At 36.9% G+C, this 576,716-nt stretch overlaps 5 protein-coding genes across 27 annotated transcripts; 3 read left to right on the top strand and 2 right to left on the bottom strand.

Annotated features, from left to right (window-relative positions):
- Positions 1-48,099: 48,099 nt before the first annotated feature.
- CHD9 (chromodomain helicase DNA binding protein 9) lies at positions 48,100-137,359 on the top strand. Of its 11 annotated transcripts, none has more exons than XM_062007792.1 (41): positions 48,100-48,352; positions 55,593-55,670; positions 57,347-57,425; positions 63,118-64,720; positions 87,412-87,749; positions 96,737-96,848; positions 99,501-99,647; positions 100,757-100,825; positions 100,914-100,969; positions 101,484-101,601; positions 102,007-102,093; positions 103,483-103,620; positions 105,712-105,833; positions 107,013-107,256; positions 108,392-108,568; positions 109,177-109,320; positions 109,828-110,083; positions 110,819-111,029; positions 112,795-112,990; positions 113,723-113,890; positions 114,471-114,650; positions 116,166-116,276; positions 116,865-117,061; positions 117,831-118,030; positions 118,533-118,692; positions 119,591-119,680; positions 120,669-120,772; positions 120,899-121,016; positions 121,702-121,759; positions 122,084-122,126; positions 122,287-122,506; positions 122,636-122,838; positions 123,080-123,988; positions 125,982-126,145; positions 128,081-128,353; positions 129,206-129,378; positions 130,358-130,493; positions 131,001-131,222; positions 132,020-132,148; positions 134,048-134,152; positions 135,437-137,359. In XM_062007792.1, the coding sequence occupies exons 4-41, from the start codon at positions 63,284-63,286 to the stop codon at positions 136,292-136,294; spliced, it is 8,673 nt and encodes a 2,890-aa protein (XP_061863776.1). In that variant the 5' UTR covers positions 48,100-48,352; positions 55,593-55,670; positions 57,347-57,425; positions 63,118-63,283; the 3' UTR covers positions 136,295-137,359. The 11 variants fall into 11 exon arrangements, with proteins under 11 accessions (XP_061863776.1, XP_061863782.1, XP_061863781.1 ...); XM_062007798.1 differs by having other exon boundaries at positions 55,593-55,788; positions 123,080-123,985; positions 125,985-126,145; XM_062007797.1 differs by having other exon boundaries at positions 55,593-55,788; positions 125,985-126,145.
- A 6,215-nt stretch (positions 137,360-143,574) lies between these two features.
- On the top strand, positions 143,575-166,895 carry RBL2 (RB transcriptional corepressor like 2). Of its 2 annotated transcripts, XM_062007160.1 has the most exons (22): positions 143,575-143,797; positions 145,141-145,271; positions 146,009-146,209; positions 148,741-148,805; positions 151,947-152,075; positions 152,955-153,115; positions 153,218-153,282; positions 154,017-154,203; positions 156,158-156,327; positions 156,987-157,096; positions 157,921-158,024; positions 158,376-158,513; positions 159,002-159,166; positions 159,713-159,824; positions 160,412-160,684; positions 161,136-161,410; positions 161,937-162,113; positions 162,278-162,349; positions 162,741-162,855; positions 163,784-163,989; positions 164,402-164,566; positions 165,292-166,895. In XM_062007160.1, exons 1-22 carry the CDS (start codon positions 143,603-143,605, stop codon positions 165,460-165,462), a joined length of 3,387 nt encoding a protein of 1,128 aa, XP_061863144.1. In that variant the 5' UTR covers positions 143,575-143,602; the 3' UTR covers positions 165,463-166,895. The 2 variants fall into 2 exon arrangements, with proteins under 2 accessions (XP_061863144.1, XP_061863145.1); XM_062007161.1 differs by lacking the exon at positions 145,141-145,271 and having other exon boundaries at positions 143,711-143,797.
- A 3,497-nt stretch (positions 166,896-170,392) lies between these two features.
- Positions 170,393-183,749, bottom strand: AKTIP (AKT interacting protein). Of its 6 annotated transcripts, none has more exons than XM_062007584.1 (10): positions 183,513-183,749; positions 178,853-178,967; positions 177,106-177,311; positions 175,046-175,110; positions 174,855-174,955; positions 173,465-173,553; positions 173,293-173,391; positions 172,974-173,081; positions 172,240-172,300; positions 170,393-171,318 (listed from the first exon to the last, which is right to left on the bottom strand). In XM_062007584.1, the coding sequence occupies exons 2-10, from the start codon at positions 178,892-178,894 to the stop codon at positions 171,208-171,210; spliced, it is 882 nt and encodes a 293-aa protein (XP_061863568.1). In that variant the 5' UTR covers positions 178,895-178,967; positions 183,513-183,749; the 3' UTR covers positions 170,393-171,207. The 6 variants fall into 6 exon arrangements, with proteins under 6 accessions (XP_061863568.1, XP_061863569.1, XP_061863567.1 ...); XM_062007585.1 differs by lacking the exon at positions 183,513-183,749 and adding an exon at positions 183,322-183,399; XM_062007583.1 differs by lacking the exon at positions 183,513-183,749 and adding an exon at positions 183,224-183,301.
- Positions 183,750-227,052: 43,303 nt separating this feature from the next.
- On the bottom strand, positions 227,053-293,695 carry RPGRIP1L (RPGRIP1 like). Of its 4 annotated transcripts, XM_010201051.2 has the most exons (26): positions 293,640-293,695; positions 289,214-289,305; positions 288,301-288,445; positions 285,688-285,971; positions 283,100-283,199; positions 281,980-282,123; positions 276,008-276,113; positions 272,225-272,371; positions 270,991-271,064; positions 267,862-268,001; positions 264,973-265,079; positions 264,317-264,367; positions 262,559-262,738; positions 261,821-261,938; positions 260,497-260,949; positions 259,883-260,034; positions 257,323-257,689; positions 255,648-255,862; positions 254,415-254,498; positions 252,709-252,780; positions 251,277-251,454; positions 250,146-250,240; positions 244,268-244,451; positions 238,877-238,961; positions 231,949-232,082; positions 227,053-229,255 (listed from the first exon to the last, which is right to left on the bottom strand). In XM_010201051.2, the coding sequence occupies exons 2-26, from the start codon at positions 289,296-289,298 to the stop codon at positions 229,152-229,154; spliced, it is 3,804 nt and encodes a 1,267-aa protein (XP_010199353.2). In that variant the 5' UTR covers positions 289,299-289,305; positions 293,640-293,695; the 3' UTR covers positions 227,053-229,151. The 4 variants fall into 4 exon arrangements, 3 of the variants coding, with proteins under 3 accessions (XP_010199353.2, XP_061863625.1, XP_061863626.1); XM_062007641.1 differs by lacking the exon at positions 264,317-264,367; XR_009819743.1 differs by lacking the exons at positions 227,053-229,255; positions 231,949-232,082; positions 238,877-238,961; ... (2 more) ...; positions 254,415-254,498; positions 255,648-255,862 and having other exon boundaries at positions 251,366-251,454.
- A 186-nt stretch (positions 293,696-293,881) lies between these two features.
- Positions 293,882-526,792, top strand: FTO (FTO alpha-ketoglutarate dependent dioxygenase). Of its 4 annotated transcripts, none has more exons than XM_062007502.1 (9): positions 293,882-294,011; positions 335,610-335,687; positions 340,916-341,576; positions 347,187-347,330; positions 355,917-355,996; positions 356,922-357,065; positions 364,418-364,537; positions 398,092-398,216; positions 523,315-526,792. In XM_062007502.1, the coding sequence occupies exons 1-9, from the start codon at positions 293,973-293,975 to the stop codon at positions 523,463-523,465; spliced, it is 1,542 nt and encodes a 513-aa protein (XP_061863486.1). In that variant the 5' UTR covers positions 293,882-293,972; the 3' UTR covers positions 523,466-526,792. The 4 variants fall into 4 exon arrangements, with proteins under 4 accessions (XP_061863486.1, XP_061863487.1, XP_061863488.1 ...); XM_062007503.1 differs by lacking the exon at positions 523,315-526,792 and adding an exon at positions 403,467-403,930; XM_062007504.1 differs by lacking the exon at positions 523,315-526,792 and adding an exon at positions 400,094-400,656.
- The last annotated feature ends 49,924 nt before the right edge of the window (positions 526,793-576,716 follow it).

Genomic DNA, 576,716 nt, shown 5'->3' with positions numbered 1-576,716 from the left:
CTTGTTTTCAATACCTTTGCTTATTCAAGAATCTTATTCACTTCTTTAATATACTGTCTTACACATGGTATAAGATCATGTAAGACTGAACTGCTGCCCGCCTCACATTCCCTCTCTTTCTACTCACGCCAGCACTGGCACTTTTTACATTGATAACAATCTAACTGAAAACTTTTTTCCTAGGATGCTGGGAAAGGCACAGAGAGAGAATGGCAGCACATTTTAGGTCCAAGTACAGCCTTTGCATGGTTTGTATTGGCCCTGACAGTCCATTTTTCACAACAGTATACCAGCTAATTCCATTGTCAAAAATATCACAGCCTGACACAGCATTTAAATGTGAAACAATAGAAGTACTACTTCAACTTGCTTATTTTAACATATGTACTAATTTTTTAAAAATATTTTATCTCATTACTTGGTGTTTGAGAGAAAAAACATCATTTTATTTGGGTTTGTATTACTATTACAGCCAAATTCTACCACCATGCTGCTTTTACCTAAACCTGAGCAAAGGGTCACAGCAACCTGATCAGTGGGTTTGTGTGGGGAGGTTTTGGTAGCAAGGGGCTACAGGGGTGGCTTCTGTGAAAAGCTGCTGGAAGCTTCTCCTTATCTGATAGGGCCAGTGCCAGCCAGTTCTAAGATGGACCCACTGCAGGCCAAGACTAAGAACATTAGAGACAGGGTTAATGCCTGTGGTATCCCAGAGATGTTGTCAACAGAGAACATATTTGAGAAGCAGAAGAAGGTATTGTGCAGGTCCTAAAAACTGCAGAAGAAAGGAGTGGTAATGTGAGAACAATTCTGCACACATCAAAGTCATTGGAGAAGGATGGGAGAAGGTGCTCCAGACCCCTGCAGCCCATGGTGAGGTCCTGCCCCTGCAGCCACAGAGGCCATGGGGGAGTAGTGATTCATCTGCAGCCCAGGGAAGACCCCACATAGGAGCAGGTGGATGCCCAAAGGAGGCTGTGACCCGGTGGAGGATACATGCCAGACAAGTTCGTTTCTGAAAGACAGCACCCCATGGAAGGAACACCACACTGGGATAGAGGTAGCATGACGAGTCCTCCTCCTGAGACGAAGCAGCAACGGAGACAATCTGTGATGAACTGACTGTAACTCCTATTCCTCATGACCTTGCACTGCTCAAGAGGCAGAAAATAGAGACCCAGGAAAAAGGGAGGGGTGGGGGAAAGGTGTTTTAATATTTACTTTTAGTTTCTCATTCTTCTACTTCATTTTGATTGGTAATAAATTAAATTTATTCTCCACAAGTCAAGTCTGTTTAGCTCATGACAGGAATTGCTGAGTGATCTCCCCATCCTTATTTTAACCTGTGAGACTTTCATTATGTTTGCTCTTCCCTATCTGGCTTAGGTGGGCATCTGGCACCTACCCAGGGTTAAACCACCTCAGATGACAAAGCTGTCTTGGCTAGTAAACAAAAAAATAGTTAGTCATGGGAAATGAGGAAGAAAGAGATGCAAGACAGTTCAAAAGACTTCATGAAGACGTACTAACATGGGAATGTGAATTTTGCTGAAGGTTGTTTTCATTTGAAAAGATGCCCAGGGACATCTTTTAGCATTACGTGCCGGGTTCTGAGGAAGCAGTAATAGACTGGAGTGGAGTTTGTTAAAAATGCTTACAGTCTTTTAGGAAACCATTAATTCATCTTTCAATTGACCACAAAACCATCACTCAAAGAAAACAAACAAACCAACCTAGTGTTTCAGTTTTAAACTTGTATTCCCCTTTTCACAGCCTTCACTGAGGTACATGTTTTGCTACCCTAAGACTACATCTGAAACCCCTACACATCTTTAGACTTACTTAACTTACCTGACATATCCTTTTTCAAAATGTCTTTCTAGTTCCACTTCAGGTCATTAATTACTGAGATTCACTCATGCACACCTATATGAACATGACTATTACTTTAATAGCCTAGGATTTAAGCTTCTAAAATAATCTCAATTACATTCTAATAATAAGAACACAGAGAAGTGTAGTAAAGTCAGTAACATGAACCAACAAATGCTTAAGGTAAATTGCTGTAAATGTAAAACCTGCAGGATGATTAAACAGAGAGCACAGAGATTTGACAAATAAGTATTATCTTGTTCACCATAACAACTGTGTGCAGTATCAAAAATCCCAAGTTGTGTACAATTTAAAGTACATTCCTTTCCATTTTGGAATTTAGGAAGTTGAAAGGATTAGTCAAAAAGACTGCAGGAACACCTTCATTATTAGAAGTGACACTTCAAGACTGTTTCCAGGCACAAGATAGCATCCTGGTCCCTTCTATCAAAATTATCCCATGTCATCAATTTAAGACAGAGAGAGAATTGTTCAATCATCATTGCAGACATCAAGAGTTCAAATAAATTACAGTTCACTGCTGCATTGTATCCTTTTGGAAAAATTGCCATCCTTCTTAGCATGTAAAGGACAAGTGTTGCAAGATTATTTGTGACTTGATTGTTACATAATATTTGAAATGATCTTCTCCCTAAAATGTTTCTTTTTCCCCAGCTATACTCTAGATGCAGCTCTCATTCTGCATTTAAGCAGGGTTTCAGGTGAATTAAAAAGGACAGATATGGCAGCCCTAAAGTAATATATGAAAGTCTTATTGTATTAGTCATTTTTCCTGTCATTTTGTATTAGTGTCATATTAGACTAATGCAATACTAACATGATACTGAAACGTTAGCATATCACAGATTACTTAGTGTGTCAAGCTTGAGTCTGATCATATTACTTTGCTGTTTGTATTCCAATGATGAAACTCTTCCCCTCCAATCCCTGAAATTGTGCAGGACTATCAGAAAACATGAGATAGACTGTGCAAGATTCTAAGACTTGCATAATAGGTATTAACACATCTCGTGTCAAATGGAAGAACTTAACTGTAAGACAGCAGACAACATTGATTCAGTCTAGGAATTTGTTAATAAAACTATGTGTTAATACAAGTAAAGTATTCCTTCTCACTTTGAGATGATTGTGTCTCTATACAATCTGAACAGCTAACATGAAAATAGCAGCATTTGTAAGTGTTCCTACGATAAGGGAAATCCAACTAGAAAATAAAAGCACTGGATAAATCTTATTTGTATTTAACCAGGAACCATTAAATTAGGTAGTGAAAAACCAAAACCTGTATGGTTTTCTCCAAGCATAGTTTAGTGGCCTAGCATCAAGCAGGAAGTCAACCACATACCTGAGGGCCAGGAGGTGTGGCTGGGTTTTCCTGGTAAGGTCCTAGAACACCCAACAAAAATGCAAAGTGATTTCTGGCCCGGACAATAACCATTCTTAGACATGTAAACAAAACAGAGACATAAATCTCCATTTAATCCATGTATGATATTCTTCTCTTTGGTGATAACTATTAAAATACTTGTTTGTTGAATCCATATTTGAATGTTTCAACCCTAAGCACAGGTAGGACTGTGGGCAAAGACTATAGTCATTATGAAGTGAGACATTTCCACTTCAGATGATGTGACACCTGTGTATCTGTTTCAGAGATACGCACACCTCTTTCCTTTAAATAACTAATTGTATTTAAATATTTTACTTAAAGTTATGATTCGAAACAAACACTTACAGAACCCAAGAGTCTAGATTAAATGAAGCCACATGTTTAAAGCCTTAGTAAATTAAGCCTGATAGACATTTACAGAGGAACAAGAGGCTTTCAGAATTTGAAATGTTCCCATATAAACAGAGGCCACAGGCCTCCAACTCAATTCTGTGCCATTGATCACCACCCTCTGGGTTTTGTCACTCAGCCAGCTCTCGATCCACTCACTCAAGCCACACTGCCTGAGCGGTTTTAATTTAGGTGTGCGTATCACACTCACCTCTGTTGAATTACAGGAGAATGATGCAAAAAGTGTTCTTTACACTTTATGCTAGAGAAGTGTAGGCATGGGCCAATTTACTGCTTTAATACTACCATTTGTAATTCCTCACATGTACAAGCATCCAGCTGTCTATATATGCAAGGATGAACTTCTCACAGTTTCCCAGCTTTCCCCAATACAGGTGGGCTTTTGTACAAAAACACATCATTCACAAACACCAAGTACAAAATGACATGACCAAACTGTGCTATTTAGTCTTTAGAGTTTTTTAAACATATTTTATAGTCCGTAAGTTTAGTGAAAGGAGTGGTAAAGTTTCAGTCTAGTGTTACAGTTTAAGTCAAAACTCAAAATATCAGCTTTTATATAATCAAATACTACAGGAAGCTAGACCATGAGTTTAATGTCATTTCCATGTACTGAAAGAAATGTAAGCATATTATTTGATGAGCAGAATTTTATTGAATTTGGATAAATGCTTAAACCTTTTCAGAGTCCTTTGTAAATCCAATGAACACATATTTGATCAAACTGCCATCTGCTGGGTATTCCTGGGATTTGTGGTTTTGTCATACACATTTCTGTGTCTGCAAATATTTTCACAAGAACTGTAAGAAATCTTTCCATTTTCACCACATTTTTTGAAGTTTGGTTGGCAACAACCAATCGTCAATGTCAGCAGTAGTAGCCTTAGGACTAGGCTACAGGCATCGTGTGACCTTAATTCTTGCTCTCATGAGCACTCACATTCAGCTTGGTTAGCTTCACCTGTGCAGCCCTCAAAGAGAAGAAGGTACACAACAGAATCCACATTGGATGAAGCAACCATGTGGCATAACCATAGAATTTAGTAAAGGTACTGACTGTTTGTTCAGGGGGAAAAAAAAAAAAAAAGCTCTATAACAGAGGGCCAAATTTCCAAGAACTCATTTTTCAGAGCACTAAGGAAATATTTCTGCTTGGAATCACACAAGATTACAGTTACCAAAAAACAAGGCTACTCTGATAGTATACTACACAAGTCTAATAACTGTGATACAATCAAGTGCACACAGAATACTTGCAGAAAACTATCATGATAAGAACTAATGGTGGTATGTTAACCCCTTTAAAGTGAGATTAGGCCCTGAAGGCAGAAGCAAAACAAAAATCTTCAGGCTTCCAAAAACCAATAACAAACTAAGCCCATTGTACAGAAGAACCATCAACTGTAGTGATCTTCCAACATTCCCCTCTAAGGCTAGGGCAAAGTAAAATTATGAAATGAAAGCACAGAGCTGTCAGTTGGGAATTGGGCTGGTCTGAGAGGCTGTTGCAGAGGTGTTCATTGAGAAGTGTCTTACAACTTCTTTGGTCAGGGCACTCAGGCTTCTCTGTTTCCTAAACCCAGTATGTCACCAGCTGTTTCTTTCCTGGAACCCCTGATTACACTTTAAACATCCTAAATCACCTTTACAAACACTTACTTTTAGGACATCCAGAGGTTCAACTCCAGCTACCACAGTTTTTACCAGAAGAAAAAAAAAGCATCTCTGGGGCATAGGAAGTTATGGTACATTGTGGCATAAACAGAAGAACTAGTCAGGGATCCATTTTAGAAGGTCCAGTTGGGAGACACCATTGCAGCTCATACAATTCAACCTCCCAATCAAAGCAAGACTACTCTATCATGTCAGCTGTCACTTCACTTAGCTGATAACTCTAAGGTTAAAAAGGTTCACATGCACTTAAGCATGGGGAAAAAAAGCTTAATGGAAAAGAAATACAGCTAGTCATGATATTTGATGGTACTTGTGATAGGACAACACTGAAAAACAATCATCTGCAAATTTATTTATAGTATCTTCTTAGAAAAATCCTTGGTTCTGTCTTTTGTATGGTTCCTTTGGGGGTTTATGTGGATTATTAAGAAAAGAGATGCAAATTACCTCACAAGGACACTTACAGAAGAAATTGAATATTATTTGCATATGCACAGACTGGGATAGCAGGAGTGGGACCTCAAGCTTCAGTGGTTTTTCATAAGGCCTATCTTCCATATAAAAAAAGAAGGAGGAAGGGAAAAGAGAACATGAATTCTGTTAAGTGTCATCATCGCCTTTTGGTGCATAGGCAGGATTTACATATGTTAGAAGATTGAAGAAAACAGTTCAAACAGATAGGCTGTGCTCTCAAGACAGAAGGATGCTGCCATTCCTTATCTAAACTGTAAAGTTACGCTACTTTAACTGCATTTGGACCATTTAAGGCATAAACCTAATAATAACTCTAACTTCATTTAGTGTTACTTAAAACTAAACAAGTTATGTGTTTAGCTTTCTTGTATAGGAAGAAAACATAAACATATACTAATATCACACTTTCATAATGATGAAACTTTCTTCACAAGAACTTGGACTGAGAAGCATACTACACTAAAAAAGTTATCTCCATAGTCTGAGTTAAGAATTATGTTCCTATTACTATAATATACAAATCAAGTCTAAATTGAACTAAACCAATTTAGTGGAATTCAGAACATAAGAGCACAATCACTGTAGTTCTGGATTGCAAGCCCTATATAGTAGTTTGCACCCTGTCTGAAACTGCAGACTCTGGTATTTCCTAAGAATTACAAGAAATGATCTTATGGCAGATGCTAGCAAAACCAGGAGCCATTAAATTCTTTGGGAACTGCAACTCTAAAAACTGTTTGTCTTACAAATCTCTGTTTCACCATGGTTACATTGTGCCCAGTTACAAAACTTTACAGTAGACTGACAATGACCAAATTTAAAATACCAAAAAAAAAAAAAAAAAAGGAATCTATCCCCCAAATTCCATTAGTATGAACCAGATGTTGTTTAAAACACAAACTTATACATTAAAGCAAGTACAAGAGTTCTGACTGTTTAAGCATATCGCTGAAGAGGAAATGAGTCAATCCCTTTCTCCAATATATTTTACCTCTTTTCTCATAGGTAAATCAACTTCAAAAGTTTTTTTTTAAAAATTACAATCTTAACATGGTAACATAAGGAAACCTTCAAAAGGTAAAGAAACCTGGACTGTGCTAAAGCACTCAAATGCCATGAACTAGGCACTACGTAAAATACTTAACCCTAAACTCAATCAATACATGTCCAGTAAGAGTAGTAGACTCACTCCTGCTAGGATTCTTTGAGTCATGTCCAAATGGGTGGAAGTTTTAAGAAAGCTGAAAAAAAAGTTACGTGTATTACAACTTTGGTAACTGTGAGATTAGTTATAACCAACCCCATGGTATGCATGTTTATCATTTCTTTCGCATTTTAGCATCACTTTGCCCTTTCTATTCCAGAAAGCTGCTTTTAATAACATGAAGAGGTAAAAGTGGTGAGGGGAAAAAAAAAACCAAACTTGAAGCTAATTTTAAACTTGCTCAGCACAGTACATGAACTATTTGGCAACATCCATGAATGGTATCATATGAGGAATGCAGAGTACTTGCAACTTCTGCTTTTGTCTGTCATTTTGGAACTCATCAAAAGTGTTCACCAAAACTCAATTTTGTAATAAATTCCCAAAGTGCAGTCTAAAAAGCTTAATAACCAGTGAGATTTTCCTTAAGAACAAAAATATCCCTAACATTTTCAGCTGTGAATGGAAGTGGATCATAAAAGCCTAAAATAATTTATATAGCAGTAGAGGCAAAGTGCTAAAACAGATAGTTCTGCATTTGTACTTAATTTGTATTTTCAAGTTCAGAAAGCAGACTGGGCACTATATTAAGGAATGTCTCAAATACAGCTAATGTAATATTTTTAAAAGATGCATATTGTGTAGTATATACCCTAGAAATATAGATCTTACTTGTTTTGGAATCTCCTATTACTCCACCCACAAAGTAAAGAATACACAGTGGCAAACTTGGTATGAAAGTTATTAATATTTGAGTAAAAAGGGAAATTACAACACAAGCAGTCAGTAAATTATTAATTTTAGTTTGGTGAATAGTATTTACACGCACATTTCATCTTTGTAGAACAAGATACCTTCCAGGAAACATATTAAAAATCTAGTTCAGTAGTTTATAAGCTACCAGCATGAAATGGAAAAAAATGAAACAACAAAAAACTTTACAAAGGAGTATTTTCTTTCAACAGCAGCACCAATAGATAGAAGAGAGGTTTGCATCTTGCTCCATGAAGGGCTATCTCTATGCATGACCTATTCCAATTTTTGGTCACCTGTTACCATCTTCTAAAAGTAAGGAAACAGACTGTTATTTATTTAAAGGAGGAAAGGCTTTTACTTATTCCTTCCTGTCTAGTAGAATATAGCTCTGGCCACTTAATTTTTTTTAAATTAAATTACATGTATTGTTGTAGAAAACTATAGGAACAAAGTTACATTGATAAAATTATTTGATCTAAATTAAAAGAGCTAATATACTACTGGTTCTTTAATACATTTAATAATAACAGGTATGTCTTCCTCATTCTTTTTTATTTGTGGATAAGTAATCAGTCTATGATAAATGTATGCCTCAAAGTACATTTATATATGATCTAAATAATAGTATCATTATCTCATTCATTTTTGTACCCTGTAATTTAACAGTATTTCTCCTTGACTTATTGTAATTTGAAAAAGGCCAAAAATCCAAACGATTAGCACAAACACAGACTTTTTCCTCCTAGTAGAATGGATAAGTTCTTGGGACAAACATAACATAACTTAAAAATAATGAAGTACAACTGAGGTGAAATACAGTCATCTGCCAACATGCGAGGCTGTTACAAAACTTCCATAAACCACATTTTTTAAAATGTAAAACAAAAACCAGCGTTTCAGGTCTGATGTATAGAATATCCAAGTATTAAGTGGTCTTCAAAATATATAATTGGCATGCTTCCCTTACATTATGATTAGCATATAAGTGTTTAAAGGAAATTATAAGCAAGGAATACACATTTGATGAAATAGACACAAATCAAATTTAACATCCCGTGTCAATTGACAAGGGCAGAGATTATGCTGGCAGGTGGTAATTATACCTTCAAGTTATGGTTAGAATTCTACCAAAAACCAATTTATCAAAAATAATCTTAATATGAATCAAAATTTTAGAAAATGCTTACAGCTTTGAGAAATAATTATGATTATCTACATTCTAAATCATAAGGATCTTGCCAGTTGCGTTACAAGAAGAGTCAGTTTAATTAATACAGTTAATAATAATCTAGGTTAGAGCCATTGTTATTCTGTACAAAATACAGGAATAGTTTACAGAAAATATTCTATTGATGTACATATTAGAAGCAGAATAAATTAAATTGAGGTGATAAGTATGGTCTTAGTGATAAGTACACCTATGGTTACATATTTATACAGAAACAGTATACACAATTGGCATTCAAAGTCTGAATTACACAATCACAGCAAGCAATAAAAATGTTTTTAAACACAGTGAAACTGAATCCCAACTTAATAAAAGGAATCTAAAAAATGGAAATGTATTGTAAATAGCAGCATCATGTTTGATCATGTATGTTTGATCTTAAAATGTCATTTTATCCACTTTAATACATGAAAGATTTCTCAAGATATCAAATAACGTCTATAAGTACATACTTTTTATTCCATATATATTTTTCATATATTTCACACATACATGGAATCATTGAATTCTTTGGTTGGAAAAGACCTTTAAGATCATTGAGGCCAGCCACTAAACTGATACTTCCAAGCCCACCATTAATAGGACCTGCCTATCCGTGGTCACGGTTATGCCTTAAACTTCAATAAAGATGGGGAAAAGTGAGGTTCTCTACTAACTTTGGGACCCTTAAATAAATTCCAGTCCACCATCCTTCTCAATCAAGGAAAGTTTCTGCAGATTTTTTACAAAGTAAGTTTTTACACCATGGTTTCTTAATAAGCAATGCGCAGGGATTACACACAGAAATCATCCATATGGAAATCTGACACTGCACAGAAAATAAGATTATCTCTGGCCCCAATCCTGTCAATGAAGTACTGGCACAAATACTTGTACTGCTGAATTAAGTAAATGCACTGCTCCTCAAGCTGTACTAATACTATACACTTTCACATTGCTTTTCATCGTTGTCAAACTATTGCATTTCTAGACCACTTTTGCTTCTTTGTGTGTAGTTTAAAAACTTGAAAAGTTTACTCCATTTGTAAATTAGTATGGATAGAATGCAGGATCCCCAGCCTTCTCCACTTGGCTACTAGTACCTCTAAAGGTTGAAGACTGTCTCAACTTAAAGACAATGGAGAAACAATAATATTCTAGATCTGACCCTTGTTTATGATTATGTTTGTAACAACATAGAAGTAGAGGTAACAGTTTTCAACCTATTTCTGTGTAAAGAGTGAATGCTTAGTGCTTGGCCTTGAATTCTTCATATACATTGAATTAGCATGCAGTCATCTACAAGGTCATCAACCTGATCTAGGTCGATCTGCTTCTGCAGGGGAGTTGAACTAGATGACCTTTAAAGGTCCCTTCCAACCCTACCATTCTATGATGATTTTACAATAATTCTTTGAAGGTACATTCTGGTTGCAGAACACCATATATTGTAAAAACATGCTCAACTTCAGTATACTGTACCAGGATCCCATGTACCAAGTGTCCATTTAGGAGATATAAGTATTAAATATCAACATACCTAAACAGTGATTTTCATACATTACTGGTTTGTGGGTTTTTTCAGTTTGAATAGGATATCAAACAGTTCAGTACTGTATGGGTATCAGCTTGTGTAACATTCAGAAGTCAGAAAGGTACAGCTCTTGAATTTAAAAATGACTAAATCTCTAAAAAGTAAAAATCTAATTGCTGATGTTCATTATGAGGTTATCCTGTGTATATTTTAGATGTTTAATATACAGCAATCCAAATTCAGTATTATGTCAGTTAATCAAAGTTCCCTTCAAGTCTATCAAACAGCATCACCAATAAACTTGGCCAGAAACAATTTCCAATCACTACAAAATAGCATCATCCTCCTACTCTGTATCAATTTTACTGTCATTCAATTTTCCTCAAATGATTATCACTATGCACATTTTTCTTCAATTATTATAACAAAAGCTCCTTTCAAGTCATATAGAGCAATGCTATTTTCTTCCTGCAGCAAGCAGCATTAACAGAAAGTAGCAGTGATACTAAACATTATCTACAACTGTTACAGAAATGTATTTATCCATATCCTGTTGTCATGGAAGCTAAAGATCAAGGCATACAAGCTACATACAACAGCTTATACTGATTTGAAAGAAAAACTAAAGGAAACATTCAAAAGTATAATTTGATTAAAATCAGACAAGTTTCAAAGGCATTGTTTATCCGAGGCATGATAGTGAGACATTTGTATTTCAATGAATATTTAACTCATTACTTCTATCCTCTAGGTTCTATTAATATCCAGAGTACATCCAATTTAATAGCTCAAGCACTCTCAAACTTCTAGCAATTTTTTATCCTGGCATTAGACTGATTTTAGCAATGTTTCAAACTACACCAAAGGACATTTGCTGACATTCCACACGATGTTTCTTTTTTGTAAGGCAAGGTTGTTTACTTAAGTCTGTTGGTTTTCAGCTGACCAGTTTTATAAAATGGCAAACTTGTGTGCTACTTTACCTTCCCTCCACACAGAGCTACTCTTCTTTTATGAGTTACATTCAGTTTATTCCATTCTTCATTTTACAAAAACGAACACTATATCATAATGTTTATGTTAGTGATTACATCTCTGAATACTTTTTTACCAAGAAATTGTCCTTTTTTATAAAGGTGTGAAGCAACATCATTCCACCTATGCATGTGCTAAGATGTTGTTGGAGAAATGCTGAGTGCATTTTATTTCATACTTCTTCACAATACTGAAGCACCTCATTACTAATGCTGGTGTAAGAATGTAAACAGTTTGATTTTTTTAACCCCAGCAGATTTCAAAATAGTGACTACTTGCTTTTTTTTATTTCAGCTTTAGTGAGGAAACTGCTTTCACTCAGGCTTTGCTTGAATAGCCATTTCTGGATCTAAAAAGGTAACAAAAGTCTCATTTTTTGTTCAGTGTTTACCCTTACAGAGGGAAGAATGAAATCCCTCATAACTAGTGTCATGGTTAGCTCCTTCTTCCACTTGCAGCAAGTGCTTTTCTGTTGTTTCCTACTGTAAGTTCTCTATTATGTAAAAGTTATGATACACAATAAGGAAAAAGGAAATAATAAAAACACTGACAGTTGCTACAGCCAAATTGGAATCCATAAAGTTGCACAGATTCCTAAACCAACTATAATATTTAAAAGTCTCACCAACAGTTACCCTTATTTGTCATTCTTTCTGAATTAGAAATTATTTTAACTTTTCTATTATGACTATTATGTCCTAATCCAAATCAGAAATTGTGGTATTAACAAAACAAGCTTTCCACATACTTCCATTATAATGGCATTAACCTTGGAATTGTTTACTGTCACTGTGAAAACATCTAACAACTGGAAAGACATTATAATCAGCTGATGATAAGACTATATGGAAGTCATAACTGTTAATGCAAATTGTAATGAATCAAAATAGCAATGCAACAAGTTCCACCCAGGCAAGCTAGAATTGTTTCGGCACTGTAATAGGAACTAATGGTGTGATGATAGCATCACAGTAGAGTCTGTTCTATCTTTAAACCCTTCTGCTGTGATAATTTTGCATGGCAATAGCACCATGACACAGTTGCAGCACAATCCTCATTAAGATGGCATGGAATCATTTTTCCATATCACAATACCATGAGTTCATATATACACTGTACTAAACAGGATACTAAGAAAGTAAGTAGGTCAGCATGTTCCAAAGAAGTTAAGTTTGCAACATTTTGCAGCAATAGTAGCTTGGATCTCCAATGAGGTTAAATATGCTAACATGGAATTATACCTCTGCTAGAAAATTCTCTTCTTCCATAAAGCTGCCTAATCAATGAAAGGAACAGGTAGACTACAAGTCTAAAACTCAAGATATTCTACATTTATTTTCTCTAAAACTGTGGTTAACAGTGTTCTGACAAAAAAGTACAAAAGTAACTGTATGAAGAGACTGTGAAAGACTATCTGATTTGAATCTAACTTACACTACGTTAATGCTTCAGTGCTTTTTGGACAGTGTCAGAAATATTTGCTGATTAACACCTGCCATTTAAACTAGTCCAGTATCTACCAAAATCTCCTCTGACTGAACTTTCTAGTTGACTAAGGCATATTCTCTCCACACTTCTCTAGATCAGAACTCATTCATCTGGTAGGTGAGGTTTGATGGAATATTTAGGAGCCCTGTGCAAGATGGAAAAGGACATAATTTCTATTACTTACCTGTATTCTCGGAGTTTCCACTCAGTCTAGCTGCTTTTGAAGACAATAAGGAAACCTCCTAAAAGTCTGGATTTTTTTCCTTGATATCACTTAACTAACACTCAATTTTGAGCTGTCATTATTTCTTTCGACTGTGGCCTCCCTACTGCAGACTTCAGAAACCATGAGTCAGCAAGCAGCAGGAACAGGCTGCTCCCTAAAAGATCAGCCAGGAAACAAGTATGTCAGCAAAGCAGGCATAGGGCAGTGTCCTCACTTTGCAGTCTAAAGTAGCCAAAACAGGGTGGATCAGGTCTGATGACAATAATTGGGGTCAGCTGACAGTGCAATGGGTCAAAAAAGTCAGTGATGAGAAAGCCTGAGGTTAAGGCAGAGTCAGGGTGAGGTCTGCTAGTCAGGTGTAGGCACAGCTGCAACACAGCTAAGGCAAAAAAGAAGGACAAAGGCCAAAACTGAAGTGTTGCTTCTGAGCTCAAGGTAGAAGACGCTATATAAGGCTTCTCACAACTCTTGCTCACACCTCAGTCTGACTTGAGACCAGAAAGCTAAAACACAGGTGAGCTAGCCTCAAGCACATTCTGCTATACCTCCACAATGGATAAGGGTGTTCAGAGCCCACATATGCTGAATGTAGGAGAAAATGGATTGCAACTATTTCAAGATTTCTTTTGTTATTTGGTCTTACACTGGAAATTAATTGGATCCTACATCTAGTTCTAGACTAGCTCATTACAAGAGCTCTACAATTAAAGACACTTTACAGACAACCCAAGTCAATTTAGTAATAAAGTAGAAAAATGGTACTAATGACAAAACTACAGAATGGAAAGAGAATGATTAAGTATAAATCACAGGATTGTGCTTGATATTACATACACAGAAAAAAATCTGTACACTTAAGAGAACTGCTGGAGGTCAGCCAAAAGTTTGGCCTCAATTATTCAAATACAAGCATGCCAAGTCATTTTATTTATACATTTTAGCTCATTCAATTTTGGGGTTTTGTTAGGTCACTATTAAGTCCATTAAACTGCCATAATCTCTCCATTGAACAGACTTTTCCTTAGAAGACTAATAATGGTCACGTAAATTCACTCCAAAACATACTAACACTTTTACAGCAACAATAACAGGCAAAATACCAATCAAATGAAAATGATCCCTCACATCAACACTAAATAGATGTGTTTAATGTGTACAAAGATAGCAAAAATTAATTTTGGGGTGATCAATTCCTGAATTTAAATAAATAGAACTGTGTAATCAGTATGTTATTTAATAGATTTCATCAGCCTTCTTTTTGGGTTTGATGTCATTTTTCTTTCCAATCAACTCCGGTATTAAGATTAACTTCACGCTATTGGCAAAAATAAAAATCAGAGACAAGATACACACTATTTAGGTTCACATAAAACCATACAGCATTGAAAGTGATGATGATTTCTTCCTCAGCATGAATATGAATTCACTATGTCTACCCAACAATAACTGCAAGTCCTATAAAACACTGTTTCAAAAGAGTTAATATTATGCCATTTAGCTTGAACTCTCTTATAGTTTAGGTGTACTTTAGTCACATCATACTAATATTTTATTTTCAGGCCTGAAAATAATAGATATATGTCTTACATAGTTGTTACATTTGTAAACATTCATGCTATATTTTTCACTGGTTTAAAACTATCATACAACTCTCTTTAAAATATCACGTTCTTTCAAATCTCACCTCTAACCTATTGTTTTGCTTGACACTAAAATAAGATTTATGAAGGAGACGCAAACTAAGGCAGCATTTCAGAAAGGAAGCAAGATGTCTTTCACCTGGGAAAAAAAAAACAACACCATTACAGTAATTCTGGAAGTATTCTGAAAATCTGCACCTAGCAGAGAAAAATGTGATTTCTACCACCACATTATCCAGTTTATGAAAGAGATGGGAACAGAAAAGTTTTCTGAAGCCATCAAAATTAAGTAAAAGAGAAGAAGAATCATTTTGTCACTTAGAATCTACTTATAAACTTGAAGAGATGTAATCTGAAGTCTGCTGTGAAATACATGTAAGATCTATTAACCAGTCATGTTCTCAAAAGTAAATCATCAACTTCAGCAGAATACAAAAGACATTTCCCATACATATATTTCTAATAAATGCTACTGTTGCAATCAGCCTGCATGTCACACACTTACTTCATCTCTTGTCTACTGAAACAAATTATCCTGACTTCTGAGGCATATGTGAACAGTAGTATATCAACATCAGAAAAGTAAGGTTTTTCTCTACCAAAATAAATTATGCACAGCATCACAAAACTCAAGCTCACAACTGTCAATAACAATTTTGCTCTACAACTGCCTGATGCTGTAAAGTTCTGAGCACTTTCAACTTTCATTCAAATCAAGGAAGATCAGTGCCAAAGGGTTAAGCTGAAGTGTTAGGTATGGGATGAAAATAAGATTGCATAACAATGGATGTCTTATCCAAAGGGAAGATGGCTATAACTGGATTGAACTTATTTTATCCTACATCTCACCTGACCCCAAAAATATTTAATAAAATTTTTAAAACCCTGAAAGTACTGTCTGATCTGACATAATGCCTTATGATGAGAGAGGTATCTGTTCTATACAGAGCAAACTCATATTTTAGTTTGTTTTCACAGGAATTCCCATACTATCTGTCTTTGTTTAAAATAACCCTTACACAAAGCACTGGTAAAGCATTATGTTAACACCTGCAACAACTAGGGAAAAATAAATTCCTGCTATTTTAGAACAATATGGTTTGTAAAACTTCAGGATCTATTTTTCAAGTAAGATTTATAAACTACCAGGAAGATACTGCTAATACTACAGAACATGGAAGGTGAAGGAAATAAAAGGAAAATTTTATTAAAACATATCAAAAGTTATCCCAATCTACAGATCTCACCTTTAGATCCATCTATTTCATATTAATGTAATTCTTTTACCAGAGCCCAAAATCATGAGTTTATAGTTGTATTAATGTACCTATTTGCAAAATACTGGGTTATACAAATTTGATACCTGAAGGTTCTAGGAAACTAGTGTCTACTGTTTTAGTTGACCTGAATAGCAGAAATAGAAGGTTACTAATATAAGTTGAGACTGATTTAGTGGGTGGTTTTTTTGGTTTGTTGGTTTACTTTAAGGGTTATTCTATGTTGAGACTGTCATTTGTTTGGTTTGAAGGGCGGAAAGTTAAACGTTTTGGTTTCACTTTGGTGTTTGTTTGCTTGGGGTTTTTTGGTTTGTGTTTGGTTCCTTGATGTTTTAAAAAAAAAAAAAAAAAAGTTTGTCTTGCTTAATTGAACAAATATAAACTAGAGGGACAGTGCAGTTTAACAGGGCTACAACCTATATTCAGGCAACGTGACCAAGACTCTGGAAAACCTAGAATCATGGTCACATTGCCAGCTGAACATTACTATCGGAGATAGTTCTCTTAAAGATGGTTAATCTTCAGGAGAAGACTAGATAGAGGAAAAGTAACAGATAAAAAGGAGATTATGACATTAGTCACTGTCACTAGATCCAATTTCAAATAGGTACCTAACCCATATTTCCTTGGTCAGAATTCAATATAGGTACAGTTCAAGTAGAATTGATTTACAGAACCTATATTAGAAAACAATTTTGCACAAACTAATCTGGTGATAAAAGGAAGGTTTTCTTTCTCAGAAATACAGAACCTAAGAAGACCAACAACTTTATTATAAGAACTACAGAGCATGTCTGACCAGATTATTATTCTTTACAGTTACCAACTTTGTTGCAGCACCTTGTACCAAACATATTCTACTTGTCCTCTCCCTAAATCAAGTTCCTCAGCAAGACTACCTTACTCATAAAGCACTGGGAAAACCTGCAATGGCTCTTTTAATATAATCTATAAGCCAAACTGGACATAGGTGGTTATCTCATCATAAGTAAGGGTGGAAAACTACAAAAAAAAAAAGACCCAACCCCATTTACATGGTCAATTGTCTTTTAACTTTGATAGTATTGCCACATTTTTGTATACCAGGATATTTCTCAAACAGTTCAAAAATATATTCTGCATGCTTTTCTAATACTATTTTGTTAATGCTTGGGAGCATTCTGTACTATTAAATATATTACTTTCTTCTTAGATGTTTGGAAAAACCATCCCTTCTTATGAACAAATTATCATTTTCACATCAGCTATATCCATCTTGTTGTTTAACCCTAAATTTCTGCTTGAGAAGCAGAAGAAAAATAATTAGGAAAAGACATAACAATTTTACTTTTTCTAAAAAAAAACCAAAAAAAAAGAAAAGAAAGAGGTTTCAAGAAAAAATAGCAGCATAATTGTCCCAGTAACTGACTTTATATAACTAGTGCTCCTATATTAGCATCTGGGCTTCCATACAGTTTGGTAGCATATGCTTACTTCTTGAAAAATATGAGTCCTACTAGATTTTACTGGATAAAAATGAGCACTATTACATTCCGTATGTTCAAATATGTTACTAATCTAGCAAAGAAAAGCAAAATCAATACAACAACAAACCTTGTTTAGGATCCCTGTCATATCCTAGTGTCAGACTTAACTACAGACAGCTGATGGTTGCTCTGTTGCTGTAGATACCAATATTGCCGTATAATCAGAGAATGGAGGTTACTACCGATTTTGTCAGTTTATTCTTTGGCAGTTGCCAATATTTACCAGCTGTTCTCTTCAAGCAGAAAGTAAATATTGTATTTAGTCTATATTTCAGCACAAATACACACATACATGAGAATGCATGCACAGCTATAGAACAACACTAGGTTAGTTGCATTTGTTTACATTCTGTAGCAACACAAACAGCAATATTGTTGAACAAAAACATTCAGTTAAACTATAAACAAACCAGAAAAACTTCATATTTTGCCACTACAGTTCACATGAAATGAGAAAGCAACAATGATTTGCTGTATTACACTTACTCATTCCTTACATTCACTGATCTAGTGAACCGCTTATTTAATTTCCACACAGATGCATTCTCAAAAGCAACAAATAAAATGCATTTTAAAGAGAGAATCCTCCAGTCACCTGTTACCAAATTCATATTCTTCAGCTGAACTAGTTTCTGATCTATTTGCATTATAAACCTGAATTCTGGCACCTGATATTGTCAGACATTTACATAGAGCTATTGAGAGAGTAAACTGAAAGTTTTCAGCTGTTTAAATGCAGACCCTTAGTGACAACAGCCCCCAAAATGGTAAATTTATTATTATATCTATTTCCTTCATAATCTAGTCTTATGTATAGGGTAAGCATACTGCACTATCAAAATCATTGAAAAGAAGGGAAAAGCAAGAGAATTGAAAAACCTATCTGTCATTAAAATAAAAAAGAATCTCTATTTTCTGCATACTCTTACAACTCAGAGGGACATGGTCAGTTTCATCAGGAAGGAGTGAAAAAGTGGGGACAAACTTAAAAAGTAGGTTACTCCATTAAAATAAAAACAAAACAAAACAAAAAAATCCATCAAAACCACAAAAAAATCTGTATGTATTTTGTAGGCAGAGGTAAAATCCCAAATAGATTTCTAGATAATACATATTGTGAAACTGAGTTAGAAGACCAGAGATCGAAGCTGTGATACTTTCTTCCACTCTTCAAAGCAGCTCCCTAACACTTCAATTCTTTCGTAATACAAGTATCAATTCTTTTATTGCATCTACAGTAGCTTAAGAGGCAAATATAATGGAGATGGTCAGAACACATTTTTGTGTAAGATGAGAACAGAAATAGAACCTGAGGAGATGGAAGAAATGAATGCAGTGAATCAAAAGCATATTAGCCATACAAAGAAATATCTAGAACAAATAGGTAAATATAGCTTAGATGCCAAGATTACGATAAATGAGTTTGTTACTACAACTTAAAGTGACAACCTTCTTAAGATTTTCTCAAAAAATATCTTTCAACTTTCAATATACTGAGTAGTAGTTACTGTCTTTCCTCTCTTGAAGCTTTTTTAATTCAATAATTCTTACAGCCCACCAAAAGCATCAACATAAGACATAAAACACAAGTACTGGAAAGGGAAATCAAATTTATATCTTTTTTCCTTTTATGAAGATCATCCACAGGTCCCAGAGATCTATTAACAGCACAATTAAATACAAATCAAGAGTTCCCTAACCTAGGGACATCTGTCATCACTATTTCATACCTAGTATCTACCCTATGTCAAAGTTGAACTGAGAAAATAAATTCCCGACCATGGCACTTTGAGGAAAGAGAAGATTGGTGGAAACTTCAACATGAGAAGAGATGCTGTTTCTGGTATTATTTTTCACCTTACTCCTCCTCATTTCAAAAAAATCAAAATACAAGGAATCATATATAAATACATTAACCGTCTATGTGTCAACTGCAAGAGATTTTTGGTATCAGTTAAAAATCCATAGACATGTTAGCTAATTTGTCAAAGCAAGGAAAATCTTTAGAGTTGCAATGGGTCAGTGCCCAGCTGCAATAGTCACTACAGCTTGATTCTGAAGTAGTTTTTATACCTGATCCAGCTCTGAAACACTGTACATGTATACTGTTTTACACAAAGCTAAAAAGGAGAATATACACATTGGATTTCTCTAGGATTTGCTCACAAAACTGGTTAGAAGCAGGGAAAAATATGCTCTATACCAGTGAAATCTCTCCTCCAATTAACTTTCATAATGTTGCACCTTTTAAGATTTTTACTTTAACATGCCATGCTGATTTTGACAAATTTAACATTACACACCATAGCATGATGTAGCTTGTAGCGCCTTAAATGATGACAATATAAATTGTCATCCAGTTCATCCAAAAACATACTTTTGCAGAAGTGGTTTGAAAGACTCTGACTCAAGACTGAAGCAAGAACTGAAAGTGGCATGGGCAACATGAAAGAAGAGAGAAAGCAGTAAGGTATTTCAGTGTACTTGAAAAAAGGTTAATAAAGTTTCATGTTCACAGCTTTAATCCATATATGACTCATTAGATCAAAGAGTTTTCTGACTATACTGATTAAACACTGGTATCATGCAGCTGCCTAGCTTTTACCTTATTACAGAAGGGACTGAAAAGAAGGCACAGGTAAATACTGCACTAGATGGATGTTGTACTCATCATGATGAATGACTCAGTGACCTGTGAGCTTGGCTGCTTGTATTACATTTTCAAGGTGTGTATACAGAAAAGGTCTTTAGCATCTGAAAAAGAGTAATAATGGAAGTAATTCTGCCTCCTCGGTCATCAAAAATAAATCTAGAACACTTCTTGAGAAGAAAAAGGGAGAGACTGCTGCAGTTTCTGCAGTATTTGGGTTATCTTCAAAGCCTGTTTGTGTTCTCAATTTTCCCCCATCCCGCCTCTTACAATTGAAAGAGGAAAGCGGCTTTGCCTATATTACATGGTCAAAGCATTTAGTTAGCTGGGAGTGAGAGCAAACATGCTGTTAGGCCCCTAAGTTCTTGCTGTCAAGAGAAACTCTTGACTATTTACTTAGTTCTGCAGGTAATAGTTGTGAAATTACTGGACAACACTATATATGAACTACAAATGCTCAGTAGCATAATGTCAAAGACATTCCCTTTGCATTTCAGTGAGAATATAAACAGACTCAGGAACTCTAGAATCAAACAAGTACAAAGATGTCATTCACTGATGTCTCATTAAAGAGAATGCTTTTAATTAGTACACAATTATAATTTTATTTTCTCATTTCCTCTTCTTTTTGGTGCGTCAGGTTCTATAACATTACACTGATGAATACCTTAAATATATTAATACAAAAAGCAATTTAGAACTGACTTTTTTTGTCAGAAAGGACAGATAGCATAGAAAACAGCTCTATAGACTTTCAAAACTAAATCAGATCTGATACCAACATTTCATACTAACATTTCAACAAACATTTCACATTCTTATGTAAAAGAAAAATACTCTCATACAAAATATCCTGTTCACCTTATTTTCACAGTTGTGGAGTTTTTACCTGTAATTTCCAGCATTTAGCTTGATTTACCAAGATTGAGACATAGTGACTTGCTCCAGCCACGAAACATTGTCATGTGATGGGTAAAAGAAACCAAAAGAAAGGTACAATAATTCTATATGTGGGTCACAATCAGCTACAGGATGTTTTTTTCAGTCTTGTGCAAAAAAAAAAAAAAAATCAGGTATAGAAAGTCAGATCAAATGCAATACAAAGATAACGAAGCCTTAATTTTGAATGAAGAAAAGAGGGTGACAAATCATTTGCAGAAGATTTAGTTCCCTCTGATGAACATTCAATAGAGCTACAGAGTGTGAGGAACTTCAAATCGATAACTGGATTTGCTATAGCAATTTAAAAATGAAGAAGCTGGGGAAAGTATCAGCAATAATAGTCTACTTAAGCAGATGCCTGCAGAGGTTGTCTCTGGAAAGGACTATAATGAGTTTACACTCGTACTCCACCTATCCTATCTATGGGGATAGGCTACTAATGATTGCTCGGTCCTTTTCTAGCCGTTAGTGTCTTATGCCTCACTAGATTAGATAAATGAGATAATTAAGGATCATGGGGAAAAGCTTGCTAATGATTAAAGCAGACATTGAACCAGCTTTCTATTTATTCTCCTTCCATACATTTCAGTTTTACCTGATATACATCTGCAGTTGTATGTTTGTGAATCACTATATATCAATGAGCAATTTGCCTTTATTCACTTCTAACATTTTTCATATGAGAAATGTAACTAATGTCAGCAAACCCTGCCTGGCAGATATCAGGTTATCTGCTCAAATAATGGAGAGTAAAACTGATGTTTGAGCAGAAGGATATATATTTCTCAAACATAAGAGCACTCTAGGGAAACAAACAGGTAGTCATACTGACACACATGCTTATAAATTGTAAGGGCTCAAGAGCATCATACAGTAAAACATACTCCCCTTAAGACACTAAGTTGCTTATAGAGTCACAAAAGTCTTCTTGTGTAAATTCTTTTTGTTAACTGAAAGAGTGGATGAGTTTCTTCTACACATAAAAATGTAAGAGCATTGGTTTTGAGCATATGGTCAGGATGTTTTGTTCTCTGGAAAGAATGTATGAAGTTGGGTGACAACTTCATAAAAACAGTATTTGTGCAGGCTTTCCAGCTCATTAATGTCTTGAACGTAATGAACTGGAAAAGGTTTAGGAAGTTAATATTCACATATCTTCAAATTAGGTTCTTCCTGGCTATAAATTACAACAGTGACCACAGAAACACTTACCAGTTGAATTAGTCTTGCCAGTAGTTTGGATTAGGGAGGTCTTTTGGGTTTTTGGGCAGACAGGGGAAGTAGTGTAGGTTGATCATAAAAGCTTAAATCAGAGGAGAAGTATAATTCTATAGAACATAAAGATAATTGGTGATTTTCCAATGGAACATTTTTGTTTCAGAAAAAAACTCAACATAGTAATTTAGAAATTTTAAAAACTTGAAAAATGCTTCTACATTTTCTAAATGGAAAGAACATATCTGGTGCTTCAGAACAGCTTTCTGTATAAAAATGTTGCAAGCTAACCTGCAATTTTCATGTAAGCCACCTGCTCACTCCAGTGCTTTTCCTTTGATTACCAAATCTTAGAAATCCTATCATTCACCCTGGTTCAGAAGCCTTTTTGTTTGTTCATGGTTATCATTTTAAAAGTAAACAAAAACCAAAACACAACTCAAAAGCAGGTACCCACTCACTCCTTGAAGTTATCCAGATGTGCTTCATCCCTATAAAAAAAAATATACAAATTCCAGTCATTTGCGTTTGAGGATTTCTCTCTGGTACCAAATGTGGTATCAAGTAGATCACAATTTTGTCCTCCTTGACAGTTAATGGAAGAGCTTGCCTGTGTATGAAGCAGCTTACTACTTACACTTTAATAAGTTCCTTTTTGCTTACACAAGCTTTTCTTGGGCCAAGTTAGCCAAATAATAAAGTCATCATCAATGCAGTATTGAACAATTCATACAAGTGTACTTTCCATACCTCCAGAACAGCTGTTTTGAATCAAGTGCTTATTGCAACTTTCTTTCCCTTTTTCCCTTTTTTTTTTTTTTGAGAAGTTTAAATGAACAGAGAACTTTGTGACTTATGAAAGCTGAATGTTACTACAATTTTCCATCCCAATCAGAATTTTTTCTTCCTTGGCTACATATTTATCATAATCTACTTCCAAGTACAGAAAAAGTTACTGAACTTCAAAGCAACACCAATACTCCTATAGGGTAATACTTTTTGTCCTATATAGCCATAGTATTTAGTATCCTAGAAACACTACACTGGAGAATAAAAGAAAACCAAACTCATGAACTGGATTCACCATAAAGTTAAACCTCAACTCATTTCTAATAGCTTTTTTTCTGTGTAAGTAACTCCATTTTAAAGCTTTATGGTATCTGCTCTTTACTCCTTGTCTTTTTTGTGCAAAGGAAGTGATTTTATCACACTTCAACCTCATTCAAAGCATTAACTTAAAGCCTGGTTCACATCCAAACCCAAGCAAATAACTGTATTACAGGGAAATATACAAACTTGCACTGTGATCAACTGACTCCTGTCTTTTTATACCCTAAGAACTTTCAGGAATGACTGAAGCAAGCTATAGTCTCCTCTGTTTATAATTTAGTAAAAAGTTTACTCCTTTTGTAAGAGGAAAATTTCTCATTCCTATAACAAGATATATGTTGAAGGAGAAAGCAGAACTGTTCAAGATTATTTTTAAGTACAGGAGTCTGATAAATATTTAGATAGTCCTCTTATTTTTCTACACAAATCTGTTCTCCCAACCTCTACAAGTCTTTCTATACTTTGAAATATTAGAAAGTCTCAATGTGAAGGCTTACCAATACAAGCAGTAGCACACCTCATAGGGAAACCAAATATGATCAATATCATCAAAATAGCAGTTTTCTTCCCCCAAAAAGTGTCCATTTAAAGCTCTGGAAACACTAAAAAGATTTAAATACCCAACAGAATTGCCCATTTTTATTTTTTCCCCCAACTGACCTCATTTAGCACAGCCGAAACTACTTTTCCTTGTCTATTAAGACTTCAATAAAATCATTCATTTACAGTTAACTGCAACAGTATTCACATTTAGGCCTGAATATTAATTGCCTGATAATGAGATGATAAAGCTGCTTTTCTCTGCAGGTGTACCAATCAATTTCAATGAAACTAAAGAACTATTTTTCCTTACTGCATCTAAAATTAAAAAGTGATTTATGTTTTCTAATAAAGTGCTTTTCATTGATCTCCTTCTGAAAAAGTATGGTTTCATTTGCACCTTTTTAAATTATAATAGTTTCCATTTGTATAGTAATGATTTTCCAACATTATTTTGTCTCCAATTGATGATTAGCTTTAATATGGCTTTGCAGAATTTAAAAACCCTCCAAAGAATTTCTAACTTCTATTAAACTTCAAAATTTCTAGTCAACAGAATAAACCTTTTTACAGATACAAAAGTATCAGAGTAATTTTTAAGCAAGTATTTTTCTTTGAGTTCTCCATTTGGACCAACTGTTTACTATTACAGTTAGTCAATGTAGCTCCAAGGCTAATACATTAAAGACTTTTGCCAGCCGTGAGTAACAAAATCCAGCTTGCAGCAATTCAAAGTACCATTAGCTACTGAAATCTAGCAGATGTTTGAACTAACAGAGCAATTAAAATTTCACTTCAAAATTATTGTCTTTCAAGTCATAATAATTAAGGAACAATGAAACAATGCTGTATTCTGAACATGTGTTCAAATATCGGAGTGTAGAGACCAGAAAAATTGGGTACAGACTGTTTGCTTCAGTACCAAGAGCCCACAAGAATGAAGAAAATACAAGATATGGAGCAAAATACATATAAATATAGGTATATATGTTACTATACACTTGGTGAAACTAAGGACAGAAGCTTGGCCCCGACTCCTGTGAACTCCAGAAATCTGGAACCTTATTGAGCACAGGTGCTTAACCAAAGTAGGACTTCATGGTATGTGCCAAAAACATTGGTATTCAACTATTGAGAATTGAAATCAATGTATAATATTTTAGAATCTGTAGAAACAAGTGTTTTAGATTATAAAAACAACTCTGAAATAGGCAGAAGAACAGTAATATTTTTCTTAGCTGAATGAGAAATCAAAACAGGATAATCAATCTTCTTCAGCATTCACAGTGACTAATCACCACATATCTAACTACTGCAGAAACTGGTAGTGACCATAAACTTCACAGCAATGTTATAAAACTCCTTAGAGCAGTAAAGACTGCAAAGAATCACCCATTATCCTTACATCTTTGACACTAGAATAGTCTTAGATATAAACTATGGACTTGCAAGTGAGTGTCATTCCAAAAGGAATGTCTTATCAAAACAAATACTTTATAGCACATGACCAGCTTGAGTAAAAACATTCAAATTAAACAAGCAGACAATGCTCATTTATAACATTTATTTTACCAAAGCATTTAAACCCATCCAGATGGGATCTGACACCAGCACTGCAGACAGCAATCATCCCAGAACAAGCCAAACTGAAAAATATATAAGCCTAGAGACTGCAGTGTTCTGATATATGTACCATAAGATGGAGACTGACAGATAAGGAAGGACAATCAACATAAGCTCTGTAGAGCTTAAATAAAATGGACCAGGCTAGTAAGCTGACTCCAGGACCAACCAGGAACCAGGAGCAGACAACTACAGAGACAAAATTATGCCAGGACTCAAGAGTTAAGATTTTAAAGTACAGTCATAGTGGAGAGCAAATGTACAGCTGAGACGTAGTACTTGGAGTCTTAGATAGGCTTCTCTTGAAGGATCTGTTTAGAGCAATAATTTCCCATCACAGCAGGGCCTGGAAATTTAATGAGATAAATCCTATAAATACTTGCTATTTATTGAAGACATTTTTGGTAGATAATCTATAATAAATTCATCAGAAAGCAATAATTTTGACTTGACAGAAGCTGCAGAAGTTAAACGAATCAAAGAATGAAGGATGTAAGAAAGTAGCATTTACTATGACAGGCTTTAAGCAGACTTTCACATACTTTGTAGATGACTGAAACAAATAATCTTTTTAATTTGAGATCATTTCTAGTCACCACAGAACTGCATGACAAATACAGGAAACAGCTTTCAGTCAGTCTACTTTCAAGGATTCATTACTTTTCGAATTTTCTAGAGCTACATGCATAAACTTATGAATAAAACAAATATTTTTTCCTCTGATACAGGTATTTAATCTGAATAATTTCACTTCTTAACAGTATCATCTAGCCATATCACTGCACTGTAAGAGAGTGAAATATAACTAAAATACATTAAGTCTACAGTTTTCAATGGTATATCTACAGGTGTTTGTTTCAATTGGTTAAGAAACATCACTGGTTTAGACAGCATGTCTAAACTCATGATGATTTTTTAACAGTACTTCAAGAATATTTCCCTCTTGCATTTGAGAAGAAATACACAGCAGTCGCAGACATTCACTATAATAAACATCTTCCATTTCCAGCATTAGTCTGGTCTCCACTGAGTGCTACCTTGACATTTATGTAAAGCAAAGCCAAAGCATGTTTTTCAGCCTCGCGATATGATCCTCTATCGAGCCACTGACTTTACTTTTCACTACTGCTTAACTTGAATTTTAGAAATAATTTGGACTCTTTTGGAGTCATATTTGACAAAAAGGGCGGGGGGGGGGGGGGGGGGAAGTAATACCCAAGAGCTTGGTGCAGTGAAATCAGATAAAAAACTACTCAGCCTCTAAAAACAGCCTCCATAACTTGGTGCTACAGATGCTCACATGTGGTCAGTAGGCACTGGTTACACAACAGAATAAAGGCAACAAAAAAAAGGACTTTAGAACATAAGCACTAGCTAAAAGATTTGAAGCATTCTGTTCCTAATAATGGTAAAAAATTAGATCATAACCTTGATAGTTAAAAACAGGTAGACTTTCTGATTGGTAGATGCAAGAGAGCTATGCAAGGTTAGTGTCTTGTATTCTTTCCTTCTGTTCATCAGCAAAGATTTGAGTACTCCCATTCCCAAACACAGCTTTTACCATCATAATTCCTTTTACGACATTGCCCTCTAGTGGATTTTGCCTGCAGATGTTTTCTTAAACAGTAGCTCAATTCCTTTGCTTCAGTGATCTAGTACTTCCGACGAAAATTTAATAAGACTCATCAACTATTTTTGCATACAACAACTGTTGTACAGCTGGGAGAAGAGGAGGATATATATATAAGGTAAGCATTCATTCTTGCAAGGGCAACAGTTTTCCTCCTTCCCTGACTGAAACGTGTCAACTGGTTCTCCTCCCAGAGATATACGCAGGTAACAAGAAGAGAACAAAGGTGAAGATAAGGGCATATAACAGTTCCCAGGACACAAAGATAAGAGTACAGAATAGAGGTATGAGGAAATGAGGAGTGCAAGAAAAAAGAAACCCAACAAAGCCCTGATGTCTGAAGGTCAAATACTCTCATATCAGATGCTAAAACCTAAAAAAGTGTATGCCTATGACATCGTTTTCCACTCCTGTAGTGTCTGTGATGCATCATGGTACAGCACACAGCCTTCAGAGCTAGCTCTACATATTACTAGCTAGCAAGACATAGCTCATTAGCCCTGTTCAGGGCTCCACAACACTACTGCTGCATGAGGATCCAATAGTACTATCTTCTTTTAGTTCATCCAAACTTGGACTCAAACCCTCTTAAGTTCTGAAAAGCAGTGCCTCTGACACGTGCACAGATTAGCTGTGTCACAGAGGAAGGTATCATGAAGAATGCAGTAGGATGGAATACTTGATAACTCTTTCTTGTGGGGAAAGCAAGACTGATGAAAATGGCAGAAGCCCGAGTTTAAGGCGGCCAAAAAAAAAAGCTCATAGGATTATCTCAGTGAAAATAGATATGAGAACATAAAAGTATCAGAAAAAATAATTTGCTTAGAATATAAATTATTTTATTACAATACATCCACTATAAACTACTACTAAGTTCTATGACTTCAAGTCGGTATCAAGAAGCACTAAATAACTATCCAGTCAATGCCTTAAGCTAAGTACTTGAGAATCAAGTGCCATTTTAAAAATTCATGTTAGAACTGCCAGCTGTAAAGTGCATGAACTAAACTGGTAGTCAAAACTGCAAGCAGTACAATCTTTTCCTGGAACTGCAACTTCTTCTCCAATGGGAGTGGAACCATACTATGAAATCCTATACTGAGGGAAGAGAAGTATACCAAGGTTTTTTATGTAACTAAATATGAATATAGAGGGTCCCAAACTACCACTGAGAACTTATAATCAAAATCACAACAGAAAGAAAGAATGCATGCATACTATCAGCAGCAACAGGCAGCTCTGTTAACAGAGTAGCCACTTCCAGTTCTCAACCAGGCTGCACAAAATTTTGAAACAGTTGGAGTGACACCAGTAATTTGTACAAGGAACAGCTGCACCCCTTGTTTAACATTTTACATTAATAATGGACAGTTAGTCTCATATAAGATACTAGGCACACCTCTAAACCCAACAGATAGCTATTCAGTAACAGAGTAATTCTCATTATAAATTTCTATTCCCATGAGCCTCAGGTTGCTAACAGTTCTATGTGTACAGAAGTACACACATGACTACCCTATCTGTTAGCTTGTTCCCTGGCAGTAAAATTATGCCTAGGTTGCTCTAGTTAAGCTCTCAGTTTACACAGAGACAGAAGCTGCATTTCATGCTCCCAGGTGAACATGGACAGCATTTAAAACAAGAGATGCTAATGCAGACATACAAAAATCAGCAACCAACACATATTTGGCTAAAGAGAGGCTCTAAATCTGCCAACTATGGTTTAATTCTGACAAGTGTTGAACATTTACTTGGAAGTGCCAGCCACCTTTAACTTTTACTGTCTTCACTGACTCTTGAGGATATAATGAGAGAAAAGAAAAAAAAAAAAAAATCCCAGCAGGCAGTAACAGATCTGATCTCTGTCCTACTCATCCCTCCCTCAACATAAATTGAGGTAGATCCAATAGGTGTATTAAAGAATTGACTGTCCATTTACTGGACTCAGACTGCTTACTGGAATTGCAACTTCATGTTAGTGAAATATTTAACACAGCAAGAAAGAGATCCCTTGGAGAAATGATCTTCTGTTCTTCCTCCTCTACCCGCAGGTTAATTTTGTCCTTTACAGGCATAACAAGCACAGGAGGTCTGGACACATGAATATACAACAGAAATACTACCCTCTCTAAACACAAATGAGTGACATGGGGCTTAAATATTTCACAGTATTTGATTTAATAAAAATATTGTCTTCATCTACAGAATTTTACCTGTTGACTTAACCAAGTGAATCAATTTTTGCCTCTAGATTGATACATCATTCACAGACAGAACAAGAGCGAGCAATCCACCCCACCTACACCACTCTCTCAAAATAATAAACAAAAAAACCTCTAATCTTTAGTAACCTCCTCTCCCTGCCAAATTACACTATCTTTTCATAAACTTCATCCTCTACTCAGTTTGCAACAATATACCATCCCCAAAATAGCTTATCCTCAGATATTTAAGCAGATATTCTGTATTATGCCTGTTTGAGAGCCAAAGCCTTGTAGTCCTATGACTAAACTAGAGCTTGTTCAGAATTCAGACACAGCTAGAAGCTCCTTTCCAGTTCATTATATGGTATTTTTAAATAAATAAAGAAATGATTTTGTAGAGTCCCTACATTAGTACAAAGCAACTAAGAGTTATTTTACCACATTCTGGAATATCTATCAGACACCAAACTCAGATTATTTACAGGTTACCCAAACAGCTTTTAAAGCTACCATACTTATTGAAAGAGGATTCCCAAATATCTTGTTCTTGAATTATTATATATAAGCTATCAAAAAAGCCCGTTCAGTGCTACTATAAAGCAATCATTCAGTTCTGTAAATACATTCATTATCTAGCTACAAGCTGTTTTATATAATTGAGTTTTATACACTCACTAAAGAAACACACACCACTCAACACTTCTAATAGATACACAATTCAGATTTTAGCTTCTGAAAAGAAACATATCTAAGCATTAATCACATGCATATAATTAATGAACAAGGTTTAAGAAATATAGGACTTCTCAATAAAAGAAGCCAAAGTAGAGGCTAGTCCACAAAAGTACACACCTAGCAGTGTATGTTTTGGCATATGTACATTTTTTAGTGACAATGTTGATAGGAAGGAAGCAAATATCTCACAGCTAAATTTTAATCAGATTCCTGTCAACCTAAATAAGTGGTAGAGGCCATAGAATCATTGCAATAGAAACTTTCAGAGTCAGAAAATTAAAACAGATACATACATGTATGTTTTGGTGGTTTTTTTAAAAGCAGTTAATGCCTGAAGTTAGAGTTTCATTGATTCCTGTGAGATTTATTTCAGATTCAGCACAAGTTTCCAGGAGGCTATGTTAATGGCAAAGCTTCTCATGCAACATCCATAGTTTTCCTGAGTATTCATGTAGGGGATTCATCAGCTTCGATGGCAATCTCACACCAGTGTCTGTAAATGTAGATTTCCTTAAGATCCACTATGAAACTTGCCTTTAACTCCACAGTGTCAGTAACACAAAGATCAATACCTTCAAGTACAAAACATCAATAAGCAAGTTGCTTACTTCTCAGTTACACTATGTATTTGGAGCACATCAATATCCAATTTCAGCTTGTTCTGACATCCATCCACTGTCCTTCATAGTTAAATTCTGGATAGCATCAGCAGTTGTTTCTGTGCCAGGGTCTTCATTTTTTTTTCTTCCTCAGGCTGTCCTCCAGACTTCTGGACTGATTCTAGAACTGTTATGGTCTTAGTGCTATTGCAGCTCATTTTGGTCCTAAAATGTCTATGAAAGAGATTTTCTCTCTCTTTTTTTTTATTTTCCCTAGATGTCTACAGAAGGCTCCCTGCCTCGCAGGAGTGAAGAACAAGGAAAGGAACTCCAAGCTAAATAGCCTTCCCTACTGTATTGTTTAGAGCAAGTATGTTTGGTTTCTGTGACAACTCATTACTTCTGCCAATCGGGCACCAGCTAATAAAAGAGCTGTGGTTTATTGCAGCCACAGAAGGTGAGTTTTCAGACTAGGAAACTGTTAAGAAAAAAATATTAATGGAGTAACTCACAAATGCCTTGCCCAAGGAAGTCTGCTTTACTTCAACTTTTAAACATCCAAAAGCTCGGTAAAGGAAATAGTATTTGGCTATTAGAGGACTACCTGGATGAAGGGATTAGAATGCACCCTCAGTAAGTTTGCTGATAACACCAAGCTGGGCAGGCATGTAGATCTGCTTGAGGGCAGGAAGGCTTCTCAGAGGAACTGGGACAGGCTAGAGCAGTGGGCCAAAGCCAGTTATATGAAGTTCAACAAGGCCAAGTGCTGGGTCCTGCACTTGGGCCACAACAACCCATGCAACACTACAGGCTTGGAGCAGAATGGCTGGAAAGCTGCCCAGAGGAAAAATACCTGAAGGTGTTAATTAACAGCAGCTGGACATGAGTCAACTGTGTGTCTAGATGGCCAAGAAGGCCAATGGCATCCTGGCCTGTATCAGAAATAGTGTGATCAGTAGGACCAAGGAAGTGATTGTCTCCCTGGTTTCAAGTTGCACCAGGAGATTAGATTGGAAATTAGGAAGAACTTCTTCACTGAGAGGGTTATTAAGCATCAGAACAGTCTGCCAGGGAGGTGGTGGAGTCACCATCCCTGAGGCATACCTGAGGTGCTGAGGGACGTGGTTTAGTGGTGGCCTTGGCAGTGTAAGCTTAGTGGTTGTACTCTTATCTTAAAGGTCTTTTCCAACTGAAATGATTCTATGATTCTATGACTACTACGGAATACTTAATGTTGTAAGAGTAGCAAGTCTGTACAGTCTTGTACACATCTTCAGGATCATAATTTACACTACTATATATCTGCCAAGTATTTCACATAAACCATAACATCTCCATGATTTTGTTTCTGTCGCTTTAATCTCTTTGAGTCCAGAATTATAGCCATGCTTGAACATTTGTCAATTACTGCCACACTATTTTTAAACACACTCCAGGACCGTATTGTCTCTTTCCAGTACAAAATCAGTGCATTTAAGCTAAATTGTCTACATCAGGATGAGTTTCACCTCAGTTTACTTATCTTTGCTGTTACTGACAATACTGGAATGTCTGCCTTAAGTGGGTTTTGGGAGTTTCTCAGACTGAGGTCCACAAACGGAGCCATATATATGCACTACTCCTTTAACAATTAGCCGCTTGTTTAATGTAAGCAACAAGAACAGGTTCTCTGTATGGGACTAAGTAGGCCCTTATCTTCCAGATATAGTTAAAGCTGCATCAGTAAGCTTCAGCACAACATGGACATTTTCTCTACATACACTTTAAAACTTCGTTGAAGATACACTAAGTGAACTGTCTTAGTGTGAAAAATTGCTGGAAGAACAAAGTTAACAGGTGCCTCAGACACATTCAATGGAAATAAAGAGGGAAACTCATTTTCTAGTTCTTTTGAGGCAGACTATTGAATTTTCTGCATGATGTTTAAGATTCTGTGAAGGAAGCGCTCTCTTTGCCCCAGATTATGGAGGTTCGTCAATTTGCTCATCTGAACCAGCATGTCAGTTTTAAAAATGAGAGGAAGATGAAGGCATTCAGGCTCTAAAGTGACACAGGTATTTTCTGGTTTTATAAGAAAAACCCAGGAATGCAATTCGTCATTTCTACATTTCATCATTTTTATGCTTCATCCACTTCACTATCATTCCTCCTTTTAATTCAGGTAAGCCTTAAGAGGCAGAATGTTTTTACTTGTGAGGACTAGGATCAGACAAAAATATCAGCTGTTCCCCAAGGCATAATATATGTTTAAGTACTAACAATTCCAGGGTGTTTACTGGTCTGCATTTTCAGAACAGTATCTCAAATTCCCCACTAGATGGTAGCTCAATACTATGTTGATTGTACAATATTATACAGTCTATGGTATATACAAGAGCTGCACCTGATGATTAGAATTTTACAGGATTAATCACAACATCTTTTAATAAAAAGATATGCTCAGAGATTAGATTGTACTAAGATTTTTTTTAAGATAAGAGGTACCTAGATAATTATACTATCCTGCAACCTAGGTCTCATTGCATTCTACTTTTAGTTCACTTTAGTTTGCAGTAGTGTATTTACCAGCTTTCACAGTCCACTATTTCTTTGGAACATCTCATGATTTAACACTTTTACTTCCTTCCTCTGTTGAAAGAGAAAGCTTTTTTGTGAGGTTTTTCATTACATCACTGAAAATACTGTGGAATTCAAAACCAAGTTTCTTCAATGTGAGAAATTATTCTGCTAATAAGTACTAATGCCCTCCTTGTATTAGTAGTCAGTAATAGTATTAGTAATTAGTATTAATAGTATTATTAGTATTAATAGTAATTAGTATTCAGTTGCAGTAAATTACTGTTCCCACAGCAACAACACTATTTTTCCCATCCCATATTTCCTTTTCAAACCTGGAGGTGCATAATAGCCAAATAAATTAAAGTATTTTAAACTTCAACATGCAGTAGATCGCTATTTTTTAATAAAGTAACTAAAACATTTTCTACAAATGGTCTAAAAGACAATTTCTTTCCCTTGTCTACTTATTAGACAATTACTCTACATTGAAGCATATCACTGAGCATGTTGTGCTGTCTTAATGGAAAATATTTGTACCCTTTATTTCCTGTGACAGTGAGGAAAATCACCTGAATAACTAGCCCATCATCTCCAAAGTTTAAAGGCTGCCCTACTAGACCTTATTTATGAAGCAGTCTCAGTCTCACTGTGCTTCTCATAAGATTCGAGCTGAGCAGCTTCCATCTAACTCTTCTAACACCAGAGGAAAACCTCCATTCATATCGTTTGTAGGAAGTCACATGTCAAGTCTAAAGATGACAGTCAACATGCACTTACAAGCAACATGAGCCAGAAGCATGACAGATTAATCTGGCTGAGGGAAAACTAGGAAGCAGCTAACAGACTTCTGGGAACTGAATCCTTTAAACCACTTAAACTACATTTTGAGAGACATCCTTTAGTCAGTTTCTGATTTATTTTATTAACTTCTATGTTTATTTTATTAACTTCTATGTTAACATATTTTATGAAGTTGAGGAATGGTGACTGGTAAGCCAGTTAACTATGAAAAGAGTTAGCTACATGTAATACAGACATACAATCCAATAATGCAAGAAACATTCCAAGCTCTTGAAGGGCAGATTGAAAATACTTTCTAATATATCTTCTGAAAAGCATCCAACATTTGAATAAATTATAATTTAAGTGATAAACTGATAATTGTACAATCAATGCCTTGAATTTGGCTGAACAATTTCATTATTAAGCCGAAAGACAACTAAGAAATAGAGTTTTGGGTTGAAATTTACTTAGGATAGACTGGTAAAAGTTACAACAAGCAAGAGAGACACATAAACACAGATAAATGTGAGCATCCCTGCTCACCTAGAAGTTCTGTTCTGCAACTCTTAACAGATTACCTAGATTCAATTTCTTAAAGACCCTACAGTGACCTCTATGACCCTAGTCATGCTTCCCCAGGAGAATAAGAATAGCTTTCATCTTCATCTCAGCTTCCCTCAGTGGAATGTGTTCTAATTGATCATATTAGTTTTTACAAGCCTCTAATGAAAAAAGAATAATAAACTTGAAGACTTCTAAAGATTTCTTCATTTTTTGTTCATGTAGAAAGATATTTTTTGAATGTCAATGGCTAAAATAGACTGGGAACATTCTGTACCTACATGAATTATGCTTCTTTGACAGCTGGCCTGCATACATCAGATAAGTGACCTTAACAGATTTTGCTATGAAATTCATGTCAAGTCAGTGTTGTTTAAGCTCCTAACAGCAATAGGAAAAGATATTATTTCCTAATTATTTTTAATTAGCAGATATCCAGGATTAATTTAGCAGTATATTCTCAAAGGAATGCCCACTTCCTATTTATTAACCTGAAAAAGTAAGATGGTAAATAGCTCAACATAAAACTCACCCATGTATGCCTGTCTTTGGGTCTCAGCCTTAACGTAACGCTCTGTTGCTGTCAAATATGCCTGTGTTTCTGTATACTAAGGAGAAGAAACCATGACAATCTGTTCTCTTTAGAAACACAAGCTGTGTTTGGCTGGCTGAAACAAAAAGTCTATCAAAGTAGTAAATATGGTTTAGTTCTTGACAATTTCACTGAACTAAGTTTAAGAACTGAGTTTTCAGAAATCCTAAATGAGCTACATCAGTCTAAGCTTTGTGTATAGGCTTTTCTAACATCAGAAAAAGTATCTCACTAAACTGTTAAATGCCAAATTCTACCATCTGCCAGGTGAGGGAGAGAAAGAAACAGTAAGCCTACAATATAAGAGTATAAGAGTCAGAGAAACTGGAAGATTTCAGTCCCAGTACACAGGTCTCACTTAATGAAATGGCTCCACAGAATCACAGAATGGTAGGGGTTGGAGACATCCAGTCCAGAACCCTGCTAAAGCAAGTTCACCTCAACCAGGTCACACAGGAACGCATCCAGACAGGTTTGGAGACCTCGAGACAAGGAGACTCTATACCCTCCCTGGGCAGCCTGTGCCAGGACTCCCTCACTCTTACAGGAATTAAGATTATCCTCATGTTCAAGTGGAACTGTGTTCCAGCTTGTATGTGTTACTCCTTGCCCTGTCTCTGAGATCAACAGAAAATAGACTGGTCCCATCCTTTTAAGACCTGCCTTTTAAGTATTTAGGAGCACTGATAAGGTACTCTCTCAGCCTCTCTTCTTCAGGCTAAACAGTCTCAAGTCTCACAGCCTTTCCTCATAAGAGAGATGCTCCAGTTCCTGTATCATTTTGGCAGTCTTCTCTTGGACTCTCTCCAGATGTTCTATATCACTCTTGAACCAGGAAGCCCAGAACTGGACACGGTACTTCAGACGCGGCCTCACTAGGGCAGAGTAGAGGGGGAGAAGAACCTTCCTTGACCTGCTGGCAACACTCTTAATGAAAGATGCCATTGGCCTTCTTGGCCACCAGGGCACATTGTTGGCTCGTGTTTAGTTTGTTATCCACCCTCTGTGAAAGTCCTTGATATTTTTCTCTAGACTTTAGTTAGCAGCTACTGTAGACCAAATAAGGAATATGACACATCAGGAAAGGTATTACGGTACTTCTACTGAAACTGTGCAACATGGGCTAAGAAAATATGTCATGGCCAAAATTCTCTTCCTAAAGCCACCAGAACCTAGCTTTGGAAGACAGTCCATTCCTGGCTATTTGCTCTTTAAGCCAAACAAAATGCATTTCACAATTTGTTTGGAATTATTTTTAAGACGCGGGGACATGTTCCCAAAGCAGAAGTAAACAAACAACTCAAAAAGGAAAACAGGCAAAGCTCTGAAGATGGAGAAAACATATAAACTGCTAATAACAGCTGCTGAGCCAGGTAAAGGTGGGGTTTCAGGAGAATAGGTATCTGAGAAAGTAATCAGACACTAGGAGAGCAAGCATTCCTGAGAATTAATTTGCACTGAAACACAACACAACACATGCCTTTGGATTACAAAATGAGTCTGTCTGTATTTCAAATAAGAAGAGATTCCTCTATCCTTTAGGGCCTCTCTCTTAAACACTGAACTATTCCAGTAACAGAGATGCACTTGGAGTGATCAGCAGAAAGAAGACACATAAGAATATTTGCAGACACAGAATTGGAAGCAGTACACAAAATGAGAGATCTGGATTAGTGGCTGCCAAGGAGAGGCATGTGGAGAATATGGGAGTATGAAACATGTATTAGCCCGTGTGTTAAGTTATTTTAGCTTTAAAGATCACTTCTCATATCAGTGAAGAAAAAGTCTATCAGCTCCAGTTAAGCTTTAGATAATAGGATTCAGATTCTTGCTGCAAATGGAAGGGTTCGATAGACAAAAATATAAAGTAAAAGACTTCTCAATTAATTTGTTGTTTAGTTAAAGTTCTTCCTAGCAAGATGCTGAAACAGTCCACTTAAACACAGGTCTGGACAGTGACAGAGTACAAGGATCAAGCTGTATTGGATGAGTTGCTGAGGTAGAACGTCCAGATCTACAGCATGACCCTCTATCTAGGCTCATCACCTGGGTTTAAGATTCCTGTCCTCACATAATTGACTGTTAATCGTAGCTTTTCATAAGGAGTAAGTTAAGGAGTAAGGTATTCAGGCTGGTTAGTACTTTCCAGTTGGATCATGGCAGGGTCTAGATTTGCAAGTGTACTGCAATACACTGCTGCTATTTATTCCTTCCCACACAAGATAAAATTTAGTAAGTCACACTCATGTGCCATGGACAGCAGTCATACATTTTAAAAAAAGGAAGACTCAACTAGACACCCAGTGACTGTTATCTGTTCCTGATGCATTATTTATCTAGCCATTCTTATTTAAGAAAAAAATGCTATTTCAAAATTGCACTGTAACAAGTCCATGCTGACAGCTCAGTCTGCTTATCTTCCAAAACTCCTAAATTATCCCTATCGCTCATCCCTTTTGTTTAAACCAAGTTATCTTCCTTTTTGACATATCTTTCAGAGCACTGCATAAGAAGCAAGTGTAAAGTCTTCAGCTAAGTCTTGTTCCTAAATTAATTTTTGCTAGTAGAAGTTTTCCTTACTCTGCTGAAGCACTTTACACCATTTCTTCACTTGTTTAGTAAATTTTTTTTCTCACTGTGTATTTGGATGGCTCTGGCTATCAAAATCCTATATATTATACATCAAAGTATAGTTTTTCCTCAGTAGATTGTCTTGTCTATTTAGTGTCTGTTTAGTGATATATGCTTTTTCATAACTTAGAGTTCATGAGTTTCTATGTCATTCAATGGGAAGGGATGTGAAAGAGCCATTATGGCAAATTGTAAAAAACAGCTTGTTACAATTAATTTCTTCCAGATAAACTCTAAAAGTCCAGCCATTTGTGGGTTTCGAGTCTTTCATGTTTCCACTGAGAAAAGCCATTCTAGACCAAAAGTTTAAAATCCAATGAATGCATGGATTAAAGGTAAGCAATATAAAACAACGTACTCTACTTCAGAGTTCAGCCAGTATTTAAAAAGTTAAATATTGACAACTTCAGTATCAGACCCAAATCCGTCATTATGTTTTTCTTAAAGCACAGAATTAATACACACAAAAAATCAGTTTGTGGAATTAGGAACAATTCACCCACAACAACTAATTATTCTTTCAGAAGTCAGACCTTGAGGCAAGAGAATGCTATCAAGTGTAAAGACAAACATGTTCCTCCAGCTGTTTGCCATACTTATTGGACATAATAAACTTGATATGCTGGAGGCTATAATTAATCTTTACTAAGTGAGCATTCCTCTTATGATGACTTGCCTACTGAGCTGTCTAATGACACTTAAGGCTTTGATAAGTAAATAAATTAGTTCATTACGGTCAGACAGTGTTTCTTTTTAGATGAGATCAAATCGCTCTGTAGTTTGCCTTACTCAGTCATCACCAGCTACAATGCTTCGACCCTGACTCTGACTAAAGCACGTTCCATTTCAAAGCTCTAAAATCAAATTTCTGCATTACTTTCAGGAATTTTTTTTTAAAAAAAGAAAGCTGGAAATCTTTATTGTTAAAAGCTTGGGTTGAAAATTAATTATGCTGGCAAGTGACACTATTATTTGCCTTTCTATTGCTAGATCTCATGGCACACAGTAACACACACAAAAATAAAGTTGCAGTGCCCTCTTGTGAGCAGTCAAATCTCGACTCTGAAGAAGTAGTTGTAGCACTGATACTGCGAGGGTTGGGCAGCATTTGTGCTACAAAATGTATTTTCTTAAGTAGGAGTGTGGCATTTGTTAAAAGAAGATATATATATATACATACACACACCTCCTACATCTAACTGTTCTGAAATCAATAAAGACTATTTAAATTCCCCTGAACTTGGTAAAAAGGGAAATAGATACATTTCTTTATTCCTAAATTCCAAATAGGAGAAACAAAAAAAACAGTTTCTTGAAGCCATTATCTTGGATTACAATCTTATTTTATTCAGTGCTACTGAAAACCCACAAGACCACAAGTGCACACACACACTCAAGAAGCCTTCCTAAAATTTAAGCATTAACTAACTAGATTAATAAGGACTGGAGGGAAAGGTAACTATCAATGGAAGCTTAAAAAAAAAAGGAGGAAAACAGTTTGCAGTAGGAAGAATAAAAGCCAAAACACAATCCTAATTCCTAGATGTCTACAGGGAACAATTAGAAGATGGTGATAAAAATCTATACAGACATTGCATGGCTAGTTCCATAGAATAAATGTGTAAGATTTCATCTTTTGTGAACTAGTTAGAAGTTAACTAGAAGTCAGCAGTTTCTCAGTCATCCCAGGGTCAATTTTTCTACTCCACAACATTACAGAACACAAGATCAGTCATAAATATCTGAAAATTTACTAAAGATTTATGGCACCAATAGAAAACTAAACAAGTGACAGAGAAGAACCAGCAACAATACCACACAATTGATTCTGTTGCTCGGCATGTACAAGTTAGAATTAAATTTCTGAAAAGTGACAGTGTGTTATCCGCCAATAAATACTTTGCTAAGACTCACATTTCTCACTTCACTTGCATAGATCTGGTTATTTGTATGCAGTAATAGTCAACCACTGAAAAAAGACAATCACCAATAGGCTAAGCTTCACATTACTGTTTCAGTAAGGTTCCCACAGGTAACATTTAAAAGGACTTTTATTTCACTATATTCTTGCATTTTGTAACTGGTAAAGAAGTTTCACAAAAATGAAGCTTAACACAAGAAATGCAAGGCAGAACATTACTAAGTCTTTAGTAAAAAGTTCATCTCATCACATTAATTAATCACTTGTAAGCAGATGTTAAATATTTGACTTCAACGCAGAGAGTCAAGGTCCAAGGGAGCTTACATTTGTTTAGGCCCAGATCCAAAGAATTATTTTCAACTGAATTTAGGCACACAGGTCCAAACTGCTGCAAAACCCCAATGTAACAAAACCTTTCTCCCGTGACTTCCTAAAACCACTGGCAGACTGCCACATCTCAGTTCTGCCTTCAGCTCCCTCTTGAACAGTTTCAGTACTGCAGATGAGGAGAATCGCTGCAGCCTGCTTGTGCAGTTCTTAAGGTACTCGAGCTTTACTAGAGGTTGCCTAAATTACCGGACTCAAATGACTGTTGAATCCCACAGAGTTTACCTCAAATCATTCCTCAGGAGATGATACTCTGGAGCACGTAGACATGAAACTTCTTTTGTTTAAAAGATTTACAGTCAGTAATGTACTGAAAATCATATGGTAGACACTCTGGAGGTGTACTATACAGACCAACAATATCTCTGGCCCATAGCAGATGATCCAAGTTGATTACTGCAGTGCATTATATTTTAAGCACTTAACTACACCATTTACAGGATTCAGTAATATTAGCAGTTACTTCATGGTACCTTAGGAACTCACAAGACAACAATTTGCACAAGCAAAGTTTACATAGTACCAAATTTATTTGACACATGTCTTGAACTGTAGAGATTGCTTCTACATATACCAAGTTAAAAGCAAACAAAAGATGGTTGACTTCAAAAATGCAAAGCATGACTGACCAAAAAAATTAACATTTTTTAAAATTTGTCTAAGAGCAGATGTGCTCTAGCCTAGGTTAATGACATAGAATTAAGAACACACTCTTGTTCTCAGGTGCATAATTACTTGGCTATTACCTTGGTACAAATTTACGGTTTGCTTATTTAAGCCAATGCTGACAAACAATTGAATCACTGCTTCACTACAGATTCTGTAAATCAAAAAATGATAATTCACCTTTCTCATCAGACAAAAAGTTGACTGAGTAGTTTTTCATGTTATAGTACTTAGGTTTATAAAACAAGTTTCTGAAGAGGTTGCAGTTAGCATAGAAGATTTTTGAAGGGAAATTCTAGGGATCTGGCATTAGAAAACAAGCTTCAGGAAAGCAAGTTCCTGCCAGTCCTCCAGACTGTCTAGGTCCCTGAATGGCAGCCTTGTCACTGAGCATGTCAACTGGTCTTCCCTCATTTTTGTGTCACCTGCAAACTCTCTAAGCAACTGATAGAGATGTTGAACAGAACCAGGCAGAGTCTGGATCCCTGTGGGGTTTTTATCTATTACCAGCATTTGTATAGAGCACTAAGCACATTACACATCCGACCACCCAGTTTTCCACTCACCTGATTATCCACTTTTTCAGAGCATAAAGTCCTATCTTGGACATATGAACATTGCAGGAGATGGTAAGAAAAGAAAGTTGAGATAAGTGACATCCACTGCTCTCCATGAAGACAGTAATTTTATCATAGAAAAATATTCCATATCCTGAAATATTATCTCATGTCTATCAGAATAAGGACTTTATTTTAACTTCACTGGCAGCAAAAACATTCAGCTTTAAAGGAAAAATCACGATCTAACAGCTTCGGAGAAAAAAATGCATCTCTAAAGACGCCCAGCAGGCGGCAGCAGCTCTCTACATTCGGTAACTAACAGCGGAGCCTTGCCCCTCCCGTTTCGCGCAGCCGTTCCACTGCTCCGGCATCTTTGCTCGATCGAAACACATCGGATAAATGAACATCTCACACAAAACCAAGGTGTCAAACCCAAACTCCTCAAACGCCTCTCTGCGATGACAGGGCGCCCATGAGGCAATACATGCATGCTGCACTATAGGAAACAAGTAAACTTCCAGGGTTTATTTCACTTGGCTTAGTGTTACACAAAGAGTGAAAGGGCATCAAGAGCAAAGCATAATTGTTTTGAGTCTGTTTTGTTGCAGTACGCCTCATACAAATCCAGGAAACAAATAACATTTTATACCCAAGTACTAGACTAAAACTGAACGGTTCAGGGATTTGCTTCATGTGCTGCTCACAATTGATGACACCATGCATACTAACACATGCCCATGTATATAAAACAGTATTTTTCAGCTGAAGTTTCAGAAATGCCTAAGTGAACCCAGTACATAGATTGTTTCAGTATTCAGTAGTGAGTTACTGTGTTTTCTGATAAGTTTAAGGGGCCACAATAGTATCTGATTTTAAAGCTAGTTTTTGACTGCAAAACGGTCCAAAAGCTAGAACTCTAAGTTCAGCAGAGCTATATGGACAAGTCCTACAAGCCCATTGATTAACAATCCTATTTATAATGCAACTGTTCTTGACTATAATTCTGTTTTTCCTTCACAAGGAGTCCTTCCTTACTACAGTCCCATAAGACAGCAGCTGACAACCTAGTAATCTAATCTTATATTTTGTACATTCAAATCATCTGAAGAGTTTTAAAACCTCCTTTTTGTATGAAATGTTTCCCTGTCTAGTATTCCAAATTAGCTAAAGCTCGACGCTGACACTGCCTTTTCTTCCCACATCTTACCAAATTTTTACCAGAGGCTTTGAATCTTTAACATATATCTGATTTTCCCACAGCACGTGCTTACCACTTTCACAGGAGTAAGAGCACCAAAAACCTTCACGCAGTAGAAGTTACCAATAAACTCCTATTCAGCTTTACAAAATAAACCTTGTGGCTGTAACTATTCGAATATCCCTTCCAGGAGGCGGTCATGTCCCATCACACCTAAAAATAGTTCTTTACCTGTTCTACTACCAAAAAAAAAACTACATAAAAGAGAACAATGGCAAAGAACAGAATTCAGTTCTAACAGGAGACCTATTACCATCTCACAGGCAGGAGCTAGACATGTTCAGAAAAGTATCTTTTATTAAAAACCACAAAGTACCTCTCTACAGCTAATCTACTACCCCTCTACTTCAAATATACTATTCCTCTCCTTTCTCCTCCCCATAAGAGCTATTTAGTCCTTAATACCCTAGTTTTCCCAGCAGTTCCCAACTCCTGCTACATTTAAAGCCAGCCAGGGACAACAAACACAGACAGTCCTACAGTAAATAAATCCTGGTATTTAACAGGTATAAACATTTTCTATACACATTTTCTATGTCCCATCCTCCACCTGGTCATCAAAATCTTCAACTGTGGTCTTAAACAGAAGAGAACTGAAAATAAAACCAGGAAAGATACCTGTTTAAAAGGCTCCAACTACTGCATTCACTTTCCACACCTTACTTACTAGCACAACTCAAAGTATTCACCCTATTATCAGATCATTTAAGACACTTCCAGGCACTTTCTCTAGACTTCAAAAACAGCATAAAATTGCCAGCACATTTCTACTTCAATAAAACCTCTTACCTACTATTTCTACAACTATTCATGTTTTCCTTCTCTCTTGACAACTCCTCCATGTTCAACTACTCTACAGAAAACTATAGCAAGGCTTCACTGTTGTCATGCAGTCCAAACACAGTAAGGTAATCTTCAATCCCATCCTCCACCTGGTCATCAAAATCTTCAACTGTGGTCGTAAAGGGCTACTTTCTTCCTAACACTAGTTCCTAGAATAGGTCCTGTATCACCTCTCTTCTTTGAACAGACAACACTGTAAACTCCAATTCACAAATCACCCCACTCTCAGCACCCAGATTCACAAAGTAGCCTCAGCCTGTCAACATAGATACAAACTTCTGTTCTTGCAAAAGACAATGCAGCAAAAATTTGCAAAACCTAAAATCGGTCACTGACAGCAAATCCCCTAAAAATATGCTTTTAAAATTTCTTCATGCTTTAGTGGGAAATTACCTTTTCAGTAAGTTCAGGTTTTAGACATTTCACGCTGCCTATTTCATAACAGACTTCATTTTAGCAATATCATCATAGTTTTATCAATGAACAGTGTACCTGGGGCCTGACAGTGTGGCTATCAGACAATCAAACTACAGATGTAGATGCTTGAGGAAATAGCAATGGAAGCAGTTTTAGAAATCAGCATTTTGATATCCTAGATGTGGGTTTACTCAGTTTACACCAGTAGTATCCAGCTGCCAGGTAAACTTTTAGGATGTATATCATCCTGAGAGCCAAACATTCTAGCTGTCAAAAGATTCCCTTCTTACAAAGTAGATTACTTGCGTGTTTAATTAGCAATCATATTTTTATTTACCTCAATATGAAAAGTTTATATTCAGAATTCCAGTTTCTCTTTCAGATCCCTTGGTTGCAACTGTTCCCACACACAGAGTCAAAAGAATTAAGTTTTGTTATAATCTAAAGAGACCTTTTACATCTGCCTTTGCAAGGCCATGTGAAAAAACATCTGCTTCCATGTACCTACTTTGCATTTGCAGTGTTTCACATCTGCAGGTGTGTTCCACTGTATATTCCAGATCAGATAAACCTACAAACGGCCAGCCAAGAGCAAAACAAACCAGAGTGCCCCAATTTGAACTGTATAGGAACCTATGGCTTTGAATATATTCAGGAGTAAAAATATGTGAGCTTTACGTGCACACTGCAGACTTGTTAATGACTCCAAAAGCTACCTAATGTGTTTTATTCCCTATTCATGCTGCTGGTTGCAGAGGCAATGCACCAAGCAGCCAAAACACCTCAGCAAGGGCTCAGTTTGCAGGGCACTGCAAGTCTTCACCTGCATCACAGATTCCTACCAGGCTTTTAAGAGTATGCCTATAAAGACCTATGAAGAGTTGTTCTAATAGCAGCAATATGTGCAGGCAGCTGCTTTTTGCTTTCCAGAGTCACACAGAGTGGCTACTGAGAAGGATCAAAGCAGTCACTGTGGCAACAGTGGAATCTCAGCAGCTGATTCAGTTGCATGTGAACTTCATTCCAGCCCTGACCTCAATACCCCTGCAGAAATTTCCATGGATAATCAAAGTACAGGAAACCTGACAAGTGCAGCAACCAATTTCCTCTGTTGTTTTTTCTTGCAAAATTTTATTCCACTCTCACAGAAGCATGAAGAGGTGCTCTTGTTTTGAGTACACAGGGCTTATCCCTTTATAGGCTACAACGTGTTACAAAGCACACACATGGTAAAATCCTAAAGGAGAATAACTCACTATAGTTCTGTGAGAGTCAAGAACCTTAAAAAAATGTATGTTTTCTAACTCTCTTGTACATGGGACATCTGAAGAAAAATATTTAGGAGAAAAGGATCAAAGTATTCTTCCACTCTTACCAAACCTCCACTCTTCAAAAATTTTAGAGGAATCACCTGTATGCTGCAAATGGATCAAGGCAATATGGTTACACTGTGAAATACAAGTGTTGAGAAAACAAAGATCTCTTAAAATGTATAAAATCTACTAAAATTACAATTGTTTGAAACAATAGTAGGATTTCAGGGTAATGATATAAAGTGTCAGAAGTTTTCATGGAAAGAATATGCAGCACTGCTCAAAGGCAATCTCCAAAACTGATGAGATACTGACATGTTTAAGAAAATGAAGCTCAAAACAAAAATCAATATTTAATTCTGTACACTTAAGCAATCTGGGGTTTTTTTTCTAAATTCTAAGAGGACATTAAGTGTTAATGAAATTCAATGTCCTTTTGAGCAACAGGAAAACCAGTCCCATGATCCTATTTTCAGTTATTCATGTGATTTATCATTCTAGGCCTGTGCTCTCAACTTATGACATTGCCATTCACATTATCTAGCAGAGAGCCCTTCACAGTGTTACTATAGTGTTGATAGCTTTATTAAGTAGTACTACAGTTGGCTGGCTAATTCTAATAAAAGGGCGAAAGCTGCCTTTTTAACATAAAAGTAATTGCTTCTTGTTCTATGGAGGTTAGAGAACCACAGACACATGTGTTTTCTTTTAGAAACTGGTAGGATAAAAAAAACCAGGTATGTTCATTTCTTAAATGTTGTTTCTCTTTAGAAAATTAGAAAGCAGGAAAGTCTATAGGGCTGGCTAAAAGAAGAAAGTATAGAAATTTTAGTATAACTGTTAACAGTAGACTTTCTGAACAATCTGAGAGCAAGAAGAAATGCTATGAAGAAATTGAGAGGTAGGGGAGAAAGACAAAGCTACTTTACAGTTAACACATTCAAGTAGCTTGCTTAAAGGCTTGTCTTCTGAACTGATAGTAAGAACCTACCTTATGCTTGCATCTATAGAAGATCAGCTAAGCTACTTAGAAATATGTAATTAAGCATATAAGATACACAAGAAGACTGATATTTAGTTCAATGACAAATTGTTACCTTAAATGATATCTTAGATACACAAGCAACAGGTTGGACAGAATTGGAAGTATACACTAGTTCCCTGCTAGCAAACTACAGGATGCCTCGGGATGAGATTTCTCATTACCTCTGTGTATAGTCCTTCCAGGCACAATGTGCAAGCTCTGATCGGGAAATCTCTTGTATTCCTGTATTCTATATTAGGCCTTAGGTCAACTCAGCAAGTAACGTGACTGCTCACCTACAGAGCTTTTTCTATTTATATGCTACTAGCGATAAAACTGTGAGTAAGCCCCTTCAGTGACTTTTTTCAACCAAGCTAAAAATTCCTCCATCTTTTTGCTCCTCCTGCTATAGGTAAATGCATCCTGTAACAACTCTGTAGTTCAAGTGCCTTTAAAAGTTGCGTTCAGGTAGTATGTATTTTGTTAACTGCTACTTCTAAATTTTGATCTTGAAATCAACACTTGGCATATAATGCACTCTGCTCCGTATGACTTAAGAAATATTTAAGAGCAAAGGGAAAACATTAGGGTTAACTCTGTAGGAATGTATGTGTTCTGTTAACATATCCAAGCCAACCGTTTGCAAATGACTTAATCGGGTGCTCCTGAGGCTATGCTCGACCTGTCTAATGCCCACCTTCATTTAACTTTGAAAAGCAGAAGTACTCCTTTCTCTCCCATCCAGGACTTGGGCTTCGGGCAAAACCTGGAGATGCCATCAAAAGGTCAAATTAACTGAACTCCTGGTCACAGAAGGTCTCCCTAGTGAGAGAAAGAGTTGTAGCTAACCAGCCCCATCTCGAGTGGAGCTGTTAAATGAACTCAAAGTGCTTTATTACAGCGAATGGACGTCGCGCTCCTCCCGTGAGGTAAAGCCGCGGAAGGAATCCCGGCGCCGGCGGCCAGGCTCGGCTCTGCCCTGAGGCGCTGGGCCGCCGCCACGCTCGTCATGAGGAAACCGCCGACAGCGACTGCGTAAGCGCCTCGCGGAAACGTGCTGGAGGTCCAAGTTTCCCTTTCCCAGGGAAAATCCCCTCTCCCCCCGCCGCCCAGGGGCTGGCACTCCGGGCGGGCACCACTCCAGCTAACGCCGCGGCGACCTCTCCTCAGCGGGGCCGCCGCCAGCAGCGTGGCCTGCCCAGCTTCCCGGGCCCGGCCTCTGCCGGAGCCTCCAGAGTAAACGCGCCTAGGATTGGCTTCTGTCAGCGAAGGGGGCCATATTGGATCAGCTCACCCCGCCGCTCACACACCATTTTATCGGCTCCGCGGCGGCTCCCCCCGCCCAGGGCTGCCCCCTCCCGCGGGGGCTGCGGCGAGAGGTGAAGGTGTCTCGGGAAGGAAATTCGCACGCTCCCGGCTCCCCTCTCCGCCTCCCGCGCACACCCCTTCCCCTCGCCCGCGTCCTCACTCCGCCCTCCTCTTCCCCCCCCCACCCCGGCGCGGGCCCCCGCCGGCCCCGCGCAACCGCCCCCCCCCGCCGCCGCCGTTCACACCCCGCTCTCTCCCTCCCTTCCCGAGGCGCCGTGTCAGCGCGCGGCGGCGGCCCCCGCGCGGGCGGCCAATCAGCGCGGGGGTGACAAATATGCAAATGTGCCCCCCAGCCCGTCCCCGCGGGTTCGCTGGGGCCGGTGGGGTCGCGGCGCGGAGCGAGTGAAACTTCGCCCACAGCGCGGCCGCCCCTCCCGCCCTGCCTGCGCAGTGGGCGGCGGGGGGAGGAGAGCCAGTCACGCCGCGCCGCCCTCGGCAGCTCCGCCGCCGCCCGCCTCTCCCGGCCTGCGCCAGCCACCCTGCCACCCGGTAAGTGCCGCCCTCGGCCAGCGGCTCCCTGGGCGTCCGGGGGGGGGGGGCGGGGGGAATCCCCGAGGGGGGAGGGGAAGCCGCCGCCGCCACCGCTCCTGTCGCCGTGTCTGAGTCGCCGCGTCTGCCCGAGGCCGCCCCGGCGGGGAGCTGTCAGGCGCGGGGCATCTCCTCCGCCTCTTCCCCGCGCGTGTGCCTCCTGCCGGGCAGCGGCGGCGGCTCCGGGCGCTGCCGCCGCGTAATGGCGAACCCGGTGGTGAGTACGTGCGAAGGGACGGGCTGCTCCCCGCCACCTCCGGAGCAGGCCGCGCTCCAGGTGCCGGAGACATCGGCTGGCCCCGGCGCCCCGTCAGCGCCCCCACCCCCCCCCCGCCCCTCCTCCCGCCGGGGGACGGCGCGGCGCGGCCTGCTCGCCGCCCGGGCTCTCGTCGCCGCCGCGCCTCGACCTGCTTCCGCCCGTCGCCGACACCGGTGGCGGAGCTGGCGGGCACGGGGCTCCTTGCCGGTCCCTCGTTTCTCTCGGGCGGAGATGGGAGGAGGAAAGGGGGCGGCGGCGAGCCGAGCTTTTCCTGAGGGCGGTGGAGGTGGAGCGGGGCAGGATGGAGGCGCTGGGGCGTGCGGGGGTGCCTAGGATGCGGTCCCCGCCGTCCCCGTGCTCCCTGTCCAGCAGTGGGGTTGAGCAGGCGGCGCGGGGCCAACGGGTGGAGGGGCGTGCAGGGGCAAAGTTTGGAGGGGAGGAATTAGGCCTTCCTTAGGTAGCGGGGCGGGGAAGAGGCTGAATGTCCTGCCCAGGCCTCTTTCAGGTAAGAAGGTGGCAGGAGGAAGGGAAGAAGGCTGGTCTCTAGGAAGTAGGAGGAAGAGGTTGCATGTCCCTCTCTTCCCTGGCGAGAAGGTGGCGGTGGGAGGAAAGGTGTGCGTGGAGGATGGTAGGACAAGAATATGCCCAGCCACTTCATGTCATTTAAGAAAGGGGGCTGCATAGCATGGGAGGGATATGGCATCCTCCCAAGCAGAAAAGCAGGGATGTTAAACCTCGTTTCTTGCTATGCAAGATAATAGAGGTGGGCAGAGGGAAGAATTGAAATAATTTCCCAGGGCAAGCAAAGTGGTAGGAAAAAGAGGAGATATGTTTGGCAGCCCACTGGCTTGGATTCATGACAGCAGAAAATGTGGGAGCTCAGGAAAGAAGTATGGAAAAGAGAGAGTTGACATTGGGTTAAGTCTGTCTGGGAGAGACAAAGATGGACATGCAGTCTGCTGCCTTTCTGGTCTGGAAGATTTCTGGGGTGAGGAGAATGAATGGCCGCAGGTTCCTGCTGCATGGGTGGAGGCTTAAAAAGGGACTTGTCCATGAAAGTGTAAGGTTGAAATTTATGGACTGTCATTTTCCAGGTAGGGGCTGCAAGCTGACTTCCTTCATTGTTCACAAGGAAAGGATTCTGAGGCTAGCTTAGTACTACATGTGCATAGCTACTATATATGTATATGGATAGGTGGCATGCATCTTTATTCTATTTAAGTGGAGAAATTATGCAATTTCCTTCTGAGGATTAAGCAGTGAAATGTTATACACTCTTCATTTGATCTTTACACATATTTTTTTTTTGTGAACAGGGATATAAAACAGGTGAAGAGAGTCCAGAATTCTTTCATTTGGCTATCTAACTTTGACGTTGAGGTTGATGCACACATTTCCAGTTCATAAGAAATGGTTTGCGTTCCTCGCTGTGTAGTAAGTGCCTTGAGTCTTGCAACTGAAAACTTCCTTCAGTTCATGAAAGTTGTGTAACTTCCATCAGTGTGAGAAAATACAGCTTGGTCTCGCTCCCTTAGATAGAATAAATCCAAAGCATTTAGTGTTACAATGTGAGCTCATGGGGGACAAAATAACAATCTCTGTATATGGAGATAAGGTTTCTAGTTCTCCTCCTATGTGTTTTGAGACTGTGCAAGAAGTAGCTGTAAAAAGTGTTCCTTCTCTCTCAGGAAAACTAGGCCCAGCGGTCCTAAGAGCTCTCTGCATCTGTTTTTAAACCTCTGTCATTTGACACTATCAAGTTCTCATTTGACAGATATGAGGTAAAATAATTATTTCACCTTGTTTTACATCTAATCATTGGTATACAGATATAACTATGTTTAGCATTCACGGCAGAATGTTAACATTCAGTCCTCTTTGAGTGGTAGCTGGATTTTTAGCTTGGCTCTTAGATTGTAATTTATTGATGATGATACATAGATCAGCTTTTTCCTAGTTCCTTCTACAACGTAAATATTTAAGAATCAATAATTCCACTCATATTATACTTAGTTAACTTTGTTAAAGACACAGTAGAAATTAGTATCTTTTGGTTTTACCTGCTCATAAAGTTTCTACACACTCCCAACTAATAATTTTATTCTTGTTCTTACATCTGGCAGATGAGGCTTCCAAACCACCATGGACTTCAGTGCACAGCTTTTGTAAGCCAAAGAGCAAAAATTAATACACATGTTCTGGAAAGTTATCCAGTTCTGGGGTCCATGTGCCAGGCGCTATGTGTAAGGGCACACAGAGTTAGTAGGAAGTAAGGTAGGATGTGAACTTCAGATATCAGCAGCTATGTGGTTACTGCCCATTGTGAACTCTCTAACCTTAAAGTAAATCTGAGGTAGCTTTTTCTTTTTTTCTTCAGTGGTGAGCAAGCTACATCAATTGGCTTTGGATTGTTAAGATTTCCTACAAACTGAAAGCATATGCATCAACCTTGGTGTCAAAGATACACAGCCAAATGAGAGAATTCTGGATTCTCTTCACCTGGCTTCTATCCCTGTTCACAAAAATTTGTGTTGAGGGAGTGAGTATTTAATAAAAGAGCAGTGCATCTGCGCTCTTTTACTTTGTATTTAATCGTGTAGTTCTATTTGTATGAATATATGCTGCTCTTCATGGTGCAGATGTATTAAATTATTTCATTCTGAATAAAGCAGTTATTTTTACAGCAAAATGAACTGGAATTTTAAGTCTTAAATTTTTTTCAAGATTTTTGGGGCATCTTAGCATTTATTTTACGTGAACTGCTGGTGCTAAATGCTCCTGAAGATTAGTCCAAGCATTCAGTCATGGGGAAGTGTTGATGAAAGCACAGTGTGGTTTTTAAAAAATATTTTTAGTGATCTTATCTAAAAGATGTATGACATGAACCACTCCTAAGAGGTTGTAGAGACTATAGAGGCCCTGAAATCAGTGTTCATCTGTTGCGTTTTACGAGAGAGACAAGTTAGTGATACAGGCAGAGTAAAACAAAAAAACTGATGTGGTGCTTTAAAATTGCTTTTTTTTGTGCAGCTCATAACTAGATGTACTTTTGTTCTCACTTGCTTTATAGGGCTAGTTGTAAGGGGTTTTTTTGTGTGTATATTACAATTTTACAGTACAAATTTTCCTTATGATTAGACTATATGTATCCTTCAAACATTGCAAAATTACAGGTAAACTGGACAGTTATAATTTTATAAGTCCAGATTCCCTACAGTGCATTTTTTCTTCTACATCAGCGTTGTAGTAATAAGGATCGAAATGCTTCATCGTTGCCTGGCTTTGATATTTTTCAAGCAATTTAGGATAAGTTGGATCTGATGGAGTTGAATGGCACAATCCCATCCATCACGGGATGGCAGTATTCTACTTCCTTCCATCACTATGTATGAACTAATCTGTGATTCTTTGACTGTCTATGAACTACATTCTCAGTAACACTTCCAGTGTTTTAACTGAAATGTTACAATGCTTAGCACTCAGTTTCTTTTCTAACCAAACTAGTTTTGTGTATACTTTTTATTTTTCCACTGGACTATTTGTCTTGTTAATAGTCCAAGTTCTATCAAACTATAAGGCTGTGAGCTTAATGAACTCTTAGAAATCTCACACTTGCTCAGGCTCACATAGTGTATTCTCATTCTGTTTTGTAGTGGTCTTCCTGTAGTTATAAATGGTGCTTCAGGAACACTGGTTATCTGTGTACATGTTAATGGGTGATGGAGAAACCACCTGATGTTCAGACATACAAGACTTGATAGCTAATATTATTGCAAACATTTTAGGGTATTATTGAAGTGTTCTCATTCCTCTTTACCAAAAGAAGCTATGATGTGAAGAAGTTATTCTTCTGCTGATACAACAACCGCTGGAAGGAGTTTGCAGGTCTTGCCTTGGCTGAAGAAACAACAGGATTTTCATGTTTTATCTATCTGGCCAGTTTGTAAAAGTAAGAATAAGCTGGTCAAAAGTCCAACAGGCTGAACACGCCACTTACTTTCTTACAGTAGTGCAGGGAGGAGAGGTCTTTTAGGCAGTATTTTTTCCTAAAGTATGACATGAAAAAAGTATAATGTGGTTTACAAAGATTATGTTTTTGAGTAACTGCAGTGTTGAAACTTGCAGAAGACTAGATAAAACAATTTTTAATAATGGGATTAGTGAAACTATAACTTTACTTCAAAAACATTAGCACCTTATCAGCACTTTCAGAATGTTTATCTAGTAGTATTCAAAAGGATACACAGCTACCTATTAAAATGAGCTTTAGTGGTGAAGTATGAGGCTACTTTTGGCACCACTTTGGAACTGAGTTCCTGTTTCGGTGCTGCCTTTGCATTATGTTCACTTACTAAGCCGTAAGAAACAAGTTACAAGGGCGGAAGCTTTTTGAAAAAAAAAAAAATTAGAATTCAGCAGTAATATGATATGTCTGGGCAAATGTGTTTATCTTCAGCTTCATTCATAGAGATTACTAAAGAAATACCAAATATTAATGTCTTTAGGCCTCCAGTGTACATGCATCTTTCTTTTTTTAAGATAGATGTTTTTGTCTTAAATTGACAGTTAAAATTTGTAGGAAGACAGAAAAAATGTTCCCATCTTTTTCTGAAAAAAATAGTATTTTTTACTTAGTTTTTTTTCTAAGTCATTAAAAAATGTAGTAACTCTGGTTACTAAATTGTTTCTTTCTGCAATGCATTGTTGAGTGCTTTTCCTTGTGTTGCATGAGCAGTATGAAAAGGTTGGTTCACTCTTTCACGTTGGTCACTAACATTTGGGAATTCCTCCAAAATTTGTTCTGGAAGTGGCTTTTGAAGAGTAAATGATTTTATGACTTAGCACCCTAATGAAGAAAGTTTTAAGGTTCAGGAACATTACATCTGTAAAATGAAAATCTGCCCATTTGATATGTTAGAAGAAATCTGAATTAAATGGGATATATTTTTGTTTTCAGTTACACTGTAGTAAAGCTATTGTAGTTGATGACTTCCACCAACATTGAAAACAGTGGTAGGTAAGACAGTGGGCCTGATTCCCTATAATATGTTGTTACTTTCACCATGCAATTTTTTTAAAGTGTTTTTTATTGGTTTTCAGAAGGTAGACTAAAATGCAGCTTCAGAGACAGATTTTTAGAGAAGTTTTTAAGAATGAATTCATAGATACCCTTGAGGGACAGGTGAATGTTGTCCTATTTAACTGGGGAAGTTTATTAAAAGTCCACTTTGTCAAACTCTTGTGACAGAATATTGATGTTGTAGTAGAAGTCATCTGGAGTCTATCTGTTATAGGTGAATTCAGGAACATGTTGTGAGTGTGCTTTAAACCATGGAAAAAAAAAGATATAAAGTGTTGTTTTGCTTGAGTTATTATCATTTTTATTTCCTAATTTAAGAAGAGTGTATTGCACAAATTATTAACTAGGAGTGTCTTGCTTAACGTGTCCTTGGGGGGAACTTTTTTTGGGACACTTTCACATCAAATAAATAATGGAGGTTTATTTCAATAGAAAAATTGCATACAACCTTTCTGAAAGGTACAGGCTTCTGTTAAAGATGAAGCTCTTTATGACAGCTAATGTACTATGGAGTGGGAGATCTGGACCTGACTATCATGCTATCCTAATCTGGTCATGTCAAGACTTGAAATTATGCTCCTTGTTTCAGAGACTTCTGTCTGTCAGTGTCAAGTCTTCACAACAGTTGTTCTGAACTCATAGGTCGTGATCCACAGGCATCCGTAAAATGGAAGTGATCCTTTGCGTTGTCCTAGCTGGTACTTCCAGATAATAAACTTTCAGTAGTTCACAAAGATGTTTATCAGACTAGAACATGAGAATAATTGGAAGTTAACATATTATCAGATTGTGAACTGAGAGAGGGATATACTGTGAAGTCTTTTGTCTCTGCTGTTTTGTAACAACATCTTGGTTTAGGCCACTTGTGAAAATGAGGAGGCCTTTTTTCTGGTTTTCAATGCAAATATTTCACTACATCTTAAAATGGCAGTGTAGTTCTTCAGGGAAGATATTGGAATTCAGAAATACATTTTGTACATCTAATTTAAGGTATAATACTGCAACTTAGGACAAAACTGTAGAAACTTTATCATGCTTTCTTTTGAAACTTATAAGGAAGCTTGTATAACTGTCTATCTAGTGACCACAAGTAAACTGTAAATTATGAATACATTATGTTGAATATGTTATTCTAACTTTTGACAACTAAAGAGGGTAAAAAGAGGCATTTGTATTCTGTACGGATAGGCTAAGAATTATGGGCAGATCTCTTAAACACCAAAGTTGGCTTTAGTGATATGAAAACCTGCAGAAAATAACAAAATAAGAAAGTTCAGCGTTTTTTGATGGTAATGTTTTAGGATTCTATCAAGAACATACAAAAATTGCTGTGTACTTAGTGTATTATCCTTTCAGTATTTTATGAAGAAAATATAGTAGTTGTGATGTGGAAGATAACTTTAAAAAAAATCTTTCTCAGAGAGCCTAGTAGGTATACATCCATGTACACTTATAACAACTTTTATTATGATTCTATTAAATAAAGTATGAGCTTTCTTGTAGGTCAGTGAGTTTTACCAATTCAAGGTTTAAAAGCAAGGATTAAGCCTTTCTTGGAAAGGACACTTTACGTAATGTTTTTTTACCATATCACATTTGTAGATACATGTAAAAAATATGTGTGTATATCTATGTAATTAAAAGTTCACATGCTTATTTAAAAATCTGTGGAGATAGATCCTGTTTCACTGCTTAAGAAAACTTCAAGTTGCTTTTGTGTAGGTTTCTCTTTGGCACTTAGGATAATTATCAGTGATCCTTTCACTGTCTGAAGTATTTGGTGTATTTTACATTTAGAATCATGTATTGTACATTTAGTGAACATGTATTTATATGTAGTTTGTTTCTTCTTTTCAACATAGGATTTTTCAAACTTCTAAATACTTCACAATTGTCTCCATATTGGAAGCTATTCAAGCTAGTGGATTCTGTCCCGAAGAGTAAGAAACATGTTTTTTTCTCTTTATTTTGAAGATTCATGAAGAATACAGTTAAGGAATGATCTGTTTTGAAAAACCGAGGGCTTGAGTTAACCTTTATATTACGTGGATGTTCCAGGTGAATTAGAATTCTTTTTTTCTGTTGAACTCTGACAGATATCCAGGGTAAAATACTTGATTGCAAGTTTTCAATTTTTCTTTTCAAATAAAACAAAAATGTTCTAGTCCCTCTATTCAGTTAATTTCTATATTGTAAAGCCTTTATACTACAGCTGTCTGTAATCAACAAAGAACTTTTAAATAAACAGAAGTTTAGGAATTAAAAAAAATACTTGGAAGTGCTGCATAAAATCTGACAGTTAAACAATTTCAAACTTTATTCTAATTTCTGCATAAGAAGATTACTTTTGTGTGACAGGAGCTCTCTTTGCTTCATCGGAGTTCCAGTACAAAAAAAAAGAGGAGAAACTTGAAGTTTTCTGACAAAATTCATATCACTTGTCATACAGGGCAAAGATGGAAATATTTTAGCAAATTTTATCAGTGTTTGGGTACATGCTTATTCTTTATGAGTTTTAGAAAAAAATCTCTGTATGTTATTCAAGTGTCCCTATTCATGCAGAGCAGAGACATCTTAGTTCATCAACTTTGGAGTAGGTATTGAATAATACTGAATAATAAAAGAGGGATAAAGTAATAATTTATTTACTGAATAAGATGTTTTACTGGAATGTTGCAGACTTTTGATAGTTCCTACAATATATATCTTTGACATGGTACAACAAATCTCAAAGATTTGGGGAGAAGTAATCTTTGTGTTAAAATCTGCTTCTTAATAAAGTTATGTATACAATCTTTCAATAAACATTAAAAGTATTAGTAGTCTTGCCAAATTGTTTAAGAGTTTGTCACCAAGAAACTATATTTAGGGAAAGTGAAATCTGTCTTAATTGGAGGATGTTCTGTGCCTTGGAGAGCAAGATTATGTTTTTGAAAGGGTAGCACTGTTTATGGAAAGACTGTGGTATAGAATACAAGTTCATATACAAACTTTTTGTCTGTCTTTTAATGTTAGAGGGGGTTTTTATTTACCCCGAGGCTTTTACACATAGACCCTACAAACCTTCACATTCACTCTGAGTACATTTTCCCTTAAACTGTATAATCATTTGAAGCCTCTTTCAGATTAAAAGAAAACCTCTTGAGGTTGAGCTCCTCTACCCACTGTCAAGGCAAGGAGCAGTCGTGCAAGTGTGCTCCCTTAGAAAGGCAGATGTCAAGTCCTTTTGGCAAGTACATCTGTCAGTGTGTAATAGCATAATGCTGTTAAAAGATATGTTCAGGGGTTTTTGCATTGACAGGTTTAAAACTGAACCTCAAAACCTATTTTTTTCATCTTTTATGTTGTCTTAAAGTTGCCCTAAGAGTTCTAGTGTTCTGGCACAGACTCTATCCATCAGCCTTAGAGGTTTGTAGGGCTTGATTATTCTTCAGTCGTCAGTGAGCACTTAAATGTCTGACAGGCAAGTAATCAAATAATTTGTACTGGTGATTGTATATTATTTCCAATGCTCTTGCTTTTATGGTGTCTATTAAGTTTTTGAGTTTGAAGTGTTGCATTTGAATGTGGGCTCCTGAAGTTGGTTTTTGTGTGATTTACCATGTTTTGTTTTCAGGTCTCTAATGATGAGGTCTCCATCTGGGTTGGAAGCACATGTCTGAACTTCATCAAAGAGATGTGTTCTTTATTCATGGGTAAGAATATTTCTTATCTTGACTTGGGCTGTTTTCTTGGACATTTTGTGATATATTTTTAGTTTAGAAGGTTTCAGCAACTTATTTGTATGTCTTATAGGTTAATCAAATACTTTTATAGTATAGGATTGTTTAGGTGACTGCCAGCTTTCAGGTTTTACCCACACTAATTATTAAACTTTGCAATTCATAAATCCAAGTATTAGTGCTCTAACCAAACCACTCTACGTCTATGGCATTACAGCTAGAGAAACAGCACGATGGTGATAGGTAAATAACTTAAGAATTGGTCTGTGATTTGAGATTCCTTTTCCGCTATATACAACAGTTATACAGCCTTTAATTGTGCATCTTGCCAAACGTCTTTTGAATTTGAAGTTTTGGGAAGAAATAAACTCTGTCCTGGAAAGCAACAAAAGGAGATTATCTGAATATTGTGCAATTGGAAAAAAAAATCCTTTTTTTAAATAATATAAACCATATTTCATCGTATTTTGTAAACCATCATTTCAAAACATTAGAAGCAGAACAACCACAAAATTCTCACTTGAAAACATGAATTTTTCTAAATGCTACTAGTATTGTTAATTTCTGTAGGTTTCTAAATATAAAGCAACTAAGATTACAACAAATTCTGTAATGTGTGAAGTGCTGTGTCCTTTCCATATATTGAGCACTGCTTGGTGAAAAACCATTTTGAGACTTTGCAACACTAATTTTTAACTCAAGGTAAATTTGGTATGAATCTCTTAAAGTGGTCCAAACCTGTGCTGTGGGACTTCCTGATATACTGTGATACACTTTATCTGTGGTGTATTGCTCTGTTCAACTTAAGCAAAGCTGTTCTCAATAAAGAAACTGTCTCATTCACACTGAAAGCAAATGTCTTCAGGAATGGTAGAAATTTCTCTGTAGTTGCATTGGAAGATGAATTTTCTTTCCAAGTGAAATGTCATTTGTCATGTTGGTTGACTTAAACTTCTGTGAATGACCATAATAGTTGACAATTACTGAATAATATTTTTCTTCTATAAACCTTTACTGTTTATTTCCTGGATGTTACCTATGAGTAAGGAGGAGAGGTAGTAGCAGGGAGTTTGTGAATATCTGGGTAGTAGAGCAGGGTGAGACAGTTACATGACGTGTTCAGTGCAAGCCAAACCCAACATAGCGATGAAAACAGACTACTCTGAATTACTATGACAAACATACACAAGCCTGTTTGCCCCAGTTTTATGCACTTGCTCAGAGTTGGAACTGTAACCATGGATCGGAACATAGTCCTGAGAATTTAAGACCATCAATTTGAAGTATTTCTCTTCCTTATCTTCAAATCAAAACGTAATCAAGGTGCTGGAGTTATCTTTTGAGTATTTAGCATGAACTCTGTATCAGAATAGAATTCAAAACAAAACCAGTATGTTGAGGGTATGATTTTACTGAAGGTATGGCTCATTACTTGAATCTAATTTAAGTGCATACCAATGAAAAGCAATTTTAAAATAAAATGCATATTTATATTTGGATGTGTATTTTGTTATTGAATGAAATGAGCTACCCAAACAAGTTTTATTTTAATTTTAATGACATCACTAATAGAAAATGCATTTTTTCAATCCATATTTAGCTACAGATACAGTGGTGGTCTTGTACAAAGACTTACTTATTTCTTTCTGTTAGGGACTGAAAGAGTTCATCTCTACTGAATGTCTGAATATTCTTTTTTTCATCTTCTGTGTTTCTGAGAATTTAAAGAAATTGTGCTGTCCTTCTGTGCATTTTAAATGTAACATGTACATTGATCTATAATAGAATGACATTTATTTTCTACATCAGTGGGAAGTAACTTCTGTATTATTTAATTTACTCCAGCTTTTTAAACTCAGCCAAAGCTTTAGTTACAATTAAATTTGACAGATAATGATAGTGTAATTGTCTTTTTAGTACTGGTGAGGAGATGTCTTTAACAGTTCCAGATACTGTGCAAAAGTGATCAGTTTTTTGAGTAACAATGTTTTATCACACTGTGTTGTCTCTCTCTTCTAACATAGTGTTCCATCTGCTTAATAGATCAGCAAATGATAGAAAGCCACAAACCTGTCCTGTATCTATGATGCATAGAACTTAGCAAATAGAATATTTTTTTCAGCTTCTTCATCAGATCTCTTGTTTGGAAGCAAGTCTTTTATACCCAATTGCATTGCTTTCCTAAAAAAATGCACGAACTATCTACTTTGCAAGCATGTAATGTGAGATTCCTCCACAGTTACCGCTGTGTTCTTTACCTCTAGTCTGGATTTCTGTTACGTCATACTCTTGTGACTTCAATTTTAAGTCCTTCTGTCTACTAACTTGTCCCTAGCTTCTTTAAGGTAGTTTAAAGTTCTGTGAAAAATGGCCGTCTAAGTCATTGACTTGTTCTTATCAATGGTACTGTCACACATCACTCATGAAGCAGTGGTCCTTGGTCTATGAAAGTATGGACATCATGGCAATGTGCTGAATCTTAAGCAAGTAAACCAAGTGAAAACTGGAGTAGCTTATTTTCTGTCACCACTTCATCAAAAGTAATGAGCAATGCAATTAATGAAATAAAACACATCAGTAGCTTTTTACTCTCAGGTCTTTTGCTACTAAAGAAGTCGCTTTTTTTTTTATAAAGCAAAATTTGATGTCATTTTCCAATCTGTTTTTGTAAGTGTTCACTCTTTTTTCATGTACTCTGTAAAATAAATCTTTCTTTCCTTTTCTTTTAGTCTTTGAATTTTGTACCGTTCTCTTAATTTCTGCTCTTGCTTATATCTGTGACCACAGCTTGTCTTTTCACAGCTCAGAAATACCACTAACGTAATGTAAAAGGTGTTCCTCTCTTTGAGACTTTCAGGCTGCCTATTTCTTCTTGGTCTTTCTTCTGAAAAGAATAGAGGCTTGTTATTAAATTCTGATGGAAGACCAAAATGGAGAAAGTGTCACGCATCTCTTCTCCAACAGGAGCTTGTCTTCCATGTGAAGTATTTTGGAACTGATGCTATAAGACACCGACTGCCATTGCATTGTTAAACTTGCAGCTGTCATGTCCAATAGAAGAGTCTTCAAAATGTTTATTTCCTTGAATGCTTTTCTGACATCTGAATATAAAGGCATGTCTGAAGTTTGAATTGGTACCACAGATCCATTTTGGGGAGGGAAAAGGATGGATAAAAGTGCTAAAGCATAATTGTAGGTGACATCATTTTCTTTATAAGAGGGAATAATGACACAGAGAAGAGAATCTCTTTAGAGAGAGCACATAGAAGACTTTCATGTGAGACCTTTTTTGTTTCATGAAGTTGGATGAGAGAAGGTAGGACTTCTTTTAAGGAAGGAATGCAAAAATAGTACTCAAGGGCCAGTTAAGTTCAGAAATGCATCACAACTTGCCTTCATATGTCATCACAGCTTGCAAGCTGAGCATCTAGTGTTTTCATATTCAAGTATAGTAGCAAGAAGCAAAAAGGACAATTTGGAAGATGACTTCATGGGAAAGGCTGGTTGCTCCAAATCTATATCATTGATTTTTCAAGTTAGTCTTGCTTTTCTTTGGGCTGAAAAAATGTCATGAATTTTAGAGACATTGAGGAAAAAGACTAGCGATAGAAGTACTTATCTGGTCAAAAGCCAAGGTATCATTGCAACAGAGTTGTGTTCAGGCTATCCACAGCAGTATCCTCTCCAAAAGAGGTTAGGGTTGTTTTATTTTGTTTTTTTCCATTATCTGCTCTTTACAGAGAGGCTTTCTTCATAATAAATTTACAGTGGTCTAATTAACCTGCAGAGGTTTGTTGTGTATCTAGCCTTCAGATTACTCAGTTTGAAAGTTCATCTGTGCTATCTGTTTTTCCTGGATCCTTAAAATGAAGCTTCTTCAGGTTATGTTTCCTTTCTGTTCTTACTAAGATTTGTTTTATGAGACTTTTGCCTTTTAGAAAGAGTTTGTATTGTTTCTCTCTTATTTCCTCTTTTTTTTGCCTTATGCTGAAAGAAAGTAGGAAAAATGAAAATGAAAAGTGTATTTTGGGTTTTGAGCAAAGAAGCGTATTTATGTGAGGCAAGCTCAGAGGTAGTGTCACAACTGCAGTCATGCCAGTGTTTTACCATGCTTTTTTACCATTTTTTACTGTAAAGATCATAGTAAAAATCATGAAGAGATATTATTTTTCAATACTGGGGCTGGTTTAGTCCCATTTAATAGTTCTCTGCTACTGTGTTGGTAAACACAGGAGCATGTACAGGAGTAGATAATCATCATTGAGTAGCTGGCCCGTATGTCACTTAACGTATGTGTATGGAGAAAAGTAAAAATATTTCTTCCTTTTTGTATCTGTGTTTCTAAAGATGGAATAAATATCTCTTTTCTCTGCTTTTTCAAGTTAGCACAAATTGAATAGCCTTCCTTACAACTCAGAGTGAAATATAGTTTATATCTGGGCTTAACCATGGAGCTGTATGCAATCTACTGAAATATTTATACTCAGTCAATATGTAAAATTTTATTGATGCAAGCTTCAAATTTGAATTTTTAACAGTTGTGTCCTTGATAGCCTGGAACATGACATTTTATACATGGCTACCATAATTTTTGCCTGTCTTTCCCCAGATGGGGATATCTTTAAGTAGATATTTGTTCTGGGTCTACAACATTATTTCCTTGTACTTAATCTGACTTGGTCTTCTTAGGTAAAATAGCTCTCACTGACTTATCTTTTGGGTTGAAATGTCCTAAGGTGAGAGATGATTATATTCAAGATGTTAAAAAACCCCTGAAACTATGCTACATCTACCTTGATCCTGATGCTGATTTATCATCTGTTGGAAGGTGTTTGATACTGGGAAAGCTGTCATCCTGCTGCCTTTAATCTTAAGCAGACAAGTCACTGTGAGAAGGAAGGTCATGGGGTCAAATTCATGTTAGTGCTTCCTTTAACTTGGAACTTCAGGAAGTCCTAACATTAAGCACTAAATTGTACCTGTATCTTCTGAAATTCACAGCTACTTTGCTATGTTAAGGTAGCTTTTTTCCCCCGTGTTTATCTTTGTTTGTATCACTGTATTCATTTTCTTGTCTTTTCTCTAAGTAAGTTCTATTATGTCTTTAAGCAAGGTTAATAGTTTTTCAGAATCTTAATGCAACTTTAATAAAACAGAAATAATGGATTATCAGCTTTTCCTACTGAAGTCAAGGTAGTTTTGTTTGTACAGGTAGCTTACAACCTCTCAAGTTTCTTGTTTAAATGTTCAGAGTTATTATGTACATTTTATGTGATATGGTTTCTTTCTACAGACATTTTAATTCTCGACTACTAAAAGCCACAATTCTGTTACAATTTGATAGGTGTAATGAAGATGACAAAGGGGAATCTAAAATTGTGCTTAGGTGGTAGAGCCAACTGAATGGAAAAAAAAATCATATTTAAACCCTCAAATATTACCTTAATTACATAAGGCACCATAAATGCTGCACAGGGCATTGGGTATAAGCAAAAATAACTTCATTGATTTGTGATTTCACTAAACACTGTAGTATTATGAACAAAATATCCAAAATGCATGAAAGTGTTGGGAAGGGCAAGGAATGATGGGGAGAGTCATGAAAGTAACTTTTCTCTTTTATTTTCTTTCCTTTTTCTTTTGTTGTTTTCCTCCTCTCCCATAGGATGCTTTAACACTTTTCAACGAATGTTTCCTCAGAAGCACTAATGGATGCTGGCATGCCTTGGATAACGTGGTGACTGCTGGATGTCATTTGTTTCTGTTCACTGCAGAGAGCCAAAATTGACTCCGTTTGGAGTTGAGAGAAAAAGCAGTACAGACCTATCAAGATGACTGATCCTATGATGGATTTTTTTGATGATGCCAATCTTTTTAGTGAGACCTTAGAAGGTTTGTCAGATGATGCCTTTGTTCAACCCGGACCTGTTTCACTTGTTGATGAATTGAATTTGGGTGCAGAATTTGAACCTTTGCACATAGACTCATTGAACCATGTGCAAGATGCTCAACATCAACAGAAGATGAGTGAGTTTGATCATCTGAATCAGTATGATTCACTGAAACTTCACTCAGTAAATCAGTCTTTTAATAGCTCGGCTGACAACGTCTTATCACCACACTCTCAATTCAGTTGTTCACCAGTTCATCCACAAAACCAGTCTAATGGGATGTTTCCAGATGTGGCTGATGGTAGCCCTATGTGGGGTCATCAAACTGCCACAACTGTTTCGAATCAAAATGGGTCCCCTTTTCACCAAGGACATTCTCAGTCTATGCAGCAAAACAAAAGCTTTGTAGCACACCATGACTTTGCCTTATTTCAGGCTAATGAACCGCAGCATCAGTGTGCCTCGCTAAGGTCGCAACAAAGCAGAAACAACACGGGGCAAGATGCTCTGAGTCAGCCGAAAGACTTCATGGAAGTTAATGTATCTACTTCTCTCAGAGTCAGTGTTAACCACCCACCTCCGGTTTCTAATCCATCAACTTCACAGCAGCCTCTGTCTGTTCAACAGTTTTCTCAAACTGCAAGTGCTTCAATACATTTTTGTGGGAATCAAGAAGGAAATTTTGATGGACAGTCGTCAGCTATTACTCCATGTTCTGTCAATAATAGCCAACAATTTTCATCTCCTTATTCTTACTCTAATAACCACATTTCTCCTACCAGCCTTCTTCAGTCTACAACAGCTCTTTCTACAAGCCAGCAGACACACTCTATCTCTGACTTTACTGGAAGCGATGCCTTTACATCTCAAACAGGGACCAAGCAAGAAACAACTGAGCACATACTGAATCCAAATACACCTTTGAATTCAAATAGTTTTCAAATGTTGCATTCTGCGCATCCTCAGGGCAACTTTGGTAGTTCAAAACTCTCTCCTGTGAATATTAATTTTCCAGCTTCTGCTGGTTCTGCTTCTCAGATAAGCCATTTCACTGACCCTATTGAAAGCAACGGCTTTACATCTTTAGATGAGAATTTACTTCATCAAGTTGAGACACATAATGAACCATTTACAGGACTTGACCCAGATGAACTCCTTCAGGAAGACCTTCTGCCACAGTTTGATGACTCTGCATTTGTTCAGGATAGCACAAGCCATGTTTTGGAGCATGACCTAGAACAACATATAACCCCACATCAAGTAACACAGTCATCTGATCTTGTACGGGCGCAGTCTCAAAGTCAGATCCGTTCTTGGCATTCTTCAGTTTCTAATCAACGTCCTCAAGACAGAGCTCGTGGAACCTCGCAGGGACAGGTATGTGGGAATTTAGGGGAATGGGAGTTAGAGCTGTCCAAGTTGGCTGATCTGTTGAAACAAGTAATAGTGACTGGTGCCTGTGCCGAAACAGGATAACTGAAGTCTCTGAGCTGTTGTTATTTGACCTTGAAGAAGTCTAAGTAACCGCTAGTTTAGGAAGGGAAAAAAATCTCTGTGGATGCAGACCTTACTTTCAATTGTTTTCTTACCATTGCAGAAAACAAGATTTCTATAACTTGAAATATTTATTCAGGGACTGTTATACTGGTCCTTCTGCTGCTTGTTTTTCCCTAGTACAGAGAAAAAAATCAGTTGGTTTATGATTTTGGTGCAAATATAATGGCTTATTGTCTTTTAAAGTACTTACACCAATGTATTTTTAAGAGCTTCAATAAGGCTTGTGTGACTGATACCCTGCAAGAATTGCACTGGTTTGTTGCTACTCTGTCCTTTGCTTGGTATCTTTGTGCTCATGCTCATTGGCTAAAAATACAAACTTTTTTGTTGTTTTTGATGCGATTAATAATAACAGAAAACATACAAAAGGCTGTGCCTATGTTTGATTTTGTTACTTTAGGTGAAACCAAGAAACTGCAGTTTTAGTTTGGTGTGTCCTGCAAGTGTTGAAGGCCTCCACATGGAGGACAGTATAGTGTAAAAATTATATTGTACTTGTCCAGTGGTGTACAAGAGAAACAAGATTTGCAGACAGTGCTTTTGTGATTATCAGAGAGAAATGAACACTGAAGAGTGCAGAAAGATGATCCTTCAGTTTGTTTCTAATGAATGCTTTCTCCTAACATTTAATGTAGTGAATTTTCAAACAGTTTGAATTAAGATGTTAAGTCTGCTTCTTTTTTTTGCTGACCTTTATCTTCATCTGTATCATCATCTTCTCTTTTACATCTAGTATGTAAGTGTCAATAAATTGAAATGTAGACTGGTGCTTCTGGATTGCTTTGGTCTCTTATGGGAGTAGCTAGACTTTTTCAAAAAGGAACAAAATAGGGCAAGTGAAGTTATTTTTTTGCAACACTACAACAGCAAAATAATATTTTCCTTATAGCTACTACAGAGCTCAGCACATGTGAGATTCTTGTAGATTTTTCTGGTCAAAATTTCTAAATCAAAAAACCCCACACTTTAAATGTAGAAGAAACTTAATAACCAAAGACAAGGATAGTTACTCTTTCAGCTTTTACAATTTATCAGTCTTTAAGTATAAAGCTGTTGTGACAGTTAGGGAGACTGGTTTGGTGACTTTCCTTGTTAGTGTTTGAAAAGTAGTATTAGTGACTGCATTACCTGTAAGTTTATCATCAAAGTTGGCTCTGCTTTGTCACTCCAGCCTAAATTTGTCTTGACAGGAATAACCTAAACTTCTTAATTAGATAGTTTGGCAGAAGGACCTGTAGCTTCTGTGTAATAAATGCACATATTCGACTGCCCTTAATTTTGGGGAAGAAAAGGGATTTAATTACTGACTCTTGCTTCTACTTAGCATGTGGGGGACAGGCCTGTGAAGGAGGCAATGTAACCTTTTTTTTTCCCCACCTTTAATTTTATGTCATTAGTGTGGAGATGTGATTTATTTAATCTTTGGCCTTGATTCAGTAGATGGCTTCTCAATTACAACTTCTGCTTATGTTTATGGAGCATGTGATTTTCAGTTCCTACAAGTGAAACTTTTTCTGTAAAATTGTGGTGTGATGTTCACAGAACATGTGTTGGTGTATGAGCTGTGTATTTGAGGTTAGGCTGATTGAATGATACAATGATGTTGTCTGTGGTCTTGATGAACATTTCTGATTTTTTTTTTTTTTTTACCTTGGAGCTGGGGGAAGAAGAGTACACAGCCCAAGTAGCTACTCTTGTCAGTTATCTCTGTGACCTAAAGACTTGTGGTATAGTACCTCCTAGTGAAATATGATCCTATTTATTACTGTGTGTACAGTACTGCAGAGGGAGCAGCTCACCAGTTCCCTGCCAGGAAACAGAGCAGCAGAACCCAGAGTCACAAACAGCAACATTGAGGCTATTGGTCTTCCATGAGCATACTTGGGGTGAAGGGTGAAGAGGAAGTGGATTCCAGGAAAAGAGGGGGTGGTGAGAAATCCAGGGTTTGGGATCATTTGTGAGGAGCATGTGGGACACAAGCCCGGCAGCGAGAAGTAGGTCAAAAAAATTTTCTGGTGCTGTGACTTCTGTGTTATATACATCCGAATCTTTGAAGACTCACTTTGATCTTGCTGACATCAGTTTCAGCAATTTGTTTTGTAACTAAGAATAGGGTTAATTAAGTTCTGAGACCTTTGGAAATTGTTTAAGGTTTTGAGGATTAGGTTTTGATTTTTATGGTGATGTGAAAATAAAGCAACTTTACTAAGTAACAGTATTTAACCTTTTCTTAAAGATTTTTTTTTTATGTGGAACTTAGAAATGAAACAGAAAACATAGTTATAAAACTGCTTGGTTTGTTTTCTTATTGTTTTGAGGCTTGCAGTAAATTGTCTAAATTGGATTCTGACCTTATCTAATTGGACAGATGTTTAATGTTTCCTTCAGAAATTGGTTGTGTGAGGAATGTATTGATGAGGGAGGGACAGGATCAAATACTGTAGAAGCATGATGTCTCCAGTCTCTACAATATAAATTGTAACAGAAAAGCATGGCAAGTACTGAAGTTAAGAAGTGTTTTAGATGTCTTTTGTCTAATTGCAATTCTAAGAGGGGTTTGAGTTAGAATTCTCACTTTTATTCTTCAATCACTTTGTAGAATTTCAAGTTCAAGGTGAGTTTGTTGTGTTAGAATTTTTCACAAATATGTGTAGTGTAACCAGAGAGGAAAAGGGTGGGGTAAGGAATGGGGAGAGGATGTTTGCCTTACTGTAACTGGTTGTCTGTAGGCTAGGAGTTAGGTGGAAAGGGATTTTGATAACTTTCACGTGAAATAGTTACAGTGAAATGTGTTGTTTAGCCAGACAATGTTTCTTAGTGGCTTTTGTACACATCGAAGAAACAATTGCTAGTGGATTTAAGTATTTTCATCAGTTTTAGTTTGATAATGATTGAAAATTTTTTCAGAAAGGAAAACTTTTTGTTTTGTGAAATAGTTAATGAACTATAGCTGTTAGAATGTACCCAACATTAGACAACCAAAGATCTTTAACTACAGTTACGCCGAAGTTATTTAACATTCAGAAAGAACATTAAATACTTGTTTCATTATTTGAAAGCAAGCATATTCATCACTCGTACAGCTATTCTTTTGATAGAAATTAATTTCAAAATGAACACAATCTTTCCAGTGTAATAATACTGCAGAGTTAAAACCAATCTGAAATGTATTATGCTGCTATTATATTTTTTATGCCTCTGTAATTAGTTGATAATTATAAATAAATTGTGCCTCTTAGTTTTGCATCATGCATTTTTCATCAGTTTGAGAACAGACAGTAAACTGGAAAAATGCACTTAAGATTCATATAGTCTCAACTTTGACTAATATGACGCTCTGATATTTTTAACACCAGTTAGAACTGTTTTGAGTTTGCTATGGATAAATAATCAATTTGCTTTTAATAAAATTGAAAGAAAGACAAAGATGCAGGCTTCAACATTCAGTTCTGCATGTTTAGGAGGAAAAAGAAGTTGGAAAGATAATCTGAAGTTTAAAATGTTCTAAGAGAAGTTTACAGCCATCTCACTGTGTATGTTATTTTGTACTAGGCATTTTAATCTTTTCTGGCTGCATACATAAAAGCAGAATAATTGAGATTAAACTGGAAAACAATATTCCCTTGATGATCTTAAGTGCCATGGAACAAGGTGGTAGTCCCAGTTCTTAAATCAGGTGAATCTTTTTTTTTTTTGGTACTAGTAGTTTGGCACCTAACTTGGCAATTCACTGTATTCATTAATGCCAGTATCTCACATCCGACTTTTGTTTTTTAACCGGCCTGAAACATGCTTTATCCTTGCAAACATGAGCTTTGATACCACTTTTTTACAGCAACAGATGACACTATTTTTGAGAGAGTTTATGTTGCCCTATTGAAAATTTAGCAAAGGAAGTTTGAACGTTATAGATGATAGCTTGGTTGGTGCTGTACATCTGTATATATCAGAATGGCATAACCCTGTATATGAGTGCATCGTTAGGGATGGTGCTAAGTTGCACCTGATAAAAGTCCAGGTTTATGTACTGCTGACATGCATGCCTCAGTCACAGGCCTTTCACCTCTGTGTTAGTAGATGCTGCCCTTCTGTGACAACTGTATATTTATGGTAGACAAGTAGTACTTGGATTATTCCACTTGTAAACCTCTTAGTCTGCCATTTGTTGCTGATCTACTTGTATATGGAATTTTGCACTGTAAAGATTTTATGAGAGTGTTTTCTAGTTATGAGCAGTACAACAAGCCAGTGACTTTGTGTGCAGCTATAGGCTAAAAGAGTTCATTTCAAACAATGTCTAAAAGTTAAGGATATGGTATATCTCAGTGTATTTCTTAGGTTCAGTATAGCTTAATATTAAGTGAGCCTGTAATAAGAAATATTTTACATTTAATATTTTAAAGTAATGAACTAATGACACTATGTATGTAATTCTTTGTAGCAGAGACTGGCTGTTTTGCATAGAAAGTTTATACATTATGGCTCTTAAGTGTTGTTACAGTACAAAATTCTAAAATTACAATGCTGTTATATGTATTGCTTGTGAAGCAGTGGCTGACAGTTTTTAGTGGGACTGAGCATAATAGCATACATTTCTCAAAATTTGCACTGCTTTACATCCTCTGAAAACCAAAATCTAGATATACGTTCCAGTAACTATTTGTGTGTGGGGAGCACTAAAAATCATATCTTGATATATAAAAAACCATACCCCACACCATGCAAAATACCAACCCACAACCAAAGAGCCCTAAAACCTTGGTTTTTTCCCAGAATGCTTAATAATGCTGCTATAATTCCCATCTGGCGTATCAACTATATTTATGTTGTTCCTTAATTGTGGTTAACTTTATGGATGTCATAATCATGTTAAGAAACGCAAATCCTTATCTAAAATTTCCTTTCAAACATTTCTAGGGGTTCTGTGCTGTGGATTTAGTTGTATGTCCTTAAAGAAAATTTTCACCTTCCTTAAATTCTCCACCACAGTGAGGCAGCAGAATTCAGTTGTCATCTTCCAGCACCTAACAGTTTTATCCTGTAGGTACAACTACCTTATTTGTTCTGTATTTTGCAGCTTCTTTTGCTTGCTTTCTGTTTTCAGAAAGGCCTGCACTAATAGGGGGGAGTGCCAGCAGAGAAGCTGTGTCAAATACACAGAGCTAATGAGAAGAGTAGAGTGATATCTCTGAGCCTGAGGTAGTGCAGTTCCTGGAACTAAGTCTTTTAACCTATAGCTGTACATAATATGTTTCCATTACTAATCTATGGCTTTTTTCCAATGATGTATTTATCATTGAAGATAGCGATATTTTGATATCTTTATTTATAGTTGTATGAGTATGAAGCACTTCCTTTTGTATATATTTTATCCAAGTTTTATATAAGTATATCATATATTTATCTCTCTTCAAAAAGACAAATTGCATGGTTGAGGGAAAGAAAGTACATGTTTGTGAGATGAGTTTGTAACACATTTACTGATGAGTATTAATTATAATTTTTTTTATGTCTCCGTTTTTTATATGCCCTGTTTTCAAAATACAGCTGTATACTAGGGCAAAGTCAAAAATTAATTTTAATAACAGGAAAATCGCACCAGAGTATCTGCTTTACTGTTTTCAAGGCTTTATGAATTTGTTAGCAATTACCATCTCCGGGTGGAGTTAAATTTTTTCATGGTTCTTTTTTTGAATCTTATTTGCTATCACTAATGCTTTTCTTAAGTCTCTGAACCTTTCTCAATTGTCAGATAATTAGGCTGTCCAATTCTTTGTGTATGTTTCCTTTTTAAAATGAAGCACTTACTGTTGTAATGATTGTTATAATTTAAGAATATAATTTTTCCTGATCTAATTGCACACTCATTAAATGACTGAAATAATTGTCTTTACAATGTGCCAAAGAGAAGCATTTTTCTAAAAAGTAGTTAACAGATGGCAAACATAAGAAGGAAGCTTCTGGTTAGGTCAACGTGCAGGAATACCTACAGATAACAAGGAGAGACTAGTTGACAAAGATAAGTGAAATAGATATATATCTTTTAAGATTATATTATAGAATAAGTGTGATTGAATCATCTAATTATTTACAATCACATGTCTTGTTAACACTGAAGAACTATAAAGCAATTCAGTAATGTGAGAGTGTTGGTACAACTCTACAAGCTTAGTGTCCAGAAGAAGTGCTACCTAATTACAGAGAACACTGAAAACAAAACCCACCTTAAATTGTCTTGTAAAACCAAAACCCCATACTATAGACTGTAGTTCAATATATACCTGAACTGTAATTAAAGGAGAAAGTTGATGGAAAAAAAACCCATTCTTTGTATTAATGCAACTGTTTGTGTGATTAATTGAACTGGGAAACTCATTCAGATGTGGAGAAAGTGTTTACATTTTTTTAATGAGGATGTTTTTCAGTAATACAGGTTCCTGATTTAGTTTTCCCTCTTAGTTGCACAGAATTGTGTACCATAGAAACATTGATTAGGAGAGAGGAAGGGATGGGAAGCATTGTTTTCTGCAGTAGAGGCAAAAGAATTGTGAATGGGACCACTACCTCAAATGCAGTGAGTGCAAGTGGGCTCCTTGTGGAACTGTCCCTTGGCACTGGGTAACCACTAATCAGATTTGTCTAACAGTTATCTGAAGTCTGAGTGGCTTCAGACACCATTGCTTCTAAAGCTTTCAAAACAGTGCTTCATCTTGAGATATTTTGGAGAAAATCTACACTTTATAAAGTGTCAGTGAAGTGTTAGTTCTGAAAGAGAAGCAGAACTTACAAAGATGTTAACCAGTAGTACGGTTTTGAAGCCAAATAATCTGAAGTACATTTGGAATTCATGTGGCTTTTGTCCAGATGTCTGTGTGTGTTGTGACCTCAGGTTTTGCAGTTTCTTTTTGCTGTTATGCTAATGCTATATATAGTGAGAGATCAAAATGGTTTCCAGCACTCTGTCCACCAGACACCTGGAGATGTATTGACTCCTTTGTTCATCATCATCAGGTTAAAGAATTTGCACAAGTTCTTGGTTAGAAGGATTTCCAAGATGGTATCTGTTTTCAGGTGTTGAGTGGATTGAATTTGGAAACTCTTAAGACTAACAGGTAGAAGGGAGTGGATTTCTAGGATGATGAGCCTGGGAATTCTTACGTTGATTTGAGTAAGTTTGATAAATGAATCCAGCAATGCAGCTTTAGGCTAGAGGCATTGACGAGTCTTACATTTTGAAAGCTGTGTAATTGGTAGTAGAGACTTTTTTCTTTCACAAATGTGGCAGGGTTTTTTTGTGTAGGTTATTTGGCTTCTATTTGCACTTACTTTTGCTTTCTTGATATCTTACTGTGAAGGCAAGCATTTTAATTTATATCTTATGAAATTGTTCCTGTCTTTTACATAGTACAGCCTTTTCAGGAGCTAGGCTGCATTTGACAGTAATTTCAATGTTAGTAGCATATCGTGTATGTGCTCATAATGCTCTTCAGTAGCATATTGAATTACAAAACACAACTAGTTTCATAGATTGATAGAAAGGCCTCTTTTAAGAGATATTCATGACTTCACAATTTAGTTTTAATTTGCATTGGAAAGAAAAGAGAGGTTGGCCTTAGCGTTAAAGAAGGTGTTGCAAATATTTTAGTTCTGAGCAATTTGTTTCTTTTCTTATAGTTTGAAACTATTTCAGAATAGGTTATTTTAAGAATATTTATTTTAAACTAAGAGTAATATTAAAAACAATTGTTGCACTGTACCATCTTTTTTACTGAGTACCACGCATAGAAGGAGAGTTCTTTAATAGTATTTTAAATAAATTTACTAGAAAAACATTGTTATTGTGCTGCTTGTGGCTTGCAACGTGCTGTGATTTACAGTACCTTTTTTATAGTTCAGAAAGATAAGATACAGTGCTAGAAGATGCAGTTCATTTGAGTTGTCTTTTCTTCTTTGCTGCATCTTTGTAACAGCTGCTTATGAGACCCAGGTACTGCTCAGCCTGATATGTAAATCTTTGGTTTCTGTTGACAGAATACAAGGTGTCACAGGGAAGGCAGGTAAATTAGTGTAAGTAACATTTGAGTGACAAAATCAAGCATATGTCTATGAGTTTAGTTTTTGAAAAAGAGTAGGCAAATAAATTTTGATGTGTCTATGTTATAGCTCCTATTTATATCATCCTCTAGAGGATTCTTTGACCTGCAATCATGTGGTATTATGAAATTTGATCAGCTCCAGATACTTCACAAGAGGCATGTTTTATGGTGCCTGACTGTTGTGCTTTTTGGATTAATACAGTTCAGTTGCAAAAGTCTGTAGGCTTTGACTGATTTCAGGAGGTTCTCAGAAATAATGATCCAGTCTTGCTTGTTGAGAACAAATATGAAGGTGCTTGTACTTCTTGCTGTGCTTGTGGATGTGCTTGGCAGCATACTGCAATCTCTAACCAGGATGTCATTTTGCTGTATGTTGATAGTAGTTTCTGTTGACTTCAGCTCCATTAAAGATTATAAGAATTTCTGTTGTCTTGAGCTTCACACTGGGTCTAGTTTCACCTCTTCTGCTAATTGCCAGACTCAATTGAGACAAAAAATTATAGTTAAGTTTCTACAGACCTGTCTTGCAACTTTTTCTATTTGATCTCTACCAATCATTTTGTCCTCATGTACTCAGCACTGGTGAGGCCGCATCTTGAATAATATGTTCGGTTCTGGGCCCTCACTACAAGAAGGACGTTGAGGTCCTGGAGCATGTCCAGAGACGGGCAATGAAGCTGGTGAAGAGTCTAGAGAATAGGTATTATGAGGAGCAGCTGAGGGAGATGGAGATGTTCAGCCTAGAAAAGAGGAGGCTAAGAGGATATAATGATCAGTCTCTACAACTACCTGAAGGACAGTTATAGTGAGATGAAGGGTGTCCATCTCTTCTCTCTAGTAATGAACGATAGGAGAGAGGAGGTTTGGATGGGACATTAGGAAGACATTTTTCACCAGTGGGATTGTTAAGCATTTTGAATGGGCTGCCCAGGGAGGTGGTGAAGTCACCATCCCTGAGGAGATTTTGAGATTCATAAGAGCATAGAGATGCTGAGGGACTAGTTTAGTTTAGTGATGGGCAGTGTGAGGTTAGTGATTGGACTTGATAATCTTAAAGGTCTTGTACAACTATAATGATTCTGTGAAAAGGTAATGATCCCTTCTGGTTTGGCTTGGTTTTGTAGTTGTCCCTGTGAATTTCTTGGATGCTATGTTCTTTCTCCTGAAATTTTTAGGACAGTTCTGGTAAGAAATGGTTAGGGGCTTTTACTTTGGATTTTTTTCCTGAAACAGAATACTCCTGGTATCAGTAGTATCCTCTGGCTTGTGACCTCTGTTTTCAAACTGTCACTTCTTTTGGATAAATTTCTGTTCTGTAGGCATCCAGTTTTCTTCTCTATTTGGGGGAAGGATTTTGATAAGGAATGTTTCATTGAGAAAACTAGATTGAATGGGAGTGGTTTCACAGGCTTGCATGTATGCTAAAGTACTCTTTTTGTCTTAGATATTCTGGGATAAACGGTTATTTAAGTGGCTCTTGAAGCTGAAATGAAAAAATATGTAAGTTGGTTTGAAGTGGAAGAAGTATGCTCCCCTTTGATTTAAAAGGAAATTTTCTGTGCAGTCAGTACTAGTTTTAATTATATTAGTAACCTTCCTAGCTCTCAATGTTAAAAATAAATTAATTTGTCCCAATTTCTGTCAGTGTGTTTTAATGTATGTTAGATATGGAGGAATACTACAAAAAAAGACACAATCAGAGATGGAGTAAACTTTTGAACTTAACTCTTTCTGATGAATTGTTGTAACCAGATATCTTATATGCTAGCCTTTCTGGATATTAAATCTCTTTTGGTTCATAGATAGTTTGTGATCCATAATTTACTAATGATGCAAAATAAAACAATATAGGAGGCTGCCAATATTATAGAATCATTTCCAGGTACTTACCAAGACAATGATCAATTGCAATATGTTGTTACAGGAGTTTTCATACTCTGAATAAGCTGGTTCACTTAAATTCTGAGTGAATTTTATTTTACCACTGCACTGAACGTGCTACAAATCTGTGTAGATTTTTTTTTTTTTTTTAATTTTAGCAGAATGCTGTTAAAACATGTTGTGGAAGAGAATCAGTCTCTGTGTTTTGATTAGTCTGTGGTTGTTTCTCTGACCTAGCCCAGCTTCTCTTTCTGTGGGTAATTGCAAAAGTGAGATGTTCAGACAAAAGGTGGGCAGGTTCATGCTAGTTCTGCATAGTTCTTGCCTACTTGCCCTATGCTTTCATTATTTCAGGAGGTTAAATGATTCAAAGCTTTAAGTAGCAGAAGAATACGAAAAATAGACTGGATGGTTCTGCAGCTTTACAGCCCTTCACAACTGTAATGTCTTCTGACTCTGGGACAAAAAACACAAGTGGAGAGGTTTTGAGGGTGAGAGTGTAAGGAAATACTGACAGTAGTAAACATCATAAAGATGAACGGGGTTTTGGTTTTAGTTATAAAAATGTTTTCTTACAAGGTCACTCCCATGAGAGGTATAGGAGGAATACTTAAACTGAAAGCAAATTTTGACAAGAACCAGGTACCACTAAGATCTCATTGCCTTTCAGTTGCTATTTAAGAAGTGTATGCATTGCTGGTTGATTAGTGTGCTTGGGATAGACATGCTGAAGCTGATGTTAGACGTTTTGATTAAGGTGGATAAAAAGATCTTGCATGTTGTGCTTTTTGGAGGTAATTTGGGTGAGTTTTTTGATTTAGGAGTGCTTGAAAACTTCAGCTACACTTGAGTACTATCAAAGTAATATGAAACTTTATGAACAAACTAAGTCTGAAATGCTGCCTGTATGTTGTTTAAATTGTTGGGTGTGCAGTGAAAAGTTTAGATAAAAGCGATCTCAAAACATCCAACTTCATGCCCTCTAGTTTGCATGGCATGTATAGATTATTTAAATGTTCATTTTTCCTTGGATTGTAGTCAACATCGGCTGTGTATAATTTAAAGCTTTATGCAGCTTCTAAAACAAAAACTTTATTTAGACTCTTCATCTGTATCTTATCAATAGTGTTGAAAAGATTGCCGTCTATCTTGATATTTCCCAGAGAGTTCAAACCTGAGTTTGCAGTGTCAGATGAAAAAGCTATGTGTGTGCTTCCACTAGTTTTTACGTTTTCCTGAGTGTGAAAGATTTTCTGGTGTGGTAGGAAAAAGTGACTTGACTAATCAATTATTTTTATAGAGTTTATGCATTTCTCTTTACCTCCTTCCCTCTTTCCAATTTTAAATTTGAAATAATTTTATACATGCAAATGATAGATATGGTATATCTTCAACTCCATATCACTATAATGGTCAAACATAATTATGTCTTTAGTTTTCACAGTATTTATTTCACAGCCTACATTGCATTTTGTATTTATTTTACCATCAGGTCATTGACATAGGTATTATTACTATCTGGATGGCATTATCACTTGGACATTTTGAGTCAGTATTGGCATTTGTTATATATACATGCTGGGTGTGTTGCTTTTGTAACTGATATGCCTTAAAGTGACATTATTGAACTGCTAGTCTGCATCTGCTTGATTCAGTTTCGCTTGATGGTATTTGTGTACTAAGCTGAAGTTAGCAACAGAGTTGCAGTGGATTAGTGTGAATCTGAGCTGTAAAAAAATATACATTTTAAGAAAACTGCAATAAAAGTTGCAGTGAAAAGCTTGATACACAGTGTGCAACATTTCTTTCTTTTGCCTTATTTTATGGATAGAGTATATTTCATTTCCTTTTGTTTTCCTTTTCTGGTTACAGATTTGTATTTATAATTCTGAGCACTCTGATTCCAGAATTCCAATGGTTTATATTTCCAAGCAAAGGCAAGCTTGGATTTTATTTGGCTCTTTGATCATGGTTGCAGTTTGGGAAAAGTGGTAATGCAGAACTTCCTTTTGTGACTCATAAGGCCCTAAAGTAAGCTGCTGTATTGTTACAGATCTTGTTCTTTTGCAGACAGACAATTTATGAAAGAATCTTTGCTGTTAGAGACTAACTTCCTTTGTGTCAGTAGAAGAGATTAGATTTCAGTAGTTAGACCATCTTATTGCAAGATTTGTTTTTGCATTTAAACCTTGAATGTGTGAGTTGTCTTACTGACTTCAGACTAGCAAACTTGTGATTTTTTTCTTGCTCTTGGAATGGGAGCTTTAGAATATCAAAAGGAAGCAAAATATAGACAGTAAGCAGTAGTTACTGAAATTGATGGTTGGAAATATAAACTGTTACAGCAGTCATGTTTTGTTTTTGTTTATGCATAGAGATTTGAAACAGACTTGAGCAATCAGAATGGTAATACATCAAGTGGAATCTTTTCAGGATATATTATCCTAAGTTTTAAATTTCTTATATTAAACTTGTTGAAAGAGGGAAGAGTGATAAATCCTTCATTTCTGGAATAGACAGTTTCCTCAGAACTTCAAAATTAATATATTTCAGTTTATATGTGAAATGTTCCCTTTCAATTGTAATTTCAACACTAGAGAATGATATTATACTTAATATTTCAATAGAGGAAGAACAGTTTTGGTATTGTCATAAATGGAGAAGCACAGTCCACAACCTTTGCCCTTTTAAAAAGTATTTATCTATTCATTTCTCAATCTCTGTAATGTACTAATTTGCCGCAAGAGACCTGTCAGTAAACGTGCATTTAAAAAAAAGAAGGCAGCAATGTTAGATGCTACTAAGCTTGAATTTAAAACAAGAGGTGTAAAAGACTGATATTTTAGCCACTTAGTCAAAATATCATCTGAAGAAATATGGGTCCTTAAAGCATTTCCACAGTTGGTTTTGGTTCATTTGCTTGCCTTCAGGGAAGTGGGAAGAAGAGGGAAGTTACAGGAAAACCTGTTTAGTTGCTTTGGCATAACCTTTGTTCAGGTTTTCTTTTGTCAGATGAGAATCTATGTGGAAGTAGGGATAAAATAAGGAAAAGATTACGCAGTGTCAAAGGACTGGATTTTGCAGCTTGTAGTTAGTAGAGTTGTAATGTCTTATGTGGATTCTCCAAAGTCCAAGAAGGATTGAGCTCATGTTTCATTTCACTCAGTAAAATAACTCTTCTCTACCTCTCTGCTTTATGTAAGTGGTAGGGACATCTCTGAGAATTCTGTTCTTCTGACTTGACTAAATTTGATCAATAAGTTAGGATTTGTGAATGGAAATGCACCAACTTGTATGGCATGGTTGTCTAGCCTTGGTTTGTCTTTTTTTTTTCTAAAGCTGCATAAAAATTGAACTGCTGTCACTGGTAATTTAATGTGCGGGTATAACTGTAAAAAAAGCAACCTAGCTCAATATTTTAAAGCAAAGTCTTTCTTGTAAGGCTTTAGTCAAAGAATGTATGATCAAAGACTGGCTTGATAATAAGGGACAGAAGTTTTCCTTGCTCTATGAAGGAAGACTGTGGTGTCACTTGGAGATGGGGGATGCCTTTAGTATATCTTACTGTTTTGTTTTAGAGCAAGCAACTTGGGAAAGAGGCCGGTCAGGAGAAGATGCTGTTAATGTGTTTCCTTGAGACAGCCAGTGAGATTTGAAGTTGTATTGAACAAACTTTGCTCCATGTCATATAATAAGTCAATCTTGAAAATGATAACTGTATGAAGATGTCTTGTGTGTTTCAAACGTTTGAAAATGTGTGGCATTTTCTAGACTGGCATGGGTTTTAGTTGGCATAGGGATGAATTAGATGGAGGACCATTAGAAAAAAGTCCACTGGTGTCTGCAGAACTGTTTTTTGCTACTTTACCATTCAGAGCTCTGTAGACAACTGAAGAGCAATGATGTGATTTGCAATACTGATATTGGCATTTGTCTGCTCTCTTTGTTCCTATTGCTGCTCCATCCGCTTTTTAAAAAATCAGGAGATAAATAGCAGGAAGACTAGAAAATCTTGCCCACAGTAAGCTTATACTTGGTACATTTTGTTGCTATGTGTTTTACATTCAAGATACTTGATGTTTGCAAACTCTAAAGATGGAATATTGAATTTCTGATAAAATAATGACATTTCCATGTATGTAGGAATTATAATGTATGCCATTTTATAATAAATATTTGTATATTGGTTCTCTTGTTTCCAAAGCATCAAAAAACAAGCCCAGGAAAATGTCTGAAAAAATGACTTACCTTGGCTAAAGAGAGAACAAAATCCAAACTTAGTCCAGCCAGAAGTCATTTAGGGTTTCCTGTTGTTTGCTTCCATTGTGTGATGTGGTTTTGTTTTCACTTTATCAATCTTAAAGTTAGGAACCAAAGTATATTCTTATTGTTGTTTTGGTGGGATTTTTTGAAGGGAGAACATGAGTCTATTAAACATTTTCTTCCTTTTTGAAGTCGGAGAGGCATTCAAAGAAAGATACATTTCAGTAGTTTGATCCAAAGAAAAATTCAAATTTCTATGTACAGTAAAAAATGTTTTTATCACCCCTCACTGCACTTTATATTTACGTTTAATATCTCTTCGGGGATTCCCTCTACTTTGGATTTAAGATATAATGAAAAAAAAAATTAATCTTGTGAGGGAATGCAAGGCTTCATACAGAAAATAACAAAGTTTGCAGCTTATTCTGAGTTTTCTCCAATATTGTTATTCAACAGATTCTTGAATCATCACTTTGTGGTGTGAGAGTTTACTTTTAACTGACACTTGTTCAGTCACAAAAGACTAGAAACTAATGCAGTTTCAGTTATATTGTATTTTTCTGAAATGTAAGACGTCATTTAAAAAAAGTTGAGGAAAGCTGTTTTCTTCTGCTTTGCAGCATTCCACTCCCCATGGTTATAGAAGCTATTTGGCTTTATCAGTTAAATAAAGTTTTCGTATTGTAAAACAGGTGTGTTCCAGAAGAAGCTAGCTCTTACCTCTAACTTGTAAGAGTGTCTTTGGTGATTTGAGATTTCAGTAGATCACTATGTAGGGTTTTTTTTCTGGGGATTTGAACTCTAATGTCTAGTCTTCTTACACCAGAAAGATCTGTGTTATTTTTCTTGTCCATGAGTATTTGGCAAAGTGTCTTCAAATTTATTTTCAGATGGTTGCACAGGACTTGATGCAAACCGTGAATGGAAACCTGACTTTCCTTTTATAGAGTATCAAGTTTAGTCAGCTTTGTTTTTTAAAGAGTCAAATAACTGTGAAAATTGTAAAGTGAGGTCGCCCAAGAGTGCAAGAAAGAAAGAAAGAGCAGTGGAATTTTTCTGCTGAAACATTTTGACTTTTAGGATGAGCATTAAAGGCTTTAGAAAATCTGTACAGGTAGAGATATGACATGACTGAAGTTGGCCTGAGCCTAGTAATTAAAATCTATTGTGCATCCACAGCATCTGTTGACTTGAATATCATAATGAATTATTTTTCATATATCAGAGCCCACAGTTTTTTCATATTAAGTATGGTGGGAACCCTGCCCCATGGAAGAAAAGATAGGCACTACACCTGGCTTAAATCAATACAAACATTTATTGTTCCTAATTCTTCATGTGAAAAATAGCACCTGAGAAATTTTTCTGGGACAGTGAATTTTATTGGGATTATATGCCATTTTCTAATGGCATATAATTCACCATTACTGACTAGAACCACAGAGAAATGGGTGCATGATGGGCATAGAACACCAAGACACTGAGCACTGACACACATCCTGTGCAATAGCTTGGCAGAGCAAGCAGGATGAAGTTCTCAATTTCTTTCATTTCCTCACTATTTAATATGCTCAGTTACATGATACCTCCTCTAAGAACTGAAGTGAAAACTGCACACAGTTTTTATACCACTGCTAAATATTCAGAAAAATAATCTAACTGTATTTGGCACTGAGTTCCCAAAAACTGTCTTTAAACAATATCTTCCAAGTGGAAGCTTATCAGGATCTGGTTACATTGGATAGTGCCTTGATTTTCTCCCAGTGAATGATGTGGTAACTCAGAGATGTACTAGTTTAAAAGCTGCTACTAACCACAACTGTGGTAAGTGGTGAAACATAATGAGTGGTGCTATTACTAGGTTCTGTAGCATTTAGATGAGAAGCAACATCCTAAGTAGAATGTATGTGACGTGCAAAACAGGTGCTTGTTTCAGCCTAGAGACATGGTTGCTTAAAGTTGCTGACTTCTATGTTAAATATCTGTAGAAATGAAATCATTAAAATGTAGTCATAAGCTTGGTGTTAAATGCCTTGTGAAGTACAAATCGCGGTAACCAAATTTACATTCTGAAGTTACTATTGTAGAAATAAAAACTGTTGCCAGCCACATTGCTGTAGTTGTTAGCCATTCATTTATTAACATTACAGATAACAAATGTGGAAGATGGAAAAGGCATGTTTTCCCCTCCGGTATATTTTTCCATTTTTTAATCTATTTGTAACATGTCTATTTTAATTTGGCTTTGATTTTACGTATGTATGTCTTGAGAATCTATATTTCTTAAACATTGAGACATTCATTAGTGATGATAATAAGTAAGAAGGGAGAGTATTATGAGCTTACTGGAAGAACCACAATTTTGATGGTTTCATTGGCTCTCTTAGTAGTTCCATAGATGTGCCAAAGAGAATGGAGTAATAATAGAATGCCATGGATCTTCATTTGCCAGTGCTCTTGGCTTAGTGCAATCCCAACAGATGGTGTGGGGCAACTGTTGAACAAGAGTATAACAAAGAATTAAATAGAAACTCTGAAAGGCACTTCCATGAAGAAAAGAAACCCTGTTTCATGTTCAGGTGATTTTTTTTTTCCCCAGGAGATATGCAGAAGTAGCTCAGCTAACCACAGAAATAATATTTCAGTATATCATCTGAAGAAAGCCACTTCTTTCCTAGGATTGCTCTTCAGCAAAGGAGACTCCTCTCTGCATGCATGTAGGGTAACACACATTCATATTGTAAGGAATTTTCTTCAGGTTGTCAAGGTAGTGAACTAATTTTTTTAATATCATCTTGATTACAAAATCGCCATTAAAAAAACCCACAAGGTTAGTTATGCAGACTATTCTAGAGGAAAAAATTTCAGAGTACTAGAGTGGCATTTAGAAGTCACCCAGTTAATACATTTTTTCCAAGTTGCATTCCTAAATACAGTTGAATAATTCAAATGATGAGTGGATATTCCTTTGAGGCTTTTCCCCCTTGTAGCAGCTTAAAAGCAACTGCAGTTTTCAAATTTTGATGCGATTATAATGTGAAAAGATGAGAACCTAATTTGGACAAAAAAGCCAAAGTACTGTTTATCATTAGTTATGCCATTCATTTGTGTTACAGTTGTGATATTGATACTATTTTGGTGAGTTGACATACACAAAGGGATTCCTTGTTTAGTAATAAACATGGACAAAGATGATGTGGTAATGCATGAAGATCAGGTTTCCAGGTAGCTAATTTTAGCTGCTTTCAGTGCGGTTGATGTCAAGGTCATCTTGATTTTCCTATGGTCCTGGTATACTAGCAAGAATTTATGCTGTCAAGGCATACAGTACTCTATATGTGCATCTACCTGCAGGTGTGTACTACTACCAATAGGACTAAAATAATGATTCAAGGCATTGAGAGCGGAAACCATAGCTTTCTAGTGTTTTGGTGAGTGAAAATAATTCAAGAAGTGCTTTATGTAATTAAATCACAAATTTGTGACTCATTAAAATTCCAGGGAAAGGCATTACCAATGCTTAGAGTATATCAAGAAGAGATGCAACTCGGGAGAGATATTTAGTCCTAAAGATTCTGTGCACACACATAATTGAGAGTAATACTCTATCATGGATGGTCAGAACTACTGTAAGAAAGGCATTCTTACAGGAGAAGGAAGATTTTACTTTCAGAAAAGGATTTGAGATGGCTTTCTAGGAGAAAGAAGTTTTTTCTGTGTTAAGCTTACCTTCTTCTTAGGGCTTCCTTTGTAATGGCATGCCGAGTATGTGAAGAAACTCTTAGTTGTTGTGTTGCAAAATAAAATGGATTTAGGCCTTTGAGAAGGGAAAATCCCAAAGCATTGAAGACAGTGATTTACCTGTGCTGCAGGAAGTAGTTACACTACTGAAGGTCTTCCAATGCATGTCCTATACAACCCACAACAAAATGTTGGAGCAGTGCCTTTCTATGAAAAGCCTGCTCGCAGAGTATTGCTCACTACTGCAACTACTGCTGTCATGAGTCTGTCTCTTGATATTGTCTGGTAAGTGGATTGCTTTTACAGTTGTTTAATTAAGATGTCATTCAGACATGTGTAGTGTACCTTCTACTCTTGCTAGACAGCATGTCAAATTCTTTTGAATACTACTGAGAAGATGCTCCCCTGCCTGCTGTGAATTGGGGCATATGTGGGGAAGTCTACAGCTGTTGTCTTATCCACCCTTAGTATTTTTAGGGCTAGCTCTTCTATCTGAACAGCAGTATGGCCTATACCTGCTGCTCTTAATGGCTTTTGCAGCCAGCAGTAGTAACGTGGATTTGACATGATTCCTGCCAATTTCCTTGCTGCCCACAGGATAGCAGAGAGCAGCAGGGAGCTGACAGGAGGCTTGTTCGTTGCACTCGGCTGCTGCTTGGCAAAGCTGTTAGCAGCAGCAGGTACCCTGGAGCTCTCTCTGTGCAGACTCAAGCCTATTCCATTAGTTTATGTTCAGTTCTATTTGGATGATTATCTTTGCAACCACGAGAAGTAAAAATGTGTTTTTCCAAATAAAATGTTTGGTTTTTAAATACATGGCTGCCTCAGGACTTTCCACCTTCTCCTATCTGTTTGTCAGTTCAGAATTTCTTAATGCTGATAGGTGCAATAGGTTTGTAAGCCTCTGAGGGGAAGAATATGCTCCTTTAGGATGTTTGATCTACTTTCAGTCTCAGTAAGGGAGAGGAGTATTTTTTGCTTGGCAAAAGACTTTGTCCTTTTTGGTGAAGATGCTCCTTAGCTTTTGAAATTGTTTTCAGTGTGCACACTGATTTATAACTCTTAAAGTATTTTATAGCCACACATTTTTCAGAAGCATGAAATGATAATCAGAATAAAAGACTTCAGCTGAATTGGATTATTTTTGTTGCGTTGGTTAAGTACACACAGATATTGTCCTCTAGTGCAAGCATGTTTCTGGTTCTTCTACTATTGAAACATTTGTGCTGTTTTCCAGTTTTTATTTTTGTGACAATGGTGAGTTCAGTGCTAAAGGTTTCATTACAGCTTTATTTAGCTTAGAATGGCTGGCACATGCCTTCCTGCATCTTTACGGATGTCATTTCCATATGGTTAGAAATGTCATAGAAAAATTTAAAAAGTTCTCAGATTTCTAATAAATATCTTAGGAGACATAAACAGAAACAATAGCACAGAGCAAGAAGTGAAGGTCAACCTGAAATTAAAACACAGTCTTGCCTTGTCTAGCATACTCACAATTTTAAGAAAGTAGTAGAAGTTGCTGATGAATGACTTGGGAGGCAGCTTTGAGCTCTGAGACACTGTGAGAAACTGACAATTTCTAGCAAGATTATTGCAAAATAACTATGTAAAAGCCACCATTTCTATGTCGCCCAGTTAGTTATTAGGCATTGTTTTTTTTTTTTTTGGTCCAGGAATGTTCAAGAAGGTACTGATTGCTTTTAAAAATACTCTAACTGTATTGGCTTTTAGTAGCATTTGGCTTAGAGCTGAAATAATACCAGAAGTTCATTAGGAGTATTTTTTTGTTTAGCTCATCTCAAAATGCCAAATAGTACATGATTTAGCATTTTGACTAAGTAAGTAATAACCCTAAAAGATAAATGACAGCAATTTTTTATAGATGCTGCAACTGTAATATAGAAGCATCTTGGCTAGAGTTCTCAAAAGGAGAATGAAAATTATTAAATATTCTGTGATTCTGTGAAATATAGATTAATAAATTGTTAAATTAAATCATTAATAACGGTCCTTATGATTAAGCTGCATAATTACATAAATATCTAATAGGTATTGTTAAGAAAATAACCATTTAATGTATGGGTACTCCTATTGTTTCCAATGGACAATAAATTCATTTTTAAAATAATCTTTAATACAAGTGAGATTCTGATGAAGTGTAGGTCCTGATCTTAACCAGCTCTATGGAAAAACATGTATGTATGACAAAATAAAAGTATACATGTTAAGCAAAACAGAAATGAAATCCTGATCTTTCTTCATTCTTTTAACGGACTTCTGAGAATAAAGGATATTGCTAGGATGGAACTTTACTGTCAAAAGCTGCTTGTTTAAAAAAAACCCCCTCGATCATACCTTTGTTTTGGTTTTATTTGATGAGCTGACAGCTGGAAGGAAGATGAGTTTACCAGACAGCCGTGTCCCGTGCAGTCAAGGTCTTCACTGCAAAGTGTCCCATAGGGCTAGGCAGGGGGGCAGAGAGATGAAACGGAGCCAAGGAGCTCTGCCATTTTCCATAGGAAGCAGAGAAGCCTGTAAGCAAATGCTTATACAGTCATTGTTGTTATCTGGTCGTAATGAATTCAGTGTAAAAAAACAACCGAACAAACAAAACAATCCCATTATATTGCGAGGCAAAATAGGTTTGAGACCACAGACTGGGATTTTAGTCTCGGTCTCCAGTGCTATCCCCCGACCCCGTTTAGATGAGAGACCTGGGTGAGGCCTGAGACAGAGAAGCGCGAGGTTCTCACGATCTCCCATCCAAGCTCAAGGAGGTCGGCGGCAGTACAGCGGGAGGTGGCAGAGGAGGAGTTAATGCCGGTACCAGCTGGAAGGAAGAGCAGCCCGTCGGGGGTTAAACTGCGGAGCCTAATGGAATAATAACGGTAGCACCATCTGCTGGCCTACTTCCGCAGAAGGAGTCAGTATTTTTAACGACATCTCTAATATTCATGCTGATGCATTTTGATGCTTTGTGCATTCATTTCTTTCTGTGCTTTGTTGGAATCTGGCTATCTGCTTACAGCTGTTGTTGCAAGCTCGCTCGGGAGGGGAGGCAGGCGGCCCTGGCCCTACCTGAGCTAGAGGATCAGTGGATGCCTGCTTGCCAAGGGAGGAATATGTTGATAAATCACAATGTGTGTTTGTGGAGGGTTGTGCATATCTTGGCTGCAGCTCGCTAAATAGGCCATTTAGCAATCTTCTTTCAATGCTTTTCTCTTGAGCACTGCCTGGGGTGCTGAAAAAGCAGAGGGCAAGCCTTTGTCTGACGCCAAAAATGTCTTCAGTGAAGAGGCCAAGAGGAAGGGTAAGTGAAAGCCTGAATGAGTGGGAGGAGGAGGGGTTCTTTGGGCTAAAAGGCTAATGGGATTGAATAACCTTCCTTATTACTGGCTGCTGCTGCGGGAGCCGTGCTGCATCGCCATCTTGAGCTTGTTGCTGTGTTCTCGGGTCTCGGTTATTTGTTATAGCCTGTAGGCCTTGAGGTGGCATTTTAGAGAGTGATCCCAAACCCTGCTTCCCTCCTGCTGCTACAGCGTTGCCGTTAAGCCTCTGATGAGGCACGTATAGAAAATGTATCCAGTGAAGTGCACTGGATTTGGCCAGAAAATGTGTTTGGGAATTCCTGATGGCTTTTCTTCAGGCTGTAGGCAGAGGCGCATTTACGGGTGAGAACATAACATAACTGTTATCTGCTGGGTTTTTTGTCTGTTTGAATAGGAAATTCTTTCCATTCCTCAAAGGGGAAGGGGGGAGGGGAGGAAAAAGAAAACATGTCTTCTAGGCTGTTTAAAGAGAGGCTGACAATCTGAATATTGCATTCGCCATGTAAACAATTCTGCCTCGATGAAACGGTGATTAAAAACCTGAAAATAAAACCAAGTTGCATATTCTAAGGCACTGACCTTTTGTTAATTGAAGTATAGGAGACATTGCTTTCAGATCTTATTGTGAGTATAAAGCTTTGTAATTTTAGTTTTGGTTTTATCTTTTGTCTGGTTTTTGATGTTGATTTTGTTCTAGCATCTGTTCTGTTTAGATGTGACTTAGTCTTGTAGGTCTTTCGTCTGCTTTAAGGTGACCGTGTTCCCGGTATCTTACCAAAGGCAAAGTACTGATGCTGTTACCTTTGGGAGTTCTTTGTTTTTCTCAGATTTTGTCAGAATAATGTTTATTGGAGGTTCTGGACGTGTGTGTCAAATGTATGGAAATGCTGTAAAGGTTAAGCATCCATGTCTCCAACTACAGAGGTGGAAAAAAGGCTGAGAGAATTTGAGAGAGATATTTTCCACTGATTTTTACTATGTGAATTGATTGTTTAAAAGCCACAGTCGATGTAATTATTCTGAAACCCACGCCATTCTGTGGTATTAACATAATTCCTTCTTTTTTGTGTTTGCTTGAGTCCCTGGCAGTTTTTTTTTTTTCTAATGCACATCCAGATGAAAAGCATACGCACCTTTTCTTTCAATAAGTGTTTCTGTTCTTAAGGCAATTTTATTTGCTTTTTGTCTCTTTCTACAGCCTCCTTCCTCCAAGAAAACTGATGGTTCGGGATCATATACTAAGCTGCAGAATACCCAGGTGAGAGCAATGTCTGAAAAGAAGCAGAAGAAAAAAGCAGACTTGGAAAGTAAACAAGAGAAGGCAAATCGCATAATATCTGAAGCAATCGCAAAAGCGAAAGAGAGAGGAGAAAGAAACATTCCACGAGTAATGAGTCCTGAAAACTTCCCCAGTGTTTCAGCTGAAGGAAAAGAAGAAAAGAAGGGTAGAAAAGTTAAATCCAAACCAAAGGACAAGGAGAGCAAAAAACCGAAAACTGGCTCCTCATCCAAAATTAAAGAGAAAACAAAAATTGGGTAAGTAAATTAAAATGTCATATTTCTCTTCAGACTGTAAATCCTTCTTTAAAACAAAAATTGCTTACTGATAATAAAATGTTCTCCTTCACTGCCTACACAAAATTCTTCCTGATTAACTCCATGTGTGGACTCTCTCATTCTGAAACAAGAACGCTCTGTTCTCTGTTTAGATAAAATCACCAAAGAGACTATCCTTTTGAAAGGAATTATTTTAAATTTATATCCTAGTATGTTCTGTACTTAATTTGAAACGTAGGCAAGAACAAAGTATCTTTCATCTAGTGTTGTAATCGTTTTCAACTCCAGATTACATTTATCTGGTATTATGAATGCTGTCTTTATCAATTTTGGCTTGTATCTTCAACAGTGTGCACGATGAACTGCGTAGGGAGAATCTTGAAGCTTAATGAACTTGTTAGCCAAGTGAATATTCTTATAGATACATGTGTTGAAAATAAAGTGAATATTGGAAGATTTGTATTCTGAGCACTTTCAGTCATACCAATTTGATCTGCCCTCTTAAAGATTTTGCAGACTCCGCTTGGTTTGTCTGTGTGGATATCTTGGGTGAGTTAAGGAGCTTTCAAAAGGCATTAAATGTTAGGACGCTCCAAGGGTCCAATAGGTGGCATGACCTCTGACTAAAGCTACCCTGGCTCTCCTGTGTGCTTCCAGAGGAAAGCACTGCTTCCAATGTTAAATGTGTCAGTTGGGACTTGAAATGGAAGTCTGAGCTACAGTCAGATTTTTATCTTTTAAGTCCATGCTCTTTTTGCAGTAACAGAAATATTAACTGCCATATCTCTCCATATTTAAATGTCTCATATGCATATGTATATGGAACAGAATGAATGTGCTTTTAATCAGCCTGCTTCTCTGCCTTTTTATTTTTCTGGAGATTGGTGCATTCTTACATATTTGAAGTAAATAACTTGCTTGAGAACTTATCCTGTAGTATAAAAGTTACAGCTCTAAACTTAGTTCTTCATGTGAATTTCCATGGTCTTAATTTCTTTCTCTCCTGGTTATGAGTTGGCTTAGGAATGCTGCTCTGAATACTCCTTAGCACATGGTATAGTGCTTCCTTTATTTTCTCCATCTTGTTTAAAGTGGGGTTTTTTGATGTGTACTTCCATGTTGCTGAATTTACGTATGTCCTGTAACAGACATTTTTTTGGTCTCTCTAAAACAGAAAATTTACTGTTTTTAATCAGAAAAGTAAAATAAACTGTTGCTTTAAATTGATACTCTGGAAGTGCTTTACTGTGCACATCAGCTAGGATCAGTTTTCAAGTTTTCATGAGACAGTTGAGAAATAGGCTTTTCTCAAGCAGTGCTTTTTTAACCATGGTATTTGTGCCTGATTACTAAAGCTGGCGAGACTCTCATTTAATTATGGTCAACTTTTTACAATTTTGCATTGAGCTGTCAAGTTTTACCTCCCCATTATTTTGCAGTTTAATCAACTAATGTCTCAGTAACCTTCTTAAGTTAATTGTGATGCCAGGTATTACTTTAACTACGTGGAACACATTCCCAAAGATTTAGCAGCCAGATCCTGTTAAAAAGCAGTCAAGAGAGTGTTCTAGAGCCACATGTTGAAGATTTTACAGAGTTTGTATGTGTTTTGATAGATAGCAGTAAGTGCTTTGACGCATCCTCACACTTCATTTTTTGATCCAAACAGCTGTATTGTATTAGCACTATTTTGTGTTACTTATATAAACACCTAAAATATTAACTGTTTAGCAAAGACTACTGCCATAGTTTGGAAGAGCATTAATTACAAGAAGGCATTGATTTTGGTTTTGGTTTTTTTTTTTTTTTTAAGCATCATAAAGAATAATTATTGATATTGTATAAGAAGAATATATACTGCAGAATGCTATACTTGTCCCTTCAAAGGTGGTTAAAAAAATTGTGTCATTAATAAAACTATTTTTATTTAGAGAAGAGCAAAATGAAGTCCAGTTACTAATAAGGAGTTTAGCTTCTAAAGGTTTCTTCATCTTAGATTATTAAGAAAATATTTCTTAATTTCCAGGATGTGTTCAGATTAATTATTGTTATGTCAAAATAGGATTGAAGTTTCAAACATGTGGGTTGATACGTTCATTTATCTTAAACCAAACTGACTGAATCTTGGGAGAAGACTTTACCATCCTAAAATGGTATCTTTAGAAGACAAGTGCTTTATTGGGCAAGACAAAGAAGTGAGGGCTTCAGTTCATGGATAAATTCTATTTTTCTTTTAAAAATGAGGATTTTTGAGATCTGTTTAAAAATGCAATAAGGAGAAAAAGTTTAAAAAGTCAAGTTGTACACATGATATTGCTTGCTTTGAAGTTGGAAAGAAAATCCAAAGGTGATAGAAAGTCCCCTCATCATTAAAAAGGTACATATAAAAAATTTTTAAAGAATTGTTTTCAACTGTAGTTCTTCTAGGAGCAATAAAATGGGTGAAACCTTACAGCTAATAAAGACCTACAGTAAAAATTAATAAGCTAAGTATACCTGTTTTTAAACTATAGTGGAAAATTTGGGTGCATCTGTCCACTTTTAGGAGTTCAACTATGATATGTTCGTCTGGGTTGGATATCTTTCTTTTCATATTTTCTCATGTTTTCTATAGCCAACACGTTTAACTTGCCATAGCTGTTAAATATGCTGATTCAGTTTAGGTTCTGGGAGCCAGACCGATACAGGAGGTGGAGCTATTTGTGTCTGAGAGGATCTGAAGTCAGTTGCATATTTCAGGTGATTTCTAATTGATTTGAAGGCTAGTACAGAGTTGAAAGAGCAGAAACTAGTAACAAAGATATCTTTTGAAAGTATTTGAAGAATGCTTTTAATCTGATCTTTCACGTCTTTGCTAGTGTGAAACATAGACTATACAATATGAACACAATTATACTTTTTCTAGTCCAGCACTTCAACAGCAAACTGTTAAAAGATGGTGATCATGAACTTTGCTAGCATCTTATAATGGTCCTGTCTGTGTAACATGTCCTATATTCTTCTTGAGGAGGATTTGTCCATATGTGAAAATGATAGACTCCGCACCTTTGATTGGGTAGAGATGGAGCTGGGACACAAATTGTTGAGCAGACCTTGGTAAAATTACCTGGTAGCCGTGAGCACACCATGAGTGTGCTTTTGGATGTAACACGATACAGCTTTTACTGAAATTGAGTAGCCATCATAGAGGATGAAGCTGAGTTTTAACTACTGTGTCTTAATTTAGAGTGTTTAAAGGACAGGATGATTTTTATTTTTTTCTTTCTTTGCTTGCTGATTAAACATAATTGGTACATGTTTAGGGGCTTCATGTTAACTGTTTACAGTTTCCTTAGTGATTTCTTAGAGATTGACATGTACAGGAAAAAAATGTAGTACGATTCTTTCCTATTGATCATTACTAGTTATAAGTTGCTAGAAGTTACTTTCTAGGCAGACTGTGGTTTTTTCTAAAGCTGGGAATTTAAGTTTTTTGTTCTCTCACCTGTTGAAATCAAAGAAATAATGCCCGTTAATTTCAGCCAAATGGTTTAGAACTGGATTCAGTAACTAGTAAAGTTTCCGTGTAATAATCGATCTTGAAGATAAATGACTAAATTATTGCCAAGGACCCTTGTAAGCATTTGACGGAAGTTATTAGAACAGTGCAGTTATAAATACATTTAGCATTACCAAACTGAGTAACCAATTTTCTCTATTTGTTGATTAGTGGTCAAGTCAACTCCTTTAAAATTAACTTACTCTAAAATTTCGTTGGGGAATGCAAAAGCACTTTTCATACTTGGCCATTTATAAAGACGCATTGATGTTTAGGAATCTATTTAAACCCTTAATATTTTTTGTAGAATGTGTTATATACTTTTTCTAACTGATTATAATTCTACTTCCATTTAAGGTGATGCATATTTAAACTGAAAAGTCTACTTCTTGCCATTCGATACGAAGGGCAGAAGAGTTATTAATTTTCGAACGTTCTGCTGTTCAAAAAAGAAGATTGGCATTTAAGTTTTATAGTTCTCGGTGTATTCCCACCTACTCAAACATAAAATTAAATATCATGGCCCAGATGAAAAGCAGTAGCTCTGCATTGCTGATGTAAACGACAATATCAGTAGAGACTACATTTAGGATTTTTTTTTTTTTTTAAATCACTGCATAGTTTAAATAAATAAATCTGCCAAATACTAAGAAATCAGTTCACAATTTGATTGAGGGTAGTAGTCCCTAAGTTCAAAACTGTTTCTTAATATCAGAAATATTGTTTAATGGGCTAAAATAACAATGGCAGATTATTTGTTTTAATTAACTCTTGAATTATGTAGGAATCTGTCCTATGTGATCCTGTTCATTTCTCAAAGGAGTAGATGTCCTCGTTGCCTTGAAGCAGGTCTCATGAAGTGTTTACAAGACAGCATTTTTTAGGCGTCAAGATCCTGATGGAAAATCTTTATATGATTGTTTGTTGATATGGTACTATTAAGATGGTTGGAAACCTTTGTAAACTCAGCAATTGAGACATAGAGAGGGGGTGGAAAGGAAGCAATTTGCTGCTTGAACTGATTCTGTGTCATTTGAGTTAAAATGCATAGAACTGAAAGGGAATTTCTTAGAAGGGTTGCGAGTTGTCTTTTGTGTTTTGTGTAAGTCAGGCAAATCTTGGCTAACAGGTCCATCCGTACTTAAAGGGAAGAGATGCTCACTGAATCTTTTTGTTCTGTTTGATTATGAGCTACTGCTGTCATGGTTAGAAATGGCACACAAATTCCAGTATTTTTAGCTGAATTTTTAGTGATGAAGAATTACTAATACTATGGATAACATAGGAGTTCTGTTGCTAGTGAAATAAAAAATGCTTTGCTTCAATATTAAAATATTAGAGAAGTGGCTCTGGACACTAATAATTACTTAGTGTTTCTCTGTTTTGTGAAAATTGAAAACTAATTCTGTAGTAAAGATATGCATTGGAGGTCAGCAATACGTATTATTTTATACATATTTAGTATTTGCTGGTTTTCTTTCCTTTTTAATTCTTCCTTGTATTCATGATTTGGAAGACTGAACACCTTCAAAATTATGAAGAATAGCTTTCACAAAGTGCTTACAACTCTATGACATTCTTTGATATCAAACAGAAGAGAAGTGGAACAGATTTGTACCAGTTCTTAATTTCCAAGAAGTTGCAGTGCTACTCAAACAGTGGTTCTGGTGGACTTGCTAATAATATTAAGGAGATTTTTTTTAGTTTTGTGGCTTTAAATCACATTAGGAGTCTTATGCTAAGGATCAGAAGTAGTGATGGCTCATAAGATGGATTAATTTAAACGTTGATGTAAGCTTTTAAATGCCTTTACTTTGTAGTTACTGAAGAAGGAAACTTACGTTGAAGGCATCTACACTGTTAATTGTGAAGCATTTCTAGATGTTAGATAATAAGATACATTTAACAAGACAAGAGAAAGTGAAATTGGAATTGGTGATATTATTTATTCTCTGTCTACAGTGTGCTGTTTCCTTTTCATAGAAACAGAATAGATAATTTCTGTTCAGAACAGTTTGTTTCAGGGTGGAAAAAGGCATGTTAGCCAAGGATCTTTATGCTTTCATGCAGAAATGTATAAACTGGCAAGAGAACTTGCTCTCTCAGTGAAAAGTTTTCACAGAATTGATGCAGTTTATAAGCTTCTGGAAATCATTGTTTTCACATAGCAGATTTTTTAGAAATTTTTGGCCAAAATACAAGCAGATTGCATTTTTACTAATAAAAATGCATGACTTTGGCACCATACTGTTGTTCAGCAACTCCTGAAAGCAAGGAGAATTGTGGTTCTCGGCACGGGATCAGAAAGAAGTGCAACTGTGCATCTATTCCTCTCATTGGCACCATATCTGTATAGAGGAGGAAACATTCTGATCTGCAACATGTAGAGAAGATGTTAAGAAAACGTTTCAGACGTATTTGTGAAATTAGTACTGGGGCAGGGAATACAAGATCAAGATAAGACAAAAGCTGACAATGAAATGGAATATTAGGTGTAGGGCTGCAGAGGCAGAGCAAAAAGTGAGCACAAGAATGGACTACAACTACAGAGAGGGAGAGGAAAGAATGTACAAGGGAAGATACAGCTAGAGCAAATGTAATCACAAAATAAGACCATATCGTAAACCAGAAAGTTGCTAAAAATCTTCTGGTGTTTGATGAATACCACTACAGCTCATAGTAAAATAGACATAGCTTTTCTTGATACTGTGCTTTTGAATCCAAAGGGAACCTGAGCCTAAAATATTAGTAGCGTGTGAAAGAAGGATGAACTATAGTTGCACAGATACAGTTGCTTAACATAGCCACATGAATTTATGAAGCATTTTAATCTTACCATTTCACAAAAGAGGATCAAACTTTGGAATAGGTTGACCAGGAAGTTGTCAGCCTTGAAGGTAAATAGAACATCACTGAACTGAGAACTCTGCAATTGGCTTTGAGTAGAGACCAGATGTCCTCTAGAGATCCCTTCCTGCTTGACTTATATCTCAACACTTACTTGATGAAAGGACGTTTCGTTATCATTTTTCTTCATTGATAGTGGTCTTGTTAACATAAAAATCAAAATGTGTGTCATGTTCACAGTCGCCTCTGTGCCATACATGCATTAGATATATTCTTCCAAATCAAAGAGTTGAATTTGTATCTTATATATTGGTCAAAAAATAATAATTGACAAATCATATCATGTGAATTCACTGGAATGAGTGTGCTGTATGTCCAGTTCTTTCAATGAAAAGATCAGCAAGGGACAGGTACAGATCAGCACAGCTTGTTGCACTTAATAACACATAGACAAAGTTTAGAAGAGTGCATAGCTAGTTGGGACTGGGATTTCATGTAGCCTAGTATCCTCTCTCCAGCACTGTCTGGAAGCAGATACAACAGGAAGAATTTAGGAGCAAGGAAAAATATACATGATACCTCTTAAAATTTTCACAAACCTCAAAGATGCAAACCAGGAACCTGGTGGGATACATACCTTTTAATTAATTTACTGGTCTTCAAAGAAATTCTCACTCATAACTTTATCAAGTTTCCCTTTAAAACCATATTAAACATGAGCATCCACAATTCCATTTAACAAGATCAGAAGTTCAGCCATTGTGTGGTTTGTCAGCATCACTTTGGAATACATTAGCTAGTTTGACATACTAGCTGACAAATGCTAATGTAAGTTCTATGAAACAGTGAGATAAAAATGGAAAGAGTGGCACATCCAAATGTATCACCAGAAAGAGTCATGGGACAAATACCTGAGAATTCCACAGTCCTTAAGGGGAAAAGAGAATCCTGATGGGAGATTGCAACTTGATCTAGGTGGACCTGCAGGGAGGTTGGACTAGATGATCTCTAAAGATCCCTTCCAATCCCTACCATTCTTTGATTCTCTATGAGATGAAAAAGTGAGGGGAAAAAAAAAGCCGAACTACTCTTGAAATCAGTAGGAAAAGCAGTGCGTTCATAGTTGAAATGATTTCCTGCAATTATGAAACATGTTTTCTAAGTAATGATTAAACTGAGAACACCTCATGAAAAGCAAGGATTTGAGGACCAGAATTTACTTTTGAACAAGCAGATGTGTGATTATGCTTATTGCAGCTTAATTTCAACATGCATTTGCCAATGCCATTCACTTTGTACTAGAAATAAAAAATAGGGGAGTGGAAAAGTTTTCTTTCTCTTTTTTTTAACCTTTCCACTCAATGTAGCTAGTGGTTAAATGTTGAAAACCGATGAAAATGTTCGTTGCTTCTTATAATACACCTAGAATCCTTTGTAAGCTATGAAGTTTGAAATATAACTTTTGGTAGTTAAAGATTTTCATTTTCTTTGTGGACTTAACTTGAATGTAGTAAATATGTGATAGTTTTCTTATTTGTACATTTGCAAAGAGAAGCAAATGAACTATTTAAGCATTTCAACCACTACCTTCTCATCAGTGTTTTTTCAGGTGACCAATCTATTTGATGCTAGTTTGGTTTAAGATTACTTGTACTATCTGTATAAAGACTGTAAAGTCTTGTGTTTCATTTGTTCCATAAAGTGGCAGAAGAGACTTGGAACAGCTACCTGATTTGTCTGTCTGATGGTTAGGATAGTATATAAAATACATATTTTAGGGCAGTTCTTTATCTTTGACTTTATTGGATAGTTTGTCATCATTCTTCAACTATGCCACTGAAAACATAATTAAAGAGTAGCATTTGTCACATTTCAAATATGAAACAATAAATATTTTGACACCCTTTAGTTAAAAACAAATCAGATGAACTGGTATTGTGGTTTACAGCATAACCTTTAAGTCTGAACAGAGAAATAATTGATGCCTTTTTCATTAGAATTTTAACTAATATATTCAGTACAATGTTTGTTCTTAACATATTCTGAGAGGTTCTCAAATTTCTTAGGGGTGAAACCACTGGATTTTTTAATATGGTTTGTCTTTTTTATGGACAGAAAAAAATCATGTCATTCCTTCATTTTTAACATTCAGTTACTTTGATTTTAGGTTGTTTTCCCTAGCTAATGTTTTAGAGTAAAAATAACAGAAGATATATTTTGCAATGATCAGTCATTTACTGTTATCATCTGCATCTGGTATTTATACTAACATTGTTTAGTTCACAATTGTCAGCTTAAATATTGGGGTTTGCATCTAACTAATTTATAGATAGTATGTCCGATACAGAGGTTACAATAGTAAGGTTAACTGCTTTCCTGCAGAGCAACTCATTAACAGCAGTAGAGGATACTGCTAAGCTATAACTTTTTGTTTTGAGACATATTTTTCAGATAGTGGTTCTTCCTGAATTTTACATTAAGAAGAATATGGGAGTTTCTAGTAGATGTGGTGTTATTTTTAGTTTTGGAAGTGGACTAGTATATGACATTCATTTAGATATTGGGGTTTTTTTCCTAACAGGAAGCTAATCATCACCCTGGGTAAGAAGCAGAAAAGAAAAAATGAATCTTCAGATGAGTTGTCTGATGCTAAGCAGACTCCACAGCGACCATTGAAAGAAGAAGATTCACAGGTAAGCAGTCAGATTTCTTTACATTTTTTTGTTTGTTTGTGTTGTTATTTTTACAGGTCTTTCTTTCACCTCTCTCTTAAAACTTACACTCCTTTTGACACTGTGACAGTTACTCTCTGCTGTCTGTGTCTCATAGGTAGAATCTTAAATTATCAGCTTTTTTTCCCAGTTAAAAATTGGAAAATCCTACGGGCTGGAGTCCCTTTCTGGTAATGGTACATCAATGCAGTACAGAAATCCGTAGATGCAAGATTGTTAAGTACTCATCAATTGAGCTTGGCAGGTAGACCTGATCCTTACTTTGGCTAATGTGTGGAAAATGCAGAGATAGCTGAAGAGAAGGATTATTTATCAATGGAGTTGATGCTGTGAGAGCATTTTAAATGCTTGTTTCAAACATCACTGTTTTTTTTTTTTTTTCCTGAATTCTGCTATTGTAGAAACTGAAATAATTGATTTCTTGCAGTGTTGGATCTGAAGAGAACAATGATCAGTATGCTGATAGGCTCTAGTTGCTTGTGTGATACCTCTGAAGGAAATACTGGAAAAAGAATTAAAGTGATGGAGTCATTCCCTTGAAGAATATCTGTCTTGTAATTTATTCTGCCATTATTTCATAGATTGCACTGGTGTAACAGTAGCATAGCTAACTACTTACAAAAATTGCACACGAAGTTTGAACTGTTTGTAAGAGACTATTTCCTGTTTACGTGTATGTTAGTAACAGAATGATGTCTTTCTTGCAGAATCTGTTTAAAGTGAGATTATATGCTGGAAATGCATAGGTTTTTGTCCTGTGACAGTTTGAGCCTCAGAGATGAAATCAATATTCAAAATAAAGTGGTGTTGAGTAAAAAAATTAATGGCATTATTTGATAACAGTGTCAGAAAAAAATTTGAGATACTGAGTTGACCTTTAGTATTTCACAGACAATAATGTTGGGGCAAAATGGATCAGAAGTTTTATTAAGTTATAGCTTGTCTTAGGTAAAGATTACCTGGGAGATAATATAAAAATACTTATTTCTCAGGTAATTTGTCTTGAAAGTCCATTTAGTATACTGAAGGAGGTGAAAGCAGATTTGGTGGTGGTGAAGTACTGATAGGTATAAAATTTGTAGGCCAACAAGTATTATACAAAAGACTGAAGATTTTCTTTTTTCCCCTCATTGCTTTTGAATTTTTTTATTTTTAGCATGACAAGGATTATCTTCAGTTCTAGTGTACATAGACAGGGAATAACATCAATTGTATGATCTCGACATGAAGGGAAAAGAGGGCAAAAATAAGGAGTGGCATGAAATAGGAAGAAACATACTACAGAATGTCACAGCACTCTTCTGTCTGTGTTCAAAGGAGTTTGGGAGAAGCATAACAGGAAAGACATAAATTTTATCTCATTAATTGATTGTCACCTTAGTTTTTGAATATTTTTAATAATTTCTTTTCCTGTCCCAAATAGCTGTTTCTAAGCTCTAAGGACCAAAATATGTGGTACTACTTTATTTTGTGCCTTGCAGCAATTGATAATGACCATACTTCTCAGCTCAGGGAAATACATAGGCTGTTTTTTTCAAACAATTCCAATTTTATGTATTAATATGTTGGAAAACATATGTCTGTTGGTGTTTTGCTTATCACTTAAAGGGAAGACACGGTGAGAAGGATTGAAAATGTCAGCTAATGCCTCATTAGATTTTGAAAAAATTCAATGCTTGATGAGTAAAACTTGAACCTACTTCTTAAATTTTCTTTCCTAACTCATAATTTTTCATTACTCTTACTTTTTTAAAATTGGACTTTGTCAGCAAACTACTTGTTGATTTAACTCAAGATATTTTGTCACATGAAGGTGTCTATTTCAATCTGAAGGTTCTTTTTGTGCTAACACCACACCCCATGTGCACTCAACTTTTATTGAAGAATAGATAATGTGACTGCATTATTGTGGAGAGCTGATTGAGTAGTGTCATATGTGCACTGTCCCAGCTTCTTCAAGAGGATACCCATTCTTTGACTTTTACTGTATATGATGTATTCTCACTACTCTACCTTACTAAAATACTTAATGTATTTGTTAAGTTATAGCTAGGTCATTTCCCAAAGACCAGCCAGACCAAAGGCTGAATGTAACAGGAAGAAAACTCCTGTGCTGCAATCTTACTGTTAGTTAATATCTGCTCTGCAGAAGCCAGTATGATCACAGGATTTTGGTTTTTGCTGTGGTCACAACTTGTTCATTTTTGAGGTGATCAGTTCTTTAAAGCCAATTGCAGTGTTTTCAAATGTTAGCTGACTAGTTGATAGCACTCTCATATTTACAAATTTCATCTTGAAGTCAATGCAATGTCTTGTGTATTGGTACTGAGGGATGAAAAGGATATGCAATATCCTAACAGTCTACATAGTGTTGTTCTGTGTTTGCTTATGAACTCTGAAAGTATCAAATATTTATATGAAACAGAAAAAAATTAAGTGATTGAAAATAGTATATGGCTACTTCTGCCTTTCTGATTCACCTACTTCATCTTTGCTATGAAATGTTGGCCTTCGGTTTTAGATACAGCAAAAGTATTGCCTGGAGCGTCATTAAATGTGCAAGTCATGTTAGAGGAAGTTTTTGGTAAAACATTTTTGTTCTTCTGCCTGCAGAAGAGAAGATCAAATCGTCAAGTTAAAAGGAAAAAATATTCTGAAGAAGGAGAAGGAAAACAATCAGAAGAGGAACCTAAAGTTTCTGTGAAAATCAAAAAGAATTCTGCCCCTTTACCTGCTGAACAGCCTTTACAGTTATTTGTGGTACGTAAAAACTGGTTTGATCTTTACTGGGAGCTTCCATTTTTCTCAAGTAGTCCAGTGAATAAAACTTGTAACATGGATGGAGTACATGATTATTAGTAATCCGTAGTTTATTTAGTGTGACGTTATGCCAAGATCTTGAAAACTGGAAAAAGTGGCTTATTACTAATTTATCTTTTCTGTTACAAAGAGTTGTTGACCTCACTGAAGTTAAGGGTAAGACCAAGGGTAGGGATATCTCAGTGTGTTATGCTGCGTAGGCATATGAGAAAGCTGTATGCTAGTATTATCATGACTTCTAGGAGTATAAAATTAATTAAGCCTGTGGGGATCAAACAATATACTCCTCCCTTTTTCCCTCCTTCAAGTTTACCCTTCACTGTTTAATTAGTGCCCATTCAAACTTGCTGTTGCACCATTGTAGCTAAATAAAGTGGCAGCAAAGAAACTGGAAAGAAGTGTTCATGAAATGTTTAAAGGGGTGCCGAAGTTGGAAGTGAAGGAGAAAGACAGTGTAATTGAGAACAAATCAGACAAGAGGGAAGGTGGCTCTTTACTTGAAGCAGCCTTTAAAGATGGGCATTTTATCTCTAGAACTACAGCTTCAGTCTTGGCAGAGCTAAGTAATCCTGTATCTATGTTTCACCTAAGCCCTGCTGGAATTCCCAGGCACGACCTTGTCTGCCTGATTCCACTGCATGTTTGTTACCTCTGTTCAGAATAAATCTATTAAATCAAGTTTGATGCTTGCTGGTTTCATTCCAGTCTGGTTTTTTTTTTTCCTTAGCTAGTCTGACAGAGTTCTTATTTCTCTGCATCTGTGTAACTAAACCCTCTGTGCAGTGCATCAGATCGACTCAACTGGAAAGCATCAGAATCACCATTGCTTGCACAGTAAATGTGTTTGGCAGGTGACCATTGCATCTGATGCTCTTTGGAAGTGACAGACATACTGTACTTTTTGTGTGTGTTTCTCTCTGGATATAGATCAAATTTTCCTTTGTTGTTCATCATCTAACAAGCCATTTGTGTTTGAAGGTTTTAATCTTGATTGATTTGAAGAGACAGCATTTACTGCAATTTAAGTCACTGTTTTCCTGCATTTATAGGAAAATCCAAGTGAAGAAGATGCAGCAATTGTAGACAAAATCTTATCTTCCAGAGTAATAAAGAAAGAAGTAAGTGATTCTCATAAGATGAAGTTGCTTTTTCGAAAAAGGGCTTTGCATTTATCATTTTACATTTCCTTTGAATTTCTTTTCCTAGATATCTGCTGGGATGACAGTAGAAACAGAGGAATTTTTTGTAAAATACAAGAATTAGTAAGTATTAAAAGTTCTTTCATTGGAGGTGCTGACTGAAATCATAAATAACCATATTAATGATGTAAAGTTCTGTATTGTTTGAAAAGTACTTATAACCAGATTTTTTCATCTTTTCAGACTTTTCTTTACAAATTTAGTCTTATTGTTAAGGATCTGCATTATATTGTTGAAATTTTTAAGGGGAGATATATTCAGCTGAGTCAACATGCATAATGAACAATTTTGTGAACATAGGTTAGATTTACAGCATCATACCTTCAGAAGAGGTTGACGTAGGAGTTGGTCTTACTGTCTTAAAAAGATAAAAAAGAGAAATTGTTTTATATCCTAGCCTAAGAACACTGCCTTAACGAGATGCTTTAAGGTGATTATTTGTAGGAATAAATATTTGACCTTTACAGTGAATTCCATCTAAAATGATAAAATGTTCTTTTTTAAGTGAAGTTCGTGTTTATAAAATATTAAGAATTTTCTTTAACTAATATACTATTGTTAATCTCTGTAATTTTAGCTCTTATCTCCACTGTGAGTGGGCCACAGAACAACAGCTTTTAAAGGATAAAAGAATACAGCAGAAAATAAAACGATTCAAACTAAGGCAAGCCCAAAGAGCTCACTTTTTTGCAGATGTAAGTATGAAATAAGTTTTATGGGTTTTTTCTTTTCAGCACAATTTTGGAAGGCTGAATGCTGAGAAGTAAGAGTTATCCATGAGATTTGGATTTTTGGTTGCAGCAGGGGGTTGGGTTTTTTAACAGAATTCTAAAACTAGTCTTCTGGAGTCACTAAACTGACTTGTGTGATTTCAATTGGCATTGCTTGGGTTACCACTTATAAGTGGTAACGAGGGAAATATTGTGTTAGTATGGCAAGTTTCTCTACTACAAGACTTTCCCAAGGCGGCACTTCATTCCTAAATGGCTGTGTTTTCTATTCCAATGTCAAATCCTTATTTTGTGTATGATGAGAACAAGTGTTATCATATACCAGACTTTTTTAAACTCTGTACTGTTTTAATTAATCTTACATTGCAGATGGAAGAAGAACCTTTTAATCCTGACTATGTTGAAGTAGACCGGGTGTTAGAGGTATCTCTTTGTGAAGACAAGGACACTGGTGAGGTAAATATATGTTAAAGCAGGGCAAGATATACCTGCAGGTAGCATTTGAGAATTGTCGTTTCCACAGACTTCTGAGTAATACTCTAATGGTTTTAAGCTTCAATAACACATTTAATGAGATATGGCAATCTTGTAATTTCATGTGCAAGCCGTGTGTTTTGAAACAAAAAACAGACTTCAGTGGCTTACATTTTTATCAGTAATAAGAGGCCATAGTAGACAAAGTGTAGATAGTTACTGACGTAAGCTTGAGGTTAAATAATTGTCTTGTGAGTTCTGACAAAAAGCTGATCCCATGTACTATCCTGTCACTCTGATAGTGACAAAGGATCAGTGCTTAAAAAAGCACAAGAATGTAGAACAGTGGTAGTTCCTCTTCCCTCTGTAACTCCGTCCCTAGGCTCTAGGCAACCAGTGATTGAGAGGTGTTTTAATAGCTACCAGTGGACCCTTCCCTCTGTATTTATCAAAACTGACTTTTTTTTTTTTTTAGCTTAAAGTACCTCTTCTGGAAATCTAACAGAACAAAACCATGGTACTAGAAAATAAAAAAGTAAAAAACCCCACCAAATAGAAAAGCAAAATAATCAATACCTTGCCAAAATTCAGAAAGAGTCTGTGGCATGCAGAAAACAGACTGACAAATTTGTTAATGAAGGATATTAAATAGCTACAATATTTACTCTGTTCTTCTAGATAGCAAACTGAGCAGACTTTTACCCAGTCATTTCTTCATTAATCTTTATGAAGCAGAGTTGAGGGTTAAAATTACTTTTCATTGTATGCAGCAAATCTGTCATTATTAGTTTTAGGGAAAACGTGGTTGTCTTGTAAAACTTTCCTCCAGTTTCTTCAATGACTTTTTAGTTGTTCTTTAAATATTTATTCACTGAATCTAAATTAAATAATCTGCCTTGGTTCCATCTTTTGAGACTTATTCCTAAGTTTTTGTATGTCATCCAACAGACCTGTAAAGCTTTCTGTATTATTGAGAAGACCTCTATTTTGGGAATTTTTCAGGCTCCCTTCTTTTAATGTTAGCTTGATTTGGAGAGTGGAGGAAATGTTCTGGGTAGCACTTCTGTTAATTAAATCTGCCTTATTTTCACAAATATAACAGATCTAGTAATTTCTCTTTCCCAAGACTGAGGTTCACTTGTGGGTGAGTGGGTTTGAAAAGTACTCCAGGGGTCTGCAACAAGTGGCAGAGTATGAGAAGCCAAGGACGAGTAGATAGATATGAAGAATCTGCATCAAAGATTTTAAAAAGTATCAGAAACGTACTTTTGTTTTGAGCTCTCAAGTAAGCTAGCTACTCAAATAGTGAGGCATGTTAGCAATCTGTATACTAAATTAAAAACTGATAACATTCAGAATTTTCTTCTGCAGCCTGTTATTTACTATTTAGTAAAATGGTGTTCATTGCCATATGAAGACAGTACGTGGGAGCTGAAAGAAGATGTAGATCAAGCCAAAATAGAAGAGTTTGAACTACTGCAAGCTTCCAGGCCTGACTCAAGGAGACTGGTAAAATTATACCTAATTTACTTGTCTGTCTTGACAAATTGGATTTGGTTTTCCCAACTTGAATTTTTTGTGTTAAAGGATCTGTGTGCTTAGTTACCTAGAAATAAAAATATTTTCAGGTAGTTGTAGGTTAAATAATATTCTTATCTAATTTATTACTCTGTTAAAATGTTTATTCAGGAGAAAAAAATGAAGTGAACTTTCTGAGCTTCTGATTTAGTGATGAGCAACACCTTGAAACTGGCTGTCTCAGAATCTGAACACCATTAAGGAGAAAACAGAATAAACATCCTTTTATAAAGAACAATGTTAAGTCTCATGCTTCAGCACTGAAGGAAATCGGCAAATGAGATCTGTCAAAGAGATTCCATAATTACTTCCTGGTTTTATTTTTCTTGTCATGAAGGTCTAGCTGAGAGGAAGAAAAATATGGGGAATAAGAAAATGTACCTTATTTTTAAATTATCAATCTTCTGTCTCATAGAGCAGGAGAAAACAAAAATAGTTCTATTTAAAATCCTGTATGTCATTGTCAGAGTAAGACGTGTGTCCTGCGTGGTGTAGTACAACAGTTGTTCTAACTTTCTTTATATAACTAAGTGCAGCGTTCTAATTCATAGGCTTTGGATTTTATTTTAATGCTTTTTTGTATCTACAGATAATGACAGTAGTCATGATTAATGTGATACTTAGTTCATTTTTCTAGTATTTATTTATACTCCTGCCATTTTTGCACACGAGAAGAAGAGCTTTTATACCTCTGTTTTACCGTATTAGGCTTTGAGGGGAGAAAAAAAGGATGATTGAAGCACAGCTGTACATCTGACAGTCATCATAGCGTCAGTATTTTTTGTTCCGGGCTGCAGCAAATACAAGAAAGTATTTGCTCACTGCAGCCCTGCAAGCAGGAGCATGGCTGCCTCTGGTGTGGGGGACTGGAAAGATGGCTGCTTGTGAGTAAAGGGAGGAAGCCACAGCTGCTGGGAGGGACAGCTACTGCTGCTCATAGACCTGGTGTCAGGTGATGCTGACGTTGGCAAGAAAGAGATACAAAATTCACATCCAGAACTCAGAGCTGGCTGATAAGGCCACATGAGTTTAGAGTGAGTGCAAACGTTTATAAATACTGAGAAATGGAGCAGGGGGAGGCACAGTAGAGAAGTACAGCTGATCAGAAAAGCTGTTACTAAAAATATTTTGCTTAAATACATGAGTTGGTTCATGTTAGGATGCAGAAGCTTTCTGAAGAGAGGGTTTTCTGCATGAATCCTACCTAGTTCAAGTAAAAAACTTGATGATTTCTTTGTTGTTTGCAAGCCTGGAGATTCAAGAGGCTAGTAGACAAGGGAGTGTGTGGGTGTGCATATATATATATTTATCCATAGCCTTTCAGCTTTCCTTAGCTTACTGAGGACATTAAGATCATCTACGTTGATACTGTTACAATCTGTTTTGTCCTGTCCTTTGTATCATGATCCTGCGTGTGCTGATACTGTTTCGTCTGATGCCTTGTTGAAATGATTCAGGCAACTAAACCCCTCACAACTGTATTTTATATTCCTGATGTTGGCTTCCTGAATTGGCTGTGAGACTGAGTGCTCAGTAGTGACCAGGGCAAGTGCTGAAAGGAAAGGGTAAGAGCACAGTAACTCAGTGTAGATTGCCCAAATAACCTCTGGAGGCTAGCAGCAGTATCCAGAGTTACTTAGACTTGATTGGCTCTGGTTGTAGGACAGTTGTTCTAAGGGCTTCCAAAGCAAAACTTGATATATTATTGAAGTTTCTTATATAAATGAATTTATCCTAGTACAAATTACCAGTGCCAAGCTGTTTGTATGCTTAGTTTTAAAAATCAGTTGCTATATAGTCTTAATTTTAGAAGTATTAATTTGCACAAATAAGTACAGATGTCAGATGTCTGCAGGCTGGTATTTAGTGAGTAGTGTTAACAGTAACATCCATCTTGCCAGTTTTAAGATTGAATTATTACACACTAAGTCTAAATTGTTACACTCAGGAAATAGTGGGTTAAAATGTTTTGGAAAATTAAAGTGTGTATTAGCTTGTACATTATTAGTCTTTCCCTTAAAGGATCGACCACCTCCAAACTCCTGGAAGAAGATTGAACAGTCCAGAGAATACAAGAATGGCAATCAGCTCAGGGAATATCAACTGGAAGGACTTAACTGGCTGCTATTCAACTGGTACAATAGGTATATGCGTGGATTTTTTTTTCATGTAAATTTTAAACCATATGGAGTGAATCACTGTTACTGGAGATGAATACAGTTTTAACTAAAATTATCTCAGCTGCTCTGCTAATAGTTAAAAGAGTGTAACTGGAAAAAACAAATTTATCTTCCTTTGAATGTACAAGTAAGTTTTTATCAGCAAGGATAACAAAATGCAAATCTGAAATTTATTTTCAGTTAGGCTAGTTTCTTTTTTTTTCAACAGCAATGAGAAAATTGATGCAAAAAGTAACTTCCACCAAAGTACAAGCTTTCAGAATTTTGCAACTGGGAATGTTTTAATCTTTCAAAATTATTTCTAGAATTCATATGTGTTTCAAATAAAGTTACCTCTCTCCAAAAATAAAGCTAGTAAATAGTTGTGCTTCCTATATTGCAAGCCAAAATGAACTTTTGTTCATTAATGCTATGACATATTAACAGGAATAAAATCAGTGTCAAGATTTTTTTTCAGAATAATGTATTTGCTCTGTACCTAAATTGTATTACTCTTCATGAATCTTCCTACTTGCTTTATTTCCAAAATATCAATTGCCTGTCCCTAATAGAGATGATGTCATACCATTTTACTGTACAGGTTCATGACTGACAAAATTTTGGTTTAATTCACACTCAAGCTCTACATAGCTGTGTGAGCAACTGTGCAAAGAGGGTGAAGGGCTGGAACGTATGGGTGAGGGTGAGCACCTAGTGGTACTTCACGTAGTAATTTGGTTATATGTGTCTTCTCAGTTTTGGAAACGAGGGGAGATTTGACAGTGATGCTATTATACACTCCTCTTAGGTGACTGTAGCATGGACACTTTCCATCTGTGACTTTTAGGGAATCTTCATTAATTCTAGCAGTTTTGTCAAGGTGAGTGTACATGCAGGAATCTGATTAATTTGAATCCCCTTGTGGAACACTGCATTCTGAGGTTTTACCAGTGCTAATCATGATTGAAAGCTTGTAGTTTTGTGTACAGAGTTCATTCTTTCACCATAACCAGGGAACATTTGCAAGCATTTTTTACTATACTTCCTCTTGAACTCTTGTTTTGATCTATGTTTCAGGTTTCTTTTTGTAAGTTGTCCATTTGAGTAACAGCTTGAGTGTCTATACCTTCTCTAATGCTAGTAACAAATATGTTTTGCTTTCAGACGAAATTGCATTTTAGCAGATGAAATGGGTCTCGGCAAAACCATTCAGTCAATTACATTCCTCTATGAAATCCTGTTGGCTGGAATAAGAGGGCCTTTTCTGATCATAGCTCCACTTTCCACTATAACAAACTGGGAACGAGAATTTCGCACATGGACTGATCTTAATGTTGTAGTGTATCATGGAAGTATGATCAGCAGACAGATGATTCAGCAGTATGAAATGTACTTCAGGGACTCCCAGGTACTGTAATGTCATTTGCATGCAATAACTTAACCCACAGCCTGTTCCAGGCAGTAGTAATGAAAGGCATACTCTACATTATCTGTAGGTATGTCTTGGTGAAAGTCATTTTACATCCCGTGCTGTGTGTTATAAGCTTTTTACATATCAGAATCTTTAACATATGCTTACCAAGCAAATTCTGTGGAAGTGGTTGCAGCAAGATGCATGTTGTTTCAGTATGCTGGGTGATTTTGCAATTGAATAGCAGAGATGCTGATACTCATGTGGAGATTAAAGTGTACACAGATGGCTGCAGTTAGGTCCTGAATTTTTGAAGAGCAGTGAGAACAAAAATACAGCTGATTAAGCTCCATGTTACCTTTATGTAGCCATTGATTTCATTTTCCTAGGGGAAATTGGCTTTGTGTACAGCTTGCTTTTCGTTCTGAAATACTTCATGTTAAATGTCATGAAAAAACTTGAAATCTGACTGTGTTTAAAAATGGTATGGGATTAGGGGTTTTTTCCCTTACATTTTACCTAAATAAAGATTTTTTTTTTTTTGAAGACTTATCATATTTCTACAAAATCTATAAGGCTGGAAATTCCTTTAGTACTACATATTAAAATGCTGTCTTGTTTCTGTAGTAAGTTGATGTATACTGCCTTACTGAAGGCTTTAAATAGTCTTTTTGTGAGACCAGTGGAGGACAGTAAGCTGGATAAAAAGTGTTTATTTAGTTCTCAGGTGATATTTTTATTACTTACTGTATGAATGCTACATGTATTACCATGATATATTTTTTGATTCATTTACTGTAGACTTTTTCCTGTCAGGCTTTCATATTTTCCCAGGGTTAAAAATATGATATTACCTACATACACCTTTTTGAAACAGTTTTATTATGTGGATATATCTGGAATTTAAAAATGATTAAGATTTAACTATTGTTTACACAATATTGTGTTTGTGACTATGGATAATTACTCATTAGTATTAATTGCAGAGTTATAGAGATATATGTAAGAGATAACAAAAAATACATGATGTAAAATCCAATGTCTGGTGCTTGATAAAATGCTAGCAACAACATCTTTAAATGGAGTAGATTTGAGGTAACATAAAAAATTTTGTGTCTTGGTGTACCTCTAGGGACGTATCATTCGAGGTACCTACAGGTTCCAAGCCATCATCACAACTTTTGAAATGATTCTTGGTGGTTGTCCAGAGTTAAATGCAATTGAATGGCGGTGTGTTATTATTGATGAAGCTCACAGACTGAAGAACAAAAACTGCAAACTCTTGGAAGGACTAAAATTAATGAACCTTGTGAGTAACTGTATTTCTATTTTCTTGGCTTTCCTCTAGTTAAACACAATACAACAATAAATGCAAATTGGTTTTACCTGCTGAAAGAGACCTCTAATGCAGTCTTTCTCGGGCCCAATGCATTGTTTGAATGTGTGTGGTTTTGATAGCTGATGGCTGGCGTGTTTTTGATTAAAATGTGGCAAGTTCCAACTGTAAGCAGAACCTATTTCTGATTGTACCGTTCTATAGTTTCTTTTGATTATGAAGACTGAATTTAAAATTTGCTTGATAACAATAGTTTTGGTGCAATAAGATTTTAAAACCTAGAAAGTATTTTAAACAAGTTATTTAACAATAAATGCAAGCAAGTAATAGAATTTAAAACCTTTATTATCTAGTCCTGTAGTTAGTTTTATTTGATGCTACCGTGAATTTTGAGATTTTCAGTGCGTTGCTGCAAGATACATCATGACCAGTTTTGCATTATGTTTTTACCGTAACTTTGGTATACGCTTGTTGCTCGATGTTCTCAGAAATCCTCTTATTTGCTTTCTGGACTTAACAGAAAAATTTCTGCAAATGTGTGCACAGAAGATCATGTGAGGTTTCTTTGTTTCCTTTTATAGGAGCATAAAGTGCTATTAACAGGTACCCCTCTGCAGAACACAGTAGAAGAATTATTTAGCCTCCTCCATTTTCTTGAACCATTGCGTTTTCCTGCTGAATCTACATTCATGCAAGAATTTGGAGACCTTAAAACAGAGGAACAGGTATTGCATGTCGACTGGGTTCATTTTGAGCTTCAGTGTGTTAACAGTCAGCTCCTTCAAGGAAAAACATTTGGTTTGGATGGGAGCTACTATTTCACTTACCCTCCTTCACTCCTCATGTCACCTGCATTGTCACCTGGCTATCACCTGAAGTGGCATGCAGCTTCTCTAAACTGCAGGCGGTAGAAATCAGAAATATGTTAAACATTTATTTTAACTTCTCTGAGTCAGTTTTGTAAATTTGACAAGTAAATAGTGACAATAATAAAAATCTACTTTTTCTGTCGTTGTAGGCAAAGTATTTGCAGAATAAGAAGATTTTAGGGGTGTTTTTTGTCATTTTGGAGTAAAGTTCTTTAGTACTTTGAGGTTAAAAATAGGGCTATATCCCATCTGGAAAATATTCCATCTAAGTCTAAGGAAAAAGAATCAGTGATAGGAGGTTAGAAAAAAAATAAACTACACTATTACTTTTTCATATTCCAACACCTGTTGTGTTTCGTTTAGGTTCAGAAACTACAAGCTATCCTGAAACCCATGATGCTGAGACGATTAAAGGAAGATGTAGAAAAAAAGCTGGCTCCTAAAGAGGAAACTATAATTGAAGTAGAACTAACTAATATTCAGAAAAAATATTATCGAGCGATTTTGGAGAAAAATTTTGCTTTCTTATCCAAAGGAGCAGGACAAGCAAATGTACCCAATCTGGTTAACACTATGATGGAACTCAGAAAGTGCTGTAATCACCCTTATCTCATCAAAGGTAAATACGTTGTAAAGACTGATTCTTTCTTATTTTTTTAACAACTTTTGTACTTTTATTGAAGTTATGTAAGATACTTTGTTGTATTTCTTCGACATTTTCATTGGACTTTCCAAGGAATTAAATTGATGGAAACATTTTTTGTGAGGCAGTTGGTAGTTGAGGCCTGATGTACCAATTATGTCATGGAGATGCTACATATCTTTAAAAGCAATATGAAGAACTGCTAGAGCTAACTATTAATGCTTTTTACAAGTGATGTGCCCTGTGTCAGTCTTTATTGTTTTTCTCAGTCACAGCTTGCAAGAAAATGCACTTTAGGCTCTAAAAGTTTTTGCTGTGATTTTAACCATAATGAGACTTCAGAAAAGGTCTTCTAAGACTCGCATCTCATTTACAAAACCACACAGACAAAAGCTCTTGTGTTTTGGTAGGACTTTTTAATTGCTTTTTTTAAACAACCCTTGAAAAAGTTGTGAGTTTGTTTTTGAACTTTTGATAACGGTTCATTTCATTCCCAGTGTTTTTTCTGTGGTGTTCTGCATAAGTGTTTTCAAAGAACATAGAAATAGATGTCCTGCTAGACTTCAGATCCAGAACTTTGTTCTGTCTCCAGCAGTGGCTAGTGGGGGATACTTAAGAGTACGACCACTGATTTTGGTAACTTAGTCTTGTATGTATACAGATATATTTGTGTAGATAAACATACAGATATGGGGATATATTATTCGACAGGTGCAGAAGAGAAAATTCTTGGAGAGTTTAAAGAAACATACAGCCCAAGTGCTCCTGACTTCCATCTGCAAGCAATGATCCAGTCTGCTGGTAAATTGGTTCTGATTGATAAACTTCTTCCAAAAATGAAAGCAGGAGGCCACAAGGTCCTTATCTTCTCTCAAATGGTGCGCTGCCTTGATATTTTGGAGGATTACCTTATACATAAAAGGTAAGAGACTACATATTCTGTCCTATGTAGTATGTTTTTCTCAGTGGGCATATCTTTGAAAGTTAGTGCAAGATTAATGGTTACAGCATATCAAAGATAAGACTTTTTTAATCGTGTTGAATTTGGACCAAAACAGGATTAATGTAGTTCCTTAATCTCAACAGATTATCAGTACAAAATGGTAAACAACTGGAAGCTTGTTTCTTATTAATGTAAAAATGAAAATATGCTTCCTATCTTTCCTGAATTATTACTGCATTAAATTTTGCAGCAAAACTGAACTGCCAGGCATAAAGCAGCTCCTTAAATTGCCTTCTGCTGTCACAAATAATAGCACCCTTTGATTATACTGTTGACTCCAAGGAAACTAAGAGCTTATTTAAGCATGTGACTAAATACTATGCATAAAGCCTTAGCATGTACTAGCTAACCTTAAACTTGTTTATAATCAGTAGTTGCTATATCAACCTCAAAAACTATAAAAAGACACAGTTCTGGTTGTTTTAATAGTCGCTTTATTGGAATGTACATGCTGCTTTGAAGTGTGTATTTGTCAATGAACTACACAGAGTTAACATGTAAAGAAGTAATTAGAAAAAGTATGGAGTCTTCCTGTAGCAGAAACTGGAATTCATATTGAAAATCATTAGTAGCTTAAACTAATACCTCTTTTTGTGATAATTTTCTATGCTTCTATGAGTGTGTTGTTTCCTAAGTCTATATCTGTTTGAAGTGAGCTCAACAGTTTGTATGTTTTATTTTAATAGAATAATTTTAATTTCTAGTAGTGCTTACAAATCCAGTATGAAAGATACTCCTTTTTCCATAAGGATGTAACATCTAGACTAGTGCACAACTACAGGTAGAATCTTCTGAAATCCATGGAAGCTGAAATATGGTCTGTGCTACCATTTGATTAAAAATGTTAGAGTGCCCGCATGATTAGACTTAACAGGATTCGTGACTGTAGAAGACATCTGCCTGCCAAAATGCTGTTGTCCTGTGAATTATCTGCTGGGCCACTTTATAGCTGATTAGAAGAAAAATGGTTGTAAGGCTTTTTAACTAGTAGGCACATATTCATCATCTTACTCCATTTGCAATGGACAGAAGTATTGTCTTTCTTTTTAGCATTTCACTTGATTTCAGAAGTTGCATAGTAGTCTTTGTAACTATCAAAAGGTAACAGAAATGACAGTTTTGCTTCAGGCTTTTAAATGTGTGTGTGGGTTTTAGTTTAGGAAGCCCTGGATTCCTTGATAAAGACAGTTGTGCTGTCATGTCATTATTTGTTCCATTTCTCTTGATCTTGACAGAATCAATATGCAATTTGTCCAACAACAGCTCACCAAGTGCTGCTTTCTACTGATTACTTAGTTACCCTCACATGTTCAGACATTTTGTTATCTAATACAAAAGTACACTGTCCTGTTTCTCTGACCTAGGCAGGGATCCCAACATAATAGCACGTGAAAAACTTTTTAGGTATCTAAGTGCCATGGTAATACTATCTTTTTCAGCATGTATAAGCAGGTACTTGCTTTAATGGGCAAAGTTGTTTTAAAATGCTCAGTATTTGGACTTGTATTATTAGTATTACACAATGATTTCTGTCATGGTTCCTGTTACCCACGGATAATCGATGTTGGTTTATATCACTTACTCACTGTAAAGAATAAATATGTGAACAGGAGATCTGTTCTAATTCCTGTTCAAATTATGAGAAATTTACAGTTTGTGTGTGTGTATCCATGGCAATTTCCAGATACTTATATGAACGAATTGATGGGCGAGTACGCGGGAACCTCAGACAAGCTGCAATCGACCGGTTCAGCAAACCAGACTCTGATCGCTTTGTCTTCCTTCTGTGCACCAGAGCGGGTGGTTTGGGCATTAATTTGACTGCAGCAGACACATGTATAATTTTTGATTCTGACTGGAATCCTCAAAATGATCTCCAGGTAAATTCTGTTGAACATGATAATGAGGCTTAAAAAGTGAAACCTCGTTGCTGTAAAATTGGTCACTTCAGATATTGTCTCTTTTGAATGTGCATAATTTTAAAATGTTCATGGTTTCTTAAGGCATATATGTAACGATTTTTGGTGAATACTTGCTGCTTGGGTAGGAAAGGTCATCCACATTTGGATTCAGAATTTTTTGTTCAAATTGATTAATGTTTAAAAGCAAAACACAGATGGAGTGAGTTGATAGAACCCTTGAGATTTTGATGACACTGTGAAACTGTGGGTTAGATTTTTGTGTATACTGATAAGCACAACTTAGAGAAGTCAGGCTATTGAGCTAAAACATAATATAAAGAAAAGGATTAACATGTATTAAGAAACAGTGAATTAATAAAATCTAGGAATTGGATGCTGAAATTGTACACATTTCAAGTTGCAACTCCTTTACATCTGTATGTAAAGATAGGAGCCTGCACATCTTTTTATCTAGTGTCACTGCAAGAGAAATAGCATTCAGCACTGTTGTACTTACTGCACTGTTTTTAGGAAACTGTTCACAATGTGAAAAATGTGATAGCTCCTATTTACTTAAATGTGAATTACTGCCTTTTAGGTTCATGCTATCGTTATCCAATTATGCTGCAGCAGAAAAAAATTCTTAATGAATCATATCTTATTCCTATATAAGTCTTAAATTCTGATTTCTGATCTCCCTTCCTTCAAAAGGCTCAAGCTCGTTGTCACAGGATTGGTCAGAACAAAGCAGTGAAGGTCTACAGACTGATAACGCGTAACTCCTATGAAAGAGAGATGTTTGACAGAGCAAGTCTGAAACTGGGACTGGATAAGGCTGTCCTACAGAGTATGAGTGGAAGAGAAAATAGTGTCGGTGGTGTATGTAGAGCTGTTTCTTCAAATAACTTTCCTTTTGCTTTTGTAATCATTGGAAGCTATTTTAAATTGCTGAAGCTACAGTTTTTCTATCATTTACATCTGTTAATGCTTCTTGACGTGGATTGACAATGTAGTTGACGTAAATTTAGATGTAGTCAGTTACTCTGATAAATCTTTCACTATTTCTTGCCTCTTAAGGTCTAAGGTAAATAATGTAAAAGTTAAAATTAGGAGAATATTTTCCCTTTGTTTCCTTGTGTATTCTCATACTAAGATAATGTGTTACTTTACTGTAAGTTGAGAGTTAGATCTGATATTAACAAGTAGATTCTTTAAGCTTATGTTCATCACTATGTTTAGCCAAAAATAGGACGCATACCCTAAAAATGTGTTCTGTAATTGTGTTAGAAATGATTTTTACTGTCAACCAGACTCTTTTTTTTTTTTTTACTTTTTAGTAATCTAGATTTTCAACTTATAAACTTTAAGGCACAGTCAAGTTCTGGAAACATTGGAAAGAAATAGAGAAGGCTTTAGGGGATTTTTTCATGACTATCTAAAACCCATTTTATTTGCTCAGATTCAACAACTCTCCAAAAAAGAAATAGAAGACTTGCTTCGAAGAGGTGCATATGGTGCCATTATGGATGAAGAAGATGAAGGCTCTAAATTCTGTGAGGAAGACATAGACCAGATTTTGCAGCGTCGTACTAAAACTATCACAATTGAATCAGAAGGAAGAGGATCCACATTTGCCAAGGTGCAGTAGCAGCAAGTTGTTGCTTGGTGTCATAGAGCTGTAAATGTAGTTAAATCTTGGAAAGCCTGTGGTTTGGTTTTTTTTTTTGAAGTCATTTGCTGTTGTTTAATGTGTATATATGCTATGTGCACTTCCAGGTTCTTGCATCTATGTGTTTATATTAATGTGCACATAGCAAAAGCAGATTTGCATGTACAGATTGAGTTAAATGCCAGATGCAAAGAGCATGCTTGAGCAAAGATGAGTAATAGGTGTGTGCTGCTTTTGAAATGGCTAGGATTTGTGTGAGAGGTGATGAACTGGATTAAGCCAAGAGTATTAAAAGAGTTTTGTTTATGGATCCATTTTATTCAGATATATTAAGAGCAGGGGAAAATGTGTATAAGCCAATAAGTTTAAAAATGGTCGGGCGTGTTCTAAAAATGCCTACACATAGGATATAGGTTTAATGTGTGGTTTTTTGTAAGAGTTGGAAAAGCAAAACAAGAAAGCTAAAATAGTAGGATGTGGGTGGAGAATATATATATATATATGTACATGGAGAGGGGCTGAGAACGTAAGGTCTTAGGAGTGATAGCCTAGCATAAAAATGGACTGACGCTTTCGAATTTTTGGTAGTTAAGACAAAAACAGTAATATTAGAGCATCCAAAAGCCTATGCTGGAAAATTGGATGAACAGAACAAAAAGGAAATTTGAACTTCTTAATTTCAAAAGCATGTACTCGGGTAAATATTAAAGTAACAGAAATAAAGATTATGGGATTTTTTTAAAATGAAGCAATGGAACTGAGCTTGGAATGTGGGTACTTCACAAATGCACTTGTGACATTTAAAAAATAAGCAAAGCAAAGGGAAAACTTAATATATATCTTTATTATTTTTATAACTATATGTTTATTTAGATGTTTCTATCTTGCTGATTATGGCTTAAATAAGAATTAGAATTCTAGAGGAGAGACAGGAAACCAATCAGGGAACATCATCATCGCTGTCTTTTTATCAGTCTTAGAAATTTTTATATGTATTTACTCCTTTCCCAAGAGCAGTGTATCAGGATTTTCTAAATGCCTTCTGAAATTAGGCTTATTCCACGCTCTCAGTCTTTGATTGTTGATAATTTAAACACTCCTTTGAAATTTCCCTGAAGTGAGTACTTTTGCATAAGATGAAATCCCCAAATACTGATAAGCCTCTTCAAAAGAGTATTTTCTTCCATTCAAGTAATTCAGATTCAGACTTAGAGGCAGAAGAATCTGGCTGCTTAATATTCTTATCTTCTGATGGTGCATAAAAGTTCATTAGATTTTTCTGATATCATATGGATCTGACTTTAAAAAATTAGGAGGGAAGAGAACTTTTGAGTTGCTTTGCGCTGTAAGTAACTGCTAAAGTCTAACAGCTGCTTGGGAGATTTTTATGAAGTAAGGTTATGCAGTCATCACAGCACTGGGGCATTCAGACTCTACAAACTTTTGATGTATGATGTTGGTAAGATGTAGTTTTATTTATTACAGGCTAGTTTTGTTGCATCTGGAAACAGGACTGACATTTCACTAGATGATCCCAACTTCTGGCAGAAGTGGGCCAAAAAAGCAGAAATAGATATAGATGCTCTCAGTGGGAGAGTAAGTAATTCTGTCTTTTAATGCATGTTTTTTCAAGTGTATGCTTGCTGTTGAATTCTGACATAGCAGGTTGTAGGATTTCTGATGCTTTTTTGATGAATATTTCAATTAAACAGACTTTCTGGGATGTTTAATTTGTGCATCAGCATGCTGGTAACTTCAGTGTTTCCTAGCTCTGTGCTGTCCCCATAGAGTTCAATACTATTTGACCTCTTTGTCTGAGAAAAAATCAGAACAAGGCAAGTTGTTCTGGTTACCGTGTTTTCTCTGTAAGTCCTGGATTGGGGTATGCAAAAAATTATATCAGTTTTAAAATACTCAAAGTTGTGTTCTGTACTTGACATTCTCATGTAGTCAGCTCTAAAAAAGTTTCAGTTCCCCTTGTTACTGGAAGACTATAGCATAGTCTGTGTAAATATTCAGATGAAACAGTAATTTTTGCTTGCTTTATGGGTGTTTACTATTGCTGTCTTTACAAAACACCTGTCAATGACATTAGATAGAAACTGCAGTTTCCGAACTGAAGCCATCTCCTTAAGAAAAACTTACCAACTGTTTCTCTGATGAGATTTGTTTGAAATTCTGCAGAACAGCCTGGTTATTGATACGCCAAGAATTAGGAAACAAACAAGGCCCTTCAGTGCTACAAAAGACGAGCTGGCTGAGTTGTCTGAGGTGGAGAGCGAGGGCGATGACAAACCCAAGCTCCGCCGGCCGTGTGACCGGTCCAATGGATACGGAAGAACAGAGTGCTTTCGGGTGGAAAAAAACTTGCTGGTCTATGGGTATTGTATACATCCATCTTCATTCTAGGAAGTTTTTAAACAAATAAAATTTTTCCTTAACTTACATTGTATTGATGGAATACCTTTTAGATATATGGGGAATAAACACCAGGTTATATATAGAATTTTTGTAGAATTTGGATTTACGAGAATTTCTTAAACACTCTGTGTAACTTTTTGTAACATTTTACAATTTGATAAACATTAAAGAGAGGTGAAAACCTTTCTTCAAAGGAGATGATGACAATGTTTAAAATGGGCACTACAGTAGTCTCTCTAAAAATCATTACAATAAGTGCTGCAGGCAAGCTGAAAACTGTGTAAATAAATATCTGAAATAAAGGCTTGCTGTAGGTTACTTGATACTTATAATAGCAGAACATCTTGAACTTCCATGAGATGCAAATAGGAACTGAAAACCTAGCCAGCTATTTTAAGCATACTTAAATCAGATATCTTGATTTGGAAATGATATCTTGAGTCTTCTTACACCCACCTTATAAGATAAATGGCATTGTATGCTTATTGGTATGTGTTAGGAGCCTAAAACCTTTTTTTCTTCTAAGCAGGCAAGTTTGGTTTAAAATGCTGTTTAAACAGATCGAGTTTTATTGCAAATGTTAGTTTCATATTTCTGCTCGGTAACTTAAGCTTGAAGCAAAAATGTGGAAAGCTAAATACTTTACAGAGAAATTCTCCTTAATAACAGAAATCTCCAGGCTACCCAAGTGTTTCACGAAGTGCTAATTTGCATTTCTCTTTGAACTAGGTGGGGTCGATGGAGAGAAATTCTGTCACATGGTCGCTTCAAAAGACAGCTGAATGAACATGATGTGGAGATCATTTGCCGAGCTCTGTTAGCCTATTGTCTTGTTCACTACAAAGGGGATGAGAAAATAAAAAGTTTTATATGGGATCTCATTACCCCAACAGAGGATGGGCAAACACGAGAGTTACAGAATCACCTTGGTAAGGATTTACTGTTTTGGCAGTTAAACAGCTTCTTCATAACTGTATGCCTGTGGTACTGGGACAAAACCTGCTAAAAATTCCCTCTTGAGTCTATCCTACTTGAAATAAATGAAATTTATTCCAGATAGATAGTTTAGCTGATGGGAAAAGAAGTATCATCACTTTTGTTTTGCTTTGTATTTGATCGCTTACCCAGATGGATTGGCATACTCTTACGAAAACTTTCTTTCCATTTCAGTTTATTTGAACCTGTTCTCCTTCATAGTAGGTGACAACATTGTCCTTTCTTTTTCCTTCTCCTGCTTTGTCCTTAGTTGATGAAATGTACTTCAGGGATGCTGAGAAACAAAAGAGGGTGAATAAACCCTCATATCCAGAGACTGTGATGCTAATATTTTTTCTGCACTGCGGGTCACAATACTGGTATAGGATATAGGAATTATAAGTATCACAGGGATCTGTACCTACTTGTTACTGTATTATATTTTAAATTATACAGGCTTATCAGCTCCTGTGCCTAGAGGAAGAAAGGGAAAAAAGGTGAAGACCCAGGCTAGCACATTTGATATACACAAAGCAGAATGGCTTCGAAAATATAATCCAGAACATCTGTTGCAAGATGAAGGATACAAAAAGCACATAAAACATCATTGCAACAAGTAAGCAGTACCTGAAGTGTGATTGTCTTTCAATGTTCATTTAAAGATTCTTTTTTCTTCTGATTCCTCACTGTCTTAGAAGACTTCAAAATACTTGTGGCATGATAACAAAACAAAGTAACATAGGTTTCAGCATATTAGGAGGTGAACATTTCACATTTCAAGTAATTCCGTTATCTTTAAAGAAATTATATGTTTATGTTGTATAGAGAAAGAGGGAGAGATCTTGTTAGCATGGTTGGGGAACGGGAGAACTAAAGAGTTTTGGAGTGCTTAGCGAAGTAATTCAAAACACTGAAGTTGGTGCCCCTCAATCTTGGATGCTGTTTACCTGGGATGTTGTCTAGGCATCTGAGCTGCTAGCTGGTTGAAAGCTCACTTCTAGCCATGAATGAGCTTGTTTTAGAGAAATCATTTTTCTGTGTCATGTCACTTGAAAATTTCACACAGCTGTAGTCAAGAATTGAGATAAAGCATGGAGAAGTCATTGGGGTCATGCACTAAACTCTTAAGTGAGAAGGAATGAAAAGGTGATGTGGAAGATGTTCATTATCAGCCCACTTGATTCTTTCAGAGGGAATCTTTTAAGCAGGAAAAGAGAAACAGCAATTCATTTTTAGCAGTGTGTTATGAAGCAAGTAAGAGTGTTCTGCTGGCCCTGGTCTTTGTCTGGGGTTTTAAAGAATCTTTAAAGTGAAACGATTTGTAGAAGTGATTACAATAAAAAGTGTTAGATGAAGGGAATTGGGAGGTTTTCTCGTCATGTAACTCAGAGGCATGTTTTAGGAAAATTGCTTGAAAGCTTTGTGATACAACAAAAGACAAAACCACCCACAACTATTGTGAAAGCTTTCGGAGTTCTAATATTTGTATTTCTCTCTTTCTTTTCTTTGTTTAGGGTCTTACTTCGAGTAAGAATGTTGTATTACTTAAAACAAGAAGTCATTGGTAATGAATTCCAGAAGGTGTTTGATGGAATTGATGCCAGGTGAACTATAGAGAAGTTTTTTGCTTACTTATTTTAAATGAGAACTATCAAGTGGAAACTCAGAAGTTTTCCTAAACCTAGATAACATATGTCAAGAGACTGTAAGAAGGATGTTTCTGTTTACTAAACACTTCATATTTACTGGGCATGAGGAAATTCTTATTTCTATTTATGAGTCTAGCTATATGAAGTAAAATTAAGTCAAATAGACTGAATGAGTGAAAGATAGGATTATATATTTTACACTCCATTTGCTGGGGTTTTCCTGCCTCTTTGTATATGCTTTTGATAATGTACTGCATAATCCGTTAATTAAAAAAATTAATGGAAGTATTGCCGTTTGAAATTAATTGAACTCACAGGAGTTTGTGGTGGATAGAAAGTTCTAATTTGATTCAGAAAGCTGTTACAAATATTTATGGAAGACAAGTCTGTCTTGTGCTGTTAAACACAAAAGCAGATATTCCTTGGTTTGCTAAGTTTTGTGAGCACAAACTGCTAGGAGGTGGCAGAGTTTACTGAGAGGGGAAGAATATCATATGCTGGTTCTGCATTCGTATTCTTTCCCCGTTACTGGTCTCTGTCAGGTATGAAAACTAAGCAGTCTGGGTGTTTTGAATTGTTGCTTTTAGGGTCTTATTGAATGCAGAGGTGAAAAATTGTATGCCTCAGCCTCTTTAGGTGATCAGAATTAATGATAAATCAATGTTGTATTGGGTGACTTACATAACTTAGTAGCGTAACCTTCCATGTTTTAACTGTCACTTGCTATTAAATAACAAAATGCGTTATGAAACTAAACATTTCAGTCCTAGGACTCTTTACAACCTTCAAAGTAATCTTTGACTTGGTTTGGTAGACATGGAGTGTTTTATAGGTGTGCTTGAAGAGAAGTTTACTGTGCAAAGTACAAATGTACAAAGTCAGAAAAATTATCTCTTTCTCTGAATATTATTGATGTTGGTGTGCTGTTGGTGATTCTCTTTAGTGAAATTGATGTTTGGGTCCCTGAGCCAGATCACTCTGAAGTTCCTGCTGAGTGGTGGGATGCAGATGCAGATAAATCCCTTCTAATTGGAGTTTTTAAACATGGTGAGTAGTACAGACAACTCTGTATGTACTTGATCACCCTTCAGTATAGACACTCTACAGTCAATTGATTTTTTTATAGCTTATTCTCAAAGTTGAGTTTGTGCCACTTTCTGTTTTCTTTATTAGGTTATGAAAAATATAACACTATCAGAGCAGACCCAGCGCTGTGCTTCTTGGAAAGGGTTGGCAAACCAGATGAAAAAGCAGTTGCTGCAGAACAGAGAGCAAATGATTATATGGATGGGTATGAGCACTTAACAGTGGGCATAAATGTTTTGAGGCTTTGCAGTAAATGTTGACTGAACTGATGTGTTTTGCTTCAGTCTCTTTTTAACTAGTTTTATACTAGTTTGATGTCATTGTTGTGAAGAATTCTGCTTTGATTTTACTCCCACAGTGTGTAAAAGAGTTAAGAACACTGTAACAGATCCATTGAATTTAGGATTTCACAGTTAAAGGAAAAATGCAATGACTTGTTTACAAGGACTCTGCCTTGTGTTGCTGTACCAGAAATATATCTTGGATGCTGAAATAAAAAAGCTTTCAGAGGTGGAGTGCTACAGACCTATTTAACTTGATTTCAAGTCAGTTATCGTGGTGCATTAGTTTTGTATAGCTAACCACTGACCCCAGTTGAGCAATTTAATTATCGCTAGTAAGTGCTGAAAAGGAGAACTGCCTTTTATCCATTACCTCATTACTGAGATTAGAAGCTGTAGATCATATAGAACATCTTTGAATGAGATGGTTGAATGGTGGAGGGTGGGTAGGATTGAAGCCAAAGCTGCTGTGAAATACTTTTCTCATTTCAAATAGATACACTGTATTTCATTTTCTAACTAAATTTAAATGAATTTTGCTTAATTGACAAGTTTAAGGCCTTCTAAAATATTACTAAGAAGGATTCTTTTGTGTTGACATTTTAACAGGGATGTAGAAGATCCAGAATACAAACCAACACCAGCACTGTTTAAAGATGACATAGAGGTATAGTAGGCACCTATTAATGGCTCTTTTCAAAACGTTTAGAATGTAATATTTCCAACTTTCTGTTGAGCAAATGATGATGTTTTTCTATATTTCTATAAATAAATAAAACTTACTTCACTTGTCTCTGCAGACGGATGGGAAGGGGAAAGTGGAAGGGGATCGTTGTGTGATTCTGTTGTAAGCGTAGTTAGTCATGTGTCCAAAGTACACATAACTCTTCATATTTGTCATGTTTGTAAGTTGTCTGCAAGGTGTAAGCTTAACCTAGTTCTCTGGAGAGAACTGCACTTAAAATTTCACTTCATTTTTGTTTTCTTACAGGATGATGTTTCATCCCCAGGTGATCTAGTAATAGCAGATGGAGGTAAATGCATGAAACTCCAAATCTGAGACAGCTCAATCTATTTTGAATTTTTTAATTCTCCTAACTCTTAGCAAAAAGTATTTAGGTTGCCTAGCATAGGACCATAGGCACCAACAGTGATTAGTTTCTCTGTTTTTCCTGTGACTTTGTTTTAATATAGATGGACAAATGATGGAAGGAGACAAAATCTATTGGCCCACTCAGTCTGCCTTAACAACACGCCTCCGCCGCCTAATAACGGCTTACCAACGAACGAGTAAAAACAGACAGGCCCAGCAGATCCAGCCAGCATTCCCAGTACAAGCTACTATGATGCAGCCTCCCTATGAGGAAGCTGCTCTAAATCCAAAGATGGCTGCTAAGATTGAAAGACAACAAAGGTATGTGTAGTATGTAAATACGTATTTTAATGCATCCTTATATAAAAAAAACTGGATCAATACTAATTGCTAGCTGCGTGAAATAGTGAAGGAAATGACAGGGTTTCCAATTTTCCCTTGCTGATCAAGATGGACAAGAAGAGAGGAAGCTGACTTTTACAGAGTTGTGTCCACGTTTGGAGTGGTGTTTGATCCTGAAAGGGGCCGATTTGATTGGACCAAATTTAGAGCAATGGCTAGACTACATAAGAAAACTGATGAGAGCTTGGAGAAGTACTTGTATGCGTTCATGTCAATGTGCCGGAGAGTCTGTCGTCTTCCCTCAAAAGAAGGTGGGTGTATATATTTTTACCTTTAATTTCTGTTGCCAGGACTTACCTTGGAAAGGTTTTCTTTTTGTATGTTCTGAAACAAAAATGAGGGAGAAGGAAGTAAGGAAATATATGAAGTGTAAAATTTAAAGTTTGTCATGCATGGGGAGACTGATTAAAGCCGTTCACTGCTAGCAGCGCAAGGTGTTTGCAGCAGGGGATCTTTTGCCAGATTCTCATCTTTGTTTTTTTTTTCCTGCAGAACTCGTAGACCCAAGCATTTTTATCCAGCCAATTACAGAGGAGCGAGCTTCTCGGACGTTGTATCGCATTGAGCTCCTGAGGAAAGTGCGAGAACAGGCTCTTAGACACCCACAGTTGTTTGAACGGCTAAAACTATGCCAGCCAAACCCAGACTTACCTGTCTGGTGGGAGTGTGGGACTCACGACAGGGATTTACTTATTGGAGCTGCTAAACATGGAGTTAGCAGGACAGATTATCATATCCTTCGTGATCCTGAACTCTCGTTTATGTCTGCTCAGAGGAACTATAATCAAAATAAAGTGACGCTCTCAAGGACTTCTACTCCACTCTTGCATCAGTACCAGATGGCGTTATCTGCTTCTCCTCTTACGCCTCAGTCAAGACTGTCAGATGCTAAAGTGAATGCTTTTGAGGACACAAAAGCTAAAAATGAAAATCTGAAAGAAGACCCTCAGTCTTCTGAAGAGGAATCTATGTCTACAGAGGAAACACAGACAATAATGAAATCTGAACCTTTGAGTCCAAAAAATGGCACACCAATACAAAATACAGACCACAAACCTAGCATGAAAACTGAAACAGACAGGCGCATGGTGGCAGCGAGGACAGAGCCTCTGACTCCAAACCCAGCTTCCAAAAAACAGAGAGTCAGCAAAAGGGGATCTGACTCTAGCTCTGACTCAGACTCTGACTCTGATAGATCATCCTGTTCTTCCAGGTCATCTTCTTCATCCTCTTCGTCTTCCTCATCTTGTTCACACTCTCGATCAGGCTCTAGCTCCTCGTCATCTTCATCTTGTTCTTCAGCATCTTCGTCCTCATCATCATCATCCTCCTCATCGTCGTCGTCGTCATCATCATCGTCTGAAGAGAGTGATAGTGATGAAGAGGAGGCACAAAAACGTGGTATGTGTGTTGCCTTATTTCTGCATTATAACTCTGAAACTGAACAAGTTTATTCATAATGGAAAAACGTCTGAAAAAGGATATTAAATCACACTGAAGTCAACTTAAACATCTTTTCTTGATTCTTCAGGGATGCAATATTTTCTTACTTAGTGCTTTGGGTGAGGTACTTAGGATTTGTTGGCTGATTCCCAAAGGAAGCTTACTGTGCATGTGGTTCATGTGTGGGAGGAGAATTGAATGGCTAATATTCTCTGGAAGTATATTTTGTGTGTGTGTATTCCCTACTGTTGTGTCTTTCCTAAATATAGAGATTCTTTTGGTTTCTCTTATTTGTTTTTTTCCAGTCTTGCTCACCTGTCTTTGTAGCTTTCTCATTACGCTTTCATGAAATCTGCAAGCTTCCTCTGTCTAAGCTATAAAGTAATGTAAGCTGTAGGTGGCCAAGCAGTATAGTTGGACTGAAAATTTCGCTGTAAAACATGTATGTGCTTAGAAAAGACAGAGCATGTTACAGAGCAAATAGGAACGAAAAATAGACACACTTTTGAAAGCTTCAAAGTCAAAGCAAAACCCTCTGATCAGTGGAGTGATGGAAAATTTTTAACAAACCAACTAATCATGACTTCAAAATTTCTGATTTTGATACTATGAAGTATCCTCTATTCTTGTTCCATTGCAACTCAGAATGTGAAAAGATTTCTCTATTGTATGACAACAAATGGTAATAAAAGACAGAATAGAATAAAGTTAGATAGTGGAATTACAGTAAATAAGTAATTTGGGTTTTTTTTCCCAGTACCTCAGGGTGTTATCTGTGGAAATGACAAATGGAAACCACGGGGTTAATTTACTGGGAAAATGATCACTGGGCAAGCAAAGAGCCACTTGAACCAAGTAACTAAGATGCTGCTGCCTGTAGCAGTGGAAGGATATTTTCAGAGGGAACAGTTGTATGCAAACATTAAAGCAGTAGGAGAAAAAGAATGCTTATATGACATAAATATTTAGATCTAGTTGGTGGATGCTATAACATGTGCTACAAGTCCAAATATTAGGCTTGCTTTCTGCCAGCTCAGTCTGATTAGACCAGTAATTGTGCTATGCTCAGACTGCAAAAATATTGTAAATCAGTCAGCCTTTCTTTCTGTGGCTGTTTTGCTGTAAGCTGCTGTTGAAGAGATTGGTAAATGCTGGAAAATTCTCTGAACTTCATCTGCACTTTCATTTTAAACCCAAATTGTATTTCATATATTGTACAATGATTGTGAATCTTTGGCATACTTTTCACATTTGAAACAATTTTAAGGGAAAGCTAAACTGGATCTGTATATAGCTGTTGTTAAGATCAAATTTGAGTTCTGAGGAACTGTCCTTCAGTACTCTTCACTACTTGTGCTGCTGCTTGATTTACCTTTTCAGACAGCACCTTTTTATTTTAAATTTTATTAGGTTCATTCTGTTATTTCCCCATGGTCTTAGTGAGACTTGTGTTGCCATCTGGATGGAGGCAAAAGTAAAACAGTAATAAGAAGTATTAGAAAGTCAGAGGACATATTGGAAAGATATAATGAAAAAAAAAGCATTCCGAGGTGCATCCAGTAAATGACATTTAAAAGCAGTATCCCAGCAGATTTGCCATGTTCTGATGATACCTTTCATTTCCATTTAATCCTATATTTTCATTTACATTGGCTTACAAACAAAAAATGTTAAAATAAGCGGGGGCTGATTATGCTGAAGCATGTCTGTTTTCAGGTAGTTACATGTTTGACCCGTTAAGCTCTTGAAATGCTGACAGGAATACGTGTGGAATTTACAGGCCTAGAGAAGGATCAGCAATCATCCTAAAAAAACCACAAAAGATGAGTTCTTCAGTTTAATTTTGTGTTTGGACCTTCTGCAAGCGTTGTTCTGTGTATTTCGTTCACCTGAATCTCTTACAGTGATTAACTTCTTCAAGACATCAAATGATATTGGTGGTTTTATTTAGCAGAAGGAACCCCACACATAAAAGCGTATGATGAAGAGAGTGTAGCCTCTCTGAGTACAACACAAGATGAGACACAAGACAGTTTCCAGATGAACAATGGAACACCAAATTCCAGTTACCTCCTACAAGGTGGATATATGTTGGCTGCATCCTACTGGCCAAAGGCAAGTTTATAATTCTATTTTGAAAAGCAAAGGTGGACTGTGACATGAGTGTTCCACTAAATACATTAAAACCATATCACTGAGTTGTGTGGACATCTTGGAAAAACACAGTATTTTAGTAATGGTAAATTATTCTAAAGTTATGACAATGCATTTTTTACAGCAATTGTATAGCTGTATCTGGAAAAGAGAGAATGTTCATATAGGAAACAAAAAAGGGAGCATATTTAAGATGAAGACAAGATAATTTGGATGGTGTTAAGTCTGAGAGGAATTGTTTAGAGAAGTGAAAAAAATTTAAACAAAGCAAGAAGTACTAGAAGAGCTTTCTTCATAGTAGTAAGCCTTGTTCAGCTGCATTGCAAGATCCTAAGTGAGTTAAAGTATAGGCTGACTGAAGCACTTGATGTAATACAACTTGTATGTTAAAATTTAACTGTACGATTCCATATGTAAATTAGTGAAAGTACTTGGAAAAGATAATAGTTTATCTTGTTTGAAATAAGTACTGGATATTTTCAAACTAGTTAGCTATATCTGAATTCTATGACTGTTGTAGCTTGGAAGATCACAGAGCAGTTTCTTATTCTTGCAGTTACCAACTTAACTAAGATGAAGCAAAAACCGAATTGCTGGAATGCCTCTTTACAACTTAGACTTTAACTGTGATTTATTTTTTGATAGATTTCTTTCCTGGTGTATAAGGAAAATAGGATTGACTTGGACATTTTCAGAGTCTGAAAAGTCTCCTTGCACATATAGTCAGTGTTATACATACTGATTTTTGTGTGAGACTTGGGGTTTTTTTGAAGAGTAGGAAAGTCCATGTGATGTTAATTTTTGTGACTTTTTAATGCTTCTATTTTTCAGCAATTCTTAAGAAATTTTGACATGTTTTAACATCTGTACAATGTTGCTAGGCATATGCTGAATAAAAAAATACACTATCATTTTAATTAAGAAGCCATCACTTCAAAATCTCCTTTTGTGGAACAGGCATGAGTTGTAAATTCTCTTGCAAATTAAGAGCCAGATCACAAGCTTGTAATGAAGGAAAAGGAAGGCAACACATGAGACAAAAAGGATGGTGAAATAGGGAAAAGAGCTATAGGATCTGAACTTCAGGAAATTTAGTTCATTTGTTCCTGGAAGATGCATTTATGTCTAAAGTCTGCTTTTCGTAGTTTTTGAATGTTCATTTTGAGAAGGGAGAGCACAACCTCAGTGTCACAGGTGCTTGGCAGGTTGTGAAAAGGGACATTCAGAGTATAAAAATCTGACTTTTAGGTATAGGGGAAGGTCCTGAACTTGACAAAAAAACCCCACGTTTGCTGATGGAACTGGTGCATTTAGCATTTGCATTTGTAACTTGCCAAATAGCTGCACTGTGAGAAAACCTGGTATTTTCTGGAGTCAACATTTCTTAGCTGAGTTTTCTGGGACTTGAGTTGAACATATTGTGCAAGTGAAGACAAACCTGTGTTTGACTCCTGTGAGTGAGGAATAATGTGTTTTCAAAACCTGAAATGAGATGTGAGAAGAAGTTTCATAAATTCTGTTTGCCAGATATGTAATGGTGCTGCCCATAGATTCAGACTCTGCTACCAGTGAGTCAAAGCCAGGCCTACAAATACTACTCTGGTAGTTACTGTGTCTTCTCTTTAAAAATCAGTGAGATATGTGTTTCAAACACATTAGGTCTCATACCCTGTATAGATGAGAGATGTTGCATATTTGTTTACAGGTGGTGAAATTAAGTACAGAGTTGGCTACCACAAACTTGCAGAGGCAATCAGTATGAATCCAGGAACTTGGACATGTTTAAGTCCAGTGATTAAAAATGTTGTGATTTCCTTTTAGAAGTACTGTATAAATGTCATGTGTGCAGTTGTTGGTAAACACTGCTCTTCTAAAAACATTATCTCTGTTTTTTAGGATCGAGTTATGATTAATCGACTTGACAGTATTTGTCAAACAGTGTTGAAAGGTAAATGGCCTTCAGCAAGAAGGAGCTATGACAGCAATACAGTGGCATCTTTCTACACAACCAAACTTCTGGATAGTCCAGGTGCAGCTGCAGATTACAGCGAGCCCAACGCACCAACACCCCCTCTTGCAGGTGTTAAAGAAGAATATGATCAGTCACCACAGATGTCAAAGGTGAAGAAGCATGTACGAGAAAAGGAGTTTACAGTGAAAATCAATGACGTATGTTTATTTTTATTGCCCTAGGACCTGATTGCGATTGCGGTGTGCGGCATGCTTTACCTGCAAGTGGCTGCCTGCTCTCACTCTCACTTCCTTCACACACTTGTTTGTGGGTATTTGGGTCTGCAGCTTCTGGGGTTTGGCTTTGACTCTTTGGGGGAGTGGTTTTGGTTTTTAGGGGTTTTTCTTGCTTTGGTTTGGTGTTTTTTGGCTTTTTTTTTTTTTTTTTTTTGAATTTGCATAAGCCACTGGATGGAATCATTGATACTTCTTTCTCTGGAAATTTTGCCATTCTGTTCCTTCCTCAGACAGCTTGTTTTATGCTGTTTATAAGAAACCTGGTTAGAAAAAAAAGGTATTTGTGTCATTTGACTTCTTTTAGAACGTTTCATTATGTCCTATGCAGCAAGCATTTGGTTATTTCTTGACCTTTTAGAGGGTTAGAGGTAGATTTCACAGTTTAAATACAGGCTAGAAGCTTCAAACATTTTCCTTCTCTGTAGTTTGAGACCTGTTCATAGCACATTATGGTAATTTCCTCTTGCAATTGGGTTTGACGTTGCTTTAGGGCTGGATTCGGGAGGTAGGCAGCTGTTCAGTGTCTGGATTTTTTCAGTTGAGGTGGTAGATAATTTAAAATTGGTTTATAGAAGAAGGAATTCCATGGAACTCTGCTCAGATTTGGGTTTTTTATGTGGAGAAGCAGCAAGACTTGTTTTTAAAGGTCTAAGACAATGTTTTCATTCTTCCTCAACTCTTCCAGAGTAAGTGTTTGTATGTGAGAATCCTGATAATGAAGTAGTCATTTCTGCTTCAGAAGAGACTCTTCTAACCCTGGCATTTATTTAACAGGAAGGTGGTTTGAAATTGACTTTTCAGAAGCAGGGACTGTCTCAGAAAAGGCCATTTGAAAGTGAGGAGGGGGCATTGGGACAGCAGCAATACCTGGCTCGGCTACATGAACTCCAGAATGCATCTGAAACCAGCCTTGTCAACTTCCCAAAGTCACTTCCCAAATCAGGTACCTAAAGTGTCAGAGGGCATACGGGTTAGGAGGAAGTTTTATCTTCTGGGTTCTTCAGTTGCTCTCCACGTTACAGGCAGTAGAGAGAGATATTTGCTATGTTAGTTGTTCTAACTGCAGTCTGGAGGAATTCTCTCCAATGTGTTAGGAAAACTGAGCACAAAAGTTGAGGCATGAGCTTGGGCCATATGAATACTCCTCACAGTGTCAGTTACTGTAATGCACCTTTATTAGAAGGGTGCCATTATACATTATAAACACCCCCACAAGGAGATTTTAATATTTATAAAGTACATCACCCTGTACTGACAGTAATCAGTTTAACTCAGAACTTACTGTGGCTAGTTTGTAAGTAAAGATGAAGAGTTCCAAATTTATACCTGTGTTAGTTTGCACTCTTCATATTTTTTCCTGTGTTTCATGTAAAGAAGCAGTGGATGACAATAGTCTAGAAGTAATTTTTGGTAAAAAAATAACAGTAAGTGTACACTAACAAATAAAAATGAGCCTAAAGTAAGCAGTTAACATTTGGAGTAAAATATTCCAAGTTATTAAACCGTGTACTTGATTTAGGCCAGCTTCTGATTAAATGACTGCAGTTCATTGAGATGCCACACACAGGAGGAGGAAAACTTTTCCTTCAAAAAAAATCCTACCTTCACGTGCATTTTGAACGTTTCTCATTTACAGAGGGGTGTCTGCCTCTGTGTGTGACATCAGCAGTTTTTAACAGCTGTCCCCCTGTACAGATTTATTTGGAGAGAGTAAGAGGCAGTATAACTCATAGTAGGAGTGGCTTTTCAGAGCCTGATATTAATAGTGTTTTAAACAGTCATAAAACAATAGGCAATTTTTGTTAGATATTATATGCACTTGCACGATTTCAAGTAATCTTATTTTCATTTTCTATTCTGATATGTTTCTTGTTATAAACAGCTCAAACATCTGTCACTAATTTTATTGCATCATTAATTAGGTACTTCCAGTTACTTAACAGCCAGTGCCAATGGAGTCATAGTTGACAGTCAGCCTGTAGTCAAAAAGAGAAGAGGAAGAAGGAAGAATGTGGAGGGAGTTGATGTCCTCTTTTTAAATAGAAATAAACAGCCTAATCATGTAAGTAAACTTGGTTTTGGATCCAAAAATAAGGCTTAAATTACAGTTAATCCCTTAGCCGAGCATAACCAGCTGTCAACATACCACAAAGATCTTATTACTCAAAACTGTGGGCTTTGGGAGTCTTTTCTGAAACGATTCACTGACAGTTTTTGACTACACAAATAAGAGCTGGTAGGGTTTTAATTGTGTCTATCTAATATTTAGTAACTATTTTTTAAAAGTAAGTTTGAGTGTGGTTTTCTTGAACTGCAATCAATGATATATTATTAGAAACTTGGTATTTGAACTAGAAACACTTTGACATCCTTTCCTGTAAAATCTGCTACCGGACTTGGTTGTACATTGACATAAGAGGTGCTAACTGTGGCATGAGGAGTCTCACTGAGTCCATGAGTGTGTGCATAATGATCTGCCAGACTGTGGCCTTCCTTGTGTCATACATGAAATTGTGGTAGTTGTTTATTTTCTATGGAGAACTTAGTCAAATGTTCTCAATTTCTCCAGGTTAATCCAGGTATTAACTCCTGTCAAGTTGCTGCAGGAATAAACCCAGCACTCACTTACACGCAGTCCCAAGGCATGCTTGATGCAGAGAGTCCAGTTCCTGTTATTAACCTGAAAGATGGAACAAGGCTTGCAGGTGATGATGCCCCCAAAAGAAAAGATTTAGAAAGGTGGCTTAAGGAACATCCTGGATATGTTGAAGATTCAGGAGCTTGTATTCCTGTGAGTGTTCCGTTCAGCTCTACTTTATCTAAATAGTAAAACATTCTTGTGAAGTGTTTTAGGATTTGTATTCTATGTTACGTGAAATTATTCCTTCATTATTACTCTCTCTTTTTAAGGAAAAGGAAAACAGCCATTTATTTTTACATAATTTGAGCTCCTCAAGCCTTCCTTTTCCCTCACAAATGCAATTACCCAGAAAAGCCATACTAAATAAAGGCACTTGGTCTTTTGTCTAATTTCACCTACGATTAGGAAAAAAAAAATCTAAGATGAGAAAAGTCATATTACCATGGTACTGATGATGGAGCTGAAAATGTGTAACAGCATATTTGGTGATGTGCAAGAGGATTAAAGACTTTACTGTGGGATGTATCTCAGAGCTACGTTAGAGTGCTGTGGCAGTGATGCTTGTGTGGGAGTGATGTTCTCATTATGTTACCTCTGAATTTGAGATTTGTTCATGTTGAACAGCATGTAAGAAAACAGTATGTATGACATCTGGATTAGCAACCTTATTTCCCCTTAAAGATGATATGCTACAAAACAATATTCCTGACAGCTAAAGCGTTGTTGAAAGCTGAAAAATTATTGATACTAATCAGTGGCTAGAGGCATCAGAGAGAGGATTTACTGCTGCTCACTGGGCCGCTTATTGTATGACTGTGATTACTGAATTGTTACTGAAATATTTCTGAAGTCAAAGACGGCTTCAGATGAATACCTGACTCAAGAATCCACAGATATCATTTAGTTATAACAGAAAGGTAATTTTCTTTTTAATTCCTTTATAACAGAGGATGCAGCTGCATGATGGGAGGCCCAAACAAAAGAGACACCGTTGTCGGAACCCAAATAAACTGGACGTTAATAGTTTGACTGGTGAAGAACGTGTTCAGCTCATCAATAGAAGAAATGCAAGAAAGGTATTTGTAGTACTGATGCCATTCTGACATTCCCCAAAGGAAGTTAACTGAAATGAGGAACTATATACTACACTTACATTTATACTGTGTACAAATGAAAGATTTTTGCACAGAGCAAGAAAGTCAGTGACAACCTTGTAGTAAATGTTTTTCAGCTATGATAATATGTAAGATATGGCTAGAAACCCTATGGTTTATGTTCTGATAGAATTTGAACACCTTGTTTGTTGCAGTATTTGTGCCATTGACTAATACAAAGGCAGGAAATACGTGGTGATGTGATCGAAGTAGCGACTTCTCATGAGTTCTAAATTTTGGGTACATTTTCTCATTGCTACTTTTGGCATGTTCAAAATTGTAGTGGTAGTGCATCCTGCAGAGAAAGGTCCATTGGAATTGCTTAAGTCCTGTGTACTGCATTGTTTTTTCAGTTACCTCTGAGATTTGAGCTTTATGGTCCATCAGTATGTAACGATTATAAATCCCATTGCTAGGTTAAAGGGTAGTGTAACAGGAGAACAAAAGTAGAAGGGGACTTCCTGTATAAAATCCTAGCAATGGAAGATGAGACCAAATGTTGAATTCAGACTCAAATTCAAAGCTGATCAAAGTTTGGGGAAGGCATAATGCATTTGAAGAAGCTTTGAGGAAAGCTAAAAGACAATATTCAAGAAAAGCATGCAGAATGTTGTGTTGTTTATTGAACAAATTTAGATAGATGCGTGAGATGGTGTCTTTGAATGTCAATGTAGTACCAGAGCTGCAGTGCAGTGGGAGTCTTTGAGGTATCATGTCAATGTGTGGAACATTTTCTCTTGTGATACTGCTAGCTGTTCTTTATAAAGAGCAGATGCAAGGAAAGCAGGACTTTTTTTTTTTTATGGTGCTATATTAAGGTCAGAATCTTTGTGCATGTGTAGAGGAGACTGAGACAGAATTTTGAGAGTCGTTAATCTTTTCAGTGCATTGAGACAGCAGCTCTAAAGAGGAACCCATAGGTTGCTAATCACTTGAAAAACAGACCTTTGCTGCTCTACAGTAAGCTATGCCCCGAGGAATCCTTTCAAAGATGATGATCAAGGAGTGAGAGATTTGAACAGTGCTTGCTATAAAAGCTTGTATTTTCATGATGACTTTTTTATCTTCTGATAAATTTGTACACCATAGCTGAAACTCTTATTTTGTTAACCTCACTTTTCCCATATATAAGTTGTCCCAAACTTCTCTGCATCACTGAACTTATTTTTTCATTCTTCAGTTCGGTTACACATTTAGTGGCAGGGGTTGAGGGGTCCAAAAGGAGCCTAAAAAATGTGAGCTTAAGTTGTAGTTTGTAGAAAAGGTTGATAAGAAACTGGACTTTTTCCTTTCTATATGATTTTATTAGGACATGATGCCTAGCATCTTAACATAGCCTTTTTGGCCTAAAAAAAAGCAAGACATGATTTCACAACAGAGGCAGAGCCTTTTAATAGAAATATTTTTAAAAATTGACTGAGATGATAGCCTAGGACTGATCTAGTGTACAAAGGAGAAGTTTAACAGGATTGTAGTTACAACCTTCATAGTAACGGTTGGACCACTATTGTTCTCTATTTGTGTGGTTGCTCTTCCATTGCATGTCTTAAATTAAACAGTAGGAATGTAAAATATTGAAGTTTCAAAGTATGAGTTTAATAGACAAGTTTTAGTTCTGTAGACTTGGAACAAGGGAAGTGTGTCTCGCATATGCTACCAGGAATTGTTCAAAAGCTGTATCTTACTCATTCATAATGTAAAGTGAGACTTATTTTGTGGTGTTCTATATAAAAAGCAAGTGTCAGGTACGAATGTTGATTTTTTTTTTTTTTTTCTTATCAAATGAGAAGTATTTCCTGACTATTTTCTTCTGTTTCTCAGGTGGGGGGTGCATTTGCTCCCCCTCTGAAGGATTTGTGCAGGTTCTTGAAAGAAAATCCAGAGTATGGAGTGGCTCCTGAATGGGGAGAAGTCGTAAAACAGTCTGTGAGTATTTGCACAATAAGTTAACTGTAACATGAAATGTATCTTAAATAAGGCAAACAGGGAAAAAGGGCATGCCAAAAGGCATGCTTTTCATTTGTAGTATTGTATTAAATGTGGAATGTGTGTCAGTGTTAGCTTTTTTTATGCCAGCTCTGTTCTCTAAACGAGATTGCTGGCACAGCTCTGAGTAGGAGGAGAGGGAGGGACAATGGCTGGCATGTCCAAATTAGACATGTGATTGAAGGTGCTGTAATACCACGACTTTTTCATCTCATAAATATTGCCTTGAAGGTCTTTAGGAAAGATACCAGCCCACAGAATACTTTCCTCTTCTTGAAGTTACAGAGGGGAAGATAACTATAACTTTACTTCTTAATCGGTTTAGTTTGTGTGCACTTCTAAGAAATTACCGTCTTCAATCAAAATATAAGTGAAGTATTCGTAGAATCAGAGAATGGTAGGGTTGGAAGGGACCTTTAGAGATCATCTAGTCCAACCCCCCTGCAGAAGCAGGTTCACCTAGATCAGGTCGTATAGGAACATGTCCAGGTGGGTCTTGAAGACCTCCAAGGAAGCAGCCTCCACAACCCCTCTGGGCAGCCTGTGCCACTGCTCCCTCACCCTCACAGTGAAATAGTTTTTTCTTATAAGTACTTACAATACTTATAAGTATTAATATAGCTATTTTCTACTATCTAGAATTTCTGGTTTCTATTTCTTAGAGCTTTTGTTTTTAGCTAACAGCTAGTGTTGAGAATCCAGTGGAGGGAATGAGACTAACATATTACTACATTTTTAGAAGTAGGTCTGCACTGCAACTTCAGTGTTGCCCATGTCTTTCTTAAACTGACACTAGCAATTTAATAAAAAGGGCTCAGAGATTGTTGATCTGTGTGCAATCACACTTATATTTAACTCAAATTTAGAGTAGCTCATTTTTTTAATTAAACCGTCACATGATTGGAATGTGGTAATATTGCAAAGAAATGCCAGTTTATGTCTTAAATTGAGATTGTTCTTCTAATTAGCTGTATTTCTGCAAACAAACCTCTAAGGATAAGTTAGCAGAGGATCTGAGAAGACGTTTATGTAGATCTTGCTGTGGAAATGGGCCTTCATGTATTTGTGATAGCCCAAAGTCACCAACAATTCCTGTGAGCTGTATGGAGATGAAGCTGCTGTGCTAGTACCAGACTTAACTTTGACACCAGGGTCTCTTGTTTGCTTTTACTTTCCACCTTTAAGCTTTCAAAATACTACAAATACCCACTGTGTGTGTTGCAGGGATTCCTTCCAGAAGGCATGTTTGACCGTATCCTCACGGGGCCTGTGGTGCGGGAGGAAGTGAGCCGGCGGGGGCGGCGCCCCAAGAGCGAGATGGCGAAGGCCGCGGCAGCTGCCAGTGCCGCCAGCGCACCCGTCACCCCGCTGCTGGCCAACGGGCTGCTCCCCGGGGTGGATCTGCCCAGCCTTCAGGCCTTACAACAAAACCTGCAGAGCCTGCAGTCGCTGCAAGTCACGGCAGGGTTAATGGGAATGCCGTCTGGCTTAACTGCTGGAGGAGAAGCTAAGAACGTGGCTGCCATGTTCCCCATGCTGCTGTCAGGGATGGCTGGATTACCAAACTTGCTGGGCATGGGAGGACTCCTGACAAAGTCTACAGAATCTATTTCGGAGGAAAAAAAGGGAAGCGATTCAAAGGAGGTAGATACAAAGAAAGAAAGGACAGAAGACCAAAACACGGACACTGGTGGTGAAAACTCTGTTTCAAGTTCTCCTTCGACATCCTCTGCTGCTGCTGCGGCTGCCAATCCTCTCTCTCTTAACCCATTACTTTTGTCCAACATACTTTACCCAGGGATGCTTCTCACTCCAGGCCTTAATCTTCATATCCCAGCTTTGTCTCAGTCTACTATTTTTGATGTACAGAACAGTGAAAGCAATGACACAGGCTCAGCCAAGCCCACAGAAGAAAAAGAGGAAAATTCTAAGGTTAGAGATCAGGAAGACAAAGGGGGAACAGAGCCAAGCTCTCACAATGAAAACAGCACAGATGAGGGTTCAGAGAAAGCAGATGCTTCATCTGGATCTGATAGTACATCGTCTTCATCTGAGGATTCAGATTCTAGTGATGAAGACTGATCCCAGACTCTGCACTTAAATTATAAACTGATTTTGAATTTATTCTTTAATTATGTCATTGTAAATAACCCAGTGTTGAGTGCATCAATGATTTACTGACCGAACATTTCAGTATTTGTTTAGAAGTGCAAACTGCTTTCAGAGACGTTTTGCATGTAATATTTCTTGAAGTTCATAAGTTTCTGAACTTGTATGTACTATCAAATACACAATGGTGTAAAATTACAACAAAAGGCATTATAATTTTGTTGGGGGGTTAATTTTATGAAAATAATGCTCAAGTAAGAGCTGTATATTTAATATATTTGCAGTGAACACAGAATACTTTATGCATATTATTGATTTAATTTGAATATAGTTTTACAGCCTCCTTGACACTTATAATTTACAGATCAAAACTCAGCAATAATTTGGGCAGCTAATGAATGTCATGAAAGCTGTAGAATCTACATCACCATCCATTGCTTTAATTACATGAAAATGCTCTAGTGTTGTGATGCACTGCTGTTTCCAATTCAGGTACAAGTGTGTTTAAAAGAAGATAAATTTTTTCCCAGTCAGCCAATTAAACTGGCTACCTGTTACCTCAGCTGAGTTAGTTTAGGAAGTTTACATTGGTTTCTATTACTTGTTTTCAGGGTTTGTTTTGTTTTCTAAAGACATCCTGTATATCATGTTAAAATCTGAGTTATTTGAGATATGACTGTTGGGGTTTTATTCCCCCTTATTACAGCTGTTCTCTTTGACAGCAATAAGGGGAAAGTAAAGCAAAAACTGTCTTATCTCATGCTACTTGGCACCATGTAGATCTGTTTAGTTTATACCTTGTAAAGTTTTGGGCTCCCTCTGCAGAATTAGAAGTCCCAAAATGAGGAGTAGTTTCCCCAAGACTCAGAAGAGGCAAACTGTCATAAAGTGCCACTGAAAAGACCTTTCAACACTGCATACTTCATGTAAAAATTGTTTGTTTGCTTTGTTTGTGTAGATTTCTATTTGTGTTTTATGTCATAAAACCTCCTGGAGTTACCAGTTAATAATGGCAAATAAAGTATAGATAGTTTTGAACTCCTTTTGAGTTTAAACTTCTCTGAAGATTAAAATCCAACTAAATACTAAATGTCATTTCATATATTATGCTGAGTTACCCACTAAGGAAAAAGCACTTTGAATAGTAAGGATGACAAATTATTCCTAGAAACCACAGTAACAGGGCATAAAGCATCTGTTTTAAGTCCAAGTCCTTAGAACCCTTTACTATATAAAATCTGTCTAATGTTTGATGTGTGATATGATTCCTCCTTCTTCTTAAGCTGCTATTACTCTGACACAGTCAAGGCCCAGATTCGCATTTACGGAAGTTCTGAACCAACTGAGACTTCAGTTGACTTTGGTTACATCATTTGCGGTCCAAGAATAGGCAAGTGTTAAGAGAAAATAGATACAGGTACTAGTAGAAGTCATTTTAAAAGCTTTACAAAGGGATAAATTTAAAAATAAACAAAAACTGTATATTTTGATATAGTTCTGTTGCTTGCTTGTACAGTAAAACAACTGTGTTGTTTTTTATCAAGAACTTTACCAATGAAATATAAGTTTCTATGTGCAAAATAACTAGCCCCATGATTAGAAGCAGTATTACATGTGATTACACAATTATACAAGTACCATTTGGATTGTGCTGGTTACGTATTTTCCCAAATAGTATTCTGATTTTTGGCCCTTCATGCAGTGTCTTAGCAATAGTGAAAACTGAAAACTGCCAAGAGAAGGGGGTAGCAATTCTTCATCATGGAAAAAAAAAAGTATTTCATATTTAATATTTTGCCCTTTGTAACATAGCACTTTTATTTAACTAGGATGCATCTATGAAATAGCCAAAGTTTTACAAACAGTTGTTAACTTAGTTTGCTGATGGAGTATGTCAATAATACCATCACTTCCCACCCTTACCCCACAAAACAAATCCTAAATCTTGTGGCTAAAACCTAATTTATATCAGATTTATGAAAGAAAGTATTTTCCTAATTATGGTCAAGTGAGTTTGGTTACCATTCCAGTGATTCTTTCTATGTGATAAGGCAATTACAGTTTCAAGTAATGAAGGCTGGTGTAGACTTGAACATAATGTTTGTTTTATTTTTAATCAGTTTGAAACAGAAGGGGAAAAAGTGTCCCACTATCAGCTAAACTATATGCAAATACGGTTGTATAAAGTTAAGGGTTATAAGGAAACCTCAGTAGAATTACACTAATACTGAAGTTAAAAGGATATCCAAGGTGATGATAAAGTGTGTGTTGGTAGTTACTAAAAGAACCTTAGCTGTTATTGCCTTGTATTTCTATCCCTTGTTTCAGGCTTCATGATCCAAGTCTTAGTCCAAGGTTTGGTTTTTTTTGGACATTTGCAATATTTGCCAGTTGTGTTCTGTGTAGTCTGAATTTGCTTTCTGTAGTTGAACAAGCGTCTTAAAAGTCATTTGTAATTTATTGAATTACTTTCTATGATGTTCTATAGAGCAAATGGAAGTTTAATTATTTTTTATTAAACATATTCTTTGACTACCCATGATGTCGGCCTCAGTATGTGAAAATAACGCTGTCTGTGTAAGGATTAACACTTGTGTTTCAGCAGAAAAAGTTATGTTCTAAAACTGAAATTATTCTTTAAACCTTGACAACAACAAAAAATAAAGCCAATGTAACACCACGGACCCATTCCCCACCCCCTCTCTGGAAGACCATGCTTTACTGTTGCATAACGTTTCTGGGAGCTGATTTCCTGTATTTCTGTTGTCTTAGAAACAGACTAAGCTCTTGTTCCAGCCTATCAGTAGTTACATTTAGAGAGTATACAGTCTAGGTTGTGGTCCAAAAGTTAACTTAATTACATACAGTTAACAATACATCTAATGCTCCAGTGTAGACATGTTGGCAGTGGAGTACCTTCTGAATCTTTAAAACTGCATTACTTTCTACATGTTTACTAAGTCTGTTAGGTACACAGCACTTGCTATTTTTCACGCATTTCTTACAGGGCATGGACATGTCTCCTGGTTGTCAAGTGCCTTCTTGTTTTAACCTGTCACTGCACTTGAAGTATTCCAGTCTGAATTTTGTCTCCTGATCATGATCATCTTTTCTGAGATTCTGCTTTCTCAAATTAATGCACAGGTGATAAAAATGCTCATGTGCATATGAGCTCTGTTCTCATGTTCTCCAGGTTTTTCTGTGGAAGTCATGCAGAATCCCTAATACTGTGTTTGAAATTCATTTGAACAGGTCTCTAGAAAACTGTCATAGATTGTTTTTTAAAAATGGGGAGGAGGAATCATGGCTTGTAATTTTATGATCCAATCCTCTTGGTCTGTATACTGAAAGATAATTAGATGTGGTTTTCAGTAAAACTGTTTCCAAGGAACAGATGATCCTAGTGTTCTTGCGCCTCTTTGAACCTTTTTGAAATGAGTATCGGTATATGATGGTCAGATGACACCATTAACAAGGTATCCCAGGCAAATTCGTATTTGTTACGTTTTATCTCTGAGAATTCTGCCATGTTATTCACTAATCTGTTTTTCATTTATTGCTCTGTATGACAGGACTGATACACCATCAAAATGACTGTTTCCTTCCTAGTGCCTGTGTTGAGGCTGCACTGAGATGAAGTGGGCTCTAGTGTATGTGGGTCACTGTAAAGGGATCTACAGTGTAGCATTATGTGACATTATTTGTGATGTGAAAGTTGATTGAGTTCTGTTACATCTATGGTTACCTTCAACATAAGCAATATCAGTGTAAGGTGGCATTTACACTGCTGTGGCTGAGCACTTCAGATATTACATCTGTATGTTGCTGAGACATCAGGGTTGTGTTGATGTCTAGAGAGGAGATTAATTATGCTTAGTGTAGCTCTGGGAGTTTACAAAATAACTTCCCTGGTTTATCTAAATAGCCCCAATGTTCTACAAATAGGAGATTCCATTTATTTATCACATTTAGAGGAAAAGGAAATAATAGCTTTCCGTAAGTAACAGAAAATCTTGCATCACTTCATTTTTAGCTAATGGTTTGTCAAATTTAGTTTTTCTGTTAAAAGTTACAGCAAGAATGGTTAAGTGTTTCTCATGACAAAGGTAAGTTTCAGTTCACATTTCCCCAAAGAAAACTATTCTTTTAGGAGAAAACCTTTTCTAGTAATGAAATAAAAGCCACTGGGGTGGCCAAGGAGCGAGAGAGTGAGCAGCTGCATGGTGTGTGGTGCCGGCTGGGGTTAAAGCACAACGCCCTGAAACACTGCAGCTTGCAGGACTTTTCGTTTACCTTTGGTACATTTTTGCTTCAGTTTAGAATATTTTATATTCTGTTTAGCTAATGTTTAAAAAACCCAGACCTATTTAACATTATTCAAACTCTAGGATTTCTATACTTAACAGAATCCAGGAACATTTTCAAATTAGACAAATCAAGGCTACAATTATTGTTTTAACACTGCCTCCTTTCAAGCTCTCCCACCCAAGGAGGAAAGTGCCATCCAGGAGATCCTGCTGTAAAGTTATTCTGCAAAATGAAGACTTTTTTTTTCCCTGCCTCTCGTCGTCTTCAACCATCAACAAGCCCTAAGAATGCCAAATTCTCATTGGTGTTCCAGGTAAGATGTCATGTGCCTAACCCTTTCATGGTCCCTCCTGTGTATGAGGGAGGTTGGTTTGTGAAATTTTCGTGATCCTGATGTCAGATACGGTAAAATCAAGCTGTTTTCTGTCCTGAAGTGAACAGCTTTTGATTTGGGAATGACTGTGTCAGCTCCTTTGCTTCATGCTCTTTAACAGACTCTCTTCAGCTTCTCAAAGCAGTTGTTAGGATATTGGCTTGTTGTGAGAGTTTCTAACTCCTAGTCCCTAAATAAGGTAAGTGTACAAAGTGGTGATCCTAACTGAGGCTTAAGGTAAAATACCATGTGTTGCAAGATTCCTGATAGTCGTGCACATTGACAAAATAGCATCAGAAGTTGGAGGAGACTGGCTGTGTTGGGAAGGTCCCAGGGAGAATACTGGAGGAAAGTATTCTGATGTGTTTTCACACAAATACTTCCAAGAGTTGGTCATCTTGGACTTTCCTTATTAGGAGATGAGACTTCACCTGGTATGTATGTAGCCTTATGTGGGAGGTCACTTTATTTCCCTGCAAGCAGTCAACAGAACCACCATTTCAAAAACACCTCATCACAGGAAATATTCACAACCTGGGTCTGGTACCGTTGCAGCCTGTGCTATTACTGTAGTAGAGCCTCAAGATTTGCAACCTGTTTCTTGTGTCTTGCAATGAAACTACAGTTTATTATCAAAGTCACCAAGATAGAATTTGAGGTAGTTTGCCTTGGTTTCGTGCAACTGTTTTGAAGAGGTTGATCAGTTATCCTGTGAGCTGCAAACTATCTATGCCTCTGACTGCCACCTGTCTGAAGAGCTCAGCATGCCACAGCTGCATTCCCCAGTGTGATATTAGTGGCAGGAGGGCACAAAATAAATACAGATGCCTGAAGCCCTTTGATGTTCTAAATACCACTTGCAGTTCATAAAAAAGCCCATTTCATACCATGTTCGTGAGCTAAATTTCTGAAACTCTAAACCAGTAGAATGTTTTATTGTATGAAAGCCTAGTGGCTGTCAGGGACCCAGACTGAGAGGATGTGTGTGGCATCCCCATTAGTGGTGGTAACGCTAGTGTCTGTAATTTATAGTAGTGGAAATTGTTGCAGTAATGAAGATTACAAATAAGGATATCTGTTCCACTGTCATGTTGCATATGGCTATTTGCTTGAATAAAATTCTTGGTTTTTTGAGGGGGGGAAAAATGAGGAGAGGGTGAAGTGGAAGAAAACACACTGAAGTCCTCAGGGATGAAAAAGATTTCAGTATGTCTGTCTAAAATATTTCTTGTCTTTCAGTAGACCGTGAAAATGAAAATTACCTTTTTAAAGTCTTCTACTCAAGAGCAGTCAAGTGAAACCATTTATTTACATTGAACCGTTTATTTACATAAAAACACAGGGAGGTACAGGTGTAATCCCAGCATAACCACCTTGCCTTTAACCTTATGTGTGGGTTTGTTGCTACCTCAAAATCTTTTGTGTTTGAAAAAAAAAGATTAGTGTTTCTCAGGAGAAAGTAAAGCATTGTAATTAGTGATTGCTGCTTTAATCAATACTGTAAATCTGCCTTGCAGTATTACATGCAGATTTATGGGTGGCAGGGAGCATCTGTATACCTCAAAGCAGCTGCTGCTTCACTGTGAAGTTTACAGTTCCTTCAGGTTAATAGAGGTGTAAGACATTTAGATCCAGCCTAACTCACTGAAACAGGCAAGACCAAGTAGTCCTGTCAGGCTGGTGGGCTGCAGGCATGGTAGGATACTGCTGCCCTTGCTGCTTTCCTGGACCAGCTCAGGTTTTCATGCACACTCATGTCCAGGAAAACATCTCAGGTTAGATAAAGCATCTCTTCTTGATGTTTATTTTTCCCCCTGAATCTTTCATTGTTGTTTGCTTTGAACTGACAGTGCTACACAAGCACCCCCTCTGCTTGGTAGGGCCTTCACCCTTTCCCATGTTTTTGAATTGTCTTTTTTTTTTTTAACGGCTCCTTATGATAGTTAAAAAGACAGTGGCACAGAATGGTGGGGATTGGAAGGCACCTCTAGAACTCATCCAGCCCACCCCCTGCTAAAGCAGGTCAGTGGGCACGGGCATGTGTCCAGCTGGGTTTGGAAACCTCCCGAGGCACTTCCACCCCCTCCCTGGGCCTCCCGTGCCAGGGCTTCCTCACCTCAGCACCAAAGGCGTTTCTGTGTGTACGTAGAACTTTTTGTGTTTGCGCTTGTGTCCGTTACTCCTCTTCCTGGCAGCGGACACTGCTCCCCTCCTCCTGCCACCCACCCTGGAGGTAGGTGTGTTAACGGCGCACCCTCTTCGGCCCGCTCTGGGCTGAACAGCAGCAGGCCCCCTCGCCCCCAGCCGCTGTGCCCCGTGGGCAGGCCCCGCCGCACGGAGCGCCGCTGCCGGGCCGGACGCGGCCGGGACTGGGCGCGGTGCCGCAGCGCCCCCCGCGGCACGCTGGGAGCAGGGGCCAGGGCGCGTGCGCGCGGCTGGGCCGGGCTTGAGCTGCCGCCCAATGAGAGGCCGCGGCGGGGGCGGGGGCGGGGCCCCGCGCCGGGGTGTTTGGATTCGAACGCGCGTCGCGAGCCCGAGGGGCGGCGGCGCAGGCGCAGTGCGCGGCGGGGCGGCGCTGCCCCCTAGCGCCGGGGTGCGGCATGCCGGGCGAGGAGGACGACGAGCCCGAGGCGGGGGGCGCGGGGGCCGCCGCCGCCGCCCCCTCCCCGCCGGCGGAGGAGGGGGACACTCGGCAGCGCTACGAGGAGCTCTGCAGCAGCCTCAACATGGACGAACGCGCCCGCTCCGAGGCCTGGCTCAGCTACCAGAGCATGAAGCGCAACTACACCCTGGAGGTGAGGGGCGGCGGCGCCGGGGGGCACCGCGCCCGGGCGACGGTTGGCGGCGAGCGGCGGCGCCGATGCGCTGGGGCCAGGGTGGACAGCCCGGCGGCAGGGAGAGGGTTAAGCGGGGGGGTGGGAAGGGGACGGCCCTGGAGGCGCGGCGGCCTCTCCCTCGCAGCGCCCGGGCGGTAGCGCCCGGCCGAGCCCTCGCACGGGCCGCCCTGCCCTGCCCCGCCCACGCCGCGCAGCCTCGGCCCGGCCCCGCGGCCCTCGGCCCGCCCGGGGTCGCGCCTCCGCCTGTCCCGGGCAGCGCCGCTGAGACGTGATCCCACCGCGATGGCGGCCTCGGCCCTTGGTGCCGCCGCGGGCCCGGAGAGGCGCCCGCTGCCGGGAGCGGCCGCGCAGCGCTTCTCGGAGCGACCACAAGGCCTTGCAAATAAAAGGCAGCGTTTCGCTGTGGTCCAACGTCCGGCAGTTGGGCTGCCGAGTGTCATCCAGTTGTCCCCGTGTGGGTTCACCGGTCGCTGTTTTTCCGCCCCTGTGGGTGCTTTCAGCACAAATAGCGTAAATTGAGGTTTGCGTGAACGTGGCACAACGTCCGCTCCGTTCTGTAATGTCATTTACAAGGGTAACGCAGAGTGACGGTCGCGCTTTGTCTGGGAGATGCCTTTTACCAAGGGGCTTTTTAAAAATACAGGTGTCGTTTATGTCAAGAGCGCGTCAGTCCGGAGCCACTCGGAACCCGTCAGGGCTTGCCTTTCCGTCCCTGGGCAGCGCCGGTGTGGAGCCGAAGGCTGCTCCGCCGGAGCTGGGTGTGTGCCCTGGGAGCGCCTCTGTCACACGCTGCTCGTAACCTTCAGAATTAGGCTGGCAGGCTCAAGGAAAAGTCTTTTCTCGGAAGATATGTACATCCTATGGAATCACGTAGCCCAAGAAACCCACAACATTAAATGCTGTCTTCTTTTTACTGTCCTTTTCTCATTAAAACCTTATTTTTTTAATTGAAGAGGAAAACTATGTTTTTCTTCTTCCACAGTCTGTTAAGTACAAAACCTTATAGAAGAGCAACACTAAAGATACAGTTAAACTTTGTGTCAATAGTGAAACTTACAAATGTAACTAATAACTATATGATTTTAGTTTTGGCAGACCTCCCTGTGGAGTATCTATTTAACACTTGTTTGTCCTGTAGTTAATAAACACAACAGAACTTGAAAACAACAAATCAGCTTTGTCCCTGGTTGGACTCCATTGCTTTAGGACACAGTTCTATTCTTTTTTCCTGATGTTGGGTGCATAGCTGAAAAATATGTTTTCAATGAAGTCTTTTAGATGTGTAATATTTCAATTCACAGGGCAATGATCTGCACTGGCTAGCGTGTGCCTTGTACGTGGCTTGCAGAAAGGCAATTCCAACTGTGAGCAGAGGGACAGCTGAGGGAAATTATGTATCTCTCACCAGGATTTTGCGCTGTTCAGAACAAAGGTAGCTATTCATTTCGCTAATTTTTAAGCACAAAGTCTCCAAGGCTGGTTATCAGCTTTTGAAATGTAGAAACTGAGAACAAAGTAACCTTTAGATGGGACAAAAAAGCAAAAACCCCAGAACATACTTATGCACTTTTTCTCCTCATCTCCTTTACTGTTGGAGCATTGTGATTGCTTTAAACAATACAAAAATGTTCCTTGAAAAACTCTTTTTTCCCAAATCAGAAATTTGGGGAATTGAATGTGGATAGATGGTTTCTATGATCTGGGCTCTCTCAGACTAACAGGTGTAGCTGAAGGAGTGAAAAATTAATGAAAACCATCTTTGTGAGCTAAAGCTTACTGAAACTCAGGGGATTGTATACTCTGTATACAACCTTAGCTCTAGATACAATCCTTAGCATTGTAGAACTCAGAGTTTGCTTTGAGTTAATACATTCAGAAAAATGAGGGAAACCTGATTTTAGAGTAATCTGACTCTTTGTGAGGAAAAGCCAGAACTATGAATATATAGTTAACATGATTGTCAGCTGAGGAGACAAAAATATTCTGCGAGCTGTCTGAGCTCATCCTTGTTTGTGGGTGAAGGGTTGGCTCTGAGTATATTATCATGGCTGTGGTACTGCCATCTTATCAGTAGTGTAGGAAGGAGAAACTGCACTTGTGTTGAAAATATACTCTACATTTCTGGAAAAAAAAAAGCCTTATCAGATCTAATTCTTTTGGCATTTTCAGCTTGATCGAGTTTTTTAACAAGATGAAAAAGTGGGAAGACATGGCAAATCTGCCCTCCCAGTTCAGAGAACGAACTGAGAGATTAGAGAGAAACTTCACTGTTTCTGCAGTAATTTTTAAGAAGTATGAACCCATTTTTCAAGACATTTTCAGATATCCTCAAGAAGATCAACCTCGACAACAGAGAGGAAGAAAACAGAGGTATGTTTCAGATATTTCCAGACTGATTTTAGAGCATTACTGTTACAAAAATGCCTGGTTATTTCAGTTGTATTTTTTACTGGATTTTCATAGTAGTTCTTTATAAGAACTATCTGTTCTGGCTCGCAGTAATTTTTCAATCCTTTTTGCAGTTTGTCAGATCTGATGGTGCAGGAAATCCCAAAGCTACTAAGTTTCTATGATTTGGGGTGCAGAGGAAAGAGGAGAGACTCAAATTCACCTGTAGACCAGAGAAATGTTAGTATTTTTAAGATGTCAAAGACTGGAAGATTTGATCACTGTACAATCTGTGTAGCCTCGATAGGTCATGGCACAAATCATTCTCCTTCACTGCCTGGTAATTTCCGTGACTTTCTTCATAACCACAGATCCTCTGGATATTTTACTTTATATAAGAAGGTGTTTACTGTTTATATTAAGTGAAAATTAAATGTCAGCTTTTTTGTTCTGGTTATTCTGATATTAGTAAGTTTTTCTCTGTGCCAGTACTTAGCCTGGCTTGTGTTTTCTCCTGGTAGTGAGCAGAGATGGTTTTTCCCATTCATTATTTCTTTCATCTTCACTGCTGTGAAGTACCATTTTTTGGTTGTTTTTATGTTGGGTTTTTGTTGTTGTTGGGAGGTGGTTTTTTGGTTTCATTTCTTTTTTTCTAAAATGTACAGCCTATTTCTTAGTTGAGGGGTTTTTTTAGCATTTTTTCCCCCTTGATTTTCTTCTGAGCTTCACTTAGTGGCATTTGTAACCAAATGTATTTGCACCTATAATAAAAGACAGGATTGTGCCTAAATGACTTTGTTGGAGAATGCAAAAGGTGAGTGAATTGGAATTGGACTGTAGATGGAACAGAGTTCTACATCAAGATGAATATTTGCATATGAGGTTGAAATGATACTGCGTACTTAATTCCATGATTACAAGAGTAGACCCCATTACTTGGTTAGCTTGGCTAGTAAGATGTGAAGTAATTTGAAGATTAAGTTGGAAGAATATACTAACTTGTGTGTGAAATATGTATTAACTTTGATGTTTAAGCCTATTCTTTACGTTATCTGGTGGAGTAATTAAGAAAATAAATGAATAAGGCTGAACAAAGTACTGGAATATGGAAAAGAATACAGCCTCAGCATGGATTCATTTGGCATGAATGAAGGATTTTTCAACTTAAATACTTAACAGTAAATGAAATAAATGGTACTAAACACAATCTTACAGAGTAAGCAATGCTTCTAGAAGCAAAGAAAACCTGATAGGATAATTACATCATTCAGATACTTGGTTTTGAAGTTCATCTGTCTGTTTTACAATCTGAATTAGACCACTACACTTCAAAAAATCCTGGAAGGAATGTGATAATATTGGACAAAACATATCTTATGCCACTTTCCTTGCAGCTCTAATGTTGTTCTGTCCTGAGGGTGAGCTGTGATATATGAAATAGTGCTTCTAGTGATATGTTATATGGAAACAGAAACTGATGCTGGGCAGTTATAGAAAGTCGTGCTAGGGGAGGGGGTTTCTTTGTTTTATTTGTGGGGTGTTCTTTAGGGTGTTTTGGATTTTTGTGTTTCTTAAAATCCACACAGTAAATACTTGAGCATAGTTTCCAGTTTTGGAGGGGGGAAAAAAATTTGGATGAGGTGATTAATTTGTCAAGATTTTTATGTTGGCAAGAACACAAATTGAACTGACTAGCCAGAAATGTGAAAGTAGGAAGGAGGTTTAGGAAAACTGCACAGTGTTAAGAAATGGCAAATCCTCAATAGCTGCAAAACCTTTGATTTAAGAAATTGTCTCATGAATGAGTTAAATTTTATTTGAAAGCATCTTAAAGACAGAGGAACTTGGTTCTCATAAACATTTAATATATTTCAAATCTCATGTACTGTGTAAAAAATGCATTTCATTGGTACATGGATGATACTCTGGGGAACACACAGTTCTGAGTCTTGCCTGTCCTGGGTATGTTAATGTCAACACATTGTAATGCGTTCCTCCAAGAACACGTGTGCATGCTTATGTTGCTCAGAATACTTCCGAGGAAGTATTTTCATCTCTGGCCCTCAAGCTATTTCAAATGACTATGTGTGCCATTTGTTGTATGAAAAAGCAGAGATAACATTTTCTGTAGATTTAAAATGTATATGTTTACCTGACTTTGAATAAGATCACAATTTTTCCTTAAGAGAAAATATTTAGGCTGGCCATGTGTAACATGAAGTTTACATTGATATTCTGCTCCAGTCTTGGCCTGTTTCTCGTGGAATCTGCTGTAGTGACTTTTCAATGTTGTTACAAGCAGACTGAGACTGGGATTCCTCTTGTGTCTGCACTAAACCAGTGTGCAACTTGATAACCTTTAGTCAGGTTTTTGTGGGGAAAGGTGTGAGATTTTGACCACACTCTAGTAAAGCTTAGTTTTCTTTTACAATGACTGAATGCTGTATGATGTTCTATCAGGCTTCATTAATTGAGCTTGTTGGGTATCTTCTTCCTGTGTTTTTCCCCAAAAGGCGACAACCATGTACTGTGACTGAAGTTTTCCAGTTTTGTTGGGTGCTGTTTGTTCACGCAAAAGGTAAGAGATTTGTAAGGGATTAAATACAGTAAACATGGTTTTGTTAGTTCATATCTTACATCATCTACCTTTAAACACAACAAGGGCAGGCATTCTGAATTCAGAAATGCCTTTGGAGAAGGGGCCTTCTCAGTAGAGCCTGAAGGAAAGTTTCCTGTCCTAATTTCTCCAGCTGTATGTTTTACCACACTTTGAAGGTGAGCTGTGTCCAAATACTTTGGTAGATTGAGGTCCATTGATAATTTCCAGAGACTTTTTATATTTTTCCATAAGATAACTTCCAGTAGAAGAAAATAAACAGTTTCATTTCTACATGGAAAGAGATTTTGGTTTGGTTTTGGAGTGTGTGATTGGGTGGTTTTTAGGCCATCACAATATCCAATTATCTGGCATTAATTTTGTTCAATACATCTTTAGCCTTTCTCTCTACACTGTACCACGTTGCAGAGGGTTGCCAGCAGCTTTCTTTTAGAAGTCACTGGTGGTATTACTGGACACTCACATCTTTGTCTAAAGATCCAGAGCAGTGTGGTGTTGCACGAGAGACTCTGTCTTAGGTAGAATATGCCTTTCCAATAGACTGCGTATTCTACTTTACTGGGGAAGAGAAATCTTTCATGAACAAATATGTTGCTTGCAACACTGAAACACGATATGATTTTCATCTATCTTTGTTTTCTTTCAGTCCAGAATAGCACTCTCAGGGATGAAATACTTATTCATATTCCACTGGGTCCAGAGAAGAGTTAGGACTGTACTTTATTTCTAGTCAGAACTTGACTTCTTTAGCACAGTTGGGCAGCTGAGAGAGTAAGTAGGTCAGTCTGAAAAATCAGTTTTTTCTTTTCCCTTCTATAAAATTCTCACTTCTATGGGTAGACTGGACAGTTGACAAGGTGCAAAGGGACTTTGTGAGTCTTCCTATTGCTAAATTATCGATCAATAAGTTTGACTAACTACATCATCAGTTCACTGCATGTTAATTAGTGACGACTTTCAGACTTACAAATTAGCTTTGTAGAGAAAGCTTTGATGATAACATAGCCAATTAAGTTTTACAAGAAAAGGGAATTTACAGTAATTCTAAACTAAAATTAGTAAATGACTAGTGATAAATGTATTGAAGTGTGGCAGCACAAAGATGGAAACTAAATGTTGAGCATTTAAGGCATTAAATATTCACTTAAGTTCTGTTTGCTGTGTTTTGAGGGTTGGCAGTAATCCTTATCATGGCAACCACACATCAGTGGCAAGTTCAGGCATGTCTGGGTGATATTTTTGTGAGCCTGAGCATCACTGCCTTCAGTTTCACACAGGCACAAGTATAGGTCTTACTCGTGCTTTCGTTACACCCTGCAAAGTGCGACAGAGGCTTTCTTTAGCGCTGCTGCAGTTCCGGTGTGCTGTTTGTAAGCATTTATCTTTAACCTCCCTAGCTTGGCTTCTTTCTTTAAAATGGAAATGAAAAAGTACATCTGTGCTGTGCTGAGAACCTTTTTTATTGTTTGGTACTAGGTTGTGGAAGGGAGTAGTAAGCTACTGTTTGAATTGTTATTGAGAAATCGTTTGTATGAAACTGCTGGTACTGTAAAATGAGATTTCTTTCTTTTTGCCTTCATGGTTATGAAAGCAAACTACTGTTCCAAGAGTTACTCCTTTAAGATTTTTATTAACATTTTGCTGCTGTATTTAGGACTTTCATTGCTGTGCTGTGAACGTTTAATGATTTGGAAATAACTGGTAAATGTGTCCAGTTAATTCAAATTTCACATAGGCTTCATTATTTTAAACAGTTCCAGTTACCTGTGTTGAAATAATTTTTCCTTTAACAAGCACAGAATTGGAAAAAACTGTGTGAATTTGAACAAACTGATACGTTATTGGTAGAAAAGTAACAGCATAATTTAGACAAATTCTTTAATCAGATACACATTTTAACGTGTGCTAAGCAAGTTTGTTACCATGTGATAGATTTCTTCAAGGATTTCAACCTGTTCTTTATAGTCTGCTCAGTTAAGTGGTTCAGCTCTTACCTAGCAAGAGTAGAAGAATTACTAGTATTGAAAGAGTGATAGAAAAATATTCCTGTGCATATAAATTCATGGAATTGTGATTTATTGTATTAATTATGGGTATAGTTTACTTTACAAGACTAGTTTTAGCTATGGCTATTCCTCCAAAGGACTGTCATAAACATAAATGACTTCAATAAAGAGTAAATGGAACCGAATATAGTCTGTGAAAGGTGATACAGGGTTGAAGAGGTTGCAAGGGTTCTTTTGTACAGGAAGCTGATAAATACAAAATACTTTAGAGATCTGTGAAATAAAGCTACATTGTAAACCAGATCAGATACATGTTTTAATTCTTTTGTAAAGGACAAGAGAGATGAAGTTAAATGTATTACTGTTTATAGGGAGCATGCCTCTGACCAGAGTTTTGTAAAGAAAACAAATTGGCAAAGAAAAATAATCTCCTGATTTTGAGTTGAATGGAGAATGGGGAGACTGAAGGAGAGAGTGGTGCTTTCTTTGACACCTGAATGCTTGGGTCTAGCCTAGCAGAAGTTCATATTCTTTGCAACACTTTACTGCAGTGGAAAATTGAGGAAAAGGAGTTTCAGTTGGATCTTGTTCTTCCCACTTACTTGCTTTTGGAACAAGAGTCTGCTTCAGGCAGATGGAGTAAGAATCTGTTGGATGTAACACTGCCAGACAGTGGGGCTTGTGTTGCCAGAGTTATGGTAACAAATTTTTCTTTCTTGAGGCAATTTGCGTTTGTACAGTTCGAGCTGCTTCGAGTTATTTGTGCACCAATTAATGAGATTACTGTGAGTGAGGGAGTCTGCAAGATCATGTTTATCAACACTTGGGGAAGGTTTGTTTTCCAAACAGCACATTGTATTTGAGTTCCTACACAATTGTTGCTGTTCCTGAAAGCATATTATACTGTCATATTTGCTATATTTTATCGTGTGTCTGTTTTACTATCTGCGTTTCAGTCCAGATATTTAGTCACCAATGTCTGTGCTTCCCAGACTCCATTATTGACTCTAATACAAATATCAACAGTTCCCTGCTTAAAAGAATTTAAAATTGATGCTAATTTTAATTAATGTCTTGTGTCTTTCTAATACAATAGGTAATTTTCCTATGATCAGTGATGACTTGGTCAATTCCTACCATCTCTTGCTATGTGCTTTGGATCTAGTGTATGGAAATGCTCTCCAGTGTCCCAACCGAAAAGATCTTCTGAATCCTAATTTTAAAGGTATGTTGAAAAAAACAATTTCTCTTTATCCAAAGTCTGAAAGAACTTCTAAGGCCACTGAAATTAGTATGAATCTATGTGGCAGAGAATAAGTTGAATAATTCTGACTAGAAATATGTGGGAATTAATATTTCCTATATCCAGCTACACAGTTGGATTTCTGCTAATGTAGTGTGGAAGAAGAGACTCCTGAATTTTGTCAATAATACAGTAAGTCAAGTAGTTAACTTACAATGGAAATGCCACCAAAGGAAGTGCCAAAGTCAGAGGTTCATTTAATGAGATTTCAGTGCCAGTGAAAGAGCACACAACGATGCAGTCATTATTGGACCCTTCAGACTGGAGAGCTCCCATGGGGCAGCAGTTTGGAAAGATCCAGTGCTCACATGTGAGAGCAGCAACTTAGTTGTTTCTCTCTTGTTTCTGGATTGCTGCTGTTCTTTCCAAAGAGAATGGAAATGCAGATTCATTTAATAACCAGAAATGCAAATGAAGGGTGAGAAGTTTCTATTGAATTTCTGGTGTAATTCTTTCCAGATTTACCCTTCAATGTTGTACAGCATTCACAATTATTTTGTAGTGATTGAGATGTGAACTGGGACTCCTATCTCAAATTTATTTGAATAAACGTTATAGTTCCCAAGTGTTTGGTTCATTTTTTTCCTTTACAAGTGATATTTTTATTTTTTATCACTCAGTATCTAATTTTTTTTAACCTCCAACTCAAAATTGATGTTTGATATTAATAATTCTTTCAAGGGAACTAATTAGTCTCCTATTTTATTTTCATATTCTTTAGACTACACAGCATAGAATTTGAGTTTGATAAGAAAACAGGGTATGGATTTGTAAAATTCAATATGATATTCTTAATTGTAGGTCTGCCTGAAGACTTTCACAGTAAGGATTATAAAGTGTCATCTGATCCTCCCTGCATCATTGAAAAACTGTGCTCGTTACATTATGGATTAGTTCTGGAAGCAAAAGGCATAAAGGAACATTTTTGGAAGCCATATATTAGGAAACTTTTTGACAAAAAGGTTCGTCCAAAAATTTGTAATGTAGAAAAATTTCTCCTTACTCAGAACCTTCAGAACCTTTTTAAGAAAATTGTTCATCCTTTGGTCTTAACTGTCTTACAGCTTTTAAAAGGAAAAGATGAAACTTTGACTGGATTTCTTGACCCTGGCAACTTTGGAGATAGCCTGTGAGTCACTGCATTTGTGGTTTGGTTTGCATCAGTATCCCTCTGTAATACAGTTGCATGTGCATTGTTATCTGTATCTCTACAGTGAGAGTAGCTAGTTGCTTGCAGGTTTATTCGTGTTTATATATTGCATTGCATTTCAGCTCCTTTTCTTTGAGGTGGTATGGTCTGAGGCATATTGGAAAGGAATGATTCTTCAAGAGGGTGTTACTTGGTGTCTGCTTCTATTCTCATGTTTCCTCAGGTTTTTTTTTGTACATAATTCAAAGTGTTAGTATGAAGTAGATGTGGAAGCACATTGAGTGAGTGGGGAGTGGGAGGGAAAATTGGGTTTAGTGGCACTTTTGTTTCCTTTATGAACTGAGACATGCTTATGAGTAGGACTCCTTTTCCTTTAAAAGGTATGAAAGTTGTAAGTGTAGTTTTTGATGACGGGATGCTGTGTTAAGTTTCAAGGAGTATCCAGCCAAATACAAGTTCTCAGTATTTGATTACATCCCTCCTGCAGCTGTACTGCATGGCAAAGCCATCAGATGTAATGGCAAAACAACGTCCTTGGCGTTGTCACGTTGAAGACAGCGTAGCTTTTACAGGAGCTCCAATGCTTAAATCAGGGTTAAAAGTTCTGAAGTAGACTTCCAGCAGGCCAGAGCTCTGTGTGTTTGGTAAGCAGATGAACAAAGCACTGTCTGAATAAACAGGGGTTTGTATCTGTCTTTTCCTTTCTGCTATAGCAAAGCCATCAACAAGGCCTACGAGGAGTACGTGCTGTCAGTAGGAAACCTCGATGAGCGGATATTTCTTGGGGAGGATGCAGATGAAGAAATTGGAACTCTCACTAGGTGCTTAAATACAACATCAGGAACGGAAACAGCTGAAAGGGTACAAGTGAAGCATAATTTGCAGCAGCACTTTGACAGGGTGAGTTTGACATGGTCTCTGTTGCTCTTTTCATATGGATAATGACTTAGTCTGTGTCTGATGAAAAGAAGTAGCTACTGAAAATTGCCATCTTTATTGTTCAAGGTGGTCCAGGAGCATCCACAGCTTACAGAATCACAGAATGGTAAAGGTTAGAAGAGACCTTTAGAGATCATCTAGTCCAACCCCCCTGCTAAAGTAGGTCCACTTAGATCAGGTCACACAGGAACATGAGCATAGCTGAATTAGGTTTTGTAGTTGATAGGAGATACTGTTTCCTTCTGGGGTTTTTGGACAAAATTTCTCCATGCGTTTGTTTAAATCCATTATAAAGAATATTTAGGTAATTACCTGAAGGTAAATCTTTAGGTGAAGATTTTCAAGCACAACAGAACAGGCAGCTCCCCATGGTTGTTTGGCAGATGTTGAATTGTCCTGCAGCTGCTGGGCCCTCTGAACTACTTTGTCTTTCCCTCACCTCTGTCCCATCTGTGGAGGTTTTTGGTTAACATATGCTACGCTGGTGCTTTTTTTTCCATTTCATTTTAACAGATGTGCTTCAGGTGTTAGTATTACATCTGTTTACAGTTTCAGTTAAATCACTAGGGGAAATGGCTTTTGTCTTTCTTGCCTAAAAGCATGATGCATAGGTGTCTATATATGACTAATGAAATGGCATAGAACATGGTCTTTGAGAGAGTAAAGAACATGACACATTTCAGAACAATGAAGTGAAGACCTATAAAACGATCAGGGCCTTTGTGTGACTACAGAAGCTTTTGAAAACCAGTCACTGGCTCTGAATGCAGTCATAGATTACAGAATATCAAAATGTTCCTGATGGTGGAAAAGATATCTTAAAGGAGGAAAGATGCAAGGCAGGCAAATAAAGGATAGAAGATGTATTGCCACAAATAGACTACAGAGATCAAAAAGGTAAAACAGTCTAGGTCACTGAAATCGTTTTGTCATCTTTTTCCAGAGCCAGAGTTGCTTAATGGCTTTCAACATTCTGGAGAGAAAAGATCCAAGTAACCTTATCTGTAAAATCAGTACAAATAGACCAAAAGCAAAGATTTAACTGTTTAAAGAACCACTAAGTTTTCCTGGTGTAGTTCTGGGTGTGCAACTTCTGTAGGTCTCTGTAGTGATCAAACAGTGTGGCCTGTAAGACAGCAGCCTGGGGCTGCAATGCTTGCACTGTCACATGCTTCGGGGAGCCCAAGCAGGCCTGGGGGGACCATCTTTCCTGGAAGGGAAATAAACAGAAGTAAAAGATGTAGACAGAAATAAAACACATTTAGGAGTGTGGGGAGAAATGGGAGGAGCATTGGGAGCTAGACTTCATGGTGGAAAGACTGCAATATATTACATTCATTAAAACAGGGAAAATGTTTCTTGTTCAAATGATTTTGTGGCTAAATAATTAGAATACATTGGTTTTGCTGTACAATAATTGAAGGAATACCCTTCATAAATTATTTTGATGTGCTGGATTGATTGCAAATGAATGAAAATGCTAATTGTTATATTGAGGAGGACTCTTCATATGAAGAGTTAAACCTGCCAAAGGAAAACCCTGGCTCAGTACCCTTTCCCTGTGAGCTATGACTGCCTTTGGTACTCAGGGGACAGGAGGGGACTACTGGGGGTTGGGCTTTTTTTTAGATTGGCCTAGTTGTTTCACAATTCACTGCCAGTATCTGCATTTCAGCGTGAGGTCATATCCTCTCTGCTTATAGATGCACACAGTACTGTTTGTGTCAGAGATCTTTCATCGCTGGCTGTTGCCTGAGGTATGAACTAGTTTGGGCTGTTTGAGTCCTAGCCATTTTTTCCAGGCATATATCATAATTCAGGGTAAGAATTCTCCAGACTGACCCTTCTACATTAATGAGCTATATCTCAGTTTTGTAACAGTGTACAGTTATCTGCTTCTTTTTTGTCTTTTTAGTCTAAATCTCTTAGGATTACAACCCCACTTACTGGCCGCAAGTACATTAAAGAGAGCAGCAACCCATATGTGACCCCTGTTTCCATAGCAACGTACAGCTTGAGCCGCCTTCACACGATGCTGGCAGGACTGAAAAATGCCCCCAGTGAAAATCTGGAGCAAATCCTCAGGTGGGGTTGGTGGTTAGCTAACCAAATAATTCTGTTTTTTTTAATAGCCTTCATAACCAACATTAATACTGAAGAGTGTCATTTAAAATGTGAGTCAGGCTTCAAAGGGTCTGGAGTAAACAAGAGACACTGAAATTTCAGAAGACTTTGTTCTCTTTATTCAGACATTTTTGTCTTTAAGAGGATGATGGCTGTAAGAACAAACATTCACAACCCAACAGTTCCAAGCTGCTTTAACAGCAAACTGATAATACAGAATTTTTAAGACTTTTCTTCTCCCTACTTAGCAAATCTCAGTACGTAGCAAATCACTCCCTCCTGGGGCAGAGGTAAAGTTGTCTACAAGTACAACAAACATTACCTGTTGCTTCAGGTATTAGATATATTATAAAACAATGTTTACATCATGTGAAAGATGCTGTTTAAATATTTAACCCTGATGATGAAAAGATGCATGTAGTTACTACAGTGTCTGCAATCATCATAACATGCTGTGGCCATTTCTCAGTACATGTAGTTACCACATAGAGGGGGGTGTTGTATTGCTACACAACATATTTACAGCCTCATGCATTCCTCACAAAAATAGTTGTAGGTTTGGGTTTTTTTTCTTGGTAGGAATCGGCTGTTGAAAATGTTGTGGTTTGTTTTTTTGTCAGATCATGTTCCAGAGATCCTTCTCAATCTATTGCAACCAGAGTGAAAGAGATGTATGAAGTATACTGCCAGAGTATGCAGTCTGAAGGAGAATTCAGTAATTTTTCCAAAGGTGGGAAACATTTTACTTATGCAGATAAGAATAAAAATGCCTGTAAACACCTTGATCTCCTGTAATTAACCCAAAGTTTTACTTAGAGGTTTTGCTTTAGCACAAGCATCTTTTCTATTACTTTTGTCTTTTCCCATTTTCTTAAGACATGGCAAATTTCAGCCCCACACAGAATTGTATAATCAAGCAGAAGTGAACTGAAAAGCCCTGTTGAGGGGACCACTTTTTCTTTCAAATGGAAGAGTGATGGCATGGATTTCTGTGACAGTGAGGAAAAACCTGACTAATGGTAGTCTACAGCAATTCCGGCCTCCATACAAGGAGAGATTAATAGAGATATTAAAATCATCAGTGTAATGACAAAGTATTATTTTCAAAGTTGTCATGATTTGTGAAGTGTGTGAAGCTGCACTGAAAATAAGGAAGGTGCTCTTGACCATCTTGTTTCAGAGACCATTATTTAGCTCTTGCCAGCGTAGTTGCTGCAGTGCTTTCTGTTGCATGGCACAAGTTTGACTCAGTAGAGCTACACTTTTCAATGTATTTTCTAAGCTTGAAATATGTATATTATATATATGGTGTTTTCATCAAAATCTGGGGCCAGTATTAAGTTACTCTGCTCTGCATTCACAAATTAGTGCAGCATAGGACAGGGATTCTTCAGTTAACTTTACATTAACTGGTTTAGTCCTGAAAGTATTGTAGCCCCTGCAGCATGGAAATCCACATAAGCTACTGAAGAGTTGTAGCTCTGTAGCTTAAAGTAAAGAATATAGTTCTTTTCTCACATTTCACAATGTTGCTTCTCTTTACAATTGTTGCAGATGTTGCCAGTAAGCATTTTCGGCTTGCTGAGGTGCTGTACTACAAGGTCTTGGAGTCGGTCATTGAGCAAGAGAAGAGGAGACTGGGAGATGCTGACTTATCTGTAAGGAAAACAAAACAAATTGTACCTCATTCATAGAGTTGCAGAAAAGGAAGCCAGTTGTAGAACACAATAGACAGCTGTTTAAAATTAGGGTAAAACTGACAACTAGCCTGTAAATCCACCTGAATGGAAGAAAAAGTATACAAGAAATCATTTGTGTTTGAAAACACAAAGCTATATGACATTTTTAATGAGTACAGTTGGCCCATTGTGGATTCTGTTCTGTCTCTTGCAAAATAATGTTTCTTTTTATAAGCCTGAAAATGTTGCTGTTGAAATGGAAGGGAAAGCATTTTATTGTTCTAGAGTTACACTGTAAATTAAGCATTAAAATTTGCAACTCCCTTGCAGGCAATACTGGAGCAAGATGTGTTTCACAGATCTCTGCTGGCATGTTGCCTCGAGATAATTAGCTTCACATACAAGCCCCCTGGAAACTTCCTTTTCATCACAGAAATATTTGACATTCCAGTTTATCATTTTTATAAGGTAAGGTGGCTGATGACTAGAAATGCTTCTCAAGTCAGTCACTTCATAAGTCATCTCCTTCCCTGCATGTTAACTTACACATTTAACCCTTCATTCTCAGCTTTCCCCCTTTTCTTATTGAGAAAGTATTACCCATGTGTCTGTCATTCTGGGCTGTGTCTTGGGCATTTAAAAAAAATCCAAGTACTGCCAGCAGTTCAGCACAGGAGCAGTATCTCAAGTATCTATAAGGTAACTATCAGGTGATCATTTTCTCATTGGTGCAGCCATTCTGCAACAGCACTTGATGGGTTTAGTTGCTTAGAAAGGTACAAATATCTGTCTTCTGATAAGACTGCAAGACAAGATATGACTGAGTCAGTGATGCAGCCTTAATATTTTTAATAGTCTCTTCTTCCTTGAAAATGAAGAAGTGGTATTCAGTCTTTCTGTAAGAAGAACTATATGAAACAAGTAGGTTATGTTGATCATAATTATCTGCCCTACAGGTAATTGAGGTTTTCATTAGAGCAGAGGATGGCCTTTGCCGGGAAGTGGTGAAACACCTCAATCATATTGAAGAACAGATCTTGGAAAGTATGGCATGGAAACAGGAATCCATTTTGTGGGACAGAATCAGAGAGAATGAAAACAAAGTTCCCAGTTGTGAAGAGGTAACCACTTCTTTATATGTTTTACAAAGTCCTCCTAATGTGACAGGACGGTAGAGAGTGGGTATTGTACCTTAAAGGAGAGGCTTTATGTGTCCATATTCCAGTTTCACCTTAGAAGCTAATGAGGGCAGAGAGCACAAGTAAATGTCATTGGGGCTGTTCGTGGATGTCCCACCTGGAGCCGTGCAGCTGAGAGGATCCTCACCCTGTATTTGCATCACATAGCAGAACATGGAGCAAATCGGACACGCAAGGAAGGGTTGGACAAGTCTCTTAGACTTGAAAAGATTACTGCACAGGAAGAAATATGGTAAAAAGTACAGCCTTTGAATTGTAGTCACAGAAAGGTTATCACAATACTGTATCTTCTAGAGTAGTGCCATCACTACAGAGTTGGAGTAGACCTAGGGTCAGTTTTTCAGTGTTTGTGGGGATTTTTCATACGCTTTTGCTGTTCAAAATTGTAAAACTTCTGCACTACAGAAATTTGTTACGTAGTCACCTTTGATACAGACACACTAATTAATGAAACTCTAAATATTTCAGGTAATGCCACCTCAGTATTTTGAGAGATCTGCTGGGAACAGTGTTGTAGGTTCACCACTGACACCGCGACGAATAAATGAAGTTCGTGCAGAAACTGGAGGGCTAGGAAAAGGTGAGACTTTATAAAGCATAACATACTTACACCTCTGAGACTGTGGCCCTAATGCAGTGTAGAGCAAGGAAACTGCTTTAATGCCAACGTACAGCTAATTGCAAACATTTCTAAACAGCATTCCCATGGTTAAGCAGATGGCTAAGACCAGTGTGTTGGTTATTTTGGTGTGAACAAAATACTATTTTGATAGGGTGTTTGCAGGAGGTTGTGGTATGAACAGCACACACCTCTGTATACAAATGCAGATGCTACATAATATTTAGAAGCGGTGTGTGTATGTGTGTGTATATAATGGGTGGCACTTGTTTTCTTTATTGTTATACCAGAATAGAAGCTCCACCATATATTTAGTTATGTGAATTCTCAAACTTTTTCTCTGGGAAAATATAATACATTAGCTTAGAAAACTGTTCAATACAGCATTATTTGAGTTCCACTCATCTCTGAAAGCAGTCTGTAAGCCACAACTGTAGAGCTTTACATGACATATTTTGGTTCTCCTTAGATTTCTGTCACTTATTTGTACACTAAGGGATTACACAACTAGAGTTAAATATGTGTGTGTGTGGTTTTGTAATCCACAGGCCTTTCCTCCTCTCCAACGACCCTGTATGACAGATACAGTTCTCCCACAGCCAATCCGACACGGAGGAGGCTGTTTGCGGATAACGATAACCCATCTGACAGTGGGACCCCAGGAAGAGTTTCCCAACAGCCCGTGGTAAATCCAGTGCCTGTGCAGAACATGAACCCTGAAGCCATGTCAGTAACCCCAGTGCCCGGCCAGACGCTGGTTACGGTGGCAACTGCCACTGTCACAGCCAACAATGGGCAAACAGTGACAATCCCTGTACAAGGTGAGAGACAAGCTGCTGTAGGATGACTTGGGCTGGTTCCCATCAGAGCATTAGTCCAGTGGAGAAAAAAGTATGTTTAAGGACTTAGGATTTGGAAAAAATGTGTGAATAGATGAGCAGAATTTATAGACTGAACATACAGGGCACAAGGTGTTCTGACTGCCACCATCTAGTGTGTAGAACTGAGTTGTTTCAGGAAGCCTTCCTTCTTGAGCTGGTGTGGGATGAAAACTGCATTAGTATGAAAAGCTTAGGTTTGATTTTGGCTACTTGTGAGGAGAAGTCCAAACTCTTTCAATGAAACAATTTCATATATTATATACTAAATATGTATTTATAAGCAACTAAGAAGAGAATTACTGCATTCTTTATAGTTCTGTTTGTTTGGGCATTTTAAACAACCCCCAGCTCCCCAACCTGCTCTTACTTCAGACTTTTTCTTATATTACAGGCATTGCCAATGAAAATGGAGGCATAACTTTCTTCCCAGTCCAAGTAAATGTAGGTACCCAGCCTCAGGCTGTCTCTGGTCCCATTCAGCCCCTCAGTGCCCAGACTCTCGCCGGTGCCCTGAACACTCAGATGACCGGCGCAACACTGCAGTTACCAGGCCAGTTAACTGTTCAGCAGATCTCTCCTGGAGAGCAAAGACAAGCCCAGCCATTGGCCACTGCTACAGCCATCAGGCCTCAGAAGATGGGCTCACTGTCTCTCTTCTTTAGAAAGGTACTTTCCAGTCTAATCTGTGCTTTGCTTTGGTGGTATTTGCTAAGTCCTCAGCAATTTTAAAAATACCTACTTAGTAGTAGTAATAAGAGAATATTCAAAGTTAGACTGTACCCTTTATCTGTTCATACACACACCTGAAGTAGTTTTCTTATGACGGCAACTTCTCACTAGCACAGGGGTAGACTATCACCACAACACTCACACCATGAGTTGGGAAGTAGTTTATGTACTTGGCCAGTAGGTACTTCAAGGCACCTTCAAAGAAGCCTTGCCCTTGAGACACAGGATGCAGTGGTTTCTATAGGCTGTGCAGTGCCCTTCCTGTGCGCAGGATGACTCGGAATTTAAGCTTCAAACAAAAGGGGTTGCCAGCGTCCCTGCCAGTACTGAGAATGTGTCTTGGAAGCAAAAAAAGATTTAGTTATGTTTTTTGGCTTACCATCTGTGCAAGTCTCAACTCCTGTGTAGTGGGGTGAGAAGTGCAGCAGTGCTGGGGCCCCACGCACAGTGTCCATCTCCCCAGGTGTACCACTTGGCCAGTGTCCGCCTGAGAGACCTCTGTGTCAAGCTCGACATCTCCGATGAGCTGCGGAAGAAGATCTGGACGTGCTTCGAGTATTCCTTGGTGCACTGCCCTGAAATCATGAGGGACAGACATCTGGATCAGCTGCTGATGTGTGCTGTCTACGTAATGGCTAAGGTAAGGTGTGAATAAAGAACAAACAAGTTCTTTGAGACTTAGTATTCCCAAGATCACAATTCCTCAAAAAGACCCCAAAGCAACCCAACAGCCCACTCAACAATGCCCAAAGAAAAAAAAACCCACAGAAAAACTACTGATATTTTCTGTTCATCTCCTCTTAGGTTACGAAGGAAGACAGATCCTTCCAGAACATTATGCGCTGCTATCGGACACAGCCACAAGCCAAGAGTCACGTAAGTACAGTCAGTCCTGGACAAGTGGGTGCCTGCCTTCTGTTGTAGGAATGGATCACTTCGAAAAGTAATGCTTAGTATGAAATGATTGCAGCTTGTGAGCCAGTCTCCTCAGACAGCACTCATATCCAAAATCCTGCACTCCTGAAAGCGTTTCATGCTGAACTGTACCTAAAATAGAAAATAGCTTTACTTCAAGCCCAAGGAGGCAGTGCCTGCAGGACAACACTCCTCTGAGGAGGCTGCGTTTTCTCCTGTAAGAAGCAACTTGATACCACAGTGAAGTTTCCAAAAAGCAGCTCTTTCATGCAGACTGGTGCTTCCTGATTAGGACACTGTTCATCTCACCTCCCCGCTTTGTAACCCCTTTGCAACCCCCTTCTCCCCACAGGTGTATCGGAGTGTCCTGATAAAAGGCAGGAGCCGCCGCCGCTCCGGCAGCAGCGACAGCAGCAGCCAGCAGAACTCACCCCTGGACAGAAGTAAGGAGAGGAACAAAGAAAAGAGTGAGTGATTCCAAATCCCAGGCATTTGCTTGGGTTCAATTCCATTTCTGAAATAGTGTGCATAAAGCAAGGCCTGGATTTTGCATCACCTCACCCTGAGCAGTTCCTCCTTCAGTAAACTTGGACACCATTAACAATATACTGACAACATTTAGGAGCTGCTATAACTCAAGTGGAATACAACACCCACTTGGACAGTCCAGTATCTTTCACCCCATGCACGGACCTCAAGGGTTTACCATGAAGCCTGGCCTGAACTCTTTGAGATTAGTTTGTACACCAAAGCAGGTGTCTTTGTAGAATGAAAGGACCCAAGTGCTGGCCCACGTTGACAGGTCACTCTTTTCCTTACCACAAACCAGGGAGCTGTAGCGGTTTCTTTTGAGGCAGCTGGCTGACTTCAGAGACAGGAAGAAGCCAGCCACCCACAGCATCCACTTGAGCATAGCTGACACCTCTGAAGGTGCTTTCCTTGATACTTGAACTGATGCATTTTCCTTGAATTAAGTTTTATAAAGGAAAGCAAATAAGTGCCGCTGTGTAATTCTACCACCAGTTTTCGACATATTTGATAGATGGTGGTATAAAGTAGAGGGGTTGTTCTCTGTCAGAGAGGTGGCAGGGAGGGAAGGAAAGTGATCATGCATTTTGCAACTTCCCACATGAAACCAGCAGGAAGTATTACCGAGCCAAACACTTCTACTATCTGAAAAAGACTAATGTTCCTGATTTGAAATGGTGCCAGCTGGCACCAAGAGTGACTGTTAAAAGTACAACAAATGCCTGAAAAACGGAGCCTTAGCTCTGCTTATATTGTGATCAAACTCAGCTTATGCAAGAAAGCCCTTGCAGTTTACCCAGCAAGAAGTTAGACACCAAATGTGTTTCTGTACACAGAGACAGTAACAACATCGTGCTTTTTGTGCAGCGGGCGCCAGCAGGGACTCCAGCCCGGTGATGCGCTCCAGCAGCACCCTGCCCGTCCCGCACCCCGGCAGCGCCCCCCCCACGCCCCCCCGCATCCCCTGCAGCAGCGACTGCGAGGAGGAGCAGCGAGGGGACCTCATACAGTTCTACAACAACATCTACATCGAGCAGATTAAGGAGTTTGCCCTGAAGTATACTTCAAATGCCGTGAGTGACGTTCTGTGCTCTTCATTAGTAAACAGGGTTGGTTTTTACGGGGGGTGCAGTCAGCAGTATTGTTAGCTAACCTCACCATAAGCAAATTCAAGAGATTATATGACACTAATTTCACCTCAAGGACATAATCTGCTAAAACACTCGGTACTTTGGATGCCTGTTTGTGGTTTCCTCCATACACGACACACAGCACTGAGCACTGCCATGTGCCAGCCTCTGACAGGGTCTGAGAAGTCAATGTAAAATGTACTAATGTGGCACAACACCATGACAAAACTTGCACCTGTTCTCAGTATGTATGGTAGGACAGTAGTGGCCAAAAACTAAACGGTGGCCGAGTCCTGGCAGCCTCCTGTGGTGACATGTGCCACCCTTCACATGCTGTTCCTTCTCTCCTGTGCAGGCCGACTCTCCTCCGCTCTCGCCCTACCCCTTCGTGCGCCTTGGCTCCCCTCGCAGAGTTCAGCTCTCCCAGAACCACCCTGTGTACATCTCACCACACAAAAACGAGTCTACCCTCTCTCCTCGAGAGAAAATATTCTATTACTTCAGCAGCAGCCCATCTAAGGTGAGACTAGAGGGGTTTAGTTTGCTTTTCTAAATCCTACTATTCTGCCTTTTCCTTTTGGTAGTGAAATCAGAGAAGGCTGTGCAACACACTTTGCTGTTTGCCTGTCTGGCACATACCTCACTCTTCAACGTGTCAGTTCTGGTATCTGAGCTGTTGTAAAGCAATTGCATGTCCAAGCTACTTGTGTCCTTTTGAAAGTTACTCTTTGTACTGACACACAGGCAGATGGGAGGAAGTGCAGCACTGGTGCCCTGTGTTCAGGTACCAGAGGCATTACCTGATCTGGAGCTTGTCAGAGAACACAAAGTAACACAAAGTACCAACCTCTTATCTCCCTGGTGGGGAAGAATCCTCTGAGTGACTCTTAACGTGAAAGACTGACGTGGTGACAATGTCCAGGCTGAATCCTCTCCTCTCTGGTCACCAAGGATAAGGTAGAAATCTTCCCTGAGAGGCATCTTCACTCTAGACAGCAACTGCTGCATCTCTGGGTGAGGTAACAGCCATGACTGTAGGTGCTGAAACAGCTGGAGTGGGACTGCAGCGCACTACAGGGATGGGAAGAGCAGTGTGAGGATTACAGGGCTCCCTGAGCCACAGGAGCGTGCAGCACACCTAAAGCAACGCGTAACCCCACTGGAATGCAATGAACAATAGTTCACTTAATTTTGATAGTCACAATAACAAGAGATAATCCCACTTTCTCCCTCTTCTCTCTGCAGAGGCTAAAGGAAATTAACAGCATGGTTAGAACCGGAGAGACACCAACAAAGAAGAGGGGCATTCTGCTAGAGGATGGCACGGAGGCACCAGCTAAGCGCATCTGCCAGGAGAACCACACAGCTCTCTTGCGGCGGCTACAGGATGTGGCAAATGACAGAGGGTCTCACTGACGTGCTCCAGCACGGGCAGCCCATGGCTGTGGCTCCCCCAGCTTGGCCCCTCGGCCTGGGGAAGGGCCGAGCTCCAGGCTGCACCCCCACTGCACACCCAGGTTAAGCTACTGAGGGCAAGTGATCCCCTGCTGGTTTCAGAGAGCAGACAAAGGCGTTTGTGTGCTTGGAGGAGGTGGCTGTGACTCAGCTCTACCTTGCAGCTTAGATGAGCTCTGAGCAGAGCCTTGGGACTGGGACTCACCTGCACCTCAGGGGGCCCAGCCCCGGGACACCACCCTCAGCAGCCTCTTGTTCTTCACAGTGACCATCTGCACAAAAATAATGACTCATAATATTCTAGCAAAGTCAGTTCTGCTTGGAAAGGGAGGACAGGAATAACCTTTCTAAGCCCTGAAGGAAGGTGTCTGACCAGGTTCTTTCCACACTGAGGATGTTCCGTGTGCCCCCACACACAGCACATTGTTTCCCTTGTGTGGGCCCCAGCTGTACAGAGGTAGGTCAGTTTGTTTATGCCTTGGTTTTAGCTGTGCAATGTTTCAAGTGAACTCATGTTCAAAAGGTGGCACTTTGGGTAGGGCCGTGAAGCGCCATTTTTAAGGCAGATTAGTTTTGCTGTACATTTGCAATGGCACTTTCTAAATGTGAATATTTTTTGTCAGAGGCTGACTTTTGATGTCTTTCTGGATTGAAGCAATTTGACTTCTGTATTTATTTTCAAAGTGACATCCCCTCTCTCCCCCTCTTCAGCAGCCAGCATTAGGAATTGACTGTAGCTCAGGGCCACACAGCCAGGCCCGCAGCACGCCAGGGGCTCTGCTTCTTTCAAGGGATGTTCTCTGCTTGTCCAGCTGGCGTGGCCAGAGGGACAGCAGTGTCACCTCTGCACACACAGCTGCACTGCTGGCTTCAGCTTCAAAAGAGTGGGGCTTGGGTTTTAATAGGCTAAATCAGGCTGCCTGGGAGAAGTCTGTCCCCTACTCACAGGATAAGAAAATGGTGCATCTATTAGAATGGGAGATTTTTTTCACTTAAAATAGTTCCAAACTACCAGGGGTGTTAGGAATGCATTAACTACCCTCAGGACTGCTCCTCAGTGAGAGCTGGGGACAGGGGCAGTGCAAAACATGGCACGCTTGGACTCGAGAGGTTTTTATAGGGAAGCAAAAGTTCAAAGCTCTCTGTATTGAGTCATTCCTGCTCCTCTGAATGACGGGAAAATATAGGACTTAATTCCACTGTAAATTCAATTGAAGTAAAAGCATTGTTCATTCTTACCTGCACAACACACGGCTGAGGCTGAGAAGTGGTGTAGATGTTCCTGTAAAAATATTTATGAAATTGTCAGACAATTCTTGTTACTCTGTACCATTTACATTACTTTGTATGAAAATATTGCAAGTGTATTTTTCAATAAAGAATTTATAAACTCACCATTTCACATTTTTGTGTGGCAAAAGTATCACCCATGCAGAGCTCCCACGAGCCCACAGCTCCCTGCTGCAGCGCGGGAAGAAAACAGCCCAGTGCTGCCGTTCTGCAGCCAGGGCACCTGATGGCCCAGGAGAAATGAAATAATGGCACTTGCTCACCACACGCTGAGGAAAAGGAGCTGCCCAGTCCTGGGTTCCTCAGTGTGTTGGCTCCAGCTGCTGGGCTGGGCCCTGGTGAGGCGATGCCCTGGCACAAAGGCAAGGGCAGCCCTCTGCCCCCCAGCAGTGGCTGATGCCAGCCCCACCTTCTGATGCCACCACAGCAGGATTATTTTCATCAGTGCTGGGTTCTGTACTTGTGTTAAACTTCAGGACATGGCTGGGAAAGCTGCAGGTGCTCAGAGGGGCTCTGGTCCTGGCAGCCACCATTCCTGCCCTGGCACTGAGGTTCAGCAGCTTTAGGGGGTTCTGTCCCTCCCTAGAACCAAACTGTTTAGTTGTAAGTAACGAGAAGTACAATTTGCAGTTTATATGTTGAAACAAATGCTAAAAGTGCTCTGTCAGAGCTGTTCCATAGGAAACCCCAGATCCAGTATGTAAACATGATTTAAAACCAAAACATCTCACGTAGCTTCAGCATCTTTCTTTCAAGACTTAGAATAGTTCAGTTGGAAGGGGCCTCCAGCCCTCACCCAGCCCAGCTGCCAACACAGAACCTGGATGTCTCCTGAAATAAAGACTTTATAGAGCTCAGAACAGCAGAGCAGACCTGCACGAGTTCCTGTGTGACCTCTAGATGGCCCTGCTCTGGCAGGGGGGTTGCACTGGATGACCTTTCAAGGTTCTTTCCAGCCCTTAAGACCTTGTGATTCTGTGACATCCAGAGGTGCCCCCACCCCAGAGCCTCAGCTTCAACTGACACCTGTATGAGGACAGACAGCAGCTAAACACAGGAGAAAAGGATCAGATGCCAAGTGTCCTTCAGCCCTCACCTGCTGCCCCCTGCCCTGCTGGACCAGCTGCTCAGAGCACACAAATCCCATCACAGGTGTAGGCAGTGTTCTCTTTCTCACGCTCATTAAAAAAACCCAAACACAATCAAGCCAAAACCCCCCACACTAAATGAGATGATTCATTCTAAACTAAACAAAATGTCACATTCTTTAAATGAAGTGATTTTCTTTTCAGCCTGCTAAGGGCAGTTTGCATTTGGCTTGGAGCACTGCAGCCTACTCAGCAACCCTGCAGTGAGCAACAGCTCAAACCCAACAAAACTTACTCCAATAACTGTCAGCTTTACTACAGCATTCGATCATTCCTCATTGTTTTCTAACACCCAGCAAGGACCAGACAACCACAACAGGAGCAGCCTCATCACCCCCCTGCTGTAACACTCACCAGGATTTGCTCCCTATTGACCCCCACGTCCTGGCCAGGGGGGACACCCTCACCCTCCTCCTTTGTGTCACAGGAGCAGTCCTGTGCCCTACCTGCTGGTCAAAGATGAAAGAGCATCCCAAGATCAGAAAGGATTAAGGTTCTGCAGAGCCCTTCACCTCACGGGCTTCAGAAATTCACAACTCAGTGATCTATTACAAAGGCTTCTGAGCAACCCCATGAATGAATGAAGAGGAAGAAGCAGGGGCAGTTTGACTCTGGCTCCCTGCCCAGCTGGCCCAGCGGCCCCATCTCACTGCTGGGCCTGTTTTCTGCTTCACACCAAGAGACCTTTAACTAAACTTTTCTAATGCTAAATCTTTAGTATTTAGATCTCTGTTTCAACTTTCCCTAATAAAGTGTCAGAGAAATGGCAGCACAAGAGAATTAGTGTTCAGAGCTTCAGTGGCTGCACTCCAGGCCAGCATGTGCCCACCCCATGCGCTCTCCTTACACAGAGCCAACAGGACACCACCTCCAGGCAGTACCAGCTCAGCTTTCCCATCAGCTCCACCACTTCTCTTTTCTATCACAAACTCAGGACAGACATTTGACATTTCGAAGCACTTGCAACTCCTCACAACCTGCCTGAAATGCCCAGGCAAAGGGGGCACTAAGGCTACACATGAGACAGCTGATGAGGTGAGTAGCAGAACCCCAGAGCTCCTTCCTCTGCATGGGCTTACAATGACAGCTGCTTCTCTCCCACACTTCACAAGTCTAACACCATGTCAAAGCCCACTACAGTTGCAACCCCTTCCAGAGACCTCCCAAGCAGAAGACAAGCTGCTCACCAGCAGAGCCATGCTTGACCCAAGCCATGGGTCTGTCAGGTTACCAACCTGTGGCACATGGCATGGAGGATGGAGCACCTGAACAAGTGCCTATTTAGGATTATCAGATATCTGTTCCCTAGAACGCAAATAAAAGCCAGAAGCAGTCAGAAGGATTTAACACAAATCAGCTGCATAAGAACCAAGAAAAAGGTAAGAGGGCAAACAAAAGAAACATTTTCCAAATATTAAGGTAGCTGTCCTGCAGTTGCCAGCCACCCAAGGCTCTGGAAGTTCGAGTTAAGCCCGAGGCATCAGCTGTGACTGCTGCAAACACTCCTCTGTGTGTTGTGCCACACGTGTAAGCAGGCTCCAAGGGCACAGGAGAGCTGGGGAAGGTGCCAGCTGGATGCCAGTGCCTTCCCACACAGCCCCTTCCTGACAGTATATGTTGCAAAGCAATAAACAAGAGCCATGAAGAGATCTAAAAGCACCAGAGGGACATGAAGCAGAGCAAGAAGCCAACCACAAGCCAGGGAACAGCATCCCCATGGGCACTGTGAACACTGCAAGCATGAAAAGGCAAAACATGCCCAAGCACCCAGGGCACACTCTGGGGAGCAACAGGGTCTTTGGATGGTTCCAGCCTGTGAGCACCAGCACTGTGTCTCTGCTTCTACAGCCTGGCAGTTCAGCAGCCTTTGCTTCCACCAAGTATCTCCTAAGAACACCAGGCAGAACACAAGTGCCATCCCACACTGCAGGCACAGCCCTGTCCTGTACTGCCTAGGAGCCTTTTTCTGGTAAAAGGAGGCTGAGCAAGACATTGGCTTCTCACTACCAACTTTCCCTCTCCAAAGAGGAGGATCAGCAGTGACCTCACTTACCTCTTCCACGAAGGCTGGACATGGTCTTCAATCTCTTTGGTGCAGGTCCCATGGAGAAGTGACCCCACTTGTGTTAGGCCATGAGCAGGGAGCTGTTCACAGCCATGCTGGCCCAGGAGCTGCCAGCACACAGTGACTATGGCCCCTCAGGCACTCACAGCTTCCTTGGCCCCCAGGACTCCCCTCTTGATGATGAAGGTGGGCTGGGTGCTTCCATGGTTGCAATATAGGGCACAAATGACATTCCTTGCTTTTAAAGGCTGGAAAATGAAGTTTCAAACCCCTGTCTTGAGCTCAGAGATGCTTCAGCCAGTGCTGCTGTGTGGGAGACACTCCCGTCTGATTCAGGGTCTCTCTGCAGGCAGTGCCCTGCTCCCCTCCCAAACAGAGGAACAACAACTGCACCACGGGTTCTTTTTATTTTAAGATGTCACTATTAACACACATTAGCCAAGCTATCCTAAGTAACCCCTGGACACCCAGGGAATCTAAAAATCCTCTAAGATTTTATTAGCTCAAGAGACCATCATTAAAAACCTCGATTTTAGTGTTCACGTAACACGAGTCCAAGCAGCTGACGTTCTGCCCTCCCATCAGACTAATGTGTGCTTCAGTGACAGTGTCCACTTACAGATCAGTAATACATCATCCATCATCCCCAGATTTACCTCTGAAAAGTGCTAAATGGAATCACCGAACCGTCTATTTACAATTTCAAATTCTAATATATTTACAATAGAAACCAAAAGTATTTAAAACCATTAAATATAGTGTTTAACTCTGCTATATTAGTTTACATGAGCACAGCTTACCTCTGGCATCATATTCCCAATGCTAATATTTCTGCCAGTAATTTACCTTTTTTTAAAAAAAAAAAATTGCTGTTCCTGGAGGGGAAAAATAAAAACTTAAAAACCAACCCAAAACCTCCAGGCATCCCAGAGCCCTGAGGAATTACCCACCCTACACAGCCTTCAGGTAGAAGTACTGCAGTGTTCAAGAGAGACTCCCAAACTCCAGGCAAGCCTTTAAAACCTAATGCATATGTAAAACATTACGAGTCAGTAAATCCATTCAACAGGTTTACTGGAGTCGCTGCTACCGCTCAGTTCCACTAATCCGTAGTCAAGAAGGAAACTGCTGCTTTGCCGTTTCTCCCTCCATTACATTCCCTCCACCCACAGAAAGTGTTTTGTGCACCATCCTCCAGAAGAGCTAAGTAGGCATCGTCTTCTCTTCTTTGCTGAAAGGCTGGACCGAGCCAGGCTTGACCCAGGACAGCCCAGAGACGTGCATGCTTTTGCAGTGCTGCTCTTCCGGCTTCTTCTAGGGAGAACAAAGTTACAGTCAGAATTGCCAGATAGCACAAAGCCTCTCACAGCCCTCCCCAGCCATTTTACCTAAGAGGCCAGGCAGATTCCTCTCCTCAGAGGAGCAGGAGAATGGCTAGTGGTTTAATTTCTGGGGACATGTAGCACCTGTAGAACTACCCCGGCAATACAGGAGAGTTTCAATGACTTGGTTTGTGTACTGTCACCCAACCACACCATAAAACTGCTCTGAGTAGTGTCTTTTGCAGGAAGGCAGGGGCCTGGCACCACTGCACTATCTGCCAGGTTTCCCGGTTCTCCAGAAAGAAGGGGGAGTGGCTGACACCCCAGAAGGCTGTGCTGCCATTCAATGAGACCTGGACAGGCTGGAGGGTTGGGTGGAGAGAAATCTAATGAAATTCAACAAAGACAAGTGTAGAGTCTTGCATCTGGGAAAGAACAACCCCATGTACCAGTACAGGCTGGGGAATGAACTCTTAGAGAGCAGTGTAGGGGAAAGGGACCTGGGGGTGCTGGTGGGCGGCAGGATGAGCATGAGCCAGCAATGTGCCCTTGTGGCCAAGAAAGACAATGGCATCCTGGGATGTATTAGAAGGACTGTGGGCAGTAGGTTGAGAGAGGTTCTCCTCTCCCTCTACTCTGCCTTTGTGACACCACATCTGGAATACTGTGTTCAGCCCTGGGCCCCTCAGTTCAAGAAGGACAGGGAGCTGCTGAATGGAGTTGAGCACAGTGTTAATTGCTTAACACACTGACATTAGAACAGCAACATAACTACTTCATCAGGAGACCAAGTCAGTCTCAGCATGGCTGCTGATCCAAGCAGTGTGCAATAGGTCTATCTGTACAGAGAACCTTTCCTCCCTTATCAGACAATAAAACCTTACTAGAGTGACTATTTGGACTTTGCACATACCTTCTGCGTCAGCATCTTCTCTCTGGCTTCATCATGTATAGCTGGGTTCCATGGGGAAAAACTGTGGGGAAAGCACAGTTACCTCAGCCTTTTGGCAAACTACAGCACAGACAGAGCAGCAGTTTTCATTGGTTTAGTTTGTTGAATTTCAAGTGACCGACAAGCCTGAGTTTTCCATGTTAAAACATACAGTTAAGAACCAAATTCACATTGTCACAGATCTTACCAACACAAAATATTTAGGTTTTCAATTTTGTTTGCCATGAGAACTGGCAATTGAGCAGGTGCTACAACAGACACAGCTCATTCATTCTGGAGCTGACTGCTCCATCCCCCATGCAGTCAAGATTAAAGGATTTTTGAAGTAATGACCAAAGCTACAGGCATGCAAATGGAGTTCAAGAAAGCCCCAAAGCAGTATTTCTTTTATGGGTACCTCTACTTGAAGGAAGTGGGATGTTTTGTGGCTCTTATTTGTTTGGTTTGGTGTTGATTGGTTTGGCATTTTGTTAGCATTTTTTTTAAGTTTTGGTTGCTTAGCAGAAACACTGCAAACCCAAGTGCCTGATAACCTTTAAGATTCACTCAATACTAAACACAATAATCAAAATATTACTATAAATGTAAGAAAAAACAGGTCAGTCAACTTGGCAGAGAAAGGCTTCAAATCAACAACTACACCAAAGCTTGTTCTCAAAACCTTAAGACATGGTGAATTTGCTCACGGTACTTACACGATTGCATAGGGATCCTCTATTTTGGGCTGATCAAATAAATGACTGCTGCATAGTTTGACACTGTCCACCACTTTACTTTTGAACAGCTGGATATCTTTTTCATACCTGCAAGAGAGAAGGAGGTAACGTTAAGTATCTGCAGGGAGGCACAGGTTTGCTCTAGAAGCACAGACAGATTTTGGCAAAGCCTGAACTTGATCTCCTAGTGCAACAGGCTCTGGAGGTAGAGTCTATCAAATGATAAACAATCTCTAAACCTTTCGTTTCTGCAAGTAAGTCTATGTACAAATCTGTTGAGAGTATGTCTGATACTTACAGCACTGCAGCCTCAGGGTTCAGAGGACTGGTCGTATCGATCTTGTAGAAGACTCTGCGAGCATACATTAATATCTGCCATATGTGATTATGATTTCGCCTAAAAAGAGCGGAACACAATGAAGAAAGGAACAAACGTCTTTCAAACGCTACATCAGCATGTTACCACTAACCTCCACTTTGCAAATGCTCTTTTCACATCCAGTTCCCCAGATAAAGGATCTACCAGCGGGTGGAAGACGGGCAGATCAAAAACCAAGCGCTGCATCAGAAAAAAGGAATTCATTATGGTAATGTTAAAGCCACCGGGGGAAGGTCAGGCAGATGTTGCTTCCAAATACTGATTGTTATTGTATTAAAAGAAAGCAATCTGAAGTGATTTATACCAACAGTGAAACTGTAACCCCATGCACCCACATTACATGCAGGGTCTTGTCCTCTCTCACATGCTTATCACCAAATCAGGAAACTAATGCAGCTAACTGCACAGGCACCAGTGCCAACACAGGTAACAATGTCACATGAGATCAGTTTAGAGGAGTTTTTCCTCATTTAGCTGTTTGTGACTGAAAGCTTTTTACATATTTCAGCTACAATCAATACTTTCTTTACCCTGCACATTTGTAAGTCCCCTGTGCAGTGACACAACAGAGCCTTCAGTTCTGCACCCTGAGCTTCCTCTGGTGTTCTTGCCTTCTTCCAAAAGAAAACTTAGTTTCAACTGGAAGGCTTTAAAGCCCTGTGCTAGCAAAACAACAATGGTTGTAGGAGAGATATTTAAGTCCAATCTTTGAAAGAAACTGCTCCTCCTAGTTATCTCCTTTTAAAGATGAGACAGCTTTACACAAAACTTGACACCACACAGACAGCTTCCTGACACAGCAACTTGTTCTCAGCTCCTGTCCCTACATACACCTGTCCCTCAGTCCTGCTCTTCAAGAAATGTGGCTAAGAGGGCTGTCTGCTCTGCTCTGCTCTGGACAGCCAGATTGCAACAAGTCTCCATTTTAATTTAATTGATGTAATAACATGGATATTTTTCCCTAAAGAGAAAAAGACAAAGCAGAGATAGAAGGTAACACCATACCATCTCTTCTCTCTGTTTCACCAATCTACTCCTCAAGTTCTTTTGGTTCTTTGAGTGCAGTTTAGAGGAGACACAGGCAAGAAATCCTGCAGCACTACAGCAAGCAGAGCACAGACACCTGGATTTTATGTTCCATTACATTGCTTCTCAGAATTTGGACACTTAAGTGTTTCAACGTTAACTTCCCAGCCAAGGAAGCAGCAGACGAAGAGCAGAGGTAAAGAACTGGTTGATTACTTAACACTCTAATGCATCCAACCTCAGAAGTTCATTCTACACCAGTCTCAGTAATCAGAGTAACACGATTACTCCACAGATGTTAGGAAATATGTACAAGACATAGCAAACAAGCCCTGCCAACTGAACAAAACTAGCTGAAGGAAATCAGAAGCTAATGGGCATATTAGCTTTACAAAAAGAGTCATGCTTAAAACACCAGAAAACAAGAAAAACCCAAGACATACGCAAGCACTTACCGGGCTGTCTCCATCTGGGTAATTGTCAGGAATATAGACAGTGAATTTAAACACACCATCCTGGTAGAGCCCGTGTCTTATGAATATTACACCAAACCACACTGCAAGTGAGAGAGTTTGCTTGAGTGAAAGAATTTAAATATATAAGTGTGTCTATAAAAAGAAAATGGTAAAGTTAAGTTTAAACTTACTTAATGCTGATCGGTAAGACGGCTGCACGTAGACCCCAGGCAGCTTCTGCTTTACAACCAAGGTGCTGCAATTACAAATGGGATTTAGAGCAGCTGCACAACTACTTCCCTTCCACAGCAAGCTGACAACAGGGAACCCAGAACCCAATGCCATTAGCTGAACAGTGGGCTTCTTCCACAGCACTACACTCAATTTCCAAAGGCTGATTGCTCACAGATTGCTCACAGGAGGTGGCAGAGGACTAACAAAACCATATTCTTTCACTCTTGCTTTTCCTACCTCTCCACTTAAACAGTTACCACAGCAAATGTTATTTCTCTCAATAAAACCTGAGGTAGAGAAGTAGAAATAAATTCCTCCCCTAGTAGATGGATATAATGCACATCAGTACTGAAATTTCCACTTTTCTACTGAATCCTCAGTTTCAAAGTAAAAAAAAAAAAAGGAGAAAGAACTGCAGAGAAGTAATTCTGAATTCAGATTTGCAGTCATGTATGGTTAATTCAGAAATGGGACCAAACTTTGACTTCAACTTCAAACAAGTAGGTTTGATAAGACTCTGCTGCAGGCCAAACAAAAATACACTGTCAATTGACAAAAAGTAACAGTAAATAGAAAGCACAGTCCAGAGACCTGGACTGAGTGATACCAGGCACCTCATGAACAGGACAGGCCAAGTAATTTACCTCAACTTGCACTTGTTTCCTGTTTAACTTCTTGTGGTAACACAGTCATGATCTTCAGTCATCAATAATCACTGTATTGTGAAAAGTCTTTCTGTCTCTCCCTTTTACCTTTTTAGGCAAGTCTATTTGATAATCAACAGCCCTATCAAAGCAAAATGTGCTTGTTTTACTGTTTTTCAAATCAGTGAGCACAGGAAGTTGCTAGTAAGTTTAACCAGGTGGAGTTGTATAGTATGCAGATTCTACTGAAGACCATAAATGATCAACCAAATTAGTCACTTCATAGGTTTTGCAGTTACTTGGCATATAAGTCCAGTAAATTGAACTTTGCCTGGTCACACAAACAAAATAGTAATCTTAAAGCAAAACAACACAGTTCTAATTTCCATATTATTATTATTATTTCTCCACCAGTATATTTGTTAAACTAGAGAACTTTACATTATGATGCCAATATATTTTTGCATGCTGCAAAAGAAAAACATCTTTCTTGGATTAAGTAGTCAGGGCCAGTTCCCTGAAACTAAAATAACATTGAGTTTTCACTTTTCATTCAATAGTTAAATGCAAGAACTGAGGATTAGTGTTGCATAAGGGCTCCAGGGATTTCATTCCAAAAGGCACTACATGCTTGTGAATGCAGTATGCCTGTTACAGAGGAAGTCCCTTCAGCTTTGTAGCACAGAACAGTTTATGTAACTTTATATAACCAGAAAGTTTTGCAGACCAGAAGAGGTTTGCATGATCCCACAGCAGCCTACAAATCACTAGATTGGATCCAAAGTAACCGATTTAAACTACTCAAATTGCACTAAGTCCTCCCCTCATATGTTTCATGGGAAGTGTCACTGAAAGACAGGGAAGAACATTGTCTTCTTAATATCCATTTAATAAGGCATATGGGGCGGTGTTCAAGTGTTCCACATGACAACTGAAGCAAGCTCTCACATCCTAACTCCATTAGACAGCACCATACACTGATAACCATCTTCCCACTAGACATCTGCTTGCTTCTGTTTTAATACTTGTTTCAAAAATCTGGTATTTCTGACCAAAAAGCTCTTAGGATAACTGCTGAGGATGTCTAAACACAAAATGTTATTACTTCAAGACTGAGAAACATAATAATTCTGAGAATCAAATCTAAACACAACCCTTAAAATCTCATCTCATTTTCTTCTCCCCTTTTACCTCAAGGGACTGAAGCTGCTGCTCCAGAAAAAAAGGATTTGGTGGACCTTAAGTTTTACTGCCTTCTTCAAGGACTATGGCAGAGACATCATGTAAGAACTAGACACCTGCATGGGGGGTTTTCCTCCCCTCACGAAACACAAGCCCAGTGACTTAAGAGGACTATAAAAGTGAAAACCTACAATTCTGCAAGGAGGGAATACTCCAAATAAAAAGGCCCGTAAGAAGCATGTGTTCCATTTGTGGACTGGGCTGAGGTGGCAGGTGAAGCAGGCTTGGTTATTGGCACAGCATTCTTTGGAATTGAAGGCAACTGTTTCTTTGTAGAGGTTCGTAGAGGACTCGTTCGCAGCTCTCCACTCAAAGTTTTCTCTTCAGCATCGGGTCTCTGTTAGATGAAGAGAGCCATGAGACTACAGGCCATATTCCATAAACATTTAACATATGAACATATTTTAACATCAGTTTAAATCCATCTGTACTAGCTGCAAATTTGGCCAATGAAACATTTCTTCGGTTTCTGTGTTCTTTTGCTTGAGGGCAAGGGGATGTCTCTGGGTTTTGTTTTTAAATAGACTTTTATGCAATTAAACCTAACTGACCGGTACAAAAGTAACCAATGCTGGAGGGGAAATCTGCAGATTAGGACAAATGCTTAAGGAGGCTTACATTAATTTAGAAACTGGAACCAGAGAGTATGTAACATCAGCTTAGAAGTTAATCTATTTCTAGCACACAGTGCATCAAGATAAATCATTTCTACTGACAAGCATCTTCATGCTCCAGACTTCAAAGAGTCTTTAAAAGTAGTAAAGCTGAGATTAAATGAAAACTTTCTACTGAAAAATTGAGGTACTTCACTTCCTGCCTGTGCTTAAGACACCAGCATCCCATTTGGAACTGATCATATAGCCTGCTCCCACTGCGAGATAATTACCATTTGACAGTGATATCAAGTTTTGCTATAGCAACCTTTTTATACCTATGCTGTTTTTCATCAAAAACCAGAAAAATGCCTGGTGGTTTGGCTAGTAACACTACTAATGTCACAAGTACCACTGATAGTGTTCTATGACCTGCTGTAGCACTGACCACTATGGTTTTTTATCATGGCTATAATGTAAAGCAGCAAGAGCATTATAGAGGCACAGTTCTGTCAAGGCTCACTGCACATGCAACACCTGGCTGAGCTCTATCTAAGGCAGAAAGCAAGTGACCTAAGAAACAATCATTTGCAGTTTGTTTCACCTTTCCTACTTGGAGATGCTTCATGTAAGAATCATAGAATCATTGTGGTTGGAAAAGACTTTTAAGATCATTGAGTCCATCCCATCACCTCACACTGCCAAGTCCATCACTAAACCGTGTGCCTCAGCATCTCATCTATTCATCTTTTCAATATCTCTAGGGATGGTGACTCTACCACCTCCCTGGGCAGCCCATTCCAATGCTTAACCACCCTCTCAGTGTAAAAGTTCTTCCTGATGTCCAATCTAAACCTCCACTGGCAAGGTTTGAGCCCATTTTCTCAAGTCCTATCATTCATTACTAGAGAGAAGAGATCAGTCTCCACCTCACTACAACCTCCTTTCAGGTAGCTGCAGAGAGTGATCACATCTCCTCCAGACTAAACACTCCCAGCTCCCTCAGCACCTCCATGTCCTTCTTGCAGTGAGGGGTCCAAAACTGAACAAAGCCCAGCCTGACCGGTGACAAGTACAGCAAAAGTCAACAAATCCTGGAGCAGACTCCATCCATGGGCACAGTGCAGTTAACGCAGCTGAAAACTAGCTTACACCTCTTCTGAGGATGATCAGAGTCCCCAGGATCACACATAGTTGGAGAGTCTGTTGCCAGTGGGACAGACTGGCCCCTGCCTGCTGCCTCCCAAAGCCCCCAGGCACCTGCTGGCGCCTGTCCCTCGCGTACCTTGCGTACAGAACCTGTAGACATGCTCCAGAACGGGTTCATAACGTGTACTCCAAACAAAGGACTGCAACTTCCAGTGTCTTCAAAGTGTCCTCTGGCCTCTCTGGTTTATATCCTGAAAGTACACAGAATGAATATGCATTCTAACAGATAAACAGGACTCAGTACATAAATAGGCTCAGATCTAATTTTACAGCCAGCTTTACAGTTCTGTAACTTCCAAAGAAAGCTTCTTGTAGTTCAGACTGATAATAGTTAAAACTGCCAAAGCTCTAATAGATAATAGACTCCAGGACAACACGGCTGTCTAGGAAATAATTTTTGTGCATGAATCCCTGCCTTCTTTCTGCTAGAAAGACATTCTAGATTCTGTATTCCATACTTTGTCTTGCCAACTGGAAAAAAAAAGACCATCTATTGGCTCAGGACAGGCATGAAAAATCCTCCACACACAAACATTTAAAAGTTACCACTTCCCCATGCCAGTCCAGCATGCGACAGCACTACAACAGCTTACTCTGGTAGCATGGTTAAGTGCTGTCCCTCACCTACACTGCTTACTCTGTGCTCCTGAAGCACTCTAGTTTGAAAAACTCTGCCATTCCCAGCCAAAGAGATGGTCCTCTCATTGAGTTCCCATCATGTACATGTCTCTCTTTTCATCACCACTGGAATATCACCAGGAATAGACAAAGCCATGGAACACACGAGTTTTAATGTAGCTTATTTAATGGTTTCATTATGAGCACTAAGGATTTTGTGCTCTTTAGATCAGCAGTACTGGTAGTTTCAGTGTATCATCTCCCATTTCTGTCCTTGTTTGTCTATTTTTTTTGACCTTGCTATTGTTTATGCAGGAGCTCTCATCTCCAGCACCTCTTGTCTGGCACAGCCTATTTCCTCCACTCTTTTTTTTCCCCCTCCAGTTCTTAGTTTCCTTTCCCACTCCCACACGTGGTTACATTAACTGAGGTTTTGAGGCAATTCACTTTACTCAGTTTCTTAATAGGAAGTTGTATAACATTGACCAAGGCAAATTTGGAAACAGAGGTAACGGCCCAGGCTTCTATTGTTGTCCACACTAAGTTTTTCTACAGTAAGCAAGGCACTGCCTGTTTACTCATTGCTTTCATTAGTTTATAGAGAAAATGGAAACACTATGATAAAAAAAAAATCTTCCTAGAAGGAAAACAAACGCAAATCTTGCTTAAAGAAAAAAAAAAGCCAGATAACTTATCCAGAGAATGTCTAACAATAGTAGATTTTTAAAAGAAATACTGACAAAATCATAGATATCCTTTTAGACTCATCAGTCAAACATTCAAAATATGCAAGCACCATTCAGAAAAGTGATAAAAATTAACTTCCCCACCCCAAAATCATCTCAAGCATTCCCGTACACATGATTTCTCCAGATATTTTTCCTTTTCAGCAGCCAGAGAGTCTCACCTCACTCTGAGCCACTGAGAACAGAAAGTCAAAGCACAGCTGCTGTGCCGGGCATGCGCTGGGACAGCAGGGACAAAACACTTTCACTTTTCCTAATCTGTCTGGAAAACAGAGTCAGGCCAGAGGGCTGTCCCACGGGCCTTTGCTCCTCCATGAAACCCAGCCAGACAGCAAGGCACTGGGCTAGGAAGGCACAAGACAGTTCCTTAGAAAAGTTCAGGGTAACCTGAGGGTAGAGGAACCAATGCGCAGACAGTCTGAGTGCTATGGCTTTGGCAAGAGAAAAGGGCTGGAAGCTGCTACAGGTGGGAAGACAATTAGCTGGAACCTGGAATGATTATGGGGTGCCAGTGGGATTTTTTTTCCTTTGTTTTCAGTTGGTATATTTTTACAACTAAACATGAATCACATTGTTCCAGAACCAGAGATATGAGTTGAGCAGGACAAAGAATTCCATATGTACATAAAATCCAGCCTAACCCATTAACAGTGAGACAGGGAACTGATCTAGAAGCTTGATGAGAGTTCAGTCCCTGACTCCACCTTTCAGAAAGCAACTATGCATCTCTGTACACTCCCAGCTTTGTTGAAAGGCTTCTCATTATAGGGATGCCTATTTTCAGGTTATTAAGAACAGCTTGTATCTCCAAATCAGCATTATTGTAGCTCTAGTTAAAAACTACAGAACAACTTCCAGAGATTCTCCTGCACAGAAATCTTTTATCCAGTCACTTGCCAGTAGTAAGCCATACATGGTACTGTCCTAAATTTATTGTTAAATTGTCTCCAGTCTCATTCACTTGTTCAAATGCAACTTATGATGGAGAACTAACAATGTCAGAGTACCAGCTTCCCAGTGGAGAGTCATTTAAAAGGCTTTCAACGTGTTTATTTTTAACCACACAGCTCTTCTTAGCTATGCTACATGAAAGTAGCGAATGATACTGGTACAGGAAACTTACCTGAAACTGCTTATGCTCTCTAGTGCCTTCACCTCACAAGTTATTATCCCACAGTAACCACAAGAACAATGGAAAAGAAATATTTTAAAAACCCCAATGAAGTAATAGCACATTGAAGTTAGACTGTTTATTCTGCTTCTCACTGAGGTAAAGGTCTGCAGCACACAAAGAGAGCTAAGTCCCAATATCATGGAGTGGCATTTCTAGGCAGTTTGCTCATTCAATCCTACATGGAGCTACAATGGCCTAGTACAAGGAACCTGTCATTATGAGATAGTACAGCACTGTAACTACTGAAACCATCAGCTTCACCACAGAACACAACACACCCTCATTTTATGAAATGGGAATAAGTACATTCAAAATCAACACCCTGCCTCTTTTCACACTGTCGTCATTCACAGTGCCTCATCAAAGAAGTTATTTAGGAGTGTGCCACTCAGTAACACGCTCTACTAATTTCTGCTACTTCGAGAATAGAAAGCAGGAGCAAGCCTCCCTAAGCAGTCCTCCTCCCACGGGCTTTTTATAGATATCTTTTTTTTCCTCTAGTGTTCTTCTTCTAGTACAACAGCAACTAAAAAAAAAGACCCAACACAAACTCATGAAGAAACGTTATTTTAAATGCTGCCTCTTGGCAAGGCCTTCTAGTCCTACACAGCACCACGTTACTCAGGTCCAGTCCCCTCTCAGCTGAGAAACCCACCCGCACCATGCACAGCCGCATATTGGTGCTCACCAGCACCCAGGTACACGATCCAAACTCACCACTAATGTATACCAAAACCTTAAGTACTTTGATTTTGCACCTTTCCCTTTCCCTATGCCAGGTATTCTCATTAAGGACTACTTGTATTATTTATACCTATGGTCATGTGACCTGTCATACTTTTCCTCTGTCATCAGCAAAGTCATTAGATGAAATACAACACTAAACCAACTCGACATGAACTTATTCTGCCTGAAACACAGCACTTCCCTGAATATCTTCTGAAAACATAAAAGAGTCTTTAAGAAGAAAAAAAAAAGGCAAGGACAAATATGTAACATACAAAAGCTACATTAATACATGTGATTTAGTTTCTGTCTAAAATAGAAGGGAACTCCTACACTTGCAAATAAGCAGAGTTAACAGACAGAGCACTACAGAACAACAATCCAGGTTGATCTCACTACTCCTGTATGCCTGTCCAGCACCGTAACTATTGGTTTATACCAGATCTTATTTCTCCTCAGCACACATACTGATCCGAGGACTCAGGGACATCACCAGCCCACATCTGAACATGCAGGACAAGGGAGTCGCTGAAGGCACGCTGGCGGGGAACAGGAACACTCACCAGTCGAGCCTGTTTGCCAACTCTTCCTCCCCAGGTAGATTACACCTTCCACACAAACACCTGCTGCTATGGCTTCAATCCTCTAGCACACTTCTCAAGGAAATCATATTCTACGCTAACGAAGCAGCTCTCCTACAACAGCTGACAGCTTAAAAGACGCCAAGAGACGAGATGCCCAAGTTTCACAGGACAAGGGAGCTGCAAAGGGGGCTGCCAACAGCAGGACTAGATGGTCAGTGAAGAACAGATACAGTTCTGCCAAGCCCCGAGAGTCCCGTGGGCCGAACCCTCCCAGGTCTGTCCGCGGCGGTGTTTCGCGGAGAGGCCGCGGCGGAGCCGGTAGGGCGCGGAGGGGGACCCGCTGGCGCCCTGCGCCACCGCCCCGAGTCCCGGTGCTCGTCGCCGCGCGCGGTGTCCGGAGGAGCGGGGCTGGAGCAGGGCGGACTCACGCGGCGAGGCTGCCGGGCCGGTTCCCCTGGAGACGCTCCCGTGAGACGGACGGGCGGGTGCCGCCCCGGCCCCTCCCGGCCACAGGTGCCGGCCCCGCGAGGATCAGACAGACAGACCACCCTCCGCCCGCAGCGGCGGGGCCCGACCCCCGCGGGCTGGGCCAGGCTCACCTGCGCCACAGCTCCGCTCGCTCAGCCGCGCGCGCGGCACAGGCCCCGGCAGCCGCCGCCGCTCCCCCCGACCCCATTAATGACCCCGCCCCTCGCACCGCACATCCGGGCACGGCCGCCGCCTCCGCCAATGGCCGCCCGCTCCTTCCGGGACGGCTCCGGCGGGGCGGGGCGGCGGCGGACGCGGCCAATCGCAGGCGCGGCTGCCTCCTGCCGGTCCCGGCGCGCGGCCGCCGGCGGCTCGGTCCCGGGGGCGGGGCTGGCGCGAGGGCCCGTGGCTCTGACGCACCTGTCGCTGTCCCGGACGGGGGGGGACATGAACCTCTCCCATTGGCCGGCGGCGGGCGCGGGCGGGCGCGCCATTGGCCAGCGGGCCGCGGCCTGGAGAGGGCGTGTGCAGGGCTCGGGCCGCCGGGAACGGAACGGAACGGAGCTGCGCTGCCAAGGCAGAGAGGGGACAGCACAGGGCTTTCCGCACGTATTGAGCTGTCAGAAAAGGCAGGCAGGAGCGAAGCGGTGACCGCTGTGACGCGCTAACGGGCGCTGGGAGGAGTTCCCGGTGGACGCAGGAAGAGGAGCGGCCTCCGTGCGACACAGTGACGCTCAGACAAGGAGCCGAGGCCGCGCCCGGAGCGGGGGGGCGCCGGTCCCGCGGCGCTGTGCCGCTGTGTGGGGCGGAGAGCAGCAGCCGCGGGGAGAGCGAGGGCGGAGAGCTGCCGGGGGCAAACGAGCCGGAGGAGGGGGCGAGGCTGCGGCCGCTCGAGCACCGGCTGAAGTAATTTGTCAAGGTTGGGAAGATGACAACAAAATCCATGCCAGCCAAAGTAGGAGAATTACAGACAAAGTTATAAATCAATGAAAACAGAATGAGGGGGTTTTGTTCCTAAGCTATGAGCAAAAATACCTTGCTAAGGTTACCACTTTGTCTCAGTTACTGTAACCTTCACGTCCTCCTGTCCTCAAAATGCCATTTTAAAATCTTCAGTCAGTTAGTAACATGTTTTTCTGGCAAAACCCCTGTCTTAAGTTTCCAAAACCCTTTTGCAACTTCCTGTTCTTGAGTGTTTCAAATGCAAGATCCTTGCCTGCACCTCTGAAACACCTGACTTCTGTTTAGGTTCATGTCCCAAATTACATACTTTCCATGGCTACATGCATGAGCAGTCAACTGTTACCTCCTTTCTTACTCTCTTTCCTGATATATGTATTTTATTGTTTCTGCTCTAAATCTTTTTCCACCCCCCCCGCTTTGAAGGTTATGTTTCCAGAAATTTGTTTTACTTGGTTACCTTCACCAGTGAGATTTTCATACCTAACATTCCTTCACGTGGCTTGCTTTTATTAGGTCTGGATCTTGCTAAGGCAAAAATGCTCATTATATGCTCATTTGCATGTTATGCAGATGTCAGAGATCTTATCCTGCAAAATGCTGTGGCTTGAACAACATTTCAGTGTTAACTGAGTGTACATGTTCAGGATTTTGCAAAACCATATCACAATCATACCATGAATCATATTTTAACTTTGCTACCAAGGATGGAGAGGAATCCTTTATCAAACCTCTGAACACAGCACTGTTAAATCCTCCAAACCCCACTAGGGTCCAAAGTTTCCTAACCACAGAAATAATAACAAGGAGGAAGCTCTTTTTCATCTAATATGTTTTCTTAAGTATTTTTTGCTTCTGAACAACTGATAAGGAAAATACTTTTTTCTATCATGTTGTACTAGATTCTTACAGACCTACAATAATGTCATTTGTGTGAATCCAGAAATAGTATCTGTTTGCAGTCTGGATGAGAGACTTCACTTAACATAGTGTCTGTGCTTAATCGGTGCTAAATGTTTTCCTAAGCTATCAAAGCACGCTGATTTAGGTGCATGGATTTGTCACTTCGTTTTGTCATGTGTATGATCACGTGAGGAAATCTGAAATCATGGCTTTCAATAAAATAGAGAATCTCTGTGAGTCTGCATAAACCTCACCTGGCAGTACTGATTGTACAACTGCAGTGTAATAAAATGTATTCCCTGTTTTTGCTTCTGAAACTCAAAGCCCATCCAAATAGATGGCCTTCACATACTGGGAAAGTTAAATGAACATAGAGTTTACACGCTGGTAAGTCAGTAATACCAGAGTAGTTAAACTTAGATACAACAACTTTGAAGAGGAATACAGAAAACTGACCTGCGAGAATCATAGAATATTAGAACAAGAGATACTAAAGTACAGCAGCCTCAAAAAATTACATGGTAGACTAGTCATACCTGACCTGAATAAACTCTGCATAACAAGATCTTTGTATTTTGACCAGTATGAGAGAATAATTTGGCCTAGAATGCTTTTTGTATATTGCTTACCTTAAGAAAGGACTCTTTGCCTGGGGTTTGGTACTGCAGAAAACACCACAAGGTTAATACAGTGTACATAACCTTTAGCTACAAAGTATCTCTGAAAAGATGTCATTTACGCATTAGGAAAGTTAAATGAGTAGATAAGCTTACACGCCAGGACATCAGTCATCCCGAATGGCTAAATGTAGATAGAATGACTTTGAAGAGGAATGCAGAAAATCTTGCATTACAAAATATCCAAGGGTAGGAAAAAAGTATCTATTTCACCCAAGAGTAAGGAATTTCATTTAAAACAGTGTTGTTCGGCTAGCATGGGAAAAAAAGCGTTGGCCAAGATCTTCCACAATGTATCTGTTCGTACCCCCAAACCGTAAATGGTCATAATCCGAACCCTGAAAGTGCCGAGCGCTTCCCTGCGTCTGCAGGAGAGGGAGGAGCGGCCCGCGGCCCGTTCCACCGCAGCCTCGCCGTGCGGCCCGCGAAGGCTCCGCCTGGCTCTGAGCCCGCCCGCGGCTGCGGGTCACCCCGCGGGAAGCGGCCGCGGCGAGAGGCGGAGGCGGGACCGTACGGGGCTTTCGGTCCCTCGCTAGCCGGAGGCCGCTGCCCAGCAGCAGGGGGCGATGTGGGGCCGCCGTTCCCGCGGCTGCGCTCCCCGGGAGCGGTGGGGCCCCGCAGAGCGGGCGGGCTGCGGCCCCGGTGCGGGAGCGGGCATCGCAGCCCGCCGCTGAGAGCCCCGGGACATCTGCCGGGACAGCGGTAACACAACTGTCCACAATCACACGTACAACTACGCGGAACGTGACCTGACTTGGAGCTACCGACAGCGACCTGACTCTCTCCAAACAAGCAAAGGTGGTACAAATACACATTTCCAAAGCTAAAAAGCAGAATTACAGACACGGTTAAAAACCCAGTCCTCTGAACATTGTTTTGGTTTAAGTGCGTTTTTTTCTACTTTAAAATACAATTCCTTGTGGTTTGTATACTAAATATATTAACTGTATTTCATTTGAAATACATCTATGAATAACATACTATCAATGCTTTATAGAATAATCAAAGTAAAAATAAAAGCAGTCGAGTAGTCAGTTTAGACTTTAATTCTCTTTTCTTCTTTACCTTAGTGAAAATGGGGTGCTTTCTGATGCAGGGATTACTTTAAACTTCTCCACGCTGGTCTCTGTTTGCACAATTGCTGGTAACAGAACATATCCTTTCCGAAAGCAAGAGAGAGAAATTGTCAGATCCCTAAAGCATGTTGATAAATATATAAGAACGTTTCAAAATTGGTGTTTTCATTTTAAATACATCTATGAAGCAGTGACTGGAAGGAGGTTGTTACACAGTGCACAGCAGTAGAAGTTGTCCATGAGGAGGAACACATCATGTCACAGTTTCCTCACCATTCCGAAGCGCAGGAGAACAAATGGTATCTGAGCAAACTGATTGGAATGGATATTTTGTAGTAAAACTAGAGCCATTGGATGTCTCTGGCCCTTCTTGCTAAGCAATGACAGGTATAGGCCCAGAAAAGTATTTGCTTTGGGAAAGTCTCCCCAAAACCTATTATCTGAAATGCTAGTTCCCATATAGGCCTTCATAGCTTGACAGAAAACGCTGTCCATATCTGTGCTTCCCATAATGTGTGCTGGGCTGCTTTGGCACTCTGCTCCATTCGTGTACCTTGGCACAAGACAAGCCTGTTAGCAAAGTATAAGAAAGAAAAGGTCAAAACTAGTAAAGATTAATTTTAAGTTCAGTTCTTTTAGGAACAAGATTAGAAACAAACAGGAAATAAAACAAAACTCCCTTTTAGCTTACACTTAACAGTGTGGTATTTCTCTACTTTCTTAAGACCAAGCTTAAGTTGGAAACTTTTTCTTATGGGTAAAGATGTACTTTTTTTCCTAATGTTTTTATTACAATGGCACTGCTAGAATGGATGTGGCTATAGGAGCACCAACACAACAATGCCTTTGACCACATGTTTGTTTTCCCTGGGGAAGAGGCAGGACGAAACAGCACCTAACTGCATCAAAGTCTCTTATTTAGTTCTTAGGGTAGAATCACAGGATCCACTGTTGGTCTCTGCTCAATCAGCAGCACACTCAGTATTATAATAGAGGGACTAAGTTTATTTGTTCCCTGTAGGAAGCCTCCTACCTACCTTGACTCACTTCATAGAAAAATATAATACATATGTATATAATATTCAGGCCCTTTCATATTTGCAAGGCTGTCAATGTATATAATAACATGAGAAGTTGGCTGTATTAATGGTTCCTGAATAGCAGAAGCTATCAGCGTTTAAATCTGAATGCAATTTAGATTCCTTAATTCATGAGCTAGAAGCCTTAGTTACTGGGAGTCCAACTGTGCAGAATTCAGAACAATGAAAGTTCTAAAACTGACTTACAGTACCTTTTTTGTTCCTTTTCTATTTGCTTACCTAGTAGCTCCTATGTAAATGGTGAGAATTACAGTTCTAAGATGTATTTTGATTCTGCACAGTATGATTTTGGAAGTTATTCCCCATTTTGAGGAGAGGAAGGACTATTTTATCAAATTTAAAAAAAACCAAAACGGGTACTTGAACCTGACTAGAGGCTTATAATATCAGAACAAATCCTATTAAAGACATCTTAGATGCTAAGTTCACTGTTTTTCTAGTTAAGGTGATACTTGTTTTTTTGTGGGACATTTTGTCCTGTAAGTGGTTGAGAGGCAATCTATTTGTTTATCATATATTCTGTGAGTGTCAAAATCAAATATTACTTTGCATTGTAAATACTAACATGTAAAATTAATCCAAAATGTACAAATCCATACGACTTCACTATATACAAACAGATAGAGCCTATATTTAATTCTTACCTACATGTGTCTACTGATGAATTAAAACTCCTGATTTTAGATATTTTACAGACATTCTTTGTCAACTTTTCATAAGGTGTTAATTAGAGTTACAGCTGTAACTACTATGTATTTCCTTATACATAAAATCATTTTCTTGGTTATTTTTGGCCATATCTTCCTATCATGGAACATTTTGGATCATTATCATGTAGAACATACTTTGAAACAAATATGTCTGCAATCTCCCACTCTCAAGAAAAACTAAGATTACAGAGTAATCAGATTAAAGAATCTTTTTGAAAAATCAGTTTTGCAGAGAATAGTCATTAAAGTGCATCTGTAGAAGACAACTTTGGCAAATCAGTGAACACAATCTGTGTAAACAACCTTTGATCAGCAGTTCTCACAATATTATTATGAACTCCAGTTTTTGCTGTAATGGTATGATATGATGAGTGAAAGGCAGACCAAAACCAATTCATAAATGTGATTTTCCACTTGAAAATTAATTTGTTGACTGAAAAATACCTACATAATTTCAGAGATGATAAGACATAATAAAGTAGGACTATATTTTTCTACACTCACACCTTGAGCCAGATTTATACAGGAAAGTCACTTTCCTCCTTTCATCTTCTCATTACTCTCCTGGTAAAGTGACATATTAAGCAGGTATGTAAGTGGTTGGTAATTTTAAAAAGCTGCATATTTAAAAAAACTTAGTGTATGACTGATCAAAGAACTGAATATGAAGAGTAAAGACTGCAGAGAGAGAGAATACGCAAAGGAAGCAAAGGAAGCTATCATATTCTATGAAAAACAGCTATGAAAAGCTAGCAAAGATTGTGTCTGCCTAGCTCAACTAATACAGTTCCAAATAGAGATGATTTAGGGCTCTTCAGCCTGGAGTCCAGATATGACCAAAGAACAGGAACCCTGTTCCTGTGTCTGGAGAACAGGAAGCTGAGGGGAGAGCTGCTCATTCTCTACAACTACCTGAAAGGAGGTTGTAGCAAGGTGGAGGTCAGTCTCTTCTAAGTATCATATGATAGGACAAGAGGAGATGTCCTCAAGTTGCACCAGGAGGGGTTTTGATTTGAGATGAGGAAAAAATGTTTCACTAGGCAGGTTGTTGTAGTGGTTTTGTCTCAGTCAGGTTTTGAAAGCAAGGGGGCTACAGGGGTGGCTTCTTTAAACAAAGAGCTGCTAGAAGCTCTCCCTCTAACTGACAGGGCCAGTGACAGTCAATTCTATGATGGACAAGACCTGTCACTGACCACCCTGAGAAACTGACTCTGGCGCAAGTTCCTGGGAACTTATGCCAGGACTTGTGGGACCCATACTGGAGCAGTCTGTTCCTGAGGGACCATTCTCCCCTTGGATGTCCCTTGCTGGGGCAGGGTGTGAAGAGCTACCCCCGTGGGAGGCCCCATGCTGGAGCAGTTCATGAAGAACTGTAGCCCATGGGGAGGAACCCTGCTGGAGAAGTCTGTGGAGGACTGTCTTGTGTGGGAGGGACCCCACACTGTAGCAATGGGAAGTGTAAGGAGGCTTACCCCTGAGAAGAAGCAGTGGCAGTGAAGTCCATCTGTAATGAACTGACCATAACTCTAATCATCCCCTGTACCACTGGGGGGGGAAGGAAGGAAAGTCCTGGGAAGAGGGAGAGGTGGGGGGAAGTGTTTTGGTTTTATTCCTCATCTCCCTGTTCTGATGGTTCATTAATAAACCAAACCTTTTGTCCCCAAGTTGAGTCTGTTTTGCCTGTGATGCTAGTTGTCGAGTGATCTCCCAGTCCTTAATCTCCACTCACAAACCTCTCATTAGATTTCTCTCTCCCCTGTTCAGTTTAGGAGAGGGAGTAATAAAAAACTTGGTAGGCACCTGACACCCAGCCAGGGCTAAACCATCACAGTTGTCAAACTGCCAAAGGAGATGGTAGAGTCCCCATCCCTGGAGATATTTAAAAGACTCACAGATAAGGTGCTGAGAGACGTGATTTAGTGATTGGCCCAGCAGTGTGAGGTTAGTGGTTGGAATTAGATGATCTTAAAGGTCTTTCCCAACCAAAACAATTCTATGATTCTCTTTCCTCTACCCCTCCAAATAGAACTTTAGCCAATGCTACAGTTCAGAGTCTAGAACTCTGGACAGAAAAGCTACATTTGCAAATGTAAAGGATTGAATTAAAACTCAGAAACAGTCCTCTCACCCCATAGTTTTGGGGAGCTTCTGTATTCTGTGTGTATATTTCTTATATATATATATATATATATATATATATATTTAAGCAGAAATACTATAGACAGCGTATAAAGAAAACAATTACTGCATTTAGCTCTTTCAAAAACTAAACTGAACAAAAAGAGAAATAAATTACTAATAGCTAAGCCTCCTCCCATAGCCTGCACATTCTGTCATTTGGCATAGAAACAGATGAGGCACAGTCATTCTTCTACTGGAAACAGGTATAGAGAAGCAGGTTATGTCTCAAATTTGTTCTCAAATTTTTAGCCAATGCAAGCTGAACTGATGGATGGTGTGGGAAAATAGAGCAACATTTTGATTGCATGGCAAATGGATCCCTTGCAATGAGTGAGAGAGAAGCAAGGAGACTCAGGCAGCTGACTATCTGGGAAATGCAATTGGATTCAGGATCTGGCTATCTTCAGTTCCAGCTGAAGAGGCTCAGAGAGCTGAGCATTGGTAGATGGAAAAATCAAATATTTGCTCAGTGGGAAGCGATTTAAAGTCAAACAAGGTTGTTGTTAGCTTCTACTGCATCATGACCAAGACACAGAGACTTCAGCCTGCCTGCCAGTTCTGACTGTTCACAACCAATTTGACTAGTCACAAATTAATGCTTTAGGGACTTCACAGACCAGTTAAAAATATTGGCAAATTTCAGTGGAGATACTTCATCAATGAATAAGAACTTATGTTTGGAAAAATATCTTCAATAGAACATCTCTATCCATATCTATTTTAGGTGTTTTATTTTTTTAGCTGAATTTTGGTAGTTTTCCTGTGCCACCTGCAACCTTTTTTTGTAGACTTGTGTAAATTTGTACCTCTCATTGAGTTCTTTGTTTCCTCAAGGTACTGTGATTCTCATTTCCTTCAGTCCTATCTTCTGTTTATTTGACAGCTGCCAAAACCACAAGCTGGTGGGAAGTTTAATGTTTTAGGAACAGATGTAGTGTCTCTGGAGTTTCGAAACATGGCTTGGCTGTAGTTTCCCTTTATTACATATCACTCCATTCTAAAAAGCAAGAGTATGAACTGAGATTAGATTTAAACTGAGTATTTCCAAACATCATGAGAATTCCTCTATCAAATAAAACTTTCATCTTAATTATCCTTAATAATTTCCACTTTGCAACTATAAGGTCCCTTAATGCCTTTGGAAAATGAAGATTATGAGAAAGAGACTATATGAAGATAATCATGTCTCATTTTGCAGAATCTTAAACACCTTCTTTCCAATAGTAAATCTAATGTTAATTAATAGTAGGGTATAATATTAGATTTCTCTATCTTATGAAAATCCTGGATAGAATGTTCCCTGATGCAGTATTTTCTGTGTTATTTTTTGTATTGGTTCCAATTTACAGCAGAGCATATTGCTTAAAAATGTCAAGTAATTTATTGAATAGCCAAGCAAAGAGCTGCTGTCACAATTGAATTACTTTTCACTCTTTCAGTAGAGATTGTGTAATTGTAAATTAATTTTTCTTTCCAGTACCTCTGAAAATCCTGCTTAACAAAATTTTGAACACAGGCAGGTGCTTTAGGTATTTTGGCTGGAGGGAAACTCCACATCTTCTTTCATTCATGACACCCTCTGCCTGCATGCACAAGTTTGTGTATACAAATGCATAGGGTGCTAATTCAAACACACCAGCACCTTGTTTAAATAATCATGGCCAATGCACACCAAGCCAAGCACTATATGTTTAGAAAATCTCATATTATTTTGATTCAGTATCCTATCAATTTCTGAAACCAATTTGTCTGAGACTAAGATATCACTACAAAAAATATAGGCAACAACTTACTTCTAAGACTTGCGACTTACTGTAAACTGCACAAACATGCTGTGAAAGAGGAAAATGCAATGGGTTGTATACACAAAGGGGACAGTGAGTCAACATTAAAACAGAAATAACACAACAGCTGTACTTCCATGTGAGAAAACCATTAAGTAAACAATAGTTAACACGTCTTCCAAACACTCATTGTCTTTCATAGAGCCAAATCAGCCACCATGACAAAATAAGCATATTTAGAACTAAGACCTTTTTAATACTAGAGATTAGAAAGGATCGACAACAACCAAAACGACAGGAAAATGAAACTCTCCTTCCTTGCTCTCTGAGTGCTTTTAAGATTAATCTGAAGTAAAGATTTTGTTTTCAAACAATCTTTAGGCCTTGGTGTTGAAGTTTTTCGTGGCTGGCCTCTTTAGAAATCTGCTTTAAAACCTATATAGAATTTAATTGGCAGAAAATATTTTGAATCTGCTCCTCTTGACTAAAATGGGATGGAATTGGTCAGGCCTAAAATTAGATAAGTAGATCTGTATTTTTTCAAAACACCACCCCCACCCTCCCACCAAAAAACCCCAGACAAAAACAACAAAAAAGCCACAACCACATAAAAAACCCCCTCAAATCCAGACACAAAAAAACTCCTAAACCCAAGCAATCAGGCAACTCACAACTGCTAATGCAGATTAATATCTTGACCTCACTATAAAATGATTCCTTACTAAAGCAAAACAATGAATAATATCTTTATATCCTTTATATAAAGTACTTTTACAAGCCATATAAATCTATCTTCTACATTCTTGAATTACAGAAGGGATGAGGTGGGAAGGGCCCTTTGGAGATTGTCTGGTCCAGCTGCCGTGCTCTGGAGAGCATCCAGCTGGGTTTTGAACATCTCCAAAGACAAGAGATGTCACAAGCTTTCTGAGAAATCTGTTCCACTACTTGATCACCCTCACAAGACTCTTAGGTTCATGATCTGTCTGTACAGGTTACAGTATAGTAGCAGCAACAACTGGTCTGTAGTGAAGAGTCATTTGGATCAGAGCACAGTATGAAAGCAAAGGTGAATTACAGATCTTTGAGGACAGGATGAAGAACTGTGTTATACAGAAAAATAAAAGTCCTTTAAACTGTGACAGCAACACAGACTGGTGAAAAGGTCTTTAGTAGTCTCAAACTTGAGAGAAAGAACTCTCAACTCCCTTTCCTACTCACTAGATCTCCATCTGTGAGTGTTCAGCTACCTGAGGGAAATTTATATGCTTTTACCAATTTCCTTTGATGAACATTTCGTTATTCAGGAAGGATAACGAGAGCTCTGAGTTAGAATAAATCTGTGGTGCTATGTGTAATGTAGAAGAGGAGTATCCAAGATCATTCATGAAGGAGAAGCAGCCAAGGCAAGTAGCATGGCATTTGTCCAGAGTGTATTTCTGATACCTACACCCCACGCTTCACGTTTGGGTATCCAGTTGAACGCCATCGCACAGACTGTCAGATTTAGAATGTTTTCTAATCATAACCTATTTTAGGATGAGAGATTCCAGTGCTGGGTTGAAAATAGATCTAGTACATTTTTCCCCAGGAAAGAAAAGTTACACACACACTTGGATATTGTGAATGTTGGATCCATTCCAAAGTGACAAATATTGATCAAGACATGTAGGCAAAGGGTGATTACAACTGCTTCATAGGTATGCTCATTCAAACAAAAATGTAAACCAAATACTAAATGATTCAGCAAAGAAAAAAAAAAAAGAAATTCGGTCATTTCTCATGTTTAAAAAACAAACCCAGAATTTTCAGTCCTCCCCACTACAACTGCTATGCTTCCCTGTCCCCCAGAATAAAGATTAATGTTGTAAAAACCTCACTGTTCAAATATCTGATGTCATTACTTGTCTGTGATCAAAAAAGATACAGAGCCATATATACACAAAAAATCTAGTCAAATGACATCTTAAAGGATATGTTAATTTTGCTAAAAACTGCTGAGAAAGAGCTCAATTGTAAGATGAAAGAAAACAGAGGGAAAATGCTGGGAGACAAATATCTTTTTCATCTATTGTGAAAACCTAAACAAGAACCAATTTCAAACAAGACGTTCAGTAAATATTTTAATAGGATGTGTGATTAACCATTTTAACTACTGAACAGAGTTATTTTAAATCTCTTGGTTTCTTGAAAGCAAGTTTAAAAATCTCACAGTATAAAAGTGTTTTATCTAGCTAGTGGGTTCAATATCATGTTAACTGGATGAAAAAAAAGCGCTGGAGATGACTTATGAGTCCTTTTTCAGACTTCTGTGAGTTAATGGGCTCTTCTATTTAAATGTGGACTTTCTGCATTCAGACAGCTGCAGAAACTATACCCATGTTAATATTATGACTAATCACTCTCTTTCTATATCTGGATACTATTAGATCAATTTTATACAAATAGGAAAGATGTCCTCAAGTTCAACTGCCTTAAAATGTTAGTACTTCCTCTGACCTACCAACAGAGTCCCAGTTAAGCTCAATGTAGCACTTTGCATAAAAATAAGGAAGCTGAACACAGAGATATTATCTCATAGGAAATTTTAGTCTGGTTTTTCTTTTCTTTGGAATAAACCACCAAGTACTTGCTTTCTTTTGGAATACATCTAAAAACACAAGTATTTTGGGCTCCTAGCAAATGTACTGCTGAGATGGAATCACCCCTAAAATACAAGATCATGATGATTGTCACATGGCAGTGACTGCTATATTAACTGTGCAGTGAAGGAGTTAAGGCTTGTGTTACACAGGCAGCTTCCTCATTTTTACTTCCACCATCCGTCATGGAATCTACCAGAAAATGGAGTACAAATCATTCACGAATTTACAACAGTAAGTTGAGCTAGTTCTGTGCTGTATCATTTCTGGAAGTGAATGCCTTTGCTTTGCACCCTAAGGGCTGCTCATATGCACAAATAGTCCCCCTTTTTCTCTTTCTGAATCACAGTGTCCAGCCAATACAAAGAAGATTACGGAGTATGAAACCTGCACATATCTCCGCCACAGAACAATAACAAGATCTATACTTTGATTTCCTGGGAAATAAAAATTGTAGCTATACTTCCTGTCAGCCCATTCCTTTGAACATGTCCTCTTCATAATTTGGATTTTGAATTGAGTTTAAATGGCAGTTAAAAATTGTATGTGGCAGTACACAATGAAATTTAGCTTGACAGCTTGGACATCAAAACTAAAAATAAATGACTTCACATCCAAATAATAAGTAATAACAATGTTAGCCTGCATAAGAATAGCAGGACTGGATTCAAATACAATATTAATTTTAGGGATATGAGTGACTAGGGAGAGACAGAGGCAAAGAAACAAATCCTTCATATAGCAATAGTCTCTTCTTATCCCCCAGGCAACTGGCTGCCTTTCACCTCAGCGGCAGAGCAATTATGTGGCATAATGACTGCAGTGCAAATAAGCAGAGAGATTTTATTAAACCAAATGAGCAAATCATCTGCGTATTATTGCGATTTGATTGACAGTGACAAGTGTCGAGCAGACACGGATGTGAATATGATAAAGAAGCTTGCAGGAAAGCTCTTGATAATGTTGCTCTTGATAAAGTTGCTCGGCAAACCTCTCTAAGTAAATAAAGGGGAAAGAATATGATGCATATTAATTCACATAGTTTGCAACCTGCCACAGGACTAGAGAAAAAAGTTGCAATAGGTTCAGCACGTGGCATTTCATATGAATTCTAAAATTGCATTTATGAGTCTCATAGACTTTACAATAATATACTAATATTAAAAGTAAAGGTCATTCCACATAACAGTTAAGCTGCCTGAGCTTCAACCTTTATATCAATAACAGACTCGGGCTGGGGGCACGGGGAGGAGGAAAACAAGCAGGATGATCTGCATAATGGAAGATGTTACTTTGAAAGATTGCTGCCTTTTGCTGGGATGTCCATTTACACGTTTGTGCTTGCGGCGGACAATTACATTTCTGACAGGCCTGCCATCAGCCTGATTAAATCGATGCCTTTCATACGGGAAGGTGATGAATTGGCGTGGGCCTTCAGGCCTCCATATAAGCCACTCTTACACTAATGACTCCCTTATGACATCATAGCTGTACAGATCTCAAAGTTTCACATCGTTGCAGTCAGCATGGAACTTCAGGTAATTACTTCTGGCACACGGAACAAATTAACCAATGTGACTGGGAAGCTTTGACAGCAACACCCATGGAAGAAATGCAGCGGGTATAAAATCACCTGTGCTATAATGGTACTAACATCATGAATAAATTTGGGCTTACAAGTTGAAATTGTTTTAGTGGATAAACCATGTGATAAATAGTTCTCTTTCCTCCACTCCATTTTTAAAAAAATGATTTTAAATTTGAATGTGAACAAGCGACAGCATTATGCCACACTTCAGTTAACATTCTTTTGCCATCAAGTACCATCAAGTTGAAGATTTTCACTCTTTGAAAAAGAATTATATCTGAGAGGAAATGTTCCTGCATTATGAAGTACACTGTAAAATGTGGAAAGCATTTCTGATTTATGTTGTAATACTGATTTGAATATGTATTTGGACATATTTCAAAGAGACCAGCTTTACAAGGTTGTGCATATGCTGAGCTGATTCCTAAAAAAATTGTGCTTAACTTTAACTATGCAAATAAACTTCAGGAGAGGCATTCAAGAGTCGACATGCTCAGAATAACTGAGGCTTCATAAAAAATATTTAACCCCTCTATAACTTTACATGAAAGATATCACAGATACATTTTCCATGATGCAAGTCCTCCAAACTGTAATGAGCAGTTCAAGGGTACCAACTCAGAAAAAAAAAAAGACAATAAAATAAAATATTTAGTAGAGAATCCATTTGTTGTAATTTTTTGTATGATGCATTTGTTATAATAAAAGTTGTGCTTACACGAATATCATAATTTATCATTTAAAAGCATGAGATGACATTCATTCCACAAAAAGGAACTAAACAAAAATATTAATCACATATTCAAAGATCACTGCCACAGTGCTGTTTTCTGAGACTAAAGAGAGTGGATTTGAGGAAATTTTGTTGGATCTTTGGTCATTTTATTGAGATGCTGCTAACTGTATGCCAAAAAAGAATCACTAAAATTATTATAGGAAAGTAAAGAAACTTGGAAATGTATTAAAACATCATACTAACAGGTCATCCTGCTGACTTCACAATGTGGAAGGATATTATGCTGAAGTACGAAACAGCTTCAAGACTTGGCCAACTATTGCAAAAAAACCGAACGCTCAAACCAAAACACATTCAAAGCTTTCGTATTGAAATTGCCACTTGTCACACTTAACATAGAAATCAAAGTAAATAATTCATTTTCTTTAAAGAACTGAATTTGTTAGAGTGGTGAACCACTACTTTCCACTTTTTAGTCTATGGTTAAAACTTCACATAGATCTCCTTAACCTTTAGGCTGCTTTAACAATGGCAATGACATGGGAGGTGGGCACATCTTCAATGGAAATTTAAAGAAATACACACAAGCAAAGCTATTATTCTTCTGAAAATTTAGAAAAGAAAAATATCCCAAAGTTTATACAATTGGGAAAATAGGACCAAGAAGATAAATGAAAGCAATATATGTCTCACTTCTTTGTAAAACTATTATGATCACCTTTAAAAAAAGAGGAATGTCTATTCTCATAGTGGAAATCTGAAAATGTTGCAGAAGACAGCATGACTCTGTTCACTGTAAGGAAACAGTTTTATTTCAAAAATTGCTCTGTCTGTATACCCTATACAGAGTGATTATGGATATGCAAGTGTGTAAATTGAGCAAAATCAGATTTAACCTCATCATGATTTCTAGGTAGATTAAAAGGTTGACTCACTTTGTAACTCTGGTCTTCAGGGTACACAAGTACTAGGTAGTCCTTCAGAGATACAGTTTTCATTCCTTGATTTTGTGGAATCAGAATTGATTCTAATGTGTAGTAAGGGTGGCCCTCCTGGAAGGAAAGAAAAAAAATGAAATAAATAAACAAAAGACAGATTTCAGACTCTAATCTGAGAGACTCAAGTTCTTGAAATGAAATGTGCAGCAAGTAGCATGTGCTGACCTTACATTTATGGTATCATTAAAATCTTATCTGTCTTGCTATTTTAACAAGATATTTATGAGGAAGAAAAACTTCTAGCAGTCAACTACTGGAAAATAAATATTTCCAGAGCTGCAATATGAAAAAGAAAAACATTTAACATTTATTTTTTAAAAATACTATTTCTTAATTATTTTCGGGGATCCTCTGAGGGAGATAAACAGACACGATGATAACTACTATCACAATGTGTCTCTAACACAATACTTCAAAGCAGAACTGAGACCTAAGCAATGTTCAAGCAATCATGCCAAGTCCAATTAATTTTTTATTAAATGTCACACAGCACACATCTTCATGTGCTCCATTTTTTTTCTGAGAAATTAAACTGATTTGCTGAAGCAGTAATAATAATTAGGGAGTTACCTTAAGAAAGCACTACCATTGGTGTTAATTTTCACATTTAGTATTCTCAATTTTGTTAGGTGAAGTATTTAAGCACCTACTGAAGAGTAAGCATGTGCTAAGTGTTATTCTGAACTGCTGCTGTTCTAGGAAACCTAGAGTATATGAGCTATTGAAGCATATGCAAAAACATATTATGGGCAATACATCTGTATAAACTAATTGATGGCTAAAGAAATAAAAAGGATGTATCACTACACATCTCTCTGAACATACAACGAGAACCAGTCACAACTTGCCAATGCATCTATCCCTAGATTCTTAATCTTTCAATTAGGTAAGGGCTTTCATTATTCTGGATTTCTTACAAAGCTTATTGAGAATCCCTAGCAATCAATGCACCATTATTAGTCTTTGTTATTGCTGTTAATATAACTGACTGTTCTAGATATGGGTCTTACCATACTCCTCGGCTCTTGTGTATTTTTCAAAACCAGAAGATGATAATCAGATGTGAAATAAAGTCAGCAAGTTTACTCCTAAAATAAAAAAAAAGAAAGAGAACTGTTAAGAGTGTTTTGGTATACCACACAACTTATATTGATATTAGATATTTAACTTGGGATGTTGCATCCAAAATAACTTATTTTTAATAAAGAAAAATCTGAAACAATGTTTGGTGATAACAAAATACTCAATTGTTGTTAGAGAAAACTACATGTTGAAATGATCCTGGCTACTGAATCCCGGCCTGGATTATTTTCTTTGGTCATATCAAAGCAGTGCAGTATATAATACAGTTTTGATAGTAGATAGAACAACTTAACTATTGTCACGAAAGACAGCTAGATTCTAAAGTAAATTTTTAATGGGCTTCTTTTGTACCATGCAGGCTGAGGCTGCTCTAATTCAATTTGAGGACTAACCTTGGAAGATGAAAATACTTTTCAAGTAATTTTTGCATCATACTATTCAAGCTTAGGATCACATAGTATCAGTCATAATCTGCATTATATATGACATATATATGACACTCATTACTACATTCCTTGTAAGAACCAGGTATTATGTCTACAATAACAAGTGCCAAATAGAAATTTGTCATGTAAAAAGTAACACAGAAGTGTTCAAACCAAATGGTTCCACTGCCCCTCAGAAAGAATGAGATACTACAGATAGAGCAGGCACTACTGTGAATCCCTCTTTGGTGAGGATCACAGCATTTGTTAAGCTAGGCAACATTTTAGAGATAGGAAAATGTTAAATTACATGTTAGATAATTATTGTTCATCTATTCTGTGAACTGTGGTTCAGCCCCAGCTTCAGATAGCCCAATAGTATATATAATTATGACAAGTCATGGTTAGTTTCTGTTTTATATGAAAACCTGAAAATCTAACAGCAAAGTGCTAAGTCAAGAGTTCCCTTCTAGCTCAGAGGGTGAAGGGATGCCTTCTTATGGGTATCCCATTCATAACTCACCTCATGTGACCTGTTAGCTTATGAACTTTGACATGAGCACTGCCTGAGGTAAGGTGGTATGGCTGGAGGCCGTAAGAAAATGTGAATGCTGTGCAGGCATTCCAGATAGGCTACAGAGCTCTCAGTGATGTCCATAAGAATGAGCACTGTTCTGAAACAGCTAGTGAAGAGGTCACAGACAACGTGTAAACTTAATCAAATTGGGATACATCCTGCACAATACAGAATAGTTTGCAAGAACTAAAGGTAATCTTAAAACACATGATCAAAATTAGACTCAAACCTTTCCAATTAACAGTACCTTTAATGTAGGAATTTACATTCTAAAGTGAATGATACTCAAATACATTAGTCACTCTACTGGAACCTATCATTTATTTTGGTACATTCTGTGATACACTAATGAACTTTAGCAGAGATAAGAGGTTGGGTTTTTTTATTTCAGAAAAGAAAATACAAGGTTATTACACAGAACTTTTGAGAAAGTAGGAAAGCTAAGAGTTCACACTGCACAAAATTGAAATCAAAACTACCTCCTTTTAAAATTAAGTTTAAAACATTTTGGGAAAAGCTAAAGGAACAAAGGGAGGAATATATGGCTCAAAGTGGCATAAAAACCACTCATGGAATGGACTTTCATTATAATTATTCTACAATCTTCCCCCTCCCCTCAAAGGGGGAATATTCTGAGGTAGGAGAATGCAAAATAGGTAAAATGACTGTGTGTAAATGTCACCATTGCCCTTGTACCCAGCTGGGCACAGGTTGAGTCCCTGCTACATTTCTCAGACCCAAACAGACCTCCTGCCCCACCTGATGTATTCCTTTGCAACTTGTCCAGTTTGCAAGATGACTTAGACAAGTTAATCCTACTTAGATAATTTCCTGTCAATACATTAAACTTGTGTTCTATACCAAGTCCCCTATTTATTACTAGTAATATCTCAAAACAATTGAAGTAGGTGGGTTATTTTCTTCCTTTAATTCAAACACTCAGAGGGAGAAAAACATGCCTCCACACCAATGAACATGCAATTCTACTAAACGCAGCATATGCTTAGCCAGTGGATGCATTTCTGTTGCTCAGGGTGGCACCAGAAGTTACATGTTATATTTTTCAATCTCTCCAATGGTAATTTCTTGGTCATTTACCTCCTCAATAATAATGTTTAGCTGAGTAAAATAATGCTTTAGGCTTTAAGTCTTAAAGGTTCTTCCCCCTTTGCCCCCCTCAGTAGGATGACTGATTTCAGCCCATTAGAAAAATAAGCTTACTTATGAGACATTAGTGGCATTATTGCCTCCTTTAATATTCGTGACAGTCTCCAGCAAATGTATCACAAGTTGGCATTTATTAGTGCTAGGCACAAGTAAGGGGCATGTTATTTGATTTGAATAACAGCTTGGAGCTACAGTTTGAGTCCAGAAATATATTAGTCAGAAACAATCTCATTTAATAACACAGAAACTAATAAAAGAAAAGTATTCCAACTGATTCCAAATTGAATTTATGAATATTGCTTAGCAGGATTAATGATCAAAAACTGAACCTGTTTGTCATGTTATAACAGACTTTTCGATTTAAATGCAAAACTAGAAGTCAATGAGTCCAATGGATTGTATATTGCTTTGAAGAAAACCAGTTCATTTTACACATAAGCTTTGAAATTGGCAATAAACTTTAATTACAGGGTCAGATAATCAAATTATAATCAAATAGCCTCACATAAAATCTATGTTTGAAATTAATGAGATACAATTCTACTAGTCTGTAATATCGTACCTCTGAAACTTACTAAAAGACATTTCATTTTCATTTAAAAGTCACCTTAAGGACTTTTTCCTCAATTTCTTCTGCATAGTTCAATTTTATTTGGAAATGTCTCATTTTTAGACCACACAGTTCTAAAGACTTTTGCATATGGAAAAAGGATTTGTTATTCCACAGGTTTTTTTTTAATTGATAATATAAATTTTAATGTACTGATATTAGAAATCTCTCATGTAGATGCATATGTATGGATTTTTAGAGTGCCACAGTGCAGATAATAAAGCTGTAGAGTTGTTCAAATGCACATACTTATTACAATTTTCATTTAAGATGAAATTTTTGATGACTAAACTTACAAGTGCAAACATATATGCTAATGTGCACTACTGCATAATACATTTCTTTTCTAGAGTATACAAGTGTGTTAATTTTTCCCTACATGACTTACCTCACTTGGAAGAAGACATATATCTTATATTTAAAACAAAAGATAGAAAGAATAAATCCAAACCTGCCCTAGTTTTCTTAAAGATTTGCTGTGTGGATTCAGGCAAGTCACATTATACTTTATAGCTAAGATTTTTCAAGTGAAATGGCAGTTACAGTTCAGTACAACTTCACTGGTGATATCATGGGAGATCTTATTAATTGTACTAGGATTGGCAAAATGAAGATGCAACATTGTTAGATATATAGCATCATTAAACCTCATTAAAGCATGAAAGTACAGAAAAAGTCAAACACTTACAAAACTATTGCTGCACTCCATGGCAATATAAGTGCTCAGTAGTATAGAACGTATTTTTTTAAATCTATGCCAAAATTAACAAATGTCATCATACCAAGAAGTACAATTGTCAAATTTTACTACTAAGCAAAATATTTGTACTTTTAATGAGCAAGTTATTTCAAGTTAAAAAGTAATAATTGTCAAACCTATTTAACGCAATCAGTCACCTACCTGTATGGACTAACATGAGGAAACTGGCTGGTAGATCTATAGGTGTGGGGCAACTTAAATGTCTTTCAATAAGTAGAAAAATATAGAATCATAGAATTGTTTCAGTTGGAAAAGACCTTTAAGATCATTGAGTCCAACCACTAACCTCACAGTGACAAGCCCATTACTAAACCATGGCCCTCAGCACCTCGCCTATATATCTTTTAAACATCTTCAGGGGTGATGGCTCCATAATCTCCTTTAAAGGTTTCTCCAACTGTAATGATTCTATAATTCATGGCAACGCAAATACCATTGTCTTTGATGTTTACACAACTCAAATATTAGCTCCTTTCTACTCTACCACACATTGCTATCATTTAGGCAAGTTATGCTTGGTTAATACATTCAAGCCAACCAAAACCCAACCATAAACCAAAACTGACAGAAAACGTACTGTTAAAAGCAGAAATTTCTTCTGTTTGCTGATAAGCAATATTGAAAATGTTCACATTTTACACAGTATTTCTGCCTGTCACAGATACAAATGTCTAGTGGTTTCAGTCATAATAAATCTGTGGTTTGTCCCCTTTATTTTCTGTATGTATTTAACCAGAAAAGATAAATTTGAATTAAACTTCTGTCTGTAATACATTCGACTGGGAAAGTGTGATAAGCATATATGCATGCTAAAATTATGCTTCTGCTATGGTATCAATATAAATTCACAGTAAAAATATCAAGCCTAAACATGCAACTGTTTTAATTCTGATTGAAGTGTTTGTGCATCATAATGATTTTTTCCCTGTCCCTCATATAAGCTAATATATGTTCCCTCCATCCGTCTCAGTTTCTGAGTTTTATTTCCTTCCAGAGGACCAAAGCCAATAAGGGCAAAATCAACTTACCCAGTCAACATCTAGAAAGTCACAAATGACTTTAATTGAGCTTGAAATGTTAGCACTTTAAGGCAACAGGTCATGAAAGCAGATGAAAGAAGAGATAAAGTCAAGGCCTGACCTTGTTCATGAGACTTTTATGAATCCATTTGTACAGCAGCAGTACGTTGGGTGCTTTGCTGAGTGGAGAGAACGTTCAGTCCAACACTTCACATGTCAAGGCCTTCTCTTCACATGGATGCTTTGCACTCTGATAGTGACAAGGTAGATAGACTTGAATCATGGTTGCTGAAGTGTGAATTTTGATGGTGATTAAAATCAGCAAGATACCTCAAGGAATAGAAGTTTCAACTCCAAACTCTCAATTTTCACTGAGCATTAAAACTAATTTGGTGGCATAGTTTAGCACAAAGATCAGAGTTATCACAAATAGAATATTAACAACAGTTTAGGGCAATATTCTTTTTCATAGAAATAAAGCTGGAGGAGAAAGGAACTGTGAAGATCTCACCTGCATCACAGTTTGCAGATGAGACTGCAGCTCTACGCAGTGATTGTCACAGTGTAAGAACAGCCTGTAGGTTACAGGCAACTCCCTGTGAAGCACACTGACATGGTTATGCTGCACACAATTTCTTCAGCTTCAAAGTTTTGATTTTTCTTTTTTTTTATTCACCCCTTCTGACTTTTACAGAAAAACATATGTTTTGGATAGGAATCAGACTCTCTATGAACACAACACCAAGTTGTTACCACTGGACATACAATTACCTCATTTTTTTACCTGAGTTTTGGAAAAAAAAAAACCAAGCAAAAAACCCCACCAAAATCATTCCAACAGCCAAAAGCTTACTAAGCTTTGCTTCCATTTGAAATGAAACAGATGCTGAAATCAGGTGGTTTTTTCCTTTAATCCTGTGTATTTATATAGAATGCACAACATTTTTGAACAGATGGAAATTGTTTCTTTTCTTCCTGCTTCAAAGTCTTTGTTAGTCAGCACATCATACAACCATTTTATTGAGGCAATTTTACTGAAATCCTTGTTATCACATCATCTATTCCTTATGAACAACTCTGAATACAAAGTCTTGGGATTCAACGTATCCCATTCATTACTTCTTATATATGTGTCACTATATTTTTGGATCCTTCAAAGAAGTCTTGCTTTTCTTTCTCCTAGGATTATAAAATCATGTTTGGAGACATTATTAAAAGTACAACTAAGTGTCCTTACCTGATAAAGTGTTTTAATTTTCCCAGAAATAAACACATTTTTTATCTACAGATTTTCTACATCATCCAAATTATTTTTTTCCCCTTTTTAGGAACATCATACATGACAATAGTATTTTTTCAGTTTACTACCAAACACTCTATGAAGTCCCTTAGGGTATTTAAAAAGATTATCCTTAACCTAGTGATCTAAACTCTCTTGATTTCTTCTCTCTGGCAAGAAACTATTCCACTCAAAAGGTGGTTCATACAGGTTTAGTTTCTGATCTGAGTCACTTCAGAAACTTGTCTTTCTCTGCATGCTAGAGAGTTTGACAAGCTTACTAAAATAATTTAAGTCTTCAATCTCAGCCCAAGCAGTTAGAATGAACCCACACCTAGAGGGGCCAGATTCTGATCATCCTGCCATCTGACACACCAACCACATTTAGCTCTGCACACCAGTGCACCATCCTTACCATCATCAACTGTTTTTCATCTCCTGCACAATATTTCATATTTCTCATTGCAAACAACAAGATTTTATTGTGACAGCTCAGAAAGATACTTTCTCAAGTAAACAGTTTGTCTACCGCTCACTCATATGCAGCACAAAAATCAAGATTCTACTTTCTGTTTCAGCAACTCATGAGTCTGAAAGAGGCTTTTTTTTCAAACTAAGATCACTCATTCCTTTTTATGGAAACACTTGCAACTAGCAAACAATATGAAATATGAGTGCAACAGTAGCACTGCTATGACTGTGTTCCAAGTCTGCAGCATGGCGTGGTAGATCTGTATCTGCTTAGCTAGTTTCCCTCAGAATACCTGAACCTACAGAATCATTGCAAGAGGTGCATGATCTGTCCTCATCATAAATTTCCAACTAAGAAAACAGTCTTTAACCATAGCCATGATTTGCTTTTGCAATAATTTGTCTCTGGAAAACTCATACCCCTCCATGTCCTCCCTCTGACCTCCCATCCTGGTACTAAGCTAGCGATATCTCAAACTCTTTGTGTTCCTGTGTCAACACTATCACCATACTCTAACTGTTTGCAGCTGTGCACAATATTAAAGGCTTTTTGAAACACAGGGAGACTAAAACAGAAGTGATCACAAGAACCTCTTTGACTCTCAAAATGCTAAATCCCACACTGCTGATCACTGAAATGCTTTCCTTTCTTTATCCAACTTGTGTAGTGGTTTTGCTGTTCTGGAAAATCTACAAATGAACTTTTTGTAATAGGAGGCCTAAAAACTCTGAACATATGTGAGCATCCAAAGATTTGGCAAGTTTTGGACAACTTCACCTTTCTTTCATTGTGAAAATTTCTCCTCACTGGTTGTATACTCCATATAATTTACTTGTTTTAAAAACTATTTTGATTTCTTTTGATTGAATTTTAAACCTATCCTGTAATGTTACTGTGTTTATACATTTGTTTCCTGCTTGTGCATATTTTGTATGCATCAACATACAATTTAAGTAGGCTAAAAAAAAGAATGCAACACTTTTCTGTAAGCTTGTAAAACCTGGTGACACAAAACAAGACAGAAAACTGTCACTTGAAATGACCACAGACCTTGTCCCTCTCTGTAAGCAGGCTTGCTCTTGACATCCACGTTTTCTTCTATTTGCTGGTACCTTTTTTTACAATCCACCCTAGAAGAACAGCAGAAAACTGTCACAGTTAAGGGTATTGTCTACCTGTGAGCTGAACACAACACACAAAACCTTCAAAATTATTTTACTGAGCTTCCTATAGTCGGCCAAATAGCTAGTACTGCAAGCTTTTTCTTTGGTTGAGCTGTGAGTGCTTTTTATGCCCCTGGAAGAACTGTAAAGATATTTCCCTTCCCCTTACTGGTAAATGGTGAGATAACTGCACTATCAACAGTTTCTGCCATATTTTCAAACTTGTGTTAGCTCAGTCTCGTTGATTTGGAGCATTATTCTTGATTTCTAACTGATTTTTTTTTTAACCACAGTAATCACACGTGCATTCTCTTGCTGTACACTGCTCTCCAGTAAACAGGAGGATAGTGCACCTCACTGGTTTGAGGTACTGGAAGCAAGCAACTTTAAAATTTACCCTCAGTAGAGAGCTATTGCTGAGGTTTTGGCAGCTACATGGAGGACTGCTGCAAATGGATGCAGAGAAAGCATTCAATTTGTGTGAGCTTTATTTTAGAAGAAAACTGAGAACTGGATTTTTCTTGTCTTTTCTTATTACAAAATTACAGTTAAAACCTCCCTACACAATGATTTGTTTATCCATGATTTCAGTTACTCAGCTTTCCTTTTCTAACTCTAAAGTTCAAGCTTCAACCTTAGTCACCAGACAGTTGTCACATTCTTTAACGACACTCTTTTTAGATTCATTCTTATAGCTTTTTAATGTACTTGGTCATGCTCAAGCAAATGCTACTACCCCATGTATTTCTTAGCTATGATAATGCAGTCAGTAGCAAAACTCTTATTAGTACAGATTAACTGTTTATGTACAAAAACTAAGAGACTGATCTTTGTACCTCTGGTTTTGTCCTGTCAACCTCATATGTCTCTGCCTAAGTGTAAGACTGTCATTAAATCACAATCACGTCAATGCTTTGTATTATCCCACGTTCAGCTCTCTTTTTTATTGCCATTTAAAAGATGTAACTATTTCCCCTAATTTTCTACCTGCTTCTACTCGTTTTTTAAGTGAAGGACCAAACTTGGGTATTGTTCATTTGTTTAGATTTATTTTTATAAGATTAATTAATAAATTAATTATTCATCCAACATCATTAGTGGAGAAATAAACACACTTGCACTTACGTACTGTTCAACTTCCATTTTCCTCACAAGGGGCTGTTTCCTCCTGGGATTGGCTGCTCCAAAGTACTGGAAGTCCTAAGTCAAATTTCAATTCATTTGTGGATGGCAAAAGTACTAAATAAAAGAACACTATCTCAGTTATTTTATTTTGTTAAGTACTATAACTGTTTCTAGATGTTATCTTAAATCAAGGGTGAAGGATTACATTCAGTCTATTTCAGCTCAAGGTCAGTAGTGGCTTAAAACCAAGAGGATACAAGAAGCTCTTGAATAGATTCAGATTGAAAGCACCGGAATGGTGCTCACCTTCTGAAGGATGATGTTCTTGAAGAGTCTCTCAAACTGAAATAGTGAAGGGGTAAAAGTCCTAACAACTTTAAAAATGCAACTTGATAAATATGTGAGTGAGATGGTAGATAAGATCCTCTGTGCCTGCTAGCCTTTTGATAATAAAACTACTTGAAATTTAAGCTAACCCTACCAGAAGCCTGGTATATAAAGAAATAGTGTAACCTAATTTTCTGCTTTACTGGAAATAATCAGAGATCAGATACTTCAACAGTGGCTTCAAATCAGCTTGAAGCATGCTGAGACAAATAAAAAAGAGTTTATTATTTTAAACATGGTGAATCAGTGAAACCCCAGATGCAGAGAGTTGCCAATCAATGATAACATTTTCTTCCTCATGACTGTAGATGGAGCCCTAACATAAGTAAATACCCTCTTGGTAACACAAATTTGGAATTTATAGAATATATTTAGAGGCTTTTCAGCTTTTTTATATTATTGAGGTTTTAATTTTCAGGAAAAACAATGTGGGAAGCCCACTGTGTTCCTCATTTCTCAATATGCCAAAATGATTCAGTTCTCCTCAAAAAAATACAAGAAGAAAAACAGTTGTTCCACTTTTATTGTCCTACAATTATCACCTACTCTAACCTTCTCTAACAATTCCTCTGCTTAAGGGCACCTCTAGGGCTGTCAGTCCAGCTGAATTCATTTAGAAAATGAAATCCAAACCTGACTATTCTTGTTCATCCCTTACACCCATTATTCCTTTCATAATTTCATGCTACTGTACTAAAAGGCAAGGCAACAGCACATTTTGTGGATTTTATTGTATTACATATAAAACATACTGCTGAAATATGGACTGTATGAATCTTAGTGAGGAAGGAGGAATCCTAGCACCATCTGAGCGAAAGATGTTAGATAAAAGAGCAGCTATTTATAGGAGTAAAATATGTCTATGGTTATCACTGTGGCTAGCAATACTGGGTTCATGAGTATAATTAATCTTTTTTCCTTCCTATAAATCACTTGTTAAAAAAACAAAATATTTTTTGTTTCTTTGCAGAGAAACAAACGAACTTCCACAAACCAAGCAGAAATATCAAAACAATACATTCTTTCATACTTCTCAAGATATTACGCCTGCTTCAAACTCTAAGAAACAACTGGTATCACTAGTGTTCTGGAAGTCAAAATATATATGCAGGCAATATTGGTATTGAATTGGTATTTAGAATCAGACTCTGAACACGGAAAGATATAACAGGTAGAAACACTCTTAGAATACTTCTACTATTAGTTGTTGTTAATGAATGTTATATCATGGTGGTCAAATCCCTCTCATTCTAAAAGCTGTGTATCAGAAAGTTCAAATGGCCAAAGGTGACTCTCAAGAGATCAGAGAGATAACAGGGAAGGGATAGTACATCTTACAGAAAGAAAGTAGCAACAGGGACCCAGTACTGCACTGCAGCACAGGATTGAGCTACTTCCCTCTTTCTGAAAGTCTGCAAATAAAGACAATTACAAGTCTTCTATATTCACATGACATAGCTTCTTGACCAAAACTCAAATACTTAAGAACCACAGGTGATTTAAAAGCAGTAATCAATGGCAAATACTTTATATCCCTTGATTTACGTGAAATGAACAGGGACATGAGCTGATTTTGAGGCTGAAGCTAACTTCTGATAAATAGCTATGAAACTCAGTTTTACATGCACTAATTGTCAAAAAACCATTGGGTTTTAGTACATGTTTGTGAAAGTGAATTTCTGCTTGTAAAGCTGTACAACCACCAGTTCATGTTCTGTTACTTAATGAAAGGACAGGTATCTCAATTTGAACCAGGACTTCCAGGTCTGATACAGTTACATGGAATACAGACACACCAGCTGAATGGAAACTAGAATTCAAACTACTGTTTAGTTGGGTCCTTTACACACCCTATGCATTTCACCAAAATTGTATATTTAATATCAGTAATTGCCATAAAGATGATTCTCAGACTGAGAATTATTTGCTGATCCAATTAACACATCATGTTAATAATAAAAGCACTTGGGAATATCTAGGTTTATTGCATGGTAATGGATTCTCAGAAGAGAAATATGATATAGCCTATCTATTATAAATTGTTTCTTTCTTTTGGACTTGGACTATGAACGTAGTTAAGGTCAAGAATTTACTATACTGATTTGCAGCTTGATCTTGTTAATTTACCTCATTTTAGAATCTATTATTTTGTAGTCATTTATAAAATACAAAATTGTCTATAGGGAGATGAATTTTTATTAAACCACTGAGCTGACAGCTATCTTCTCATCACACTGAGAAAATTTTCCCAAATAACTGATACTAATCCTCTTCAGCTACTTTAATTTCTTTAAACTCTTGTAAGACAGAGATATCTGGTAATTTTTACCCATGATTTTTTTAACTCAAAGAAAAGCATTACATACAGATGAATGTCTTTTAGTCTATCCAGATGCTAAATTGTGTTCCAAATGATATTGTCTGAAATATCATAGATGTCTGTGTGCTCTATTTAAATATCTTTTTTTCAGATTATACCCAATTAAAATAAAGTTGCTTTTAAAGCAAATCTGTCAAAAAGATGACCAATTAATTCCTATGTGAGGTATTTATTCTTCTAATGTTACACAACACTGTCTAATAGATGTAGATATTGTGCAACTTCAAGGGATTCAAGGGATTCAATATGGAGGCAATAGGTTGGTTCTTTCCTACGGTGACCAAATCAATACATTTAAACCTGCACAACATAGTTCAGAAAACTCTCCTTAGAGCTCCAATGTCTGAAAGCACTTATTTGAGCTTTTACTTTATGACTCAGATCACATATGAAAAGTAAGAAAATGGATATAACTCCAGTATCTTTGGGTATGTGTTGACCCAGAGACTGAATCACATATGTGCAGCTTCTAAACCCTGCAGCAAACATTACATAATTAGGTGCAACAAGATCATTTCATCTTTCAAGAAATTCGTTAGCCAAATAAAAGAATGCTTTAACCAAAACAGTTACAGCAATCCATTTTATTAACATCAACGTGTTATTTATTATATAATTCTACTAAGGCCTTTTTAAATATATGACAATTTGTTTTCTGGTGTTCTGGCTTCCATTAGATAACAATTTTTGTATTTTATGCAAGACATATGGAAAAATTCATCACTGATTTAATGCACATTTCCACACACAGTCAAACTAATATCTGATCACTATTGAAGAAGCAAAACCCTGCTTGGCAGTGAATACTCAGCAAATTTCCAGACACACGGATGTGTGCAGCCTTGTGCAAGCAAGCCTCTGTTAGTCAGATAACAAACAATACACTGCAGCATTTACTGGGAAAAGATAACGGAAAATTTAAATTGGGATTTATTTTCACTTCAGGAACTACTGCAACTGAAACAACTGCCATCAAGTAAAGTAAAAGTATTGCCAAATCTATCTCCAGTACCTTGTATAAGAGAGGTTTAGGTTTTAAATTTATCTATATGATAACACCTTGGGAACTTTTCTTTTTAGTAACTCTAGAATATGTCCATTTAGAGTGCCAGTTTTGAGGATGAATCTTTGGTTATCAGTTAAATGGTTATAGTTCCATTCATTCTTTTGGGTGACAACTTGCAGTTACCCATAATACAGATTCCAAGAATAAAGGGTGAATACTCATTCTCAGTATTGTTTTCAACTTTCTGTCCTAAAGTCCTCTTTTTTTTGGTGAATTTGTTAGGCTAACAAGGTTAGTTGTAGCATCTCCATAACAGTTGGAATGACCCTGTTACTATTTTACAACGTTTTCTGTGAGACTCTTGTCAAGTTATTTGAGAGCCTATTAGGAACAATATTCTGCAAAACCTAGTATCTTCTGAAACTAAGATTTAATTACCTTCACATTTTTTTTACAGACAAAGGTAACGATTAGAAGGTGTCATTCAGTTAATCAGAAATCCATCCTCTGTTTAAAGACTCATGGGGAAAAAAACCCAACAAAACAAAACGGTGACCGCTAACCCTGGTTTGGGAAGTGTTTAATGGCAGGGCATAGTTCACAGATGTTTTTGCATCCTCAATAGCTTTACGGGACATGTAGTTAACTTTGAAGATATGAAAATGTCAAGAAGAATTATCAGTTAGAAGTTTTCCGAGGTTAAATGGCAATAAGGAGCTATCTTTCTTCAAGAAGCAGAAGCAAGTATAACCCATTTTTGATGAGCAGATGCTCGCCTTGAACAAAAGGAGAGGGAATCCACTGGAATATACTTCTTGAAAAGCAAAATCGTGCTTCTTGCTAGATACTTGCTGTCATGTGTACATAGTAGTTAATCCATTTTTAAGCAAGATTAGCTGTCAGATTAACACGTTACCTATGTGAGTCACAGTTTGCTTAAACCAAGGATGTGCCTGAAGAATGATGTGCACCCACATGAAGGAAGGTTTACAGAGGCTGACTTACACCATCACTGTGGAATGCAAATCCTGCTTTTTTCTTCTTTGGCTAATGCTGACCAGAGCTCTACAAACAGCCATTCTCAACTGCTGTATCATGTTGAGTTGATACAAGCCTTGATGTGGATTTGAACACCCATATGCAGGCCTTACATCTGCCACACACATCCATGCATTAAATCCAGGGCATATATGCCTCTATTGTTCTGGACAGTATATATTGAAACATTACAGAATTTACTCAAAATGCTATTTAAATACAGTGTTTTTATCCATTCAAGATCACTTGACTTCTGGAAAGTCAAGTTTAAGTAAATTCAGTTTTATAATAGAACAACAGGATATGATCTGCGAACCACAGATTTTCTTATCAATCATGGGAGCACAGATGGAAACTTTCACAAGCAGCTGATAGGTGTCAATATCCCATTTCAAAAACTCGCCCTGAGTTTATGTACTACTTGTTATATCTCTCAAACACCAGTCAAAGAATTATAATGAAAGTAATTTCATCTCTGTTCAATAGCCGGACTAACTCTTTTCTGGAGACCATCATCTTATAAAAGATTGCACTAAAATGCATGGCTGCAGTTCAGAGTTAAAGACATTTTGCCCACCACCGTTTCATTTCACAGCATTATTTTCCTCTCCCCTTTTATTCAGTCTATGACTCAATTTTTCACCCTTCAGCAGGTCAACAAAGCCCCTTTTTTGTATGGCCTGTATCTGTATCTTTTTAAAATCTTCCAAAGTTAATAACCAAGCTAAATGAAAGCAAAGCCTGCTCTGAAACAAGCTTTGTTCAACACATGAAGATTTTGCAAGAAAAGGAAGGCGTCCTACAGAAGCTTCTTAGAAGATAAGTCACAGCTAAACATTCCAAATGGTGTCTGAAGGATCTGAGGCTTTTGTGCATAGTCATGTTTGCTATCTACAGGAGTAGCTAAAAGTAAAGAAATAAGCTGTCATTTTCTTGCCTTTGGGTCTCTGTATTTGGTCATAAACTATCTAAACAGTCCTGGCTTATCTTGCAGACACATGGACCAGCTGGTCTCTATGGGCAACCCCACATATTCAACAAAGCACACAACAGAATATGAACATTATGTGTTTCTAATCTAAGGACACTCAAGAGCCATGTGAGCATAGTTCACAACTACTTGTAATTAGAAAATCCGTTGAAGTCATCAGATGTAACTCTAAAAAAAATAACCCAAAACTTTGTGCGTACAGCTCTGAAATGAGCAAGAATCAGATTTTAGACAAAAGACAGTAGACACAGAACAGATGATTTCATGGGGTCTTCTGTATCAAAGAAGCCTGTTTAAGACAATTTACTAATTCTGGTCAGAAAAGATTCTAAAATTGGATTTAAAAAATTTTGAGCATCTTAAATAGCAATCTGGAGAAGACAAAAGTATTTGCAAATGGTGCATCTAGGCTTGCTTCTAAAGCCAAGTAACTGTATGAATGAAACGTGACATGTTTTTTGACAAGGAATAACGGAAAAAAGCTGGAACACAAAAAGTTTCATTTAAACATAAGGAAAAACTATTTCACTGTGAGGGTGAGGGAGCCCTGGCACAGGCTGTCCAGGGAGGATGTGGAGTGTCCTTCTCTGGAGGTTTCCAAAACTTGCCTGGACGTGTGATCTGATCTAGGTGGACCTGCTTTGGCAGAGGGGTTGGACTAGATGATCTCTAAAGGTCCCTTCCAACCCCTACCATTCCGTGATCTATGAAAACAATGCCATTGCTGATTGCATGAGAGTTAGTTTTAAGTTCTCTTTTCAGTGCCATTAAAAAACATGATAGGAAGAAGCAAGAGAAATTCTAGTAAAGTATTATTCCAGTCATCCACACCCAGTGCACTGTAATAAGGAAACAGTGAAGTAGCTGTCAGAGGCGGAGTACTTAGAATCTTACTAAGAACAGGTCATTCAACATATTCATCTCAGAGTCAATAAATTCAAAAGTAATAACAAAAGCAAACATGGACCCAACTTACGTTTGGAGATTTCTTGAATTCACCAGGAATCCATGTTGAGTTCAAGATGAGATTGAGCATTGCTCTGTAACTTCAGATGTTCTACTGACTAGTAGCTCCGGCATCAAACATTTATCTCCACAGAGAGGAACGATAACTACTAAATCTTTTCATTCTTTGTTCTAAAAATGAATTATTGACATAAATACTCTCCCAGTACAAATGCTGATGTTATTTCACATTGATAAATGAAGGTAGTTCCTGCCTGCCCCTTTATTTTATCTCCAAAGCACCAGTGTAGAGGTGGGGAATAATCTGATTTAATGAAGATGATAATGAAATAGTAGAACAACAGATGAGTAATGAAAACTGACAAGTTTTGTATGTGTTCGAGGTAAGAGTTTTTTTTTTTTTGTCCAGTAGAAATGTTGTTTGAATTGTTTCCCATTATTTCATTTTACATTTCGAAACAACATTCTTTTCTAAGTAGACAATAGGAACCAAGGCAAGAAACTGTATTAAATAAATCTCTCAAAATCTTTCTAATAGGCTTCAGGCTATGCTGTACTTTTTCTTTCAAATATTTTCACGTAAAATCAGATGTTAACCCTCTGAGTGAACCCATGTGCAAACTCTTTATTCATCAGATTAACGGCTGTGGAGCAACAGGCAACTGAACACATTTCCACTCACATAAGGTATTAATGATTTTCCAGAAAACTTCACATTATTTCAACTACTTTTCAGTCAAATATGTTGCATCTAGTGAAGAAGGAAATAAATTGCAATGAGGCTTAATGGAAAACTGCAGTAAATGTATTGACACAAGTAGGAATTTGTTTCTTTAAACAGGACCTTGCTATTAATTTGACAGAAGGATTTCTGCCTTGCTATACATTTGAAACAAGAAAGCCCAGCCTTCGCCCTGGGATTCTTCAGATTTCCCAGTGTAATACCTCTCTTTGTTGCTGCCTCTATCCAAGGCACAATCAATAGAAGGATTTGGTCAGTTTCTGTGCTATCCCAGCTGAGGAGTGTGTTATGATTGATAACCTACAGAAATTAATGAAAATACAAAAGTTAATGTATCATTCTATGTCACATTTGCATTTATAATGCATATAAATACACGCTTTTAAATTTATACAACACATTGTCTCAAATATACACAGCTACATACACAACTGATGATTTCACTTCTGGTTACTCTCATCAGCAGGAACATGACAGACATGGACAAGGTAAAACATGCTGGTCATGATTCTTGTGCTACCAAAAAAGCAATGAACTCAGTATCATTTAATGTAAAGATGACAATATAAGAGTGAAATTAAGGAGTGACTCAACATTCATACATATGATCACATCTGAACTACAAAAGTAACATCAAAAAGCAAAGCCCTAGGCTTTGGAAAAATCTCCCCTTCAAATATATGGTCAATTTTTCTTTAAGTTTCTAGCATTAAATTACTTTTCCCCCTCTCCTTTTTTCTGAGAAAGCCAGATGCCTGCTTTTTAGGTTGATCATTCTACATCCTTTTGGAACTAGTGAATCAGATCTGTTACTTGGTCTGACTCTCTTTGTGAATGCTTACAAATATGATTGTCACGTTGTTCTTTTTAATTTAATGCAGATAAATTTAGAGTGCATGTTTGGGCTACAGTGAAACCTTGTTAAACTGAACATTTTGGGACCACATCATGGTTCAGATGAGAGGAAGTTCAAACTTGTGCAACACAGTGGTTGCTTGTTCAAGTATGTATTTTCACATACACTAATGACTTCAAAGCATATGTACCAAACCCTAAATTCTTGAAATGGTAACAGTGGCTGGAAGAAAAGAGATAGTGGCAAGTCAGCAAACCACAGAGTGATAATTTGATTACTGGGTTACAGAATAGTAAAGTTCCATGGTGACCCCAAACTTAAAACTGTGTACAGTTCATGAACTCTGGCATGCAAGGAATTCAAGAAAAAAGAACCTGAGCAACTAGAACACGTGACCTGTGTTGAGCTTCAACTTTCATAATGTCAGGTCCCAATGTCTTTTTGTTCTTTTTCCAGTTTCCATCTGCTATATTGTTGTCCTGGGTGAGACTGTGCTGAATACAGTGTACTGCTGAAGAGCTCTTTTGAGAAAAAGTAAAAAGCCTAACAACCACTAACATACAAGGCTCCATCTCATGTTTCAATATATATGACTTAAAATTTAGATTGTGGAGTCTAGCTGATTATCCTGATTGCTGCAATGTCTAAGTGCCTAAATAATAGCAACAGGGAAAGGACATATAACACATCCTCCTAACATTTTCTCACTCTCTACCTACTTTCAGCTCATTTCTGAGCCAGGAGTAGATTTGAAGTATTCAGTAAGCCTCCATGGATTTCTGTTCCTTAAACTTGTCCTGTTGTCCCCTGTAGGCATGCAAAGTTTAATGTTTAGAGCAACATCCAAGGAGAAGCTGCCACTCCTGGTTGATATCTCCCCAACAGTGCCAATGAATCCTCCAAAAGAGAAACAGGTCTGTTATAGAAATTAAGTAGTACAGACAGGAGCAAGAGGTACTAGGACTGAGAAGGAAAGAATGTGTGTTGCCTTCAAAAGTATACCATTATCCCTGCAATCTCAGGCCATGTACAATTTGTGTTGCCACTTTGCCACTGACATATCCTCAACTTCCACCAACTGCCTCCAGGCATTTTTTTTCCTACTTTTTCTCTTTTCAAAGTAATTTCTATGTGCCACAGTTTTTAAAATGCTGTAAGGATTCCTTGTTGGAAACTGCGAATCAAAGACTGGATTTTGGAAAAATCTGTTATTTCATTAAAAAATAAATTAAAAATGGTATCTAAAACAATAATAACAATGTGATAAATCATAATAATATAAATGTAATATCAGTTGTCATCTGCTACAATGTTATATTTGGCATTTATTACTGAATCATTGAAGTTCCTTACATGCAAATTGCTCTGACAGACACAATTTGAAAGCATAAACATTGGCAATTGTTTTGTCACCACTGTAGCTGTTTTCAAGTACCATTTGTACAGTATAAATAAGAACACATACTCACATTGTGACTAGGACAATGCCTTACAAGCTTCCCAGAGGTTTGGCATTTGTGATTAATTTCTTCTCAGCCTCTAAATTATTTATGCATGAAATGATTTTGAACTGTTAACTTGCATTGCTGACAAATTCTCAGTAAGCCTCCACTGGTAGTTCAGCTGAACTAAGTACTACTATATAAAGGATAAACAAAAATAAGTTAATTTACAGTATTCAGAAAAGGTACATTTAAAAAACTCAGAAGCTTGTACATTTGTTTGTTTCTCAATGCCTACTGTGGTTTGAACAAATACTCAAATTCACAGGATACCCTGTGGTTCCTGTGAAATTGAAATAAGAGGTCAGAAAGGGGTAGTCTGCAGCAACTGGACACTGAAAATGAATATTTGAACCAAAATCCCTTTAAAGGTTTGTAACACCAGCATGAATACAGATTCCCTCAAAATTATGCTTCTTGTTTAACTCCGTGTCTTTTATATATGGAATGAAACATTGATATTTCTCTCAAAAGTATTTTGGTTAGTTACACATTTATTGCCTTGTATCTCTATTCATTGTTTTCACCACCTGAAATGGCTTTTCGCCTTTTATCTAGCATTGTATACATTGAAAATACGTAAAGGGTGGGTGTCAGGAGGCCGGAGCCAGGCTGTTCTCAGTGATGGGTAATGACAGGACAAGGGGCAATGGGTACAGGCTGGAACATAAGAGGTTCCAAAGAAATAAAAGGAAAAGCTGTTCAGGTGAAGGAGCACTGGAAGGGGCTGTCCAGATGGGTTGTGGAATCTCCTTCCCTGGAGACATTTAAAACCCACCCGGATGAGTTCCTGTGTGCCCTACTCTAGGTGGTCCTGCTCTGGCAGGGGGGTTGGACTGGATGATCTTTCGAGGTCCCTTCCAACCCTTAAGATTCTGTGATTCTGTGAAAGGTAGAGTTGCACTGCGTAGAAACCCACAAAATTTTCATTGGACTAACAAGTAGGAAAAATAATAAGGTCATTAATTAAATGTCAGATCTGCTTCACACTCACATACAGGCCTAAATAAAACTGAACAAATCACTTAAAATTTAGTATTTAATCTGTCCAGTGCTATCTGATGGCTTTCATTGGCGCACTCTTGGAGCTCATTTTCTTTCTATAACATCTGTTCTTCTGTGTCCATAAGTCCATATGAAATCAGAAAATTTAGAATTGAAATCTATTCTTTAAAGAAATAGTAGAGAAAATCATCTCCACTTTGGTGCATTGCTATTCTATATGCAAATGTCACATCGGGCAGTAGGGGGCAACTTTCACCCACAAGTCATACTTGATACATCCCAACATTTAACACGGTGACATGAGTGGCTATTTTCAGCACCTTAAGTTTACTGGGTGGTCTATCAGTTTTTTAAAAGAGGCGGTTTCATTTTTAAACTCCCATCTTGTTCTCCAGGCATTGTGCTGAGGAAATATTTGCTTTATATACTAACAAAATACTACAAGATAAAAATAACAAACTACAATCTCAAAGCTGTTGACAAATGAGAGGGGATGATTATAACTCTCCAGCTTGCTGCCATAGGATTGGAAGAAACCAATCTCAAAAAGACTGTTTTTCCACACGTACATTTTTACAAACAATTCTTCCTTGAATAAGCAATTTGTAAAACAGTAGATTTAACACCTTAAAATTCAGAGCCAACTAATATAAAACATAATATAAATAGCATAATATTAATTCTATTAATGTGCACAGAGTATGTTTAACAATAAATCAATATTTAAGAATAAAGTAATGTTTTATATTGTGTGTCAAATTCTGTATCAGTTGAAAAAATGAAAGTTTTGTCATCAGTTTCCCTCAACAGCAAATGCTAAGAACAGGCACACCATCAGTGGGAAAAATAGTCAGACATAAACCAGTCATTTTCCCAAGTGTGTTTAATTATATTACACAGCTATAATTTCTAGATTAAAAAAATAGATCATTAATATAATTTAAGATGCAAACAAATTATTTCCATTTAAAATTTAAATTTTAAGATGATCATATTGGTGAAACTAAAGAATTAGGGTAGTACTAAAGTATTTTCACCAAACCTGGTCAAGTAGAGCAATGATGCTCGTAAAAACCTCAAAGAAGTAGGGCTAATCTTGCTATAGGATTAATAGAATGAAGTAGTTAGGCCTAGAGTGAGTTTTTTAGCCAATCTGGGCAGCACCATGATTTCAAGTGAAGGATGTCAAATACTGGAAACCAAATGATACAAAACTTCAAACTCCTTTCAAGCTTCAAACTGGAGAGTAAAATACACTGGATGTCAAACTGCAGTAACAAAGTGAGAAACTGACTGCAGATCTTTTTTTCTGCAGCATCTTGAGATGCTCCAATAATTCAGCTAGGGCTTAAATGCAACAGCCTTTGTTAGGGGATCAGAAGAAGTTATGAATATCTTGTCTGGCTTTAAACCCAAAGAAAATGGTTTATTTTTCTCTAAACATAGCCCCACCTTAAAATATAAATCTCCTGTTTCAGTTAGTGCACTTAAACTGTATTTTACTTAATAGACAGAGCATAACTTAAACAAGGATTGCAGACGTTAAAAACATCCGCCCTCCAGCAGTTCCTGAAATGAACTTACATTTTCATGTTAATGTTTAAAAAGCATATGTGTAACTGGCATCAACAGTACTACTTCACTAACAAAGCTAATCATAAATAATCACAGTAAAAAAAGCAGAGCAGACATCTTACAACAAGAGATTACTTGAGATTACCCCATGATCCCATAATTTGTGCTCCTTTACAAATTACTGGGGAGCTGTTTTCTGGTGTTTGGTTGGTTTTTTTTTTTGGGCTTTATAGCAGAGAAGCATCATTCTGTTTTATTACTGTGTTTTGACACGATAACTCCAGGTGAAACCAAACAGTTGATTTGCACTCCTTTCCTCTCCCTGACCATTTACTCCGAGTGCCCTTTCATTATCTGTACACCAATTCAAAAATTCCAATTCATTTACCTCCTCACTTGTATCCAGGGTTTGATTTCAAATTGACAGCAGGAGATGTGGTTTTTCAGGCTGAGGAAGCTCACCCAGGAGGGACAGTCACACAGACCGTGAAGTTCAGTTGTGTTCTCTCTCTTCCCCTGGTAAAAAACAACTTATACGTGACCAAATTGTTTGTAAGGGTGCTCCAAAGGCAAAAAAGCTGCAGAAGCTTAGGAAAAAGGAAATATCCTTTTTTTCCCCTAAAGATGCTCAATACTAAATCCGGCAAATGAACAAAGACCAAACCAGGCTCACACCATCCCCTGCCTGCTATCCTTCCAGGGTGCCCTCCATTGTAAATACGTGCAGCCCTCCCTCTCTTCTGCATCCGAAACTACTTTAGAATGAAAGCTCACTTTATGCAGGAAACCAACTGCTTTGGTTATAATCTTTACTTCTCTCTCCATTTGCCTTTTCACTTCCTCATCCTGTCTTTCCTCCTTCCTTTCCTCCCATGACATCTCCTGTGTGAATTCCTCTCAGATCCACCTTTTTCATCATTTCAACATCACCATTTTCCCTCCATTTCATAACTGACATACAGAAATCCCAAGAAGGAGTTCATATTTCTCAAGTATTCAAAAATGACCATACCCTTTGCAACCATTTAACTTGCTACAGGTAGGCAGAACTCAAGTCTTACAGGTCCTACCTCCACTTTTTCTTCAGCATTTGCCACAGCAGCAGTCAGGCCTGTGCCTGCCGCAGGCTGCTGAGAGCAGGGCAGGGGCAGAGCAGAGTGGCTGCGCCGGTAGCACCCGGGGTGCCTCTGCTCCAGGAGGAATGGTTACAGGGCTTTTCCTCAAACAGCCCGAGTGGAAGCTGCAAATGTAATGAAAGGTTGCTAGTCCTTTCTGTTTTCTCCCAGATGATAGGCACTGATGTGCAGAATTAGCTTAAATAAAACAAACCAGTCATAAGTTGTGTTTCTTCTCCCATTAATTGTAATTTCCCTCATTTCCTACCATGGAAAACAAAAAGATAGACAGAAAACTTCCAGAAAATGGACAATTAATCTGTCATTTGAATAAAAGACTTTAATTCACTAATACTCTAAATGCTTTTTTTTTTTATTATTTTTTCAAGGATTCTTTCTGTCAGGAGGAAAGGAAACTTCTGGGGAAATAGTGGGGTCGGACAAGGTAACCTCCAGAGGTTCTCTCCAGTCTCAGCCTTTCCATGATCCTCGGATTTTTGAGGCAATGCTCTCTGGTTACAAAGTAACCAAAGAGTACTGACGTCTTTTGGGAGTGCAACAGAAAAGAAACTCTAACAGATAATACCCACTGTTAAAATATGGAAATATCCCAGTCTATCGCCCTTACAAGTATAAACTAATTCTATACTCCAAGAGCTTTATGTCTTTGCTCTATGGCTTTCTGTGCTCTATTTTTTTTGTTGCCATTTTGCAACTTGCCAAAAGTTCATAAAAATTTACAATTGAATGCATGCAAAAATTGAGGTTAGTTTTGGGCCTGCTAGGATGTGGACTTCCCACTTACTGATGTCCAAGTCAAACACAAAATATTTTTTGATTTATAGTATCTTAGGAGTTCCTGACAACTCTTCTCAAAGTGTTTCTGATTTTATCATCTCTGATTTTTAAAACAAAATTCATCTCTAGTAGAAAAGTCTTTCTTCCACTTACCTGCTGTACAGAGAATGTCTCCCAGAGACTGATGAAAATGGAGAAACAGTATGTCTCACACCCTACAGATTTCCTAACAGTCAGCTTCTGTGCTCTTCCTAGAAGTCTGGCCATCTCCGGAAGAGAAGATTCTGAAGAGCGATTTAGCAAAGTTAATCAGGGATTTCCACAAGTAGTACACTGTTGCTGGATCCATTTATAGCTGTATGGTGGCTATGTTACAGGCCTCTAGCCTATTTGTCTGATGTTGTATGTGGAAAAGTAATCCCTCATTACTCTCACAGACTTCTGTGAAAAGCTCTGTTACTAAAGACTTTGAGTAGGTAACTGTTAATTCTATTATAAAATAAGTTACAAGTTACACTAACTTGTTTGACTTGAATTTAGCTATAGCACCCCCCACATATATTCTCACTGGTGTTATATGTGCTGGATGCTGACACACAACTGATACTGCTTTATAAACAATTCTATTTTTGTGTATTTCATCTAAGATGTAAATGATACCATTGACATTACCAACCTATTGGAAAGCATCCAAATGGGTCTGGTTTTGGTATACTACAATAACTGCTTATTACAGGGGAAAGAAAGTTAAAAAATGTTTGAAAAACGCAGGAAGATTTTCTGTATATTCTCAAGTTTGCCATGTTTTATTTACTGTTTGTATGCCATGCTAGGGGTCAGATGTTCATTTCATTTCTCTGGGAAAATTGCCCTGTAGATGGCAAAACATTTTCAGGTTTTCATTATCCTTCAAGTCTATCAACTACTGTAGCTATTTATACTTGTGAGTAAGTAATCAGAGTAATCGCTAGTTGCAGGAAAGTTCTTCAAGTAAAAGAAACTTAACTTGACTTTGTTTGCTTGGTTGTTCTTTCTGTAGCAGAAGAGCTGCATTTACCAATGATTTTCCAAAGAATGTTGAGTTCTTGCAGCTGTAATGCATAAGGAAATAATTCTGCATTCAACAAGAATGACAATTTGTCTAAATAGAAAAAAGATTATTTTCCAAATCCACAAAAATGTTAAACAAATCATTGCTAGATCATGTGCAGGACCTGTCTTGCACTGCTGCAGTTATTGGTGTTGGTTGCACTACTGAAGTAAGACACATTTTAATAGAGGTGGCTGCAGACAGAGGTTCCAGGTTTATATCCTTGTTTCTCACAGCTCAGAGAACACACTTTCTTTGTAAATCTAAAATGTGTTAAGAATTCATGAATGAAGGTCATGAAGAATACGATTCCAATGCAAGACTGGTCTTGTTTGATTTATCTGTTGGTTTTCTTACTCTTAAAATAATCTAAGCCTAATAAAACAAAACCAGGAATAAACCACAGTAAATTGGCTACTACTGAAATCTACTGAAAAATTATCTGAGCAAACCACATTGTTAACAATAACATAGCTATTTTTTGTCAGTTGCTTCACAAAACTGGATGGGAATTTGATGGCACACTGCAAGGCAGTTAGCATGAAAGTCAACACAAAAATATCTAGTTATTTGTATTTCTGTGCAAAATATTAAATGGCTGAAACAAATGACAAACAAGGTCATGCTTATGCCATCCATACGTCATTAAATCCTACATTAAGTGCAAAAACTGTTTCCATGTGCTTACATCTAGATTTGGTTTAAATTCGGACTGAAGTAATGTTCAGAAATGTGTATCTCGATTTTTCCACCATGAAGACAGGCAAGCATTGGAAAAGGTTGCTCAGAGAATTAGACAGTCTCCATCCTTGGAGGTTTTCAACACCAAATTGATTGGATACAGCCTTGAGCAACATGATCTAACATTATGGCTAATCCTACAGCAGGCTGGATTAAAGACCACCTGAGGCAGCTTCTATTTTCATACAGTGTGGTGGTAAAACTATTACTATTAAGAACCTATAAGCACTTCTGTTTGAAGGTTTGTAATCACTTATTTTCTTAGACAAAATATACAAGCAGCTTTTACTTGAAATGAAACTTTGCAAGGACTTAGTTACACCTTGATCCCATGAAGTACTGAAAGCTTGAAGTATGATTCAGTAAGGATCCTGGAAGCAGGAAAAGCTTTTAAATACCTCTAAAGACCACAGATGCATGATTTAGAAGGGGTTTGGTGCTTAGAAATTAAGATCTCAGTCTCCATGTTATATATGATTTTCAAGCACATGTCCATCCTGTGAGTACTATGATATGAGTAAGAAACAAAACACAGGTCAAATTCTTCCCTTGAGAAATTATTCTGGTGAAGTAACATTCTTCAAATTCATCCTATTTTAAAAGATGCAAAGAGAATTAACATTTGCCATTAATATCAAACTAGTAGCATACTGTGGCAAAAGAAATATTTCATCACATGCATACAGAGGTATCAACTTGAACTTAGATTCTGCAACTAATTTCACACAGGCTACATAACACGTTCAAATTCAGTATAAGTTGCAAGATTGGGATCTAGCGCAATTACTAAGACTTATAAACAGTAATGTTAAGAAAGCCTTACCAAAAATACTTACTCTCTTATGGATAGCTTGAAAAACTTATGGATAAATCATTATCATCAGCACCTGAAAAAAGATCTAACTGCAACATAAAGTATTTCTCTGGCTCTGAATCATGCAATAAAATTTGTTGCACAATTTTTTGAATTATTTGCGAATTATTTGATTTTATTTCTCAGTTTTAATAACAACAAAATGAAATTTAACAGCTAATATTTAGTGTTTATACCTTTGTTGACTTCTTATTATGTCTTACTATGCCTTGAAATAACAAGCATTTTAAGACAGTATTACTCTTAAATATTGATCTTGCATTATAGAACTTTCACAAGGCAAGTTATAATTGTCTCCCTGTACTCAGCAGTGGTGAGGCCATACCTCAAATACTGTGTCCAGTTGTGTGCCTCTCACTACAAGAATGACATTGAGCTGCTGGAGTGTGTCCAGAGACAGACAACAAAGCTGAGGGAGGGTCTGGAGAAGTCTGATGAGGAGCAGCTGAGGGACCTGGGGTCATTTAGCCTAGTCAGAGGAAACTGAGACGAAACATGATCATTCCCTACAAATATGTGAAGGACTGTTGTAGTGAGGTGGGGGTTGGTCTCCAGTAATGAATAATAGAACACAAGGAAATGGACTTAAGTTACACTAGGTGGGGTGTAGGAAGAATTTTTTTCACTGAGAGGGCTATTAAGCATTGGCACAGGCTGCTCAGGTAAGTGGTGGAGTCACCATCTCTGGAGATATTCAAAAGATGCTTAGATGGAGTACTGAAGGATCTAGTTTAGTGATGGGCTTGGCAGTGTGAGATGAGTTTTTGGACTTGATCTTAAAGGCCTTTCCCAACTGTAATGATACTGTAATTTTTTTTTGTTATATCTGCTTTTATAAGCATATAATGACAGAAGCTTACACTGTACAGCGAAAGTGATTGAGTTCACACAGATGTTACCTTAGTTCATGGTGTATTTGTTCTTACAACTTCTATCCTTAGGTTAAGAGTATAAGTTAAAAGCATGAATATTTTTTTTGGAGCTAACTTAAGTTTGCATCTTGATAAACATACCTGGGGCACTTGGAGAACAGCAGCTAAGCATAAGCAGACATCACAGCAAGTGTTACAGTTGGTGGGAGAAGATATAAAATCTCAAAACTGATCATTTGACTCTGCTTCATTCATCTTTTGTAGGGCCACTGTTGTATCCAAGTTACATCATAGAAAACAAATGTATCTATTCCATAAAAATGAATTTGAATTAACATTTTGAAGCGTGGCAGTACCCAGCATTAAAAAGGCTCCCTTTTTAAATGATAAAAAGGATTGTACTTCCTAACACATGAGAAGGATACTTCTTGCCTTAGGCTAGAAAGTACCTAGAAGTAAGTGTTCTTCCAGTAATTCATAGCTAAAATCTGGACAAAAAGTCCTAGATTACAGTTTCCACTTTCCCCACACAGTGCAGCATTGAGACTTAAGAGCATGTTGGAAGTACAGACTACTTAATGCAAGAACAAAACTTATTAGTATGTTCATATGTTTATGTTGCACAAGATAATATGATCCATCTGTTTTAAAAATCTTCATTGAGTATTATATTTTAGCAATAAACATGAACAGAAATCAAGATTAAATAGTATTTTTTTTAAAACCCAAACCTCAATACTAGTGAACCTTACAAAGAGATATGTTTAGGAACCTGAGGCAAATTATACATGTTAATGTTGGGAGTCACTGCGAACAGTTAACACAATGTAACCAAATGTCAACTGGAATATTTTGCAGTAACTTACTGGAGAGGTCTGTGTTGAATGAATAGATGAACGCTTGGTTTCTAAGTTTTCAGTTTCAGATGGCAAAGATTAAGTGCTGAGGGTGTTATTGTAAACGTTTAAGTGAGATGAACATCACTGATTTTCTAATTTTACCACATGGTTTATTTCAGAAGAAAACAAGCACCAGTTACATAATTCTCCTGCAAGTCAGTAAACAGTCACACTCAAAAAGTCAATAGAATTTGCTTCTTTGTTTATGTGCAGGATATTTAGTTTGGTTTGCAAAGTATTAGAGGAATAACAAGAACCTCCTGACAGAATACCGCAACTGAATTTCTAAAAAGCCACTCCGTTAATCTCAGTGTTGAATCGAGCTGCTTCAGATTATTGTAATGTATAATAACAGTCTTATTGACAATATAGACGAACAGAGCCAAAAAAAGCTAGAAATGGTGGCCAAAACGATGAACTAAGCGCCAGTCCAAATGACAACAAACATATGGCCATTAACTGAGGAATGGAGAGGTTTAGGAATGCAGCTGTCTGTGGTCTCCCAAAAGTTCCAGAGGAATGAAACGCTGCAATGATTGGCAAAGTCTCGATGAGAATTACTACTGAAGACGGTAGGTCCTAAAATGGAGTCAACCGTGGGTTCATGTTGGAATTCAGAGATTTCTGTGGTCAGGATATATTCATTCCATTGGCCTCATAATGTACATCAACAAATTAATATTGTATGGATGTCATTTCAAAGCCTACTGAAGACGAAGAGCCATTATTGAAGCCACTAGAGCACAGATGGTTCAAACTATATGCAGATATTCATACTTCCATTTCTGCATTATAGCTGTTTCTTTTTTTTTTTCTGTTGAACTGTAATGAATTGTCTCATAATCTCTTCCATCTTCTTGCCATTAGCAGGCTTTGAATGTTCACAAATAGGAGCAAAGAACTCATTTTCCAGAGCTTTAATCACACAAAGAGGGAATGCCTAATTCTCTAAATGAAATGGTCTGTGATCACTGAAGCAGAGATTTAATATATCACGGCAAATTAGGTAGATTTTAATAAATTACTTATCTCTCTGAATACTTTACATATGCTTATGAAGAAACATAGCCTGTTTGCAAACAGTGGAAATCCAGAGTCTATAAAATCCTTTGAAGAAAATGACAAATAAAAAAGTAAATTAAAAAATGAAATACATTATATCCTCGTTCTCGAGAGACAATCCTTTTGCAGCATTGATTCACAGCTCCATTAAAAATATCAATTAAATCCTTCCCTGAGTGGTTAAAAGCTGCAAAATTAACTTTCCAAGCTAGACACTATTCAGATACAACAATTCCTCGTATATATTTGATGTAAGTTCTAAAAGTGACAAAAAACAAGTGAAAACATAGTTGCCTTTCCCTGCAGCTCAAATTAGGTGAAGCAAAATCTGAATCTGTATGACTTCTTTTTGTGCTTCGACAGATGTTGGCTGAAAGTAAATCTTTTACTGTAAAGAAAAATAATTTGCCTGCCCTCCCCCTACTTCAAGTCATGATAATCATAAACAGCTGATTATAATGTAGGAAGAAGGGTAAAAGTTATTTAAAAAAAGGTTGCAGTAATTTAATAAGTCTTGCAACTAGCCTCATTTTTTATATTTAATTGATAGGAACTGCATGCATCAAAGAAAACACATACTGAGATTTAATGTGCATAAAATGGATATTAGCATTTTAAAGAGGCAGATTAACACATTAATCCAAGTAATTTTCATATATTGCTTTTAATAAAATCTTCACAGTATAAAATTCTTAATGAGGCTAATCACAGGCATTCCATTTAGTGGGGTGATTAGGGATAACATAAAAGTATTTTTAATCAGTTTTTGAAGGCTTATGGTTTTTTTATTAAAAATTAAAAATGATACTTGCATTTTTATTACTGTTTTATGTAGGAAAAATCTTGAAAATGCAAATAAAGCATATCATTCAATCATGTAGGTATTAATTATTTACAAGACGTTGTCCATTGTGGAGAGATTCTTAGCCTTAGGGGGGAAATATAAAAACAAACAGAGTGAAAAGTATACAAAACTTTACAACTACAAATCAAGCGTCCTTTTCATATAAATTATACATTAAATATACTGTAAGAATGACAAGAAAATCATCTTTGAAGCGTTATCAAACATGTATTTAGACTGGGAGAGGGAACTTGCGTAGGCAAACTTCACTTTCATGCCTCCTAGTCATCTCTGCACTCCTCACAGACGGAACGCAGCGCATGGAGGGCTTCTACTGTTACTTTGAGCTTTCCAATTACTGTACTATCATCTTGCGAATCGAAAACTAGAAAGGGAACATCAGAAAACAGCATTAGCAATTTCATTTAAGGTTTTGCTTTTGTTATCATAATTTTCCTTTGCATTTGAACAGATAAAAAGGCACCTATAGCATACACTTGAAAGAAAAAAAACAAAGGCAATCTTCCAGTTCAGGCACTCAGCTTACTGGAAACTGATCACTCTAAGAGCTGGAATGCACATGCACACACACACACAAAAAAAAGAATCAGTGCTGGAATTCACTCTGAAATAAAGAAAACAATCTATGTGCTAATTGCCTATAGAAATTAATTATTCTACACAAACTGTATAGAAGTTCCAAATACCTACTTATAAATAGTTTTAGGTAAAAAAATATATTGATTAATGCATTTTCTACACTGTATGCATGTCTGGTCAGTATTAGTATTTAAATAGTAAATTGTTTTTTCCAATTAGTGCAACACAAAATTATTTTCATTCCAGGCTCCTATGTGTTATAAAATAGTGAAGTGTACACAAAGATGGTACTTCCCCCTTGACTAAACTATTTAAATGCCTTCATCTTTGTATATGTGGGTTTTTAAGTAGTATTTAAAATGTCTGTTTTATAGAAATTAGCTAACATGATTTAAAAATGCACTCTTTTACAATATCTAAGTAAGCCCAGAGGGCCACAATCTCTGCTACTGTGATTAAAAACATGCTAACAGTAAAAAATGAGGCGATTTTCCAGTCCTGCATAAAAAGCAATAAGGCTGCCTAAGATGACTCTAGAAGGAATTTGAATAAAAACAAATAACCTTGACAGCACATTTTTTCAAAGCAAATTATACTGCAGGCAAATGGCAAAGTTACACATTTACCATATAAACTGGGGTCAGTACTCTGGGACATGAAATGGTGCTGCATTTTACAACTTCTAGGCTGCTGGGACTGCTCAGAAGAGTTTTGGAGAAAGAAAAACCAGGGATAAACGTTCTGTCATTTATTAGATAGAGCTATTATGGGACTGATTGGATGCAATTCTTAGAGATCTAAACCATTTTGTGTATCCTTGGATGAATCATTCAGTGAACTGTCAACTTAAAGAGCAGGCTCCAGGGGACATTATTCTTTTTACTTATAAGAACGTCAGGATAACATTAATGAATGATCTCAGAAGATAATATTAATACCATTTTCTCAGTTTTAATATTGTCATATTATCTAAGACATTTTGTTTTGTCTTGTCTATGCTCCTTTCTATCCAGCCCCTTGCTTAGCCATTCACTTAATTGCTGCAAATCTCATATAGGCCACTTTCTCACAATCAGGAATGAAAGGTGTAAGATTTTTTAAAAAAAAAAAAAGGCATGCTTGAAGTCCTCTAAAAGAATTAAGAAAGTTTATGGTATCTACCTTAAGAATGATTAGACCTTCATGTGTCAGTGTCCTACAGTTTCCCTGTGTCTAGGTTTTCCAGTGAAAGACTATGAAAATATCTTTTTGGTGGAGATGGGCTTTTGTACAACTACTTAGAGAAAAACTATTGGTAGAGAAAAGATTAAGTGATTCAGCTACAGTATGAAATGCATCAAATCTGTGTGTTATTTTTCCAGGGTATGGAAATTTGATTCTTCTTAGAATTTTCCTTATCATGTTCCTGGAACTTTGATGCATAGTTTGTGTGCATGGATGCAAATCATGTATGATAATGGGAATGGATAAGAAAGCCTATGGCTTTCCGTTACTCCTCAGCACTCAAGGTATGGTAATTAGACACAGCAGTAGAAGCTGCAAGATGACATTAGCTTGGTACTCTACTAGGGCTAACTATAATTCTTGCTATCACAAAGGGTACTCTGCAAACACTGGTGCACTGTGGCTAGTAATCAAGCTGGTTCGCTTACCATATAGGAGAAAAACTGTTTTATAACACATACACTCTGCATTTTCTCACTGGGAAGTAGGATGGAGAGGAACAGGAAAAGAGAAAGATGCACCATTGCTAACCATGGACCTGCTACCCTGGGGATCAGGAAAGTCTAAGCGAAGAGAATACTTTCCTCCTCTATGTATCTAAAGACCAAGTAGCTTCTTAAGAAGATTGTTATAAAAATGCTGTTTTAAGATTCAGTAAACAGAAGATTCTACACCTCCTACTCATCTCATCTTGTTTTAATGAGTTAAGAGTGAAAGCTTGGTCAGTCTGTTACAGAAAGATGCTTACTGTAAACTGATACCTAAGCAAAGCCACCAGTATTTCATATTGTCTCAGATACAGGTTTCATATGGAGAACACAGGCTTGAGTTACTCCAGGGGTTATAACAAAACTTCAAATAAAATAGTCATTAGTAATGCAGAACTACTGACATAATTTTTAATAACAAAATGTATGTTTATAGTTTTGCTAGTATGAAGTTGTACAAAATAGAGAATCATAGTAGAATGGACATGTCCTAAAAGTTCTTAGGTTTTATAAACTAATTACTATAAGCTGGGAATGCTGTTTGGTTTTAGGTTTTTTAAAACAAATTTTAAAGAATAACAATAGCACACAGTTTTTGCAGAACCCTGCAAACAAATGTGGAAGTCATTAGCTAACATTAAAGAATTTCTTATTGAAACAATGCTAAACAATTACTTGCACAGTAAAGCTTGCAGAGCAAAGCTGAAATTCAACAAACAAATTTTAGGTTACAAAGGTTACAAGAAAGTCATCTCTACAACTTTACCATCAATGTCTTGCTCAATGACATCTCTTTGCCTCTGGAATATCGCTCTCAAACTGATATGAGCAAAACCAATATCTTCACACTCAAGATCCTGTTTATCTTCTGGGGGATCACTGACCACTGTAAATTGTAGTCTAAGCATTAAGGAAAAAAAAAAGAAGAAAAATATCACCTTCAAGAAGTTTTGAACATTTACTCAAAAAATCATATCAAGAGACAAGAAGGGCACTCTATTCACCAGTTAAGACTAAACCAGAAGGCTTTACCAATTATATTCAACATTTTCCACGAAAATAATCTGAGACCTTTCCTTTCAAAAATTCCCTTCTTCTTTAGCATTGTTTAGTAGTACTAAGAAGACAGAGAGGTTTCAACAACAGATCTCAAGGTTTACTGCAGAATTGTTTCATTTTTCTCCCCTCCTCATCATTCTGTGGCACAATTCTTGTTCATAGGGCAGTGACAGGCAGAATAATCTAAGGATTAAATACTTTCTCATGTTCAAAATTTGTAAATTTATTTAGCTCAACTGCTGAATCAACTGTTCAGATGACCTAATTTCCTTATATTTATCCCCACAGGCAAAAATCAATATTGCATCTATGTACTTTGAGGCTTTTATAGCAAAACTAATTTATATAAAATATCTAAAAATATTGTTTTGGCTTTTTTCTTGTGGATTTTTTGTTGTTGTTTGAGGTTTTTTAAAAAACCAAATTATTGCATTGCTCATACCATGCAATTATTTTATGTGAAGAAATAAAACTAATTAATAAGCAATAATGGAAGGTTTAGATTAAATGTAATTATGTTTTGTTAATTACACCCTTTTAATACCATAAACTTGTTAAAAAAGTTCAACCACTTTAATTCAGTCAGGCCAGAGTAGATGAATCTGTATTATTTCAGCTTTGATGTAGAGTATGCTTATAAAGCAAAACTTTTCAGTTGTCCCCAGTTACAATGTTTTACTTGCAAAGCACTCTTGGAATACCTTAATTGGATTCTTGTTGGACCGGACTAAACCAAACTGCAGATGTGCTCCAGGACTACCTACCCTTAAGGCACTCCACTGAAATAAACATTCAGCCACTAGGATCAACTAGTATTCTGAATTCTCAGAACCATCCAAAACATCTCTGTACCATGAATATCAGACTATTAGCAACAACTGTTTTGCACTCAAGATTCTCTGATCTGCACCACCTGATAGACATAGTTTTACTAGATTTTAAGCCATGCATTTTCTTGGCCTTACATCGAGTGGTGTAGGAGATAGAAGATAAAACATTGAGACAGATCATATCAAACATTTTCCTGATATCAAAAATCCTACCCATGTCCAATGAAGTGAGTATTTCCAAATACCAAGTGTAAAATATCTGCCTGAAAGTTATTGAAAATTTTCATACCTCACTTGGAGAGTATAGTCTAACAAAGGACACATTCACAAAAATAAGAGGACCCTAAAGACAGGTCTATGAAAATAGTGTCTTTCTAATGCTGTCTTGTGTATTCATCATTTATATTTACACCTTACATGACAATTTGTCTTACACATGTTCCCTCTCACCAATACATCTCATATTTTGTATTATCTTCATTATTCTGTTCCTGTTTTACACTGAAAACAATAACCCTGAGTACAGCCTCAATACAAAGGCATTTGAGTAATTACTGTGCTGTATAAACATGGCCTCTTTGTTCATCCCAAGCATTTAATCACAATAACTATATATAATATTTGCATTTATTCTGTGAACTTAAGTTACAGCCATTGCAACCAAGTATGACTTTCCTTTAAACAGATAATTCCAGCATTGTGCTGGAGTTGACATTAGTGGCTTGTGTTGGGGCCAAAAACACCAAGACTGACAAAATGACAGGAATTCAGAGCTAACTACTTGTTTGGGTATGTCTTGGCTTTGTCCTTAAGTGTGAATGCTTCTGAGCTTTACAGTGTAAAAATGTTACAATAAGCATCATTTCAAATGAGTAATAATCAAGTTGCATAAAATCCAAGTCTACAGGAACGAATATCTTTGACAAAATATAACCAAATCTTTAAACATCACAACAACTACAACACATTTTTAGAGTGGTTCATTTTTATGCTTGGCTTTTACTAACAAAAATTTATTATTAAAATACATTTGTCACTGAAACCAGATATTTACTGAAAATATGTGTCTGTAAAAAAAATTTCAGGAGGCAAAAAATGAAAAATACCACAGCTATTTCCAACAACAAGTGGCTTGATTAACAGTACTAACTTAAGATTTTGGCACAGTGCTAAACAGCAGCAAAACTGCCAAACCTCAATTAAAAAAAAAAGGAGTACTTCGATTTGCAAGATAAATATAAGTGAAATAAAAACAAATTTAAAATTGTAAGAATAACTGATAAAACAGTTGGGTATTGGGAAGAGATCTATTTTATTATGATTCAGTGCAAATGTTAAACCAAATCAATTGGAGAAATCAGTTTAGCAGTCAAGACTGTGACAGAAGAGGAGAGGAAGAGATTAGGGCTGGATTAATTTTTATCACTTATGAGTACCAACTGCTACTAACATTTTCACTAAAGCATAGATTAAAAGCAGGCCTAGTAACACTTGGGACAGTATCTCACAGTCAAAGTGAACAGTTGTTCATAGTAGTTCACTTTCTGGTTCAGATAATTTTCAAATATTTGACATGAATATATAAAGCTCCAACAAAAGAGATCAAAAGAACCACACCTCTAACACCTCGTAGTTCCAATATGTCTAAAAGATGGGATTAAATCTTTGCTCCTCATCAGTAAGGAGGAGATGTGAACTCTGGATCCCATGGCAATTCTCTAGCTAGTAGACTGCAAGAATGGTACCACAATCATTCTGACATTTGTATTTAAAAACAAACAAAAATACAAATGCTTTAAGTCTAGAAAACATATAAGTACAATATTTAGTATGCTTTGTTTTCATCATTTACCAAAATTGCAGATGTTTTGCTTTCAGGTCGAACTGGCTAAAAATACAGAGTTTGCATCGCCTTGGAATATGCTGCGCCTGAACAGACTCCTCACTCTGCTTTAATATAGAATGCACAAATGTGCTGGTAGTGGCCCATCTTACCTTAACACTGCCTCACTAAGTTAGGAAACTTTGATGGAAGTTGGAATATAAAATCCATACTAGGATTTCTTACATAAAGCTATGTGCAGTGATCCTCTCCCATACTTCTCTCTAGGATCCTAGACTTCCTCTCTAGCTCATTTCCACATGTCTTTTCTGTAACATCAGGTATCAGTACTCACTTCCTTTCAGGAACCCTACACTTACTGATAGAGTAAGAACATGACACACTGTTAAAGCACTGTGTGGGAAGATATTTGGTAGTCACTGCAAGTCTAGAGAAAGAAGTGAAAGCTTTCTGCTAATAAAAGGAAAAAAAAAGTCATAATGGACATAAGCTTAAAATGTGTTTTACAATGAAGCAGAAAACCGTATTGTGGTTATGGTAATACTTGAAGGTGTTATCACCTGCAGGGAGTTTAAAGGGCCTCAACAAAAGATGTGATGTAGGCAAATTTTAATTTGATTCTTTACTCCAGAGATCAGTCATTTTTAAGCAGCAAGGAGAAAAAATTATGTTAATATAGTGTATTAATGTGAAGCTAACATTGTACACATGCTCTATATGTCTATAACATGGATGCATAGATTTTGTTACTTTGGAGAATAATGACTTCATGTAGTCAGTTTCTCGGAATAACAATCATTTCCTACCAAGAAGTGATGGACTTGTCACTATCAGCCTGGAAATCTCTTGTATTAACCTGTTCACTCTTGTTATCACAGCAGGGTGACTGTTAGAACAACAGCTTCCTTCATTCTTCACATATGTCTCTTTTGACATTTGTCAGAAGAGCATATCCTATAGGTCTATAAGCACCACAAGTACAATCTGGCATGAGGAATCATAAACTGCTCACTATGACCCAAATTTCTACACTCTTAAAATGCCAAAAGGCAATAGTGGAAAACAAGCAGGAGCAAGAATAAAAAATAAGTACGATACAGTTACAGGGTTAAGTTAAATGGATTGGCAGAAACGCTTCCTGCTACCAACCAATGTAAAAGACTTGAATATATAAGTAAATTTCAGTGGGTTTCAGATGATAACAGTTTTGTGTATTTTTTTCCCCTAAAGTTCTACAAATATTACCAAGTATATCTTCCTAACATAAATAAGGTATGTCATTTAAATTCCTATTACACAGAAAAAGAAACAAAACCAAAAGGCTACCGATGTCATACAATAACAAGGTTACCCATGACACACAGAAAAATCAAGTGATCTGACAAAATTTCCATATTAATGACATGAGACATCATCTGTCTGAAAATGTAGAGACAAAGATGTTTTTCAAGAGAAGAATCAACTTTGTGGTATGCAACATTCACTAGCCTAAAGAGGACTTCAGTCTTCCTAGTATCCTACTATCTAATACTCATATATTTTGCATTTTATATGATTCTATTCAGCAGGATATTTTCTTGATTTTCTAAACTACTGAATATTCTTGTGTTTTCTGCCAGTAAAACAATTTTATTCAAATGCAGCAGTCAAATCAACGTTTCCACTAAACATTTACAATGATTCTCTGTTGAGAAGTGAAATTCAAAGAAAAGAAAAATCAAGTTTGTTTTGAGTCCTCTTTTTAAAATGAATGGTAAGTATGGATATTATGAACAATTTCTTCACTGAAAGGGAACAGGCTGCCCAGGGAATTGGTTGAGTCATTATCTCTGGAGGTATTTAAAAGCTACGTAGATGAGGTGCTGAGGACCATGGTTTAGTGATGGGCTTGGTAGTGTGAGGTGAGGGGTTGAACTTGATGCTCTTAAAGTTCTTTCCCAACCAAAACAATTCTATGGTACTATAAAATAAACATGCCTTCCCATATAAATGCCATGTCAATCTATGTTTATTTATTTATAAGTCTAAACCTAAAAGAGTATAAAGCTGTGAAATGCATTATTTTCAGGACCAAGTTGGCTCCTGTTTTGGGATTAATCCTGTTACAGGATTAGGCTATAGCTGCAACTTATGCTGACCAGTAACTTTATGCATTATTTTTAACACCTGAGAATATTTGTATTTTTCAAGGGATGTGTCTCTCTCCTATTGGAAGACAAAAGTAACATGTGATGTATCTATTTATTTATGTTCTAATATGGACCCAATCATTATGAGTATCATTTCTAACAACATTTATTGTGAAAGGGGAAAGTTCGCCTGAAAAAACACCACATAACGTACATAGTACACCATGTATGCTTCTATTATCTGGCACAGCATGAACACCAATAAGTGTCAGGCCAAACCATGTGCAGGCAATTTTCAATGATATTTATATCCTTGATAATTTGGTTTCCTGAGTTTAAAGCATTAGCTTAGTTCAGTTCCTGTTTCAGCTGAAAAAGCTCTGATATTAGTTTGTAAGGCTTGTGATAAAAAACATGTGTTGAAGATATAACTAGGCAAGGCTCAAAATGCATACAGTTGAAAACATTTGGTGTATAGGCAGTCTTTCCATAGATTTTGTTTCTTGGTGGTCCCCTTGCCAGGATAAAGTGAGGAACCAGAGTACTGATGAACTTCCTGTCTTACACTTAGTCAACAGAGAACTTAAATTTCACCACAGACCAACATAGACACAATGATAAATGCAGAAAACAACCTAGCTAGTAACAGAGGACAGTACTATGATGGCACACATAAATGAATGCTTCTACTGTGGTGAAAAGCTCGCTATTATTTTACCTTATTTTTACCTTAGGTTTGTTGAATATTTAAGTACAGACTTTTTAAGTATTTATAGGAGAAATTGCAGCCCACAAACTACCTATTTTCCTTCTGCTGAGTTATCCCTCAGCAAGATAAAAGTATTTTGTTCTCAGAATTGTTAAGCACGGTATGCACTTTCCTAATCTATATGGTAAACTAAGTCTTTTGCTTGCTTAATAAATGAAGATTATTTTCTAAATCTCCAAACCTATGAATGTTTTGGTATGGTATTTCCATCCCAGCAAGTAATGATTTCATGGTGTTTTCTGCTCCATTCCAATAAAGCCTGTTTTCTGGCCAAGACATGAAACTTTGGTAGAAAAATGGAATGAAGAGAGATCATTCTCTCTCTTACTGCAAAGCAAATCTGTGATTTGTGAATAAATACATATTTTCAAACCTTACAAGTAATTCCTACACAATCAGCAGGTATTCTACTTTTCTGCAAATTAAATAATACTTAAAATTAATAATTGTTCCATTTTGAGGTCAATTCATTCTCTCAAAGCACATGCTATTTCAATAAAAAAATGGAATAAGAACAAATTTATTATTTGTTTAGGTAAGATTAATTTATACTGTCATGTGTACTCATATAATAGCTGACTTCTACATCTATATATATACATATATATATTAAAAAAAAAAAGTATGTTTTTGGAAATTCTAAGGCCAAGGAACACTTTCTCTTAAACATCTTTTACTATCCTGAATTCAGAAATCAACAGATAGATTACACTACCATCAGGTAAATATGTGCTTTTCAAATTCATTATTGATCGGCTGCTGATAACACGGTATCTCTTTTGCAAAATGTGGTTAAAAATAACAGAACAGTAAAACACACCACTGAAACAACATCAAGAGAGGCTGTAATATTTCATGCTACACAGGCCTATTTAGTGAAGAAACATAGATCAGTTCCCACATCAGAATGCACATATCATTCCTAGCTGAAAGAAAAGTTTCTCTAGCGAGTTAGTTGTATATTAACTTCTCAAGGATACCTCCTCAGTACAGTCAAACAACAAGACAAATCATAGGCATTATTTACAAAGACTTTTAGAGAGTTTTCCAGCACTAATACATACCTGTCAATATATAGATGTGGCTTTAGAAGCATAGCCTTGAGATACTCTCTTGCTTCATGATTATTTGCCTTATCCACATTTATCACTGCAAAGCAAAATGGAATTCATATAAGTAGTTAGCAATTGTTTTTCAGCTTTTAGAAGAAAGACCATGAAGAAAACAACAAAGAAAAATAAACATTTATTTGCCTTGTCTTTCCTAAGGAAAAGCAACAATGTTATAATCAAATTTGAAAGGTCATGTGATCTAACGGCATGTCACTGGCAGGTTTATGTGCACATTGTCAAAAGAGATACAAGTAGCATCTAAGCGTGCCACATAGCTGTCATTTTCTGTTAATGGCAATAGCAGTCATGATTTTAAAAGCCAGTGGTCTTTATTGCTTTGTATTTCAAGTGATTTACTGCATTTTCTTCCACCAAGGAAGATAGCAGTAATGACAATGTATGGCAGAGTGCTTGTCCTTTTTGATAGTCTCAGTATATAATCTTCCTTTCCTGAGACAATATTTCAATAAAAGGAACATCTAGACTGGACAAAATCCACAGCCTGAAGAGCATGAGTGCTCTGAAACCTTTTATTGTTTGTATTTTAAACTAAAGCACAAAAGCCAGCTTTTAATTTCATACCATTAATATGACCTACAGTGAAAAATAGCTTTGGTTTGGAAAAAAAACAATAAAAGAATGAGAAACAGGGTTTTAGGAAATTCTTTGAGAAGTTTTTGCTCATCTTACATTAAGAATGTGGCTGCTTTCTTGCAAATGGTATCAACCTACAAGTATTAGTAAACTACTGGGAAAGATTGAGAACATTGAGGATGTGAAAAAAGAAAACCAGTTTTAAAGGAATTTTTTTTCCATAAAGCAAGAAATACAGTTGAAAAAAGTTACAATAGAACTATACCTATATGACAGAACTATTATGAATATAACTTTCTGAGAAACAATCACAGCTCTTAGGAACATTTTTGATGTGTTCTTTAAGGGCAGGAGGAGGAGCTAGAAATTTGTCTTCAAATTCCAACATCTTTAATATCCACTCTCTTCTAGTTACTCTGTCACTGTACTCAAAAACCTCTTTTTCACTCTCCACTTGACACAAAGGCTTCCTTTCCTATGTGCTGATAGAAATCTTTAACTTTTTCATGCTCTCTTCTACTACCCCAAAAAACTTCCTTGTGTGAACAGAAATTATCATCTATTAAAAAGCAGAGTACTGGGATACAAGAGTATGCAGGAGAGATAAGAAGGCTTAAATTAATTCCTTGCAGGGGGATTTACCGAGGGACATATCTATAAAAGTCCTTCTAGGAAGTACACCTTCCAGAGCTACTGGTTCTCCAGTTTTCTCCAAAGCTGCTCCACAGTTCTTAGTTACTTTCAGAAAACAACCTGTACAATTGGTATCGGAATCATTCAACCAAAGGGATCTATAATTTAACATATTTTTATCTACCGATAGAAAATAAAGCACTGATGCTTTGGAATCCTTAGTTTGCACCCACAATATTCTTACACTCTTAGGTTAAAAGAAGCTGTTATTGCCATCTGCTATTCTTTTGGGCATGTGGATGACTTTCTGTATGTGCTACTTTCATGGCCAAGTGATCCTGGGGCCATCACAGGAAGTGATGGAGAAGCAGCAGGGAGACAGATGGATAGCCAAAGGAACTTCAAAGGAGCTGTCACATCAACAGATACTTGACTTTTCCGAAAGCATCCCAAATGGAATTTCCTTAGTTTACTACTTCTGTATGTAAAACAATTTTAAATGGAAATTATTTACAAACCTAGAAAGTTCAAGTTCCTTTTACTCAATGGAAAAATGAAAGATAGCAAGTAAAACTCCATTCAAGCCTGAGAAAATGATTAATCGGAGTAAAAAACCATTTTTAGATCCTGATGAATAACATGTTTTCATATCACCCTATAGCAGTGCCTGAACTAAGAAGAATAACATTACTCCAAGGCACAGAACATCTCATATTTCTATCCAATTAATTGCAAAAATAATTCAAAATTAACTTATGATGGTTTGCATCTAAAATTACTATTTTAAAGTTTGTCCTAAAGAGGCACCTAAAACCTGAAGCATATCATGACCCTGGAACCTTGTTAAAACCCACTGCAATTCCAAACATTAACATAGCTGGCTCTGTTACAGTACAGTTTTTCATAGTTCACTTTCTAACAAAAGTAAATGACTACATGATGAGGCAGTTTCATCACAATGATGAAGAAAACAATGCCTCACATTGTTGAGCTTCAAGGCAGAAAAGGAATGAAGAGAAATTACAATAATGTTTCCTGATGCAAAGCCTAAAGATTTTCATTTCAGCTATACTGAGGAATCCACCTGTTAGAATATGGTTTTTAGAAGTTTATTTTTAATAAAAAATAAAGCTCATCATCTTTCCCCCCATCCCTCCCTTTGGTCTACTTACACTTGTACTTCAAGTTTAAATAACCACCTGTTCACCCGAGAGACAAAGCTTTCTGATTAAATGTTATACAAAATCTTTGCCAAATTTTGGAAGTTTTTTGCTGCCTATTTTCTAGAACCACTGTATACAGTGATAAGGACACATTTCAGATCTTCTATGAATCTTGCTTTCTAGTAACTAGCATTTTCATAGTTAAGTCTTCATATTTAATAAAATATGAATGCTTTTTGTTAACAACATTTCCAAACTAACCTTAACTTTTAAATTTAAGTAATTGTAGCCTTGACAAGAAAAAAGAGAGCTTTACCAAAATTAAAAGACAAATTATCAATAGATGCATTTATAAGTGAGGGAGACTGGGCTTTATTTGCTTGGAGCAAGGTTTCCCTGTGCTTTTCTTAAATTGAAGCTACAATTAACGTTCAGATTAAAGCATATATCGTGACATGACTGGAAATAAATAATTTCTGGCACATGATTTCGAACTGCATAAAAAAGTTAAATTATTAATGCATTGCTTAGCATGATCTGTAAAACATCCTAATATCAAAACCAAACCATATGAAAACCCCATCAAAAAATCAGGATCCTTGCTTTTTACCAAATTACAGGAGAGTCATGGTGTGAAAACCATATGGCAAGTTACACTTTTAATTTACGGTACTGCAGTGTTTAGAAACATTCTTGGATATTCTGATAACTCTTTCCATCACTAATAACGCAATTGCTCCACTCCTCAGTCAGTGCAGCCATTCATAGATATAAATGGGAATTATGAGTTATGGGGTATGACCCTAGTGTATAAACATCCCATTCAAGTTTCTATTTCAAGATCTTAGAAGAAAGCAAATGATTTTCTAACTATGCCTAGTAAAAAAGTCACAGTCAAAATAAACAATGTCAAATTACATGCTCTAATCACTCATGAAAAGAGAAATTCATATCATCTTCTATGTTCAGCTCAATGGTGTTCTACTATATTGTTTTTCAACAGGACTCTGTTAATCGTCTGGTATCTTACAGGCCAAGCAATGACAGAAAAGGATGTGCAAAAGGTATGGAAAAATCTTCAAATGTTTCTTAAGCCATGAATCTCATGGAGCCTTCAGTATCAGTTAAGATGTTTTTAAAACAGTCAAGCTGTTCTGCTTATAAATATCAAATGTTTCATAAATAATAGTAAACGGGTTTTTAGATTACTTATGGACTTATCCTGATTTTCTCCATGCAAAATTCTAGAAGACTGTTAGTTTCCTTCTAAGATCAAAGCGAATTTCTTTCTACCCATGCAAATCTCATTTTTATTAAAGAAAATATTCTATTAACCTCAAATATTCAACATACTCAAATCTAATTAGACATGAATAAGAGATACAGTAAAGCCATAGTACACACAAGTAGATTTCATTAGTATTTTACTGGCTTTCCAACTGACATTATCAAAAAGCAGACTCATTAGGGTTTTCTTTCTCCTATATGAAAACCTAGTCTTGAGCAAAAATTATATGACCAATTATCTAAGCAAAACTCTGCAAATAACAACCACATAAGTATTATGCTGCAGAATGGAGTCCTGAAGCAATTATGACCAATTTTGATATTGATTTGTGAGGATATTTTACAGTTTGAACAGTTCTATACTTGATACCGAAGCAGTAAATAGCAAGAATATGAAGACAGGTTTTGACTAGCAGAAATACTATGATATATCACTATCACTACAGCCTCTACTAAGTATGATAGTGTTTTCAACTGTCACAGCTTGAAATACATTTAAGTTTCGTAACTTACCAAGAGTCTGAAATCTCATTCTATATTGATCATAACTTTGCTACACTTTGCTAGTTTAACTTTGCAAAATCAACACTTAAAAAACAAATATGCTTACATCCAATATACACAGGAATGAGAATATTGTGTAAGGATGTATTTGAATGCTCTTTTTTTTGTAAGCAATGAGAATTCAATAAGGAAAAGAAATTAAAAGTGTTTATTTGCTTATGTTATTATTTCAATGAGGTTTTAAAAACATTATTTGAATTAGATCTGCCTATCTAGAACATTGGTTAAAGTGTTTACAGTAGCTAGCAGGATTAATTTTATTTATGTCATAAAAGAAGTTCTTACTTATCTGCTGTCTCACTTAGTATATGATGCCAGAAATTCCATTTGTTTGAATGGAAGTAAGCCTCAGCGAATGAAAGAGTTTACAGTGCTATTAGTGGTTGTGATTTGTTTTTTCCTAAAGCCTTTCTGAGAGTCACAGAAGTTAACACCTTGTGCCCTAGCTATATTCTCTCTCAAACTGGAAGTCCTACTGTAGCAATGGTTGATGTGATATCTATGAGGGATTTCAGTTTTCAGCTCTGGGATAATCCTATGGTTTGTAAGTTGTGGGAGTATTAAATGTGTTAGTATTAAGCATGTCTGAATTATTTCCTATTTTAAAATCTTCTTTTTAAAACAAGACTGAGTATTCCCAAGTGATGATCACGTCCGATTACATATTTTCTCCTTTCAACTGTATTTTAATTGTATGTGGTTACATGGAATGTGTTTCTTTTGATGTACCATCATGTACTGATAGAGAAACAAGTCCATCATGTTCTTTTTCAAAATACATAAATACAAACATTTTAGTTATGTGTAGCCTAATTTTAAAATTTATGTGCTAGCAGCATATTTAAACATATTGTAATGTTACCCTTTCATACACAATTGCTTACTTCAGCAATTCACTTTATACTCTGTAAGTGCATCCTTACCTTCAATCTAAAAAAACCCTTCAGTATTTACCAAAATATTTCAGAAAAAGAGGAATACAATCAGTTTGTAGATAAATGCAACCACAATATACAGAGGAAGCAGGCTTTATTAGCAGGCGTTTTTACAAAACAGATTTTAAGAGAAGAAACAAGCCTGCTCAGGAATATGTCATACTTACCACTGCTATAGTTATAGTGAATCCACTGACCACTTGTTGGTTTTGGAAGTGACAGTGGGGTCTCCTCTGTGAAAAAATGGCAGAATTTCCATTCTACAAACAATTGTTGTATTGCTTCATCTGATGCAAATCGTAAGTCGGTGAAACGAAACGATAAAATTTCAATGTGGATTTTTTCAGTCGTCTATTTAAAAACCAAGCACAAACATAACACACATTATTTTGAGTTTCTTGACATGTTAACACAAAATGAACATACATGTATGTAAATCATTGGCTATTTTGTATGATTAACACTGACTTATTGATTTTGACATAGATACAATGAGATTCTAAAGCCCCAGGATTTGTAGTTAAGAATATTGTTGCAACAGATGCTGATTTACATTCAGTGTTAAAAATATTATTGCAATAGTCATACTCTGCTGGAGAAGATTAGGTTAAGGTTATCTTCATGTACAGATGATATTTGAACCACAAATTTTAGTTGCTGTTATTTTTAGCTACATGGTAAAATGATTTGTATCTTGATCTTGTAACTACTTGAAATAGTCTCAGCAAAATTGAGTACCAAAATTTTCCAAATGAAAGAGAACTGTTACAAATACCTACCGCAGACTATAATACAAATAGTTGGATCCCTCATCTCCCAAAGCAGCTAGGCACACACAACAACACTGTTTATAAGGAATTCAACTTCATTACTGAACTATTCTAGTTAAATATATGTTTAAAAGTTAAAATTAACAGTATGATAATAAAAGTAATATCTCAATTGTTCTTCACCAGAGCTTTTTCTTATTACCTTTAACTCAAATGACATTTTCCTGTTTCACACTGTTCAGAAAAGTCTATATTATTTGCGTACAGATACATTTTAATAAGATTTATGTATTTAAGTGGAAATGTCAGACTTGACATAGAGTCTCAAATATTTCCCTAGGTAGCTCTGCAGTTCAAAGGAAGAAAAGCCACTCTGGTTTCAGCATCGGAGTACATAGGTGAGTATTCAAAGACGAGATTCTTCATAGAGCAAACAGAACACAATGGGAGTTCAGAAATGTCAAAACAAGATACTTTTTTTTTACGTTTTCTTTTTTTGCAAGTTCAGAACTTTATTAAAAGTATTTTCCCTATTTGGATATATTTTAATGATTTTTGATGGTAAACTTACATCATTTGAAATAATATAGTATGCTCGGAATGTTAGCTTTATAGATTCAGGTTTAGAACTAGAAGTCAATATTCTAGCTTATTACAGAGATAGCTTATATTTTTCCAAGCAAATTATACAATTAATCAAACTGAAAAGCAGGTGTATCCTATTGTAAAAATATCCATCATATAGAACAATTTCCATTGCTGTCAAGCCCTTTCAATATTTGATGAAGTAATTTTACTCCCTCCTTTTGCAAGACATTTCCTTTTATTATGTATCCTAAGATACTTTAACTAAAAACCAAAATCTGAATATTTCAATAAGGTTGTTTTATTATTCAGTAGATTCATGGAAATTTTACTAGGTTGACAGAGAAAATTCCACACCATTCTGTCTCCACTAATACAGGTACACGGCTTCAGCTGGCAATATTACTGGGATTAGCATAGAATGATGAAATATTTAAAGGAATTTTTTTTTCTAAAATCTAATAAATCAAATGACTGCCAAATGTCATTAAAGTGATGGTCTTTGACTTGAATGTGCTTTTCATATTCAAATTTGAAAAGAAAGAGATGAAAGCCTGGAAAGGTTACTCAGTTTCAACTAATAACCTCAAGCACTCTACATTCACATGCATAAAAAAAAAGAAATTGGCTCTATTGTCTAATTTTACTTCAGAAACAACTCTCTTCTTCTTGAACTGATGTATTAGCATCCGTATTTGAAGTGATATGCTGAGTGGTTTTGTTCACCCAAAAGTATTTAGCAGCTATGTCAGACTAGTTTGTATACAGACAGTAGTTTATGAATAAAGTCCAAATACAATATCCTGTATTATAAAGTATTCCTTCTATGTATCTTGAAATTTGTTTGACATATTCAACACTTGTAATTGCATACTGTAGGCAAAGAATATTACAATTTTTCAGAGGCAGCAGGATAAATCCAGATATTCTGTTTTCTATCTTGTAAGGAAGCAAATAACTCAAATACTATTAGAAAATTGGGAAAAAATTACTTTCAAGCCTAACAGTCAATAATATTTTAAAGCCTGGATTTATTAATATTAAACATAAATATAGCATATGCAAAGGGGGGCACAAGTTGATTAAAAGACATTTACAAGTAAAATATATAGAACTGCTTAAGAACAGCATAGCTAGCACATCATATTTCACTCCTAATACAAAAACGCTTGCATTAGGTAGCCATGCAGAATACATTTATGTACCATCCAATATATGGTAGCAATTTATTTTTAAACAAGCATTTATATTTCTGTGATGCAGAGTGAAGTATGTTAGTTGTTTTGTTTTGGGTTTTTATAAAGTCTTGGTCTCACTATACAGTAAAATTCAAATGAAAAAGAGATAGTTTGTCACAACCAATTACTTCCCATACATCATTCTACTTTCATAGGAATAAAATTAGTCTTTCAATTTTAGTATTTAAACCAAAATGTAACATGAATTCTTTTTAACAGAGAGACTGGACACATATATTAAAATAAAGAATACTAAATGCTTTCAATGATTGTCTCTTAAAAAGTGACTCAGTGCTTTCATTTCAAGTGAGGAAAACAAACCATGGGTAAGATACATAGTTTATGTCAGTATTCTTTCTGTACTGTCTAATACGATTATTTGCAATTAACACTACTGAGAGATTTGGAAGAATCACTGAACTCCATCAAGCTTTTGGATTATTTTAAGTACTAGAGAAAGGCACATATAATGTTTCCCCTGTTTTTGCCACATGCTAGGAGGTTAACACAATAGCACAAGGTTAGCACCAAAATAGGACTGAATGCTATCCCTTCAGGTCTGTCTAGAAGTAAAGAACACACTAAACAAAACAATTTGAGACAATGAATACATTTCTGATTTCTGTCTTTTTATCTAGTGTAGAGTCGAATTTCACCATATTCTGAGCATGAATTCATCTTTAATATCTTCAAAGGCAAGAATTACTTGCTACAGCTTGAGACATTTCAATTAGAGATTGTCTCTCCTATGCAAATCTATAACATATACATCAATGCAATGACTTTTTTTTCTGAAAAGACAAGTTCTAATTCAGTATAAAATGCCAAACATTTTAGAAAAGATTAATTCCAAAAGGGATGTGAAGCTTTCCCATTACAACCATGACAACTATACATCTGAACGTAGTCACATTTGCACTTTGCTCGTAACACAACTACTGACCATGTGAAAAGATACTTTCTTGCCTTCAGAACGCTTCCCTTCCCCACTCTTTCTGAAGAATAAAGTTGTTCTGTGTTTCTCCTGATGTTGTGATGGTTTTAAATATTTGGTTTTGCAACTTGCCTGTGGCTCAACTTACATTTTTAAAGACAAACTGTTAATTAGTTTGGTTACCTAAAAACTAATCAGTTACTAAGTGATTTAAGATTTTGTTGTTTTGAATTGTTTTAAAAGCTGGTGTCTAAAGATTTTTGGTACTGTTTCTCACTCTTTTTTCAGTTCTTCCATCAAGAAGAATGACTTGTAGTACATGTTTCTAATATTGCTTCAAAGTATATTTGACAGGCACTAGAAGTCGTACATCCGTCATTTCAGGGTAATGCCTATCCAAACTGCTGTCATCTCAAACGTTATCAGTGGTAAAAGACAACTGATATTTCCTGGATTCTTCAAACTTGCTTTTACTTTAGTTCCCATCTAATAGTGACTATAATAGCAAATCACCTGAAAATGAAGAATTGCAAAGGCTCATTTTTTTAATCTCAGTAGTCTTTGAAAATAGTGATTATAAAACTTTAATAAGTTACTTTAATCTTACTTTGATAAGTTCTGTTTCATGAATTTTATTTCTTGTTTTATTAAATACGCTGGTGCAGCACTTTTACTTCCCCAATTTCTTAGAAAAGAAAACCACAAAGCAACTAAGGTTAGATCTAGACAAGACTAAGAGAACACAAAGGATTAGAATTTCTGCACAGTAGAATCAAGCCCACTCACAAACATAAGGTAATAATGAAAACCTAAAATTTCAGTTCTCTAAAGTTGTATTAGATTTTCACAGAACACGTCAATTTAATAGAGCATTCAGCATTCAAAAATCTCCCTGAAGTACACCAAAAATATTCAAGTCCTGCAGAAAATAACTGTAAAGAGAAAGGCAGCAATATTTAAAATTGCAAGATGTCTAAATCCTTCTTTGTTTTTTTCTTCAGTGAATGCAGATAACCTGTAGGAGGAAAAGTGCTCTTCAAGAAACCGTACAAAGAAGGCATAAGAGAAGGAAATTTATTTGTTGCTTTGTTATACATAAGCTTTACTCGTTGTATCTTCTCACCTTTGCACAAACATGTTTCATTGACCAGCACAATCACAAGCACTTGATATCACTTTTTAATGGTGTTTAAGAGATACTTTAATGTTGAAATTAAATAGACCTTGAATGAAGGGAACTGATAATGATGGTTTTTAACAAACTGCTATTAGTGTAAGTATCTGCAACAAGAGATGTAAACATACCTATGGAAAAAAACAGGACCACCACCAAATAAACTGTTTTTGCCAGTTATTGCCTAATGGGCACATTTTAAGACAACTTGGAAGCTGACAGCAGTAGATTCTATTGTGATAGTCAAATGCTGTATTATCTCCTGTAAGGATAAAGTGCAGACATGGGGGTGAATGGGAGGAGGGGATGGAAGAGAATTTTTTTTTTAAATCTTTTTTTTCAAATGTAAAGACCATGCCAAAGGAAATGCAAATTGCTAGTTTTGATGTCTATTTTGAGGATCTGAAACAAGGCTTTTAATCAATGTATTATACATCAAATTGATAATGTTAACTTCTGATTATTCAAATGTATGAAATATTCATAGAGAACTGTCCAAACTTTTACATTTCTCAGACTTCTTTTCTCTATTAATTATCATGCCTGGAAGCTTTTTAGTAAAGCAGCAGCCATCAGCCTGACTGAACCTGACAAGCTAGCAAGGCCCAATTACACTGGCACTCTGTGGCACTTTGATGTACTGGAAACGAAAAGAGATAGGGGCAAATTGTATAGCACATTATGTTAATGACTTGATTTAATCCAGCCACTAAACTTTATGTAGCCTGTTAAAAAAGATGCTAACACTAATTACGCCGCTTTGGAAAGGAAAGAAGGGGACAAGCATTTCATACCGACAAAGTGAAGCTCATAAATGTTGTAAATGAAATGAAACAAAATGAAGTAATCTATGATTAATTATACATCATAGACAAGAAGAAAAGAGAAAGAAGCAAGTGGTACAGCTAAGTACTGGAAAATCTGTTAGATATCCTTTATGATCAACATATCTAAGAAATAACCATGAACTGTCTAATTTGCAACATGCAAAAAAGAAACAGTATGATCTTAAACAGCTTAAACAGTTTGGCATACAACTCAGATTTATAGGATAATTAGCATAACGATCTCTAAAAATCTAAAGTCTTATTTACAGTGTTTGATTACCAGCAGGATATTTATCTCAAAAGATAAAAGGCAGTGATTTTTAATCTTAAAAAATACAAATTCAATCACAATTCTCACATGCTGCATTCTATAATTAAGCCAAGATTTCAAATATACAAATGTCTTTTTTAAAAATCTAATTAGAATCTGACCTTAGATATAACAAAGTTACTCTTTAAGGATATTAGGCTTAAAATATTATTCTTAGATTTAACAAATTGTCATTCTCTGACTCACCTGTTTAATATCCTTGCATGCTGGACTTGAAACAATACATTCATCACTGTCAGCTACTGAGTCAATGGCATCATTTTCTTGCCTATCATTTTGATCTGAAAAAAACATGAAGTAATTAATGTAGTTAAAACGTCTGTATTTATAGTCAATCTGAGACTTGCCGAGAAACCCGATAGCAATATATTTGCTGTTCTAATAAATAAAGTATACGTGCCAGGTAAATATTAGCTTTCTCGTAGAAGATTAACAGCAGCAAATCAATGACCTTTCAAGTCATCTGAACTATTTTTTTCTGATTTGCTAAAATAATAGTAATGTTTCTCAGATGAAAGTTGATGAGTTGAATGATATAAGTCCTGTGATGAACTGAAGAAGGAACAACAGTTGGCTTTATATAAGAATATGGCCTAAATTTGTGGATTTCCTATGATTACGATTAACACCATGAATGTTCAGGTCTTCTTTATCTGGAGCAAATTACTTATAAACACAATAGGGATTCAACATTATGATTTTCTAATTTTTTTAATAAATTCTTAGGCAGTAGCTGTAAACAACTGAGCATAAAATTTCAGCGTTCAGCTTGTGTTTTACTTTAGACTTGGTATCATAGAGTTGGTTTATTTCAATGATAAACAGTTTAAGCTCAGAGGTGGAACAAGATGACCCAGCTTTTATGAACTTTATATAAATCTGCCTCTAACAACTTTATGTCACAGATGTGATAAGACATAGTATTCTCCTCACTGTCTGAAAGGATTTCTGATATCAGTATTGGCTGTTATCTGCAGACAAAAGCAGCACATTCATTAAAATAGTCTTTAGAGTAGCATAGTTCTAAGGGAGAATATAAAGACATTTAAAATAGAAGCCAGGTTTCATTTAATATTTTATGAATCTAGGTCAGATACCAGATTTTTGCATTCAATTACGACACAGTTTCCATTTGGGAAGAAAGTAACACCATATCCACCACCCTGCTTCAGCTATAAAGTACACCAGAATATCATTTCTGTCATGAAGCTTCTCATAATAAGGCAGCTCCCACTGCTATTAAGAAAAGCTTAAGAAAATGGAAAGAAGTGTAGATTTGTTAAAATACTGTTATTTATTCATAAAAAAGAATTATACCTTCTGGTTCCAATTCTTCAGATATTTCTGTCTCATCTCCAGAGGTAACTGAGCTCTGGTTGGCCAACTGCCCCTCTGACAGATGTGAGTGGTCGTCTTTTTCTTGTTGAATTTCTTCAGTCATCTCCTTCATTTTATCATCTGCTAGACTTTCTTGTTTAACCTCAGGTGCCACAAGCTATATAAAAATAGATAAACTTACAGTGTTTACAACACTCCTTGAATAGTGAAAGTTACTAAAGTCCAAAACTTGAAGGGTTATGGCTCACATAAAAAAAAGTGATAAAATACTTTCTTTTTCAAAAGCAAACAAAATAATACAAAATAATCAGCTTTGCTACAAAATATAAACATCTAAGGTAAAAAATCTTTAGTAGATAATTTACTCTGAAGTAATTGAATTATCTTCTTTCTCTTTGAGTACAATTACATAGAATAATATCTCATCAATGTATATAATATTACAGACATGGCACCTTCCATGGAAATTTGCTGAAGACCTGTGCATTATTCATTATTGAACAACTTTCCTTTAAGACTTTTTTCCATGGAGAAACTGTTGCCTCACCTCCTACCCTCAGAATCCATGACTTAACTTTCAGCTGTCCACAGAAAATCTATGTTTTCTAAAACTGGACCTGAACAGTTATTTCTGTTCTAACACATTCAGAGCCACACAAAGCCAAACAACGTTAACAAAGATTTAGAGCCTTATTTTATAAATAAAGGTTATACTTGAAGTTATCAGTCACAGAAAACTGACTTTATCTCTGTGATGCTCCACCTTGGAATAGATGATGTATTTTAACCACTGTGTTTTAGACAGCGTTTAGATATCTTTTTAATTCCTTCAGTGACAGAGTTGCATTGTGTGGATAAAATTTTCAGAGAGAATACTTTTGATTATTCTACTTGACTAATATCACTTGATGTGGTGAGAGATTTAACTTCTCAATGAAAGCCCCAGATAAGCTTTAAAGAAAGATAAGAGTCAGTGATTAAATGTTTTGTCATACCACTAGAAACTATAGTTTGACAGTCTGGCACAACTTAACTTTCACAATCAACTAGACCATTACAAATTAGAATATTTAATACTTGTCTTCTCTTTAGAATGCTACACATTTAGCAATATTCCAAAGTTACTCCATTTCTTCTTCATTTCCCTTTGCTATATAACAGTTATTTTCAGAAGAAAGACAAAATAAACTTCATCCAAACAAAAGAAAATAAGTAGACATATTCTTCCCTAGTGGCCAAATAAAAGAAGACTTATCACAAGGAATCACTCTTTTCATATTTCAGAGAAATTTTTAAGATCTTACTTTTCTGTAGTTTGATTTTGATGCATGACTCAGAAGAAATAACATACACATGGAAATGAAATGTACATGATAAAAAAAACCCGCACACAATCTGAACAACCTCATACCTCTGAAACCCTTGGAAATCTTGAAGCCTTCATTGTCTGTGAAGGTTCCCTGTTACTTTCAACAGCAGAGCCCTAAGTTATAGGTAAAATATAGAAAAGTCTTTAATATGCAGTAGACAATACACAAAAGCAGATATAAATTTACCTGTGCAGAAGCATTTGGACAGGAAATTCTGTCCTCCATTGCTTTTCTGCATTAGCATTACTTTTTCTGTCCTCTTCTATACCTTCTACCTATGAGGCTGGACAATTCTTACAAATAGTTTAGATGAGTCAAACCACTCATCCCACTTTTTAATGAGTCTCCTTTTCAGAAAAAAATCCAACTATTTGCTTTGGCACATCAATATCCAAGAACTAGATTCTCTGCTATTCAGAAAATGAACAGGAAAATGAGACAGTTGTTCCTGCACAGTTTTAATATGTTGAACTTCTAATTCTCCTGCATAGACACCACAAGATTTTGACATTATAGAAGCCCCAGTTGCTTCATTATTTATTTCTAACAGTACTTTTGTCTCTAACCAGACAGTGAGACTTGGATTTTTAAACAGCTAGAGGAGCTGCCCACCCAATAATGATGTTCTGTGTTCTAACAGAGATCAAGTATTTTCCTCCCTTAGAAAATTCTACTTTGTGAAAAATTGTTAAACTCTGAGAAGTTACTGTTTGAACAGATGAAGATACATTGTGTATGTAACTATATGGGTAACACTTCAGTTTTCCATATCTAAGCTCTCAAAAGATTCGATTTCACCAACTTAATACAAGAGATTTTTACAGTTAATAAATACAAAAGACTAATTCTTATTTCCAGCCTATACTGTATGGCTCCCAACAAAGTTCTAGTCATGGTAAACTAAACAATAGTAGAATCATCAGTGAACTGAAAGCTAATGTAAATGTTTTAAAAAATAAATCCAATGGAAGCATTTACAAATGAAAAAACCCTGATCATAACTTTTAATTAATGCAATAGAGTATTATTAACTAATAATAATTTTAATAACCTTTTATAATTAGCTGTAAAAACCCTACCTTAACTTACTGCATTTAATTAAAAGAATAAGTATGGACCATTCTCAGGGCTCTGAAAGCAGATTATTTAAGACAAAATGAAAATGTACACCACAGAACAGGTATGGTTGAGTTAGTTATATGCAGACTCTCCTAGAGTCGGGAAGGATGTACACACGATAGTGTATCCCAAGTTCAGAAGTGTAATTATCTTCAGTGTGTGCAATTTCAGGTGATAAACCTTTTTTAAGAGGTGACTCTGAACTGTGTCAAATAGTCTCTCTCATTAGAACAACACTCAGGATCTGTTTGGATCAAGCTGATTTCTGCAGAGCCTTTTATATGCCTGTGCAATGGTACATGGTACAAAGACTCGTTCATTAACAACTCAGAGAGCTGAGAAACACCGTATAGAGACGGGTGATTGGTCCTGTAAGAATCTGCCCCGAGTCTATGAAAGTTGAAGCTTGTCAGCTGTGGAGGACAGCAAACAATTCTGAGGGAGTCACACATATTCCTGTATTCGGCCCTTGACCTATATGCAGCACATTCATTGACTAGGACACCTCAGTCTTCTGATACTAAAATAACTTCAGTGTCCTCAATTATTAGTCCTATAAATTGTCCATACTGAGACATAAGTAGCCTTTCTTGCTTCAACACTTGTGAGCAAGGTACTTAAAACTTACTTCCGTCTGTACTGTACTAAGATCCCGAAAAGATACTTTCTTGGGTGCTTGAGCTGCATGCTGCCTTGGCTTGGGTATTGGTCTCTGTAATTAAAGCAAATATAGTTGAAGATCATTTATTACTATACTATTACTACCTTATTTTACTTGAGAGACTCTAGTTTTTCTCAAAGCCAAATCTAACCACACTAAATTCATTTCTAAACAAGAAGCTGATGTAGAAGTTTGAATAAGCAATTGCCCCTCGACATGGAGATACCTTTCAGAATCAAGCCACAAAAGGATATAAAGCTCTACAGAACATCTATGGAAAACAGTGTGAGGTGTTGTTTCAGGTGAGAAACAACTGTAGGACTGCTGTCAGTGGCATCATATATGTGGCAGAATGATTTGCTATTGCCATTTATGAACCACTTCATTTCTTTTCTTGTTCTGTAGGCTTACCATATCTTTCACACCTTTCCTCATGCCACTCCCTTTGGTGAAATTTAACACAGAAAGTCAAGAGACTGGTAATAGATGTCTAATTAACAAAAAGATCCAGAAATATTTCTGTCGTGATGCTATAATATAAGAAAAAAAAATCCTAAAGAAAAAGTGATTTATTACTCTTTATGCTTCACTCTTTTGAAAGAGGCAGAACTTATCCTCACTTTCTCCTGATTTATATATATGACCACATTCCTTACACTGCTTTTAATTTATGAGTGATTTTTAAGAACCTAATGAGTATCTCGGCACCATGCTCCAGGCATCAGAATAACAAGAGTATCTCTCCATATGGATTGGGTCTGGTTGCTTGTGAATTCTTTTGGCCCACCTGACTGAGTTCTGTCTGAGTTTCTAAGATAGCACAGAAACAACAGCTGATTTCATAAATTTCAACCATAGCCCTGAAGTTGCACATGCATGTGACTACATTTTATGTAGGCCATCTACATCAGAAGAGTAAGCACTAGATTAATAGTGAAGACATCTAATGTTTACTGTTTCTCCTTCCTTCTCTCCCCACTCCTTCGCCAATCACTTATCTACCATTATAAAAAACTTAAAAGTTTTGGACAGAAGAATAATTTCACATCCTATAGGAAGTCAAAGATGGTGGATATCTGAAGTATTTGTACCATGCATTATTTTACAGGAAGGACAAATCCTGGTCACCAGGGAAGAACTAAATGACCTGCTGTAATAGGTCTTTTATATCTCTTAACTTAAGTTTATACAATTACTTACTGTCACTGATGAAATGAAAGGAGGAGTGAGGGTTGCAGTTTGCCTATTATCCTCTGATAGTAATTCAGTTGCCATTGCTTTCTCATTTTTAATGTAATTCCCTAAGTCTGCTGCCATTGTTGATCTACTTGGTGGTAGGTAAACAAACTTCCATTTTAAGTCAACTGTGATGGTACCAGTAGCACGTTTTTGAGAATCTGTTAGTTCAAAAATACCTGAAAGCAAAATGCACGTCTTGTCTATTTAGACTTAAGAATGATCTTATTCTATACATACACAAGAATACAGAATGAACAACTGCATGGGATTCAGGAATTAGGTAACTTAATAACCTTCATTTTAGAAGCTAAATAGTGTCAAAATATTGTTTTTCCAATATAACACTGTGGACATTAAAAATCAAGATCAGATTACTCTGTGTGTTCAAAGAGGTCTTGGAGGTTACTCAGGTAATCCAATACCAAGATAATTATTATTGACATCTTTCAAAAGATTTAGCTAAAACAGTTCAACATTTCCAAGTTTTGCTAATACTAATTTTTGTTAAAGACAAGGGTTTAAAAAATCTGTGAGCTGCTAAACCTGTTCATATTCATTGCAGTTGATGGATATCATAGAAACAAACACCACTTTAAAATGCTGGAACGCTCCATTAGTACTATCTTAGTAAACAAAAGAGATACTCTTTCCCTTGGTTTTTCCTTTATCTAATGTTTGAAGTTTGATGTTTATATTAAAAGAAATCATTCCTCAGTTTCAAACTTCTGATACAGACTTTTCACGAGTCATGTCTTAAATAACACTGAGATGCAAAGTTTCTTTCACTAGAGTTTAAAACTCTGTCAGACAAGAACAGTAGATAAATGATAAAAGCATTTAGACTCTGAATCATTCAAGTTGGAAAAGACCTTTAAGATCACCAAGCCCAACTGTAAGCACAGCACTGTCAAGTCCACCACCAAACCATGTCTCTAAAAACCACATCTACACGTTTTAAATACCTCCAGGGACTGTGACTTAACTACTTCCCTGGGCAGTCTGTTCCAATGATTGAAAACCCTTTTGGTGAAGAAATTTTTCCTCATATCCAACCTAAAGCTTCCCTGGAACAATTAGAGGTTGTTTCCCGTTGTTCTATCACTTATTACTTGGGAAATTAGACTGACACTCACAACCTCCTTTCAGGGAGGTGAGGAAAGGAATGTCTCCCATCAACCTCCTTTTCTCCAGGTTAAACCCTCAGCTGCTCCTCATCAGACTTGTTCTCTAGACCCTTCAGCAACTTCATTGCCCTTCTCTGGACACGTTTAAGCTCCTCAAAGTACAACTTGCAGTTAGAAGCCCAAATCTGAACACATTCTTTGAGGTGAAGCCTCATCAGTGCCAAGTCCAGGGGCATAATCAGTTCCCTAGTCCTGATGACAACACTATTCCCAAAACAAGCCAGGATGCTATTGGCCTTCTTGGTCACCTGGGCACACTTGGGCTCATATTCAGCTGTCTGTTGATCAACATCCTCATGTCCTTTTCTGCTGGGCATCTTTCCAGACACTATTCCCCAAGCCTATAGCTCTGAATGAGGTTTCTCTAGTTTTTGTTAGTTCTCAAACAGATTTCAAGAGATATAAATCAGGAACTGAAGATATTGTTAAGTTTAAAGCAGTCTAATTCATACCTGAGATAGATTTTCCGTGTGCTAAAGGAATAAGAGGCACACTGGCTTTCCCTATATAATCATCTTCTTCTGTTTCACCATCATCAAATACGTAAAAGGTTAAGGACTCCAATTTTAGGTATCGGTCTAAATCCACATTCATTGGCACTTGGAAACACATATGGTCATCTATTTGTGGGTTGTTACTGCTAGAAATGATGGGAGTATCATGGTCTACAAAATCAAAGAACTTGTAGACAACATAAGGACTTGGCTGAAGATGTTTTTTGCTGGACTGTAGATTGTTACAGCATTTTACTATAATGTGAAGTTCATTTAAATTGCCATCTGTCGAAGTGCTGACTTGGGCAGCTCCGAGAATCTGCTCCTTTAAATGAAAAAAAGAAAAAGTTAAATTAAAACTATTAGAATTCTTGTGTTGGTGAACTCTAAGAATTACATAAACAAAATGAAAGTGATTATTTCAATGACACTCCACTTACTGTTTAATTTTATATGTCAAAATATTACTTGTTCTATAAATTCAATGACATCTCTCTTGTGTTGTAGGTATAAGGAAATGAAAGGTTAGTCCTTTCAGGTCTGTGATTGTTTGCTTTATTCTTCTAAAGTTTTATGATTTACTTGTCATTTGATTATCTAGAAAGCAGTGAATATCATAGTTTTAAGAGTGATTCATATTTAGAGACACTTTAAAGCTGAGGATTCTGATCTTGACAGCTATCCCGTGTCAACAAATCTTTATAACTTTAGTCCGTTTATATGTGTACTCTTCAATAATTAAAATTGCTCTGCAGATTTCTGGCTTTTTTCTTCGTCCAAAACCTTTACCCACATAAATAAATTACAAAAAATCAGAAATGTTCAAAGTAAATTTAAAATCTTAATTATATAAAAAATTGTTTTAATTCCCCCTCAGTGTGGATTGTACAGACCATTGAACCCAGAGCTGGAAAACTGTGACATTTATTTTAACAAAAATTAAAGAATAATAAGAAAAGTGACATGACTACCTTAAATGAGTAATCCTCATCTATATGGATCTCAAATGGTTGTATTTTTTTACTGTAATATATCACAGCTTTTCTTCATTAATTCTATATAATTATCTTGCTGTGGAACCCAGAATTCTGTCTTCTGGTATGTGGGGAAATATGTACCAATTAAAGCCCTTACTGTGTAAACTTAAGACTACTATTTCCAGACACAACAGAATTGGGAAAAAAAAAATATAGTAGTTTTATGTACAGTTCACATTTCCTTGATTTCTGCCACTATACAGGACAGGGAATTTTATATGTATGTTTAAAGACTGAAAGCTTAAATATGTGGAATGTCCAACTAAGGCTACTTTTGCAGCTGAAGATCAACAGGACCCTTAACATGACATAACTATCTGCTATAGCTGTATGAGCTTTAGTTTCTGCCATGAAACACTTCTCAAAACTGCAGTGTTTTAGATAGCTCTGTAGAAACTGTTCTTTATTTCTGAATTGTTTATTTCTGATTTATTCTGAATGCATTCTTTTGAACGTGCAATTTTACAGTAATTACTTCAAACCACTCTGTTCCACATGCCTTACCTTTCAGCTGTGTTTGGACTGATAACACAGCTGGAAGTAGCATAATCAAAAATAGAGAAAAAAATTATTTGGCATTTAACAATGGCCAGATCTTGTAACAGTGAAAAATACCTTTGTTTCTTTTGAAAACCAGACTTAAAGTAAATGTTACAATATTATCAAACACAAAATTATTCTGAAAACGCCTACCCCAAACTTTAACAGAATACATACACTAAAAATACTTCACATATTACATCATAGAATCCACTGAGATTTTAGTAAAATACATATTTACATTATGGAATAATGGAAAACATTAATGTTTCTCCAGACTGATAGTAATTTAAACAGCTATAGATACAAAAAAACTGCTTGTTAGCAACTCTAAAGTGTTTTAATTTATAAATTTCAACCTGATTGTTTTTCTTTCTTAAACAGCTGTTAAAGATCTCTGTAAGTCCTTGCTTTTCTGTGACCCTCATTTAAACGTGATCATACAGTACATTACATTACCAAAATTCTCTTCGTTATCCGGCTAAAAAAACAAATCAAACCAAAACCAGGAAATAATCTCATAATATCCAAACATTAAGAACTTTGAGCCCTTTCTGAACAACTTCTTCACCTGTTGTACTAAACTGACACCTTGTTGGTTTAACATTCATTAATGTTATAGCAGAACAAAATGTTAACAAAATGGGGCACTTGTAGGTTAAGAAAATGAAATACAGTATTTTCCAATACTCTAGTGGCAATTTCAATAAAAACAAATAACTACAGTTTAAGAGTGTCTCCTCAGGAATGCTGTAACTCAACTGGCCTCTTCATAGCTTTATAAGAAAAACATGGCATTCAACTGCTAAAAATATTTTCCAGTTCAAGAACCTTTATCTTACCCTTGAACAGATCAAGACTTGAAATGAACTACTTCAAGTGAAAATGTAGTTTTGAACAGTTTATTCTTTCAAAACTATGAAGTACAAACCCAAACGTACCTGGGATGGCTGTCCACGTTCCCTAAAATTGGATGTCATATATCCTAGAGCCTTTGATCTCTCTTTGTAGAGAAGAATAGCTTGATCCATAGGAACTCGTAACCTGATCCAGTATTCTATAGTACCAAAATTTTGAATGTTTTCTTTGACTCCTAAGGAATAAATACACACAGGATTGCATTCATTCTGTTTTCAAGGTTCAAGCACTTAAGCCAAAAAAGCTAGGAAGTGCTACAAGTCAAATATTAGCTATCTTGTGACTATGCTATCACAATTTTTGTGACATGATATGTGCAGTTCATGTTAGAAACAGAAATGACTCCTCTGGCTCCAAACATATCTCCAATGCCATTTGCAGTATGTCCAATTCTTCAGGATGACTATACTAATGCCATATGTCCTCAGCCATTATGGACAAAATTGCACCTGTCAGAGCTTTCCCACAACTGTTGGTAGACTCACGTGAACATGCTGCACACCCAACAGGAAATATGCTGCTGTGGAAACCTTTTTTTTTCCTTTTGAAATAGTCATACACAAATTCATTGCTGGCTACATACATGTCACTTAATTGTTGCAACACCGCATCAGAGAGAATACTTGATGATAATTACCAACTAAATTTGCTGTGCTATAGATCTTCCCACTGTTTTCCAAGATTTCATGAAACCTGAGTTGACATGAAGCAACTGTTTCATAATCTGTGCCATATGCTTGATGAACTTGAAGTGTCATACTGTTTTGCTGTATGTAATGCAAGAAGCAGTCATCAGCCAGCACAAGATACTGAGAAGTGAAGTCATATGATGGGGTATGCCCATGAATGACCGGGGTTATCTGCAGGTCAAAGTCATAGAATGCGTAAGTACAAAAAGTTGCAGGTTCCAGGTCACCAAAAGACTGAATAGCTCCAGAAGAGAAGATCACTTTGCTGATATGAATTTCGAAAAGATTCTCTCCTCTCTTTAAGTGCAATCTCTCATCAAATTCATCCACTGGATCACCTGGCAATGTTTCTTGTTTGGATTTATGTGGTATTGTACCGTAAACAATATCTCTTAGTTGGGCTGCAACAAATAAAATAGAGTCACAATATGATCATCTTGTTTAAAAAACAAATATCATTAATGACCGAGCAGAGAGGGGGAAAAAGTAATTAAATTACATGAACAATGTTACTTTGCTAAAAGTGTTACCAAAAAAGAAATTCCACATTTTAAAACCAAGCATCTAATGCCCATTTAGCACAACAAATCAACAATACCTCCACAATGGAGCTGCTTCAATATATGCAAAAAATAGACACAGTCTCCTAATAACTAAAAACAGATTACAAGGGAGTTAACAGGCAAAAATTCAGAAGTCTTATGCTATCATCAAATTAAGTATCACTATGTAAATGTAGCAGAAAGTTGAGATACATATTTTTAAGGGTGAACTAAATTTGCAAAGGAAAGAAAAAATACATCAGACTTTTAATCTCTGTAATATCTTGAGTGGACAGAACTATCAGCAAAGACCTCTACAGATTTCCTGCCCTCACTGATAGTAAATGGTGAAAAAAATCAAAATACACGCTTACAGAATTAGGACAGAAATTGTCATCCACCGGGGTGCAACTTGGAAATAAACATGAAAATTGTCAGGACCATAAATGTATGATTTGTTTTTTAAAAAAGTAATAAGAAAATCTAAGTTAGGTAGCTTTATTCTTACTCAGCAATAGCTGCAGCATAAATTGCTTTGTTGAACTTTGTTTAATAACTTTATCATTTAAGTCAATGAAACAGAACACAGATAATTTTCCATGAAAGAAACGACCTTTCTACTAATTTTAGGAATGAAAAAGTGTTTCAACTGAAGAACAAATTTACAACAGTCATTTGCAAGAGATAAAAGAAAAAATATAGATTAGAGGAGCATATATTTTAAAGATACCTTCTAGTTTTCTGATGCGTGCAGCTCTAATGTCAAGAAGATGGACATATTGTTTCAGTTTTAACTCATAATCTCTCTGTAGACTTTCCATCTTCTGTGTCACTACTTCCACTTCAGTCTGAAAAAAATTGTACGTTAAAAGGACATTTGAGGCTTTTCTGCATTGATGCTGCACATGTTTTTGGCTACAAATTACAGTTACATATGAGGAAAGAATAGAGAACACAAAAATAGGAACAATTTTTATCAATACAGTAAACAGTTTGAATTTCAGCAAAGTCTGAAAATATTATTAACAGACTAGCTACTCTTTCAGAACATGCTCCTAATAGTTTCTTTAAGGATTTTGTTATTTTAAACTTAGATTAATTGAATAAAATGACAAAGTATGATCTGTAATAATCCAGTACAAGAGAGTAAAAGCAGAGTTTTGTGGAAAAGGAAGCTTACTAAATAAGTACACTTATTATGTTTCCTGTGAGGACCTGATAAGAGCTCAGAGTTAATCCTAAGCAGGCATGGTTTGAGTGCTCTGATCAGAGACTAAAGTTATAGTCATCTGCATCTCACACTTTTTAAATAATACCTTCAACACTAGTAAATCTTATGGTTAGGTTACCTATACACAGACTGGCATTGTTGTCTGCATTTGTCAGTGTTTATTATGGTAAGTTCCAGCGCAATAAATGTTAAAACATTACTATGAGGTTATTTTCCACTTTGAGCACAGTTTAATACCTGGTAATCTTTGTTAATTTTGTGCTGCACAATTAACATATTCCTTGTCTTTTCAAGTTCTTGTACTGTTTCCACATGTGTTAATTGCAGCTCACGCATGGAGCGTTCTAAATCTTTGTAGGTATGGTCTTCTTCTTTCTCCAAAACCATGAGGTCCCCATTCTGCTGCTGCTTTCGAGCCTGGAGAGAATTTGAAAAATTACTAGAACAAACTTTTGCAAACATTTGGATGTATTTGTGCCTGGTTAAATGTAACAGTAGGATATAATTTTGGAAGAACACTAAGACATTAAGCATAACTTTTTAAATTTTAAGCATGTGGCAGCACAAAAAATTGGAATGAAGTGGATCACTAAATATCAGGATTGGATTCAGTAATCTTGTGATTATCAGGAACCAATTAAAATATATGAGAAATTCGGAAACAATCACTCCTTTCTATCCAATGAAAACAAAACCCTCTTTGCCATTCATGTAATTATTGATCTTGCTTTAGTGAATGTACAAAATCCAAATTACTTTATCAGGTCTGCATAGCTTCTATTATTAATATTGGAGTTTAAATCTAAATTTTGCTCAAGAAAATAAAAAGCAAATCACTAGAACAGTGGAAACTTCACGTATATCTTTTTTTTCACTGATTTCCTACCCTCATCCACAATTCATTTGCAATTTCACCATAAACAATAAAATTATAACTTGCCTGCAAGGCAAAAAAATAGAGAAAAAATTTGCTGGGTATCTTTGCTCTTATGCTTTAATAAACAAAGAGAAGTTGGTAGGTATCACTGTATTGCATTTTAGAACTTCCAAGCTTATAGTATGTTCCCAAGTTATAGGAAGAAAAAGATGATGTGGTAAGTCATTTAACTAGGGAAAAAGTAAGTTTTTTTTAAAAAAATGCCTGTGAATCTGGTTTAATTTACTTTTGATGTTGTAATGAATTGCAGGAGTTCTTCTTCATTATGTAAGACGGGAGCGACCAGACACCAATATGATGTGCATTGACTCCAAATTTATTGTCACATAATCATCACTTATATACTTTTTCCAAATGCTGTGTACGTGCTACAATTCATGACAATTAGTTAATACTAAGGATCACGTGCTATGTATAAAGCTTCAAAGTTTCATTTTTGTAACAACTTAGACACCAACCCCATTGTGTTAAAACACCATCCTTATTGTATTTAAAACATCAACCTTACTGTGCTTAAAATATCACTCCATCTATTTCGCCTTCAGTTAGTTTTCTCTCACACTAGACTATGATTATGCTTACCTTACATTTTACTTAACTTTACACTATTGTTAGTTACATGTATTGTAATTTGTTAGTCACCTACATGTGATCACACAATGCTTAACTGAATGCTCTATTCTATCTTCCAACAATGCTTAATTTAATGCTCTATCCTGTCTTCTTGTTTTGATCTTGTCTCTGTTACAGTCTGTAGTTTTGGTTTCCTCTCTGCTCAAGCTTGCTGTCACATAAGCATTCTTTTCTTTTCTTTTTCTGCTCCCAAAGGCGAGTCAAAGATGAACTGCTGACTTTCTCCGTCTTTGTCTAACTCCATAACGTTCATTATAGCCCAGGCCCCAACAATGAATTATCTGCATAATCATCCTGGCAATTTTTTCATCTTCCCTTCTGCTTCAAAAATGCAAAATGCATGGAATCACAGAATGGTTTGGGTTGGAAGTGATCTTAAAAATCACTTAGCTCCAATAGCCATAAGCTCATTCTTTATATGTTACCTGTACAAGCAAGAGGGCTTTGCTGAGTTCTGATGCATCAATATCACTTTCCTGAAACAGAAATATTTAATGAAAAGGTGTTATCTGATGTGAATGAGGACTGAAAGAATATATCTGGAACAAGAAGATGTGTTCTCACTAGATATGACATTTTGCTTGATATCATGAACAAATACTGTTATTTTCTTTATTCTTTTACCATCAAGCATTTTATTCTTTTACTATCTGCACTATGCATAAAACAGGCAATGACTTTTTTTTCATAGAATGGTAGGGGTTAGAAAGGACCTTTAGAGATCATCTAGTCCAACCCCCCTGCAGAAGCAGGTTCACCTAGATCAGGTTGCATAGGAACATGTTCAGGTGGGTCTTGAAGACCTCCAAGGAAGGAGCCTCCACAACCCCTCTGTGCAGCCTGTGCCAGGGCTCCCTCACCCTCACAGGAAAATAGTTTTTTCTTATATTTAAGTGGAACTTTTTGTGTTCCAGCTTCATCCCATTACCCTTTGTCCTGTTACTATCTACTATAGAAGAAAGGGATGTCCCAACCTCCTGACACCCACCCTTTAGATATTTATAAATGTTAATAAGATTTCCGCTCAATCTCCTCTTCTCCAGACTCTTTTGCTCATATTCTAAACAGAAATAGATTTCACCTTGGGCAAAAGCTTCAGACGATTTTTCAGTTCATCTAGTTGTTGCTTATGTTCCAGGTAGCGTGATTGCAGGTCTTTGTTCTCTTGCATCAGCTTTTCCTTTTGGTCTTAACATAGAAAATAAGTAAAATATTCTATTTAATTCAATATAATTACAAAAACTTTAACCTGCTTTTTCACATTGACTTATGCATGGAAATTTCATTTTAAATGTAGAAGCTGATTTCTTTTGTATAAGGAAATCTTTGGTATTAACAAACAGAAGGAGAGAAAATTACTCCTCTGGCACTGTTGTATGAGTTAAGAAGAGCAAAACACTCTTGTCTTCATTAAAAGGAAATTTACAGCCTCAAAAATCTATACTTGGTGTATATGCCCAAAGATATGCTCAACTAAGTACAGTTTTCTGGTTTGGAAGGAGGCAGGGGAACAGAGAGGATATAAAACTGTCAGTCTCAATATGGCTAACAACCAAACACTATTAAACTTATCAGTAGAAGGTTACTTAGACTTTGCACAAATACCCACTAATGCATAGCTACATCCACAATGATTTTTTTCAATAAGGTACGAAAAACACACCTTCTCTCACTCAAGTTTTAAAAGCAGGTTTTTCTCAAAATCATTGAGGATTTTAGAGAACAAAAGTACTCTTTCCATTCTCTTGCTCTGTCCAAACTCCTTATTCTCTCGATAACAATGTTTTCTCTCCATTTTTTTTCCACATATTTTTGCAGATCTCACAGTTATATTATCATAACATGTACTTCAATACTATGAATTCATATTTTAGGTCAGAATGACATAAACATTAACTGTCAACCTCACATGTAAGTATTAGCCTTCACAATTCCCATTTGCACCCATGGGAGTTGATTGGTAAAACATTACCTACTTAGCTGAGAATATATTCTACTACTTTCAACAAAATAGTTCACAACATCTTATTCATGCTAGAATCTTTTCTGTTGACCCTCAGGGCACGATGCACAACGTAGCTATTTTCACAGAATAGCTTTTCAGTTTAGAGGCTTGAACTCAACAGGAAACAGGTGGCTGAGATGCCAGTCTCGAGGGTTTTGAAATGTTTCAAAAATTGACATCAGGTTAGCTTTTATTTTGCTGAGTTTATGTATTAAATCATAACTGAAAGTGTATCATCTGTAATGCCATTTCTCCTACACACAGTAGCCTGAGTCATACGTGTGTTGGGAGTCCACAAGAGTCACTTTCAATTGAAGAACATAATCCCCTGTAAGGTTTTAATTCTCTGCAGTTATGAGGAAAATGTAATCCATTTGTGCAATTGAGGAGAAACTATAATTAGAAACACCGAGGTCTAAAAACTAGAAGGCAAATAAGAGAACAATTAAAACAAGCCTTGTGAAAGGGCAGAGAAGGCAGTGAAATACTTAGCAGCAAGTGAGCCTTCTGGATTCTTCCAAACAATATATCTGAAAGTACTACATCTGTTGGGAGGTCTCCCATGAAGAAAAAGGGCTCCTCATGTTGATGTTGTTTCTTTTCCCTTCAATATGAATTGAGACCTGAACTGGCATATTTTCCAGTGATAAGGAGATAACATAGTCTTCAAGCACTTCTATCTCACTGTCATGGCACAAGCAGCAAGCTCAGTCCACCCTTTCTAACACGAGCCCCTGTGATGTTTTTGTACACATTTTTAATTTTCATTCATATGTGCTGCATAAAAAGTTAACTTCACATCTGCAAATGCTATATAGAAAAGAAACTAGCTTTTGTTCAAATTGAGGCAATTTAAACAACTTGTTGAACCAAAATAGGTCAGCACAGCTCAGTCTGCCTTAGCACTGTTCGTGTTGCCTCTGCAGATTCTTAACAGCCTCTGTTTCTATAATCCCAGCCAAAGAGAGAAATGAAAGACATGCAGGAAAGAGGCAGGAGAAAAGGGAATACTTCTGCAACAGCCTTTATGGAACAGAAGTGACAAGTAGGGTCCTGCCATTCAGTTTTCCCATATAACTATACCGTTTTTCATCAGGAGCTACTTAAATTTTGACTAGTTGTTTCGACTTGTAATACCATCAGCATTGATTAGAGTACACTTGGATCAGGGTTGATCATGCATGTTGGCTGCTTCCTTCCCTCTAATGTAACCCAAAAGCTGCAACTGAAGAAGGTAGTAAAGACTTGCCACTTAATATCCATAAGATAGAAGATGGAAGGTGTTGCTTGATTTTCCACATTCAACTTCAGCAAATAATAGTATGGCTTATAATATTTTCGTGCTTTTAATATAAAGTTTTTCTTTGCATAATCAATGTCATTACCCAACTGCTTCTGTCAATATGTCATAACTTCATATTGTTACAGCCTAAGGCCTTATATTCATTTTAGCATCACTTAAGGCTAATTCTGCAAACATTTGCTGAGGTCAAATAAAATGTTTAAATATTTAATCTGGTATTTGAAGTCAGTAGAGCTACTCAGAATCTTAATGGTAAGTATGTGCTGAACTTAATCCATAATCATACGAAGAATTACTCATAATGACTTGGTCCTGCTGGCCACACTATTTCTGATACAAGCCAGGACGCCATTGGCCTTCTTGGCCACCTGGGCACACTGCTGTTTTAGTTTACTTCCTGCCTGTGCTCTTGTTTTGTAAACCTTATGTTGCCACAGTATATAACAGTATTGAGATAAAAAAGGTCTTAAAAAAAACTCACAGAGAGATTGTCCTACAGTATGAGAATAACAGATATGAAATCATAACTGTATAGTTCAAATGTACACTTAAAAAGCAGCTCTGAAATAAAAAATAACCGAAACTACACCTTTCTGGGCAATATACCTGAATTCCAACACAGAAGAATCTCACATTATGAGAAAATTATTTTAGAAACATACCTCTTTCTATTTTGATCTCCTTGAGGATTTCACTTTTCTCTGCTAAATCAGTTCCGACAGTAGTCTCTAGTTCAGCAATTTGCATTTTCAGTTGCTGTACCTTTAATTTCCATTGATGTTCATGGGTCATACTGAAGATACTGTAATAAAACATGTGGCATATGAAAAACTTTTAGAGATCAGCTTCAACAGAAAATAATAAAGAAAAAAGCTTTTAGTGGCACAGAGACCACTGTCATCATGTCTTAGGAATTAAGTAAACATATGCTGGTCTGCTGCTGTTGAAACCAAGGCGCCTTTCTCAGGCTGCGGTTAAAAATCATGAAAGAGTTTGTGGGATGAGCAAAGAAACTGGCCTTAATTTAGAGCTCCAAAGTCAGAAAAATTGGCAGTGTTCAACACTTGTGGGACTAGAAAAGGAATTCAGATGCATAACCCAGAGTAATCCACAACTCCAAACCTCTGCAACTGACAAAACCATTCCTTCCACATACAAAACCTCTCAATGTGGAGAACTGGGATCACCCACCTGATGTCTTTTAAATCTGTGAAACATGCAGAACTTAAAGTCAGTTGCCCAGTCAAAGAAAAGTTGACTGCAATGTGACAACACTTTTCTCATACCGTAAAAATCCGATTCTGATACTGATTAAGAAGTACATATAAAAGTAATCTTTATCTCACAGTAATCAGAGAAGGGCAAATGAATTAGAATAAGTGTTTTGCCTGTAACACATAATTTACTTGTAAACTACCAATCTATATGCAATAAGGATTGCATGGACAAAGAACCAGAACCACTAAAACTACAACAAAATGTGTAACTCTGAAAGAAAATTAAAAACATGATATAACATACAGTGTAATTTCCAGTAAGTAAAATGACAAAGCAATGCAATGTGCTTTCATATAATGTAGACAGTGAGCACTGTGGCCTTCATATTATTATTAGTATTCAATAATTGCATACTTATTGACTGGGAAAATGTCCTTCATCTTAACCAATCATAAACCAGCTTATCCAACTTTGTACACATTGAAACGTGAAAAAGGGTAGGGTTTTTTAAAAAATTTATTTTTCACATATGTAAATCTTGTTATCTATCTATTCATCAATCTATCTCTCCCAGAGCTCCAAGTAACAAAAACCTTAACAGGAAAAAAAAAAGAGAAGAGAGAAATATGGGTAGCCCACACGGCTTCACAGACTGTACATGCTGACTGAAACAGAACTGTCTGTTTTGTTTTGATAGGTATGACTACATAAAGTGAATTTGAGTACATGCAAGTGCATTTTTATCTAATATATCTGAAGAATGACCTAAAGATTTAACGAAAAAATATTACAGCATGAATTGTAGATTCTGAAGTAGCAGCAAGAGTTTGTACTCTTAATTTGTGATCTTCATAAAAGCAGTTGTCTCTCTCTGTATTTTGTCTTTTTCCCTCATTCTATATCTATCTCAGCTATTTATGCAGTTTTCTAGGCACACATCATCTTACAGTGTGAAGGAGTGTCTTTTACAGCATCTATGAACTTAAGCATGCTTCCAAGTCCTACAGTAACACATACTTGACTCTGCCATAATTTTGAAGATAACATGCAATGAATGAAATGCATTAAACTCATACTCATTTCCATAACACTGCATAGGTACTGAAGAGACAGTGTGTTCTACAATGGCTTAGACTTGCCAAAGTTTGGCTGGTTCCCATAAGGAAAGAATAAATCTTAGCAAGAAAAAATATAAAATACCCTTAGTTTTCACACTAATAAAAATGTTTTCAAGTTTTAGTAATCATGATACATAGTTATATATGCATTCAGTATCTTTAGCTGCAGCCACTTTACTTTTCATAAGTATAAAGTATTTCAGTTTTGCAAAACACTATGCTGGCAGAAAAATCATTAATAGTTACTATGATAGCAATTCAGAATTTACATGTTTAAATGAAGAATATTTTACAGGACAGTTTTATCCAAGCCTATATAATGGTAACGTTTTTATCAGTTTGAATCAAGTCCTTTTCTGACATTTTCTTCCTTTTAATTTTAAGATTACTCTTACTTGAATCATGTGCAATTTCTTTCACATTTACTGTACTTCACTGGAGCCATCTGGGTAACTATAAATGGTCAACCACATCTGGCACCGTTTCCTTTGGAGGGAGTTTAAACACTGCTACATTTGCATTACAAGGTCATATGAAAACAATTCCTCCAAACCTTTTATCCAAATGAACTGTTTTCTTGGATACTAACTAAATAATAAGAGTCAACTGACAAATTCATACTTGTTCTTTGTAAACTTTTCAGAGCCAGTTCTGCAGTCTTGGCTTTGGCAAAATTCCCATCAACTTCAAATAAATTTAAAAAAAAAATAATGAAGAATGAGTTTGTGCTTTTTTTCCTCCATTAAAAGAAAGAAAGAAATATTTACTAATTATCTGGTACCAGTAGACAATAGCCTTTCCACTGCTAGCAACAGGTCAACTGCAGGAAAGTTGCAGTGTTCAAATGGGCGATTGAAGAAGTTGGCCATTAAACATTAGTTCCAATGAAATCATTCCTTAATCTTTGTAATTTCTTGCTACCTATATAGTAAGACAGAATGATGAAACATGAATCAAAGTTTAAATGGGAGTATATGAAAAAACACAGATCATTTTCGGTGAAAGAAAAGCCACACTGTCGATTACTGCATCATGTGAGAACCAGACTTAAAAAATTTAACAAGTTAAACATCCTTTACAGCTAATTCACTATGATTTAAATAGAAAATTTCAAGCCAAGTTCATAAGTTCATTTGTTTGTGAGTTATTTTGCTGTATAATGACGGATTGTAATCAGAGATATTTATAACACATTCAGACTAATCTACTATTTTGACTATTAGAACATGTATGAAAGCTGCTCCATTACAACTGAACAGTCAGAACACTATGAAAGTTTCCCTATACACTTACTGATATGACAAACCGTACCATGAATTATTGACACATATTCACAAACATACAATATGCATATGCACATTCAAGCACACAGTATATGAAGACCTATTAAATGGGACATGAATGGAGTGTTGTTTTGTTTGTTTTTTTTTTTTTTTTACAGAAACCATGACTTACCTGTTATACAACTTGTCATAACTTTCACTCAAGAGTTCCTTCTCTTTTTCTAGATCATTTATTCTTTCCTGTAACTAAAATGAAGAAGGATGCATCAAGCAATGCACAGCACAAAAGGAAATTACAATAAATGTGTAAAGACAATTAGTTAATAGCTTGTGGACACTGTCAGGCTTTTATTTGTTCTTCTTATACATCAGTCTCTTACAAGCTTCAAAGAAACACTTTTTTCACCACATGGATTTGTATTTGACCCAGACAGTCTTTTTCATGTTGTTTATTTGAAGCTAAGAGTAACATGTTGCAGTTGAACCACAGTACTTAATCACAGTCTGTCTTATGGAAAAAAAAATCCAACAAGTATAGCACTATAATTTTTTATTTCCATTTTGGTAAGTGAATATTAGTATTAGGTAGCTAATGGTTCCTGTAGAGTAAATATTTTTAAATTGACCTTATAGATACCACAAGTCCTTGCTTTCAAAATACTTACTAAAGTAAGACATGGTTTCTAAGATACAAGATGCTTTAACCCAGAAGATATCCTGCAGGCATTCTAATAGTTTAAAGGTTTGGAAGAAATATCTATGAGGTAACCTTGGCAAACTTGGGTCACACAAAACATGTTCAAACCAGGTAAACTAGGTGGTAAAACTTAAGTTGTTACAAAATGTAAGAAAAAACAAGTAAGTCTGAGACTCTTACAGCTCATGTTGAGGAGAATAAGGAATAAGTCACTTGATTTTTAGCCCTGTATCTTAGTGAATGTTAGTGACGCATTTGATTCCAAGAGCCACTAGATAAAGAAATAGAAGTGATTGATTTGAACTGTTGAGTAAGATCTAACACTACACTGTGCCATAACTACTAAAAAACTAGCAATATGTGATCAATACATCGATTACTATGTTTTTTCTTTTGGTTAACTACTTGTTTAGTAACAGAACTGAAATGAAATAGTATGCTCTAACCTCAGATATTGTTCAAACAGTGGTACAGTGATTACATGGCATGGGGACCAGGTATGGTTCATGATTCTATAAAATGTAAGCAGCAGTCACAGGTTTTTCTTTTTAATAGGACAAAAACATACATATTACTGGGTCAGCTTTCTAAATATGTTTGAAAGGGTCTATTCATATCTCCATATTTAAAAGGTGTCTTATTGTTAATTTTTCCCTTACATGTGTGAATTGCCTTAAGCAGATTCTAGCTCTCTTGAACACAATCTCACCTCCTCTATCCTTCGGTTTGAAATAGTTAATGATTGCAGCTCTTTTTCAAGACGGAGACACTTTAACCGTTCCTCTTTAAGCTGTAGATTCAGTTCATCTCCTTTTGCTATTAAAGCATCATGGCTGGTCTTTAAGCTCTTTTGGTTCTATGATAAGGAGGGAAGGAAAATACAAAGGGGGGGAAAAAAAAAGAAAGAAATCACATTTAGTAAATTGTTTCAACGCTGCATATTCAACCAGTGAGTGGTCTCTCATGGCAGTATTTAGGATACATTCTCAAAATGGTCAATGGGAGACGCTCTTGAACTAAGTAACGGAAAGCAACATGCCTGGCTGGGAGGAGGTAGCATTCTTGTTGCTCTTATGAACATTAAACCCTCAGTTCAGTCATGATGAACACAACCAAGAAATACATCTGTTAAGCAATTAAAAGATTTTGCTGTGGTTACGGTGGTTAGACATGCTGACCAAAAACACTGCAGTAGCAAGCAAAACTGAATGTTGACCACAGTTATGTTAATCACAGAGCTTGCCATAGTTCTGTTAACCCTTAATTGTAGATATATAATTGTTTCATAAGTCAGTTCTATTTTCCTGCTAGCAGTAATTTAACGAGGGACTTGTGATTTTTTTAACATTTTAATTTACTTCAATGGGTTAGATTAAGGCATATTTAACCAATTTTAATATTAAATGGAAGATGATGATAGAACCTCTATTTCCAGAATATTAGTTAATACTATACTGCCTACATTCCGCCACACTTTAATAAAGCCTCAATTTCAATGAAAATCACATTCAAAGCAGGACTTGAAACAAAAAAGCTCAAAAGCTAATCTCCTGTTTAACAAAATGATTATATAAAAATTTATGTCAAATATATGTATGAGTACAGATGTTTAATAATTGTAAACAGAAAAAAGTTGGCTTCATTTTTTCATATAGTACTCCTACAAAGTAGTATAAATGAAGAAGTACAAAGTGAATCCCATGCAAATTACTTAGGTTCACAAGAAGCCTGAATATCCTAGAAACAAAAAACCCACATAAAACTCAAAACACCAAGCTGATCTTCAGTCTTTCATGTCTCATTTCTCAGTAAGAAAAACATAATGAAGATAAATAATATTAGCACTCAGTCTTATTTCAGAGGGATAATGAAGTATATTACTCATCAATTTTTAAGTCTGTCTTCAGTGCTTGTCTTGCTCTGTCGTGTATCTTTGAGCTGAATTTTAATGACACCTTAAAAATAATTCTTTTAGGCTCCTCATTTATCTCCAAATTTCTTTCCTTTCTCTTTAAAATCAGAATCTTTAAAATCTCTAACCCTTCCAACTATTCAAGTGAACATGTCTTCTCTTCACCATCTCTCCACATCAATTTTTCCTGAAGTTCTTTATTTCAATAACTTGTGTCACTACAACACAGGATACATGAATTAAAAAAACAAATTCCACCTTGGCAAATCTGCCTTGCAAAGACTATTTCACCCCCATCTCTTTCCATAATTTCTAAAACCATTGAAGATATATTCAACAATTGTATTTATTCCACTCAACAACATCATTAAAAGCACTGAAAGCATCCTCCTGAAGTCTCCTTGCTTCAAATTTATTCTAATTCTTCAATGTCTCTGCTACTCTCGTGACCACTTTGGATTAACTTCTGTCACTGCGTTCAAGGGGATTGTGACTTCACCCTCATTACTTATTTTTTTCCAAAATGCATTCTTTATCTGGACATTCTTCAGCAGCACTTCTCCCATTATGCCCAAACTGCTTTCCATTCTGTTCTCCCCGGAGTATCCTAAGACTTAGGTCATTTCAACAATTAGGATGATTATTTTAGTTTAGCATTTCTAGTCTGGAATTCTATTTCTTTGGGAAATGTGACTAAATATTGTTTTCAATTAGAAATAATTCATTTAAAGAAAATGGGATATATTCGTCCTAGAAATACTGCATGAATGAACATGAACTGCTTTTGATTACAGTTGTGAAATTGCACTGATTGTTCAACAGAATTAACAATCTATAATATTTAAATCCAAATGAGCAGATTAGTGTATTTCATTTTGAAAATCATGGATGTTCAGTCTGTAAATTAAGTAAATAAACACAACAATGGAATCAATTATGTAATCCAAACAGCCCCAGGGTCCTTTGTTCTAACCAGATTGCACAATTCTGTCATTTAACTGACTATGTTAAAATTATTTATCAACAAAATTGTCCTTTAAATGTTTGGTTGCAAGATCAACTTTAATAACATTAGATGGAGCAGGGCTATAGGCTCTTATTCTGTCGTTTCACATTTTGGGCTAAGTTCCAGGATGAACATGGAGGAATTATATGAGTTTCAACTGGAAGGAAATGATAATGAACTCAATGGGCATAAAAATCAAGATAAACATTAAAACAAACCATAAAACCTGCTCTGTTGATAAGCACTTTAACGTGCCATCTAAAGTAGAAATTTTGGATTTTACAGTTACATTTAGTAGACACCTTTCAAACATTCAAATGATTGGAAATGGGAAAACCACTGTATCCATTATCTTGTTTAAAAAACCTCAAACAGATAGAAAACACACTCATCATTTAAAAAAATGCAGCATTCACTGTGAATATTAGAAACAATATCTTCAAATACCAGTTTGAATCCTAGGCATGTGTTTCTGTTCAGTTGCTGCTAAGAAAGAGGCATAAGTACTGTATGTTTGCTGTAAATTACCAAAAAGTTGCATATGCATTTAAAATGGAAGAGTTTACTTACTGTTCTGTATTTAAGAACACAAAAAGCCACGTGCAACCTGTCTGCTCTGGAATTTACAGTCTGCATAACTCACCCTGTGAAAATTCAGATTTCAGCTACTAACAGAAGAGCTGCTTTGGCAGAGAAGATACAGGTATGACACCAAAGTGGGGGAGAGAAGCAGAGAGAAACAAAAAGCAGAAGTAGAAAAACACAGGGGCATAAAGGAATGGAACAAAAATCTAATGGCAGAAGTGTTATTTAGCATGCTAAAATAACAAGAAGCAGGCAGCAGTAAGAGTTTACAAGGATATCCTGTGTTTCCACCTCATAAGGCTAAGATACTCTATCAATATTGCATGTAGGATTCCTACTCACAGGAAGTCCTCTGATCCCAAGGTGGTATCATGCTACCTCTGTGTGTATGCACATGTGGTCCTCCAAATACTTATGGGAAGAAGTAAAAAATGCTAACTAAAAACCACCTGGAATCTACCATGTGGCTGTATGTTCTGTGATATTTTAATAATATTGCTCTTTTCATAAAAAAAATCTATTACTTAAAACAACTCTCCTAAATAATTTCTATAAACTTATGAATGCAGGTTAAGTCCTAATGTCAGAACTCTAAAAAGCCAAACCTTCCCAACTTTATCAAAGACTGATAAAGTCAGGGAGGTGTGGTGCCCCTTCTTTAGTAAATCAGTCCATGTAAGTCAAAGACCTCTCTTTAAATGATGAGGAATTTCCTTCAACGGTCATATAACTCGGTTCATTCTCCACAATCTGCCTGGGATGCCTTTGCAGATAAAAATCTGTAAGACTTGCTAGACTCTCCTGAAAAAAGATAATTTTAAGACTAAAAAGCCCCACACACTTGAATCACATAACACACAGCACCCAAGCTTCTTCATTTTTGTGTACTCAGCATTGACTCAGAATCAAGAGCTGTGTATATTTATTTCCCATTTATACATGCTTATGTGATGAGAGTAAAGGAATGTTGCTGATCAAATTGCAATTACCTCTTGAAGCTGGAGAAATTTTCCTTCCATTGCTGAAAGAGCATTACTTTTCTCAACCAGCTGTTTACGGACCTTGATCATTTCCACGTTGTCCCGAATGTTTAGCCTTCAAAATTGTACCAAAAAAAATGAGCATAAAAATACAAAACGATCCTTTTTTTTTTTCCTGAAAAAGAAAGGTTTAATTCCTTTGCAAATCAGCTTTCTGCAACACATTTGGGAGAAGGTTTGATTTGTAACACTCAAATAAATTTCTTCTACAGTTCACATTACAGAATTTAGGTAAATATTCTACTGCACAATGACATAACAGCTTCAATCAGTACATATACACCTTTGTTTATTCTATCAAACTACATATGCCAGAAAGAGAAAACAGTCCTATACCTAAATAGATTGTTCTCCATTCACTTCTTTTCCACCCTCCAAAGCATTTGGTGTAAGTCGATTTTCAGGAGTTTCCTCTTAGAGTTTAAACTTATCAAATACTACTAAGAAAGAGTGACATCACAACTATGACTATAACAGCTTAAGACTGACATTGAAACAAGCTGTAAGTATGCTTTAACTACACTAAAATCACTTAATATTCATGCAGATGTTCTTTATTATTACAATTCTAAGACTGAATTGAAAACATACTAAGAGAAAATATGTTTAAAATAACTCAAAATTTAAAGAAAATATTTAATTAGACCTTTTCCCTTACTTAGTGAAACTAAACCCTATTATTTTCAGTTTCTGCAAGTATAGTTAGACCAATTCTGATTTGTATTAATATAAAATATAATAAAATCAGAATAAATCTTTAGCATTTGAAAAGGTAACTTCTCTTCCAATATTTACCTGCTCCAGACATATTGGACAAATTGTCACAATGCCATGCTGGAGCAAGAAAATGGACTACAAAGCTTACACATCTGTAAACCAGCTGAAGACATGAAATACTTTCCTTTTATTTTGTAAAATATCAAAACCTATTGTGTTTTGGCATTGCCCAGTTAATTTTACTTACACAGAAGATAAACACACTCACAAAACTGGTATCTTCCCCAAGAAACATCCCTAATGCAACGCTAGAACCATCATGTGTCTGAAACATGTTATCTACATAAACTCAAGTTGTGGTATGACAGCAGCACTGTCTCATGCTAGCTATTTAAAAGCTAATGTAGTGGCACGTTTTTATTAATCTTGCTCCTCACATCAAACAAAAGGCTCTGATGACTTCAAAGGCTTTTTCTTTTTTAAGCAAGGAGCTTTTTTTAAAGTATGAGGCTTTTTTTTCCCCGTTTTTTCTTTTTAAGTAGAAAAAGAAGCAGATGATAGTGAAATTTATGATGTACAGATGTAAACCCCATGGCTCCTGACAATCAACATTAACTATTTTTTCAGCAGTGAATGAAACAGCATTTGATTTAAACAGGTTTGGAATACTGATATTATGAAGTAAATTATTCAAATCTGGAAGTGAAAAATTACTTTTCATTGTGATAATTTAATTTCTTACAATTATAAGAGTATTCATCTCAGCTACAGAAAGCACGTGCAATTAATTTCTTATTAGTGCATTACATTGATCACAATCTCAGCTCTCATTATAGGCAAGAGCAACAAAATTATTTCTCTACAGTATGACTACCATATTTGATTTATTGAAATACAATATGTCTAAGAAGTATCCAGTGCACCTATGTACATGACAAGGAGACTGCTGTGAAAGAAAATAAAATCATTTCAGATTTCATGGGCTGAAACCCATCTAGGTCGACCTGCTTCTGCAAGGGGGTTGGACTAGATGATCTCTAAAGGTCCCTTCCAACCCTAGCATTCTATGATTCTAAAGCTGTACTAAGATAGCTCATTCAATATTTTCTCTATTGACAAAAAAGCCAAAAAAATCTGCCTCAGAACGTGAAGACAAAGAAGTAGACCTGGAGCAAAAATGAGAAAAAGAAAATAAATAACCCTTTTGTGGCTGTAACCTGAGCAAATGGGCTCCAGCACGCCTTCTAGTGCACATGCAGAGAAAGGAACGTGGTCTCTACTCTTCCACTCCAAACCTCATTTTAAAGCTAGACTGAAAATTTTGAAATTGGAAATGAAGTTAGGAGAAAGTGATTCACAGAAACAGCTAAGAATTATGTTTGGGGCTAATGTCTGAAGTACACCAAAGACAGAATCTCTTTTCCAGGTCTCTTAAAGAGAGATCTCATAGTTCTAAACCATATAGAGTAAGGGTCCTAACAACAGGGAACCAGCTGTGTGGGAATGGGAGACTGATAGCAACCTACACCAGATGTAAATGATTAAAGAAAGAGTCTTGACCTGCACTGTACAAATTTATGCCAGCAAATCCCAGATGGTTAAGCTAATAAAATTGAGGTCTAATTAAAGCACATCCCTTGAATCTTGTCTTTGCTTCCATATGAGCAGGACATGGATACAACACTGAGACTACTCTTCGAAAGTCCTGACTATTCTGTCAAGTGGATCTGTGGGTCATAAACTCTCCCCATTCACATTCAGGACAAGAAAACCAAGCAAGTAAAAAATATCACCACCATACTTCTCAGGGTCACTTTTCTCTGTTTAGCAAAGTAAACAGAAGGTTTCCAAGCTAACAGTTGTCAAACCCAAATGCATCCATGGCCAAGTTATATATATATACACACTTTCAAGCAAAGAAGTAAAGAATAAAACATTAATGTGCAGAATTCTTCTCATTTTACAACACTTAGGATCCAACAGGGTAATAGGCTGATACATATTATGTTCTTTCATTTACTTCTGCTTTTTGTAGGAAGTCAAATATCAAGCGGAAAGAACACTCTACCTTCTAATAGTACCTTTATGTTATAACTAATAGTGCATTTGCAATAGCCAAACCAGTAGCATTGCATCAATAGTCTTAGTAACTTGGATGCTAGAGCTATTTAAATTCTATATTTGTTTTCCTGGCAAAAGAGCTGTCTATAAACAAAAAAAAAAAAAAATCATTTTTAGGGATAAATATGGAAAAACAGACAAGGAAATGCAAACATAAGGAGGTTTTTATATTAGACATGATTTAGCAAATTCATAGTGCCTTTAGAGTTTTAGATTTTTTAGATAAATCCATAAGCCTTTAGATAATGCAGGGTTTAATCTAGGCCTACAATGCTATAATGCAGACACAGAAGTCAGGAGTATCATATGTCATGCACTCACGTCTACAAATCTACACATTTAATAGACTTAATTCCAAAGTCATGTAGCATTAAAAAATGCCAGAATTAAAAACTGAGGGCTAAACATTTTTTTCTTTAAAAAACTAGCCAAACGAAAATGGAGAAACGTGCAAATACTCAATAACTGTTTCATAAGTGCATTTTGGGATGGCTTTAAAAATGTTTTGGGAAATTAAGTTATTTGAAGCTATATGCTGGCTAAATATGATTGTTTAGACTTAAATCTTTTAACTTGTGCATTGTATATCAGAGACATCGAATTATGAGGATGTTGTGGTTTTGGCCATCTTTAAATTAAAAGCAGTCAAACTAAACATAGTTAAATTCTGTACTTAAGAAAATGTTTAGTCTAACAACCCACAGGCCAAGTTTCTCCCTTCTGTCAGAATTATATATTCCTGAAGCCACCCCCAAACAATAACAAAATATTGCAAAAAACATTGATTGCAGCCATGTTACAATAATTGTCTCAGAGAGTTCACTGCACATGAACTCGGCTTTGTTAAAAACTGCAAAAGCAGCTTTAAAACATTACTGTATTTCTTATGAGTATGGGACTCAAGGTAACTAGTATCTCCCTTCCCTACTGCTGATGGGTCAGTGATTATTAACTGTGACCACTTCACTACTTGGAAACCACAGTTATTTCAATCACAAGAATTCCTTAATGATGTAGACGAAGAAAAAATATTTTCCTAAAAGTTGAAAGTAATCTAATGGTTATTTCCTAAAGGTTTAAAGTAATACCAGTCTGAGATCAAATGGTACTACAACACAAAGGTTGGTACAAGCACATTTATGTCCTTTTTGCACTACACAGTGCCTAAAGAATTTCAATAGATGAGCTTAGAATAGTAATGTAACTGGATGACAGCCAAGTCTTTTCTTACAGAAGACAAGGAAAAGCTGCCAATTGTACCAAAATTCAGACAGAAGCTACAAAGACATAATATGATGACCTTACCAGTCACCCAAATTTCCAGTTTTCTTCCAATATTCCTCTCTGCTGATGCAAAGAATTAAAACCAAAATTATGTAGAACCTATAAACTTATTTGTGTAATAAAACCAATAAAATCACTAATATATGCTGTTCTAGATAGCATTTACTAGACTGTCAGGAAAGAAAGCTAACAAAAATCTCCTAAAGATATTATGTATAGGTACTTATAGTTACAATTAAACCTAAAGAGAGTAGCATCCCTCTAAGTTCTATATCTGGTTTGTTCAGCATAAAAATACAACTTGAAATACGTGGGGATTAATAGCCTTCCATAAAGTATTCGAGTGGCAAAATTAGAGTATGAACAGCATTCTAGATATGTACAAGTGGACATTTTTCAATCTCTTTCCCAGTGTCTTCAGTCAAACTTGGGAACTCTTCAATACCTTAAAATATCTTCTATTACATTTCAAACAAGAAATAGAAAATATTTCCAGAAGTTCAAACACGTAGTAATTTAGGCCAAGTATCATGGATTGTATACAAGTAATCTGATAAACATAAATCATAGAATCATAGAATGGTAGGGTTTGGAAGGGACCTTTAGAGATCTCTGTACTACTTTTTATAGCTTGACTTTAAGGATTTCTTAGCTGAATTTGAAGTGTATCTTTACTTCAAAACTTCTTAAGAATTCCATAGAAATATGGTACTGACATCAAATTTATATGTTATCTTCCATTTTTGCCTGCTGTACTTAAATAACAGTGTTTATCTATAGAAAATGAAGCACAGATTTTTATCTGATTATGTGTAAATAATGAAAAAATATCTTTAAAACATTTTCCAAATTCACTGTAGGCACAGACTGAGAAATTATTTATGATAACAAGTTCTTTAACCTATTTAAACTATATAAAGGAAATTCTGAATAGGGAAGACTGATGACTTGGTGAATTATTTAATAGCAAACATTATGATGTATTATTTATGTAGCACCACTGATGCACGAAAGAATGCTCACACATAATAACGGGGTTCCTTCCCTTGAAAGGCAGTTAAAGAATTGACCATATATTTCTCATCCAAGTAGAACTTTCATTGAAATGAAACACGTAAGGAATGTACTTCACGTATTAGATCCTTAATACAATTAAAAGCAACAGACTGAAATTGAAACAGTCAAAAGAAGGAAAATATATATAAAGTTACATAATTTTGTGTATATTTTTGCAAATGTGAAAGAAGGAGAAAGAAAAGAGATTAAACTAATGGAGGCTTTATTGTGAAACACATTTCGCAAGAGTGTTTGTCCACCTTTGTTTCACTGCACAGCTATACCACATCCCTTCAAATGTTTGCTGATCTACACATACAGAGCTGTTCTTTTCTACTATTTGTAGACTCCAAATTATCAGTGGGTATTACTGAATGTTACCCACTATGAACCTATATCTAAAATTTTCTAAGAATTATATTGCAAAAACAGTAGATAATTGACACTTAATGAGTCCCACTTCAGTTTAAACTGGATCAGCTGGAAATGAATTTTCTAAAATGGTAATTAAATTCTTTGTTTATTTGTGAAAGAACATCATAACCTATTACCACAAAAACCTCCTTGCTTAGAATTATCCATGGCTATGTGGAAAAACATTTTATGATTTAGTTTCACCTAAGGGAAAAATAGATAAAGCACATGTTTCTTAAAAGAACAAATAATTTTCACAGCTGTATATAAACATTATGACACAGCTCTTCTAATGCCTCTGCCATGGAGATTCCTGTTTTTCACAATACCTTTGGCATTTTGTTTCTTGCTCTTTCAGCTGTACGATGGATTCTTCAATTTCCTTTTGTTTCTCTCTCAGCTGACTCACAAGTATCTCTTTGGTACGTTCCAGTTGCTCAATGTGTTCCCTCTGGGTCTCAATCACAGTCTCCCTGCAAGCATAAGCATCTTACACTTCAAAATCACTAAGTATTTAATAAAAGAAAGGAAAAAAAATAATACTCAAGAGAGCAAAAATTTTGAACAAATATTCAACAAAATTTGTATTTCTTAATGACCTGCAGCACAACAGAGGTTTAGGAGTTCAACTTACTACGAAAATAATTAGAAGCCACCAAATGAAAAAATGTGAATAGTACATAACAGATAAATAATTAAAACACATTGTCAAACACAACACAAACTCTTAAAATAAATGTTTACATGGATTGTTTAGTGGAACCTAGCTGAAAACATTATTCATGGTTTCTTATACTCTGTATTAAACATATCCTCTTCTTAATCCATTAGTTCCAAGCATTTTCTGGAGAGGAAAACACTACTATGAGCTACGTAAAGAATACAAGATGTTCCACGGATGGAGTAGTGAATTTATTTTTAAGCTTTTATTCTGAGTTTAGGTAACTTTACACCAAAATGTTCAGATGATGTGTCCTTAATAGTGGAACTTATTCAGTTAATACAAGTAAAAAAAAGAACGGCAGAAAACCACAGACATCATGGTCCAAATATTTTAGTAGGCCACAACTTTGAGATTTTGATTTTCTTGACAATATAATCTCAGATATCTTTTCAACTTAGATTTTGCACTTAAGGTGCTTTCTGCTTTTGTCATTTTTGTCTGGTAGTAAGCTAGGTAGCATTACATTCTAGCAAAAAGAGAGGCTTACCACTGAAGATCAATGTTAACTTCCAGTCAGTTCTTGCACATCTACATTTTGCTTTCTAAATCCCTGATCCTGTTTTCCATCTGAAAATCCCTTCTGCATTGTTACCAGTGTCATTTTTATCAGATCCAACATCTTTATTTTCTGAAGTGAAAACTTCTGAAGAAGGTATTTTTTTTCCCCTTTCAAGACAATGACAAGTTTTAACAATAACAAAAACTAAGAAATCTGAAAACCATACAATTTTCTTATCTCAGCCCTTGAATCCTCAAGCAGACTCTGTTCATGCCTTGGGACCACAAAATCAGGTGATTTCATTTCTAAATCCAGAACTGCCATTTCTGAAAACAAAGAAAAGATTACTTTCTGTCACATTGAATGAAAAAGCAGTCAAGAAAACAACATTGCCTATAGACTAGAAACAACTCCTGTACTGATGCCATGAGAAGTATTTTTAAGTCAAATTCACATGGAAAGAGATAATCACAGTACCTACAACACAGCTGCTGCAAAATTTCAATTATAGGTGATACAGCATGCACTGTTAAAGAGAAGTGTTAAAAATGTCTTAAAATGCTCTTTGAAGATTTTACATTTAAAGACAGAACAGAGATGGTGTCTTCAAAGAACAACAATATCAGTATTACTGAACAGAAACGTGGACTTGTAGTCACTTTTTCTCTGATAGCACTTTCTTTACACAATCATGTATGCTATTTACCTAGACAAGCAATTAGAGTACCCTTTTCAGCAGCAGTGCAAATAACTTCCCTATGTTCTTTAGAAGCATACTAAGTCCCTGATGAAGAAGAAAAGTGAGAGGTTATTTAAGGTACTTAAGGTAGAATAGTTAGTTCAGAAGCAAAAGCAACAGTTTCCCAAAATCTCCTTCTCCTACTTTATTGCTTCAGCAAGAAAAAATTAATGAGGTTTTGAGGTAGGGCAAAAATATACCTTATCATTCAAATACAGGATTAAAGCTGCCATCCCTCAGTCCCCCAAACACAGTCACCTAGGTTCAAGCTACAATAATAGCAGCAGGTTCACAAAATGACTGAAAAAACATTAAATACTTTGCCTATATGCTGAGTTAACTTGATTTATGTAGATAGTTCACATTTTGCTATTTAATTATTATTTTAAGGTATTGGAACTTGTGCTATAGATGTATGTGCATATATATTAGTATAAAGTATATATTATTTATTTATTTTTATTTAAGTCATGAGATATCTTAGATGGTTGTACTCAACAAATACAATAATGAGAGAAACCAGTGAGTATTTAGTGAACATTCATACCTGACATCTTTTGGATCAACTTGCTATGATATTGGTAAAGCAGTCTATGCTCATGAATATTATAGAAAATATTTTCTGACCTTCTGGAAGACAACACTACTGTGCTCCAGTTCTGAGTACTGGTTACTAGATTTTTAAATAAGCCTTCACCACAGAAGACAAGAAATTGCATAGTGCTCAAGTTATCAGAATGTTTTCTAGTTTGGAGAATCTCTTAGAACTGAGAGAGGCACGCTACAATTTCTGTGAAATCTCTGAACATTAGCTGAACTGGATGTTCTGTAGAGAGCTTTTCCTTGGTTTTTTTTTTCCTTCCTCATATTTTCTTCAACTTAAGAACCACTGCCTCAATCGACATGGCCCCAGTCTTAGCTCTGCACAAGACATCTTTGATCTGGATCTGTTTTTTTGCACAGAGAAGTCTTAACAGCATGCCATATCAATATCCGATCTTTAATCCTTGAACCAAGTTGGCCTCTTCTTTCTAACAGCACTGGGTCTTAATACATTTATTACATTTCTACCCTATTTTAAAATTGTTAAAACAAACAAACAAAAAGTTTGGGAATAAAATTGATATTCATTATATAAACCATGAAAATGTAGGTGTATTTCAAGTGTCAAAACACACACTATATTACATAAGCAAATTAGTAGTCAATGGCTTCTTATTGCCTGTTCAAACACGGGAAAATTGTTTTTGTTTTAATAAAGCTGAATAATCAACGTGTATAAGCTATGAATCAGGCTGACGGCAAGTTATAGCATGTTTTTTCTCCATGTCACCCTCCCACCGGTCTTTGTTTTAGTTAAAGAGACAATTCTCCTGTCTCAGTTTTGAATCAGGGGCATAGCTGTATTTTTTTTTTTGAACATTACCTGTACAGTGTGTTAAGTTAACTGAGTACAACTACTTGTACAAATGTTCATATGAAAGTAGAAAGGTTTTGAAGTGTAATTTTCAAATGTAGCTACCATAAATAAGGGACAAAGAATAGGACTGCCTTAAGTAGTAAGTCTTGACAGTAAAAAGCATCATTAAAGATGGCTGCACTGTGGTTTTTGCTTTTGAAAGTCCACATGTGTCACAGATTTTTCAAGTCTGCCGTGTTGTGCACACGTGTATGAGGAGAGTATAACAAACCTTGAAATTAAAAAAGGAAAAACATGTGCAAACAAACTACAGATGTAAAACTTTGTTATAACATGATAAAGCTAAACTTTTTGATATATTTCTTTTGTAAGCCTTTAAACATGTAGAGAAGCTATACTAAGAAATTCTCATGCTTTTAACTATTAGAAAACTTGTTTGATGATGATTTCATTTTCAAATCTTTTGCTTTACTCCTACCACTGTCAGAACTTCAAAGGTAAACAAGTTATCGTGACTGCTGCAAGAATACAAGAAAAAGAGGGAAGAACAATCTTTCTGCCTCCAGGTACTACTGATGAACAGAAAAGAGTATGTACTTGATATAGTGAAGCAATAATTAGTGGTACTATGGTTTTTAATAAATGTAAATCATACCTTTCTTTCTGTGTTCCAGCATGACAGCAGCCTCACTCACTTTTTTGAGACCAGTGTTAACATGAGATTGAACAGTGCTATGGCCTTGACTCTGGAGCTGCTGTTTGGTTGGAATGAGTTTGCTGCGGAGACCCTTGTTTTGTTTCTCAAGCTCACCAACTCTCCTTTGCAAACACTCAATCATTTCTTCCAGCTCCACAGCCTGACCCAGCCGCTTGGGGCCGCCACCAAGCTGTCCAGATCTTTTGATATAGTTAATAGCCTGACTCATCTTGATGACCAGTCTGGGGAAAATAATAAAAAAAGATGAAAAAGAATGTGAAAAGTCAGCATAAAAAGCCTTCTGTTGAAAGGAACATAATCGCTGTGAAGACTTCAGCATAGAACCTGAATAATAAATTTCAGGTTTTGATATAACTATTACTGCCTGTGAAGAACACTTTGAAGATAATTGAAACCACTGTGCAGCAATCTGCTTTATAGCACTGACAAATAACAGTTTCCTAAGGCTTATCATTTAAGGTTAGTAAAGGGAGGACACATATTTACTCCATATGCTGCTTAAATGTAATTTTTAACGCATGACCTTATAGGGGAACCCCTGCATACTGTTAAGTTCAGTTACAGATTTGGGATGTGGTGGGGTGAACTATAAAAGCTAAAATCACACAAAACATTCAACTATTGAAAGAATGCTAATAATATGCAACATTCCAATGACACATCATTTCTTGTATTTTAGGATTTAAACACATACTTCACTTCTACATTGGCTAAAATATAAAGGTGAAGATATTTAAGGAGGTACTCTGGAAAAAGAGATTTACTAGTTCTCACTACCATACTCAATTTTATACTTGGTAAACATTACCAGTGTGCTTCAGAGAAAGAACGGTTAGCTGAAAAATGTAATTAGATACAGAGGGTATGGTTTTCATCTGTCTTTAAAAGAATACAAATTTTGCTTTTGGCATCTCAGGAGTTGTACCTTTGATTTCCTTTAGTTTTGATAAACATTGGTAAGCTAGAACAAAAGGCAGAGAGGGCACATGGAGGTGATGTAATATACAAGAACAGAAAACATACCCAGCAGTAAATGAAAAAAACTTGGCATATAAAGAAAGAAAAGGTGGCTTTGATGAGAGAGACAAGTTCAAGACTTTACAAAATTGGTCGCACATCTTCAAGACCTGTATCTAGTTTACAGGGAATCTATTTTTGCAGGCCCAAAAACCCCTGAACATAACGACACACTTCATTTGTTTAAAGGGGCTTGTTTTATTTTTGTATACTTGTGGACAGAAGCTTCTACTTAAAAGAACAAAAGTGAAACAAAAAAAAAAAAATCCATAATAACTTTAGGATGTCACAGAATGTTACTTGCCTGGAAGCAGTTTTTTTGTTTATCTGTTTTTTTTTTTCAGTTTACTTTTGCAAATTCATTCCAAACTTTTAGTTACAAGGGTTTGGGCATGAATAAAAATAGCTTAAGGAGTTAACATTTTTCCCTGGCAATCTAGACAAACACAGTATTTTATACTTTCTGTGCCTTAAAATATTAATTCAGGTATTCCAGTTTGGACATTCTGTGTAATTTTACCTAAGTGGATGATAAGTGTCTTTGATAAGTCATCTAATAGGACCACAGGAAATGCCACATGGAATAAGGGAACAATTATTTTGTTCTACCATCTTGTACTTAATAGTAGGCTGATAGAAAAGACTGAAGTTCTGTCATGCTGGTCAATTTTATCCAGACTCACTGAACATTGAGTTAAAAGGAAAGAATGTTTTGGATGTTAGGAAAGTATTAAATAGTCCTATCTACAGAGACGGTATCTTCAGATGCCCTTTCATGAATTGCTTAACTTCTGACAAGATGCTAGCTTTGATACAGCAAGATTTTATAAGCCTAAATACCACACAATGTGAACAAAAAGTCACAGGGCTTTTGGATCAATTAGCCCTCCTGCAATGTAGTAATACCATGAACAGTTAGGCTGAGTCCAGACTGGCTTGCCAGCATAGGACTAGGTTTAGCAGTAAGCCTAAAGTTGCTTGTGTACACAAAATGAATACACTGGGTACTGTGCCTCCTATGCTACTTGGAACATCTTCAATGAAGTTATCTATCACCTGGAATAAAGGAGAGCAGATCACAATTACAAAGATATTTTAAGGTGAACTAGATGATAAAAGGCCAGATGCTAGTCAACGTCTTGGAGGACAGAGAAGGACAAAGTACGGGGCAGAATCTCTTTATATTGGCCATTTTGATTCTAGAATTAATTTCTCGATGAATAATTAGGCTACTACAACTGCAACTTCAGTTGACAGAATATCTGTTGTATTTGCACTCAGATAGCATAGCTACGAACCCAAGGTACCAACTCTGAAGTGGTGGACAGCAGTGTACTTCTCTACACGATCCAGTACTGTTCACCCCAACAAATATCCCACATACCACAGAGATAACCAGAAATCAATACCAACAGGAATTCCTATGAGTGATTCCTGCCACTACTTTAAAAATTCTTCTCAGAGAAATCAGTGTAATTTTTAATTTACTGTTAATGCTTTAAAGAGCAAAAGTTTTTTTGCAAGCTAAAATACCTTTTCATTTTCTCCTCTTGCACATTTTCATGCTGTTTGAGTAAGATGTTCTCATCCTGTAATCGAAGAAATCTGTCTTCCAGATCATCTCGACTGATTCGTGATATAGCTTGTCGAGCTCTTGTATTCTGTGTAGTTGATGATTCTACACAAATCAAGACAATTTTAAATTCTCTTCAATACAATCACCAACATGCAATCCAAAGTCTAGCTCATTTTGAAATACTGAAAAAAAATTGAAGTTTTCAAGTCATTGGATATTTTTTACATTTGTATCAGTCTGTTGATGATTTTTTCAGATTTATTGATGTCTAATCACTTCCTTTCTCCTTCTTCTTACAGGTTAAAAAAAGTGATTTAAAGGATACAGCAAACTGACTACCTATGAGACAACACAAAGGAAATAGCTTAGTAAGTATTGTCATATATACTACTTAAAAAAATAAGATGATAATTACCATAGAGATGCTTTCTAATAGGCTTCAAAGTTAACTACTGTCTTCAAGCTTGAAAAGATAACTCATGATGCTGTGAATTCACTCAGAAACAAGACTAAGCCCAGTAGTTCTGTTGTAACAGTATCTGAGTCACAAGTCAGATTTGCACAGTATGTTTTGTTGCCATTTTGATAAATGGGTCTTGTCTCTTCCTCGATTCAACAAAACAATTCTTCCTTCTAGAGGGATGAGCTCAGTGAGATTTCCAGTTTTTCCACATCTCACAGCAACTCCCCTCTTATAACAAGCAACAAGATCACAGAATGGGTCATAGTATCCTTTAGAATTTAATCCAGATTTTGAATGGCATTTGAACTGAATCTTGTAAGTGAGAATGTCAGAAGCATTTTTAGAAAGACACTAAAGAAGCCACTGATCAAAGTCTGTAATTTTAATAAACAGCAGCTGGTACAAACCTTTAAATCCCCCAATTCCAGCTACAGTCAGACCTACATCTCTCACAGGCAGGTCCCCCACAGTTTCATCAGCTGGAACAGACATGTCTTATCTATGGACAACAAAATCCAAATGAAATTCTTCAATTGTAACTTCAACTGCAAGACTCAGGTAAACTACAATGTATCATACCAAATGAAGGGAAAAGGGCAGGTTCACTGATATGACAGACTCGTACATCACAGAATCATAGAATGGTAGGGGTTGGAAGGCACTTTTAGAGATCATCTAGTCCAACCCCTCTGCAGAAGCAGGTTCACCTAGATCAGGTTGCATAGGAACATGTTCAGGTGGGTCTTGAAGACCTCCAAGGAAGGAGCCTCCACAACCCCTCTGGGCAGCCTGTGCCAGGGCTCCCTCACCCTCACAGGAAAATAGTTTTTTCTTATATTTAAGTGGAACTTTTTGTGTTCCAGCTTCATCCCATTACCCCTTGTCATGTTGCTAGCAACTATAGAAAAAAGGGATGTCCCAACCTCCTGACACCCACCCTTTAGATATATGTAAATGTTAATAAGATCTCCCCTCAGTCTCCTTTTTTTCTAGACTAAACAGCCCCAGTTCTCACAAATTCTCCCATCTCAAATGTATTGCTCAGAGGACAATCTAAAATTTCAAGTTTAACATTGTACCAGTTTTAGTCTGTGGACAAAATATGGCCTCTTTCCTATGCAATAGCTTCACTGCAGTTAATGTGCAAAGAATTAGTTTTTCAAAGTTGTAGTTCTGTGTCTTCAGCAATCTTTGGGCTAAGACTATATTTCTAAATACATGTGAGAGAGAGCTGTTTGTTTAATTTTTTGTTTCTTCCTTTTATGACAGGTCAAAGCTTAAGGCATCAACTGGTAGATGAGTTATGCCATCTTCCACATTTTGAATGGGACTGTTTGAAAAAGATGCTAAAGGTTATGAAGTCCTTTCAGTGTTGCCTAACTTTCTCTTAAGTCTTATTTTGATCATTGTCATAAGAGAAATTACTTTCTAAGAAAGAGGCTCTCTGATGAGTGATTCTCATAAATCTGAACACATTTCTTTCTTGAGGCAAGAGAGAGCTTAGCTTCATGACAAAGTGAGATTAGGAAAGTATTAATGTGAGAAACTACTACATTTGCTCCAGTGTAATACATGAAGATACTTGTTAATGACTAGTTTTTCTTTCTTTTCTTCCAGTGCAGATGTTGGTCATAGACTCAAGAAAGGCTGGAATGGCAAGAAAAGAGTCATGAACTCCTTTGGACCATCTTTTTTTCTCCTGTTACTACACTCTTCAGGTGATATAAATCCTTAGTGAGCCCAAAAACATCTATGAAAGCATTGGGAAATTAACAGTGATGTTACTAAACACCTGAATCAGAGGATAGAAGTGACAAAATATAATCCACAGACATTGCAAGAAGTATCTGTTAAATCTGTCACAATCAGAAGTGCCACTAAAGACTGACACCTTCATCTACTAGTGAAGTCTTCTATCACAAACAAGTTACCTTATGGCTTTGTCCAAAAGGAAACAAAAGGATTAATGAAAGTTTATTTTCCAGCAAGACAATCTTGCTTTCAGTCTTTTGGTATTTCATCACCAAACTTTCAGATAAAGTATTATTTTCAGCTTTCACTGTTTATAACAATCTGAACATATTTTTCCTTTACATGGAACAAACGTTTCCTTGTCACAACTGTTGGAATGCCTGACCTGACATAACCAATGGCACAACTCTAATGACAGACAAATATTAACTGGAATCCAGCTTCTCAATGTCCTTGTCTCTTCTTGTGTTATCCATGCAAATATCTCAGAACTTTCTTGCAATTTGTTAAATTAGCATTATCTGCAGTCATTGACTTTACTCAGGTCTAGATTAACTATTGAAGACATCAATTATATGTCAGTGTATCAATATCTCTAAAGCAACTGAGATTAAAGTGAAATAGAAACTTTTAGCTCTAGATGATCAATCCGAATTTGGTTCATGATGGTAGCAAGGAGAAGATGCTACCTTTATGTCTTTCTAGAATGTAGTTGTCACAAATGAAAAATGACAGGTTTTTTTTTTTACATTTCAGAGGCCATGAGCTAAACACATATTTCATTAGTATGACTCTTCAAAGTTTGTAGCCTATCAAAATCAAGCTGCAAAAATTCTAGCCCAATAACAGGCACAGGCAAACATTACTGTTGTTTAGTATTTGTCACTTGCTAAAGAAACTTTGACACTGAAATCTACCTGTTATTTTCAGTGTGAGAGAAATCCATTCATTCAAAAAAACCCAAAGACAAAACAACACATGCTTGTTCCTTAAATAAACAACCCCTTGCCTGTAGTAACTCATTACTGGCTGCCACAAGAATACTGAAATACTTAAGTTGTAAACAAACAAATACAGCAGGGCTCTACATGAAAGATAGTTTTTATTGGCAACATTACATGACTTGAAGACAAGTGTCAAAATAAAGCTGCTATAAATGTGAAGCCTCAAAAACTTAAGGGTGAAATTTTCAAAAGTAAGTGTTCATTACAAAGTAATGGAAATTAAGTATCTATAGGTGAAAAAAAAAGCTTTTTAAATAGAGGCAGTACAAACCTGCCTACTGGTTTTAGGGATGAAGAATAAAGTTACAGATTTACATTTTGGCTTGGCTGTTTATTTGCCTCATAAGTAACTAAAGAGACACCTATGTCTCAAATAATCATCCACAACTGTAATTAACGCATCTTCTCAGAGACAGAACACTTCAAATAGCAAATGTTTTACATATGTTACAGCTACTTTTTGACTACTACCTCAGTGTCAATCACATGCTTAAACAAAATTACTTTCCTTGCAGTCCACACTTCCAGAATTATTTCTAAAAGCATGTGAGATTTCTCCTCGTAGTTCCATATTATTTCTTTGGATAGCATTTCTAAAGTGATTAAATCTGACAAAATTCTACAGCAACACTGTAGAAAGCAATTGTACTTTAGACTTAGTATATCCTAAGATAAAGTATAATAAAGCAAAAGACATATATCTTTGTATTTCCATCTGGACAGACCCACATGCCATGCTGTACCTCAACAATGTAGGTTTTATTTACAAGAAAGGTTACCCTACAGTCACTTCAGCACACCTTGTTCCTAAAAAACAAGAAAAAAGAACTTCACATACAAAGAGAGGAAAAATTTCCATCTCTATAAAATTAACCTATAAGAATTTGAAGTTTAATATAAGCAAGAATTTGAGTTATAGTTACCCAAGCTAAAGAAACTAACTTCATTATACACAGGGCTACTTACAAAACTGGTGCTATCACCACCTGTATCTGACAAATTACTAAAAAAACACTGCATACAAGTTTGCAATGTTATGCAAGACCAGACAGTAAGTATCAAAGTTCATGCTTTAGGTCCAAATTCTTAGATATAACTCAGAGAAGTAATCGTTCTACCAACATCATTCAGATGTAGAAAAACTGAGAAGGGATTACTTAAATTTCTAGTCAGTGGGCCTAGAATATTTTCCAGTGAAAACTTGGAAATTACAACACTTAATTGTTTCAACATAGATTTAGATTTAATGAATTTTGGCCATGAACAAGACAATGTTTTTGTTTTAAAATCCCACCCTACTTGTAGGAGGAGAGACAGACAACCCACCTATCCTAGCCTATCACAAAGTATTTCCAGCTACATTCCTCCTCTGTTGATTCCTGAAGATAAGAGTTTACACTCTGCTCGGCTTATATCCTAAAATATTTATTATTTGGTACATGTATATACACATATCATCTTTCAAACTTCATCTGTTGCAGTACTCCGAGTTTTAGGAGTTGGAAAGGCAAGATATGGAAGAAACATGTCTCTGACCTTTTAGTCCCCCTGTAACACTGAAAAAAAAAAAATCAAACCAACGGTGTCTTGCCTTCAATATATTTTACAAACGCTTTCCAAATTTTTCTTCAGCTCTGTCATGTCTGAGAAAAATTTCCAGCACCGGAGAGCGCAAGAAGAGGGAGCGTTTGCCTCTTGAAGGAATGCCTGCACTCTCTGGTTTTACCCGCCTCGGAGCACAGGACCACAACTCCCACTTGAGTCCAGCAGCCCTTTTACATGCCTAACAGAGACTATGACTGAGGAGAGATATAGGGGCAACTTTTAGAAACTCGGTGTGGTATTTGCCTATTCTCATGGGCAGTAAGCTGCGAGCGAGGGAGCCTTACAGATCTGAAACATCCGCTTCAGCAGCGCGGCCCCAGGCCGGGAGGGGACCGATCCCCGCCAGCCGCGCTTCTTGGCGACTCCAGCTCCCCGGGCTGGCGACACAGCACCATATTCCCCTGAGCAGCTCCAGCATCATTGTCCTCCCCCCGCCGTGCCCAAGAGGAGGAAAACCTTCCCCCATACTCACGGCTCCCTCTCAGCCCTATGTCCTCCCTCCGCATCCCGATAGTGTCTGCTCCTGTTGCTAACGAAACCCTTCCACTTCCGGGGCTCGGGGCCCTGCTGTCTGCTGGGAGCTGTAGTTCGGGGGCGGCCCGACTACCGCTCGCCTATTACTGGCGGGACTACAGCGCAGTTCCGTACCTGCTCCCTGCTCTTCTGCCGCGGTGTCTGCCGGGCTTTGTAGTCGCTCTGCAGGCTGCGTCTCAAGCTGCTGCTCGTAGGAGCTGCACGAAGCAGCCGAGAGAGAACGACTCGTTCTGCTTGCTTCTTCAGGTGAGCCACTGGCTGAGGCATTATCATGAAGAGAAGAGCAGGAGAGCGGGAGAAAGATTTGAAGGTATTTTTTCTTTACTTCCCAGTTCCATTCAGCCCTAATAAGTGAGTCCATGGCGAGCTCTCGTTCCTGCGACTGGTGCGCGGCTGGTGGAGCTGCTTAGAGGGCAGAGCAAGCCCGCCTTGGCTTCGGCAGCTCCCGTGCTGGTGCGGGAGCTCCGTGTGCAGGGTCTCCGATGCTGCCGTGAAGTTTCCTGTGAGAGGGAAGTAACCCGAGCAGTGCGCTACCTGCGGCGTTACCCGGCCGGGCTGCTGCCGGTCGCCTGCCGCGCGCTGGTAACGGACGCGTGGTTCAGCGCGTGTCCGAGCAGCAGCGGGAGGCCGGCAGCAGCACCAGCCCTGGCCGGAGCCTGCCCTCCCCTCGCGGCTGTGGGGGAGCGGCCCGGGCCTCGGGCTGCGGCCTGATGGCTGCCAGGACGGTGCACGAGGGCTGGTGGCCACTTGGCACGGCTGAGGTCTGCCTAGGGCCAGGCTGGCTTAGCAGCCGTGCTCTCACTAACCTGCAAATCTTCCCTTTAAAGTGGGGAACCTAATACAGCTGTAGCTAAGTGATAAAGGCTTTGCCATCAGGGAAAGATGTTTCGGTTTTAAAAGGAGTGCTACAGTACGTGAGAGAAGTTACACATGTGTATTCATTTTTGTCAAAACAGTCTCAGTGAGATGATGTACACTTTAATCTTCAAATTTCAAAGTACACATACTTTGTGCGAAGCTTAATATCAATATCTCAAAGTCTCCTACAGCTTTATAATGTGTTTAGATGTGATACTGTTACATGCTTACGCTGAAGATGAGAGGACACTGTGTAAGCAAACAGCAGTGCTGATTGTTTTGCTGTTCCAGGTGCTTTTGAAGGTTGTGTTTATACTGCAATATACAATGTTTGACTGCAGTTCTCAGTGATTGTTGTTCCTCTGCTGAATTTGTGTACACAATAACACTACAGAGGAGCAGTAAGTTACTTGTTTGAAAGCATAAAGTTGATTTTAGTGATGTTAATGAAAGGAAGGTTAAATGCATTATAAATTTAGTAAGAGCTCTCTAAGATGGTAATGCTCATCTGTTCTTGCATACAGAACATACTGTGTTTGGTATTGCTGTTAATTTACTGTTTAAAAGTTATTTCACTTTAGTGGTAGGGAAAAGGTTTGACCTAAGTTTTAATAGAAAAAGTAACTTTGAAGCCTGTTCACAGTTGTGAAATTCTTAAATTCTTTAAGGACAACGAGATCATTTTGTAATTAACCTTTCTGCTGCCCCTCATTACTGAAGGACAGTACCTTCAGTGTTTTGTTTGTGTTGTGCTTTTTCTATGTATGTGAAAATATGTGCAGATATGAGTTCTCCCACCTAATCCAATGGAATCATGTTGTAAAAAACACCCACCCAATCCATGTTTTTAAGCCTATATGTTTATGCTGTCCATCTAAAGGCTTTTGTCTTTGCAGTGCATCTCAAATGTACTTGTGAACCAGTTGCATTAGAAGAGTAAGATAATTCCAGCATATATGTGAGAGATTAAGAGGATGGAACTGTGAATTATATTGGCAAATGTTGTAGGCTCCTGAAGAGGTAAAAACAATGTGTAAAAGCTCGAGGAAGCTATAGTGAGAGAGTACTGCCTTAGATACATCTAGATGTGAGGTGCATAAGCAGAGAAGGATCAAAATTAAGAACATGAGATGTTTATAGAGAACTTAATGTATGAACACTAGGGGAATGTTGTGTGTTGGATACTGCTTAAGAGAAGCTTTGAGTATATTGAAAATTAAATCAAAGTAGCTTATAGAACATTTTAGAATAAAGAATACCAAAGGAGAAGACAACAATTGGAAGAAGAGGGCTTGTTATGCAAGAGGACAGGTACACATTGTTTTCATAGAAGCATTCACCAATGCGTGTTATACAACTTCATTGGAAATGTAATCATTGGACTCCTGGCACTAAGGTAATTAAATCTTCAGTCCCTAAGTTTAACCATTGTTTGCTTCTGTTGCTCACATAAGAAATATGGAAGGCAAAGGAAACGTGTATTTATTGTAGTAGTTTTGCCAAGACTTCCATTTAGATCCTGATCAAAATATTTCATAGCAAACCAACTAATAGTGAGGTTAACCCAGCTTCTTCTGGAGAGTAAGATTTATGAGGCCTACTAATGAGAAGGAAGTGGTTGGACAGAAAAACTAGTTTGGATTATGTATCTCCTGGCAATGTCTCTGTTCTGGAGAATGAAATCCTGAGTAAAAGTTCTTGTTTGCTATAACTGTGTACAGTTAAATGTTGTTGATCAGAACCACAGTGACTAGCTTTTCCTTTGTAATTATGCAGTACGTTTCTTATATGTGATAAGATGTTTTTTCTCTAATTTTCATATGCATAGCAAGTTTTGATTTATACTGTTATAGAATATTTCTGTTCCAAGCATGTATGGTAGAAATTGTTTTGATTTCAGTGTGTTATACAGCAACTTTCACTTCCCCGATTGCTCAATTGGATTAAGATTGAGTGTGTAACATAAATGAGATTGTTTATTCTAGTACTTTGTATTCCAAACACAAGAGGAGGAGGACACTAATTCTTTCCTGGGAAGAGGGCCTGAAAGAAGTTGGGGAAAAAATAGCCAGAAATTAATTACTCAGCTGCATTAAACAGCATGTTGGGGATGTTAGTGTCCTGTGGAATATATCTCTGAGTCTTAAATAGAGAGCAAAATAAGATTATTCTGAAGTTTCTAAAGACATCTTTAAAAATGCTGTGTGCCATCAGCTTCTCTGGCTTTCCCCATTGCAAATATTACTTCTGTGCATAAAAGTAAGACTGTTGGAGTAGATGTTGCTCATTACCAGGAAAGGAATTTTAATGAAACAGTCCACTGAGGATGTGTTTTACTTCTTTTGCCCTAGAATTCAGTTTTAATTAGTGCAGTTTATAGTCACTTCAGTTTCTTCACAATGTTGATCAGAGTTTTGTTCAGCTTTTTTTGTTTGTTTGTTTTTGTCTGAGTGAAGAAAAAGTACCATATAACATAAAACCAAACTTAAACCTCTTATTTGGTTGACTGTTTTCTTCATTTAAACTTGTGAAGAAAGCTGTTGAAACCCAGCTGGCAATGAGGCACCTGCAACTGCTTGCTTGTCACACCCCACCACCCTGTATAGTGGGATGGTGAAGGCCCCATCAAGATAGGAGAAAAGATAACTATGGGCTTTGTGGACTGAGAGAAGGGCAGAAACACACTGCCAGTCATGGTTCTGGGTAAAACAGACTTGACTACTCAATTTAGGGAGGAAAATGAAATCAGTTTAATCCACCACCAACTAGAAACAGAACAGACAGAAAGCAACCACAGAGCAAGATGATGGAAAAAAAATACATACAGCTCTTTAAGACCTTCTTTCTCCACCCCTCTGCTCTTCCCAGGCTCAACTCCCTGCTCCCAATATCTGTATCTCCTCCTCCATCAACAGCACAGAGGGGCAGGGAAGGAGGGTCGTGGTCCATCACAAATAGCCTCTGCTGCTTCTTTCTTCTCAGAGGAGAAGGACTCCTTGCATTCTTCCCCTGCTTCAAGACAAGTCTCTACCACAGACACAGTCTTTGATGAGCCTCTCCAGTGTGAGTACTTCCCAAGGGCTGCAGCTCTTCACAACTCCAGTGTGGGACTCCTCTGTGGTGGCACAACTGCCAGCACATTCTACTCCAACGCCACCTCCCCACAGAGTTACAGCTCTGGGCACAGTCACCATCCCTGGTGCGGAGTCCTCCATGAGCTGCTGGCGGATCTAAGCTCCACCATTGTGCTCCATGAGTTGCAGGGGGACAGCTGCCATCTCACCATGGGATGCAGGGGGCCTCTGCTCTGGCATACCATCCCCTCTCCATCTTGGTATCTGCATGGTCCCTTTTCTCTCATCCAACTCCTTCCACCACCTTCAGCCCACTTCTTTTCCTTCTTAAAAAGTGGCTACAGAGGCACTCAGTTGGCTCAGCCCCAGAGGTGGGTCTGATTTACAGATGGGGGAATTTTCCAGCTACTTCTTACAGGGGCCATCACTGCAGTCTCTCCATTGCAGTCCCTCCTCTTTTACCAGAAGCAGCACCACACAAACTCAGCACATTAGAGAAGCTGATCTTCAATGAAAGACTCTTCTCAAGACTTACTTAAAAACCAAAAACTTTGACTAAGTTTCAGTGTGACAGATGCCAAATTCTAGTAACTAGCTTTAAATTCTTCCTGCTGCCCTCTTTACACATTAAGACTCCGTGTTATTACCTTGTGAAAGCTAGCCTGCAGGTTTTTTTTCTTGTACTTCAAAAGGATTATGTGTCTTTGGAATAGACTACTAAGTCCAGTTCACAATTACATTATGTAGCTGTTTATGCTAATTCACATTACCAGAACTAGCTACAGAGAATGCATTCCACAGACATTATTGTTATGTTTGTACAGCCCCCAGCACAACTGGGACCCCAATCCAATAAAGTTACTGCTATACAAATAATAAATTAATCAATATGCACATATCTGAATATTCACAAGGGCTTTTACAAAGATATTCATTTGCAATTTCACATTTGAGAGACATGTTAGACAAAGTGGCAAGGACATATAAAGCTTTAAATAACGCAAAGCTTTACATGTATTTTATTTACAAGGAGGAAAAGGAAATATAGAGTATTTTGGTTGAGACTTCAATGAAAGTCATATTTCCCATATCATCCTTAGTTTCCCTGTCTGGAAAATAATATATTTTTACACATAAAATAAGTTGATACAACGTATTAGTACTCACAGATAAATTTTATTCGCAGAGCACTTAAGAACAGGGGAGTATTTTAGGATTAATGCTCAAGAACGTCACCCATACCATGCAATGAAGTATGTGGACTTCAACATTGTCTTATCATCATATTTTGTTCAAATATCAAGTTTCTTGTTTCCTGATATTATTCTGCCTCAAGATATAAAAACATGCAAAATTTTCTAATTGACAGATTAAATAAATTCTTTTAGAAGTTGTATTTCGGAAAATTAAAGTTAATGAAACAGCTTAGATGCAGTTAAATAAGCTTCTTGTCATGTCATATTTCTGCTTAGGTAAATGGTGTGCAGGTTTTAGCAGAATCAGCAGCCAATATGCCAGCAGCAATTTTTGTGGTAATCACATTATTGGCCCTTCTCATTATTAATGAGACAATAATTAAGAAATAGTGTTGATAGTCACATAACACATGATTTGTACATTGGAAATGGTCAGGTAGAAGCCTTGCATATGAAGTATAAAATACAAGAAAGAATGAGTGGCAAATGTTCCTTACTTTTAAATTCATCACATTCCTGCTGCTTAAATTGCCTCAGCTGCTAATGCTGGAACCATTACAGTAATGGACTTGGCAAATGAAGGAGAACCAAGACATACACACTTTATTACTGGAGGGGTAATTTTCTCTTCATCTGTAATAGCAGCACTGCCTAGTATTGATCAGACCATCAAGATACTAATCCTCTGTAAAATTACTTGTTATAACTGAAAAAGTGTTAATCCAAATCAGTCTGTATCCTGACTTTCTACTTACTATTGAATACAGACCATTAGATGGTTTATTTTTTGTGATTTAAAGCCTTTGTATTCATAGTAGTAGGAGCTTCTTTGCAGGAGTGCGTGCTTAATCTTAGCTATGGCCCAGGGTTGTCTTTTTGTTTTAACTAGAACATCACCCACTTAATTAAGAAGTGCATGTCTATCTTGCTGCTCTGAATTATATTGGTACTTTAGGCTCTGCAGATTTATTAAACATGTTGTTTTACATTCAGTTTCTTGTTTTTGCTGTAAATAACAGCAGATCTATACTTCACATATCAGAATCTTTTAAGATCTTGGAGCTAAGGATGTGAGGAGAATGGGTAGTGAAAACACTGATTCATGGAGATAGTGGAGTCACTATCCCTAGAGATATTAAAAAAAGGCATAGATGAAGTACTGAGGGATATGGTTTAGTTTAGTGATGGGGTGTTATGTTAGTGGTTGATCTTGATGATCTTAAAGGCAAACTAGACCCTGGCCCATTGCTTACAGGTCTCTGATCTCTTCTTCAACCAGTTAACAATCCATCTCAATATCTGAGCATCCAGCCCACACTTTCTCAGTTTTGCTGTGAGGATGCTGTGGGAAACAGTGTGAAACGCTTTCATGAAATCAAGATAAACCATGTCCTGTGCACTACCACCATCTATCCACCTGGTTATGCCTTCAGAAAAGGCTATCAAGTTGGTCAAACATGACTTCCTTTTGGTAAAACTGTGTTAACTGCTCCTAATGACACTCTTGTCCTTTAAGTTGTCTGAGGATAGTTCCCTGGATAAGTTGTAACATCAGCTTTCCAGGGATGCAGGTGAGGCTGACTGGTCTGTAGTTACCTGCGTCCTCCGTCTTCCCTTTTATGAAGACTGGACCTTTGCATTCCTCCAGTTCTCAGGCACCTCTCCTGTTCTCCATGACTTATTAAAGATGATGGAGAGTGGTCTAGCAATGACTTGTGCCTCTTTACTATAATTTTCAAGACAGCAGGCTAGAAATGCATACAACAGGTAGGATTCTGTTTCATCTGACTCGGTAAAAACTAGACAGACCATAGGGTGCTGAAAGGATGCCTAAAGCTTGTTTCTGTTCCAATGCAGTCAGTGACCAAACTTCTACAGCCTTCAGCTGAGGCAGGGTTGGGCACTCATGCTTTTAATAATTCATCTGTTACTTAAATTATTTAATTAACCTTTAATGACCAAGAGCATCCAAAATATAAAATGAACCTCTTCAGTAGAGACTGAAAAGCACTATAGTATATTACTCTATGCTGTTAGGCTCACTAATGAAGTGCAAAGCATGGTTTTGAATATTTATTGACATTTAAAGTATGGGACAGACAATCATGTCTTTGAAGCCTTGTGGATAGAAAATGATAGTGCTGTTATTTCAAAACAGTGGTTTTTCTAGTTACTTGTGTTTTGCTATGAGAGGAAACTCACTTCAGCCTTATTTAGCTTAACAGGGTTTTGCCTTTGTACACATGCTACACCACTTTCTAAAAGAATTACATCTTTATCTCCTAGAACGTGTTCGGGTTCATTTTGCCCTTTCATCTGCTGCTCATCCCACCATTTTTATTTAAGACTGTAAAGTTACTTTAGTGTAACTGCTATTGTCACCTTTGCCCTTAGCTAATCAAATAGTTTACCTTGAGGGAAGCATTTATCTCCCACTTTCATTATTATTATTTTCGTAGCTGTAAAGATAGATATTTTATGTCTCCAGAAGGCTGTAACAGTGAAACGAGGTATTGATCTGCTGTATTTGGCAATTTCTTTCCACCTTACCATCGATATCATGTCAGCCTCTGTCTGTACTGTGGTTGACCTCACAAATAGCTCTTTATGTTCCCATTGGATTTAAATGATATACTATGCTCAAAACTAAATCAATGAATGATTATAAAGTTTTTAGTATTATTTCATAACCCCCAGGCAACTGGTACTTCATGCAGTGAATACTTGAAAAGGTACTTGATTAAAATATGTTGCTGATTCTGTTCTAAGGTTTAGAATTTTATTGAAGTCAAACATCTCATAAAAATAAATTCAGCATCTGATTTGCCTATTTCTGTACAGACACTAAAGTTACTGAAAGTTCTACCTGTAATTCACAAGAGAGACTCCAGTCTATAGTGCCAAAAGATTCCCACTTCTGATGCAGACCATGTCCTCGGTTTGAATGCGAAAACTTCACACACTGGATTTTGAGAGAGAAAGATCATGAATGTAACATTGTACATGCTTTTTGGGGAAAAATGGAGTTCAAGATCAGATAAAGTTTTCACCTCAAAAAAAATGTAAGTTTAAGCAACTTTGAGATTAGAAAACTTTACTATTACTGCTTTGCAGAACCATACACCTCAAGTATACTTCTAATAGTTTAACTGGTACAGTTCATGTTCAAATACACATTTAGTAGTGGAAATAGGTAGAATTTTCACAAGCCTTGAGAAGACCACCTATTGATATTGAATGTGCCCTGAAGTTGGGCAAGAAACTTTAAAAAAGTCTGAGTTTTGTCTCAAAGCAATGAGTCTGTTGAAACATACATTTGTGTTTGGAAAGGACTGACTGAAGATTGTATACACAAGGATGGAGTTATGCAAATTAATTATACAACAGCTTATAGATCTGCAAACAATTTTTATTTGGCTATATTCTCCACTGATTTTCTTCTATGTTTACTTCTAATTTAAATTACACTATTGTAACAGGCAGTGATGCCCTTATGCTTGTAGGAAATACTTCATTATCTGGAATCTAAATCATTTAATACAAAGAAACTATTTAGAACAAGGTTATTTGGGGCTTTCATCATGAACTACATATAAACAACAGTGGAATGACCATCTTTCTGAGTTGGAAAGCTTATTTAGAGTCAGAGTTTAGACAGAAGTCTCTAATAAACTTTTTCAAACAAAATGAGCATTGTCAAACATAACATTTGCAAGACATTTCCACAGAAAAGTTGTGGAAAGGTGTTCCAGTGAGACAGATTTAGAGTGTTTCCTTTATTCTCAGACCATGTAAGTGATGTGTTTTAGTAGACACTATAAAGTTACTGGAGATTAAACTGAAGTTCTGATGAGGTTGAAACTATATTAGTAAGCCTGGAGTTTTTCTGGAATGTAGAAGAAAAAAATCTTATGTACTGCAGCTATTAGGAAAGTAAAAAAATCTGTTTCTGTCTCTTACCCAAGTAGGAGCCAAAAGGTAATTTTTAGAAAATTTGTTATTTCAGATTTCATATTTACAGACTGTAATGGAACTCACCTAATGGGAGCTAAGACCAAAAGGCAGTTCTGTTTCTCACTTTCCTTTGACAATCTTTTAGCATGAGATGAGTTGTATCAATTGTGTGGCTCCTTGCATCTTTGGTAATAGAGAAGAGAAACTGTTTTGTTTTCTTTTGAGTTTTTTACTATTAGGACTAGTTCAGTGTGCAGTTGTCTTTTAGGTGTGTTCAGTGCTCAGCTTTTGCCTCTGGCGTGTGAGATGTAAGAAGAGTACCATATTGGTGGGTTTGCTTCTTTTTGAGCTTCCTGAAGATGGTGGTAGGTGAACTTTTCAAGGGAAGTATATTCTTCCTGGCTAAGTGTTATGTAGGTGGTAGGTGCATCCAGTTCATTTGGACAGGAACTGACTCCCTGAAATAGCCAGCATGTAAGTGTGCTGGTGAAGGTGTCAGGAAGTGCAGTATGTGTACAGTGGCAATATGCACCTCAATAATGAAGAGTGAAATAGGGACAGCTGGAATTTAAGATCTGGAAATCTCAGCCAAATACAGAAGTGCTTCTGAATTGATTTGGACCTCATGAATGATAGAAAGAGAGGAAGCAACTGGGGAAAATGTATGTGTAACCAAGCAAGTCCTCTGACAAAGTATGCTTTTTCTTTCTCCCAACCTCACAGAGTGTAAAAGACATTGATGAGCTTTCCTCAAATTTATAATTTCTGTTATAGATAAGACCTTCTTGCTTATTTAGAGAAGTTTTGAAATTTGTCCATCAGTTCAGAATAAGTTGAATTATGATTTTTGTGCTCTGGCTTCCTGAAAGCAATTCATTGTGTCAGGACAGTAGGTTGGGAATTCTGTGATTTGAAAAGTATTAATAGTATGACTTATGTAATAGGACATATGGATATAGTTCCTACCTTAAAGAGTTTGTGCTATGTGCATACATCTATATGTGTCAGACAAGTAGTTTTATGCTTCGTGGTCCAAGCAAATTCCTCATAAATAATGACTATTCATTTTCTTTTTAGTTTGTGAATGGGATATTTAATGTGACGATACCATAAGAGAAATTGGTAGAAGGCAGTAATGTCACAAGCAGGATGATACCAGTGACCCAGCAAAAAGAAACAAGCACTTTGCATGTTGATCTGTTTTGTTAAAGGGCAATATTTGGCCCTGTAAGTGCAAGAGAGATGGACTGTTCATGAAAAGGGCATAAAGAGCTAACCCACATGATCCTTTGTCAGCCTGATTAAATTTAGTGTCAAGCACTCATTCATAAGAAAGACGAGCAGCATCACTGTTTATCTAATAAAAAAAAGTATTTCTATTTTTCCTGAAGTCTTTTATATGTTAATAGAGGCAAATGTGAATATGATCACATAATTTAAACGTGTAAGTAAAAAATATACATCTTAACTGGCAATAGGTTAAAAGTAAGATATATATGTATTATGCAAAATAATGCAATTTCATTGTTAATCATGCTGTTCAAGCTATAACTCCACGCAACAGTGCTTTTAAACAAATAGGAAATACTGTTATTGTACCATTTATAACAGAAATGCTTAGGATATTTACAGACTGATGCCAAGTATTTATTTGCATGCTTTAATGTATACTCCTATTGCAATATTAATATAGAAATGCAGAAGTAAAATTCCAGGTGATTGTGTTAGCCTTGATTATAAGATGTTGGGCTCTGGTTTTTAATACTGGAATAAACCTAAGTACTCAGAAAAGGGATACAACAGATGTAATTTTGGAAATAAATGCCTGCTATTACAAGAAAATGGAATAATTTCTTGTGAAACAATTCAGCTTCTCTTAAATATTAAAAGTAAGAAAAAGGAAAAAGTTTAGGTGTTTTTTCCCTTGGTGTTCCTACCCTGCCAAATCTGACTTGCTTAAAACAACTGCTGGGAGTTTTGTTTAACGTTATACTTTGCATGCATTTGTGATCTGAAATAAAAAAAAGTCAAATTTGAGTGAGACAGTTTGAATGGCATGCTGTCAGTTTGGCTCTTCATGAATTGGCAGTGGTCTCATTTAGGACCTTCAAATATGTGTCTGCCTGGACAGAATGAGAACATTTTGCATGTTCTTCAGAAGACAACCACTCCTTGCTGCCTCACAGTATTCAGTGGTGCATGACAGTTGCCCTTCATTGCTGTCTTCTTCGAACTTAACCTTTGACCATCCACTTAGTTGCTGCGCAACGGTTGGAGCAGGCCAAGATGTTCATGAATGACGGGCATCGGCCTGCAACGTGCTTGTCATTATTTGACTGTCAAAAGTAGCCTGCCATTGGGCTCCATCAAGGTTTGAAACCTATGTGCAGCAGTCCATATTACTTAACTTCCAAGACTGTCAACAGAATGATCAAATGTGCATAAAAAATGTGTGTTGAATATGCCTTTGATCATAATATAGGGAGATATTTTTTATGTGTGTTCAGTATATTCATATGACACTCTCAGGGCCAAGAAGTTGAATATGCTGCCTTGGTAAAAAGTGAACTGTTGTCTCCTGTGGTCTAAGTTTCAAATAGCACAGTTTAGATTTGAACAGGTCTGCCACTTAAACTCTCGGCTTGTCTTGCGTATCCTATCAGCTTTTCAGCCAGCACTATAAGCAGCAAGATACTAGACCAGTGGTGCCTGAGGTTAGCTGTCAAACTGCAATGTTATTTTGGATCTTGCTGTAATATAATATTATAGGAGGAGGTCAGGCTATGTGATTTGTAAAGCAGTTGTGTGAACTTAAAATGACTGAAATCTTGTTTATTTCAGGTATTTTTTTTTTTTCTCTTGAAAGAGTTGAAGAGGAGATAGAATTTATCAAAAAAAAAAGAGTAAGAAACCGAAGGCAATATGTAAAATGGTCATTTTTCTCTCAAGTACAGAATATGGTGCATAAAAGAGATCAACATTCAATAAGACTGAAATTCATGAAGTCATAAATGCTTGACATGCTGAAGACATTTGGGAATGAACCTCATACTTAATTTAACGAATGGGAATTGTACCCCTGGGTTAATTAAGAACATAAGCTTGGTGTGTAGGTAAATCACTTATGCAGACTATCATATATTAACAAATATGTTCAGTTGATTCATGCTTGAAGAATCATATCCTGCTTTAGTGTAATGTTTTCTATTCACTTGGGCAAAAGCCATCTGTAACTGCAATTTATTTTACTGAATTTCAAACATGTATGTTTTCTTCTCTCAAAATATCCCAGTTCCTATGCAATTGAAATGGTGTATCAAAAGGACATCACAAAATATAAGTATCAACTTAAAAAAAAAAAAAAGGCATTGACTGGAGCTTCTTCATAATGACTTCTATCCAAAGCATAAAAATAGAATTACCTTGCTAAATGGCTAAAAGAGAGATTCGCCCCCCCCCGCACGTTTCAAAACATTTTCATGCTAATTTACTAAAATCAATAAAATCACAGGAAGTGGGTAGATTGCATGTAAATAAAAAGTGTTATTTTCATAATATTTTTTCCCTCTGTTTTTTCCAAACCAGATTTCATTTTTTCTACTTACAATATCATTTGCAAGGAACCGCAGTTCAGGTGCATTGATCTAAAAAATTAGATTGTGGCTTGGAGATCTCTTAGCCTTAGTCTCTAAGCTCTTAATCTTAAATGCTGTTGAATATCAGTCTTAACTCTTTGATTTCAGTCTTTGCTAATGCATTAATACATGTCTAGTCTGAAATGGACTATAAAATGCATGCATTCAGATGTGTGTTTGCCTACATATGTGTATGTATGCAAGCCATAAATGTGCAGAATTCTTTGGCAAATAAAGTGATCTGTTATTAGATGTTAAAATCATGTTCTCTTGAACACTTTATTTTGAACACAAAGTGGCTGTTACTAAGTTTTCATTTATGTTTCCCTCTTCTTGAGTAATGTATGCCTACTCAATGTTTTGGTGAAGGACGACTGAGTTTTGAAGGTGTGTATATGCAAATATGCAATCATTTCAGTGCATTGAAGTGTACGAAGAAATAAGGAGCACTTAACTAGTGAGCCTTTGTGTTTGTTGATCTGGTCTCTGAACTCAGAAGTACTTTCTTGGCCGCTTAGTAGGAAAAAATGTTACCAAAACAAATAGAAAAATTGACCAATTTCTAAAATAGAGGAATGTTATTTTCCATTTCAGAAAGATGTTACTTTCTCTTGCTATACAAATGAAAGTTTAATTTCTAGTGGGAGTTCATAATATCATTTGTAGTTGTGTTCTAGAGATAAAAAAAAATTTAGACTCTTCAAGCACTAATGTATTATTTCACTTAAAGAACATAATACCTGTTTTTCCTCTAACCAGAGGCTTCTCTTTTGTCAGTTAAATGTAATGTTTTACGCTATATGCAGAAGAAACTGACCATCATTATGTAATTTATTATAAATGTGTTCATATCTTTGTATTCCAAACAGAAAAAGTCTTTTTGTGAATTTTGACATCTGTAAAATACATAAGCAGTTTTTGTTGGTGCTCTTGTTCTTACCCTGTAGATCTTTCAAACTTGTTATTTTTTTAAGGGATGTAAAGAAAGTAGTTTACTAACATAAAATGTGATAAAAAGTAAGTTCTTGTGTACACATGCTTATGTATCAATAATTAGAAAGGGTTGTCTTTTGCCATTGTCTTAAAAGCTATAAGGAACATTGCCATAAAAGTGTTTTCCAACTTTAAACATTAGAATCTGATATTTTAAAGTGAAACCATAGTGGATAGAGATAACAGCAGTAAAGTGTTATTATTTAGTGTTCCGAAATAAGGGTATCCTGACTGAAAGCAAAATGTTCTAATCAAGCAAAGAAATTTCTTAAGCTGTTTTCAGGATCATGGGAGGGATACATGGCTTTTTATTTAAACTTCCAAAAGTGATCAAAACTACATACATGTACTTGGCAGGTTAAAAATTCTCTCTGGTGTTAACAACAGAAAAAGAAGTCCTGTTACCCAAAATAAAAGAGAGGTGGATACCTTAGAGAAAGTGCTTTGTTGTCACCTGTACTCTCTGGAGTACAAATATCAGGTTGAGACCTTTGTAGTGCATTCTTTCAGGGTACAATTCTATCTCTCTTCTGGCTTGAATGCAATAGCTGTGAAATGTCTGTATTAGGTAAAATAGAGGTTAAGGCACCTTAAGGGCACCGAATTCTTATCTCTTTTTACTAGCAGTGGTGTCAACATGTACTAAATTGTGATGACCTACTATCTTCTTTGATAAAAAGGAAATGACCTGTCTACTGTGGTTGGTGATAGAGTTGCCTGGGGCAGATTATATTGTTACCATCTTTAGTACTGGTGTGTAGAGAAATAAAAAAGGCTAGGATATTTCTGTTTACTATAGAAGTAGCTGACATTTCTAGCTACTGATAAAATATACTCAGGGTTTGAAAGAAGGAACTGGTTTATGCTGCTAAACAAGGTTCTGAAGAAATGCAGAGATTCTTTATTGTGTGAGCCCTTGGTATCACAGGACCCATGATGCGTACCAAGAGATTCCTTCTGACCACTTCAGACACTCAAGGTTCAAGTTCTGTGTTTAACCCTGCTTTCTACTTGTCTGTGGCCTTTTAGTACACAAAAAGCTGACATCTCTTGAATCATGTCTTGAAATTCTGATGTACTGCATACTGTGCAACTTAGTTTCATCATGCACTTAGGAAGTACAAGTAACTATTTCTTATATTCTAGAAATAATTGGTGTCCTACTCAAGACTTTTTTTCTGTAGCATTCTAAAGCATTTATAGTTTTAGAACAATTACGTTAGCAGGCACTATGGTTAGTCATTTACTTTAACTGTGAGTAATGAAATACGTAAATAACTTTGAGAGTTCATTTAGACTGTAGAGCTGGAACATCTCAACTGTTAAATGTACTTCAAGCAATGAAGTAAATGAAACTGTAAATGAAACTAAGGTTCTGTTCATGCTAACTGGAAATTCGACTTAAGCATGGAGGAAAGATTTCTATTATGCTCTTTATCAATGTTGAAGAATATGGTCTATTTCAACACTTTGCAAAATGGTGATGAAATGCGGAGTATTCTCCTCCTGTGAGTTCCTTGCATAATAATTTTGTCTTTGGTTTGAAAGTTCAATTTTTTTTTTTTTTCTGAGATACAGTGAAACAGTGAGTAAGATTTGTTTACAGCATCCTCTGAGAAGGTAAGTGCAGTATCTTTTACCAGTGCTTTACTGGGAGCTTTGTAGACACTATGCCTGGGTCAGTCACTTTCATTATTTATTCCTTATCAGTTAAAAATGCAAGAGAATGAATCAGTAAGTTACTGAAGTAATGAAAATGTATAAAGCTACCCTATATGTAGTATAGCTTTTGAAAATTGGAAGTTGTAAGTTCAATTTAAAATCCAGCCCTTTAAATGGATTAATTTGGTGCTTGCTGACTAGTATTAAAAAAGAGCAAGCTTTGTTGTTAGAGGAATAAGACTCCAGAAAATAGGAAATTGACTTGTTATTGCCAAACTGACTTTAAAGGACAATTTTGCCTCCAAAGTCCACCGTTTCCTTAAATTTGGTGCCAGCTATGCCATGGTATCAAGTTCTATGAAGTTGACTTCTTCTTGAACGACTTTTGAGTGTGATAAGCTGATTAATTAAATCAATCAAATTTTAAACTATTTGAAGTATAGCAAATCTGTGGAAATACCAGTTTATTCCCTGAATCTTTTGGTACAGTTACAAACTGATATATATAGATAAAAAAGTGAAAGAAAACCAATTAAGTCCCAAGAATTTGTATTTATCAAATGTTGTAGAGCGTTTGTAATGATATCCTAGAACGGTAATAGCTAGTTATAAGGTAGAAGCTTACTGCTTTACAGAACTTTCTCCTTTCAATTCCTAAGTGTATATAGAATTCAGTATTATATTGGCTCATACTTGACTGACCCTCATTTTACAGGAGTTTGTCACTTGAAGAGTGTTTAGAAATTTTTGTGAACAAGCCCACTTACCTATCATCTTTTTTGTTTGTTTCATAGTCAATGGGGTTTTTGTTTTTTCTTTTAAATGCTTTTATTTCAAAGAATTTAAGTCAAGATCTGGAGATAATCCGGTTCTTAAAGATAAATTGGAGAATGAAGTCAGTAGTGGAGGCAGGCAATGAGCAATGAAGGAACAAAGGAAGAACTCAGCAAACAGGAACTTGGTGGAAGATGGCAAAATATTACGGCACTGTGATATTTTTTGTGAAAGATTAAATAAGCAGGAAAGAGACACAAAATTGAGCTATGGAGAATCAATAAAATGTAAGCTAAAAATCCAGACACATACTGGATTCCAGTGTAATAGCTAAGCATTTATTTGGCTGTAATGTAATCTGTAACAGTTACTGTTATGAACAAATTTACATGTGGGTTTTGCTGTTTAAAAGATTCACTATCATTTTCTGAAAAAGAGCTATTACTGTAAGGACATTTGAAGGTCTAAGACTATTGAACTCTTAGACTAACACAGCTAGAGAGAGTAGGTTGTGACTGCTACGTCAAACTGAGTAGGAGGAGTAAGTCTTCTACAAACCCAGCAACTTCATAAGGAAAACACTTTTGCTCCTTTCCTTCTCACTTTCATCACTCTAAGTGATATTGGAGCTGAATTTTATAAAAAAGAGTTTGTGGTAATGCTGTATTTTCTATTTGGATCATTTGACATGAGGCTCTTTGGCAATGTTAAGTGCAGCAAACTTTTTAACGGCAAGGTTTTTTTTACGTTTGAGCATCTAATAATTCTTCATTTATGAAAAGTAGTGAGAAAGAGTAATTAATTGACACTGAAGGGGAAAAAAAAGGTATTTTTAGACATGGAGTGTTAGCATAGCTCCATTAAAAATTCCCAAAAGTTAAGGAGAACATGTGGCCTGCTTGGCTAAAGGACTTGGCTATTGAGTCCTTTAGAGAGGCACCTGGCTGAAAAAGTCTGAAGTACTGTGTCAAACAAGAGAACGTTTAGGACATCTTATTTTCAGAAAATCTCCTTTGCATAAAGAGGTTTCTCTACTCTTGTGACCCTGGGCCTAATCTTCACTGCTTTCTACTTTTGGTTTGGAATTCTTTTGTTTGAGATTTTTACATTTTATCTATGTGTGCAAAATGGCAGAACTTTGCATGCATAATAAAATTTCAGTGACTTCTTGACAGTGCCAGTGGCATGATTAATTCCCATGCATAATATATTCATTCAGCCTGTGCATGTACAGTGACAATATAAGCAAAGGGGAATGAAGGATCCCTATGGATGATGCCTGGGAGAGAGCTCTTGTCTTCCTGTCAAATATGTTTGCCTCTCCCTAACTCCCCACAGATCTCTTTCTCCTTGGGCTCTATGCCAATTGCAGCATCTTCCCCATCTGGTCAGTATCATGAAGCTGGACCACACCTCAACCTCTTTCATCTCTAGCTGGCAAGTTGTGTGACTCTTGGCGAAGTGGCAGAAAATGCCAGATCGATGGCATTTTCCGAAGGAGCCTTTAAATAATAATAATCCCTGGCGGTTTTCTGTTAATAAATTAGCAGCGCTTACAGAAAATCATACTTGGTATTTGGCTGCAGTAATTTTGTATCAAATGACTTAGTGCCTCATATCCTAACTATTAGGTCTTTATTGTGATCACTCATAGTTATGAGCCAGACTTTTCTTGGCTAACCTTGGTAGTGTTACTCAGTTTCATTTGTAGCATGCCATATAGTATTTTGAGCTTCTACAGATAATTTCTGGGCATTAGCACATGTACAGCAGTAAAAATGTTAAGATATTGGAGGTAATTAAAAGATTTTTAACAAAGACCACCAAAGCTCTCAAACTGGAAAATTACCTCAGTCTCTTTTCTGGCATGAGCAGTTGCTCTTGCAGGCTCTAAACTGGAATCACATGTTGCCTGTAAATGTTAACAAGAAGCCTGCAAGAACTTCTACTGACAAGCCAATATAGCTTTATGACATTATGCTGACAAAACTGTGTATGTCACAGTTGTAGCTACATACATAGAAAGGTATAGTACATTTGGCTACCTATGTTTTTTAGACAGGTATAGTGATTTGATATCATGCCACATATATTTCTGTATCTTAGTAAAGAAAAATATTTCTTGTATCTGTTTCATTAGATTAATAAATCAAGTAGGTTTTGCAGCTGTGTTTTAGACAGTAACTGGGTAAAGTATAATGTGAATTCTGGCTGGTTATCAATGTTTATCAGTGATGAAAAATGACAGATTAGCCTGTGTTTCTATAATCAGAACCTTTACACATGGATATATTGTTACAGTTGTTGTTTTAGTTCTGATTATTACTCAGTATGTCTATTGCAATTTTCTCATTTGCAGCTATTATTGAACTCTATGTGTAATAGATGGAATTACTTTGTCTACCATTTATTTTATGAATAGCTTACAGAAACATCAGTGTTAATAATATTATCCACTTAATGTACACAACAGTTTATAATATGGATAGATGAATAATGTGTTGCATTATTTTTATTGGAATGAGATAAATAGATCACATGCATTTTTGTTGGTAAATGCAGTGTTAAAGTCATTGGTGAATTTTAAAAAAATCAGTTCTAAGCAAAGTGATTACAACTACTCTGTTATCTACTGTATGAATAAAATAATTTAGACTTTAAAAAACTGTTATTTTTTTTTTAAAGAGGAAAAATTCCTTTTTAAAAGAAAGAAGTGAGAATATCAGCTGTTCAGTTTCTTTTTTTTAAAGGGTTGTAGTCTGCTAATAAAGAGAACTAGATGGCAAAACTTCAGCAGTTTGGTTTCTTTGCCCAGTAGCAAGAAAGTGTGCAGGAGATACATCTCCTATATTAAACATAGCTAAACTAAATTTACTAGTAAATATTTATTTATAAATATGACATATAGTTTAAGTAGGGAAAATAGCAGCCTGCATAGGAAGCAAAGTAAGGCCTTGTCTAATGTACCATCCCTTCTCACTTCAGGAGTTTTGACAGTTTTTTATTTTTCACTCCATACATGGTGCAGGTCTGAGGAACTTACACAGCAGTGTTGATTCTTCTTCACAATTGTTTTGTGTTAACTCTGTTTGCTTTTTTTCACTCACTGCTGGTTCATGGTATTAGGATTGTATGTTTCAAGATGAGATGAGAGTGAGACTGGACTGCCCCTCTAAAGCAGCAGCTGAAGATTTCCATAGGGAAATATATCGGATTGTAAAATTCAGTTTTCTACTTGGATTGCGTAGTTGCCGTTATTACTAGAGGAAGATGGTAAATAAGCTGCTGTGAAAGTCCTCTTGTTTATGTATAAGATTTGTCCGTTTGCCTCCAGCCTTTGTTTTGTATTCCAAGAGTAAAATATATTTGTCTTATTGAAGCACAAGTGACTTTTGCTTCTGATGAATCTCTTGCTTGGAAGGTGGCTATTATTCAAATTTCGGCTAATTGGAAGTGACTGTTAGGCAGTCATCTTCCTAGCTCTTGTTTTTTATCTGCCCTTTTGGGCTTAGATCAGCGTAGGAGGACTTGGTTTTGTAAGTCTGAGAAGAAAATGACCCCCCTCCCCATTTTGGGTAATTTTATTTCTATGAAGGAGAAACTCCTTAGCCTGTTTGGTCTGATTAGATAAGGCTTTTCTAAGTTGACTCTTTAAGGCACTGGTTTTGAAAATGGCATTGTGTTACTGATAGTAGGATATGCTTTGTTTTCATGAAAATGCATTGAATTATTAACTCAATTATTATTAATTATTACTACCATAATTAATAACCACAACTGAGAGGTTTTTTTCAGTTATTTTTTTCAGAACAGATAGGGATTTCAACAGAAAATCTCCATTTAATGTTGTATGGAAGTTATATTGCTTGAGTCAGAGAAAATGTTCACGTTTCTGACAGTATTATTGAAGTATGTAATGTAAGAATAGCAGTCTTGGCATTTTCCTTGCTATGTTAAGATGAGGTTGATAGAGGTTTTATAACAACTTGTAAGATGATAGAAGTTAGACAAGGCTGAAGAAGGGCTTGTGTGGCTTAAGGCTCATGTGACTTTTGTCTAGTGGTTTGGGGTGATCTTATAAGAGAAATACCTAGAGCTATCACCTTGCCTCCAGCTGCAATGGCTACAGAAGCACAATGTGTCTTAGATTTGTTCCCACTTTATAACAGACAACCTGTGCTATGCAGACCACTTAGCCTTTGTTGTTAAAGTTGCACCATTCATCTATTGTTTGACTCCACAGATCTGAAAAGAACTCTAGGGATGTTTGGTATATCCAGTCCTGAATTTTTAATGGATTTTTGAAGTATATTTTAAAATATATGGTAAATAGTTTAACTGAGTGTGTACAGAAGACTGTGCACTTACAGACATCAAGTGAATTCTCTACTAAATAAAATAGCTATCCAGCCTTCTTGCCAAAAGAGGTGTGTCCTAGTAGTTGTGTATTCACAAATTTGTTAATGTCATTTAAACTCTGTCTATTCTGAGTTATATTGTAGGTCAGGGATTCACAATGAGCTATGTTCTACTAGAATTTTAGGACCACCAGAAGACTGCAGAGAGCTGGCTTGTATTTTGCCTCTAGTCTCAAAAGGTACCTGATGTTTCAGGGAAAGGTAAAATGTGCACACATTTACAGTGGCTTTGCTACCAGCCAATTGTACAATATTGTCATTTTGTTTCTTAAGGGATCATGTTACTTGTTTGAGGCCATCAATAATTCTGTTACAAAGTAAAATTAATTAACTTCCAGCTTTTGTGTGATTGTTTTCTCAAAACTGTAGAGCTTTTTAGACATTATGTAACATTATGATCTCTAAAGGTCCCTTCCAACCCCTGCCTTTCTATGATTCTGTGATTTAATGAATGAAGAATAGTACAAAACTGATACTTTAGCAGAATAATCTTGATATCATCAATGTTTTCTCTGGTTACTTCTGTCAGTTCTTTTCACAGATTTTTTTTTTTTTTTTTTTACTTACTACAGAAAAATTACATCAAATGCAGGGTAACAGAACACTGTCAAACTAAGAAGGTTTTATATGGACAGCATTAGACAGGAGCAGAAAGATCCAGTGCACTAATAGGCATGCTCACATGAGCTACCTAGTCCATTGACAGTTTTTTCCTTTGTTCTCCCTCTCGACCCACTTTTTGCCAGTGATTTGTGACATATTTTGTAAGAGATCAAATAAGCCTTTGACACCTGATTGCGATGTAGTGCTTGTTTACAGTTGCATTTTTGAAGGACCTCTAGACAAGATGGAAGGTTTAACTTAAAGTAATTAAATTTGCATCTGCTCTGTGACAGGAAATTTCTTATGTATGCATCCTGTTGAGCAACTTTTACCGTAATTGGCCATGAAGTACCAAAAGAAAGATGAGGGTAGACAAAATCATTGTTGCCTACTACTTAAATCTGTCACTGTATTTCATAAGAAATGGCTTGTAGCTGAGTTTGTGCCTGGTTCTTCGAAATATAAGAATACCTATTTTTATTTGGAAGAGTGAAGGGAGAGATTTCCAAAACATTGGCCCTTTCTCTGGGTCCTTTCCCACTGCTCAAGGGAGGCTAGACATCTCAAATGCCTGTACTTAAATTAGTATCTTTCGGAATTAACTTTCTCTTCTTGAACTTTAATTACTATTTGTTTTGCAGTTACCTATAAATTTTTGGCCTGTCTACCTTTGTCCTTGGTCAGATTCCTGAACTGTTTGGTAGTTGTATAGTGAGGCATTGAACCTGCTTTCATCATATTGATTTTCTTGATCATTAAAGGTAGATCTCATGAGGAGTGATGTAGCTATGCTGAAGTTGCTGACGTTCTATATACTCCCTTTGGTTGGATCCAAATTTAACCAGATTTTACCACTTCCTCTTACATCTGCAGATGTCATTGTTTGGTGTAGACTTTCTGGTCATGTTACACAACTCCAAACTTACGGGTTTTTTTTCCCCTCCTTATTATCACTTAACTATTTAGTTCAGATGAATAAGTACAAGGATGCTGTTAGTTGGCAGAACTGTCAAGCAGTATTTAAAATAACTTGATTCTGGAACCATCTGCATAGGACTTATACTCAGTAGATTTTTTTAAGCAAACAATTTATTTGGGGAAATTACTATTATTCATGTATCCAGTTCATCACAAATTTATTAGTAACCTAACCATTGTCAGCAAGCTTTGTTTAACGTGTAATTTTAAAGTAACTCCAGAGAGTACTTACAACTATCATTGAGTTATTAAGCTTAATATTTTTACTAGACTAACCGGAGACATAGTAATGTGTAATTTCCAGGATCCTCAGGTTCCCTATGAACATGAGAACCCCTTTTTCTTTTAATATGTTAAAAGTCAATGTTAATTCTTGTAAGTCAGACATTCTGAGTAAACTGAAGATAAGTAAGACTCCTCGTCTTATATTGTTTTCAATGTGGACCTTGGGTTGAAGAACTGAACTTGAATAGCATTTTCTATTCACGTTTTAAAAACTAAAGAACTATGTTACGCTTGCTTTGAATTTACCGTGATTAATTCTTACCTGTTCTTTGTGGTATATTATGGTCAAATGCAGCAGATATGGTATAACATAATGTGCAATTGATAGTGTTGAAATGCCTCCTGTCAGTGAGATTTGAAGTAACCATGCTGTGATGTTCACATAATACCATTTGAAGTGGTTTTATGAGGACCAAGAATTATTTGCGTCTTGCATGACCTGTCCTTATTGCTACTTTTGAGTACAACATAGGTTAGAAGAAGTAATTATTTTCAGTCTACTGACTACAAGCAAGATTAATAGCTTTTGAAAGGGCTGTAATGAAAGGCTGACCCAACTGGCTTTTGTATTATACCTTATTTATCCTACTCTCATCTCTATCACCTTTGGGCTACAACAAAATGTAATTTATGTTAGTAGTGCTTCGTAGAAGGTGGAAGGTCATCTCTTTAATGAGGGTAGACCTGATTGAGATTTGAGTTTTAAAATGTTATGTGGTACAGTATGGTCAACAAAGTCCACGTAAACAAAGTAATTGATGAAAGGGGCAAGAAAACCTGTTACTTGACTTTCTTTTACTAGACATTAGTAAAGTTCAGTTAGCAGAAGTTTAATAACTAGAAAAAGGGATAACAGAATAGCAGCATTTTAATGGGCAAGTCTAATAAACCTTTATTGTTTTGGTGGAATGTTGGATTCTTTGTACTAAAAAAATAGTTCACAGATAATCACAATTTCTCATTGTGATTTTGATGCCATTATATATATGTAATTTTTAACGTGAGCTGGGCAGATATTAAATCCTCACTTCTGCTTGTTCCAGGGATATGCTGTCCATATTTTGGAAAGCTAACCATAATACTCAACTGGTTCTGAATTTTCCCTTTGGAAGGAAAAGCTGCATTATGTCCAAATACAGTTTGAGAGATTGAGCAATGGTGTCATTTAGTGGTGTCTTCACTTTAGTAAAACTGAACTTTTGAAAGTAGTCCTTTAGTTATAGACAATGATGCTAATATTAGAATTCACTGTGTTACTTACATAACCATTTTTCACACAGAACATACTGCCTTCTTGTGGAACACATTTTTTAAGTAGGTTATAACTTTAAGAGAATTCTAGTCGAAAGATGTTTAGGAGGTGCATGAGGAAGTCTTAGGGTGTAAGAGAATCATCAAATCATATAATCATTACAGTTGAAAAAGGCCTTTAAGATCACTGAGTACAATCACTAACCTCACACTACCAGGCCCATCACTAAACTAAACCATGTCCCTCAGCCCCTCATCTATGCAGCTTTTAAATATCTCTAGGATGGTGACTCTACCACCTCCCTGGGCAGCCCATTCCAATGCTTAATAACCCTCTTGGAGAAAAAGTTCTTCCTCATTTCTAAACCTCCCTTGGTGCAACTTGAGCCCATTTCCTCTTGTCCTATCACTTATTACTTGGGAGAAGAGATTGTTCCCCACCTCACTACAACCCCATTTCAGGTAGTTATAGAAAGTAATCATATCTCCTCTCAGCCACCTCTAGGTGGAACATCCCCAACTCCCTCCGCTGCTCCTCATAAGACCTGTTCTCCAGACCCTTCACCAGCTTGTTGTCTGCCTCTGGACAAGCTCCAGCACCTCAATGTCCTTCTTGTAGTGAGGGGCCCAAAACTGAACACAGTATTTAAGCTGTAGCCTCACCAGCACCGACTGTAAGTCACATACCCTATGTGACCGCTGCTTCCCACAGAAGCTCACTCCTGGCCTTCATTTGTGTACGTTATATTGCAAGTGACAAATGTCTTCAGTTATGTTCAAGAAAGGATTGGGAAACACTTCAGAGATTTTGAATTTCATTACTGTTTGTGGAAACAACTTCTAACCTGTGTTTAGTTCAAAGTTTTTATAGAGAAGAATGATGGAGTGAGTACCTTATGAAATTGCCTTTCATGGAAATACAAATTATCAAAATGGAACTTTTATATATTGGGGTTTCACCATGTAAAAAGCCCTGTGTTAGAATAGGGAACAATTGTCAGCTTTCCCATGTGACAACTGATAGTATACGTAGACTATGTAACAGTAACTATTATGTGCAAAAGGCTAAGGCATATAGGATTCATGACAAACGTTTGAGACGATAACAGTTTAGAATGCATGAGCTGCAAAACTTTGGACAGGTACTATGCTGATGTCAGATTTTTTTTTTCTTTGTTTTACTTTATTTTCTATGTATTATGCTGCATCATAATTAAATATTGGATTGTGCCAATAGAAAACATGAACTTTTTCTTGTGTTGGTGGCATGTGAAGCTCTATATTGAGACCCTGTTCTAGTGGCTTGAACACTGGGTTTCTTCTGTCCAATGCTCCTGCTCCTGCAGTGGTATTTGGCTGCCTCTTTCACCTAGATCAGCCTTGCTGTCCTGTCTTCCTACAATACCATTCCATGCTGCTGTCTCCCTTCTTTCCTACCACAGCACTTGCCCATGTCTTTGGGCTCCTACTGTCTGTTGGTGAGGAATAGAATCACACGTTACTTTAAAGCAACATAATGTTGGGATTCCCCTTCTTTTCTTCAGTGTCAATAGGTCTTGAACTATTAATGCAAGTCTTCAAAATGACTCTTTAAAATTTACATGTGTTTTACATTATTTTATAATTAAGTTTTAGTGTCTAAAAAGAAGAAAGGAATGAAAGTTTTTCAAGTTATTAAATATTAATTTTATTCACATTTAACCCTAATTTACATTAAGAATGTTAACTGAAAGTCAGATCTTTTGAATTGAGTGTTTTCATTTCCTTGTAATCTCATTGATGAATAGCTGGTTCTTGTCATATGTTGTTCATAAAGGGTGATGGTCCACTGGGATGGAAGGAATAATTGTACTCTCTTGCACTTCCTAGGATGGTCTGTTTGTGATGCTTACTATTTCCTTAAAAAAACCCCTAAAGACTCCCTTTTCTTTAATCTGAAACTGAGATTTTAAACAAAAACTCATTTCAGTCTATTACAGAGACTGTTCTGCTTCTTGTATATCTAATTATTTCTTCTTTAAAATTAAGACAATATTATATTTCAAATTTCTTCTTCTTAAAGACTTCTCTTGTTTTTTTGAATGAGACTTTTATACGCTCTGACTGCTTAGGTACTTCTGCTTAATTCTGAAGAGGTTGAACAAAGCACCTTCATAACCCATTCACTCCAGTATGGTCCTAGTTGTTGATGCTCTGTACGCAGGTGAAATTAAGGCTATAGATTATGAAATATGCAACATTTAATGTATTTCATATCCAGATTTCTGTGTTATATTAAACTGAGAGACTGATTTGAAGACACCTGTTTAATCCTAGGCAAGCCTACTAAGGACTCTGGCAGTTTGTCTTGTCTGTCTTAACAGGACTTCAGTATTTTGGAGATTTTGTTTCCTAAGGTAAATTTTATTAGATATGAAATATTGATGATAAAAGCTTCTGTTACACATGTGATATGTCTATTATATACTGTAGTATGAATTTAGGTAAAGACAAAAAATGTAATGCGTGCCATTACAGCTATGGGTTAAAACCGACTACTGATATTTATTTTATTTTCAGAGAGTTATTGTAACTAAAATGCACTCAGTATACTCCAGTTCAAATCTGTATTTCTTACTTGGGGGTTCTGGTAACATAAAATGTATTTCTGTAATTTAAATTGATTAGAAAACCCAGAGTACAAGTACAACCTTGGTATTGTGTAAACTGCTGGAGCCTATTCCATGCACTTAGTGCATACACTTCCACAAGTGAAATCCTAGTTTTGCATACTCTACAGCTGGGCATTTTTGCAAATGATACAGACTATTAAGCACAGTGTTTAATAAATTATTGGACTTTGAAGAATCTTTGAGAAGTAGGACCTGCATGTGACTGAGCAGTAGACAAGAATAAATGTTATCCTCAAGTGTATCTAGCAGACAGTAATAGATGCTTGAACAGACGACATACGAGCACTGAGTGAATGATGGTAATAACATTAAATATTTACATAAAGCAAAAGCATCTTGACAGCAAAAAAGAGACAATTCCTACAGTAAGGTGGATGAAACCCACTATAATATAGCGTACCTTTCTATAGGAGAACTAGTATAAGAGTAGTCATTTGGACTCACAACTACTGTATTTCAGTCTGCCTAGTTTATATAACATTTTAAAACCTGAGAATCTTTACTGTCATACAAGATAATTTTCAAGACTTTATCAGTATAAACTCCTGCTGTTAATATTACTCCATACATACTATAATGTAAAAATTATTACTAAGTTCAAGAATAAGGATTAATGATTGGATAATAATCAAACATTTAATATTAACCAAAAGTACATTTTGACCTGTATGTTACTAAACACTCAGAATCACTCTGCTTTGCTTTACTTTCATTTTACATTGCTTTTTCCAACATAGGAGCAGTCTTGAGAATTGTGTCCAAAAGAAAGTTGTGTTGTGGTGATGCTAGAAGCAATATCTCTTTCCCTCCTACTCTCTCCACTGGTGAGCAGTTTCATGGGAGCAAATCCATTTTATTGATGTCCACAGTCCTTGAAGTGCATGACACTTGTTTATGTGTCCTTGTCTTGTTTTGAGAATGCACAAATTACTACCGTAGAAGAGTTGATATTGCTTGCACTGCACTTTTACAAATAGATGTGCTTGACTTTCTGTCTAATTTTAAAAGGAAATTACTGACTTAGAAGTATAAGATAACAACTTAATTCATCTACTCTTCAGTACAAAAATTTTCTTAGAGGTTACTATCCTTTTTAATGTATTCCAAATGGCTTTCAATTATAGGAAAAAAATAAATGACTGTAAATTAATTTCTTTTAAAATATTTATGAAGCTTGTATTACTATGATGACCCTGTTTATATTTAACGGTCTATCATGTCATGCAATTAAAACAAATTAATATTGAAGATGAAGTAAAATGGAGTGCTATCAAACCAGTTTTTCATATGTAAATTTTCTTTTAACAGCAAAAGAAAACATAGACTACAATTTTAGAATTTGTTACTTTCTGTCATCAGTGAGGTTGTTTTTTTTCGTATTTTGTGGCAAAGATAATTTCTTGGAAGTGGATACTAGAAACTTTTGTTTAGGACTCTTGCTCTGCTTGCTGCATTTGTAGGAAAGATACTTAGCAATTAATTTCTTAGATATGGCTTCAGCACAGATAGCCATTCAATGTTTAAGTAATAAGCCTCCTTGAGAACATGAATGATTATGGATATGGAATATCTAAGACAAATGACCAGTTGAGAGTTGGCCAGTCACCTATTTCTTGAGGTCAAGTACATTTTTCCAGTTTTTAAGGAAAGAATCTTAATCCTGTGGAGGAAAGGGTTGGTATGTTGCAAGGGAGAAAACCGTTACATTCCTGCAAACCTGGGAATGATATGTTTTACAAAAGGAATGTGACCAAAATGTAATGTGACATGTTCTTTTCTTGAATGAGTTTTACTTTGAGGTAAAAAGTTTTGCAGGTGATAGCTGTTCTGAGAAGGATTCCTCTGTAGCTATAAAACTGGTGTGAGCTACAGAGCTTGAATGCTGATAACTTGATGCTAATGGATGTAAACAGAGATGTTTGAAATGGGGACTGTAAAGAAGTAGAATGAGTCCAGTTGACTATTTAAAAATTGCCCCATTTTCCTTGTTTGGTTCTTGGATTTGAAGAATTTGAAATTATACAGCATTTAACTTTTAAGATTGCATATGGAATCTAGCAAAGCATACCCCTGACTTTCAGACTTCTGGTTTTTATTGCTGTCTATGGTAAATGGGGAGTTACAGTTGGTCTTTGCTCTTAATACTGGCTTCTTTCTCTTGTGGACTCTTCAGTTGTTTAACTGTTGTACCATGGTTCATTGCTTTGTATCAGTGCATCTTTCTTTTGGTCTCCTTATTTAAGCTTTCCAATATGTGATAGCAGTGAAAGTACTCCAGGAAGTGCGAGTCCTTCTTTTGAAGCTGGAAGTGTACTTTGATAAATAATGAGTAGAATTTTATGACATTTAAGGAACAAGGTTATCTTTCTTTTCAATTTGCTATTTAGAGTAGGGACAATATCGATTCTTGTGGCAGCAGGATAGATCCTAATGCAGGATGTAGATTAAAACATCTAAAGTAGATGTTAATTAGTAGATAGTAGATGCACTGAAAACAATTCTGTACAGTATCCAAGTTATCTAAACCTTCTTGTGCATAGTATAGGTTTTTAAATATACCAGATTTTGTACTTCACTGCAAGGTTGTAATGCCTTATCAGCTATTTGAGGGAGCATGGATTTTAGTTATAAAGAAAGGGAAGGAGTTGGCTCATAATGACCTCTGTTAGTCTGTCTTTATTTTTTGGACCAGATTGAGGTTTCTCTTCGAAGTCCACACTTGATCTGGATTAGCTTTTGAACTTTTCATGTACTATAAATCTTAAGAGACAGTAAAGTGAAAGTGCACGTCACTAGGTGGCACTGAAACATCGTTGGTGCCAAGTACAGTCTTGAGCTCTTCATCTGCGCTGCTAGAGCTGCCTGGATTTGTCAGTGTCAGAGAAATTGTTTTATTGTTAAAGGGCATAGTGTAATATATTCATCTCCATCCAAGGCAGCTATTTAATGACCTGAAACATGCCCTCTCACAGCTCTGGCCTGTTGACTATGCTTATTTGGTGTAATAATTAGCAGAATTTCCCACTAACAGTGGTACTTACTAACACCTCACATTTTCCTCTATGTTTTTGTACGTGATGGATTGTGCATTCTATGAATAAAGTTAAGCGGGTCACAGCCTAAGCCCTGTAGAACACAGCTATTTTCTACACAATAGTTTTGAATAGATATATATTAACTCCTTTTTAATCTCTGTGGGTGTGTAATGCAAACAAATCTGAGTCTTTTTATAATAGGCTATTGAAAACTTGTAAGCTCAGAACAGTTAACTTGTCAATTTAAAGAGCCAAAGAAATTGAATGAGGAACTACAGAAATTAGAATACAGTGTCTCCTAACAATGGCATGCTGTAGAAGCCTGTTGTAATCTTTATGAAGTTTGGTGCAGATTGCTGTACTTTGTCCTAAAGGATAATTTCTCATATGCATGTTAAAGGTGATCTTTCCTGTGTCATGATGTTCAAACAATTACACTACTTAGTATGAAAATACAGGTTGGATGCCTGAGTTAAACATCTGTTGCTTTTTATGCACTTCACTTCCTGGAAATGAGTAACTATGTTGAAAATTGTTCTGATGGAAATAAAATAGTCTTTGAATAAATGCTGTGGTAGGAATCCCTATAGTGGTTCATTCCAAGCGCCGTGGCAAGGATAGATAAAGTTAAGGGTTCCCAAAATTATTTGGTATGGTTTTTTATTTAAATTCCTAAGTAAAAAGGTAATGCAATGCCTATATGATGGATTAATTCAAATAACAATGATTAGAAGCATTTGTCAGCAGCAGCAGCTTAGCTCTGCATGGAGACCATCAAACTTTTATCACTTCTAGTTTAGATGAGAATTGCAGCATATGTAGTGTTAAATGATGGTCATAAACTCTTGCCATTTCTGATAACATTTAATCTTTAAATGATTGGAAGGGAGAATTTAATTTTTAAAATCCTGCATTATCCATTTTTTCGTATAGCCCTTCTTGAATTCTGGTTACTGAAGGAACAGCATCGTGGAAGGGGAAGTAATACAGCATGTTAAGCCAAGAAATAAGAACAGAGGCATCTCTGGCAGCTTTGTCTTAGTGTTACTTCCTTGCCCTTATCTTCCCTTATTAATACATCTGAGCTACTGTCAGTCAGATGATTTTAAGACAGACATGCATACTAGGTGTCAAAAAGAGTGGCCTCCATTTTTGAATTTCAGATTGAGAGTACCCCAACATATAAAACCACTGTATCAAAATATAAAATGGTTGACTTCAGTCCTTGTAGACATTCTGAAGGAAACGGAATTTATTTATTCTTGTCTTTGACATATCCTCTGAGGAGGTAAGAGAGTTTAGATTTTTAAAGTGTGTACAGTATTTTTATTCGTACAGAGACTTGCCTGCATGCCTTGAATTTTATGATAGTTCACAACAATCCTTCTCTTTGTTAAGTGGTATTTTCATCTTAGGGGGTTTGTTCTGTGTCTGCATGTGTTGTTTTATAAGGGATTTTTACCTCTCCTCACCATCCCTGTTCCTTTCCTTTATACTAATTTACTTGTGGGCTTTTTCATGGTGTTCTTATATGACATATACAAATATTTACTTAAAAATACAGTCAGAGTCTAGTGGTTGCTTTTTCTTTATTGAGTCACTTCATAATTTCAGTGCTGAATATTACCAACACAGTTGATGAAACATGTCTGTATTTTCCTATCAGCCTCATAAAGCTTCAGTATCTGTTATGGATCAGAATGGCTGTCTCTCTTCTTCCTTTGTTGAGACAATGAATCCAAATTATTCTAGAATGAGTTAGTGCTCTTTGTAGGAATTGATTGGTTTGTACAATTTGACAGTAGGAACATGCAGTTGTATATGTCCAGCAATTCTTTTTTTTTTTTTTCAACAGAAAGGAGGAAATAAGACAAAGGAGAGTTGTGTTGAAATCTAGAATTTCCTCTCTCTGCCAGCCTCTCTCTTTTTCACCTTCATAAACCCAGTCTATATTTGAGAACAGCATGAATAAGTGAAGAGACATTTTTAAAAGATCTGTCACTACTATTTCACATTCACCAAGTACATTAATAGCAACAGGACTATCTAGACTCTTAGACCAGATGGGTATACAAGTGTATTGGCTGAAAGAAGACACACATTTCCCTAAACTAATTTACACAGAACACTTAGAAATAACTTTTGTGCACGTCTGTTTCAGTTGTGTAGTACTACTCTGTAGAATTGCACCCCATCAATGAAAGTGAGGGGGGAAAAAAAATAAGAAGTAATAAGGTCTGTGTATGCAACCAGTAAAAATAAAAACTGGAAATGAAGTATTAGTCTTTGCAAGAGTTAGAATTGTTTTATTAAAACACTATTCCTTATTTCAGAAAGGAACAGTTCTTAAGTTTTCTCAACAACTGTATTCTTAAGAATATGTATTATGAAATTTGTTTTGGTTTGGCACAAAGGAAATGACTTAACAGATCTACTTCTCTTATAGCAGATCAGTACTCTATTGTATTTAGTATGTCCTAAGCTTACTCTTTAAATTATGCAAAGTCAATTTAAGAATAAAATATGAGTGAAAGAAATTTAGCTGTAGTTCTTAATCCTTATGATCATACTGTAAATGTTCCAGGTTCTATTGAAATACAGATTCCACCAAACTCTCATCTACAAGTTTGTATGAACTGTAAAGCAGAAAAGAAATTCTACCACCATCTTTAGAACTTCAGTAAAATATGTTCTTACGGAAGTAGACCAGGATCTCCTGATTCATAAACCACTGGTGACTGGCAAAGTGATGAATCCAAACCAAACTGAGGAATAAGATGCATCAAACTTTGAGTCAGTGAGGCTCTACTGTCTGCAATTTATTTTGTTAGGCTGGATGTGCAAAACTTCTTAAGGAAATGTGGATGATTCATCATAGTCTGCTGGTCTAAACAGTTTGGAAACCACTGAACTAAAATGTATCATTTAGAAAAACATCTAAACATGATATGAAAAAAAATTCCCATGAGGGAGACTTCATCTCACACAGTGGTGATCTCCTCCAGTGGTTAATTATCCTTTCTTTTAAACTGTGCTCCCTGTTTCTAGTCTGAACTTGCCCAACCTTCTGTCAGACCCTAAATTTTGCTAAATGTTGTCTGCCTAACTTAAATGTTAACTTTGTGTTCACCATGTGGCTTATTCCAAAGGCTCTGAACAAATCAAAGCCTTTCAGCTAAACAAACTTAACTAAGTTTGAGTTGTTCACTATGTTTGCATTATTCACTATCAGATTTTTCTTTCAATAATTTTTGTTTGAAAGAACAACCTTCATCTTCCAGCAAACCTCATATAGCAATATCCTTCTTGAACTCACATGTCAAAATTCAAGTGTTTCGTTAATAGTTCCTCATATGAAGTTAGGCAACAACTGCAGTTTTCAGGTTTTTTCAAGTGAGTGTTGTTATCATCATTTAACCAATGGCATAGTTTACACAGATTTAGGAAATACTATGTTACAAAACAATGTGTGGTTATTACACAGATTACTCTTATAAATCTAAGAAATGTTACAAATTCCACTTTTTGCCACTGGATACTCTTATACAAATATTAATTCATGTGTGAAATTTATCTGTGTGATATGACCTTTAATTTTTGTGTCCTTGAATAAAATTGGTAAGAAATGATGTAACAGCATTAGCACTGTACTCCTGGGTGACATCTCAATGGTTATACTGTTTTGGAAATATGTTAGCAATTTGTATGATTTGTTATATCAGTGATGGTTACCTTGAAATTGTTTTGGATAGAAGACGGAGAATTTCACAAAGCTTCTGCTCCTCTAGCATGAGAAATGTTTGAAGAAAAATCTGTGTTTATCGTGTCCTTGAAAAGGACAAATCACAAAGATTGCGGAGCAGGGGCAGGAAGCATGGTGCTCCTTCTGGAGCTGAACCCCAGGAAACCTAGCATGCTCCTTCCTTCTGTATATTCTGTCTGCAGTTATTTTGTTAATTGTGACATATACTCTCAAGAATTATGTTGTAAATACCTTCTTTCAAATACCTTGGTTGTGTATCTGGTGAAATATGACTAACACAAAAGAAAAGTGTTCCTGGAATACATTTCCTTTTATCTTTAAGGTTTCCAACTGTCTTCCTGTTGTTTCATCCCAGAGTGAAGATTATAGTTTAAATAATCAAATGTGTCTTGGAAGGCTGCGAAGGTCTTAATATTTCACCAAGTTTATAAATGCTTTTATACTTTCATAGTGCTTATTGTGTTAATAAAATCTCTGGAAAATAATTTAGTTCTGTAAAAAGCTCTCAAGAGTCAACAATTTTGTAATAGACTATGAAGATGTTCAAGTACTATGTAATGGGCATGACAGTTACCATATGTGAAATTTAATGCTCTAGCTCCTTATTGATCTTCCTTGTAGCCGGTTGCATGTCACAAGCATTTGCACTTAGCACCTGCTCTTCCTACATTATGGCCGTCTTCAGCATTATCAAGGGGACTTTGAAAACCACATTTCATGCTAAACTTTGGTATTTAAGAAAATATCTATAGTTTTTAAGTATCCATTTTAACTTTTCTTTTGATCACTGTTTCTTCTGTGTTTTAACAATGTTTTAACACTAAGTGTACCCTGCCCTTTTTTAAAGTATCCTTATTAAACATTGGATTCTTTTCCATTACTTACTAAAACATATATTGATAAAAATCTTTCAAAGCTCACTATTTTTTGGAAACAATGAAAAGTTTCAAGAAACTAAATTGCATCTTTGATCTTGTTGATGATTCTGAAAAACTGTATTAGTGTGACCTGCTCTTGTGTGAATTTGAGAGTTATTTGTCTACATCTACAGAAGTCATAAGCCTATTGCAAAGGTTCACAATCTGCATCTGAAGCTGTGTCTGACCTTGACTTTCGTTCTTGGTTTTTTTTTTCTGGTTGTTGGTCAATGTGTTTGCTCTTACTTTGCTACATTAATTAGACGTTTTACCCCATTGAAGGCTGTACAATTCCGCATTACAGATCTACAATGCTTCCCAAAATGTTATGATTTTTAACATTTCTTTCCATTTCCTTGTGTCATGTATGGAGAAAGAACATCATGTCAGTGTACTTCCATTTGTAAGCATAGTATGCAGCTCCTAAGGCTACACAGCTCTTGTGCCCTGTGTTCTGGTAATAGGCATCAGCAGAAGTTAGGCAACACTAGTAAAATCTTAGTTGTCAGAACATGAGAAGTCTACAGCCAGCAATGCCAAATGAGTCCTTGTTTCAACATTAGCCCTTTCTATAATGTATTGTTTTATATTATCTGTTTTTAATCTGTATTGATTCTTTTCTCTGTTAAAGGATTGGTGCTTAAATTTTTACAACTTTTCAATCCCACTTACTTTCTGGGGACTGGGTGTATAGGACTATTTTTGCTGCATCATACAGAATCCATTATTGGTGACAGTAACTAAGGTTTCTGTCTGCTGATCTTTGGAGAGAACCCGGTTAAGAACTGCTTGATTATGAAATCTAGTTTCTCAGCAACTGATTTCAGTTTCTTGGTGAAACTGAAATAGCATACTGAAATGGCCCAGTGTCCTTATCTATTCCTTGTGATTCACAATCATGTTGATCTAAAAGTATTCACTGTTGTAAACTTTTTTATTAGGTGCAGGTATACTCTTGCGTCCCTATATTTGAGAAGGAAACTGAAGAACTGGATATCTGATGGAAACTTGTTTGAATGTTCATGCTTGTTACCTAATACAACTGATCCATTTACCATCTGGTACCTGCTGAAGAGGATGCACAAATCATAGAATCATTTCAGTTGGAAAAGACCTTTAATATCATCAAGCCCAACCACTCACGTCACACTTCCAAGCCCACCACTAAACCACATACCTCAGCACATCATCTACTTGGCTTTTAAATACCACCGGGGACGGTGACGCTACCACCTCCCTGGGCGACCGGTTCGAATGCTTAACAACCCTCTTGGTCAAAAAGTTCTTCATCATCTCCCATCTAAACCTCCCCTGGCACAATTTGAGCCCATTTCCTTTTGTCCTGTCATTCATTACTGGGGAGAAGAGACCGAAAAATGATAGAGGGAACAAGAAATGGGTGATGGTTTCAAGGTACTTGAAGTGATGGTAGAAGTTTGTTGACAGGTATATTCGGAAGGCTTAGGGGCATTTTGTTAGCAAAAAGTCACAGTGTTCCAACAACTTATCTTTTCAGATTTTTGTTCTCATTACTTAAAGTGCTAATCCATGTGTGACAAATATATGCTTAGCTGGGTAAGAAAATTGCCAGTTCTGTTCCATTAACAGCTACTGGCCAAAGGAACAATGTTCCTGTAGGTGAAAACAACAATTAAGAGGCCCTTAACATGTCAGGGTAGAGAGAGAGGGGATACTGGTAGCAAAGACATTTTTCACACATTGATTGCTAAGCTGCTTCAGTGCATAAATTAACTCTTAGTTCAGTTACATCAGTCAAGTATGTTGTGTATATGCATGACTGGTCTGCATGTGTGTGAGAAGCAAAATCTGGGCCTGTTGATTTATTAGAAAGGGTAAGAGAGGTTGAAATTAGTCATCAAAGCCAAACAGTACCTTTGCAGGAGAGAATATCAAACAGTCTTTCAGACAGCTTCTCATTACAAATACTGGTGTTAGACCTAAGCTCTTAACATGATAGTAGATTGTTCATTATGTAATTTTTTTCATGACCAGATCACTTCAACTACATCCTACTATTTCTGTAACTAGACTGGTGTGTTCACTGGGAGAGCAAGATGTAGAATGATTATATTAAATAACCAGCATACTTTATTTTAGTATGGTTTGGAAATTAATTTATGGGCTATTAAATATTGTTAAAGAGTTATAGATAATTTTTAAAAGAGTTTATATAGAACAATAATAATAACAATGCAATTAGTATGAAAATGTTTTTGGCATTCAGGATTGTGGAGTGAGGAGCTGTAGCATGCAAAAGACTGTGCAATATGTTCATATGTTTGCCAGTATATTTGATAGGCTGGATTATACAAAAAAAGTAGTAAGACTTGAGTGTAATGAAGGGTGATGTGGAAGTGTAACTTGTTCATGTGAGTAAATGGTGCTGTAAAATTGCCCAGTCCCTTAAGATCTTCTAATGTGTGGAGTTTACAGAAATAATTTGAAGAAAAAAAAATCTGAAATCTAATATATGTGATAATGGAGAAATAAAAACTATAATAGTGCATTTAAAATGCATTGTTTTATTACTCTAGTTTCATTTCCGACATAACTGGTTTTAGTGAGCCACTTGAATGATCTTGGTTGCTATGAAGTTTTAATAGCTAACACTTGGAAAGCCTTGTAGTCTAAACAAACATCAACTTCAAAATCACATTCCTTCTTTCAGAAGCTTTCACAAATTTGGTCTCTGATAGGGTTTTCTTTTTCAATTTTAAATTTTAAAATAACATCTGAAAGAGTGTTAGGAGCTGAGGCTGTGGAAGTTCCTATAAACTGGTGGCTTTTTTCTAGATGGCTTTTTTCTTCTTTTTTCTTAGTGCCATATCACAAAATTTTTACTATATACGGTATTTGATCTTTCTCCTTTATAAAGCCATTTAGCTCTCACTTCAGAGCACTAGCCCTTTTTTCCATGCAGTACTTGAAAGAAATTCACAATTTATTGTAGTTGATTTAAAAAAAAAAAAAGATAAAAGAGAAACACAACCCCAAATGCATGTTCTTATGTGGGGAAAAAGCTAATAGAAAGGAGGGATTTTTGGAAAACCAATGCTTTGCAACTGAACTTGTGTTTCAGGTCTTCCTTTCATGACAATATGCATTCTCAGAGTACCTTGCTAAACCTGATAACCTTTTGGGAAACAAAAAGCTATGAGGAAAAACGGTATTGGAGATGTTTCTGCAAATCCTTTGGGTTGCATTGGAAACAAAAAAATGTGTTTTACCACTTCTGGTCCTGAATTGGTATTCTCAAATGTGTAAAAACAGCAGTGCACACCTAGCAGAACTTTCTAGGACCAAAAAATGGTCATTGTTTTAAGAACTTCTAATGAAAGGAATTGAGGCAGCAGGACTCTTGTAGTCTTTGAATGGAGGTGGTGTTTCAAGATTACTAGATCTTCTACATACATAGCTCTAGCACTATATCATTCTAACATCAATAAGATTGCAAGGTCTAGACAGGAAATAGGTGAAGTTCAGCCTCAATAAAATGTTCAGCTTTCTTTTACCTCTTTTTGCTATAAGATTGCTGGGGATGGAGAAAAGTAAAAGCTGAGAGCATTTTCAATCTTTCTTTATTGAAAAGAAATAAACAGATAATCAATCTGATGATGTTAAGGCAACATTATGTAGGACTTTAGGTCACTGTAACATGAGTCAAGTAGCAAATCAGAAAATTTGGTTATTTGGCAGGGAAGAGTATATATGAGTATGTAGAATTGTTTTGCTAGTTGTGCTGTTTTCTCTGCATCAGCAAAGCATCATCTTTCAGTAGCTTGCCTGAAAGATAGATTGAAGAGTCCAGCTAGTTCTCAGCCATCTGCAGAGTATTAAAAATGGTTGTTCCCTAGTGTGTGTGAAATATTTGTAAATAATAATATCTAGGAATTGCTTAAACAGGAAGCTAACTCCAACAGTGATATACTGAAGTTTTTGTTTGTATTGTTTGCTTCACATATCTTTTCCATACCATGATTCAACTTTTGCTTCATTCTGCATAATGTTGACTGTAAGGTGAAACTAAGTGGTCAATGGCTGAAAAAAAGGTTGCTTGCATCCCCTCAAAGGTCAGGAACATACCCATTAAGACTCAAAATACTGTTTTTCCTGAAAAAAAATCTTTTTTAGGAAATAATGAGATGGACATTTCCAGAAGAGTGAATAACAATCGTGTTTCTTGGTTGTCTACTGGTCTGAATAAAGTGTACATTATAACTGCTCATAAGAGTGAGTTCTTATTACATAACTAAAACCTGACATTCTTAAATGTTTCATAGGCACTATTCTGTCTATCTGTGTCTTGGACTTATGTGACTAACTTTTTATGGGATGCAGCTCCAGGTCCAGAGAGATTAGTTGGTGTAGTGAGGCTGACATTTTCCCTGAATTTGGGACAAATGCAGAACAGAAAACGGGATTATCTTTTTAGTGATGAATACTATTTCAATTGACTGTCTCCTTTGTTAACAAATGCAATTTCTTCAATAAAATCTTCAGTGCTTTTTATGCTAAGTGCTGGACTGAACTCTTACTTGGGAGAAATTCTTGTGCTATTGCAGCCTCAAATTTATAGTCAGAACTACTTTTGATAATATTTCAATGTGATTTCAATGAAATTATACATTGTTTCAATCAAGACAATGATCCGTAAATTAGAAAATTGCTATTGTCTTCTGACTTGCTTGATGACGAAACTAAGCGGGAATTCTGTGTTTGAAATGCTAAGGCCTTCACAAAATCTGTAGCCTAGATGTTGAACTTTTGTTTAAAATTAAGAAAGAAATCAGACTTTTTGAGGATGGTATTGACACCCTGCAGGGAAATAAGTCAACTGCAAAAATTTTTACACTGTCATGCTTCATGGCCAGAAAATGTCATTAAGTCTCATCTTTCCCTGTACCACTTATTTGAAAACAACAAACCACATGTGTGTAACATAACTGTGATGTGGGTTAGCTGTGTTTCTGTTACGTCTCCTGTTTTCTTACATGTGTTACTTTTATTGCTATGAAAAAACTTAGGAGAAAAAAAAAAACGTATAGCAATTGACATATTTCACTTACTGAATTTTGCAACCAACCATCTCATTAAGACTAATAGGTGAAGAGAGATTGGTAATGTCTGCAGAGACATTGGTGATGTCTGCAGGAAGTTCAGTGAATGCTCTAAAATTTGGCATTGGTGCTTGTGGTAAGATAGCACTCATAGCAGCATACAAAATTAAGTATTTGCAGAAGTTTTCTCCTTTCTGGAGGCCCAAATGCAATACTTAAAAAGGTTTCCTGAGCAGTACACAGTGCATGATGATAATATAGGGATGATGTACAGAAGATTGTCAGGTGTCGGCACTGCTAATGTAGGTATAAAAATCACATTGTCTTTTGAAGTGTAAGAAACAAAATACTGACACCTGAATAAACTGTTACACTGTTAATAGAGTTTCAAATGTAAAAATCAGATTTATAAAAAAAAAAAATAAGATACCTGATACTTTCAGGTAAAAGCAATGTTGGTTTTATTTATTTAGATGTTTGCGTTGGAAGAGCTTATAAGCAATGCTTATATAACAGTGCCTGGACTTTCACATCAGCCAGCTGGTGTAGCCACATCTGCAGTTTTTCTCTCTTTTTTTTTCCTTTTTTTTTTTTTTTTTTAGCTTTTGGAGGTATTTGTGAGTAGCTTGATGTTTTTGACATCTGTGTGACAGCTTCTTGCATAAGAGATGAGCAGCGTGTTATACCACCCAGCTGCGTGTATTAGTCTGTACATCAAGCTGAAGAGCGGCACTTAGCCAGATCTGACAATCAAATGTGAACTAGTACTACCTATACACAAGAGTGCATTTTAATGTTGTTTGCTTTTTACCAAGAGGCTGGTACTTGACAAAGAAATTGTCAGAATCTCTCTTCTTCCCTCTTCTTTTTTTCCGCCACAGATGTGAGTCCATTTTGAAATATATGGGGTTTTTTTTCTGCAGATTAATGTGGTTTATCTTACAGATAATGAAACCAATCTAACGTGTGCAATGATTTCATGTAACCTTTCTGTAATAGAGAAGTGGTATTCTTTAGAATACACAGCAAATTAGCATGCTGTTTTCTGCCAACCTCATCTGAATTTGCATTACCCTGTTCTACTGATGACTTCATGTCAACACACCAACAACCCGTCCCCAGAGGAAACCAGGGACCTAGAAAAATTGCATTGCTAATTCATAAATTTCAGTGCTCCTCTTCTGAGTCAGTGATCAGTGAATTGTGAGTGTTAGATATAAGTGAAAGCTACCTGCTTTTGGTTTGACTTAACTATGAACCTTAAAATCTTCTTCATGTTTTTAAGCCTCTGTCATCTTCCCTGACGCTTAAGTTCACAGAATAAAGTACACAGTAACACTCTTCATGAATCAGTTTCCCATGCTTATGTGTTTGCTATAAGCCAGGAGTTAGTTACTATATGTAATATTTCTTTGTTCATTTTGAGTAGCATTGCCAGAATAGGGAAGATCTGTTTTGATCTGTATATGAAAGCCAAAAATATTATGGAAAGGGGATTTTAAAAGAAGAAAAATGTTTTAAACAATTAATTCCCTTGTCTATTGAATAATCAATTTGCAGTGCCATCCAGATAATAAAATATATAGTTCTTACCATAGAACTTGATTTTATAAAAGTGTTGGTGTTACATTTTTTAAACTTTATCTGTGTTTTTCTTTGTATTATACCCTTATAATTCTTTTAAAAACTGTATTCCATTTCCATCTGGTTCTGCGCTTACAACAAAATAGTATTGAGAGGCCTGCAGCTTCAATTATTTCCTGTGGTTGTGTTTCTGTCATTGAAAATATTGTAATAAAAGTGAGAATTTTTAATCTCTTTACCTGAATTATTTAAGCATTATGGCAAATGTAGTTTTGTGATCTTTGAGTTACAGTTTTATTAGTAAATATTTGTTAGTGATCAAAGCTGCTAAAGAACCATTCTTGCAGGCTAAAAGAAAGAAGAAATAAGCAGTGTGTTAATTTTCAAGTCAATCCTTCCACTAAAACAACTTTTACACTGTTGGTAATTTATACATATTTCACGTTGAGGTAATGTTGTGTTAGGCTGAGGCTCGATCAAAGTGGATGGACTTCTCATGAATTGGAATTGCTTAAAAAAATCTAATGGCATGTTTCAAACATCTCTTGCACTTTATAAATCTTCATGCATACAAAATTTCTGTTGTTATTGATAAAAACTTGGAAAGTTGAGTTTGGGGAACATCAGGCATTTATCTTGGCAGTTTCTTAGGGATTGTACTGACTAACCTAAAACAGAAGTAAAAAGAGAGGTAAGAGAACATGGGGGACAGAAAACCAACTCATCACAGCTAGCTGGTTCTCAGCACACTCCCAACATTAGACCAGACTTGTAACTGTTTGCTGTCATGTCATGAAGATGACATTTCAAATATTTCAGGTTGTAGGCGCTTTGGTGTGCAGTGGATGATGTTTTCTTTTTCCTCATACACCCGTTTCAGGAAACATGTTAGAATATGCCTGTCATTGAGACTTATGAAGTACATTATTGAGCCATTTAAAAGAATATGACCTTTGGTACCCATTGGATCCACAAATTGATGTAGAAAATCAAATGGAAAAGAAATAAGAAGCCTTGTAAGCTGAATAGTTCCGCTGATTTTTTTGCATCAGTTTTTCCTTATTTAATTTTCCAGAATTGAAGGCAGTAAGGGAATAATACAAGTCATTTTATACTTGTCTATTTATATCTTGTTTTTTAGTCTAATTTTCTGTTTCAATTCTACTCCTCCAAAACAGAAAAAAAAGCTTCTGGAAGAACTTGGGGAGAAAAGACTTCCATATATGACACCAGCCGATAGTGATTTCCATCAGTTGGTAATGTATTTCTTTTAACTGTACTTGTTTTAAACTAAAATGCTGTTTGCACTGAATGACAAATAAATCATTCTTCAAAGAGACATTGTGAAGTCTAATACGAAAAAGATGACTGATGACTGATAACATACTTCCAGGTGGTGTGAAATAAGACCTCTAGAACTGGGATATTCAAGAATAAAGGCCTTTGTGAAGTTCACTTATGTTTAGGATTTTACCTTGAGTATTAGTACATGAGTACTAAGTAATATGTGTAAATAGCAATTTCTTATGCTTCATAAAAATAAAATACATGTCACTATTTGTTTAAAGTTTTAAGGGCTTTTTGGCTTTTTTCCTAAGTTAAGAGACCTTTTCCTTATCGCTTAGGTTTGGCAAAATAGACAAAACATAGTAACATAGAAATTTGATCTTTTTTTGGCTTAATTCAACTTTTAAGCACTAAGTAACCCCTAAGACTTTGCTTACAAAACAATCTGTGCAAACTGGAATGGATGCCTCAAATGAAACCAAAGAATTTTTTTAAAAAAACCAAGCTTAAAACCTGTCCCAGTAGCCACATGAGTAGTAAACCAGATGAGTGTATGGAAGCAAATATTCTGCATTGAGCTTTCTAGGTCAGCTACAAAACATATGGCAAGAATTCTATGTTCAATCAGATCATATAAGAACACTGTAAGATGAAAAGCATAAGAAAGAATCTCGTAGATTGAACAGCTACAGCAAGCATGCTTACATTACAGGCACGTCACCTTTCCTGTATTGATAAATGACTCAAAGATGTATATGGTAACATAAAAATAGATCTGACTCTTTCTTTGCAAGGATGAGTTTCTCTTTTACAGGATTTCAAAGCCAATAAAAGTTTAGTGCACATCACTACAGAAAAGGAAAGACGCACTTGTAGGTCAGCAACTAGACTGTGACTCAGAAGCATGAAGCCTAACTCCAGTTTTGCCATGGGATTAGAGTTGTGTTATTGTGCAATCTAGATACTTTCCTCTCCTTTCTCTTTCATTTGGGTTCTAGGATGCTTTGGGAAAAGATAGTTTTCTCTGTGTTCTTACATTGCTGTATATAATGGAAGCTCTTGATTGGGATCTTTAGCAGCTGTAAGATAATAATACTGAAGCTGTTAACCGTAAAAGCACTTCTGTGGGTAAAGGCAAGGAAAATTGTAGAAGAGCTGGAAAATTGTAGAAGAGCTTTCTTTAAAAAAAACCCTCAAACACATTCTTTTCATTGTTAAACTAATATTGAAGAAGCTCTTCCCCCTTTTGAAACTCAGCTTATTGTGTTCCTAGTCCTGTTACACCTCCTCTTCTTTGTTCTCGTATATCTGTTGCTGCCAAGAGCTGTTATGCCCAGCATCTTTTCCCCATCTTTATAAATCCACGGTCTCGTGACATGGTATGAAAACAAAAGACAGAGCCAAGGCTGCCCAAATTTTTTTCATCATACTTTTTTGGTAGTGTTTTTGTGCATACTAGGTATTTTGAAGTATATGTGACAATCATAAGCATCACTTTTAAAATTCTTATGGTTGTTATGAAGTATTATTTTCGTCATAGCAGTAGATCTTACAAGTTCCATGATGTTTAAATGTACTAACAAGTGGATAGAAAATGAAAGGTGAGAGGTTGAAGGTAATGAATTGTCAAAATAAAAGAATCTTTTGTTGTGGAGAGACCTGCATTACTCCTTTAAGGATCCATCCCTTATAAAGCAGTATTCTTTGAACATGTTGGAAAGTTGGGTAGGATGCAAGTAAAAAACTACAGTATCCTGTCAGATATAGAAACATACAGTTTGAACAAAACTAAGAAATTCTATCACAAGCAAAACTTCACTGATATCCTTTTTCAATGTGTCTTCCCTGATGAAGGATTTTTTAAATGGGCCCCAAACCATAGACTGAAACAATGTAATGTTTAAAGTCAGTTATGAACAAGAAAAAGTCTGTTAAGTGAATTCAGAAATATCTGAAGTACAAACTGTCATTCAATGATGTAAGTGGCATTTTGCTTATCATGGGTCCTTATTGCTGATTTCTAACTTTATTCTGTCACTTGGGTCATCCCATACAGGGATTCTCTGTGCTGAGTACTACCATTAGAAGTGAAAGCAGGTGTGTGTTTAAAATAATGTGTGCAAAACTCGTATGAGGAATTGAGCATCAAATGTGGGGTTTTTTCCGTCCTGTAGTTGCCAGTAACATGCCTGCTTTCAGAATGAACAGTGAATTGACCTTTAATACTTGCTGTCAGAGTTACAACACAGAGTACATGATTACTCTCCCTTCCCTATCCCCTTAAACAAGGTGTCCAGTGTGAACCCAGCATTCACCTTGTGTTCTGATCCTTTAATGCTTTCCTTATGTAGGACATAGCGCAATGACTAGTTGGAGATTTAAAGACTAAACTGTTTTCATGTGATATGTTGGAAATGTGTTTCCACTTCCTGATTTCTTTTGAGATATCTGTGGGGGTTGTTTTTTTTGGTTTTTTGGGTTTGTTTTTAAGGTAGAATCCTAAGTAGACTGTGTAAAAATGATAACAGAGTTCTTAAGTGTGTAATCTTAAAATGGAAGCTGAAGGTAACATGCCTCTGACTGGCAACAAAATGTGAAAGACATTACCTCTGTAATTCAGGAAGGGAATGCAATGTTGTTACCTTGGTAAAATCTGTGTGCTTCCTTTCTAGTGCATGTTTTCAGGCATTTAGTTGCTTTGCGTCATATTATTGTTTCCCTCCTTCTGTTTGTAATAATTGTTTGAAATTTGATGTGTACAATTCATGTTAGAAATTCTGTATATGAAATGGTTTCATACTATATATTAATAATGACATTTAAAATATGTTATAGTAGCATATGTAATATGGTAATTGATTTATCTAGCCTGAGGATGACCAATATACAGAGTTATACTGGGTTGCTGTAGTATTGTTAGTACTCTTATACATATCATTTGCATAATAGAACAAATAATTCAATAATAATCTTTATATGTCACAACTTACAATGTTCTGTCATTAAGTACGACTATGAAAGAATACTTAACGATTCCCTTCAACTTATGTCCACACATCTGACTGTAGCCTATAGCTGTAAACTCTTAAAATATGCAGTTCCTGATCTTAGTAGTTATTCTTGATAAGATTTGTTCCACTGTACTATTCAAAGTCTACAGATATAAAGTACCGATTGAAACAAAGAGAACAGTCCAGGAGGACCTCTAAAATGATCATTCTGGGCTCTTAGCAGGCTCAGGTGATTGAGTATATCAAGTTTATTTTGAGTTGTTTTAATGAGGGCTGGGATCCAATGTTCTGTGCTGGGGATTATTGAAAGACCTTCAACCAAATGTCTGAGACTATTATCAAGCTTTGTTATTTAAAGTTTAACAGATAAATACTTTTGTCAGAAATAGTCATTATCTTTAGATATTGCTATGGGTTTTTTTCCCTGTCTCTAGGAACCTACTTTTTGGAAACCATAAGAATGTGTAGAGAAAAGGAGTTAGCTTCACTGTAGAAATTCATAAGAAATGGTGACAAGGCTTACAGATAAACTAAAATTTATTATGTGTAATCATTACTTTAAAAATAGACTTCCTTTAATGTTCCCCCTTTTAGTAGAAACAAATGATCCTATACAGCCACCTCTTCAGTGTTGTAGGATAACAGCATGTTAGATGCAAAAGTCTGTTTTCATGCAGTAGAAAATGTGAATACTGCCTGCCTTGTGTTTTTATTTGAAAGGCGTCTTTTCTGGATTTTAAAGCTAATTTCCTGAAAAGCAGGTTCAAATCTGACTTGGAAGTAAATAGTACTAGTAAAGTGATTGTGAGTTGTACCAGAAGGAGCCCACAGATGGATCATAGATCAGTGTGATGCTTTTGTGCTGGTGGCTTTATTTGTTTTTTGAAAGCACCTTGAACATAAACTGTTATGTAAGTAAAAGTTTTGATAGATCAGTTTTGTGCATCCATGTGCTATTCAGATTTCAGTTTGTCTTAATTATTTCTTTTCCTACAACACCATCAGTATTTATCTTTTCCCTAGACTAGTGACTAACTTCTGGACAGTGTAGTCAGTCCTTTGGAGCTTGACACATACTAATTGATACCTGTCAGACTCACATTACAGCCTTTCCCTTACTAAGGAACTAGTATGCATCTGTTTCTATTATTTGTGTATTAATTTCAGTGAAATACGTAGGAACTTAGTCTATTTAAGAACTTATTCTTTAGCCTTTGTCCAGTTTGACAGTCTCAGCAGTAGTTAAAGCAGATTTGCAGGCAGTCAATACAAGCTGTGATTATGTGATACTTCCTTAGAAAACAGATTAACAAAATAAAATTATCCAAGCTTTCCTGGAGTGGGAAGCAATATTCTGCATACAAAGCAAGATACCACCAATTTGTAGCGTTACACCTTGCTGGGAGTTGTTGGCTTCACATAGTACAGGATTCTGGACTCCAGCTGATAAAAGAGCTGACATGATCAGAAGAGGATATGAGGGAAACAGATCTTACAGGTGGAGAAGTGGGGAGGAACTATTGGAAAATTGGAAATATTATTGATCTAACATGGAAACTTCTATATAAAATAGGAGAGCTAATTGGCATATACTGAGGAAGTAGAAAGGACCAGTGTGTCAAGGACTATTTTGAAGATGGAGGTGCAACATATGATTCTATGTTGGCTTGTTTTGAAAATTACTATTTTAATTTTGATTTTTTTACCCTAAAAAAATTATTGTTATGTAAAACTACTTCAGTTTATCATGTAGCTCTCTCAAATTCTGTCTATCAGAATGAGACAGAATAGTCTTTGCAATGATCACAAAAAGATGAGTTCCATTATTGCTGCTCAATATTCTATTGTTTGTATACTTAAAGGTAACATTATCTACATATTCATCAGGGAGTTTGTGTGTTCTATTGATTTCTGCTAAAATCCTCAGATTTATTTATTTATTTAGACATCTACCCTGGTGATACTCTCTGATTACAGGTACATATCCACAGTTTGTGCAATATGTTGGAAAATGAGAATGAAGTGATAGGTACTGACATCTCTTTCTTCACTGTACTATAGACTCACACTTCATAACTTGTCACTTTAGCTGTGTCTGTTCTTGAATATATGAAATACTTTGATTCCTGAAAAATAAAAATTCTTTTGCTGTTTTGTTAATATTTTGGGGTTTTTTTCTCCTTTAGTGGAAGACCAAATATTCCAAGCTGATTTTTAGGAAATCAGATACAGTACCTGAAGAGCTCCATCAGATGGTACAAGAAGGCTTCCTGACCTTGCGAAGACATGATTGTTTCTTTCAAGATCTTGTAAGGATCAAAGGAAAAGATTTTCTTACGCCAGTGTCTCGTATATTAATTGGAAACCCAGGATGCACTTACAAGTACTTGAATACAAGATTATTTACAGTTCCTTGGCCTACTGAAGGTTATGATATAAAATACTGCAGTCCTGAAATACATGATGCTTGTAAAGCATTAATCAGACTCAATGACTACTTGCATATTGAAGCAGTCAAGGCATTACAAAGGCAAAATTTGTTTGAGACCAAAGGAATTAAAGATGTTACTGTAATGGATAGGGAACAAAATTTTGCTACTTCTTTTATGGAGAAAGGGTCTGTTTCAAAAGATCAAAGCAGTTTTTGTGTACCAGAAGATGACTACATAAGTCTAAAGAACAGAACATCTTATAACTTGACTTTATTAAATTATATGGATCCACTACAAATGCTGTACTTGAAACAAGAACCTTATTTTGGAATGGGGAACATGGCAGTGAGCTGGCACCATGACGAGAATCTGGTTGAAAGGTCAACGGTTGCTGTGTACAGTTATAGCTGTGAAGGTGAGTGATGGGTGATATGAGTCGACTAGTGATATAAATATCTTAAATCCCTGAAGCTCTTTTATATTTCCTTGTATGCACGTACAGTCGCACACCTGCATGTTAGTCTAGGTTTGTCATATGCTTCTAGACACATTCTACTATTTTTGTGTTTAGACCTTCGCTTTATTTCTGTTAAAACCTGTACAAAATATACCTGTGTTTATGACAGCTGGCTTGTCAGTTGTTCTCTAAGTAGATTCAAAAATTGGTGTCATTAACTTCCTGACTATGAGCCAGAAAATCAAAATCTGTCAAAGAGCTATTTCAGGTTAATGCATGTGCATATTTTCTGTCCTGTAAAATGTTTTAATTGTAGTTGGGATCACTGTCTTTATTGTGTCATTTATCATATACAGACTTGCTTCTGCTTTATGGTGATTTTACTACTCTTCTTTCTTTGGAAAGATCATTTTAGGCTGGTTTTGTATAAAACTATTACTGTATTTACTTGGAAGTGTATGCATTTTGTCTAGGCATGCTGTAGTGCTAATGCATGGTTTGCAGAGGATTTGCCAATGCTTCTGTAGTTGGGAAGGATGGAAGTCTTCCCTTGAAAGATGTGCTGTCTGACAGGCTTTGCAGGCTCTTAGTTATTTAAAAACCGCTTAAATGCAGTAGATGGGGGTGGGGTGTAGTTGAAGAGTTATTAAGTATTTAATTTTTAGTTTAAAGTACCTTTCCCATTTTTGTCTTTATTTAAGAACAGACATGAGGATTTTTTTTTATTGTTTTCCTAACAATTTTTGAACAAAGCCTTGGGTCTTTTTAATGTCTTCCAACTTTGCAAACATAAGATTAAGAGTTTAGAAATTTAGAGTTCACATTGACTTTTAATAGATTTTGTCCTATATTGACCATGATGTAAAAATAATAGTTTATCTTTTCATATGCATTCTCATGTTAGTTTTGTTATTACTTTTGGAACTATTGATCACTTTGTTGCTAAGCATTCAGCTGAAATCATTGTATTTACATTTTCCTGAATATCAACTGGCTTGGCAAACTGAATACAAGAGATTGCTTGACTAGTAGAACTGTCATTCTGTTAATGAGCTTTTATCTGTCCTATTTGCCAGACATTCACATTTTATATCCAGTAAATGTATTTTTTTCAGTAATACTGATAAATATTTTTCAGTAACATTTTAAGTTTAAGAAACAAACATGAATTTTAGTTATAGTATGTGTAAGGATTTATTACAATATGCTTTAAAACTTTAACATACAACTTACTTGCTTCAATGTAGCTGGAGAATAGCATAAGACATTTTTTTTGGACGCAAATGATTTATGAAGTAAGATCTACATCTGAACAAGGTTGGATTCCGCTTGGTGACTCTTGTGTGGCTCAAGTTGATTTCTTGGAACTTTAGAGAGGGTTTAAGGTGCCTAGCATGGCTCCTGAGCATCCTGGGGAAATTTCCTATAGGATGCCTTTATATGAAAACAGTTCACTGACAGCTGTCTGTGTTCACATTGTGATTGTCATTGTATAACCCTAAAATGATACATACGTTAGAGGAAATGGAACCTGTTTATGAGTATAACATTGTAATTAAAGTGACAGTAAATACTTGTGTGTGTTGAATTTTTCTACCCAACAGAAGTAATTAGTCTATTTATAAGTCTAATATTATTATTTTTAGTCACATTTGTAGCTTTTAAGTGCTGGTGATTATAAACTTATTAGAGCTTATAATATTATTCTTTCCAGTTCCATATTACTTCAGTGTGTTGGTGGTTTCTGCACTTCACAAAGACTATCAATATTTACTATACCTCTTACCAAAATCTCCATAACTATGAAGCATGAAAAAGCTCCACATATTTTTGAAGATTGTTGTTCAATTTGTAGAATTGTATCTTGACTCCTCTTGACATTTTTCAGAAATCGTATTTACTTTATATGCCAGTATCTTTTATAAGTACTTGCTCCACTAGTTCATTTACTATTGAGTTACCATTGAATTCTCACTGCAGTATTTAAAGACATCACAGAATCAATATAGGATACTGAAGAATGAAAAGAGTGAAGGTTGTCACAATTATTTTGATGAAAAAAAGGTCTTTCCCTTTGAAGATACCGATTCAATGGATTAGTTTTATGGGAGAAAACATTGATTCTGTGGGAAATTTAATCATAAATTAAACATCTTAATTTTTTGTTAAAACCACCTTGATTCTCATTTCTGCTAAGTCTTGCACATTTTTTTTGTCAGCTCTCTGTTCCTCAGATTCTCATTGGTCTCTCTGATATTCCAAACGCTGAGGATCTGTGGCAGCCTGTTAGCATAGGGAAGCTAGGACATCCGGAGCTTCATGGCTACTACCAGTCTATCCTGCCACAAATACAGAATCCCCAGGTTTTCAGATTTTGAGCTGCAGGAGCCCCAGGAGTCAAACAATTTTACTATGCCATTGCACCTGTTTATTGGACTGTTTAGAGATGCACAAATCAAATAATTTTTCATTGTAATTTCAATGGTTTTGTTCTTGATATATTTGGAGACTATTCCAAAATTAAGTGATGTGCAACATTGGCAAAAATTATTTCACTTCTTGCATATAACATAGAAATTGCAATGGAAGGAAGGAGTAATGTGTATATCTTACTCATCGCTGAACACATCCCAAAATTCTTTTAAATTCTGGAAAAAGTCAATCCATAAAAGAAGAGTTATTTTTTCTGTATCTATATAACAGTAACAACAGTCAGTTGGATTTAATGACAAAGTAGATGTCAAGTGATGTTACAGTCCGTGTTTTTAGCAATGTGTTGGCAGTGATTGTATCATGTTTGATTAAAGATTATGTTTAGGATTTAGTTTCACATTACTAATTGACTTGAATAAAGAACATTTACATTTCAGAGTGTCAAAATCTCTCAGACTCTTGGTCTAGCAAAGAAACCTTTCAAAGCTACTTCTACTGTCAGTGCTATGGAACAATAACCAAACTAGATCCAGGAAAACAAATTTCATGTTGTTCTGAATCTAACCATGACCTAAACCTGTGAAGATTTGGTCTTAGAGCTGGAACATCTCTGAAATTTGAGCTCTCTAGTTAGAAACATAATGTTGTGTCCAATTTTCTGCAGCTGCATTATCTCTTTCATGGTTCTACCTTAATTACAGGTTTGATGAGGTATTGTTGTTTTGCTGTGGTAAACTTGTGATCTGGTTGCACCATTTCATTTGGGATGCAGGCTTAAAATTTTCAGGCCAAACACTATAAATCTGTAACGGACAGAAATCAAATTTGCAGATTTTTTTTAACTTTCCCATTAAGTACAGCTACATTTGACCATTTCTGTATGGTGTACTCCAAAATACATTCATGTTTGTAAAGTACTGTGTATGTGCAAGGTCCACATGATTTACTTTCAAATACCTATGGTTTAGATGTGTCAAAATGTTTTCACTTAAATGGGAACTGTAATTATATCAATGAATATACAACATTCAGTCATACTTGAGGTGTGACATAGAGAATTCAATAACAGCTTCTTTATATGTAAAGGTTTGCCAGTGCTACCTAGATATATACCACAAAAGGTGTCTTTCTTTTTTTTTCTTCTCGCTTTCAGAATAGCTTGCATTTGAAAGCTAGTAGCAACTTGCTTCCATTTGTTACCAAAATAACATGGTAGGAGCAATCAGTTTGAATTGCTGCTGATAATTATAAGGTGCGATAATTGAGAATATAGAGAAAAGGAGACTGTGAGCTACATTTGAACTCTGTACTTCAGCAATAAAAAATTTATCAAACTGCAAAAAATAAGTCATTTTAACGAGCACATTCCAAAGGTGCTGGATTTATGAGGAGACCCCAGGAAACTTTGATTGAAATTGCTGTCTCTGATTGTAGTTCTATATTTTATTGGTGCCATATTGTGAACAGTGCTGCTGCCAAAGTGAATGGGAAAGCAGCATAACAGAGAGAGTTAACCCAGAAAGGTTACCTCTTTTTATAATATCCATGATGTATTGCATTAAAAATGCCTAGAAAGCCATCCTATTTGCAGTTTTCAGAAAACATTTTTCTTAAATTAAGTTACGATTTATCTGAACAGGGCAGAAAATATGAAAGCCCCTTGAAGACTTTAGTATTGATTTTTCTGAGTATTTGCTAGCTATTGTTTTCTCATTTGTGTGCTTCTTGATAGAGAGGCCTAGAGCTGCTCCTGAGCCAAAGCTTCAGCTGTATGGGAACTGCAGAAGTAAAGGGGACTGAATTCACAGTGGCAGTTTTTACTAAGATCTTTAGATTGGGTTTTCAAAAGATTTTGGCTCTCTGCTTACTGAATTTAGGTAATATTTAATTAACATAGAAAATTTATTAATTGTTAAAGACTACTTCCGACTAAACAAACATTGCAGTAACCGTGTGAGTTGAATGACATGAGTATTTTCAAAGTGTGAATTCAAGGTCACTTTTTATGTGTACATATTATAATAAGTTATAAATCATAGTTTTAGTGTTTTTAGTCTAGACATAAATGAAGACAAAAGTTTTAAAAATTACTACATGAAAGCACATTTAAATGAACAGGGAAATGGACACACAGTTGCTAACTTATAAGCAATAATTAGGCATGCTACACAGGTGATAATTTCTAACTGTTCACTGCTGCTCTATGCCAACTGCTTATTAAAACTTCATCCTCCCTCTGTCAAAACGCTGTGTTACTTTAGCCATAAAACTGCTACACCATAGCTCCCAAATACCTGGTTATAAATGCTGACTGTATCTTTCAATTTATACTGCAGTGAAGTAAGCTTATGAAAATAGTTCTGAGGGATTAAGCTCTAAAGACTGTTTCTATGCAGTGGATTATTTTTTCCCCAAGCTCAACACATTCATGTTGCTTAATGATAAGAAAAATGTTGTGACAAATGTACTGAAGCTTCTTTGGCTCCTGCACATGTTATCTAGCATGTTTTACAAATAATTTTGAGAAAAGAATGACAGGGATGATTCCAAGATTTGATCAACTTTGTTGGTCTAGATTGTTTTGTGCCCACTATTTCACACTTAGCCTGAGTTTAAGATTTGTTGAAATTGCAAGTATGTGAACAAATAAAATTCTTTATAAAATGCTTTGTTGCTTTATGACTTAAAATAATTTCACAACTTATCTGTGTTATATCAGCATTGCTGCATTTTTTTCTTCTATGCTTAAGGTTTAATAATGTAAAAAAAAAGTCAATAAAACCAATTAAGACTGATAATTAACTAGAACTTCCATTATATGTACTTGAGAACTTGAAAAAAACTTGAGTCTATTATAAACTTTGCCTTGATTTGCCCTTATTTTGTAGTTAACACGAAGTTTTCAATTTAGTAAAGTTAGTTGCAAAAAATTCTTGATGTCATATGGCTTTTTTTAATACCTGTTTTGTACTTTTGAAGATGATGATTACTCCAAATGGAGATTATAGAATGTTTAGGCCTATTAAGGTTTTACCAATGTGGAATATCATTAATTCTATATTGGTAGACCAGATTTTGTATTTCATTGTTGTCACCTCGTCTATCTGTGGTGTTTTTTCCTCTCTCTCTTTAAAGAGTCAGACATGGAAGAAAGTAATGAACAAAAACTGAAGGGAAGAGACCCAGCTGTTTGGCATGTTGGCTTGAAGGTAGCATGGGACATAGAGACACCTGGATTAGCAATACCACTTCACCAAGGAGACTTCTACTTGATGCTTGGTAAGTTTTGAGGTATAAGAAGGTGAACTTTCTGTTGCAAACAGAGAAAATGACATGGATTAATATAAATTACCATACCTTCCTTTCAATTAAGACTTTCCTTATTTAGAAAGACATGAGATCTGACTTGAGTGTGTAATAAATTCCTCCTACCCTGCCCTCTCCACTGTATTTTGGGGAATTTTATTCCATAATGTTTCTTTCACTTCACAACTAAGAGAGGAAGCATTCTTTTTAAGCCTTCTCTGCCTATTGTATAGTCAGAATTTCTATTCCAAGTCAGACTTCAGGCCAGAAGGAAAGTTTCTCCAGATCTTGTAATAAATTGAGCTGATATCTGTCTCACCCTTGTATTTGTAGATGCTGATTCTTTTCTTCTGTTCTTGATACTGTTCTACTAAGTTTGAGCATCTGTGTCTGTTATATTCATCTAAAAAAAAAATCTTGTTCAGTTTATAGAGTGGCTACATATTATGTAAGCTGTGACTGTAGCAATCTTAAAGTTTTCTGGTACCATGACTCTTCAAGTTTCTACCATTATGCCAATCTGTGAATGTTTTATTGGCCACCACTTTTTGACATGATACTTCTCTACTTTTCCTACATTTTTCCATGTGTACATTCAAACTACTTTCTAGTAGTGGGATTATACTGAGATCATAATGAACAGAGCTGCCATACTGCAAGTCTGAGTCTCAGTGTCTCAAGTGTATAGGATTAAAAAAAGAAAATTAAATTGAGTTGATTTACTCGAGCAGCTGAGCTCTCACACTAAGGTTTTTCCATTGAAAGAAGTGAAGCTTGAACTGTGACTAAGGTTTGTTGACACAAAATCTGTTACTTTCTCTTTTGGCTTGTATTTTCTCTTGATTATCATTTTGGTTTAAATGAATTTAGTTATACATACAACAACTTAAAACATGAACAATGCCTCTGTCAACATCATGTTTGCCTCTTCAGTGATTTGGCTTTACAGACATCTCTTCAAACACTCGCAGTGTTCTCTGTGTGTTTGTGACTTGGAAGGTAGACTCTGTGGAACGTCCCTAGAATAACCTGTCATGCTGCCAACTTGTTGGACTGAACAGTCTTTTCACTTTTACCTTTCACTTTTATCTTCCAACAAGTATGAAAACAGATTGCCTACTACAAGCAATATATTTGTGAACAATTTTTAAAAGTCTATACCATTACTTGTCCTTAGTTACCTCAACAAATCCAAGTTCTCTGCACTGTCACCAGTGAAGTGTCTTATGTAAAAGAACTGGACTGTCTGTGCTCGTAAGTATGTTCAGACATGAATAGATCAAGTGTTAAGGCATGATATCCTTTAGCACAATGATGTGAATGTGCCTCTTTCTGTATTTGTGTGAATGTGGAGTAGCAGCGTGGAAGGAAAGCTGAGACATTTCTTACATGAAAGTGTAGTTTAAGTGGCAGCTGAATGTTCCTAGAAAGGAAAGTATTAATCCAATTTTGTGCAATAGCAGTTTGGGCATCAAGTAAACTTCTTATCCTTCTGGACTGGAAAGGCTGTACTAACACAGCTTTGCAGAGTGATAGATTCAGAAGACAATTAATAAAAGAAGAGGTCTAACGTCAGTGTTTTTTACTGTGAAGTACTGTATGTTGTAGTTGACTGAGTTATCGAATCATAAGGACATTTTTTTATTGCCTGATGGAATACTGATTTGGGCTTTTTAGGCCAGATGTTTTATAATCTCTTCTTCATTTCCATAGTCTCTGTAATTTTTTTTCCCCAATTACTTAAAAAAAAATATAGTTTGGGAGTATTCTCAAACTAGCCCTTTTTTACATTTCTGTGTACAGCAGAACTGCCCTTATCATTTTCACTTGAAGTGGAAGACAATGTAAGTAGACATATACAGTTTTACTGTAGTATTTGCTGTTCAGATTTTTTCAAACTGACTTTTAATTGGAGACATCTTGAGGATGTCATCTAAAAGACAAAATGCGAAAGCTCTGTATGAGAAGTTACTTGACAATAAAGAAGCCAATTTTAGATAAATTTATCCTGTGCATTTAGATGTTAAATGATCCAGAACCTTATTTCAGTAAGCAGAGTCTTCTTGTTGGCATTATTTGAAAAGCAGTGGCAGCAGTATGGAAGACATCTGGAAAATGCAGCCTTAAGAGTACTATAACTAGCAGGTAGCTGTTGGTGTACAGGAACTGATTGGTAGGACTGTGTCCTCTTTCTGACTACCTTTGACTCATCCAACTGTAGCAAAACATTTGGCAACTCTGTTGCTCTATTCTTGCAACTGTTGAAATGGTGTAGTGTTTACTGCATTGTATGAATCTTGTAAAATTCTGAAATATCAAATTCAGTATGCTGTGTACAATTCCTGTGCCTATAATACCCCAACTACTTCTTAGTGTTGTACACACAAATCTTAGATAAGAAAATGTGATAACCTGGTATTTCTAATAGCAACGTGCAATTACGGTAACTAAATCCTGACCAATGGGTATATCAAGGGAGCATGATCATTATCTGGGTTTTTAATAATTTCTGGCAGACTTTTACTGATGTTTATGTTTCTCTCTCCATTGACTGTGTAAATTTTTTTTTGTTGTTCTGTGTAGAAGTTTAGTAAAATACAGTTTTAAAATGTGAATTTACACCTGCCTTCTCCACAGTCCCCTTCAGATGAAACTATAAGCCCTAGTCTAAACATACGATGGTACTGGACATAAGGCGGTCAAATTCACTCAAGTAAGCTATTAAAAAACTATGAGTGTATTTTATTTAAACAAAACTCAAACTTACATTCAATAAGATAGATTTTTTCTTTATTAAGCCTTACTTTTCCTAATACGAAGAAAAAAGTGAATGACTGCAAGTCTGCTGCCTAAAAACTCAAATCTGAACTTTATATCACTCATGAAACGGAAACACTTCAGCTCAATTTAGAATAATATATTGGTCTGCAGAGGAAGTGCATTCTGAACCCTGCTGTCTCAAGTACACAGTCAAGGGGTGTCTAATATGAAACGTGTTGGGTGCGTGCAATAAATCCAAAACGCGTGGAGGTGAGCAAAGGACCCCATCTGCTCTGTCCTAGACTATGCTTAACTAGGGTTGTCATGGTCTTACTATTAAATTGGAATCTTTCCCCTAATCTTTGAGTTAGACATGACCAGATTTGCAAGCAGATTTACAATTTTCACTAATTTTCTTACCATGACTTCAAAACATACAGAACAAAAATACATTCTGGACTTTTTCAAAGGGAGATTTACTTTTCTGCAGCTGTTTCCCATAGATCAAGCTCTTGCTTGAAGGTTAGGGTTTTAAAACAGCATGAAGATGAACTTGGAATCGTATACCATTCCCCACCCCCAGCAAATTATAGTTCAAGAAGCATCAAGAAATTATTTTCATAACCAACCAAATGTAGGGTGCACACATTGCAGAGGTTGGCTTGTGGTTAAAGATAAGTATTTAATGGAAGCATTTCCACATGTATATAGTGGCTCATTAAACTATTTCTAGATATTTAATCTGGTTTTATTTCCACAAACGAACTTGAACCCTCTTTGCTCTCTAGCATCTTGAATGTGTTGGAGATTTTAACCCTTTCTTTTTTTTCTTGAGTCCACATTTAATCCAAATGCTACTGTATTCCTTGATTAATAAGACTTTGAACCTCAAATGTATTTATCATTAACAAACTTTGATCATGAAGTTTGGCAAATCTCAGACTTTGGGGCTTTTTTTGTGTGTGTGTATTCGGCCTTTTAATTAATTCTGTGTTTTATGCACGCTTGTTTAAAAAGCAAAAATATTTCTTAATTAGGGACAGATCATCCCTCTAGCTTTCTGTTGTGAAAGTAGTATTCCATTCACCCTTAATTTCTTGGGAAATAAGTCATACCTTCCTGGTGCTTTTTCTTGACATAGCTGCAGTAAAATATCTTGGTTAGGTTTTTCCCTGGTGAAGCATTGTGTGCTGTTGGATACAAGTAGAATTGGAAAGGGTGGAAAAGCATTTTAGTGCTTTGAAAATTACACAGTAATGTGGTTAAAAAGAAAATTCTGTATTTGTTTATAGTAGTTAAGGAAACTAATAGCACAAGTCCATTTCACTTTTGTTTGTAGATATTTGTGGTGTTTAGAATATCAAAGCTTTTGCCAATGCTTTTCAGCCCTGGTTGAACCTTTTATCTGCTGCATGAACTAGATCAGAAAAAGATAACTGTCTAAAAAGTTCAGGAAGGACACTTGAAAGAAAATAGAGAAGATTATTTAATCCCTTCTTGTGAATTCTGAGAGCATTTTCCATTGTGGTTTGTGTTTTCCTGGGAAGTACCTAGAAGGAATGAACCTTTAGTCCTACTCCTTTTAGAAAGATTTGGCTAAGAATTAATTTGTTTTCTTTCTACCTTAATAGTCGACAGTGACATGAATATACAGTTGTCATTTCTCTTTGAGTGCTTTGGTTCCTCACCTGACTGGTGCTCCTGATAATTAGTTAAGTAGTAGAATTAGTTACATATATAATATGTACGTTAGTTAAGTCTGTATACATACATGTGTCCGTTAAGTCTGTTCTTTTGACAAAGGCTGTACAAGCAGAGAGCTTTCAGTGTTTCTGCTAGTGGTGCCCACGTCATTTGGCTGTTTGGAAGAGAGCATGCAGTGAGATTTGGACAGAGCAGAGACAGGGACTGAGAAGATCAGAGAGAAAAGGGTGAAGTGAAGTAGTTTGAAGCAGTGGAGAGGGCTCTGCTGAGATTCTGTGCTGGAGGGATATATCCTCTCAGTAAAGCAAGAAGAATGGAATGGCAGAAGGGGAGAGACGTAAAGATCTATGACATGAGCTTGCTCCCACAATTTAAAATAGTATGCAGCATCCAAATTCCAAAAGGGATCTGCTGTCTGTAAATAGGAGGAAAAATCACTGACAAGCTTGTCTGCTGAGGGTTCACAGTCTGTATCTGATAGTATCTGGTGGTCAGGTGTTAAAACAATAGCATTAGTTTTAGAAGCTGTAAGCCCGCTTCTCTCATAGAATTTCCATGCAAACTTTGGCAAGTCCCTTAACGTCTTCTTACCTTTAGAGTTTTCTATATCACTTATCAACTCTACAAAGTCGTTGCATAGATAAATGTATTACAGCACCAAATACATGAAAAGGTTTTATGTTGTTTAGATTTTAGTTGTGGAGTTTTTTTTGTTTCCTTTTTCCTGCAAGTATGAGGAATAGGGATCCATACCAAATAAAACCTTCATTTTGTAACTATATTTTACACAACCTCTGTTATCTGTGGATTCTGTAGCTGGAAATTCTGTGTCAAATAGTTGCATCCATTTACAACTGAGCAGATCATCTCCTAAACATTCTTATGGCTTCTTAGTGCTTCTTCTGTAAAGTCAAAATCAGACCTCCAAATTATTACAACAGACTTCAAGTTGATAATTTTGTTTTCCAAGGTGGTTTTGGCCACCTGTACACAATCATACATGTGATTAAATTCTTTAAATAAATCTTACCTCTGCTATAGTAGCCCTATAATGGGATCTGGTTGTAAGATGACAGTTGATTCATTGGGAAGTGGCAGGCAGAAAGTAGTAGAAATAAAAGAATAAAATAATCCATTTAACAGAAATACATTTTTTACTACCTACATGCATGCAAGAAATAGTCTCCTTGTTTCTTAGGTGCTCCACCTCAGACAGAAAAATAAGGTTATTTTTTCCAGCGTTCAAACACCAAGTGTCTGTTACCAACCAAGATGTGTTCCTTTGAATGCAAACAATCTCTTTACAATATTGCCATTAGTTTGGGGAAACTGATTTTGGAATTATACTACCTGAAGTGCAAGTAATCATCCACACTTGCACCATTACTGGTGGTACAATAGTGTCTTGCAGGTAAATATGAATAGGTTTTATGTGTGCTGTTAGGCTTTGATTGACAAAATTCACTTTGGTCAGATTAGCACTCTAGCATGTGTTAGACTTCATTAGTTTTTCTTGATTTCTGTAATTACTATTTTAAATATGGATAATTTGTGATGGTTTCAAATCTTATAAACAAGCAAAAAGCCTGATGAGATTTCAGAAAAACAGCTTGTGCAAGTAACAGCTTTTTGCACAGGTATTGGAAATCCTTGGGAAAGGAACAGTCATAGAAGCACAAAATTGTAGTCCAGTTCTCAAAATTTTTTCTTACCTAGCAGCTGGTTAATTGACATAAGCATCTCATAAGTATCCCTATGGAAGACAAGACTGTATTAAGAAAGAAGGAATTGTGTGACAGTCCTTGCAACTGTACTAAATACATTGTTTATCTGGTGTTAATGGGTGATTTAAAGTAAGAAGTCCTGTGTCTTTCCCATTGTAGAGTTCACACAAGCTTTGGTTTTGTAACAGATATTGAAAGGACACATTCCTGCCTTAGTTGTCCTGAATTTGTGGCAAGGTGAGGGTCCACTGTTTGTTGACAGACACCATATAGGCTCTTACCACAAATTCAAGAGAACGTTCTGACAAATAAGTAGCCTGCCTGCAATTTTCCAAAGCAGGGCTGATATATGTATTCCTCTTTCGTTGTATGTATTTTATGTGATGTATAATACTGGTAAGAGTGTGTTTTGGTTTTCCAAACCTCGTTGTCAAGTAAAACTAATTTTTCTCTGTATGTATTGTCTTTTACTTAAAACTATGAGAGCACTGTGGTTTTGACATGGGTGTCCAAGGAAGATAATAGTTTTGGATTTAGCTCTAAAACCAAAATAGGGGTCTGGATGTAGCATTCTGTATCTGAATAAAAGCTTTTGCTGCCAAATGGTCAATGGCCAGTTTAACAGTGCTTTTTCTTTTCAAGTAATGTATTTTTAGATGAAAAAGAAAAGCAAATCTTTACCATAATCTTTTAAGACCTAAGAATGTATTTTTCAAATATCCTTGAGACGTGCAGTCCATGGTGCTTCAATTATTTTTGTACAAATACACTTTTAGATGAATTATAAACTATTAAATTAAAATGACAGTGTTCCTTCTAAGAGTCATAAAGGATTAGAGACAGTTGGAAGTAGTTTCAAGGGGGAAGCTCTGTAGTGAAAGAATTGTCAAGGGTTTCAATAAAGGTGCAAATCAAAATGTAATCCTTTCAATGCAGTGTTTGCTACATAAAACACACCACCATGAGTGGGCACTGAACGTGGTGGTGGAAGTGTTTAGGTATGTTTTCATTGCAGTTCTTGAAAGTAATTTTGATATGTAAGTCTTGCAATATCCAGAGATAATATTGTTCTGTGCCCCTTGCAAGACTTGACTCTGTGCAATTTAACACTCCTATGTTTTTGTGAGAAGTCACTTTTTCCTATGTTCCTTTTGTTTATTTTGCAGTGTTTTTTCAGGCTTTTCAACTTCTTCTGCCTGCAAACCTCATGCAAACAGAAAATAAGCCTTCCATCTAAACGATCTCAGTGATGATTAAATCCAGTTTCAGAACACTTGTTTGGTCATTTCTTATCTACCAGGTTTTCTTCTGACTTTTTTTTGAGTTTGTGATGCTGTCTACTGTCTTGGGCAAGAAATCTGTAGTAGGTGATTACAAAATTCATAAAACCAAAACACTGTTCTTACAACTAGGATAAGTTCAGTCATTTTTCTTCATTCTAATTCATTAGATTTTTCTCAATTTTAAGGTTTCAGACTCGTTGCAAAGTAGAGTGAATGATTTAAGAGCATATATCTTTTTCAGTAATAATGAGAATACTATTAAACCTCACATACTGTGTTCTTTTTATTCTACTAGTCTGCTATTATGATCAGAAGAGCATTTTCGAAAATTAGCAATTAGGAATGCAAATATTGATCACTTATGTGATGGAAGAATGAAGCCTTAGAAATTGTCATCATGCTGACTGAAGCTACGTTCCCTGAAAGAATAAATATTGTTGAAAAGATAGATTCCGAATGAACTAGCATCTTGTACATCTGTATTCCTCTTTTAATTTTGTCTTTGAGGGTATTTTGCTTGGTGACACTTTGGGTCACCTAGTTTTGTATGGTTTTTTTAGTCTCTACTAAAAAGTCTTTTAGTCTTTGAGCAGGCTGTGCTTTCTGCGTTCACAGTTTCTTGATTCTGAGATGAAGGTAGAACTTCAGATAAGTTTCAGATAAAAAGTTGAAATATGTCTTCGTAATTTTTCTTTCTCTGTTTCCTTTTTTAAAAAGAAATTGTCAATAGTGTTTACTGGAGAGAAGAGATTGTAATTTCTGAGTAATCTGTTGTTTAGTGATCTTCAGCTTTGAAAGAATTATTTTGTGTTGAACTTTTCTCATAAGAGGTGGGAAAATGCCACTTTCTAAAACTGTAGAAACTGGGTAAGAACTAATATGAATAGAGAGCTCTGTACCACTAAGAAAGTGTATAGTTATCATACTCTGCTAAACATACTCTGCTCTATGAAGACAGTGTTATCTGACAAAATTCTCTGTTTTTTGTTAAATGGTTAATGTAGTAGCTTTAGTTTATGTTCAGCCAGAAAAAGTTTTATTAAGTATAATTTTTCTGTGTACTGAAGTTTTTTTTAATCTGTCCCTAGATGATCTCAATATGACACATCAGCACTGTGTTCTAGCTGGGTTTTCACCTCGATTCAGCTCGACTCACAGAGTGGCTGAGGTAAGTATTAAAAATTATGTGCTCCCTGGTCATTAATAAAATTAATATTCTGGTACCATATATGTAGCATCATGTTATCTTATCTAGAACTGTGGTTCTCGGTTGTGTCTGTGACTCAAACTGTTTTTCTTGAACAGCTGCTATTTGTTTATTTTTGGATCGTGGAACTCTTGTTTCTGTATTGGTAGTTTGCCTAAACTCACAGTTATATATATAAGATTTGAATTAAGAATATGCTACACCACACCTCCTGGTTTATTGATGAAATGTAGAAACAACTGTTTTTACAGAGGCTTTTTCTGTGTTCGTGTCCCAGTCCTAGTTGAAAGTCAATGTTCCTGATGAGATAGAAATACTCTGAACACCTATGTGACCCATGACAAAAGTGGCAAAAATGGCCTTTATAAATTCTAAGATATCAATTATACTGTATGTTTTAAACCAAATAATTGTGTGTCTTTCATCTCATATTTTAGGAGTGCTCTGACACTGCTCCTATCCCTGTGTTACTTGTGTTACTTTTGCAGGAAAATGCACACTTATTTTCACAGTATGAAAAGCTTCTCTATTAGATGATTATATTGTGGGGTTATTTTTAATACTGTTGTGACTTCGAGTTGTATAGCATGGGAATTTTTTTAATGAAGAGTACCATACCAGAGGCTCCTTATTCAAAATAATCCCCGGAAATGCAACTAAAAGTACAGTTATTTGAAAATAATTACAAAATGTAGATGCCTTTTTTTGTATGTGTGTATGTATTAGAAGGATTTTGACAAATTTCCTTCTAATTTTGAAGGAAATTTAATGAAAATGAAAGGAGTGAAGGTGCAAAATAGTTTTGTAGAAGAAAATAGTTCAGTATATTTGAGAGATACGTATGTTCTACAGTGACTATATATAAATTTTTGTTGTATCTTTATAGTGTTCAAGAGGAACATTGGAATACATACTTGGACAATGTGAACTGGCACTCCAGAACTTACAAACTGATCCTGATTCAATTGGTTTGTCTTTAAAATCACTGGAAACTGCAGTTGTAAAGCAAGTAGAAGAAATACATAATGAGGTGAGATGATCTGTACTGGAAACGCTTCAGTCAGATTTTGAGAGGTGCGGTCAACTCAAGGAGTTAATGGCAGTTATGTTCAGCTGCTCACAAGACATTGCTCTGAATGAGTTCAAAATGAGGTTTTTATTACTCTTTTTACTTGAGTAGAGTAATTGGGATTAACTTGAGTTCATTCTTTCACTCTCATGAAGTTTTTGTTTTCCTTCTTAAGATCCCTCTGCTGGTAGAATAAAAGAGTAGTTTCAGTAATATTACACAGTCTGACTGTGTGATGGACAAACCAAACTAGCACTTCTCTAACAAAAAAGGAGAGAGGAAACACAATTAGAGGGAAAGAGTGGGCAAATTTTTTCAGTTCACCAGGTGTTGGATCAAGTTTTTACAGAATGCTAGGTGTGACACAGTTGTGAGTCTGTGCTTTAAAGTACATTCTAAAGAAAATACAGTGGAAAAAATCGTGAGGAGCGTTTTTACACAGATCGTTCTGTGCAGCGAAATATACAAGTGTAACTGCACTTTCACAGAATTCCACTAAAGCTGGCAGTGCTTTCTTGCTTGAAGTACGGATCTGGAGTCTTAACAAACACATTGATTTGACAAATGAACTGAAAATATGAAACCATTTTTCGGAACCTGCAGAAACAGGTATTTTTTCCTGTGATATAAAAGGATGCAATATCAAAAAAGGTAATTGTGACACAATGATTGGGTCTTCTTACAAGGGTAGTGTTTCTGAAGGTGGTAAACTTGTTACTTCTTTTTTTTCCCTTTTTTTGAAGCTACAGAAAATGTAGTCAAGGCTGTGTATCAAGAGTTTTAAATGGCAGATTGTTTAGCTGCTCTGGAAAGCTGTCCTTTTACCTGAAACAAAGCTTTCAGCTGTTCCTAACTGATGAAAGTTCCTAACTGTTCCGAACATCAGTAAAGCACTGATGATCATCTCTCTTGAAAAATAACTACAGCAAGCAGTTAATATAGACTTCTCGGCCACTTTTTGCTTAAATATCAATGGTTGTTTACAGCACACTTGTACTCAGACATTTTAAAGGAACTGCTGATTTCTACCAAGTGTGATCACTACTAGAAGCTGCATTGTATGTAGAGAATTTTCACTAAAATTAGAATTTATGTAAACTGTTTAAATTGCTGTCTACTGAGGAATATCATACTGCAGAATGTTACTAAAGCTTCACAGAACACAATTGAATCTGTATTGTGTTTACAGTTGATAAAATGTAAAGAATAGTGATGGCAAAGGATGTGCACCCTTGACTTTTAGCAAAACAGCTCCTAGAGCAATTTAAAGAAGTCTGGTGCATGCAGGGTTTTACAAAACATTAATCAGGCTCAGTCCATAAAACTACATGCATATGTGGTTTGCACAGCTAGGGCCACATGCGCAGCTGGGGCAAATTTGCACGGGTCCTTAAACATCAAAGGCATGTGCCGTTTACATCAGGTGAGAGACTAGCCCCTGGTGTTTGCAGTCACCTGAATAATTTTGCTATGTGACATACAGGGATGTTTCCTGTTATGCATATGGGATCTAGTGTAACAGAAATCATTGTTTAACTTGTACATATTGTGTACTTAGACTTGGCAGACACATTGGATCTATATTTCATTTGAAAAGAGAATACCCACTCCTTTTTTTCTTTCTTTTTTGGTTTAAATTTTTTTTAATACCAAGATCACTTCTTCAATTGAAGCATAAATTCCATATGTTAAAATGCTACTTAAATTTCATTTATTTGCTGTATAAGTAGACAAAGTTCCTAGTAGCTTGTCACTGTGGTAAGCACACGTTTGTTCTTCGAACATCATTGAAGTGAAAACATATGGATCTGTGAGACTAATGCAACTTTTCTTTGCATATAAATTGGCTCTTTAGCTTGGAGAAGAGGAGGCTGAGGAGTGATCTTATTGATGTTTGTAACTACATAAAGGGTGGATGTCAGGAGGATGGAGCCAGGTTGTTCTCAGTGATGTCCAATGACAGGACAAGGGGTAATGGGTACAAGCTGGAACAGAAGAAGTTCCAAAGAAACACAAGGAAAAACTTCTTTGCTATGAGGGTGCTGGAGCACTGGAAGAGGCTGCCCAGATGGGTTGTGGAGTCTCCTTCTCTGGAGACATTCCAAACCCACCTGGACGAGTTCCTGTGTGACCTACTGTAGGTGGCCCTGCTCTGACAGGGGAGTTGGACTTGATTTTTTGAGGTCCTTTCTAGCCCTTGAGATTCTGTGGTTCTGTAAAATCTTCCTACTATCTTTTACTCACTGAATGATAAGTCTGTGTATTTTCAGGCACTAATACAGGTTTTGGATTCCAGTTTTCTTAGGCAGGTGTTTGTTTCTTTAAAGAATCAAACTGTTTACTGATGACTACAAGTCTTCCACTTGGTCAATGTCCTCAGGATTTTGTAACTATGTGGTTTTTTTCTTTACTATGTTGGTATTTTTACATATAAGAGACAAAATTGCACAAAAAGCAAAACAGAATTAATGAAGAACTGCCACCCAGCTTTGCCTATGTTTTTCTGTCTGATATACAACTTTCTGTGCTATTTCTCAGCCTCCTTGCACATTTGTTTCCTATTCATCTGTAACAGAGATCATGAGCTTGAAATGAGGCGGTGTTGCCATCTCTAGAGGTGGTGATGCAGCTGTATTTTGTTTCCAAATATTACCGTAACTGAAGTTCTTCACAGGGTTTAACTCAGGTAAGTAGATGCAGTTGTTTTTCTAGATTCTTTGTCTTCTTGAAATGCTATGAACTTGGTTTTTTACTTCTCTTACTGGCATCAGGCTATGTGTGACTAAGCTAAAATATAGTAGTTTAGCACAGATTCACACTCTCTGCTGAATTTAACTGCTCTGCCAAATAAGGCCTGGATGAATTATCTGTCTGCTAGAGGGAAAAACCCTAAGAGCAGATCTGAAAGAATGAGGTATTATTCTGTACCTTCATTTTTGTATTCCTGGGCAGGAAAATTGACTCCATTACTGATAAAAAGTGGGTTTGAACTGAAGATCTGAAGCATAGGTGGAGGCTTGTTTCTTTCCTTTTTTTTTGTGGTGGACAGAGAAACCTGTAAAAGAGCTAGTATCTGGGGATAGGGAGCAGTATCTAGGGTGGATTTTCCAGAGCCCTGTCTTGGATGTCTTGACAGAGGTAAGAAGCTAACCTGAGGAGGTTTTTAGCATCTATACTGGACATCCAGGTAGAAATTTAATATTTCTTTAGACTTAGCTTTGTTGTCATGGTCTCTCTTTCTAAAACAGCCTTCAAAGGAATATCTGAGTAATTGCAAGGTATGTGCTTTTTGTTAGATGTGTGAGTCACTTCAGTATGTACTTTGTAGTTGTAAGTCAAGATAACCTTAATTAAGGGTGTTCACATGCTGCTTGTCTGAGTATGGGCTTGAAGTCTGAACAAATACTTCAATGGCAGGGTATCTGGTGAACAGAGTGTGGCAGGGTGAACAGAAGTAATTACCTGGACAGCTGTGAAGTACAAAACTCTAACAATGCATACATAGTGTTAAGAGATTGAAGTTACTCCTTTAAGCAATCAGATTGCTGTTTTGGCCAGTAGTAATTTATCCCAAAATAAATGATCTTGCAGTATTCACTGAATGTGATCCTCTTGCCCCTACTGAATCATACCTGGCTTTCCAAAATAACTATAGCTGCTCAATATGTCCCAAACAGAGCTACAAGTTACCTGGGGAAACCCATTGGCAAGTAAATGCTTTTTCAAGTAATAAAACACTGCTGGACAAGTGATGTAAATGCTCATACATGTACAAATAAATCTGCAGAAAAGATCATCACCAGCCTATTCTTCACATTTCACGGAAAATTTGTTTTCCTTGCTCTGAGTAATGCAAAATCTGGCAATAGTTCATGTTACGTGCAGTAGTTTGAAGGTTTCTTTATTTGCCAACACCAAACTTAATAACTGAATGTTCTCTATGAAATAAAACACCAGAGAAAGGTTTTCTGGTATCTAGGGATTGTGTTGAAAATGTAGCAGGTTTCGAAGTACTGATATTTGAAAAGGTAAGGTTGTCTTCATCAGAGTTTTTAGTCATCTGTCATTATCAAATCCTGATTACTGTGGTTAAAACTTGAGACTGAATTGATTGCTTCATTGCTTGTGAGGTACAATCACTTTTGCCTACAGCAAATCTATTTTTATGGCAGCAGTAGATATATTTTAAGTGTGGTGAATGCAAGGGATGTAGAAGAGCTTAGCTAAGTTGAAGGTATATGATGTTAGACACTGAGGTCACTGCTGAGACGAGGTAGCAGCGTATGCAGCCAAAGGAAGGTTAATATGTTTTAGCACATCACAGTGAGCTGACAGCATGGTTGGTGGCTGGCTAGTACAGCAGAGAGAAAATATAGATCACCTACATATGTGGCATTTAATAACCAATACTTTTAAATAATTGACTGAGGAGCACTGCCTCACAAAATGTCAAATGCTACTGTTGGCCTTTTACTACCCAGTATTGACTATAACCTAAAATTGGCCTTTAATCATTGTTTAAAGGACAACTTGAAAATATGTTGAGGTTAGACGTATGAGGCTTGATTCTGAGCTTACATGCACATGTGTAATTAGTAAGTGAAGATTAATTAGATGAAGATTGTTTCTCAAACACTCAGCATATATGTTTTTTAAAATACTAATATGTTTAAGCTTTGTCCCGTTCAGTCATGTAAAATATGTCTAGTGATAACTAAAGTTAGCTCTGAAATATGAGAGTCTCCAGATTAAAACTCTTAAAATGTCCTTGGCAAGAATTGTTAACCTGAATGCTTTGTCACAAAAGATAGATATTCTGTAACTTTAGTTCCACTAAGGCTGGAATTTAGCTTTTTGTTGCTCTCCAAAATTTACTGTTGAGGGATTTTTTCCTGGTACAGCCCCTCCTGTTCATGAAAGGCCAATAGGAGTGCCTTCCTGCTGCAGGAAACGGTGTTACTGAATAGAGTTCATTGAAAGCGAGAGGACATGCAGCTTTTTAAAAAGAGCTTGGAAAGCAGATAGCATATGTTCTTGTTAAAACATATACTTAGTAATGGCTGTGGTGTAAAAAGTGTTAATTAAAAATGCCAAAGAAACAACATAACTGATAGCTCTGGAGTTTTTTAGCAAAACTAAGTATCCATGCCTTTGTCTGGAACAAGGATAGAGTGATAGAGCAGTCATGTCACCATTGCCTCATCAAGATTTTTTTTCTCAGAATCCACAGTTATATGTTCAGAGGTGATAGTTCAGAGTCATTTGTCAAGCAGCTTGATGAATAAGTTGATGGGTGAAATATTGTTTTTCTACCCAACCCCCCTTTTATTAACTCGATTTAGAGCTCAACAGAGACATGGTGAGATAAATGTGGACCTGAGCTTTAGAATCCTGCTAAATGGTCATCCACATTGCTAAACAGCTGTGTGTTGCAACTTGGTACATGGATCTCTGATGAGACCAGCTAATTCTACAGAAAATTAACTAGCCTGTTGCTGAACTTTACCTCTTGCACCTAAGTCTCAAGTTATATGTTCTGTGTAGTATCAAGATATGTCTAAAATTTGGCCATAATGCCAGACTTTATTTAGGCTGAAATTACATGGTTTAATGTAACAAACCATTATGAAAAAATCAGATTAAAAGAGTCTTGCCATGATGAGCTGTATTGAAATGTTAATTTTAATTTTTTGGAAAAAACAGTCATTGAAAATGCTCTCATGTAATTCATCTCCTGATACATATTTGCTAGATATCATGTGTTACAGCCCTTTCATGGTAGAGACCAACAAATCCAAAAAGAAGCATGAGGAGAAAGAAGTATCAAATGCTTACAACTTTATTTGAACTGTCAATATGCTCAGCCTTTCCAAACCATACCTTGTTAATACTGTAGAAAATGCAAGCTTTTCCTCAGCTATTTTAAGGAAGGATACTGTTAAACTTCTGTGCTACAAAGTCACTAGGCTAGTAGTCAGGTTTTCTGAAAATACTTTAAGATCCAAATCTGCGAGTGAATCGTTGTTCTATTTTACCAACAAAATTGCTTTAGTTTTCTTCTTTTACACTTGAAGTTTAAATATCTTTTATTGTAGTCTTTAAAATATATTGACCAAGCTTTTGGTTAATAGTAACTGGAACACTTTCAGGTTTCTATAGTCATTCTGTTCACCCTGAAAGGAAAGAAAGCATTAGGTGACAGCTTTGGGCAGTTTCCTTTATTCTTTCACTTTGGCAGGTTGTCTTTGTTTACATCATCAGTGCTGAGCAGGGATAAACAAAAACTTCTTTGTGGTACAAATAATGATTAAAGCAGCTTTGAACACGGTGTGAAACATAACTACCACAACAAAGATAAGTACAGAATTCTAAAGGATTACTGTTAAAGGAGAAAAGACTTGGTGGGAATTAGGATAAATGGAATTATTTTCTATGAAGAATATTTAATGGCATATATTTATATTACATTCTAGTAAGCTAAAAGTTGATGGTCCATCCATACATGATTTTTTTAAAAAAACTCAGATGATAAAGTATTACATCTTTTGCTACATTTCATATTCTGAATAAAAAAGTATTAGCTTGCTCCTGATGGAGTTTTTATTGCTTCAGTGGAGGGTTTATATTCTTTTTAAGCACATTTTCCACAAAAGCATTATCCTACAGAAACCTGTTACTTTAGATGTCTCAAAACGCCAAAACCTACTTTTTCAGCTCAGGACCACACTCGTTCTTTTGTGTTGGGGATTTTGGTGCAGGAACAGCATTGGGCATCCCCCCACCCCACCCTGGCAGAGCTGCCCATGGTCCTGCTCATCTAAAAGTTACTGGTATCCTATCTGGCAACTAAATTGTTTGGTATGAGAAACTGATTCATTGCAGTGCTGTGCTCTTGTTCCACAGCAATTGACAAGGTTGTGTTCTAGCAATTTTATTACTGCAAGCTTTTTCAGGCTTTTGTATGTCTGAAATATTTTGAAAACTATAATATTAATCAGAGCAAGCCAGACTTGGTACATATTTGACTGGATTGTGAGTAAACCTGAACTTTCTATGTTTATTGTACGTGCACCACATGTAAAGAAAAGAGTTAGGGTTTGCATCTCTCTAGGTTTGAAGGGAGTAGCTCAGGTCCCAAATTCACATGGAATATGAAAAAAATAAACAGCCAGGTGTAAAGGTGCACTTAGAAATGAATATGTTGGTAACCTTCTCCTTTTCTAGGGCATTGCTCAGGTACAGCTGGATTCATGTATTCCTGCCCCTAATAGTGAACATCAACGTTTACACTACCATATGTTTTTATCTTGCAGGTGGAATTTGAATGGCTTAGACAGTTTTGGTTTCAAGGCAAAAGGTATTTGAAGTTCACTGATTGGTGGCTTAAGCCTATGGCTAAATTGGAAGGATTTTGGAGAAAAATGGAGATTATGGTAAGTACTATTTTTATAGTTTAAAGCCTCTAGAGCTTAATTGTGAGAGCACTCACAATTATGTTTTTAATTGTACTGCAGTAAAAATAAACTTTATTCACAGCATGTGAAAAGCAGAATGAATATCAGCCTTCCACTGTCACTACCTCCTCTTATTTTTCTCCCCAGTAGCCACAATAAATGGGAGCAAACCAAGTTATTTCCTGACGGCTTGTTTTTAAAGTTTGACAGTTTCATAAGATGACACTCATATGTTACATCACACCAATTGGTACATTTCCATGTACATTGTCGGCTTTTTCGTTTAACACCAGTGACAACGGTGAAAGCATCTTAGCAAAAATGAGAGTAGAATCTGAAGGTACAACTATTTGTCTGTAGTCCACCTGCACACACCATAGCTAGAACCAGCAGGAGGACATTAGTTTCTTGAATAATTGTAGTGATACTGGCTCCTGGGTGCTTGTAAATACATCCCTGCTTTCCTTGAAAATGCCCTCAGTGACAAGCACCATTAGCCTGCTTGCTGTTGCTGTCCAAGTAGAGACTCAGCTGGGAGACTTTACTAGTGTAAACGTTTGATACAATTTCCAGCATGCCTGCTTCTAAATTTGTACACAGAAGGAACTACATTGTCAAACGTGGCTTACTCATATCCCCCTGTCTGCGTTAGAAGCTTTGTCTCAGTCATCTCTGCTGATCGCAACATAGTTTCAATTTGCTCATAGCTGACTTGGAAAAGTTTGTAATGCAACTGAGGATGCTGAATAGATTTGTAGTAGAGGTGTTTTTTAATCTCTGGAGGTTGAGTGCAACAAGAATATGCTCTTCAGTTTTGAGACGAGACTCACTAACCTGGTCAAACACGTTGTAAGGTTTTCCAGCAGTGGCTCGTTTTGAACTTGGAACGTGAGTGCAGGAAAGCAGAGAGCTTTCACTTGTGAAATCAGTTGCCACAAGGAATCTGTGAACATTCAGCTTTCCTATAAAAGGAGAGAAATTGTTTATAACTTGTTTATGTGGGGTTTTTTCCCTCATTTTTCTGTTCTTACGTGCTCACATTCTTGAGTGACCTTTATAATTGAAAAAAAATCTTTTGGTTTGTTTTTGTTTCAAATGACAACTTACTCTCTTGTAACACAGGCTTAGATGAGGTAGAGACAAGAATGTTTGATTGTTATTTTATATCCATTGTGTGTTGAGAACATGGAAAAACAGCAAACTCAGGAATTCTCCAGGGTTAGGTTTTCTGCAGTTGGTGTGACATTACCATGTGTCTCTAATTAGAATCATGGTGGCGTCAGTGTATCTCCTTTCAACAGGCCTTAGGATGATATTTATCAGCAAACCGAAGGTTGGGCCAAGACAGAAGCTGCTTCTAATTTAAATTTTAAAAATTGCTTTAATGTTTTATGACTTATAACATATTAATCACAATTAAGTTGAGCTATTGAAGGAGACAGAAGAGAATGTTAATTGGGAATGTCTGTTTTGTTGAGTCTCCAATGTAAATTTGAGGCTTACTGTATTTGAGACTTGGAGGTAGGGTGGTTTTTTTGGATTTAACCTACGTTTTGCCCATGAATGTTTCACAAGGTGACAGTAGGGGGCAATGTTGAGCCGCAGTTTTGATGCATCAAGCAGCATTGACTTCATAAAAATACATAGAAATGCAGCATTAACATCAAGAATTATCCCTGTTGCTTCAAGTTAGCTGTAATCTCTAAGATTCCATAACACAGGAAATCAATTGTGGGTTAACAAATTCAACAGCAATTTAACATAAAAAGTGCAGTGTTTTGGTGCATGCTTAGCTTCCACAGCATTAGGTTAAATCAAAAGGTATTTCTGAAAGTACCCTGTCTACAGTCAATGCTTTTTCTCCGATTTAATAATTTTAGCTGGATGATTCTTTAAGTGAAAATGCCAAAAGTAAAATTCTCTTAGAATTGTTGATCTTGTCTGGCAAGAATATTGTTTAAAAGGATTTTTTTCTTAAAAAAAATGAACCTAAGCAGAACTTTTGTACGTGAGCTGAGCAGCTCTTGACTTACTTTTTTTATATAAATGTCTAGAATGATACAAAAGTCAGTCCTTGCCTGCATTTTGTCCTCCAGTCCTTGTTTAGTAAAGCACTTAATGAAGAAGAGAAGGTTGCCAAATGAATTTCTGATTCTGCTAATTGTACTTACTCCAGTGTCACCGCAGAGTATGATACTGCATGAAGTTTAACCCACTGTCTTCAAACCTGTGGGCTTTATTTAATATTTTTGTACATTATAGCAAACACACAATTTTATCATAATGTTTATTCTTGGCATTTCTTTCCCTGAGGACAGTTTTACTTAGCGCTCACTCTTGTGATGTAAATGTTAAACCTTTCATCTGAATGACATTCTGATAAAACATCACATTTCCCACAATATTACCTCATGAATTTATGAACCATTAAATCCAAAGTAGTTTAACCAATCTTCTCTTCCCCTCCCCTCCTTGAAAATATAAAGGCTATTCAAATGTTTGAGATGTGTTTTTTTTTAAAAGTCATCCAAGATTAACACGTTATCGTCTGAAACATCAGGATAAATGCTTGTGGAATTCAAAAGGAGAGTTACCATTTGAAAAAAAGGAATGTACAAGCTTTGCTTTCTGGGTAAAGAGAAGTCTGAAAAGCTGAAGTCTCATGTGATGTGAAGAAGTCTTGCTGTAGCTGTTCTGAGATTCAGTGGAGAGACAATTTGTCTCTCAGGGTCTGATATCATGCAAACCTTGCAATCTGACATTTATTTTAGCCATGAAAATCTTTTAACACTGTGTCAAATCAGTAGGAACTATAGAAGTCCTACGGTCTTTTTTTTGTGTTTATTTTCTTTTAGGCTGATTCACATTTGAATAAGTGAAAAGGTTTTTGTTTGTGGAATGACAAGTAAACATATATGATTATGCTTGAATATTCAATCTTGAAAGACTTTTTAGACATATCTAGTGTTCCTTTAAAAAAAAAAAGATAAATGAAGACCCTGGTAGTGCTATATGGTGTGAATTGTATTTCCTGCTTTGACAGTCCATTTAGCAATGTAGCGATGTATTTATATGGCAGTTGGCCTTAATAACCTTTATTGACTTTAGTGGTTAAGAGCCAAGACTGGGATTATTAAAATGTATCAGTTTCATTGCAGTATAAAATCACAACATATATAATTATGTTAGGTAGGCTAGGCTCCATTTAATCCCACCTATTTATGCAGGAATTTAGCAAGATGAAAAAAAATCATAGAACTAAATGTAAAGAAAAAGATGATTGATTTGGTTTTATATTTTAACAACATAACTGTTTGCTTACAGTAAAAGGTCTACTTAAAGGAATGAAACGTACATCTTAACTGATTCTTTTAACAGCATAACTAAACCACCAGTAATTGTTACACCATTTGTTTCACTTTTTTGGCATCCTAAAATACAGCTAATGGTAATGAAATGCAGCACACCTTTTTAATTGATAAATGTAGTGTAAAAGCAGAAATATACACACTGTGTACTTACAACGAGCAAAGTGGCATTTCATGCAAACTGATATCTTTCTGCACAACTTGCATCTTGATTTGTAGAACTTTTTAAAAGCAATATTTATTAGTCATGTTGTTATGACTGTTATGGTCAATATCTCGCTTTTATCAGTTTATACAACTAAACTGAAATCAGAGAACAAGGCTATTTTCTTGTAAAATTATTTTTCTTTCCATTTTGAGGTCTTATTTCATTATTTGCTACTATTGCTACATATGAAGTATGTCATAGTTTCAACTATAAGCCACTATTTCAGAGGCTTACAGCCTGACAGTTAAATTGAGTCTAGGCTGAAACTTAAGCTACAAAATCTCAGCCCAGGGCCATAATGTTTTATTTCTTTCCCCCACAAATTAAAACAAGGGTTTAAATATGTATTAAATCAGAGCATTTCACTTGAAAAGCTATAAGACAAAATATTCTTTTAAAAGGAATCCTCCTAGCTTTTGGAGACTTCGACACTTTAAGTGGCTAACCAATTATATTGTAAAAAAAAAGAAAAGAAAAAGATAATGGGGTCACAAACAACTGGTTGGTTGTTTAACTTTTTTTGGAAATTGCAGAGCAACTTAGCTGACATTTGAATGGGTTTGACCTTGTCAGCCAAAATGCAAGAAATTCTGAGGTATTATTTTAATTTCTTGCTTAGCTTTCCTGTTGTGCTTAGATCCTGCAGTGTCACACTCCTTTATTGGAGGGCCATACGGTGATGGGGGATCCTATTTGCCTAATGAGCTGTGAAATGTAGGCACAACTCACAGACCTAAATTTTAGCCATATTTCTTGTCTTTTTGGGCTTTTCTTATCTGTTTAGGCCAGACCGTTTAAACAAATGTATTTTTGGCAGGTTATATTTTATACACACTGGGAGTCAGATGTTTCTGGAAATGTTCCTTTTATCTTCAACCACAACAACAACAAAACCTGATCCCCAAGAATACTTTTTCTTTTTTTATTCTTTTTTTTTTTTTTTTTGGCACTAATTTCCTTGACCCCAATATTTTTAGCTGTCAGAAATGGGAGAAAGGATTCAGCATTCTGTACAGTAGAATCGCTACCAATCTTTAAAAAAAAAAAAAAGCCAAAAAAGGAAGAAGAAAAAGTAAAGTTGTACTGCACATCTTTCAGAAAAAAAAATATTTACAATTCTGAGAGAATTCAGACTTAAGCTTCCAAAGCAAAGTGTGTGCTGAAAGCACAAAGGACTGTGTTTATGATTCTCTTTGAAGTGTTTTTGCAACAGGATAAGGAAAATTTTAGAAACTGTCTGATAGTGTTCAGGGTAAATACTTAAACCCCTTTAGAGAATTTCACACACAGATACTGTGCAGCAGAAAAAAGGATACTTATGTTTCCTAAAGCTGCTACAGCCTACAGCTTTGTACTTAAAGACAGAGGTGTTGAATAGAATTCTACTGAGGATACATCTAGTGACAATATCTACAGGAACATCAGAGCAAACCAGTGGATAGCACTTTCTATTTTTAACCCTTACGTGAACTGGCTGAGATCTAAGCTGTGATGATATGAACCACTATAACATTTCTTTTATAAGCTGGATTTGTTGAAAGGGCAGTCTTCCAACTCATACAGCATACTATGAGAATTACACTGGAACGTCAAGGTTATAACGTAAACTGGCATAAGCCAGGAAAAGTTTAGGACAATTTATGTCCTATAGGAAGTGAGATGTGTTTCTGACAGCACAAATGGGAGGACCATGGATGGCTCGTGCAGCTGTGTGTGTCGTGCTGGTAGTGTGTTCTCACCAGATAGTGCCAAGGGGTGGGCATACTGTCCTGTGGCTGTTTTTCCTTAGGAGGATTTGCACCTGAGTTACAAGTTTGATGTTTGTAGGTGTTCTTGTGCAAACAACTCTATCTTGGTGAGCTTCAGTTTTGGATGACTAGAATTCTATTGTTTTGTGCTTAATTCTTCATGAGGGAGGCTTCTTTCTGTTTTCTTCACTATACATTTATACTATCTGATGTGTATGATTGTGTGTAGTATATAATGTACTTGCATATAAAGTGTGATGAGCTCTGTGTTAGTATCTTTAACATAAACACATGTATCACACAATCAGCAGAAATCAAACTGTACATGTAGATCATGCCTCAGTCATATATTTGAATTGTGTAAACGAGTCTCTGTGTCTGAACTGAGCAGTGTGGCTTAAACACATGTGGATAGACTACCAGAGCTGGTCCATAGTGACTGTATGTGTCTGCACATGCTTCTACACACAAATATATACACAATTATGTAGGGGCTTTACAGAATTTGTGAGTTGTATAAAGTTATATTTAAAGGCATCTATTGCAAGTGAGCAACTGCTTGTAGTTCTTGGCAGCAGGAGTAACGTAAAAAAAGCATTTAGAGAGCATTAGACTGCATTTGGTAGCACTGCAAGACACCCAGCATGTGGCAGAGTGGGAGCAGCTCAAATCTTAGTGTCTGCCGCATCCCTGTGAATCCAGCATCAGTTGTGGAAGGATATTTTAGAACTTGGTGTTATCCTTTGATGGTTAACGGGAACTATGCGGTCTATTTCAGTGAAAGCAGAATCGATACGATGGGGCTGTTGTAGATTATATAAAATTGGGTGCTGTTTCTACTGTTTTAGAAACTTGAATGTACATATACTGCAATCAAAAAAGGATTTTTTTTATCAACAGTGTGTTTATCAAGGCTTACTATGTGCTGTGGAAATAGTGAAATAGTAGTATTGTGCGAGTGTTCTACTAGTCCATTTATTCTTTGCAAAGCCTTTCATGTTCTTAGAAATCCCTTTCCTAGTAGAAAAACTGAATAAAATACCATATTTGAACCCTGAAAAGAACATTTACTGAAAATAAATTATTTATTTCAAATTGTTGAAATGTATGTATCTGTATGTTATGTAAAACTTCGTTATTAAGTATGGTTAAAGTGATTCTGGCTTTCATTTTTGCAGTCATAGAAGTGATGAGGTACAGAGCTTATGGGTTTGTTATGTATGTATGTATGTTTATGGACATGCTACATAGATTTTAAAAAAAGATTTGGTTTGGTGTTGAAACTGAATTACAGTGGTTCAGAAGGAATAATTTTCATGGTGATTACTATGAACTAGAGAAGCTGTGATTTTGAATGAAAGTGAAAGTGAATGGCAGTATGACAAAAATGTCACTATCTACATTGCTGTAATTTTAAAAGTACAACTAATGTTGCTAAACATAGTTTTATTGCTATTGTATTTTAGTGGCTATGTAACTACCACAAACTAGAGTAAAGCTGGTTTACTTTCCAAATTGCTGTCTAAGCAAAGGAGATGACACCTTCTGAAAAGCTGCCACTGCTGCATTGATGATTTTTCTTCCCTATTGTTCCTTCTAGTTCCAAACAAGATCATGGGTGAATAGTGGTTTTGCAATGTATTTTTTAACAGTTGCTCCGTCTTTGGTCAAAATTACAACTCTCGTGTTATATATAAAGGAATCAAATTTGGCTTCAGTACTTGCCTTGGGAAAGCATTATGGTCTGATGAATTAGGTGCTAATTCTTTCTCTGACCCTCTATTTAACTTGTGCAAGTAACTCACCTGTGGTTTTCAAAATCAGTGCAGAGATCAAAACATTGAGGTCTTACATTGGTTACAGACTGCAGACTATTTTGTGATCTTAAGTTCCTCATCAGTAAAATGAAGCTATGCTTTTTACTGCAGCTAAAAAAGACTTAGTTATTGGCTGTTCTAGGGACACAACATTCTGCAGCCATAGGAACCCAAAAGATTTCTGCCTCTGTGCCACATTTGGAACCTGTAGAATTTGGGCCACATTTAAGACTTTTTAATTAGTTCTTTTTCTAGATGTGCAAATTTTATCGTTTAAGTATGACAGAGGGAGTTTACTGTGTTTTGATGGACCCTGGTTGTCTCCACGAAGTTCCCAGTTCTAGCTCTCAGGAGACTTTTTTTGAGTGAATCTTTTTTGTACTTTTCATGCCACACGTACTTCTGTTTAATAATCCTGAAGCTGTAGATGTAATATAATGTTTACTATTCTGCAGGAAGAAGATAATTACTGTCTCTTCTCAAATGTCTCTAGTCAACATCAGGTTTTGGCAGCTCTTCTTGGACAGCTAGTGAATCCGAACTCTATATGCAGACTCTCTAATATATAAATGTGCAAATCTTGTGAATTGTTCCTGTAAAATAACATGATTGTTTATCACAGTCAGACTAATGGCATGTCTGTTCATAAGATTCATTTTTAATTTGTGTAATGCAGTAGAAGGATTAAAGGAATGGTGAGAACAGCCCAGATTCTTGCTTGTAAATAGGAATAGCATCAGTAGAGCTATGCTCCAGATGAATGTGACTTTGTGCCTAGCATGTGCTATTCTGCAAAGTGCACTGTTAAGAGCTGGAAACAATGCATCAGTTCACAGTGTGAACTGCCTAGGATCAGTATAATCGTGTAATAAACCAAAGTGATTTTATTTTTGTACGTGTATATTTATGTATGCATAGATGCACTGCTAATAATGATATTTTAACTCGATCTTCAAGCTCTGTGCTCCATGCTAATGGACTAAAACTTCATGAGCTCACAAGAAGGTCAAATCTTGTGTCTATGTGGTGGTGAGACTTGGCTTGGATAAGTGAATTCTAAGACTTTTCTTGTAGTTCAGACATATGGCAGAGTAAGTTTACTCATTGTCATCCTTTACTGATTGATCTCATATTCTGTCCAATGTCATGCTTCTGCTTAATGAAATAGGAGATTTTATGCTGAAGTGATTTGCAGAAGTGGGATCACAGAATTGACTCCTTTGCACAAAACTCATGATTGGTCATGTTGCTGATGGAAGACTTGGATAGAAATTATTTGCCGATTAGCCTATACAAACAAATTTATGCCAATGCTGTGTAGAACCAAAGTACGCAAAGATTGTACTTCCCAGAAATCCTTGAAGAGATGAGTACCTGAAAGTCTTTGAGCAGCTAAGCTTTATAGTTCTGTCTTCTCTTAGTGGGAAGAGGAAAGAACACCATGGTATTACATGTACGATGGCAAAAGATCTGTCTCCAGGGAAGAAGGGATGAAGTACCATGAAAGGAGTTCTGTTACATTTGTGTAGATGCTCAGTGCAAAAGCCAATGCAAGTCCTGTCTGTGTCTTAATCTGAAATGTAATGACACTTTTAAAAGGATAAAAAAAAAACTTAATAAGGATTATTAATGTTTCTCACTTTAAAAATCTTCTGCCGATATCTTCTTTAATACAACCTTACAGAGGCTGACTTTGTCTCTCAGAGAAATGACAGTAGAGAATGGAGAGGTTACCAGGGAGTTAGTTTTACAGTCAAGGATTTTCAGACCATTATTTTGTTACTGACCTCTTGTAGGCTTTCATGTGGGACATACTTGACACACATGTTCATAAAACATATGATCTTGGGTCAGTTCCACTGGTGGCCATTATGCTGAAGGAATTGTGAATTTATGATATCAAGACTAAGGAGTTGACTGAGGAGGGGAAAAGGTGGGTAAGGTAACAGATGAATCAGTCTTGAAAACTCCTACAATTTTAAAAAATATTGAACAAAACAAGAGAAAAAGTCCCACTGGTCTCTTTAAGAAATCTTACCATTAAAAACCAGGATACAGGAGTGTTTTCTCAACTTTTTTTGTTTGCTTTTCCTCTGCTGTAATTGAATCACAGCATTATCTGGCATATTCCAACAAAACAACTGATTTAGGCTCTTTGCTGCTAGTTTCAAAAGTAAGAGAGAGAGAGTGAGTGAAGACAAAAATTGAGCACATAGATGTATAATCCCAAAGGAATAAACTGACTTCTACTAGACAAGCTGAAAGCTGATTAAAATATTTCTCATCCTTTGGGTATGCAAAAGCTTTTGATGATGGAGAGTGTATTAATATTCAGCTTAGCTGCTTGTCGACACTTCAGACAGGTCCCAGGAAAGGCTCTGATACTGACCAGGTTTTCTCACTCTGCCAGAAATCTTTATGAGACACAGAGCAGCACCCTTGTAGCAGCAAAAGCCAAGATAAGAATAATGCTATTTAGCTATGTCTTTATTTTAGAAATAGCTTTTAGACATTTTGAAAGGGTTGAAAATTTTGAAGAATTCTTTTAATGATACCAACTCATTCAGATACAACAATGGAGAAAAATTAGTCTTAGTTCTTTTAAAATAAGGCTACTGTGATCAGTTCTAAATCTGTTTGTCTGAGTTGTTTGTAAACATACGAAGATCTCAGTAATGTCAGTGACCAAGATTTTCAGAAAGAGTATTTCTACTGCAGTTCTTTTTTAACAGTCAGATCTGAGGTGCTGGGGTAATATTCTCTCAAGTTTGTCTATTTTCTTGTAATGTAATGCCTACCTTCCAGAGAGGAACGAGATGTAAACAGATGCTTTATCAGCTGATACTACTTCTGTGCTTTTGTTGGCATGCTGACATATGGGGTGTTTGCTTTTTCCCCTTCCGCAGTGACTAAATATATACAGTATCTCTGGAAAACATGTCATACTCTGTATGAGGTGCCTTTAGGATGACTCCAGGGCTAAATACTTCCTGTAATAGGTGAAAGAGCATGGCTTAATCAGCTTAGTTAACTTAATTAAGCTGTGCTTTTTCTCATGGTACAGCCTTAAAGCGTATTTCATTTATAAACTGTATTTCATAGTTGTAGGATGACATAAGGTTGGAGAAATCCTGTGGAGTTTTATAGTGGACTTGAAAAAGGTGAAATTTGCTAGTTATTCTGCGGTGTGAAGAAGGAAATTGAATGAAAGTGTCTTTTAAAAGGAGAAATTCTGATGTCTAATGCAGTTCATATTGTAAAGGCTTCTCAAACTGAGAAAGGCTATCTTTCTCTCCCACTCCAAGACTGTTCATCCCAACCGTGCTTTGCCTGCTTGCAGATGTGTCACCAAATTCTGGGACACTGCATTATCATTCTTTGAAATAAGATAAACTAGTGATGATAGCAAATCAGTAATTTGAACTGAGTTCTTCATTGGGATGAATTGCTCTTTGTTCTTCACAAGGTACTCCATCTTAAAGAAAAGGTCTGATTTTCCTCTTGGGCAAGTACTAGAACCCTGGTACTGGTGGAACCCTCCCATCTGGGAGCTTGGAGAAGACTGGTTAGCAAGGCACAGCTGGAACCAGGAAGTACTCAGCAAGTTCTACTTCCCATCTCATTTAGTTCATTTAGTGCAATAATATTTACTTATTTACTTACCTGTAGAGATTTTGGAGAGTGGTGTGGAGGGAGAAAGCAAGGACAAGAGACTGCAGGTTGCAGCAGGCCAGGATGAGAATGGCATCAGGTGCCAGTAGCCAGTGAAAGCAGGGGACTTGTAGAATCACAGAATGGTAGGGATTGGAAGAGACCTCTAAAGATCATCCAGTCCAACCCCGCTGCTAAAGCAGGTCCCACCTAGATCAGATCACACAAGAACATGTCCAGACAGGTTTTGAAAACCTCCAGAGAGGGAGCCTCCACCCCCTCTCTGGGCAGCCTGTGCCAGGGCTCCCTCACCCTCATGGTAAAGAAGGTTTTTCCTTATGTTTAAATGAAACTTTTTGCGTTCCAGCTTTTGTCCATTATTCCTAGTCCCATCATTGGTCACTACAGAAAAAACAGGACAAAGGGAGGAGGAGCAAGGACTCCTAGGACAGGAGTTTTTAAGAATTGTAGTGGTTGGCAAACCTGAAACTGGATGTGTAGGTGGAATGGACCTTTGGTTACAGTGGGAATAGAAAACAAGCTTGGCAGGAAAAGCTTTGGAGATTGAGAGAGTAGAAAATGATGACAAAGGCTCTTAGGCAAAAAGCAGGGGTGTGTTTTGAGAGAGAATGGGCGAAGCTTTGCAATAGGAGAGGTAGTTATGGAGAAGATGACAGAGGGTCAGGTAGCTCTGTGTTTCCTTCAAAGCAGAATATTGTGATAGTAATTTGATTTTTTTTTCAATCCTTTTAAAATATTTTATGTTTTGATAGAAATTTCTTCACTGAGGCTTTTGAGCACTAATAATACTATGTTTAGTGTGCTACTGGGCTATATTACAGAATAAATAAGAAACAGTCCTTGTTAAAGCAAAAAATAATTACACTGAATGCAGAAAGTTACTTTATGTTAAAATCTATTTGATTTTAATGCCACAAACATATAAAAATACTTAGAAAAAACCAATCAGGGAGAATATATACACATAGAGTTTTAATAATCTAAGAAATTAATGTAGTGTTTAAAATGTGTAAATTATTTGTACATGTGTTTACATACATAAACACATGGATGTACATGCACATATATATACATGTGTACACTTGAAAGAGGTTTATCTGTTTAAGTACTGAACTGTTCTCTGCAAGGCTTGAAGTTGCAGAACACTACTGAAATGGCAGAATATGTTACTTTCTCATCTTAGTACCTCGCACTGCCGGGGTGTAATTCTATGGTAAACTTCAGTGTTTCTTGATTATATGGGGTGTTATAATTTCCTGATGACTGGTTATGTTATTTATAATGCAGAGGGTGTTAATCCTTTAGTGATTAACACTCTATTTGAATTACCAGAGGTCAAAGGTACATTTTTTTATTTGGGGTTTTTTTCAGCATTTCTGCCTTTGGTTTTTTTTTTTTTTTTTTTTTTACTAAAGGTTTTATGTTCTCTGTTTTATCTAAAAATTACTCTGAGATCATTTAGGGTGTGGGAAGTAGAGTAGCATCCTCCTTCCTTAGGGGCCCAAGTCTGTTGGAGCTGTAGGTATTAGAATATAAATTCCCTTTGAATGAACAGGTCCTCCAGGAATCCTCCATTTAAAAACAGTGGAAGACTCTTAACCTAAAGGGACATAGCCAAAAACATGTGGCAGAAGGCATTCCCCATGTAGCCTTTAAAGAAGTATCGTGGCTTATTCTACTGCCCTGCCTGTGGCCCTTTCTAAATCGTTTTGGAGATATTTATTAAATAAAAGATTATATATGTGTATGGATATATGTGTATACGTAATATTGTCTGCATGTATACATACACAAGCACTTTATAATGTATAAATACATATGGTGGTCATTTCAGATACTGTAGAGATTCTTGGCCAGCTGTCAGGTCTCCCAATTACTGTGTTTCCACAACTGAGGAGCTATATTAAAAGTCTTCAGTTATTTCAAAAGTTGGAGCTGTGCAGAAGTTACCCTTACCCTGGTATTTCAAACCTTTCTCTAAATGCCGTAGTCTTTTTTGTGTTTTGCTGAGCTGTGTTCCTTACAGGGCTGGAGCTGGTTGAGAGGGAGGCAGTAAATCTTTTTGCCATTTTGATTTTCACAGTCCTGGGATTGCATAACTGTTCATACATCTCCAAGATAATTCACTTAGGTGTCCAGGTTTTCTGAGTAGTTGTGTCCAATGGCAAAGACTTTCTGGTGCTCTGCAGCACTGAAGTATGCTGTGACACATCTTCTATAAAGATGACCACAACACATTCCTCAACTGCAAATTCTGAGGTAGATGTTCTGCCTGAAGGTTTCTTCTTGCTGTGAGTGTTCCACTTGCTCCAAATCTGGAAAAGTATAGGAATGATGGAAGACCTATAAGAGTTCCCTCACCATTGTTTTTTCCACTCAAAAACCTCTCTGAGAGTACCTGAAATTTCTAGAACGTAGCCACAAGAGAACTGTATTGATATACAGTAGCTCTCTGCAGTGTTTAGGACATGTGTATTGCACATAAACAAAGAAGGTGATCAAAGCGCAAGGAAGGAAACATTAATGTTAGGGAGCCAAAAAATGAAAGGAGAGCAGCTCATCTGGTGGGTCCAGTATTTCAAGCTTCAGATTGTGGTATCAAATGATACTAATCTTGGAGACTTTAAAGGAACATGATAACTTGCCTCTGTGTTTTCCAACGGGGGCATAACTGATCTTGACTTCACATGTTATGAGAACTTAGCATCAGATTGGGCTGATCAAGTGTTAACAATGTGTATTTGGCAGAGCTGGAACGTGAGTTCACTGGTGCTTAAAAGCTCTGTTTTTACTCAGTTACCAGCCATGGGCTTTATGCTTGAACTGCTGGATGAAGTCATTCAATCTGTCAGAAAATGGAAACATATTCTCATAATCTACATTTAATCTGTACCAAATCCATGCATATTCTAACGTTTCTCTACAGCAGATAGGATGACTGTTAAGTAAATTGAAGCACACAGATGTGATGCTTCTGTCTAGCTACTCATTTGATGATTTTGTTTTACTGCCTGTTGTGTGCTAGCTTTCTCTCTGCTTTTCTCTCTAGTGTTTTTGCTCAGAGTTCTGTGAGGTGCTAATATTAGCACTGGTTTGCTTTTGTCATAAGCTTTCATGTTTGCTGTGACAGATAGGTGAAAAAGTAGTATTTGTTCTGCTCCAGCATGCAAGGAATCTAGCTCAGACACTGAGGACAATTAGTCCTATGTTGTGGGATGAAAAGCAGACATGCTAAAATTTTAGGGGGACTTTTTCCTGTACATGCTCCAGGGGGAACTCTGCATACAGCATGTGGATTCCTACATGACTTTTTGGTTTAAGATGGTTTAACTGCAATCTGCCCTTCAATTGCTGGCCTGTGGTTAGCTTTTTGTAGAAGTACTAAGAAGTACGCTGGTTTTGTTCCTTTCACGTTTCACTTGTACTTTAGTAGTTTCATTTACACTTAGAAATGTTTTCTTCTAATTCTGCAGAGAGATTGTGAGTAGTTGGGCACCATTGAGAGCCTGGAAAGAATAAGAGCTTGAAGGAGGGTTCAGAAGGAGGCAGAATTAAAGGCCAAGGTAATTTTGTGAGAGGAGCAGAGGAGGAAATTTGGAGGAAATAAGTTGCAGGTAAGAGGGGGGAACAGGGAAGGGAAACAATTATAAGAAGGAAGATAGTATAACAAAATGACAGAAGGGTTAAAAGTAGAGATAAATGGGAATATGGATAATGGAAGTATAAAGAATTTTGGAAGTGCAAGAGATAGTGTAACAGGAAAGAGAACAGTAATAAATGAAAAAGGAGTTGTATTTTAAAACTTTATTTGTAGCCAACATAATGAAGTCAATGTGAAAGTTGATGCCTCATCTTTCGAAATTATTTTTGCTTTCCTTCTTGTTACTCCTTGAAGTTAGAAATACCACAGTAAGTGACAGAACTGGAAAGAGAAACTAGGTAGATACTTACTTTGCCTCAGGGGAGACCTTCTCGCTGTCTACAACTACCTGAAAGGAAGCTGTAGAGAGGTGGGGGTCAGTCTGTTCTCCCTAGTAACAAGCAATAGAACAAGAGGAAACAACCCCAAGTTGCACCAGGGGAGATTCAGGCTAGATATTAGGAGGAATTTCTATCCTGGAAGAGTTGTCAGGCATTGGAATGGGCTGCCCAGGGAGGTGATGGAGTCAAGGTCCCTGGAGGTTTTTAGGAGATGGTTGGATGCTGCACTTAGGGAAATGGTCCAGTGGTTGGAAGGGCTGGGAAAAAGGCTGGACTCAGTGATCTTAAAGCTCTCTTCCAGCTGAAACAATTCTACAATTCTGTGATATGCAGATCTGAATTTTCATCTATTAAACTTTAACTTGCTGGCTACTAGAGTCTTGCTCTGTGAAAATTAAATTTGTAAACTACTAGTAACAAACGATTGAACTAGTTAAATAATGTGACTTTTTGTGAGTGTATTTTTTCACTTTATATGTCAAAAATAGTTTTTTGCCTGCTGATATATTTTTGAATCAACTTTCTTGAAGGGCTTACTTAACTTCAGCCTGGAAGTCTGCAGATAAAACATTTTCAATAGTGTGTATGTGTGAAATTTTAAGTGATGAGCCTCCTGATTAAAAGCAGAATGTATTTTTCAGTAAAACTTGTTATTGGTTTTGTGTAAATCTGTTTTTACTACTACATAGGAGGGGGGAAAAAAGCCCAAGTAACTAGGGAATGAAAGAAATTAGGGGGTAGCAAAAAAAGACTGGAAGAACATACAACTGAAGGCGTAACTTAAACTTATATAGATATCAACACTTCAAATATGAATAATAAAATCCAGCTTGGTAACTAAGATTTGCTCTAGGAAAGATGGAGCAAGTTATTTACTGATTTGGCTGGTACAGCTAGAACAATATACTTAGCAGTTTTTATATTGAAGATTATGTTATGTAAAAATATATATTATGTAACAGTTTTGCTAGTTCAGTTTCAAAGGCTGCTGAAATCTGCTTGACTCCTTTTTACATGTCACTACTATTTATTTTCTTGGGTTGTGCTGTAAATATTTGCAGAAGCACTATAGTTTTTTTTAAAAACAATAATTTGAAAAGTTTGCCTGGTAGACTTAAGTAAATTAACGTGAATCTCCAGGGCTGTGAATCTGTTACTTGTGATGCACTTCTTTGGGAATTCATGCCATTAGATTTATTACTAGATGTTAAAATTTTGCAACTTAAAATAAGCTTAGAGGTGTATATCAGAAATACTAAGTATTTGTATCTTGGTTTTGTTTTACTGTCATATGTCCTTTTGTCTTACATTTGTATTAACCCATTCATAGAATCATGGAATGGTAGGGGTTGGAAAGGACCTTTAGAGATCATCTAGCCCAACCCATCTGAAGAAGCAGGTTCACCTAGATCAGGTCACACAGGAACATGTCCAATTCAACAAACATGTGTGAAACATGTCAACATTTGCTTTTTCAAGAACTAATGGCAATTTTCATCAAAAAACATTTTACCGCTTGTCTCCACTGAATGCCATATTTCTAAATCTAAGGTGTCGCTAGGGCAAGAAGATAATAGGTAGCCTGTACAGTGTTTGAACTGGTACTCTAGTTCCCAGTTTCCTGAGGATAAATGTGATTGCTCCAATATAAATGTTTTAGATCAGTGACAGCTGTGGAAATTAAACGTAGCCAGCAAAATCTATTTTCTGTCTAGCTAAGTAAAGGAGAGGACAGATGAAAAAATTCCCTGGGCAAATGAATTCTTCTAAACAGTGATGAATCTTTTCCTTTTGCTATATTAATTTTATTTTCTTCTTAAAAAGAAAAAGAAAAAAGAAATAAAGTCCAACTTGGATTTCTTTATGTGTTCTTTGAATTCAAGTTTAAAGGTGAAAAATTGAGAATATCATTCCTAGGCAATGTTGTAAAACACATTGCAAACACTTCTCTAAACACAAGGAAAATTTGCCCTTTAGGATATTTTCCAGAGAGCTGCAATAATCTGTGAATAAAATAGGCTTTTAAAATTCTATAGAAATCTGGGATTTGGGGAGAGGAGAAGGATTTCCAATTTCTCAGGAATTTTGTTTTTCTATGAACAATGTTCTACTTTCAGAGGCTTCAGCGGTATCAGTCATTACCTTTTCTTGCTTGAAAATGTTGTCTTCTACAGAGAATACTCTTTTTGAAACATAAGATTTGATACCTGCTTCAGAGGCTACTGTAATGCAGAAAAATGCAGAATTTTCTCATATAGACTATGTAGCAGTTTTGTACTGAGAAATAATGAGAGAGAGACTACCCTGCTAAAAGGTCAGTGTTTGAGTCATGGACATCATTATTTTTAATTTTTTTTCCCCCTGAGCTGTGTTCCTGACTTCTGTAGTTCCAGAAGATTCGTTTTTCCTTCTCCTCGGGCTCCACCTGCGTCTTTACCAAACCTGCTCAGTCTTGACAACTGGTTTGAATTGACTTTATCCACTCTTCAGCGGAGACTCAGCCTTTTCAGGTGGTTCTTTCAGTTAAGACTGGGAGCACCTGGGCATGCTGTTGTTAATAAGCTACTCAGGAACAATTCTTTAGCAAAATGTGCTTTGTGGCAGTTTGCTACTAGAAGTAATTTGATGGTCTTTTTGTGAACTATAGCAGTCACTGGATATTTCTGTTTGGGCTGAAGTCTCAGCATGAGCTATGGAGAGTTCAGTTGTTGCCTCTCTTCTGATTATTTGATTCTTTTTTTTTCTGAGGTGGGGATTGTAGCTCAGAAATTGTGATCCTTAAGATATACAGGCTTGGGGGGGGGAGGGGGGAAGCTGTCTTTAAAAAGTTTATTGCAAAGTAAATGGTTAAAACGGAGCTGCAGTTACTTGAAAGAGACAAATATACATTAATTATTTCCTGAATAAGTTGTTTTTATGGGAAAGCAAAGGAAGCAATGGCTGGGTGTCATTAAGGAGTAGCTAGTGGAAAGTGGTGAAATGAGCAATGAGACTTGTAAAGTGTCATGAAAACTGAAACACCAGGGTACAAAGTACCGCTTATCCTTACAGCAGATATGGGTACCATATGGCAACGTAAAGGGAAATGGAGAGTAGGAGACAAGAATCCTATTATTCCTCACACTTTCCTTTGCTTGCTTTTTGCTTTGGGCAAATGACTAAAAAAGTTGTGCATGGACCTTCTTCTGGCACAGTATTTATTGACAAGACACGTGCTTTCCCTGTCAGGCTTCTTAAAGTTTCTTTGGTGTCATTCCAGCTTTGTCAATTCTGATTATAATTTTATTGTTGTTTTTCTAATAGTTCTAGAATAATAATTTCATGATTGCTCCTAGGTTAAAATCTACATCAATTTTCTGGTACTATAACCCTTTCTCCTCTTACTTGAAAATTTCCTCTTCCGATGAGATTCCCCAAAGTTAATGGTTGTTTAAGACCAAAGCAAGAGTACTGAACAACATACACACCCAGAGGCAGCATGCTTAACTGCCCTCTCTCGTTGTTACTTTGAAACATTCAGCTCTTTGCTTTACACCATCGGAGGGGACCATTACCTATTTGGTTTTGCTCTCACCAAAGGCTGTGGAAATGAGCAACTATTTGACTACAGTAAGATAATGGGATTTTAAGTACAGGTCCTTTTGTCATAGCAGTGGGTGCAAAATGAAGAGAGAATGACAGAAGCTGCACAGAAAGGTTGTATGAGAAGGCAAGAAAATTGTGCAGAATTTAACAGAAGATGTTATAAAGGGAGCCCCTGATGCGTAAGTTTTATGCTTTGTGTGTTGTAATTCTGAAAATTAATGCTTCATGTGTTATAATTCTGAAAATTAATGCTTCAAGTGTTACATCAGACTCTTGTGGGCATGTAGTGGCCAAATTACAGATAATAAATTGCCTTTCTTCTGAAGCTATATAACCTCCTAATTTTAGCACCACAAAGAAATGCAATTTATTGGTTCTCTATGCTATGGAATTTAGTGCAAATATTTAAACTTTCCCGTGTTCGAGGAAAGCTGACATTTTAAGAAGTATTTCATAGTTACAAAGGTTACCATTACACCACTATAATGACTTTGCAGTGCCTTACTCAGTGTAAAGCTGGCCTATTTGTGGGGAAAAAAATGTCCAAAGGACTTCCTAACTTCTGTTCTCAGAAGCAGTGCTCAATATGACACAGCATTAAGGGATAGAATCAACCCAATATATTCTCAATTTTAGAAACTGAAATATGAAGCTATTCCCACTAGAAATGCTGTAAATCTTACAAAATATATAAGCTTTCCTCTTCGACATACATCAAAGGCATAAAACTTGGGAGATTAAAATATGTTTTTAATCTGGGTTTGATGAGCAAAACTTTCACTGTAATATTTATTATGAGAGACTCTACTTGTGTTGCCTCTTCCCTTTGTTCTGTTTATATATGACTTCCTTTCTTCCAAAAAAGTAGGAAGTATCGCTTTCACAAAGCCAAAGGATATTGCAATGGTTTGTTCGTTTAAGCTGAATCGTAGGCCCACGTGGCAGACACAAACTTTTCTTTTATTGTCCTGGGTCCCAGAGGAAGAGCAATGCTGTCTGATGGCTTCCCATGAATGCCTTTCATTTGTGGAGGAGTTCCAGTGGCTTATGCTGACTGTACAAAGATCAAACAGGCAGGAAAATTGTGGTTTTCAGAAACTTAGCCAAGATATTTGTTTTTTCTCATAACTTTTTCTTCTCTAAACCCTATTTTTTAAGGACAATATTAGGACAATTTATTGTAGTGCTTGTTGGGGGAAAAAAAAAAAGCCCGTTCTATCTTTTTCTCTTTCAAATTTAGGTATTTTCTTAGTTATTAGAAAATTTTTAGGCATGTATAAAGAAAATAGTAGCCATAATTGCAGTCGTCTTTATTGCATTTGGAGTCAATGGTATCCAAAACTAAGTTAAAAAAATATTGTGGCAGCTTGGTCCTGCAATTTGATCTAGACTCAGAAACTGTGCATGCAGAGTTTTGCTGAAATCACCCAGGGTTTTTTGCCTAGGCACAAAGGTCTGTCATACAGATTTGATTTTTGAATTGATCTGTTGAAGTCTATTTTGTTTCATGAATAGTGATTTTTCTCAACAGGTTTTCTCAATCTTCTTCATAGAGATTTCCTCTTCGCTAAGCTGTTAGTAAACTTTAGGTATTGGAAAGATATGTGCAGACCACAGCATCTTTTTAACTACAGTGATGGCATGATTTGCCTGCAGTGCACAATTTTCATTGTGTTACTCGTAGAAAAACTTAGTGTTTGTCTTACAAATTCAGTTTTTGTTGAAGGATTATTTTAAGAAAACTAAAATGACTTAAGTTTCTGAAGTAAAACACTTAGCATCTTTAGAGGTCAGATGTAGCTGAAACTCGAACAGCTGTACAACATGCATCTTAGATTGTTTTTAATTGTCTTCCCTTTCTCTAACAGCAGTAATTCTTGTTTATATTGTCAAGAACCCTTCCACTGAGCACAAGCGCACCATACTTTAAGGTCACATGCTTAACCCCATTGCACGGCTACAATGTAAATGGGCCCTCTTTGTTTTCATTAATGTGTGAGGGGTGGGTGTGAGGCAGGGCTGTTCACAAGACTTAAATGACTTATTGTAAAAGTGTCTTAAAGAAAGCATATTTTGTCTCCATACCACAGTTGTTTAGCATTACTCTTGTGCATCCAACCGGCAGCCAGTTTGGCAGTGGATTTTGGTGTGTCATTTTGTTCTTTTGACCTGTGATACTTTTTTCTTTCTTTTTTCTTTTTTTTTTTTAAACTGAGCTAATGGATTCACCTCAAATAAAAGAAAACGAAGCTTATTCTCTTTCCTGGTATCCTAAATGTAGTAAAGAAGACTGAAACTGCTCTTTTCCACCCAAAATCCTTTACTTAACAATTTACCAGTTACTATTTGTGTGTTGGTGTCGAGATTTAAAATTAACAGTTTCAGAAATGTCAGATTAAATGGGTATGCTCAGTGCTTTTAATCAATTTAAAAATGAACAAACTTTAGCGTTTTTCGATGGTTTCAGGAGTTTTAAGTCTTGTGCTTTTCTGCCTCTAGTTGTTGATACATGGAGGAAAAGTACTGTTGAAATCTTACAAGTTATTTTGGTTTTGATTATCTAGAATTGGCCTCGAGTCCCAAGACTTTTAAGTGATTTCAAACCCAATGCTGATTGTAATCTGTGGCTGGCATCTGTAGTTGGTTTTATAGGCCAAAAAAATTGAAGTCGTGCTTTTAAGTACTGCACTCTGTCAAAAATCAAATCCTTTTTTTGGGATATCTCCGTTACAGGTTGTTTGCTTTTTAAAATATTTGGTTACAATTTTGAGCTATGGATAAAATTGGATTCATGTCTGGTTTTCAGACACATGTATTTATACTAGCATATGAGAAAAGTATATACATGTGACTATGATACATCCAGTGTGATGAAGTTGATCCAAGAGGGTTGTATGCAGTAGTTTCTGTGCATGTACTGAATGCATAAGCACTAAGTGAACAAGACAAGGGGAAACTATTATCTCTAGAAGATGAAGTAATAATACATGCTTATCAAAGCAGAACACTGTTCTGAATATAGCAAGTTATAGCTTAGGAGGAATAGTATTTTGTTGGTTTTTTTTAAAACCATGTATTTTGCTGTTTTTCAAACTGTCTTAATCAAGGTAGAAAAATGGTTTTTTTTGTTTGCCAGCTTCTATTGTGAGGAAAATAGTGACTTTTCTACAGAGAAAACTCTTTGATGTGAACTCAAGTTCGTCATATTTGGTTGCTGTATTTTAAAGCCAAAATGTTGTGACAACATGTTTTCACAAGTGATTATCAAAATATTATTTTTCTTCATAACAACTGCTTTGCTCTTAGACTTTGGACAGAGAAGTTTCTTCTTGGATTTTAATTCTCTTGCAGTTCATCTAAACTTTCTTCATTCTTTTTTATAGATGTTATATGTAGAGCAGCTTACAGTATCTAGTGACCTCTCCAATATGAGTAACTGATTTCAGTAGTCACAGAAGTTTAGATAGGATGGTATCTGCCAATTTTCTTGACAGTTTGATATTAGAGTGGTTCTATCTGTTAATTAAAACATTTAAGAACCATTTTTGTGAAAGAGAAAAAAAATCTGTAGCCTTTAAGACTGTAAATAAGTAGTACAATAAATGTCATCCAGTGTGGAATAAATATGTCTTCCAGCTTTCCATCAACAGAGCTGTTGATGAAGATATAATCAGATATTATTAAAAGGCAGTCCATATCCTGATATGTTTTAGCTTATGTTTTCCTACATGCATGTAAAGTTATCCCTGAAAATTGATTTAGTGTATGCATAAAAAAATTGTGTAAGAATATCTTACCAAAACATTTTAGGAGGGAAAAAACCCAAACCAAACCCAAAACATAAACTCCAGCATCTAAATAATGAAGAGAGAAACCAGGGTTTTTTCATAAATATCATGGTTTCCTCTTCAGGAAATATTTATCCATCACATTAATAGTGTGGATGACTGTTCACAGAGACTGTATATCTTATGTGTGGACTATAAGTGCTCTGAAATGGGGTTTGCCCTGTAGTGCCATGTTACAGCAGTAGTGAAGTAGATAAACAGTAACATTAAATGAAGATTTAGAGCTATACTATAGCTTGTCATGATGTATCTTTAAGGGTTCAAGTTTTTGTGTGAGAGAACATAGGTCAAACCCTCCTCCACAAACTGCTGTTTTTCATTTCTGCAGCAACTCAGGAGATCCAAAGCTTTTTTAGGTTAGAGAAGATCATCTCCATTGTGGCATGTACTCACTACGTGTCTGTTAAGGACGCCTGGTTAATACATCCTTGACTTTGCTTTAACTTTTACTAGTGGATTAACTGATCCTTCTCGAAAAGTGCAGAGGTGATTAGTCAGCCACCTTTGACCTCTCTCTTAAGTTGGACTTTGCAGCTGAACTTGAGAACCCCTATCTTATTTCACGTGCCTATAGAAGGAAACGTTAGTGAATGTCGAGACAGGAGCTGTGCATGTCAACAGTGCAGTGCAACAGAATGCATTGTTATGGGGTATCACAGAGTGACAGTGCATCCTATTTTCCCAATTCTGTTGTCATAGTTTGTGAGCACATCATGAAATGTCGTATTTGTTGGATTGTCAGAATCTTCAGCACCCAACTTTTGTGTTGGAGAGTAATCAATGTGAATCACAGTGATCTGTTGATCGTGATGTTTGTTTTCTTTGTAACGCACATGAATCTTATGGTGAAAGTTTATCTTCACTGATTAAATGCCATGTCATGAATGAAAATTGTCTATATAATGATTTTTTATATAGTGAAGTTTTCAAATAGTTGGCCATTCAAGCTTAGAATTCTTTCTCAAATATTTATCTATGAGTGCTTGAATGTTCATGGAAAACAAATACGACAAATTGACAATGTTGAAAACTTGATTAGACTGTAAAGAAAAATATTCCCAGAAGTTTAATACACTAGTAGATGACATAAAGCAAATTTAAATTTTTTTAAAGTGATTTATTTGCCCTGAGCTACTTCCTTGATCTTTCCTTCTGTGTACTTTTAATTGTTGGGTTAATTAGTTGATAATCTTCCTTTTAAAGGATGAAAAATGAACCTTTTATTTTCTTTCTCCTGAGGAGATAAACTAATTACTGAGAGCTTTATGGCTCCCATCCTAAGAGCATGAAACAGAGCAAAAATCCTTCCCCAAAATCAAAATAAAGTGAAAATAAACCCATATGGATATCGGGGAATATTAATAGAAGAAAAGTGGTACTTTGATAGCATGGACTATTAACATGTTGGTATTTGTCATAGGCATATAGCCATAACGTTAGATCTCTCTGAAGGAAAACATGAGCAGAAATTAAATTTAAAGTCTGGGAAGTGTCACATACAACATGGTTTGTATAGTCTGCATTAACAGGTTTATAAAGTGTAGGTTTTACAGATATTTTACCTTCGTAAGAACAATGAATGGCAAGAAATGCTGGCAAGGTCCTGACAGGAGGGAGTTAGGCAACTGTCTCAGGAGAATGAGAAGGTCTCTGGAAAGGAAGGTGTCTTTGGAAGGGGTAGAGCTCTTTCTGCATGTGCTCCAGGCTGTGGTGACATCCTGCATTTAAGCAGAGTGTGAGAAATAAGGTCACTATAGTTGTACTATCTGTGTGTGCCCTGGTGTATCCATAGCTGTAAAAACCATATATGGGCATACACTATACAAGATTAGGCAGAATATACTTCTCTGTGTAAAATTTTCTGTGTGTTCGTTTTTATCAGTGCACCATTTGTTTATATTTGCTAGTATATTGCATTTGTACGTTTTACACTGCACGGTGTCACCAGTGAGAGTTAAACCGTGAATGAAATGCCTGACACACGTTTGTATGTAAAACTGTAGGTATGTACTGTAATAAAACTAGAGAAGGCACTGAAATTGGATTGCCTACTTTTGAGTTATGAATCATAGCTTGCAAAAATGTCTATTTCTAAAGGCTGTTGTCACAATCAACCTTTAGCAATGGGTGGTGGTATCATCTTTGCTGCTTGACAATGTCATATGCCGCATACGCTAACTACACATAGTGTATTAGTTCTAATTGGGTTTTATTTCTTATGCTCTTTGCAGTAGTGTGTTCTAAATTATTTTCTGTCGCTTTTGCCATGACACCTAATAATACTACTGCACTTGCATGGTTATGAATTTTAAATCTTCATAATGGTGAGTGATGGTGTGATTGGAGGTAATGATGCTGGTGGTTGAGCCAAATGAGACAAAACTTCATTTTTGAAACAACATGGTGAGAGTCCCATTCTCACAGGGATATCCACAGACCTGGTGCATTTAGTGCTGTGAGGATGATAAAGGCATTGGAAGCCTTATGTAATTTGAACACATGATTCAGCTGTATGTGGTTATCTTGCATATGTACAAAGTTGCTATTCTGCTATGGCATGCTTCTTAGACAAAGCATGCCCACAGGCACTTCTGGACATGTGGCTTGCTATTCCATTTGATTGTGGCTTGTAACTTTTTCATTCTGCAGTGTTTAACCCATTCTATAACTCAGTTTTCTATGTTTTAAATTACTTTGATAAAACTAGTGACATTGGGAGTACAGCCCAAATTTTTACACAGCTATGGTTTTACTAGGCATTGTTCTAGAAATTGTTGTGGCTAATGCACTAAGAGACATGATGGCAACAGTTAGTGGCTTCAATGGTGGGACAAAAATGTTAGTATTCTAGACTTTTGTATATTAAATAGATATTAAGATGTGCTGTTCAAGGAATTCACTAACGTGACGTAATTAATCAGTAAAAGACAATTGTGAATAAAAGTGCAACAGTGAATTCAGAATCTAACACTGTTTTCCATTTTCTTCATAATTTGGGGAAGTTTAAAAGTAAATTTTCATGTGACCAATGATAGGAAGTTTAGTGATTCCAATTTGTATTTTGAGTGCTACATGACAGTCTATTTTGGAAATTTGGGTCCAATTTTGCGTCAGTAAATATTTTAAGAGACACTTCTATGTAGCATAGCATATCAGGGCTTCAGTATAAATTAGATGAGTCAAAGCAAAGCCTTCCTTACATGTAAAAATTATTTCATTAGAATCATTAAAATTATATGAGTATTTAATTCAAACTAGAGTTTATTTCAGTGTCTGTGAGATGCGATTACCTACTTCTGGCTTTGAAGCCCATCATTTTTTTCCTCTCTCTCCCCTCAAAACTTATTCATAATAGTTGATGATGTTAATTTTGATATGGTAAGAAAATTACAGGGTACTCTTTTTTACTTCTTTTGACATGATATCATTTGTTGTGTGATTTTTGAGTGCTTATTACAACTGCACATAACTGTTGATGATCAAAATTCTGTCTGCTGGCTCAGCGAACGTGTGCAGGTTGTACTCGGTGTGATTCAGTATTGCAAAATGTAAACTGTCCAGGGTACACGTTACTGAAGTGAATTTTGTATTGCATCTTAGCTCAACTGATTTTAGCAATAGTAAATAATCACTGAAGCATACACTGCTGTGCAGTCCTTCAGAACTTAAGTGTTCAGTCTAACTACTGTTTGCATGTGACCAAAATGGGAAAAGGGAGGTGTATACAAAGGAATGAATTATAACAAAGAACACTTTCTGCTTCAGTTCTTGTTCAGAAAACATATGTTCAGCCATGCAGGCAACAGTTGGGGTAAAGACAGACTGTAGGTTTGGAAACAAAAGGCATGTTCTTTTCTTGCATTCACAATGTTTTCAAACATATTCACTTGTTAGGGACTAGCCTGTCAGCTGGATCTTCTTGCAAGCGTGATTTCTTTTTCCTGACTTCTTTCAAAAGCTTTTTCCCCACAATGTTTTACACTTCATATAATCCGCTATGCATGGTAGGCCTGCCTCAGTCTTTGTGCTATTGATGATTCAGTGGTGGAGGGGCCATGCTCTGGGAGAATGTGGCTAAAGGGTAACCTTTCACTCACCCATACATCTAAAGATGCTAAGCCACTCGTATTCCAAATATCTTGAGTGGTTTGGTTGCTCTTTCTTGATGAGATGGGTTATATTTCACCTCTAGGACATTGCCAAACCAAGTAGCATTGCAAAAATATTTTGAAAGTGTTCATCTTTGTACTTTTTTTTTTCTTTGTAACTAAGTATTGAAAATCTTTCAATAACTGCATTGAACCATCCAGTAAAAAATACTAATTTTTTCTTACACTTGAAATTTACTCAGTTTTGGCATGCCAGAGTAACCAAAAATTACTTGGTCATTACTTATGTTTGGATTCCTTTTTCCAAAATATATGGTTCAAGACCTTAGTATAAATACACTTATACAGGCATAAAGGTAATGGTTATTTCCAAATAAGCTCTGCCTGGTTTAATTTATGAACTTTAAACTCATATAGCATGAACATACAGCTGTAGCTCCACAGGTATAGTTAAATGTACAACTTTCTAGTGTAGACGAGACCTAAAGTTTCTTTGGAAATGTCTGAGTGATCTACTCGGTAGATTTTTCTAGGTCGAACTACTCATCTATCAAGTCAGGTATTCATCCTTTGTTGTCAACAGTGAATACCTCAAAGAGAGACAGGGCTCCCTACATTTAAATGCATATAGATATGTAGAGCTTAAGCATATGTCTTAGTGTTCTACAGTATAATTGGGTTATGCATTTGCTTAGGTTAGATGTGCACCATTGAATATTTGGGGAGAGTAATACATAATCCTTGTGTCAGTGGTTTCATACAGCAACTTGAGCCTCCGTTCCTTTTGTCCTACAAAAATTACATGTTTCATAAAATTCTCTCTTCCTTTATATTTTATTTAAACACAGACATAATATTTGACTCAGACAAACTGTAGTGCTCGATCAATAACCAGAATGGTTATGGAGTTTTATCTTGGCTTACGTATCGTTCATTTAGTCTGTTGGAGTATCAATACTGTAAGCTGAATTCAGTAGCCTGGGAAATACCACAAATGAATTTCTGATGGTTAAGATTTCCCATATAAGGCCCTTCAGACCATGAGGATCATTTAGACAACTAGAAAATCCACAGACAAAAAACTCCATGTAAATATTTTCTAATGAAAGGTGCCAGCAAATATATCCTTGCCAACATATGTCAAAACAGCCAGAAGATCTGTGAGGATGGGGATTAACTTTTTAGCACTGTCATCGTAAGAGTCTTGACAGGGAAACATTATTTCAGTGTTTTTCTTTGACTGCATATGACTGAAAAGATGTTAACGGTAGATAAAACTAATATAAAGCAGTTAATGTTACTGACATATATTCCAAGTCTGCAGCTTTTTCTTTTCATTGAGCTCTATGTCAGGCATCCTTGAGAATTCTACAGCTTTAAAATAAATTATCCTTCCTTCTCAAATGAAATTCGATGATTTGTCTCCTGTCTGCTAAAAAAAAAAAAAGAGCACACACTAGTATATTGCTTCTTTTCAGGAATTTTTTGTTTTGTTTTATAGGCTTCTTAAAAGTAAATTATGTTTTAGATGTTGCAGTGGCTTCTTTGACTCTCAGCAAGAAAACAGTTAATAATAATAATTTCTTTCCTTTCAGCTCCCATGAGCCTTCCTTCATTGTACAGTTTGCATATAACAGCTAGTAAGAGTAGAATATACTGAACCTTAAACAAATCTATTAGGATCACCATGGCAAGAAACTTGGAAAAGGGCAGGAAAAACGAACAATGATTTTGTAAACCCTCCAAAGGTCAGAAAAAGGCTTTCAGTAAGTATGCAGAGGCTAGAAATCAAATCCCATTTCCTATCATAAGAAACCAGTTGTTTTAGCAGCAGTGGTTAATGTACTGTATGTGAAAGATTTAAGACTAGTTGGAAAGCTTTGCTTCTGTTTTATTAGGCTGCTATTGAAAAGCCAACAGCATAACTTCAACTAGGTGCTTTGAGATTTCTTAATGGGCTGTCAAGGGCAAGACACCAGGTCTGTGCTATACTAGCTCTTTCCTGTACATTAAAACAACAGGGGCCAAATGATCATATACAGAAGTATGAATTACTTGATGCTTTCTCTGTTCCATATGGTCAGCCATGTCTTTGGCAATTAATCATGTACAGAATCAGTTGAGTGCTCTCTGAAGCACTGAAGTCAACATTTAGTTGTACCTGTGCCAGTGGGGGCAGTGGGGGTTGCAAGCGTAAAATAGCAGGATGAAGAGCTGCTGGCGCCGAAGCCAGAGCAGCTGGCTTCCATAAACAACACTTTTTTCCTCTTTACCTTTTTTTCTTCTTCTTCTTTTTTTTTTTACTTTCTTTGACAAACATGAGCCATTTTTCAATATCATCCAAAGCATGAGGGTTGCTGAGTGAAACTGTGATATCTGGCATAGTGGATTAATAAACAAAAGGCGGAGAATTGGGTTTAATGTGCTCAAATTACTGGGTGATAACTTAAACCGTACTGGCTGCCTCCCATCATATGAGGGGAAAATGGCTGCATTTGCTCATATTTTAAGTAAAAATTTTAAAAGTAAAGAAGAAATGAGCAGTGGTTTGTAAGCAATTGCTAGCTTTTATATCACATAGAAGTTATGACATGTTAAATTAACATGGCTTAATAGATTTCAGGTTTTTGATTTTTTTTTTTCCCTCTAAAGGACACGGTGTTCCAGTCTGATAGAATTTCATCGGGATACTTTTTGCATTAAAAGCAAAACAAAGTCAAAAAAATAACAAAGATGATGGTGTACAACATCTAGAATTTTAGCCCTTCTTAGAGATTTTACCCTTTATTTTTTCCCTCTCTGTATTAGTTATTGATTATTGAGAGATGGCTGCTGTATTAAAGCAGAACTGGTTAGTATAGATTCAGAAACTTATCTCATTTCAACTGATGGTGAGTAAATGAAATCTTAACTTGGAGTGAAAAATCAGATTTGTTGACCCAATAAAGTGGGATGAAGAGACAAACTGTCCCAAGTGCCACTTTAGTTCAGACTGAAGGCTAATGTGTTTGACAGATACTAGGCTTCATGTCTCCAGCTATACAGTGCCTCTAACCTTAAGTCTGTCTCCTTGAGAGGTCTGTATTGAAGGAAGGAAAATCTAGGTTTAAAAGACTAAAAATGTACCAGTGTGGGTTTTGGAACTGTTGAGGTTGCTTTCTTTTGGCTTGTCTGTAAGCATGTCATGTTACTCACCTGGAATACATATGGTTAAGCAGGGCAGTGACCTACTGATGTTGCAACATTTTTTACTCCTGCTGTATACCTAAACAAAAATAATATTATTGTAATCTTGTTGCAATACCTAGGTAAAGACTCAGAAGGTATCTAATTTTGAGTGTGTATCCTCGTGAAGAGTAAGATTTGGTTATAATAGTTCCTATTCAGTCCCGTGTCATTGATATATTTTGTTAAGTAAGAATGAGATGAAGATGATATCAGTCTCTTAAAATCTTATCTTAGTACCTTTCTTGCATACTAAGAGAATATGCTCTGATGTCTATTGCCTGATCTGTCCATAAATCACTAGATTTAATTCTGCTGCTGTATCAAGAGGAAGGCAAAGGGTATAATTTCCTAAATACTATTTCAACATAGAAGACTAAATTGGCACCTGGCATATATATACGTATATATGTGTGTATATATATGTGTACGTGTGTGTGTGTATGTGCATATATAGCTTTGGGCTTTTTTTGAGAGGTAGATTGTGTGGGTTTTTTTAAGACCATACCATTTGAGATTTACAAGGAAATGCTCTAACTACATTAATAGATCTGTAAGGAGAATTTGGGAAGATTTGCTGAAAATATTAGCAGCACTATTTATTGAAGAGACATGCTGGCCAATGAGACAAGAAGTTGCTTCCCTCGAGTGATAAGCAATTTGCGTAATCTCCTTGCTTAGGTTGTCCAGGATATGTTTTTGCCAGCTCAGGAAGCAGAAGAAAGAAAGTTTCAACGATTTGTAAACATTACCACCCTCAAGAATCTCTGTGAACACAAGGATGAGATAAGACAGGCTGTAGGACTGGTTACGCTGTTTATTTGTTTTACTGTCCTGTGGTCCCAAGTGTGCTGAAAAACACTGAGTCAGTGTTGAGGCCCGTTCAGAAATGTGAAGGCTTCACTCAGCATTGGGCAAAGGGGGCCTCTGCAGACAATTATCTGTCATTAAAGAACCTTAAAAGAATTGAGAGGCAAGATCAGATTTTCTTTGATGGGATGTGCAACTATAGTGATGTTCAAAAGAAGGTCATTCCTGCCCTTTAGAGCAGGGGTGGTATTGGCTGGGTTTCTGATGGATTTTTATCAGTGTTGATGTGAGGAAATGGCTTTCCCAGCTGATAACATCTTTGACCGAGTTTCTTGAACCCTTGACCTTTATCAGTCAAGGTATATATTGAATACCCTTGTTAAAAATAAATCCCAAACCAAGTTACATGGAAAAGAAAACTTTCAAAGGAACGTGTTTTCTAATATTGTTTTACCCAGAATGCTCTGTTATTTGTTACAATTTGGGATTTTCATTGAGATTATAAGAAGAGCAAGTTATTAAGAAATGGCTCTATAAAAGCTACATATTGAGTCCTGCACTGACGTTCTGGGTAACCTCACTGCCCTCAGCACTCTTAGAAAACAAGTGAATCAGTTAAATTGCTATGTATTGTTGTGTGTTGCTTAATAGTACTATTTCACCCTCCAGGTAGCTGCAACTGTACTTACAGGCTCAGTAAATAAGTGTCTGTGATGTCAGTGTCAAACTATGAGTTTGAACTCTGTACATCACTGCATAAACGAAAGGTGTTAGCAGAAGTTGGAAGCAGTGTAATTGTTCTCTCAGTAAAAATTAAACTACGTTCAATTTCCAGAGTTAGGGTGTTCCTGTAGAAGGAGCAAACTTTAGGTAGTAGAATTCAGTACCAAAATTGCAATTCAACCAGGCTATCAGGAAAAGGCATTATGTGATTGTGAATACTTGGAGAAGTGATCACCCATCTTCTCTGACTGATGATACTCTTAATCACATCGTCTTTTCAGCAGATTTTAACTGAAAATTCTTTAGGTATTGTCAGTTCTCCATACTCTATGCTTTTGGAGTCACTTATTTAAGGGATCTTGATGTTTGTTGCCTGCAGATAAGTGTACTTTCAATGTTGTGTAGCACAGCATCGTTAAACACAGGGCTTCTCTGCAGTCTTGGAGAGAAGTAAACTTCTACACTATCACCAGTGGATTTCTCTATCCCATTCTGATTAATAAGGCTATCCAGGATTCTGAAACAGAAATCTTGGTGTACTGTGACCTAGCTGCATGGCTGTGGTTTGATCATCCTATAATGCAGAGCTAAGCTTTAGTTACAGTGTTGTGTCAAGTCTTGCACATGGTAAACATAAAAGTTAAAGCCTTAATAGATATATTTATTCTGAATGACAAGGAGTGCAAATTTACATCAATTAAAGGATGTATATCACTTCATCTCCTTTGAGTTCTCACATGCTGGAGTCTTCTGTCAAATCCTGCTTTAAACCATGCAGCTGCTGGAAGTGAGACTGCGACATCAGGGTTGTTGAAGCTGGCGGATATTAGAGCTTGTGGAAAAGATGTTGTAGGTCAGTGCAAGGGAAACCCATGTCAAGGAATCCTTATCTGAAAATGCTCTCTGGCTTTTTGTTTGCTTTGTAATGTCAAAGCAGGGTCAAGAATGTGATCTGTATAGACAGAGTTTTGAACGTTTTGATTTTCTAAAAGAAAACGTTCTTTTTGATGTTTGTGTAAGTCACATGACAGGGTAATGCCTTTTGGTAGGCAAGCTGAGAGAGCTGGGAGGTGGGGAGAAAGGTGTTTTTTGCCATTTGTCATCAGATTTTGGTGTAATAAAGTTATTTTTTGTCTCTGTGAACTCTGTTGCGCTTGTCTCTCGGAAGCACCGTGGTGGTAGCAATCTTAGCACTACTTTACATAGCTTAAGTGTATAATCTGCATATTATTGTTTCTTGTGGAAAGAAAAACCCCAAACTGTCAAACCAAGGATAGATCTTCCTGTTTTCACAAACTGAAGATAATAACAACCATTTATCTCACAGAATCCCCAGAGGAATTTTAGATTGGGTATGGCAGAATGTAACGTGTATGTGATGTTGAGGGGGAGACAATGTGCCATGTCTTTTTGTTATGTTCCTATAAGAGGAGCCATGCTGGGAATAGGAATTGCAGCTCTTGGTGATGTTTAAATTTTATTTCCAAACTCATTTTCGCAACTGCTCAAGTTAGAAACAATTTTTTTTTAACTCCTTTTCCTAGCAAACTTGTGTCCATTCAGTCATCTTTCCCAAAGCCTTTCGATACTTTCAGATCTTTGCAGAATATGTGACAGATTAGAATAGAAAAAATAATTATATGAATATCAGTGGCTGGTTAAGGTGAGAAAGGAAAATAGAATATCTTCACTGAAAGAAAAAACAACAGCATTGACTCTAGATCTCTGTGGTTAGACTGCAGCACATCAAGTCAGTATATGTGCACTGGTTGACGTATGTGTTAGTAGCTTGAGCATCCATCAGCATGTACCATTTCTTTCCCAAGCTGGCAGATGTGAGGAAATGTAGGAGAAAATAGTGGATTAGTAGTTGAAGGCAAAGGTGGAGTGAGGGAGTTGGAGTTAGCTTGCTAGGTGGATGAAGTATGATAAGAAGATCTGCAGTTTCTTTACGTCAGCATTAACTGTTGACACAACATTTGGGAAGGTCAGGACATCATCATAAATTCCTTACAGAAGATGCAATACAAATGGGTATTTTCTTCTTCAGCTTCACCAAGGATCAAAAGGGAGGAGGAAATCCCCCAAATGAATACTGGATTGAGGGGAACATTTTTTATATGATCTGATAGAAGGAAATAATTAGAAAATAAAAGAATTATGTTTCAAGAAAATGAGAGCTAGAATGCACAATGTCTTATTGTGTTACTTAAGGCAATGAGATTTTAAGGTTTACCTTATGTGCCATGTATATTGATTAAATACCAAATATATGGCGGCCATTTCTAACCATCATTTACTGTATTGATTTGTCAGCAGTGGAACTGTAATAAAAAAAAGGTATTGATTTACTGTCCTTATTTGCTTATGGGCTTTTTATTAATTTTACATAGTTTCCTATTTCTAGATTATAACTTCTCTGCTTTTTTTCCCTTTAAGACAAGCCTGATCGTCTCTGAAGTTGGAAAAGAGGAACAAATGGAGGAACAAAGGAATGAAACCATCAGCTGCCTCTTGTTAGTTCTTACTGAGCGACAAAAGCTGCGTAAAGAATGGACAGCAAGGTAAGACAGTTTAGAAAGTTACTAAGATAAAATTAGAAACAAATACATCAAATCTACTCCTGTAAATCTCTTTGGGAGGAGCAAGTTGACATTTAAAAACAATTCAACAGTTTCAGTGTTTGAATAGTATTTTTCCTTGAATGGAACAGTCAAAGTTTCTGCTTCTGATTTCAGGGTTACTTTATGGGCTGGAACGCTCCCTTACTGAGTGCAGTCTATTGATAATAGCTTGAGAGACAGTGTACATATCTGAGGACTGATACTACTTTAAGTGCCCCAAGGTTTTCCTTCTATTGCTAACAGTATGAGCAGTAGTCCTTCCTGGCATGCCATGCCAACAAACACACTTCTTGTCTGCTTTCTTCATGATCCTCACATTTTCTCATGGTGTCCTGCCAGTGTTAACTGGGTTGTGTTCGGTGAGATTGACGTAAATGAAGATGTTTGAGTTTAGATCACGTGAGCGGTTTATTGTACTTGAGTTCTTAAACTGAACTCACTGCCATGATGATAAGTGACATGGTTAAGATTTTTGAAAAATTTTCAGTGTTTTTATTTGAAAAAGTTTGTTACTGGCATGTAGACAGAGGAATGTGTTTCAGGAACTACAGATACATCATACTTGTAGTTTGTTTCAGAAATACATTAATTCAAAAAAGATAATTTTCTCCATATGTCACCTTATGTCCTTCCCTTCAGCTGCTAAATGAGTTGATGCCACCTTTTTCCACACTTTTTTCTCAAAGTTATAGTTTATGCTGATTTACTAATGTCCTTTTTTTAAAAATTATTATTAGATTTACAAAAAATGTCTAACAGTCCATGAAGTTAACCAGGTAATTTTCTGTGCTTACAGTTAAATCTACTTTTTAGTCAGAAGTATTTTTAAAGTGAGATTTTAAAAACAAACCTAGCACTCATTTGGCAAGATTTTTTTTTTTACCTGTACTAAATGTTCCAGTTAACAAAGTTCTGTGTTTTATTAGTGTATAATTTTGTAAAGTTCCTGAAAATTCTATGAAATTGGCTTAAAAAATTCATTGTACATATTGATTCTGACACTTTATTGTCTTTGCTGTTCCCCAAAATTACAATGAGTAGACTTGAAACATTTTGGCAGATTTAGATGAAAATAAAATATTATTATATAGTAACAATTATTGTAAAAATTAGAGTCTGTGTTTTGTAAGTTTGTATTGAGTATGGACTGTTTATTTCTATAGATCTTGGAGTGGAAAAGACCTTAGTAAGGTGGGTCTGCAATGTGGTTCATCTTATGTGGATTTTGATTCTTCCATTTTGAGGAATTTAAGGGATTTTTATGTTTATTTTGTTTTTTCCTTCCATCTCCATGCTTACTAAACAATGCAAATGGTTTGGCTACACTGGAAACAGAGAAAATCACTTAAGGCTTTTCCATGGGACTCATGCATCTTTGGTGTCAACCAGAATAGAAAGCTTCCTAGAGATAAGAGAATGCTAAACAATTCTATTGAGTAGAATATCTTTTTGGTGTTCGTTTAGTCTTAACAATGATTTCCTAATGTAGGGAGTCATCAAGAACATGGCAATTGAGAGTCATTTAAAAGTAAAGTGGGTTACAGTGTTTCTGGCCTCTACTCGCTGCTCACGATGTAATCACAGGCTGGAGCCAGTGCTGCATTTGTAGACAGAGTCTAGTCTCTGGTACAGAAATGCTAAAGTTCTTGGGTGGGGGTGGGGGAGGCAGAAGCAGATGAAGTGCAGGCCTTCTTAAAACTAAACACCTGAAAGAAAATTTTAAGAGCATTTTGCCTTGAAAGCTCTGAAAGAAAGTGTCCTTTGAGTATTAAATATCCATAATCCTTTTTCTTTCCATTTGATGTTTCCCATTCCAGTGACCTATCTGAGAGTCTCATCCATATGATCTGCATAAACAGACTGTTACCATACACCTCACTTTACTTCATCAAAGCTTCAGCTAGATGTCTGGAATGAAGCAGTGACTGTGGTAGCCATCAAGCATACGGTGGTGAAAGTTATAAAACGTCCGCCGTGGTACTAGCAGAGCTGCCCATGTTTTAGAGATCAGTCTATTGTGTACTTTGGAATTACATGAGAAAAATGTGCTTGGACAGGAAATAATTAGCACTTGTCAAAGGGCAGGCAATAGGTTACAGTATTTTACTTTCAACAGGCTATCAGGGGATCAGCTAGATTAGATAATAGATTTTTTTTTTTCCTCTGGAAGTTAAATACAGATGACTCTAATTACCTTACATTGTGCATTAGAGAGCACATTATGAACAGTACAACTTCAAGAAATTTAGGTCAATGAAGAGAGGGCAGCTGGAAAAAACTTTGCTCCACACTTGGTCTTTGTAGAGTTAGGTAGGCATTCTGTTCTTTCATGAGTTTTATTTGTGTCATTAACACCTTAAAAAAAATACCTGCTGGGAACTGTTAGTACAAACTGATTCAACTTTTAGAAGTTTAGCCGTTCTCAGACAAAGGCATATCAACTGTTTTGATATGTATCTGCTTGGTTAAAGCATGTCTTTCCATTGTTTGCTTGAAGTTGTAGCAGTGTTTCTGCATATTATCAAACAGCTTTATGTTCCAAAACACATGGTAGTGCACTTAGCATTATTGCTTACTCTTTCATATACTTTTGACTCAAAGACGTCATCAGTATCTGAGCAGATCTAGGGATTCAAGTTGTTCTGTGATGAGTGGTAGTGATCCAAAATACTTCAGGTAGGACTCACTGAATGTTCTCCAAGTGTTAACAGAAATGGTCCAGAGTTTCTAAAGCCCCAGATTTGTTTATACTGCATGATAGTGCCTGATGGACAGGTTGTTATAGCTGTTAAAGAGCTGCTCTAGCCCTTTGAACTGACCCCTTCTTGACCTCTGCTTATAGAAGGTCACTGTTCAGCTTATAAAGCAAGGGGAGCCTAGATTCTACTGTAACAAATAGAGAGTAAAGGGAACAGCTGTGAATTTTGGACTATCCATGCAAACCTGTATAGACTTTTTAGGGTCACTGTATGATAATGAAAATTGTTACCAAATTATATGGAAATTTAACAGCAATAGTGGGAAAGAGAGGGTGGAGTCTAATGCATTGGGTTTGATAAATGAAGTGTGAAGTTACCCATCTGGCTCTAGACAGCCTTCTTTTTCTCTGCGAAAGGGAAACATTTAAAAATAACCATGGTACATCTAGAATCAATGACCCATACAGAGAGCTGGAATAGATCAAGATTTAATGGTGGCTGTGGAAGAAATTATCATTTGAAAAGTGAGACAAAGGATGAAAAAGTACAGTTCAATATCTGCACCTGATTCATTTTCAAAAAGGACCTTAATATTTTTACCCCACTGATGATGCTGTTGTCATTTTGTATTTTACTTTTTAACTGGAACCAGAAAAGTTGTTATATCCTAAAGAAACAGTCTGGCAAAAAAAAAAAAAAAGTACTTTAATTCAAGAGAGAATGATGCACTTTTCCTGATCAATAAATGCCTAAGAGAACTGGACTATATTCAATAAAAATGATATCTCTTATTTCTCCCAATAGAACTTGTGTCATGTTATAATATTATTGTTTAATATTTAATGACATTCTGCACTTGTTTACTGCTATGTTTTTTTCTATCTTTTTCATATGGATACATATGCTACCAAACTAATTTGTTGTCAATAAATCAACAATAGATTAATTTAAAAGATAATGTTTCACTGCATTGAAATTATTAACTACTGAAAAAAACCACCATAATTATCTAAACCATTACTAAAAAAGTCTTTTTTATGCAAAAATTTTATTTATCCAAAATGATTTTGTTATGATGCAGGCTCTGATGACCATTTTGCTGTTTCTCTGAGTGCAATTGCAGCATTTCTCTTACGGGAAATTCAGCCATGTAGTGGAAAACGTAAAGCTTTCGAGAAACTTTGGAGTGGAAAAATTGATAGGAAAACCAAAATTATTTATAATGGTGTTGCATTTTTGTAGTTGTGCTACTTAGCCAAATTCTGAAATCTTAGATTCTAAGTTGTCATATAATGGCAAATTGACATAGTGAAAGCAGATGAAACTGTCAATCAATAATTTGGAATAAATTAAACAAAAAATTCTTCAGGTTGATGAGATAAACAGCAGAAAAGTGTTAATTGATTATATCTGTTAAGAATACCTTAAAACTTTGCCTCATTAAAATAACAGAATAAAAAGTTTTATGAGGTCACATCCTATAACATTTTGTGGGTCAGATAATCGTATTTTTAAAATTGTTATATTCTTCCATCTCTGCACAACACTTCAAGAAGTTCTTACTCATGGCAAAGCATATAAGTTTCAGGTTTCGAGTCAAACTTTAACAACAATTCCTTAGTGGTTTTTGCCTTTGTCAAACCTCATCTTAGATCTCACAATTTTGACATAACAATGTAAAGGTATGTATATTTTTCTAGCTGTAGTGAACATTTACCATTCTACTGAGATAGTCAACCTCTTAGCAGTGAAATCTGGATTATTCTGGTGATATTTATAGAGAAATTTAAATTATAAGTACATAGTGTGACAATTGAGTCCTAATCTGCGATGATGCTGTTCTGTTTTATAACAGGAACAATGAAGAATATGAGAATGGATTCCTAAAATAGTATGCATGTTAAATGAGATACGAAGAGGAATATAGTTACAGATTTTAGTTTCTATTTTGAAGACAAAGTTTTGGTTTTGTTTTTTTTTTCCTAAGCATTAACTTTTTATACCTTGGAATTGTAGATTTTATCTGAGAAGGTTATTGAGGTAATTTAACTCTTTATTGCCATAGGAAAAAGTGATGTTGACTTAAAGAAGGAACATATTTCCTTCTGTATCAGAAGAAAAGTCCATGGGTTAAGAAGTTAGCGTGGACTTTGGGAAAAACAGAGCATCTTTTTTTCCTTCTGTCACAGTGTTTGTGTATTGTTCAGAAACTCACTATATACTAGTTTTAAAATGAAATGTGAAAATCCTGGTTGAAAGACTGGTTGACAAATAATGAAATCTTTTACACTTTCATTGACCTGCCAAGATGATAAATATGTTAAATATTGTGAATACTTCAGAAACTACTGCAATGGGAGCTACACTTGTTCAAAAGATTTGACAGACAAATTGTAGAGTAGAGGAGTAAGGGAAAGTATTTCAGTTGTGTAAAACTTCTATGATTTAGTGTAACATTACAATGTCATTATTTTTTTTTTCTCATGTTCAGGAATCCAGTCTCCATGTTTCTGAAATTAGTAAAGAGCTCAGTACACACAGCTGCATATTCTCTATTGGACTTTTTTTTTATATATAACAGTTATCCTCTCTGCACAATTTCTGTGTCATTTTGAATGAATCCTCAGTAAATTAGCAACAAGCACGGACAAAAATTTTAAGTCATCATTTTGGAAATCACAGCAGGAGAAATAAAATTATATTTGGATTCTTTGATATTCATATTCTTGTATTTGTGCATGTGTGGACTCTTCAAAAGAAGAAAATGATACTGTTCAGCACCCACTATTTAACCTAAACCACTTTTTCAGAAAGGCAGTGTACACTGTGACTTAGATGGAATGTGACTTAGATGCTGAATGCTATGTGTTAATCGGGAAGATGCTTTGAGACAAACTGAAAACCAGCCTTGCAGCTTCAAATGAATGAAGAAAGCACTGTGACTTGAATGAAGTTGTCAGGTCTCCTGCTGTACTTATGCTTAGACATCAGCTGCCTTGATCAACCTTTGACTTTCCACCAGTTGCTTATTACCAGACTTCTTTTGCTTCTTGTGACCCTTCCTGTTTTCTGCCTCTGTCTTTCACCTGTGTTTCTTGTATTGAGGAGTCTTTGAAGCAGCCAAGCTTGGGATCAATAGGTACAAGTACTCTACTGGACAATGGAAATGCTGCTTGATTAAATGCTGCTGTTTAACCACCACTATTATTTCCTTTGAAACTCTCTTGACCTTTTACCCTTGAAAAAGCTTTATGTTTACAAGCTGTGGCTACTACAGAAAATGCTGCATCTTACCTTGTGATGTCACTGTATACACAGTAAATATGGTGAAAAAACTGTTATTTGGTGTAGGGATGTAAAATGAATGGTATTATAGGGCAGGCTAGTACGAATCACAAAACTTCAGCTCTGTGTGTGGCTTTTGTTGGTGTCATTCTTTCATTAAGGTACTTCATAGAAATTGTTTGCTCTGAAAGTTTACTTTATAATTTTTGTTTCGTTTTAATGCTTCACTTCCAAAACCATGATGAGGTGTATCATCCCATACCTGAATAACTGCTGAATTCTTTGACATTTCCTTGTTTTGGTTTCGTACTTTTCTTCTTGTTATGTTAGATTTTTCAAAAGATGATTCGGTGACAGTTCCAGATCTGACAACTGACACAAATGTAGTCCTTATTTATAGCGCAATTAAAGTTTCCAAAACAAAAAATGATAAAGAATTTTCCACTCTATTTGAATGCATTTCATTTTATTTTACTTTATTTCACCTCGACAGGCTTTTAAAGTCTGCATGAGTGATGTTTCCTTATTTATGTAAGGTTTCATGATTGCAGTACAGAAAAGATAGTTAGTGATATTTTTCCAGTGATTTGACAATGGTTTGCTTGCTACCATGGGGAGATGTGAATGCAGGAAATGGAGATTATTTCATTTCCAGACTGCAGAATACTGGTGATTGAATACATCATGGAGGTGACAAATTTATAATCTGTGGAGACAAAGTGTTAGCCACATCATCAGACAGTTGAACCACAAAGCAGCATTAGCATCAGCTGTCATCATTCCTGTAAGAGAGAATGGTGTCTGCCAGAGGCAGGGGAAAAGGAGAAAAGCCAGGAGAATTCAGTGTGGTGTACAGTGCTCAGTAACTGCCCATATTATCTGAAGACCTGATGTTATAAGCTGGGGATAGAGTGTGACTGGTCCAGAGAATAAAAAATTCTTATAGCTTTATTTAGCTTTATCCACTCAGGCTTTTTTCTTCTGCAGTGTCAATCTATACTTCTATTTGCCTTCAGCAAAATGTGTTAATGTTATGGTATGGAACATGTGCATAAAACTATTTGAAAGCTTAGTATGAACTAGAACTTTGTCTAAAATGAGACATTTAAAATTAAATGGATCTGTAGATAGAATTCTGTAAAATAATAGAAGCCCTAGTACAATTATTGTCACAGTTTTATCTGTCTTAAAGCTCAAGTAAATAAATTTAATTTGGAGGATGTGTTTTAAATAATCTATATATATTACCAGCATAGAAAAAACAGGGGATGATGTAAAGGGTTTACCCAGCCAAATGGTGAGCTTATCATGTCATGATGCATACATCATGATGCTTACATAAGTGCATGACTTAAGTCTTAAATGCTGTCAGCCTGATGTTATTAAAGTTTTTCTACATATATAGATCTTGATGGCTCTGGGAATTGATAATGAAGTACAAAGCCTTTTGTTTTCAAGTCAGCGGTTCAAATATGGTTCAGGTAGATAGTGCCAAAGATTATTCCCATTGGGTATCTGTGTTTGATGGCCTATGTAAAATACATTGGTTCTCCAACCCTAGTAGGCAGGTGTGTATATCACACAAAGCAACTGTTACAGCTGACACTAATTTGTACGTTTGCTGACATTTTTGGAGCAGCTAAAAATTGAGTGGATGTAGAAACTGAGCAAGATGGATCAATGCTTGAAGCAGTTTAGACCATGGTTGTGAGGCAGTGATAAACCAATAAATGTCATGACTGGCTATGGACAAAAAGAGAATATCAAACTGTTGCATTTCTCTGCAGTGTACTTGCTCTAAAAGTTGTGGTAACATATACACATAGTCATGTGCTGGTGAGAGCCATGATACATTACTGGGCAATGTCAACATCTTTGGACAAAAAGGAAGTGCAGTCCACTGGAGGCCAAAGAATGGGTTGGAGATGTATCAACTAATCAGAGAAACCAAGATGAACTGGAGAACAGAATTAGATTTACTTGCTTATTTTAACTAACAGTGAGATCTTTTTGGCATTTTAACAGTTTAATTTGGCTATCTTATTTATTCTGGTTTTTGATTGGAATTTTCAATTCTTAATGCATTGTTCCTGTGGAATTACTACATTATAAGCTATGATGATGCTAAAAAAGGAAGTTATCATTTGTTATGCTCAAGATATTCTATACAAACAGAGAATTTGGGAAGCTGTTTCATAGCATGAATGGTTTTCATATTCTTTGAGTTTTGTAAATAGCAGGAGTCGAAAGTGGGAACAGTGCTTATAAGTAATAGTAGCAGAAGAAAATCTTACCATGTTGCTTCAGCAGCTTAGTCAAGCAAGAATACTTCTAGAGGTGTGCAACACCCCAACTTACTGGTAATTCACAATAGTCCTATTTCCAAAGTCAGGAGAGATAACTTCCTCTCTGTGTAACATGTTTATTGCAAGGCAGAGTTTACTAAATATAAAGTCTAATTATATTTTATTAGGTCATCCTGAAAGCATTTTAGGTATTTACTCATGGTTTTGTTTCAGAAGATATGGATAATCCTAAAATCCAGATGTGTGTGTTGGGGTTTGAGAGTGAGATTGGAGGAGAGGAGAAAAGAGTTTTAAGAGGTAAGAGGGTGCGATGTTGGAGAAGGTCTTTAACTGATCTGCTTGCCTGTAGGTGACACTGTTGCATCATTTATCTGTTCATTTTCACATATCTTGTCCAGGGACAAAAAGAAAAAATTCAAAAGTTCCTTAAAATAATTTGAGATAAATTCAAATAAATACCTTACAGTAATGATTCTTTAAGCCTTGACTAGAGAGTGTGGAGTCTTAGATCCAGGTAGAGGAATTGCACGTTCTCCTTTCCAAAGATGGCAGCAGTTAATAATACTATTTCTGATTAACTAGCTCACTAGCATTGCATCTTCAGTTCAATATTCCCTTGACAGGCAAGATGCTAAAAGGATTTCTCTGCATGTTTCTAAAGACTAAAGTAATAAACCAAGATGATAATACACTGATGAGAAAAAAAAATCTTAATTTGCTGCTAAGTTATAGCAATATAAAGTTAAAATGTTTTTCATTGCTCAAGTCATTTAAATTAATAATGTGTGCCATTAAGTGAAATCTCTCAGAGGATTTTTTCCTTTGCCATTAAGTATCCTGGCTACAGAGAAAATGAAATATTCTATGAGTCTTGAGCAATCATCTATCTCTAAGCTACAGTGTGCCTGCTGCCAGATGTTCAGGTGCTGGTGCTGCTGCTTTGACATGTATATCTCTTCCAGGCAAAAAAACAATATATACATCAGCCCAGGTGCAAGGTGGCCTTGCCAGCAAACCTGCCTCCTCCTAGCTGTGACACTCATCCACTCCCGTCAGAATGTGTACGTTGGAAGGGGATTGTAATTAACCCCTGGAAAGCATAGGTTTCACTAAAGTGATATGTGCAGTAATGATATTGTTAGCTTCCTTAATTTCCAGTTTCACCATCAATTATACCATGTGTTTCATCCAGTTGGTGCTACCCTCCCAGTGTTAATTATAACCTACAAGACTGTTACAGTTAATTTTATGGCAAGCATATTGTCTCTTCAAGGCTCCACAGCAGCTCATAAATTATCTTGAAGGTAAAATGTAACTTGGGGAACTAGTTATGAAAATTCCATCCATCTCGCTTAGGAGGTGCAGCTGCTACTGTCAGCTGCCTCGCTGCTGCATTGTGAAGGAATTATGGTGGGTCAGGTTTAAGAGGCTAGGCCCAGGCTGTCACTGAGGAGAAAGGCTGTCCTGGCCCTGTCAGACAAGTACCTTCTGCCAATCCCTTGTGGTTTCACTTTGCAGGCAGTAAAAGGCAGGCAGTGCAGGTGGATAGTCCCCAAGCTGTCTCTATTCATTACTTTACAGAAACTTGTTTTAGGTAGGCAGGTACGGAGACCTTTTCACTGTTGTCATAATGTTAGGCATCATCTGCAAAGTGCAAGATAGATAACTCTATAAATAACTCGCTGTTCTGTTGGGCTGAAGTAGTGGAGAAACGATGATTAGCACCATAGACACACATGAAATAGCTCGCTGGTTTGTAAAATGACTATTGGTTTAATTGTAGCAATAGCTTGGTTTGGAAGAGCACATCTGTTCGCTTTTATTTCACATACACAGTACAAGGAGGTGCAATTTCACTGCTAAGTAATTTGTGTTGGAGTTTCACATTAAATAAATTAGCATGGGTTTATAGTGGAATTATTTATGACATCTGTGTTTTGCTGAAGGAATTGCAAACACTTGTTTTCTTTCAGAAAAGAGAGGGGAAAATAAAAATAAAGCCACTCGTTACTCAGAACAATGAGCTCAGCGTTCAACCGTTTATATTTTTGTAGTACACTTGATTATTACTGTAATGCCTTATTCTGCTCTTTATAGTAATAACACAACATTATCATAAAAACATAATTCCCTATTCTGCTGTGTCTTCATTTAATATTTTATATTTCAATAATTTGAAATGCTGTCAAGGTTTGGGTGTTCCTTTATGAACAAAACCTAAGTACAAATCAAATTTCCTGAGAGGCTTTTTTCCTCCCCTGTTTTACCTTTCAAGAGGACTTCTGTGTTTACGGTGTTGTTTCCTAACCTCATTTACAGCTGGGAGGACATATGTGGGGGAACACTGAAAGCTGATACTTAACACATTTCCATAGGCAACCGCTGTGCAGATGTGAACGTCCAGACCCATTGTGAATGAGTAAATGCTGTGAATTCAATTGAGGAGAAAATGAACAAACACAATGAAAACCAGCAAGGATAATGTATCTATAAATATATATATATATACACATATATAGTTCATATATTTTGACAGCATTCATTCAATTTTATTCAAGAATAAAAATCATTAATTAAATAGGGAAGAAAAAGAATTGAAAATAATACTTTGTAAACTGGACCTCTTCTATGTTTGTAAATTGGGGTAAAAAGCTGATTAGAGAGTGCAAACTTGTACACTTGTAATGTTTGTTCATTACTTTTCCCATTTCCAGTATTCCCATTCCCAATACTGGAATTTACAGTAGATGTACCTTGTGCTGTCTTTTAGAGATGCATTTTTTTCCCAGAGTCAACAATACACTTTCAGTGTATCAGTGTATTCAGGGAAGAAGCTCCTAAGTTTGAACTGACTAGAATGCTATATTTCTGTTTGTTTAGTTTATTCTGAGGGAAGCTGTGCATTAGGTGCAGCCTTGTGCAAAGTGAGGTGTAAAAACAGGATTGCCTCAAAAGTAGACCCAGAGGCATCGCTTCTCAAAAGTAAAGTTCTGTTTTGGCTTTATCCTTTCCGTATCTCACAGAAGGGGAGTGTGAGGGGAAATATTGTAACTGTTGCTAGTATATACCATCTAATGCATGATTGCTTCACCTCGTCATCGTGTTTACTTAATTACTATACAAAGATTATCCATCAGCATTGCCAAAGCAATTTCTTCATTGTAGGGTACTTCCCAGTTACGATTCTACATCACACCTCGGAGGTATCTGCAGTTTTTCTAGTATAGTTCTCACTAAATATTTGATGAATTTTCATAGGAAGAGAAGTTTGGGAACAGGGAAGGAGTCTGAAGATGTTAATGTCACATACTGGTTTCTAAAGGGGTCCAATGAGTGCAAGGGTCAAAAAATGTAACATTTATTTTGCTTTAAATCACATGAGAGCATCTAGGTTATTATTGCCGTCATCGGAATCTCAGATTTAACACCAGTGCAATATTAACAAAAAACATTTGAAAAAAAAGTTGTGGGTTGGGTTTTTTTTATGATTGAGTCTTATTTATCACACACAGAATTTAGACTTTTTTTTGTTGCAGAAGTAATTTAAAACAACACAAACTGAAGTGAAATATGTTTGCTAATTAAGTGCACTATCAGCCAAATGGATTTCTAAGAATATAAATGGTATCATAACTCAAATATATGTAAATTTAAAAGGGATTTAAATCACTGATAGGTTGTGCAGACCGGTGTTGAAGCTTGGTGCTTCAAACTGTATAAAGAAAGAATTAATAATTTTTAATATTATTGTAATAGAACAAAATGATTTTTCCAGGCTTCTACATGTTAGTAGTTAAGTAATAAGTACCAGTAATACAGGAACACCTCTGTGCATGATGAATCTTGTGAAATCAATGGAGCACTGCATGCAGTTGACCATTTGCTCATTCAGTTCACCCATGAAAACAAGTTATCAGTTCTGCTTATCTCTCTTTTGCACTCTGAGACATACAATGTTTTGATATGAAACAATTTCTTTCTTTTATTTCATAATATTCCCATTCCTTGCTCTTTTATTACTCTGAGATGGAAAATCAGTGTTCTTCACTGCCATTTCAGGACCTTCTGATTGGTTTGCTCTCTGTGTGTAAGGCAGTTGTTTCATGTTTTGTCAAGTGAGAAGTTTAAAACTTCTTGAGTAGGATTGCTGGACTACCAAAATACAATTTAATTGAGTGATGGAGGTTACATGATTAAGCATCATGTTGTTGATATGTATTTGGTTCCTTGCTCAACAGATGCATTAAACAAGATAATTTTAAGAATGTAGATAAATCTCTTTGCATGAACAGACCTTGCAACAAATTAAGTAGAATTACTTATATGTTTGAATTTTCATGTGTTCCAAACAAGCTACTTTATGTATATGTTGAACTTCTCTCATGAATTGAGGTCCTCATGGCATTAGTACTTCAATGTGCACACAGAAGGATTTTGTGAAAAAATATATTCTTGGTGTGATAGATTTTGACTATATTTATGGATTCCTCTCTCTGTAATGTCTTTCTGTGAAGGGAAATCTTCTTGGTCTCTCTTTAGAATCAACCCAACAAGCAAACAAACCAACAAAACCACAGAAAAAATCCCCCCAAAGAAAAAAAAAGGCACTAAAACCTTGAACTTTATAAAGTATCTACATTTCTGAAATGCATATCATTTCTTTTTCCTCACTAGAATCTATAAGCATATGCATTAGCAGACTAGCATAGTTCCTGATTTTGAAGATTGCCAACTGAGCTTTTCTGTTCACTTCTAGTTGTCAAGTGATATGGAAAATCCTAATCCTTCAGTTTTTACTAATTTTTATATTTATCTTACAAGAGGAACAGTACGAAGACATACTCCTCAAGTATTGAAAGAAAGGTTTCATTTTTATGTTTAAGTGTACAACTTTTTTAAATTAATCAGTTACTATGAGGTGCAGTTGATGCTGAATAAAGAAAAATAATTCTGTTTGCGTGCTCAAAGCCTGACCTTTATTTAAGCATATTATTTTTTTCTGTGTCACACACACACACCAAAAAAAAAAAAAAAACCCTACAAGATTTATTGGCATTTATGTGGAAAAAAAATGAAAGGATTTTCATGTTTTGTAAGAAACTTAATACACTCTCGCAGATGGCCCAGCTCAGGTGTGATTTTAATTATGAGATAAAACAAAGCCCAACACAGTAGGAAGTAGTCTTAATAAACGGCCTGAAGCTTTTGTCTTCATGTGTCAAAAAGCCTTTTTATTGCGTGATGAAATTTTTTTTTTACTAGCTGTTTCTAGAAATGCTTGAAAAAAATGTAAGGGCTTCCAAAGTTCAAGGGAATTATTTTGGTCAAGTGAAAAAATAAGAATTTTTTTTTTCCATCTCTTTTTTTCTTATCAGTAAGTTTAGACTTTTGCTGGCAAGTGATGGAAATAATGCATTCATGATAATTAAATCTGCAAGGACGCAAATGCTTGATTTATAAGTAAAATAATTTTCTAATTAGTTGTTGTCCTTGTTTGTTGGTGTATCACATTGCTTAGTAGTAGGATTTGTTAAGCCTGGCTTAAGCTGCATCATCAGAAACTAATATTAATTTAAACCTTGCTATGGTATTCAGCCTTTGTTATTAAAACACAAATATTATCCTGTTGTTAAATATTATCAATGTATTATAATAATGTTGTACTGTCTTTCCCTTAGTGGGGAATTATGAGGACCTCGTGTTAGGACCTCAGTGTCCTGACATAGTTAATTATCCATAGATAATGGTTTTCAGCAGTAGCTGTTCTGAACATCACAACCTCACTGTTAAGGGCTTAATAAATATTTGCAGACTCAGGTGCAGAGCACCTATGTTCTCCTCTACAGAAGCAAACAGCTGTGGTTTCTTTCCTGCACTATACATCACATACGATGTCTCATTTGTTGTGGCAAACCTAATGGTGCAAATGGCAAGCTTTATGTCCTGTGTAATACTGCGGTAATATGTTTGTTGCAGGTATGCTAACTTATCTTTCATGAGTCATCTGTCTTTTCTAATACAAAAATACCCTAGGAAGCTGAAACTTGGGGTTTATTACTTGAATACTGTGCATATTGATAAAACTATTTAAAACTTCATTTTACACTGTACAACCACTGTCACCACTGACGCTGGAAAGTGGAAAATTATAACCAGATGGTTCACAATTGAGTTCTGTATCCACAAGCTTACTTATAGTAGACAGTTATTTGTAATAATTATTTCAATTGTAGGACACTGAAGAGCCTGAACATAATGAGCTTTTACAAGTTATACAGGTAAAATATTATCTTTTTCCTGTGTGGTTGAATATGTCTCCTTCTTTGGAGGTTTTCAAAACCCACCTGGGCATGTTCCTGTGTGACCTGATCTAGGGGGACCTGCTTTGGCAGGGGCATTGGCTTAAATGATCTTTATAGTTCTCTTCCAGTACTTTTGTCTATCTTGTCCTGTGTGCATCATCCATTGTGATTCTCAGCTGATGTAATGCCAAGAGGTCTACAAATATTTATCTTGTCTATGATTTTTAAGAAGTAAGTTGTTGAGAGGTGGGAGTATACATCACAGTTGCTTTGATGAGTGTGTAGGCTTACATGGATTGCCGTGAAGCATACATCCGAAGCACCAATTGGCCTGGCCTCTGAGACACTTCTAACTGGTTTCTGGTAGTCAAACACACATATTTTATTACGCTCACCATTCAACAAACTGTGTACTGACTGTAGGAAGCTTTGTATATCAGTGTTAATATTACAGAGAGCATTATGTTTCAATTAAAGTTTGCTTATGATGTTCCCTATTCAGATAGCAGTTATGGCTTTGTTACAAACCTTGGGGAAGGAATTTTCATTCCATGTGCATCCTATGCGAAATAGATTATGTCTTTTGACTTGTTAATCCAGTTCTGCTGATTGACTCAAAGTGAAACAAAAGCTGGCAAACCTGCTCCGATTTTCTCTCAACAAATGCTGCGTTCTCCTGCTGCATGAGATGTGAGTAGTGCTGACATGTCACTAGTATGACCTGGCTATCTGGCCAAGAAGTCATTAATGTCGGATGAAAAAACAAAGTAAACAAAGGGTGTTGTTTTTAAGTGGTGAGAGACTGTGGGTCCTAGATGTTGTGTCTTCCTGTCAAACAGAAGACACAATGGCAATGATTGGTTTGCCTTAATTTTTAGTGGTACAAGCCTAAAAGTTACTTGAAAAACATACCCATGATTCTAGGATTAAAATTCTGCATTAGATTAATTTAACTGCAATTATTTTCATTATTAATTGAGTGCACTTCAAAATTCTCCTGGTAACTATTCTGTTAGTAACCTATGCCCCTTTGAGTCATTAACAAAATGTAACTGATCTTCATCTGTTTTTGGAAGGTGGAGGGGTTAATCTTCAATATAATCAAGGCAAGAAGCTTTTGGCTCACAAAAGTAAATGTTTTCGATCCTTTGTTGTGAGCTCCCACAATTTTCTCTACAGCAGACTTTGATGAAACAGAAAACTGATATGCTGAGCCACTGGAATTGCAGTCTTGTAATTTAGAAATATCCATTTTATCCCTTATAATTTCTTCACTAAGATTCTTCAGTCTGAATCTGATATAGGTAGGAGCCAAGACAAACAGTAACCATTTATAGTCGTTCAGACCAGTTTGGATTTCACTAGAATGTAAGGCCAGAGTTCTTGGCTTTGTTTCATCTGTCTTACAAGGATAGAAAGTGCATTTAAATTGTGGTACTCCCCATAGCAGCATGTTTCTGTAACATCTGCAAGCTTTTATTTTCAGCATTATAAAGATGTGAAAATCTTATGCAGTGAACTCTTTAATTGACCAGCTGAAGAACTTGATGGAACTTTGATTAACATACTAGAAATAGCGTGTGCAAAAAGCTATCAACAGTCCTACAAGCAGGATCTAGAATGCAGTGATACCAGCGGTGCCATACATGTGCTTATATAGAGGAGAGAGCAAGTGTGCATCTGTTCTGTGTGGGGCATTGCCCTTAGAGTGCTGACATGTATTGAGAGTTTTGATCCTGCAAAATGATTCTGAATGCATAGCTAACTTGCTGTGGTTTTAAAAAGCAAGTGGTGCAGCAGATAGTATTTGCGGGACTGAGCCATGAAATCACTCTTGTAATTTAGTTGTTTGTTTGTTCTAGAGATATTTGCTAAATAACTAGAATAACTTATAGTGAGTGCTCCAGAAGTCTTAGTCATAGAATTCTAAGAACTATGGAATTAGGCTCTTCCCTTAATTTTAGTATTGTTACCGCCCTACCACCCAATGGCTCCTTCCAACAAGCCTAGTTTGCCGGAATATCATTCAGAATCTATCTTGTCTTGCCCTGTCCTCCTGCTTTATAAATAACTTTAGATGCAGAGGAAAGGACTTTTTAGTATACCTTAGACTATTTATTCTACCTTACATAGCACTTTGAAGTTCGTAGATGAAATTCCCATGGAATGTGTATGACAATGGAAAAGAGAGAAGCATCATATTTGCAAAGTCCATGCTGAGAAAGCAGGGTGGAAAAACAATGTAGTGTTAAGTTCTTTATAGTTGAAAGTTGTGAAAGAGTTTTGAATGCTGTTGTTGTGTCTTGCTGAGTACCTTTGAAACAGATATATGTAATCTATAGCAAAATGCTATGGTAAACCATGTAGAGAATGTGTCCTTCGCCAGAGCATAAGTATGAGGATGGGACCCTTCTCTTGTAATGATCAGTAACATCTAATTTAAATGCATGTCACAAAAATATGTGATGCACAATGTTTGCTGTGAATTTCAACTCCCAGTTGTTGAATGCAGTTCAAAGACAAAAATACTACTGACTTTCAGTACTTTAAAAATCCACAGCAGTCCGTTGTCCATATAAATGACATAGAGGACAGAAGTTTTTGTGTCAGTGGAAAGGTACCTTGTGTGGAGGAAATTGCTAACCAAATATCCCATGAAGTAGTTTAAAATGCATGATTTTTTAAGAAAGCCATTAATAGCAGTTATTAAAGCAGACAGCCTAAAATGCACATTTCTAGAGTTAGAATGAAGATGGCATTTAAATTTGTAGTCTATCAAAATCTGAAGTTTTCACAATATCACTGCCTAATGACTCTTAGCTTTTTAAAGTGATCATTGGCATGCTTGCTACACTCGTGTATTTAAAGGTAATATTGCCCATGAAATTAGACTCTTTGTTCTCTGTTTAAGGTTACTGCTGATGAAAGCAGATAATCAATAAAACAATTAAGACCATGAAAATTATCAGAGGAATGGAACACTTTGCCTGTGAAGACAGGCTGAGAGAGTTTGGGCTGGTTCAGCCTGCCTGAAGAAGGCTCCAGGGAGACCTTTTAGCACTCTTTCAGTATTATTTGCTGTATAACGACTGTAAGAAAGATGAGAACAAACTTTTTAGCAGGACTTCTGGTGATAGAGCAAGGGGTAATGGTTTTAAACTCCAAGAGGATAGATTCAAACTAGATAAAAGGAAGAAATCTTTTACTATGAGGACGGTGAAACACTGGTACAGTTTGCTCAGAGAAGTGGTCAGTGCCTCATCTCTGGAAACACTCAAGGTCAGACTGGACAGGGCTCTGAGCAAACCAATCTAGTTGATGATATTCACTATTCATTGCAGGGAAGTTGGACTAGATCCCTTCCAACCTAAACTATTCTGTGACCTGACGGACTAGAGCAAATAACTGCATTCTGGATAACTACATTTGGAAATGATTTCACAAAAATATCTCCAAATGCAAAAAGAACCGTAAAACCACAAGAAAAAAAAACCCAGAAAGAATTTTGAAAGAATATAGATATATCTTGTATTGTCTTGTTAGCTTGGAGCAATGTAATTCTCTATAGAAGTAATGAAATTGATAATAAACTAAAGAATTAGTACAGAACCTTTTAGTTACTGTAGGCGATTCACTGGGGATAGATAACCTTAAGATGACCTTTCCACATCTGAGGTCAAGTGCTAGTAAAAGTTGTCTTATTCTTAGACTTCATCTGGGCTGGCATTTCTGACAGACGTGTAAACAGATGCAAGCATTGTTGCTAATGACAGGTGATTATAAGTGGCATGAGTGCCAAGGTAATTAAACCATGCTTTGACAGGAACATTTGGTGAAATGGTATTTCAGCATTAGAAAAATTGTTGAAACACATTTTTCCCTGCTAGGCTATAGACCTGAATATCATTCATTTTGATTATTTGGCCATAGCACTCCAAAATCTGCTCACTGCTTTAAGTGTAGAAGTATTCAGAGTAGGGCACTGGGCAGAAATAGCTAGTTGAATAAAGCCAGCACATATGAGTGGGGTTTTGGAGCTTTGAATTGAAGCATCTGCTTCTAAGAAGGCTTTTTGCATATAAATACAGTATAAAAATCTAGCATGGGGGGATTGGAGATGTATTCTGTTACTTTATGAAAAGCTAATGGTTATTATGCTAGATTTATTAATGGCTGAATTATTGTGCAGTTCCTTGTCATATATTTCTTGTTGGACATCTTAACTGCTTTTATTGCTGCAAATTGTAGTTTCTAAATCTATTTAAGATTTTTGTGTGTGTGAATGTACTTCACAATGAAATACAGTTTATTATCAAAGTGAAAATAATGGTTGCTTTAGAAATAATGTACTTAATATTAAAACTTTTATGAACTTCAGGCAGTATATTCTCAGATCTTCATGGAGCATTTTAATAGTTTAAGATGATCTACTTTGCTGCTCAGATTTCTTCTGTGGATAGTGAATAATGCTAAAGTTCCTTCTTCATCTCACAGTTCCTAGCAACTCCTTTTTAAAAATTAATCAATCACATATTGCATGAGAACTGTTGAAAAATATGGTTTAATCCTATGAATTAATCAAAATTGATTTAATGAAATATAAGAGATGTAGTTTAAAGATATTTTCCCATTATTCTCTGAATATTTCTTGAATTCCTGGGACAGAAGCTAACTATTCATACTGTTAACCTTCCTTTGGAAGCTGTGAGTGTTTAATATAATAATTCAGCTAAAATTCTGGACTTCCACCAAGTTTGAGAGAAAAACATAGTTCATTTTTATTTCAGTGCATTCAGTGTTGAAAGGAGTTATTTCTCTCTGCTGGTTCATCTGGATGTCACTAAAGCAGTACAAGAAACTGCATCAAAAATAGATTGAAGATATTGCAGTCTTAATATTTGGAGTGGGTACCTGGCAAAGGGTCTTGGGAATCTGGTAACTCTTTTAGTTTAAAACTAGTTCTAAGGAATGAAATTTTAAATATGCTGAAATCAATTTTCACATCAGTTACTCGAAGAGATTCAGTGAAATTACTTGGGAGATAACTTACTTCCACATTCTTATGAAAAGAAGGCAAAATTGAGTTAAATTTCATTGTGATATTAATGAGTTTTCAATGTGCTTTTTTTTTTTTCCTCCTATCTCCCAGTCAGGGTCTCTCAGCTTTCTATCCACTGTTTGTTCTAGTGAATGTGCTAATAGAATGTCAATGTGCAATTAATACATTTGTAGAATTTTAAGCCCATGGACTGAGTTGGATTCTGGCAAAAAATTGTATGGTCCAAGGAAACTGTCTTGAATATATCTGATGAAGTCAAGTGTGGTGGTGGTAAGTGGTGTGCCTGTCAAACACAGCAGAGGTGTGTAGTAATGCCTCTATAGAAAAAATAAATTAGGAGACCACTTGTAGGGATTATAAAACTGAAAAACTGGAGGATTGCTTTTGCATTTTTGCATTTAGAATTTCCACTAACAGTAGCATTTCTGAAAAGTGAAGGTGTTTTCCCTCATCTTCAGCATATCAACGGGTATGCAAATTATGCTTCCTGATCTGTTTTCAGCTTTTAAGTAAAAAACTAGAAGAAAGGAAAGAATTTGGAAGCCTACAGTTCAGGGAGGTGTAATACTTGTAAAGCCTGTCAGAAATAAAATCAGTATTATATTTGGGTCCAGTATTAAGTGCGTGTGTTTATACATATGGTACAGTAGATAACTTTTTTCTAAGGGTTTTCATGTTATGTGCAAGTAACCTTGGAGCTGCCAGTTTGTTTTATTTCTGATGTTGCCTGCTAGTCCCTGAAGCAGATAAACTATGGATTTTTTTTTATCTTCCATTTGCTAGACTTTCGTTATATTGTGGTTACAGTCACAGTGTCAGCACATAAAATGTTAAACATCACTGGTCTGAAAGAAGCTTCCATTGTCTTCTACTTCTGGTGCCTGGGGATTCTTTCTAGTCTTGCAGTGGTGGTTCTGTCAGTGTAATATGTCATGAAGCATTTCTCAGTAATGACAGACATTGAATATGAGTGACAGGAACTCTGACCGAGTGAAATGGGTTCAATTACCAGAGATGTAGGGTTACCTGAGATAAAACCAAATGGTCCAATTGTGCTTGGTTTTGACCCTTTGACTCCCAACTACCCAGCAGCAAAGACAAATGGCTGATTAAGCATACCCTAACCCTCCTTTTCTGTGATAAACTTGTTTGGATTTCCTTGTCTGAATAAAAATCTAAGTGTGGCGTGTTTCTAAAAGGAAATATGATAGGAAAACAATGGGTACTGGTGCTAGTCATTTTCTTCTCTTCTCGACACAAAACAGAAAGCTGTCATTCTATCTTGGAATGTATCTAGGACATAGTGTCCAGAAATCAATACAAGATAAATGATTGCTCTCTTAACCTCACCTTTCTTCTGCTGCAGCGGTTATGTTGCTACTGTTCACCTGTAGCCAACCTGACGCCAGAATAAATGAGAGAACCTGCGATGAAAAGTATCTTCTTGGGTTTTTTTGTGCTGGAGGGCTTTTGTTGGTTGGAGGGGGCAGGGGTTGCTAGTCAGCACTGAGTGCCGTTTTACACTTGTTCTAGTCCAGTGCCTACAGCTCCCAGATAGAGTTATAGCAAGCTCCCTAATTAAACTGTCGCTGTCTGCCCTCACTTGACTGCCTTTACAAAGTCATTTAACTAACAGACATTCCTGACTATTAAAGCTAGGAGCAGCATGTCTCCAGCACTGGAGATAAAATGAATGAAATTTGTTAATCTCCACTGACACTTGATCCAAGATGTTGAACTAGTGCTGTTGCACCTGAACTTTTTCTTTATTGTAATTACTTCTCATGTTATTATTTCATATAATAAATTGGAGGAAAATTTCAACAGGTATTAAATTATTGAAGTTAATTTATGGATGCTGAGTGAATATGACATTCATCTTCTGTGTTCTTCAAAAGCACATTTCAGTGGATGTTCAGAGCTGGATTCAAGGATTGCATTAATAGAATACTATAGTAAGGTGATGTGTTTCTATCTTCTGAAAGGAATGCCATTTTAAACTCTATACCCTTTTAGTAATGAAGGTAAATGTTACCTTTGTGATTTTTATCCGCTTTTAATTTAAACGATTTTTTAAATGAAAATGTAATACTTTTTCAAACAGAACTTTCCAAATTTTCATCTACATTTTAATTTCCTTTTTTAAATTTACATTTTCAAAAGAATTGCATGCCATTGGTAAAACTGAGGGCTCAAATTCAAGACTGTAATTCAGTTTTAAAGAACAACTATTTTTAAAAGATTTGTAGCTTAGTTTCATCTCCTGTATTTGTTCTTATTCTGTGATTCGCAGAGTTTAAGGCCAGAAGGGACTATTAGTTCAGTTTGACCTCCTCTGTATCACAAGGCATTACATTTCACTTGTCTGTCCCAGTATTGAGTCTGATAATTTGTCTTTGGGCTTAAATGCATTTTTCAGAATGGTGTCCATTGGTTTAAGGACAATGGGAAACGGAGAATCTACCACTTATCTGGAATTTAATTCGATTGTTAATTGGCCTCACAATTTAAATTCTACTTTCTATGTGAATGCTTGGCTTCAGGAATCTTTGAGTCTCTAGTCCTTACCATAATTTTCTGTTAGACAAGAAAAAAAACTATTAGTGTCCAATACTTTATGTCTACAGAAGTATGTATAAACCTCAGTCTTTCACTTCTCTTTCTTATTTCTGAACAACTTGGCAGACTGAGATCTGTAAGAGTATTTAGCTCGCATAGTAAGGTTACATACATAGCTGCTGTCTTGAGTTCAAGAAGGTGTATGCACTAAATGTGGTGTTAGCTCAAGGCTCTACACCACATTCTATTGCATATTTTTAGGACTATGCTTCCAATATTGTGAACTTTCCATGGGATATTACCGTTTCTCATCTAAAAATTAACCGCAAGTGAAAAAGAAAATCTTCTCTTCCTGCTCCTCGGGAGCTCTGGGATTCCTAGTTACATGGTTCATTTTAAAAGCTCATACTTAACTGGTGATGACTGGTAACGCTTCCAATTCTTTGTGAGCTTTTACAAGTTCATCACCATCTTTATCACTGGGTTGTTGATCTTTCCAGATCTCAGAAGTGTGTTTTCCAACTTTGCTGTATGGTGCACTAAAAAGGATATAAATACTAGGAGGCCCAGCTGACCCTAGGAGCTATAATTCACTATAATTTTTGTTGCAGGGTTTGAAGGAAGATGTTTTCTTAAAATATCTAAACGTTCTTTCTCTTCCACTCTGGATAAACTTTTTTTAACAACTTCTGCTAAAAGCAAATAATAATGTCACTGAAGCTTGACACTGCAATTTGTCGTGGTAAATGAATGGATACAGTTTCTGAACTTGGGACATTTGAGTGACTAGCTGATTCTTTTTAATGGGGAAAGGGTTTTTTAAAAAAGTTCACACTGGATTCCTTTCAAGATAGATCAGTAGTAGTATTATTGTATAGTTTCTACATGATACTTGAAAGCTGTAGTATAAACTTCCTTATGTAAAAGAATATTTTTTAAGTTTGCTTTTAAGGCTTCTTGCATCTGCTGGATGAAACACTACTGTGATTAATTTTTAATACTGGAGGTAGTGGGTAACCATGAATTACCTGATTCACATCTTTCTGTATGACTGGTAGTGCATCTGATGCAGTGTATTTTGCTTTATAAACTTGTTCATTGTTTTTCTGTTCACAAATACTATTCCTAGATAAATAGAGTTCTAGAGAACTGCTGATTGCTAGGTGTTATCTGCCCTCTGTCTTTAGGGCTTGTCCTTTACAGCTAACAACAACCAACAAAAATACAGTCTGATCTCTTTTTGAAATAGTGTTTTGGTTGTAGGGGATTGGATTTCTTGAAATAGATGAGTCATGACCAATTTTAACTCTGTTTATGCCAAAAAAACTTTTCATATGACTCTTTTTTTCTATTATATTTTTGCAAGAGAGATTAATACTGAACTTTGGAGTGACTCAGCAGAAAGCTATATGCCTATCTATGCAATAAGGAGGAGACTTTCATCTCCAGAAAGATCTCAAAATCTTTCACCTTCTCAGAATACTTTTTTAATTTCTCACATCTTTCATTGCCTATGAATTTGCATCCCCAGTGCAACTTTTGTGTTCTCATTGTGCTCATTAAAGAAGTGGTCTTCCAGCTGAATGGTATGGGGCTGCAAAAGTAAAATGTAGTAACTTTAGTGGAGTGTATTCAAAAATTTGTACCATTATTGTTCAAAGAAATAAACTGTCTGTTTGTTTTGTCTAATTGGTGCAAAATCATAGAATCATAGAATGGTGGGGGTTGGAAGGGACCTTTAGAGATCATCTAGTCCATCCTCCTGCCAAAGCAGCTCCCACCTAGATCAGGTCACACAGGAACATGTCCAGGAGGGTTCTGAAGACCTCCAGAGAAGGAGCCTCCACACCCTCCCTTGGCAGCCTGTGCCAGGGCTCCCTCACCTCACAGTAAAATAGTTTTTTCTTATGTTCAAAAGGAACTGTTTGTGTTCCAACTTCTTCCCATTACCCCTTGTCCTGTCACTAGATAGAATAGAAAAACGTGATGCCCCAACCTCCTGATTTTGGTGGCCCTGTGCTGGACTCTCTCCAGCAGTTCCCTGTCTCTCTTGAGCTGGGGAGCTCAGAACTGCACACAGGACTCCAGATGAGGCCTCACCAGGGCAGAGCAGAGGGGGAGGAGAACCTCCCTCTACTTGCTGGCCGCAGTCTTCTTGATGCATCCCAGGATGTCATTGGCCTTCTAGGCCACGAGGGCATGTTGCTGGCTCATGTTCAGTTTATTATCAACCAGGACTCCCAGGTCCCTCTGCATAGCTGCTCTTCAGCAGTTCAACCCCCAGCCTGTACTGGTGCTTGGAGTTGTTTGTTGAACCTCATGAGGTTCCTCTCTGCCCAACTCTCAAGTTAGTCGAGATCTCACTGTGTCAGATTATCTCTGTTTTAGGCAGACATTGTAGATAAGTCTTTAGGGCTATTCACAGAAATAGAATGTTCTAAAAATCAGTGTTTGCAGCACCAAAATACTGGAGAGCAGTGGGAACAGCTGGAGACAAACAAAGGAGAAAAATATGTGCATCCCGATTTACAAATCTAAAGAAAATATGTATCTGTGTAACTAATCGCCCAAATTTCTATGTAGTAAGCAATCTTTTCTAAAAACTAGCATTTGAGTATGGAAGAGAGTAAATAGTGATCTGCTAGTCATAAATTTCTTAATGTAATTTCTGTGTTGTGATAATATTCCTGCCACATCCTTCATCTGCCTTTCCTATTTTGACCTTTTATTCATAATCTATCATTGCAGTATACAAGAATAAGTTTTTTGAAAACTAGTTCTCTTTGTTCACAAACAGACATTTTTACCTACAAATTCCACAGCATTCTACATGTTTGCCAAAATCCAAATTGACATACAGTGAACTCCAGTCCCATGCTGTTCTTACCCCTGCAGCTACCCGGTAAAAATGCATTCTACTGCTGATGAGAGGAAACTTTTCAGTAACACAGCCTTTGCATTTCACTTGCAGCAGTTTCCACACCGCTCTCCCCAGCCTGATGGGCAAAAGAGCTTGAGTGTTGATCAATGGGTAATACACAGTTCCATGCTTCTGTAGTACCTTATTCTAAGGTGTGCATTTTCAGTGGCTCAGGTCATGAAATGTACTCTGTGCAATGAGGAATTTGGAAAAAAAAAACACCCTGGTATTTTGTTATTCAGAAGATTTAAGAAGATTATGTGGGGGTTTTTTTTGCTCCATTATGTAAAGAGCAGCGGTTGTGGAAATAAAACTGTGGAGTATTGTGCTTTGGGAAAAAGTCAAAATGTGGATGTTTCCAATGATATATTCTCAGACACAAATATGGGATAGCAATGTCATTGTTCAGTTGCTTACTTGTCAGTTATGCTTTTGGAAAGGTAGTTTGCATATTGTTGTGTAGTCACTATTTTGAGATTTGGGGGATTTTTACCTGTTGGACTTCTCTTTAATATTTGCAGCAACTCTGATGCTAAGTTCAGTGTCCTAAGGTAGTTGGATTCTATTTCATGAATATAAAAATATGTCTAGGGCAGGTTTTTTCTCAGCTTTTAAGAGTGTATGTAAAACCAAACCAACCAGTCAAAGCAAGAAAAAACCACTATTCTCTGTTATTTCCTAAACTACGTAAAAAAACCCCCATCATGCTACAAGATCTGCAAAAGAAAGTGCTGCTTAATGCAAGTGTCAGGAGCACAGGGGATTTACTGCATTACTGTAAAAGGTACACCATATAGTCCCCTGTGTGACTGACTAAGCCTACCAGTCTTTGTGTGTGTCTCAGGAGAAAGGAGTGGAACTAGGGAGTGACTTTCTTTTTTGTTGATACTTACTGCACTGAAAAGCTGGATCTTTTTGCAGTCCTTTACATGGTCATCTACCTGCAAATATAAGAATAACAGACTTTTTTTTCCTGAAATAAACAAGACTGTTACCTTCTATCATTCTAAAGAATTTTCCTTAATAGATTTATATTAAAAGATAACTGTAATCCTGTGTTAAAATGTGAGGTATTTTATAGCAATTGATTTGTAGAATTCTTCTTTGAAAGTATTTGAAAGGGAATAACTCTCTAATGAAACTCTGGGCAAGTTATTGTGTCTGAGTTCTGTCCTGTAAACTTCTGTCAATAAAGTTGACTACTCAGGAACTATTTTTTAGAAAAACCTGCATTTCTAGAGCAGTAAGATTCATTTTTTGTGGCAAATCTGGTACATAGCCAGTTTTTGCAGGCTTAGTTTTGTTCCAAATAAAGCCAATGTCAATTTTTTTTTCTTCTTGTGGAAGTAGATAGTCCAGCATCTAAAAGTTTAAACATGGAGACAATATTGAAGGAGTATTAAACTGATGGAGTAGATACCTTTTATATAAATGTCATATTATTCTAGTTTGTGAAATGCATTTTTGAGAAGGGTGCAAATTTTAGAAATGAAATGTATCTATTAGGTAGAAATACCTATAAAGAGAATAGATACCTTGGTTCTTGAAGTAACCCCAAAATATTTGTTTTCACTGTTGGAAGCTGTTCTGAAGACATGTTAATTCAAATTCACTAATGCATATATATTCTAGAAGATAATGATTTATTTGCACACAAGAAACTTTTGAGAAATAGTATCAGTCCCTCTTTTGGAACCTATTTACTTTGAATTAGTAGAAAATAATTGCTACATTTCTTTAGCACATTTAGTAGGAGTGAAATTTAATTTCACAGATTCTTAAAAAGTCACATAGTCTTAGCAAAAAATTTATTTTATTAACACTTTATTAACACTTCAGTAAGGTTGAATTCATTTTGTTAAGGGAATAGAACTTTTCCTACATGGTAAATATTTTCTGTAAAATCATCAGGCACGGATAGGACAGGTGATGAGTATTTTCTCTCCCAGAGACTTTGATCTTTGTAGGTCTGCACTCTAACCAGATCTCAGTGTGACTTTGTTCCATGGGTATCCACAAGCATATGTAATTGTGTTAATTTTAAAATTCTGTTGCTTTAAATCTGCAGTTCTCGTATTTCATCTGTGTAAATAAAGCTTCTTCTGCAAGCCAGCCAGGAAAACATATGATACCATTTGCGATTGCAGAATGTGGCATGCTGTTCTTCTGTAATTATAATGGCCTGAGCAGTGAGGGGTTGGTTAGCCTTCCTTAACAATCATTAATCTATCGAATCTGAGTTACAGTGGCCCATCTTGGAGAACAGCAGTCCTTGGCGTGAGGCACCTTGGGCTGTGAGTTTGTTTTGAGCGAGGGATAGCTTTGTTTGTTACATGCTGCTGCTCACTGGTCCCTCAGGAGTCTAGGAAGCGTTTTTTTCCCTATCTTGATTGCTGTTTGCCCTCTCCCTCACTCTCTAGCTTGTCCCTTTATTTCTCCTTGTTGTGAAAGTTTCTTTCTATGTGACTGGGAGTCTGTTTAGCAGACCATATTGCAAGTGAAGGTGCATCGTTTGTTGCCTGATTTTGGCAACGCTGGGCAGTCAGCTGGGATGTAATTAAGACTCTGAGAACAGGCTGTCTTCTCCACAGGAAGGGCATGTTAGATGTTGCTGGGATTTGGGGCTGTCAGTTTGGCCAAGGCTGGAAACTGAGAGCTAGGGACAGTGATCTTTTCTTTCATTTATAATCCCTTTATGTACAGTGTATGCACTTGGCAAAGTTTACATATAACCTAGTGGCTGGAGCTTACAAGCCAGTGCGGCTAAATTAGCATATGTTACATGTATATTTTAGTAATATTTTAAAGCAAGTGCAAACTTCCAAAGTGAATTATGCATGTATGACAGAAATAGGGTTGTGTTGCATTGGGTGTCAAATCCCACAACTTTTTGTCAAGACCATGGATTTTACATTAAAAAGGCAGAGAGACTAAACGAGGTAAAACAGTTTTAATTTTTAACATTTTGGTCCAGCCCAAGGAGCTGCTCTCTGACAGTTATAACTGACATTTGAATAATTGGATTAATTCAGAGAGGGGCAAATCCTGTATTGATGGCTGTGCTTGTTCTATATATTTTTTAACTTAGACGTGGAGCGGAATGGTTTAATTATTTAAAGGGCACTTGGTGCAATATAAAATACTACTATTTTGAAACTTAAGTCTAAATTGAAAGAAATATTTGCGTTATTTCATTCTTTACATTTAAAGACATGAGGGGGGAAAAAAAGGAAGAAACATTGTTTTGTGCTTTTTAAGCCAACATAAAGAAAACTGAGAGAGATGTAAATCATCATTTCCGGCTCAAAGCACCAGAATAGGAGATGAGTATGACTTAGTCAACTAGGTTCCACTCTTTATTACAGAAGCATAAACCCTCCGTAATAATCCCATTACTCTGCAATTGCAGAATATTCAGTCAATGCTATTGCAAGAAGGATCTCTTCCAGTTGTGTTAAACCAATATCAAACTCTTCTTTTATTCAATCTCTTGTTTTTTTCTCTATGAATTTTAATACTTACCAAAAGTAAATCGTTTTACTGCACTGAAAACCAAGGGTAGGAAGGCTAACTGTTGTCAGTTTAGAATGCCAATTTGGTTCTGGGTGTTTAGCCAGCAGGACATCAGTAGTGTTAGCACTTGTGGAGAAGGTGTTGATTCACGTCTTACAGTATGAACACTCTGTGAGGGAGGTATGAAACACGCCTATGAAATGCCACATGCATATATGGATGCAAGCATGAGTTTAGGCAAGTGGAAGTGCCTTTTTTCTAAAGAATTACAATGTCTGCTTTGGTTTTGTTATCTTATTGAAATATTTATATGTTGCAAAACAAGCAAATAACATCTTTCCTAAGCATTCCTACCTGCCATACTGTATTTACATATTACATCATAGTAAATTCTACTCACACAATATTGCTCACAAAAAGGTTGATTGAACTGATTTGTATATAAGGAACCAATTGAAATTTGAAGGTGTGTGAATGAATTTGGAATTCGTATGATGAGATGACACGAACCATATTCTTGAAGTTGATTCTGTACATTGTCATCATAAGGAGTTTCTGTATATTCGTGAAACGTTTTATCTTTTGCTTTGCAAACAAGGCAGTTCAGCTCTCCTGTATCCAGATTAGCATTCCCTTGGGAATTCTCAAAGCCTTTTAAAATTATGGGGGGTTTGGTATTGGTTTTGTTTTGTTTTGGGTTGTTGGAATTTTTTTTTTCTGGGGCAGTCTAAGGAAGTCCCAGGAGTGAAGTTGCCATCTGTCCTCTATATTAAAAGAATCTTCTGTATTATATACCTGATGTTCTTGTCCCAGAGATAAATGTTGATAATTAAAAAGGACAGCATTTGTCCTTTATTCTAAATAAAAAATCTTTCATATAAATAGTTACAAAACTTATGAACAATTTTAAGTTCTTTAAGCTCCTATTTTCTAGTCTGTCCCCACCTTTTTTTTCATTCTGGAGTTTTGATGAGTATTGGCAAATAAATTGGATTGCTTATGAACCTAAGCATGTATATGTATGATTTAAGGAAGGTGTCAGTGTGGCTCAATATCATAGAGTTGTAGATAAATTACTGTCATAGATAAGTTTGTCTTGAGGTGGAGAGGAGGGAAGGCAATGGATTGAGAATGAGAGATTTACTTAAGCCAGACACCTATTTGGAGATCGTTTCTTCCATAAAAATTGCAAGTTAGAGACTTCACCTTCCCCCTTCAGGGAAGCAGCCTACTTCATTTTATGAACTTCCTTCCTCAACACACATTTGCTCAGGAACAATTCTGCATCTTTACACTTTAGCCATAGCTCATTAGTGTCCACAGTTGCTCCCAGTGGTCCCTCCATTCAGTGAGTATCATAGTGCATGCATGGTCTGAATGCCAAGTACCTGTATTCTGAATATCATATTTATGCAAGACAAGATAAATAATTTGTAACTAGTGTCTTTGTTTTTCTAATACTGTCTCCATTTGTGATTTTAATGTGATTATGTGAAGAAGAATGTGGCTATCAATAAGAATGGGGAAAATAGTCATGAGATGGTGCTATAATAATCTGTTGTGCTGTTCTCCTTCCCTCATGATAAGCAGCACCATTCTAGGTCAGACCAAAGATCTTTCTAACTCAGTGTTGTACAATGCTGGACAACACTAGATAGCAAAAGAAAAACAATGACAATAAAGGAAGCATATAGTGATTCTCTCTGGATATTGATCTCACCCCAGTTGTTCATGGCTAACAATTCCTGATGAAAATGTGATATCTTTACATGTAATAGTCCTGCAGAGATATTTCTTTTCAGAGAATTTAGGCCATCATTTTTTATTTACGTAGACTTTTAATAGCCTGAAGTATTCTGTTCTGAGCAGTTGCCCTATGTATTAAAGATTATGACTATATCCCACCGCACAGCCCCCAAAACAAAAATTGTGGTAGGTACTCTGGCACCCACCTGTGTCACTTTTAAGCCTTTATAAAAAGCCTTGATGGAACATCAGTAGGAGAAAAGGCAATTGTTGATATGCGGAGTTACTTTAGGGTTATTTGCAAATCCACCTCTACTGCCTGTCCTTCAAGTCAATAATGTCTAAATTAATCTTTGAAGCTCTTTTAGGCACCCAGGTTTGAGATAGATTATGAATATCCTACAATGTCATCCTGGCTCCCAGGATGCAAACTTTATCAGTAATGGTCTTCCATTTTTCTTCGCCTGAATTTGGTCTCATCTGTACCCATCTTCTCCACCTCTACTACTAGGAGAGGAATCAAGTCTTGACAGACATGAACTGATTCTTAGAAGGTCTCAGGTTGAAGAAGACTTCACAGTCAAGTCTTAATGCTTGTGTAGATTTACCTGCAACTAAGCATTTTAAAGTTACCCCCTTCCTGAGAAATGAAAACTGTAGGAGTGAAATAAGACAGTTCACAGAAAGTAAAAGGAGCCTATATGTAAAGTTTAAAAGCCTGCAAAAAAAAGAGAAAAGAAACTTATATAGCAATTAGTTTGTGGAGAAAGACAATAAATAGAAGAACTACAATTTAATAGAAAGTTGGGTCTGACAAATAGGATGTGTGTTTTAGAAGATATTGCTAAACAGTTGTATAAAAAACATAATGAATTGAAATATGTGGGACAGCTACAGGATGCAGGATAACACCTGATTATTCTGCTTAGAAATTTTGGCTGTGGTGAGTTTGCTACTGACATTATGCATACAAGAGACAAGTAGTGACAAGTGGATTATTTCAAATGTCATTCTTCAGCTTCTCAAGAGCTCTTTATTCAGCTTCTAATATCAAGTTGTTGGTTAGTGTATGTAAAATAACAGCCCTTAATGATGAATGACCTACCAGGGCATAGATACAGAGTTGTTAGTGTCTTCTTAAAGTTATCCTGTGCAAGTTTTCTTTTATACAATATGCATCTATCTGATGCTATAAACTGTCTGATTATAGAAAACTTAATTAAAAAAAAAAAATCCAGTTCCCCAGTAGCTACTAATGCAGTAGGTTTTGTTACCTTAACATTTTTATTTCATTAATATTGATTAGACTGTAGAGGGTTTCATTGCTGTTAATAGAAGTCACATTTTAAATTTTAGATCATTAACATTTAAATAGATTTTAATTGTTAAATTTAACAAATTTATGCAGGTAAAGATTCAATTTCTTCAATTAATTTACATTTACACGTCCAAAGATCTTTCACTAAGGCTATTCTCATAAAACTTTAAGGGTCCCAGAAGGATATCTCTATACTTTTATTCTTTTCGTTTTATCCTGTCTACTCTCTCCATATTATGTCTTTGAAATTGCTAGGCTTTATTCCATGTGCTATTTAATAAAATAGCATTTCTTTTAGCCTTTTAGGCAGAAGTTTGTTTCAGCAGATTTATATATAAAGAATAAAGTGAAATTTAAGTGTGTGACTGAATTCTAAATTTGTTTTACATGTTTGGGAATTGATCAACTTCTCCACTGTGCACACATGGGAAAAATAAATATCTGCTTGATGGATATGACATGCAAACCAATCAAAGAATTCTCTAGAGCACTTTTCCATTCTCAAAGATTCCAGAAGCCCAAATGTAAATAGATGAAGTAAGTTTGGTGTTTTATCTGTACCTTTAGAGGGAAATTCAGAAAGATTGTATCCTTATGTATTCTTTGGTCTGGGTCTGGAAGCATATTAACTTGGATGCAGACACTTTATATCTACATAGCATATGAATGTATACGATGAGTTTCTCACAGCTCAGTAAAAAGTTATGTGTTTTACTTTATCAAACTAGTAGGTTAATACTGATTTGTATGTTATAAAAATAAAACACAGAATTGAGCAAGTACCAGCAAGATGGAGATGAAGAACATCTCTGAATCTTATGAAGAGAAGGAAGAATATGTCTTGCAATATTAAATTTCAAAAAGGGAGACATTTCTTCGTTTCCTTTGAAACTGTCTGATCAGCTCATAATTGCATATGTATACTCTCAAATAAGTTACTGATGAAGATTAAGTGTAATACATTTCATGTTACTCTGTTCACTTTGTACTGGGCAGTAATTTTCTGAATTCCTTAACTCAACATGCAAAAACAGGGACTCAATGCATCGTAGAAGATGGATCCATCCTTTATAGTTTTTAAATTGATAAGAAATTCACAAAGAGATATCAGGGTCGTGATTTAAGTTTGACAGGGAGGTCAAATCAATAGTCAGCAAAGGGTTTAATATTTTGGAAAAGTTAACAAGCTCCTTATGAAGGAACTGGTCATGTGAAAAGTTTAGGATTCTACATCTACCCATCAAATGTGTACATGATTTTAGACCTTTGATTCTAAGACAAGAGAAGACAGTCTGATTTCCAAGGAGTCTTTCATATCAGAGCATCACATTACTGTTGCCTTCTGTTAATGTGAAAATAAGTATATTTACTGCTGAGGGACCAAGATCTACACATAAAATATCTATGAAGGAAATAAATATATTAAAAGGCAAGCACTAAAGTTGTATTGGCACTTCAAAACAGGGTCAGAGTTTAGTTCCTCCTTTAGAAGTATCAGTGTTCTAATGTGTGTTACTGCATACACAGAACCTTTCATGATAAAGTAACTACTGTTAGTTTTTCCCAATGGAAAAATAACATAGATTTCAAAGATCATATGCTTTCTATAAATAGTATTAGAAGGCTTCAATAATGTGCGAAAATGCAAGTTTTCAGAAAGAGGATTTATTCTGCCTAGACTGCACACTGGAGACCTCCAGAATGACATCTGCCTGGCAAGTTAGAAAAAACTGTTCTGCAAGATAAATGTAACTTTTTTTTTCCAGTTAATCTATGTCTAATACCAAAACATGTAAAAATGTACTTCAGCCTGTATGTACATAGTCTTAGTGCACAAAAGGAGAGAGATGTGGAACATTATGTATTTGGAAGCCAGGAGCTGCTGCAGTCTGAGCAGCCTACTGTCATCAGTGAAGACTTCTGTTTATTCTGGGTAGCATAAGTGATGCAGAAAGAGACCAAACCTTTGCTTCTAAACTTTCTTACACCTAATGTTGATTTAATCTGTCTTTAAGACAGACTAATAATAGTAGGACTCTCTGGGAGTTCTGTTTCCTTTGGATGTCCAATGACAGCAGGGAGTATTGAGATCTACTTCCCAACTTTGTACATTCACCAAATTAGTTTGTGCCTTTACAGTAAAGTATGTTTTGGTTTCAACTTTTGGTCTCAAGGTCTGATTATTGTACAGAATCAAAATGTATATTGTGCATTAAGTAATTGTCTTTAAATATGAGACTTCTAGTTGTGATGTCTGGGTGCTAAAGAGCAGATTATTAATAGAGTAGAAATGAAGGAATATAGATTTTGAGAACCCTAAGTGGGATTTTCACTTGGATCCTTAGCTCAACACATACAGAATACTGCTAATTAAAAGCTTAGCAATCTGAACTTGTGTTGACCTGACAACTGAAGCAGTTTCAAATGTGTCTTCTATCACTTTTAACAACCTCCAAGTTTCTATTGCAAATCACATATGGTTTTGTCTAAGTGGGAAGGTTAAATAGCTTGTGCTCTTTACTTAACTTGTTCTCCTGGCTTCAAATGGCTGGTAGATGAAACACATGTTCAGCTGTGCCATTGCTTAGAATTTGCTGTAATTCAAGAATAAAATTCCAAGGCAAATAATGAGAGGGCAAGAGGTGTGGTTTATCATGGAATGGACACCTCAAGTCAAACCAGTCTGGTTAGACTGCAACTGCTTGTGGTGTCAACAAAACAGTGTCACAGAAAAAGCAATTCCTAGATGGAATTTGGATGTTTATAGATATTCTTTTTAAGCAGTAACTTTAGAGAACATATGTATGTACATATCCAAATCAAACTGTGTGGCTTGAAAAAACTGGTGCTCGAATTTCATACTGAATTGTCTTCAGGAGATTTGTTAAGAGTCTGACAGATCAGGGGTAAACAGAATCATAAATTCAGGTGTTATATAACTAATTATCTAAGAGGAAACTACATTAAAATCTCAAAGAAATGTAAAATAATGTGAATTTGAAAATTTCAATGAGTTCCTTGGTCCTGAAGAGCTACTGTCACTTTGTCGTGCAGAAGAGTCCTGTGTGTCACAGAATGGTAAGAGTTGGAAGGGACCTCTAAAGAACACTGAGTCAAACCACTCTGCTAAAGCAGGTTCCCCTCAATCAGAGGGCACAGGACTCTTTCCATGTGGGTTTTGAAAACCTGCAGGGCAGGAGACTCCAAACCCTCCCTGGGCAGCCTGTGCCAGTGCTCTGTCACCTTCACAGTTAAGTAGTTTTTCCTTAAGTTCGTGGAACTTTTTGTGTTCCAGCTTATGTCCATTACCCCTTGTCCTATCACTGGACACTACAGGAAAAAAAGAGCTGCCCCATCGCTTTGACATCCACCTTTCAAATACTTGTAAGCATTAATGAGGTCCTCCCTCAGTCTCACATTCTCCAAGCTGAACAGTCCCAGGTCCCACAGCCTTTCCTTATAAGGAAGATGCTCCAGTTCCCTGATCATCTTGCTGGCCCTGCACTGGACTCTCCCCAGAAGTTCCCTGTCCCTATTGAACTGAGGAACTCAAAAGTGGACACAGTTTCCCAGATGAGGCCTCTTGAGGGCAGAGTAGAGGGGAAGAACCTCCCTTGACCTGCTGGACACACTCTTCTTGATACATCCCAAAATACCGTTTGCCTTTTTGGCCATGGGGTGACATTGCTGGCTCATGTGTCTATCAGCCAGGACTCCCAGGTCTCTCTCTGCAGAGCTGCTCTCCAGCAGGTCAATCCCCAGCCTCTACTGGTGCATGGGGCTGTTCCTCCCCAGGTGCAGGACACTGCACTTGTCCTTGTTGAACCTCATGAGATTCCTCTGCCCAACTCTCAAACCAGTAGAGATCTTGCTAAATGGCAGTGTGAATGTCATTGCCTTTTCTAACAAAGTAGTAAGCAGACACTGTTCTTGCCCCAGTGTATTTCTAAAGAGCACAAAGTTTAATTCAGTGGCCTGCAGGCACTGAAGACATCAGTTTAACTTGAATCTTACAGCAGTATTATTTTGAAAAAATATTCAATAATATCCTTAACTATGTTTAATATAAAAATAAATTTTGAGGAAAAATTCTGTACTTTGGCATGTCCCTGCAAAGCTCTGTCTGTTGGCTTGTTGAACCTTTGTCATACACAACCAAACAAGTAAACAGAAATGTAATAGGATATAAAGATCGATCTCTAGCAAAGCATAGATGTACACACAAAACCTACATTATAGCTGCTTTGTGATGGTAGATATAAATTTCACTATCTTATCACCACCTACAAAAGTCTGCACAATTGGCTTGGAAAGACAAGCATGCAGAAAGTGAACTCTATAAAGTACAAAGTGCGAACAAATAAAGTAATTAAAAGATAGGATTTATTGCAGATAAAAATGTAAGATTGCTTTTTCCCTAAAGTCGTATTCTAATGGAAGCCAAAGCTATTTGCATGTAATGGAAGTACGATTTTAGCCCTTTCTGGTAAATGTGTTTAAATGAAAACTGGATTTATTTTCCCTTCTTTAAGACCCAGGAGGATTGATTCTAGTCTTTCCACTGTTCTCACTGTATTTTGATTAGTCCCCAAATTTAACTTTAGCCAACATAGTTTGCATAGAGAGAAACAGAAATAAATATGGTATATCTTCTGAAGACTACAGTTCTCTGCTGAAAATAAAAAAGACACACACTGATTGTACTGTTAGGACATGATTTCTGAGTCCAGCCAGTTCAGACAGGTCTACCTAAAACTATAATCAAGTTGATTGTGTTGCATTGGTATTCTAATTTCCAATTTGGCATTTTGCTACATAATCTCTAGTAGATGATGTCTAATCTTTATGAGACCCAAAGTCTTTGTATAAACTCTCTGAATTTTCCTCCATGTGTCTCTGCTAAACTGAGATGTGTCTTCTGGCTGAGTTGTAGAGACATTAAATTACTGAGTAAATCAATACAGTGTTGTTATATCACTGTATCTTTTTCAAAGACCAGCTCAAATTTTCGATGCTGTAGCTTTGATCCCTTTCATTTAATTCCAAATACACTTGTTATTATGGTAACTGTTGTTTGTATGTTATTTTAGCTTTTTACTTAAGTAGCTATTTAGCAATTTAAATGAAAATGTAATTAGGTTACATCTGTTTTACATGCATGTAATACCACGCAGATGTAAACTTGTATTAAAGCCATATTTTCTTTCTGGCAAAAGGACATAAGAATAGGATTGTAGCAATCATGCAATACATCTCTTTTTTTTTTCAACAGTGTACACAAGATGTATTCCAGTGTTTATGTTGTGATGGTAACAGCCTTTTCTATTTTTATGAGAGTCAGCATGGGGAGCTAACTGGTATACTCTTTTATTTTAATTGTACAAGGACAATTATAGTTACGCTGGTGTAAATCCAAAGGAACCCCGTTGAAGTTAGTTAAAATTCCTTACCAAACTCATTGGTTTCAATGACTGACTCTTTCCAGAGCCAAATTCCACTCCAAGGCTCTCCACTGAAGTAAAGAATCGTTGTTGGTTTACATCATTAGGAACAGTGGTATTTGGCTTTCAATAGCTTTATTTGTAAGCTGTGAACTTCTTGCTGGGCTGATCTTACACAGTGCTGAGTTCCATCAGCTATTGCTGACTTTGATAGGCGTTTATTCTGTGCTCTGGAAAGAGAGATAAGAGGTATAGATTCAATTCCAGGTTCCCCTTAGTCTCTGTATAGGTAGGTAGGTACTTGATGTCTCTATGCTACTGTAACCATAACCCAGATTTCCTTCTGCCTTATTTTTCCCTTGTTTTGACTGTAGGCTCTTCAAAGCTGATTACCGCTGTTGATTTGTCTAGCCATTATCACCATTGTGAGTAGTGTCCATTGAGAGAGGTGTACTTGAGTCCTAAGTGAAACATAGAAATGAATTACAGTACTTGGCAGTTCCCTAAAAGTGATTATTATCTTTTAAGACTTTGGAATTTCTTTGGAATGCTAATTTGTCTATCAGTAGCCTAGATATATTAGGCATTGAAAATGTCCTGCCTTGAAACCTGCATTAGTAAGGTAAGACTTCTAACTCATTTAGTTTTACTTGTATAAGTTGAAAATAAACTCCGTATATTTTACGTGGAGCAAGGGTGTACTTTAGTAGACTTTTATTGTTTCAATATATATTTCTGTTCAGTAACTTAGCCTTTTTAGAGAATAATTGTGAAGGATGCTGAAGAAAACTGTTACATGTTCTTATTCTTTTTTTTTTTGTATGAACATTGAAGGCACTGATTCTGCAACTGTGACCATAAGCATATGAGACTATATGGAGACAGAATCACAATATAAATTTAAATTTATTCCAGTTCCCTGATATTGAATACTTTAGGACTAAATTGTGCTACTCTTTAATGTGAATTTGGCCCAAATCAGGACTTCAAGACTATCTCTGAAGAGGAGTTAAATGAGTAATTTAATGCAAAGCTGATAGGAAGCCACAGAGAGTTAGTAATTATGGTATCATTTCTCAGTTGTGCCTGATAGCCCTGCTACAATTTACATTTGGTACAAGGTTTGGATTTCAGGAGTGTGTAACTGAATTCTTCTGGGTGATCTATAATGACTCACACAAAACATTTCTATCCAAATCCATAACTAACTTACTTGCCCCTATTTGTTTAACTTAGCTAAGACTGGGACTTACTGATGAAAAATCCACAATCCAAATCTCGGTTAAAAATTATTACTAAGTAATTTTGTAAATATTGATTAAGCATATGTAGTATTATTGAACATTTTAAAGTATCTTTTGCACATACTTTGTAACTCCAAGCTCTGTCATCTTGTAGAATTTATCTTTTGCTTTGTGTTAACCGAGCTGATATAGTTCACTTTGCTGGCTAAGATACTCCAAATTTGCTTCATCACTTAGAGAAACTGAAAGTTGCAGAAATCTTTCCTTCCCACACACAGAATTTGGTTGGTTGGTTGGCTGTTTTGCAGGTCTACACATGTGGTATGAATCACAGAATCCCAGAACAGTCAGGGTTGGAAGGGAGCTCCAGAGATCATCCAGTCCAACCCCCTGCTAAAGCAAGTTCACCTTGATCAGGTCACGACACAGGAACGTGTCCAGGCAGGTTTGGAAATCTCCAGAGGAAGACTCCACACCCTCCCTGGACAGCCTGTGACAGGGCTCCCTCCCAGGAAAGGCTTTCCTTGTGCTCAAGTTGGACTTGTTGTGTTGCAGTTTTAAATATGTACGTAGCATAGTAATAAGAACGTGGAAAGAAGAAACACAAAGTTTATTTCCTAAGTAAAATCATACAAAGATTGAAAGCTGGAGTGCTGAATATATTTCCCTCTACCCTTCCTTTCTGCACTGAATTTTTTTTCCCTTTTGATAAATCAGTCCTATTCTCCCTTCGTATGGGACTGAACTGTAAAGTATATGCCCTCAAATTGAGACAGTAACTTATGCAGATATGTAGAATAGTACATAGAGAAATGTTTATATACAGATGTATAAATATATAGAAAGATGTAAACATCCATATTTACAGTCTTTTGAGTTTTAAGAATTTTTGTCTGGTCCAAAGCTATGCACTCAATACTTCAAGAACTGCCTTGGTTTTCAGACTGCTGGTGCCAAGTACACTTCAGCTGCTGCTGAGGATAACTCAGCTTTCTGCACCTCTCTTGGTATTCACAGATTGTATGGGTAAACTTTGCAGAAAATGATCCAGTGTTAACTTACCTGCTATGTGATTTATGGTGACTTTAGGTAGGAACATACTATGTACAGGGGATTCTTTTTAGCTCCTGCTAGACAACCATATATCCATTTATTACATGTAAAAAGTAGCTGCCTGAGGTCGGCAAGGAAAGTTATCAGAGATGTAATGGTGAGGCTTATAATTCTTTAGTACTTTGTCCTGAATCCACAGTGAGTGCAGTGCTGCTTCAGGTGTTCCTTCCTCTCTTGGTAATGCAGTGTAACACGCTGTTCATTGTTTCCAACCTGCCCTTTTATCCCAGTATGGTGTAATGCTTGTGGTAAATAAAGTCATTGCAGTTGAGTTGTTATTCAACATTAACTTTGATTATTAGCACCTCCCATTGACTAAGACATATCTCTGATTATTAGTATTTTAATAGTTTTTAAATAGTATTACAAACTAAAGATACTGAATTCAGAATATTGTGTGGAGGGAGAGAGTGTAGCTACATGATTAATAGCATGTAACATCTTTCTTTTTGTTACGGCAGGTTTTTTTTGCTGAAGAGGTAGATGAATGTCTGTTATGACTGCCAGACTGAGAAAAGAGCATTGAAACCTGGACTCAGTATCAGATCATGTTTCACTAACAGAACAAGATTGATTTATTGTGTTACATCAGGGTTAGATGGACCTAGTATTGCTTCACCACATGCTATTTCATTCCCTTGTCTACTAAGTATGCAAGTACAAACAGCTTTAACACAATTCTTTACCTAGAAACAAGCCTGAGGCTTCATCCAAATACTTTTAACATATGAAAATTGAGCTGCTTTGAACTTGTATGTTTTTGATAACTGCTTGGTATGCTTCCTGGAGGATCACCTGTAGGCTTTTCTTTCCAAATCCTAATCCCTTTGATTAAGTGCCAGGACAGATAGCTCTCATTGAATAACTCCAGTCTCATAATTCTTCCTTCATTCAGAGTTGAAAGGGAGCTGCTCAAGCTTCAATAGGTAAATCCTCAGATTTAGTTAAAGTAATTCATACACTTAGAAACTGAAATTGTTTTGTTCTGAAACAGGGTTCAGATGGGCTACTGAGCATTTACATATTACTTGCTGCCAGAAGCTGTAGGATGAAAAAAACAAAACAAATTTTTTAGCAGGATGGATTAAGAGTAGGAAAACTTTGAGCATCAGACATTAAAAGACAACCTGGCATGGAAATATAGACCTAGAAACAGGAACACAGTGACTGCTCTTGTTTTCTTTTTACTGCAAGATTGGACTGGGATGCTGGGCTAAGAATTTCATTCCTTCCTTGGCCCTTCTTCTTAATAATTACCAAAATAGGGAATAGGGGAATAAACATCTTACTCTTTTTATCTTTACAAGTATGCCTGCTGGGAACAAACCTGAGCCAGTTCAAGATTCTTCTATTTAAAAGTGTTTGTGGCAGAAGAGTATGACAGGGAATTAGAAATAAACCTGTTAGCTGCTGATATCTTGGGGTAATAGAGATATCTAGTGCACATACATTTTTGCACACGTCATTTTGTGTATGTGCATAATGAAGCAGTTTTCTCTGTGGAGGACTTGCTGTTCATCTAGGAAATAAGCATATTTCCACATGAATAATTTGCCTTCGTTGATTCTAGTACAAGCAGAAATGGAGCAGAACAGTTAGAGCAACTACACTCACTTCATGTGATACAGAATTTCACTGGGGTTTTTTTCACTGTTATCTTTAGCAGAACACAACATGCTAAAATAGCACATAAACCTGAGTATTGTAGCACCATACCAAAGAACTATCCCATTCTGTGAACATGAGATGATGCTTCCATGGCTATAACCACAGTGTCTAATTAGACTTGAGCAAAAACCATTAGGTGATTGCACCTTGCCAATGGTAGACTTTGTCAGGTCCTTTTTCCTCTTTGCTACCACATAGTTCCAAAATATTGATGTATTTATGTTCCAAAGTATTTATATACTCCAAAATATTTATATATTAATGCTCCAAAATATTTATATTCCAAAACATTTGTGTGTACTTAATCTTGTAGAAAAACTTTTTGTTTTTAAATCCTCCTAGTCTCCCTTATTTTGTTATTGCCATGGTAGGCAATAGTGTTATTTCTGCAGCTTCTGCTGTGATCAAGTTTTGACTTGGTTTGGTTTTTTTTCTTTTAAGAAGACTTTTTTTTCAAATCATTAATATCAAGAAAGTTGTCCTTGAGTTGCAGCTCGGCTTTAGTGATACAATTAAGTTTGGAAATAAAATGGAATGGTATCTAGCTGCAAGTAATAAGTAAAAGCAAGTAGACAAAATGGCATAAATGAGATAGAGTTTTAAGGAACACAGGTACTAATTTATTTTATTATCTAAAAATATTTGAACTATTACAATATAGTCTGTCTAATATTGTGAGGTTTTATAAGTTCTTAGCTCTAACTTATTATTTGATTCCTTAACTAGTTTGATAAATAAATCCAGTAGGTCTTTGCATTATTTTAAGGTAATGATAACTTGAGGGTTCTTGTTAATAAGATAATAACAAAAATAAACTTTGCAGGTTTGAAGGTTAAATAAACTTTGAAGCAGAAAGCCTGAAGGCTTCTTGTTATTACCTCATTAACAAGAAATGCCATTAAGTTATTATTATTATGCTGTAATGATTCTCCTCCTTATCACTCTTGCATTCTGATCAGTGACAATATTTAACGAAATAGCAATAAATTTTTAAAAATTACATGTACCCAAGCAAGACTATAATCTAAAAATGAAAATAGAAAGATTTAACATTTGAACATCCACTTTGGAAATGGAGAAAGATTCTGCGTGTTCTTACGACAAAGCTTTGGAATGAAAGCAAAAGTTTATGACACATTTTATTACACCTGTAAATCTGAAAGCTTAGCTATAGTTTTTAATTTTTATTTTGCCTCTATAACTATTTTTATACCCTTTTTATAGTTGACTGGTCCAAGGTTTAAAATAAGTTCTGCCGGGAGACTATGCCCCATTAGTCTTCTATAATAAAATGTGAACTTGGCTAAAATAAAACATGATGCCTTAAGAGCAATTAAGAATGGTCTTTTGTAGATAACTGTAACATGAAATACAATCACCATTTTTATTAATGGATTTGGGAAAAGGAGCTCGATGATTTATAGCAGAAGAGTGGGTTATTTTACATTTTTATTTCTTTTATTTTATGTCTCACTCTTCAAAAAACCTTTTAAGACCTTCTGAAATAATCAAATTCTATGTTTCAAATGTTTATCATGTTAACATGAACTTCAGTATCTGTTTTATTTAGATTGTGCTATGATGTCAGCTAAAAAGGTGTCCTTTTTTTGCTGCCATTGCAATACAAAAAAAAAGTGTTAGTTTTGAAAGAAAGTCTTGTTGAATGTTTTATAAGAGTGATAAAATGTAAAAGCTGTGCTTTGTACTGTGCAATGGCAGGATTTGTAGGACACAGACGTAATCTACTGGGCATTGTCTGAACACAAAGCATAGCATCTCATTAAAGCAGAGTTTCTAAAAAAGTATCAACACGGTTGGCAGATGTTTCTCTAATAATATAATAATAGTTTCTTTGTGATTGTTAGAGTAAGCTTCTAATAGCTTGAAGTCTTGGAGATCAATGTTTAATATGGCTGGAAAGAGAATCTTCACTGTTAAGTTTAGAGAGGCTGTACTTCTTATGTTTGAGACTTTTAGAAAGACTTCAAGGATCTGTCTGGATTTTGATTGTACTTAATGTGCTGCTTGGAAGCAGAAAGTGTATATTTGATGTAATTAAGAATGGGAGGAAAATGACAGATAAGTGAAAGGAAAGGTTAAAATGATCAATATCCTTTCTCATCTCCTTGAGACTGTAGACACCATCAGTATGTGGGTATGTACTCCTTTGGAGACTCTGTTTTCCAAAAGGCCTAAAACCACCTTCTGGGTTTCTGCTGACAAGCCAGTGAGATGAGTGTTAGACACGTGCCATTTACATCTCAGTATCTGTCTGTGGTGACTCACAAAATCTGCAGTAGCAGAGTCTTGGTTACACAAATTTAGAAGCATGCTTACTAGACTTTGTGCTAGTGTATTTATATCTTGAGAAATTGATTAGCATGTGCTAGGAAGTGTGAGAAAACATTTGGGTGAAGGGAGCTCATTGTTTCTTTCAGATGTCAGTAGAGCTGTGTGGAGTTTGAAAAGCCATTAGTATATAAAGAGAAGGGCTACAGCAATATTCCACACTAGGTGACTGCTGGATGCAGGAAGAACGCAGACAGAATTGTGTGCCTTCTAAATGACAAAAGTTCACACTCCTCTAGGCTGGGTAGGTTGGCAAGCCTCAATTTTAACTGATTAAACTAAAATTCATGGCCTACATTTTGCTTCACACCACAAATTTTGTGGTAGCAATAAATTCTGAGGTTAAACCTCCTGGCCCAAAATGAAAGGATGTTCTTAACTGTCTTTGAATGCTTGGCCCTAAGTATTGTTTGGTAGAGACAGATAGTAGCTGATAGTAATATGCTCTGTCTGCTTTAACCAAATCCTTTCCCAGCTGGTGCAGTGCCCTGTTTTTGGAATGTGCTGGATGGCAGTACAAAGTGGGCAGTTGGTCACCTTGAATTCCACCTGCTTCCTTGTCAGTCCCCAGCAGCTCAGCTCCAGGCTCAGTGCTAGCTGCTGTTGGCATGGACCTTAACGCAGTCGAAAGTGTGGTCACTCTTCAATATAAGATCTGAACTAAATCTTCCTTTTGAAGCCTGTATGGTCACCATAGGGAAAAGAATTCAGCCTTTACTTCAAATCAGCAGCGTATCAGAGGTACTACCCGTGTCTTTCAGAAACTGTTATGTGGGTTTTTTTGGAGATTCATAGTGTAGGTAATGAGGAGCTAGCACATTGTTTTCCTTAGCTTAGCCTACTTTGGAAAGGTAACAAAGAAATGTTAAAGACCAAATAAAAGAGTTTGAAAGATACATGTGCAGTGGAAATCTAATGTGTGTAGATTGTCCTTATAAATGACAGGATTTGTGCTCTGAACTGATCTAGTACAGCTCTGAAATGCACCACAAGAATTGTAACAGGGCTGAATGGTCAAGTAGCCTGAGGAAAAAAGACTATATACCCCAAGTCCACCTCCAGAAGAAACAGGTGAAGATTACAATGACTAAAACGTGTTCTGTAAAGGTCAAGAAATGTCTTTCTGCTCCCTAGAATAGTTCTGTAGGAACAAAAGGTACTTAGCAATGAAGAACTCAGTTCTGTCTCTAGCAAATCTAAATATAATGGCATTAATGTAGATGATTTACACAGAGTGATCTGCACCAAATTCACAGTGATGTGAAATTTGAAGAAAAATGTTTAATTTGGCATCATACTCTAGGAGCATGAATTTACTGTTACTGGTTTACAGAAGTTGTGTGTTAGATGTTTTTTTTCTCTTTACATGGCTCTGAAAATAATCATTGAAAAGAATGGTAATCTTGCATTAAAGTAATATTTTAGTCAGCTTTCACTGCTAGTACCAACATGGCCAATTTCCAAAGGTTTGTTCATGGTTTATGCTGTGAAAGTGTACTTTCATGTGATGTTTCTCTTACTGAAGCTGTCAACACGGTTGGGAGATCTCCGTGATAATTTAATTGTCACTGTAGTTTTCACATTAAAGCAATTAGAAGCAACTTGCAGAACAAATCAAACAGTTAATTGTGCTTGTACAGTTTAAAGAGAATTCTCAAAAACATAGTTCATATTTCAGAGATGGGAACGACTGTGGTTTAAGGGAGTGTTTGATTACTGGTCACCACAGATGACCCCTTTTTTTCTTTCTACTTTGCTAATATAATTATTAAACAGTTTTTATAAATGCAATCATCAGTCTTTTTCAGTTTTTAGAATTTTATTAAATGTCACACATTCTTGAAGGATGCTATGCAGTGTAAACATGTTGGAACGTATTAAACAGAATGGATACTTTGGTGTCTTAATAGTAGCAAGGAGTATTGACTTGAGAATGAGTAACAGTGAAATTTAAGATGTACAAATCCATTCAGAGCCTTTGCTTGAGAATTTATGTTGCTGTGCTTCCCAATATTTCTTCACTGTCTTTAGCTGCTACGCATCCTTTTATCTTCAAAACAGGCAATATGATTCAGTCAGTAGCCCTGTATTTTGGTCTTCACTGGAACTTGCCATTTTTATTCATTATTTGTGTCGTTTAAGTTTCCCAATATGAAGAAATTCAATGCATTACTATCTGTGAGAACTGTCTATTAACTACAGCAGACTCAGGATTTTGTCCAGGAATTTCACAGAGATTTCGCTTGTTTCAGGTGCAGAGCTACAAATACTGTCCAGGATCTTTGAAAGCATATATATCCCATTTCAGAGGAGGTGACCTAATAATCTTTTTGAGGATTAGATGCAGGCTAGGGATTAATTTTGTTGAAATGGATGTTGATACAGTTCAGGTTTAGAATTAGAATCCTAGATACTTGGTTTCATCATTTTCTCTTAATGTATATGGCTAGCCAGTGCCAGCTAATGACTTTATGACACGATTCATAAGGTGACTTCAGAAACTGTTAACAAAAACTGTTATCACCACCATGCATTCTTGGCCTTCCTGATAGCATTTAGAGTCTTTCTATGTACTCCATTTGTGATGGATATTTATTAGGGTATCCCACAATTATTTATTTAAGCTGGCAAAACAAAATAGAGCAGCATGGCAAGAAATAGTGTTACTGTTCAGAATCAGTTAAGATATTTGTCTATTCATTGAGTTTAGCTACGTTTTTAGTTCTGTTACTAGGAGATATTCTGTACTGAAAAAACATCATGGTTTTTCATACTCCTTGGAAACAGACAATATGTAAGCAAAACTTAGTTTGCCTTTGATTTATATTGACACTCTTCACTCATGCAGAGTAACACATGCCTTCAAGCTCCTTCTTTAAGTACAGTAGATCTCCGATTAACACTGTGCTAATTTGGACACTTGCAGCAGGTTTATCTTCAGCCCGTCTTCAGACTGTATTGACTGTCTTAACTTTCTGTGTAGCTATTATATGTGTTGGGATGCATAAAATATTGGCAATTATAGAGTATTTGGGGTAAAGATGAATTATTAAGATTCTTACCTTAGAATTGTTCATAAAGGACCTATACTTTCATCTAGAGAATGGAAAATACACGTTTTCCTATCTACTTAGTTGTTGAGTATAAGTAGCACAAAAATAATGTGAAATCAGCTTCTTTTAAGTGTTTGTGTTCTCTGCTAGGAAATCCTTTTTCTTCTTCATCGTTCATACAAGTTACCACGTGTGTGTATGGGCCAATGTATGTGACATTCAGTTCTGCACCCATTGTACTAAGATGCCTAATGTTAATATTTTCCTCTTAGATACCATAAGTGATATGAAATATGCACCAATGACTTCAACAGAGAAATACTTCTTTAAAACTTAGTTTACACAGTTTTGGGACACAGCAACCCACAGAGTGATTGCTGAGATTGCATAGACACAGTTGTGCTTTCTGTAATTTCTAATTACTTTTTAAATTATGGACTAGAAGCTGTTTGATATATTGAAGAGGCTGAGTCTTTCTGTGGTTTGTGCACTGGTTTTGGGACACTGGCTGCAATTCTGTAGTCCTTTCAGGAGTTCCCTCAATGAGTTTGCATTAGTTTCTTTGTGAAATGTGAGAAAGTATTAGCTAGCTGACTGCAACGAGCAGCTTGTACAGACAGGAGAATAGATGCCTCCATCCTCCAAGCATAAGGTATATTTAAAATCACATTTACTCACAAGCTAAATTATATGTTTGAACTACACTAGGTATTATGTCTTCACTAAAGGTTTTTAGTGAAATGTGTTAGCGTATTGAGGCTGGGTTAATATACTTTGTTATGAATGTCCTTTCAGCAGGAGATATTAAACTTGCTTGTGTTTATTTTTTTGCTAGACTAGATAATGTTGTGACACTGTTTCAATGCTGTTGATTTTTCTTGTAAATTACATAATCAATGAAAACATTTCAAAGGCATAAACTGTTTACTGTAGAGATATATTTACTCTGTTTATCTAAATCCTAGTTTTTCCTTGCAAAATTTCTTTGGAAGTCAGTAAAATCATTTTATATATCACCTGTAAACTATGAAGAAAGAAAGTACCATGTTTGCACAAAAAAGAGAAAAAAATAAGCGTTTCAATTATGTTATAAATGAAAATGGCTATGTCCTTTTTGTTAACACAAATAAACAGCTCTCTATTTCAGAGCATATTAATAATGTTGCATACTGAGAGGTTTCTACAAAAGGATTATTTTAATATTTGTGTTTTGTTGGACACTGCCTGCACTGGTTTTGAAAACTGTTTTCTGAGAAGTCAGAGGAAAAGGATACTAAGAATGCAAAAATATTGGTAAAATGTAGTTGTTGAAAACACTGCAATATCCCTGGTTGTGAACTTTTAGTATTTTGATTTTCTATCAGAGTAAACAAGAGTTGAAAGATGACTAGCTCCTACTGATAATGTGCAAACTTTATCACTTAGCTCTTGCTGTCTGAAGTCGTGTGTGAACAATTGTACTGCAAGGAAGTTCTCTAAGTTCGGAGATCTTCCACTTTTGCTTCCACAGAAAGCTGACTCAAAGGCTATCTTTGTCAGCCCATGTTAAAACAGACCCAGTCCCTGTGCTAGGCCACATATTAGAGTTGCATCTCTCCTAAATCAAATTAAACTTTTCCTGAGTGTCTGCTTTTTATACCAAGATTTCTAAACTCGCAATACTCATTACCATGAACAGAGAAAATCACCTTACTTGGAGCACTATGGAACTGAATATGGGGTTTATAGGACATGGGTCTTTAAGACCCACCTGGACACATTCCTGTGTGACCTGATCTAGGTGGACATGCTTTGGTTGGAGGGGACGGGAAGTGGACTAGATGATCTCTAAAGGTCCCTTCCAACCCCTGGCATTCTGTGATTCTATGGTGGGTAGAAGTTAATGTAGGTTAGAAAAAAAGATGTAAGGAAATGAGTAAAACCTGGAGTTCATATTTTAATCTTGGTTTAAAATAAATATGTAAAAATAAACATGACAGTCAGTGTTAACACACAGACTTTTTTAAGATTGATGGAACCATTTGTATTACAACAACAATCAAGCATCTCATGTGTATACAGCTGCAGTTTTGAAGTCAAATGACTGGAAGAGTTAAACAGCTGGAGCAAGTCTGCTCAACTGCTAAGCTGGGTTTTGGCAGCAGTAGCAGCATGCAGAGAGAGTTTTTCCTCCATTATGGTTCAGTTCACTGACTACTGAATTCAAAGCTGAGAAACCAATTGAGAGTTGAAAATGCAGGAAACCTTATTTTCCTCTTCTGACTTTTAACTAAATTGACATATAAGAGGACTTGAGCTACAAGTTTTAAATACTTACTGAACATCAAAACCAAAAATGAAAGGTTTTGTTTTTTTTTTTTTTTTTGTAGTATAACCAGTGTACTAACTTTGGGTGTGTTTTACTTAAAAAACAACTATTCAAAAATTTATCATCATGTACATTTTCAATTCTTTTCCAAATGTAGACCTAAATAACACTTGTCATACTTACTAAATATTTAAAAGAGTTGTTGATTATTTTCAAAGTACTAAAATGTATAGAATTGGATAAATAGATAAGTATAATAAAGAATTGACAAAAATATGTCTATCAAATATTGTCAACACTGTACTGAGATGTAAATCAACTTTTTTTTAATAGTTACTAGTCAATTAATAATATTTTTGTAAGAAAACAACTGAAAGTAGTACTTAGTACTGCTCAACTTCACACAATCCTTTCCTTTGGTGGTTCCACTTGTTTACTTAGTTGATGTTGTTCCTCCGAGCTAAAACTATTCTTCCATGACAAAATATAAGGTTCACATGTCAGATCTTGGGCATTTAGAGATAGCAGTGTGTAATCTATGAAAGCATCTCAAATTTACCTATATGAAAATAAATACTTCTTTAAAAAGACTGGAGGTCAGATATGTTTTGATAAATAGTATTCATTAACCAAATCTTTTGTATTTTTCCTATACTTGTAAAGGCAAGTTTAGACAAGGAAGAAGTCCCATGTATATTCTCAAAATAAACATAATATAAACCTACTTCCTAATTTGTTGAATATGTTTGGGAAGTTTGGAGTAGAGGTTTAGATAAACGGACTTACAGAGAATTGAATTACAGGAAATACTCAGTTTGAAGTTTTAATTTTAGATTTTCCTTACCTTTTGATTCTGGAAGTCAGACATAAGTCAGAATATTTTTAATCTATTATCTATTGTTGACCATGATCTTACAGTTACCTAAACAAAGTCTTAAAGCATTGTTCACAAGAACACATCAAGTGCATTGGTTGAATGAGGTTTCAAAGGAACTTTTTTTTAGAGCAGTGCAATTATAGATGATTTTTTTTTCTACTTTAAGCTCTTTTTCATTTCTCTATAATTTCAAGTTTGATAACCTTTTCCCTTTTATTTCAAGGGATATTTTGAGTATGAAAATGTCAAAACTTAGTTCAGCCCTTCATCGGTCTTTTTTAAACAGAATTAGAAACAGTTAGAATTCTGTTTCTAAGATAAACAGATTTGGATCTGAAAGATTTTCAACTAGCTGGTATACATTTTGGCTGAGAGTTCAAGCAATGTCTTTAATCATATTTTTGTTGATTATTTATTAGTTTCTGTGGGAAATCAAAGGAGAGACAACCTAAAATATGTCTTTCATAAGATACATCATGAATCAGACACTGTAGCAAAGAAGTCTTTTATGTACTGATATGAACTGATTGAGAGATAAAATATACATCTTTAGAGTGTGTATAACATGCAAATGAAGGCTGACCCACTATCTGGCTAGAGTAATATTTGTATTATATTGCTAAATTACTTTGGCTGTCTTTGGGAACTCTGTGAAATATCTGTTTTGATAATTAGCAGGTCCTTGTATGGAGTAGTAATAAAATTTATTGTCATCCATATGTAGCTATGAAACCTCAATGAGCTTGTAGCAATCACAGTATATCCTTTTGAATGGTGACAGCCATAGACTAGCTTTCGTACTCACACTACTGTGCCTTTTATTGCATACATCAGCATTAGAAAGAAAACAGTCATTTCAAAATGGAAGCAATTATGTAAAAGTAATTCCGGATTTTTATTCTTCTACTGGAGAAATGCCATTCTAAGGCTTTTTACAGGTTTCATTCAGGAAGCTCTGTAGACAGTGAGAAGCATCATTTTGTGATGTTAGGAATAAGAAGCGTTTAACTGGTTTCTAGCTGTCAGTTCATGTCTCTGAGTGAGCTTTTCCAGTTTCTTCAGCTTGCAGGGGATTTCAATCTGCTTCTCCCTTCATTCCATTCCCCAGTCCTTTTGCATGCATATTATCTAGGTTTCCTACTTCTCTAGGAAGAGTGTAGCTGTCATCAGGGATGTAAATTTTTACTGCAATAATTTGTTCATACTAACTGAGAAGACAGATTGTCCATCATCAAATGCCATGGCAGGATGCTGCTGGCTGCCTAACGGAAGGATGAAAATACAGAGAAAGTGACACACACCCCTCCCCAGGAATACTAGAGAAAAAAATAAATGGGCAAGAAGATTCATGCCAAATTTTGTAGTGGAATTTGCATATTCTTCTAAAATATACTGACACTTTAATGAAAGCAAATTAAGCATTGAATTTAATCATTCAAATGAATTGTTTTTATCAGCTTTGTTTTCAGTTTGAGGGGCAAGTAGATTTTTCTTCATGTATATCAGTGGGAGATCTCCTCCTCCACCTCCTCCAGAAAAAAAAAAAGGAAAAAATCCATAAAAAATACCCACCATACCAGCGGGTGAAACATTTTAATAAATAAAATAACATTTTCTTTATTTTGGCTTGAAAAGCAAACAAATATTTTGTAAGAAGAATATCTTTTGTCTGAAAAATATGTTGAGGGTTGTATTTTTGCAAAAATCATTGTACATAGGGGAAAAAGCAATGATTTCATTTAATTCTTTCTTTTGGAGATTTCTGAAAGGCAGAATCTGCTGGAGTATTGAAACAGAGGTTTCGTCCTATATTTGGAACTAGATGGTATTTGGCAGTCTAAATATCATTACTGCCAAATATAATATGATTCACACACCACTAATAGTTTCTACTTAGCCATATGTGAGATTTTGTAAATGTCTATGGAGATGGTGCAATACTCATTTTTTGGGAATGATCTAAATATGCAAACACAAACTGTGTCCCCATTCTGTATCCCAAGGCAAGATCTCCTCATAAGAGCAAGTACAAGCCACTAGCCAAAATACAGCATAGTTTTTACATTGGGAACCGAAATGATCTTCCTTGTAGAAGTTCTGTCTATCCAAATGGTGAACTCCAGTACTTTGTGCTGCATTTTCATCCAGTGAGCCAAATGCTTGAGGAAAGAATCAACTATTATTGTCTTTATTAGAATTAAATTAAATGCAGACTTTCAAATTAGTTTGTTCACTCAGCCCTCCGTTTGCACACCTTTGTGAAGAAGCCCAGAGATGTTACTGCAGTTTATTTCACTTGTATCTCAAAGGTAGAGCAGAGCCTGTTGTGTTTTCCCCCAGCCTTTACATAAATAGTTTTTTTCTTTATTGATGTTAAGTGATTTAAGGACACCTGGGAGCAAGGATTTTTTTGTATATTTTTTAATAGTCATTATTTAGTTTCTAGATGTATTGGTGAGGAAACAAAGATTACCTTGTTCATAAGGGAATTTGTGCCCCAGGTTAATGTCCAGGTGTTCTTTCAACTGATGTCTGAGACTAATTTCTTCCTGGCCCTCTGGTAACCAGCTGAAGCAGGAGACCAGCTGGTATGTCTTCACTCTTGCATACCAACATCTTTCACTGATTCACAGATTTCCTTATATCCTCAGTACTTCCTCTACTGCTTACAATCTTTGAACAGTAGTTTGAAGACAACTGGTGGTGTGCTTTGCAATGGCTGTATCTGAATCAAGGAATTAATGATTTCTTTTTTAAAAAAAAGAAAGCTTGTTATGGTTCTTACCAGCTTCATTTGTCAAAAGGCCATAAATGTGAGAACCCATCAAAGGTTTCCTAAAGAAATGCTTAAGGCTGAATATTATCTGGTTTAAATCTTAGGAGTTGGGATGACATTTCAGCAGGTAATGCTATAAAGAAGAGTTCCTAATATTTTTAATTAAAAGGTTCCATTTCTTGTATTCACACCCCCCCCCACACACACTTGCTGCCACCCATCAAAGGTCACAATTTCAGTTACATTTTGCCTGCTATACTTAGACATAACTATGTCAGTCTAAAAAATACACTGAGCAATGGAGGCTTCTGGTGTTTCTTTATGGCATTCTCAACTTTATGATGCCCGTGTTGTGTATTTGCTTTTTAAGCATCAATGCAAAGTTTACAGATTTTCGTATTCACCACTTGGTGTATGACCCAGTTGAACGAGGGAGGTAGTAAACCTAAGATGGAAGCAGGCAAGGGAGCAGCAAAGAAGCAGCTGTCAATTTCAGCTGCATCTTAGTGAAGAATTTACTTACCCTGAGGGTACACCAAAAGTGAAGATTGAGAATTTAAGTTTCTTGTGCGAAAAGATGACAAAGTGATCTCTACAGGTGCTTTTATCTGTGAAGTAGGAAGAAAGCAGGTTCATTATATATGTTGTAGGGAGTACACAGCAGAGAGAAAAGAAATTTAACCTGATATAGTAAATATCAGATTAAGGAAATAAACCTTGAAGATCATTCTCAGAGAAAAACAGTGGAGTCAGGAGACACTACGGCTTAAGTCTGAAGTATAATAGCTTCAGTCTTTGCATATAAGTCAGGATAAAACTTTACAGTTCAAAATGCTTCTTATTACTGCTGTAGATGTATTGATGTGATGTTACTTGTTTGCATGTAACAGTCATATTGTGAGAAAACAGTTGGACACTTGGACCAAGTAACTGAATTTGGAGCAAATAACATGTAACTGTGTCAGTTAGGAAGACTGATAATTATGATGTGGAAAGAGAAGGAAGTCCTTAGTCACCAGAACAATTTTGCAAGCACTCCAGTGAAGATCCAACTGGCCATGCAAGTATCTACAGTCTGACTTGGTTCCTCAGACTCTTTCATTTGGACTCCTATTTATCTTTCCCAAACTGTTAAACGGTGTTAGAGAACTTCTACCTTTTATTCAGACCTAGCTGGAGTTCAGTAGTTGTGAAGCTAGTCTAAGACAACTCATAAAAGGCTCAACAGAAACAGTTCTTTAATGGGAAGTAATTTTCCGATCAACATAGAACTGTAGTAATACATTGGAGTATCTTTGATGTAGCTTAGGACATACTGTTGCCTTGTAAGAATGCCTAATTATGTAGGTTTCGTAGTATCTAGCAGAGGAATGATTTTGAATAGCTTCTAAGGTGTTCTGACTGAAATTGAAATTCAAGATGATATCATGTAATGAAAATGGAGACATGCTGCATTAGTATAATTATCTCTCTCTAATTGTAGATATTTATATACCAATACTCCAAAGGCCAAATAGAGTTATGTGCTTTTATTCCAGTTGGTCCATTCAAGAAAAACTAGTTCTTCGGTAGTGCTAGGAATATCTTACCTGTCAGGTGAGAAACAAACTTTTAGAGGATTTAAGCTTAACTTTCTGACATTTTTTTTTCTTAATCTCTTAAAATATTTCACTCCTGGTTTTCTTATGGTACCTCATGAAATCTCTTGTACTCTTGAGAAGAAAATCAAAGGCTCCTTCTAGGTGAAAATTTCCTTGGAAAAACATATTTTTAAAACTCACCTGTACCTGTGTTTTAAATTAAAGGCCTGGGGAAGGGACACTGTCTGCTAGGTGTCTCTCTTAACATATGGGCTGAATTACTCAGCAAAGAATTGAAGTACACTGTTTCAGATTGGTTACGGTGGTAAAAACTGCCTTGACTGCTCTGCAGAAGAGGAATGGATAAAATGCTCTTTGAACAGTCAAGATCTTTTTAAAAATGTCAGTGCAGAGGGCTTGCATTTGTATTTAGCTTTCTAGACCTGCCTCTTGACCTTCTAATTACTTGATTTGAAACAGCACTGAGGGTATAATAAAACTGGAGGTTGTCTCTCGTTTGCTTTATCATAAATTAAAGCTGTTAGTTTGGTGAGGTGAAAGTAGAGGCAGAGTGTTCATTACTGCTCAAGTGACGGCTTGTCAATAGCACTGCCTTTTAGTTTGTTCTAGTCAGCACTTGCTGTGCATTTTGTTGGACCACTGGGAAATAAATACAACAAGATTATACATTTGGAATACCACAAGAGTTCATGAAGGAAAAAAAAACCCCAAATGATAAATTATACACTTGGTAGAAAGTGACATGCTATCTTGTGCTATTAACAACCAGAGATAATTGCAGTGAATTGTAATTGCAGTTTGCAACTTACAGTACAGTGTGTCCAACATCAATCTTAATAGTGAACAAAGCAATTTATATTAAAAGTTAATTCACTTGGTAAGTTTTGTCTGTATACAAGGGAGCTAACAGATGTAGCTTTTCAGAAAGTTCAAAGGCATTTAGAACATGGAGAGAAATGCTAATGTAGTAAGCCTTAGAGAAATATTGCATTACTACTTATAATGAAAACAAATGTATGTCATTATATCCCAGTTTGTGTTTATTTAATAAACTATACTGGTTTATATGTTGAAGAAATTCTGTGTCTGAATGTAACAAAACCACATTTTTGATCATAGATTACACAAGAATGGCAGTTATAGATGTAGAGAGTAAATGGCATCTAGATTTCCACGTATTTGAGCATGTATTTAATTTTAACTTAATCATTTCATGAGTATTAAAAGGAATGTGTATGTGTGTGGATGTGTGTATACAGATATATTATTGGAATTTTTAAATCTGAAATTATTTACTAGTGCCCAGGGTGTTTTGCTACATTGCCTGGGTGTAATTACTTTAGATTTTGAGCGATATCTTTAATCTGGTTTGATTAAAATGAAACTTTCTTGTGTGAAAGCCTTTCATTCCTCCTAATGGCAATGCTAATCTCACTTTCACTGACACCTAATGATGCCCTCCAGTCTGGAAGAGATTCTGCCAACCACTGGCTTCTGTTGGCTACATTGCTTCACGCTTACTTCAACAGGTATTACCATTTTCTCAATGTTGTGATCAGTCCTTGGTGCTCATTGGATGACAGAATTCCTTGAACTGTGGATTTATGATCTAAGCACTTACTGTTCTGCTGTGGGATTGGCTGTGGGCTGCATTTGTGGGTGATACAGTTTGAAAATGCAGAGTGAAAGTGCTGATTTTTTGGGTAGTTATTTGTCAAAGTATTAAAATCTCCAAATTAAAACATACTTAGATTTGCCTAATTTAATAATTGGTACCTTCCTTCGAAGAGTGAAAAGACTGAGGGAGAAGAGGACTGAGATAGAGGTTTTACTTACTGTATCATCTTACATATTCAGACCTCATTCAAAGCATTCATCCAACAGAAAGGAATATCATTCTTCATTTTGTACCATCATGCTCTTTCATAAACATCTTATTAGAGAGCTCATCTAGTGTGAACTGCTGTAGTTCTATTGAATTCATTGGAACAAAGACGTTAACAGTAGCTAATGGTTGATTCTTAACAGGAGTTTGAGGAGCAGCTGAAAAGTTGGACTGAGGCTATTTTTCTTCTTTATAACATTATTTTCATTGGGTAGGTAAGAATGTGCATTTCCAATAAACTTGCTTAGATGTATGACATGGATCATTACTTGTCTCTGCTGAAGGAGATGCAGAGTTGCACTAAACTTCATATCTGTCATGCAGTATACCAGTGTGCTTCAGCCAGGTTTTTGATCTAAGGGTCAGTAAAGATTTATCCTATTAAAAAGTATAATCTTAACTGCTTTGATAATTAGTGTAGTAATGTGGAGACAAACTAGCAATATTTAGCACCAGGCTTTCAAGTTTGATAGTAAATACTGGGTTGGAATTTTTATGCTGGGATATAGAAGATAAAAACCTTCCATTTTTTTCTGGTAGTTAATTTTCTTATGTAAACAGTTTCTTGTATCTGACATATCTGATATTGGCTGGGAAGATATGTTGAGAAATGTTACATATAGTTTTACGTTTCTTTTAGCAAAAAGCATCTATAAAATCTGTAAATCTAAGAGGTGTTTTGACAGCCAGTCATTCTGGATCTGCAGTATTCAATTCAAATTGTGCTTATTTTGTTTACTTTTCCATAGATAAAGGTGAAATTATTAAAAAATATCTAAAGTTATCTATTTTACCTATTTTTATCAGGTACAAACCTCTCTGCATATGTGAATATGCTAACTAACTAGTGTCATTAATTTTACAGAGAAGGGCATGTGGTGCTTCCAGTGTATTTTTATATGACATAATAGAAATTGAGGTTTTTTCTCTGATTTTCTCCTCAGCTCTGTGACTATTCATGTTCCATGCATCACTCTTAAGAGAACACCTAACCAAAAAAAAACCCAAACCAAATTAATCCTGAAGTATCTGAATACTCTGTAATGCATCTGACACTGCTGCAGAACACAGGGCAGTTGGACACAGTGATGCACAGCACCGCTGCTCCTGGCAGTGGGGAGCAACTGCCTTTTGCAGGTCGGGAGACATAGTGATAAGCACAGGGGCAGTGGTATTAGTTTAAACCAAGGATTCATCAAACTGACTGTTCTGTCTCCAAGAGAGCCATATGCAGATACATCAGCCATAGGAAAAGAGAATAAATAGTACTTGTAAGTATAAATGGAGGGGATTGTTTTCTGTTATGACAAGTGTCCCAGTGTATGCAGTGCTGTGTCTATGATGTGTATAAGCTGAGTGTGCTGAGGTAGCTGTGTCATAGCTCATGCATCTGGGAAATGTGGAGGAATGGCTAGAAGGTGTCTTCTTTTGTTCTCCTCCAGATTACACTAGCCACAGTAGCTTACACTAGCCATAGTAGTGGTGTGTGAGGCTGGGTAGCATCACGCTCTGCTCTGGAGTAGGATTGTCTTGCAGAAGAAAGAATGGGAAAACACAAAGATTCCAGTTTTTTAAACATGCAGCAATTAGCACCTTCTATTGAACAATCTCATTAAAGGAGACAGGTTTTCACAGTACTATGGATGTATTTACTCTGCTTCTATATAAATTCCAGAAAAAGGTGTGCCCATCTTTTTCTCCAGGCACTCTGAGAAATGTCAAAAGTGCAATTACACAAATAGAGTACGTGAGACCCTCTGTTCACCCAGTAATTAACATAAATCATCATCTGGCAACAAACTTGATTCCTGTTCTTTATCATCTCCCACCACAGACATCCAGATTATTAAGCTGTTAGTAACTCTCCTCCTCCAACAGAATTATTCTTTTCACACACATGTATCTAAAGACAAATTGCTGAATATTAGTCTCATGAGTCAGATGTGTCTTAGTACTACCCTTTCTTTGCATAAATGATGTCACTTTTTCAGTTAATTACTATGTTTAGGGTTAATTTGCTGTATGCTTAGCATCTACTACAGAGAGCAGGTTCCAAAGAACTAATGAAAGAAACCTAGTGTCAGGAGTTTATTAGTAATGAAGATGTGCAATATGAGGAAAGAATTCTACCAGGTACTATAATGGAGGATGCCATGAAACACCTTTAATGTAATTGAAATTGAAGTAATTTACAGTTTTCCTGAAATAGAAAAGTGTAAGTAACAGAAGGATTCAGTGTGATATCCTCAGGACTCCTTCAAAACTGAAATATATTAAGGATAAGGAGAGGAACAGAAAGCAGAAGTCATATAGCAAAGGTTAAATTGAAGACTTATAGAAAAAGGACAAAGGTCAGAAAACACATATGCAGGATGATCTGCTTCTAGGAAAGATGACTAGAGAAAGAAAGGCTTTAAAAGAGATCTTCGTACAAAAGAAACATTAATAAAACTGCAAAGCCACTGATTCATATAATGGAGTAAGAAAGGAGTAAGAATCTAAGGAACTTTACATTTATCAATAGATTTTGAAATAAATTCCTTCAGTCTTTAAGAGTTTTTCCTTAGTTCTTAACAGGCCTGTAGTAAAAACTCTATGTTAGATGACTGTGAGACAGCAGTTGAATCAGTCAAACACGTGAAAATAATCAGATCTGTATGACATGCATTTTGTAATCAGGAAGGATTTGAGTAGCATCTCCTTTGTAAATATTAGGGTACTAGAACTAGATGAAGTGTACAAGTGTAGTTTGGAAATAAAAGCAGTAAGTGTAGATAGTTGTAAAGTGTAAGTTCATAATCCTTCTTTGCAATATTCAGAGAATTAGTGAGCATTCAGGGAAACAATGGCACGTTTTGGTACAAATTCAGTACCTTCTAAAATGCAGTTTTGTATTTGTATTTTCTGTTCACCAATACAAACATCATTGTGTTAGTTCTTCTGTAGTATTTTTATGGCAGTAGATCTCTGAATAATTTACAAAGAGATAATATTATCCTTTGGGAATCTGCTGAACAGGGAAATGCAACAACTTCTCCAAAGTGACTTTGAAGTATCATTCTGTGTTATTTTATTTAACGTTTTACTTTTTTTTCTTTCAAGCAGTAAAACCAACCTTCTGAAATTTGGATAGCATGGCATGTAATGTAAATGAAAACTAGGTGATAGAAGACACAGGTTTACAGATGCCATTGTCTGAAAACAATTTGTCAGAAACATTTAGCCCGTTGATACAAAATTTAGGGTACATTCCAAAACAATGAGGTTCTTGTAAAGAATTTTAATAAGATCAAAATTGAACCTAATTCTTGAGGGCAGGGGAGAAGAGTGAGCATCTGTTTCTGCTGGGAAATTTATTTTATTTTGGTGAAATAATTGTTGAAGCTGTATTTCCAATTCTTGTGAGTCTTAGGAGGGAGAACAAGTCTAGCTCTGGTTACAGCAAGACAAATGAAAGCAGGCCAGGAAACCCAGTTCCTCCACCACCGTAGTCTGTGAAAACAAGATCCAGCCTGAATACTTGGTGTGGTGTCTGTGCTAGGAAGAAGCAGGAACAATTCTGGTAAAGCAGTGAAAATAAGAATTTTGGTTTGGGTCTTTTTGTGCTTTGTGAAATACGTAGAAGTGGAGAATTTAGTGAGAACTAAGGTATTTACTGCATTGCATTTGTTTTGCAGGATCACGATTAGCTCTCTAATTTTAGGCATTATAAGAGACGTCAGCAGGGATTTCTTTCCAAGTAAGCACACATGTAGAAGATTTAAACAAAGAAAAGTTTAGGTTATTAAATAGTTTCAACAGTTCTTGCTCAAAATATTTGCAGCAAGTTCTATGAAGTAGAAAATGAAGGGAATGTGCATGCAATTTTTCTTTAGCCTTTTTGCAATGCAACAGGGCAATCGATACAAATCTTTGCAGTAATCATATATTGATTTTCCTAGAATATAACTCCATTTAAAGCATTTTTATCCCCAGGAGTGAAAGCATTGGAGGCTATCAAAGGAGGAAGTAGCTTTCCTTGACCCCATCTGCAGTTCACATTGATTAACAGAGCCTAGGTAAAATAAATAAATATGTGTGAGAGAGAAGAAAGAAAAAAGAGTCACAGAAAGGTTAATACTGGCTGGGGAGAAACATAATTATAGTGCATTAGGGGTTTTTTAAAATTATTAGGTCAGGATAAGCTAACAAGTGACTTGGAGAAAGTGAATTGTTCATTAAGCCAGTGCTGAATATTACAATAACTATTTTTCACTGACTGTGCTGCAAGTTCAAGTAATGGGGAGCTTTCTAATGATCTGCCCATGTGCACAGGCAGGTGCCAGGATAGCAAGATTCAGCTGAAACTGGCAGGTTTTCAATTTGCCCTGTAAAGGAAGGTCTGCTGGGGCTAATTCATAGTGACTACGCTGAGGTGCCATTGAAAGAAATCTGATGATTTCATGACACTGCATTTCCATTAATTGCAAAAAGTGCCATTGTTGTAGATAGTTTTTAAAAGCTGAAGAAACGTGGTAGATTTGCTTTATTATTGAATTTATGACAAATTATAAACAAGGCAAAATACTCTTTATATCCTTTTAGTAGCACTGAGGCAAGTCCCTTCTCCTAATATAATATGTTAAAGACAATTTTCAAATTTCAACCACTCATTTCATTCATTGGAAGTGCAAAGTAGATGATATTACATCTCATGCAAGTGTGAGGTTCTGTAGTGTATTACTTCTACAAAGACAGTAAAACCGATGTGATGGAATAGGTGGAGGTGATATACCATAATTTTGGAATCAGACGTTTCCTCAAAGCCAGGGATATTAGCATTTCCTGATTCATCCTAGGTGCCGTAAAAGTTCCTACAGCTCATCCTATACAGCTTTCAGTTCTGTGCTTTCAGTCTGGCAGCTTTACTTGCTCTCCTGGCATTTACTTCTGTGATTTCCTGGTCCTTATCCTCCATTTCCTACCTTTCTGTGGCTGAAGCTGAGTTCTCACAGATCAGCCTTTATTAAATTAAAAGGTGCGTGTAGCCTCATTATCTTTCTCAGTGTGTTGTGCTTGATACTGTTTATTTTACCAGCAACTTCAGAGCTTTTTTGCTTCAGGCAAAGCAGCTACTACACATTGTCAGATAAAGTACCTTATCTGTCAGCAGCACTCTTGTGAATTAATCATAATTCAATAGGTTTACTAATCAAGATTTGAGATGAATGTTTTGATAGAGCAATCAGATTTGTCTAATCTATCATTACTTGACAGTTGCTTTAGGCAGAGTGCTAACTTGGCATTAGTACCTGGTTTTGATCAGTTTGGCATGGCCCTACCAGTCAGTAGCATCAGTTATTGCAGCAATGGACTTCTGCATAGATACTAATTATAGTTCTTTTTTCAGTTTCAAGAGAGGCTGGAGTGAAGCTGAGATCAAGCAGCTCCCACCTATCCAGTAACACACAGCCAGGAACTTTTCAAATCACTTTGTAATTTTCACAAACAGCAAAAGTAGCTTGTTGACAAATCTGAGACATGATTTATGGTAGCATATACAAACATTGCTCAGAACTGAAAGGGTCACTGGAATAGCAAGGAGATAAACTTAATATATTGTTAAGTGTTGCTAATTATGAATCCAGTCACGTCTGATGTCACTAAAATTTGTTCTTATTTTGCCCAGTTAAACATTCTTGGGGGTAATTTACAACATAGCTTGCAGCAGTTTTCTCAATTTGAAAGCATAAATGAAAGCTTTCATTGTATATTGACATATTTTTCTTGTTAAGCAATGTTTAAAGTACTGATACAAGGTGCTGTAATAGTGGGTTAGACTGCAAGTGCAAGTTTGGAACATTATAGTCAATAATGCATTAGTGTGGGAAAATGAAGGAGAGAATTGATGTGTGTTGGGTTTTTTTACCATGGGTGGAGTCTTGTCTCCAAGTAGAAGAAGAAAAAAAAAATCTTGAAGGATTAATGGCTAAAAATAGACCTTTATTCCCACTTAATTTAATTTTAGGCTATGTGTCAGTAGTATGAATACAGTATGTGTGTAGATCTCTAGTTTCATCATCAACATGTATTCTTTCTGTCATGCTAATCTTACAGTACTTTTGATTTTTGGGATCAGATAGTGCTTATGTGTTAATGTGATGAGAAGTCCCCTGTGGACTGTCCTCTGTACAGGCAGTGCTTACAGGTGATGCTTGTTTTCTACAACAGGCTATCATGATAGTTATATACCATTTAAATTCTGTTGCAGCCCTTCACTTGAGGTTAAATAAGGAATCATAATGCTAGATCCTTGTGGCCATGCTTTAGTTGCTTTCCTAGAATTGTCTTATCAGCTCAAAAGCTCATTAACTTCCAGTATGCTTACACAGATGCTTTTTGAAGTCCTAAAACAAATACTTGTTGAAAACTGCTATGGAGTAAGGATGCCAGTAGCATTAACCACTCAAGAATATCGCCAGGTGAACTGAGTCAGAGTGTAATGCTCATCTGATCTGTATTGAATCTACTGCATTCTGTGAGGACAGTGATACTTTCCTGGTTAACTTCAACACACGTGAAATGCCTTCAGTATCTGCTGCATGTCAGAGAGAACTTTTGTTTGCCATCTGGGAATGCAACACTGGCTAGTTTAAAAAAATTATACTCATGTGCAAAGAAAAATGTACTTCTAATTTTACCTTTACTTTTTAAAAGCATAGCCTGGCAGACTAAACAAAAAAAGGCAAACCCACCTTTTAATGACTTCTGTTGTAAGAAGAATTTTTGGTTTTTTGCCAATCACTACACTACTCTGCTAAAAGCCAAAGTGAATATTATTTGTACTCACTGCTTATAAAATACCATAGGCCTGTTTCTATGGAGTGATGAGAATTACATTAACTTTGCCACCACAGGATTCCTTCTGATATTCTGTCAACAGTCTCATGCCCTGCCTTTACTGCTGTGCTTGAAGGAGTAATGAAAGGGCGTCTTTTTCAATATCAAACTACTTTATTGTTTCATTTGTGCACTCAAGTGGTGTTGATTACTTTGTGAGTTCCCTCTACTTGGTAAACTAGGCAAGATTTTTTCTGTACAAATCTAGATGGGGAAGGCTTTTGATGATCAATGAAGTACTGTGTATGTAAAGCAGTTGATTAAGTTTCCTTGCTTCCTCCATCAAATTCTGCAAGTCAAAAATCCCATTCTGAGGTTCTCCACTCACTCAAAACCCTGCTGCCTTGACAGACACCTTTGACTTCATTTTCTTCCTGATAAAATCTATCATGACACGCAACAGTGCCTTGCTTATGTGAGATGAATGATGGTCCTGCATGCTTACTACAATAACATGAGATTAACATAGATCAAAGATTTGCTAGAGTTATTAAGAGGAGGCAGCCTCCACATACTTAATTCATCTGGATTTTTTCCCCTTTTGCTAGTTAACATATCAAAATAATAAATAGCAATGAGTCATTCTGGGTTTTTTTTCTTTAGAGTGCTAATAAATGTATTTGAGTTGACAGTTTTATAATGGCGAGGAGATAAAAAATGTTACTGGTTAAAAGATTCTCCATGTGAATACTTGTATGCATTTCTGTTCACATGGTCATATATATAACACCTGTGGGATCCCTCAGGCAATTCAGTCACCCATTTTTCCTGCCAATTTGCTTGCTTCATTTTGATCTATGTTTGCTATCATTTGTCAACTGACACCTTTAGCATGTTTTCACATCAGTTGTTTTGAGAACGTGAATGCTGATAATTACATCAGTACTGCCCCATTGCAGAAGGATAGACTAGGCAGTCACCTGGGACTGGTTTTTAATAGTTATTTAACAGTTTTTAATTCCTTATTTTCATGTGTTGTGAAATTGCAAGTTGTTTATCTGTTCTCTTTGCAGATTCATAAGCATTAGCTACAACTCGTTCATTAAGTGCAAGTCCTCTTGGCTTCACTATTGGGGCCTGGTGGTTGTTTTCCCCAGTTGTACATGTCTTGCCTTTCGTCATTTAGGTGTCAAAGATGTACTGAATAGTCTCAGATTTCCTATGCCTCAGTTGTTCTTCAATCTTCTTTGCTTAGAACAGAATTCCCCAGAGTTTGTGCATGCACACGATCACCATATGTGCTTTACCAAACTTCCATGGCGGATCAGTCTACCTTTATCATGACTTACTGATATCCCTTTGCACAAGGTATCCCAGAAAACTCTGCTAAAGTTAATTTTCATTTTAGTCAGCTGAGTCACGTAGTTTTCTTCCCCAAACCTCATGCTTTGAGAATGGAAACTTGTCCTTCTGTGTGCATGGGACTAAACATTTCACCCAATTATTGTCTGTGATCTGAAGACATCATGAAATAAGCCAGAAACTCATTGAAACAGAATCGTGTCGTCTTAAGAGAAACACACTTCATATCTGTAACCAGTAGGTGAAGCTCCATAACACAAGTCTTAAATAAACAAAGAATTGTTCCAGTAGTGTTAAACAGTGCTACTGCTTTCAAAGAGACTTACCCCAAAGGGATTATTACCACAATTTTCCAAGTCTTTAATTTATTACGTGCCCCATGTTTTACTACCTTTCCCAGATTTTAGTTATCTCAGCCCCACTTTTGAGTGCTGAAAGGTCAAAAGGTGCACTGCAAAGACTGTGAGTGTAAAGGCACATCAAATACTAAAATGTTTAGACTATTTGAAATCAAGGAATAAAATATAAATCTGTTTATTCTCAAGTGCTGGTGCATATTTTGGAATCCAACATAAAACCTCTTTAAACGTTATAGTACGTAATTAACCTGAGCATTTTATCTATGCCTTTTTTCCTAAATGTCTGGAACAGGAATTACTGGGAGTTCAATATGGGTGTTGAAGCAAAATGTCTATTGGGTTTTCAGGCTGCAATCTAAATGGATGAAGTGTGGAGTGTTTTTTTACTAAAATTTCTTTTTTAGTGTATTTCCCACAAGGAGACAAAGTAATAAAGTATTCACAACAACAAAAATGCAGCTTCACGTGTAATCTGCAAACATCTAGATGTACATGTGGTAGTCAATATATATCTTACGTTTATGTAGCACCTTTTATCCCCAAGGATCCCAAAGTACTTTAGAAAACTCTTAACATATGTTGGATCATCTAGTATACCCACTAGAGTATTGGCACCTGTGGTTTAGAGCACAGTGTCCTTTTAAAGAAGTAAAAATCTTTTTAAAAATATAGATACAAAAGACTGTAAGTGTCCAAGTCCCAACTGTTACTAAGTTCTTTCCATTGATTTTGATTGGTGCACATGAAAAAATCAGGAAGTATCACTATTTTATTTGGCATTTTCCCTGCCTTCAAAAAAAATCTGCAGTTTTACGGAATCACTTGTAGACTACTTAATGGTTTCAGATCCTGAAGTAGCACTTTAAGCCATTTCAGTTTCACTTCAGTTGCACATACCTAAACCCAGTAATATTTTCTATTGTAAATGAGTAGGACTTGAATCAGTGAAGAAACTGGAGTTGAAGTAGGAGTAGAGTGGATGCTGATATTTTGAAGAAAAATGTATGTACAATATTAAGGTCCAATGTTGCTTATATTGGTAATGAGCGATTGTGGTGGCAACTTAGAATAAATAATTTCTTAAAGTTAACATGTTTAAAATATGTTATCAGTCTATCTTTATCTGTATAGATGTAGTTCATGGTGATATGCATGAGAAATCCTTCCAAGATTTGTAGAGGGTGAGAAAATGGAAATAGTTTTCCTTTTCCTTATTAACCTCGACACTTTCCTTGTTTCACTTCTCTGTGCCAAAGGTCCTCGACAGGTCCTACGTAGACTTTTTTTTTTCCCTTCTGTTGCTATTTTTGGATTGATCTAACTTTGAAAAAGACAGATGCCCAAGGCTATACCCCTGAATGCACATGAAAACTACTGTAGCAAGGTGTATGACTCTGAAGTTCACGTGTACAACTTAACAGCTGCTGATTTTCATCCGAAAGCAGAGATGCCCACTGCTGAGAGTGCAGCCAGGGAAAACTGACAGTCTCACTTGCAAGTCATGACATTTCTCATGTAAATTGTTCACAAACCAAAGCTGTGGCCTTTTAAAAACATCTGCTCCCCAAAGTTTTCATTTATAGTGCCCGGCTCCTGTGTGTGGGTCGGTGCTGGGCCCTGCAGGGTTGTGTTACAGGTGCAGGTGCAGAGCTGCTGCTGTTGATTCCTGCTGGCATCAAGACAAGGGCAGCAGTAAGCATGTCCAGAGAGAAATGGCTTAGAAGCACAGCCAGTACTGATACCAGTGGCTTTATTAGGAGCATGAGACAGACCAAAGTGGTTTTCTCTTTCTTATGGGTATATGTGCTTTTATTCTTTATCAAGAACATATGATCTTGATGAAGAATTCTGATAACACATAGTATATTACCATTCTTTAAAATCTGTTTCACCTTAATTAATTTGTCATAATAACCAGGAAGAGACCTGAAAAATACTCTTCTCAAAGCCAAGTAGGTTCATCTTAGCTTTGAGAGGTTTGTTATACACAGGAGCAGTAAACAACCCATGGATATTTTGAGCTCCTGAGAGACATTTCAGTGAAAGAGTTTTTTTTAGTTTCTGATGTGAAGGTTTTTGTTACGTGGCAGCAACTATTTTTTGTGGTTGCATGAGTTAGTTTAATTTTTATAATTAAGATACTGTTATTAACTTGTTTCATTTGAGTAAAAATGTCAGCAGCATTGTTTACATTTAGACTTTTTTCAGTCTAAAGTAAGCAGTAAATATTATTTGTAAATTAATTCATCCGTTGATAAATAAGCATACAAGATAATTTGTTTCTTAACCTGTGGACTGTCTTGCTAATATTTGCTGTCATTTTTTAGCATGAGTGACAAAGTATCTAGGAACTGTAAATATGAAAACCCTGTTAGCGTTCCAATATGATCTTTTAAAATAAGTATTTTCATGGGGAAGGTTTCTCATCTTCCATACCCAATATCCCTTCCTCAAAATCCCTTCCAAAGAGAAGTGTTAAATCATTATTAGTCTAGATTTATGACTGTGTTTTAGTTGCCTTTGCAGCCCCTGGATCATGTAGAATCACAGAATGGTGGGAGTTGGAAGGGACCTCTAGAGGTCATCCAATCCAACTCCCAGCTAAAGCAGATTCCCCTAGATTAGGTCACACAGGAACATGTTCAGGCTGGTTGGGAAACCTCTAGAGAAAGACACTCCACACCTTCCCTGGGCAGCCTGTGCCAGGGCTTCCTCACCCTCACAGCAAAGATGCTTCTCCCCATGTTCAAGTGGAACTTCCTGTGTTCCAGTTGGTACCCGTTACCCCTTGTCCTGTCTTTGTGCACTATAGAAAATAGACCAGCCCCATCTTTTCAAAATCTGCCCTTTAGGTATTTATAGCTGTTGATTATGTCCCCTCTCTCTCTGAAAGTGGTAACGATGGAGGGGGTGGAAGTGGAATACATTCTTAGTGTTATATAGAATGTAAAGACCAGACTAAGAAAAGTTGCTACTCTTTTTTGTCTAAATTCTACTCCTTACAAAAGCAGATGGCTGAAAAGTAAGCCATTACTATGATAAATAATTAGAGAAATACCCATAACTATGCTTTATCTATATCATTGATTTCATGCAAACTACTGGCTTTTGTGTGTATGTTTTTAGTAAGACTGGGTGGGTCTCATAAGAAACTAATGTGCTTTGGAAGATATCCAAAACTTAGAGAATGATTTTTTTTCCCTCCTAAAACTAGTTAAAATAAATGTTCTGTAGTTAAAATAGGTAGCAGATGAGTGTTGACTAGGGTAGGATAAATCAGAACAAATATTAATAACTTGTGTTCTGCATGGGCAAAGTTTCAAGTCGATAATAAAATATTGTTAATCAGTGGATTGATTTGTCCGTAAAGCAGTTGTATATTGATGCAACTGAAGCATTAAATTTGAACATTGTCATCTCTGAGTGTGTCAGATCTGAAGGCTACATTGCAAACTATGAATTCCCCAGTATCGATAGTAATCAGGGAAGGAGATTTTTAAATGAGATATCTACCCTCTACAGAACAGAAAGGGTAAAAAGTTCTCTAATGAATATGATGCAAGATGATCAAAGCAGATCATCAAAGTATACAGTAGCTACTGTACCAGCCAGATCTCGACTAATGGCTCCTTCTGTCTCTCTTTCACTGAACTGGAGAGAGAGAGAGAGAGAGAGAGAGAGAGGGGAAAAGTAGTTCAGAGGACAAAGTAACATGGTGAGGAGTTTATTTTTCCAGACACATTTGTGATATTTGAGTCCCTGGGTCATATCTGAAACCATAGGTTGAAGTATTAGGCTGTAATTTTAGATGTATGGCATTTATTGAGCTGCAAGGTGTAGTTCAGGAGATACACTGAGGTCTGGGTTTAATTCTGCAGGAAATACTACTTGGGATAATGTTTGGTGCATTGATATTGGCCATACATTGGTTCAGAATCAAAAGCTTTGTCAGTTGTGAACAGATAATCTTTTCCTCTAGCTGTGAGTTCTCATCAATTGATCTTTTATGATGAAGAAATTGTACTGACATTAGAGAACTAAATTTTAATTTCAAAATAAAAAGACATTTGAGTTTGGGCACAAGGGAAGATGTCTTCTCTTTGCCTATTTACCACCCCTGAAATTCATTGGAATATGTTTATTAGTTCTTTGAAGAACGAAAAGACTGAATTGTCAGTGGCACATGCACTCATATACAGAAATCTGAGAGAAGCTGCAACTTTTTTGTTTTGACTGGCACTTGCAAGACATCAGCCAAGTAAAATGCAGTATGTAATGCAATATGTAGCTGTGAACAATTTTCTCCTTTTTTTGTGTTCATATTTTATTTTGCTCTCAGTGCTCCAAATAATCTTAAAATAAATCTGATCCTATTTAGTAAGACCAGTAATTTCTTCCCATCTTCTCTCTTCTAATCAAATCAAATACCTTATCAACCTAAAAATAATCAGAGCAAGTCTCTTGAGAGTTCCTCATAGCCATTACCTGACTTTGCCCAGAATGCTTCCTCAACTCTTAGGGAGAAGGGAATGCCAGGGAAGGAAAAAAGAAAAGCCAATAATCTGGCTTCAGAGAAAGATTTCACTCACCAGTGTTGCTGCTGGGTCTTCTGTAGACAGTCGCAGTAGTTGCTACTTCTGCATTTCAACACATGAAAAAGAGTGAAAGGACATTTAGACAGGTAGTTTCCTCTAAGTTTTAGAAATTTACAGAACGAGTTGCATTTTATAATGTGCCTAGAAGAGAGCAGTAGATAGACATTTCCATTGCAAAGCTTTGCCATGTTTAGAGAACCATCGTGTAGCAAACAAATTGCACGCTGGCTACCATTTCCAAATAGACTTATTATAGATATGAAACATTATGGAACTGTCATTGCCGTGTTTTCTATGGTAAATGAAGTAATCATTCAGCAGAAAACAAAACCAAACAAAAGCAGGTGGTGTGGTGTCCATTGCTAGCTGGGAAACAATTACAAAGCATGCCAGAGCAGCTTCAATAAGCAGAAAAGTTCTGTGATATCCTACCCCAGTAATGTTATATTGCATGGTTACACATCTCAAATGAAGTCAGAACAATTAAAGATTGAAAGACTAGGTTTTTTTCTTTCTTTTTAAAATCTATGCACATTATAATGGCATATAGAACTCCATCTCTAATTGGGGTAACGTTGTGTATGGTGATGAACAGATGCCTAAGTGCCTGAAATTAAATGAAATGAATGGCCCCTTCTGTAGTCACAAACCGTAAAGAAAAGAGACAGAGACTTACTCAAGGCCATATAGTGATTTCCTGGCAATGCCAAGGTGAAGTGTTACCATCTTTGGAATCTCAATCCAGACCTATTGTCTCCTAGAGCTCACTGCCTACCTTGTATGGAGAGATGCTCCAGCTTCCCACAGGCCAGCACTTGGATTTACGAGCTTTGAACATATATGAATGGTACTGAAGATGTAGGATGTAAAGTCTTACATTTTTACTTTTATGAAATAGAACTCACTGAGAAACTCCCATTGAATATGTAAACGGGCCATTTGATTCATGAGTGAGTGATTATTTCCTATTTTGGGCTCAGTAAAAACAACAGTGAGGGCCAAGTGATTTGATCACCATTAAGTGTAGTAATTTGTCTGAAATTATTTTCTCATTGTGATTCTGAAAACATGACAGAATAGGAAAAGGGATAATTTACATCTGCTTTTAATAATTCATTTAACATTGACTCGTGAAAGAAAACCTCCAGTTGAGCACAGACGTTGAAAGCTGTTTCATAGCAAAAGGAAGAAACTTGTTTGCACTGGTTTCTTACTACAGAATGTTTAAAGCAGCAGGAACTAAATTAATAAAACTGCATGAAATAAATACAAATATATTGAAGAGATTTGGGAAATGCAATTTGTGTATTGAAGGGATTTGGGAGATGCAATTTGTGAATGTGCATATATGAGGACAGAAATGAGACCTGCACTATTTGGGTAGAAATTATTCTTTAGGCTACAAGCTACTTGTAGGTCCATATGCTTCTCTCATACACATGTACAAAGAAGTCTGTGCACAGGGTAGGAGAGAAATGTGGCCCTTTTTGATTAGTAAATTGAGAGCTTGAGTATACATAAACACTGTACTAATAGCACAGCCCAAGACCAAAGGCAAGGCAAATGAATTGAGAAAAAAATTGCTGTCCAGTTGACATGTGTGTTCTTACATGCATCAGAAGGGAGAGTTGGGCCGAGATCCTTTTAGGAAGGAAAGAAAAAAACATATGTTAGTTATTGTATTGAGAAGTTGTTTTTTATGAGAAAAGGGGATGCTGCTTCATTAATAACACTGACATGTCACACCAGTTCTGGTAGGTCTGATAGATTAAACATGAACCTCTCATTATTCAAGTGACTGAAATGTATTGGCTGCTTTACCTACCTAATATTTATTCCTTGCACAGTATAGCTACAAAATTGACATCTTCTTTTAAAATTGTTTGGCTATAATAAATATAAAACTTTCACCACTGATGTAAAGCATTGCTAGCTGGCATCATTTCCTATCCCTTTTTAATTATTCTTGACACTGTGGAGAAACATCTAATATAAATCTGTAATGTGCTCTGATGACAAACTACACGGTTGGAAGACCATGTAATCTCTCCACAATTAATTAAAGTGCACTGAGCTTTTTTTTTCCCTGGTTTTTTTTCCCTTCTTTTTTCCACTCCCCCCAGCAACCAGATGCCACCGACTGGCTCAAATAACATTGCTGTCAACTGTAAAAAATTAAGATCCAAACGCTAAGAAAGGTACTTAAATAAAGAAACCAGATGCCAGGTTATTTTTTGATATTATGGCATACATCTTGGTGGAAAGCACTATTGTTCAACATCTGTAGCTTTACATACTTAATTACTCACATAACTTAACAAATCTGTCGGCAGTTTATTTCCACAACTATCTGTCACTTCAGCAAAACCTTTACTGAAAATTGAACGATGCCAATTGGTGTGAATAGTTCACCGTGACTCTTAGAGCAACTAAATTAAGGAGGATTTGGCTGCTGTTTATTCAATGGGCATATCCTTTTGTTTTTGAATGGGTGTGAATCTATGACAGACCTTCAGCCCCATGCTAGAAAGAGTTAGCAATGCCATTATGCTCATAGGACATATGGAATTGATCAAATGGAAATTAATAACAATTTTTGGGCAACACGAGAGTATTGCTGTAACATTTACTGACTAATAATATTGTGGATGGAAGACAGGTTAATAAAAGGTGTTTGTTAAATATTACTGTACTGCCATATGACTTTAGGTGGTGAAGTCTACAGCCACAGGAAACTGCAGGTGCAGGTTAATTTGCAAGACAGCAGCAAAAGTTCAGATATTATGAATTAAAGTAAACAAGAAAAAAAAGCATAAACACACTCTAATTTTTTCACTGACATTGCAGTATGAAGAAAATCATCTCGATGTTGTTATTTAACATGGATACTTTTATAGAAATGTCTGAAATATGTTAGTGTATTTTCTACTGTTTCTGTAAAAATAGCATTTAAAGAATGTTAGGCCATGGTCAGTGGTTTCCTACCTTCTAAGCAAGTGTATTTAGATGGATAAAGTAAAAAGGTGTGCTGTTACAGTTACTGGGAAAAGCTCCACTATGCTTCTTTATTTCTCAGTTAGGATTGCTTTATTACTTAAAAATGGTTTTTCAAGCATCATAAAATAAATTATTGTTGTTGTTAGTGGGTCCTTTGTAGGTGGAACGTGCAACTTTGTGAGAAGCAGAGAGCGAGTTTTCCATTATCTATGTATCTACTGTGTGCATCGCAGCCTGGTTCTGTGTTGCTCTATGCACACCAGCAGTGGGGCAGATGACATCACAACTGATCTCTTCAACATTAGCAGCATTGTATAATAAATAAGTAGTCATGGAAATAACGGTAAAGATATAACTTAACTATCTCAGTTGATGATGTAGTTTAGGATGCAGTGGAAGATCTGTGGTTCTGCTGTGTTTTGGAGAGGTTTCTTTTTATGGAGTAGCATTAGTGTTTGTAAACTGTTTTCTAACTCACTAACTTTGCAGTTCACATTTCACTTGGTGCCACCATTCACTCTCTCCTCACAAGTAATATAAATTAATGGGCTTACAGTACATTTCCTTACAGTACATTTCTTAAAAGAAATTAACTGCTAGTGCTAGAAACAGTAGGTTTTTTTCCTGCTACTAAGCAGTTGGCACAACTAGAACCTAAACTGTGCTTTATTTGTTAAAGCCCTTGGAGAGAATATTTCCCCTTTTTACAAAAAATACTGACTCATCAGCTTTGTAAACATGCTGGTAGAGCACAGTGTTTCCACTGAAATTTGTTAAGAACAGCAGTGAAAACTACAGAGCAGTTCATAAATGGGGAATGTGGATGCAGTGCAGTGGGTTAAATCTGTATAAAAGTGATACAAACAATGCGTAAGCTTTTCTGTGCAGATTATTTTTTGCTGTGTTTTTTAGCATACTCTGTGTTCCATCAAGAGGTTTAGTATATTTTCAATTATTACATTTTTTGAATCATTTTATTTGGGGTTATATACAACATAATCATATTATGTATACTTGCATTAGAGTTGGGGGAGCTGAAACTGTGTTGCAAACTGTGGATCAAATTTTGCTATCAGGTATCTCCAAGAAATCCCATTAGTTTCACCCATTTTAATGGGCTGTAACTGAAAGAACTTGTAGAGATCCCTATGAACACATCTACATGCAAGACACTTGTTGAAACCATCTGAAGGGCAGCTGGAGGCTCCATGGCAGAACAGGGCAAGGCGTCAGTGGGCTGACTCAGGAGTTCTCTCTAAAGAAATAAGGAATAAAGCTAAGTAGCATAAACTCCGTGTTTTAGAAGCATTCCACTTTGGGCAAAATCAACATTCTGAGGGTACAGTAAGCACCAGGGGATTTTGGTGACCACAACTGATTAGGAACTTGGTTAAACATCTCGTCTGACCAACAGTTTATGACGCGGTGTGGTTTTTGCTTTTCTGTAACAACATGCTGCTTGGATCGTTTAAAGTATTTGGCTTGCAACACCTCTGAGGCATGGGTTAGCTTGCAGTAATGCATACTTTGATGTGTCTTATTGTTAAATTATATAGTGCATACAATATTTCATTTTATTTAATACAAATCATTTTTATTTACTTAAAAGGAGCAAGCTGTCTTATTATATGTGTTTGGCTTAGAAACAAAGGAATTATATTCTTTTAAGAGGTGTTTTACGTTTTATGGTTACTGAGAGAATAAATGGCCTTTTAATAGGCATTTATATAAGTGGGATCCATGTCTCCACTCTATTATATATTTTCAAATAATTAAAAGTGCTATACAAATGCCATACGATAGCCTTACAAAAATAGAAGGAAAACCCATATGGTTTAAGATGTTAGGGGGAAAAAAAAACCCTGTTTCTTGGGGAGGAGAGGAGGCAGAAAGGTTTATTAGGGTAATTTAATTTCTACTGATGCTACAAACATGCATGGGATGAGGATATGGGAGTTCAAATGTAGACACTGTTCATACTGTTCCCTGTAGTGACCTGTTCTTCATTGAGACAGTCAATTGACACAGACGCCAGTGCATTTATTACTGAGTCTACTGTAAATGAGACTTTCAGTCCTGCCAGGGATAGATATTTTTCCTGTGTTCACCACTATCACACATCACGTTTGAGGGAGGGAGAAAAGGAACTTTTAAAACAATACTATCAAACAACTTGGAAAAAAATGTTAAATATTACCATATGAAGAACTGATTAAATTTGTATGGTTTTCTTTCAGTAAAAATTGATATGTGATGAAACACAGTGCAGCTGGATAACTTGTTTTGGCTAACGTTCCAGTGTTCTCTGATCTCTTTACCCAGATCTCTATAAAAAAAGAAACCCTACCAACGCTCTTGTTTCTATTGTACAAGCTCTGGCATAAATGCCCCTTTTTCATTTACCCCTTACCATCTGGACTGTAAAAAACTTAACACAAGTTTGCCTGTAAGGTAGTTTATCTACATATCTTCTTCATGTTCAGACCTACTCTCAAATACTGTTTTTGTAAGTCTATTCATCACAGTTTTCATACCTTTAGTTTGAAAAACTACTGTACTTGAGTATTTCCAATTCAGCAATGGTAGGGAACCAATGGGCAGATGCTGCTTGTGTTTCCTTTTTGGTTTAGCCCAAAGGCAGATATGTTCTGATAGCTCAGAACCAATGACCTAGTCTCATAGTTAGAAGTTGTCTTGTTCTGTCCTTCAGACTCCATGGGGTCTTATAAATGATTGTTAATGAGGGGAAATGCCTCTATGTTTAGGTACTTCTTCGTGTTTTATTGCAATGTTTTTTTGTTGCTGTTGTTTTTGTGTATACCATGTTTACTATTGTGGTGGTTTTAGTGTGTTGAAGAAACTCAGGAGGAGTTCTTCCGTAAGGACAATGTTTTCAAACAATTAACTCATTTTTTTAAAGCATAAAAGCTCTGTCAAAATGATAAACTTATTTTAAAATTCATATTCCTTGTGAATATTCCTCAATACCTAAAATGCAGGAGTGTGAATTTAGGCAAGTTTGCTTGTTTTTGAAATTCTCTTCTTCAGCCACATATCCTTATATTGCAGACTTTTTGGCTGGCACGGGAAGATCAGACTTCCTGCTCATTGATGTAGATAGAATTTTTCTTTTATTTTGGGAGTGGCAGGGGGTTGCTACAAAGTTTAATTTTCCATTTTGTTAACTAAGAACATATGCCAAGGGTCTTGGATTCTCTGAAGTACTGACTGACGTAAAATATAATGGCAATCCAGCATGGGCTGGGGCTCAAGAATCTTGGATATTGTCCCAGCAGATACTGGAAGACTGCAGATTTTTTTTAACTGGGATAGATAGCATGGGTAATTTGCTCTTCACTTTGGCACACTCTGTTTAATTGCAACTACAGCAGAGCAAAACCATCTGCTAAAGTGATCAAGGTCGGAGTTTTTGAGTTATGAGTGTTAGAGAAAGTCATAGATACAGTTCTTCTTGTCATTTCTTGTGGTGGAACCCCGCAGAGATATAGCCCATCCTCGGTATATAGTGGTTGTCTCTGTTGTTTGGTAAGTGCCAACCATGTGTTCCATCCCACTGCCAGCCCTGTACTACTGCAGCTGCTAGCACACTGTGCTGCTTCTGCTTGCTCAGTTTGTCAGCATTGCTCCTAACTCTTCCATATTTTTCATGGGTGTTTGGTGCAGCACTATGTTGGAAAATAGGAAAGAAATAAGAAAAACTTCATGACCATTGTAGGTTGTAGTTCGGGACTGCACGAACTGAAATATCTGGAGCTATAAGGTTTTCCGTAGTGGGTAATCACAAAGCATTCATTTGGCCTTTTTGGACAGATTTTCTGCTTTTGCTGCTGTCAGGGTATTTTTTTTCATGAAAAGTTTGTGTGTGTGAAATCTATGGATGATCAGTGAGGATAGCAAAACAAATGATTCCTCTGTTCTTGTATTTGCCACTGTGCATCACTCTATGATGACTTCCAAGCCATTCTTCATTCTCAAACATAAGCTCAGTCTGCAAACATCTCCAGATTTCTTCTTTTTACTGTTTAGTATACTACATTTTTATGGAATCCAACACAACTTTTGTTTAAAAAAATATAAGCCTCCAACACAGAATTAAATAAGAACAGGAATTTATATCCCTGAATTATCTAGATTTAAAAGGAAATATCTGCAGATAATATACTATTAATACAGCAGCCTTCCCTTTCCTATTAATTTAATTCTCAGTAAGTTATAATGAACTTTCATGTTAAAATAGAAAATGTTTCTGCTTCAGCTAAGGAGGGTTTACTGGTGTTTATTGAGTATCAGGACAGAAAAGATTGCAATGTACCTTTATGCCTAAAACATTAACAACAAGATTATGATGATATTCTCATTGTGTTTGTCTTCCTGAACATGATTGTTATATAAGGATATTACACCTCCTTTTTGTCACTGCTAGTACTGCACAATTAAACATGTATGGATTTTTTTATGCCCAGGGTTCATATTGTATAACTCAAAAGTATTAGAAAACATACCTTTCCTGTCCCAGCCCTTAACTGGGGAAATGAAGGCTGATATTCTAAAAGCAGCAGCCAGTAACTACCTCTATTCTTTGAATAAAATTCTGATGAAATTGTAGGCATTTTCTGTACACCTAAAGAAAGATCCTGGCCTTTTATGCCCTTTAAAACTTTCTTGTTTCATTTTTCTATCTTATCATTGCTACCATAGCTTGCTTTCTGTTCATATCAGTTAATGTCACATTTGTGTCACCAACTTAACTTTCCAGTCTAAAGAGTATCTTAGCCATAAGAATATAAAAACTGCTGTGAAAGTTCAGGTGAAAGGTCCACTTCATTCAGTAATTCTGAGCTGTGCCTAGTTTTGAAAACAGAGAGTGCTGGAGGAGAAATACGCATTTCAACCTTACTGGACATTTATGTTGGGAAGATCTGGTATAACTAAGTGGGAGTTATTTTTTTTTAACGTACATTAGACCATCATAAAAATACCTTAAAAATTCAAATACAATCCTGTTCTCGTAATTTAAGTCACATGTGTGTAATAGTTCAGATTTCAGTATGACATGATGTATGTGCTAAGTTCTGACAGCCTAAAATTCGAGTTTCACTTCTGTACAAAAACAAACAAATGATTTAATAGATGTACAGAACTGAGTAAGCAATTATGTATATTCTATGATACCTTTGTTCACACAAGAGGAATGCTATATCATTTTCTCTATAGTAAGGTTCACTCTTTAGATTTATAGGATAAGTAATTTTTGCAAGGTTCAATAGCTTCTCTCTGTAAGAGCATTGTCTGCACTGCAGATTGTAAGAGAACAAAAAATCCTCAGAATTACTGCCACCCCCAAAAATATGCTCAGTTGCCTTAAAACCCAGCCAAGCAAAGTACTGTATGCATGTGTGCATGGGATGATATGTTTTCATTGGAAAAGGAAAAGTGTTTATTTCTACCTATTTTAGAATACTTTTCCCATTTTTTCCTTTAAATAACATCAGGGCATAAGTATAACTCATTGGAAAGAACGTATTAGAAAGCGGTATATAGGTGGTGCTTGACTTCTGAAAAGTGGCTACTGCCTGAGCTTTGTGTCTACTAACACTTCTATTTTAAAACATTGATTCTGACATGATACAAAGACAGCAGAAATGACCCAGGGAAGGTATGAATCAGCTAAAACAAAGGAAAGCAAGTGCAAGGAAACAGTAAAAAAACTTCTTCTCTCAGTTCAAAGTCTTGTCCATCTGCTCTTAATCTATCATCATGCAGGGGTTGGATCTTTCACTGCTGTTAGCCCCACAGTGAATCTAATCCTGTTTCCTAATTTCCACCATTCTAAGTTATGGTCCTAGGAAATGGAATTCTGCATTTTCTTGCCTCCCTTTGTGACAGCTGGAGGAAAGGAATGAGGTGAAGAGAGGAAGATGGCAATATAGACTAGTCTCTTGGAACCTACCTAGGTTCTTAGCTTTTAACTTGCAAAGCGTTGACTTTTTGCACGTCTTTGACAGTCTTTAGGTAAGGACTTTCTGTGGCCATTGTGTACTGTTTTTATTTGTATATAACTGAAGAATTTTACTTACTTTTGCTAGATACTATATAATATTTTAATGCTATTTCATAGAAATTAATGTGAATATGTTCTATGGCTGAATAAAAAAGAAAACCCAGATGGCTTGCTTCATGCATTAACTGCCCTCTTCTAACAAAGTCAAGATTATATGAAAGGCTCAGAGTACCCACAGATTTTATTTGATGTTTTCAATATGCCTGATTTCTTTATTTAGATGTTATTGAATTAAAAATATCTACAGTTGGATAGGAATTGAAAATGAAGTTTGTGTTCAAAAAAGTCTCCAAAACAAGTACACAGAGCTGTTTGAAAATGAACTGCTTTTCATAAGGTGTAAAAGGAGTTTGGTACAAAGTGCCAGAAGTCTGGGTATTAGGTCTATTCTAAAGGTAAGGAGACCAATTCAATGCTCTGTTGTGTTCTCCAAGTGTCTATATCACAGAATCACAGAATTTTAAGGGTTAGAAGGGAACTCAAAGGGTCAGCTAGTCCAATCCCTTACCAGAGCAGGACCACTTAGAATAGATCACATCAAATGCTGCAAAATCAGAGTGCTCACACTTCATGTGTGCTGGCTAGGTAGCCTGCAAATAAAACTAGATCTAATATACTTCTGGGACAGTAGAGCAAGGGAGCTTTTGGCAGATGGTATTATTCAGATCTGGTTGGAGTGCCTGTGTATGGCATGTGATTCCACAGAGTACGTGATGTATATGTTTGGCTTCAACCTGTAATTACTTGATGAGGCCAATGTCTGATGCCTTTAGTTTCAACAACTGTGTTTTAAAATACATGTAGCTTCATGGGCCAAGTTGTGGACCACCTGTCGCCCCACAACCCAATCCCATTTGAAGGAAAATAAGCAGGGGAAGACTTACGACCTTGTGCAGCAAAATATCAGCTATTGTGAAGTTGTCTTTATTTATTGTGTTGAATGTCTGTAGCAGTCTTACTTTCCCCAAAAAAGCGTGTTGAGAAGATACAGTTGTCTCAAGTCTCAGAAGAGCTTTCCAAATTAATTTTAAAATTTAAGTAATTAATTTACTTAATACATTAAATTTACTTAAGCTGTTAAATGTTAAGTGCTCCACTTTCAAGGGGAACCTAAATCATGTACGTTGTGGCATAATCCTTTCCTATTAGAATCAGAAGAGTTTACCATGAGGAATGGCTTTGTCCCACACAGAGTCAGTATGCAGCCCCTTTTCTTACACATCCTGGTGTGGGTTTTTCCATGAACACTTTTTGCTCTTTAGTTATTTGTTGTAATTATCAAGTTCATTTTTCTCTAATAGATGTGATTAAGTATATTTAGCACTGTGTAATGAGTTTTCTGCCTGGTTGCATTCTGGCTAATAAGGAATTCCTCAGAGTCTCTTCTGACAGCTGCTGTGGATCCCAGGTTTATGCAGCCACAAGAGACCTCTTCCATGAATTGCTAACATTAGAGAAATTAACTCAGTTAGACTAACCATAAAATCTGGGCTGAAATTTGATTACTAATAGATCTTGTGTTAGCTTTCAGGAGCACAGACATTGTGGTGTACTCTTGCACGTAAAGACTCAACAAAAATCATCAGAATTCAGAAATACTTTTGCATTCACAGATAGTGAATATTGTAAAGTTCTATATAAAAGCTGTACTGATTAAAAAAAGATTGTAAATAATACCAGCAATGATTATTCGGTGTTATCACTGTAGTAGTCCCCTTTTCAGTTCTTAAGATCCATCTGCTAACTTACCAGTCTATGGATAATACTTTTGTTATCCATGCTACTTCCTATTATTATACCAGCTCCCAAATTTGTGAGGCTGAAAATGATGGGAAAATCTGTAATTGGTGATGCAGTGCTGTGGTATAGTTGCTTAGCAACAGTCGCTGCAGCCTCTTCGCCGAGTCTCCGGAAGGGGGATACAGAGACAGGAAGATGAAATAAATTCAGTTTCGGCGTGGTTGACTTTGTGAGAGAATGATAAAGGTTGTAAGTTGTTTTTCTGCTAAGTATCAGTGACTGTGGGAAAAGTCTTCTGTAAACAGATCCCGTGAAAACGGAAAAAAATGGAAACTGGTCACTTGACTTTCTGAATTACTCGAACAGAATGAAAATACAGCAGTAAATATGTTTTCTGGGTAACTGAGAGCCTGCGTTATATTCTGAGGTATTTTCTGCTGTGGTGCATAATTGTTACAGAAAATGCTTAATCATAACCATGTGTGTTCTATTTATCACTACAATTGAGTACCAAATTCATGGAGAATAGGGATTGAAAATTAATGCCAAGTACCTCTTAAATTCCCTGCTGGTATGTTAATTACATAAAGACTGTTCATAATAGGGTTAGTGGTAATGTAATAAATATGGATGGGTCTACGATTTTAAATTCTTTTGAGATCTTAACAACTCTACGTTTAGAATCACACAGTATTAATTGCTAAGAACTGTATTTTAATCCTGTTCTGGTTTATCTGGTGCAATACTTTACAAAGACTCACGTGATTACTGGAGTATCACAGTGTTATTTTCTATACTGTGTATCCCACATCTCAAAGCCTTTGGAAATCTGCTGTGCCTGAAGCCCCTCTGTGGAGCGAGGTACCACACTTTGCTATGTTATTTGGTACAAAATCTCTGCCTTTAGAAAGCATAAAATGTAACAGGGAGTAGGAAGTAAGTTGATTCAGATACATCCAACTTTATTAAAGGGCTCTTATCTGCAGTAACCAGCAACACGCAGGGTTTTTCCAAGTGCTAGTTATTACTGCTAGTCAGTGCTGCTTTGCAATTAGTGTTGGAGCACCTAGATAAGGTGGATATATAGGAACTAAGAAGAGATAACATAAATGCAAACAAAGAAATTTAAACCTTTTGACCTCATTTGTACTTGTTTATTTCTGAACTGATTCTTAAGCAAAAGAGCAAAAAGAGGTTGCATTTAAGCAAAGGGGAAAGTAGCTTTAGAAATGTAGAAAGAAAGTCCTAATTAATTAAGAGTTTTTTGCTTTACTTACATTGCTTTATTTTGTAAATGATGCTGCACTCATCATAAGCCTGATCCTAAAATTAATCATAAATAAGACTCTGAATATCATAAAAGCAAAAAGGTTTTGATCTAAGTGAGAGTCTACTGGTTCATTTTTAGAAGGTCAAATTGATAGACAATATCTCACAGTCTAGATAGTGACTCTATCAAACTAATTCTTAAACACATAGTAGTACAATGAATTATTCCTGTCTTGGAAGTATGGTTTATGACCTTTCTGCCCCAGGTATTATTGCTGATTATTATCTGGGAATGGGCAGAAGCATGGAGGGGGGGAGGTTCCTTGTTGGTTGGGGTTTTTTTAATTTCAATTCAAGCTGATTTTTAAGCAAATATGTTTTATGAAACATTTAATACAGCAGATTTCTAATACAATAAATTTCTCCTATGGTAATAAAGAACTACTATTCACCTTTCATTTCTCCTGGAGGTTATTGTTTAAACTAATATCTTAGTTTGAGCAGATAAATATTTCTGGGACTTTTTTTTCTGGGTTTTTTTTTTTTTTTACCCCTGGATTTGCAGAAAAGTGGGAGTATTTTGGAATATTTTCATTTATTTTGCAAAATGTGCATTTGCTAATTGCCAGCCTTTCAAAAACAAAATGGTAGAATTCTTCATATGAGGCTGCATAAAAGATGGACCTATTTTGTATGTAGAATATTGCCTGTCCTTTAGATCTATGTGTTTTGCTTATGGAATAAACCAGAGTAGGAGAGATAAACTAATATTTTGTATAAGCTCAGCCAGACAATACACATGATAAAGATGTTTCATCTTCTTATGTATGCAGAAAATATGAAAAATTGTAGTTTACACATATTTTCTCAATTCAAGTGTAAAATTGGGCCCCCGGATTGCCCTGGGCCACGGTGGTTGTGTTAAAGAAGCACTATTTACCTAGCAGCTGAGTGAAAAATGATCAGAATATTAGACTCATCTAGGCCACATTAAGGAGCCATTGCATTTCCCGACAATTTTATGCTATCTCAATATGAAAACAGAGCAATTTCAGCTCATATCAGGTTATGATCGGCAATTACAGTTGCATAATTCACCTAGTCGTCTCTTTTCAGGGCCTTGATTTTCCCTCTTGGTGACATTCCTGAGAAAGTGCCTGATAAAAATGTCATATATCATCCTGGCTTTAAAACTCGTAAGGGGGTAATCTGCTATGCCTTGCTGAGCCTATATTCATCACTAGATTTTTGACTTGGAGGGGTCATGACACTCATAATTTCCTTTTTGATATTGTCCTCACTAGATATGACAAGGGGCTGTAAAAGCTCAGTTGTATGCTGTGGTTAAGAGCCGTTCCAGTGGGGCTCATCACTAGCAATAACAGTGCATTACTGTGGATTGTGCAGTAGTTGGCCGTTTCGAAGATAATTAGATTTGATGTCAACATTTCTTTATCACCTGCATCCTTTTGTGCATCTGCGTGTCAAGTTGTTATTTCCGGATTTATTAGCACCCTCAGAGCTACTATCTATCTGTCAGCCTGTGTGGTGTTTGTGTTGACAGTTGTAAAGTTAATTACTAGTACTAATGAGCACCGGGCTTTTGGTGGACATGGCATTTTGGGCATTTAAAACTGTAATTAGATTTTTTTTTCCTTTGTGTGCAGCCACAGGAAAAATGCATAAAAAGAAAAAGCAACCCAAACCAAGAACCCTGACCTCAAATCTCTATCTCCCATTTGACATTGTTTACAGTATCTCCAATTCAAAAAGGCAGCTTTTTACTATTTTTTTCTTCTCATCAGTAACTCCATGAATATTTGTTTTATGGTGCCATCCAAACTGAGATCTTAAAAAAAAATCAGTTTAATTTGCATATGACTTTATAAACATGTCCAGATAGCGTTTGTATCAGTTGTTCCCTTTTGTGTGAAGGTGTTTGTATTTTAGCACGCAGTCAATATGATTATGATGTTTAAAAGTAAATCTGTAAGGATGGCAGAATTAGCCCATCTCTTGATCCATCTAATTTTGATGTAATATCATAATAATCCCAGTGAACATATAACACTTGCTGTTTATTATACAATTGTAAATCCAAAGGAATTTCAGTGATGTGGGATTATTAACACAGATGTAACAGAAAGAAGAATTTTGATACTTATTTGCCTCACATACATGTTAAATTCCCTATCCTGTAAATCATATTACCAGATCTTTTATGTGATGTTCCAAGTAACATATAACTCATAGGATTTAGAATAATGGCACTTATATGTGACATATACTTTATGTAAGTATATTGTTTATTCTACTGCTGCAACTAAGAACCACTCCCTTGCTGCTGTTTCTATTTACTTTCTATTTATCATTATCTGCCATTTTGTTAAACAACTACCCTTCCCAGACATAAATCATCTGTAAAAATACTCTGGCTCGGAGAAAATTTCACCCTGGCACTGAAATGATGAGATAACCATTTTCATCTCTTGTTGAAGCATTGAGATTTATTGGGCTTTGATGGGCTACAGACCAGACATCATTCTTTACTAAACAGACTCCCACTTGCATTTATTCTTATTGCATTTAGCAATTCAAAATGGAGCTCCCAAAGTCCCTGCAGAGCCCCTTTCCAGTTTAGGTGGGGCATGGGACGTCAGTGTTATTACTTTATATTAGATAAGGAAGGGACACACACTGAAGCATGTGGTGATTCAGATGATTTTTTATTTCCGTTTAGCAGTGATGACAGAATGTCATAGTGAAATGACTTCAAAAGTCATTTTTCCCTCTGCCCTGGTTCTGCAGCCTTGTCCCTCGAGGGCACTTCCATTGTACAGTTATATTAATTCTGCTAACTTTCAGACTTCATTGCTGACAATAGGCCTTTTGGCTTTCTCAGACTATTACATTAAATTTCCCATCAAACCATGTCAGCCTCTGAGGTCAGAGATTCCAGGAGAAGCTTTAGATATTTTGCCTTTTGACTTCATGGGCAGGTATTTCTAAATTGCTTTTAGGTTTGTTTTTCCAGTGTCAGAAATCACATTGAACCTATCTGAAAACTCAGACCATGAACGCTCATCAGGTGAAGGACAAATAGTCTGAGGGATGGGGAGAGTGTGCACAGACACTCAAACACATGTTTGCTAGAACACTTCTGTCCTCAGTCGTACCAGTGTTAACGAGGAGCAGCCACCCTTAGTCCAGTCGCATTTCTCAAGGTAGCAGGGTTTCACCATACATTTCACACACACCCCCTGGCCATTCTAAAAGCTTCATCTTCCAAACAAAAGGCTTGTATTTTATCCCCATCTCCACTGAATGAGAAGTAGCTTTACTACTCTGCAGTTTGTTTGGCATATTCATGAAAATTAGGCATAGCATTCTTCAGTTCACAGTTAGGGAAACTGAGGCACGGAGAGGTGAGCTGTTTTAGCAAGGTAATGGACACACAGGAATGCAGGGGATGCTCCTTCATGGAGTCTTGCCAGCTGGCATTGCCTGGAAACAGTTACCTTAAAGGCATTTCTAAGAACTGAAATAACAGTGGATGTAAACAAAGCAAAACTTATTTGCATGAAACATGGTGCATGTAAGAATCACCAAAATCCAGATTGTACTATGTGACTGACCATGAAATAGTTTTTAGGTTGATGAGCAAGCTTCTCTTTTTATATATTCATCAAGATTTGTAGCCTTCTCCAAATAACATATACATTGTTTTAACTTGAGAGGTTGGGTTTTTTTTTTCTCTTTGGAATGATTTCACATTATAGAGGGAGAAAAAAGTATTTGAACCAGCCTTTATCAAAGCAGATTATTGATTTTTCCCAGGTTCACACCCAGTGTCGAACTAGGGAAAATGTTATTTTAATAAAAGTGTTACTGCATGCAGAGTACAATTAAGTAAAAACTGCAACAAAATATAGGAATTAAAATACAGGCTATGCATGATAGAAGCACATCAAGAAACAAAGAGCCTGGATGGCATAGAGAATTCAACAAGATGCAGTATGTACTGCTATCTTAGCCACTATGTTGAATTTGTAATCATGGTTTCTATATTTAGAAAACAGGAATTCTGCAGTGTTTTTGGATCCCAAAATTCTATTATTTAAAAATAAGGCAGAGGATTAGACTTTCTGAGAAAAAGATTTCACTCTGAAACAACCTCTGCTCATTTTTCACGGTAATTTTAAAGGAGCAAAATTAGAACTCTCTTAATTCTTAACTGAGAATTGCATACGTACAAGGGAGTATGTGCATGTGTGTGCAGAGTACGGCGGGTGGCAGGGCTGGAGAAAGATGAGCTTAGAAAGGCAGTGTCGATGTGTTACTACCTGCTTGCAGCCATAAGGCTAGGGAATCATTTGTGACACTCTGGGGACAATTTTGTCACCCTGACAGTAATGCTGTTATGCACCAACTTGACACACAGGAAGAATCCATAAAGACAGATAAGTAACTGTGAAAGTGGCTGGGGATTAGCCTGAGTGCTACCACTCACCTGCAGTGACAAATAGATAGTCATGAAGGATTGAAAATCCTGCCCAACACAGAGATATGTCAGTCCAAAGCTGGAATACTGCATGGTTAAACGGAGGTTGTAGTAAAAATACACGTAAGACACGTGCACAGGAGAGTCCCTTGGCGTAAGTAGGAGAAGGTTAACTTCAAAGTATATTAGTTCTTCTTTGTAGCTTTTTTTTTTTCCCTATGGAGAATACCTAATGTCTTTCACAACTGGGCCAAATTCTTATATTGCTTACATTTGATTGGGCTGATTCCTCCAATTTTAATTAAAATCAGTATAGGTTAACTGTGATGTAATGAAACTAAGAATTGGACCAATGTGATTTTTGTGGGATGCAAATGGGTCTGTTTCCAGATGTCTTTTTTTTTTTGTAATTATTCTGTGCCAATAGAGGTCCCCATCTCCAAATCAAATGAACAAACCTGTGACTTAACAAAGACAGTCTGCTTTTAAAACTACTGTACTTCAGGTGTTGCAGTCAACCATAGGTGCTAAAACTCAGTGCCAAACCCATTGCTGTTTATTATGTTCAGGAACGTGTTAATGCAAAAAAACAGTGACTTGCAGGTTTAAAAATATTCATTAGAAACTTAATGATAGTTTTAGTGGGTTTTATGTTTGTTTAAAACAAAGGGCTGTAATCTGACCTTGAAGACCACTTGTGAATTCAGTCATTCTTTGTGACCTTCTTCTCATTATTCATATTTGATAATTTGAAGTTTATTTCTCGTGAAATAGATGAGTTGCAACTGAAGGCAGATGATATGCTGGAGAGTTATTTAGTTCAGTTTATAATATCTGTTTTCTTCCTTTCTTCTCAGTCTAGCCACTGGCTTTCACTGTTAAGAAACTGTCCTTTGGAGGCAATCTCTGAAGTAAACTGTATGCCTGGAACAGAGAGAGAAAAAAAAAAGCACTACCCTTACATTTCCTCACATCCCACACAGGATTATTTTTATAATGGTTTTTTTTCTTTTTTCTTCCAAACTGGTAGTTTATTGTTGCATCCTCAATTCTCTTCCACACCAGCAGCTCCTGAATAACTTCTGCAGAGTGCTGAAATGATACCTATTCTCCCTGCACTCAAATACTGTGACCTAGCTGGAAAGCAGTAGGGAGCAACAGATCTCAGACCCAAGTGCCAATCCCAACTTCCTTGCAGAACATTTCTATACATCACATACAAAACCTATTTAAGTATTCATTTCATACTTTACTAGTTTCTTTCTTATTCTTGCCTCTTTGGCATAGCATTGGGTGCAGGTTTACTGGATGATTTGTGTAGGGTAGGACACGGCAGTACATTTGGCCTCCTTCCCATATGGTCTGTGCTGACCTTCCTCCAGTCACCCTGTCCCCAAGCTGCTGTGGCATTTCTGGGGATACCCTCCTCTGGAGATCCTGAAAAATATGACTTTGGATTACCTCAGGAACCAATCCTTGTTGACAGTCCCCATAATGAGCTTTTGTGGAGTAAGATGCACTGGTCATCATTACCAGCACTTTGAAACTATTTAGCGAATGTCTAGCTTGCTTCTTCATTGCTGTATCTTCTTTAAAGCACAGAGCAAACCCTAATAGATTTTTAAACCTATTTTCTGCCTTGCCCCTCCCTGTCTCAAGTTCCTCATTACAGAATAATTTTAGGCTTAAGTCAGAATATCTGTAACCCCGCAGGATCTTCAGCCTTACATGGCTGCACTGCTTTAGCCTTTTCTGTTGGTTTTGTTGTTTTGGGGTTTTATTTTCCCCTATCCATTTCAGCAGAATCTCCATTCAGACAAGCTTTCCATACCTCACAGGTGTTTTGTAATAGCCTGTTTGAGTGGGTTCTTTTCCTTGATTTGCTTGCTTGTCCTTATCCAAGGCTATAACAAGTTTTTCCTTTGTCAAGAATCATTGGTAGCCATTTTAGCCTAGTATAAAGGTTTTATTTCTGATTCTTTCTGATAATTACATCATTTTATGAACTACTTAGAGAAGAGTTTTGCAGTTAAAATATCTCAGGAGAAAAAGACAGATACTTCTAAATTTAGGTTAAGTATATATCAGTTCATCTCACAAGTGTTAAAGTTTATCCCCTTCCCCCCCATATATTAGAAATATATGTTATTTCTAGATTGGAAAAGACCATTTCTAATGTGTTTTCAGTTTCTGTTTTTGGGCAAGTAGGCTTTGTATTTCTGTTGCAATCTTGAACAGTGAAACATTTTAAAGCAGAGGTTAAGATTCTTGTGTTATTCAAGTAGAAAAAAATTCTTATTTATTAAAGATACAGCAAATACTGTGAAATTCTTGTGATAAGAATTAGTAGAGCAGCGCCTAACTCTTCCCATTTCACCATATTTTTATGGAGGTACAATTATGTGAGCTATTAAAAAATAAGACCATTTTGGTTTTCCACCAAAAAGTTCCATTTTTACAAAGCTAAAGCTTTCCATGGTAAATATCTCTGTTTTATTAAACCAAAATCCATTTAAGACCAATCTGAGGTACAATAGTTCAGGTTTCTGATTATTCCAAAACGTTTAATTTTGTGTGATTTGAAATTGTCTCTAGAAGTGTAGCTTAAAGTCCCATTTTGTCCTGTTTGTTTAGCTTCTTGGTGAAAACAGTATACCTTTGATGTATTTTGGACTTTGTAAGATAAAGGCATCTGATGGCCTGTAGGAGTTAAATGACTGCTGAATAGATTATAGACAATGTAGTCTCTCAGTGTATGCTGACTATAGTGTGAATGCAAAGATCAGGCTCACCTGCCACAACTCCTATCAAGCTATGTCACTGGGAAGAATCCAGTTCAATATTTTACTGCCTAAAAAGTGTTTCAGCTGAGTTCTACAAATCAGAGTGAACATTGCAGTCTGGAATTATTTGGACATTATTTGATGAAAAAAATGCAATATATAAAAAAGGAATGGAAATTTCAGAATTTCCTCTGGCACAGAGATCTGCGTTTTCACTCAGCTTATGTGCAATATGCCATTGGCAAAGCAATTCTTTTCTGCAGTCAATTGCTCTTGTTGGTTGAACTGAATGCTAATGGAGGAGCTTTTATCTCATTCAAAACATATTAGTCAGAACCCAGAGAGCGAGAGGATACTGCCAAAAGGTGTCTTGCATTGACAGCAAAACTTCTAGCTCTAGAGCTCATCTCTTCCATTTTCATTCTAATCTTGGCTTGGAGTTGAGGAAAGAAAATACAGTTATTTCCTGTCACCACTTAGTAATATTAAAAAATAATAATGTTTGTTTCCCATTTTCTTTCTCTTTTTGTAGTGACTTTACCCAGAAGGTACATAATGACTGCAATTCTTGTGCTTGAATGGTGCTAAAGCAGTAGTTGTGCTTTAATGCCTTGTGGATTTGCAAAGGGAATTGTAAGACATTTTTTATACTCTCTTTCACACACCCAAGAAAAAGTTGAATGCAATGATTCAACATATTAAAAATGAATTTATATTTATAATATACTTTAGAAAACTGATGATGATGATAGATGTGTTTCTAATGCTCACATCTTTAGATAATGCTCATTTTGCCTAGGTGTTTTGCATGTTTTCAGTTGACATGTCCATATCTTTCCCCTGAAAATAATTTCAAAGCTGTGTTGAGCTGTCCCTGTTTGATGTATAATCTATGCATATATAAAATATGTGCATGATAGACATTATAAACAATATAAACATTGCTAACAATGAATTACTTGTGTATTTAAATATAATTCATCTTTGTGCACATGGGTATAATAGAAAGTTTTAAAGGCTTTAGGGATTGTCTTCTTGAGTTGATCCTAGTTAACGCTACAGATTTTGCTACTAAGTACATTTTGCATTCAAGATTTACCCCTTTAGCCTGAACATTTGGTGATGCAAAGCTAAAGCCATAGTCTGACTGACCCTGCTTATGCAATCTGAGATCCAGGACTGCTTTATAGACTACAGAATTATTATTTTCTTTAGCCAAGATCTTTTTATTAATAAAGTATGAATCTCATAATGAATACCTCTTCAGATTGGACTGGAAATAAGTAGAATGATAGAGTCATTTGTCATCAGGAGATTGAAAATGAGAGGTTTAGATAACCTAAATTTGAGTATGCATGGTGATTAATGATTCTCCTTTTGTTTACTGTGATTATCGTGCATTTTCTTGGTAATTGCAAGCAGATTACTTCTAGTTTTATTGTATTTTCTTCTTAAAAAAAAAAAGAAGACCCATGCTAATCTCAGAGATCCATTGCTTTGGCTGGTACACATTCTTCAGGCAAAGTGTTAAGTTGGACTGATGAGAAATCTGAGTATAGTCCAGGAGAAGAATTTAATCTTCAACTGGCTTGATTCCAGCTAGTGAAAGTTTACGGTGTTCAGCTGACTGCCATGCACGATGTGAATTTATGCAGTTTTACTGTCACTTTTGAGGTTACGAAGAAATCTAAATGGGAAAAAATGTAGATTGAAACACACACACACATGCCCCTAAAAAGGCAATGTATTAGTAATTTTGTGACAGATGACTTACACAGCTAGCTAGTTTTCCATATACTCCAGAATTTTGTCCTTATACATAAGGAAATAATAGCTTGAGCTGATGTACTTTGGGTTCTTGCAAAGAAAGGGAAGAAATGGAATTTGGAATCATTAAAATCTGGATTATTTTTGCTTCTAAACTTGTGATCATTTGATAGCTCAAGCTGCTGCATCAACTATATTGTTTGAGGTGTCTATCAAAAAATGTTTAATCATAATTTCTCAGTTGGGTGGATCCATAGTCACTGTCTACAGAAAGTACCAATAGGGACACCAGTGGAAAATGTAGCAGATTTTCCTGTAAAAACATCTAATTTATTATGTCAGTTACTGTAGACCTTTGTGGTAATAGTTCACAATTAGTAATTATCTGCAGAAAGTTTCTAGAGGGGTGGCCTTATCAATGCTTATATATACCTAAAGGACCAATGTTGAGACGATGGGGCCAGTCTTTTTTCTGTAGTGCCCAAAGACAAGACAAGGGGTAATGAGCACAAGCTGGAACACAGGAAGTACCATTTGAACATGAGGAGAAGCATCTTTGCTGTGACAGTGAGGGAGCCTTTCAGCTGAGCCCCAGCAAGAAGTGCTTTTGCCTGCTTCTGGTTTTAGGCCCAGGGCTTCCTCTCTGTTCGCCTTATGTAGGTATTAGACTGGGCAAAATCCCTCCCTGTTCAGTAGAAGTGATGATATTGTCTAATACCTAAGCTATTGTCTAATACGTAAACTATATCATTTTGTGCAAGGGAAGAGAATGGAAATAAAACTACCTTTTTGGGTTTTTGACTAGAGAGATCCACAGTGTTTCCAATTAGAAGATGGGGTGGCTCAAAATTCAGGAAAAGCACTCTTCACTGAATAAGCAGTATGGACAAAAGGAACTGATTCACAGGAATTATTAATAGGAATTGAAGTAACGAGACACCATATGCATTCTTCTGCAGGGAAGCCTTGGGTTGTGCACAAAAGGAGGAAAGTCACAGTGTTACTAGAAGGGCTCCCAAAGGTCAAACCCTCAATTACAAACTGAATAGATTGTAAATAATACACGTAGGTCACAGACATATCTCTTTTTCCTGTGATTAATTATGCAAATCTGGTATTCTATCTCAGGTCAGGTCTATGACCATATAGTGTATTCCTGGTTTTGTGGAACATTTCTGTGTTCTACTCCTTCCTCCCAAAAAGGAGCTACTAGTAGAGTTTCAGAACTTCCAAATCGCGTTTCTTGCTAATTTATTTCAGGCAAAGTGCATTTTATGGGCTTATCTGCTAATTCTTTTGATTAAAACACAAGAAAAACGCAACCAACTTGAACAGGTTGAATGCCACATCTGTGCAGAAGATATCAGCACACTTATTTATGGCTCAAAGAAACAGAGTCTAAATTAAAGCAGCCATAGCTATAGAGTGGATAAGCGGCCATTATGAATTATCCTTAATTATAGCGATTTCCTAAACTAATAAACCTGCTAAATCTTTATTGCAAAGGTTAGTTTACACAGTGCATATAAAACCCGCATGTGCTACGCATCAACCACCAGCTGTCTGACAGTGTGTTGCTATTGCAGTGAGTGTTCACATAAATTTTATGTTGGTTATATTAACAGTCAGTCCATATCACTACCCACAGATGCCAGTAGACATAAAAATTGCTCTCCAGTGAGCCTAAATATCCCTAGAAGCTAGTTGTGTCTAATGTTCCATGTAGTATTTGTACGCGAAAGCAGCAGATTGAAAAGTTATTTACAGATGAATATTTCAATCCAGTTAGTTCATATTGGCCTACTTAGGCTTCTTTGCTGGTTTATTTGTATGCTAAATAATTCACTAAAGGTTCTTGTTTACTTTCAAAAGTAGTTTCTATGAAATGCAAACAACAGAACCAACTTTAGGTGCTCAAAAGGCTAAACAGCCCTGCTTTAAATGCATGTCAGAGCTACAGACAGCATCTTGCAGATGGGCTGTCACTCACTATTTAACCCTTTTAGTTGCTGGGATTTTAAAGAATTTACCGAGATTTGAGGTTTTCATATACATTTTTGGCAAGAATAGGTTATTTTTTCTTAACCTATCCTTTTTCATGGACAAATGTGAAGTGCTTCATGGTCTTCCCATTAAGCAGACAGTGCTGGCAGCATGCAGCATGTTGTGGGGTATTAGATGGATTCTTGACAGTGCACTGGACTAGCAGGTGCAGTAGATATGTGATTCCTCCTGCTGTAGGACATAAATAGGGTTTTGTATGAATTTCTGTGATACAATGTTTGCTTACCATTTGTTGTATACTTTGGTTTCTTGATTAATCAAAGCACTGGACAAATTCAGCCACTGTCTGTTCCTTTACTGAGATCCAAGAACCTAGGAACACTCTTATCACTGCACTGACTAGATCACAGAGTTCATCTATGTGCTAACTTTTTATTTTATTATATTGATTTTATCATTTTTACTGTTTGTAGTAGGAGTTGCTTTATTGATATTTACTCAACGCCTCTGTGCAAACGCTGTAGAATACTATGTTGCAAGTATTGACATACATCTGCTGGTTGCTTCACCACCATCAGCTTATTTTACCCAAATGGTATTCAGATGCTGTAATTGTTTCTTGCTATTGATTTTAGATTGTGTTTATAACATGCTTCCAAAGACCATAGCACACATGCTGTGTCTGGCTAGAGCTTCAATTCAACCTTTTCAACAAGAATCACACACATTAAAATTGCAACATCATACTTTAAGTCTATATTTGCTTTGCAAAAGTCTCTCGAGAAAGATTGGGACCAGTGAGTTCTTTAGAAATGGTGAAAGAATATCTTAACCCTTCCTAAACAGTACTTCGTTATATTTGCAGATATTCTGAGCTATTAATTAATATTTTAGCATAATACTAGGGATATTAGACTGTCAGTGGCGACCTATTTTTGTACAAATAGGTAGTTGTACAGGCTTAGATTCACAAAGACATTTAAGAGCAAGTTATTTCATTGCCTGCATGTCCTACCATTAGTAAAATGGGGACTTTAGGGCAAATTTCATCTTCAACAATTGCTAGAAATGGGCACTGAGTGCAAAATACCTTCTTCAACTGTTCCTTTAAAGAATGAATGATTTCCTTTGGTTTATGCTCAAGTCCCAGTCAGTCTTTCCACAGAAGTTTTTATTAAGTTAACCTGTCCAGGTGCCATGGAGATGTGTACCTTTAGTGGCATTCCCCAGAGAATCAACACTCTGAATGTAAAATTAAAATATTTGCACTAGGAAATACCCAAGGATGAAGTAGAAGCTTATGGTATCACCTAGTAAAATTAACCACTGGAACATGAATAATAATATATCTACTGCCTTTTATCAATTAGGTTTTAAATTTTTTCTTAGCCAACAGCAGTAGACCACAAAGTCTATCCTCAGTTTACATAACATTAGGAAAATTGACATTATCTGAATACGCTGAAAAATCAGTGTAACGTGGATGCTATAAAGTACAGGAACATTTCTTCTCTTGTGCCACTAAAATGGGAGCTAACTGCTGAATTAGGACTTATTTGACTGGGGTACATTTTGCACAGCAAATGCTGTGTTACTATCCTGGCTATAGAATTAGATATCTATAGAAGATGTCACTTTAAAGAGCTGAAGAGCAGCTTTTTAAATCCGTTTGCATGCTTTGTTTTCAAAGCTGAGTTGCATTCTGTTTAATAAAATGGTAATGGTAAATTAAATACAATTAAATACAGAACCCCTAGGAAAGTTATTGGGGTTTTGCACCCAAAGTGTTTGGGCACTTTTAAAAATTTGATTTGCATTAAGGAAAATTCTAAAAGTTAGAATATTTCAGAAACATGCAAGAGAGTATGTGTGGAGGGCAAATTCATTCTGTGGGGAATTGGTTTTCCCAAAAGGAGTCAAGTTGAACATTGTTAGTATTAAAATACAAAACCCAGCTACATTTGCCAAAATGTCAGCAATCGTATTCAGTCCTCATGTGACTGCATCAAGTAGAAAATGTGGCCCTGCAATGTTAGTTGAGAGTAAAGACAAATCAGCAGTACTTCTACAACAGACAGGCAAAGAAAAAAAGACATTATGAAATATTAGTGTACATGTTGTGAGACATCAGTGTTTTGCAGAAGCTGTCCCATTTGTCAGTGCTGCCCTAGTTCTGCAGAATACACATATTTAATGACATTTCACTGTGTAATTTTTATATGTACAAAAAAAAAAATCTGAATTCATTCCAATTCATGTGTAGCACTGAGAAAGACAGACTTTATGGAAGAAGTTAAATTACATGTTTTGTATTTTGGTAAGAGAATGTAAATGTTTTGCAAGTCTACTCGATATTGGGAATGCAGGATTTTACAGCGGCAAAATTGTGGCATCTTTGGACTGATTCTTAGCTTCCTACAGACTCTCCCTGAATTCAGGGGAGGTTCCCCTGTGTGAGGGGCTCAGGACTGGGCTCTGTCACTGTCAGTTAATTGGGCAGAAATCTGGCAGTGGGAACGTTTGAAAGAGGCATATGAATGAAGGCAGACAGGCATCCTGCAACAACTAATTCACCCACATAACACATCTTTGAACTGTCTAAGGCATACCTAACTGTTTACATGCTACCAACAAGAGTAAATACTCTGAACAGGAGGAAGAGACAGAGTTGCTGTGAATAAAGAAAAAGATTACAAGACAGCCCATCTGCTAGAGAATACCTGTCACCTCTAGTTACAAGCTGGAGGCAGCCCTACCTCGTAGCAACTAGAGGGACCAGTTTATTATTCAAACAGGAGAGCTAACTTAGACCTCCACTTTCTTCCTGATGTGGTGTCAAAACATCAGTTTCAGGGAGTCTTGTGGACAGAATGGTGAGAATAAGTTGAGTCTAAACACTAACAGGAAAATAGCTAGAAGAATCTACAGCTTCAGCAAAGCTAAATGGCTACCCTTACTGATAGCTGTGAAAGGGATTGAACACACTGGCTGTCAGGTGTAGACAAGAGTTCTGCCAAGGAAAGTACTACTAGCAATGGGGACAAGAATTATATTAATAGCTAAAGTAATCTTGTTACCCTTAAGAATCTTGATTATAGTTGTTTAAAAAACAACAACCTGTTTGTCATTGTACTGTAAGGCTGACAAAGGCACCTTTATAGGGCCTTGAATTAAGTCACCTCATTTTCTTTTCTCTTGGTAATAGCTATTGTTTATAGATATCTATTTTATAGTAAGTATTGGAATACTTATTGTCTTTGGATATCTATTGTTTATGCCTACAGCCAGGTCAAGTTTTCACTCTTTCTGTTAACATCTTCAAGGTCAGGCAGGTAGAGTGGTCACAGTCAGTTTTCACTGCTCTTATAATGTTTTTGTTTTATCTAGTATCCCTTGGAGAACAGACAAATTGGGTGCATACATGTAGCAGGCCATCTTGACATTGATTTTTGAAGGTTCATTAGATAAATGCTGACATCACAGATTGATGTCTCTTTAAAACAGTGCCTAGCTCAGAACCATTGGGGGAATCAAAAATATCGACTTACCATGTTTGTGTGGAAAGCCCACTGGAGATCTCCTGCATTAATGGATCCATCAATTTAGGTGTTCTTTAATTATTCTAATTGTACACCTTGCAACTGGAAACTGAGTTTATTGGGACTTCTGCCTAGGTAGTCATACCTTTCACAGAGAAGAAATAGCAGTGGATAATAGTGACTTTTATCTACTTTGCCATCACACCTTGAATTGTTTGGTTTGTGGGTTTATTTCTTTATTATTGTTTAATTTGCCTCTGTAACATGATGGTAAAAATGAGTATAGATGCAATGATGGGCCAATGCAAAGTCCAGGAAGCTATATGGTACTTTAGAAAAATACATGCTGGTAAAATAAAGTTGATGGTTTTGTTTGTGTTTAACCCCTCACCCTGATACCATCAATAGATTGAAGACATCATTTGTATCTGCAAGTGTTTGTTTAATTAAGACCTCCTAAAAATCTTTGCTATTGATTCATTCCATTATCTTATTGATTAACTGCACTGGATCATGTACTTGCTCTTTAGTGGAAGGCAACAGTTTCAGCCTGCTGTCATTTACCCACAGATGTGAACAGTAAGCAATGTTCAGCATCCATGTCTGCCAAAGTGTCTTGTGTTTTAATGAAGTACTGGCTGCAATTCCCCGTATTACATGAGAAAAGCCAGTTGTCTCCTGCTGGTGGTGTGACCAAGCATAGAGGTTTTCTTCCAGTTATTCATAATGCAGCTGCTTACTAGGGAATAATAGAAAGTTGTGCTTTCCATTTATATGTTAAAATCTAGAGACTTGAGTCAGAGCAGCAAATTAACACAGATGACCTGCATATTTCATTTACATGTTTTTGTGTTTTGTTTTTTTCCATACTAGAAAATCATATAAACCTTTGTTTTTAAATAATCTGTTGTCATATTTGTACCTCACAGCTTCACCTCATGGAGTTTGCTGCATGACTCGGTGTTAATATATGTGTGTATCTGATAAAAGCATCCCACCACTGCCTCTCTGAAGACTTTTCTCAGTAAAATAATTCAGTAACAATATTCTGACTGCTCAAGAATTCGACTGACTGGCTATATTTGTGCAGCCACATGTGCTCTTGTTTGTCAGCTCTTTGTCATCATTTTTTGTAGAGAATAGTCCCTTCCTTATACCAGTGTGATAGCAATGTGGCATGTAGTACCTTATTTTACAATTCCAGAAATGAGTTTCTGTGTTGAAAGTAGGAATCTGACAACTCAGACCTGCAGGGACCAGCTGGCATAAGGTCACACAAGTATAATGTACCTGTCTGCTTGCCCACCCCTAGGTAGGCTGAGTGCTGGTTTTAGAAATGCTCATTCTGCCTCTCAGATTTTAGGGGCTACCATTAGCAAGAAAGAGGTACTGACTGACAGTGAAATTATGAGTAAGTTTAAAGCAAAGGGAAAAACCTAGCCCAGCATTTTCTCTTTCTGTCCTGACATTTGAGTGACAATCCAGATTGGTCCAGAGTAACTGCCAATATTTCAGTGGAAAATTTTAAAACATTATGCATGCCATATTGAAGCGTTTCATAGGAAATAGGGCATAAATTCTTTATTTTCACATGCAGCTCTTACTTGACATTTCCAATGTACTATTTGTACTGTGGGTGGTCTCCTAGTGAATACCAGCGGGTTCTTTGTTGCTGTTGTGAAGGAAGAGCTCAGAAACTCCCCCCATGACAAAATTGCTACTTTTTTAGCTGCCTTCTTTTATATAAAAATAAAACTTCTCTACTTGGGCCATTTTTAAATTCTAGCTCAACTGAGACTTTTGTGTTTAGTTAAGTTTATATATCTGCTGGCATGCTTTGTTAATTTAAGCCAAACCCTCAACTTTACCTTGGCAGAGACACTGATTTTGTTGGGTTCTCTGCACCCTGTTAAATGAGCCTAGTACCAAAACAACATCCAAAGGACAAATGACTATGTTCTGATTACTTTTCAGGGTCTTTGATGGCAGCATAAGTCCTGACTCAGCCTTTATGATACCTTAAGCATGGCAATTTTCAATGCCTCGCCTCAGGTTATTTGTAACTGCATAAATGCTAAAATAAAATCACAAAGTTCTTCAAGTTCTTATTCTTTAAGCCATCTTTGAGAACATATCTACAGCTTTTTTAAACCTGTTTTTTTCAGAATCCATTTATGTACAAATAGTAGGTTCTCTTGTCATCATAAGTAATTGTAGTATTTATGATACAGATATGTAATATTTGTCATATGTGAGAAGTTTACAGCTAAATGCTGGAATTATGCAGGACAGGGTAGAAAAAACTGCCTTGTTGCAGGAACCACTTTTGCATCCCTGCTAGTCCAAAATCATTGATTTCTTCTATTTATTTAACCCTAATGACTGCATTGCTTTGGACTTGTTGTTTTAGGAGGTCCTAAGACTCTCTCAGGTGGCTGTTAATGTACTAGGAGAGTTTGTCTCAGGAATCCTAGAAGTGAATTTTGTATTTGGTGGGGAATCAGGGTAGGAATGCAAATATTTGTCTGACAGGTCCATAGAAGAGTGACTGACTAAGGCAGCAGTCTGCTATAGGTTTTAGCAGCAGACTGTGGAGGTGGGACAGAATGAGACTGTTCCTTAGCTCAATAGGGCTTTCTTAATTACAGTCTTGGCATCTACATGATATTCTTTCTGTTTAATGTCTGGCTTGGGTTTTTTGCTTAGCTTCAGTCTTCTCCCTTTCTTAGGTTCTCAACACTTACTGTGATTAGAGAACAGAGCAAATACTCATCCATGGGTTTCGTCCAGTTCTTCACCAGTAATTGAAATGGTGGATGAAAAGCTTCACGTGTCCCTTCTTATTTCATCTACAGATTGGCTGATTGGCGCCTCTGTTTGTAAATTACAGTGCAATAAATTCACTTTACGTCATCATACCTTAGATGGCTTTAAATTAACTGCAGTTGGACACTGCCAAAGTATAGCTGTATAGTGTTAGTCACCTCACTAAGGTCTCAGTTGACTTTTCAAGATCAAGGAAATATACTGCTTACTGTTAGCTAAACTGTCAAGTGCATTTTTGTAGCTTAGAGATGCTTAGAGGAATGGGATCATTCTTTTGGATTGTGAATTATGCTTTATTAGTTTATATTCACAGAACTAAAGACCAATACAATTTCAGCATGTTTCTGGAAAAAAAAAAATACTAGTTTAATTTCTCACTCAATCCAATTACTTTATAATTGTAATTTACCTATATATCCCTACAGGAAAATCTAGATAGTAGTGATATTGATAAAAAGGGCAGATGTGAGTCTCAGGAAAAAATGCCAGCATTGGGGATATTGTCTATAAGGACAAAAAAATCAATTTCTTGTTTATCCTAACCTTCAATTCAAAAGACAATTTAGCACAGGCTAGTGAAAGTATTTGTGTTCCCAAAACATGAGAGTTCTTTTGGGTGTATTTAGCTGAAATTTCCAAATGGCATGTGTTAAAAATCCAAATTGAAGATGTTAAAATGAGACCTTTTTTTTCTTTACAATTTGGAAATGACTTTCCAAAGTATCTTTGAAACGTTCAATAAATTGAAACGGATCTTTTCCACCAACTTTTATGGTTTCTAGAAATTAGGATTTTCTGGGGAAAACATGTGCCATTGAAAAGATCCCAGCTAAATCTATTGAAGATTTATTATTTATCATGGACCAAATCTTGCTTTCTGTACCTACATAAATAGTTAATGAAAGTGCTTCCAAGCAGAAAGCATGAACTATTTGGACCAATGTTATAAAGTGCTTTGAGCTGGGAGAAATAGAAGCTGGAACATGGAACTTACATTATAAGCAGAGTTATTTTTGTTCTGTAGAAAAACTTTTAATTGTCAAAGATTTTTAAAATAAAGTATTTTTCTTCCACTTTGTATCTTACAAGTGTTACCTTTGTTGGCAAAAATTCAGTGTTGCTGTTTTGATTACTGAGCATAGGTGGAGATCAATTGAACAATTGAAACCTCCAAATAAAAATTCATGAATTAACAAACTGCTTCAAATGGAAAGGACTTATTTTTAAAAGTTGGAATTTTGGTGCATAATGTCTTTACCAGTTTACAGCTTTGCTGACTGAAGTGTACAAAGGCATTTCACAGCCTGGTCTTTTATGGGTCGTGCATTTACTACATTTATACAACAGATATCTGTTATGTGTATAATTATGTAACATCAATTGAAATAGGTTATTTTAGAAGAAAATGGCACTTGTAATTGCTGAAACTGACACAAGTGTCTGGAGTAGTCTGAAATATGAATAGGAAGAAAACAAACTTTGAAGTAAGGTCTAAACTAGGGTCTAAACACTAAAAAGCAATGGTAATCCTATCTTTTTTGGGGAAAAAATAGCATTAATCTTGCTGCCATATTAATATAATTCCTAAAAAAAGTTGCTGGTTTTTAGGTTCATTCTGAACATGCTTCGTATCTAATACTGAACACTGTATCAAAGTGAATGGGAGTCTTATCTGGATAAGACTGTTATATGTACAGAATAAGACTGTATATGTTCATATGAGGCATTGCAGACTGAAAGAAATAGGTTTGGAAAAAGTAAACTAAAGCTTCATAAAACTTTATTGTTAAGTGCACCTAGTGGAAACATATACAAGATAGCTTTCTCAATAGATGGTGACCAGGGTAGTAAAAGTAATTAGGTAACATGCGTGTAACAACTGAGGTACTTGGGAGGTAATCCTATTCTGAGCCCCTGGTTACTGTCAGGATATTAGCAGTTTCCAGATTAATTTTCATGTGGAATACTGCAGAATAGAACTATCCTAAAATAAATACTTCATATCCACCCATTCTTTGACTCCCTATGTAATCTTTATAGTTCAAATGCAGACTATGACTGTCCTTATATCTAGCATGTTAGCCCAAACAATGACATGGAAAACTTTTCTGCAAACAAGATAGTCATAATATTCACTGATGGGAGGGGGTTTTTGTTATTTCCTTGTATTTGCTTATACTGTTGGTGAACTTGGTCTTCTAGCAGAGAGTTTGGTAGGTCATTCCACACCAGTGAGGAAAAAAGTGCACAATAGCAAAGTCTAAAAGTAAATAAACAAAAATCTCTGTGGAATTTCTGCTCCGTAAAACATTGTCTTGTAAAGATTTCTTTTGAACTTTTTTTTTTCTTTGCCTTCCATCTGAGCCCAGATATAGACTTGTTAGGATTTCTTGGAGGCTGTTGCAGGCTAAAACAATCCCTGCTGTGATTACTGGTACACACAAGTTGGTTCTGTCCCTTTTGTCCTACAGACGGTAGTGTAGATTTTTCTTAGTCTTTGTTCAGGGCTACCACAGCAACCTTCTGTAAATGAGAGGTACTCTGGAAGAAGATTCCAAAGGTGTAGAAATTCATGTTCATTTTCAGTCATCCCAAAAGACTGGACTACGTATTTTTCACCTTCCAATTACTCCATCTCTCTGTAGGTAGGCAGATATCTTTTCACCTGAAAATGAAACAATGAGCAAACTTGTGTAAATTACTTTTGTTTCCTGACCACTTTTATTGCTAAAACACTGAAGTTTACTTTTAATCTTGTCTATACTTTTACAAAATCCCTAGGGAAAAGGAGCTGATTTATGTACAGCTTAGCCTGAAGCACTTGCGTCACTATGCAATTTTGTATTGCTTGCTTAATAGACCACAAAAGTCAACATCTCTTTGGAAGAACAATTTGTGCTTAAAGTAGTCACAAATTCCAAGAGATCCTGTTAAGGCAGGATGTTGTGAGAAACCCAGAGTTGGAACAAAAACTCTTGTTTCCTAATTACAATGTTAATACTTGGGAAACCTTAAGCCATTCTGTCTTGGTTTGTGTCAATAAAGGTTTGGTTTTTCATCTTTCTTTCTTGCCCATCCTGCTTTGGGAAGTTGGAACTAAGTCAACATTTTTAGCTGCAACATAAGAAGGTTTCAGTTGTCTGTTATTATGGAAGCAGATGCAAGATTACATCTCTGAAAAAGACAGACAATCTGCATTTTAAATATCTTTAATGAAACGAGGTCAAAACCTTTAGTTCATAGTTTTATAGACTAAGTGAGGTTGGAAGGGACTTCAAGAATTCTCTAGGCTAACCTCCTGCTCAAAGCATTATAATCAGTGAGGTCAGATCAGATTGCTCAGGGCTTTAACCAGTCAGAGCTTGAAAAACTTCAAGGATGGAGGCTACACAACTTCTTTAGGCAGCTCCTTCCACTACTTGGCTGTCCTCATGGGAAAAATGTTTTTTATTATATCTTGTCAGAATCGTGTTTCAGTTTATATCTCTTTCATCTTGTCCTCCTGTGCAACACTGAAGAGCCTGGCTCTGACATTTTCTTGCCGCCTTCATAAAAGATACTGGGAAGGTGCTGTCAAGTCTCAAAGCTGCTGCTTCTCCAGGTTGAACAAGCCTCACACCTCAGAATCTTCTCACAGGGCAGGTGCTTCAGCCTCCAACCATCTTATCCCTCTGTTATCAACAGCTATCTTCTATGGGAAGATTTCAAACTAGACACAAGATCTAGATGTGATGTAGGGGAAGAAGATTACTTCCCTTGATCTGATGGCCATGCTTCCCTTAATACCAGAGGTCATGTTTGCTACCGAGTCTTGCTGACTACCAAGTCCTTCAGGTCTTTTTCAGCAATGTATACCTCAGTCAGTCCTGTATCACTCTTTCTTCCCACATGCAGGACTTTGCATTTTCCTGTGTTGAATTCCCCATTCCTCCAATCCTCCAATATGCCCTTTAGCATATTGAATAGCAGTCATGTCCTTCCACAATTTGATGTCACCCAACAACTAGATGAGCATGCAATCCTTTACCTGCTCCAGATAGTTGATGAAACCATTAAATGAGAAGTCCTACCTCTACAATGCTTCGCTTGCTTACTTGACACCCAGGTAGTGTGCAAACCGTTAATCACTATGTTGTGAGACAAACCCCCAGGCATCAATGCAATATAGGTTTTTTGCCTTTCTAGGTGTCTATTCGACCTGGCATGATATTTCATTTCCTGCAATGGTTGTTTGTAGGTGCCTATATCAGACAAATCCTGCATTTGGTCACACTTACAAAATATTTGGTTTTTCAAGGTCTTAATTAGGTTCTTTGTAGGTGAAATGCAGTTAAGTCATTAGTCTTACAGGACCACAGTCATATTCATGCCAAATTTTAACTAGGATTTTAAAGTTTTCGTATTTGAAAGATTAAAATAATACCAAGTCTACATTGCATCTGTATGTTTTTCAGTGTGAGCTCACTTACAATAATCACTATGAGAGCCTGCCAGTGTCAGTTTTACATCAGTCTAGATTCAATGTTCCACAAACCTGGAGTAGGAATTTTGTTAGGTTCAGTTCTGAACACATTTGTTTACTATGAGAGATGAAACTTTTTTTTACTTAAATAGATATTAGCAAAAAGAGGTGTGATATAACATTTCTCATATTGATCACTTTGTTTGTGCTGACTTTACTAATTTCATAGGATGTGACATGATGAACAGTATATATTTACACAGGAAACTAAGCACTGAAGCTAATATAAGACTGTTGACCAAAAGCTCATTGTCAGCATGTCATAGTATTACAAGCTGTATCAGATTCATGTGTCCAGCATTAGATTTGGAGAAAGTGCATGTAAACCAATGTATGGTTGGTTGGTTTCTTCTTGAACTATGAGATTCAAAGCCAGACATGAGCAATTTTTAGAGATGAGTATAACCCCCTTGATAATATCAAACTCTTGAGTTCTTCTGACAGCCATTGATAAAGCCAGATGATTTGTAGAATAACACATTGTTTGTTCCTTCAAAGAATTGAAATTACTGTCCTCACCTCATTCAAATTATTTCATTTTATTTTGGGAAAGTCTGTTTCTAATACACAGGTTTTTAGCAGTTTCTGTTATGATGGATAATTTTACTAATTTCAGACAGCAGCTAGAGTTTCTGACCCCCTCCTTCCTATAGAAGTCATGAATTGTTCTATGTGTATGTTCATATCAATATTACATATATGTTTCAGTTCACAGATTGATAAACATTCCTGATCTACTTATGCAGGCTATATGTATCTCCATAAGAGAATCAGTAATTCTGTTGAAACCCATGTCTGAGGATGAGTGCATGTTGAATGTCTTTGTTGAGTCAGAACCAGAGTATATAAAATGTTGTGGGATTGAGTTAATGGTTTATTGAGGTGCAGAGTCAATAAGGTACTTAAGAATGATCAAGTAAAATGTCTTTTTAAAAAATTTAGTCTTGAATTTTCCATTAGCAAATCTTTCTTTAATTGTGCTTTCACTGGTTTGGAAGGGGGGGAAAAAAGGGGGGGCGGGGGTTAAAAGCTCTTTAAAAAGCTTTTAAAGGATGGAATGACCAAGTGCTATAGTTGTCAGTGGCCTAGGCAGCTTGTCTGTTCAGCTGTTTCTTGTGGAAAATCTACATGTTGCCATTTTCCTTCAAGACAGCAATTTGAACTGCAGTTAATCTGCTAGATCTTTGCTGTTCATTGTTACTATCATGTCTTGAAATGGTAAGTGTAGAGTTAATCTGATTGACGTTATCCCCCTTGTGCACATACATAATACCTTTTGATTATTCTTAAAGTAAATGTATGAGATTTTTCACAAGCCTACCATATATTTGATGAAAATATATTTTTTTAAACTGACTTGTCTGTTGGTTTGTATTGTTTCTTTTCTGTTACAACATCATCATCATACAGGTTAATTTGAACATCCAACTTTAGAAGACTGTCATGTATCCATTTATACTTCTTCATGAAATTTATATGTACTTTATTTGCTCATTCTTTAGCAGAATGTGTGTTTTGATTAATTTAGTACTCTGATATTTTCCTTTCATTGCTAAATAGCAAATGTATTCACTGATGATTACAAACTAATTGCTAAGTGTATAGTGTCACCATTCCTTACCTTGGAATTTCTCTTCCACTATGAAAGTAGATTTGCTAATATAATTAACTTTTTTCCAGCCATTTTGTCTTTTGCAAGACAATGTAACGTTTCTCCCACCAGTTCCCACAGTTTAGCAAGGATGTCTGATCAGCACAAGCTCCAAAGTGTTTCCAGTCCTTTCTTGGTGAAAGTGCTGAATGAAACAGATACAAAATAAACTCTTTGATGGGTATAAAGTACAGACAAGAACACTGGCTAGCAATGAAGAGCAGGTTTAAAGATCTGGAAAATTGTTGAGAGAAGGTTAAGGGTGAATGTTAGATATTCAGAGATAAAAACAGGTAAAATATAACAGCTGCAACAATGAATAACAAACCATGGCAGTATTTGTATAGCATATGAAAGAATGAAGACAAAACCCTTCGTTGTAGAAGTTACATCTAGAGTCTAGTTACAGAAAGACAAAAAAGTCCTTCAATGAGGTATGTGATGCTTAGATTATTACAGATAACCGAGCCCCTGCTATATTGCAGACAAAAGAACAAATTGTGAAGAAATTCAAGGGGCAGTGAAAGTGCTAATGTGTACATCAAAGCCCCAATGTGAAAACATCCCTTTTAGATTACTAAAAGCACCAAAGGGTAAGTTTTGTTTAAAGACAAATGGAAATATGGAGACTTTTAAAATTTGAAGATCCAAAATAAGTTTAAACAGATGAAAATTAGATTGTAACTGAAAAGAGGAGGGCTTGTAGGACTGCATCTCAGTCCTTATTACAGCCCCTAGGATTCTCCAATACTAATATGTAGGCTTGCTTACTGTTTGGCAGATACAGTAAGACAATATCAGCATGCCTATTAAAAAAACCCATATCCACTGTTAATAAAGTCTTTTTGTTATTTCATATCAGTGTGGGACTTGGAAAAAACATGCACAAATGACCTCCATCAGCTTTTGGACAGCTTATGATGTTATTATTTTAAAGCAATGTAGGCAGGAGAAAACGGCAAGAAAAATGTCTTCCAGATTGGTAAAAATGAAACTAGTTTTATCATGTAAGGCAATATAAGCAACCAGACATACTTAAAACAATTCTTAATGATAATCAGACTGTATAGCTTATGGTAACTAGTAGCATTGATTACTAGGAGAGAAAATTAAGGCACAGTCCAAGCAATTGTGAGTGTTTGCCTCTCACTTGTATATTTTGAGAAGTTTTAATTTCAATTACCAAAGTAAAACAAGCTGAAGATAGGAAAAGCTAATTAACAAGAAAACAAAAGTCCTTTTGTTTTACATCTTCTTGAGGCCTCAGCACTTATGGTAAAGGAGATTGAGCAATCCGATGGAATATAATGTTAAGGTGTATTTTTTGGGTGGACAAGAGAATGATTGATATACTCAAGTGTAATAAGGAACTATGAGAAGCTGGTAAAGAAGCAAGTGTATGAACATGAAACCAATCATATTTGAGGCCAGAAGAGGCAGCAAAAAGGTCAAAGAGACCAACTAAGTGTCTTGTGGAAGCTCATTCTTTTGGGACTTGATCTTATGCCAATCAAAGAGAAGAGGGAGCAACAGTAATTGAATGAGTCCTAAAGTACTTAATATGAATTACAGTAATGGACAAAAGACATTGCTGACATAAAATGGAACAAATTATGAGTAGAGCTGAAGACCTTTACAGTTCATAGGGTCTAGCATGTTATTTTTATTTCTGGTAAGTCCTGTAACAACAAGCAAAATTTTTATCATGGATCATATATAGTCATATCATCATATCATAACTGTTTATTCACCTACAATTAATTAAATCCATTGTCTATGTTATTATAGGATACATGGAATGGGGCTGTTTAGAGAGGACTTTGTAACAGATATTATTTATTTGGTCATTCCAAGAGTCTGAGATGAAATTTGTAAGCAGTATCCTGTTCAAATTTCTCTTTTAGGCTGCTGTGCTCTAACCCCTTGAAAGCTGCCTGTTATTTCCTGTGCATTTGTTAGAGTATCCAGTTCTTGGACACATGCCTGCTATTTAAGGTTACTCTCCTTAATCAGCCATAACTTATTTACTTTGCAGGCAGAATCTCTGATCTTATTATGTTGTCTTTAAAGCTGAAGGCTTTGGGTTGAAGGGTTTTTTTCATTTTGATTTCACTGTAAAAATATATTCTGAAGTTAAAGGACTGTGTCAGTGGGGAGTCATTTGGCAGTCTTTGAAATGTGACAGTTTGTGCAATCATAAAGCAATTTTTACATTTTTATTTTAAAGTTACAAAATTCAATGACTGATGCAGCAGTGGAATGTGGATCATATCCTTAAAATAACATACGTTCCATGGTTTGCCTTACAATGGTACGGGGAAGAATTATTTTCACAGGCTACCTGGACTCAGGGCTAAACATACAGTCAGTGATAACATGGCAAAATCATTTTTCTTGCCCTGTGATATGCAATTCTTTTTCTAGGGGTTATGTACATAATAGTGAATAGCTAGAACTCTCCTTGTTGTACTCCTTTCTGATTTTTCTTTCGTAGCAAACAGCATGTTTAAAAGTTTATACACTGCTGCGTGAGTCCTGTGCAGTACATTTGTGCTTTGAGATGTACCTTTTCAGAACAGGCTGATCACTTTTTTCTCTTTTTTTTTTTCGTTTTTCTTTCTTTCTTTGTTTTTTTATAAGATAGATGGCCATTAACAGTACATGAGAACAACAGTCAAACTCGATATGTTGCATATACTATGAGTTTAATGTTTTTTCCATTGCACTTCATTTCCTTAATGCTACCTGAGGTATTTCAAGACATATGCATCCCTGTCTTCTGTCTTTCAGAGTTAACTTCAACTTGAGCAATAAAATCTGGATGCTTTTTAGAGCATTAAATCTGGCGAGTGGAAATTTGTCATGATGTCTTTCAGGACCACCAGGTGTATGTCAGAGAGTGGGAAAGTTGCTCCACAGGTAACTCAATTCTCTGTGAGCAAGCTTAGTACATGAAGAAGCCATTTGTATCCCACTGAGTCCCATAATGTTGAGAACATTGCTGAGATTTACACAAGTCCAATCTATGCAACTGATAAGATGGCTGCAGCAGGGTAGCAACTGTGTGACCTGAATCACTGTTTCTTGTGCCTCAGAGGCTGTGGCACTAGTGGGGGTTCTGGGTTTTTATTTGCTTTGGTTTTAGCTGGGTCAAAGCCACTGTGAAGGGTACATTTTATTAAACCAGGCAGCTGGAAAGCAGTTAGGTGGAAGAGCTCAGGAAAAGGAAGCTACATTGCCTCTTGGGTATGGAGTGGAAACACAGGGTCAAAGGTAATATAATGGCAAAGGTCCTGAATGTCTGTTGCCATATCTTACTTAGGGTTGCCTCAGCGCTTTTAGACAGAATTGTTGTCAATGGTATTGATTAGATGTTCTGATAATCTACCAAGCCTCCTGATGTGTTAAATTTCCTTCTTTCACGTGGTGTTAAGTGTGGAAGAAGTGTATGGAACTCTCAGTGGACACCACCAAAGTATGACTGCTTGCCATCAATTGTGCTGTGCATGCCAATTCCAATTAGTCATTTGCCAGTCACTTTTAACACTTCCTATCAATTCTGTGTACCCCTAACTATATAGTATCTACTTCTAGAGTTTTGTCTCTTGGTCAGAAGATACACAAAACATTATGTTTTCATCAGACAATACAAAATGTCCAATTCAAATTTCTGCTTCACTTACAACATGTCTTCTTAAAAGTCTGTATTCAAACTCAAAAGTGGGCAAAGAAAATGCAGACTCCAGGAGAGAAGAATTATATATGTAGTGGTATTTGTCAGAAGAGGAGCAAATGCTACATTTGGACTCAGAAGTTAAACTTTTCAGTGCGTCTTGGAAGATAACCTAACTTCAGTTAAGCTTCTGATTTGTTTGGCATGGTGTTTGGGTAGTTGTTTTATGAACAAATTCTTACTATGGAGAATAATTTTTGGAAAAGTGTTTGATACACTTTAGCTTGTGCTTGAAGCAGTTACAATGTGAGAGGAAGGGTCTGATTTTCAAGACTTCTTTTTATTGATGTGTATGCATGTACAGTAAAAACTTCCAGATTTCCCGTTTTCCATCACCATGAGCACAGAAGAGCTGTTACTGCTGACAAGAGCAGATGTCATCACTAGTTTCTATCTAAAGAGTCTTGTGTGGTGTCCCACCTAATCATCAGATCCTCCCTTGCTGCTATAATACAGAATGGTGCTAGGGCAGCCTGTGAGACTTGTTGCAGCAATTCAGTTCTGGAGTAGTTCAAGCACTGAACTACTGAGATGGTGCCTGAAATTCCTGTCAGTCAAAATAAGACCTCTTACAGCAAGAAATGGGTTAATGATTGTATCTCTGCTTCAGCAAATGCACAATAAAGAGGTAGATTAGGAGAGATGAAAAATTTATTGCAAAACTGCCACAGCATTATGAAAAACAAAATGATTTCACTGAGCAGTAGTTCTGTTACCATAATCCTAACAATAAACTCTGTTACAGTAATAATAGGAGAAAAACTAATTGCAGCAAGGAGAGGACAAATCTTTTTTAATCCTCGTTGTCATCTCAACTAAATCCAAACCTATTTGTATTAACCTTTGCTGACAGAGTCACATGATGGACATAATTTCTTGTAATTTACCAGCAGTAGATCTAACCTTTCTTCATCAAATATTCATAAAGGCATGATTCTCAATGATTTTCTGTCTCTTTTCATATTTACAGCTTGTTGTCTTCTTCCTTTTTACTATAATTTGAACACAACTGAAGTCAGATGGAATTAAAGTTAAATTGCTTTAGTGGCTACAGTACCTGAAAGCGAAGAATAACTAATTGAAATTTCTTACAAGTAGAGATTATGCTGTACTGTGATGTGACTGCATTAAACAGTCCAAGTGTCCTTGCCTTTTGAGGGGGAAAAAAACCAAACCAGATTAAACGGCACCAGTTCTTGTCACTTCCATAACTGTTTAAAGTGTGCGGCATGTATCTGCATAAAAACACACATGGAATTGAAAGTATGTAGTTTTACCAGATCCTTGGACTAGATATTTGAGTCATGGAAAGAAATGCTGTGGACTGGATTCCTTATTTAGTTGTAAATAATAGTAACTATTGAACTCAATTCAATTATGCTAGTGTAAAACTGATGTAAAAGGTTGAAGATAAATCAATTTGATAAGGCAGCGTAGAACTGGTATGAGACTTGGATTATGCATCTTTTTTTCCATCTAAGTAGTTTAAATGTACTAGCTGTAGAATGGCCACACTTCCCAGTGGATTGTTTTTATGAGGAAATAAGAGTCTTGTAATGCAAATTTAAGTTGTGATGGAAAATATTAAAAAATAAATTCAGCTACTTAAAATATTATAATGTGATAAATGCTTATAAATACTTTGGACCAATATAATTGAATTCAAGATGATTATGGAATGGCTATAAACATTCTTTGTATTTTGCAATGAATGGAAACTGTGCCTGGGAGTAGCTCCAATAGACAATTTGGTATCACCGTGCTCATTCTCTCAGAATAGATTATGGATAAGTGGAAACAATGTAAATTATTTAAAATAAGCATAGCTTTAAAATGCAATCCTTTCTAAGTAAGTACAAAATGCATAGGCTTTTTCTTTTTTTACCACAATACCTTTCAAGTAAGCATAAGATGTGATACTTACTTTGTCTTCATCATTTTATGGTCCACTTCTGGGTGCACACCAGCCAATAACTGAGTTGTTAGCACCTTGCTTAACATTTTTCAGGTATGGTTGTCATTCTTTCTGTGAGCAATCCCTACTGTTTAATGCAATGAGCTGCTGAGAGACATCCACTCCCATTTTCATCCCTGAGAACTAAATGTTCAGCACTTTCTAGCATTAAATCTCTAGAGAACAAAGGGTTCTAGCAGCTCCTAAGTAGAGTTACTTCTGCAAATTAATGAAGAAAATAACTTGAAGATACATTTGTCATAACTTTCATTGTTGTGGAAAAGTGGAAAGGTTTCTATTGTTTGCACCAAATCCCTATGGAGTGATGAGCAGATGAGTATTACTAATGAAAACCACTTTGTTTCTTTCCTTAAGCCAGTTGTCAACTATGAAGGAGTGAATGAAGAGGCATTAACTGTCTGAGCACTTTCTGAACTTTGAAGGAAGTGTTATAAATTCATTGTATCATTAAAATACATTTCTGGAACTCTGCAGGTATGCCAAGCACACCTGTAATCTGGATTTTCCTTTGCTTTTGAGCATGCTTTTTCCTCTGTTTGTGTGTTTTATAGGTTTGTATTCTGATTTGAAAGTGAGTGGCCTGTAACTGACAAACTAGGCTGATAAGAAGGGAGCTTGGCCAGTGGCTTAGGCACCATACTAAAAGCAGTGACGTTAATTCAGTTTGTGACTTGTTCTAGCACTGATGTCCCATGCACTGAGAGCACACTGTTGTGACACCAGAAGGGAAGTATGAGGTGGTTGGGTGGATGGAGTCATAGAAGGGAGTTAAGTATACAGTAGGAGTAGATGAGCTTACGGTAGTCAAAAGGAACAAGACAATTGAAAACAACTGTGCCAGTTAGACTCTTCTTTAGCAGACATGAATCTTGACATAAAGTTTGAGTTTAGACTATGTTTGTATTTAAGGAATTTGTGATTTTCAATATAATTATAATGCCCATGATAATTCCAATAGACAGTAATGAACACTGTACAGTAATTGAAATGAAGTGCTGCAGATGAAACTCAGACACTTTAGCTTGTATACCTGTGCATCTAAACAGCATGAACACCAAGTTAGCAGTCTGCTGAAAAACTTGACTTTCCATCAGTCCCTTGGCAAGGGCAGGAGGTTATTGGGACTAATCAAGTTGGTCTTGTGGGTAGCCAGTGAGGCCTTACGATTTCCCAGGTGACCTTGGTCCTGTAATGCACTGTAAAGGACTGACTTTCTCCATTAATAGTTTGTTTGTGAGAGCTGGAAAGGTGACTTGTAATACAGCTGCTTTTTTCTGATTCTTCCATAATGACATTTTGAACAAGCAGATGATGTCCTTTGATTCAGTGTGACCTTGTACGTTTCAGTGATTTCAGGATGCTTTAGGAGAAACACAGTAAATGAAACAGTAAACGTGCTGTTTACTTACATTTTTGTATATTGAGTATTTTTCATAAATTACATTAAAAATTGTAATATTAAATATATATATCTACATAAATTTTGGCCAATTCTCTTTTCAGTTGCACCTATGTATATTAAAAAGTTATGCTGGCCTGTAACAAGTGCAAGAGAATGGAGACTATGGATGCTTCTAAAGATTTTTTTCCCTGCAATAAGGGATTTTCTCTCCATAGTGGTATTGGGTTCAAAGGCTAAGTTTCAGGACTTCAACAACAGAAATCATCTGTCTTTCATTCTCCTGGAGTATCTGTTCCAATAAGAATATAAAATTTTGCAGCAAGATGTATTAGAAAGAATTTTTAAAGTCTTACTCAAAGCAAACTCATTTAAAAATGGTTGTGTGAAAGTTTCAGCATCATTGTATTTAGGATTTTTGTCAGCTGTTTTGACTTCTTTCACAAGTTCCTAAATGTTATCCTTTTATCTCTCTGCTAGCTGTGTAACTGCATGGTTTCCAGGCAGGAATCTTTTCTTGATTTGAAGATGTCAAAAATGAAGAATATTCTGTTCTTTTGTTTGTCCCAGTGTATGATTGACTTCGTTGTAAAAAAACAGGCATATTTGAATCTCTCTGGGTTCATTTCCAAATTCCAGCTTCCTCTGCTAAGCAAGAGAGCTCTTTCGTTCGTGATATTTCCTTCCAATCTATCAGTTTTAAATCTGATGTGAAGCAAATTGCGTTAATCATTGTCACATATTTTCCACCTGTCTCCACAGTCTCTTTTCTCTACTCCCTTGAATGTACTTCTAAAAAACTGGAAACAAGGTTATTCCATGTTACTCTCACGTTTGCCTACCTAGTGAAATACTCTTGTGAGAGTATTGAAATGGATACTTATCATTATCTTGATTTCTCATGAATCTTCACAAAGTATGAGAGATGGAGAGCTTATGTCAGCCAACAAGAGAAGATTTCTGTTTCCTCAGGCTCAAATTATTACACCGTTATCCACAGAATTTGAACCTGACAGTGTGGCTACTGTGTAGGTTACATGGCAGAAATCCCTGAAAGGTGCTTCTAGTGCGTGATTATAGTCCTGCATTAGTTCAGATAACATGTGGAAGATTCAGGCCCATTGCAAAATGAATTAAAGATAAGTGGCCAGTACAATACAGGGACTAGAGACTTAAGTATGAGGATAGGGACTAGGATAGGGGTAGTTCTAAAGACAAGTTCTTAGGAAAAGTTGCAGTTAATCATGTCTATGTAAACAGCTGTGCATTGAGCAGCGATGCAGAGATTATCTCTAGGGACCCTAGGCAGTGAAGCTTTTAAGCCTGTGCTGAACTTGAAATATATTTGAAAGTTCCACTGGGCTAAATGAGATTTAAATATGTGACTATGCATTTTCCTCAAACCTGATAGAAGATTGAATTGAGTCCTTAATTAACTAATGTGAGAGGTCTTTAGAATTCTGATGTGATGTTTTAGGAGGACTTACATGACAGAATAACTTGGGAGTAGCATTGCAGGTCAATCAGTTCAGCAAATGGCGACTTCTGTCATTAACAAACTTAAGGTTTTGTAGCCATTTTGTAATACAGAATTTGTCAAGAGGAAGCACAACAATATTTGAGAATTATTTTGAATTGTGCCTTGTAAATACTAAATAACCCATTTGAATGGCTCTTCAGGTACTGGCACCATATACTTTATTATTGTTAGGAGTGTTCCTATAGCAATAACTTCATCCCAGAAGAATTGCAAGAGTAGTTGCATTATCTATTGAAAAGCAATTTTTTACTTTCTATTGAAGCAAGCTAGTTTTAGGAATAATTCTGAAGTTTACTCCGAAGACCATTTCAATCATACGTAGATCTTATGATATAATGTTACCTTCTTTCATTTCAAATTCACAGCACAGGAAAGAAAAAGAATGACATAAATTGGATGTTAGAAGAGTTCTGAAGATAGACATCAGAAGAATTCAAGAGTAAGAAGAGAACTCAGCATTATTTGTTATTTTCCGTCCTAAAGTATAAAGAGAACAAAGCGTCAAAAGCATCAGTAGTGAGCGATAGCTCAAAGCCAGGACTATGTATCATAGCATATAAAACAAGTAAGCTGGCACCACCAAAAGGTCTAAAATCTTAGTCTATAGTTTAAAGTCATTGATATTGCAGTAAGAAGGACTCTTTACACCATGGAAAATAACATGAAGAGCTATATGCATTTATTGCAATAGACAGTTTAGGTTTTCCCGACTAGTAGCCTTTTGGTGCTCTCTTGGGTGAATAAGTCTTCACTGTGCTGAGAGAATTCAAGTCCACTGATAGAATATTGTAGATCAGGCTCTTGCACTTTTTTTAAGGGCTCCTGGAAATAATGTTTGTGAAAGTAGGGCAGGATGAGGTGCATGTAGTTTATCACATGTTTAAATTGATCCATAAAGGAAAGTGTATTCCTGACTATATAACTAATCATCATTGAGTATGTGCTGGAATTTTACTTGGTAAAAAAAATATTGCAGAATTCTGAGGTGTAGACATGCTGCACTTTCACACAGAATTTCTCCCCTTAGTGAAGTTAAAAATAAGTAAAGAAGTGCATTGTATTTGGTCGATGGTGATTATTTACACCTTAAAGTAGAAAAGGATATTTAACAGCTCTGTAGAATGTTTTCAGTTACTTGAAATGCAAAGGGTAGGTATAAAAAAATCCTGAGGTGGTCTTTGGGAATCAGATAGATTTGCTCCACTTATATAGAAAAAGCATATCAAGCATATTCTTGCCATATGATTTTCATTGTGCCTGGATATACTGTAGCATTTGCTGGGACATGAAGACTTTCTCTGCCAACACTGGAAATTTTTTGGTGGTATATTTTTCTACTGATTTATCCATAAAATTCTGCAGTCATTTAAATGTGTTTAGTTACATGAGGATTTCTCTTTTTTTTATTATTCCTAAACTTCTTCCTCTTTTTGAGTCTCTGCCTTTCCTGTACCTGTTTTATCATTTCCCTATTATTTGTTCCCTCCTGCTTCTGTTTGACCTCATGTTGACCTAAAGGAAACTGTTTTTTAGTCCATACGATTGCATTGCTGTTATAGTATTAGTTCCAATATATGTTATAAACATTCTGGTTGCAGGCTACAGCTGAGGTGCACAACACAGGGAAGACAATGTAGTTCTGCAGCACAATAAACATGTTGTTGTTGTTCCCTAAACCACGTAGGAGTTTGAGGCCGTATCTCTTGATAGAAAATATGATGTAAGCTCCTCGAATGTGTGAGTAAATATGTATCCATGTATACAGAGATATGTGTATATATATGTGTATATATCACAAGATAAAATTATAAGCAAGACATTGATTTCAGTCTGCAAATAGAGAGTCTCATGGCTGTTTGGCTTTCCCATACAGTGCTTGCTGTAGATTCCTTTCGGCTAATGATACGTGCAAGTTCACTATATTGGACCAAAGTTAGTGAGAGCTGCATTTTAGTAAGAGTCTGAAGGCAGCTGGGCATCATGCTTTCTGGGGCAAAATCTCCATTTGGTATCACTCTTCCTAACAAACTTGCATCAACAGAGGGCTGTTCTGTGTAAAATCATATGCAGAGTCCTCCTTGCCACAGCAGTTACTACAAATATCTTAAAGTCTGTGATTCCATTCTGCTCTCAGGTGCTGTCCCATCTGTATCACCCTTGCTTTGGGACTGATGGAGGTTGTGGGATTTTGAGGGTGGGTTGTATTGTCAGCTTGCAGGAGTGATTCAGGAAGCACTTTGAGCTGAAAGGATTATATATGTAGCTTTCATGCTGAAAAGATACAGTCCATTTCTGTCCAGTCTGATTTAAGGATCAAGTAATATTGTTACATTGGTTGCATTCAGTCATGTTTCTTTTGGTGTTACTTTCCACATATAACAAGTAGAGATTTGTCATCCAGCAGTTGATTTTTATTAATGTGAAAAGTTGTCTTAAGGAAAAGGACGCTCAAGAAGGAAAATGTTTTAGCTCTCTGGCAGAAGAACAGAGTCCGTAAACCTGGAAGATTTTGGAAAATAAGATTCCTTACTTTAGATAAGGGAGCATTACATGGAAGGGCCATCCTCCTGCAGTGTCATCTAGAACCACCCTGTGTTTACATTTTTCCTTGACTATATGACACCCACATAAAAGGAGTACAAGAGATAAAGTAGAACATTAAATGGTGCTGGAAGCACCAATAACTTTCTGAGTGGCATTCTTTTGGAAAATAGTGTCTTTCTAAAAATGTGCCATATGCATGGCCCAGCCCCAAATCTTCCAGCACTCTAACACTGGCAAGAAAGGGCATCTGTAGCCCCATGGGAAGCAGGCTGTGGAGATTTCCTTTCCTTTTCTTTGTTGGTTGTTATTTCCATTTCCTTTTCCTCTCTTTTTCTCAGTCATTTAATGCCATTCTGCACAACAGAGGGGAGCATCTGGCCTCAAGTAAACACCCAATAAAATAAGTGGGGGAAGTTCAGAGCTCCCTTGGTGCTATTGCATCTGTCTGTCTGGTTGTGGACTCAACAAGATAACCATGCATCAATTTACATTGTCCAGGCTATCTTCACAACCAGAAGTACTTGAAACCTTATTTTAATAGAACCTTAGATTCTGGAGAATACTGTAAAATCTCTCCAAAGGCTCCAAATCAGCAATTCCATCTGTGTTTCTGCAAATGTAGAGGAACAATGCCCCAGCTGATTATGCAAACAGAATGAAAATAGTTATTTTAAAAGTGCATAAAATCAATACTTTGGGGAAAACAAGTCAGCTGTGTTTATACTCAGCATATAGCAGACATTTTGTTTCTTTGTCTGAAAAAAATCATAGGAAAGTGGGGATCGCAAGTGAAATTAAACAGCCGATCATACAGTGCAACAGAGGGAACTGGAACATCAGATGCCTCAGCAAAGGCTTAGTGCATTTTGGGTTCCTTTTGAGAGAATATAGATTGTATTGAGGTTGATATATTTCTACATTGTTTGAAATCAAAGCCAAATATTCTCAACAGAGAGGGAATAAATCACATCCCACTGCTGATCATGAAAAGTATATAGAACTAAATCCATGTCTGTGGTGCTGAACATTTCTTCATGCTGTCTCTTTTGGACTGAAGGGATTTTTTGCAAGTATTGGTATGAAAGAGTGTGTACATAAATATGTATAAACATGCTCTCACACAGTCAAGATACATTACTTTTATATACATATTAGTCTAAAAACAGGAAACAAAACCATCTGAGAAACAGGGTTGAAAAGGAAAAATTTGTAGACCTATAGGTTAAATTGGATTAAACTTCATCTTTCAGCAAATGCCATGTTATTTATACAGTGTTTCTCTGGGGGATTTCCCTACTCTCTACACTTTATAGAGAGTAGTGCTGTTTCTTAATTAAAAAATCAAACAAACATGGAATGGAGGCTGCCACACACAGCCATTCTCTTGTGGGAATAGGAGGTACACTAGTTTTCTCAGGGACAGTTTCTAGGTCTGTTGGACAGAGGCCATAAAGGGGAGGAAAAGCTGTGTATAGGGAAGTCAGTTTTACATCATGCATCTGATGGCAGCACTCTTCTTCACGACATTAAAGTTGCTGCAGTGCCCTCTACTAGATATTCCCCTCTGGTAGGGTGGAATTGGTGGACAAGGTCATAGATAAACTCATCAGAAGTATTTTTGGGTGGATTTCTGTTTATTAATTCACCCACAGTAGAGATGGCTATATCTGAGAAAGGAACTTTTTGAGTCCTCTTTCTTCCATTCTTCTATTCTTTCCACCCAGAGGTGGAATGTTTCTGAGGTTTCAGTCCTTTGTTTTACGGTCTTCACTCAGTAGCTGAAGATATCGTGCAGCAAATCTTTATCCTTTCCCATAATTTGTCAGCTAAATAGGAAGTCTGAAGTATATTTTTACAGATTTCAATTAATATTGTAGACCAAAAAAAAAGTTGCATTTTAATTTCTCTACAGTTAAGGCAAATAACATATTACTTTAAAATATTTTTTATACTTTTTTAATATATTCCTATAAAAACATCATTGGTGCACCACTGGGAACCTGCAATTGGACTCCACTAGTGCTTTGGTTGCTGTTATTTCAGCACTTAGAGGGTATTACAATTTCAGATTTTCTCATATTTACCTGACTTACAATTTAAGCAATAGAAATTGTCTTCAAGGTCATGCAACTGTCACTTAAGCCTCTTTAGTGCCAGGTTCATTGATCTCTCTCCTGCCTCTCTATGGAATGGCAAAATACTCTCTGCAGGCCAGTGTTAAAAGATGGATTCTGTTATAGGTTCACTTTGTAGAAGTGCACACAAGGATAATGCTGTCTGTTTTCAGGCTATCCTGCTATGTCACCAGTAATACCTCGGGACATTTCAGCAGCGTCCTCATTACCTATAGAACAGATGACTTTGGAGGCATAAAGCCCTTGGGTCACTGATTATAAACTTTGGTTCAGTAGTAAAGGCCAAATACATCAGTGACACAAGTCATTATGAACTTTTGAAAGAAGCAGACAGGAAAGATCTTATAACATGACATCGTGTGCATTTGTACTTACATATTTGTGCAGCTGATATGTGTTTTTTTCTCAGATTAAAATTTAACTGATACTGCCTCCATCCCTTCCTAAATCTGGCATTCTCTTTTCAAGTTTCTTATCTGGAAACAAACTCATTTTGTCTCTTCTATAAATGCAGTCTTGGTCTCAGCCGTTATTTATGGCAGGGCACACTCTAGTTACAGCACATGAATGAACATCAGCAGTGACTTAATGTAAATGGGACAGACTCCTTGGGAGTACACTGGGGATTAGATATTCAAAAGGAAGAGGCACTACTCTCTTTCCATCTGGCCACTTCATTTCACTGCCTATTTGGGACCAGTACATCTGAAATCTGGTTTGCAAAGTCAAATATTGATGTAATTTGTTCTGCTCTTAAAAGGCAGAGTAAAGCTGGGAAGATTTTAGTTGTGCATAGTCACAGTAAGAACAAGCATGGAACATCTGAAGGAAAGGCTCTCTGCCAAGGCTCACAGCTTTCTGATTGACTAATTTTAAAAGCTAAGAAAGTCTTTGGTTTAAGGTTTAGATTGAACTCAATAACTTTCAAAATTCCAGTTTTTAGAATTTTATTGGTTGAAGCATTTACAGCCAAAGGAAGAAAACATCTTCCATGTTGTTATACTTCAATATATTTGTATTTTCCACATCATTTATGTTTTCTGTAAACAGTTTTTAGGGTACAAATTATGAAGGTTAACCTCAATCCCAAGTGAAGGATTTCTAAGTTATTGGCTTGATTATATTTTATAGAGTTGAAAGAAAGAGATCAGAAAACATTGCATCCTAGTCCTGTGCCATGATGGGACGTTAACTGACCTTCGTTTTCCAAACAACCTTCAATTTTAGTGAAGTTCAGCTGAAATATTGATTTTGAGTCAAATCAATAGTCAAGATTTCAACAGTTTTAACTATAAACAAGTTTAGCCCCAACTCCCTGTGTACATCTCATGTCTTGGACTAGGTCTCCAGAAGTATGCTTAGTAGCCCATGGCTATGGTGAATGGTTTCTGGAAAAGCATTTAGATTGAAATCTTGGCCTTGCTGAAATCACTGGAAGTTTCAGCTTTTTCTTGAGTGGTGTCAGGTTCTAATTGTGATGCATTCAGCAACAGAAGTAAGTTTTTCATACTTGTCAGTGCAATACACAACTTAGAAAAAGAAAAATGAAGGTTAACTTATTTGAGCAGTTGCTCTCGTGTATGTAATCTCATATTTTTCTCTGTGATTTGCGTAGCAATCCAGATAGCTGAGGATGTAATGTGTTATCTTGCATATGCTCTGGCAACTAAGAATATCAGCTTGAAATGGCTGAGGATAATCCTAACACTACAATTAGAGTAACTACATGTAGGTTGCATAATCATTTCCTGACAGAGGAAAAGTTTGAAGGACAAAGATGAAAAAGTCCAAACCTGCAAGCAAAGCTGTGTACAGCTGGTACCTTTGCTGTCAGGATTTGGGTTCACACAGCAGAGATCTTGTGTTGTAACAGTAATGACCCATGTTTGCTCAGACCTAAATTTGCTAAGTCATTGTGAATCTTAAGAATGGAAGATAAAGAAAGTACTGCTGTTGCTCTTACTCAGAGCAGCATCCATGTTAGCAGTGCTGTACCATTTTAACCAATGTCAATATGGATTTAATGAATACATTCGTCTTAGTAGGATGATCTGAACACACTTTTTAAGTGGGCCATTGTTTTAAAAAAACACTAAGTTCACAGAATCACAGAATGGTGGGGATTGGAAGGGACTGCTGGAGTTCATCCAGTCTGACCTCCTGCTAAAGCAGGTTCCCCTCGATCAGAGGGCACAGGAGAGCATCCAGGTGGGTTTGGAAACCTCCTGAGAAGGAGCCTCCACACTCTCCCTGGGCAGCCTGGGCCAGGGTTCTGTCACCCTCAAAGTTCTGAATAACAGCTCAGTAACACCTTTGTTCTAGCATGAAGGAAGGGAGGAAATAATTCCTATATAAAAGAACATTTTCAGAAATGCTGGAATAAGAATTTATTAATTAGTGTGTACATGCAAAGCAAAACACCCCATCTTCCCTTTCTGACAGTATCAGTGCATTGGGAAGATGGCCAGACCCATGTTCCTTGACTTCCCTCATGAATTCCCACATGATCTCTGTTGCTATTTAAACTGCCAGGGATAAACAGCTAAAATTGTGCCATCTATGAAGCAGGACTATGCATACTATCTTCTCCCTCTTAACACCTCTGTGTAGTCTGAGCTACAAATTGACCCCTATTGATCTGATTTGACTGCACTTCTGTGGAGGAGACAAACAACAGAATCCAGGGGCGCTAATTCACAGTACCTTATTTAGGTTCCTAGGCAATAATTCTTATTTGCATTAATCACATTCATCAGCAGAACCTGAGGCCACCTCCTGGCTTATATGCATTCCTGTTCTTGACAATGGAACAAAAAAGTATCTGTTCTGAAAAAAGAGTGTTTTAAGTATATTGATACTTGATACTTAGTAGTTGCAAGACAACTGTTAGAAATAAGACTGTTTTTCAAATCAATGGCTCACACATTACTGTAAAATATATTGATTAAAAACAAAGCATAATATTAGTCATTTAGTCAGTAGAGTGATGCAATACTGAAATAAATTTATCCTTTGGCTTTTGCATTAACCTTTTATTGACTGCTTGCATACTCATAATTAACACACACTTTAGCTAGCTTGGTTAATTTTAGCATCATGATCAGTGTCCTCTAATGTAGCTGACTCCCTGATCATCAAAATGTCAGTGTAGCCCAAGGGACCAGAACCAGGCAACTGTCTGTCTCAGTGAATGTACACCTGCCCATGGTGAAATTAGCCATCTTGCAAGTGAAGTGTCATACATTGTCATGCAAATAGTCATACAGTCATGCAAATGTTTGTTGTGACTTAGCTGAACTTATATTAATATTCAACAATTGGTATGTTTTAATGAGCAAAGTCCATTTGGTAAAAACAGACAAAAAGGAGATCAAAAATCTGTGAAGTTTACAGGTGAGAAGTAGTGAGAATGTGCAGTGCAGCTACTTGATCCTTAAATATGGTTGTTTTAGCAAGAAAGTAGGGACCATGGAGTTTTGTGCATTCTGCACATCTTTAAATAAGTCCTTTCTGTTAAATGTTAGTGGACATGTATTACCAAGGTGTTGGAGCTAAATGGCTCTTAAATATATCACGGCGGTTTTTGTGTTCTCCTGCTGCAAATAAGATATGAAATATGCCTCTTGATTTGGCATCTGTTCTGTATCTCAGAGCATGTGTTATTTCCACTCTTAACACATTTTGTGCATACAATGTGCACATATTAGATCTACTCTCTTTTGAAGATGACTGTTGATACTTTTCCACTACCACCATCCTTACATGTTTGCAGTGTTTCCCACACAGAGCCTCATAAATTCTTTTGTGTCAGGGAAAAGACAGAATTTCTGTTTATCCTGAGTTATCATTGCTTACTTATGTTGGCTGGTTTTTCCCAGATACAAAGGAACTTGAACTTATTCTGTGTGGTTATTTAAGTGCCTTTGGTTGTTCTGCTTCAGTTGAAGATGTCACTATCCTTTTGCAGGATCTTAAGTTTTGTTATTCTGCCACAAATTGAAGACCATTGTAGGAGCAATTTCTCCCACAGAAATTTATTAAAATCAATAGTAATATACTCATTTGGACAGGACTGTTCTTGCACCCTAACTCTGAGTCAGAAATCACATCTTTGGATGGCTGCATTCAAATTTGTGGATGCCATTCAAGTAGATGAATTGCTTTAATTGAACTGCCAGGTGCAGTGATGACCACTTAGAACTCAGCCCCATATCTTTAAATGAGCAACCTCAGTTGACTTTGATGTCAGTGGATCCAGCATAGGGCTTGTAATTTTGGCCAAAATAGGTGACTCTCAAATGTAAAAATGTAATGTTCACTGCTGTTCTTGTTAGTGATATGAAGCAAAGCAATAAAAATCCCAGAATGAAAGACAAAGGAGCTATGGGATTGCAGAACTTGGAATGTTATGCCACTGCCTTCCCCTTGTTTATATTTTTGCAGTACACTGATGCATTTCTGTCATCAGACTTGCACAGGAAGTCCAAGGACCTGATACCCTTCCATTCCTCTAAGCCCTCACATGGAATATGATATGACTAAAGCTGTCCAAGTGCATGATTGCCTGAAAGTTAAGGCACATGCATAGTCATGGAGTGACCTTTCAGAGATGGCTCTGCTGGTAAGAAAATTAGAGAAGGTAAAGTAGCAACTGGAAGAGTTGCTTGTGGGGTGTCCAGTCACAACATCACTGTGACTGCTGCCACATTTACAGGAGCACAAATGCCTAAACTCCAAATGTGAGGGAAAGGCTGGTCAATCCATTTATGTGAGAGCACAAGGGAAAAAAGAGACACGAAAAGGTATAAAATCAACTCTGAAGTGCTGAAGAAACTAAAAGTCGGAGTGTTTTTCCTCTTGGCAGAAACTGTGTTGTTAATAGCAGATGTGTGTGAGAGAGAATGTTTATTTTTATAAGTTGAGTTTTACAGACCACATAACATGCCTGGAGTATTTACTGTCTGAGCTTCTTGATTTGTCATCTGCAATAATCTCTACGTGGTTAATTTATCCACTCTTAGATTGAAATGCTTAAATTGGAATATCTTCTACCACCCAGCAAATTGAGCATATTATTTTGTGCCAAGACAGAAAATAAAGCAAGATTTTAAAAGCCTTATAGAGTTATGCTGTAATTAGTTTCAGCTTCCCCTGCATATTAATTTTCTCCCATTCCTTTATATAATTTGGAAAACGTCTTCAGAACATGATGGCACAATCAGTTAAGTACCTCTCAGAACTCATACACTAAACTGCATTTGCTCTAACAACTATTATAAAGCAGACAGCAAAACAAATCCTCTGTTATTCTGTACAGTGCAGCTTATCAATGCAAACAGTTTAATATTTATGCTAAGAGGATTGTCACAAGTAGCTTCTGTTCCTTTAATTCTTGTTTTAAATAAATAATGAGAACATTTAAACACATTACTCTTCCCAGGGCCCTGAGGTCGGCTAATCTTATTATTTATGAAGTGATGTGCTACATAATAGTACTTAGTGCATGTTAACAGATGCTATTATCAGGGGCTGATTTGGAGAGCTGAAGATATATTGGAATGTTATGTGTTAATACTGTCCTTGTAGTGTAATGTACGATGGATTGAGTGCCCAGGATGCTGGTGCAGCAATTAACCACACACCAACATGGGTGTAAAGCTGAAGTATGTTTTCTCATGGGGATTACAATTCCATTAATAATTCCCAAGAGAAGACATGTTTCATTTGGAAACCGTCTCTTCCAGAAGGCTGATGGTGTAGACAAGGAAGTTGCACGTGTCAGTATTTTTAGAGTTCATTTTAAAGAGGTAGAAAATACACATTTAAAACAACTTTAAAATTATAAAAACAATTATGTGCTCTATAGAACACGATTTTTTTAAACATCTTACAAGAGATAAAAATGTATTTCTACAATCTGTTTGTTACCTCTTTCAAGAACTATGTAGAACCACAGCATATACCAAAATTGAGGTAATGCTTAGCATTTTTCTTTGTCTTGCCCCATTGCAAACATTAACTAATTAATCAGCAACATGCGAATTCTTCGAGAGGAGGAGGAAACAGAGGGAGAGAAATCTTACTTGAACTCTGACCATTTTTTTGATGTATCGTGTTGTATTACAGTCTAATCTTAAGAGATGTGATGGTTGCCACTTATAAAACTTTCCTCTGCAGGCTGCAGTTCAGTTGAATATTATAATTAGACTTCACTGCTATTGATGAATAATCCATTTAATAAAAACCACTGTAATTTAAACATTTTCTCTGGGGACTAACATACACTAACCTCTTAATTTAATTTTATGGAAGTTTTGCCCACCTATTCATCATTGGAAGTTGTTATTAACCTCCATTTCCATTTATCTTTATAGAATTTCCTCTTTTTATATTGCTTTTTTCAGAGCTAAGCAGGTTGATACACTTGTAAATCTCCAGAATCTACAAAGCTAGTCCAGCTTCTTTAATATTGTTTAATCTATCCCCCCTGACCTTAATGCAGTAAATTCAGTTTAATCTTTCTCAATAATCTAGTAATACATTGGAAACTGGCAAACATTTAAATCTGATAATGGTTTAATCACATACTTTAAATAACAGCTGAGATAATGAAAAAATAATTCACCGTATAAAGGTACACTAACTGAGTTTTCTTTGTGATTGGCTTTTTTGAGAAATCCCTATAGAAAACACAAAGCCTATGACAGAAATACACTCCAGTGGAAATGAACAATCCGTTTGGTCAAAAGACATGGTATTTCTTTTTTATTATCATCTTTCTCTTTAAATTAATGCACAAATGTATCCTTGCTGAGTATTTAGTTTCTTGATGCAGTTTTACTTAAGTAGTCCATCTGCTTACCTTTCTTTTCAGATGCCAGTCAGAAGCAGCAGAGAGCTTGCCAGAAGACCAGAAACCAGAATGCCATCCTTTCTGGACAGATGATGAATCTAATATGCCTCTGCCATATGATCTTGAAGAAGTAATTGCTAATCTACAAAATCTTATTCAGTGGGTAGAATAACAAGTGAACATCCAGTCTATAATTATTGATGCTCATCATTTGGAGAGAAGGCTTTCAGTTTAACATAAATTTTTTCAGCTCTATGATTCCATGATGATGTGTTATTTTATTTATCAATGCAGAATTTATTGGTCTTCACAAAGTCCCGTAGTTACTGTCTCATAATAAAAACCTCAGCCCCCAAAATGTGCAGAAACAGGTGGCTTTTAAGACCTGAAGTCCAGAACATCAGCCTCAGTTCTTTCCTCCTCAACTCTAATTCTCATTGACTCTATAGCCCATCTAAATTTGAGCTTCCACAAGTGCCTAGAACTGCCAGAGGCATGGCAGATTTGAGCCAAGTTCAAAGCTATGACACAGTTCACATCTGTGACACAGCAATGTCCATGATCTGGGCATCCTGATGAGCGGCCAGCTTGAGGTCAACCTGCTGGATATCCTCATAGCAGAGCTGTGACTTCTTTATCCACTGTCATTAGACAGAGATGCAGGGGGCAGTGGAGAAAGTCCTTTATGGAATGGCTCCTCATTAGAACATTTTTTCAGATAAGGACCTCTGGAGGAAAATCCTGACATAGATCCCAAGACTTTCTTGCCTATTTTCATCATGGCAATTGAGTAGCAGTGAGACAGATTTCTGATGTGCATCTATACCTCCTGAGCTCCCTGGAACTTAGAATTCCTTACCATTACTTGTTTCTACATGTGTGAGTCCTATTCTGAGGCCAGGTTTCTCAGTACATTGTCTAGAGTGCGGATGTACCTAAGGGTGGGTTTCTATTGGAGGTGTCAGGTCTTCTGACAGATTAGATTTAGGTTGTGTGATACTGGGCATTGCAGCATCTCTCTTGACCTAGTGAAATCTATGAGAACAAAACCAGAAGACTGTGAGAAATGAAGCTGTTTGTGATCTATTTTCTAGTAACATGCTATAAAAAGAACAATTCTGTGTCAGACAATTCAGGGCACTCCTGAATGAGAGAGAGATTTTTCATTTGGCTAAGTTGCTGATTTAACTTCAGCTGGTGTACACCTTTTCCCTTGCCATAAAAAGCAGAAGAAAATCATGTTATGGTGAAACAGCACTCAATCTGTGTGACTACTAGAAAAGAAACCAGTAAGAGCTTGAAGTTGCCACCAAGAAATGAATATGCCTCCTATGTTAATCTTCTGTTTAAACTGATTGTTGAGGCCAGGCTTACCCAGCACATACCAGTATGCTGGACTGGCAGAGTGCTCTGGGAGAGGATAAGCTTTGCACTGCCAAAAATTGTACTTGTGACAGTACAACATATGCCAGACCTCCCTGGAGCTAAAGAAGCTGTGCCAGCAAAAATTGAGTTTTAGTGGTATAAAACTGTGTCTACACCTACCAGCTTTTGCCAGGACAATTATATCAAGTAGAGACTGTACCTCTTAACACCTCTGACATAACTATGCCAGAAAAAGTATAAAGACCTGCATTTTCACTGTAGTCCCAGGCTTCTGCAAAAACTGTTAGCCACCCTGTTGAATGTAAAGACACTCTGAAGAATATATTATTATTTAAAATAGGTTTTATTGTATTATAACCTTGATCTATACATTTATCTGTTGTGTCTTGTGCCACAGATTTCTTAGCATTTGGAAATATTATGCTATAAGCATAGCTTTTTCTTTCCTGCACTAGCTAAAGCTGGCTTTACCAGTGGGCAAATAGCAGATATTTGGATTAATGCCACACTAAATACTGTTTACTTTGGAGATCACTTAGAGAAAAGCTAGCTGAAGATGTGGGAATTCTGCTTTTGCAAAGGCAGTTCTCACAGAAACAGATATTACTTTGGAGATGAGCAAGATGAATTCTAACAAGCTAATGATGTAACACTGTTAACACAGCGTTTGAGGGGATTGTTTGTTTATGCTGTTACTTTATGATTATTTTGTGTTTAATTAAGCACTGCTAGAAACCATGGGGATCACAGTGTTGAAATGAATCTGACAGCCATAAAGAGTAGAGAAGGCACATCAATGTTGTAGTTTGTAGCTGAAGTGGAGGCATAGCTATTAAAATGTGATTGGCAAATAATTATTTCCAGCAGTAGTGAAAAAAAAACCCACTGTTTTCTTTTTCCTGTATTAGGAAACTGCTGTCAGCAATAATAGCATTTTTAAAAATACATGATTCTAGGCCATGTCTATGCTGAAAATTTAAGCTACTGAGTTCGCTGAGCTAGTACTAGCCTCAGTGCTGTCAGATAGCACTCATTTAAGCCATGGATGGCAATGACTCAGACAAATTATCACCTTTGGAATAGATAAGACCTAAGATTCACTGGCAAAATACCAATAATCAAGTAGTTAAAGAGGATTAATGCTGTGTTGCATTCCAGTCTCACATCATCTGAATCAGTGTAACTTGATTGAGTTCAGTTGAAACACAGAAATCTGAGAAGATTTCATATCTCCAAAGCCCACAGGAGTTGATAGGCAAAGACATGAGTAAGGTTGATGGAACTGTTCGAAGCATGTAGTAATGCCAAAAGGTACACCCCAAAAGGAGAATATGGTTAAAGGTAAAAACCTGTTTAAAAAATGAGAGAGCAAGTGTAAATTATTGCTATGTTTGGATTATGTACTGGAAGCTGACAAATACTTCAAAGTTTTCTTTATTTTATAGTTATAGTTTAGCTTATGTTGCAATGATACTTCAGCAATCCCTTTATATTCCAGCATTAGATAACCATTTCCATTTTGGATGAGCTGAAAGACACAGCCTCTAATGGATGTTCTGTGTATAACAACTGTTTGCCAAGCCTGGATGCTCTAGAGGCATGAGAACCAAGGTCAGGTTTTTTTCAGGGAAGAGGTGAGAACATAAATTAGCTTTTAACATTAGATTCAGTGATTCTTTTTAAATGGTGGAGTTCATGACTTTGCTTACATTTACTTTTCATCAGACATGAAAGAATTAAGGTAAAATAGTTCTCTTGCACGTGTGCGTCAGGCTAAATGGATTACAGAAGATACAGATCTGTTTGCCTGTCTGCACTTGCCTTTAGACAATATTCATCAATTTTACAAAAGCTACTGACTAAACATGGAACCAATACAAATTAAATGCTTGAGGCAAGGGCTTTCTCTAAAAAATCTGATACAGAGTTGTTTTTATGCTGATAGAAAGAAAATGTTGGCAGGAAATGAAAAACCTTTATTTTTCTGTAATTTGGGGGATGAAAGGTAGAGGCCAGTTTTAAGTATTTGATAGAAAACTGCTGTGTTATGCAATGTAATTAGAAATGTTTTCATAATGCTTAATTCATGTCTCTGTGTATGAAAATATTTTCTCCTGTAGGTCCTTTCTTCTTTTTAAAGGTTATGTAAATAAAAAATATTGATTTTAAGTTTACAGGAGATTCTGATTCTCTTGAGTGTAAATAAGAATGCCGTGAATAGTCAGTGACTGGAAACTGGGATGGGGAACATGCAGTGTAATAAATATCCAAATCATTGGTCTTATTATCATCCAGATACAGTTTTAGTTTTACTGGTAGTGATGCAGGATGCACTTTAAAATCATGCTAGACTTCTTAATGCTGTGGGACAGATTCAGAGATTCCAAGGCCATAACAAGAAAAAAAGAAAATAATATTGGAATCCATCATGAATGATGGCTAAAGTATTGTAGTGTGCTAAGAGTGGGCATTGCTCCTTTCTCGATTGTTCTAATGCCATTCCCTTAGTCTTGTGTCATGCACTGGAACTTGAACCAATGTAACAGAGATTAAAGTAGCTCAGGAGCTGATGTCTAAGATGAGATGAGAGGATGGGAAGAGAGATGAGATGCATATGAGGTGCAAGGAATATTCTCTCTCAAGGCCACAACTTTATTAACTGAACTCATATGGGAGTCATTGAACAGTAACTTGTACAGTGCAGGTCAGGATCTCTCTCTGAATTGTTACCACCTGGTGCAAAGTTAGTGTTGGTTGCTTAGTCCCCCTCGTGCCCCTGACAGCTGGTCCTCAGCTTTTTACTGGGAGCCGACCACTGTTGTCTTACACCAAGGTTACAGAGTTGGGAAGAGTGATTGTTCCACTATAGCAACAGGTATGAGAAACCCTAGTCCCCAGATTCAGCCCCCCCATCTGTCCTACAACAGTTCTATAGACTGAGTACCTCCAGTCAACATCTGTTTCCCATTTGAGATTCAAGTTGCTGTAGCTCATCTTCTGAGCTGTCCCACTGGGATGGAGAGCTGCTGTGGGGAAGGGTCAGACAAACAGAGTGCTGTTTGCAGTGAGGTTGCTTGTCTGAAAAAAGACAACCACTACACTTGTCACAACAGAGTGAAAAGCACAACCCGATACTAATCTAGCTTTAGAGGGTGAGAGCTCTTAAATATTGATGAAAGACTTAGGCCCTCAGACTCACCGATATTCAATGTTTCTGAGGTCTCCCAACCTGCCTGATCCTGGCTGTCACCTCACCCCACCTGTAAGGGCAGAGGCAATCCTGAATAAAACCACTATTCCCTTTCCACCTCAAACTGAGACTCATCACCCTCAATGTTGCTGGGCTTGCATCTTAATTTACATCTATCTGTCCTCTTCACCTTAGCCTGGGGACATTGATTGAACAAGAGAAGGTAATTTGTACAATTGCAAAATAACTGTACTGGGTAAAACTGCAGGACTGGCTGGATAAGATGTCATATACAAGTCAGCAAATAGCTGATAAAATTATCATATTAAAATGCTGTTGTTTCAGTGTGGGCCTTTCACATATGACATGAAAACTGTGGTTTATTTTCTTGTTGCTTTGGAGAGAGCATTCATCATTCACATAACAGAAAAGGACATACTATGCTGTGACTTACCTCCTCTAATACTCCACTGGTTTTACATTGCTTGTCAATGATGAATCAGAAGTTGGTCACAAAAGTTGTTCTCCTCCCCCTCTGTATCATCAAATACTTGCCTTCATGCCAACACATCTTGGTCTGATTAGTCCCCTTGATTAGAGGCCAAAGTAAAAAGTCAGGTGTATAGGATTCCCATTATCCTTTATTTCACTGCTTCTAAGAACAGGTCAGATAGAGTTATTTCAGTGAAAATGTGAACAATCAACTTCTGTTTACCATTAACCTTCAGTTTTCTTTTCTTAAAATCAAATCAGGGCTTGGTAGGTAGTTATTTTCATACATCTCCCTTGATCAGTGGAACAATCTGTCAAAAGCCATTAAACCCTGTATTAGGTTGACTTGCATTCAAAGCTAAACTATCCAATCATTTTAAAGGGCTGTGATGATTGTTTTTAATATAGTATACATTGATTTCTCTCTCAGAGTCCTAACATAACTTTGAAACTAAGCATATATGACTAGAGCTTTTTGCTATCCAGCATGTCCTGAGAAGCTTGGTTTCTTGTGAAAGGTGAATGTCTACATAAAAAGAGGAGCAAATGAGTGCAGCAAAATCACTTGTATATTCTCAGCAGCTTTTCCTCTGTTTTTTTCTATATCACTGTATCCATCCAGGTGTAAGTTACAGGGAATGGGAAGAAATTTTCCCAACTCCTTTGCTCAAAAGCTTCTCTGAAAAATTTAACATCTAATCATCGTGATATTTTAAATTGGCTTTTTATCTTAAGATCTCAGGATGCCTTTAACAGGGAAACTGAGGCAAAGGTCAAAAGTGCAGCCGTGTTTTGCTAACACTGGAACCAAGCATACGTAACCCCCCGTCGCTGGCAGGTTTCAGTTACCTCCAGTTAGTCAGCTCAGTTTACAGACTAAAGATGCTCTCATAGAACTTCTTTTCTCCAAAGATAGATCTGTAAATGGAGCTGGAATCTCTCCTCATGTCATATTTAACATACTATTTAATTGCATAGCACACGGTAATGCATCTCATGCTCACAGAGATCTTTCTGGCCTCCTAATGTTTGATTAAACTTTCCAGTGAATCTTTTAGTTACATTCCAAGTCCCTGAGCTCTCAATGGGAAAGGTGAATTTTATTGGAACTATTAAATTACTCCATGGAGAATATGCAGATATGGTATATGTAATATAAGACAGTCTGCACTCTTTTGCTCTGTTTTAAGTATGTCTGCTGCACATCCCACAAGGTGGTAGAACTGCTGTACTAGGAAACTCATAAGAAAATACCCTGTGGGCATTTTGGGTGCTATTTATCAAGATGAAGATGCATTGCTGGAACAAACTGGAATGCCAGTTATGCACCTGTTAGCACTGTTGTCTGGTACCTACTTGGCATTCTAGTAGTACTTTACTGAGTGCTACTTTTCTAGTTATTTTTATGAGCATCCTAATAATTGATTACCCAAACACTATCAAAGCATTCCACAACTCTTTCGTTGCTGGTTTTTCTCTTCTATCCACTGATGCCTTTTCTTTCCCTTTTGTCTCCGTATTAACAGTAATGTTATTGGCAAGTTGTGTTCTTTGTTAGGCTGACATGACTTCAAAGTGAGAAAAAAGTATTAGTACATTTCTTTTCAAACCAATTTATTAGGATATTTTTTGTTCCTTGCTAATTTGGTACTGGTACATGTAATTTTAATTAATTTAAGGACTATTTACGTAACACTGCAAGATAGACAGTGATATTTAAGTTATTGTTATGTATTTGCTAATTTACTGATATTAAGAAAATAAGTCACTTAGAGGATCTATTTGTCCATCATTTGTCCTCCAGAAGGTGATAGGACATCAATACCTCATTGTTGCAGTGCATGGAACAAGAGTGTATTTTTCACACCATCTAACTTCAGGTACCTACATGAGACCTTAATTTTTGTAAGCTTCCTGTATGTTGAATAGTGACAGGCAGATTTCTTCAAAACAGCAAACTCAAAGATGCTCTGAAGCTACTCTTCAGTGTGGCACAAATGTCTATGTGAACTGTATTGCAAGTCCAAGTTAAATAACATGCTTATCCTCATCTGCTTATGCTGGCAAGTTAATAATGGTAAATAGATAAAAGACATAAGGAGAATTTGTTGTTACTCTTGAAATTAATTGACCTAATTCTGCTTGTATTGCAAATCTGCTATTAAGAAAGGCAGTATATTTTTTGTTACTTTGTTGAGACTTGTACTGTAAATGATTTCCACCCCACGTAATAGTGTTTCCTTCAACAAAAATTTATGGCTCCACTATTAAGTTTAGAAGATCACTCATCTGTGCAACCTCATACTTCCTGTATCTGACACAAACTCTTATGTTATGTGAGTAGTAGGAACTCAATGCCTACCAGCACTGCATCAACCTGCTTAAGTGTATAAACTGTTTATTCTACATTTGTTGCAGTAGAGTTTGCAATTTAAAACACATGTAGTCATGTTAAACTAGGCAGTATCAAAGAAATGTGTCTTGCACATAGATTAAAAGATGGTGAGGTTTGTGATGTCTGTTGTTTGTAGGGTATTTATTTTCTCAGTTTTATCTCTCACTCTCAGCAGGTTTTGTGGAGGATTCTAGTTATCAGTTGCCTCCATCTCAGGACTATGGGTAGCCTAAAGTCCAAGGTACCCCAGATTTGGGTCACAGAGCAACCCAAGGACCAATACTGCTAAGTTCCTTTGATACTCTGAAAAGGGCCATTGTAGAGTACAGCAAACCAATTTGATGTGCATATGCCCATGTGGCTGAGATACACTGCATTGTTCTGTGTTGCAGTTCTCTTAATGCCAAAGGCTGTGTGCCCAAGTTATTCTGCATTACTAGATTCCAGCCAAGAGGTGATGAAAGCATGAATACCAAAGGCCAGGTCTTTCCCTGCCAGGATGGAATGGAGTCTCCAAGCTAGAAAGAGTTGACAGGCCATTATTCACAGATACTCCAGCTTATAGTCAGCAAGACATCCAAGAGGTAAGTTTGATTTCTTAGCCTAGAACATTCTTTCTTTGGCTTTAGAAAAAGTTTAATTGATTTAACCAAAGTCAATGTACAAGCTGACTGTATACAGGATGGAGACTTATTTGTGAAACCAATATTATGAAACATTGTACAATTCATTGTAAAATATATTATGTGTCTCTAGAAAGACTGAGATGAGCATCCTTCATGGGAAGAAAAGGAAAAGATTCCTTTTTTCTAGTTCTGTCAGAGCCACAGATTCCTTAGATTGTGTTGTTCCTTTTCATAAAAATGGATAAAACATGGCAGTAAATGACCTTTCAAAAAATATATATATATAACCTTTTCTGGAGGAATACAAGCACAAGGAGATGCACTCCACTCATGAGGAAGCATATTCTGGGGAGGTGAAGGCACTCTTCCAGTTTCTGCACTCAAGAGCAGCTTGTGTTAAATGAGGCAGAGACTAATCAGTATGAATTGCTCATTGAATTTTGAATTTTCACCTAATTCCATCCTTTCTGTAGAAAATCTGGCATGAGAACTTAAATTCTCTTTGAGGAAAGGGACCTGTAGTTGTCCTTTCATCTTAAAGACTCTCTATTGCATACATTTAACACCCCACAAATAAAGTTTCACAAAGATTATATACCCTGCTGTAGCTAAAAGATATTATTCTTTTCTTTTAGTGCTGAGACTTTGTTTCTGAACTGAAGGATCTCAAGTTCTATTGCTGAAGTTGTAGGTGTGCAATTTATCTGTCAGCCAGAGTGTCTTCATTTTGCAGTAATACAATCATAACTAGAAGTGGAGTTTATGAAACATTTTCTAAAGTGTTAGGTTTTGTATTCTAAGCTCATTCAAATGAAAAAAAACCCACAAGAGTCTCAAAACTCAACAACCACATTGAGTTTGTAAGTAGGTAAAATGAAGTAGAGAAAGTTTGTATCACTCTGGATACTTGTTTTTTCAGTGAGTGAAGAGTATGGTTTTAGAATATGTAACTGAATCATCTTATCTACTAAATAGAGCATCTGTGCAAGTCTTCATCTAATCTATATGATATCCTCTTTGCACAATTCTGTTTCATTTCAGCAGGTACATGTGAAATGTTGCTTAAGTACCACTAAGATTTTGGAACTAACAGCAGTTCATAAATTAGGCTTCTGTTATTATCCTGTTCCTAGTGGCATCTTAATTATTAGTGTGAAAATAAAGAGCACTCTTTTGTAAGCCGTCATATTTTCTGTTTACAAGGATTTCAGTAACATCCAATAAATTTAATGACTCTAATAACAAGAGGAAGTAAAATCCTACTTAAAAAAATCATAGCTTTTCAGTGTATCTTGTGGCTTTATGGCATTTCAAACTGTAAGAATGTAAAAGCTGTTTAAGAAGCTGTTGCTGGGTTCAGCTAGCTGCAGAAGCTGTTAAGTTATTTTTGTTTCTCTTTTATTGCTTAACCTCTGGGGCCTAACTCTGGGCTACCTGATAAAGCAGTCGTTCAGGAGCTTTAAACCATACGGTCTTTGACTTGATAGACATAAAACAAGGTCTTGTATTAAAAATACCTTTTAAAAACATAATTTCAAATCTGGCAATTGATTGTGGCTTGACCTACTTATTTTGAAGAGCTCACTGTTACTTGCTTTGCTTTGCTGATATTGTTAGACCTATTGTTCTTTTACCAGAACTCCCAGCTGATAGAAGAAAAACCAATGTAGTGCAAAGCTCGTTGGGCAATAGCACTTTCATTAGAGCCAGGGCCACAATTAACTAAGTTATGACATTACCATTTTTTAAAGGTTACAAACACCTGTATTATGAAACTTCTGGTATTCTCAGAGGGCCAAAATCAAATATTCATAAAGCAAGCTGAGAACAGAGCAGTCTTTCTAAAGCATACCATGTTAGACACTAATTTTTAGTACATGTCAATGTGAGAATTATAAGTCATGCAGAATTTTTTTCTAATGCTGATTTTTAAACAAAGTAACACTTCTCTGGGGTTTTTATTTATCTGTGTACCCTTACATCCACTCATTTCAATCGCCTCTTGGGCATACTGATTTCTCAGCTGCCTATTGCAATGTGCGTTTGCCACTTGTCCACATGATACAGAGCAGGATGCAAAAGGATCTCTGAGGATGCATCCCTTCCAGATGCCGTAGCTTGAACTAGCTTATCGTGGGTTGAGGATGCTCAGAGGTCTGTAGTTCAAACACACTTCTGCCCAGCTAATGGGGTCAAAACATCTTCTTCCAGTAATGGATTGGTTCTCTCTCGAGTAAAGTGCCTCTAAGAGAAATTGAGAGGAGATCCATCCTTAAATAAGATTTGATGCAGCCCAGGAGAATGACAATTACATCTTTTACTAGCACTATTCCTAAGGCAAAGTCATGCTTTTAGGAAACAGGATGACAGAGTACTCAGGGAGCTTTTTTAGTGTAGTGACTAGTAGGTAGGTCCATGTTATGGAAAAGTTCTGTGAAAGAGAAAATGAAGCTCACATAAGTATCTCTTCTGTTGGAGACATTGAGAAGTGTCCCTGTATGGGTCACCTTGGTAAAGTCAGAGTTATTTTTTCCTGTGCTAAGTGCAGGTGATGATGGAAACAGATTTCTTTATCCAACAGGTTTAAAACACAAGAGCCATCCAAGTTCAGGGAGACATTCCAGATGTACAGTAAAAGAGGCACTGCCAAAATCAAGCTAGAACTGCAATTAGAACTCACAGCTGAGCAGTCCTTTGCTGGGGCTTAGCATGTCCCATGATGTAAGTCTCAGCTGAGGGGCCAGGGTAGGATTGACCACGGTGGTTATAGTGGAAACACTGGGCTACACGTGCACCTGAACTTTTATCACTCTCATAGATATTATTTCCCCTTGCACTGGCAGGATGCTATGCACACAGTAGCAGCAAGCCTGCCTCACTTCTCACCATCACCACCACTGAGCTCAGGTGTATCTGAACAAAAGCAGGGTAGGTTTGCCTACCCTTTTGAGGCTAGTGATTCCCAGAAAGTACAAGCCATCCTGGAATTTTCACCCATTTTTCTTGAATTCAATGGCTGAAATATAAATTGGAGATGTGGGCAGTAGCTGAGACCTTGCCTGTGTCTGACCACTTAATTCTCAGCCTTCTGCACATCTTGATTTTCCATACAAGATGTAACAGTAGGCTGTCCAGTCATCACTCCTAGCTTAACTGACTTCAGTCATCCACTTTTAATACCCAGGACATTTGCAGAATTCTCCTGGTCGAGACTCCTACATTAGCACCAGTTTGTCAGACGATCAACTTGCACAGTGGCACCATAGCCCCTTCCAAAATGTGGCTGCAGCCCTCTCACCTTCCTGCTGTCACTCAGTGTAGAAGATAGCGCAGTCCTCCCTTCACCCTCTTTGTCTCTCCCTATTTTTTCATACATATTCACACTCCCTGCTGCCCTCTACTCTATGGTGAGGGTCCCTTGTCTTGAAGAAACAGGACTCAGCTGTGTGCTTTGTGCTTGCTGTGCCAGCTGTCTTTTGAGATTGCTAATGAGACTCATTCCTCCACTGACATCCTGCAGTCTGACCTGCACCTAAACATACTCTGTGTAATACCTACTGACTTAAGGTATGGTGGTGTCTCTCTCCTGTTTCCCCTGGTTGAGTGTTTATTTAAGCTGGAGCACAGTGTGTGCAGTAGTGGTGGGGTGGCTGCCAGGGTGGGGGTGACCGGGCAGCACTGCTCAGGGTGTTGCTGCTGGAATGTTCCCTTTACCTCAGCACTTACCTGGGAATAGGTATGATATGTGGTAGGAGAACTGGTCTCTTTTCACAAGTAACAAGTGATAGGACAAGAAGAAATGGCCACAAGTTGTGCCAGCAGAGGTTTGTATTGGAGGTTAGGGAGAACATTTCCACTGACAGGATTGTTAGACACTGGCACAGGCTGCCCAGGTGTAGGTGGTGGAGTTCCCACCCCTGGAGATATTTAAAAGATACATAGGTGAGTTGTTTAGGGACATGTTTGAGTCATGGGCTTGGAGGTGTGAGGTTTGTGGTTGGACTTGATCCTCTTAAAGGTCTTTTCCAAGCCAAACAATGCTCCGATTCTATGAAAAGACATCTCAGCGTTAGAGCCACCTCTCTGAAATGGTTGCACACAACATGGCAAAGTGTTGCATTGTAGATAATGTCTTAGGGCTTTTTTTTGTCCTCTTTGGGAGCAAAATTGTAGCTCCTTGCTGATAGCTAATGAACATGAAGAGAAAAATCATACAAAATACATGCAAAAATTTGTGTCTGTTGCCACGGAACGAATTAAATGTACAGTGATCTAACATGAACATTAAAGGGTTACAAAGACCTGTGTAAGCAGGTGAATGTGTATGTGGCTCTTTATCCCCTCAGAACATCAAACAAGGACTAAAAGGGTCTGATCTGAAAATTTTTACTATTTTTACTGATTTTACTATACCTGAGAGTACCTGTCCTGCCTCTTCCAGTCTGCCATTGCCATTTGTGTTTAATGGTTCTATAACATAAATCCCCTGTTTTTTTCAGTAGTGCTGGGGGTAAATAATACTGAAGGAACACAGTTTACTTACCCAAGGCAACCCTCGACTTTCCCCAGTAACTACCTGAGCAGTGGTAGCTAATTGCTGAAACAGCTGTGGCATTCCTTCTTAATTCTTATTTGCTGCATGTACCTTTCAGAGCCTCACAGGGTAAAAGAATTCAAGCTTCTGTGGCATAAGTACATCCCAGTGTTAAGGAGCAAAGAAAATACATTTCCTGAAATGTACTGCAGTATTTTATATTATTTAGAAATCCTGTACATCAATATTTTACAGAGAAGTAAAATATGTAAAAACATTTCCACACAGTTCTTTTCTAAAGCTAACACAGAAGCTTCCCCCCCCCTTTTTTAAAGCAACCATTTAATAAAGTCTGACACTTAGCAATGTTTTGAAATAATTTTTGCTGCTCTGCCAGCAGTTGGCTTTGCTGTGAATCTCTAAAGACAAATCCATCTACAGTGAATCTAGCAAAATTCAGCTCCGTGTTGTATGTCAGGGTTGAGGACTACTTGTCAGCTCTGGCACTGTCAGATTTTATCTTTAAATATGACAGGCAATTTGTTCAGGGAGCACTTCTGAATGACAAGATATAGTGGTGTTGTAAAACATGGCACCTGTGTGGTATGCCCTGCCTTTGTGGACATCAGAAGCTATTGTTTCCTTTGCTATTAGACAGCCACAGTCACACAATAAGGTGTGTAAAATGTTCACAGAAACCTTTTAAAGTAGAAGGAAAGTAGATACCCTCCGGTCATTTAAGTCAGGCCGTTTATCATTTTATCTTATAAAACACAACATCCGCTAAAATGTGATGTAAAGAGAAAACCAAATGCTTTGCTGAGCAACGTTTGTGCAAGCTGAGGGTTTGAGCCACACTGTAATAAAAAGGCTTTATCTTTAAAGTGCCATGACATAGAAAAATTAGGATTTTAACTCCTTCACAGTCAGACAGGTAGGAAGAGCCACTCAGAGGGCTGTTGTTAACATACGGGATCAATGTGGTCCCACTGAAATATCCACTGTGTAGTGCAGTGGGGCTTCCTGGAATGGGGCAGTAAGAGCAAATGATGAAATATTAATATACCTAATAGGTTTGGTTTAAAAAGAAATAAATAGAGGGTCATAGGGGACAATGTTTTTACAATGTAAAATCAAACTGCAGAATTAAAGGGGAGGTGTGCTGTGGGCGTGTCACTGCTGGAGTCAATGGAGGGGTTTTCCACACTGCAGCAGCCATGTTTTCATGAGAGTGGTAAGCAGTCTTCTTCAGAACATGAGTGTAAAACTGAGTAAATCCAGAAAAATCTGATACTAAAAGACACTGTATCCAAGCATATCCCAGTGTTTCTGTCCTTGAGCAGTACTAATGCTCTTGCCCTGCTGACAGGGAGTGATGGCCATATTCTGGAGAATGTGGGAGGGGGCCAAAAAATTGATTTTGTTTTTACAAAAATCCCTTTAGCCTCTGTTTTTGCTGTGTTTCTGTAACCTAAGAAGCGGACAAGGTATTGTTGACTGAATGTCTTCTGCTCCTACAAGTGCCTGTCAGCAAGGACTATACTGTGCCAGTTGAGCCAAGCTGCTCTCCTGCTTGTAGCCCATGCACACATGAACCACCCCTCTCCTGAACCAGCCCCTTACAGCCTGTACTACTGCCAACACCCCAGACAAACTGCTTTAAAAGTGGGGAGAGAACATACAGGTCTGCCCTTGTAGATGGAAGATGTACACTACAGTTGCCCTTAGTGGCCCAGGCAGAAACTCCAGTAAACCTGTGGCATGGGAAGTCAGGACTAAGGCCACTCTGTGTAGGTTTTCTAAATCCAACAATAAGATAAGATTTTTATTTGCAGCAACACTGTGAACAAATCATATTAGTGTCCTATTGTCAGTTGAAAGGCATGTAATATTTGCAACTTAAAGTCTCAATCCTGGAAATTAGTGATTCTTAGCTTTCATATGAGAAGCAAGTATGGAATAGAAATAAACTCTGCAAACTCAAACACTAGGTGGCAAATACAGAGGTACTAGTTAAAAATGTGGATTTGAAGCAAAACTGCACTCTCCATTGTTGCAGCCAGCCCCATTACTAGTATTTAGAGGTGGTAGTACTGGATGTGCATGGCAGATTGAACAAAAATTAATGGTATACAAGCTGGCAGGTGACATGATGGGATCAGCGGTTAAAGAGATGCAGCATATGTTCAGTTGGACCCGTCCTTAGAAGGATTTGATGCACTGTACATATACTTTTTTGTTTCTTGTTCTGAATAGAAATTAAGTACTGTCTTCTCACCTGGGTGTACTTTAAAGGAAATTCTGTAGATGAAGAAGAGAGGTAGCCTGTGCAATTTACGTTGTGAGAGACAAAACTATTTGTCATACTCTTAGTATGGTTTGTCCATCTTCAGTAGAAGAAGTTGTTGTTAAAATATATAAAGTATCATTTGTTATTAAAGTAGGGTAATTGTGTTCAGGTGTTTATGAATGCCCTTCAGATGCTTTTACCTGTTACTTTTTTTTTATCTCTGCAAGGTTGCCATAATTTTAGAGCCACTAAATTCATCTTATCTAAGTGAAAATATTTTGATGATTAGTTCCATGCTAGAAGATGGTTTCCATAACAAATGAAGAGCAAGAAGCAGTTCCAGAGGGTTGTTCATTCCACCTGATTTTTGGTATTTATTTCAGGTTAGGATGTACTGTCTCTGAAGAAGTCTATGTCTACAGTTTGACTCTAGAGAGAGCCAAGATAACTTCCTTGTCTGACTTTCAAGTTACTGAATTTAGCTGAAGAAAGTCATCTTTAGTCACCTAAGTCTCCTGACTTTCTCCCAGGTGTAGGAGCCTAGGTAGATCACAAAGGTGTTCTTGAAGAATGTTTGCCTTCTCTGTGTTCTCAAGCACTTGACCATCTGTGGTATAACTTCATAATGGAATCTAACTCAAAGAGCTTTTAAAAACAAAGAGAAGGGTTTTATTTTAACTAATAGTGATGGATGATTGGTATGGTCACACAGACCAACATAAATCTTTTGCCATGCCCAATACAAAAAGCAGACAAACTCAATAGCTCAGGGAACTCATGTACTTAAGCATAGGAAAGTCATACAAGGAAAGGTTTTTAAGACCTTATGTCCATTAGGAGGGCAGATAGACACCCAGTGAAGTAATTTTGCCTGCCCATCACCGAATAATGTACTCTGAAATGAAGTGCTCCACTGCAGTTCTACCCTCCTCAAGCAAGTGGCCTTGCCAGCAGTTTTAGAGAGAATGTAATCAGGGAGAAGAAAACCTCTCAAACATTAATGAGGAACTACATGAATCAGAATTAACTGCCCCAAATAATAGAAACAGCTGTGTGTACTTACCATTATCTATCAGCTAACTTTCATTAGGAGTTAGATATAAAATATATCTTTCAAATGGTGTGTATTTATTGGGGAGCTGTGTAAAAAGTGCTAGTATCAAGGAGCAGGAAGGACTTTTTTTAAAGGTGGAAACTGAAAATCTGAGTGACCCGATCAACACTGAAAAAAGACATAGACACTTCTGTGCACTGGTGTATAGTCTTTTGCTGTTAACAGCAGTTTCTCCTCTTAAACACTACCATTCGAGTGGCATTTCTATTCCAGGAAAACTGAGATGTGCCAGCCAGGAAGGAGTGGCTCATCACATTATGCACTCTACAAATGTAATGCACTGATGAGCATGCTTTAGTAGTTTCCTCTATAAATAGTCCACAGATATAATTTAAAGCTACCGGTAGTAAAAATATTTTGGGTGACTAATGCAAATAGTAGGGTTTTTGCTCAGTAGGCTCCTTGTGTCCTCAGATTATCTGATGTAATCCATCAATAATCCATGTGTTGGCTTATATAGGAATGAAAATGATGGCATCAAATACACAGGAATGGCATCCTTTGGCAGGGGGAATTTGCAGTTAATTGATGTACAAGATGTAATCCCCTTCTGGGCTCAAAACATGATGGACATGTCTGTTCACAGCTATAGCAAGGCAGAGGTGGCAGGAAATGGGAGCACATATGCACAAGTTCTGTTTGCTTTTCCAGCTGCCCAGGAGGAAGCCCTGAGTCTGTGGCAATGGAATGAACTAGAAATGTGATGGGAAGGAACTCAAAGGGTGGAAGAAGCTGCTGGACATGCACAAAAGCAGAGACATGAGTGGATGTGTTCCTCCACAAGTTCTGAGCTTACTATGATGTCTTGCAGAAAGCAGTGCTTTTGATAGAGTAATTAACATATTCATTGATTAATAGAGGAATCAAATTCAGGCATGGAAATTTTTCAGCACAATGCTGTAGGAACAAGGTTTTGTATCCTTGTGGACCAAGCTTGGCTTGGGAAAACAGGCTCTATTGCTTGCTCTGATGCTTTTTAAGTCTCTCCTAAATGGGGAGAAGCCTCAAAGAATGTATTTTTGTCATATGTTCTTCTCTGTGTTGTCTGTCCTCAAGCCTTTTGAATATGTGGCTAACTTTAATCAAATATGAAACAAAAATTCATGTCTCAGAGATGAAAGTTCAGAAATCTTTGTGAAGTTTGGAACATAGCAAAAGAAGAGAGATAAGTAGCAGTGTCTCTTCTGAAGATGAACTAGCAGCGTATGACCACCACCAGCCCTTTGCAGCAGCCAGCTGGTCAGTCAGTCACAGCAAGGTCTGTGTCCCGGGTAGAGGAAACACAAAACAACATCAACAGAACACGGCTATTGTGGTGTGGGGATAGGGGCAGGATTTTGGTAACAAAGAATTTGAATCCATGGGAAATTAGGCTTCATTAGTTCTGCCACTCACAGGACGACTTCTTTTTGGTAACCCTGGGAAAACCAGGGTTTTCTCAGTTTTACATTTATAAATCAAAGGTGATGTTATTTAAAGTCCTTTAGCTATGTAAAAGCTCACATTTTTGGCCTTCCAAGAATTATCCACCATGGACACACATTATTAACTCACATTTGCTTGTAATAGTCATGTGTAACACTTTGAGTAGAATCAGAGTAGATATTGAGCTTTTCAGCCCTAAACCAGCAAAGCACTTGGGCATATATTTAGATTTAAGTTGCATGAGTTTCAGTTGAGAGAATGTGGAAATGCTTTGCTGGATCTGGAATGGTGCTTTGCACCTCAATTTTCTAACTATTTGAGCAGAGGTTATTTCAGAAGAAAGTCATTTAATCCAGTTCCCTGACGAAGTATGATGTTTGCAGTTGTGCTGTATGCTCAGACACACATGTCTTAGTTCTGCATCCTAATCAACCAAGGACCTATTTAAACTAAATTTAATTGAATGAGAGGGTGAGTTTCTGCAGGTTTCATGAAAACAGAATAGAGGTATTATTAATACCAGTAAGGAAAAGGCTGTTCTGAGAATTCAGTCCTACTAGAAATCATGGGTGTGAAATTATGAGACAGAGCTCTGTAGCAAGTGAGAATTCATGGGTCATACAGCTATGGGAGCTACCTCTGTTGTCTACTGTGATTAAGCTTTAAAGGCAAACACTATATGGAAATAAACTGTTTCAAATTTTTAAGCCACTGTGGGCATTTTTTTCTTGCTAAGGGACAGATGTGGCAGGCTATACATTAATACAGACCAAAGCACTATCCAGAAGCTGTGCAGGCAATCTCCATGGATGTCAGGAAGTCCAGTCCCTGGCTGGCCATAGGCTCTCTTCCCTCTTTACCTTCCTGAACTCAGGGAAAGGGAACACTGAAAAGACAGATGGACCAGACATACTAATCTAAGTCCTAGGATGAAGAACAAATAGCTTGTCAGATCACAGTATTATGTGAGATAATGTTTCTGTTATTCCTACAAAGAGTTGGCAATTACATTGCAGCTTTATTATGTTTTGCTTTTCTTTAAAATCCACTGAATATCAATCTACAATCAATAAAGAAAGTTGCCTATAGGCAGTTCTACTTTCACTTATACTTCGTGGACCAGCTGCTGATAATTTGTACACAGTCAATAAGACACACTTCAAAAGTGAGGTTTTTCTCCCAAAAGGCAAAACTGCTCTAATTTGCAGCTGGATATGAACTGGGCAAACAACATACACCTGGAGTAAGTGTAATTTTTCATTTACAAGAAACTCCAGTGAAAGATTAGATCTGATCTGTTCTCTATGCGAGTAATCTATGGATATTTATATTACGATAACTGGAGAGCATAAATTGCTTTTGTTTTTCCTTTTGGATATGTTTTTCATTTGTTTGTTTAGCAAAACCTGCAGGGGAAACTAGAACAACAATAATTACAGTCACAGTTACAAGTTGTGGGGTCTGTAGATAATAAGCTACAAGGCTTTTTTATTGTGTTTTTTATTATTATTTAGTTAAAGAGTGTTTTTTTCCCATGACAATCCATCTGTATTTTGTAGGAAGGAGAATGAAAGCAATAGCTGTCAAATATCAGTGAGATAGCAGATTTACAAATTAATCCCATTGCTTAGTATTTCCACAAAGGTTGAAATCTATAATTGATGCTAGAAACTATAATTAACTTATTAGAAGCACTCTGGCAGCTAGGTGCACAAAATGGCAGCAGGTGTGTAATATCATTAGAAATACTCTGTATAAAAAGCACCTCTGAGTTTTATCCCTTTAGTTTCACGCTACCAGCTGCCAATTTGATTGGTTAAGTAGTTTTGGGCCATGCAATACTCTTTCTTTTGGATTGATGTGTTTATTACTTTTTATGACAGGGGATCCCAAGGCAGATGTTCAATAAAGAAACAAGCTGCTACAGAGCAGAGTAAAGAGATAGGTGGTGTAGATGCAGGAAATTGGGAAAGTTATCATATGTGCTAAGTTGTTATTGAAGATTTTGCTTCCAGCATTTGTAGCAGTTCTGTTATATGCTCTTCCACAGACAGTAATCTAACAGGGAATTATTGAAAGCCAAGTGCCAAGATTTCAAATTGCACTATATGATGTGGAGCTGCTACTCAAACAGGGAGCTGAAGCTTTGAAATGATAAAGACATGGCCCTGCCATTTTTAGGAGAACTATGTGTGAACAGCTAGTTCTGCTTTGCTCATGCAGAGCTTTTTCTCATTGAGATGCACAGCTGAAGATCAACTTTTCCTTTGCACCTTATGCAGTTGTTTAGTACAAAGTGAGTAAAAATCTTTACTGGGAACAAGTACAGTTCAGAATTTGGATAAAGGGCAAACACATTATAGTTGTACAGATCTGATTGATGGATCAGTCAAAGCCAAATTTTGCTCCATCTTCACCAGTAAAAATGCAGGATCATCACATTTAGGTGAGTGGCAACATACAGATCGATACATGGGGAAAACTTTGGGTTTTAATTCCTGTAACTGTTCACAGCTTAGTTTGTGTTTTGCTGAAAGGGTTGTGAAAATACAAGTTTTGTTGCTTTCAGAAACTTTTGAGCACTTCTGTAGGGAATAAGCAAATATTTTCTAGCGAAGTGTCTTGGCATAAATCAGTGTTGTAAAAGGAAGCAATAGAATGTGATTGACATAAAAATCTCCTTTTTAATTGATCTAGTATATTTTGCTGGTTTTATGACTTTAATTTAATGTATTACAACCAGATATGAGGACACCTAATAATTCATGAGAGAGGTGTTATTTTCTAATTAGATTTTTATGAATGCCCCTACAGCTTCTGCCCAGAAGCAGAAGCTGGTGAACAAATTTGAATTATATTGAGAGCAAACTGTTGTGCTCCATCCATGTTCTTTGATCCGCTGCTTTCCTTTTGTTTCTTGGTGGCAAGTATTAGCATCATCCCTGAAATAGTATTCTTCCCCACATTTTCAAGGGATGAGTATCTTGTTCCACCTTTCACCACCTCTGAAATGCTTCCTGTCTTACCCCTGTAATCTCTTTTGACCTTTCTGAGGCTCAGCTGTTCAAACTCCACTGGGAACAAAGTGCTGCCCTGCCTTTCTCTTGCAAACAAGAAGGTGTGACTATGCCATCCCAAAGCTTCCCACTCCTGTGTGTGTTGACAGTCACTTGAAACCTCCCTTCTTTGGTTCTAAGGCAACTGTGGCAGACTTGTTCCAGCCTGCCTCATAAGCAGGGCCTTTCTGTACCCTTTGTGTTTTTCTGCTTATTTGTAAACTATGGCATGGGCCACAAAGGCAAAAAAGGAAATGTGTGATCACCACTTGTTATCTGTGAGGGAAAATGCCATTTAAATTCATTCAGTCCTCAGAGCTCCAGGACTTCTCATGGCATGTAGTGGCAGATTTCATGGTGTGAGACAAGTATTCCAAGTCGCTTCCCAGCTCTTCTATTTTCCTCTAAGTAGACAGCTTGAATGGGTTTGAAGCCTTGAGGAGGGAAGAAAAAGCTCAAGAACTTACCAGATTTAGGCTGATTATCAGGCTATTTATCAGACCAACAAATTAAGCTGACCAACAAATTATATACGCTACGTAGAATTTCTGTTGATTGCAGTTCAATTAGCAGTAGACACTGACACAGGTCACTGAAGGCTAAGGCTGTGTGGAAACAATCAAGAGAAATGCCATGAATGCATTAAACATGTAAGGCAGAAAAGAAAGAGTTGTGACAACAAAATTGTGTTAGAGCAAGGGGTGAACATAAAACTTGAGAGTACTTTCAGTGATGGGATGTGTTTTGTCGGTGTGTCTCAAAGCACAAACAAAGGCAGCTGGAAGAAACAATACAGACCTCAGGAGCTGAGGAGCAGAGGAACTGGGAAGAGGAGAATCATGCTAAAAAGCTATAAGCACTTGTGGGAAGTGACGTTTTTAAAACAAACCACTGTGGTTGCTGCATTGTACAAACCTAATAAGACATAGTGAAAAATATTGGATTTATTTTTACAAGTTAAAGGTGACCTTGTTGGCCTTATGAATGGATTCACTTCTCACAGTACCTCTTAAGGGCATTAGGGTTATGACGAACTCATAAAAATAAATCCAATATTTTCCCCTTGGCCATGTCATATCCAGTGTTGGAATTCAGCTGTGAGAACTGGTGGGGCTCCGACTTTCATTTAGTTTGACCTCCCATTATGAGAAGTACCTAGCTCTCAATCCTGGTGGGCTGCAGCATAATTCCAGCAGCAGTCATATCACAAACCGAGTGGAAATAGAGAAAAAAATCCAAGGCCTGGAAAGCAGAGGGTCGTGCAAGACAGTATGTAACTGAAAACAACATAGGAAAGGAATAAGTGTTTCAAATACTGATAGGGTTTTTCATTTGACCTGCATAATAGATCAAGGCAGAACTGTCAGTTTAGTCATATACTGTATATGGGGGTAAAAAAAATCTAAGCTGATGACTTATCTTATACAGTTGTTCATTTCTATTGGAGTCAAAGGAACTTAAAAAAATCCAGTGAAGACAATAATCGGAGAACAAGCGGTTTAAAAATGTGGTTGGGTGGCTTTAAACGTGATCAGCACACCTTTCTAGTGTTTGTGATAGCACAGGACTGTTGCTGAGCAATAACCTAGACCAAAGCAGTAGGAAAAAATACTAAAAACTGCTTTCAGCACCCATGGATGTCTGAGCTTTATTTCTGCACCCTCTTGGACTCTGAGAGCCTACATTGGTTTAATGCACACAGGTGACTTCTGTGTAAAATAGACACCCTGTAGTCACTGTCATGTGTGGATGAGGAAAGCAGCATTGTAACTGTATACCAGATGTCCTCTTTTGAAGTGTTCTGTGCACTCAGCCTGATAACAATTCCCTTTCTAGTTCATCCTCTTTTTGGCTGAATAACTTTTAAAGGTCCAATTCATGCATCTGGGCATGGTCCTGAGCAGCTGGTTCCAGGTGACCCTGCTTGAGAAGGGGGCTGGACCAGATGACCTCCAGAGGTCCCTTCCAACCTCAACCATCCAGTGATACGATTATCTTAAATACATGCTGTAATGGCACAGAACTCTGTATAGGCTAAATTTCCCTGTCAAGAAATGGAAAGTGGTCAGAAAGCAGCCAATGGCATAGCAGTGATGGTGTTATGGGGTTAACAAGAAGGTTTGCCAGTTACAACTAATTAGGCCAAACCAAAACAGAACAGCATGAGATTGAAGATTTCCTGCATTGTGTTTGTCCTTGCAGGGATAAACACTTAACTAGTGGAATTTGTGTCCAGCACCAACTCCAGTGCAAAGAAGGTATAAATTCATTTGTCTGTGTTTATTTGAACCCAAGTTAGATCCCAGCCATGGCTACTGCAAGGTTCATTTTGCCATTGTTCAGTGTTGCCTTTTGTCCCCACAAATTTTCTCCCAACAACTTGAGCAGCATGCTGAATTAAAACTGTAGAAAATCATGAATGACATGCATATGCTGTAGGCATTTTTGAGTTTGCAATAAATATTCACACTTAAAATATTGAATTTAGGTTTATACGCCATGGCAATGTTGAGTACCTTATTTGCTTTGTTCCCTCTGCCTCTGCTTTTCCCATGACTCTTTTATTACACTGAACAAGTTCCATATCTGTAACATCCAGAAGTTGATGAGTTCTCATATTGCATTTCCTTATTTTCTCTGAAAAGTTTCAATGAGTATTATTTTACCTGCATCGTTTTGGTGTCCAAAGTATTCCCATAGTCAGATCAATCATGGGAAAATTTTCATTCCTCAGAAACGTACAGGATCCAGAGATAGAGAGTTCTCTAAGTCTGTGAGATTTCAACCCTGCTCTCTGCTGCTCTGCTGTGCTTTGTAGAGCAGATGAACTGTTGACTTTCCTATGGAACAGCCCGTGCACCTTCACACCCCAGGCCATGCTCTGAGCATCGTGGTGACTTCAGCAGTAGCTACCACATGCTAAAAAAAGTGTGTGTTGACACATAAGCCATAACTACAGATTTAGCTTTCTTTTATGAGACAGCTTGGTCAGGATTTAGAGGTGTTTTTTCCTAAATGTGACAGATAAGCCTGCTGAAGCAGCTAAGAACTCTTATTTATATAAACTGGCTCTGATGTTACTTTGTATAAAAGATGTTTAATTTTAACCAATGCATATTTGAGTTATAGTTTCCATAAATATTTGTGAATACATTATGATAAAATCTAAAACCTTGGCAACAGTTAAGAGAAGAGAGTTTGCAGATAAAAATCAATATTGCCTGCAGTATCCCAGGAGATCATACTGCTAGTGAAGTTTAAATTAGCTTTGCCCTAAAATCTAAGACATTCCTGCAGCACACTTTAAAGTGTCTTAAAGTGTGAAGGAGTTAAGCTAATTACTGTAGCATTTGAAGACAAGACATTTGTAAAATTAATGGGCTAAAGTCTGCAGTCTTTCATTCAATAAAAATTCCTACTGCAATTGTATATTTATTATGGAAGAGCTTCAGAACCTGGTCCCCTGCTTTTAAACAGTGATATCTATCAGGAAAATAGCCCAAATAGTGTATGTGGGGGTGTGATTTCTGGTTACACAGGGAGTAGAGAGGGAAGCTGGACCACTTGGCTCCAAACATGACTTGATATTATTTGTCCATAATATCAGGACTTCATCCCAATCCCCCACAGAGACACTGCCTTGCACCTCTCACTCTCAGCAGATTCGTTCTCCTGAGCAGTTGTGTCTGTCCTTGGCTGTCTCCGGGTCCACAAGGCCAAGCCTACAGGAACAAGTCATGCAGCCCAGTCAGAGCATCTCTGTAAAGCAAAACACGTGATGCCAAAAGCCTGAAGTCTGTGACACCGTGATTGTTTCAGGAACCTTATTGCAAATTAGCTCAGGTCCGGTCTCATACTCTGAGTGCTTCCCTCCAGCTGGAGAACATCAGCTTTAGTTTCCTCTGAGAGGATCCCAGTTCAAACAGTGGCTTTCTGGTCTGCAGTGTAAACCAAAGCATGGCAAGTGGTGGTAATGGGGAGATTCACCTCAAAAGTGTGCTCCTTGTCTCTACTAACACACAAAGAGAGGTGTCTCCTGAGAAATTAAGGATATCTGCAGTAGCTGTGACTGTTGCTGGCACCAGGCAATGTGGCTGCTCTGCAGTGATGCTCATGGGAGTACAGTATCACCTGATTAAGAGTGCAGTGAATGTAACAGGATCCCAGGTCTCTGCTACTTCACCTTTCCGTGGGAATCTGTTGAGATGTGATATCTGTATCCTGCATGGAAACGAGACCAGTAGAGCCCTTCAGAAGGGATGTTGCTGTTGCTCTGTCTCCCTGTGTGCAGGACTAGCAGAACTAGCTGGTATGAGGACAGGAATGATGTTTACCTGGAGATACCAGTTTGTTTAGGCATGAGCTTTGCTCTTTCTCAGTGTTGAGGTTCTCACACAGGGACGTGACTACAGACCACGGCTAAACTGGGAGGGATTCAGTTAACAGCTTCCTTTGTGAAGTGTTAGAAAGACACAACCCTCTGTTGAAGTATTTTTAGGGTGAAGCACTGGTCCTTGGCACTACTCACTGTAAGAAGCACTGATCTCTGAGCTCAGGCTTAGGAAGGCAAGTTGTTTACTATTCCAGTTGATCCCAGTCTGTTTCTCCTCTAAACCACTCCAGGTCAGTAGTGCGATTACAGAGAAAACCGAAACTACTTGTGTTACCCCCTGAATGACAAGTAGCCTTGTTCCTTCCAGGCTGCAGAGACATTTCTTCCACATCTGTTTTTTAACTGAAGATCTTTACAAGGCATTCACAAATGGGAAGAAAGAAAAAAGAATTAAAAATGTAGCATATGATGTGAGCATTTGCACAGCTGCATCTTGTCAGGCTTTTATTTGACTATGGAAGCTGCTGGCTGGAAAAGGGTCAGTATAACTATAACAGACTTTTGGGTTTTGTTGTTTGACTGGAAGACCCCAGACTTCATGCACCTTTAAAAAAGCCTTATTTTGGTTTCCTGACTGAGGTAGGACTCAATTAATGAAAATTAACAGTTGATTTGGGATTGAGGGTGAGTGGCCAGGTCAGGGAGAGGATTGATGCTTGAGAAATTACATCATAAGCTCTGTATTGGAAAATGCTAAGGTATGTTTCACATTTTTGTCTAAATATAATTGCATTGCTGAGTGTTGGCCAGATGAAAAGAAACAGTGCACCAGATGCAATTTATACACACACACACACACGTATATGTGTATTTCTCTGCCTTTGATCTTCATGGAAAAATATTGTCCTTCCAGTAGATTCATTGTCAAATGAGTTTGCTTGTCTTTTTCCAACTCAAAGATGTAGTCAATAACTGAAGTTAGGCTGGCAGAGATGGTACAGAAAATTGTTCAGCCTCACAGGAAAAGTGCAATAATTGCATTGTTTGTAGCTATCACCCAATTCAGTCTCGCTGGGCCTGGGACTGTTAGTATTTAGTTTCCTCCCAGCTGTTACTGAGGAAGTTTTTTGTAAATAAAATTTTCTAAGTGTTTCTCAGCCTTTTGCAATGTTGTTATAGTTCACTGCAGTTTCCCAAGTAATAGGCCTTTATTATTGCAAAACCTGCGTTAGAAATGCTTATGTAGTAGCTCTACAGCACCTCACCTTTTTGTAGGTCATCTTCCGTGCCTGCACACTTAGAAGCTTATTGATTTGAACCATATTCTGAATCTGTCCCCTGCCTTGAAATTCTTGTAGCATTTCTTGATGCATCATTGACCTATGAGTCTTTTAGTTTTTTATTACAGCTGCTCAGTGTCTCCAGCACCTTTTTGGCATGTAGTACGAGCCTTCAAACTTCTTCCTCTAGATGCTTGTCTGTGAGCTAGTAATAGTAAAGCCTTTAGAGGCCCAGCCCTGGCAGGCAGGACTTTCCTGTTCATCCCCAGCAGCTGCCCTTTCATAGCAGGCTGGAGAGCTCGCTGTCTCCTTGACAGACTCCAGTGTCCTTTCTGAATTGTTTCTTCCCCAGGGCAATCTGAAGGAATATGCCTCAGATGACCGCATTCGGGCAAATCTCACCCTCGCCTTTCACTTTAGTCAATTTAAATCTCACACTTCATACTGTAGCCAAAGCCATTAGCCCATGTCATCCTTCACTGTAATACAGATCTGCTCCTATCTCATTACGACGTGCTTAGCTCTACCACAGGCTCTGATATACACATACAGAGCTATACTGAATTATTAAAGGTTTCACTTAAACCAGCAAGACTCGTGAAGTTTTGAAACTCTGTCTTTAACGCGACCTGTAAGGTTTAAGTACTCAAGCTGTCTCTCAGCGGTTGATGTTTTTAATACACTCTGTGCAGCACTTCAGATCTGTACAATTACAGGGATTTTGAGATAGATATATGTATTCTGACTTTGGACAGCTCTGGCTGTATTGCAGCTTGACTGCAACAAAAAACTAAAGACCTTTTCCTCTTATGTACATAAACAATGAAATCCTTAAATCTTCCCTGTCAGATGAAAGCCTGGGCATTCCATAATAATATTTTTCATGTGCCTTACAGTAGGAATTATTTTGAGTGTTCAACTTTGCCTTCGTAGGTCAGAGATGATATTCTTTTTTATACAGATCTTTAATATAAGCAATATTCTCTCTCACCTCTGACTCATAATACAGCAGTTTTCCTTCAAAGCGTAAATTAAAATGAAGCCACAGAAGGGTCATTAATGGACTTAGTAGAGTCAATACTGAGGGTATCATGTACTGCCTGTTTAATATTAAAAGCAAAGTCAATGGAAGTATGGCCTTAATATATGTGGGCTTTGTGAATACCGAGACAGAGCAGAGTGTTTAAACTCAGGAGTGTGCAGAGAGATGAAACAGCTTGCAATGAAGCATAATGTTGGGGTTCATTCCTGAAAACCCAAGAAAATATATGCCTGCAGCTAAAGGTCGAAACTATTAGTGAGTATTAGGATGGTGTCATCCACTGTATTTCACACGTGGAATTTTAAAAAATTCTAATGGAAGGAAAAGATTTGTAATCCCAGAGCCACCACTTACACAGTAATATCCAAATCATGGGCTAATCTTTTCCTAATGAATGGAAAGGCCGGAATGCCAGAGCAAAATCCTCTACAGAACATACTTTGTGAGAGAACTAATAAGACACACAGTATAACTTTATTCTGCTTACAGTATGCGAGACTTTTAGAGGGCCAATTAAAAGAGACTTAAAATGCAATTAAAGTAGAAATTACTTGGCACCAAGGCATTAGCTATCTCTCCAATCAGTACTGCATTAGCAAGCCTTTAGCAAGAGATTTGCTAGTGGATAAAATCTTTGTGAAGCGTAACAGTGGGACTGAGCTGAAGCAACTGATAGGAGGTTAGAGTGAAGCTGGCCTCCAGGGAAGGGCCTGGGACTGCCTGTTCTTGCTGTGCTGAGATGTAAATGGTGGCAAGTGATGGGAAAGAAAAGCAGCTTCTGAGAGATGGCTGCACTGGAGAACAGAGGGCACAACCCACAGGAGCTCTTTCACCCTTCTGATAAATAGTACTGAAGCAGGGAGCCCATCTGTTTCTACAACTGACAGTGCAGGTTTCTTTTTAATACCAGTCTCTCTTTCCTTGGGAGGGGGCAGGCAGAAATGCCATGACTCAGTTTTATCAGTTTTAGTGGATTCCTCACCAGAAGGGCAGGGAAACAGCTAGGCAGAGGTATGTCAATGTGCCACAGACCAGCACATGACTGGCTTTTATCCTTGAAATGCACCTTTGTATTGGGACAAGGTGATATTTCTGATATCATTTATAGTTTCTGTATGTTGGAATCTGAGCCTGGAAGCCATAAAATAGAAAATTCCACTGAAGGTAGAGAAGAGCTGCATGTACTAAGAAAATACCAATGGCAGGGGGAAAAAAAAGCCGTTTCTTTTAGGGAACAGATCAGTAAGTAGCAGGTTTGAGTGTGAAAATAGAGGGGAAAAAGAAAAAAAAAACAACAAACCCTTTCTGTGAAATTCACTTTGTGAAGCTAAGAATGGCAGCCACAGAGCTGAGTTTAAGACCTGGAGACCTGATCCAGGCAATGCTTCTTGCCTGTGGGAGAGACTGCCTGCCTTAGACTAAATTATGTCTAATATTCTCATTAATATTAGGTGGGGAATGTGACAAATGCAGCTATATCAATAGTTGAGAAATGCCATTTTAAATATGTATGTGCTGCTTGGGCATTTAAAGATAAAATGGATGTGTGCATGGGTACTTTTGAGTGCTCCCTCTGCACCCAGAGACTTGCAGCCTGCCTTGTTCGGTCAGAGGCACCGCCCTGCTCATACAGCCCCCTTGTAAGTGTTACTGCACAATGCAAAAATAGTGTTAATTGTCTGTAATGTATGGCAACGAGCCATGACAACAAACTGCTTCCAACTGTCTCATGCCAGAGATGATCTCTGCAGAGTTACAACTGACCATACTTCCTCCTCAGCACCAGGTCGTGGCATAACATACCCCGTGGCTGCTGCCACTGATGAGCAGCAGCAGTGCCTGGGAGAGGATCCCTATAAAAACAATCCAGTCAGGAACTGAAAGGCTGAGCAACTGTTCTGTGTTACTACTCAGACAGGCAACCCCAGGTTCTGGGCACCTCCTTTCTCCTTGTTATGTAGCTGTTAGCCATGTGCTACTACTAATAATATGCAGAAATGAACATTAATGAATTTATTTTTCCTTTTCCACTGCTGATTACGTTTCAGACACAGCTTGGGCGTTTCTTAGCAAAACAGCTCCAGATTTGCATAATTACCACTGTGATGCATTTTCAAACTTTAATAGTGGATAATGAGATTATTTTTTTTACAGAGGGAAATACCTTAAGAGAAGGCAAAGCAGAAGCTGGGCCATTTTATTTTAAGCCACATTGCTTGGACAGTAAAGAATAATTAAATCATCTACACCTTAGCAGAAATGAAAGAAGGAATGTTTACTGTTGCCTGCCTCTCAACACAGCAGAGTCCTGAAAGGCCACTTGTTTAACCAAAGCACTGTGGCCCCCGAGCTGCGAAGCCGCACCGTGGGGTGTGGGGCTGACATTCTGATTTAGAAGCATCACGTAAAATCTTAATCACTGCCAGCAAATTAGCAGAGGGAAGCTTTTACACCATGTTCATTGTTTATGCTTATCATTTTTAATAACATTTAAATGCTTTTACAGGTGTGGAAATAGGCCTATTACCAAGATAATTTTCTTAATCATAGACATCTTCGATTGAGATGTGACATCCATCATAATTCCTTTGCTCTATCTTATAGCTTTCTGAAAGCTGTTCAGGTTTCTAACACCATCTCTGTGGTAGAAGTGGTCTCTTGACTGACGTATCTCCCAATAAGCCTTTGAATAGCTTTCCATATTGGCCTTGAAATAATTCAGATGTCAAATTACATCTCGCCAGACTTCCTGACTCCACCAGGCCCCTTGAAGATGTTTTTTAAAGTATTTAGGGGGAAAATATTAAATTTTTCTAAGCTGGGTCAAGGTTTGCAGCATTTGCTAATAAAGAGGCAGGCAAGGAAGATATTTACTTGGGGAAGGCTTGGAGTGTATTTTGTGCAACAGCTGCAGGTTGAGACAGCCTTTAGTTTGTGTTTCTGAGTTTGCACGCCTCTAAGCTTTCAGTGCCGTCGCCTTCTTTTCTCCTGCTTTGCTTTCAAGACAAATAAGGAAACAATTTAGGCTTTTCACACCAAGCCTTTTAGCAAGGTCTGCATACTCAAACTTTAGCTTGAACTGCATCTCTGATTGACAAAGAATATACTCCAGCTTCTCATTTTGTTCTCATTAAAATATCCTTACAGCTGAAAAGCATTGAGAAGCATAGAGCACCTGCTGTCCCTGTGAGCAGTTAGGCTTCCATCAACCACTGCATGCTGCATGCTGGCAACATTGCAGCTCTTTAGTACTTGCTCTTCGCAATGTTTTTGCAATGGAGCTAACCTGGAGAAATGATTCCTGCTGTTGCTTTGGTGTGCAGATGTGGCTTTGTCTCCCAAAGCTGATGGATAATTGTTATTTCAAAGATTGTCCTGTTTAGTGGTTTGTCTCTCATGCTGGACATTGTTATAAATTCCCTATTAATGTTGTTCTGCCCAAGGGCCCAGTTTTGACCTTCAGCAAAAAAAAATCCTATGTATATTTTTAGACCACTTTGCAGAGGCGATGGAAAATGGCCACCATCTTTATCTTTGGAAGATTAATGCTGTAGCTTCTCAGTTACTCCTGGTGTGCTCAGTTACTGCTGCTCCTAGCCTGCTGCAAGGGTTCTTCGTACAGTGCCTTTGTGCATCCCCATCAGATGGGTAACATGAGGTGCGTAGGTAACAGGGGCCAACTGGCCTCTTCCTCTACCTCCAGAGAATGGTGCAATGAAATACAGACTTTTTCATACTGGTCCTCCTGGAAGGCCTTGCTGGGGTCAGTTCCCCTCTGAATCCAGCACAGGCACAGGATCTTTCTGCTGAAGGCCTTGGTGGAAAGCAGGGATTTTCCTCATAAGCACTCAGGAAGTTGGCTCAAAATACTCCGTCCTTTTGGGGTTTGTTATTCCCTGTGTGAGAATGAGATGATGAAGAAAATTAGTTTTACAAGGACTTTGGTCTCCAGCTCCGTGGTGTCACTGCTGAAACCTTGCAAGGGGGCATGCAAGCCAGGGTGTAGAAAATGCAAATAAAATTCAACCCTGGTTTCATCTTTTCTGTATTAAGATCATGACATTACAGATACTGGCAAATAAAACTTTATGAAAACCTTAATTATCTAAAATGAACCTTTTCCAGGAAGATGTCAACAAAGTTGCTGGTTAATTAAATATTTCAAATGTGGAAAGAAGCTTAAAGGTCCAAATTTTTTATCCCTGCAATATGGGATTGAGCTAGCGCTGTACTGAGACGGAAGATGCTGCCTTCGACAAAATGAAAGTAAAAGGGTACTTGCAATGCATATTGTTTTCAAATAATGCACTAAGAATGTCAAAGTGAAACAAAAGTAACGTTGAGCCAATTGTGTGGAGTGAAAATGGGGTTTTTAAAATTACCATATTTTTAATAATCTGATGTGTAGTTACACATTTGGAAGGAAATGTGCTTAAATTTGCTATTTGCATTGTTAAATTGGGTATCCCCTTAATCAAGATCTCTAGTTTGACCTCTGTGTTTCACTTCTACTGGTTGTTTCCTATGCCAGAGCCACGTGAAAAAGTGGTTAGGTTCAGCTTATCACTATTAGGAACATGTTTGCTGCAAGCTTGTGATATTTGTCAGGTGGTACAGAATTCGTTGCAGAACCATCGACCTAAAATGCCCACAAGTATTGTTTCCTTTAAAATAATTTCTTGGCCTTAGCCTTATCTCACAATGTAGACTCAAGTAATCTGAAAGGTAAATAATCAAAGAGAATTTATTACCCAAGACTGCTTACAGTGCTTTTAAATCCAAGTCTCTATGTAATGTTAAAGATGCTGTGGTTAATTTTAGAAACAAGCGAGGGACAGTAGTTGCACACTATCAAAAATGTTTAAATTCAATGGTTATAATCAAGAGGTAAGTATCCACTGCATTCCAAAGAGACAGTTCAATGCATCTCTGAGATTGGTTACAACCAAAATGTGTGAATAGAAGCAGTGAGCTTGTATGACTGTCACGCAAAGCCCTACCAAATTACTATTCACTTCGATTAACTTTCAGTGACCGTGTCTATAGGCTGCTTGGTTAATGGTTTTCTGTCAATACTGTAAAAATGCTAACCTGTCTTTACATCTAATCAATTTGGAAATGGCTTTTTACATAAATGGTCTATTCCTTTTCTTCATTAAAAAAAAAGCAATCAAATAGGATTGAACTGAACAAGCAGTTGTAAAAAAACACAATAATTAATTTTGAGCCTGTGTATTTTGAAGTAGTTGTCCTTGAGTATTTTCTTCATCACCATTTTTTAAAGGGCGTTGAAAATCAATGTTTCACTTTACTATCATCCATCTTTATATAGTAATAAATGAAGTGGAAAGCATTGATATTTTTGACTGAGCTTTTAAAATTTACATACTAATGACAATTGTACCCTTGTGACTTTTGATTTCTGTTGCTGTTTACTGACACTGACTAGAGGGAAACTTCAGTCAACGGGGGACGATTTTTCCTCTGAAGGAATAGGACAGTGTCTTATCTCTGGTAATATTATGCTCGAGATCTTAGCCTTAGTATCTCTTGCTGGACTTCTTTTCAAAAAAACAACGCAGGCAGTGAGAGTGGTTGAAACACTTCTCATGTCGCTCTGTCTTTGTGTGTTCCAGCTAGAGTGACAAACATTCAAAACGTGGCAAATGGACCCACAGGAAAATCAGAGAGTGTGGGGGGTAACCGTGAACAAAAATGCTGTTGAGAAAGTAGTGATGCCTTCCTGTGCCCTCAGTAATGCAGCTAGCCTTAGGAGGAACAGGGTTGCATCCAGGCATGTATTTGGAAAGGGGCTTGATAAATGTGAAGCTTGGACTGTCAATCCAATCTTATCCTTTCTGCCTATTTTTTCCTGTGTACATTAGTCTCATAAGCAACGTCTGGATTGTATGATAGCTAAAAAAAACCCCTACATCCAATGCATAAAGGAAGGAAGCCTTCATGGATTCTATGATCCTTTTAAAATCTATTATTTAGAATACAGCCCACTATTAGAGCAGGAGGCTACAAGACATTATTTTTAGCCGTATGTGAAGACCTGAAAAAATTATTTGTGTGTGCTACTCGAAATGAAAACTGCAAGTGACTTTGACAGTCACTTGCTCCATCATTGTTCACTTCCTGGGAACACTATGAGCGCTTTTATGTGTGTGAAAACATTTGTGGGAAGAAGTCATGTGATTAGAAATTCCTGGTGCCAAAAGCAGATGGGTGTCATGTGCGTTCCTTGCTGGCCTAGGAGTTGGCAAACCCCATACAGCAGGGAGGGAGGGAAAAAGCAACATGACTTAGGTGAGGAGGTGCTGAGTACACCTAGTTGATTGCACAAAGAACATACATTCAAAGTATTAGTTGTGGTAAAAAGAACTGCCAGGAAAACACTGGCAGCAGTTCGCTGACACGACCCATTTGCAGAGTAATTCTAAACAGATACCCAAGCTTGCTCTGTATTTGCAGATAATTTGCAGACAAGAAAAAGGAGCTACATTGGCTGAATAACTTGTTCACTGAACATATCTCAGTAACAGTTATTTTCTATTGTTTGTCCTCTACAAAATAAATTCTTATTCTGCCTACTGCATGCTTTGTTTAGGCAGGCAATATTTATTTTCACTTTTGAACACCTTCTTATTAACATGATGAGTAACAATGTGTGGGTTATTGACTTCTAATATTCATTACTGTGTTAGCTCTCCCCTTTAATAATATAGAGGTGGAAACCAATCTACTTTGCACTGAGCGATAAAGCCAAATATTGACAGGGTTTTCTGCATGCAGCAGTATGTAAGTAGGTGTGTTGATGTAAGAGTGTGTAAATACTGTACTGGAATATGTTAAATTAATAGAAAAGTTAATGACAAATAGTATTCCAAAGGCCAGATGTTGAAATGCTTTACCATGCATCTTATTCCAAAAATGTGCCTTACTCAAGTAAGAGGCTTTCCTGTGAGTAACTTGGTAGGGTGCGTCATTTTGGTTGGAAGGGTTCTCAGGAGGTCTCTTGTCCAGCCTCCTGCTGAAAATAGAGTCAACTGTGGGCTTTGAAGTGATTGCTCAGGGCTATTTCTTGTCAGGTCTTGAAATCTCCCAAGAATGGAGACTGCACAACTTCTCTGGGCGACCTGTGGCCCTGTGTGGCTGGTCTCAGGGAGAGGTTTTTCCTCATCTCTGGTTGTACCTTGTGTTTGCCCATGTCTCCTCATCCTCCCACTGTGTACCAACGTGAAGAGCCTGGCTCTGGCTCCATCTTCTCACTAGACACCTCACAGTTTCTGAGGGCTGCTGTCAGGTCTCCCAAAGCCTTCTCCCCTCCAGGCTGCACAAGTGCTGCTCTCTGAGCCTGTCCTTGCAGGGCAAGCTTTGCATCCCAGCCATCCTGATGGACTTCACCTCTAGTCTGTTGGGGCTTAGGCAGTATGATAGGGCAGAAGCAGGGACCTGCTGCTTCTTTGGGGATGTATCAAGCACCAAAAGCAGCCACTAAGGCCTCCCACAACAGCATTCATGACCACCTACTTTTTGGCTGTGAGCAAGCTCCTCCAGACAAGAGGGTAGGAGCAGGCTCCAGTGCTAAAACCTCCAAAATGAAATCTGGCTCCTTGATTTCTCCAAGTAGCTCTCTGATTCTGCTGGCGGTCCTCCCTCAGGTAGATGCTAAACCCTCTGGAAAAGAACCCCAGGACAGGAATTAAGTTGCAGTGTGCTCACAGCAGCAATTTGTTAGGTGCACTGTACTCACGCCAGCCTTTTTTTTTTGTTCCTCCGTGAGCAAACAGTGGTTCAGTCATAAAGGCTAATTTGCACAGTAATATTGATTGCCTGCAACACGCTCAATTCTAGTTTAGATTCCACAGGATAAAGACACAGTGGCACTGATGTGCTTTTCCCTCTGGAACTTGAAGGGTGCCGGGAAAGACAAATACAAAAGAAATCATGCACCAAGGTACAGACAAACCATATGTTAGCTGCAGCTCTCCCCAGGGCAGGGTGCTAAGTTTTGTTTACATTTTGCCAAGACAGCAATAAATTGCTTGTTTACAGATGACAGGGAGAAATGGGATGTCCTTAGAAGCAAGCTATGCACAGGGATGCAAACAGCGTGCAGACAGATGCACGTCTTTGAGCAAAGAGCAATTAATGCTCCTTTCCTGGACAGCCACCCCCTCCTTTCTCTTCCTTCTTTGGGGTTAGCTGGTCCTTGGGGGTCATTATGCAGGATTATAAAAATATTAAGGCTGATGAAAGTTTGCCTTCTTCAATTTCCACCCGAATGGTGTATTGTGCTATTAGATCCAACTGACCAGGATGTGCCTCACAGCCCTGTCTATGCGCAGAGGACAGAAAATATGAGAGGTGTGGAGAAGGACTCACTTTCATCAAAGTATCAGTTTCCAGGATAGTTTGGAAGCCCACAGCATTATTGTATTACACATTGCACAGAAGCGTGCCTTGTTCATTTTTTTTAGTGTTTTAGAAATAAAAGACTTTTCTTCCAAATTGCGCTGGGAGGCAAATTCTTCAACAGTGTAATAGAAAATGTTAGACAATATTCCTTACTGGAGCTATTGACATTTTTGGTAGTCGTGACACTTTGATTTTTCTCAAAACACATGGATCAAGCCTGAGTGTGTTATTGGACAGGAAGACCTGATGAAAGGCCTTCCTTTATCTATCTTTGTGGGGTTTTTTTCCCCTCTGTTTGTTCATGGCTTTCTCTCTGAATATAATCGCGGTTTTCTTATGCTGCCCAGGGAGTCGTTATTGCCTTACTAAATATTTTATAGTGCACAGTGCACCATACCTGCCAACTGGTTCTTATTTGTTCTATAAAAAAATAAAGGGGTAGCATGTGAAAAGGAGTGTGTGTGTGTTAAAATTTCAAAACTACACACAGAATAATTTTAAACCCTTAAATTAGATGTCAGGCCGCTTTTGGTTTTTGGAATTTTTTCTTATGTGCTTGAAAAAGGTCTGTTTATAGTTTGGGTTTGTTATTTTTTTTCACCCCCCCTCTCTTTTTGGTATGTGTTCCTCTCTATGATTCCAAGCACTTGTTTCCTCACAGTTTCGCTTCCTATTTGTTCAAAAGGGAAAAGTTCAAAGCCACTCTGGCAGCTGAGGGAAAAGCTTGCTGAATACTAACCCTCAAGTGTCTGTCTTGTCCTGACCTTGAGAAAGTAGCAGTAAACTGTTCTATTGCAAACACCACATGTGTGTTTTGTTAGACCAGGTTAGGAGGGGTCAGAGCTCACCTGAGGCTTGGACTGCAGATTTAGACTGCTTTTCAGCAGCATAATGTATTTTTAAAAAGGGACATTCTCGCCTTTGTATGGGCCTAATATAAGCTCTGTTTAAAAACCTGTCAAAATCCCAAGCACACACTCCATAAAATATAAATAAGTACTTACTGTTTGCAGATGTTGCTTGTTTTTCATAATGTTTGTATTTGAAGTCCCGAATCCCCGCTTCCTGTCAGAGCCAGCCCTGTTGCTTTAGTCCATTTATTTCTGAAGGAGCGGGAAGAACTTCAAAATGCAATTTCTCAATGAAGACACTTTCTGTCAAACCTGTCAGTGTTTGCAGCACAATTACCTTTTTTCAGACTAAGGCTTGCGTTTATGGCTTTGACTGCTTGCCCAACCTCTCTTCCCCCCAGCTCAGCTAAAGCAGTTGCTCATTTTTAAAAAGGCTCCCACTTGCCATAAATTGTGGGTTTAAGTTCTTTCAAAGCAACAGGATAACTTAGCAGACCTTTCTCCTATTTGCATGTTTTAATTCATTTGGTAACGGATATAAAGTATATTGTAGGGAACAATTCTGTCCTGGGAAAAGGGATAGATCAGATTTTGTCACGTGCAATCTATCAAGGATCTCCCTCAGTAAGGCGAGCTCTGTCGAGCCATTTCTCAAAAGAGGAGAGAAAAGACAGGGAAGAAAGAATTGTTTCAGAAACACAGCTATTAGCTTGCCTCAAAAGAACAACAGTTTTTATGACCTACTGCCTGTCTTAAAAGTAGATATAGCCTATTTTTAGGGGACCATCCAAACTCCACTTAATCCAAAGGGAATTTTTCTCAGATTTGGACTGAGCTTCTGTTCTACGCACATTGTAAGAAATAGTGCTTTTGGTGGAGAGCTGATCTCAGATCATTTAAGGTATTGTTTAGGTTACTTCTCATACCAAAAAATCCAAAATAATCTGGATGGAGGACCTCACAAATACTTATACTGGAACCTTTTTTGTGTAGGGAAAGCTGTTTTCTCCATGCAATGGCATGCAGGGGCTGCTGAGAACAGCACTACAAGTAATTCGTGGGCATCTCAGTGCAGACTGAAGCCATGTGCTGCTCACTCCCCTCCATAACCCCAGGGCAGGAGAAGTGTATTCTTTGTAATATACGTTTCTCCATCAGGTGAAGCAGCCTTACCTCCATGTGCCTGCTTTAGTCACCATCCTTTTAGATGAAATTTCTTGTCTCTAACTCCATCCTCTAGCAGTGTCACCTCTCCACTGCTGGCGGCAGGCTCTTTAGTGTGCAATGCCACCGCACTGCGGGCAAGGAGAGGGGGAGAAGAAAAGCCTCTCCTTTGTATTACAAATTCAAAGGGTCATTATTCCATCGTTCCCTGTGGACAAATGTGTGAAGATTATTGTGGGAAGTTAGTATTTATTCTGAGGCCCTAATATGAGCCTCTTGAACATTTTAATAATGCATTCTCTGGGGTCTTTGCTGCAAGTGTTTAAAAGAAGCAGTATGCGTTAGTGCTGAATGGCTGCTGCTTTGCTGGATAGTCTAAGTTATGGGCTTGCTTTTGATCAGTCCCTGCTTAAAAAAAAAAGGAAAAGTCCCCTTGCCCCCTTCCTCACCATCCTAGAGTTCTTTTATCAGTTACATTGATCTAGAAGCAAGGACAAGGCCACAGTATTATATATCCACATTTGTTACACTGATTTACGAGTTTCTTAATTCTAAAACCCTTACCTTATCAATGGCCTCAGGAAGTCCTAAATCCCTGATATTAAGCAGAGAAAGAAAACGTTTAGAATCAAAATAGGTGGTGGCTGGGGTTTTTGTTGTTGTTGTTGGAGACAAACATGGGATAAACAGCATTAATTTGCAATGTGCTGTCTTCCCTGTAATTTTAAAGCTCCCCTAAGCGTGCGTTGTTTCTGTAGGCTCTGATTATAAACACGTGCAGGGGACAATGCCCGTACACGGTTGGATCAGGTCAGTGGAGTTTTCTTCATCTTTAAAGCTCAAAAACCATAAATCAAGATGAAAATACTCCAGCCAAGAGCTTTACCAATTGATACAATTTTAAAATAGGCCGCTGCTAAGGCTTGGGGGAAAGCTGACATGATGACTTTTATAATAGCAGAACGTTTAAGGTTATAGAAATAAAAGGAAGAGGATGAAATCAGTCGCGTTGATCTTAGCCTGCAGGCTCTCTCAGCTAACTCGAAGCTCCAGCAATTATTTCTGCTCTGGCTTTTCCCCCTTTTTTCCAGCAGTCTGTTTGAAATGAAGCAGAACCAGGCATGGCAAGCTTATCAGTGTCGTTAGCTGACAGGGAGCACATCACACCTGCTTTTACTTGCTAGTTTTTCAGGCACTTTATGCCACAGAAGAATGTTGATTTTGTTCTTATAATGTGTAAAGATTCATTTATTTCACCTTTTGAACTTGGCAGAGCCACTCAATTTTGATGGGAGTTTGTTTTCATCCTGGCATTTGGAAAACCCTGGCAATTACTGGACTGTGGCCCAAGGCTACCTTGATGAAACGTAGAGATGATCAAACCCAACCGACTGTGGATCTGTCCCAGCTAAAACCCCAGCCTGCTGAAACTCTGTGGGAATAAGGAGCGCTTGGGAGTGGCTGAGGCTCAGATGTGCCAGTGTCACCTTGGTCATTATATATATCATTATATATATCATAGCTATTCTATCCAGAGAACTGGCCTTTGGGTATTCACTGGCATGTCCATACCCCTGGAAGAGTCTTGGGTAGAAATTAAAGTAAGAATGGGTCCAGAAAGCTTCTCTTTGTGTTTACTTGCCACCTTTGGGGATTTTAGTCACACTTGAGTTTTCTGATTTCTTCTTAGAGAAAACCATGAGCCATTAGTTATTGCCTGATACTAGTTATTTTAGCAGCTCCTGCCCATCTTGCTGTATCATTTTATAAGATTAAGAGGATCATAATCAATAAGAGGCCTAACCCATCTTTTCCAAGAACCTCTTCCTGTCTGTGGTACAGGTATCTCATTCTTTCCATGCCTTCCAGCCAGGCCTGTCTAATCACACTGCTCAAGGAGCAAAGGAATTTATTCACCCAAAGGGTCCCATTACAAGATATTCTGTCATCTCCATTTTAAACCTGTGAAAGCCTTATTTTGAGTACCACTGCCAAATGTGATAACAGCAGTCTTGCACAGCTGAAGAGAGCTCAAGTATCTGGGATCTGTGCTATGTAATTGTTCTTATACAGACCTACTTTCAGTTGCACAATGATGCTTACAGGATTTGAGCTTGTAGCACTGAAAGCAGTAGGATCCTCTCTGCTGACTTTTAATGAGAACAGCTCAGACCTTCACTAAAGCAGGCACTCTGGCAAAGGATTTCAAATGTTTCTCACAGCAATTGTTATTTTCTAGCCAAACAACCTACCAGTGACAATTTTGTAACTATCAATTACTTGCTTGCAGAGCACTGGCTAATAGATAGACATGTCATGTCTGAATTCCAGGTGCTCTTACAAAGCTGGTGCTGTGTCAGAGCTCTGCTTTCCAGGTGCAGGCAATCAGGTTTTGAATATATCCTTACTAATATATGCTTATTCTTTTACACTTGGTCTTTGAGTGTGATTCCCATGGAAGAAATTCAGAATGTGTCTCGATCATGAGCCTTTAATAGGAACATACCCAATCACATACACTGACTTTTAAAAAATAAAGGCCAGTGAAACTGCCAGACATAGAAACCTTTCTTGGGGTTGAAAACAGAGAGAATAGCTAAATATTAATATGCATACTAATTTGTTGCACCAGAGATGGTGCCAATCCTTGGCACAATATATACTATTTTAAAGCATTCCTGCAATAAAATCTGAGTTGTGAACCAAACCAGGTTCTTCCTAGTACAAGGGGAACTGATCAAAGGGGAGGCTGAACTGTGCCATTACCTGGCAGCCTTGTGTTGCCCTTGAAGCAGACAAGGAGGAACCTGGCTCTCTAAATCCCCTTTGCTGGAGGTGTAGGCTGTGACAGACCCTGGCACAAGGTATATTCTCCAGTGCCCTGTTGGGCTATAGAGGGAAGAGGGAGAAGTCTGAACATGTAGGTACTATATGAACACCATTAGGCTTTGCTAAATTGCACACAATCCCCATCCTTCTGGGCAAGGGTGGATAGAAAAGGAAGGCCTGGGCCTTTATTTTGAGCTAGGTTTGTGGAATCACAGAAAACAGGGTTGGGAATGACCTCAGAGAGGTGTCTATTGAAAAACCATGTATCTGGGGTGGGATGCCAGAAAGGGCTGTGGTCTAAGTGGACAGGATTTGGCCTTTCATCATCATTTGAAGAGTACATGTGACTCCACCTAATGCTTATTTTACTGAATCCAGTGGTAAATATATCCAAGAACAGCATTATGGACACGAGGCAGAAACAGTTTAAGTGCTGCTTATAGTATCATGAAACAAACCCAGATTCTCTGCAAGCTGTTTCCTTTATCAGCTGTTCTGGGAGAATTTTCCTATGTTTTCAAACACAATCCTGTTTGTTAAAGTGCAATACAAATATTTTTAACAAACCTGGATAATTTACGATTTTATTTGGTTAATTGTCATGATAATTAAAAAAAACCCTAAACCTGCTGAATGATCACCTGTTAAAATAAATATTGATGAATTGTTATTATTCAGCAACATTACTGAATGATTTTTCTGTTTGTGAGGAATTTTAAAGCAAGTTAATCTGAAACAGTTAATGCAAGAATATTTGAAAATGCACCATTAAAGTTGTAATTATGGATGAAACGTGAAGTTTGAAAAAGGGGATTCCAAGGTCACTTGTTTTCTGGAGCTTTGCTCATCCTCTTTAAAGAATGCCTTGTGAAAAGGACTGGGTTGAAATGTGCAGAATGTTTATTCCCTCCTTTCTCCACAATTTATAAGGGTTCAGAATTTCTAGACTATGTGTAAGGGATGAAAAAACTGTACATGTGCAAGAAAGCTTTAAAAGACTGCTGCTATTGCATGACCAACTGTAACTGTCCAGCATAATATGTTACATGCAGGCATAAAATATGCTTCTGTGTGCCTTTATGGATTATGTGTTGATGAATATTTATTATATCTCATTATTGCAAAATGTTCATGGGAAAGCGTCTGATTGTCAATTATTTCATTGCTGTTTATTTGTTATCATTTTTGCTCCTGGAGGGATTTAAAACTGACATGACATTTTCCTATATATATTTTCTATTATCTATATATTTGGAAAGCTGGAAATTGGTTGAATATGTATACATTTAAAAAAAAAAAATACCTAAAGTAAAGTAATCTTTGTTTGACCTCAGGTTATGGTTTCTGGTATCTTAATACCACTTCCATTATTCTCTTTGGTCGTTAGTTTATACTAATGGGCTAATATTATGCTGGGCAACTTTAATTAGGGTGCCTATTGCTTAGTAGGCAGCATTTTTTGCTTTCAGGCAAGTACGACATACTGTACAGTAGAGATTTAATTCCTGTTTAGGGAAAAACCATAATACATCTCAGTTGCCAAGTGCATAGTGAGCAACCACTCTTAGGAGAAAAAAAAAATAAGGTATTCTCTTCTAGATACAAAACACCCATAATCCCATTAATGTGAATGAGTGATTACACATGTGCATATCACTGGGAGAATACATTGTCAGGAGATGCCAGAATTTTAGATGAGATAGAAATAGCACATAGTATATCATTTAATGAAGACCCCAAATAGTCATGTGAAGGAAGTTCTACGTTACCACATGCCCGAATCTCTGGATTTGTATTTTTATTGTCTCATTAGAATTATAGGAAAAGTCATCTCTAAGGCTTTATTTCTATCATAATATTTTATTTTTATCTTCAGTGTTCGTTCCATAGCTTTTTAGATTTGCCTTGCAAATGCAAGCTCAGATTTACCGTAGATGACTTTAATGAAAGGTGGGTTTGTTAGGTGACATTGGGGGTGCACATATATTTCTGGAGATATTTTGGTGAAATGTTACAGTCCCTAGGACACATCATACAATTCAATATCAGTGTAACTGACATATCTGTGGAAACAATCACAAAGATAAAGAAGGTGCTCTATCATGTGTTCATTTCCATCAAATTAATAATACATGAAGTTCATATAGTACAAAATGTCAATTATTTATTTTTTTGTATATGCAAAAAACCAAGAAGAGATATACAGAAAGAATTCTTGTTGTCAGAAAATGAGAATATGAATTTAAAAGGTCTTGGTAATTGTTCCATTTCAAAATAATTATTCTTATTTTTAAATACAGTAGAAAATGCTATAAAAATGTTTGTGTCTACTGCACCTAGTTGGACATTTTGTGAAAGCAGGCTGAGATTTATACTTTAGTCCTTTCAGAATATGCATTGTAAAAAATTGAGATATACATTACCATATTCCTAACCTTTGTATGGAAGGAATAAAGATGGAATAATTCAGTAAAACCAACCAGTGATTTTTAAGTTAAAGTAAGACATTAAGACTGGGAAAACTCAGGTCAAAAGAAAACCACTGTAAACATAATGAAGTTATTGATTTTAATTTTCTGCCTTTCTCACTGAAGAATGAAGCATCTGTACAGGATAGCAGATATAGTAAAGTGAAGGAAATGGAAATCTAGAGCAGGTCCAGCACATGAGGGTTTTTTCAATAGCTTTAAGATAAATAAATCCCTTTTTTTTTTCATATGCTTGACTAGGAACAAAAAAACAACACACAAATAGCATTAACTCTGTTGTATTCCCACAAGTGGACATGTTTGGACATATTTCTCACTGGTATTCAAGCATATATGTGTCAGTCAGTTTAGCCCATTAACCAGTGAGGATGAGTTTCTCTGAAAGTCAAGACTCCCTTCTCCAGTCACAAATGAAAGCAACCAAAGCTCACACTTACGGGAAGTTGGAGGCTTGGGGGTAATTCAGTGACCATGCCCTAGATTCCTATCTGCTCCTAATCTCACAAGCTATTTATTGTCTTTATGCCAGTAAAATAACAGATAATTTCTTGCCTGTAAGTAATTAAACTGGTTGTAAATCTGCCTTTACTGAAGAGCCGTTATTTTTTACAATCATGTTCTCAGTGAAATCATATTTTGTTTTGGTAGCTGTGTTGTCAAAACCAAAACTAGTCAAAAATGTTATATGGAAAATACTGACAGAAACAGTTCCTTTTGAATTGTAATAGGATTTTCTGTGGAAGTTTAGCATTCTGTGCAATTGAAAATAAAGAGGTTTTTATAATGCTGAAAATTTTCAGTTCTTATGTATTTAAAAAAAGCTACTAAATAACATTAGAAAACATGTCAAAACAAAAAGCCCAAGGTGCCATAAGTTCATAGAGAAACTGGAAATTCTGGGGTGCTTTTTTCCCTTTTGACTGTGTCTCTGACCTAAATAGCGATTTGCTTTATCTCTATGCTTTCATCTTCTATCTCTACAATAGTGCTGTGAAGATTAATCCATTAATGATCATAAAGTGCTCATATTAGTAGTGGTGTCGTGGTCGTGATAGTCTTAGAATAAAAGTGTGGCAAGATACTTAAGAAGATTCAGTATCTGTCACTAGTTATATACATTATAGATGTCACATTACACATAATTATGGAGAAAAAAAAGATTATTTGGACACACAAGGCCATTTTTCAGTTCTGAAATTTAAGCAGCAACCTTTATGCAAAGATAAAGCCTTTTGAAACTTGTCTAACTCCCACCCGTCCATCCAGTTTCCAGCCACGCAGGACGAGGGCTGCTGTGAAAAGCTGTGGGAAGACACAGCATCTCTGCTAGAGGAAAGTTGTCAAACCTTGGTGTGATAGTCCTAGTAGCATATAAGCAAGGAAAAGACAGCAAGGGGCATGTTAAGGGCCTTGTGCTACAGATTCACATTGGTGTGGGAGGTTAGAGAATTACTTGCTAGGGATAGTCAGAGGAAAATATAGCTGGGGATAGTTCCGATGGCTGTATTCATGCAGTATTGCTGCCAGCACTGACAAATATTTAAAGCAATTCATTTTCATCAAGAAAGGATAACTCTGTTAAGTCAAAATGTACATGCATTTGCATTTGTGTGGGAATCTTTGTTGTTGTAGTTCATGTTTTGAGACAACAGGAGGGAAGAGTAGGAGGAAGCGTAGGAAAAGGAGTTTGAAGAAAAGGAGGAACTGGATGAGAAGGTGTCAGAAAAAGAAGGGGAAAGAACATGGGAGGGTGAAAGATAGCAACAGCAACAAAGATGAACAAAGGAGGATGTTTTTGGCAAAAGAGCAGAAGAAATAAAAGCTGAAAGAAAAAGAGGAAGAGGAAAAGGGGAAAAAAGAATAGAAGAAGGAATAAGAGGAGGAGGAAGAAGGACAGGAAAAGTAGGAGAAGTGGTTGGACTCAATGATCTTAAGGATCTTTTCCAACCTACATGATTCTATGATTCTCTGATTCTAAATTGGGATACTCATAAGTAGGAAAATAATATCCTCAAGTGAAGAACACTTTTCTTCTTTTAAAATAAAGGAATGACATTTAGTGTCTCTCTGGCAAAAGGCATTAAGGTAAATTGTCATGTCTTATTTATAATGCTCTTGTGTTGAGGAACTGTAGTTAGAGACTAAAATGCTTCATTAGACTCAAGAACATTGTTGTGTTAGACGCTGTACAAATACACGGCAATAAGGCGGGTTAGTCCTGTGAGCCAAGAAAACAGATGCAGACAGTGCAGAGGGTCAGAAGACAGACAGAGGTCTTGGCACAGCTAAGCCACCAAGGAGCTGTCACATTCTGTATGGGTGTGATGGCAAAGAACACCTTTGACAAGGAATTTGGTGGAGACTTCTGCTGTCCTGTTCTGCTGAAGGTGAGCTGGTTGCTAGGTGGGTGAGGAATTTCTTGTGAGTGACTAGCAGTTTATCATTAATGAGGCACATTTCGGGGAGGGGGCACATCAGGGTCTGATGACAAAGGTGCAGCATCTGCAGTGGCAAGAAAAGGAGGACACACTGCATCAGGACAGCTGGCAACCCTAGGACAGAGAGGAAGCCACCTACAGCCACTGATCCAGCTTCTCTGCCAGGTTTGGTTCTGGCTCTGCAAGTTTAAGAAGCTAATTTTAGGTATCAAGGAACCTAAAATAACTCCTGGTTATGTACAGTTTATTGTAAATACAACCATGGGGTCCAATCCTGCAGTCTTTGGTCATACAGCTAACTGGGGCTCCATCCAAGGGATTGAGTTGTGAGCAGGACTGCAGACTGGATGCTCACTAAGTGGTTGAGTGCTTGATGTTCTCCATCAAGTATTTTTGTGTGAAGCAGCATGGCACAGTAACTTCATGGATTCATAATGTAGAGAGGGGGAGATAGCACAGGGTCACTCAGCCTGCCCAGCTTCTTTGAGGCTAGACATCTTGGAGAGCTGTGAGTCACTGAAAATAGGTTTCATAAAGTCATGGTAGCATTTGAGACAGTTGAAACACTTTCAGTTGCCTGTTCTTGCGTACAGACACGAGCATAATACATCAGTGATGTGGAACTGCTTTTTCTTAATGAAGCAACTTCTTGGTAGGACACGGCAATGTAGCTTGGGTAGGTGCTGCAAAGGGCAGAGTTGCTGAGTAAGGCAGAGCCCTCTTCCAGCATCCACACTAACTGTCATTAGTAAAATACTATTTCAATAAGATATACAATACCCCTTGAGACTTTTTCTTTTACTGTGAGGCTCATTTCCCTTCTTAAATACTTTAACTTGGCTGGAGCTGAATAACTGTGCTATGATTGAGGGAGGACCAGGCTTAATTCATTACTCCAGTCATGATGGATTTTCCACCCATTCATATTGTTCTTGTACCAGTGTGTCACCACTGATTTCAATGAGCTTCTGCTGATTTGTACTGTTGGAAAAAGAGAAACAAATTTATAAGCTGATTCATCTGCAATAATTTTTAGAAACACCTCCTCTATAAAAATTATCTGTGTATATTCAGAAAAATCATGTTCCTAGGTTTTCAGATTAACCTAAATTAGAATGAATAAAAGTGTTATACTTCCAGTTATTTCACTTTTTAAGGAAACCTCTTTTCACAAGCATTGCTATTGAGAATCAATACATCAATCACATCTTACAAATATTTACATGAAAGTGGGGCTGAGAAAAAATACCATAATTTTTTTCTGAATAAGTTACAATTTTTCTATGTCATATTTCCCTTCTCTTTTCCTGCTCTCTTTCCTTAATACTTGACAGAAATTATCAGGGTCCATGATCTCTGACCATGCTGATTCAATCCAAACCACTCACCATTCAAAGTACTGTAGTACAGAGACGACAGGCACAGAGATGACCTGGCTGCCTGGAACAGATCCTCCAGCCCTTTGGGAGTGGAGTTCAGGCATTCATGTGACAAATATCTCCAGCACAAGCACTTGTGATCTTTTGCTACAGCCTCTATCTAGGAAAATCTTTTGCACAGCAATTAACACTTCAGCCCCACAAACCCCATATTTTTCAATCTGATTTTTAAATCAAACTTCCATCCACACAAAATTTCCCAATTTATCAGCAGGATATGGACTTTCAGAGCTATTGAGAGTTTGGAGTTATGAGTGACTTCAAAATTATTAACAAAGAACAAAATATTATGGATTTTTTTAATATGTCTACACTTTTCAAATCTCTAAGGTCATATTTGCAAGCTCTTTATTCTACGTGCTTGGACAAACTACAATCTGGAGTCAGATCATCAGATAATTTACATTTTCTCACTGCACATTTTCTAATCTGAAAACTATTTTCTTAAATGAAAAATCGTAGTTCTCACACGATCCTGTGACTCCAGATGTTTAACTATGAGAACAACAAACATTGCAAGCCCCATGTTAAAATGATAAAATTAGCAATATTACCTTAATTTGTTTGTTTGAAAATATAACTTGGTTGGTTGTTCATACTGTATGGGCTCTGGATCCTGGGCTTCGCTGAAGGCAATGGCAAACCAGCTCACAGTGGCTCAGCAAGACCTGATAAAGACAGGGTATGGATGGGAAGGCAACTGTGATCTGGAGCACACCTGCTGATGAAGGGGGAGGGCAGCAGTGAGCTCAGGTAGTCCTGTTTCTATCCAGGCTGAAATATATGCTCACATGTAGCACAGATGGTCTCAGCATTTGCAGCAAATCTGTGGTACATGAGACCTACAGCACGTGTCCTGTGCAGTTGATGGGTGCTTGTGTTGTACAGTTGATCTGTTCTTGCTTGGGAGCTATTTGTTTGGCACTTCTGGATGTCCATCAGGTTGGCAGTAGTTACTGCTCTGACTGAGTTGCCAGAAATCCTGGAACGATGTTTAGAATCTTTAAATTCAACCCAGGCAAAATTTCCTGGTGGAAAAAAGAGGACAAGTCCATGCAACACCATCACAGCCTGACATAAAATCTTCTAACACCTGGTAAATCTGTTCATAATTTTAACGTATCAATAGTTTTATAGGGGCAAAATAAAACCACAATGAGTTTTGCAAAGATAACCTCCTATGCAAAAGAAAAACAACTTTTTAATCTGAAGTGACCGTGTAGATTGATTGTATTTGTGCATTACTTGCTCTCAAGGGACAATGTGCCTGGCTCTGGTGCACACTTCACTGTAAACAAAGCTCTAGCAGTGATTTAGGGCTTCTTACTTGAGAAACTGTTCTTTCTTTCCCACTCCCTCAAAACCAAAAAAAAAATCTTGTAACTTTGAGAGGATTTTTTTTTCAATACAGAGTGAATGGCTCTTTATGTAATACCACTAAATTGCCTCTGAGTGTCTCTATAGTTCATCTCCTCCTAGAAAGCAAACAGGAATAATGCAAGAGAAATGAGTCACTGAAATGTATTGGTGTCAGTTTTTGTTTTGTATTCATAACATCTTTTACTGTTATTTTTAAGGATATTGCAGATTGATACAAGGGAGGATCAAGTGTCCCAGTTGTGTTTAGAGGAAGTAAATCTTTAAGAAATTATCATGAAACAGATGTTAAATAAATGATTTCAAGTTAAGATCTGTGACAGAGCAGTGTACCTAGGGAGACTCTTTAATAGCAAAAATCTTACTGTGACTTAGACCTATGACTGATAAAGGGAAATTTGACTCTTTTTTAATATTATAACTATATAATGCAGTACTTCAACACAAAAGTAGAAAAATGGATCGTTGCCTTCTCCAACATGACTATGATTTTAAGCCAATTATCACTTATTTTAAGAGAAATCATCTTAATATTAGTCAAGCCTGTGAGGTGAAGAGGTACATTAAGGGTTTCAGTCGCTTTTGGCGAGACACAGCACTGAGATGGGTGTGTTGTTAGAAGTGGATATTGTAGATACCTTTATCAGAGTGAAAAGACTTTTAGGATGGGTATTCTGTTTGCTCTCTGGCTGTTGATGAGGCTTTAGTACACACAGTATCTATCTATGGCCCAAGTGACCTATACATATCATAACAGAAACATGTAATTGAAGTAAATGACCTCATGAATACTCAAACTCCTTTTTAACATGAAAAAAATCTCAAACACATTAAGTAGGCGAGGCATGCTAGTTCTTGTCTCAGAGCTGCGCTGGTTCGTGTTAGTTTTAGCCCATAGTACACGTATCCACATACATCTAAGTGTTCACAGCTTCAAAACTGCAGTCTTGTTGGTTTTCAGTCTTATATAAATAAGGTTATCAGGAAGACATTTCATGACCCTCCTGCTTCAGGGCAGTTCAGTACAAGGCAACACTTAACATCATGAGCCTTAAACATACCTTACACCTTACAACTGAGATGGGCATTCACAGGCATAGCAGGAAATCTTTTGTTTGTAGAGGCAACTGAAATACTAACAGAATGGAATTTCTTTTTATTGAAATGTTTTGTTGCTGCTCTATTATATATTGACTCTTTTTTGTGTCATAAGTTGTATGCAAAGATCACTATAGAGAAAAATGAAAGCTGAAATTGTGCTCCTTGGTCTGATGTTTACAGTAGAAATATTTCCCAACCTCAAAAGCGAAACCTCTCATGAACACAAAGAACAATTAAAGTATTCATTCAAACCTGGAGATTGTAAATACTTTTGTTGTTAGAACTAAATGAATAGTGTTATGGCATAAAGGGAAATACAAATCCAACATAGTTTACCTTTTACATGTTAGTAACATTGCTTACAGTATATACAAAACAGAAAGGGGAAAAGATGAAGCTTGTTTCACTCTGATAATGAAGGTTCAGGACTTTCACATTATTTGACAGGATAGCAAACCATTTTAAAATAAAAAACTACATATTCATTCCTCCCAAGGAGACTGACCTACCCTTCAGTGAAGGAAGTAATTTGGCCTGTAGTATATAAAAAGATACCTTGTTCTGCTCTCTTTGAAAGAACACTTGTGTTCATTACTTGAGGTAGGGATGTGTTCTTTCCACTGATAATAAATATACTGTGTTGATAATAAATATTATGAAGTTAGACTAGTGCTAACAGTTTTATGTACTGGTCATAATGAGAACAACAACATGCCTGAAGAAAATGGGATTTTAGAGTCCCAGACCTTAGGAAATGGTTTTGGTTTGCCTCCATCCTGCACCCAGTGCACCTTTCTATGTATGAGAACTTTGTGGAGCTCTCAGTGACAGACTTTTGCCTGTAGAGATCAAAATAAAATATTCTCTTAGAGCTATCTCCCATTATACTGGGCAACTGTTTACTCCACCAGATCTCTTCTCTGGGAGAAGTCACTCAAGGCACTAGGCATGGTCAGCATATCCTCCTTCCTCTGATGCCCCACAGAGACTGCTGCAGATTATCGGTGATAGGAGATGGAATTTCCCATGGGGTTGAAGTTGTTACTTTAGTTCATATAAACACATTTGCTTTGGCAATGATCTCAGAGTAGATTACTTGTAGATTACTTGTGCCTGGAAGAGCATGAGACCGGAAGGGCAGCTCTGCACCAGGCTTCTTGCAAGTGCTATTTGAGTAAATGTCTACCTCATTGCTGAGGTGTTTCTGTGTATTTGATGTGGGTGGCAACGTCCTTCATTCCAGTGGGCTGGCTGGCTGACAGTGATACCACTCTATCACTGCAGCTGAAGTATAGCTAGATTAAAATGTTACTAGCCTCAAGAAGTTCACTCTCCTTACTTGGGACTGCAGAAACAACTGGGGCCATACTGCAGCCTGGCAGATGTACATGGTGACATACAGAACACAGGGAAACTTCAGCACAAATCCATTGGAAGTATCATGTGGCAGCTAGGAAAAAATAGTGCTGTAATGCTGTGTGCATCTGAAGTTTCTCAAATGTGCTTGAGTTTATTGAAATGATAGCCTGCACACATCCTTTTCAGTGCAATTTGCCTAATGGAAAACTATAGTTCGCAGATGACCACTCTCTTACATGTGCTGTGAAGAGTGGTGCGTGTACTTTCACATTGTGTAATGCAGGTACACAACATTGTGACTCAGATATGGACTGGAAAAGGGGAAAAGTGAATTAAGAGTATCTGCTATACAATAACTGCTGTATATGCCTTTTTGAAAAGACCTCTCTGTGTTTTCAGAAGCCACCAGCTGTTGACCAACTCTGCTTAAAATCTATGCTAAGCATTTTTGAGACAGATTTGTAGAAGCTCTCCTACTGGAGTTGAAATATCATTCTCTGCTTTATTCTTCTGTGAGAAGTCTTAATGTGTGCAAATACTGTAAGTTCACAAGGAGTACTTGTAGGAACCAAGTGGCCGGTCAGATGTTCAACTGCTTAACATGCACATGTGACCAAATAGACCTGTCCTGCACAGTGCAGAGGACCTTTACATCCTAGCTGGAATGGTTGTTGAAAGCAACGGGAAATGCAATGGATAAGGGGCTTGGCACTTCAAAACAAGAGGCTTGATTTGTGCACACAATGGCAATCATCCAAAAATTAAGCAAACGTGTCAGATAAAATTTGCAAGGCACATATTGAAAAATTGGAGAAATAATTTGCAAAAGCATTTGTATATTCTACAAATTAAAAAGAAAAAAAAGAAATTAAGACACAGACTAAAAAATTTTGGCCACAATAATATCAGTTATATTCTACTACATTATGATGAAATACATCTTTTTCTAAAAATGCAAAAAATACATACAAAAGAACTCTGCAGAAGGAGTTAATTACTTGCCAACTTTCAGGTTTGAAACACAAATAATTTGATTACAAAAGAGCACTTGAAGCTATTGATGTATCTTATTTGTTCTGCCTTTGCATGATTGAAGAACCCAATTGACGTTTCTTAATTTGGTATTTTGAAATTCCTTCCAGGGCTAAGCACTTTCTTTCCAGATTTCTTCCAAGTACAATTTTTTCTATGGCCAATTTCTAAGCTCTTGACACAAGTTTAACAATAGCAATACAAATATATTACTGTAAGAATCCCATTCCCTTTAATTTTTCCCTCTTATCACGTTGTAGGCACAGACAGAAAACATGAGCCTCTCCATATAGGATTTTAAAGAGAATTTTGATTTAATTCCTCAGATTTCCCCTTTATGTCTGAGCAAAGGTGAAAAGTTGGAAGCTGCAGATAATACTAACATAATAACATAAAAAAACCTCTTCAGTGTGAATCTTTGTAGCAATATTGCAACTATCATTCAGATATTCTTATTTGGGTCTCGAAGAATTAGTTGTGGAGCAAGACTTCTTGTTACAAGTCTGTCTGAAAACAAAGCAAAAAGAAAGATCCTAAAACTGAGACTTATGAATGAGTGAAATTATTTTTGCAAGTTTTGCTGCAGTGGGCTCTGCTACCACCTTTTTTTATCACCTAATGCTTGCTCACCCACTTAGCTGAAATTGGTATGCAAGAAAAGATGCATCAAAGTCAGCAATTAAAGTGACTTCATCTAACTTGTGCAGACAGTTGGAGTAGCGGTGTTTGATTTTGCTTAGGAAATCGTTAGCACCTTAACAGCAGGCAGGAAACTTTGATCGTTATGTGATAGATGCAGATCAATATAATGTGTAAAGATTTTATTTGGCTGTGGTATTGGCACCTGGTAAAAGAACTGGTTTATGGCCAGTTCTCTTGGAAAGTTTGCATAGTTGTTCAATACTGGCCTAGTGCTTTACATGGAAACTAACACAAGCAGCATTTAGGTTAAGTTTTATGTTACTTCTTTTTTATTTTCTGTAAGACTATTTATCTGTATTTCATGGGATTTTTTTATGAGTAGGTACATAACCAAATCCAGTCAGTGGGATATCCCAGAGCACATAAAACTGACCAGGGACATCTGGCTTAGGAAGATGGAAACAGCGAAGTTGTGAAATTCAGAGGACACATCTGGGCAGAGCCAGCAAGGCCATCCTGCATATCCTGAGTGGGGTTAGGAGGTTCAGGAGCTTCCCACACACACGTGTGCACTCACCTTAACAAAGTCCCCTGTCTGTCTTATCTCCTGGCACAATGGCATGTGTTTCTCAGTTGTATTTTATCAGGATTATCCTATTTAATTTAAATACTTTTAAATTTCTTAAATCAACTTCTTTGACAGAGTAGACGAGGGAGCAATCAGTGGGCTCAGTGGAGATGAACAGAACAAGAGAGACACCCATCACCTCCTACCCTGTCTCAGCTGCAGCCAGGGACCAGACACGAATAGAGGGTTTTTTTTCTAACTCAGCTAAACTCAGTTGCTTTGCAAGGCCATAGCAAATTAAATTCACATTCCACCTTAATCCAGAATTAATTCCTTAGTTATCTTCTCAAGTTATTTTCGGGTTTGAACATCAGATCATGGATTGCATCGCCTGGCTAAAGGATGTAGTCAAACTACCCATCTCTTGCCATCAGATGGGCACAGACCATTCCAGTAGAAGCACATAGCTGGCTTCCTTTCCTCTGGTCTGCAGAAGGAAAGATTTGAGTGTGTTATAGCTGTGATAAATGAGCTGCAGCTGACAGGG

This window comes from Colius striatus, chromosome 14 (genome assembly GCF_028858725.1).
Source record: "Colius striatus isolate bColStr4 chromosome 14, bColStr4.1.hap1, whole genome shotgun sequence".
NCBI lineage: Eukaryota > Metazoa > Chordata > Aves > Coliiformes > Coliidae > Colius > Colius striatus.
The sequence above is the reverse complement of the archived record's forward strand: the minus strand, read 5'-3'. Positions and strand labels throughout refer to the sequence as shown.

Bases quoted from the DNA above. Each gene is read 5' to 3' on its own strand.
- CHD9 (XM_062007796.1), top strand. From the start codon at position 63,284: ATGACTGATCCTATGATGGATTTTTTTGATGATGCCAATCTTTTTAGT. The intron at 122,839-123,079 runs GTGGGTGTATAT...TTTTTCCTGCAG, and splicing joins TCGTCTTCCCTCAAAAGAAG to AACTCGTAGACCCAAGCATT. The intron at 128,354-129,205 runs GTATGTTTATTT...TTTATTTAACAG, and splicing joins TTACAGTGAAAATCAATGAC to GAAGGTGGTTTGAAATTGAC.
- AKTIP (XM_062007584.1), bottom strand. From the start codon at position 178,894: ATGAACCCGTTCTGGAGCATGTCTACAGGTTCTGTACGCAAG. The intron at 175,111-177,105 runs GTAGGTTTTCAC...TTGTAATTGCAG, and splicing joins TATTCCCTCCTTGCAGAATT to CACCTTGGTTGTAAAGCAGA. The intron at 174,956-175,045 runs GTAAGTTTAAAC...TCTCACTTGCAG, and splicing joins GTCTTACCGATCAGCATTAA to TGTGGTTTGGTGTAATATTC.
- FTO (XM_062007502.1), top strand. From the start codon at position 293,973: ATGAAGAGAAGAGCAGGAGAGCGGGAGAAAGATTTGAAG. The intron at 355,997-356,921 runs GTAAGTATTAAA...GTATCTTTATAG, and splicing joins CGACTCACAGAGTGGCTGAG to TGTTCAAGAGGAACATTGGA. The intron at 357,066-364,417 runs GTGAGATGATCT...TTTATCTTGCAG, and splicing joins TAGAAGAAATACATAATGAG to GTGGAATTTGAATGGCTTAG.
- RPGRIP1L (XM_010201051.2), bottom strand. From the start codon at position 289,298: ATGTCTGTTCCAGCTGATGAAACTGTGGGGGACCTGCCTGTGAGAGAT. The intron at 262,739-264,316 runs GTAACATATAAA...AATTCTCTCCAG, and splicing joins AAGCCCTCTTGCTTGTACAG to GCTCGAAAGCAGCAGCAGAA. The intron at 255,863-257,322 runs GTATGAATTAGA...TTTTGCTTTCAG, and splicing joins ACACGGAAAATCTATCTCAG to GTATTTTTGAACTAACAGAT.
- RBL2 (XM_062007160.1), top strand. From the start codon at position 143,603: ATGCCGGGCGAGGAGGACGACGAGCCCGAGGCGGGGGGCGCGGGGGCC. The intron at 158,514-159,001 runs GTAAGGTGGCTG...TCTGCCCTACAG, and splicing joins CAGTTTATCATTTTTATAAG to GTAATTGAGGTTTTCATTAG. The intron at 160,685-161,135 runs GTGAGAGACAAG...CTTATATTACAG, and splicing joins AGTGACAATCCCTGTACAAG to GCATTGCCAATGAAAATGGA.